This window comes from Erpetoichthys calabaricus, chromosome 11, assembly GCF_900747795.2.
Source record: "Erpetoichthys calabaricus chromosome 11, fErpCal1.3, whole genome shotgun sequence".
NCBI classification, from domain to species: domain Eukaryota; kingdom Metazoa; phylum Chordata; class Cladistia; order Polypteriformes; family Polypteridae; genus Erpetoichthys; species Erpetoichthys calabaricus.
In genome coordinates this window covers 55,133,378-55,695,170 of record NC_041404.2, presented here as the reverse complement: position 1 = coordinate 55,695,170, position 561,793 = coordinate 55,133,378, and the positions used below count along the sequence as shown (strand labels likewise).

The 561,793-nt window shown below is 40.8% G+C and overlaps 9 protein-coding genes, 1 long non-coding RNA gene and 4 other non-coding genes across 21 annotated transcripts in view; 7 read left to right on the top strand and 7 right to left on the bottom strand.

Moving 5' to 3' along the window:
* LOC127529688 (collagen alpha-1(XXV) chain-like) overlaps positions 1 to 73,816 on the top strand; it is a 411,846-nt gene extending 338,030 nt beyond the window's left edge. The window contains exons 3-5 of the mRNA XM_051934239.1: positions 52,487 to 52,531; positions 73,130 to 73,534; positions 73,571 to 73,816. Of these exons, the coding sequence (XP_051790199.1) occupies positions 52,487 to 52,531; positions 73,130 to 73,158 (74 nt within the window). The 3' untranslated portion in view covers positions 73,159 to 73,534; positions 73,571 to 73,816. The remainder of the gene's footprint in view (positions 1 to 52,486; positions 52,532 to 73,129; positions 73,535 to 73,570) is intronic.
* A 719-nt stretch (positions 73,817 to 74,535) lies between these two features.
* On the top strand, positions 74,536 to 166,001 carry col23a1a (collagen type XXIII alpha 1 chain a). Its single transcript, XM_028813103.2, has 22 exons — positions 74,536 to 74,562; positions 90,748 to 90,774; positions 95,682 to 95,708; positions 97,701 to 97,727; positions 108,309 to 108,359; positions 113,230 to 113,346; positions 120,433 to 120,468; positions 124,116 to 124,142; positions 126,947 to 126,973; positions 134,632 to 134,685; positions 138,973 to 139,035; positions 139,501 to 139,554; positions 139,783 to 139,827; positions 142,056 to 142,100; positions 146,181 to 146,258; positions 150,654 to 150,677; positions 152,039 to 152,092; positions 152,209 to 152,253; positions 154,548 to 154,637; positions 158,848 to 158,910; positions 163,022 to 163,078; positions 165,912 to 166,001. Exons 11-22 carry the CDS (start codon positions 138,988 to 138,990, stop codon positions 165,999 to 166,001), a joined length of 693 nt encoding a protein of 230 aa, XP_028668936.2. The 5' UTR covers positions 74,536 to 74,562; positions 90,748 to 90,774; positions 95,682 to 95,708; positions 97,701 to 97,727; positions 108,309 to 108,359; positions 113,230 to 113,346; positions 120,433 to 120,468; positions 124,116 to 124,142; positions 126,947 to 126,973; positions 134,632 to 134,685; positions 138,973 to 138,987.
* A 473-nt stretch (positions 166,002 to 166,474) lies between these two features.
* Positions 166,475 to 192,113, top strand: LOC127529687 (collagen alpha-1(XXIII) chain-like). 6 transcript variants are annotated; one of them, XM_051934234.1, is made up of 8 exons: positions 166,475 to 166,557; positions 170,473 to 170,517; positions 173,679 to 173,705; positions 174,802 to 174,855; positions 175,973 to 176,059; positions 178,064 to 178,132; positions 186,909 to 186,947; positions 191,441 to 192,113. In XM_051934234.1, the coding sequence occupies exons 1-8, from the start codon at positions 166,507 to 166,509 to the stop codon at positions 191,480 to 191,482; spliced, it is 414 nt and encodes a 137-aa protein (XP_051790194.1). In that variant the 5' UTR covers positions 166,475 to 166,506; the 3' UTR covers positions 191,483 to 192,113. The 6 variants fall into 6 exon arrangements, with proteins under 6 accessions (XP_051790194.1, XP_051790193.1, XP_051790195.1 ...); XM_051934233.1 differs by having other exon boundaries at positions 191,360 to 192,113; XM_051934235.1 differs by having other exon boundaries at positions 190,982 to 192,113.
* Positions 192,114 to 201,174: 9,061 nt separating this feature from the next.
* Positions 201,175 to 206,335, bottom strand: LOC114660417 (uncharacterized). The gene is made up of 3 exons (XR_003717712.2): positions 206,226 to 206,335; positions 204,418 to 204,533; positions 201,175 to 202,640 (listed from the first exon to the last, which is right to left on the bottom strand). It is a non-coding gene; the product is annotated as an uncharacterized LOC114660417 (long non-coding RNA).
* phykpl (5-phosphohydroxy-L-lysine phospho-lyase) lies at positions 205,982 to 312,180 on the top strand. Its single transcript, XM_028813100.2, has 12 exons — positions 205,982 to 206,114; positions 218,462 to 218,580; positions 225,011 to 225,170; positions 229,682 to 229,756; positions 234,044 to 234,131; positions 238,987 to 239,103; positions 251,919 to 252,001; positions 261,350 to 261,575; positions 270,166 to 270,320; positions 289,623 to 289,712; positions 311,603 to 311,733; positions 311,978 to 312,180. Exons 1-12 carry the CDS (start codon positions 206,056 to 206,058, stop codon positions 311,998 to 312,000), a joined length of 1,326 nt encoding a protein of 441 aa, XP_028668933.2. The 5' UTR covers positions 205,982 to 206,055; the 3' UTR covers positions 312,001 to 312,180.
* Positions 312,181 to 316,284: 4,104 nt separating this feature from the next.
* hnrnpaba (heterogeneous nuclear ribonucleoprotein A/Ba) lies at positions 316,285 to 320,096 on the bottom strand. Its single transcript, XM_028813101.2, has 9 exons — positions 319,980 to 320,096; positions 319,297 to 319,510; positions 318,723 to 318,891; positions 318,473 to 318,631; positions 318,255 to 318,386; positions 317,596 to 317,713; positions 317,335 to 317,499; positions 317,130 to 317,215; positions 316,285 to 316,919 (listed from the first exon to the last, which is right to left on the bottom strand). Exons 2-8 carry the CDS (start codon positions 319,479 to 319,481, stop codon positions 317,145 to 317,147), a joined length of 999 nt encoding a protein of 332 aa, XP_028668934.1. The 5' UTR covers positions 319,482 to 319,510; positions 319,980 to 320,096; the 3' UTR covers positions 316,285 to 316,919; positions 317,130 to 317,144.
* Positions 320,097 to 357,943: 37,847 nt separating this feature from the next.
* On the top strand, positions 357,944 to 365,422 carry rack1 (receptor for activated C kinase 1). The gene is made up of 8 exons (XM_028813099.2): positions 357,944 to 358,164; positions 358,692 to 358,863; positions 361,590 to 361,737; positions 363,001 to 363,096; positions 363,514 to 363,624; positions 364,441 to 364,581; positions 364,889 to 364,999; positions 365,292 to 365,422. Exons 1-8 carry the CDS (start codon positions 358,056 to 358,058, stop codon positions 365,355 to 365,357), a joined length of 954 nt encoding a protein of 317 aa, XP_028668932.2. The 5' UTR covers positions 357,944 to 358,055; the 3' UTR covers positions 365,358 to 365,422.
* A 1,630-nt stretch (positions 365,423 to 367,052) lies between these two features.
* On the top strand, positions 367,053 to 388,570 carry nme5 (NME/NM23 family member 5). The gene is made up of 6 exons (XM_028812544.2): positions 367,053 to 367,134; positions 377,663 to 377,810; positions 379,669 to 379,874; positions 381,374 to 381,474; positions 385,286 to 385,404; positions 388,032 to 388,570. Exons 2-6 carry the CDS (start codon positions 377,682 to 377,684, stop codon positions 388,113 to 388,115), a joined length of 639 nt encoding a protein of 212 aa, XP_028668377.1. The 5' UTR covers positions 367,053 to 367,134; positions 377,663 to 377,681; the 3' UTR covers positions 388,116 to 388,570.
* Positions 388,571 to 395,470: 6,900 nt separating this feature from the next.
* On the top strand, positions 395,471 to 395,543 carry trnav-aac (transfer RNA valine (anticodon AAC)). The gene has a single exon. It is a non-coding gene; the product is annotated as a tRNA-Val (tRNA).
* A 1,683-nt stretch (positions 395,544 to 397,226) lies between these two features.
* Positions 397,227 to 397,299, bottom strand: trnav-cac (transfer RNA valine (anticodon CAC)). Its single transcript has one exon. It is a non-coding gene; the product is annotated as a tRNA-Val (tRNA).
* A 1,115-nt stretch (positions 397,300 to 398,414) lies between these two features.
* On the bottom strand, positions 398,415 to 398,487 carry trnav-cac (transfer RNA valine (anticodon CAC)). Its single transcript has one exon. It is a non-coding gene; the product is annotated as a tRNA-Val (tRNA).
* Positions 398,488 to 414,278: 15,791 nt separating this feature from the next.
* trnav-cac (transfer RNA valine (anticodon CAC)) lies at positions 414,279 to 414,351 on the bottom strand. Its single transcript has one exon. It is a non-coding gene; the product is annotated as a tRNA-Val (tRNA).
* A 41,032-nt stretch (positions 414,352 to 455,383) lies between these two features.
* LOC114660012 (protein Wnt-8-like) lies at positions 455,384 to 508,742 on the bottom strand. Of its 3 annotated transcripts, XM_051934224.1 has the most exons (8): positions 508,673 to 508,742; positions 487,977 to 488,097; positions 487,853 to 487,886; positions 487,446 to 487,584; positions 486,766 to 486,891; positions 484,651 to 484,793; positions 481,658 to 482,134; positions 455,398 to 455,919 (listed from the first exon to the last, which is right to left on the bottom strand). In XM_051934224.1, exons 2-8 carry the CDS (start codon positions 488,042 to 488,044, stop codon positions 455,830 to 455,832), a joined length of 1,077 nt encoding a protein of 358 aa, XP_051790184.1. In that variant the 5' UTR covers positions 488,045 to 488,097; positions 508,673 to 508,742; the 3' UTR covers positions 455,398 to 455,829. The 3 variants fall into 3 exon arrangements, with proteins under 3 accessions (XP_028670352.1, XP_051790184.1, XP_028668376.2); XM_028812543.2 differs by lacking the exon at positions 455,398 to 455,919 and having other exon boundaries at positions 480,669 to 482,134; XM_028814519.2 differs by lacking the exons at positions 481,658 to 482,134; positions 484,651 to 484,793; positions 486,766 to 486,891; ... (2 more) ...; positions 487,977 to 488,097; positions 508,673 to 508,742 and adding exons at positions 456,531 to 456,673; positions 471,381 to 471,506; positions 472,517 to 472,655; positions 472,828 to 472,861; positions 472,966 to 473,033 and having other exon boundaries at positions 455,384 to 456,396.
* Positions 508,743 to 523,085: 14,343 nt separating this feature from the next.
* tmsb2 (thymosin beta 2) lies at positions 523,086 to 543,191 on the bottom strand. The gene is made up of 3 exons (XM_028813098.2): positions 543,008 to 543,191; positions 537,785 to 537,889; positions 523,086 to 523,643 (listed from the first exon to the last, which is right to left on the bottom strand). The coding sequence occupies exons 2-3, from the start codon at positions 537,882 to 537,884 to the stop codon at positions 523,606 to 523,608; spliced, it is 138 nt and encodes a 45-aa protein (XP_028668931.1). The 5' UTR covers positions 537,885 to 537,889; positions 543,008 to 543,191; the 3' UTR covers positions 523,086 to 523,605.
* Between the last annotated feature and the right edge of the window lie 18,602 nt (positions 543,192 to 561,793).

Genomic DNA, 561,793 nt, shown 5'->3' with positions numbered 1-561,793 from the left:
TCTTTGTGACACGATGCATTCTTCGTGGTCTGCTGTGCTTTCCTCAGCTGTCAGTTAGGCTCTTTGCTCTGTCCTCCGCAACTTCATAGTGAAAAGCATTACTCATTCTGGCATAAATGCTTAGGCTCTGAGGTTCGCTTCTTAAAGTAAAGATTGCTTCTTTGTATTCTAGGCTTAGTCACTGAAACATAGCTTGGCTTGGCAGAGTGGATCTCAGCTTTCAGTTCCCCAAAAGACAGAGTGGCTCAAAGGCTTTTATTTTTCAGAGAGAGGTCCTCAGTTTTTAAAGAGAACAGAGAGATGAGTGCAGCTTGTTTTGAAGGAATTTGGGATCTCGGGTGATTGGATCAAAGTCACTTCCAGTTATAGAAGCAGTGCCTGCTCATAGGCATGTTATTTTGCCCATCAGGTCAGCCACTCACTGAACTATAACTCTTTATTTCAACTTGGGTGACTGAAGCTGATTTCACATTACACCACTTTTTTGTCATGAGGTATGTCAGATATGCTGATCGCTGCTGCTGTTCTCATCGACAAACTATGTCCAATTATGTGACTGAAAATTGCAGCCTATGTGACATTTATTGACCGTAACCTGATCTTCCAGTGCCCCCTTTTCTAAAAGCCAATAGCATGTTTCCTGATGGGGAGGTGCTTTGCAAAGGGTTAACAGCTGCAGAGAGTTCAGCGCCAGTCTCTGCCCTTTACTCTTCTTCCCATTCTGTTACGACACGTAAAATTCGAGGCATCAGACAGACGAGCTTTTCTTCTGTTTGTAAGATTCAAAACATGCGTTTTCCTTATTCCTCATCACTATATTCTATGTGGTTCATTTGGTTGTCAGGTCTCATTCGTATACAGCCGGCCCCTTCATATAATGAGAAAATCAAACAGAATAGAGGGGGATTAGCAATGGTTTATAAATATTGTATTACTTCTGTTTTTATATAATTGACTAGCAAACAGTGGGCACAGCTGATCAGCCACTCTAGTCAGAGTATGCCAGACTATTGTGAGAAGTCTTCAGCTTGGAGTTAAAAATTGAGGCAGAAGAAATATCTCTTATATTAGCAGTCAGACCATTCCACAGCTTTGGGGTCTTTTAACTAAAAATTTGACCTCCCACTGTATTTCAATGAATCCTTGGAATCTTAAAGTAGGTTGGCATTTTGAGATCTTAATGTGTGCTGTGGTTCGTAAGTGTTTCATCATGTTATTAGATCACCTGAGAAATGCACAAACACAGAAGGTACCAATATAACCTCTTTGGTTCTTTTCTTAATGGGGGATCAGAATAATTTTAACCTTTTACCTGTCATTATTGTGCCCACGTATTCAACCACCAGGACCTCTAATGGCAGGTTGCTCACTGACTGTGACTGTCATACATATTCACTCCTTTACTTTAACCTAGTTTATCACCAATAGAGAACTTCACAAATTGTCTTTCATGCCCTTTAGGTAGCTCAGCTAGACAAGGAATGATTAATCAGCACTTATCAACTCTAGTAAATCAATAACTGGACACAAACATTGAGTTTAAGCTATTACACAAAAAACATTTGCATAAAAACTAATAGCAGCAAATATAAGCAATACAAAAAATTACTGTACCTGGGTGGATTCATGCAGTCTTCATTTAATACCTCGTGCCCGTTTGTATCAAGTGTCTCAGAATTACTCCTAGGAACTGCACTCAAATTTTGAATTAGATAAGAATTTAACCAACCTCAGAGTAGGACATGAGAAGAAGTTATGAAGCCGCCTACACCAACTTCCAGCAAGGAGTAGAAGTTCATGCTTGAGTCTGAATGACGTCATGATTTTATGAAACCTTGAGCCACAAAATGTCATACATGAAGGTGTTTTGTTGATTCCTTGGAAATCATAATGGCGTTTTGTAGTTTCTTGATGCTAATGCTAAGCCTTCACCAAAATAATAATAACAATAATAATAACAATAATATTTATTATTATTATTATACTTAGAATATTATTAATAATAATATTATTAAGAATAAGAAGAGTAAGGAAAACACAATAAAGTAGAATATTGCATTAAGCTACATGTAATTGTTGACTCTTCACAACAACATCAAGAATAATAAGCTTCCATCCATGAGCACCTGTGTGTTGATATTGTGATGGAGCTTGTGATTCACATACAGTATACTACGTGTTCCTGCACACTTTAGACAGAGATCTATATGTGTGTGCTATCAATCACGCCAGTATCTCCAGTAAAACAGGTGATTTGCATGAGTAAATCTTGCTTTAATGTTTTCTCACGTGGACTGCTGGGAAAATGTACAAATCTGTGTATTACATCTCACGTTGTGAAGGCATTCAAAATTTGGTGCAAAATTTGAGAAATACAGATGGCCCCCGAAATCTGCAGAGGTTACGTTCCTAGAGCACCCGCGAATTGTGAAAAACTGCGAATTTTGGATGTGGTCAAGAAAATGCCCTTAAATGCCTATTTTTATAGTTTAAACCCTAAATATGCCCCCAAAACATTTTAATTTCATTTCAAACTCAGCTTAATACATTACCCTAAAAAAAAAGAATGTAAACGTAAACCCGTATACTGTACAGTACTGTACTGCTATGTCTCCCTCGGTGCTAGAATGTAAAATAGTGATGTTACCCCTGTACGTACTGTAATTCATGCAAGCGCGTTTTCTTTGGTATGCACTGTCGTTTTCTTTGGTATAAGTAGGGTAAATACATAATAATTTAATTTAATAAAAATACAGTAAAAATGTATGGGTACTCACCAATAATGAATGATATTGATTGAAGGTGATGATGATGATGAATTAGCTGTGCAGTACGATGAAGGTATGTAATAAATATAATGACTGCACAGCAAAGCAGAGGATTTACAGCTCCTCGGGTGGCTACTGCGGCATAACGTTTTAGTTCTCAGAGCAAATCCAGTAGTTCAACCTTCTCCTGGAGTGTCTTAAACTTCTTCTGGCGCTTATGTTCATTGCTAGAAGCCTTAGAAGGTCCAGGACGTTTAGGCGCCATCTTAGGGCTTTAAGAAGAACAAAACGAAAAACATGAGAACACTCAGCGAAACACTCGAGACAGCTACACGCAGTAAACTGTTATGATGTGGGAATGCTGGGATGCATCTGCTGGAGATGCATCACAGAGCAGCAGCCAATCAGCAGCAAGGAGAAATGAATAATGCTCTCGGATTGGCTATTTTCACCATCCCAAGCCACCTTTTCTTGTACGGTTGCTTTGTATTCTCTTTACAGTACAGTACTGCCATGAAAAAAACATTAAAAATTGTGGAGGATATTTGCGGTTTCCGCTAACAATTATTAGTTCGGTTCTAAGGAAAAATCCACAAAAAACTTAGGCCGCGAACTCTGAACGCCGACTTCGTGGGGTTCTACTGTAGTTGGTTGCGACACACCCATATCAGTGCTATTGCAAAGCTACATTTTACGCTTAATGTTACCAACACTTTCATTCTGGCTGACAGCGCATGGCTTCTCCACGTAGATAGAGCGATCATGGGACATGTAAAATTTGTTATGAATATTATTTCCTCTCTGTCAAATCAATATCTCTTTTTGAGTTCATTGTCGTCCATTGTTTCCAAAACATTCTGCCTTGTGTGTGCTACTCCCTGACTGAAGGTCATATGCTGGCAGCTTCTAGCAAGTTAGGACAGCTCACACACTTTTCTAAATCCAAGTGAAGTTAGGGGTAGCTTCCTAAACCCTGAAAATCGATAAAATACTTTTACTCCTTAGGGACAAATTTGCTTCAGTCTGAGATCTTTGGGCCAGGTAGAGCCATTTTCCTACTCTGAGACGCTTAATATACACAAGCATAGATATCATTTTCCCAGATGATCCAGTTCCTTAGATTATTGATTATTTGTAACCAATAAATCAGTCTTTCTTTGCTTTTTTGAGCAATATGTTCTTACTTATTACCTGTCTTGTTCAAACCCTACTTTTTGCTGTTTTTTATCCAAGTGTGAGGTAAATGAAACTGGCAAAATCAAATCAAAGCCTCCTGTATGGAGCAATGGTCCATCATGAACTCACACTCTGGAATCAGGATGAAACTAATGTTGACTTCAGAAGGACATACATACTGCACCCAGACAGTGACCATGCCAGGAATTGAACCCTGGTCCTTAGAGTTGTGTGGACACAAAACCTCCTACTGTGCTAGCAATTTCCCACCAAGCTCCAAAGATAGAGCAGTGCTTCTTGAAGCAGCACTACAACAACAAACTCTTCATTTGTCAGAATGATTTGGGTTTTCATCCCTGCCATGAAACTGCACAAGTGTGCAGGTAAAGGGAGCTGACAAAGTAAAAGGCTTACAATTTTTAAGTTACATTAAAAGCAAACATATTGGATTAAGCAATTAAAAGAAACCATATGGTGGTGCATGGAACAGCCAAGCGCTCCTGCTTTAGACCGTGGCGCCCCTCAGCCCCTTCAAAGACCCACATCTTTTTATGAGCCGGTTGTCTCAGGCCGAGCTGCTCCTGCTGCGGTTCCTTTGCTGTTGTTCTGCTTCGGTACATCAGAGATGCTTGGACAGGTCGGCGTGTTGCCGGAAGGCCTTTCCACTGCTTTTTTTTTTTCCAGCTCCAGCTGCCTATCAGATAGCCATATTCTGTTTGCAGATGAGCTGTCCACCCCTGGCTGACATCTAGACGTGAGGCCATGCAGGAATGTGCAGGGTTTTAGGTCTCCAGGCCATTAAACGGGACATGCACAACAGACAAAAATAACAGATATTCGATAAAAATAAGTGTGCTGTGAGGCACAAGGCTACCCGCTGTGCCACCAGTGCCAGTCTAACAAGTGCTTATTTGTTTCAATCCAGTTTATTTTTATATAGCACCCTTCACTGAGTGAAGGCTCAGAGTGCTGTAATAAGTTCACAGATAAATGCAACAACAAACTTTACAACTTAATAATTAAATAATGCACACAATGAAACATACAGGTTAGTTAAAACATGCAGTTAAACAAAGCAATTTCAAACCGTAAACCTGTTGATTGATGTTGAGATCTGAAACTTCTGCCATTGACACAAGCAGTATGTGTTAAAGTGTGTGTACAGTATATGTTTAGTGGCCGGGTGCAGATATGACATTTCACCAAAACAAATCTGGGGCACCAACTGAGATTTCCCATCTTATTAACTGAAACTTAAAAACAAAACAGAATGCTCCTGAGGTGTTATTACTCTTGACCTTGGGCATCAAGCAACACCAGTTTGCTTGGGAGCTCCTTCCGGCTGGTTGCTCTTGCCAAAATGACACCTCCTTCCATGCAGGCAGGGTTCTTATGGTCAGGGAACCGAAAGGGATGGCGGTTTTATGGTGCTGTGTGGAGAGAAGAAAAAGCTAGTGTTAGCGTTAGTGCCCCCCTCTCATCCCCAGCAGGTTATTACATATGACAGAGACTGTAAGGAGATTCTCCGATGTGCAAGTGTGACTAAATATAAATATATAAATAAAATCAAAAACTGAAATCCCATCCATCCATCCATCCATCCATTGTCTCCCGCTTATCCGAGGTCGGGTCGCGGGGGCAGCAGCTTGAGCAGAGATGCCCAGACTTCCCTCTCCCCGGCCACTTCTTCTAGCTCTTCCGGGAGAATCCCAAGGCGTTCCCAGGCCAGTCGAGAGACATAGTCCCTCCAGCGTGTCCTGGGTCTTCCCCGGGGCCTCCTCCCGGTTGGACGTGCCCGGAACACCTCACCAGGGAGGCGTCCAGGAGGCATCCTGATCAGATGCCCGAGCCACCTCATCTGACTCCTCTCGATGCGGAGGAGCAGCAGCTCTACTCTGAGCCCCTCCCGGATGACTGAGCTTCTCACCCTATCTTTAAGGGAAAGCCCAGACACCCTGCGGAGGAAACTCATTTCAGCCGCTTGTATTCGCGATCTCGTTCTTTCGGTCACTACCCATAGCTCATGACCATAGGTGAGGGTAGGAACATAGATCGACTGGTAAATTGAGAGCTTCGCCTTGCGGCTCAGCTCCTTTTTCACCACGACAGACCGATGCAATGCCCTCATTACTGCGGATGCCGCACCGATCCGCCTGTCGATCTCACGCTCCATTCTTCCCTCACTCGTGAACAAGACCCCGAGATACTTGAACTCCTCCACTTGGGGCAGGATCTCGCTACCAACCCTGAGAGGGCACTCCACCCTTTTCCGGCTGAGGACCATGGTCTCGGATTTGGAGGTGCTGATACTCATCCCAGCCGCTTCACACTCGGCTGCGAACCGATCCAGAGAGAGCTGAAGATCACGGCCTGATGAAGCAAACAGGACAACATCATCTGCAAAAAGCAGTGACCCAATCCTGAGCCCACCAAACCGGACCCCCTCAACACCCTGGCTGCGCCTAGAAATTCTGTCCATAAAAGTTATGAACAGAATCGGTGACAAAGGGCAGCCCTGGCGGAGTCCAACTCTCACTGGAAACGGGTTCGACTTACTGCCGGCAATGCGGACCAAGCTCTGGCACCGATCGTACAGGGACTGTACAGCCCTTATCAGGGGGGCCGGTACCCCATACTCTCGGAGTACCCCCCACAGGATTCCCCGAGGGACACGGTCGAATGCCTTTTCTAAGTCCACAAAACACATGTAGACTGGTTGGGCAAACTCCCATGCACCCTCCAGGACCCTGCTAAGGGTATAGAGCTGGTCCACTGTTCCGCAACCAGGACGAAAACCACACTGTTCCTCCTGAATCCGAGGCTCGACTATCCGACGGACCCTCCTCTCCAGGACCCCTGAATAGACTTTTCCAGGGAGGCTGAGGAGTGTGATCCCTCTGTAGTTGGAACACACCCTCCGATCCCCCTTCTTAAAGAGGGGGACCACCACCCCGGTCTGCCAATCCAGAGGCACTGTCCCTGATGTCCATGCGATGTTGCAGAGGCGTGTTAGCCAAGACAGTCCTACAACATCCAGAGCCTTGAGGAACTCCGGGTGTATCTCATCCACCCCCGGGGCCCTGCCACCAAGGAGTTTTTTGACCACCTCGGTGACCTCAGTCCCAGAGATGGGGGAGCCCACCTCTGAGTCCCCAGGCTCTGCTTCCTCATTGGAAGGCATGTTAATGGGATTGAGGAGGTCTTCGAAGTATTCCCCCCACCGACCCACAACGTCCCGAGTCGAGGTCAGCAGCGCACCATCCCCACCATATACAGTGTTGACACTGCACTGCTTCCCCTTCCTGAGACGCCGGATGGTGGACCAGAATCTCCTCGAAGCCGTCCGAAAGTCATTCTCCATGGCCTCCCCAAACTCCTCCCACGCCCGAGTTTTTGCCTCAGCAACCACCAAAGCCGCATTCCGCTTGGCCTGCCGGTACCTATCAGCTGCCTCCGGGGTCCCACAGGACAAAAGGGTCCTGTAGGACTCCTTCTTCAGCTTGACGGCATCCTTCACCGCCGGTGTCCACCAGCGGGTTCGGGGATTGCCGCCACGACAGGCACCGACCACCTTACGGCCACAGCTCCGGTCAGCTGCCTCAACAATAGAGGCACAGAACATGGCCCATTCGGACTCAATGTCCCCCACCTCCCTCGGGATGTGATTGAAGTTCTGCCGGAGGTGGGAGTTGAAGCTACTTCTGACAGGGGGCTCTGCCAGACGTTCCCAGCAGACCCTCACAACACGTTTGGGCCTACCACGCCTGACCGGCATCCTCCCCCACCATCGAAGCCAACTCACCACCAGGTGGTGATCAGTTGACAGCTCCGCCCCTCTCTTCACCCGAGTGTCCAAGACATGTGGCCGCAAGTCCGACGACACGACCACAAAGTCGATCATCGAACTGAGGCCTAGGGTGTCCTAGTGCCAAGTGCACATATGAACACCCCTATGCTTGAACATGGTGTTCGTTATGGACAATCCGTGACGAGCACAGAAGTCCAATAACAAAACACCGCTCGGGTTCAGATCAGGGGGGCCATTCCTCCCAATCACGCCCTTCCAGGTCTCACTGTCATTGCCCACGTGAGCATTGAAGTCTCCCAGCAGAACGAGGGAGTCCCCAGAAGGTATGCCCTCTAGCACCCCCTCCAAGGACTCCAAAAAGGGTGGGTACTCCGAACTGCTGTTCGGTGCATACACACAAACAACAGTTAGGACCCGTCCCCCCACCCGAAGGCGAAGGGAGGCTACCCTCTCGTCCACCGGGGTAAACCCCAATGTACAGGCTCCAAGTTGGGGGGCAATAAGTATGCCCACACCTGCTCGGCGCCTCTCACCGGGGGCAACTCCAGAGTGGTAGAGAGTCCAGCCCCTCTCAAGGAGATTGGTTCCAGAGTCCAAGCTGTGCGTCGAGGTGAGTCCGACTATATCTAGCCGGAACCTCTCAACTTCGCGCACTAGCTCAGGCTCCTTCCCCTTCAGAGAGGTGACATTCCACGTCCCAAGAGCCAGCTTCTGTAGCCGAGGATCGGACCGCCAAGGTCCCCGCCTTCGGCCACCACCCAACTCACACTGCACCCGACCTCCTTGGCCCCTCCCATAGGTGGTGAGCCCATGGGAAGGGGGACCCACGTTGCCTCTTCGGGCTGTGCCCGGCCGAGCCCCATGGGTGCAGGCCCGGCCACCAGGCGCTCGCCATCGAGCCCCACCTCCAGTGAAATCCCACCTTCATAAAAGTATTCAGACCCTTAATTCAGTACTTTGTAGAAGCCCCTTTGGCAGCAATTCCAGCTTGAATTCCTCTTGGTAAGTCTACAAGCTTTTAACACCTTTCACTTTATCCTGTTTTTTTTTCTGGTATATCCTGTCAAGCTCCATTAGATTAAACAAGGAGCATCTATAAACTTCCATCTTCAGGTCTCTCTACACATGTTCCATGGGATGTAAGTCTTCCTTCTAGCATGTCTATGTCACCACTGACCAGCACACGGACATGGTGCAGTATTTGGGGTTCCAACCTGGCTACAACCACATTTATTAACTGCCATTTCAACAACAAAAAATATTTCTGTAGGACACATGGTGGCGCAGTGGGTAGCGCTGCTGCCTTCGCTTTGCATGGAGTTTGCATGTTCTCCCCGTGTCTGTGTGGGTTTCCTCCAGGTGCTCTGGTTTCCTCCCACAGTCCAAAGACATGCAGGTTAGGTGCATTGGCGATCCTAAATTGTCCCTAGTGTGTGCTTGGTGTGTGTGTGTGTGTGCCCTGTGGTGGGCTGATGCCCTGCCGGGGTTTGTTTCCTGTCTTGCACCCTGTGTTGGCTGGGATTGGCTTCAGCAGACTCCCGTGACCCTGTGTTAGGTTACGTCGTATAGCGGGTTTGAATAATGTATGGATGGATGGACATTAGAGCATTAAAAAGATGCACAGGTAGATGAGAACAGGCCATTCAGTCCAACGAAGCAAAACTGCCTGAAATTAAAGTAACTGTGTTCTCCTCACCCATCTCCTTGCTTCATTGCTTGGGTCATAAGACGACATCCATTTCTCTCTCCCTCCCCAGTTATATCTCTCTCAGAAGGGGAGGGGCTTTAAACACCCAGCAGAGGCGGGGTTAGAACGAAGGTATTGCTTAGCTTACCTGAGCCATCTGGGTGGAACCCAAGACAATGCATGACAAGAAATAGATTTTAAACAGACTTTCATTATTACAGTCCTATTAACAGGCACCAGTCTGTATAACGTACATGAAACATTTATCCTCAGTATAAAAGTAGACATCCATTTTCGGTAGAACATAACACATCATTTATACCTCAACTTTGTTTAAATATGTTTATTTAATGAAATAATTGATAATATGCAAATTCACCTTTCAGTCTGCTATGTATTGGAAATCTGTATTGTTGTCCGCATGTTGATCTGGCAAAATGTTTACACCGGATGCCCTTCCTGATGTAACCCTCCCCACTTACCTGGGCTTGGGACCGGCACAAATACACTGGTTTGTGTATCCCCTGTGGCTTGGTTTATGAATTTATATTGGGAAAAGGATGCTAAGAATAGAGCTGCCAGGCAAGATGAAAAGAGGAAGGTCTAAGAGAAGGTTTATGGATGTGGTGAGAGAAGACATGCTGGTGATGGGTGTGACAGAGCAAGATGATGAGGACAGGAAGATATGGAAGAAGATGATCTGCTGTGGCAACCCCTAATAGGAGCAGAAGGAGAAGTCTGCAATGAATTGGCACCTTGAACATTAATAAAGTGTCACTGTTTATTTAATGTCTTCTAGTGTATAGAAAGCCCATCTTAGCTTGACTTGACAAGTTGCCAAGTAAAAATTCCTTTTTAGGTCTTATAGAAGCAGAACCTCCACATATAACAAAAAGGAAAATGTATGCATGGCATAACATTCAAGCACATTCTAGGCACTGTAGCCCCATTTCAAGGTGGCAGGGGCCAAAGGGACCAGGACTGGGTAAGATGCTAAAAAGTAGACACGGACACATACACACACACACACACACACACACACACACACACACACACACACACAGTAACAATTTGGCAATTAACATAACCTAGATAATTATAAAAACACTTTTGTAATTCCGTCTTTGCTTGAGAGTGTCTGACCATTTTAGTTTTCGTGTAATGATATTCAGTTATGGCAAATGTTAGGGAATAACTGAAGCAAAAGGCAAACTTTATTACAGCAACTGACCATTATGGATATCAGGTGATTGCTACAGTCTGATTTTAAAATTATAGTGTCATTAAATAGGTAATCTTTATAACCTGCAGATAATGGAGCTGTGACTTTGGTTTAGTGTACACTAAATAGTACTGACTGACTGATTTATTCTGTGCACAGTGGCCTAAACGCCACAATGTCCTTCATTCATATTTAGGTAAGCATTTGTTTTTCTTGCTCACATTTTATACTTTTTTGGTCAGGAAGATCATTTAACTTGTTACAATTTAAAGTATCAATAGAAGTGAGATGCTGATGCACTTGTTCTTTAGCTGTTGGCACTCAAGCAGCTGGGAAGACTTCATAAAGCAGAAACAATTTTCCATCCTGTGCATGTCGAAATAGTCATGACAGTGACAGCGTACCTGCACATGCAGTCTGCCAGTGTTTCATCAGCTTGTATTGGGGATCTGTTTGCTGTCAGTACTGGTAATCTGGAAAAGCTATGTGTAATATAGATAGAAATGAACGATATAAACAGCACTATGTAGCAGATAGATAGATAGATAGATTTTCATTATCTATCTGTCTGTCTGTCTGTCTGTCTGTCTGTCTGTCTGTCTGTCTGTCTGTCTGTCTGTCTGTCTATCTATCTATCTATCTATCTATCTATCTATCTATCTATCTATCTAGTGCATTTCATATGTATCTCTCTTGGTGGGTATCCCTGCGATAGAAGAGGCACTATAAAAAGACAGGCAGATAGATAGTGTAACCAGGATGGGATGCCACTGAGCCCAAGACCCAATAATTCCCAATACAGTCACAGGTTCAAATAATGGATTTTAAATCCAATACAATAAAGCACAGCCAATTACCATAAAAAATCAATGAAACTCTTTCTTCTCTTCCACTTCCAGTTGAATGTTGCCTCCCGACTCTTTATACGGGACACAGACTGGCTTCTAGTGACCCCACATGACTTATAGGGGGGCACTTCTGGGTTGTTTGAGAACCAGGGCAGTCCCCCATCGACAGTGCCCTCTTACAGCACCCTGGGACTCTTGACAGTGTTGACCTTCCAAACTCCAGATCCCATAAATCCCTGTGGGTGTCCAAGCTGGGACACCTCAAGTGGACCACTGAAACCTGAACTTCTGGGGAATGGATCTGCTTCTGGCCTCTGGCTTCTCGTTGTCCACCCCCTGGCACCTTCCATCTTGACAAGAGGTCATACCATCACCCAGTCAGGATGCCCATCTGTCCTCCATGGCAGGCACAATAAATAGATATGAAAGCACTACATAATATATATATATATAGATAGATAGATCAGTGAGGTATGCTAATAAAAAGGGGATTAAATGTTATTGTACATCAGCCATATAAAATGCACACAATTTCAGAGTCAGAACTGCATGAAAGGTTTCCTCTTGGCACTGAGACCCCAGTGCTAAGTGAGTCTATTTGTCATGGCCATGCTAATCCCCTCCAGAGAGTTTATTGAGTAAATTTTCCTTTCCTCAGAATTGCCCTCTTTGCTGACTTCCTGGATTTAGACATTTAAACAAGCGCTCACATGCAGGTGAATGACATTTGCTCCCAGCTGTTCTGTAACAGTTCTTCTGACATCCTCAAGCCTGCTTTTATAAAGAGTCAGGCACTTTATAAACAAGGCACAATCCCTTCATGCATTGGAGCTGTTCTTAAATGTATTGAAGCAGTACTGCGAGCAGCAGTCTGGGGAAATGATGGATGAGAGTGGAAGCCACCGGAAGATTAATGTTGTGCCGCCGCTGCCTTTTTTCAGCTCTTTGCTGGCTTTGCTTTCTTTCTCCTCTTCTTCTGACAGGCTCTAATAAAGGCCTCATGTGACTAAATATGCGTGTAGAGAAATAGTCGTGTTAGGAGCACATAAACAAATAAAAAGCGAGCCATGATGTGCACAGCTGGCAGGATTTGTTACTGCGTGGCCAGCTGTTTCAGTTTACCCGGCGTGCATATCAACCCAGTGCATCTCAGCCTGATGTGGTACAGCAGGTAAGGCCGGCGAGGGGCTAAGCGGTGACCCCACGTGCCTTTAATTGCTTCACAGATTTCTTAACTCATTTGTTGGCTGCAAACCTACTTTGTTTTTTTTCTTGATAAACAGGAGAATGGATTTACATTTATTTACTGAGCTTTAGTGACCTACAGAATTCTTAATTATTCTAATCTTTGTTACCTGTCCTACACTAGCTAGTTAGGTAACGTACTAAGCAACATTTACGAAACCTTTTCTGTGATTGAAACAAAGATCGTCCCATTAGGGGACGTTACTACCTAAATGTGTTGCATTTGCCTTTTTAGCAAACACATCACACACAATTGTCATTTGTTTCCCTTTGCAGTACTGAGACACACCTGACAGGTGAAGTGACTCCCTCACAATGTCATTGAGCAGGACTGTTTGCCTCTAATTCACTAGGCACTAGGGGGCCACACTGCCTGATAGATAACATAAATATCAATGATGCAATGTCTGTCAGTGTGAAGAATGCAGTCTTGGACCTTCATAAAAGCAATCAAGACTCAAGCAATATGATATAACTGCTGGCTTTTAAAGGATATAAAGAGAAAGTGGACAGTGCATAAAAACAATGCTTAGAGCTCTTTCCATATGGAAAGCTTTTGGAAGTTTAGATCACGGGGATAAATATCCACAGCCAAATGTACACTGTCAGTCAGAAGCTACTATAATGGGCCTCTCTGTGTTCACCATATTTTCTCTGCTTTCTCTTTAAAAATAATTCAGAGCAAGTGTTCATGGACTTGGCAGGATTTCAGGAACAGTCGAATGTTCTGTTTTTGGTTCTTCCTTTCCTTAAATGCATAAAGCCATCAGGAGATCAAGTTGAACTGTGTGTTGGCAGCAAGAGCACGGTTAAAGATGCTGTTAAAAACACCCTGGTGATTTTAATTCATGTAGCACACTATATGGATATATAGCTGGTATAAATGTATATGGTGACCAGCAGTGTCTGTTATAGCACCCTGAACACTACAACACAAATCACAGGTTCAATAAAAAGATTTTATTTAACAGGATACTTCCAGGGGTTATCCACAAGCACAAACTCAAGCATAATTCACTTTCTTTCTTTCTTTCTTTCTTTCTTTCTTTCTTTCTTTCTTTCTTTCTTTCTTTCTTTCTTTCTTTCTTTCTTTCTTTCTTTCTTTCTTTCTTTCTTTCTTTCTTTCTTTCTTTCTCCCTGTTGAGTGTTGTTCACCTCCTCTCCTGACTCTGACTTGCCTCGATGAGGTTGAGTGGCTTCTTTTATCTTGGAGCCAGGAGTACTTTTTAGAGCACTTCTGGGCTGAGTGGAAGTCCCCGATGACAAATCCCCACAGCACCCTTCTTCGGAATCCAACAAGGCTGACCCATGGGACTATAGTTCTCAGTGTGCCTTGTGGGTTTCCATACTGGTAGCACTGCCCAGAGATGTTCCCACCTAACATGCCGGAGTAGCATGTAGTCTTGACCAGGTCTTTCCCTCTTTCCTTCCTTCACACTGGCCTCCCAGCCTTGTATTGTTCCTTGGTTTAACACTGCCGGGACACCAGTGTACCCACTTCAGACAGATGTCTTCTGGTGAAGGCACAGAATACCTTGCCTTTATTCTAGTGCTTCCTAAGGTCTGGCCTCCTATTCAGGTAAAAAAGAAATTGCACAATCTACTCAGCAACAGTATAGGGTGACATTATGGGAGCAAAGTGAGTTTGGTATTTGTCTTGATTGTAAGAAGTCTGTTTGCTATGCACAAACTCAAGGCTGTACATCTATAATACAGATAGAAATGTAAGGCTAAATTATATTATATTGCAAACTTTCTGACGAGAACAGGTCATTTAACCCAACAATTCTATGTGATTTCTCAAAAATTCCATCAAGTTGAGATCTCTACCACACCACTTGTTAATTTATTCTGTGTGTTTTTGGCCCTATGTGTTTTTTATATTATATTATATTATATTATATTATATTATATTATATTATATTATATTATATTATATTATATTATATTATATTATTAGTTGTGCTACCGGTTAAGTTGGATTGAAATGTCAGTAATCAATGTAGACTTCAGCGTTAATGTTTGCAGTGCACCATCTGTTGGAATGTATTTTGTAATGCATATAGTAATAAAGGGCGGCACGGTGGCGCAGTGGGTAGCGCTGCTGCCTCGCAGTTGGGAGACCTGAGGACCTGGGTTCACTTCCCGGGCCCTCCCTGCGTGGAGTTTGCATGTTCTCCCCATGTCTGCGTGGGTTTCCTCCGGGCGCTCTGGTTTCCTCCCACAGTCCAAAGACATGCAGGTTAGGTGGATTGGCGATTCTAAATTGGCCCTAGTGTGTGCTTGGTGTGTGGGTGTGTTTGTGTGTGTCCTGCGGTAGGTTGGCACCCTGCCTGGGATTGGTTCCTGCCTTGTGCCCTGTGTTGGCTGGGATTGGCTCCAGCAGACCCCCGTGACCCTGTGTTCGGATTCAGCGGGTTGGAAAATGGATGGATGGATATAGTAATAAAATGCATTGCATATTTCACTCCACAAATGCATTACTACATGCATCTGTTGGAATTAAAAATACAATGCATATGTCATTGCTATATGCCATTTTGTATGAGCTTCGTAAAAGCAGTATTAATGCTTGTGATGTGCCATCTGTTGCAATACAAATGCAATGCATTGTATCCACCTGAAAAAGGATAAGTGTTTGTGTATCTGTCTGGTTGCTATGTCTCTGTCGTTCCAAAAGATAGTGCATAATAAACATTTGTAGTAACAGAATGCATTTGTCATTCCAACAGATGGTGCTTTACAAACATTTGAAATAATAAAAAGCATTACTACAAATGTTTGTGATGCACCATCTCTTGTAATGGAAAATGCAATGCATATGTCTCTGTTACATGCCATATGGTATGGGATTCACAAAAGCAGCAGTGTTAATGTTTTGATGCATCATCTGTTGTGACAAATACAGTGTGAATTTTGATTTTTTTTTTTTTTTTTTTTGCTTTTTCTGTCCTCCTGGCCATCTGACCTTATCATTGTACTCATCTATCAAGACTTACAGTATAATATTGCATACAAGGACACTACTCTTCTACTTTTATATATTTATTTATATATGTTTTGTCAACTCATATGCATTTATTTTATATATTTTTCCTTTGTTAATTATTCATTATTATTACCTGATTTTATTTAATTTTTCTTTTCTTACAGCTTTGTTTTTAACATTTTGTAAACCACTTTGAGCTAAATTCTTTGTATAAAATTGTGTTATAGAATTAAATGTTGTTGTTGTTGTTGTGGGAGAGGGAAGTCTGGGCATCTCTGCTCAAGCTGCTGCCCCCGCGACCCGACCTCGGATAAGCGGAAGAGGATGGATGGATGGATGGATGTTGTTGTTGTTGTTATTACTACAAATATTTGTGATCAGCCTTCTGTTAAGGCATAGCATCCGGAGGAACACACATTCACACTTATCCTTTTATTAAGGTGTAAATTATATTATATTAATACTATATTATGTTATCAAACTCCTTTACTCCAACATAGAGTCTGGATTCTAGAGCCTATGCCAGCAGCACTTTGTGCATGGCAGGAAACAACCCTCAGTATAGTCTGTTGGTCCATTTCAGTTTATTATATTATATTATATTATATTATATTATATTATATTATATTATATTATATTATATTATATTATATTATATTATATTATATTATATTATATTATTACCAGTAACGGAGCACTGCACGATAACATTCAGTGATTACACTTGACTTGAGCATTCCTAGTATTCATCCTCTTTCTCTGTACGTTTATCATTCATTTTCTCAGAGGTTGAAGCGCTTGCTGCTTCCTGAGCAGCTCTTCTTTTCTCCACCGTAGCGGCCCACTTCTTCTCTTCTTTCGTCTGCATCTTTTTGCATTAAAACTGATTAATTCAGTGTTTGTGTTGCAATTACTTAGTACATTTTCCTTCATTTTTTACTTAAGCTGGCACTTAAGTGTTCAATCTGCCTCAAAAATTATTTAAGATATGAAGAGGTAGGTGAAATGACGGTGAAGGTGGGAGGGATGAGAATGGCGCCCGTACACATGTGCCGCTGCCGAGAGTTGATTCTACAATAAAATAAAATAAAAATAAAAAGAGGAATAACCTTGGAGGCCAATCATCACCCCCAAAAGTGGATAGTAGATGTCAGGTAGTATATGTGTACCAAATTTCAGGTCAATAGGTCAAATGGTTTGCGAGCTACAAGTGATTTAAAATCCTGGAGAGACCAACGAACATCCACAGTAGCGTATTACACTGTATATATTATATTATATTATATTATATTATATTATATTATATTATATTATATTATATTATATTACAACATAACACAAAGTAACATAACGTAGCATAACACTCATTTGTGTGTCTCTTCAGCTCCTGCTTCAGGCTGACATAATAGCAGAGAGAGCAGCACTTGAAGTGAAGAGCACAATTCTGGGGCGGTGGACTGTTTATCATAAAGTAAACATGAGTATACTTTACACATGTATATTTCCTGTAAATAATTGCATGTCCTTTGTGTAGCTGCTGCACCAATTACATTTTTTGTGTTTTTCCTTTTAATCTTCAATTTTTTGGCTCTCCTCTGCTGTCCACACGCGTTTCCTACATTTACGTTGAGGCAGCGAATGTTTGAGGCCTGGTTTTTTGGCAAGTTGTTTAATACTTGGTGAGTCACTGATGTAAGCTTAATCCACTTACTCGATTAGAGGGAGACTTGAAAAAAATGACATAACATTACTAATAGCTCATGAAGTCTGCATGGCTAGGTCTGAAAAATGATGGGAGCAAAGTGAATTTGGTATTTGTCTTGATTGTAACAAGTCTATTTGCTATGCACAAGCTCAACGCTGTACATCTACAATAGACATAGAAATGTAAGGCACTATATGCAATAATTTAGCCAAGCAGCATAAACGGCTTGTCTTTTGGGATGGGGGAGGAAAACCCACATGGGTTCAGGTAGTACTGTTAGATCATGAAAGTTGAGTCCAGGACTCTGGATCCATGAGAGGTGGCCACCCTAAATAAAAAAGGGAATGTATCTTTCAGTAAACCTTTCATTTGGAATATTAAAGCCTGGACAGTGAATAGAAGAAGGGCCAGATATTCATAAAATAATAAATAATTTATAAGGCAGCGACTTTATGACAGTCTATGAAACTCTTCATAAAAAAGCCCCCGGCTGGTGAATGAAACCTTCGATCCTCTCATCATCACATAGCACTCTTTCGTCATATTTTAGTTTGCAAGACAAACAATTATAAAACTTGTTTCTCACAACTTACAGTTGCAGTGGTCTTGGGCTAAGTATTGGATGCAAGGCAGGAACTCACCCTGGATAGGATGCCAGTCCATTGTAGTGCCCACTCACAGACACCCACACTCACACAGGGACAATTTACATACTCCTCTTAAAGTGACTTTGATGTCTGTGAGAATTTTGGTATTTAACCACAGTACAGTACTTGGAAAAGATATTCACACAGGCTGCATGATGCAGCAGTGATGTGCTACCATGCCACCCACACTTTATAATCAAACAATCTTTACTTTATACAGCACCATTCACTATGCATAATGTTACAACAAGGAACTTGAAAACATGCCAGCTTCATATTTTATCCTGCTAAGCATAAGACACATCAAAGAAGAAGGGGCCCTTGGCTTAAATTATTGTGTCACACTAGAGAATTGGTTGACTAATGAATAAAGTTTTTAGATGTATACTCACATTGTCATACCCACTTAAAACTATTCATTGTCACAGAATGCCCAGAACTGTCCTGGCAGCATCAGGTGTAATGCAGGACCCAACCCTGAATGGAACACCAGTCCGTTTCTTAGTCAACTAACAATCTAAAACCCGGCTTTATGTAATTGAGAGTCATGGTGCATGGGACCTTCCTCAGCAGCACTGGATACAAGGTAGAGAAGCCCTAGACTAGAAGCCTATCCATCTTAGCATATGAATATATGTTCCATTATATTTTATTGCTACTGTCCATACTGCTCCAGGCTGTCAATCTTAGGAAGGCAGCAGGTCCCGACGGTGTCTCTGGACGTGTGTTGAGGAGCTGTGCAGAGCAGCTGACTGGGGTCTTTACAAAGATCTTTAACCTGTCACTGTCCCAGGCCTCAGTTCCTCCCTGTCTGAAATCCTCTATCTTACTCCCTTTACCAAAAAAATCACCCATAGCCTGCCTGAATGACTGTCGGCCAGCAGCGCTCACCCGGGTGTTGATGAAGTGTTTTGAGAGACTGGTCCGGAGTCATATCATGCCCTTCATCCCTCCCACCTTTGATGCACACCAATTTGCTTACAGGGCTAACAGGTCTACTGAGGACACTGTTGCCGCTGCTCTCTATGCTACCCTGTCGCATCTGGAGCACCAGGGCAGCTACGCAAGTCTCCTCTTTATTGATTTTTTAGCTCTGCTTTTAATATCATCCTCCCTCGCAGATTGGTGGGCAAGCTGTTAGCCCTGGGACTTCCGTATTCCACCTGTCTAAGGATTAAAGACTTCATGACAGACCGCACACAAAGGGTTAGGGTGGGCCCTCACATCTTCTCGGCCATCAGCATTAGCACTGGCTCTCCTCAGGGGTGTGTGCTGAGCCCCCTGCTCTTCACACTGTACACACATGACTGCGCCCCCAACCCACCACAGCTACACCATCGTCTAATTTGCAGACGACACCACTCTGGTGGGGCTCATCTCTGGGGAGGATGAATCCGCCTACAGGGATGAAGTGGAGCGGCTGACAGCGTGGTGCACTGACAACAACCTGCTCCTGAACACAAGTAAGACCAAGGAGCTCGTCAAACCACTCTACATCGGAGGGGACTGTGTGGAGAGGAGTCTACATCATGGAAGACCTGTCCTGGGGTGTGAACACAGCTGAGCTGGCGAAGAAGGCTCAGCAGAGACTTTATTTCCTGAGAGTCCTCAGGTAAAATAACATCCCCCAAAAACTGCTGGTGTCCTTCTATCGCTGCTCTGTCGAGAGTATCCTGTGCTACTGCCTTTGCATGGGGTTTTCCAGCTGCACAACAGCGCGGAGGAGAACACTTCAGCGGATCGTAAAGACTGCCCAGCAGATCATCAGCTGTTCTTTACCCTCTCTGGATGAACTGCACAGCTCTCACTGCCTCAGGAAAGCAGAAAACATCTTAAAAGACTCCTCACACCCCACTAATGACATCAGGCAAAAGATAGAGGAGCATCAAAACAAAGACTAAGAGACTGAATGACAATTTCTACCCTGTTGCTATTAGGGCACTGAATGCCACCTCATCACCTCCAATGCAGCAGTGCAATAGATGACATCTTGTGCAATAGTGTTCATGTGCAATTAAGGTCTTATGTTGAATGTTTGTGTTCTACCTTATTTCTTCTTATCCTTTTTTTAATTATGTTTTATTTATATTTTGACACCGCAGAGACTGCACCTAATTTCGTTGTATTTGTTACAATGACAATAAAGATATTCTGAATTCATGCATAGTCACAGCAAGAACATACACACTTTACACAGATAGTTTCAGAGTGAGAATTTGAACTCTAGTTCTAAAGGGTACCTACACTGTGCCACCATGCTGCCCATGTTTTGCAATGAATCAATTAAACTTTAATTTATATAGCATCCTTAACTGAGCATGGTAATAAGACACTTGAAGAACATACCTGCTTTATATTTTAGCTTTCAACAGTCTTGTCCCTAAGCTTATGCTAGAAATTGGGACACTTGGCTTTAATTTCTGTTGTTCTGTTGTACTTGAACGAATCTGTAGACTAGTACACAACATTTAAATATTACACAGTTCTTAGTTTATGGTATTAATAGAGAAAAGGGCAAGTTGTAGCAATTAACTAGGCTCACTCTTGTCTTCTGTTTATTGGCCAATAAAAACATTTATACTTGTCATGATGAGGTTGGCTGCAGTGGGCCTCTTCCTGAGCTATTAGATTCACTCCAGGTGTCCTACAGTTCCAGACAAAAAAACTTAACAAATAGGGGCTGTGTTCTGATTGGAGAATTAATGCTATCTGAGTTTTCAGGTTTCCCAGTACAGGCTGTCGCTGCATAGGTATTAAGGTCGCCTAGTGACACTTCAGTGTTATAAATGACGACTCGAGCTTTGGAACGGCAGCAGATCCCAAGCAAACATTTAACACATCAGAAATTCCCAGTGTCCTGTAAACACAAGCACATTCAAGGGGCTCCAAACAGATGAGGACATCTAATTGGCCAGGAATGTTGTTTATCAGAGGACCTCTTCTGCACGCGAGGGCTTTGAAAGCCAGTCTCTGTTAACAATATTAGACACGGCTAACTTTGGAAAGGCTCAAGGTTTTATCTTTCCCCTTTAATTTGGCATTTGAAATCTTACCTTCATGTACTTTTTTTTTAAAACCTCTGCAACATTGTGCTTATTTTTTTTCCAAGCGTCTATTGTATAGCTGTTTACTGACTCTTTATTATTTTCAAAATATTATATATATATATATATATATATATATATATATATATATATATATATATATATATATATATATATATCCATCCATCCATTTTCCAACCCGCTGAATCCAAACACAGGGTCACGGGGGTCTGCCGGAGCCAATCCCAGCCAACACAGGGCACGAGGCAGGGAACCAATCCTGGGCAGGGTGCCAACCCACCGCAGGACACACACAAACACACCCACACACCAAGCACACACTAGGGCCAATTTAGAATCGCCAATCCACCTAACCTGCATGTCTTTGGACTGTGGGAGGAAACCGGAGTGCCCGGAGGAAACCCACGCAGACACGGGGAGAACATGCAAACTCCACGCAGGGAGGACCCGGGAAGTGAACCCGGGTCCCCAGGTCTCCCAACTGCGAGGCAGCAGCGCTACCCACTGCGCCACCGTGCCGCCCTATATATATATATATATATATATATATATATACAGTGGAACCTCGGTTTGCAAGCATAATTCGTTCCGGAAACGTGCTTGTAGTCCAAAGCACTCGTATATCAAAGTGAATTTCCCCATAACAAATAATGGAAACTCAGATGATTTGTTCCACAACCCAAAACTATTCATATAAAAATGATTAATACAAAATATAAAGTAAAAATACATAAAAAAAATTAACCTGCACTTTACCTTTGAAAAGAATCATGGCTTGTGTGAGTGAGTTTCTAAACTCTTGTGGGATTCCACCCAACAGGACAACAAGGCGGAAGAGCGTCCCAAAGCAATTGCAGTCTCCCTGCGCTGTAGCAGTTCGCCGTAAAAGCAAATCCGAAAAGATTGCGGACATGCTATAAGCACCTGCCGTCAATGGGTGATACAAGGAACAAGGAACATTATAAATAAGCAGGGCCCTGCCTGACTGCTGTGTCTGTTTCAAGCTGAATAAACTTGGTGTTGCTAAAGTACTGAGACTCAGCTTTGTGTTTTAGTGTGCAAGACGGGGACTCGCACGTCACAGCACACACGTGCGCGCGCGCGAGCGAGCACACACACACACACACACACACGAGTGTGCGCGTGCATACACAGTCACAATGCTAATGCTGTAGTAAACAGTATACGCTTGTACGGATGTTTACTATGAGTGAGGCACGCCAACTCAGATGGAGAATAGGAGACGATTGCCCACAATCCCGCAGCGAGAGAGAGAACCATCAGCTCAGTTGTGATCACATGACGCTCAGCAGACAAAGAGTATACGTACTACTCGTACTGCAAGACCTCGCTTGTTTATCAAGTCAAAATTTATTAAAAACTAGCAAAATACCCGCGCTTTGCAGCGGAGAAGTAGTGTGTTAAAGAGGTTATGAAAAAGAAAAGGAAACATTTTAAAAATAACATAACATGATTGTCAATGTAATTTTGTTGTCATTGTTATGAGTGTTGCTGTCTTTTATATATATAATATATACACACACACGCACATAAACATATATATACATATATACATATCTACATATACACATATCTACATATATATATACGTATACACATCCACATATATATACATATATATATACACATATCAACATATATATACACACATACATACACACACACATACATGTATACATATACACATACATACATACACATACATATATATATACACACATACATACATAGATACACACACACACACATATATATATATATATACACACAGACACATATATATACATATATATTTACATATCTACATATATACACATCTACATATATATATACACATATATATACATATCTACATATATATCTAGACATACATACAAAAATACATTGACAGATATATATATATACATATCTACATATATATATATATATGTAATTGTGTTGTCACTGTTATGAGTGTTGCTGTCATATATATATATATATATATATATATATATATATATATATATATATATATATATATATATATATATAATATACACACACACAAACATATATATACATATATGTACATATACACATATATACATATATATATATATATATATATATACATATACACATCCACATATATATATATATATATACATATATACACATATATATACATATCTACATATATCTAGACATACATATATACATACATACATTGACATATATATCTACATATCTACATATATATATATATATATATATATATATATATATATCAAAATACCCACGCTTCGCAGCGGCGAAGTACTGCTTTAAAATTTTTATTAAGAAGAAAAGTAAACCTTTTTAAACTGAGGGAAAATGAATCAATAATTATTTGTTAAGGATCTCTTTGTATACCACGTTGTCAGTTCGCCCCTCCGGTTGTAATATGACCAAGCTGTGTGCTGAGCTTACGCTTGAGCATGAAATCTAACGTGGTTTGTGCCCTTCAGAATTAAAACAGTTTGCATTTACCTTTTTAATAAAAGGCTAGCTTTTAAGCCTGAGAAATCACCCCGTAAATGCACACGTTTAATTGCACATGTGTTAATATGTATGCTTACACAGTATTAAAAGACACTCAACAATTAACGTCATTTACCTTTGTTCCCGCGTTTGATAAAAGGCGAGCTTTTAAGCCTGAGGAATCACCCCGTAAATGCACACGTTTAATTGCACATGTGTTAATATGTATGCATACACAGTATTAAAAGACACTCAACAATTAACGTCATTTACCTTCGTTCCCGCGTTTGACTCGTGCTGTAAATCTCTTCCTTGTTTTCAGTTCACGTGATTACGTAGGAGGCGTGATGACGCGATACGTGACTCCACCTTCTCCATTAGAGTATATGGACAAAAAATAGGTTCCAGTTATGACCATTACGCGCAGAATTTCAAAATAAAACCTGCCTAACTTTTGTAAGTAAGCTGTAAGGAATGAGCCTGCCAAATTTCAGCCTTCTACCTACACGGGAAGTTGGAGAATTAGTGATGAGTGAGTGAGGGAGTGAGTCAGTCAGTCAGTCAGTGAGGGCTTTGCTTTTTATTAGTATAGACTAGCAAAATACCTGAGCTTCGCAGCGGAGAAGTAGTGTGTTAAAGAGGTTATGAAAAAGAAAAGGAAACACTTTAAAAATAACGTAACATGATTGTCAATGTAATTGTGTTGTTATTGTTATGAGTGTTGCTGTCATATATATATATATATATATATATATACACATACATACACACACACACACACACACAAATATATATCTACATATACACATATCTACATATATACATATTTATATATATATATATATATACACATCCACATATATATACACATATCAACATATATATACACATACATACATACATACACATACACATACATACATACATACATACAGATACATATATGTATATATACACACATACATACATACATACACACATATATATACACAGACACATATATATACATATATATCTACATATCTATATACATATCTACATATATATACACATATCTACATATATATACACATATCTACATATATATACATATCTACAAATATATACACATATATATATACACATATATATATACATATCTACATATACTGTATATACACATACATATATACATATCTACATATATATACACATATATATACATTATATATATAGCTAATTACCCAGTGGATTCGCTCACTGAGTGCAAGAGAAAAAAATAAAATGTAGTATGTATAAAATAAGTTTGTTAATTGCCAAATTTATTTTTCCACAAATAAAGAGCACTTACAATAACATAGAAATCAATATAAACAACATTAACATCATTATTATATGAGAATATGAAGTAATATATAAGAAGCACATTGCATATAAATATAAATTATTAAACAGTAAAATGTTCTTCTATATTACGCTACCGTGGCTATTCGTTTGTCTGTCCAGGATTTTAAATCAGCTGTAGCTCGCAAACCGTTTCACCTATAGACTTGAAATTTGGTACACATATACTACGTCACGTCTACTATTCGCTTTCCCACACATATGAACATATATATATATATACACATACATATACACACACATACACATATATACATATACACACATAGTGCGTTGCAACACGGGCTGTGATTGTTACATGGGATGGAGACGACAAATCACAGCTTCCCGCTTTCTAATCGGCCTGTGATTGCTGCTTTGACGGATGCCCAGATCCCACAGTATTTCCCCTTAGGAGAGGCGTTAGGCAAGTGTAATTGAATAGCGGTGCTGCAAGTTATTACTCTTTTTATCTTTATTTTATTTTATTGTAGAATCAACTCACAGCTGCGCGCACCAGTGCGTCCGTGGCGGATGCGTACGGCTGCCGTTTTCATTCTCTACCACCTTCGCTAATCATTCTTGAGGCAGATTGAAGACTTAAGTGCCAGCTTAACTGAAAAATTAAAGAAAACATACTAAGTTTTTAAAAAAATCAGTTTTAACGGGAAAAGATGCCGACGAAAGATGAGAAGCAGCGGTACGCTAGGGTGAAGAGCTGCTCATTAAGCAGCAAGCGCATCAACTAGGGCTGCACGATTAATCTTTTTTTTCTCATGATAACGATATTTATGACCCACGATCAGTTAATAAATATCGTCGCGATTTTACAGTATAAAGACCAAACTGTTTTTTATGGGCTGACTTTACAGATTGGACTGCGTCACTATGACGTTACTGCGTCTAGATTGCAAGCGCTTTCTGAAGCAGTAGAAGTCAATAGCAGCAATAACAGTCAGTCAGAATAAACATATGATGGCGGAGCAACGCGAGGAAGGTGCAGAAGTGCGATCGTTAGTTCCTAAAAAGGGGTCATACTCAGTTGTCTGGAACTATTTCGATTTCGAGGAATGTGATGTTGATTAGGTACGAGTCTTGTGCAAACTTTGCTCCTGTTCCGTCCAAACGTCCCAAGGTAACACAACAAACCTCATCAACCACCTTAAAAGCCACCACAAAGTACACTATCAAGAATTTCAACGACTGAAGGCACAAACAGCAACAACAAAAAATTACCAGCCATCCACAACACAGACAACAATATCGGGGACATTGTTCAACGCAATACCATATCTGCCTAGCTCGCAAAGACACCGGGAAATAACAGAGGCAATCACGTACCATATAGCCAAGGATATGTGTCCAATAACCACCATGAGCAGTGAGGGGTTTAACAAAATGATCGCAACACTTGATAAAAGATATAGCATTCCCTCACGCAACCATTTTTCCAATGTTGCGCTGCCCTTGCTGTATGCGAAATGCCGAAAAGAAATAGAAAGAGAAATTCTCAGGCTCAGCCTTGAATATTTTGCTGCCAAGACCGACTTATGGTCAAGCAGAACTGCGGAACCGTATTTGAGCTTGACATTTCAGTTTATTGACAGCGAGTTTGAGATGAAAAGCAAGCTTTTGCAAACTTCGTTTTTCCCACAAGACCATACAGCGGAGTTTATTGCAGTGGGCCTCAAAGAAGCGATGTCCGCTTGGGGCTTGGTGGAAGAAAGACTTGTGTGCATCACAACAGACAACGCAGCTAATATGATTAGGGCAGCATCTGTGAATAACTGGCCGAGGCTACACTGCTTTGGTCACAGACTTCATTTACCAAAGGAATAATCGTCATTATTAATCGTGATAAAAATTTTGAGCAAAATAATCGTGATAATCATTTTTTCTGTTATCGTGCAGCCCTAGCATCAACCTCTGAGCAAACGAATGGTAAACGTACAGAGAAAGAGGATAAATAGTATGAATGGTCATGTCAAGTGTATTCACTCCACGTTATCGTGCAGTGCGCTGTTTCTGGTATTTTGATAAAAGAATCTGAACAACATATAAGAAGCGTATAAATTATTAAACAGTAAAACATTAACATTTAAGAAGTAAAGATACATTTTACTACTGTAGTGGTTTCGGGTATAGTACATTTTTTGTTTGCCCATTACATGCATAAATGTATACATTTTTTGGTGTACCTACCCAAGAACACGCGACATGACCCGGCAGTTAAAAATTTATCGCTCCAGCAATTTTAACTCTGTTACAAAGTCATCTAATATGGTATTGCAAACGGCAGCGGGAGCGTTTCTATAAACTCAATTTAAACTTACTGTTTACACCGTGCTTTGAAGATGCATAGTATGCGACACGTGTTTCGCCGTAATTGTGGGCTCATCAGGCGTACACACTCACTGCACTCCCTTACGGGAATCGATCCTCGGACGTAGAGGCGAAGCCCCTAACGTTGTGCCACGGCGTGTGGTTCGTTCATTTGACAGCATGTAGATCGGGGTAATTACATTGCAGGCATTCGTAGTCTGATTCACAATCTGATTGTATGAGTGGTTACCTACCAGGTAATGCTTGTGGTTGGTGAGCAAGTCGGCTAACTTCTGCCACGGTGCCCTCTTTCAGTTGCGAGAAGCAGATCATACAATGGTTGAAATAGTTTAATATATATAGCAAAATCACCGCGCTTCGCAGGGGCAAATATGGTATTGCAAACGGCAGCGTTTCTATAAACTTAATTTAAAGTTACGGTTTATACCGTGCTTTGTTTCATATTCTTTTCCTACCTTATCAATTGTGTAATGTGTTTTTTGAACAGGTTTGATTCATCGAAGTGATCACTCCTGCTGCGTTCAGTCACTTCACGTGAGCCGCTCTCTTGTGTGATGTTGCAATGTCCACGGGTTTATTTAATGTTAGCTAAGACCCGGCAGTTAAAAATTTCTCGCTACAGCAATTTTAACTGTGTTACAAAGTGATGCAAACTCTCGTTTATACCTCGTGTCTTCTCATTAAACTTGTATCTCGCGAATATGGCATTGCAAACGGCAGCGGGAGCGTTTCTATAAAGTTAATTTAAGGTTACGGTTTACACCGTGCTTTTTTATACCTCGTGTCTTCTCATTAAACTTGTATCTCGCGAATATGGTATTGCAAACGGCAGCGGGAGCTTTTCTATAAAGTTAATTTAGACTTACGGTTTACACGTGCTTTTTTATACCTCGTGTCTTATGAAGATGCTTGTATGCATCACTCACTCGCTTCTTATTGTTTCGCTGTCTTGTCAATTGTGTAATGAATGTTTTCTTCAGCGCTCTTTGGGGCTCCTCCTTCTTTTCTACGTACTGAGTTCACAGTCAGTTCACGTGATTACGTGGGAGGCGTGATGATGCGACACGCAACTCCATCTCCTACGGCCATCTTGCTGCCTTCCATTACAGTATATGGACAAAAAAGAGGTTCCAGTTATGACCATTACGCGTATAATTTCGAAATGAAACCTGCCTAACTTTTGTAAGTAAGCTGTAAGGAATGAGCCTGCCAAATTTCAGCCTTCCACCTACACGGGAAGTTGGACAATTAGTGATGAGTGAGTCAGTCAGTCAGTGAGTGAGTCAGTCAGTGAGGGCTTTGCCTTTTATTATTATAGATTATACCATAGAATGCATAGAACTAAATGTAAAAACATTGAATAACACTGAGAAAACCTTGAACAACAGAGAAAACTTAACACTGCAAGAGTTCGCACAATAGCACTACGAACTGCTCGCTAAAAATAATTTTTTAATTAGTTTTAAGCACAGGGAAAAAAATGAACATTTGAAAAATTCGTAATTTAATAAACCACCAAGAAAAGTAACATTGCAACAATGCACGCTATGAACCGATCGCTTGAAAACAGAAGTGAAAACAAAATCAAGCCCGGTGCATTCTTTAACTGCCTTCTCTGCCTAATGCTTCCAGCCTGTGTGTGTGTCTCTCTCTCTATCTCGTGTGTGTGTGTCTCTCTCTCTCGTGTGTGTGTGCGTGTCTCTCTCTCGCGCGCCTGTGTGTGCGTGTCTCTCTCTCGTGCGCCTGTGTGTGTGTGTCTCTCTTTTTCACTTGCCTATGTGCATGTTTGTGTGTCTCTCTCGCACGCCTGTGTGTGTCGCACTCACTCTCGCTCAATCTCTCTCTCTATGGCTTGCTAACTGGCTGCACAGGGAATGCACAGGGAGAGACTGAACACGTGCGGAAATCATTGGCGCGCACAAACCGAAACACGTTCGTATACCGAGTGTGTGGTTGTGAACAGATGCAACAACAACAACAACATTTATTTATATAGCACATTTTCATACAAAAAGTAGCTCAAAGTGCTTTACATAATGAAGAAAAGAGGAATAAAAGACAAATAAGAAATTAAAATAAGACAACATTAGTTAACATAGAAAGGAGTAAGGTCCGATGGCCAGGGTGGACAGAAAAAACAAAAAAAAACTCCAGAAGGCTGGAGAAAAAAATAAAATCTGTAGGGGTTCCAGGCCACGAGACCGCCCAGTCCCCTTTGGGCATTCTACCTAACATAAATGAAATAGTCCTCTTTGTATTTAGGGTTCTCACGGAGTCACTTGATGCTGATGGTTATACAGACTTCTGGCTTTTAATCCATCCATCATTGTTGGAACATCATGGTGCTTTGGGTAGATGGTGGTGGCACAAGCCACCACCAATAGGACACCGGAAAAGAAAACAGAAGAGAGAGTAGGGGTTAGTACAAATTTTGAATGAATAGTTATTATAATGAATTGGATATACAGAGTGTCAGGATTAAATTACAGTGAAGTTATGAGAAGGCCATGTTAAAGTAATGTGTTTTCAGTAGTTTTTTAAAGTGCTCCACTGTATTAGCCTGGCGAATTCCTACTGGCAGGCTATTCCAGATTTTAGGTGCATAACAGCAGAAGGCCGCCTCACCACTTCTTTTAAGTTTTGCTCTTGGAATTCTAAGGAGACAGTCAGTTGAGGATCTGAGGTTGCGATTTGGAATATAAGGTGTCAGACATTCCGATATATAAGACGGGGCGAGATTATTTAAAGCTTTATAAACCATAAGCAGAATTTTAAAGTCAATTCTGAATGACACAGGTAACCAGTGTAGTGACATCAAAACTGGAGAAATGTGTTCGGATTTTCTTTTCCTGGTAAGGATTCTAGCAGCTGCATTCTGCACTAACTGCAAACGATTGATGTCTTTTTTGGGTAGTCCTGAGAGGAGTGCATTACAGTAATCTAGCCGACTAAAGACAAACGCATGAACTAATTTCTCTGCATCTTTCGATGATATAAGAGGTCTAACTTTTGCTATGTTCCTTAGGTGAAAAAATGCTGTCCTAGTGATTTTATTAATATGCGATTTAAAATTCAGATTACAATCAACGGTTACCCCTAAGCTTTTTACCTCCGATTTGACTTTTAATCCTAATGCATCCAGTTTATTTCTAATAGCCTCATTGTATCCATTATTGCCAATCACTAAGATTTCGGTTTTTTCTTTATTTAATTTGAGAAAGTTACTATTCATCCATTCTGAGATACAGGTTAGACATTGTGTTAGCGAATCAAGAGATTTGGGGTCATCAGGTGCTATTGATAAATACAGCTGTGTGTCATCAGCATAGCTGTGGTAGCTCACGTTATGTCCCGAGATAATCTGACCTAATGGAAGCATGTAGATTGAGAAGAGCAGCGGACCCAGGATAGAGCCTTGTGGAACACCATATAGAATATCATGTGTCTTTGAGTTATAATTACCACAACTAACAAAGAATTTTCTCCCTGCCAGGTAGGATTCAAACCAGTTTAAGACACTGCCAGAGAGGCCCACCCATTGACTAAGGCGATTCTTAAGAATATTATGATCAATAGTGTCAAATGCGGCACTCAAATCTAAGAGGATGAGAACAGATAAATGGCCTCTGTCTGCATTTACCCGCAAGTCATTTACTACTTTAACGAGTGCAGTTTCTGTGCTGTGATTTGTTCTAAAACCTGACTGAAATTTATCAAGAATAGCATGTTTATTGAGGTGCTCATTTAACTGCATAATGACTGCCTTCTCTAGAATTTTACTTAAGAAAGGCAGGTTAGAGATGGGTCTATAATTTTCAAGAGAAGAGGGGTCGAGATTATTTTTCTTAAGTAGGGGTTTAACTACCGCAGTCTTAAGACAGTCTGGGAAGACCCCCGTATCTAATGACGAATTTACTATGTCAAGAACATTATCAATAAGCACACCCGATACTTCTTTGAAAAAATTTGTTGGTATTGGGTCAAGGGCACAGGTGGATGGTTTCATTTGAGAAATTATTTTATGTAAATCAGGTAAATCTATCCTAGTGAAAGACTCTAATTTATTTATTATGGAGTACTGGGGTTTCGGGGGATCCTTAGTGTTGGGGAGATATACTATGTTATTTCTAATATTAATTTTTTGATTGAAAAATACAGCGATAGCCTCACAGGTTTTACTGGAAGTACTTAGAAGGCATTCCTTTGAGTTACCTGGGTTTAACAGATGATCAATTGTCGAAAATAACACTCTGGGATTACTAGCATTGTTATTTATAATCTTAGAGAAATAGCAGCGCCTCTCAAGACGGACTGTGTTATTGTATTCTGTTATTTTAACTTTTAATATCTCATAGTCAATAGTTAGTTTAGTCTTCCTCCATTTACGCTCAGCTCTACGGCATGTTCTCTTTAAATCAGACACTCTTTGGGTCTTCCAAGGTATAACAATGCTAGAAGATTTTTTAACTGTCTTTTCAGGTGCAACTATGTCAACAGCAGCCCTCACTTTAGTATTAAATCTTTCCACCTTACTATTTACATTCTCCTCGCTATTATAGTTGGCACTATAAACGGACTGATTGGTTAGAATGTTTGTAAGTTTTAAAGTTGCTGATGAGTCAAAGAAGCGTTTTTTAACAATATGCTTCTCATGAGTGTTTTCTATCATTATTTCTATATTAAAAAGTAGAAGAAAATGGTCTGAAAGACCCGTATCAATGACCTGCTTTATATCAACTTTTAGTCCTTTAGTAATTACTAAGTCTAACGTATGACCTGCTTTATGTGTAGGCTGATTAACGAGCTGTCTCAAATCAAAAGAGTCCAGGAGGTTCATAAATTCTTTTACTTTTTGGTCACATTGATTATCTACATGAAAATTAAAGTCGCCGACTATTAAGAGTGCGTCATAGTTCGTAATTAAGATTGACATCAAGTCAGAGAATTCCTCAAAGAAAGACGCGTTGAATTTAGGAGGTCTATACACGGATAATACTAGAACGTGAGAATCTCCCTGAATAACAATGGCGAGATACTCAAAAGACTTGAACTTACCAAAACTGATATTTTTACATTTTAACCTGCTAGAGTAAATGTTTGCTAGCCCTCCACCTCTCTTTCCTTGGCGATCAGCACGAGTAAAACTGTAATCCGGAGGCGCAGATTCGATTAAAACAGCTGCGCCATCTGAGCTAAGCCACGTTTCACTTAGTGCAATAAAATCTATTTTTTTTTCACTAATAATGTCGTTGATAAAAAACGTCTTGTTAGTTAAAGCTCTAATATTTAATAGTGCCATATTCAATGTTTCGGAGGAGCAGAGATGAATACTATGTGCGTTATTGATATAGGGAACAGGAGTTAAGTTATTTTTATTAGCGCCGCTCTGCGTGTATTTTTTATTTAATCTATGATCTGTTTTTACAGTTTTAATACATTGTTCATCTAAAGTAGTAACTTTAATTAAATTATTGGCGTTTATGCCATATTGCCTAGATTTTCTATGTGCATTAAGATTGGTTATTACAGTATTTATGTTGCGCACTTTTATGGAAGATTTTTTTAAACAATTATTATGACCAAACACAGGAGTGGCATTTCGGAAGGGGTTAAAAGCAGAGATAGATAGTCAAGATAAACGAATTACCTTCGCTATGTTTTCGGAGAGGACCCGGGCGCCGAAGCTGTTCGGATGCAGGCCATCTCGCTTGCAGAAGTTTGACAAACTTTTTGCGGTGTTTGGTGAGGTGTTGCGTGCTGGCACATGAGGCTCAGTCGTGCGTATCCCATGACGCTGGAGGAGGGTTACAGTTAGCAGGCGGGGCTCTGTTTTGCGTGTGTGTGTATTCCATGGTTGGAAAAGCAGCCGGAACTGAAAAGAACAATGAAAAGTCAACGTGGCTCAGAGGTGCATGTGGACTGTAGCAGAGACGAAAGCGACTGAGGCGGTGTTTAGTGAGGTGCTGCGTGCCTCAAGAGCAAGGGTGGACTCGGGAGGAGGGTTAGAGTTGGTGGGCGGGGCTCTGTGAGTTGGCGGGCGTGGCTCTGTCTTGCATCTTGCCTGCCATGGTCGGCTGCTTTAGTGAGTTATATATATAGATTCTCATTCATTTAATTTGTGCACTGGTTCATTACCTGAGAACGAAATCATATGATTTTCATTCATTTAATTTGCGAATGAATCACACAAGTTAAGTTCATTTGATCTATGAATGAGTTACACGATTCTTGTTCATTTGATTTGTGGAACTGGCTCATTACCTGAGAATGAGTCCATGATTCTCATTCATTTGATTGACAAAGAAAATCACAAAAGATAGAGCCACACAATTCATTTTCACTTACGATTCTTGAACTTAATGTCATTTTTTTAATTATGCATTGTCACACTTTATGCTTTCAAAGAGGTTAATATTATACAATATGAATTACCAGCATGTCTACTGTCTATATACAAAATCCTAAGCCTAAAAGTGCAACGGTGATGTTTTTATGTCACGTTTTTTGTCACACTTTAAATCGGGCTTATTTTAAAACCTACATATATATGTTTGGTATAATTTTTTCAGAGTTTATCGAACTTTAATGTGATGTTGTTAAATTTTCAGATTCTTATTCCATTTTTAAATTATAAACTAAAAAATATCAAGAACTCATGTCCCACGAGACAAGACTTTGTGCCAAAAGATTTAACCACGCCCGGGGCCGGAAATAAAACACAAAGAGTAGGACAGCTGATGTAAATGCTTTTAAATGTTCGAAGCACCGCACAAGATGCACGTGGCACGGCAGCAGCAGCAAGCCAGCAGCTGATCGAGCAAAGGAAAGGTAAAAAAAAAAACTATTTGCTTCCCATTGTATCACTGTTTAAGAGGGGGATTCGGAGGAGCAACCGCGTCTCCTTGGGGTGCGTTCTGCCCCTCTCTTCACAACGTGAGTGGCAGAGACGTGAAGCGAACAGGGTGGAACCCCCTAATTTAAAATATAATAAAAATAAATTAAATAAATAATAGTTTGCAATTCATTCCAGGGAGACCCATGAAAGGTTTTGTTTTTCAAATCTGTAAAGTGACTCGAAGTGCTCTTCACTAGCACCTTAATGCACACGCCAGAAGACTCAGTAGTTAATTCTGCTAACACACAATTCCAGCACTCTCAATTTGAATGCCACAATGCCATGTGGTTTTTGCATGTTCTGCCAGTGCTCCAAAAGATAACTGGCTACTCTGAATGGGAGCTGTGATGCACCGGCACTCCATGCAGGGTTGGTTCCTGCCTTGAGCCTGATGCTGCTGGGAAAGTCTCTGACCCACCGTGACACTAAATTGGATTTATATTAATGTAATTGATGTGCTTTTGTGTTTTGGACTGACCATCCATTTTCCATTTCTAGCTGTTAAAATAGTTGTAAGGGTGTAGACTTAGAATTCCCAGGGAAAAAGGATATTCTGGGCAAGTTGAGGGGATAAGGGAAATGGTGAGGATTGAGCATTCACAGGTTATGTGTGTTAGTTTACCGTACTTTTAAAAATGCATTTTACTTTAACAGAAACTTGAGGTGTATTTTATGATTTTTTTTTATTTTAAATTGTATATTTGTTTTCTTCATGATGTAGAAACTTGTAAGGTGACTATGAAAACAAAAATCAAAGGATGTAAAAATATAATCTTCATGAGCACTGCAGTCATTTCCACTAAAGGGCGGTGACTTCACAGATAAAAGCAAGGAAATCTTTAGTCAATTGACTCTGGAAGGGGTGAAGCACAAATCGGCTACCTTATCTGTGGTCTGGGGGTGTCACCAGAGCCAAGCGTTTGAAGTGCCTGTCAGCAGACCTCTATAAGAGAAACAGACACGTTACGAGAGAGAGCTGACATCCGAAACTATGAGGTCACACTTTAGAGAAGTAAAATCTGTTCAAAGCGGGCTTTGGAGTCCACCCACCTAATGGCCTCTCCAGGGGGGTTTGGGGGGTGCCGCACTGGGCGATAGCCTTCAGGTGATGTTTGCACAGTGTTTTGGGTTGAAATCACCAAGGGGGACACACACTCAATGAAACAATCCAGAGCCATTAATAGTGGGAATTACCACACTGCATTAAACAGCCAAGTGTCCGTCAGCTTCATTGTTTAAAATATGATCAACTCTCTGTTAAAGAGCCCTATTCATTATTTCAACCAGGAACTTGTGGGGGGTCTTAGTCCAGCATTGGTTACCACACTAAGTGACAAAAACCCCAGTGATGGCTCTACATCCACCCATTCAGTATTACACTCGCTTGCTCTGATTCCGAGTTAGGTAGCTGATTCTCCCAATAAGAATATAGGAGAGCCTCTCTGGGGAGCAGGGACTTGGGTTATTGTGGTTTTACAATGCCGAATATAAACACGGTTACATTGCTCATACACACAACAACTCCACAGAATAAAACCAAACCAATCCAGCCTTCAAAGCCACTTTATATAATAAGACGTTTTATAACTTGTGTACTTTCAGACACCTTATGCACATGCTGGAGGTAAATTGCTACGTCACAATGCTATCTCAGACCACATTGACAGCCACTGCTTACACATACGATAACTTAATTGGATTAAGAAGCCCTTTACAACCTCACAGATCATATTTTATTTATGCTGCTGAATGCAGCGCCTATGCTAGCCTAGCTGGCACATGTACCATTTTCAAAGTCTTTGTTTTTTGGTAATTATAATGTGGAATTTCATTATGCTTACCAATAATGAATTGTACTTTATGGGCTTTTAATTCTGCGTGCAGCATATAGTCTTTGTTTTACACTGCTGCAAGGTTGGATTCTTTTTCAGAATGCTATAACCCAAGTCTTCTGCTATGCCTTTACTAGAGGTGAAAGGTTAAGTCAAACATATATATATTTGAAAGCGACCAGGCTAGCTTTGTTATTGTATACCTAAGCAAAACAATTCATGAGAATAATTAATTAATCAGTTTGTGGTGTCATAAACTGAAGTCGCATGATATATTCCTTTTTAAGGACTAATTAATCATTTCAACAAATATTATACATCCCACTGCTGACACCATAAACTATGGCGGAAAAAGTGAGCCACATTAGACAATTATGAAACAGTAGGCCTTTTCTTCTAGTGTGTCGATGAATTCAAGACTAAAGGCCTTAAATCAATCGACATACTCTAATAAAAGACCTCCTGTGTGATAATTGTCTAATGTGGCTCACTTTTTCTTCCACAATATAATGAGTAATATCTCCGTTGTCCCGCACAGGAAATAGGTCATCTGTATCCACATGTTTGGAATATCAATCTGTTGTTCTCTGAACCAAATGCCTCTTTTTTCAGAAGCTTAAATTCAGTCTGAGGTTCTCAGTTAAATGATCACAGATGTGTAGTGCTATTGATGGATTATGCACGTGACTAAAGCAAGTCATCTCAGAATTACATGTCTTGGTATTATGCTCACACCACTCCAAGTTCATCAGTTTTGTTTCATAATCACAGAATATCTGATTGGTCTGATATTGCCTGTATAGACTTGAATTGGTGATTCTGAATACATTGAAGGATGTTCACTCCAAAGTGCTCTTTCTGCAATAGTGATGGGCATTTTGATTGGCTTTACTGATTCTTTTGATTCATTTCTAAGTTTAGACATCTGGCAATTACAGTATGTAAAGTTTTGTTTCCCTTCTGATTGCAACAAAAATATATAATTTAATAATGCACAGATAATTTTATGTGTGTATATACAGTATGTATGTGTATGTGTGTGTGTATATATATATATATATATATATATATATATATATATATATATATATATAATCCTAAATTGGCCGTAGTGTGTGGTTTGTGTGTTTTTTCCTGTCTTGCGCCCTGCAGTTTAATGTAGTTTAGCATCTAAACACACAGTCCAAATAGTAGAGTAAGGTGCAATAGATAGTGGGTGCAAATAGTACATTAAAGTGCCATAAACAGTAAGGAACAATAATACAGCATACAAATGAGAATATATATCTATATGATATTTGAATTTACAGATAGTAGTATATGCAAGGAAGAGTAAATAGATATGAATACTGATCAGTCAGTAAATGTACAAGATGTGATGCTGTTAGCCCATTGCAGACACTGTCTATGCTGGAGTATGTGAATGGGATTAATAAAGTATCTCTATCTATCTATCTATCTATCTATCTATCTATCTATCTATCTATCTATCTATCTATCTATCTATCTATCTATCTATCTATCTATCTATCTATCTATCTATCTATCTATCTATCTATCTATCTATCTAGTTGGCAGCAGCACAACATTAAAACCACCTGCCTAATATCATGAAAGTCCTCCTTGTGCCACCAAAACAGCTGTGACCTGTTGAGGAGTGGACTGCCCAAGACCTCCAAAGATGTCCTCTGGAGTCTAGCACCAAGACATTAGCAGCAGATCCTATAAGTCCTATATTGCCTTCTTCCCATAGTGTATTCTGCTGCCATCTCTGTGAGTGAGAAAACTTTGTCAAGTCCAGGTACAAATTCTCTTCTGGATTGAGTTCTTATTACAGGACATTCACATTGCCTGCTACACAGATATATCCCTACAGTCCGATGCTTCCACCACTTTAATTCATGGTAAAGGCAGTGTGCTTTTGATTATCTGCAGTGCAATATACCATTTAGTCCGATGGCCTAAACTGTCCATTTTGGCCTCAACAGACTGTTGTACATTCTTTTAGTCTCCTATGAGTCTCCTGTGTGTCTTCAGATGAGATGTCTTCTGTGGCTTTTCCCTCCACCATTCTCCCATAAAGCTGTGACGGTTGAAGGACCTGGGCAACAGTTGTTGTCTGCACTCTCTCTTAAATGTCAGCCACTGTACCTTGTGACTAATTCAGAGTTCTTCAAGGTCTGTCATTCATCTTCTCCAGTTTTTTTGGATGGCCTGCTCTAGCAGATCTACAGCTTCACCACACTCATTCCATTTCTTAATGACTGGTTTAACTGACTATTCATTGACTTGAAGGCTGAGTCTATCCCAGCAGTAATGAGTAGAAGCCAACAAATAACCTTGAATATAGTCCCTGAACATTAGAGCACCCACTCCTGCATACACCCATGGGGGTTAATTTGAACTTGCTCATTCACCCAGTACACACAGTTTTGCAGAAAATGGTGCAACTAGATAAAGAGTTTACACTGGCCTTAGGAGAACATGCAAAATCCACACTCATAGTACCTAGGCATGGATTTGAACCCAGCCTGCTGGAGTTGTATGGTAAAAGCGTTCATCGCTGTGCACACTCCACTTGTGTTTTCATGCCTGAAATGACGGGCAGGGGCAGTACTCTAGTGCCCTCTACAGGCCATCTGCCCTGATTATCTTTTTGGCACTCTGTCGTACAATTTCCACATGTGCCTTTTGGCCAGGGGACCAACACCATTATTCTTGACTCCAGCTGACCCCAGTCGTCCACAGCCATATCTCACAAACCAAAACAAGAATTGAATAATATTTATATTTACAACAGAAAAGAAGCCACTATGTCACATGTGAAGAATGTAAATAGCCATCTCCATGGCTGTCCAGAAGAAGGCCGTTATTTTCAGATGTTCAACAGGATGTTTCTCTTTTACACTGAAGGCCTTGTGCAGCTCTGCCACAATTCTTACCGTCTGTCACTGGATATCAGCTGAGGCTCAAAATGAAAAAAAGTCGCAGCTTCATTTCATCGCAATCTCAAGACTTTTGCCATTATGGTCCTGTGTTCTTCATAACAGGTTTATTGTACCAGATAATTAAAACCATAAGAGACAAGATGTTTCTATTCATGGCTCCTCCTCCTGCCCAAGTGGCACTAAATGATGTGTGAAATCAAATATGGTCATCCCAAGGAGAGCCCACGGGATCGATGACTTGGTGGTTTATTATGAAATGTCGCCTACGGTGCTTTTCTATTTTGGTTTTAACCCTAATTGTGAAGTGAAATGTCGCCTACAGTGCTTTTCTATTTTGGTTTTATCCTTCATTGTGAAGCTATTGTGGTTTATGGAATGTGCTGACTGGCAGAGAGTGAATTCTGCTATGTGCCCATCACTGCCAGAGATTAAGTCCACAGTCTTCACCCTGGCCAGGAAAGAGATGAAGGGAATGCGTTTTTGTATCTTTTTGAAGGGGCCATCTCAAATATTAATTTGTATCAAAAAATGTGCTTAGTTTAAACAGGAGCCTTCAGTACTCGTGCACATCCTTAATTTGGAAATGAGGGGCATGGTGTGGGGAGTCGTGGTGAGTTAACCACTTTCAAGTTCAGTGAAAACACAGGAAGGTTAGAAATTTCCGCAAACTCGGAGAAATGCATTGAAGCCAATAGGAAAGGGGACACTGGAATAGTTTTGAATCGATTATAATGGTGCAGTGGTCTTTCAAGTGTCCCCTGACGGATAGGGAAGTGTCTGCCAACTATGTAGAACCAATGACTGTGACCAAAATTGTGACTTAACTATGCAGGAATGATTATTGTGGGCAAAAATGTGACCTGTGCTTTGAAGCAACAATGCTAACCACTGCATATCATGCCTACCTGAGATAATGTTATATGTTATTCTCAGAGTCCATGATACTTTGAGTACTTTACCTCTCTGTCTGTCTCCTGATTTCCAATCGCCATGACTAACTAACACCCTTTGAGACTGTGATGCAATGAATCAGTGTTACATACCCGTCACTATCTGGTCAGTGCCACATAGCGAGGATCATAACATGCTTAATTCAGCAGTAAAAACATAACATACAGTAAAACAAATTCAGAACACCAAAGTATCATCATAATGTTCTCAGTATGGTCAGCTAATGTACCCCTCAAATGAAAATACTGTGAGTTTGTTTTGAAACACATGCAGGTTGTGACCCCGATCAGGTAGTGACATCATGCAATCATGTATACGCTGTAAATTATTCATGAATACGCAAAGCAGATCAGGCAGTTCTGTAAAGTGTGAGTTGGAACAGGCTTACCGTACACATGCGTGAAAGTCAATGTAACCACACCACATGCACTTCAGAAAAGGTCATCCACCTCTACGAAATGCTTGAGTTACTGCTGGAAGAGGTGTTGGTGATGATGATTATTATTATTACTAGGGGGTTCCCCCCCTGCTCGCTTCACTTGCCAACCCCAGCGGCCTGCGCTGTGCGTCTCTGCTGCTCAGGTTGTGAAGAGAGGGGGCTTAACGCACCCCGAGGAGACGCAGTTGCTCCTCCAGAACCCCCTCTTAAATGATGATACAATGTGAAACAAATAGTGGTTTTTTTTTAACTCCTCTTTGCTCAATCCTGCTGCTGCCGTGCCATGTGAGCTGCATCTCGCATGACGTTTCAAACTTTAAAAAGCCTGTACAGCAGCTGTCCTACTCTTTGTCTTTTATTTCCGGCCCCAGGCTCGGTTAAATCTTTTGGCACAAAGTCTTGTCTCACGGGACGCAAGTTCTTGATATTTTTTAGTTTATAATTTAAAAACAGAATGAGAATCTGAAAATCTATCAACATCACATTAAAGTTCGATAAATTCTGAAAGGAATGATACCAAACATATATATGTAGGTTTTAAATTAAGCCCGATTTAAAGCGTGTCAAAAAACGTGACATAAAATCGTTGCACTTTTAGGCTTAGGATTTTATATAGAGAGAGTAGATTAATGCAGATCAGTAAGGTAGCACAAGTAGTAACATCCCCAGCCAACATTGGTTGCTACAGCTCTGTGATGTCATGTTGGCCTTGCAAAGGATCAATGAGGTGGAAAAAAAACAGTTTTTCTAAGCTGATCACACAGTGAATTTCCAGGGAAAAATTTTATTAAACAAGAACACCAATGAATCCAGCAAATATACTTTGGCGAATTTCAACGATCAACACTAGTGGTGAGCGTTGCTACCAAAAATAACAGGGCCTCGTGTTTCATTCTCAGGCAGTGCATGCACATGTTCTCTTCGGGTTTCTGATACCTTCTGCCTCCTTCTAAAGATGTGCAGTCTGTGTTAACTGGTAGGACTGACTTTGTCCAATGTGGGTGTACAACTGTGCGTATCCTATGATTATTTACAGTCAAAACATTTGGGAGACAGAATTTTAGTGAGTGGGACCATGTGATGAGACATAGTCAAAAACACGGCAAAAAAAAAAATCTTTCCGCTCTATCTCCAAACCCAATAGAAACCCAAAAATAGTTGCCAAAAAATGTTTTTGCTTGAGAAAATTGTGAGCTAGTCTTTTAGAGGTTCATCCACACTGTTGGATAATTATGTTGGTAAATGGTCTGACTTTTATATGGTTGAGTCTCTAACATTACGAATAGAGTATTTCGAATGGCCGTGCTGGTATAGCAGCATTGTCACTGGGAAAAAAGGTTATGCCTGAGAAATCCATCATGGCATCTTATAAAGGCCAAAAATAAGTTAACACTTATATACAGAAAAGCCAAATACCACTGACTCACTCATCATGAAATCATCCGAACCATGAGGACTTGGGACTTGAAATTTGGAATGCAGGTTTGCCCTTGACTCATAGGTGCTCGCTCGAAATTTGAAAAAATTCGTAGTCCAAGCACGTTCTGTCTGTGTCTGTCTGCTTTATGTCTGTCCGCTTTTCACAAGAGAATTACTTAATGGTTTAGATCTGGTTGTTTTCTATAATTTGCTTGAACTTTCCAGTTGATTTTGCGACTTCTCTTATTGCGCTAAGTGCCATAGTTCACTTGCGGTACCAATGTATTTATGCAAATCCAACAGAGTGGCTGTGGGCCGAGAGCAGGGGTACGGGGCCTTCCTCATTCACTTGCCAGCCTCTGTTCGAGTTGGTCTACGTCTCGCCATGTGTCGCCATGTGACCACTGTAGAAAAGGCGCTATATAGGCGCCTGACCCGGCACAGAAGGACACAGAGGCACGTATAAAACACAAGGACTTTTTATTTTTCTTCTTCACACGTGGGCGCACGTCTTCCCCGTGACCCACAGGCAATACACAGTCCCAAAAGCACTCTTTTCCACACCAACAACAACAGCACTCTTTTCTCACACCACTCTTCTGCAAGCTTCGTCTCCTTCCTCCCAACAAGTGGTGGTGGCTGGTCCTTTTTATATCCCACCCGGAAGCGTTCCAGGTGCTTGATCACCTGGTCCTAATTGCATTTCCGGGTGGGGCTGAAGATTCGACCAGCCGGGCTGCAGACTCCATGCAGCTCCCCCTAGCGGCCATCCGAGCCCCCAACCAGGCTGTGGAGGACTCCATCTCCCATGGAGCCATGCGCTAGGCTGGGGGATCACCGTCCGCCAGGGACACTACCACCAACCGTCCCGGGGGAGGTATTGAGCTGTCCATGGTGGCTCCCCCGGAACAGATGCAGCAGGGGCGTCCCTGCCGGGCATGAGACCCGGGTGTCCTTCACACCACGTATTGGAGTAAGGATTTTTTGCATAATGAATGAAGAAAAAATATCTGTTTGAGACTTCTGTCTATCTATCTATAGTGCCTTTCCTGTCTATCTATCTATCTATCTATCTATCTATCTATCTATCTATCTATCTATCTATCTATCTATCTATCTATCTATCTATCTATCTATCTATCTATCTATGTCTCGCCACGTGTTGGAGTGCACCTCGCCTCCACTTAGCTAGCGATACCTGTTTGTTCAGCAGACATTATCACCTACAGATTGTTAAGGATTAACGTTTGACGTTTTTGAGAGAGAGATCAGAGCTACGTGTGTTTTAGAAGGTAGCTGCCGATTGCCAGAGATATCACGGCCACGTGCTTTTCTCCCCACACGTGGAACACTCTCCCATCAGAGCTGAACACGATCAGATACAGTGCCAACGTCTATTTGATTTTTAAAGTTTGTACTGTTTCATTACTATGTGGGGACAGCCACGGGGTACAGATAGTAAATTAATATTATTTTTTAAATGGACTTGAAATTTGAAATCCCCACTTTCAGAAGCCCCACATAAGTACAACAATGATTGTAAAAGGCGTAAATAGAATTTTAGAAAAAATAAAAAAACAAAAATCCTGTCCAGGATTGATTCCTTCCTTCCACGCAGTGCTGCTAGTGTAAGACTTCGACACCATGCGGCACTGTATTGGAATAAGAATTTTTGAAAGATGCCTGAATGAATGAATGGGCAGGTGGATGACTGAAATTGTCCACTTGGGGAGTGACTGAGGGTGTTTACTTAAATGTACGATGTTATCGACTAGAATCTCTTCCAGGGTCAACACTGCCTTGTACCCAATACTTTTGGAATAAGACCTCAAGGGCTTGTGTCTCTGTGTTGTAAATGAGTGAATGGATGAATGAATGAAATTGTTTACTTATGACTCATTGTATGCATTTGCATAATTATAACTTAACCATTTATAATTATAACTTGGCAGACCTTCCAGGGTCGGTTCCTGTCTTGCTCACAATGCTACTTGAATAAAACACTAATGCCATATTTTAATAAGAAGGTTTGTAAAAATGAATAAATGAAGGAATGAATGAAATTGTCAGTTTGTGGCTAATTGCAGTTAGTTGCATAATTGTATCCTGTCAATTAAAAATTATAACCTGACAATTCTTCAAGGTTTGGTTCCTGCCTTCACAAAACAACTGTTGGAATAAGACTCCAGTCCCATGTGACCCTGTATTATAGTAAGCATATCTGGAAGTAAATGAATGAATGAAATTGTTCAGTTGACTGATGGTTGCCATTTGCATAAGTATACCGTCTAATGAACTAGCAGCTGTGCTGAGGTGGATTCTTGCCTTGTCTCCAGTCATGCTGGGATAGGAATTCTACACCATGTGACCCTGTCTTGGAATAAACACTTTGCAAAAAATGAATGAAAAAGTGAATGAATAAAATTGTCCACTGCTGACTAATTTTGATAATTTGCATAATTATAACCAGGCAGGTATTCCAGGTTTGGCTCCTGCTTTGCACATAAATCCACTGGCATAAAACTCCAATGCCATTTGACCGTGTATTGAATTAAGCAGGTTTGGAAAATGAATGAATGAATGAAATTGTTTAGTTGAAGGACTAGGGCAATTTCCATCAATCAATCAATCAATCAATCAATCAAATTGTCACTTTTTTACTAATTATGGGTATTTGCTTAATTCTAACCTTGCAGTGTTTACGGTGTTGGTTCCTGCTTTGCAAACAATGCTGGTGGGATAAGCATCCAATCCCATCGGACCATGTATTATATTGAGTAGATTTATATAATTAATTAATTCATTCATTCATTAATTAATTAAATTGTTCAGTTGACTGACTGTGGTCATTTGCCTACGTACAGTCATTGTAGGAATTGGCATAATTAAAACCTAGCAGGTGTTCCAGGGTTGGTTCGTGCCTTGCACACAGTGCCGATGTCATTACACTCCAATGCCATATAAACCTGTATAATAAGAAGCAAATTTTGAAAATTAATGAATGAGTGATCTTGTTCATTTGACTGGCCGAGGTTGTTTGCATCAGTACCCTCTTACGGACTGCCAACTCTACCGGAGTCGGTTCTTGTCTTGTGTCCAATCCTGTGTGGAGACTGGCCCGGACACAGACAGGTAGACATTGTTAGAAGCACCACACACATTTATTTACACAATATTATTTACAGTAAAAAACACAGCACACAACCCACTTTCACCCCCAAAGTACAGGCCTCTATGTAATGCCTCTGTTCAGGTGTGCCTCCACTCCTTTCCTCCCGAGCGCTTGCCTTCTTCCTCCTGACTCCAGCCATCGAATGGAGGGAGGCGGCCCCTTTTAAACCCACCAGGATGCGCTCCAGGTGCCTCCCAATGAGCGCCTTCCGGCACTCCCTGGTGTAACAGAAGTGCCGGCTGTGCACCCGGAAGCACTCTGGGTGTCCCTGGTCTTCTTCCCCCCAGCACTTCCATGTGTGGTGGAAGTGCTGAGGGCCAGGGCTCCTCAGGCATCAGGGCGCCCCCTGGCGGTGACCACAAGCCCCTATAGGGTTGAGCTTCCACGCTCCTTTCCCGTGGTCCCTAAAGCCATCTATCTATCTATCTATCTATCTATCTATCTATCTATCTATCTATCTATCTATCTATCTATCTATCTATCTATCTATCTATCTATCTATCTATCTATCTATCTATCTATCTATCTATCTATCTATTTCAGGCATTTACCTAATTATAACCTGGCTGATCTTCCAGTATTTGTTTCTGCCTTGCACTCCAATGCTCTTTCACCCTTTATTATAACAAGCAAATTTGGAACAAGCAGAACGAATGAAATTGCACAGTTGATTTTGACTCAGGATGTTTCATTGAGCATACCCTGTGATGGACTGATATCTAATTTAGGGTTTGTCCTTGCCATGTGCTGATACTGGTTCTTGCTCTTCTTCATAATTTCGCCAGAATTGATGGATGATTGTTTCTTTCTAGCAGCATTATTGCATTGCAGATGACAAAGGGCTGTAATCAGAAACAGATTGACTAGCCCCTGCTCTAATCACTAATTCAGATTTCATATTCTTACCTCACATTTTTCCTTAACTCACATATGAACAAGGAGCGAGGCAGGGGGGCTGGCGGTCTTCAAGCATTGGTCTGTTACTGTTTCTGAATGTCGTCCCGCACATCCGGGAGACTGTTAAGATTTATTTCCAATGGGCAGAGCTTCAAACAAGCTTTTAACTAATGATTTCCTTATATTAGCAAATTAAAGATGCAAAAAAAAAAAGTTAAAGATAGATTACATATTTTTTGGCAAAAGCTGAGATTTTGGCTGATAGGTGATTGTTAAAAGTTCTGAAAAAGAACCTCGTGATGATGTCATGTTTCAGGGTTGAATTTCGTGGCTGTTTTGTTTGAGACAGTCGGTGTTCATTATTTCTGACACACATTCCTTCTAAGCTAAAGGCATTGTGGCCTAGTCGCTAAGGCATTGGACCGTACCTTACAATACATGAGAAATTTGACAGACGAGAGAAGACAATTCAGTCTGTTTATCGCTCGCTTTGTTTAGCCAGTAGCTAAGATGTCCCAATATCTCATCCAGATTCTTCTTAATGGTTGTTAAGGTTTTTGCCTCTGTCTCAGTTGTTTGCTCCAAAGTCCCACAATTCTTTGTGTAACGAAGTGCTTCCTGGCTTCAGTCCTAAATGCACTTCCCCTTAATTTCCAACAGGCGTACTTGACTATGTGATTCACTGTTTTGCCAAAAGAATTCGTCTGGATCTACTTTATCAATGCCTTTGAGAATTCTGAAGACCTGGATAAGGTCCTGATTTAAACTAAACATTCATTCTGGTGCCCACATAACCAGCCTCACCATTTTGGATACATAACCACTGCGCCTGTTATGCCGCTTAGTTAGAAAAATTTCCGACCAGGTGTATCTCCAAATCTGACGTCATTTTTGCCATGCAGCCCTTGCGCCCAGCATGAACATGTCAAGTATAAACTAATCTTAATCCTTCTTTCTATGCATCTCCACATGCTCTCATCTGCCCACCTGACTGCCACTTCTCACTGCTATAATTCAGGTAAAAGTAAGCACCATCTCCATAAGATGATCCAAGCCAGGATGCCAGTTTACAGCATTGCAGTGCCTGCTCACACACACAAACCCATAGTGCGAATGTATCTAATCAACACATAACCTTAGTGTTATATTGTAATATTCTTAAGCCCACTTCCAATTCAGTGTCACGGGGTCTAGAACCTATGCCAGTAGCATTGGGAGAATGGCAATAATGAATCCTAGATGGGGCATAAGTTCATTGCTGGGCCACAAACAATTACCAGGTGAGAGACTCAGACTCATTACACAGGATCAGTGAGGCAGCCATGCTAATCACTGCACCACCATGCCTCCCTTTTTTAATGGAGGCATCTGTAAATACTGGAAAAATGATAATCTTGTCATCCGGAGTTACAAAGAGTGATCTGAAATTGCCTTGTTTTGAAATTTTCCCACAGCCAAAAACACTTGACTTCTGACTAGAGAGTGAGTTGAACTTTCATCCCATTGTGTTTCTGACAAATATAATTAATGTGTCACATCTACATTGGACTAGACCTATCATGTCTTCCATTCAGCAGACCACCAATGCTTTGTTAATGTCTTCAGAAAGTGTGAATCATACCATATGGTCGCTGTCATTTGCTTTTTCATTCGGGTTAGTGATGAGCTTAAGGAACGGCCACATTTCTCAGGGATTTCCACGAATGATGCTGCCCAGATGCATTTGAGATCCAGGACAGTACTACCCTAACTTCCAGACCACAGTTCCCATGAACCCCTGCAGGTGTCCAATTGACACTTAACATATCGGGGATAGAAATGCTCCTGGCCTCTGGCTTCTGCTTGCCCATCCCTGGAACTTTCCATCTTGTCCAGAGGTTATGTTGTCCTGCCGAGATGCCAGTCTGTCCTCCATGGCTCGCATAGCTATCTTTCTGTCTAACTGTCTATCTGTCTGTCCATCCGTCCCTCACATCAACTGTTAGTTCTCACCAAGAGCTATTAGAATATTCATGGGTGTATGCTCATTTTCTTTGTGGACTTTGCATGCATTTCCCCCCAGTATTTATGTGGGTTTTCTTCCCACATTCCAAAACAGGAGCACATTAAGTTAACTGATGACTCTGCAATGTGAATGAGCCCTACAACTGACTCGTGCCTCATCTAAGGTTGGGTCCTACTTTCAACTTGAGACTGCCTTGATAGGCACCAGCCTCCCACAGCCATAAATTGTTTTATATGGTGCAGTAAGGATGTTTTTTTTATGTTAGAAGTAGTAAGGCCCGAGAGCAGTAAAATGTTACGACAACATTGCCCTGTCAAAACACATGAGTATGTTATGTAGCCTTGCAGCCACCCAGACTGGAGTCACCTATTCTGGAAGCATTCAGGTGTCATTAGATGATGAGTGGGACAGCTGCCTTCAAGATCTGCCATAAAAAATAAATAAATAAATAAATAAAAAAGATCACCTCAAGGGAATTTCAATTGGCATTTTCCTGTAAAGTGCCAGCAGGTGCCCTAGGCATTATTTATTTTAAAGGTAGAAGTTGTGTGAACAAAAGCAGACATGTAAAAAAAAAAAAGCCATGTTGTGGCAAAGGTCACACTGTGCTGCTCCAAGGGACATCTGCTTCACAGAAAGCTTGTTCCTGCTTGAAGGCAATAATGCATGGAGGCGGAGAGACCACCACATAAAAAAATGTCAGAAGGCTGCAATTTCCCCACCTCCCTTTAATTCTAATGAGATCATATTACCGGACGAGGAGGAATTTGTCCATTCATCTCTGGTTTGAAAAACCCAGGCAGCAGCACCCTGAGTGCCATTCATGAAGATGCACCATACACTTGCGCTATCCTGCCTTCAGACCCACCTTACTAGTCCTGCTTTATTTATATGAAAAACACAAATCCTCTTCACAACATAACATTCTCAAACCAGCGTAATCCAGTTCATCTATCTGTCATTCTGTTATATATTGCCATTCATTTCTATCTATCTATCTATCTATCTATCTATCTATCTATCTATCTATCTATCTATCTATCTATCTATCTATCTATCTATCTATCTATCTATCTATCTATCTATCTATCTATCTATCTATCCAAGTGTTATTGGCTGTTCTTCTAAAATTATATGTTCTATATTCTAAGTATATCTGGGAATGCTGGTTTCCATTACTCTGGGACATTTTTGGATTTAAAATAATTATAGAGCACAGTAATCATTTATTTATTAGCAAGTTCACAATGAAATGATAAAATTTTGTTTTACTTATGGGCACCACCATGTTTTGATTCCCATTTCCGGTTTCTGGCGGATGTTGTTTTGAAAGTCGCTACATCTTATGTCATCAGAGGATTGATTTAAATACTGGCATGACATTTAATTCATTATCTGTGATTTGGATATGAGCAAAATCAAACACAGAGAGAATTTCTCTTGTCTTATTTCTGGTTTTTGATCTTTCTGTTTTCCCTTGGATATTGATTTTGGGTTAGTGGTTAGGCTTTGGTGCAAAAGTAACATCATATCAGTTTTGACTTACTTCTGGTTAGGACTACATTTCATCTGATGGTCTTTATCCAGTCTTTGGGCAGAATACTAAGGACTTTATTTCAACCCATTGATCGCATCGTCTCTGTTAGTTTGTCTGTTTATTTGTTTGCTAATTATGTAAAAACATTTGAAGAGATTTTCTCAAAATTATGCCAGTAGCTTGCACAACTTACAATGTAGGCTATATACCTGTAATGTGTCCAACATTTTATCGGGGGAAGAGGTTAACAGAGGATTTCAACTCAAAAACTATACATTATTCCAAAATGGTTACATCAATGTTAATGAAATTTTACATGTATAATAAAGCTGATTCATCTTAAAGTCCAGGCTGTATGGCATTTTTCGAAAATTTCATTGAGATGGGCAGTTGTAATGGGGTGTGGCAAAAAATGCATCATTCCAAAATGGCTGAGTCATGAAATTTTACATGCATATTACTGCTGATGCTGGCTGAAATCTCAACTTTAAAGTCTTTGAAAAGTTCCATCGAGAAACAAGGTTATAAGAGGGGTGCCGGAAAACCTAAACTGCATTATGACACCAAAACAACTCAGTCAATGGTAAAGAATTTGGCATTTTGTTTAGGTTTGGCCCTACTTGCAGTCAAGGTTACATTCTGCATCAGTGATTCAATGGAAACGGTGGTAAGACCAAGTTGTGGTATAATGGGGGAACAACATAAAAATTGTGCATCTGTCATAAACTGTTTTACCTACTTTCACAAACTTATTGTTGATGCACTTTAAAATCTAGCCTTTCTGGAATTTCACAAATTTCATTGGCGAGCCATAATGGGAAGTCAACAGTCAGTCAGTCAGTCAGTCAGTCAGTCATTGTCCAACCCGCTATATCCCAACATAGGGTCACAGGGGTTTGCTGGAGCCAATCCCAGCCAGCACAGGGCACAAGGCAGGAACAAACCCCGGGCAGGGTGCCAGCCAATCGCAGGGCACACACACACACACCAAGCACACATTAGGGACAATTTAGGATCGCCAACGCACCTAACCTGCATGCCTTTGGACTGTGGGAGGAAACCCATGCAGACACGGGGAGAACATGCAAACTCCACGCAGGGAGGACCCGAGAGTGAACCCAGGTCTCCTTACTGCGAGGCAGCAGCGCTACCCACTGCGCCAGAAGTGGGATTTATACCTACAACCTCAAGGTCTGAAGTCCAACACCTTAGCCAGTGCACCATGCTGTCTTATACAGGTACACCAAGGCAGCTCCGGGTACTGTGGTCAGTCTAATTTAAATGAACTTCAGGGCTATATTGAACTCCATCCATCCATTATCCAACCCGCTATATCCGAACACAGGGTCATGGGGGTCTGCTGGAGCCAATCCCAGCCAACACAGGGCGCAAGGCAGGAACAAATCCCGGGCAGGGCACACACACACTAGGGACAATTTAGGATCGCCAGTGCACCTAACCTGCATGTCTTTGGACTGTGGGAGGAAAGCCACACAGACATGGGGAGAACATGCAGACTCCACTCAGGGAGGATCCGGGAAGCGAACCCAGTTCTCCTTACTGTGAGGCAGCAGCGCTACCCACTGCGCCACCGTACCGCCCTTGTATGGTTTTACCTGCAGAATCTGCTCATATTTTATTGTTACAACTATAAATGTAATGTGCAGGTTTGGTTAACTGGCAGTCGGACCGGTCTGAGTGTCTGTGGCATTGACCCCACTCAGGAGGGATTCCAGCATTGACAAAAGAAGCTTTGAGGATTTAAAATGGATGGATGGATGCAAGATGGAAGTTTCACCCTGAAGCATGGAACACCATTTAAATGTGTTTATTCATTTTTACTAAAAATCACGGTTTTTTAGGTTTGGCTCCTATACTGCTTTTGGCAACTTTGTTGGGACCTACTTTGGTTGCCATGGCCCGGTTTTGGTTGCCCTCACTGGGTGTCTTTTCTCATTGCTGTCAGAGAAAAACAAGATACCATTAGTGACAGCGCCCCCTCTCGCCCCGGTGTGGAGTCACATACCCAGTCGAGCCCTGAGGGTGATCCCCAGTGATACATATATGATACCCTATAAATGAGTGACAAATGAAGTTGCATCCATTTGGAGGACAGTGAATTAATTCATGGAGTATGTGTCAATATCCTGCAAGCGGAGAGGTGAAATTCTTCATAAGTTACAGGTTTTAAGGAATTAAACAATGCATTTAACTAAGAAAAGAGTCCCAGTGGTCTGCTCCAGAGCCCTGTCAAGTGTTGGCACATTCTCCTGATGTCCATGTGGAATTATATCCAGGTAATCTCATTTTCCTCTAACACCCCACAGATGTGTGTCTTAGGGCACTGGATGTGTGCCTATGTGTGCCCTGTGACGCACTGCCCAATTGGCTGATTTCTTCCTTCATCCTGGGATAGGATGCTGCACTATGTGCTGCACAACTCCGAAATTAACAAAGCATTTACACATAATGGATGGATGGATTTAATAATAGCCCGTTATTACATGTACATCACAAAACAGTTACATCTCATTTCAGTGCAAATGGCAGTGTGCATTTTCATATGCATTAAAGGTAGCAGACACTGCATCTATTTTCAATCCACATGTGAAATTCCGGCCTTGTGAAATTTATTGCTTTTTGAACGTGTTCCTAGAGTTTTCTCAAACTAAAAACATAATAACAGGTATAACAAATGAGCCAGTTGGGTTTTTTGGACAAGTTAATATTCAGTGGCTTGGAGAGCCCCCCAATTAAGAGCAATCAGCAAGTTTAGAAATGCATGCTTTATTTTTTCAGTTAATGTTTTGGGGAGGGGGTAACACCTGTTTTGAGGGCTTGCGAGTCCAGATGGTCTGAGGCAACCCAAAAAAACGCAGAACAGGACGGGACATCTGGAGAAACAAATAGTCCCACTGCTTATGCCTGTCAAGAAAAAGAAAGGCTTTGGTTTTGAGCAATCTGAGCAAAGAATTAATAAATAAATAATTACTGTTGTATTTTCAGGCCCTCCAGGGAAACGAGGAAAGACAGGAAGACGAGGTGATCCTGGTAAGTCATGTTTGTTTTATTTATTTATTTCTTTGAGAATTTGGGCTTTTAACAGGATTCTGAGTGTATTGCCTTTCACTTCAGATCTTAAGTAATGGCACTAATGTTTTTATAGGATGTGGATGCTCTGTTATTATTAAGCTGAGGTCAATCGGGGTGTCATTAGGTTTGGTTGTCCTTCTTTAGTCTTGGGTGGTAAGATAACAAATAAAAGAGGGTAGAATGAAGAGAGAAGCCACTTGGAAATGGATTTCAGCTGATGGCACATACAGCAGTAGGTTACTACTGAACTTGAGTCACAGATGACAGGGAATTCCACCATGGTTTTTAAGGAGCTCACCTGGTGCCCATTACAGCTAACTCAGCAGGAGATAGATAGATAGATAGATAGATAGATAGATAGATAGATAGATAGATAGATAGATAGATAGATAGATAGATAGATAGATAGATATGAAAGACAGTATATAATAGATAGATATGAAAGACAGTATATGATAGATAGATATGAAAGACGGTATATGATAGATCGATAGATCAATAGATCGATAGATAGATATGAAAGACAGTATATAATAGATTGATAGATAGATATGAAAGACAGTATATGATAGATAGATAGATAGATAGATAGATAGATAGATAGATAGATAGATAGATAGATAGATAGATAGATAGATAGATAGATAGATAGATAGATATGAAGAGAAGAGGTCATTCAGACCAGCAATATCATTCCCGCTCATCAGGACTGTCCAAAATAACATCAAGTCAAGATCTGAAAGTCCCTAAAGTCCTACAATCCACAATTTGCACAATTTATTTTAAAGTAACAAACTGGAATCCCCTGTACTAATTCCTTTTATAATTTTAAACACTTCAGTCACGTCCCCTCTTAATCTCCTTCTGCTTTCATGTGTATGCAAAACAAATAGATTTGAAAGACACTATATAATAGATAAATAGACCTGGATTAAGTGGGTTCCTTACTGTTTATTTTGATGATACTTCATGACCCCAGTCATCTGAAGATTGGGCCTGGTGGTACAGTGTGTGGCTGCCCAGGGCCCAAAAAGATGATTTGGGGGTTTCAGCACTAGCCAACCCCACCCAGCCCCACTCCCTAATCTGCGTTCTCTTTTCAAACATGCCTAAAATTTGAATGCATGCTTGTTTACATTTTTTAATAATGCAACACACAATGCTCTTATTTGTATTCAAGATGCAATTTAAAATTTGTGGTAGAGCAGATGTATTATACAAAACTGGAGGCCTGTCTGCCCCACACTAATTACAGTGCCTATAAATAGTATTCACCCCCTTTGAAGTTTTTAAATTTTATTTTTATACAACATTGAATCACAGTATTGAATTTGGCTTTTGTGACACCAATCAACAGTAAACGATTCTTAAATGTTAAAGTGAAAACAGATTTCTGCAAAGTGGTCAAAATTAATTAGACATAACCAACAAATGATAAATGATTGCATAAGTATTCACCCCCATTTAATGTGATGCCCCTAAATAATCACTGGCCATTTCAGCACATTGGTTTCAGATGTGCCAGAATGAGTTCCATGGAGGTTACCTGTCTGGTGTTCCACTTGAGTGTAGTCTTAATGCACCTGAATGTGGAAGGGCCAGCTTGTGGGGAGTCAGTATGGTGGACTAACCTGCACAATGAAGACAAAAGCAGCACAACAAGCACAAGTCAGGGGATGGGGACAAGAAAATCTCTGTCAGTAAATACCCAACTTAATCAATAATGAAGAAATGGAAAGAGTATGACAGAGCTGGAATCTACTAGAGCATGAAGCGCACCAAGAAACCTCTGAAAGTCTAAAGGACTCACACAAGCACAAGTGACTGACATTGGAGAGACTGGGTAGACAAGAGCTGTGCCCAGGAGCTTTCGCCAATCACCGCTTTATTGGCAGAGTTGCAAAGAGAAAAATAGCACAGGATATTGTGGAGGAAAGTACATAGAAGACTCTGAAGAAGGTTCTGAATAGAACTGTTTTACTGTCAGACTAAATGCCATTTTTGAAAAATGTAAAAAAACACCATCCCCACTGAGAAGCATGATGGTGGTGGCAGCATCAGGCTGTGTGGAAGGCTACTGAGGGTAAAATGAATGTAGCAAAATGTGGGAAAATCATGGAGGAAAACCTGATGGGGTCTGCAAAAAAAACTGTGTTTTGGGAGATTTGTTTTCCAGCAAGATGATGAGCCCAAGTACACAAAAAGCCAAAGCTTCAAAATATCAATGATAATGTCATGGAGTGGCCAAGTCAGAGTGCAGATCCCCAGTCCAGTGGGTCATTTGTGAAAAAGGCTCTTTACTCACTGCACCCATGACACGTAACAGAGCTGAAACAGTTCTGAAATGAAGGAAGGGAGAAAAATGACAGAGACCTAAGCACACGGGTTCAAAGCAATCATTGCTGTCATCTACTAAACATGGACTTGAAGCGGGGAAATACTTACAGTATGTAAGGATTTATGCGGTGTTTTAAATTTGTAATTAATTTAGAGTACTTTGCAGAGATCTGTTTTCACTTCAACATTAAAGAGTCTTTTTCGTTTGATCCAATGTCAAAAAAGCCAAATTAAATCCACTGCGATTAAATCTTGTATAACAATAAAGTGGGAAAACTTCCATGGGGGGTGAATACTTTTCATAGACCCCGTGCATTATCAGTTACAAGCTAAACGTTACTGCACAATGTGGTCTAACTAAACTAGTTTGGAAAAAAATGATGGACACAAACGGAGATCAAAACAAATGAATACAGTGAGGGCAAGGAAGGAAACAGGGAGCCAAAGAGCGAGGATGAGAAATGTAGCACTTAAATGGTCTTTTGAAAGGTTCTTTATTAAAAAACAAAAAAACAGAAGTGAAGAAGACAGACAATGGACACTGGTGGTGATCTTGACAAGATTGCTGGTGAAACACCTAAACGCAGAGCCATCTCAAATGAGAGGTGAAGCAGGCAGCCACTTAGACGGCCTAGCACACAATCTACAATCCTGCTCCTCACACGCATAACAATACACTTTAGACATTTCAATACGTCCTTATGTGTTTCTTTCCTCTTTCCCATAGAGACTGTTCATGTTGGGCACAACTGACCCAAAATTAGACTTGGCTGCTTGTCATAAAACCCCTGATTTTTTATCCCTCAAAATGTAACAAAAATCCTTTGTCAAACATTATCTGCATAATGGTGCGGACATCTAAGTATTTCAAATTGGCAGTCCCATGTGTGACTTGCATAAGCCTGAATGGATCAGTGCTGTCACCTTTTTTTTTTGTTTTTTAACATGATGTGGATTCCCCCTGAGGGTCATTCAGATCCCATTGCCTGTTTCACTCTTTAAGGCTGCACTGGGCTATGTAAACATGAAAACACATGTCAGATGCATTTTTTTGATTTTTAAAATACAATTTTAAACATAGTTTTTAAAAATATATTACTACCTATATGAATGTATTTTATAGTCTTCTTGTTCTTTTGGCTGCTCCCGTTAGGGGTTGCCACAGCGGATCATCTTTTTCCATATCTTCCTGTCCTCATCATCTTGCTCTTGTCATCCTTTCACCTGCATGTCCTCTCTCACCACATCCATAAACCTTCTCTTAGGCCTTCCTCTTTTCCTCTTGCCTGGCAGCTCTATCCTTAGCACCCTTCTTCCAGTATACCCCTCATCTCTCCTCTGCACATGTCCAAACCAACGCAATCTCACCTCTCTGACTTTGTCTCCCAACTGTCCAACCTGAGCTGACCCCTCTAATGTCCTCATTTCTAATCCTGTCCATCCTCGTCACACCCAATGCCAATTTTAGCATCTTTAACTCTGTCACCTCCAGTTCTGTCTCCTGCTTTCTGGTCAGTACCACCGTCTCCAGCCCATATAACATAGCTGGTCTCACTACCGTCCTGTAGACCTTCCCTTTCACTCTTGCTGATACCCATCTGTCACAAATCACTCCTGACACTCTTCTCCACCCATTCCACCCTGCCTGCACTCTCTTCTTCACTTCTCTTCCACAATCCCTGTTACTCTTTACTGTTGATCCCAAGTATTTAAACTCATCCACCTTCACCAGCTCTACTCCCTGCATCCTCACCATTCCACTGACCTCCCTCTCATTCACACACATGTATTCTGTCTTGGTGGTCCTACTGACCTGCATTCCTCTCCTCTCATATCTCCACTTCTCCAGGGTCTCCTCAACCTGCTCCCTATTATTGCTACAGATCACAATGTCATCAGCAAACATCATAGTCCACGAGGACTCCTGTCTAATCTCGTCTGTCAACCTGTCCATCACCATTACAAATAAGAAAGGGCTCAGATGTAATCCCACCTCCGTCACTCCTACCTTAGACCTCACCACTGTCACACTTCCTTCATTCATATCCTGTACAACTCTTACGTACTTCTCTGCCACTCCTGACTTCCTCATACAATACCACAACTCCTCTCTTGTCACCCTGTCGTATGCTTTCTCCAGGTCCACAAAGATGCAATGCAACTCCTTCTGGCCTTCTCTAAACTTCTCCATCAACATCCTCAGAGCAAACTTCACATCTGTGGTGCTCTTTCTTGGCATGAAACCACACTTCTGCTCACTAATCACCACCTCACTTCTTAACTGAGCTTCCACTACTCTTTCCCATAACTTCATGCTGTGAAAAAGTTTAGAAAACTATTACAGTATATTTTGTTTGTAATTTAAATGTTAGTTATAATATACTGTATCATATATTTTAGAGTTTATATTATGTTCAACTGTTTTCCCCTCTAGTGGGCAATTTTTAGAACTTTTTGGGACTTATGTATTTTGTGACTATTAAGTCACAACAACCGTTCAGTGCTAAGTAGATGTGAATGTGGTCCCCTAGATGACAAGTGAATCAGAAGGCCTTTTTCATAACATCTGGTTTTAGACAGTTTCCAATTATGATAAGGCCAAAGCTCCTGCGTGTGGAAGTAAAATCCCCTCAGTATCTCTGTTTTTCATTTTTTGTTTTTTTGTGGAGGCAGTTTGGTAGCGTGACTGTTGTAGCTGCTGCCTGTTGCTGTTATCAGGTTGCAATGCCTTGCGTGTGGCACTGGAATGTTCTCCCTGTGTTCTTGTACATTTTCTCTCAGTCCAGGGTCTTTTGGACTCTAAATCGTCCCAGTGTGTGTGTGTGTGTGTGTGTGTATGTGTGTATGTGTGTATCTGTGGCTCATGATGGCCTCTTCACATTCCATTCTGCTGCTTAACTTTTTTTTTTTAACTGAAGTGGCCTATTGCCAATTTTTTCCTTGATTTTTAAACACAAACTGATGTACCGGAAAGTTGGACAGAATGAACTTCATATACCATGGCAAAATGCCCTTCGGTTATTACACAAATAAAAAAATAGAATAAAGATATAGAATGTTGGTTGTACTACAACACTGTAATGAATAATAGGTAGCGGTTTGGAAGAGCTGTCATTGGAGGAGTACAGGTACACTGGGAAGTCGTGATTATGACACTGGCCAACGGATGGGCACAATGGCAATGATTTTGTATGAATGGAGTCTGGCTGCAAGCAGTGAATAGAACAGTGTGAAATAAGTTGTGGTAATCTGGAGGTGCTGTTTGACATCCTGTGTTGGCTGAAGGCTGAAATTTTAACTCTTGTCCTACGTTACATTCAGAAAGTTCAGACCCCTTCACTTTTTACACATTTTGTATTTTATGTTTCAACCTTCAGCTAAAATCATTTAAATTCATTTTTTCCCTCATCAAGTAACACGCAACACCCCAGAATGACAAAATGAAAACAGGATTTTTTGCAAATTTATTAAAAATTAAAAACTGAAATAACCCATTGACACATGTATTCAGACCCTTCACTCTGTACTTAGTTCTGGCGGCCATTCCAGCCTGGAGTCTTCTTGCGTATGACATGACAAACACACACCTTTATTTCGAGATTTTCTACTGTTTGTCTATGCAAGTGGTGGCACGGTGGCGCAGTGGGTAGCACTGCTGCCTCGCAGTCAGGAGACCCAGGTTCGCTTCCTGGGTCCTCCCAGCGTGGAGTTTGCATGATCTCCCTGTGTCTGTGTGGGTTTCCTCCCACAGTCCAAAGACATGCAGGTTAGGTGGAATGGTGATCCTAAATTGTCCCTGGTGTGTGCTTGGTGTGTGTGTGTCCTGCATTGGGCTGGTGCCCTGCCTGGGTTTTGTTTCCTGCCTTGCGCCCTGTGTTGGCTGGGATTGGCTCCAGCAGACCCCCGTGACCCTGTAGTTAGGATATAGCGGGTTGGATAATGGATGGATGTCTCTACAAGCTCAGTCAGGCTGGATGAAGACCATCGGTGGACGGCTGTTTTCAGGTCTCTCCTGGGATGTTCGATTGACTTTACGTTTCAGCCCTGGCTGGGCCACTCATTCACATTCTCAGAGTTGACCCTAAGCCACTTTTGAAATGTGTATTAATAAAATGTATTACTACTAATGTTTGTTTATAATACCATATTATTTGGAATGACAAATGCAATGCATATGTCTGTGATATATTCTATTTGGTATGGAATTCATAAAAAGAGTGTTAATGTTGCACCATCTATTGATGTTAGAGACATAGCAACAGGAAGGACACAGACACACAGAAATTTGTCCTTTTATTAAGAAGAATTAGCTGTGCTACCCATCTACAACAGGTTGAAATTTATATAATCAATTTAGACCTCAACATCAACATTTGCAGTGCCCTGTCTATTGACATTATGATCTACTGAGATCATGTAACCACCACGCAAGGAGGACCTAGGACACGAACTCTGGTCTCCTTATTATGAGGCAGCAACGCTACCACTGTGCCTCAGTGCCACTCACAAACATTTGTAGTAATGCATTTTGTTACTACAAATGTTTGTGGTGTGCCATCTGTTGGAATGACAAACGCATTGCATTATATTACTACATTCACTACAAAATACAGTCCAATAGAGGGTTCACTACAAATGTTAACACTGAGGTCCACATTGATTTCTAAGATTCTAACCCACCTTAAATAGGTAGCGCAGCTATTGCATTATAAAAAGATACACAATCTGCCAACTAATGCCACCCATCTAGTACTTTAAATCAAATTCAGATACTTTTCTTTACGCGTACAACAACAACAGCAACAACATTTATTTCTATAGCACATTTTCATACAAATAATGGAGCTCAAAGTGCCTTACATGATGAAGAAAGAGAAAAAAGACAAAATAAATAAGAATTAAAATTAGGGACTACTAATTAACATAGAATAAAAGTAAGGTCTGATGGCCAGGGAGGACAGAAAAAACAAACAAAAAAAAAAACTCCAGATGGTTGGAGAAAAAAAAATCTGCAGGGGTTCTGAGGCCACGAGACCACCCAGACCCCTTTAGGCATTCTACCTAACATAAATGACCTAAATCAGTCCTCATTATATTCAGGGTTCACATGGAAGAATTTAATGATGATGGTCATGGGGACTTCTGGCATTTAATCCATCAATGTAGGGACAATCACGGTGCTTTGATCAGGTGGTGGTGGTGCAGATCACCACCTACATCTATATCAGAAGAGAAAGTAGGGATTAGTACGGATTTTAGAGCCACCATGAATAATAATGATAATTAATTGAATAAACAACAACAACAAGGTATTTCTTGTATAGCCCAAAGTCACACAACAAATGCCCCAATGGGCTTTAACAGGCTCTGTTTTTTGACAGCCCCCCAGAGACTCTCTAAGAAAATTAGAAAAAAAAATTGATAAAATTTTGGGGAGGACAATTTAAAGAGAGACCCTTTTCCAGGTAGTCTGGGTGTGTGATGGGTGTCAAAAAATACACAGTTACACATTATCTGTGCAGTGCCAAATGAACTATTTCATTACATATGTATTAAGATAATGGCATGTCCTGAGCCAGTTTTGCCCCAAACCAGCACTACCACCATAGGCTCTGACAAACCGGCATGTAATGTGACATCAGCTTTATTTATTTGCCACTGTGATCTATTATTCATTTCTTAAACAGATCTTCTCCGTTCAGTTGTTTGGTTCCTTTATTATTCCAGACTAAGGGTCATGAAGACAGCGTCCCCTATCCCCCCCACATGATGCTCTGTTCAAAGCCATTTGCATACAGTGAAAGCCAAGTTAAACTTGTACAGAAGAAAATTAACACAGTAAATCAAAAAGAAAACAAGTCACAATGTAACAAGAGGATACACTGAAATGATTGGGGGGTTGGGGGGGGGGGGACGACGACACACATTCTATTCCCTTGTTTTGCTGTTTGGTTTCTAAAGCTTCAGGTGGACTGTTTTATTCACTTTCCTTTACCTCCTATGGATACAAAGCCTGTGATTTCTCCTTTCACTACTAACTAACAGGACATATTGCCTACAGAAGTCCATACCTTCAAATTCATGGGGTGGAGAAAGTAGCTTTTTTAAGGCTGTGTTTTTAAAAGCCCCCTAATTTAAACATGTGAAGAGACAGTAAAAATTAAAAGGAGAGCCAGAGTCAAATGGGCTCATTTCCTGCTTTCAGTGATTATTGCTGTCACTTTGTCTAGACATTTAAAAAAGCAGGTGATCATATCTGCCTATAAAAGTGCTCGTTTGGCCAGCCGGGTAAATCTTGTCCGTAATTGTAAACTCCTGCGTCCAGCTGCTGCAATTCCAAAGCCATTACTCTGGACCTAAGATCACGTATGTCTTTTACTTTTGTGGCCTGCTTCTCCCATTAGATTGCTATGTGTAGCGTGTATCACACAAGAAATGTCTGTGACAGCTGAGCGCTGTGGGGTCATCTTATGGTTCTAAATTTTAGTTGTAACCGAATCAAAACGATTTATTTTGCTTCTCATATGTGCCTTTGTAGATCCAAAGCATTCAGCCAAGTGTTTTCAGAAGAGTCTGTAAAAGATCAAAGTTTACTTCTTTTGTATTTTAATTAAATTCCACTGCTGTACAAGAATAAAGAAGCTGATAATTGGACACTGGCAACATGTTTGGCTAATATCACTAGGGACCTCATTTTTAAAACTTTACATGGATCTGAAGGTAAATTTATGCACACACCAAATAAACAGAAAAATGTGTACTCCAAAACAAAATCAGCAGTTTACCCTTTATAAATTGCTGTCACTTTATGTACAGTATGTGTATATGTGAAGGTACCTCCAACATTGTCCTGAAACATCTTTATATGGAGTATGCTAATCAGCCTCATATGTATGCAATCACAATGCTTCAGAACATCATTGGCTCCTGAAACATCGAGACACAACCACCTGCATTCCAGAGTATCTGGCAGTGCTACGCAACTGAGAGCACAAGATCATGAGCAGAATTATAGCACCTCTCCTCTGTGTTCTGAGGGTTGAAGAAAGGCACAAGGCACCATCGTCTGAGCGGGCAGCTGCCATCACCTGCCACATATAATGAATGACATGATCAATGTTACAATGAATATTTATAAGCCATTAGAAAAACTGAGGGTTCTGCTACTGACCTTAAAAACAAGCCAGCCGACATGTACATCACCATCACGTCAGACAATAAATAAATCATGGGTCGATTCAGGCCACCGAGCCACGACGTTTGTCAGTCACATCTTGGCATCACCTTTCACTTGTATGTTAATGGAATGTCACTGCTAATGGTTAAAAACAGCTTCATTTTCTGTAGGTGTCCTTATTGCAATATAAGTGCACTAAAGTGCTCTGATTATGTTAGAACTAGACACTGATGCAGATTTCATTTTTATGTTTGTTATGTTTTATGTATGTGCACCCACACCATACAAAAACTGCATGTAGCGCTGATCAGTTAATGGCTTCCAGCACAGTAGACATGACGGAGTGAAGGTTGACTGAGATATTCTTGACCTGTTAGGCAATTCTCTGAGAAGTGACAGCCGATATAAACTGACAGCAAACCAAAAAAGTTCTTCAGTACAAATACGGAGCATTGGCCCTCTTAAAAAGGAACTAAAGTACAGTCTGCACATCATATTTATCACTTCTGAGGTTAAATATGTTTGTCACGCACATTCTAATAACAACTCACTGATATGATTTGTCATTTAGCTGGTTTGGCTACATTTGCTTGCTTGATCAAGGTGGTCGTTATCTCCTTTTCTTTGATACCAGAGTTGCTGTAAATATACGTAAATTTTCTTTTATAGATCCCAACGTTTGCTTTTGAAGGTCTGTAAACACATTTCAAGCCTCTTTTTGTGTGTTTGCAAGCTATATAAGTTAGGACCTTGGACTGACCTGGCAATCTTGAGGTTAACAGGTCTGTGTCTTCACCACTAGGTGGCGACACTGCTTTCTTTTTCTAAACCTTATTTTTTAGGTTTATAGAGTCCTTATCGTCACATCTACAGAGCAGCATGGTAATCAGTGTGCAACACGTCACCACTCTCCAGTGCCATGATTAGTGAGTAGACCTGTTTGACCTCAGAACTTCTGTCTTCTTTACCTTATCTTGAAACGACAGTTGCCCTGACTAGACAAAAATAAAGCACATGATATAATTTACATTGAGAAGCCTTGGACTCTGTACAACACCGAAGATTACTTCTGAAACTAGAAGCTGTAGGCAAAACTGGATCTCAGATTGGTTAACCGGCAGAAGACAAAGAATAAAGATAAGAGGAGAATGGAGTGAGGTTATCAGTGGAGTCCCTCGGGGGTCTGTCTTTGGACCCTCGTTAGTTTTTCTGATTTATATCAATGGCATAGATTATGGTGTAGTTAGTAAATTTGTGAAATTTGCAGAGGAAGCTAAAAATGGATGGATGACAGATACCTAGGAGGCCACAAAAAGAATTCAAAAAGACTTAAACAAGTTTAAAAACTGGACACACACTGGGTGAAGCAGTGGCAGTAGCTGCTGCTCCTCTTTGTGATAGATAGATAAATAAATGCATACATACATACAAATATACATACATAATACATTGAATAAAAAAATAGCATGGCGAGTGTGAAAAAATTATGTCATCTATGTGACCAACAGTGCGCCTAGTGAAGGGGAAATAAACAGCAAATCCAATTTCTTTATCAAAAAAAGCTAAGCACCTTCATGCCATAATGGAATGCTGCTTTGCCCTCCCCCCCAAAAAAACATCCAAGCCCATACGACCGCCAGCCCGCCAACCATTGGACAGAAATTTTTTTTACAAGGTGGCTCGTTTTGGTGGGGGAGGTGAAACCCCTAAAATCTATGCACTTATGGTTCCTTTCCAGAGTATTTATATATGTATATAAACTAAACTAAAAGAAATACAGCAATTATGAAGTGCTGGAGGGTGAGGGGGTGATTTGCAGGGTTCAATGAATTTATTTAAGTTTGTCATGTGGAGTTGGAATTTAATGTAGAAAAATGTGAATTGCTACATGTGGGCAAAAGGAACGTCAATTATGTGCTTCTTTTGATTCGCCCGTTAATAACAAAACACTTGAACTCATTCATTTGGAGGGGTATCCACATACTTTTGACCATATAGTGTATTAATGATTAGAAAAAGCCACGTATTCATTTTCAAACCTGCTTATGATTGGAAAAATACAAAAGTTACTCCCTTATTAAACAACAAAAAAGAAGGACAGCTCCAAAACATATATGCAGTGGCACCCGCTTCAGGAGCCCATGTAAATGTTATAATATGACCCACAGTATGTCTGTATATGTAAAACTGGCATTGCCACCCCTCAAAGAAGGTTTGAAATCTTAAGTAATCAATGTAGACCTCAGCATTAATTTTTGTAGTGCACCATGCAATGCATATGTGTATTGTATTGTATTGACCCCCTTCTTTTTGACACCCACTGCACACCCAACCTACCTGGTAAGGGGTCTCTTTTTGAACTGCCTTTCCCAAGGTTTCTTCCATTTTTTCCCTACAAGGGTTTTTTTTGGGAGTTCTTCCTTGTCTACTTAGAGAGTCAAGGCTGGGAGGCTGTCAAAAGGCAGGACCTGTTAAAGCTCATTGCAGCACTTCTTGTGTGATTTGGGGCTATACAAAAATAAATTGTATATGTCTCTGTTATGTGCCATTTCGCATAGGATTTGTAGAAGCAATGATAATGTTTGTGACGCTCCATCTTTTGGAATAACAGAGATATAGCAACCAGATGGACACAGAGACAGATGCACAGTCACAAATTCTTTTATTAGGTGGATGCTAAAGCATCTGGCATCTGTCCATGGCTGGGCATAGTGTCACCCCGTGTCCATATGAGGGATGGGAATGGCCGATAAACAAAGGCAACAAGACTCCCAAAGAAAGGGGGACATAAGGGCTAGCATATCCTGTGTACAGAGGCTCCTACACGCACAACGTAATTTAAACAGACGGACTTACCATTGTACCACTGAGACCGTTTTGCTGTGCTAGTATTATATAAATTGACAGTACAAGCTTAGAAATGCCTTCTTATGCAAACAACATGTCCTGTTGCTTAAACAGTACAAGACGTGTACTAGTAAAGCTGTGTACTGATTCAACATTATAAATTATGGAGTGAAATCCATGTTCCAGGCATCTACTGGCCTTCTGTTTCTCAGCTTAAATGCCTCAAGGCATCTTACAGCTCTGGGCTCAGCTACACTACATCGACATTCACTGCTTTTACAATCAAGATGGCCTGATTTTTATCAGATGAGCCAGCACATCCATAAGGTATTTAGCGTCTAAGTGCATAAGCAGACTATGGGAACCGTGTTGCCGGGATTTGGGATCATGACCTGCCTCTTTTAAGTGTGTGCTGTTCAGTGAGTTGCTAATGCACATTCTTCTGTCTTATTAATAGACTTCTGCAGAGTGACAAATGTTATCATTTGGGAAAGCCCAACACTGCCCCAAGTGGTCAAATGTTGAAAAGGATAGTTTTGACACATTTGAGCAGTTCAGCACATTACATTTCTTTTCCATTTATTTGTTCAGTCATTTTTATCCAAAGTAACTTACAAAAGAGGTCAACATAATCTTGCAAAACTTCATCTTGGGGATTATTTGAGAACAAGTGTGTCGGAACACGGTGACAAAATTGATCACCGCAAGTAAAGAGCTCAGAACAAAAGACAGGCGAGTTACAATTCTTAGCTTACAAAAACCTAACATTAGTTAGACAGAAATTTACCAAACAAGGAAATTTTCAAGCGATTCATAAACACATTGAGGTGCTTAGAATTTCGAATTAAGGTTGGGCAGCTCGTTCCACCATTCAGGAGCTACATATGAAAAGAGTTAAGTAAAATGGGTTGACAGAAGCCACTTTTAAGTAAAATGCATTTAAAGAGGGCAGGATGAAAAAGACTGATGAGGCAAAAACTAAAGAACTACAAGCAGTATGTCTGGTGAAGACCAGACACTGCTCACCGGCTCTCTAATACCATCTCTACTGTGAAGCATGGTGGAGGTGATGTAGGGACGGGTAGACTGGTCAGAACTGAGAGAAGGATGAAAGCGGCCCAAATCTTCTCCATTGTGTGCACACCACCTCAGACTGGGACAACAGTTCACTTTTCAGCAGAGCAATAACCTGAAGCATATAACCAAGACAATGGTGGGGTGGCTTTAGAACAAGTCTCTGAGTGTCCATGGGTCATTTAACTATAACCCAGCCTTAAAGCCCATAGAACATTTGTGGAGATATCTGAAGATGACATTTTACAAATACTTCCATTCCAGTCTAACAGAGCTTATGTGGATCTGTCAGGAAGAATGGGATAAACTGTCCAAATCCAGATGTGCAAAGCTTGTAGAGACATAGCCAGGATGTTTCAGTAACGTCTGCTCCATGACAGGACTGACCCTGAAGACTATGAAGGCTGTTCTGGAAAAGAGGATGGTGGCAAAATTGGATGTCATCATGAACGATTCTGCCCACCCTCTCCTGGAGGCGCTCTCTCAAGCACTTTTAGACACAGGCTCATTCCTCCGTTGTGTAATACAAAGAGCCTCGGGGGGTCTTTTCAAATGGCTGCAAATAGACAATTCAGTGCTTCCACCTGACTTCCCTTCCTTTACTTTAGCCAGAAGTCATAGGTTTAGTACAAACTTCAGTTTACTACAGTTATTTGGTACCATAATGTTTATTGTATTATGCTTTTTTGATTCCATTGTCTTGTATTGTGCTTTGAGTTGATATCTGTGCATTTTATGTTTTATTTTTTGCTGTAGTATGCATTTAAATTTCCCTTTGGGTATTAATAAAGTATACTGTATCTAATCTAATTTAATCCACTTTGATAAAAAGATACTGTAAGTGCCTGTGTGCCTTTGTATATGTGTGTTTGTCTGGTTGCTATGTCTCTGTCATTCCGACAGATGGTGCATCACTAACGTTAACATTGCATTTACAAATCCCATACCAAATGGCATATAATAGAGACATCTGCAGTTCATTTGTCATTCCAACAGATGGGCCATCACAGACATTTGTAGTAATGCTTTTTATTATTTCAAATGTTTGTAAAGCACCATCTGTTGGAATGACAAATGCATTCTGTTACTGCAAATGTTTATTCTGTGCTATCTTTTGGAACGACAGAGACATAGCAACCAGACAGATGCACATTTACACAAACACACAGACACTTATCCTTTTTCAGGTGGATACAATGCATTGCATTAGTATTGCAACAGATGGCACATCACAAACATTAATACTGCTTTTACGAAGCTCTTACAAAATGGCATATAGCAGTGACATATGCATTGCATTTTTAATTCCTACAGATGGTGCAATAGACATTTGCAATAATGCATTTTATAACTTTAGATGTTTGTGATGACAAATGCAATGTATTTTAATACTAAGTGCATTGTAAATTACATTCCAATTGATGGTGCACTGCAAGCATACATGCTGATGTCTGCATTGATCACTTGGATTTCAACCCATCTTAGACTAGTAGCACGCTTGTCTAAAATAAGATGGCAAACTGTCCTGGATTCTTTCCTGCCCTGTGCCCTACAGCCCTACAAGTTTCAAAAGTGAATTTTGTCTTGTTAGACAGAGAGCACATAATAGTTTGGGGTACCACCGTGATAACCCCATTTAAAGACACAACAATAGTAAAAGAGAAATGAAAGTTAACAGCCTCAGCCGTGGCTCAAATTTTTAGCTGATCGCTATTGAGCAGGAGCTCCATCCCTTTGGGTGCTGGTCCCAAAGTGAACAGCGACTTTTCCAGGTTACCGGAATGAAACATGGATCCTTACAGAATGAGTGGAGCTTTTGGGTCTGGTGGGGAAGTGAGGTCAGGTGTCTTCTTGGGCTTGCCCATCAGGACTACAAAGGAGAGTAAAGAAGCAGTTAGAAACAGCACCCTCTCTCATCCCGAGATGGAATTACTTACCTTGCCACAGTGTTGACAGTGTCCCGTAAATGGGCACACATGCGTGACAGTGGATAAAAATGCTCATGCAGTGGAATCCCCTTCAGGTGAATGAATAAATCTGAGTAAAGCCCATGACACATTAGATGACTGCTCCAGCAATTTTCAGCTGTAGCCTTCGTTTACATAATCTTAGTCTGTCAGAGATACTCGTGAAGACTAGGGATGCACCGATACCGAAACGGGTATCTGGTATCGACCTCGATACCACATTTTCTAAAGTACTCGTACTCGTTAAAAGTCCCCCGATACCGGGGACCGATACCATGGTCTGAGAAATGTCTATGTTTGAGCGGCGTGTAAGGGGTTAATCACAGGCGCCGAGTGCCCGCCCCGGCTGCAGCTCAGAGCGGGGAGAAGGCGAGGCGAGACATGTCAGCCGTGTGGAACTATTTCAAAGTGAATGAAGACGACAAAACAAAGGCGGACTGCAAATTGTGCTCAGCGAAATTGTCCAGAGGAGGTTCAAAAGGTAGCGCATTTAACACAAGTAATTTAATCAAGCACCTAAAATCCCAACACGACAACGAGTACAAAGAGTTTACCCACGCTTCTAAACCAACACAACCCACGCTGCAGCAAACTCTTGCAAGACGAGAGAAAATGTCCAGAGACAATCCACGTGCTGTGAAAATAACACAGGCAATTATCAAGTACATTGCATTGAGTGACCAGCCACTCTTGGAGGTAGAAAATGTGGGATTCCTGCGTCTCCTCCATGTTCTGGAGCCCAGATATGATGTCCCAAGCCGCCGCTACATGACTGACACGGAGCTGCCTAAACTACACGACTCCGTGAAAAAACATATCCACAGCCTACTGCAAGCCTCCTCTGCGTTTAGTTTCAGCACGGATATTTGGACAAGCAGTGTTAGCCCCGTGTCGCTAATTAGCCTAACCTCCCAGTGGATAGACGAGAGTTTCTTGTTTTTTTTGTTAAATTATATGACTAAAGCTGTTACCTGTAAATTTAAATCATGTTTTTATTAAGTACTCGGTATCGGCAAGTACTCGGTATCGGCGAGTACTGAAATGCAAGTACTCGTACTCGTACTCGTTTTCCAAAAAAGTGGTATCGGTGCATCCCTAGTGAAGACAATTGCCTAATGTGACTTACTGACCTGAGACCAACTATTCTGCTATTGGCTACAATAAAATCAAACCGGTTTGATTTCCTCGTTTGTCAGAGAGGTGGGTTGTGTGTGCAGGAGAGCCCACAACTAATGAATGCTCATCCAAGAGCGTAATGCATAGAATGTAGTGACAAGGAATGAGGAATGTGCATGTTGTTAACCTCTCAAGCAGAAGTCTTTCTGATGTATCATGTTTTACGTAATAAAGCAGAATGGAAGAAAGAAAGAAAAGGCCAAGATTGCAGCTCAACTTACCATACTTGTTAACTCTTCGAAGGTAGCGCACTATTGGCTGTCAGAAATAGGAGTGGGCACACCTGTGCTTGAAATCTGTAACTCGGTTGCTAAAGTAGACATGCTCAGCGATTGTGTGTCATGTAATTTGACATAAGAGCAGTGAATGCGGTCGATAAGTCTGACATCCCTGTGACAAAAAGTGGCGTAATGTGACATCACCTTTTAGGATTTGGTATAACCTAGAAACCGTTGGTTTACCAGTTGTCTGTGACCCCAGATGTAGTCAAGTTTTACACTTTAAAAGAAGCTTCCTTCCCTAGGCCAGGTGAGCTTGGAGTCAGGAGTCAAGTGAAGACAAGGGTTCACATGGTAAAGAAGTGGAAAAAGAGGAGAGAAACCCACCAGTATCATCGACAAGGCAGGAGAGAGGAGGAGAAAGTCAGGTCAGGGGCAGAATTTTATGTGCTTAACACTGCCACCCATTTCATCTTTAGCTGACTGGCTTCTCAAGTGGTGAGGCACCCTAAGCTTTCAGTAATAACTTACTGATTTTGAAGCTTATGTTAACTGTGTGGAGATGGTGAGATTTTTCCAGGTTGGGGTGTTAATTACCTTCGCCTATACATTTTTTGTTTTCCTAAAATTTTATTCCGGACCCTCATATTTGCCATAATAAAGTCCAGCTTCCAGAAAACTCCAGACGTGTAATCGTCTTTTTTTATTTTATTCTCCTATTTCTGTGTGCCCCTTAACCCCCCAGCTGCATCTGATTACCACTGGCGTACCTCCTCACGACCACCAGAAGCCTCCTCACCACCTGCTGTGCGGTAACTGCTCTCATTTGTCTGTGGAAGTAATTAAAGAACAAGGCAAGTCGATCAGGTTGGCTAGAGGCACCCCAGTGAGATGGGGCATGAAGGGCAGCCTAAACCAAGGGTTATTACAGAGGATGAACATGCATTTGCAGGAGCTGCTTGTTATCACATTCTGTATTCTTCCGTTTGTGGAATATGGCCCAGACACAGACAGGCAGACATGTTTAAATCACCCACAACATGGTTATTTACATGCTCCACTATTTACAAAGTGCACACAACCCCAAAACTCCCCCAAAGTCCAGGCCTCACAATGCCTCTCTTCTGGTCCGCCTCCACTCCTCTCCTCCAAGCTCCGTCCTCTTCCTCCCGACTCCAGCCATCGAAAGGAGGGCAGCGGCCCCTTTTATACACACCCGGATGTGCTCCAGGCGCGTCCCGATTAGCTCCCACCGGCACTCCCCAGTATGGCAGAAGTACCGGCTGCGCACCCGGAAGCACTCTGGGTGTCCCTGGTCTTCTTCCCCCCAGCACTTCCAGGTGTGGCAGAAGTGCTGAGGGCCAGGGCTCCAAAGGCATTGGGGTGCCCCCTGGCAGTGACCACGGGCCCCTATAGGGTTGAGCTTCCAAGCTCAGTTCCCGTGGCCCCCAAGCCACCAGGGCGTTCGCTCCCATGTGGTCTAGGGAAGACGTAAGCCCTCCTCCGGGGTGTCCCGGCTGGGTACCACCCCCAGCCACCTGTGACACGTTGTAATCTGCATCCTATCTAAGTCTGGAGTACATGATGGTCTATAGGAATTTAGTCAGATCTGACTATTTAATTATTTTATATAATTTAACTATTTAATACTTATTAGGACAACGTTGGTGGAGGAGGTTGTGTTTGGGCAGGTGAAACATCAGCAATCACCAACATCGGAGATGGTTAATCATCTGTCAACCTGCAGGAATTAAGCACGGTGCTTTTTCAAACAAATAGCTACTCATTCTCAAATGCAAGTGGAGGTGTTTAAAATATCTCAGAGTCTTATTCATGAGTGAGGCATGAAGGGACTGGGAGATCAGCAGGTGGAATGGAGCAGTGTTTGCAGTAATGCAGATGTTCCTGTCAGTCATACTGGTCAATCTATGTTCCAACCCTCACCTGTGGTCACAAGCTTGACATTGAATGAGATTGCAGATACAAGCGACAGAAATGATTTTAAGTTGCTGGGTGTCTGAGCATGCTAGAGAGATTATATGTCTTGACTGGCCTGGGAAGCTTTGGTATCCCCCACAGAGGAGGTGGAGAAGGTGACGGGGAAAAGGGACATCTGGGCATCATTGCTTAGACTGCTGCCCCCACGAGCCGATCTAGCTTTTCTGGGAGTAACCAGACAGGAGCCTCTCTTTAGTAAAAAGACACATTGAAGCCCACTTGGAGTTTGCAGGCAACTAAGTTGTCAGACTGTGAGAAACAAGATTCACTGGTCTGATGAAACCTGGATTAGCTTCATATCTGGAGGAACCAGACCTCGGTCATCACCTGTGTAATAACTTTCCAAAGTTATTGGAATGCATTATGGCGTGGGATTGATTTTCAGTGGCAGGATCTGGGAAGTTAGATGGGGTTGAGGGAATGCTCAACAGAGAAAAGTATAGCGAGATCTTTAATAAAAACCCGCTCCAGGGCGGTCTGGACCTTAGGCTGGGATGAAGATTACAGCAGAAGAAATCAAAAATAACACAGGACTCACTGAGAGACAACTCTGTGAATGTTCTTGAGTAACCCAGCCAGAGCCTGGACTGAAAATAGCTGTCCACCGACGGTCTCCATCCAGCCTAACAGAGCTCGAGAGGATCTGTTTTGAAACCATTTCTGATTGTTTATTGAAGTAGGCTTTGGGTCATTGTCATGCTGAAAGTCCCATGGTGGAGACCAAGCTTTATGATACAGGGTCCTACATTGCATTCCAAAATTTCTTGTTAATCTTTGGATTTCATTATACAATTCCCAGTTCCAAGGAACCCAGAAACATTAGTGATCCACCTGTGCTTTATTTGATACGTGTGTATGTGTGTACTGTATATACACACACATTGAGATGGACTGGCAGGGCCAGGGATTGTTCCTGACTTGTGCTAGATGCTTGCTGGATTAGGCTCCAGTCCCCCGCAACCCTGCTAAAGATTAAGTGGCTTTAGAAAATGGTATGGTGTGAGATACAGTATATAGTAAGGGGTGGCCAAGTAAGCAGATAACCCGAGGAGTCAAAAAATGACTGGTAACCTGGTATAATATATATACCTGTATATATAAATATATATATATATATATATATATATATATATACATATATATGAAACTACTCAAAAAATGAAGGGAACACTTAATTATCACAGTCTAACACCAATTCAATGAAGCTTCATGGATATCAGTTTGTCCAGTTTGAAAGTGATTGTATGTATATGATTGAAAAGGTGTTATTATCAGGAAACTACCAATATTATTAACAAGTAAAGTAATGGAACATGAACATTAAGAACCTTAAATGTTTTTTCATCCCCAATTCACCATGGCGTGGTCCACCAATGCACCATCCAAATCGATACGATTAAAAGAAGAAAAAAAAAATACAAACATAGCAAAAACTGATTTGCAGCAATTCTGTATTTGAACACAGCAGGGGTTGCCTAGTCCAGCACATCGTTACTCCTATTCTCAGGCTACACACTGGTGCCATTTTCGCACAGTAGTTTAAATGCTACAGCCTGTGAAACGTGATATATACATAAATATGGCCACCCTGTATATAAATATATAAATAAATAAGTATTTAATAGTATAGTAATATATAATTAAGTACTTTAGTAATTTAATTTATATGTATCTGAGCTGTGGATTAAGACTGTTTTTAGCTTTTTCACAAACAGACAAATAATGCAACTTTATTTTCTCTCTCTCTTTTTTGTCTCCTCAGGGTCTCCAGTAAGTGTAGCGGTTTTGTGAAGATTTCCTTTCTTCCTTTTTTTTTTATTCTGGCTTGCTTGCCTGCTCTCCCTCTTACTTTCTCTCTATCATTCTCTCTGTACTTTATCCTGGGATGCATTTGTGGTTTCATCAAAGCGCGTGGTGCTGCTTGGTAAGAAAATTGGTACCAGATGATCCAACTTTTTTGCTCAGTAGAATGTAGACAAATACAGCCTTTTCCAGCTTTCCTGCTTCACACAATGCCCTGAAGGAGTTTCTTTCTCTGTGCAATATAAGAAAGGGGTCAATTAACCCTCCCCTCCCAAAATAAAAAAAAACATGCTTAGTGAAGCTTTTTTGATTCTGTTGTGTGTCTAAGAGGTTCAGATGCCACATTGGCATTGTCAATAGCCATGTTGTCTGTTATAAAGGAATGTAACAACTTATTCAGGCAACTGTGGATCAAAGTGAGTCACTCCGGCTGATGGCGGGTGCAAGGGGAGGATCTACAACAGCCAATCATCGGGTCCATTAATGGGCAACCTTGCCAGTATATGCAGTAAATTCTAATTATGAGCAGGCTAATAGAACACTTTCCCTTAACTAATACAGTTTATTAGACGGAGGAAAGGCTGCATCAGCAGTTATGTGCAAAATTCTGAAAAAGCTGGGTATATATAAAGACTCATTAACCTTAATAAACTTTCTGGAATCATTTATATATTAAGTCACCTCTGCTTGTCTGTTTATTTTTCAGTTTCACCTGCTGAAACCCTTGTGAACATGACACAGAGCTCAAAGAAGTCTATCTATCTATCTATCTATCTATCTATCTATCTATCTATCTATCTATCTATCTATCTATCTATCTATCTATCTATCTATCTATCTATCTATCTATCTATCTATCTATCTATCTATCTATCTATCTATCTATAAAACAATTTGAATTAAATGGCAAACAAATATAAATTCAAACAATATGGAAAACTACAAGCAAACTAAAATTCAAACAAACTGGGAGGCAGCATTGCCTCGTGGGTAGGGTTGCCATTTCAGTCCCCAGCATTGACTCACTTTGTAAATCTGAGGAAATCTCTTAATGTGGCAAGTGTACAATTTTAATCAAAAGATGAAATCCTTTTTGAAACAATTTGTGATTTGTGGGTTACTTTGGACCCCCCACCCATAATGTTATTGTACTTTATGTCTACATGATTACTACTGAGTGACTTGTTGGATCTTTTCTCCGTCTCATTAATTCAGAGTGTCCTTCATGTTCTTGATGTGGCCCTGTATGATGTTGTCATGCTGAATGTATCTTGTTAAATGTCATGGACTACTTACACATGTGCCATTGAGTGTTTGCATGTTTTAACCCTTCAGTTGCTTTGTACTTTTTTGTAATCCTCACAGGGTGTGCCAGGAAGAGACGGTTATCCGGTAAATGATTTTCCTTTGTTGACTCTCTCTCTCTCTTTAATTTTGCACCCTTTAAATTATAATTTTACTTTCTTCTTTTTGAAATAAATTTGATGCCACATTTTCAAGAAATGGGATTTAATTAACTGTAATATTCATAAGTCATCTATAACTTGCTTTTTATGGATGCCATATAAATTGTTTAAATAAATGTGAGAGTGTGCACTGGATTCAAGCCCCTTCACTTTCTACACCATGTATTGTGTTATAGATTTAATTTGATGTGGATGAATTTGTAATTGTTGCCTGTCCAATCTTCATTCGGTAATTCATGATGACAAAGTGAAAACAGGTTTTAAGCAAGGTTTGAAAATTTATTTAAAAATCTAAAAATACTTCATTCATAGAAGTATTCAGTTTTCGAAGCCCCTTCAGCAGCAGTTTGAGCTTTGAGTCTCCTTGGGTAAATCTCTATAAGGTTTGCACACCTTGATTTGGGCAGGAAGCATCCCTAAACTGTCATCTTCTTGGAGTGTTTCAATCTGGGGTTTTGGCTGGGATACTCAAGGGTTTTCTTGGCCACATGCTTTGGGTCATTGTCATGTTGAAAGTTGAACCATTGTCTCAGTCTGAGGCGGCATGCACATTGGAGCAGGTTTTCTGGGAGGATCTTAGTGTATCTGGCTGCCTTCATCCTTCCCTCAATATCTACTTTTCCCCATAACATGATGCTGCCACCAGCGTTCTACATTGTCAGAATGGTATTAGGTGGATGATGAGCAGTGCCTGGTGTTCATCAGACTTAGTGCTTGGAGTTCTGCCCAACTGTCTCATCAGATCAGAGAATCTTTTTTCCTCCTGCTCTCAGAATTCTTTAAGCTGGCATATGCCTTTTACTTAAAAGTGGCTTCTGTCTAGTCATGGAGTGCTTCTGAGATAGTATGGTGTGGTATCAAAGTTCTTCAGTTCACTATTCTTGAGGCTATTGTGCTCCTGAGAACACACCAAACTTTGGAAATGATTTGATTCTCCTGCCCTGATTTTTGCCTCACCACAAATTCATCAAGAATGTCTATCCTTGCACTTCACAGCTTGGTTTTTGACCTGACCTGCAGTGTGAATTATGGGACCTTCTATACACAGGTCCACATGTGCCTTTCCAAATGATGTCCAGTCAATGCAACCTGCCACAGGTGGACTCTAGCCAAGTTCTAGAAACATCTCAAGGAGAATTAAAGCAACAGGAGGCACCTAAGCACAATTTGGAGTGCTACAGCAAAGGGTCTGAATACTTCAAGAATAAGAGAATTCGGCTTTTGATTTTTAATAAATGTTCAAACCTTTTTGCAGATGTCTTTTTAATTTGTCATGATGGGTTATTAAGTGTAGATTGATGGTTAAAATGTCAAATGTATCATTTAAAAATTTAATCTACAACACAGTAAAGTGTGCAGAAAGTGAAAGGGTCTGAATACTTTCCGAATCCACTTAAACCTGTGATTGGTCTGGATATGTCAGACAATGTGTGTGTGTGTTTGTGCATTTGAGATTGTTCAACCATCACCAACATTTTTAGGATGTAAATAAAAATGAGAAAATGTCACAGTAATGGTAATATTTAACTACATCTTTCTTGAGTACAAATGAGGGGAAGGAAACCTCATGTTTGTTGTTAACTTCTAATCATAGTAAAATGGGTTAATTGAGATATATATATGAAGGAAGACTATTGTCTGCCAAACATTTAGGCATAAAAATTTTACACATTCATAAATCAACTTAAGGGCAAACTGTTTTAGACAAACCCCCAGCTGGTTTAGCAGAACGTGTTTCACAATGAGGTACCTTTCCAGCTCTGGATCGCCCTCTAGTGATTAAAAAGTTGTAAAATACAACTATTTAATCATTAATTGTGCAGTAGAACCCCTGTATCTGTGGATTTGGTTTCTGTGGTTTCACTTTTCCACGGTTTCCTGTTGCCTGAAAATATTAAATGGATAATTTCAAAAATAAACATTTGCTGTATTCTGTGCGCAGAAAACACAGCATATGCCAGCAGTGTGCAGAGGCTTGCCTTTGTGACTGACATCATTTTTGCCTTGCTGATGGACCTAGTACAGTATAAACCATCTCTCGCCTCTAGCCTTCTCACCTGGCAGTCCCAGTGTGGCACTATACAGGCATATTACTTTTGCTTCTGCTGAATAATTTGTTGGCTGAAAGTCCTCAGTGTTGGTGTGTCAGAGAGAGGATGTGCAGGACCACCTCTACATCCACACCTTGAATACTGACCATACACAGAAGCTCTTTGGTGAGATGAAAGTCAATGAGCAGTTTCTTGGTTTTGTTGATGTTTAGTTGCCATCAATTCTGCTTGCACCAAGAAACGCCACCTGACTCCTCTCCTCTGTCTCATCCCCTCTATCAGTAGAGCCCATTAGTGCAGAATCATCTGAAAATTTCTGCAAATGACATAACCTGCTGTTACTGTATATTTATAGTCTGAGGTGTACAGAGTGAAGAGTAAAGCAGACAGGCCTGTTCCTTGTGGTGCTCCAGTGTTGCTCACATCAGTATCAGAGACACAGTTCTTAAATCTCACCCATTTTGGACTACCTGACAGATAAGCCCATTATCAGGGATAAAAGATAAAATAATTATTTCCTGATTCCTTTTGTTGTCACAAACACAAAGAATCTTCGGAGAATTTTTTTAAGTGACATGACCTGCTGTTAGATTTACAGTCTGAGATGTCCAGATTGAAGAGAAAAGGAGACAAGGCTGTTCTTTGTGGTGGATGTTGTTTATTTTCACAGCACATGAAGGACTAAGCATATTTTGTTAATTGAGAAGTGTTACTGATACATTTCCAGTATTCAGTTTTAATTATCCCCTTTTAAGCACACTCACTGAAACCAATCAGTCCAAAAATGCATGGGGGAGAACATGCAAACTCCATGCAGATTCTGGAGCTGTGAGTCAGGAATGATAGATTCGCTCTACCACTCTGCCTATGTTAAAACATCTGTACTGAACTTACTTAATTTCGACCGGATTAAAATGACATGCATACCCAAAACATTTGTTGAGTTTTGGTCACTTGATTGTTCGCTAACTTCGTGCTTAATCACTCCCTCAGCACCTGTCACTAGACAGCCAAAGCTTGCACATGCACACTGCTACTGGCAGTGGCAGGCAAAATCTTTGTGAAATAGCGCAATGATTTTGTGAAGTAAGTCAATCATTTTTGTGAAATAATGCAATTCTTTTGTGCAAATGATGCAATACGTTTTGCAAAATGATGCAATTTATTTTGCAAAATAAAAATATTTATGAAATAACGCAATACTTTTGGATAATAACCCAATAATAATTGAGAACTAATGCTATACATTTGTGAAATAACACCATTTTTTTAGTGATGGGAATAAGCTTCTGTAAATATGCATAACAACATGAACTATATAATGAAAGAACATGAAATATAATCCATCCATCCATTATCCAACCCGCTATTTCCTAACTACAAGGTCACGCAGTTCTGCTGGAGCCAATCCCAGCCAACACAGGGCGCAAGGCAGGAAAGAAACCCCAGGCAGGGCGCCAGCCCACCGCAGATGAAATATAATGGTTATTATATATTGATATATATTTTGTGGAGGGCGGCACGGTGGTGCAGTGGGTAGCGCTGCTGCCTCGCACTTGGGAGACCTGGGGACCTGGGTTCGCTTCCCAGGTCCTCCCTGCATGGAGTTTGCATGTTCTCCCCATGTCTGCGTGGGTTTCCTCCAGGTGCTCCGGTTTCCTCCCACAGTCGAAAGACATGCAGGTTAGGTGGATTGGCGATTCTAAATTGGCCCTAGTTTGTGTTTGGTGTGTGGGTGTGTTTGTGTGTGTCCTGCAGTGGGTTGGCACCCTGCCCAGGACTGGTTCCTGCCTTGTGCCCTGTGTTGGCTGGGATTGGCTCCAGCAGACCCCTGTGACCCTGTGTTCGGATTCAGCGGGTTGGAAAATGGATGGATGGATGGATATTTTGTGGAAGCCCCTTGGAAATGTTTAGAGGACAGTAAAATTCAGTTTAAAAGAAAAGCCTCATCACTTGTTGACGAGAGAGCAGGAGAGAGAGTTTTCCTTCGAGATTTAATAAGAAGCCTTACTAGAAGTCTTGCTAGGCAGCAGTTTTTGTTAGAACTCCAGAGGGCGACATTGCTGTTTGTAATTGCACCAGTGAGCACAGTTTTATTTTGCTGTGGAAGTAAACAGGGACAACTGGGTAGGCACCCCAACATTTATCATAGTTACTGACCTGTTATCACGACCACACTATTAATCACCTTAACTTGGTCGGCTGGAAATCGATGCATGACTGTATTAGTTTCCTTACGTTGTAGTTGATATATGCTTACAAACACTTTTGTTAGTCTTTTTTGACCTTGTCCTTCGTTTTATGATTTTTGCTCAGTCTGTGTGTATTTCCTGTTTTTTTGACTTTCTTACTGTGCCCTCTGATTTCAGTTTTTGGTTTCATGAACTGAGTTTGTGCTTCTCGATTCTTGATCCCCTAAGTTTGATCTTGCCTAGGGTTACACCTCTTCTTCACACTGCTACTCTTTAGTACAGGTGGTACAAACATGAGGTCTAATGACTCAAGACACTTAAAGGAAAGCAATGGTTTTCAAAGTGGAAGAGTGGCTTCTCGACTATTTGAAGGAGGTTATTGACCCCCAAATCATAAAGAGGGCCAAAAGGCATCCATTAAATCGTCAGTCTGTTTTGAAGCCCTTCCAGTAAAGAATGCTGTAAACAGAAGAATTTACAAGGTTAAACTTCCTTCTTTTTTACTGTAACCACTGTAACTCCTGCTTTAACGGCAACCTTCCTGCACTGTAAATAATCATCAGAGTGACCATCAACAGGACACAGGCACAGGGAAAGTCTAATAGATCCTTTACTTTATGAAAACATCTATAATTTTTATCTATAAAAAACTTTAATAATACAGTGTCTTCACCTGATTCAAGGCCTACTTTAACCTTGCTATAAGTGCCACCCTTGGCTCTTACCCTCAATGACCACTGGCATGGTATTTGCGACTTTCTCCTTCTGATTCTTCTTGAGCATTCCCTGTCTGGGAGTATGTCCACATCACTACGTTTTCATTTAAAATATAAAAACAATCTATATCTGTACTGTCATTTTAACATAGTTTACGAAAGTATCTCTTTCCACATTAAATATCTATGATGTAACCGATCATCTACACTGGGCATGAATGCGTAGGCAGAAACAGGAAGAGGATGTGTGCTACTTGAAGTGATAGTTATGCTGCCGGCCATGTGATTTATTGCCAGATTTTAGTGACCAATAAATTATTTGCCTATTGTTCATTGTAAGCGTCATACCTGAAAAGGAACCCAGAATGACTAAAGGACTGGGGAGTTAGCTTGTTCAGAGTATATACTCCCCCAACATGCTAGAGGGCACCCATATGTCACTGCTTTTACAGACCACAGGGGCAGGCTGGGAATCATAGTCCCGTAAGACAGCCCTGCTGGGTGGACTGAAGGAGCTAAAGGGATTGACCTTCCCTACTTTATGACATTTCCGCCTGACCTGGAAGTACCCTTTGCTGGACTTTGCCCAAACACCTGTACTTTATGGGTTTGGCTTAAAAGGGGAGTCGGAGTTGACAAGCAGAGCACAATGATTGAATCTAGGAAAAGAAGTGCTGGGGGGGGAGCAAAGAAGATTGAAGGATTGACCATCCCTGTATATACAGTGTTGTATAAGGCACTTGAACACAGTAAAAGTCATTATATTTGAACCTGTGACTCTTCATGTCAGTTATGTCCAGGGTTTGGGGCTTAGTGACACCCCCTAACTTTCATAGCATGTATGCAGCATTCACACCTTACAATATGTGATTTAGATGCATCCAGGTACACAGTGCAACAAATGCCATGGAAAACTGTGTTGGAATATGGTTTACTCCATATTCTAGAAGATTGTTTTGCACTACTCCTCACCAGCAGTTAAAATATACGCACTGGTGACCCACACCAGACCCACAGAGCCTGTTCACTTTGTGACCAATATACAGAACGTCCAATTTGACATACAGCATTCCCCGACTGCCAACACTTGTTGCCCCACCAGTTGACACTCATTGGTAATTTGATTACATTTAGTTCGGCTGCTAAGCAAAATTCAATACATCTGCTTTGCTTTTAGTTACAACATGTGATCTATAAACACGAATTAAAATGCAATACACTTTTGTACAGTATTGCATTTCAAACTGACAATAAAATTGCATGCCATAGTGAAAAGCAATCAATTCTTTGGTTGATATATTTTGAATTATGACACAATAAAACTGTGTCAAACCCAATTATCTCACTTGCATAAGCACAGTATTGAATTTCAATGCAGTTAACGTGTTGGATTGCATTTAATTTTGGTAATGAATAATCTTCCATACACTTCACCTTCCTGTTTCGGCTAATGTGGGAATACCCAGTGTATGCAAACGGTTACATCATGTGCATTTTCATTCGTTTTTGTGTTTGCCAAGATATTTTTGTAAATACTATAAAATGGCAGTGTTATTCAAAGATCGTTTTTGCTTAAAATTACTATTTTTAATTGAAAACGTAGTAAAAGCAGATGTAGCCTCAGTTGAAGTAAAGCAATGTTTAGCAATTAAACTCTTTAAATTCGATAAAGATTAATTTCACATTTCTCCAGATTCTTTTGTGATAAAGTCAACCTGGAATTATATTTGTGTCCTGCTTGCAGCTGCCTGTTATAAGCAATGAAAATAATTCAGGAAACAACAATATCTGTGCAATCTCAACATGGGGATTAATATCCACTAACAATCTGGCTTTGAAAACTGGACATATTTGGTAGAGTTTAAGTCTTTTTCTATTCACCTATGGAGCCTGATTGTAAGCTGTATGAACAGACAAGATATTAAAAAAAAACTTCACTTTAGAACATAATTATTTGTTGCCAATTAATATAAAACCATGACTGTGAAGAATTAAATTGCACCTGAAAAACACCAAACTTGTCCTTTCAAGTAGTGGAGACTAAGTGTAACAACACTGAAATCAGGACTCGTGAATCAATTCTTCAGACAAAAGGTTATGGGAATCAGAAACAAACTACTCCATCATGCAGATAAAGTGGAGACTGTAATGACATTTAAAAAATCATCTGCCTAAAATATCCTGAAGACCCAGATGGGGACATGCCATTGGGATAGCCTCTCAGTGCCAGAAAACCTGCAACAGACTGAACGCCTTCAGAAATGGAGGGGACACTTCATAGGCTGAACAGTTTTCTTCTCTCATTTTTAAAATTTTTGTATGTCCTTTGGGAGCTGAGGAGCAGCACCAACATTTATTGCAGATGACTCCTATGTCCTCATTAATCAGGGATCTCAAGACCGTACAAGATCTGTTAACTATCAACATCCAGCCTATAGTTTGCACATTCAAGAAATAAAAAAGTTAAAGCCATTGATGATTTATAGTGCTCCTAATTATCAAAGCAGATCCCCCTTCTGAAGGAGAACAATGCCTCTCATGTGAAATGTCAAAATACATTTGGTGATTAATGGAGAAACTGTCTGTAGGCTTGAAGCTTGACCCACTGCAACAACTGGCCCGTTGTGGTCATTAATGCGACTTCCATCTGAGGCTGATAAAGATTATGGCAGCACTCTCTCATGCTACTCTGCAAGATGTTATTGGGACATTAAAGTGTATTTGTTCAAATTTATGGCAGGGAGTCATCATGGTGAGTGTTGTTCCCCTCCTGAGTTTTATAACTGAGCCTTTCATCTCCATAGTGTTTGAAAAATGGCAGACTTTCTTCGAGAAGACTGTTTGAACAAAAAACAGATTCAAAGCTGCCACTATTGTGGAAACTTACAAATATACAATAAAAAGACAGTGGTGGGAGTAGACCGTCAACGGTGAACCAAAGAATAAGCAAGCAATGTATAATTCTGCAAAACAGTGCCTATAAAAAGTACTCACCACCATGGAGGTTTGTACATTTTATTTTTAAACAACATTGAATCAGTGTAGTTAATTTGACATTTTGACACTAAGCAATAAAAAAGACTCTTTAATGTGAAAGTGAAAACAGATCTCACTCCCTTGAAGTCTGTTTTTAGTAGATGGCAGCCATGACAGCCTTGAGTCTGGGTGCTCATGTCTCTGTCTCTGTTAGCTCTGCCATTTCTCCCCATTCTTCTTAGTAGAACTGCTACAGCTCAGTCAGGTTGTGTGGGGATTGTGAGTGAAGTTCAGCCACACATTCTTATTTGGATTGAGATCTGTACTCTGACTTGGACACTTCAGGACATTCACATTGTTTTTTTGAAGCAATTCATGTGGAGCACTGTTACTTTTTCTTGCTGAAAAACAAATCTTCACCCCCCAATGCAGGTTTTTTCTTGCAGACTCCATCAAGGTTTCCCCTGTATTTTGCCACATACATTTCTCTATCCCAAGCCATCCAGAGCCTCCTGCAGAGAAGTATCACCACAGCCTGATGTTACCACCTCCATGCTTCACAGTGGGGATGGTGTGTTTTTGATAATGTTCAGTGTAACATAGCATTTAGTCTGATGGACAGAAAGCCCAATTTTATTCTCATCAGACCGTAGAAGCTTCTTCCAGCTGACTTCAGAGTCTCTCATATGTCTTTGCTGAGATATGCTATGAGATTTTTCTCCTACAAAGCTGTGACTGGTGAAGCAACCGGGCAAAGTTGTTGTCTGTACATTCTTTCAAAAATCAAGCACTGTAGCTTGTGACTTCCTTCGAATTCTCAGAGGTCTGTTGGTGGCCTTCCTTACTCATCTTCTTCAGTTTTTGTGGACAGCCTCCTCTAGCAGATTTACAGATCTGCCATACTCTTTTTTGGATATTCAGTGGCTTGGATGTCTTCTTGTCTCCATTCCCTCACTTGTGCTTTTCATGGAGTTGCTTGGACTGTTCTTCTGTTTTCATTGTTTTGGTTAGTCCACCATACTGACTAACCACAAGTTGGCTCTTCCACTTTCAGCTGCGTTTAGACTATGATCAACTAAAACCCCTGACAGGTGATCTTTATTAAACTGATCATGTGACTTCTAAGAAAAATGGCTATACCAGTGAGGAGTAAGTGGTATCATATTAATAGGGGTCAATACTGTAATTAAATTAGACCACATTGCAGGGATCTGTATTCACTTCGAAATAAAAGCTAAATTAAATCTACTGTGATTCAGAATTAGATAAAAATAAAATAATACCTTTTACAGGCACTATATATATATATATATATATATATATATATATATATATATATATATATAGTATTTGCCAGTCAGTCAGTCGTTGTCCAACCCTCTATATCCTAACATAGGATCACGGGGGTCTGCTGGAGTCAATCCCAGCCAGCACAGGGCTCAAGGCAGGAGCAAACCCGGGCAAGGCGCCAGCCTACCACATTGTACACACACCAAGCACATACTAGGGACAATTTAGGATCACCAGTGCACCTAACCTGCATGTCTTTGGACTGTGGGAGGAAACCGGAACACCAGGAGGAAACCCACGCAGACACGGGGAGAACATGCAAACTCTACCAGGGTATACAGTATTTGTGTGTGTATATAATATATACACTAGGGGGCTTTGCCCCCTGCTCGCTTCACCCGCCAAGCCCCCAGCCTGCATACACGCCAGCCACGTTGCATCTCTGACGCTCTCATATGTGGATTTCACTTTCACCAAACAACAAAAATTCTCACGGATACCCCTCTACATTGGGAAGAAACACTACTTTTCCCTGATAGCAACACAAATTAAATCTCCGACTTAACTTTAAAGCCGAACAATATCTACATACTGTACTTTTGTCATATCACCTATGTTCATATATTCAATCTCTTTTCGCTGTTCCATTATTTCACCGAGTAATAATTTCCGTTTATTAGCGCTAATGCGATCTTTACTATTAGTTTGTTGATAAGGCTGTAAATGTTTCAGAGGCAGGCGGGACTTGGCAAAATCTCCTGGCAAAAAGTCTCGTTTTGCGGAACCTGAAATTATCTCTCACGGGAGTTGAAATTATTTCCAAGAAAATCTCGTCCCAGGATTTCCTTTTTATAATAATAATAATTCATTACATTTATATATAATAGAGAGATATACACCCACACAAGCACAATTCGTTATTCTCGAGAACAGAAAACCATTATCATGATTAAATCATATAATTTACGATATGAACATAAACATTTATACTGTAGAGTACTAATCATATAGTTATAATCTAATTAATTAATTTAAACTTCCAGCTAAATAACTGGTCAAATAACTAAGAATTTCATCCATCCATCCATTATCCAACCCGCTATAAACCAACTACAGGGTCACGGGGTTTTGCTGGAGCCAATCCCAGCCAACGCAAGCTGGAAAGGCAGGAAACAATCCCCGGGCTTGGTGCCAGCCCACCACAGGCTAAGAATTTCTTGTTAGTAATTTAGTCAGTCAATATATATGTAAATATATACGCATACATACATACACTACAATAAGTCAAATGTTTCAGCCATTTAATATATACTATATATGCTGTTCTGTATGTTGATATTTTGACTCCCCTCTCTCTCTCTCCCTGTGCCTCCACTCCAGGTGAGCGTTGCCAGCTCTGACTTACCTGGGTATGTTAGAGTGGCTTCTTTTAAGCCAGACCCAGGAATTCTTCCAGTGTCACAACATTAACAACATTATAGTCCACTAGAACCACAATTCCCAGGCAGCTTTGCAGTTGTGCACACAGGAGTCCCCACTGAAGAATGCTACCACCTGGCACTTTGGTGGAGCAAGTGGCCCTGTAAGGTAGCCTTCTCCTATCCTCCTCTTAAACTGGCCTCCTGACTGATCAAGTGAACCATCGATCCAGGCTCTTCATCCTTTGTGATTCCCCCATTAATCCCATACGAAATGTCAGTCCATCCATGTCTTCTATTACCTTATATACACATACTTACATAAGAACATAAGAAATCTGACAAATAAGAGAAGATTATACAGTATATATATATTTTCTAAGATCTATCTATCTATCTATCTATCTATCTATCTATCTATCTATCTATCTATCTATCTATCTATCTATCTATCTATCTATCTATCTATCTATCTATCTATCTATCTATCTATCTAGTACCCCTCCATGAAAAAAGAAGAGCCCACAATAGTCTCTGAAATAACTTGAAACTGACAAAAGTCATTGGCACCCATCATTGTTTATTTCATATTTAACAAAATTCAGACTACACTTTGAAATTTTTGGTTCAACAGAATACTTCAAATAAGAGCAGTGATCAAAATGTCATGGATAAAAATGATGGTACCCTTAACCTCTAGAGTTTACAGTCACTGCGAAGAAGCGATTCTTCAAGCTCTCTGTGTCTTCTGCACCTGTCCAACTGTTGTGTGGCCCACTCGTCCTGAGCAAACTGCTCCAACTGTGTCAGGTTTGAAGGGGGTCTTTTCTGGACTGCATGTTTCAGTTTTTTCCATAGATGTTCACTAAGGTTTAAAATCAGGGTTCATAGAAGGCCACTTCAGAATAGTCCAATGTTTTATTCTTAGCCATTCTTGGGTGCTTTTTGCTGAGTGTTTTTGCTTATTGTCTTAATGAAGGATCCATGACCTGCAAATGAAACGGAACTTTCTGAAACTGGGCAGTACATTTTGCTCCAGAATATCAGTCTTTAGATTACATTGTTCCCTGCACAGACTCAAGGCACCCCATGCCAGATGCAGCAAAGCAGGCTCAAAGCATAAGTGAGCCTCCTCCATGTTTCACAGTAGGTCTGGTGTCCTTTTCTTTGAAAGTTTTTTTTTTTTCCTCTGTGGACATAGAGATGATGTGACTTGCTAAGAAGCTCCAGTATTTTTCTCATCTATCCAAAGGACATTCTCCAGAAGCATTGTGCTTTGTCATTATGCATTTTAGCAAATTCTACTCTTTTTTTTTAATTTTACAGTGTAGTCCTCCTGTGTATTCCATTCCAGGACATATACTGTACCTCTGTCTCCCAGTGTGTCTCGTGTAAGCAAAGCCTCAGAGGATCATTTCCCCTTGCGCCCCTTCCATCAGCAAGAAAGAATTTTACATGTGTACTTTCCCTTAGTTGCTCTTGAGGAACTTTAAGCTTTTCCCACAAGCTGTGTTTCATAAATGCTACCTTTATCTACAACTGCCTCTCCCGTGACACCTCACACTTGTACAGGTACCACTAAGAGGGGCAAGGTGGCTTGTACTAATGTGACATCGGCACGGAGTTCAGCTGGGCTTTCCCTGGTGGTTTGGGACAGGGGGCATCCCGAGGCATGGGACCCTTACAAGACCCACCAACCCCAATGGCCGTCCAGTCCTTTTCCACTTGGGACCCCAACTTTACCAACTCATCCACCTACATCACGACCCCCCCTCAGAGTGGTTGCCACCCGAGGGTCACATGTTTCAAGGACACATTGCAATATCTCTTACTCGTGCACGTCAGAACACCACAGAAAGGCACAACGCACAGAAAGACAAAGTCCCTGAGGCTCTGTGATGGCTTTTGCACAAAGTTCCAGAGGTTCTCTTCCAACAGCACCTGGTATTCATCTGAGAGGAAGGCGTCCAGAAAGGCAGTGCGAATCTCCGCCCAGTTGTCACATTTGTGCCGCTCCACAAACCACCAAATGCATGCCGGACCACCGAGTGCCGTGTTCAGAAATCCCCGCAGTTCAGCACCACTGAAAGGATTCAGATCCACTAACAAGTCGACCTTCCTCTACAAAGTCGACAATGCTTGTGAGTGCATACTATACTGTATATAAAACAGCAAATAGAGTAGATGCAAACAGTTGTATTGCAGCTTGATATTCTAATTCATGTTAGCTAAAATTGCACAGTAAGTGTCGTTAATAACTGAAATCCCCATTGGAAATACTGGCAAACCTGCAGTCTCCTTGCAGAAAGCACCCTGGTTTACTGGAGTCCAATGCTCTTAAGTGTTGGCACTATTTGCAGTGCCCCCTTGATGTCAGTGTCAGTATTATTTTTCTATAAAGTGACCATTATACCTGTGGTGGGCTGGTACCCTGCCTGGGATCTGTTCCTGCCTTGTGCCCTGTGTTGGCTGGGATTGGCTCCAGCAGACCCCCGTGACCCTGTGTTCGGATATAGCGGGTTGGACAATGACTGACTGACTGTCTGACCATTAAGCCTGGCATATGTGAAAATCCCAGGACTATTTGCCTTTTAGTTTTTGTAACGTGTCCAAAGCAAATGGAGGTTCCTCTGTCTGGCAGTATTTTTCATCTGTGACACTAAATTTAAAGGTCATTAGAAATGGACTACAGATGCCCCCTGGGCGGATTGCTGGTTTACATATTTCTAGATTCTACAATTGGTTTCTAGCTAAATGATACACCACATGCCAGGAGAACTGAGTCACCAGGTCCTCTGTTGTATAAGGCTGCATGAACACAAAAAAAACTTGTTTCTCATTTCAGTGCCTTTAAAGTTTAGAGTTGAGGGAACCACACTGTTTTCTCAGGTGCTGACAAGAATACAATCGTTTTGTTTTCATGGAAATCTGTGTTTTCTGGTCTGGCTCATAAAATGGAAAGCTGCGGTAGCACATAAGGACTTGTGGTCTGAGGTGACTAAATTACGATAAGCACTTTTTATGTTCTTTTTCTTAACTCTTTAACAGATGCTGGGATGTCTGTATAGTCCTCCTAGAGTCATGTGTTACCCTCGTAGAATTATATGCTGGCACAGTAGTTGGTGTTTGCTCCTCGTAGCTCCAGGGACCTGGGCTGAATTCCCAGCCGAGTCAATGATTTCTCCCATCATCCTGGAGATGTCTGTCCTGTTATAACTGTTAATCTCTCTGGTGAAATGATGTCCAATTCCAAGTTGCTCAGCCTTGCAGCCTAGGTAGGCTTTAGGTCTCAATGATGCTATAATGAACTGAGCAGATCGAGAAACTGGATTTATAAATATTTATCTGCTGTACCTTCATCTGCTTAGCTGTATCTCTTAGTCACGTACCACTGTTGTCGAACAAACCTTAACACTCTTAACAAAAAGCATCAATGGCAACGCTAGAATAAGGCCTAGCCGTACTACATCTGTTAGTTGCATACCGTACATGTGATGTGATGAGAGAATTTGATTTGTCACCCGAGGGGAAAATTTTCACAATCACTTCAAATGAAACTCAGCACAGTTATTAACTGTGGAACATGCTAGAAGCATATTGAATTTGTGTAGGCATGAATTGCCTTTGTATTTGTTATACAATTTTTGTACTGTAGAGTAGCAATCATGATCATGGACCGTGCTTTATTTCCATAAGAGATAGCGAACAATAGCCTACAAGGCATGTCACTTATCGCAGCTTTTCCTTTTTTTCACTCCTACATGCACTTCTCTTTCATTTCCACTGGTGTCTTCCTTTATGTGATTCACCATTTAGTTGAAACAATCCCGCTGAATCCACTTGATCACTGCCTTTGAGGATTTTAAAGGCCTGGATGAAGTACTCACACAGTCTCCTCTGCTTGGGACTAATCAGGTTTAATTCTCTGAGTCTGTCACAGTAAGACAGCATTTCTCAACCTTTAAGTATTTGTGACCCGAGTTTTCATAACAGTTTTAATTGCGCCCCCCTAACGTTTTCTTGAAACCCTAATAAAATTTATTCCTATATATTTTGCTGCCGATACAACGCTACAAGTTTAAAATTTCCCTACGAATAGCAAAATTACACCATGTATAGCAACATTCGTGCCCCCTTTTTTGTTTCCACAGTTTGAGAACCACTGCTAAGACATGCCCTTTAGTCCCAGGATGCACTTGGTTGCTGTTCTCTCTGCATCTTCAAGTGTTGCTGTGTCTTCCTTGTAGTGTGGTGAACAGAACTGTACACAATACTCCGGTGGTTTCACTAGTGTGTTATAATGTCCCTTGATTTCTATTCAACAGAGTTTACAATATAACCTAACATTTTATTTGTATTTATAATTACTTCTACACATTGCTTGTGCAATGAAAATGTTGTGTCACCACAAAGCCCTCAATCCTTTTCACAGATTGTTTCCTGTAGCTCAGTGTCTCCCATCTTGTATTTGTAATTGACATTACTTTTGCACATGGTATAGCACTTTATACTTTCCTACGTGAAAGACTCTCAACACAGTTGTTACTTTTGGACCATACTAAAAGCCTACTAAAACTTGAGTAGGCTTGACTTGCCTTCATATTTATAATACAATTTCATGATCATGGACCATACTTTATTTCCATTTGAGCCTACAATATGCATTTATCACAGTTTTTTCTCTTTTTCAGTTTTAAATGCACTTTTCCCGTTTCCATTAGGTTTCCTCAGTACGTGATTCACCATTTAGTTGAAAGAATTTTTCAGAGTCAAGTTTATGAAGTATCAAGAATTTTGAAGGTATGGATTAGGTCCCCACACAGTCTCCTCTGCTTGAGATTAAACAGGTTTAATTCTCTGAGTCTGTCATAGTAGGACGTGTCCTTAAGTCTGGAGATGTTCATGGTTGGTCTCCTCTGCACAGCTTCACAGTTTTTTCTTTTTTTTCTTACAATGAAATGGAGATGTGCGAGTGTACTCACGTGTGATCAGTTAGCTCCTAAAGAAAGAGAGATCACCTGGGCTGATGAGAGAAAAGGGACTGTGCTTGAGCCACCATAGCCACCACTTTGTGCAGTCCATGAATGAGTATGTTGAGAAAATTGATGAAAAGATGGATGTGTGGATGGATAAAATAAATTTGCAAAAATGTTGGTTTATTTTTTCCCTTTGATGTGCCTCATTTGCTGTGTTACATCATTTGATGTGAATAATACTTTAACATTCAGAAAACCTGAAGGGAGAAGAAAGCTTTCTCAAGGAAAGGTAAATAGCACAATCTGCGCTTAAGTGCCCGCATTCACAGTTGGTTAACACAACTGTGTGAAACTGCTTAGGAACTGTTTTGCTTGGGGCATCTCATCCACCGCTGTCTCCTTAAAACCTTCTGCATGCCATGCGTACTGTATGTGCTGTTTGTGGAGAGTTTAACTTTTGTTAAATTACTTTTATTTTCTTTTTCATTTTAGGGTCCACTTGGATTGGATGGAAAGCCGGTGGGTAACCAAAATGACAAGAGATATTCTACATTAATAGAATAGAATATTTTTTTTATTTCACATATATTTGTGTAACTCTGGCAATGAGATGTTTCTGTAGTGACTGCACAAGGCGAACGTTGTTTTGAATAAAGATGGAATCAGGTGATGGATCATAAAAAAAATAACTAGCCAGGGTCAAAACTGGAAAGACAAGATTGAGCAAATACAACCCAGAACATGACACAAGAATCAGACAGTAATGCTGGTAATAACGTTCTGTTCACAAACTGGGATGATGAGTGATTCATGCTGCCGACTTATAAGTCATTGCATAGATGATGTCACATGTTGTGAACTCTGGGGGACATCACCTGGCAACCTAAGAGCACATCCCTAACTACAGGTGCTCAAAATAATGGCAACCACAATGACAACAAGATACTATAACAGAACAGAATAGAATAGAATATTCTGTGTTTCCACTCAACATAGGTGCCAGTAATTTATCTCAGCTAGATAGATAGATAGATAGATAGATAGATAGATAGATAGATAGATAGATAGATAGATAGATAGATAGATAGATAGATAGATAGATGTGAAAGGCACTATATAATAGATAGATAGATAGATAGATAGATAGATAGATAGATAGATAGATAGATAGATAGATAGATAGATAGATAGATAGATAGATAGATAGATAGATAGATGTGAAAGGCAATATATAATAGATAGATAGATGCCCTTCAAGTGTCTGTTTGGGAGTCCTAGCCCAAGGATACTGCCATCTCGTGTATCGGGGGAGACATTAGTCCAAATACATTGTCTCCCCCTGTCCCTCAATTACACTGCCTTCCTAGCCAGGTAATGAACTTTGGTCCATCTTTGCAGAGACTCTAGCATATTCACTCTGAGGTTGCCACCTCTTGCCAAGCTCCTGGCAAATGAGGTGAATAACACGCCTTTGTTCTTGTCCATTTAGTATGGCAGTATTGACTAAGTGATAAATCATGCACTACCCTGGGTAGATCACAATAGATAGATATGAAAAACACTATATGATAGATAGAGAGATATGAAAGGCACTATATGACAGATAGATAGATAGATAGATAGATAGATAGATAGATAGATAGATAGATAGATAGATAGATAGATAGATAGATAGATAGATAGATAGATAGATAGATCTAAAAGGCAATATATCAGAGATAATGGATAGATATCCACTCTTACCTTCAGCTTGTAGAATTTTACCCAAGAAGATTCAAAGCTGGAATTGCTCCCAAAGGGGCTTCTATAAAGCGCTAAATTAAGGGTCTGAATGGTTCTAGTAATGACAGATTTCAGTTTTTCACTTTTAAGACATTTGCACATTTCTGCAGACATGTTTTCACCCCAGCATGGTAGCACCGCTGCCTCTCAGTAAAAAGAGTAGGGTTCATGTCTGGGGTTCTACCTGCATGGATTTTGTATGTTCTCCCTGTGGCTGCATGGGTTTCTTCTGAGTGTTGTGGGTTTCCTCCCACAGATGTTCAGGTTAGGTGGATTGACAAACACTAAAGCTGGCCCAGTTTGTGTATGTCTGTGTGTGTGTGTGTGTTCACCCTGTGATGGACTGGCACTCTGTCTAAGGATTGTTCCTGCCATGTTGCCCTATGCTTACTGGAATGGGCTCCAGCCTCCCATGACCCTGCTCAAGATTACATGGGTTTTGGAAACGGTATGGTATGGTATGTTTTCACTCTGTCATTAGGGGTTATTAAGTGCAGATTGATGGGCAAAAATGGCACATTTTTTAAAAATGAAAACTACAACACAATAAACTGGACAGAATGTGATCTGAATTTCTTTCTGAACCCACCGTATACTTTACTTAACCTGCAGAAGCCTTGACTATATATAAAACACTTGTGACGTCCCCTGTAATGGTGTTCATTACACTCAAGCACTATTTAAAGTAACGGTTGTTGTTTTATCTTTGTTGTCCCTACTTGATCCTTCAGTCTTATAAATTAACCAGCAATTCCAACTCAGGGGAATGTGACATTCCTGTGAAAGTCTTGTTCCTTGAAGCCAGAACAAATTCCAGCTGTAATGAAAAAAACTGGTTTGGAAAATAAATGGATGGAGGAACAAATGATAGCCTCAGACCCAGCCAGCCCTTTTCACATTTCAGAGTTCTAGTGCCCATTTCTCTGTTTTGGTCTTTTGGTCTAATTTAGTGAGCAGTAAATGAGGAGTCTAAACAGACTTCCTGTGTTAAGTATGTTTATTTAAAGGACATTAATGTTTGCTGCCTTCGTTGTCCCACTTTGTGTCATTTTTCCAATAAATGTTTAGATAAATTTCCTGAAACACTTTAAGTTTCCTAACAACAAATGAGTATTTCAAGTAAACTCATTAAAACAAAAGTGAAACTTTTATGAGTTTCATCAAGATCATTCCTACATTTATTTTTTGTTTTAATATAGACTGCATTTTTAAGCAGCAGACATGTGGAAATTAAGACCATTTGCAAACATTTTTCATAGGGTGGTTCAACGTGGGATTCTCTTGACATGTTAAAGAATATCAAAGATACTCCTGGGAAGAGGGGTCTGTAAGCGATTTCTATGAGGCAGCCAGCTTCCATTTACCCATTTGTCTTAATTCAGGTCTCAGACTTCTAATAGTTTGCTTTTGAGGATTTGTAAGTACAAGATCCAGGTGTGAACTATTAGTTAAGAGTGGTATAACATGGCCAAGAAACCAGACTAGAGCAGGCAGGCAGAAGGGCGGGGGAGTACCAGCTGGGTCACCCATTTTAACTGGATCAAAAATAACAGCCATGCAGCGGTAAAACAAGCAAAGAAAATACATTCAGTGTCAGCCTTTCAACGATAATAGCGGCACCAATTGAGATGAAGCTCTGAGCTTCTCGGTATTACAGGTCAAATACTGACACCACCTTTCCTGGACGGTTCCTTTTTATATCATTGGTGCTGTGAAGGGGCAGAGTCTTCTCAGAGCATTGTGAGCAGAGCTATTACTGTGTTCCATTTAAGGTGGGAATTCCAAATTTCCAAGTTTCTAGTTGCAATTTTAAACTGGAATGCCCCCTTATGTTGAATCTGCAACTCAAAAACACAGGGTATTGTCTGTCAAGTCTGAGTTTGTTAGACTTTAGATTATGAAATCAATCCAAAATGGCAACAGTTGCCTTAGTTTCCTGTTCTTAGCTGACAGGAGTGGCACCCGGTGTGGCCTTCTACTGCTGTAGCCCATCTGCTTCAAGGTGCGATGTGTTCTACATTCAATGATGCTCTTCTGCATACCTCAGTTGTAACAAGTAGCTATTTGTGTTACTGCTGCCTTTCTGTCAGCTCGAACCAGTCTGGCCATTCTCCTCTGATGGCTGGCATCAATAAGGCATTTTCGCTTAGAGAACTGACACTCACTGGACATTTTCCATTTTTCTGACCATTCTCTGTAAACCCTAGAGATTGTTATACATGAAAATCCCAGTAGATCAGCAGTTTCTGAAATTCTCAGACCATCCTGTCTTGCACCAACAACCATGCCACATTCAAAGTCACTTAACTCACCTTTCTTCCCCATTCTGATGCTTAGTTTGAACGTCAGCAGGTCGTCTTGACAACGTCTACAGGCCAAAATGCATTGAGCTGCTGCCATGTGATTGGCTGATTAGATAATTGTGTTAACCAGTAATTGAACACGTGTACCTAATAAAGTGGCCGGTGAATATATGTATGTATTAATATATGTATACATACATATATATATATATATATATATATATATATATATATATATATATATATATATATATATATATATATATATATATATATATGTATATATTAGCTGTGTAAGCCCGTGCTGTAAACAGCCTGGGCTCCTAGAAACTATTGAAATTGTCAGGAAAAAACAGATATGCAGAGTCGGCGGTTTCGTTTTGTGGATGTGCTCACCCTCCTTGTCTATCAGAAGCTAAGTGAGTTTCTCTCTCCTCTGCTGTTTCACTTTGGCGACCAAGTCACTTTCTGACAGCTTCATGCTGTAGCCTCATACTTCTTTCTTCTTCCAAATCGTGAACTTGGGGCTGCCTTGCCAGCTCTTTGAGCTTTATGCCGTAGCCTCGAACTTCCAGGCCAGACAGACACACACACACACACACACACTTTCACACATAGATGTTTATATATAAGATATGTATATGTATATATATATATATATATATATATATATATATATATATATATATATATATATATATATATATATATATATATATATATATATAATGTGTGTGTGTGTGTGTGTGTATACCTTATCAGATAAGCATTTTGCTCAATTGGGATTGCATGTCCTTTTATTACTGGCATTCATCCCAAGCCATGGTTTACAGAGCAGTGTGCCACGTTAGTGCACAGGTGACAATATACAATAAAATCCTAAGGTCTGTATGAGTGTATGTGTGTGTGTGTTCAGCCCCTACAAGCAATCTGATTGGTCAGTTTGGCTGTGGTAATGCAAATGAAAGAGTAAGTGCGAATGTGAGACGCACAAGTAGATGTAAAGGTATAGGAGCCACTTTCAGAGATGAGATGTATAAAAGGGAAAGGAGGCAAGCAAGGTGCCTCAAAAAAATGACAGAGTCTGAGAAATTGGCTTTATGGTTTAGACATAGGAAAGGCATTGAAGGTACTCATAGGGCAAGAGAGAGCAAAAAGTTTCAAATGATTTTATTACCTTTCTTTCAGAGGTAATGTGGCTAGAAATATCATAACTCATTTTTTTCCTTGGATTATGCAACTAGCTAATGTTTGCTCAAATTTAATTTTGGAATAATTTATAATACTGTCTAATGATAAGAAATATATTTACTTCATATTTCTTTTCTCATATCTTTTCAGGGCCCACCCGGACTGAAAGGTGATAAGGTAAGAAACATTTTGATCGAAAACTTTAAATTCCCTTCCATCTGTTGTGGTGCCTTTAAAGAACCTGCACATGTCATTAGTCTCTCAGTTTTGACTTCTAACTGGGATTCATGCTGTTCCATTTCAAGCCTTTTATGCAAAGGGCAGCCAACCTGACCATCACCATGCAGAATTTTCTTTAACAGTTCATAAAAAAACATTCACAGACATCTTTATGGCGCTGTTTGTCTTGCTCACTCACAGTATGACACTCATAGAGTTGGTGTGATTCTCATTAGATGGAGGAACCTGAGGAGCCTGGAAGTGGCAGCTTTACATTTCTTCACTGGGTTTGCTTCACTCATTCCCCTGATTGGCATAACATAAATAGAAGTGAGTTATAATGGGCAAAATTAAAAATCTGAATTCACCAACATATCTCCTAAGCCAGAGCAGATGATTGAATATCAGGAACATTTAAAGTATCAGGTGATGCTGTGGTTAGTTTCAGCCTTGATAACTGGTGGTTGGCATCACGTCTCTTAACATTTAATCTCCAAGCTCCTTGGGAAGGCGGTGGTTGGTGGGGGGCAGTATTGAGAGTTTTTACAGGTTGTTTCTCTCTCTCTGTTATCTCACAGTTTAGTACCCCAGTGTACCTACTGTAAAGAATTCACAAGACACGGGTTTAAAGGTGCGGGGCATCAAGCCAGTTAGAAAGTTTTTGTTTAATAACAAATTAATAGCCCACTTGACTTAGCAACAATAATAAAAACAAGAAAAGGAAAACAAGTGTTGAGCATGTTTGCAACAAAATAACATCACTGAGAGCTCTGCCTCCAGTGGTAGCAAGTACAAAAGTGATGATGTCCAGTTGTGGGTTATCTGGTTAAATGAGTCCAAGCCTGGAAGTGGCGGGGTTTGGATGCTGCATGGGAAGAGCGGGGATAGGTGTTGTCTCCCGGGGTTGGGGATTACGCTTAGCAACAGCACCCCCTCTTGCTTTGGAGTGGTGCCTGAGCATTCGGAGTGGTTCAATGTGCACATGCATGATAACACGTGTATATATGTTGTAGCCGAGTGTGGGAATGGCAGGTCTTCCAGACAGCAAAAGACATAACGCTCTTTGGCATGCATCTCGTATGTGGAAATTCAATAAACAAGAGGAGTTGATTGCAGTCAATTCTAGAGGAACACCATCCAGTGGTTGCTCAAGCCAACAAGTGACACCTACTTCCGGGACACCTGGGGTTTTATGGTGGCTGGACCAGAAAAGGTGTGGCCAAATGTCTTCACTGGGAGGCTTTCATCAATGCCTAGTATTGATCAGTAAATGATCTTATTTATTTTTTTATTCTTTCATTCATTTATTTATTCTACACATGGATTTCTTTATTCTTTTATTTATGGCAAAGATTTATTTATTTACTTTTAAGTCATGTTTCGTCCCCCATAATGCAGGAACTCCAAAGGGAACACAAGATTGCACTTGCAGTATGCTACAATTTGTTGGTGTAATTTTCAACACTTATGCAGGCATATTTTAGTTGAATAATTACAATGTACAATATGTGTTGTATTATCGGTTCATTCGTTCTTTAAACCAACCCTGGTAGCAAGGGGTAGAAGGCAGAAACCAAATCTGGATGAGTTGCCAGTCCATCACATGCCTCACTCACTCACACAGCCACCCATTCTGTGCCAGTTTAGAGTCACAAGTCAGCCTGACATGCACATCTAATGAGATGTGAGAGGAGGAGAAGATGTGCAGGGAGAAGGACTCAACATGAACCAGGGTTTGTTTATGCAACTGATGCTGCCAAGATAAGCACTGATTGGCCCCAGAAACTGAGTAAAGTAGCTAAATAATAGGCAGGTTGCATTTAAGGGAAGTGGAAAAAAACAAACTTTAGTCCAGATTAGTTGACTTTTCAAATTTTAAATTATGTTGTACTGTGTACTGATTGAATGTAATACACAAGTCATAAAATAACACTATAACATGTTTTGCAGGGTGAGCCAGGAGATATTGGACCACGGGTAAGCTTATTTTAAGATAATTCAATTCTGGATGCTGTAGAGAATATAAAAAACAAGGTTTAGATTCAAATCACTCCCCCGATAATGTAACTGATGATTTCTTTTGCAGGACTGCTTTACCTTTTTGTGATGATATTTATAACATCTTTAATGGTACCATGGGAAGCTCACAAGAACGCAATTCAAATTAAAATGCTTGAAATATTTTAGCACACAGATGAAGGTGGCATACCTGTAGATCACATCTCATGAATATGAAGAGTGTGCTAAGTAGTTGTCATTCTGTGTGTACCGCGGTTTAGCAGTTACAAGTCCATAAGTCTTGAATCACTGAAATTATAGTCTGGGTCACCTATCATTTATCTCAAATCCTACTTCATATTTTTTTAATAAAAGTTCATGAAAGTTTACAATACTATGTATGTGTCCCTCAAACACTTGAAATAACATTTGCGACATTAAGCAATATTAATCAGTTTTAGAAGGGGTTTAAGTTTTGTTCTAAGACTTTGTATCTCTCACTTCACACACCCCAATAGTTGAACTGAAGCCATAACATTACACATGTTCAAGTGAACATGCCTCCACTCATGGCACAGCATGGCAAAAAAGTTTGCCCCTTGAAAAAGACTGGACTGTCCAGTAGTTTCCTGTCAAAACATAGTAACAGTAGTAATGAAGCAGAACAAACATACAGTCATGTGAAAAAGTAAGTGCCCCCATGAAATGTCTTTTTCATATCAACATTTCATTTTCATTTAAACAGCAGCTATAGATAAAGGTGATGCTATTTAACAATCAGTATCTTTAGATAAAGGTGATGTATTTGGAAAAAAAACAACCAATAATTTGACTTCAATGAAAAATGAACAAATATGCCATCTCCATCTTCGTTAAAAGTTAAGTCCCCCCTTGGCTTCAACAGCTCAAGTCAGCATTTCCTAGACCTAACAAGCAATCTCTGACTTCCGCTCCACTCCTCCAAGCGGAAGTCTTTCAGCTTGTGTGATGTTTGTGTCTCATGTGCACAGTCCATTTCAAATTCCCTCACAGGTTCATATCTGGGCTTTGACTTGGCCATTCCAGGGCCCTCCATGTCCTTGTTTGTAGTCATTCCTTGGTTTAGGGCCATTGTCGTGTTACAATGTAAACTTTCAGTGGAGCTTCAAGCTTCTGACAGATGGTCTCCCATTATCCTCAACCACTCTCTGGCACAATGAAGATTTCTAGTGGATTTGATGATGTTGAGCTGACCATGACCTGTTGCAGCAGATCAGCACATTTCCACCACCATGCCTTATAGCTGGTATCAGGTTCTTCTGGTCAAATGTGGTAGTTAGTTTTCATCAAGCCTTTCTTAGAATTACCTGACAATGGTACTGTATCTTTGCCTTGTCTGACCAGAGCATATTGTCCCAGAAGTCCCAGTCTTTCCCTGGGTGTTTATAGGCATGCCTCTTTCTAATTGCAGACACATGTAATTTGACATCAACAATAGCAAGAGCAACATAGAGGTCCCATGAAGAAATCTGGGGGTTCTTAGAGACTTCTTATAGCATCTTGCACTCTGCTCTCAGACTGAACTGGCTGGGGTGGCCTGGCCCAGATAGTTGTTTGAAATCATCTCCACTTGTGGATGGTCTTCTTGACAGACGATTGTTTGGAGATCTTTTCAAATGCCCTCCCAGACTCATATACATGTACACTCACCAGCCACTTTATTAGATACACATGTTCAACTGCTTGTTAACGCAAATATCTAATCAGCCAATCACATGGCAGCAATTCAATGCATTTATGCCTATAGACATTGTCAAGACGACCTGCAGAATTTCAAACCGAGCAACAGAATGGAGAAGAAGAAAGGTGATTTAAGTGACTTTGAAAGTGGCATGGATGTTGGTGCCAGACCGGTTTTTCGGAGTATTTCAGAAACTGCTGATCTACAGGAATTTTCATGCACAACCATCTCTCGTGGCAGTTCTCTGAACAGAAGTTCCTTGTTGATGCCAGAAGTCAGAGGAGAATGTCCAGACTGGTTCAGGCTAATAGAAAGGCAACAGTAACTCAAATAAGCACTTATTACAACTGAAGTATACAGAAGAGCATCTCTGAATGCACAAGACATCAAACCTTGAATCAGGTGGAGATTCAAGAGACAGCAGGAGACCACACCGGGTGCCACTTCTGTCAGCTCAGAACAGGCAACTGAGGCTACAATTCACAAAGTCTCAACAAAATGGAACAATAAAAGATTGGAAAAGCGTTCCCTGGTCTGATGAGTCTCAATTTCTTCTGCGACATTAAGATGGTAGGGTCTACCAACATGAAAATATGGATTCATCCTGCCTTGTATCAACAGTTCGGGCTAGTGGTGGTGATATAATGGTGTGTGGAATATTTTCTTGGCACACTTTGAGCCCCTTAGTACCAACTGTCCATCCATCCATCCATTGTCTCCCGCTTATCCGAGGTCGGGTCGCGGGGACAGCAGCTTGAGCAGAGATGCCCAGACTTCCCTCTCCCCGGCCACTTCTTCTAGCTCTTCCGGGAGAATCCCAAGGCGTTCCCAGGCCAGTCGAGAGACATAGTCCCTCCAGCGTGTCCTGGGTCTTCCCCGGGGCCTCCTCCCGGTTGGACGTGCCCGGAACACCTCACCAGGGAGGCGTCCAGGAGGCATCCTGATCAGATGCCCGAGCCACCTCATCTGACTCCTCTCGATGCGGAGGAGCAGCGGCTCTACTCTGAGCCCCTCCCGGATGACTGAGCTTCTCACCCTATCTTTAAGGGAAAGCCCAGACACCCTGCGGAGGAAACTCATTTCAGCCGCTTGTATTCGCGCTCTCGTTCTTTCGGTCACTACCCATAGTTCATGACCATAGGTGAGGGTAGGAACATAGATTGACTGGTAAATTGAGAGCTTCACCTTGCGGCTCAGCTCCTTTTTCACCACGACAGACCGATGCAGCGCCCGCATTACTGCGGATGCCGCACCGATCCGCCTGTCGATCTCACGCTCCATTCTTCCCTCACTCGTGAACAAGATCCCGAGATACTTGAACTCCTCCACTTGAAGCAGGATCTCGCTACCAACCCTGAGAGGGCACTCCACCCTTTTCCGGCTGAGGACCATGGTCTCGGATTTGGAGGTGCTGATTCTCATTCCAGCCGCTTCACACTCGGCTGCGAACTGATCCAGAGAGAGCTGAAGATCACGGCCTGATGAAGCAAACAGGACAACATCATCTGCAAAAAGCAGTGACCCAATCCTGAGCCCACCAAACCGGACCCCCTCAACGCCCTGGCTGCGCCTAGAAATTCTGTCCATAAAAGTTATGAACAGAATCGGTGACAAAGGGCAGCCTTGGCGGAGTCCAACTCTCACTGGAAACGGGTTCGACTTACTGCCGGCAATGCGGACCAAGCTCTGGCACCGATCGTACAGGGACCGAACAGCCCTTATCAGGGGGGCCGGTACCCCCATACTCTCGGAGTACCCCCCACAGGATTCCCCGAGGGACACGGTCGAATGCCTTTTCCAAGTCCACAAAACACATGTAGACTGGTTGGGCAAACTCCCATGCACCCTCCAGGACCCTGCTAAGGGTATAGAGCTGGTCCACTGTTCCGCGACCAGGACGAAAACCACACTGTTCCTCCTGAATCCGAGGCTCGACTATCCGACGGACCCTCCTCTCCAGGACCCCTGAATAAACTTTTCCAGGGAGGCTGAGGAGTGTGATCCCTCTGTAGTTGGAACACACCCTCCGGTCCCCCTTCTTAAAGAGGGGGACCACCACCCCAGTCTGCCAATCCAGAGGCACTGTCCCTGATGTCCATGCGATGTTGCAGAGGCGTGTCAACCAAGACAGTCCTACAACATCCAGAGCCTTGAGGAACTCCGGGCGTATCTCATCCACCCCCGGGGCCCTGCCACCAAGGAGTTTTTTGACCACCTCGGTGACCTCAGTCCCAGAGATGGGGGAGCCCACCTCTGAGTCCCCAGGCTCTGCTTCCTCATTGGAAGGCATGTTAATGGGATTGAGGAGGTCTTCGAAGTACTCCCCCCCACCGACCCACAACGTCCCGAGTCGAGGTCAGCAGCGCACCATCCCCACCATATACAGTGTTGACACTGCACTGCTTCCCCTTCCTGAGACGCCGGATGGTGGACCAGAATCTCCTCGAAGCCGTCCGAAAGTCGTTCTCCATGGCCTCCCCAAACTCCTCCCACGCCCGAGTTTTTGCCTCAGCAACCACCAAAGCCGCATTCCGCTTGGCCTGCCGGTACCTATCAGCTGCCTCCAGGGTCCCACAGGACAAAAGGGTCCTGTAGGACTCCTTCTTCAGCTTGACGGCATCCTTCACCACCGGTGTCCACCAACGGGTTCGGGGATTGCCGCCACGACAGGCACCGACCACCTTACGGCCACAGCTCCGGTCAGCCGCCTCAACAATAGAGGCACGGAACATGGCCCATTCGGACTCAATGTCCCCCACCTCCCTCGGGACATGGTCGAAGTTCTGCCGGAGGTGGGAGTTGAAGCTACTTCTGACAGGGGGCTCTGCCAGACGTTCCCAGCAGACCCTCACAACACGTTTGGGCCTACCACGCCTGACCGGCATCCTCCCCCACCATCGAAGCCAACTCACCACCAGGTGGTGATCAGTTGACAGCTCCGCCCCTCTCTTCACCCGAGTGTCCAAGACATGTGGCCGCAAGTCAGACGACACGACCACAAAGTCGATCATCGAACTCAGGCCTAGGGTGTCCTGGTGCCAAGTGCACATATGAACACCGCTATGCTTGAACATGGTGTTCGTTATGGACAATCCGTGACGAGCACAGAAGTCCAATAACAAAACACCGCTCGGGGTTAGATCGGGGGGGCCATTCCTCCCAATCACGCCCTTCCAGGTCTCACTGTCATTGCCCACGTGAGCATTGAAGTCTCCCAGCAGAATGAGGGAGTCCCCAGAAGGTATGCCCTCTAGCACCCCCTCCAGGGACTCCAAAAAGGGTGGGTACTCCGAACTGCTGTTCGGTGCATACGCACAAACAACAGTTAGGAACCGTCCCCCCACCCGAAGGCGAAGGGAGGCTACCCTCTCGTCCACCGGGGTAAACCCCAATGTACAGGCTCCAAGTCGGGGGGCAATAAGTATACCCACACCCGCTCGGCGCCTCTCACCGAGGGCAACTCCAGAGTGGTACAGAGTCCAGCCCCTCTCAAGGAGATTGGTTCCAGAGTCCAAGCTGTGCGTCGAGGTGAGTCCGACTATATCTAGCCGGAACCTCTCAACTTCGCACACTAGCTCAGGCTCCTTCCCCTTCAGAGAGGTGACATTCCACGTCCCAAGAGCCAGCTTCTGTAGCCGAGGATCGAACCGCCAAGGTCCCCGCCTTCGGCCACCACCCAACTCACACTGCACCCGACCTCCTTGGCCCCTCCCATAGGTGGTGAGCCCATGGGAAGGGGGACCCACGTTGCCTCTTCGGGCTGTGCCCGGCCGAGCCCCATGGGTGCAGGCCCGGCCACCAGGCGCTCGCTATCGAGCCCCACCTCCAGGCCTGGCTCCAGAGTGGGGCCCCGGTGACCCGCGTCCGGGCAAGGGAAAACGGCGTCCAAAGTTTTCATTCATCATAGAAGGTTTGAACCGCTCTTTGTCTCATCCCTCACCTAGGACCAGTTTGCCTTGGGTGGCCCTACCAGGGGCATAAAGCCCCGGACAACAGAGCTCCTAGGATCATTGGGACACGCAAACCCCTCCACCACGATAAGGTGGCGGTTAAAGGAGGGGTACCAACTGTGCATCGTTTAAATGTCACAGCCTACATGAGTATTGTTGCTGAAGATCTTCTGATGGCTCCTTCCGGCAGGATATGTCACAAATCTCACATCATCAACTGGTTTCTTCAACATGACAATGAGTTCACTATACTCAAATGACCTTCTCAGTCACCAGATCTCAATCCAATAGAGCACCTTTGGGATGTCGTGAAACAGGAGATTTGTATCATGGATATGCAGCCGAAAAATCTGCAGGAACTGTGTGTTGAAATCATGTCAACATTGGCAAAAATCCCTGAGGAATGTTTCCAGCATCTTGTTGGACTTATGCCACAGAGAATTAAAGCAGTTCTCAAGGCAAAAATGGGTCGAACCCGGTACTAGCAAGGTGTACCTAATAAAGTGGCCAAAGATTGTATATCCTTCTTTCTGAAGGCCTCAGAGAGCTCTTTCGATCTCAGCATGGTGAAAACACACACTTGAACAACAAAGAGCAAACCTAACCAAATGTCTGAGTTAGCTTCAATAAGATAGCAGTAGACAAGATCCTTTCTAATGATGTTTGAGGTAGTGATAAATGAAGGGGTGCATTTACTTTTTCCACATGCAAAATTTGCATGTATGTTTATTTGAATTATACAAATGACATCAAAATGTAAATGTGCTTTGATGGTTGTTATATCACCTTTACCTATAGATACCTAAAAATATAGATCCATCCATCCATCCTCTTCCGCTTATCCGAGATCGGCTCGCGGGGGCAGCAGCTTGAGCAGAGATGCCCAGACTTCCCTCTCCCTGGCCACTTCTACTAGCACTTCTGGGGGAATCCGGAGGCGTTCCCAGGCCAGTCGAGAGACATAGTCCCTCCAGCGTTTCCTGGGTTGGTTAGACGTGCCCGGAACACCTCACCAAGGAAGCATCCAGGAGGCATCCTGATCAGATGCCCGAGCCACCTCATCTGACTCCTCTCGATGCAGAGGAGCAGCGACTCTACTCTGAGCTCCTCCCGGATGACTGAGCTTCTCACTCTATCTTTAAGGGAAAGCCCAGACACCCAGCGGAGGGAACTCATTTCAGCTGCTTGTATTCGCGATCTCGTTCTTTCGGTCACTACCCACAGCTAATGACCATAGGTGAGGGTAGGAGCAGAGATCGACTGGTAAATTGAGAGCTTCACCTTACGACTCCGCTCCTTTTTCACCACGACAGACCGATGCAGTGCCCGCATCACTGCGGACGCCACACCGATCCGCCTGTTGATCTCTTGCTCCATTCTTTCCTTACTTGTGAACAAGACCCCGAGGTACTTGAACTCCTTCACGTCCCAAGAGCCAGCTTCTGTAGCCGAGGATCGGACCGCCAAGGTCATCGCTTTCGGCCACCACCCAACTCACACTGCACCCAACCTCCTTGGCCTCTCCTACATGTGGTGAGCCCATGGGAAGGGGGACCCATGTTGCCTCTTCAGGCTGTGCCCGGCCGAGCCCCATGGGTGCAGTCCCGGCCACCATGGGCTCACCATCGAGACCCACCTCCAGGCCTGGCTCCAGAGGGGGGCCCCGGTGACCCGTGTCCAGGCGTGGGAAAACGCCATCCAAAGTTTTTTATTCTTCATGGTAGGTAAACATATGTTAAGAAAGAAAAAACATTTCATGGGCTGTACTTAATTTTTCACATCACTGAAAATAATGGAAAAGCAAAAAAAGTAAATGTATTAAATCCACCTTGACAAAAGGATAAGTGCCTGTGCATCTGTCTGGTAGCTACGTACAGTACGTGTCATTCCAAAAAAAGGGGAATCACAAATTTTGCAGTAAATTGCATTGTTTTTATCATCTCAACAGATGGCACATCACAAACAATGGCACTGTTTCTATGAATCCTATACCAAATAGCATATACAAGAGAGATATGAATTGCATTTGTCATTCCAACAAATGGTGGATTACAAACATTAGCACTGCTTTCACAAATCTCATAAGAAGAGACATACAACAGAGACAAATATCCTAACAGATGGCACATCCACAAGAATTTGTAGTAATAAAATGCATTACATCTGTCATTCCAACAAATGGTTCATCACAAACATTAGCACAGATTCTACAAATTCCATACCAAGTGGCATATAACAGCGATATCTGCATTTCATTTGTCATTCCAACAGATGTGTTTTATTACTACAAATGTGTGTTATTCGCCATCTGTTAGAATGACAAATGCAATGCATTTTATTACTACATGCATTACAAAAGCATTCCAATAGATGGTGCACTGTAAATGTTAATGCTAAGGTCTACGTTGATTACTTAGATTTCAACCCATCTTTAAATATTTAGCAATTTTTCATCATAAACAAAATGAAACGAGCATATCTCCGATTGTTCACCTGGGTGCTTCTTTTCGGAAGGCTGCTCATGTGTAATTTCCCACCTGGAAACTCATACTTTTCATATTTCCAATAGTAACATGGGACGTTGATTACTTAGATTTCAACCCATCTTTAAATATTTAGCAATTTTTCATCATAACCAAAATGAAACGAGCATATCTCCGATTGTTCACCTGGGTGCTTCTTTTCGGAAGGCTGCTCATGTGTAATTTCCCACCTGGAAACTCATACTTTTCATATTTCCAATAGTAATATGGGCGTGACATTGAACAGTTTGTTCCTAATCCTTGTCTCATAGCACACCCAAAGTAAGTTGTACATGCACAGTTATGTGAAATGTAGAATTTTGTATACAATATGTCCGACAAGTATGAGATGTTTTTTTTTTTAATTAATTATTTTTTAATTAAAGTTTTTAAATTTTTTTTATGGTCTATATTAAAACCACATTGTCTTTTAGTCTCACTAGTTTGGCATTTTAGGAATCTCCTCCTAAAAAACAAGACCTCTGTAAGTAATGCAGGAGAGTATCATATAAAATATCGGTGACTTGCAAAACACCAGCAGGGTGTGTTAATGGTGTGCTGGCTGTGTCTTTGGAAAAAATCATTTACCTCCTGGGAATTCTGCCTCAGGGCTCCAGGATATCTTGGTTCAGTTCCCATCCTAGGACTACAACCAGTGCACCTACATCAGAGCTGAACTGAAGAAGTCAGTTTATTTCTCTTGTTCCTACATTGCAAAGATGAAAAACTTGAAAAACAAATATGGGATTTGGCCTTTCAACTCAACAAAGCCCATCAGGCCTATTCTCCCACCTTTTCAAATGTTTCATGAGTACTCTAAGTTGGTCTGATCTGTGTGGGTGTGCATCCCATCTGGGGTACGCTATGTGCAAGGCTATGCAGATGGACTCCAGCGCCTTACACAGAACTCACCCATGGACAGAGGTAACTGCTGTGCCACCATGCCACCCGTGGAATGAACAATGAAATCAAAATAAGGAAACAATGCTGCAACCTGCTTGTGATTTGTAAATCACTTAGGAAAAAACAATGAACCAAATAGTATTTAATATTGTATAAAATACTTTAAATACTATAATAATATAATGTTATAATTAAAGTATTTAATTCTGTTCAAGAAAAAATTGTAAATATGCAGTTGATTCAGGCGGTGTTTGAACCACTTCACTTTCTGGACACTTTATTGTGTTGTAGATTTAATTTTAAATGGTTACAGTTGCTCAATAACCCATAATGACAAACTGAAAATATGTTTTCAGACTTAAAAACTGAAATCTGTCATTCCTAGCGGATAAAACCATTTTTAAAGCTTTGAATATTCCCAGGAGCACAGGGAGGTGACCAAGAACCCAATGGTCACTCATACAGAGCTTCAGAGATCCTCTGCTGAGGTGGGAGAACATGTTGGAAGGATGGCCATCTCAGTAGGACTCCCATCATTTAGGCGTTTATGGTGGAATGGCCAGACGGAAGCAACTCTCAAGTAAAATTGTTACTATTTGACACCCTGCTTGAAGTTTGTATTTAAATAACTCTGAGAGCAGGAGGAAAAGATTATCTGGTTTGATGAGACAAAAACTGGTCTTCGAGCACTATGTCTGGTAAAGACCAGGCACTGCTCAACACCTGCCTAATACCATCTCTACAGTTAAGAATGATGGTGAGAGCATTATGCTGTGGGATGGCAGTGCAGGAACAGGGAGACTGGTCAGAATTGAGGTTAACATTAATGCAACCAAATACAGAGAGGTCCGTGAAGAAAACCTGCTTAGGTTGTTGACACAACAATCACCCAACGCATACAGCCAAGACAATGCTGGAGTGACTTCAGGACAAGTCTGTGAGTGTCCTTGAGTGGCCCAGACTTAAAACCCATAGAACGTGTGTGGAGAGTCCTGAAGATGGCAGTTTACAGACACTTCCCACCCAGTCTAACAGAGCTAGAGAGGATCTGCCAGGAAGAATGGGATAAACTGCCCAAATTCAGGTGTGCAAAGCTTACCCAGGAAGACTCAAAGCTGGAATTGCTGTCAGAGGGGCTTCTACAAAGTACTGAATGAAGGACCTGAATACTTCTAGGAAAAAGAGTTTTCAGTTTTTGATTTTTTAATACATTTGCTAACCTTTCTGAAAATGTTTTTTTCTGTGTTGTTATGGGTTATTGAGTGTAGATTGATGACCATAAATGGCAAAGTTATCCCATGAAAATGAAATCTACAACTCAATTAAGTGTTCAGAAAGTGAAGGGGTCTGAATCCCCTGATGACTCTATGAATGTTAACCCTGGCCGTTATAATATGTGGGATCACACTTTGGTTTCAAATGTGTCTGACTGTAGTATTAAATCAGTCCTGTGTTGTATCCCCAGGGATTTGACAGCCTGGCGCCTTTATACAGTAATCAGATTCTCACCGTGAAGGTTTGTGTGCCCCTGTGTATTTAATTTGGTCAGACATCTCTCTGTGTTCTGGCCAGACGCAAGTCTTCTTCCAGACTGTCCTTGTGTAATTTACTAATACTCTCTTATATCACTTTTCTGACATTTCAACTCCATTTTACTCTGAAGGCTTTACAAGAAGACAGGGTCTGTTCTTTTAGTAATGGGCACAAGGAAGGGATTCACCCCCTTGGCATTTTTCCCATTTTCTTGTTGTACAGCTGTGAATTTTAGTGAATTTAATTTAGCTTTTTTGACACTGATTAACAGAAAAAGTCTCTTTTAATGTCAAAGTAAAAACAGGTTAGGTGGCATCTGGTCGGGAGGCCTTTATAACGGAAGGAGAAAGATGAAAGGATGTTCCAATAGGCTTAGTTAGTGGTAGCTTTCCCATTTGGGAGGCCATTATAAGGGTAGGACGGAGGGAGACTGCCTCTGAGTGTCTTGTGTTTCTCCAGTACACTGGGTGGCATTGTCCCACTGGTATGGATCCCGGTTGGGCAGCCGCAGGGCTGCATGGGAGTTGTAGTGCTAGTGAAGAACCCTGTTGGGGTCCTTGGGTGCTGCAAGCAGGAGCTGCTGGAGACGGGCTCTTCTGTCATGGGGAGGTTCCATATGACCTGGAAGTGCCTCCTACGTGCAAAATGATGACCTCTTATATCCAGTCTAAAGGGTTCTGCTCCATTTCACCCAGGTGAGATGGAGTCAGGTAGAAAAGGACAAAGCTCACCTAGGAGGAGTGGAGAAGAAAAGAGAGAATAGGATTGTATTTGGTGTTCAATTGAGATAGAAGCCTTTGTGATAGCATTTTGTTAAGTAAAATATTTTATTTTAACTTATGATGTGAGTCTGTGAGGTTGAGTCTGGGGTTTGGGCGTGCTGCTATGCACCCTTAGTGGTCACACTGTGCAAAATGTCTAAACTAAGAACAAATATATACCTTTTGGTGAGGTGTTGTTATTGGTACTGGTGTGGGCAAAGCCAGAAGGGTGCACTCACCCTGTGGTCTGATTTTGGATTCCAATACCCCAGTACAGTGAAGGGACACTGTGGTGCAAAAATGGCACTGTTCTAGTGGATGAAATATAAAACTGAGGTCCTGACTCTCTGTGGTCATAAAAGATCCCTGGGCATCTTTCATAAATAGTGGGGTTTATCTTGATGTCCAGGCTAAATTGCCCCCAATGTCCTGGTCATTCTAGCCCCCTAATCATCCTCTGTCTCTAATTGGCTAACTATATGTCAACCCTTCACCGCCTAACAGCTCATCTGCTGTGAGCATACTGGTGCAAAAATGGCTGCTGTCGCATCATTCAGGTGGATGCTGCACATTAGTGGTGGTTGAAGTGGCACCCCACCCACTCTGTAAAGCGCTTTGAGTAGTGAGAAAAGAGCTATACAAATGTTAAGAATTATTATTATTATTAAAAATATGTATACTCTTTCAAGCACTGTATATAAATGTTAATAGTTGTAAAGGTGAATAAAAAAATAACATTCTCAAACCCAGTTAAACCAGTTTATGGTTATGGGAGACAAGAACTATCGTAACATCCTTGCGATATTAAACATGAATCCACCCTAGACAGGGAACAGCTCCACCTCAGGGCCCAGTCATATAAATGCCCACACATTGTAGCACAGTGGTTAAGCCTGTGGACTTAAAACCTTAGGACATGCGTGTGACCCAGTGTGACCGTAAGCAAGTCACTTCAACTGCTTGTGCACAAGTGGAAAAACAAAAAGAAATGTAAGCAGTTGTACCTCAGATGTTGTATGCCACGTTGGATAAAGACGTCAGCCAAATATGTTCATTTAAAATGTAAGAATTACCAATTCACCAAAAGAGCATGGGAGCAAAACCTAACCAGAAAACTCCCACAGATTTGGGGAGAAGGTGCAAGGGAAGGAGATTTGGACTGAACATGTGAGGCAGAATCGCTATACCACCTATGGTCTATGTTCATTATAAAATATTTTACAAAATGCTAATTTAAAACTTTCCAAGGCACCTTCATGATAAAAGTGAATTGCGCAAACTATTAAATTTCACTTGAACCTAAAATAACTTTATACTCTAATTAATTTACACATAAAATCATCATAAAGACCTAACATGCTTCTACACTAAATGGCCAAACGTTTGTGGACACCTGACCATCACACCTACATGAGCTTGTTGGACATCCCATTCCAAAACCATGGGCATTACTATGGAGATGTCAACCCCCCCCCCCCCAACCACACCATCCCAAATAAGAGTGGGATACTGGGAATTTGTGTCCATTCAGCCAAAAGAGCATTTGTAAGGTCAGGTGCTAATATTGGACGAGAAGACATGGTGTGCCAATTCATTCCAAAAGGGTTCAATAAGGTTGAGGATACGTCTCTCTGCAGGCACTTTAGTTCCTCGATGTGTTTATGCTCCTGGCTTTGTACACAGTGGTTGAGTTTTGCAAGAAAAGAAAAGGGTGCCACTAAGTCGCCTAAAATGTCTTTGTGTGCTATAATATTAAGACTGGAACCAAGGGGCTGAGCCCAAACCTCTGCCATTACTCCCACCCCACTAAATGTGTAAGGTACTATGCAATCAAGAAGGCAGTGTTGCCCTGGCCTTCGCCAAACCCTGGACTGGTCCAGTGTGATTTATCAGTCCACCGTTCCACTGCTCCAGAGTCCAATGGCAGAGTGCTTTACACCATACCAGCCATGTATTGCATTGTCCATAGTGATCTTAGACTTGTGTGTAGCAGCTCAGCTATGGAAACCCATTTCATGATGCCCAGTTCTTGTGCTGATGTTGCTTCCAGAGGCAGTTTGGAACTCTGTTGTGAGCAATGCCACAAGGGATAAGCTCCGCTCTGTGAGTCTGTGTGGTCCACCTCTTCATGGCTAAACTGTTGTAGCAACTTGATGCTTCCACTTCACAACAAAAGCACTTACATTTGTCCGGGGCAGATCTAGCAGAGCAGAAATGTCACATCCTGACATGTGACAATGGTTGCATCTTATGACAGTGCCATGTTTAAAGTCACTGAGCTCTTTAGTGTGACTCAGTGGAGACTGAATGGCTATTCGCTTGTGTTTATGAACTTGTTAACTATGGGGGTGGCTGAGTTCAGTAATTTGGAGGGGTTTCCTCATGCCATACTTTTGGCCATATAGTGTACACAGGTAAAGAGTAAATGTGTACCCAATGCTTCCATACATCCATTTAATTTTTAACATGTTTTATTCTATTCAGCATTCTGGATCTTTCAAAGGAATGCCAGCCCTTTATTGGACACAACTCCATAATAAAGTAGTGTGATTTGCCAACCTGACAGCTTTTGTTAGAACACAAGGGTCCACATACTCATCACATCACAGCCAGAGCTGCAGGTTTATTGCTTTTCTTTGGATATTCTGCTATTCCATACTGATGGAGTGTTCATACTGTCTCTTCTTTCCAATTGCTAACATTTTGATCCTTGTCTCCAGAAGTGGAATTACAGCTGTGCCTCTTTCATCTTCTGCCTGTTTTCCTAACTCTCTGGTGACTTTCTCTTTCAATCTTCCTCCTTTTCTTCCTCCACGCCTTGGCCAGATGGTCTTTCCACGATTTGATCATGGATTCCTCTCTGGCGATCAGCCTAGCTTTCAAAGACGGATTCTGAAGGTAGAGCTAAACGTCTTCTAACTCCTCTCCTTCTCTCTGTCTCTGCTTTACTGAGTTCCTGCATCTCAAATTGGTCACATCTGGCTTTCGGTAATGCATGAGCCGTGTTAATGGCATCTGCATGAACTATTGGGTGTCAAGCTGAAGGTGTGCTTTTAAAAGAAATCTGCTACTTATCTCATCCTGTAAATTACATTGCATTTGGAAGCCTTTGACAAAGGATATAACAACAGTAAAGTTAAAGATTCAGAATAATAATATGATGAAAAAGAGACATTACTTTAAAGGCCATCAAGCTGCAGAATTCTCACTTCTTCATGTCCAAATTACAATTGCAGCCTCCATATGAACCAAAGAATCACAGCCATTTGCAATTAAGAAGATTTTAATGAGTTTAATTTGTCTTGGCTTGATGATACAAAACAGAGTTAAATTTACAACATCATAAAATATAAAGTCAATCAGTAATGTCTGTCATTCAAAAAAAACACAAAAAAACAATGCACAAACACAATGTAGAGTCAAAAGGGCTAAAGAGTGCCTTTCTGTCTATTGTATAGCACCCTTCACATCAGTTTACATATCTTATGTAGTGCTTTTCATATACCTATAGATCTATGACTTCTCCTATCTATCTATTATATCGAATCTTTCATATCTATCTACATATATAGTGCTTGTCCTGTCTTGATGCATATCTATTCTTCTGTACAGCCTTTGCTATCTATCTGTTATAATGTACCTTTAACATCTATTTACATATGGTATATAGTGCCTTTGCTATCTAAGTACAGAACTATTCTATGTTTTGCTAAATCTGCCTTGCCTATTATATAATACCTTTCAAATCTATTTACATACCATCTATAGTGCCTTCACTATTGATCTAAAGATCTATTCTTTGACCTTTACTGGCTATATATTTATATAGTACCTTTCACATCTATTTACATACCTTATATAGTGCCTTTCCTGTCTAGCTACGAGTTTATTCTGTAACATTTCCTATCTATCTACAGATCTATTTTGTGATCTTTACTATCTTTATATCTATTATATAGTTCCTTTCACACCTATCAACATGTCTAATATAGTGCTTTTCCTATAAACAGTAACTACAGATCTGTCGTCTTTCCTGTCTATTTATTATACAGTCCCTCTCACATCTATTTGCATATTTTTTTTTTCTGTTAGGGTGATCAAGGACAGGCTGGACCTCCAGGCCCTCCTGGCCCACCTGGTCCTCTTGGGCCAAGAGGTCCCCCTGGAAACACTGGCAAAGATGGGCCACGAGGACCAGTGGGAGAACAGGTATTGATTTTTACTTGTTGGTGGGACAGTCTATGATTGGCTGATACTTTGTTAATTTTTGAAGACTTCATATCACAGAGGCTACCAAAGTGAATGATAGAATTCCTGATATCACCAACCAATTCAACATTTTAGACATCTGCAATAAACTGGTTGGTTGTCATTTGCTTCACATGAGCTCCACTCACAAACACACACATGCTTCCAAAGCTGAAGGATAATTGTCAGCACCAGAGCGATGTCTTTTGAAAATGAGTGTTGTTTACTCTCAGTCAGGCAGTACATGAATAAATAAAAATGGAGATAAGAACCACTGAACAAGTTCAGGCCCAGAAGATCCTTGACTGATGCTTTCTCCACCGTGTCTGTCTGAGTTTTCCTCAACGTACTTGGATTTTCCTCTGACATCCCAAAGATGTTTACATTAGTCTAATTGGTGAGTCCAGAGTGTGTACGAGTGAGCCCTGGTTCCATGTTCAAAGTTGTTTCCCACCTTGCAACTGATACTGCATCAATTTGCTCCAGCCCTACCATCACCTGGTATTTAAGAATGGTCAATTATGCTGTCTTCAATTCTTAGGACTGTTAACATTTAGGATTTGTTCAGAAAGTCTGGCATTAAGAATTAAGATAATTAATGTTGTGTTAATAAGAATTACATCCAAACACTTTGAAATCACTTCAGTTGCACCTCCTGACACATAAGAATGAGAAACCCCCACATATGATATACTGTTTAACTTGTCTTGAAGTCCTGTTGTGCAAAATATTGAGCTTTGTGGAGTTCCCTCCTATTTTTGGCCCTCTAGACCAGATAAACCCAAATTTGTAAACCATTTTGGTCCATATTATGTGCAGACAAATTACACCCTTATGATAAAGAGTAAAGAAATAGGTGTATTCAGCAAAAATGATCAGAAGGACTTGAAGTTTTGAGTACCATCTCAATCGACTTCAGGGGTTCAGCCACTAATATGAGTAGTCAAACTTACTCCTTTTCACAAAACTTCCAAAAAATGTGGATTGGCAATATCAGCATGTTGAGTATTAAGGTTGTTGATCACGAATATGATCACATTTTTGATATTTGATGGCTTACTGGTGGACCTAGACCTCCCTAAAAGACACTCTCAGAAGCTTAAAAATGTCAAATTCCAAACATAATCATGTGGGGTACCATTTTAGAATACTTCAAGGTCAGAGAATATAAATATGATCATATTTTTGATCCTTTACTAGAGGTCTTGCCCTCTATGGATCTCTACCAGACGGTGAAAAATGACAAATTTATAGTACAATTGAGACTATTTCAATTTTAAACATTTAAATTGAAACACAAATTTTCATATTTCAAATATCTGACCTAACTATCTGTATTTATTATGTCATTTTACCTCATGAAGCAGGGTTTCCAAAAAGCAGAGTATCATAAAAAACAAAAGTTCTAACATCCAAAACACCAGGGGCCATATCACCAAGCCGGAGCTTTTATTGAAGGGTCAGAAGTAGCCGAATGTATTACCACATTTAGTGTAGAATGTGCCACTAGTAGGTTATGACAAGTATGTTCTGAGATCTTTCAGAGAGGGAAGACAGAAGTTTCAAGGAAATAGCGATGGGAGATTTGCAAATGATTTGGTTTTTTTTGAATGACTCTTTACAGAGAGTCTTCTGAATTAATTTGTAAGTACCAACAAATTGAATCAACAAAGCTCAACAAGATTGCAGTAGCATAAAGCATACTGTATATTTGATCATCATACATTTGATTCTCATATATTTGATCCATGAATGGGTCATTACCTAATAACAAGTCCTGCGGTTCTTGCTTATTTGATTTACGAATGGACCATTTCCCAAGAATAACTCTTATGATTCTTGTTCATTTGATTCATGAACAAGTTGTTACTTGAGTTTGAGTTTCATAATTCTCATTCGGCTGATTTGCGAATAAATCATTATCCAAGAACCAGGGGAATTATTGTCATTCATTTGAGTCATGAGTGATCATATCCTGAGAACAAGGGACATGATTCTTGTTCATTTAATTTGCGAACTGAATCATTACCCAAGAATGAGTGTCACAGTTCATATTCACTTACGATTCTGTGATGTTTCATATTATTTTAATTATGCACTTTAACTGTTTTGTCATTCTTTGTGTACTGAAAGAAGACAAAGTAATATGAATGACCACAATCTTTAATGTATATAATTTATTAAATACAATAATGTATGAATTTTTTAAATTATTATTTTTAATGTGATAAGAGCTGACTGCCATCCCTGGACTTTCCAATCTCATGTTTTATTCATGAATCACTTAAACAGATAATTAAAAAGAACTGAATCAGTAAAGTGAATCAAAAGCCCATCACTACAACGTAAGATAGCTATTTAAGGTAGAGAAGATAAAAGGTTTGAGGTCAGGTAGTTCAGCTCACTAATCATGTTATCAAAGAATGGTGACATGTTGAATGCCTATTAGCACATGCAATGTATAATTTCAGTTGACTCAGTACACATGACAATAAGTTCCCTATAAACCTATAATACCTCAGCAGAAGGCTGAGGGATGCAAGGCGTTACACATGGCGGCTGTCCCAGCTGAAGCTTCAAAGGGGTCCACCCTTTTGGCCTTAACATATAAAAGATAAGGAAGATCTTCAACAGAACTGAGAAGAGATGAAAAAAGAAAATCAGTCCATGATTATTGAACAAGACAATACTCCCTAAAGAATAAAAAATACAAAATGAAAAAATGCAAACATATTGGTTACATTTAATAATATGAAATAAACAAATAAAAAAGAAAATAAAAAGCCAGGAAGGGAGCCTTGGCCAAACTGTGACACTGATCTCTCGTCACCCTGAATTAGATTAGGTAAATTTGGCAATGAGATGTTATTTATTTCTTTCATTTTTCAGTATATAAACAGTTAAAGACTGCATCTTGTAGTGAATGTCTTACAGCCCAAGCCACACTGTTGCCATGTGTGACCCCAAGTAGTTCAGCTCTCTTGTGGACGGTCTAATTGAAGCAATGTGGAAATGACTGCACTGGAGCTGCCACCATAAAACATTGAGCCAGTGACGCTGGTCATTTGTTTTGAGAAAATCCAGTTCAATTCCACCATTACAACATAGGGTGCTTTAAAAAGCAAGAACACAAAATATATGTGAAAATCTGAATTCCCTCTAGAATATTGTATTATATATATGTGTGTGTATATATATATATATATATATATATATATATATATATATATATATATATATATATATATATATATTCCCCTTAATTTATTGACACTCATCCAGGTCCAAAACAGAGTACAGTACACTTTTGAAAATATTGGATGCAAACCCTCTACGCTTAATAAGAGCCTTTAGGGATGGGGCAGACTGGAATGGACTGAATCAGGTTCGGAAAGCTCCAGAAGAAATTCTGCTGACAGGGCACAATCCTTGATATTTTTAGAGAGAGAAAGATATGTGAATATTGTAACTGATGTGCTCAGGGTCACACTGGAAGGTGGAGCAGAAAATGAAATCTGTGACCTTGTGATAGTTCAGTCCACACCCGTAATCACTACGCCACAACACAATCCTGTACAGAGAAGGTCAAATGGCACACAGACAAACACTCATAGATAGATAGATAGATAGATAGATAGATAGATAGATAGATAGATAGATAGATAGATAGATAGATAGATAGATAGATAGATATGAAAGGCACTATATAATAGATACATAGATAGATAGGAAAGGCACTATATAATAGATACATAGATAGATAGGAAAGGCACTATATAATACAGTTGATTCCGCTTAATTGGGCCACCGGTTAATTGGGCCAGCCACTTATTTGGGCCAAATCTCAAAGAATGAAAACCAAAATAATAAACTAATACATAATTTAAACGCTTAATTGGGACAACATTCTGCTTATTTGGGACAGTAGCAGACGCGTGCTGCAAGTCAGTCATCTGTCATCGCCCGTCGAAGAAGCACTGGTAAGTTTAGATATTATAATCTTACAGTGGAGTAGCACATGTCTGGTTAATAGTCTACCGTCACCACTACCGTACCGTATTCAGTTACCCCTACACCACCTCGCGTGTACTTATAATGTATAAGTAAACTTTTTTTTTGTCAATTTTATTTATAAAATTATAACCCTTGCCAAGATGCCAAGAAATTATTTTACACTTTCAAGTAAAATTGCTTTGTTGGATAAAATTAAAAGCCAGCCATTTAATACAAGCCATTGTAGGCTCACTGAGATAACTGGTGTACCAAAATATACCATAGTTTGTCTCTTACAACAAGAAAATCTACTGCGTGAGGTATGGGCATTACAGAAAAGACGAGCTGCAAAGGACAAAGTACAAACTTACAAAAACAAAAGACAGACTACACTTGATGCATTTTTGCAGCATTAAATTGTATGTACATACCTAATTATTTTACTTTAGAATTTATTATTATTTTTTCTTCACAGCTTATATTATTTTCTTATAATTTATATTTGGGTTCAATAATTTATTAAAATATTGAAAGAAAATTATTTGTTGTTTAATTTTATGTGGAATTCGCTTAATTGGGGCAGCCGTTTAATTGGGACAAAATGTCCTAGTTCTAATGTGTCCCAATTAAGAGGAATCGACTGTAGATAGATAGATAGATAGATAGATAGATAGATAGATAGATAGATAGATAGATAGATAGATAGATAGATAGATAGATAGATAGATAACAAAGTAAAGAAAAACAATGTAGTCAAAATAAACTTAAAATTTACAAGTAGAGGAAAGGTAGTCACAGAGAAAATAAATAGAGAAAGTAACTTTAAACCATCAGCTGAGTATATTTCCATTGAGAAGCAGTCCACACTTTTGCTCGGCTGCTGCCCTGGCTCTGGGGACTGTTCGTTCTTGCCAGCGGACCCCGGAGTGCAAAGCCTTAAACACAAGAAAACACAAGAAAACTGAAACCAACACAAGATGTTCAGTTTTCAGGAATGTGGGCCATAAATCGTGTGGTTCAGCCGCCTCTGGCATGTTGTCAGCCCTGGAATGCTCCACAAAAGCCGCAGTTGCTTTAACCTCGGCTCTGTAATGGGGTGTTTTTCAGCCGATTATTATTTCCAGATAAAAGAATTATTGAGTATCATTTGTCTTTTCACTTACAAACATCTCCTTCTTCATATTTGTGGAATGATATATGATCAATCTTTTTAAAAGCAGCCAATAACAAAAAAAAAGGTAAAAAATGCATCCCTGAGAGAACAGTTCACTTCCTAACTGAATGAGTATGTGATGCTGAAAGAGTTCAAGTGCCATGTTGAATTCATTTGAATATTGCGATACGTTGCTGGACCGTTTAGGTAAATTTACACTGAGTGCTATCCGTGGTGTCGGGAAGAATTAAACTCAAGTTGCCCATGAAAGGCAGAATTGTACTTTGTAAACACAGGGACACTTTTTCAGTTGCCTACAGCTATGATTTTGTTTATAAAGTCTTGCAACCAGATGACAATGTTTGCATTTTATTTTTAAATGTAGTTGCCTTGATTAGCATGTCGCTTCCAGGCATGTTAAATGAATGACGTGGGGAAAGAAGAGAGTGGTGATTTACATGTGAGAAACAGTGACCTCTGGTGGCTAACTCTTGACATTAACCGACAGGTGGAATTAACTTTTAAAATGTCCATCCATTCGTCTTCCTAACCTGCTTATCCAAGGCAGGGTTACAGGTCAGCTGGAGGCCATCCCAGTAGTCATCAGGCACAAAGCAGGAAAAACACCTGGACAGGGAGGCAGTCCTTTGCAGGGTGAACACACTCCCACACACACACACATTGAGCAACACCAATTCACCCAGCCTTCATATCTTTAGACTGTGGGAGGAAGCCTAAGCGGAGAACATGTAAACTCTAGGCAGGGAGCACTAACCTTCTTTTTTGCAAAGCAGCAGCTCTGACCACTGTGCTGCCTGCCTAGATTACTAGGAAAATACCACCTTCTAAACCCACAAATAGAGAAGGGGTCAATAAACACCCAGACATAACTAGACATACAGTCACTGGTTCAAATAAAGTTTCTTTTTATTGCACCCTTATGCTTTTCACAGGTTCTTTTTTCAATTAACAAATCCCAGTCACAATTCCTTATACTTATTTCTTTTCCTCCTCGATTGCTCTCCAGTGAGCATCGTCCACCACCTACAGACTCTAGCTTCCAGATGCAGGTGAGGAGGCTTCTTTTATGCCAGACCTGGGATTACTCCAGTACCACAGCACTGCATGGAAAAAACTGTTCCAGGTCAGGCAGAAGCCCTCACAAAGTAGGCATAGTGCTGTAGCTCCCATTGGAGGAACCAAAGTACTCCAACAGGGCCACCCATCGGGGCCACAGCTCTCAGTATACTCTGTGGGTGTACAAGGGGAATTCCACCAGAAGGATGCTGCCACCTTGTGTATGGGGGGAATACATGGCCCAGGGTATCAGTCTCCCTCTGTCCTTCTGTTATGTCTTTCTGGCCTAGCTGTCCATGCATGTTATTGATTATAGTTTGATGGTCAAACATGGCCAGTGTTTTAATTTTAAAATGAAACCTATAACACCATAAAGTGGGCAGACAGACATGGGGTCTGAATACTGCAGTCTGCATTTCTCTGATATAGTGCCTGTCATGCCTACCTAGTTTTTCTAGACCTAAGACAGATAACATGGATGGCTACAATTAAAATAAATCCTATGCTTATGAACAGAGGAAAATGTTAATGTGAGTCAAATACACTGAGCATGTAATGTACTGTAATTATTTCATAATTCAGTTATTGTATTCTTACACTTGTTTAAGGCAATGTTTTGAGGGTCTTAGTGTAGTCTTGCTTTTCTATAGTATACAGTACAGTGTATTATAATGCTTGATAATTTACAGTCTCTGCAAGTTTTCTGTACCGTGCCTTCACCATCTGAAAATAAAGAAGCAACAAAAGCATTATGAGCAGCCAAACAATTCTGAGAGTTTTTTAGGTTTTCTTATTATCACTTATTATGATTTTGTATTGTACAGGGTGAACAGGGTGAGCCTGGTGAGGATGGAATTCCGGTAAGTACACTACACTGCAGTATTTTAATGACCTGGGCACATACTTCGACCCACTCAAATGACTAGCAAATCCACTTGGGATTGCATTGCCTTTAATATGAGACATCAAGTGGTCCCAACACATGTGAAAAGCAGAGGGAAAACAGAAGAAACAATCAAAAACAACAAAAATATATTCATATTTTTACCACATTTCAAATTATTAATATTTTACACATAGGAAGAGAATACTCCACATGAGTGAGGTCATCAGTGGCATCCTTCAGGGGTTTGTCCTTGGACCCCCATTACTTTTGCTGATTTCTATTAATGATATTAATTTTAGCTTAAATTAGTAGACTAAGAAATCTGCAGATAACACTAAAGTTGGACCAATGGCAAACACTAAGGAGGCAGCAAAACAATTCAGAAAGATTTAGTCAAGCTACAGAACACTTAAAAAAGTGCAACGTGCTACACGTGGGCAAAATGATTGTCAATTGTAAGTACAAGATGGAAGACACTAAGCTACAGGAAGCAACCTCTGAAACGGATTTAGGGGTTTATGTTGACACTACAATGTCATCATCTAAGCAATGTGCAGAAACAATTAAAAAGACAAGTAAAATGTTAGGTTATATCACCAAAAAACCGTTGAATATAAATCAAGGGATCTTATGCTCAGACTATGCAGTGCACTAGTGAAACCATATCTGGAATACTGTGTGCAGATCTGGTCACCACAGTACAAGAAAGACATAGCAGCACTTGAAGCTGTACACAGGAGAACAACCAAAGACCTTACAGGACTTAAGCACATGTCCTACTCTGACATACTCAAAAAATTAAAACTTTTTAGTCTTGAGCAAAGTACGGTACATAGGAACCTAATTCAGGTCTTCACACTTCTCAGATACATTGATAAAGTAGGCCCAGTAGAATTCTTTCATCTCAAAAGTGAATCCCGTACTAGAGGACATCAGTGGAAAGTAAGGAGAAGTGCATTTAGGACTACAGAGAGAAAGCACTTCTTTACACAAAGAGTTGTGGGAATCTTGAACAAACTACCAATCCATGGCATTGAAACAAAAACCATGATAACCTTTAAGAACTATCTGGATGAGATATGGGGCCTGATTAGCTATTAGCTAAACTAATGAGCAACAACTGAACGGTCTGTGCTCGTTTATCAAATGTCTTGTGTTCTTCTTATGTTTACCACTTTTAAGTTGCCATTCAGATTTGAAACTGCAAAAACAAACTTGGCTACACTTAATAAAGTGTCAAATATAGTAGGTTGTTTGTGGACATGCTCATCAACATTTGGTAACTATTGTGAGAAGGAGTCACAAACATGATTGAAACCTTCAAACAAAAGTCTATAAAGGCAGGCCAGTACCTTCACTAGCATGCCCAGGTGAGGCACACCCAATCCAGCTTGCTCCATACTACTACCTTCTGGCTAGGCCCAAAGTGGGGAAAACTGGTTTAACGATCTAAAATATGCAGAAATTTCCCAAAATATATAAAAAATGGCCCACAGGAGAGAGAATTATATTATTGCCTTGGCTTGTAAAGAGAAGAGCAACAAAGAATCTTTATAAAGGAAGAATAGGAAAAACAGAGGAAAATGCTCAGAAGAGCAAAAAGGGATAGAAGCTATCTTTCGTAATCACCAAAGATGTTTTTCAGGAAGCAAAACTTTCGAAAAACGAATGTTTGTCCAGTGTAATCATACCAGAGTCAAAGTTGCTTAGATCACACGTCTTGCCCATTCTAACATTTGACTGAAAACCAACTAAATCTTTCATCTATATCTATATGGCATAATGACTGAGCTGTTTGGAGGGGCAGACTATTTGCATTAAAAACAGGTGGTCCTAATAATGTGGCCAGTTAGTATATGTTACAGCTGTTTATATGTTAAATTATAGGCAGGGATTGAATCTGCAATGGCTGCACTACTGTTGCGGAAAACACTTAGTAAATAAAAGAGAGTCGTGAGCCATTGTTATACATTAACTTCAAATAGGGATGTCCTTTATTTACACCTACATGTGGAGTCCCACATGTTCTTGTTAATGCAGCATAGCAGACTGAAGAAATCTTAACAGAAAGTTTCCTTTACATAAATAACTATGTTTGTACCGCTACCCCTGGAGTCTGACCAAGCCCAGAGCAGCTGTACGATCAGAATACCACTATCATAGCAGCAGCAATACTTAGTAAATATCTGTTTGGGTTTCAGTGACCTGCACTCATCCTTGTTTAACCTACTCACCACAAAATCCCAGACCAGCACTCAGTGAACAGCAGTAAAGAATTGAAAATGTGTATTTACAACTTTACAAATAGTTTTCAACACGAAACCCCAAACAACAGATACATTGCCAGAACAAAGCTAGAAATTAGGGTGCAATTGCTATTATTAACCCATTTCACCAATAATAATGCAGTACTTTTACTATCCTTAATGTTCAGTAAGAGGTTGAATGAAGCAGGAAGGAATCCCCAGCAAGCTGACTCAAGTACTATTCACGTTCTGTCCTACCAGAAACGTAGCTGGGTGCTCCAGAAAAAAATGTTTGTCTTCTGAGACACGTCTCACTTGTAGCACTGGACAGAACTTCCAAAAGATGGCTCCAGTGCTAGCACACTGTTGCTTTTTGCTTCACCCCCGATGTTTCTCTTTCTTTCTCTCTCCTCATACCTTTCCTGGTCAAATCCCCTTTAGGGCAACTTTGTCCATACAGTGTCTCCTTCTTAAAGGTACAGATCCCCATTTAGAAGCAAATCCACATTAACTCATTTACCCAGGTGTACATTTAAGGAGAGGGCAAACTAAGAAAAGGCAAATAGTACATGTGGCACTCACTACGTGTTCATCTTATATATATAAATGTCTATGCGTGGAAGTGTGTCTGTCTGTCTGTCCGGCCTGGAAGTGCGAGGCAAGAAGGCAACCAAAGTGAAACTGCCAAGAAAAGAGAAACTCGTTTAGCCGCTAATACGCAAGCGAGGTGAGCACATCAGCAAACGAAACCGCAGTGGAAAGAGAACTTCACTTAGCCGCTAATGCACAACCGATGCGATGGATTGATTGAAGTGCCAGAATCCATGGTTTCTAGGAGCCCAGGCTTTTTACAACACGGACCTACACAGCTAGTTTACATATAATGACTGCAAAACATTTCAAACACACCGATCAGCATCCAGATAAATGGTATGGTCCAGAACATACCTCTGTATTATATATTATGTAAAGTTCCAAGCTAGTTAATCATTAAGAGTCATAGGTGAAACCTAGTTAAAAGAAATAAGACTTCTTATATGTAAAGTTAAATATTATATATGATCTTATTTTCTAATTTATATATGCTAGTACAAATTAAGTCATGATGTCCGTGTTAAACACACAGCTAATTTCAAGAACATTTTTACTTACACTGACCATTGAAGTCCAGTCCCGTATCCATCATTTGAATGAAGCAACCTTCTTTTATTCTAATATATGAAGATTAACAGAAATGTAAAATTTGTAAGGATATTTGCATGAACCCAGTAGGTGAAGTAAATGAATGAGGGGTGTTAAAAAGTAAAGAGTTCATTTTAAATGTGTTAAGTGTGTGGCTGCATAAACATTCTGAATAATTATGTCTGATTTACAGGGTCCCAGAGGGCCTCCAGGACTCAAGGTATTGTGTTTTTCTATAATTACTGTATATTCAGGTTTATTTACTATTTTGTTGTATACAAGTTTTGTTTATTCATTTAATTTGGTTTAAAGTGAAACTTGTATCACTTCTCAAAATGTAGCAAAATTTAAAAGTGAAAAGAGACACAGTGATAGTAAAATTGGAAGTATCTGAAAATTTCCCATCTGGTGTCAGTTCCTACTTGCACGCAATACTGCTGATTTAGACAAGCAGATCACAAAATGAATTAATCAATGGATGGATGGACTATGGGTGAAACCTCATCTTTACAATAAGTCTGAGCATTAAGTGGGTTTGAGGATGTATGTATGAATATATTCATTAAATAATGTGCTAAATTAATATTTTATTAATTTAAAAATCCCACTCAGTCTATAATTTGTATTTATAGCTCCTGTGATTGGGGTTTGGGCGGCGCGGTGGGTAGCGCTGCTGCTTCGCTGCTGCGGTGGGCTGTCGCCCTGCCCAGGGTTTGTTTCCTGCCTTGCGCCCTGTGTTGGCTGGGATTGGCTCCAGCAGACCACCATGACCCTGTAGTTAGGATATAGCGGGTTGGATAATGGATGGATGGATGGTGATTAGGGTTTATTATTCAGCCTGTTTACAGTCTTACCATATCTACTGTGGTGTTCTTTTTGACTCTGGTTATGCTTCACATACATTTTGGGCTAATTTGTAGAATCCGAACTTGCATGAGAATGCATCCCAACACACTAGTATCCCATCCAGGATTCTTCTCTATTTAACACAACTGCCTGAATACAGTGCCTATAAAAAGTATTTGCCCCTTAGAAGTTTTCACATTTTATTGTTATCCAACATTAAATCACAGTCGATTTGTTTTTTTTCACAATGATCAACAGAGAAAGACTCTTTAATGTCAAAATGAAAACAGATCTGTACAAAGTTATCTAAAGTAATTAGAAACACATAATGGTCACATAAGTATTCATCTGCTTTAGTGTGACAGCCGTAAATTGTCACTGGTGCAGCCCACTGGTTTTGAAAGTCACAGAATTAGTTCAATGGAGGTCACCTGTCTGGGGTTTCACTTGATTATAGTCTGAATGCACCTGAATGTGAATGGAACAACTTGTGGCAAGTCAGTATGGTGCCCTAACCTACACAATGAAGGCAGAAGAACACAGCAAGCAACACATGAAAAGCACAAATAAGGAGAAGTCAGTAAAATCTCCAAGTCACTGAACATCCAGTTAAATCAATGATGAAGAAATGGAAAGAGCACGGAAGAGCTGAAATATCTGCTAGAGCAGGCCGTCCAGAATAAATGAAGAAGTCAAATGAGGAAGACCACCAAGAGACTTCTGAGAACTCTGAAGGAGTCACAAGCTACAGTGGCTGATATTAGAAAGAATGTACAGAAAACAACTCTGCTTGGGTGCTTTACCAGTGGCAGCTCTATGGGAGAGTGGCAAAGAGAAGAAATGCCCGTCTCAGCAGAAGGCAGATGATAGACTCTGAAGTCAGTTGGAAGAAGGTTCTATGGTCTGAAAAGTGCCCATTATCAAAAGCATACCATCCCTACTGTGAAGCGTGATGGTGACCCCGTCTAACTGTGATGATGTTTCTCAGCAGCAAGCCCTGGAAGAGTTGTGAGGTAAAATTAATGCAGCAAAAAAAAAAAATGGGGAAATCCTGAAGGAAAGCCTGATGCAGTCTGCAAGAAACCTGTGCTTTAGGAGTAGATTTGTTGTAAATCAAAATGAGCCCAACTATAAAGCTAAAACTATATAGAAATGGCTTCAAAATCACAATGTAAATGTCCTGAAGTCCTGGAGTGGCAGAGTCAGAGTTCAGATCTCAATGCTATGGAGAATCCATGAATGGATATGACAAAGGCTGTTTGCTCACAATCCCCATGACACGTGAAAAAGCTCGAGCAGTTTGGCAAAGAGGAAGGCTGGGAGAAATGGCAGAGCTGATAGATAGATAGATAGATAGATAGATAGATAGATAGATAGATAGATAGATAGATAGATAGATAGATAGATAGATAGATAGATAGATAGATAGATAGATACTTTATTAATCCCAAGGGGAAATTACAGAAACTAGAGAGAGAGAGAGACACAAGGCTGGCATGGCTTCCATCTAGTAAATACTGACTTCAAGGAGGTCAATACTGATGCAATGAATTATTTTGTGTTTTATATTTGTAGTTAAATTAGATCACTTTGTACAGATCTGTTTTCACTTTAATATTAAAGAGTTGTTTTCTTTTGATTAGTATTGAAAATGGCAAATTAAATGCACTGTGTTTCATTCCTGTGTCCACCTTAATAAAGGGGTATATGTCCGTCCAGTTGGTACATCTCTGTCATTCCAACAGATGGCACATCAGAAACATTTGTGTAATAAATGGCATTGATACAAATGTTTCTAATGTGCCATCTATTGTGCCTTTTATTACAACAAATGTTTCTGATGAGCCATCTGTTGGAATGACAAATGCAATGTTTTTTATTACTACATACATTACAATAGATGATGCACTTCATACCTTAATGCCAAGGTCTACTTTGATTACTTAGATTTCAATTTGTCTTAGATGGGCAGCCCAGCTAGTATAAGAATAAAATGGCAAAACTTCCAAGGGGGTAAGTACTTATTATATACACTGTATAGGAGAGGCTAAGCTATATATTGAAAGTGCCCACAATACAGTAAACTATTTATGAAATTACATTGTGCATTATAACTCTGGAGAAGACTATCTCATATACTCTATCCTTACGTCTCCCTCTCTTTTTGTTTTTCCATAGGGCGAAGCTGGAATTCAAGGAAGAAAGGTAGGGATATTCATCAATATAATGAAAAGTTGTGATTGACTGCTTCTGAGGAAAGTGGCCCTAGGATTTCGTCAAATGATGATCGGGTAAGAAAGTGCAGCAACATCTTAAATAGCTACTGGGCGCTGAGCTTGAATTCCTACGTGTGTGGCCTCGCTCAAGACATATGACTCAAATGTTCTTTAATTCATTCCACCTTCAAGACAAGCTATGCAAAAAACAAACTGTCTGAACCCAGTCTGATCACTTACAGCGAGAAAGACTACTAATATGGCCTTTGTTTCAAATAGCAGCTTTATTGGCCAATATACAGTAGAGAATATTTTAAAATTACAAAATAATTTGATATTGCATATGCAAATCACAGCCATACCACATGCACTTCAGAACTGAACATCCACCTGAAGCTAAGCATGTTCGGGTCTGGCCAGTACTTAGATGGGAGACCATCCAGGAAAAGCTTGGGTTGCAACTGGAAGAGGTGTTGGTGGGGCCAGTAGGGGGCGCTTACCCTATGAGGTCTTTGTGTGGATCCTAATGCCTTAGTACTGTGATGGGAACACTGTGCTGTAAAAATGGCGCCATCCTTCACACGTGATGTAAAACCAAGGTCCTGACTCTCTGTGGTCATTAAAGATCCATGGGCATCCTTCATAAAGAGTGGGGTGGATTCCGATGTTCAGGCTAAATTGTCCACCACGGCCTAGTCATTCTGGCCACCTAATTATTCCCTGTCTCTAATTGGCTGTCTCACTCACCTCTTCACTACCTATCAGCTAAAGCGTGGTAGGCGTACTAGCGCAAAAATGGCTCCAGTTACATTGTCCAGGTGGATGCTACACATTAGTGGTACTTGAAGTGGCTCAACACACATACTGGAGCACTTTGAGTAGTGAGAAAAGTGCTATATTAATGTAAAGAATTATTCCTATTATTATATCTGAAGAATGCTTTCTTCACACCTCTATGGAGCTGGCCCACATTTGCACCTGTATTTTTGTGAATGTTCTCCAGTCATTTTATTTTACTTCCATATCCCAAAGACAAACATGTTAGGTTCAGTAGTACATTATTACTTACCACTTCACAATCGTCCTTGTCCTCTTGTGTGCTACAGCAGTGCATTCTTGGTTGATTTGTAATTCACCTTTTGATAACACCAATGAGTGGTGCTGTAGCTGCACTTTTCCAACGTTTTCAAAGTCTAAGGCTTTGGATTTATAGAAGGATTCATGCAGTGAGTGTGACATGCATGCAAAAAATTTCCACAGTCCAAGAATCTTCATTTCAAAAGTTTTTTTTTGTGAAATTGAAAGCAAAAACACCTCACACCCCTTACTTACATGAAATATGTAGAAATAAACCAAAAACATTGTGGAAATATCATTCAATATAATGTAGCATATGAACTTTTAAGTGTATATTTTAAAATTATATCTCAAATAAAACACCTGTGATGGCAATTGTGCCAAACATTATGGTGCCCTGAAATGAGTGACTGTGTAGAAAAAGTGTTGTCATTTCTACATGGCATAACCCTAAAATGGAAGTCTGCAATGTGCACTTTAATCATAATGTCTGAATTGTTTGATTTGTAATTTTAAACTGGAACAAAGAGATAAATCAAGAAAAAAAAATGTGTCTTTGTCCAAAACATTAGAAAAGTGAAAGGGTCTGAAATACTTTATGAATCCACAGTTTATATTTTAATGCAACGAATTAAAGATCCAATTTATTTATTATGTTTGTATATTGACAAGCCTCATAATGAACATTTGCTTTAGTGGTACCTGTATGTATTTTGCATTTTTCTTACAAGTAAACTGTTGCTCTCTTTTTTAGTTCAGTTATATCTGGCCTACTACCGTCAATGAATGTTCACATATTAAATAAAAAATACACTTCTTAATCTGTATTTTATGTTGTACCATTCATGTTGCTATTTATCTCAAGGAGCTTTATAGATCCGTTGAATTGAACAGATAGATTAATGAGATGTCAGGGAGCAGCCTAATGGGGTGCACTAGAGCTGCCACTTTGTAATAATTACATGATCATAACAGATGATCTCTGGCTGGACGAGTCCCATGCGAATAGCGCTGAGCACATATGGACTTTGGAAAAGCTGTTCAGAGTTACTCAGCCTGATCAACGTGCTATGGCTTTTTTTCTTAAATGCTGCATTAGAATTGGACCTAAAAATTGTTTCTGTTATTAATTTCTGTTCTCCCCCTTCCTCTAATATGGGGGGAATACAGAAATGATGGATGATTCTAAAGCTGCAGCTCAAAAGCGCAACAGCTACACTTTCAAAGATACTTTGTTCAGTTCATTACTAAACCTACTTAAACCAGTTCAGGTTCACCAGGACAGAGCTAGTGCCGGCAGCCAATGGGAATGGGGCACCATTCCATCATGGGGCCAGTTTAGGCAAACACTGGCAAATTCAGAATTGGCACTAAACTGTCCAGTCACACAGCACACACATGCACACACTACACTTACTGAATTTATACCTGCAAGTAAATCGAATCTGAAAGTCATTGGTAAGTGGAAAAATGCACAGTACACTGTTAGGGATACAGAGAAGAGAAGAGCATGAACACTCAATACATACAGTGACTGGGTCTTTATTTGAAGCAAGGACCCTGAAATTGTGAGGAAGCAGGGCTAGCCATTGCACTACCATATGGTACCCTTGTAAGTTTTCCCATTTTATTATTATAAAACATTGAATCACAGTTTTTGACACTGAACTGCAGAAAAAGGCTCAATCTTTGATTGCATAAGAATTCACCCCCCTTAAATATGATACCCCTAAATCATCACTGGAGCATCCAAATCCATAAATCATGCACAGTGTGCTGGGGAAAGAGTAAAGTCAATGTCTGGTTGAACCTCCTTTGACAGCGATAACATCAAATATTTTTAAGATGTCTAATGACATCTTGAGGTCATTCCACAGTATCTCCATTGGGCTCTGACTGGGCCACTCTATTTTTGAAACCCTTCTGTGGTAGATTTACTTTGACTATTTAGGATCATTGTTCTGCTGCATCACCCAGCATCTGCTGAGCTTCAGCTAGCAGACAACCATGCTGACATTATCCTGTAGGACACCTTGATAAATGTAGGAATTCATTTTCCTTAAATGATAGCAAGCAGTGCAGACCCCCAAAGCAACAAAGCAACCCCCAAATCATGACACTCTCACCATACGTCACTGGTGTGATGATGTTTTCATATTATGTTGTGGCCATTTTTATGCCATATGTACTGCCACATACTCCTCCTGTCAAATTAAACCTTAGTTTCATCAGTCCATAAAATCATTTCCCAGTAGTATTGTGAAGTGTCATGGTGATCCCTTTGGCAAACTTTGGAAAACACCAACTCCCTCTTTGGTGTTCTGCCATGGATACCATGTCTGTTCAATGTTTTCCTTCAAGCCTTTAGATGTTACTCTAGAGTTCTTTTGACCATTCTGGGAGAGTAACTACAGTACTAAATGGTCTCCATTAATTCACAACTTATCTAACTGTTAGTCAGTCAGTCATTTTCCAACCCGCTATATCCTAACTACAGGGTCACGGGGGGTCTGCTGGAGCCAATCTCAGGCAACACAGGGTGCAAGGCAGGAACAAGCCCCAGGCAGAGCGCCAGCCCACCGGAGCTTATCTAACTGTGCACTGATGAATATATAAAGTCTTTCTCGCTTTATACAAATTAACCGTTCTTGATTTGTAGATCTTCTAAGAGATCTTTTTTATGAGACATGCTTCCCATCAGCAGATGCTTCTTATGAATTGTAGGCTCACTAAGTCTGTTTTTATTGGTCAAAGTAGTCTAAGCCACACCTCCAGTCTCATTTAATTTGCTGGACTCAAGGTCTGCTGACTTCTGACTCCTGTTACCTTTTGTTAAAGCATTCAGCCTAGGGGTTCATAGACATTTCTGCAAATTATAATACACTGTGAATGTCTGAATAATTTTTAATTTTTCTTTTTTTTTAAATTTTGATTTACTTTGTTAATCTCCAAGGGGAAATTGTTTTTTTGCTTGATGTTTTTGGGGTTCAGAGCACAGAGTTAGCCATTGTACAGCACCCCTGGTACATTTTTCAGGTAAAGGGCCTTGCTCAAGGGCCCATTATGTATTCAATATGTACAAAAACAATCCAATAAGTTGTGTGTTATTATCTAAAACAGGTTGTGTTGTTCATTATTACATGAAGATCAGTCATATTATAAGAATGATTTATATATAAATGTGATGACTTCTAGCGGAAATATGTCTATATACTACTTGTCTCAGTAAATCAGTGTGTTGTCTGAGTAGCTGTGATTATTTACATAAGGAACTGCAGTCTACCCAGCTAGCATGGCTACCGATGCATCCCATCATACTGTGCTTCAACCAGATCTCAAGCACCACCTGTCCTTAATGTGATGTATGACACACCGACATGTCTACTGTCCAGACACACACCCTTGCAGGGTTGCTGTCTTTATATGAACAGGGTATCTGATGTGATTGAGGGTTCTATGGTAGGTTCAGAAAATGAGTGGATGGAATTGTTAAATGACCCGATTCACGATGAAAGGTGCATTATCTGTCTATTATAATAAAAAAAATCTTGGGAGACGAGACGTGACTTTCCGAGAAACTTTTTGGAATGAAGTCCTGTGAGACGGTGACTTTTAACATGAGATCACACCCTACTTACAACTAGTTTCAAAAAAGACCACGGTCATCTAACCTCAGTCATGTGAATGCTTTTGGCAGGCACACTTCCTGTGCTCTCAGCTCTTATAAATTTTATCAGGACAATAATTTTATATGTTCTAAATGACATGTCAACGACTAAGCGAAGACGAAAGAGCATGGACAAACATTCAAAAAAGTCGGTTTATTTATTAGACAGAAGGAAGTGAGATTCGCTCACGGGCAGTTATACGTTGCATTGTCATGATGTAAGTCCAAACACAGAATCAAAATTTAATGCAATCTTGAAGAAAAGTTAATTCCAAATATTGTTTTTACTAAAGTTTTAAAGTAAAAGTGAAAATAATGCATATGTAACAATTCCCTTGAAAATAACAATCTCTTTAAATTGTGTATCTGGTTAACCAAACCTGGGGATGGGTGAGCGAAGTGAGCAGGGGGCAGAGCCCACTAGTGAAATTAAATAATTAACTGAAAATCACAGGTATATGTTTGCATGTGTTTTGGGGTATTCATTTTACATTTTTTGACGCTAGGTTTTTTTATAGCTAAGGTAAAGTTAACTAGTGTTCAATTGGAATTGGTTTAATGGTTCCTTATTTATTAGATTACCAGATGTCCTGTATTTTCAAGGGCAGTCACGTATTTCTTGCCCAATGTTGGTGTCCTGGTTTATTTTTTTAAATTCCTCATCAGAGTGGTGGCTGTGTGGCTAAGGATCTGTGCTGGTATCTGAAAGGTTACCAGTTCAAATCCTGATACTGCCTGAAGGAATCCCACCCTGTTGGGCCCCTTGACCAAGGCCCATAACCTTAAGACAGTTTTGCCCCAAGGATGCTGTACAATAGCTGACCACATGCTCTGACCCCGCAAAAGTCATGCGAAAAGACAATTTCTCTTCAAGGGTTAAGAAAGTATATCAAAAAAAAAAATTGTCCAGTATTGTAAACATGACTCATTTCTAAGGTCATCAACAGAGCAGTACGCAAGTCACTTTAGAAAGGGAGCACACATCCTTCAATGCATTAAAAAATCCCTCTGTATTCTGTATTTATGAAGCAAAGGTTACAAACTAGGAACTGCACAAATGTCAGATCAAGGTGCGCAATTCTGGGATGGTTAGCATAATTAATAGGACTAAGTGTTTGTGCTCATTTAACAAAGTACTTCAGAGAGAATTTTAATTTCTGGAAAAAAAAGTTTAATTAGGTTCTGAGGACAACAAACCAATATGGTAAACATGTGCAGGTAGATAGATGTTTTATTTCTCATTGAGGATGCAGAAAAATTACTCAGCATATCAATACCAAAATACATATAAACAGTGAAAAGAGTATGTGTGCCAGATAGGCCAGGACAAGGAGCAGACACAATTTGTGCAAGCATTCATTCAGCAGCAGAAATAAAATATGATGTAAGTGGCTGTGTATGGCTTTCCAATTCAACTGAGTTATCGCGTGTGCAAGGTGTGTCAAAGTGGCCTTAGATAGCATTGTAACAACAATAGGCCATAGCAAGTGTTTAAGGTGTTGTTTAAAGTGATGCTTCTCAACCACTGGGTCACAAGTTACTATTACTTATAATAGTGGTGGGTCACGGTGGGTCCCCCACTCTGACGGTTCACTGAGAAGTACCACCCCTAGCCCAGTGGGACACAAACACACTTACATGGTAAAAAGTGGGTCACGACACCAAAAAGATTGAGAAACACTGGTTTAAACTACACAAATAATAAAGTACTTTATGATAGATAGATAGATAGATAGATAGATAGATAGATAGATAGATAGATAGATAGATAGATAGATAGATAGATAGATAGATAGATAGATAGATAGATAGATAGATAGATAGATAGATAGATAATACATCCTTTCCTCTGCTCCTCCAGGTGAGTCTCGTCCACAGCTTCCTGCCTCTGAACCATCTTCTGAGGCACAATGGCTTCTCATACTTTTGGGGCCCTGATATTTCCTGAAGAAAACACTTCCAGGACATACAGAAGTTCCACAAATTAGGGACACCTTCTCCCAACCAGCACACTCTGGCAGAAACCTGTTGACCCGACAGGGCTGCCCTTTCAAAATACAGGTACCATGGAACCCTGGAGGAGTACTGAATGGGACCTTGCCAGAGGAACACTTCCATCCTGTCACACTGGAGGACAAACTGCCCTTAACAACCAGCCTCTCCCAGTACATCCATTATTTGATTGTCCCAACTGGGATAGGAACTGAGAGTCGTCACTTATGGGTTGTACCTCCATCCACATAGTCTGTCCATAATGGCTTATAGTTAAGGTGTCATTCTCCATCCCAGTTCAGATGCCAGTTATGGCATGATGGATGGATGGATGGATGGATGGATGGATGGATAGATAGATGGATGGATGGATGGATGGATGGATGGATGGATGGATGGATGGATGGATGGATAGATAGATAGATAGATAGATAGATAGATAGATAGATAGATAGATAGATAGATAGATAGATAGATAGATAGATAGATAGATAGATAGATAGATAGAAACTTTGTATTAATCTCAAAGGAAATTGCAGGGTTAAAACAAGAATTATCACAATCTTAAGTTTGTAAACAAGGTACAAATACACGAGTGGCTTTGAAGGTTTTACTTGTTTGGTTTTATTCTTTAGAGTTGTCACATGTATGAGCTTATAAAAGTATATCTATACAGATTTGCAGAAGAGTGATGCCCCCCAATTCCCACTCTCTAATAACCTCCCTCTTCTTCAGATGGGTTTTCTGGTATTCTTTTAAGAAGAATGTGGTCGCCCTAAATCTAGAGTCATTTGTACTTGTTTTGGTTAATTTTTGTAACTTAATCTTGTAACACTTGTTTCAAAACACAATGTTTTGTAGACCTCACCTGTCAAAAGTGTTTGTTAAATGAAATGTCAACTTTTTTCCAGGGTGATGATGGTGAACCAGGACCACAGGGGCCTGAAGGACCACCAGGACCAAAGGTTAGTAACAAGTCATGACATAAAATTCAAATGAATTCTTCTTCGTCTTCTTTCGGCTGCTAAATCTTTTTAGGAAAAACAGATGATTACAGGGTGGAAGTCTCCATTGTGATGAGAGTTGTGTCAAGGATGCACTGTAGCAGTGGTTTTCAAACTTTATTCCAATAAGGTCCCCCCAGTGTATCACAAGAATATGTGAGCCCCCAACTCTCTATAGGCCATGACATTAACCCTAGTGCCTGAATTTACTAAATGTGACTATAAACTACCAGGACAGTGTTCAGAAGCCTAACAGTGTTAAGAAGGCTAATAGAATGTTGGGTTATATTGTGCCCTACTGTGTACAGAACAAGTCCAAAGGGCTTATGCTCAAACTTTGTAATCACTGGTGAGGCCCCATCTGGAGTATTGTGTGAAGTTTTGGTCTCCAGGCTACAAAAGGGACAAAGCAGCACTGGAAAAAAGGTCCAGAGGAGAGCGACTAGGCTGATTCCATGACTATAAGGGATGAATTATGAGGAACGATTAAAAGAGCTGAGCCTTTTCAGTTTAAGTAAAGGGAGATTAAGAGAAGACATGACTGAAGTGTTTAAAATTAAGGTATATAAAGGTATAGCTGGATGTCATCTATATATGAGTGAAACTTACCCCTGCCTACCCTCTAATTAACCCCACATATTAAACCAGAATGAGATTTTTTGCCTATGCCATCTTACGGTCTATTCCAGATAAACTAGAAAGAAAGTTTTCTAATGAAAGTTCTCCACTGAGACATGTAAAGTGAAAACAGTAAATGTCCAAGTACTGAGCTCTGCAGGACACCATATTTAACTTCTAAGTATAATAATAGAGTCCTGTCAGCACAGTTTTGTACATATTGAATTTTATTTCTTAAATATGAACTAAACCACACAAGGACAGTGCATGTGAGCCCAATGTCATTTTCCAGCCTATGTAACAAAATTGAATGATCGATGGTGTCAAATGCTGCACTTAAATCTAACAACATAATTACTGTGAACTTTTCTTCATCAGAGGATATCAGAATGCTGTGTACAACACTGGTCTATGAAAGCGCGAGGTTATTTAAGTTAAAAAATAGGTAAAAGATGGGACATGGCTTCTGATTAAGGGATGTGTTGAAGTGAAAGTCAGTTGGCCCTGCAAACTAGACAAACAACAGTGCAAAGATAACGCCATCTTGTTCATATGATATGGTTTGGAAGTCAGGACTTGAGCTTTCCTGAAAGGTCCTTCATTCAGTGTGATGTTGCTGCCCCTCATTGCTAGATTGGCATATGCTTTACAGAAGATTACTTTTTTGGTTTATATTTTCCTGTCAATCAGCCAACACACCTTTGCACAAGTGAAAGCTTCAGCTAGCATTCCGTAAACAGAGCTGCTGGACGAAACACAAGGAGCTGGTTTTACAAGCCTCTCCACCTGAGTTTTCCACTTTCCTTTTCAAATCCTGGAAGCCTTTTCATGTTTGTGGGAATGCTCATGAAAGTACTCATGTGCTACTGAAGCCCTGTTCTTTCCAAAACACACAATCAAGAAATAAAAACCAGACTGCCAGCTTCTCTCAAACAATGCCATGCCTTTCAGAGAAGTCATATGGTACTGCTTGGTTCTGCTGCCCATTAAAGCCAATGTGGCTCTGCTTTCTATTTGTTTATTTTTCATCAGTCTGCCAGTGACACATTGTGAGCTCACTGCTGGCATGGACTACCATGCCGCAAGAGCTGCCTCCAGGGTAATAAATCACATGCTGGTAGTCAAATATTTCTAAATGACAGACATCTTTCTTTTATGCAAAATGATAAAAAAAAAAAACTTGGCATGGCGTACGCTGCCAGCTTTTAAAGTTGCAACACCAAGAAAGACATTTGATATCAAAGCGATATGTACAGTGGATTTAAAAGTATCAGACCCCTTTGCTTTCTGCACACCTTACTGTGTTGTAGATTTCATTTTAAATAGACACATCTGCAATTTGTGCCCACCAGTCTACACTCAATAGTCCATAATAATGAAGTAAAAAATTAGTTTTCAGAAAGTTTTGCAAATTTATTAAAAATCGAAAGCTGAAATCCACACACCACCCCCCCCCCCCCCCCCCTTTTAGAGGTTTTAAGACCCTTTGCTTTGGCACTCCAAATTGTGCTCAGGTGCCTCCTGTTTGCTTTAATTCTCCTTGAGATGTTTCCAGAACTTGATTGGAGTCCACCTGTGGCAAACTGAACTGATTGGACAAAAACCAAGCCATGAAGTCCAAGAAACTCTCTCCACGATCAAATTTCAGTGAGGCATAGATCAGGGAGAGGATCAAACCATTTCTAAAGCATTGAATGTTTCCCAGGAACCTCAACAATTGTGAAATGGGAAAAGTTTGGAACTCCCAGGACTCTGCCCAGAGTCAGCCGTCTGGCTAAACTGAGTAACTGGGCAAAAAGGGCCTTGGTCAGGGAAGTGAGCACGAAACTAATGGTCACTGCAACAGAGCTTCAAGGCTCCCATGCTGATTGGAGAACCTTTCAGAAGGATGACCATTTCAGCAGCACTCTCATCAGTGAGGAATGTAAAATAGATTGGCTAGACGGAAGCCACTCTTGAGTAAATGGCATGAGCGCATGAAGAAAAAGATTCTCTGGTCTGATGAGACAAAAATGGAACGGTTTAGGCAGAACTCCAAGCACTATGTCTGGTGAAGAACAGGCCCTGCTCATCACCTGCCTAATACCATCACCTGTGGTGAAGGATGGTGGTGGCAGCATCATGCTATGGGGTGCTTCTCAGTGGCAAGGACAACAAAGACGGTCAGAAATGAGGGAAGGTTGAATGCAGCCAAATACAGAGGAATCCTCGAAGAAAACCGTATCCAGAGTGCACACCACGTCAGATTGGGGCGACCATTCACCTTTCACAACAATAACCCAACAAACCCAGCCAAGACAACGCTGGAATGGTTTTGGAGACAAATCTGTGACTGCCCTTGATTGGCCCAGCCATAGCCCAGACTTAACATGTGTGGAGAGACCTGAAGATGGCAGTTTACAAATGCTTCCCGTCCAGTCAAACAGAGATTGGGAGGATTTGCCAGAAAGAATGGGATAAACTGCCCAAATTCAGGTGTTCAAAGCTTGTAGAGTCTTCCCTTAAGAAGATGCAAACCTGGTATTTCTGTCAAAGTGCCATCTATGCAGTAGGCACTCAATACTTTTATGAATGAGATAATTCCAGTTTTTGATTTTTTAATGTATTTGCAAACCTTTGTGAAAACATATTTTTACTTTGTCATAATAGGTTATTGGGTATAGATTGTGGGCAAAAATGGCAACAGTATCTCTCTATTATATAAAAAAATCTTGGGACAAGACTTTTTCAGTGAGACGAGAGGAGACATTTTCAGAGAGATAATTTCACTTCCCGCGAGATGAGACTTTTTGCCAAGAGATGAATTGAAAACCTAACAGGTCCAAGCGGGGGCAGAAATAAAAGACAAACAGTAGAAGAAGAAAAGACAAAGAGTAGAAAACAAAGTAGAACGTCGTAAAGAGGTTCAAAAACGTTGGCGCAATACACATGCAGAGCAGGTTAGAGATAATGAAAGTACTAAAATTCGAAAGTCTCAAAAAGCTGATAGTAAAGATCACATTAGCGATAACAAACGGGAAAGTATTACTCAGTGAAATAACGGAACAGCGAAAAGAGATCGAAAATATGGACATAGGTGATATGACAGAGCTACTACAAGTTTAATTTCAAAGAAACTACAATTTGGTTAGGTTTATATTTATGATCATGGAGAAGCGATGCAACATAGAATTGAAAGAGTTAAATGATCGGACGTTTTAAAAATTCTACAGCCAATAATGGCTACAAATTAATACGTCCAAAAGTATCGTCACAAGCCGATCAGAAGACAAGTTTCTGAGGGTCACCAACTTGCATGATTACACGTGCCGCAAAGCACAACAGCTTAACAGTGCAGGTCAGAAAAAAGCAAGTCTCAGTTTCTACTGTGAAGATGAGACTTTGTGCTGCAGGTTTGACAGGGCGAATGGCAGGAAGAAAGCCATTCTTTAAAAGGACAAAATAGGGCCTTGAAATAATGGCTGTGGACTACTGTAGATTGGAAAGTGGAATGTAACGGGAGACCACAGGTGTGACAGTTGGAATTCTGGAATCTCCACAGTTTTGCACATGGGGCTGGCAGTAATGGAGACATTCTGGACTGACAAGAATCCTGAAGAATACATATTAAATGATATTTCTTCTCTTTAGGGAGACAAAGGAGTTATGGGCTTACAAGGAGAAAGAGGACTGGAAGGTCCAGGGGGAGCAAAGGTAACATATATAAATAAGTATATTTAAGATATTTGAAGGGAAATTCAGAACTGATTCCCTGAAGATAAAGACAGATGGTAAGATCTTATCAAAGGTGGCTGAGCTGTCTAACTTGGACCTGATAGCTTCAGCAGTCATTTTGTAAATGTAATGTCTATAATTTATTTGAGTTTACTGCAGATGTTTTCATATGCTTACTATATGCATCTAGATAGATAGATAGAACTTTATTTGTCTCCAGATATGAAGGGGCATTGCTCAGGTCTACAAGAGAAATCAAGGATTAACCTGAACTGGCAGCCTTATGAGCCTTCCTTTTGACCATGTACACAATAAAGATGACTTCTACTGATTTAAATGTTTGCTGTTGCTTGTACATGTATTTTTGCCATTTATTTTTCAGTTATAAAGCCTTACTCTACATGTATCCATCCATAAAATTCTTTTGATCTTTTCCTTGTCCAGGGAGACAAAGGAGAAATGGGAGAGTTGGGCCAATCAGGGACTGGAGGAATTAAGGTAAGCCTTGCAGCATGACAACCTGTGGTTTCAAATGCAAAAATAATACTGTTATATTCTTTACTAATAACATTGATCTTCTTCCCTTCAAGTAAGCTTTTGGATGAATGACAACTCAGTGACTAGATAAAAAAAATGACAAATTAAATACAGGAAGAATATGATGATGTTTACTCTGCTTGGGGACTGAAAGGAACTCAAACTGTGTGTTGTTCTTTTTTCCTACAGGGTGAGCCCGGGGTACCTGGCATTCCTGGAACACCAGGCGAAAAGGTACATCATTTAGGACTGTTTCCTTTTTAAATACAGGCTCTGTATCAGGGGATTTAATATATTTGATATAAAAAAAAACATGCAATTAATAATATTAGATTTTAATTTAAACAAAAGTAGGAAACATTTTAATGTGAAAGCATCTCTGGAATTTTTTTTTTGTTTTAGTGTAAATAATAGTAATTTGAATAGCTGATTTTTGTCATAGCTGATTTGCACGATTTAGAAAAGAGTGAGAAAACCTTCTTTTTTAGTAGAGCCACAATGAAAGGAAATAGCCATAAATATAAAATAGAATGTCTGTCTGTTCCTTATACAATCCTACACCTTTTGACTAATCTGGACCAAATGTTGCATAGTTTTACTCTTTAGAACCATACAAACAAGATAGACTATTTTAGAACTGAAAATTTTGATCCTTGGGGTTCCAGCATTTTCTTTTTTTTTTCTGTGAGCTACAGTTTACACATCAGTGCCACCTGCTGGCTCAGAGCAAGTGAAACATTCGAACAGACTGAAGCCAAACTAGCAGACAAAATGACCAGAGCTTAACATGACTTACCTGGGCAATGGCACATGCTGCTTTTAAAGTGTTGTTCATAATGTCTGGGACAAAGACACATTTTTCTTTGATTCCCCCTCTGCTCCACAGTTTAAAATTACAAATAAGGCAATTCAGACTTTGTCATTAAATTTCATATTGCAGACTTTCATTTAAGAGGTTCTGCATACAATTCAGCAGCGATGAGGCTTGATTGAGAAATTACATACTTGGAGGATTTTTGCTGATGAAGACAACACATTTTTGCAGCTAGTTAAAAAAATGCAATTCTATTGAAACGAAATTCAAATTTGTTCTGATTTTGTTCAGGTTTGATGCTCCGTTATTTCAGTACCCATATTGTATTGGGTCTATGACATATCCAAGAATGTCTTACTCTTAGTAAGAGTTTAATTCAATAGGTTTGGAAATGGATAGAACCTTAGCTCTTATCTGATCCATTAATCTGATGGTGACTTTCTGTAAACCAGGAAAGAGAGAAAATAACCACCCATACAAATTAACACAGTAAAAAATGCAGTGTATATATTAGAGAAAACCAAACACAATTATACATATATTCCCCTTTAGAAATTCAAACATAAAGAAAACAAAATAAATAATTTTCCCATTGGGATTAATAAAGTATCCTATCTATCTATCTATCTATCTATCTATCTATCTATCTATCTATCTATCTATCTATCTATCTATCTATCTATCTATCTATCTATCTATCTATCTATCTATCTATCTATCTATCTATCTATCTATCTATCTATCTATCTATCTATCTATCTATCTAATGATTTAAATGGGAATATATTCTTGAATAACCATCTCTATAATGGAGTTGAACTAGTGGAAAGAAAAGGAAAAGAAAAGAAAAAAGACCTAACTTACAGAGAGAACATGATTATTAACTAGCACATACATTAATATTCACATACCTGTATATGTTAAACAGGTACACACCTCTCTTTTACCCCACAATAAATAGACCCCCAGTCCCTTTTTACCAGATTATCCTTATCCCTATATATCTTCTAAAAGATTCAACCAGCCTGGGTAATCCACAGCTAATTCCAGGTTACATCAAAGTCTAAAGACGAAAAAATTGGTGCACTTTCTCTTTAAACCATAATGGAGTGTTCTCATCAGTTTGGGGCCAAATCCTGTCCTTGAAGCCATTGAACGCCTCACACAGGTATCATGGTGTTAAAGCATCTCTCAATATGAAGCAGAAGATGCCAGCTTCAGTAGTAAAAAAGGCAGCACCTCACACACAGACATCCTCCAATGGTACATCCACCACTTTTAATCGCGTGCACACAAACCAATCCACACATGTCGGTGTCTTGTGCTTTTTTTGAGTGCCCCTTGAGCTCCCTCTCCAGTTTCCTCCCTTCCTCTTTTTCAGAAGCATACCTCCTTTTTTAAGGAAAATGCATCTCCTTACGTCATAGAACAGCACATTACACAAGAACCCACAGACACAGTTTGACCACCTTCTCCCCTTAAAGTAATATCCTACAATTATTTAATTCCCAAGACATATATTTTCAAGGAGAACAAGGTGGCAGAAACAGATCAAGTGGACATAGTATGTAGGATCTGCTATAGCAGAATGAAGTGGGATGATGAAATCTAACGTGTATCTTTTCTGTCTCTTATGTTTTTTGTTCAGGGAGAACCTGGAGACAAAGGCGATGAGGGTCCCGCAGGTCCAAGAGTAAGTGGTACACTTTATATTAAAGAAGAAAAAGTCTGTTAATGTGAAATGTTGGTTTCTGTACTATATATATATATATATATATATATATATATATATATATATATATATATATATATATATATATATATATAGTAACAGATAGAGGCACTGTCGACCCCTTGAACCCTTTGACCAAACACCAGATAAAAGTCCAATAATAATATTTATTATTATAAATAAGTGCACAAAGCACCCTCCACTCCACAATACTCAACAATAAATCAATAATCACTACACTAATCAATTCCTCCACACTCCCAGATGTGTTGCCACCCTTTCACCCAGCTCAGCTCATCGTCTGGGATTTCCCACTGTCCTTTTATAGTCCTTGACCCGGAAGTGTTTCACCTCTCTCTGTCCATGTGACCGTGAACACTTCCAGGTCAGATAAAAGCTCTTTTTCTTCAACCCAGAAGTGTGTCATTCGCTCTGTCGCCGTGACTAAGACGCACTTCCTGGTTATAGGTGAAACAAAAGTCTCTGGGCCTTCCCGCAGTGTCCCCTGGAGGTTCCCATGGTATCAAGCAGGGCTGTGATGAAAAACTCCACTGTCCATGATGCCCTGCTGGAACTCAGGGGCACCTCTATGTTGCAGGCAGGGCTCCACCTGGCAGCATGGGGGTATTGGCTGGGATGAACGGCCGGCCATATTCCACAATATATATATATATATATATATATATATATCTATTAAAAAAAAAAAACCTTGGAAGGAGTTAGTACGTGATTTTCTCGGAGACGCTTTAATGTCTCGCGAGACAAGGCAGTGAGACAAAAGGACAGCTGCTGTACAGGCTTTTAAATGATTGACACGCAGCGCAACAAGCAGAACACGCACCTCGGCAGCAGCTGATCCGTCAGCATCTCCTTATCGTGCGTTCAGCCCCCCCTTCACAAGCGAGTGGCAAAGACGCAGTAGCGCGCCCCTTGGGGGGTGATGGGGGTGGGCGAGCAAAGCCCCCTAGTATATATATATATATATATATATATATATATATATATATATATATATTGTATATGTGTGTGTGTATATATATATATATATTTATATGTATATATATATATAGTGGCACGTGGCAGGGGGTGGTACCCAGCCAGGACACCCAGGAGGACAAGAGGAGGGCTTGTGCCTCCTCCAGACCACAAGGGGGCGACCGCCCTGGTTGCTTTGTGGGCCACGGGTACAGAGCTTTGAAGCTTAACCCTGTTGGGGCCTGTGGTCACCGCCAGGGGGCACCTGGATGCCTTGGCAGTCCTGGACCTCAGCACTTCCGCCACACCAGGAAGTGCTGGGGGGAAGAGAAGCAGGGACACCCGGAGTGCTTCCGGGGATGCAGCCGGCACTTTCGCCACACTGGGGCGTGTCGGTGGAAGATTGCCAGAACACACCTGGAGCACATCCGGGGGAACATAAAAGGGGCTGCCTCCCTTCATTCAAGGCTAGAGTCGGGTGGAAGAGGACGAGGTCTCTGGAGGAGGCAAGGAGGCGGCCTGAAGAGAGGAAAGGCATTGTGAAAGGGCCTGGACTTGTGGGGTGATTAGTGCTGTGTGTTTCCCACTTGTATATATTGTAAAATAAACATGTGTTGGGTGACATAATGATGTCCGTCTGTCTGCGTCTGTGCTGCTTTCCACAATATATATCTCTAATATATATTTCTCTTCTGGTTCGTCCTGCTTTCACTTCAAAACCAGTCCCGCCCACACGCAGCCGACACGGCATTTCTCGATTCCTATTCGTCCTCCTCCAAACCCTTCCCCACGCTGCCTGGACAGTTGTATGTTTTTGACACAGCGCAAGCTACTGACGTACGCTTACAGAATAAAGCAAACTGTGCATGCAGCAAAAATGTACTTCTCCAGCTAGATTTCATGCTCAGAACCATCAACCCCTTCGCTAAATCATACAAACACATGCATGAAATCGCTCAGTCCAATCCAACAGCATCTGTACGAATGGTTTTCAAGGAAAACCCTAGGCAGGATTTACGATGATACAATGTCCCAACATGTCACACCGATGTTACAGTGATTTTCATCAGAGAAGATGGCAAACCGCCTGCCGAAAGGGACATTTGCATCTATCCCATAGGCAACTCCTGTAAACAGATTTCCACACTCAATATGAATTGTGATCCTATGGTTTACCCACTTTTATTCCCTTATGGAGACATTGGCTGGCACAAAGATTTACAACATGTTCCCGATAAAAGAACCGCCAAGCGAATAAGGCTTACGCTATGCCAATTTTACGTGTACAGATTAGCAATGAGGAATACATTTAGTGTTTTGCACTCCAGCGGCAAACTATTCCAACAGTACGTCGTAGATGTTAAAACGGAGGGCGCGCGTCTCAGCTATCTCAGATTATATCGACAAGATCTGCGCGTGGAACAATACAAAGGACTATCAGACGCACTGCAAGCAAATGCTGAAAATAACAATGTATGTGTAGGCAAAATGATCAGATTACCGTCCACATTCCCAGGAAGTCCAAGATACATGCAGCAAAACTAGCAGGATGCCATGGCCATAGTACGTAAATTCAGAAAGCCTGATTTATTTATCACTTTCACATGTAATCCTGCTTGGTCGGAAATTCTACATGCACTGTCGGATACCCAAAGACCGGAGCACAGACCTGATATTGTAGTACGAGTCTTTTGGATTAAGCTTAAGGAATTACTTAGAGACATTCTACAACAACATCTTTTTGGGGTTGTTATTGTTTTCTAGGGTTAGATCTTTCGACTCATTATCAGTCGTCTCCACCAAAACACCTATTCACAACTGCATCTTTCAAGAAGTATTTATTGCTTCTTGATTTCTGAATTCCTTTCTCACCATTTTCCGTTCCTATTCTTACACCGCCATATGCTACGGCGGGCATCGGCTAGTACTATATTAATTCCTGAGGAGAAACTGTCTTTTCACATGACCTTTGGGGGTCGGAGTGTGTGGTCAGCCATTGTACAGCTCCCCCGGAGCAATTTTCAGGTTAAGTTGTCAGTCATTACAGATGGAGCTGCAACAAGGTTAAGGGGATATTAGATGGGAGGACTCAGACTAGTGCAAAAAAGGGATATCAAGGAATGTAGCAAATTCTTCAATTATTCTATGAGTATGTTTGAATAATTCTATATTAAATTGCTAAGCTGGCAAATTATTTATCTTAATAATCCAGTTTCTATATCAAATTAAGTCAAGTAGAGCTTTATTGTCATCCTAACAATATACTTACAGTACACAGTGGGACAAAATATCATCCTCCAGAGTCAAAAGGTGCAATACACAAGATATATATATATATATATATATATAACTATGATAAAAAAAAATGTACAGTATTATGTAATGTTATGTAATCCAGAGAGTGTGTGGTGTCACTCCAACAGATTGTGCATCATGAACATTAGCACTTCCTTTACAAATCCCATACCAAACGATATATAATAACAGACATGCCTTGCATTCATCATGCCAACAGATGGCTCATCAAACCATCAAACCATTAAAAACGGTTCCAATACTAAATGGCATATAACAGAGACATATGCATTGCGTTTGTCATGAGAAGCATCCAGCTGCAGTGCCACATTGCAAGTCTACACCAGCAGTTTCATAGTAGAAGTGACATCATTGCACATCTAACACCTAACCTTAATTTACTCGTAATCTGAACTGTTCATACTACATGGTATTGACCCTGACCCCTAACCCTAGCAACATTAACACCTAAACTTAACTTACGCTGTGAAGCTGCTTATATAGATTTGCAGTGCTGCTCTGCAGTTGTCTGTCTATCTATCTATCTATCTATCTATCTATCTATCTATCTATCTATCTATCTATCTATCTATCTATCTATCTATCTATCTATCTATCTATCTATCTATCTATCTATCTATCTATCTATCTATCTATCTATCTAGTAGTAAGCAGTAAAAATAATGTTTATTGTTAATTGTACTAGTTTCACAAAATACATTTCATATTTATTAATTTCCATGTTATATATTTTGCATGTTTTCCCATCAGGGATTGCCAGGGCCAAAGGGTCAGCAAGGACCAACAGAAATTATTGACTATGATGGAAGAATACATGAAGCATTTCAGGTAAACAATGACTAAAGAATAAAACACTTAATGTGACAGACTCCTGTTTAGGAAGTGTAGCCCCCAAGTGGCTAAAGCATTAAGGTGTACAGCAGTTCAGTTGCTACCAATGACTGGCTAAGAGTGAGTCAATTCAACATACAAGGTCCAAATTTAAAAACATGAAAACATTCATACTGTACCAGTAATACACTATGTAGAGGCTTTATAGGAAATGCAGTTTGTGCCAACTGGGCAACATCTAATATACAGAGACTCCAGAAAGTATTCAGACCCTTCATGTTTTTTTTTTTTTCATTTTGTTATGTTGCAGCCTGATGCTAATATCATTAAAATTTTTTGCTCTTATCAAACAACCCACAATACCCCATAATGACAAAACGAAAACAGGATTTTTAGAATGTTTACAGATTTATTAAAAACATAAACAAAAAAATGACATATCTCATTGACACAAGTATTCGGATCCTTTGCTATGACACTTGGAATTTCACTCAGGTGCATCTAATTCTATTGATCATCGTTAAAATGTTTCTACTCCTTGTTTTGGAGTCCCACCTGTGGTCAATTCAATTCATTAGACCGGAGTAGAAAAGGCGCCCAGCTGCCTATGGAAGATCCCACATTTAAGCAAAAATCAAGCCATGAGGTTGAAGGGATTGCCTTAAGAGCTCAGAGATAGGATTGCATTCCTAAAGTATTGAAGTTTCCCAAGAGCACAGTGACCTCCATAAATCATAAGCAGAAGTAGTTTGGAACAGCCATGAGACATCTTAAAGTTGGCCACTTGGCCAAACAGAACAGTTGCAGGAGAAGAGCCTTGATAAGAGAGGTGACCAAGAACTCAATGTTCACTATGGCAGAGCTCCACAGAACCTATGTGGAGATGGGAGAAACTTCCAGAAGGAAAAATGCAGCTGCTAAAGCTCCACCAGTCTGGGTTTTATAATAGAGTAACACATGGAAGCATACTTGGAATTTTCAAAAAGCCAGACTGTACTGTTAGCACTCAGTTCTAAGCATCGCATCAAGAGCAAACCAGGCATCGCTTATCACCAGTATAATACCAACGTTAAACATGGTGGTGGCTGCATCATACTGTAGGGCTGTTTTTTCTGTGGCAGGGACTGGGAGACTAAACAGTGTTGAGGGATTGATAAACAACATGTACTACTACTACTAATAATAATAATGATAATGTATTGTGTTTATATAGTGCATTTCCCATGCTTAATGTGCTTCACAGAAATTCACTTAAACAGGGCATATATAATATTGGAAACGAATAATATCTGCATAAAACACTAAATACAGATAAATACAGGATATACAAAGCATTGAAACAGAATAAACGACAAAGAAACAGAATAAACTAAAAAAATAGAAATACTAAAAGAAAAATCTGAACAAATAATAAAATCTGTGATATAAATGCAAATCATCCTGAGTACCTGGGCACAGAGTCTCAACTGAAAGAAGGGTCAGGATGTCCAGGTCAGTTAAATGCCTTCCTGGACAAATGAGTTTTGGATGAATTCAGTTGGCTGATCTCATTAATTTATGGAGGTCATTCCAAAGTCTGGGCACTATAGAGCTGAAGGCTCTATCACTCATAGAACGCATGTTACTTTGGGGCACAATAAGATGGCCGGAATCAGTGGACCTTAGTAGGCAGCAGAGTGAACAGAACAATGTGTAGAGATTCTTTTAACGAAAACCTGCTACAGGGTGCTCTGAACTTCAGACTGGGCTGAAGGTTCATCTTCTCGCAGAGCAAAGCAAACAAAACACAGGAGCAGCTTAGGGGCAGCTCTGTGACTTTCCATGAGTAGCCCAGCCAAACCCAACTGAACATCTCTGGAAACACCTGGACATAGGTGTCCACTGATGGTCCCCATACAAACTGGCAGAGCTTGACAAACTCTGTAGAGATGAATGGCAGAAGATCTCCAAACCCAGGTGTGTGAAGCTTGTCACCTCAAACCCAAGAATACTCCAGGCTAGAATGGCTGTCAGAGGGGCTTCAACAAAGTTCTGAGTAAAAGGTTCTGACACTTAGATTGATGTTACATACATTGATTGTTGATTCCATTTTGGAATATGGAGTCTTGCATGAAGAAGGAAGAAATGAATTTAAATGATTTTAGCACAAAGTTGCAACATGACAAGATGTGAATTAAAGTGAAGGGGTCTGAAGAGTTTCTGAAGGCACTTTGTGAAGCCAAATGTTTGGTGGTCTGGCATGCAAACCCACCTTTCAAGGTTTATTCCCTAAATTTTGCACAGATTCCCCATTTGTACAGGAGTAGACCGTTGACTATATTTTGTTCAGAAATATTTCTCTTTTGAACTCTGCACCTGCACTTTATTATAGAAGCATATTTGGGATATGGCTTAGGTATGCAAAGTTGTTCTCCATGGTGGGCTTAATCAGTGAGATTTGATTTGGGGCCAGAATTTTCTTTCCCTGATGAATTTTTTAGTGACTGCACCTGCACTGTATTCCACCCCGGGCAACACCGGGTACCCCAACTAGTTTATTATAAAAAGGAAGCTAAATAAAATACATTCATCAATCCAGCTATTTTTAAATCATCATAATACAGCTTAGGGCTGCAAGGATCAAGTAAACTGCAATCAATTAAAAGTAATACCAATACATTTCTTATATTTTTCATACATGCTGTTACATCATAACGGTGCTGATGGCTCTAGTGTAGAGTTGAATTGCTGTGATCTTGCACCACAAAGCCTCTCCATTCAAAGATCTGCACTGTGGTGAACTGTTGGTGGTCAGTTTCAAACCTGCAGTCTCCATTAGAGGCAAGCACTTTGTCACATGAGCTAAATGGAAAGCTCCATCCATCATCCCCACAGAGCCCATCTTTGACCACTGTGAGTGGTGGGCTTCTCTGGCAATGTCAACTGATCACTCTCTGTGTTGATTTCTGTGTTGCGTGACCATTACACTCCACCTGTCCACAATGCAAACCCATCCTTGTAGACTCTCACAACGAAGTCTTTCAGTTTGTAGATTTGCACTGCAGTGAACTGTTGGCAGTTTTGAACCTGCAAACTCCAGGTCAGGGTGAGCGCTTTGTCACGTGAGCTCAATGGAGAGCTCCATCCATCAGCTATGCAGAGCCCATCTCTGACCTCTGTGAGCGGTGCATTTCTCTGGTAATGTCAGCTGATCACTCTCTGTGTCAGTCCCCACCTTTTTCTGCACAGCGTCACCACTGCACTCTACCCGTTCACAGTTCAAATTCCACCCTGGTCAGCAGTTGAATTACTGTGGACTTGCACCTCTAAGCCTCTCGGTTTAAAGATCTTCACTGTCGTGAATTGTTGGTAGTCAATTTCAAACCTGCAGTCTCCAGTTGCAGAGGTGAGTTCCTTGTAACTTGAGCTAAATGGAAAGCTCGGTGCTCTTCTCTGATGCCATTGGCTGACTCTCTCTGTGTCAGACCCTATCTTTTTCTGTGCAGTGTCACCAGTACACTCCATCCATCCATCCATTATCCAACCTGCTATATCCCAACTACAGGGTCACGGGGGTCTGCTGGAGCCAATCCCAGCCAACACAGGGCGCAAGTCAGGAAACAAACTCCGGGCAGGGCGCCAGCCCACCTCAGGGCACACACACACCAAGCACACACTAGGGACACTTTAGAATCGCCAATGCACCTAACCTGCCCTTGTTGCCAATTGAATTACTTGTGCACTTGCACCACAATACCTCTCAGTTTGAAGATTTGCACCGTCATTAAGTGTCAGTGGTCAGTTTTGAACCCACAATTTCCAGTTTCATAGACGAGTGCTATACTTCTAGTACAACACAAGAAAAATCCATAAGAGAGAGACGTACTTTCAATGTGAATTGCCTCTATATTTAAATTAATTTGAGTCTCGTACATTCAGTTTATCCTGGTTCGTTTGATGAAAATTAAAACTGAATATGAGAGGTCCGTAATTTCAAAAACTGAAGCTTCTATACTCCACAATAAGAGTAAATTTCAGATAATAAAGAAAGAGAGACTATTACAGCAGGCATGTATGTTATAATGTCATTTACTACACTCTGTCTTACTCTTCTGAATGACATCTTTACCCAGTGCACCTTACAAAAGAAGATTCATTGGAGTTGTTTTACACACATATTTTAAACATCTGAGGCCAATTGAATTGATTTTGTCAGGGTCATACAATGAGTTAGAAGTCAAGACTGAACCAGCAACCTTAAAGTTTAAAGTCCAAAGCCTTAACCACTACACACTACCTGCTGGTTCATATTCCAGTTTATTATTCTGTCATTTCCCATCTAATTTATTACTTTTAAACAGTTCTTTGGCATACCAGTCCTACTTAATGTTTTACCTTTTCCTCCATAAACAGGCTATCAAGACCATCAGTGTCATGGTAATGTGGACAAATAGCATGGCTGTGTTTTGCAACTAACATTTTTTGGTTGCCTGGTGGTGTGAGAAGATTGCAGGACACTGCAAGTCTCGCTGATCTGATCTTTGACCTGCGGCTATTAAACATGGCTGTGACAGCTGGGAGCTTTGTCCTGACACTTGTCCCATTCTGCGCTTCATTTTTTTTAAAGGCTTTGAACCTCACGGTTGCATACAGTGAATGTCAAAATCCCACTTTAATGAACATTATTTTGAATCTGTAAATAATGCTTTGTTTAATCTGAACATGTGCTAATAACAAATATGTAATGGTGGCTGACAGTGAACCGATTTTGCTCCTTTCAAATCTTTAATGGAGGCACCTATTTGCCATGTGTTGTTGGTGATTGTTGATGGTTAATTGTTGGTTGTTGATGGATCCCTAGCCCATTTATATTGATTAATTTCTACTAACCTGTTGTGTTCAATTTAAAATTGAAAGTACTTTTTCAAACGGTCTTTTTTATCACCATCCCCAAATCAACTTAAAGTTCAGTATTTTTCAAGTCCACATTGTTTTGTTCACTAACATGGTATAGATGCCTTTGCCATGCAAAATGGTGTTCTAAAGTTAAACGCTTTCTATGATTTTTTTAACACACATAGCCAATCCTGGCATGTACACCACTCAGGACATGATTGCCAATCTTGTACCTACACTCTCTGCTTACACAGCCACGCACTTCTAATCCGGGCACAATCTGGTTTGACATCCTGCTGGAAAATGCAGGGATGTCCATTGTAAAGATGGCATCTGTAAAGCACCATAAGCTGCTCCATAATTTGCACTTCTCTTTCTGCATTAATGTTGCTTAATACAGATGCCATGGGCACCAACTCCCCCAATAAAACAAAAGATGCTGGCTTTTGGATCTGATGCTGATAACAGCTTGGATAGCCCTTTTCTTCTTTGGCCCAGAGAAAATGATAGTTGCTTTTGTTCCAAAAACTATTTAATGGCTTGTTAAATCACAAAACCTGAATCCACTGTGTGACTTTCCATCTCTGATGAGACCGAGCTTAGAGAAGTTGGCAGCACTTCTCCACAGGGTTGATGTGTGAGGACCAAGAACAGCTGACTGTGGGTAGATAAAACCTTGAAAGGAAGTTTATGACATATCATGATGACACATGTGAGGAATTAAAATTCTATTAATCTATTAATATTAAATTCAATTCTACTTAACTCTTCATCCCAGTCAGAAACAGAAATAAATCGTGTCTCCATTCTCCAGCCTTGGAGATGGCATGACAGTGGTTTGTTTTAAATGTAAGCATAAAGCAGTATTTACATCTTATATGGTCATTTTTAATTATTTTTAGGGTCCTCCTGGTCCTCCAGGTTCACAAGGCCTTCCAGGACCTCCAGGTCCAAAGGTAGGTGAAATGTGAAATATTACATTTCAGATGAATCCAAAAGATTAAGCTGATTGATTGATCAGCAGACAATGAAACAGTAAAATGTGTAATTGAAATCCTTTGTGTCAATACAGGGAGAACTGGGACTTCCAGGACCCCCTGGAGTGGATGGAGAGAAGGTAAAAGGATCTGTATTTTTATTGCAATGTCACTGTTTTTAAGAAACACCTATTTGTCCAGCTCTTTGGTTTCCAATTAAAACATCTGTGTGTCAGGTGCATTCCAACCAGATATGCCCTTGGGTACAGAGAGTGAAACTGGTGACACTCACAGAAGGATGTTGACTTGTGCAGATCAGTAGGCTGTTGGTGGCGTGGTGGCTCTGAGGCTAGCGATCAGCACTGGCAGTCAGAAGGTTGCCGGTTCGAATCCCGTAAATGCCAATAGGGACTCTGCTCTGTTGGGCCCTTAAGCAAGGCCCTTAACCTGCAATTGCTGAGCACTTTGAGTAATGAGAAAAGCGCTATATAAATGCAAAGAATTATTATTGTTTGGGTACCCATCTTGTGCCAACTTTATAATACACCAAGTCATCATGCATTATGGCATGGGTAGATCCTAATGTGCAATAATGGTAGACAACATAATCTGTTGGTCTTCTCTGATGAAGGCATTTACCATGTCAGCATGCATAATGTTGATGTTCGACCAGATCAGGCTTCCCGATTTAAACCTTTCACTTCCATACTCGGCCAACATCCTTTGGTGAATCTCAGCAGGTTTCACTTCCCACTGCCAAAGAAATTTCATCCAGCGTTCATGTTCAGTTGACCGTGGCTTCGACTAGACTAATGGAAGAGCGCTGTGCTATTCGAACTTCACATAAGCCATCACAAGTGAGTTGTATTGTGCCAGATTCTATCCGTTGCAGTTACTGTGTAATTTTTAAATTGCGTTTACTTTTGGATTTACAGTCCTACATGAAAAACTTAATTAAGATTGATGATGTTCAGCTTTTGTATTGTTCCCCCATTTCAACCCCCTTACTCCCCGATTAAATTTTTGAAATGTCACAGAGTCTGTATTTTAAGTTGCATCAACGACAACCTACATGCATGAAAATCATTTCAACCGTTTATGCGTGTTTGGCGAACAAACAGACACAATGCAATCTTAGGGTTGAAATAATGAGGTCCTTAGAAGCAAAAATAAATAAATAGCATTAAAGGTGGCATGGTGGTGCAGTGGGTAGCGCTGCTGCCTCGCAGTTAGGAGATCTGGGTTCACATCCCGGGACCTCCCTGCGTGGACTTTGCATGTTCTTCCCGTGTCTGCGTGGTTTCCTTCCACAGTCCAAAGACATGCAGGTTAGGTACATTGGCGATCCTAAATTGTCCCTAGTGTGTGCTTGGTGTGTGTGTGTGTGTGCCCTGCGGTGGGCTGGCGCCCTGCCCGGGGATTTGTTCCTGCCTTGCGCCCTGTGCTGGCTGGGATTGGCTCCAGCAGACCCCCGTGACCCTGTGTTAGGATATAGCAGTTTGGATAATGACTGACTGACATTCAAATTCAAAAGACAAAGAAGAGTATCACGTTATTATTTATATAGATGAGTAGCCCAAGTACCTAGCATTGGTGGTGTGAATAAACAAGGAAGAACTTTTTTTTCGAAATTCAACATGGCTAACCATAGCCCACAGTAAGACAAAAAGGTGTACTGTACAAAAGCTGTAAGCTTTACAAAAAGCTGTACAAAAGGCAAAAACTGTAATCCAGCAAGAAAATTAAACTTATTCAGATTAGATGAGAAGAAAATGCTGTACTATACGTACCTATGGCTTTTGTCCGGTAGAAAACTTTGTGCACACTGATGACAATCTCCTCCACCACCAGCCTTAGGGCACTCCTGCTGCTTGATGGGAATTGTAGTCCCCACTGTCAGTGCTAATTTTTGGGTTACCCCAATCCCATTATAACCCTTCACACCAATATGATATATAAGGCCCATGTAAAATGTTGTGAAAGTTGGTTCAGCTGATTTTGTGTGATTAGCGAATAGACAAACAGATAAACAAACAGACATACAAATCTCTTATGATTTTATTTATTTAGATAGACAAGAATATACATCTTTCACTATGAGTGGCTATTGAATAACCTTTTGATCAGTGAATACAACTATATCGTTTGCTTTATGGTTTTTTGTAATGAACATCATGGACAGGTCATTCATTACTACAGAACTTTATGAAGCAGATAACAAACTGACAGTAACTGATAATAATCCGGTATTTCAAAGTGGACCACATTAGTTTGGTTGTGACATCAACTCAAATGCCCACATACATAATTTTGCGTGAAATTGGACTGTTTGCATTTTCTGGCATTCCATTGACACAGTTGGGGATTCATTCAGTGCTTCCAAGTACTTCATATCAAACATAACTAGAAGGCACCTATGTCTTTCAATCTACAGGGCCCTAAAGGTACCAAAGGGGATGCTGGAAACCCTGGCCTAGATGGCCAGAAAGGAGAACAAGGCGAGATGGGATTGTCAGGTCCTGCGGTGAGTGTATCAGTATTTGACCATAACAGATTTTCTTTGAAAAATATATTTTTTCTTCACGGCAGTTCCATCTTAAAGGATTCTGCTATAAAGAAGCCACATATGGGTTCCTAAAAAAGAACATCTTCATGATGTTTCATATAAACTGTTCTCTAAAGTTTCTTTCTTCACACATAAAAACACTATAGACAGTGTGATTTTGATGCTTCTGATGTCCATACTAACCTGGATGCAAAACTAACCCATTCAATCGTTTGTCTGGACTTTGCATGTGCCAAACATGTCACAGTTTACTCCTTTTCCTCTGCGAGTGCCTTGTGATGGACTAGTGTCCTGTCCAGTGTTGGCTCCTGCCTTTTGCCTACTGTTGCCAGGGATAAGTTCATCTGTCCACAACACTGAAGCAGGAAAAGTAATTTCTGAATATGAGTGGTTGGATTCTTCTTCCTCTTCATCTTTTACCACGTCTACATGTGGTCAATGTGCTTGATCAACCTCCTCCATACAGCTCGGTCCTGCACATCCTCCTCAGTCAAGACCTTTTCCTTCAGAACGTCTTTTACTTTGTTCTTCTACCGCTGCTTTGGCCTCCCTCACTTTTATCTTCCTATCATTACCGTTTTGGTTAAGTTTTACAGCTGGGTGCCCTTCTTGACTCTAACCCTCTCTATTTATTGGGGCTTGGGACCTGCACTAAGTTGGGCTGGTTTGCCCCCCAGTGGCTAGATTAAAATGAGTGGCTGGATAAATACAAAAATTAGTCACCCTCATGGACGTTTTCACATTTTATTGTTATACGATTAGGGGGCTTTGCCCCCTGCTCGCTTTGCTCGCCAACGAAGGCCTGCGCTATGCACCAGCCACTTCGCATCTCTGCTGCCCGCATTGTGAAGAGGGTGGCTGAATGCACCCCAAGGAGACGCGGTCTCTCCTCTGAAACCCCCTCTTAAATGGTGATACAATGGGAAACAAATAACAGTTGGTTTTTTTACCTCCTCTTTGCTCGATCAGCTGTAAGAGTGCTACTGCTGCTGTGCCGCGAGATCTGCATCTCGCACTGTGCACTCCTGTCATATCACCTACAGTCCTATGAAAAAGTTTGGGACCCCCTCTCAGCCTGCATAATAATTGACTCTCCTTTCAACAATAAAGATAACAGTGGTATGTCTTTCATTTCCTAGGAACATCGGAGTACTGCAGTGTTTTCCGAACAAAGATTTTTAGTGACGCAGTATTTAGTTGTATGAAATTAAATCAAATGTGAAAAACTGGCTGTGCACAAATGTGGGTCCCCTTGTCATTGTGCTGACTTGAATGCCTGTCACTGCTCAATGCTGATTACTTGGTGTGATGAGCTCGTTAAGCCTTGAACTTCATAGACAGGTCTGTCTAATCATGAGATATAAAGGTATTTAAGGTGGTCAATTACAAGTTGTGCTTCTTTCCCTTTGACTCTCCTCTGACGAGTGACAGCATGGGATCCTCAAAGCAACTCTCCAAAGATCTGAAAACAAAGATTGTTGAGTCTCCTGGTTTAGGGGAAGGCTACAAAAAGCCATCTCAGAGGTTTAAACTGTCAGTTTCAACTGTAAGGAATGGAATCAGGAAATGGAAGGCCACAGGCACAGTTGCTGTTAAACCCAGCAGGTCTGGCAGGCCAAAATAAATACAGGAGCGGCATATGAGCAGGATTGTGAGAATGGTGACAGACAACCCACAGATGACCTCCAAAGACCTGCAAGAACATCTCACTGCAGATGGTGTATCTATACATCGTTCTACAATTCAGCACAATTTGCACAAAGAACATCTGTATGGCAGGGTGATGAGAAAGAAGCCCTTTCTGCACTCACGCCACAAACAGAGTCACTTGTTGTATGCCAATGCTCATTTAGACAAGCCAAAGACAAAAATGGAGTTATCTGGTCATAACAAAAAGCACTTAGCATGGCGGAAGAAGAACACCGCATTCCAAGAAAAACACCTGCTACCTACTGTCACATTTGGTGGAGGTTCCATCATGCTGTGGGGCTGTGTGGCTAGTTCAGGGACTGGGGCCCTTGTTAAAGTCGAGGTTCTGATGAATTCAACCCAATATCAACAAATTCTTCAGGATAATGTTCAAGCATCAGTCACAAAGTTGAAGTTACACAGGGGTTGGATATTCCAACAAGACAATGACCCAAAACACAGTTGGAAATTTTCAAAGGCATTCATGCAGAGAGAGAAGTACAATGTTCTGGAATGGCCGTCACAGTCCCCTGACTTGAATATCATTGAAAATCTATGGGATGATTTGAAGCAGGCTGTCCATCAAATTGAACTGAACTGGAGAGATTTTGTATGGAAGAATGGTCAGAAATACCTCCATCCAGAATCAGACACTCATCAGAGGCTATAGGAGGACAGCGTCTAGAGGCTGTTAGATTTGAAAAGGAGGATCAACTAAGTATTGATGTCATATCTCTGTTGGGGTGCCCACATTTATGCACCTGTCTAATTTTGTTATGATGCATATTTCATATTTTCTGTTAATCCAATAAACTTAATGTCACTGCTGAAATCCTACTGTGTCCATAAGACATGTCAGATATTAAAAGGAAGATCAGCCAATGAGAAACAAAAATCCAAAGAATTAAGAGGGGTTCCCAAACTTTTTCATATGACTGTATGCCCATATATTTGATCTCTTTTCGCTTTTACCTTTTCATCAATATCGCATTGAATTTTGATTCCGTGTTTGTAATTACATCATGACAATGCAACTTGTAACTGCCCGTGAGTGAATATCGTTTCTTTCTTTCTACAAGAAATGTGTCTGACAATAGCATTCACACAAATGAGAAATTATTTCTTTCGCGGGATTTCCCTTTCACCAAACAACAAATCTTTTAATTCTCGCGGATACGCCTCTTCATTGGGAAGAAACACTACTTTTTTTTCCCTGATGGCAACACAAATTAGATGATCTACAAGTTTCCGACTTAAAGTTTAAATCTGAATAATATATTCGATCTCTTTTCGCTGTTCTGTTGTTTCACCGATTTCTGTTTGTTAGCGCTAATGCAATTTTTACTATCCTTTTTTTGAGACTTTTGAATTTTCCTACTTCCATTATCTCTAACCTGCTCTGCATGTGTACCACGCCAACGTTTTTGAATTCTTTACGACTTTCTACTTTGTCTTCTGCTCTTTGTTTTATTTCTGACCCCAGGCCTGGTCAAAACTCTTGGCATAAAGGCGGGACATGAAAGTATCTCTTTGAGAAAATCACGTCTCGTCTCCTTCCAACCTTCCAAGATTTTTTTTTTATAATAGAGAGACATTGAGACACAGTAGATGTAATTTGGCTTTTTTGACACAAAAACTGTTTCATGTCAAAGTGGAAACTGGTTAGAACAATAGAAATGGTTAGATGAGAACAGGCCATTCAGCCCAAAAAAAACTCACCAGTACAATCCACATAACTCTTCCAAAATAATGTCGATTTGAGTTTTTGAAGGTCCTCAAAGTCCTACTGTCTACCACACTACTTGGTCACTTATTCCATGTGTTTTTGGTTCTCTGTGTAAAGAAAAACTTCCCAATGATTGTGTGAAATTTACTCTTAACAAGTTTCCAATGGTATCCTTGTGATTCTGTCAAATTCATTTTAAAGTCACCGTCTCAATCCACTGCTTTCATTCCCTTCCTAATTTTAAACACTTCACTCAGATCTCCTCTTAATCTTCTTTTTCTTAAACTGTAAAGGCTCAGCTCTTTTAATCTTTCCTTATATCTCATCCCCTGTAGCCCTGGAATCAGCCTAGTCGCTCTTTTCTGAACTTGTCCTAGTGCTGCTATGTCTTTATGGAGACTCAAAACTCCACACAGTACTCCAGATGAGGCCTCACCAGTGCATTATAAAGCTTGAGAAAAACCTTGTTGGACTTTCACTCCACACATCAAGGCGCTATATAACCGGACATTCTGTTAGCCTTCTTACTGACTTCTGAACACCATTTGGAAGTTGATAGTGTTGAGTCCACTACGACTCCTAAATTCTTCTCATAAAGTGTACTTTCAATTTTCAGACCACTCACTGTGATCTAAATGAAAACTTCCAAGGGGGTGAATACTTTCTATAGCAACTTTATATCATATCAGGTTCATACATCTACTTTATTTATGTATTTGTTGCACACTTAATGTAGTTTTGTTTTGGTTGCAGGGTGCAGATGGACATAAGGGAGACAAAGGAGAGCCTTGCCCATCCACTCTTGAAGACAGTCTCGTAAGTTTAAAAGCTCATTTAACATGTCGACAGTAAATATGTTATTAATTATGTTTACATACAATACTGTTTAATTATTTGTAAATCCCATAAGTCTGTGCTCACCTGGGGTGATGCACAATGGCAAAGGAAAATGTTAAACCCTGCAGCACATAGATGATGAACTCTTGTATCTTTTTACAATGTCAAAGTTATCTTACAACATCAGGATGAGTGCGTTAATTGTGAATGCGGAATTTCATACAGGAATTGTATAACGTTACTCTATGGACAGTGCAACAACCTGGATAAACTTTACTATTACAGACTCCTGATGGCAGTCCCTGTCAGAACAAAAGTGAACTACAGTTCTAAAGGATTCAAATATTTATCCTTAAAATAAACTGTATATTCAAATACTAGTCCAAGCTATTACTCATTTCTAGCACACAAAATATGAAATTGAACTACAAAAGTCTAAAGCCGACTCTGAAGAATGTATAGTGGATTCAGGAAGTATGCAGACCTCTTCATTTTCTGTACACTTTATTGTGTTGTAGATTTAATTTAGATGGACAAATTTGCCATTTTTGCCCATCAATCTACACATCAATAACCCAAAATGAAAATGTGTTTTTAGAAAGGTTTGCAAGTTTATTAAGAATCCAAAACTGAAAACTCTCATTCATAAAAGTATTCTGTCCCTTTGTTGTTTCTCTCCAAATTGTGCTCTGGTACATCCTGTTTCCTTTAATTCTCCTTGAGATTTGTCTAGACCTTGATTGGAGTCTGCCTGTAGCAAACTGAATTGACTTTGTTTAGGTGGGCGCACATGTATCAATTTACACTATGTGTCATAACAAAATCTAAGCCATGAAGTTCAAGGAACCCTCAGTTGACCTCCGTGATCAAATTTTGGTGAGGCATAGATCAGGGCAAGGGGATCAAACCATTTCTAAATCTTTTAGTGTTCCCAGGAACATAATGGACTCAAGAGTTGTGAAATGGAAGAAGTTTGGAACCACCAGGGCTCTTCCTAGAGTTGCCCATCCAGCAAAACTGAGCAACCAGACATGAAGGGCAATGGCCATGGAGGTAGTCAAGAACTCAATGGTTACTCTACCAGAAATTCAGAAGTCCCTGCTGAGATTGGAGTATAAACCATCTCAGTAGCACTCAGTCAATCAGAACAGAAGCCACTCTTGAGTAACAAGCATATGACAGCCTACTTGGAGTTTGGCAAATGGCATTTAAAGGACTCTGAGAACATGAGGGAAAAGATTCTGTGGTTTGATGAGACAAAAATTGAACTCTTTGGGCAACACCCATCTTGTAAAAACCAGGTACTGCTCATCACCTACCTAATACCATCCATACAATGAAACATGGTAGTGGCAGCATTATGTTATACAAGTTCAGGGTCAGAGAGACTGGTCAGAATAAAAGGAAGGATGAATGCAACCAAATCCAAAAAGGTCCATGAAGAAAACCTTCTCCAGAGTATGTGCGTCCTCAGTTTGCGGGTGACAGTTCAATGACACAAAGTATACAGCCAAGACAACACTGGAGTGGCTTCAAGACAAGTTTCTAAGTGTCCTGGAGTGGCCCAGTCAAAGCCCAGATTTAAACACCCTGGAACATGTATGAAGAGTCTTGAAGAAGAGAACTTACAGATACTTCCTATCTAATCTAATGGAGATTGAGAAGATCTACCAGGAAGAATGGGACAAAATTTGGCCAAATCCAATTGCATAAAGCTTGTAGAAACTTAACCAAGAAGACTCAAAGCTGGACTTGCTGCCAAAGGAGCTTCTACAAAGCACTAAATTAAAGTTCTGAAGACTTCTAGAAATGGGAGATTTCAGTTTTTGATTTTTAATAAATCTACAAACCCTTCTGAAAACATGCTTTAACTTTGTTATTATTGAGTGTAGACTGATAGGCAAAAATGGTAAATTTATCCATTTAAAATGAAATCTGTAACACAATACAGAGTGCAGAATGTGAAAGAATCTGAGTACTTTGTGAATAAACTGTAACTGACTGGGTACATGGAAAATTCAACAAACTACTGTTGACATTTCAACACTTCAAATTTTCTTGGAATTGATAAAATAATTAATCAAGTATACGTAAATATAGGACAAGTACAAGACAGGCAAAGACCTATACTATACTATAATAGACAAATAAATAATTAAAAATAAAGGATAGATAGATAGATGTAAAAGGCACTATATAACAATAGATAGATAGATAGATGTAAAAGGCACTATATAACAATAGATAGACAGATAGATAGATGGATGTGAAAGGCACTATATAACAATAGATAGATAGATGTGAAAGGCACTTTATAACAATAGGTAGATGGATGTGAAAGGCACTATATAATGATAGATATGAAAGGCGCTATATAACAATAGATAGATAGATAGATAGATGTGAAAGGCACTATATAACTATAGATAGATGTAAAAGGCACTATATAACAATAGATAGATAGATAGATGTAAAAGGCACTATATAACAATAGACAGATAGATAGATGGATATGAAAGGCACTATATAACAATAGATAGATAGATAGATAGATGTAAAAGGCACTATATAACAATAGATAGATGTGAAAGGCACTATATAACAATAGATAGATGGATGTGAAAGGCACTATATAACAATAGATAGATAGATAGATGGATAGATGGATGTGAAAGGCACTATAAAACAATAGATAGACAGATAGATAGATGGATGTGAAAGGCACTATATAACAATAGATAGATAGATAGTTGCATCGGGGCCAATAGTTTGGAACACTGGAGCTCATTCCTTTTGGGCTTCGTGGCCACCGCCAGGTGGAGCTGCATGGCCTAACGAGCCCATCTGGGCGGGAACGCAGCCACATCCAGAGGTGCAGCTGAAAGTAGGTCAACGAGCACCTGCAGCACTTCGGGCTATAAAAAAAAGCCGACAGTCACCACGCTGGGTGCCAGAGTTGGGAGGAGACGGACAAAGCTGCCCTGGGAGGAGTGGAGGAAGAAGAGTGTGTTGTGGTGTTTTTGCTTTTGTGTGCTTTGGGACTGTGTTGTGTCTGTGGGTACAAGGAAGGCGTAGCCCACAGACGAAGAAAAATTTAAACCTTTTTATTTATTTCTACACATGCCTCTGTTGTCAGTCTGTGTTAGGTACATGCCTATAAAGCACCTTTGCCACACTAGATAGATAGATAGTAATTTGAAATAAACATAATAAATAATAACATTAAAACTAATAATAAGAAACAGAAACACTGCACTTTCCAAACCACACAGTGATGCAGCAGGTTAGGACGTTCTCAATGGCGCCCCTGTCAATTACCTGAGGCTCAGAGTTTCCCGCTTACAACCAGAACACATTCCTCAGCTAAAAAGATACCTTTTAGGATGTTTTTCTGGGATGTTAACAGCAAAAAACAAACAGAAAACACTCAAATGCAACAGAAAATCCATTAAAGCCAATGGCAGGTTAAAACTGACCCGAAGGACATGGTAGTTTTCAAAATGTGTGGCAGCTGTACAAAAATCTCACATTTGGACACTTTTTCAGTCTTTTTGTTGAGCTGAAAAGCTGATATTTAGGACATTTGTATGGATTGTGAACAAACACAGCAACTTAATATACTGTAGCAGAAAATGTATTAAAGCCAATGGTGGGTCAAAACTGACCCAAAGGGCCTGGCAATGTTCAAACTCTGTAGCAGTACTACCAAAATGTAAAATCTGCAAAAATGCTCAAGCTTTTTATAAAGTTAGGTCACTTCCCCAAAGGCCTTCAGATTTCTTAGCTGCAAAGATGACTTTTAGGATGTTTTTAACTTTTCGTTAATTTGGGTACATATTTGGAAAGTCACAAGGTTTCATCCTGAACAGTTGAGATTTTGAGTGCTTTTACTGATTTCAAACACAAAAATAGATCAAATTAGAACTGGAGACGTTGTGGAGGTTAAAAAGTCATTTGTTTACTGATACTTTGTGCCATGCAGCTTTTCACATTTACACATTTCATCTGTTTGCATAGTGACTGTTGAATTATTACTTATCCAAGTTCATATTTCCAGGTGGTAATTAATGCCCTTTCTGTTCTATTTGAGGTTCAAATGATCTCTCAACCAGGACCTCCTGGCCCACCTGGTCTCCAAGGTCCAATTGTAAGTGTTAAATCTGTCTTAAATTTCTTCATGGCGATGTCTTCTAAATCAGACCAAACATGGTGATGTCCTTTAGTGAAGCAGACTATAGACAGCTACATGAGAAGGCCAACTGTGTCATTTATCAGTTCAGGGACAGAAATTTCAACATCTCATAAAGGAATACTCCACTCAAAAGTGTTACTTACCTCTTGTGGTGTATATACTGACTGAAACATATACTATACTGAAACATTTTTATTAATATTATGTTTTCATGGAGAAGAAATAACAAATTCTTGACCAATGAATGAGTGGGAAAGGCGTCTCTTCAATTCAAAAGCTCAGTCTCATGTGAACAGATTTCCTCTGCGTGCGCTACTTTGATTTTACAGAACTGATTATTTAACAATATGTTAGCAAAAAAATGCATGTGCTTTTCCCATTGTGTGCATATAAACTCATGGCTTGATATGTGGATTATGTGACCTAAAGTAACATGAGAGATTTTCAATTAACGTTTTATATTGTTTGCTGAGATCCAGCATTGCTCTCCATAGACACCCATTCTGTAAGAAAGTTTGTTATCTCCACTCTCCTTGAAACATGAGATAAATTTTCCTTTTCTCAGCCATTATTGCAAGCCACACAGGGTAAGTAACAAATTGTTCCACTTCTTTTACATACATTTGCATTTATTTTCTTATCAGATGTTTTTAACCTAAGTGACTTACAAAAGAGGTCAACATAATTGAGTAAACATCAGTTCTGGGGTCTGTTTGAGAACAAGTTTGACAGGATTAGGGTACAAAATTGACCATCACAAGTGAAGAGTTCAGAAGAAAAATGAAGTGAGTTATAATTCCTAGATTACAAGATCCTAACAGTTGATATGAGACAGAAATTCACCAAACAAGTCTTCGAACACTTGTCAAACACACTGAGGGTCTCAGAAGTTCAAATGGAGGTGGGTAGTTCATTCCACTTGCTAGGAACTACACACGAACAAAGTCAGAATTTAAATTTGTTGCCATACAGAGATGGTATCACCAGATGCCATTCATCAGCAGACCTAAGTGGTAAAGAAGGAGCACAGAACCTCACAAGTGTCTCCATATCTACAGGATCCGATCCATTCACTACTCTTGTAGGCAAGCATCAAGGATTTAAACTTCATTTGTGCCAATACGTGAAGCTGATATAGTGATCTGAAAAGATGCCCACCTTGGCTGTTTGAATACCAGACACTGGGCTGCATTTTGAATCATGTGCAGTGGCATGGGGACACAGGGCGGTGCTCCTGCCAGCAGAGAGTTGCATTAGTCCAGACATGACAAGACCAAAGTCTGGACCAGGAGTTGTGCTGCATACTCTGTCAGATACGTCTGATATTGTATAGAGTGAATCTGTAAGACCCAGAGACCACTGCAGCATGGTCAGTGAAGGAGAGCTGGTCATCCATCTCTACCACAGTGTTGCATACCTTCTTGGTAGGTGTTAGTGATAATGAGCTGGGGTGCTGAAAGAGGCAGATGAGATGGGATAACAAGAAGGTCTGTGTTTGCTAGGGTGAGTTGAAGATGGTGTCCCTTCACCCAGGTGGCAATATCAGTGAGACATGCAGAGATTCCCACCTGAGTCCGCATTCTCAGGATGGAATGACAGGTTCAGGTGCATATCAGTAGCATAGCACTGATAAGAAAAGACATGGGACTGGATAACAGGGCCTAGTAAGGAAGAGTACAGAGAAGTAAACCACCAAGAAGTTCACCCCCATACTTGCGTGGTGCACCCTTAGCATCTCCTAACTCAAGCACATGGTAATATCTATCCAGGAGATGGGACTTGAGCCACCTGAGGGCAGTCCCAGTGATGCCAGGGTTAGAGAGGGTGACAAGGAGAATTTGGTGGTTGACTGTGTCAAAGGCAGATGACATATTGATAGCTCCAGCCAGCCGTAATGTGAATAGAGAACCAATGAGAGCTTTTTGAAATGAAACCAGAAGAAAAGGGTAATTGAAAGCTAAAAATTGTGAATTTCCCATTGGGATTAATAAAGTATCTATCTATCTATCTATCTATCTATCTATCTATCTATCTATCTATCTATCTATCTATCTATCTATCTATCTATCTATCTATCTATCTATCTAAAAAGAGATGGAAACTGGGAGTCAGATGTATCAAAGCCAAACTGTGGGACAAAAATCAAAGACAAAAATACCAGCACAAGTCGAGACCAGTGGAAACCTTAAGGAAAAAGATTTGATTTGAACAAAACAACGAATGACATAAAGAGTTTTGGTATCTGCCAACTTGGATAGGAATGGAACTTTTCAATGCCACTTTAAAAGTACTGCTGACAATGTTTGCAACTTCTGAGGACACGTCCCCATACAACACAGGAAGCATCTTAACGATGGGAGTGTAAATGGTGATGATCGTAAAAGCAACACAATGTGTGGTGAAAATGATGTAAATAACTTTGAAGAATTGAAGCCAAGTCACTAATCTACAATCTCATGGTGAAATCAGAGTTTTAAACGCTTCTAAAACGAGTCCAAGAGTTCACATAAAGGTGGTGGACTCCATACAAAAAAAATGAAAGTAAACCGCAAATTATACCACATACTGTATATACTGTAGAAAAACATCTTAATTTTGGTGGAGTATTCCTTTAAGATTGTATTTTGAAAAATGATCTTAATATTGCTGTCAACGGATATTTCAAACTTCCAGGTTATGAGTGTTAATTTTATTACCCATAATATTTGAGTGCAAAACCTTTAAAGTGTATATATTGCATTGATTTGGAGCGGTTTGATTTTTAAAACAGAATCTTTTCTAATTATAGGGGCATCCTGGACCTGCAGGGCAAAAGGTAAAATTCTGGATTTTGTTTTTATTGAACTATGCAGAGGGTGTCATGGTGGCGCAGTGGTAGCACTGCTGCCTCACAATAAGGAGACCAGAGTTCATGTCCCAGGTCCTTCTTGGGTGGACTTTGCATGTTCTCCCTGTGTTTGTGTGAATTTTTCTGGGTGCACTGGTTTCCTCCCACAGTCCAAAGATATGCAGGTTAGGTGAACTGGTGATTCTAAATTGGCCCTGGTGTGTGCCTGGAGTGTGTGTGTGTGTGTGCCCTGTGATGGACTGGGTTTGTTCATGCCTTGTGCCCTGTGCTAGCTGGGATAGGCTCCAGCAGACCCCTGCGTCCCTGTTCAGGATTAAACAGGCTAGAAAATGACTGACTGAAATATGCAAATAGCCTGATAATTATTTGTCTTTTTCTGGTTCATCAAATGCTTTCAAAACGGGTAATAACAAAAATATGTTTCCTTTAACCCATGGAGCACAATATTATTTAGTCTAGTGATTCTTGTGGTCTCTGCATGGACATAAGTTAAAATATTTGCCTCATTTTTCAGGGTGAATCAGGACTTGATGGTATGAAAGGTGAAAAAGGAGAACTTGGAGAAAGAGGAATGCCTGGACCAAAAGTAAGTTTTCCTTTGACGACTCCGAATTTCCAAATGTTTTGATATATAAAGTAAAATACTATCGTGTCAAACAAAGGCAAATTCTTTCAAATCCATAAAAATGTGATATAATTTTCAAACCCACTAAATACTGACCAGGGTTGCCGAGTGGGGAGTGTGACCAGCGCCTATCCCAGTTAGCATAGAGGGCAAGGCCGGAGCAAACCCTGGACAGGGTGCCTGTTCATCACAGGGTCAACACACACACACACTCGCACCCTTTTTTTTTTTTGCATCGTCAGTCCACTTAACCTGCATGTCTTTGGACGGTGGGAGGAAAGTGGTGCCATTCATCAGCAGACCTGATTCATTGAAGCATGAAGGGCTTGAACTTAATATGTGCTGCTATAGGAAACCATTGTAGTGATGTGAAGAGAGAAGTGACACATCCCCGCCTCGGCTGGCCTACAAAAATGTTCTTCCAGCCTTGAAAAAGGCATTTTGTTTAAAAAAAAAAAAGAACTAGTGATTCAGGAGTTAAGTTTCTAATTCTTTTGTCTAACACAATAAATGAAATAAAAACAAAATTGCTTCCATTGTCTAAGTAACTAACATATTAGTCTTCTTGTGAGGCTTCACAATGAAGAAATGTGTCAGGTGGATCGGAGTAGTGGTTATGGCTTTGGACCTCAAACCCTGAGGTTGTGGGTTCAGGTCCTACTACTGACACTGTGTGATCCTGAGCAAGTCACTTGACCTGTCTGTGCTCCAATTAGAAAACCAAAAGAAATAGAACCAATTGTGTCATAAATGTTCTAAGTCGCCTTATTAGATAAAGGCATCAGCCAAATAAATAAATGTTAACAGGAATGGGAGAAACACTGGGATAAGTGAGTCACATCTCAAGGACAGGATTCTGAGTTGACTTAAAGGGAATTGCTGAGAAATTCATAAAAAAGATTTTTTTTAACAATTCCAGGAATTTTTGTGTCCCCCCCTCATATATGGCACATTATAATACCAATATATTGAAAAGCACTGCATGCCCATAACAGAAGAGTGCAGCATATTCCATCCATCTATTTTCTGAACCCACTTATTGCAGTTCAGCATCATGTGGGGCCAAACCGGCAATAAATACAAAATATGAGCCAACCCTGAGGAGGCTGTTGGTTTAGATATACAGTGCATCCGGAAAGTATTCCCAGCGCATCACTTTTTCCACATTTTGTTATGTTACAGCCTTATTCCAAAATGGATTAAATTCATTTTTTTCCTTAGAATTCTACACACAACACCCCATAATGACAACGTGAAAAAAGTTTACTTGCGGTTTTTGCAAATTTATTAAAAATAAAAAAACTGAGAAATCCCATGTCCATAAGTATTCACAGCCTTTGCTCAATACTTTGTCGATGCACCTTTGGCAGCAATTCCAGCCTCAAGTCTTTTTAAATATGATGCCACAAGCTTGGCACACCTATCCTTGGCCAGTTTCACCCATTCCTCTTTGCAGCACCTCTCAAGCTCCATCAGGTTGGATGGGAAGCATCGGTGCACAGCCATTTTAAGATCTCTCCAGAGATGTTCAATCAGATTCAAGTCTGGGCTCTGGCTGGGCCACTCAAGGACATTCACAGAGTTGTCCTGAAGCCACTCCTTTGATATCTTGGCTGTGTGCTTAGGGTCGTTGTCCTGCTGAAAGATGAACCGTCGCCCCAGTCTGAGGTCAAGAGCGCTCTGGAGCAGGTTTTCATCCAGGATGTCTCTGTACATTGCTGCAGTCATCTTTCCCTTTATCCTGACTAGTCTCCCAGTCCCCACAGCATGATGCTGCCACCACCATGCTTCACTGTAGGGATGGTATTGGCCTGGTGATGAGCGGTGCCTGGTTTCCTCCAAATGTGACGCCTGGCAGTTCAATCTTTGTCTCATCAGACCAGAGAATTTTCTTTCTCATGGTCTGAGAGTCCTTCAGGTGCCTTTTGGCAAACTCCAGGCGGGCTGCCATGTGCCTTTTACTAAGGAGTGGCTTCCGTCTGGCCACTCTGCCATACAGGCCTGATTGGTGGTTTGCTGCAGAGATGGTTGACCTTCTGGAAGGTTCTCCTCTCTCCACAGAGGACCTCTGGAGCTCTGACAGAGTGACCATCGGGTTCTTGGTCACCTCCCTGACTAAGGCCCTTCTCCCCTGATCGCTCAGTTTAGATGGCTGGTCAGCTCTAGGAAGAGTCCTGGTGGTTTCAAACTTTGTCCACTTACAGATGATGGAGGCCACTGTGCTCATTGGGACCTTCAAAGCAGCAGAAATTTTTCTGTAACCTTCCCCAGATTTGTGTCTCGAGACAATCCTGTCTCGGAGGTCTACAGACAATTCCTTTGACTTCATGCTTGGTTTGTGCTCTGACATGAACTGTCAACTGTGGGACCTTCTATAGACAGGTGTGTGCCTTTCCAAATCATGTCCAGTCAACTGAATTTACCACAGGTGGACTCCAATGAAGCTGCAGAAACATCTCAAGGCTGATCAGAGGAAACAGGATGCACCTGAGCTCAATTTTGAGCTTCATGGCAAAGGCTGTGAATACTTATGGACATGTGCTTTCTCAATTTTTGTATTTTTAATAAATTTGCAAAAATCTCAAGTAAACTTTTTTCACGTTGTCATTATGGGGTGTTGTGTGTAGAATTCTGAGGAAAAAAATGAATTTAATCCATTTTGGAATAAGGCTGTAACATAACAAAATGTGGAAAAAGTGATGCGCTGGGAATACTTTCCGGATGCACTGTAAACAATCAAGTTTCAAGATTAAGGGGGAGGGGGGCAGATTAGTTTTCATAGTTGATATAAATATTAGAACAACTGTTGCTACAAACAAATTTAAAATCCTCAAATCCAGATGTGTGAAGCTTGTTATGTCAGACCTAAGAAGACTGCAGGCCATAATCGCTACCAAAAGGGATTCAAATAAGCACTGAGTAAAATGGTCTGAATACTTGTGTCAACATTGTATTTCAGTTTTTCATCTTTAGTAAATTTTCAAAAACTTCTAAAATCCTGTTTTCACTTCATTTCATTTTGAGAAATTGAGTATTGCTTGATGTGTAAAAAAATCATTTAAATGATTTAACCACAAGGCTTCAACATAACAAAATGTACAAAAAGTGAAGGAGTCTGAATACATTCACAGGGCACTGTATGTTAGTAAAAGCAGGGGGACAGGTCTTCTTCTCTCGAGATAGTTTCCTATAGACTGTAATCACAAGTGGGTGCCACTAAGCCCTAAACAGACATGATGTCACCCAGCACAACTCTGGGTTTAAATAAAGGGTATTTATTTGTTACCAACCTGTTCCAAATAATCACCAGACCAGATCAACACTAGAATATAACAAGCAATCAATTTCTTCCCTCCTTCCTTCCTCCAAGTGAGTGTTGCCCACTGCTTCCCAACTGTTAATCCCCAAGGTGAGACAGCGGGCAGTACCTGGGACTGCTTCTGGTGTCACGGCAAAGGTCATCCAAAGCACTTCTGCGTTGTGTGGAAAACAAGGGCAGTCCTCACCCTGACAGGGCTGCATTTCCAGACTCCCAATTCTCATGAAACCCTGTGGGTGTCTTAACTGGGTTCAGCCAAGACACTGCCATGTGGTAGAATGAACTGCTCGCGGCACTCATGTTCACCCAGTCCATCCACTATTCTTCTGTCTGGGATGAAGATTGTGAGGCATTCCAGCTGGGTTAAGTCTCAACTCCCTCTGTCCTTCCATTATGGCCTCCTAGCCAGGCAAGAAATCCTCATCCACCCTGTGTAGTATGTCTGTCCTTCCTCCATGGCAAGACAAAGTAGCTCAGACCATATAGCAAAAAAAAAATAAGTTTGATAAATTCTGATTATATGGAATTGACTTCATGATTATTCTTTCATTTGTTAGGGTAACACTGGTTTAGTAGGACTTCCCGGCACCAAAGGAGAAAAGGTAACAGTTTATCCTTTCATTGAACATTTCCTTACACAAAGCTGAAATTGTCACAGAAAAGTTAAAATGTTATTGTCTAATTAGATTGATGTACAGATGATAGTGATATTTTTTAAAGTAAATTTTGCAATTAATGATCATTACTGTACCTGACCCACCACATCTACTGGTATACAATTGCTTATCCTTCCATCAGGTTAGATGCTTTAACTTAGCATCTAGGCCGTGGAGTCATTGACATTATCTCTAACCATTGACGGTGCATTGCACAATAGTGTGCAGTGAATACACTTGACTTGAGCATTCCTAGTTTTCATCCTCATTCTCTGTATGTATACCACTCTTTTACTCAGAGGTTGATGCACTTGCTGCTTCCTGAGCAGCTCTTCTTTTCTCCACCCTAGCGGCCCACTTCTTCTTTTCTTTCGTTGGCATCTTTTCGCGTTAAAACTGATTAAGTTAGCGTTTGTGTTGCAATTACTTTGTACGTTTTCCTTAATGATTCACTTAAGCTGGCACTTAAGCCTTCAATCTGCCTCAAGAATGATTTAATATATAAAGAGGTAGGAGAAGTGACGGCGAAGGTGGTAGGGATGAGAACAGCGCCTGTACGTATGTGCCACACGGCCGCCCTGCTGCTGAGAGTTGATTCTACAATAAAATAAAATAAAAAGAGGAATAACCTTGGAGGTCAATCCTCACCCAGAAAGCGGATAGTCGACGTCACATGGTATTTATGTACCAACTTTCAGGTCAAACGGTTTGTGAGCTACAGGTGATTTATAATCCTGGACAGACAAACGAACAGCCAGGGTAGTGTATTATATAAGACTAGTCATTTAGCCCGTTACAATAACGGGCGCTAGAACAGTAGTGCTTAAACATTAGTAGGAACAGTCTATATTAAATGCCAAGGGACTTTGACCTCATTCTGTTTGTTGGTCATATTTTTCTTTCTTTCAGCCTTTCTTTTGTTGATGTTTACTTACTGAGCTGACCGTTCTTCGTGGGCTGCCGCCGTGTATTGTGTGTCTTTAATTTTCTGTGACCGCAATACTGTCTTGTACGTCCGTAATATACCTTGAAATTTTCTCTGGCGGTAATACAGGCGTGCATGTCGGTAATATGCCTTTAATCTCCTCTGACAGTAATACTGGCTTGTATGTGGCTGTAATATGAGTCACTGTATTGTGTACCTTTAATTTCCTCTCACAGTAATACTGGTTTGTATTTCCATAAAACGCCTGTAACTTTCTCTGACAGTAATATCGCGCATCACACCATGTCCCGCACATGCACACTTAACCAGAAGACACCCACACATGGACACCTGGACGCACAAAGGGATTTTACTAAAGAGGATTCTGGTACACTAATGAAAGGATTTTGTTAACTTAGTTTTTTAGGGGCTAGGGGGATTATGATCATTACCATTGTTGTTAGGTTGTATGTCTGAGCAAATGTTTTATTATAATACACAAAAGAACATTTGAAACTTTTGAGAAGGATCGGGGTGCCAAAGTAGACTTGTCAATATCTCCATCAAAACTATACAGAAGTGACCAAGAAGGCTAATAGGATATTAAGTTATATAGCACCTTTACTGTGTCCAGGGAGTTTATGCCTAAACCTAACGATGCACATGTGAGGCCTCATCTGGAGTACTGCATGTAGTTTTAGTCTCCACATTATACAAAACAGACAAAGCAGCTCTAGGAAAACGTCCAAAGGAGAGCGACTAGGCTGATCAGAACTACAGGGTATGAGCTATGAAGAGAGACTGAAGGAGTTAAACTTTTAAGCAAATGGAGACGTGATTGTAGAGTTTAAAATTAAGAAAGGAATTCGTACACTGGATTGAGACTTTAAAAGAAGTTCTTCAGCAGGAACACAGGGACGTGGTTGGAATTAGGGAATCCATTCCTGGACAGGTTTATCCATTCCCGGGAAATCGGGAAACCCACATGTCATTCCTGGGAATCCCGGGCTCCCGGGGATAACACAGTGCACGGGCATCTCACATGTGAACGGTTTTAGAACGACCGACACTTATTTTTAATAAAAGTACTGCAATATGTTGACACCAATAAAAGACTAACCTTATCTACAAGCAGTTCATGCTGTCATATAAGTACATGTATCAAGTTAGTTGCGGTAATAAGAGTGTAGAAAGCACAACGTGTCGCGCGTGCGGTTGTCCAGGCAAGAGCGCACCTTCATGCAGAGTATGCCAGCCGCTGAGAAAGCACACTTTGCCTCCACTGAAGTAGGCAGCACAGTCATCAGATACTGATACACTTGTTCTAAACAATGCCCGCGCTTGCCGTTACTCTGAAACACCGCCATTTCAGCTTTTACTGATGCATCCAGTTTCTTGTCATCATTCTGTAATGGCAAGTTTCTTGGCACAGATAATGTGGATGCAACAGACTGACGCAGTTTGTGTTGCTGTTCAAAGCTGTTGTCTGATGAAGTGCAAGCTGCAGCAATGGCGCCATCTTAATTATTTTCAACTATAACTCTGTTATTTGTTGATCGATTTTTACAGTTTTACACGCTATATATGCGAGCTTGGCCGTTCCCGTTCACCTGGGAATTCCAGCAGTTTCATTCCCAGGAATGAAAAATGTCCGGGGATCCCGAATGGATTCCCTAGTTGGAATCTTCTTAAGGGTAAACCTCGCACAAATATTTGAATGTTCCCCTTCACACAGGTAGGCTGTACTACTCATTGTTTTAGGATTAAGAGGTGAAATGATTGAATTGTTTAAAATCATGAAGGAAATTAGTACAGCAGATACCATTTGTTACTTTAAAATAAATTCTACAACAAGAACAGGGACACAGGTGGGAAGTTGTTAACACAGACCTCACAGAAATGTTAGAAAGTCTTTCTTCACACAGTGAACCAAAGGAAAATGGAATAAGTGACCAAGTAGTGTGGTGGAGAGCAGGATGTGGAGACCTTTAACATCTCAACTTGGTGTTATTTTGGACAGACAACGTGGTCTATTCTTGTCGCTATTGTTTAAATGTTCTATATTTTTATGAAGATCATCAAATTGTAATTCTTTTTAACTGGTGGTGTTATGACAAAAAAAGATGAAGTAAAATGAAAGAAAATGCTTTAAATTTTAACTTGTGATGTTTTTGAATTACAGGGCAAAACAGGCGAACCAGGATTAGATGTAAGTGTTTTAAAGAGTGGTCCGTATAATATATGTTCTGGGTAATCCACCTTAATAAAAGGATAAATGTCTGTATGTGTGTCTGTTTGGTTGCTATGTCCCTGTCATTCCAAAAGATAATGCATCACAATCACTTTTAGTAATACAATGCATTGCATTTGTCATTCCAACAGATGGTGCATCAAAAACATCAACACTCCCAACTCTACGAATCTCAATACCAAGTGGTATATAACAGAGACATATGCATTGCATGGTGGCACAGCAAATGTTAACACTGAGGTTTACTTGATTACTTAGATTTCAACCCATCTTAGATGAGTAGCACAATTAGTTCACAATAATAAGGGATAAGCGTCTATGAAACAATGAAGATCTCTAATAACTCTCTAATAATCCAGGCAGCTAATTACTTTTAACCAAAGGAAGAGGGTTCCATGCTTTTTCATTATTAGGGCAAATGTACTCCTTGTTAGGGGCATGTCCTTAGAGTCATGACTTTTTATAATGACTCGATGGGTTAAATGTCCCCCTGGGCAGAGCTGGACAATCCATTAGGTGACATAGGTGTCTGCCTACGGTGGCATTTTTGAAAGTTAAGGGGCACACCCCCTGGACGCTGAGAAGCAGTGCTTACTCAAGCGGTGTAGGGGGGTATTCCAAGTTATAGTCTTGGTAGTGTAGTGGCTGGTCTGGGTAAGGGGTTGGCCGTTACAGTGGCATGGCCTCTGAAATCCCCCCTGCCTTGCTATGGACACTAAGGAATGCTGTTGTGGTAACTCTAAGAGCATGTGCTCCGACCCCAGGATGTGCTATGGACACTGAGGGGAAACCCCCCCCCCCCCCCCCACTCAGGCCTTGCAGTCTAATAATACTGAATGTATACTAAGGATATTGAGGGGTGCCGTTCCTGTAACTACATGGGATAAGTAACATATAAAAAATATTATTTTTGGAAGGCGTATTCAGTAATATATCACACCTGTAGTAATATAAACCAACATAAATGAAAATTTAAATTGTATTATTCTGTTTTCATATAATCATTTTGACATGAGTTATGCTAAATGTGTACCATCTTTGTATTTTTGTTTAGGGTTTTCCAGGGTTAAGAGGTGAAAAAGGAGACAGAGGGGACAAAGGAGAAAAGGTATGAAGATCTTACACTTGGCTACTCCTGTGTGTCTGGGCCTTTGTGTAATAACACAATTAGAACAAAGTGGACATTTGACCTGCATATTAGCTCGCTGCTCTGAGTGGAACCCCGTTTGGAAGCTTGAATACTCATCTCAGCTGAGGCTAGAGAGGCTCCCAGTTCTTTGGATGTTTTTGTACAATCGTCTGTGACTTCTGGAATGCTTTTGGGGTCATTTTGGCAGGTTAGCCTTCATGGAAAAGATTCCCCACTGTTCCGCTATTTTCCATTTGGAGATAATGACGAATTTTGAGTTGTATTGGAGTCCCAGAGGCTTAGAAACAACTTTGTAACGTCTTGCTGATGGGTTAGTTTCAAGTTTTTCCTCTCTCATCACTTCTGTAATTTTGTTTGATCGAGACGTATCCATCAATCAATTTTCTAAACCTGTTCATCCAGAGAAGGGTCATGAAAGAGCTGGAACCTATCCCAGCAATTACGTGGCACAAGGCAGAAAATACACCTAGAGAGGACACCAGTCCGACACACAGGACACCAGTCCATCACAGGCACACACATACCATGCACACACAAACTAGACCCAATTTAACAAGGCCAATCCTCCTAACCTGCATGTCTTTGGACTGTGGGAGGAAACCCACCAGGACACTGCGAGAACATGCAAAGTGTTTTAGAAACTTTGTGGTGACAACTTCACTGTCATGTTTATGTGTTAATGTTGCACCTCAATCCTAGGGGGTTTTATTTTGCACTACTGCATGCTGCTATATGGTAAATGGGTGGTATGACAATAAAGCCACTTGACTTGACCACATGACAGAAAGACCCTCACAGGCAGAGTGCTCCAGAGGGAAGAGACCACAACAATGGATGAACATTTGTTCACAGTTTCTTAAGTAGGATTTTGGGTAAAAAGAAACAAAGCCAGCTGGCCAGCCAGCCACACACACACATGATTTTAATGGACAACTACAGTATGTGGGACTCTTAATTGCAGTCATCTTGTTCTTACTCCGGTGCTGGAACCTGATTTGAATGTTCACTTATAAGTTTAACTGTCTGTAAGATCGACAAGAATTTTAATAACATGTTTCTGTTTCATTTTTCCCAGGGAGAGAGAGGCATGCAAGGCAAAAAAGGGTTAAAAGGACAAAAAGGCGAGAACGGACCTCCAGGATTGGATCAGCCATGTCCTGTGGTATGTAGTCACAGCTGTCTTTGATTTACTGTGCTGTTATACTGCAGGTGGTACACTTGTTCAGTGAGACACGACTGTGGGATGGTGGCATTCCTTACCACATCATGTAGCTAACTTCAAATTATTATTATATACAAACCCATGCAAAGAAATAGTTTTCATAAGAGGCAAGAAAGCAAAAAAAAAAACACATTTCTCTTGGGAAGAATAGAAGCATGCTCTTACTATGTCACTTGGTAATTTGCACACACAAGATAAGTGTGCAACAAAGCACTTGACGTGGGTTCCAGGCTGTTTCTTTTTTTTTGTGCCACTCATTGTTTATCATGTTTATTCATGATCACAGCTTTTATTATTTAATATGAATTTTGGTGTCAATACTAGTCTATACCATGCTTAACAGTTAAAGTTTGGGAATCACTCCTGAATTCAAAAAGATGGATCTTTAAATTTACATAATTAGCTGATACAATGAAAGTTTATGTACAGTTTATGTGTACAGCTAATTTGCTGATTTATGGCCAACCAAGTTGAGGCCATTTGTACTTACGGCCAAGAGATATAGGAGAACAACAGGGTAACAATGCCCAACAAGATCCCAAAACTATCCACTAGTGGCCACAAAGGCTGTACACCTTACTGCATGCAGAAGTGGGGCCAGCCATAGAATAATAGACTCTGCAAAGAAGCAGAGGAAGCTGCCATGGTGGAGCTGCAGAGGTAGCAGTTTCTTGGTTGTCTTCTTCTTATATTGATGCTGCAACCAACAAATGGCCACAAATAAGCAATAAGTAAATATATATTTGCTATATATATATATATATATATATATATATATATATATATATATATATATATCATAGTGCTCATCAAGTTCTTGTCTTTGGGGCCCCGATTGGCCATGCCATGCAGTATTTTTTGAAGTCACACTACACGCACCTGGCAAGCCTTTTTTGTTTTTTGATCACACCTTAATTCTTTAAACAAAGTGGAAACGCTTTGTAAATTGTAATAAATCTTTGATTATTATTACTAGCTGTGCTACCTGTCTAAGATGGGGTGAAATTATCTATGGTAGTGCAGTAAGGAGACCTGGGTTCGCTTCCCGGGTCCTCCCTGCGTGGAGTGTGCATGTTCTCCCCGTGTCATTTTTCACCTCTTGTCCTGGGGACTTCAATTTTATCTCACATCTTGGCTTCGTGTTTTCCCACCTTACTACTTTTTTGTTTTCTTCCACGTATTTCTTGGTTCTACTCAAACATTTCATCTGTCAGTTCACTGTCAGGACACCCAGTTGATGAATCTGGAACTAGAAACAAGAAAGGCTCTTTAGTTAGAGTTGATTTAAACCACTGAACATTTTGAAGAGCTGATTATAACCTACTGTGGTGGGCTGGCGCCCTGCCCGGGGTTTGTTTCCTGCCTTGCGCCCTGTTTTGGCTGGGATTGGCTCCGGCAGACCCCCGTGACCCTGTAGTTGGGATATAGCGGGTTGGATGATGGATGGATGGATTATAACCTAAAAAACTGTTAATTTAGCTCTTGTAAATTGTGAAAATAAATAGTGATATTTGCCTTGTGCGGTAAAGCATCTTTATTCAGAGATGGGCTGGAGGGACAGCTCCTGCCATGTACATGATGCTGCCAGCATAGGCTCACATTTTTTGTGACAGGAAAATGGAACAAGCAAACTGATAAAATGGATAGCCATTCAGATTTGAACCGTACTGTGGTGCAGTGACGTTTATCTTGGTAAGACTGGTTTCATGGTGCCTGTCCCAGTTTTGCAACCCTAAACATCTACCTGATTTACCTTCTGTTTAGTCCCAACAAATGGACAGTTCACCAAAACTCGGTTTTCTATGACAGAGCAGTCACTCACTTAGCATCCATGTGGTACAAACAAAGAAGAAAAAAAGAAAAGATAAACTGAAGTTGCAGTCTCATGGATGGTTGGGAATTTTCTGCTTCACTGGTAACAAAGGAGGTTAATTTCACAAACAGGAAATGCCAGGATGCAGAGGAGACAAGCGGGAGGTGGGCTTGCCAGGCCTGGATGCCCCCTGCCCTTTGGTACAGTATCTCTCTGTCTCTTTTTCTTTTCCTTTCCTTTCCCTGTCTTCCACTTCTTTTGCATGCCTCTGCCTGTTGTACTCCATTCAAAGCATTGCATGTTTATGTAAAGAAAATCATATTTGGTTTAGATTTTATTTTATAAGAACCAATCCCATCTAGTACTTTTACTCTATTATCATCAATTGTATTAATTAAAGCACCTCAGTCAGCCATACACTTCTACATCTTTTTCCAACAAAATCTAACATCTAGAAAGCAAAGAATTCAGAGAGTTTGAGTCCAACCACACGACCCAAAGATATTTTTATAAAGCATGAAATGTTTGAGTTGTGTGAGTGGCAAACATGGGCGGAGGTTAACACTGTGGCATAGGGTGGGCAGACGCACTGTAAAAAGAGTTATCAACTATACTAATCCATATTTACAGCACACAAATATTGTAAATTGTTTATAATGTAAAGTTACTGTATGGAGTAGGGGTCTCACATTCATTAACACATAAAAAAATTTTGAAATTACAAAAAAGTACATAAATGCCATTAATGATATTTAAAGGATAAGCTTGGTACTTTTCAAGTCAAAATTATTTCCTCACAAACATGGTATAATGCATTTGATAAGCACAATGGTGTTCTGACGTTAAGCGCTTTCTATAAATTAAAAAAATGATCTTGCCTGCATTAGATAGATAGATAGATAGATAGATAGATAGATAGATAGATAGATAGATAGATAGATAGATAGATAGATAGATAGATAGATAGATAGATAGATAGATAGATAGATAGATATGAAAGGCACTATTTGATTTATTGATAGATATAGATAGATAGGTAGAAATGAAAGGCACTATATAATAGATAGATACTTTATTAATCCCAAGGGGAAATTCACATTATTCAAATTATTCATTATTCACATTATTATTAAATTCACATTAATGCATTAGCACTTTACAGTAGAGATCTTGAGACATGGAGGAAAAGCTTTTGGTGCAGTTGTGACCTGCTGAAATAACTTCACTGTGAAATGGTCCACAGTGGCTTAAGTGAGGCAGACATGGACAGATTTGTTGTTACCCGTACAGCTCATGGAAAAAGTGCTGTAGCCCCCTGAAACGTGAAGAAATGAAAAGCAAGTGTGTCCCCCTGTAGACCTGTGACAGACGGTTATCAGCAAAAGTGAAAGAGAAGGTCTACAGGATGGTTGTGAGACCAGCCACGTTATATGGGCTGGAGACGGTGGCACTGACCAGAAAACAGGAGACAGAGCTGGGGGTGGCAGAGTTAAAGATGCTAAGATTGGCATTGGGTGTGACGAGGATGGACAGGATTAGAAATGAGGACATTAGAGGGTCAGCTCAGGTTGGACGGTTTGGAGACAAAGTCAGAGAGGCGAGACTGCGTTGGTTTGGACATCATTTGGTGCAGAGGAGAGATGAGGGGTATACTGGGAGAAGGGTGCTAAGGATAGAGCTGCCAGGGAAGAGGAGAAGATGAAGGCCTAAGAGAAGGTTTATGGATGTGGTGAGAGAGGACATGCAGGTGGTGGGTGTGACAGAGCAAGATGACGAGGACAGGGAGATATGGAACAAGATGATCCGCTGTGGCAACCCCTAATGGGAGCAGCCGAAAGAAGATGAAGACCTGCATGCCTTTGATATGCCATTAAATAAAACAAAGCAAGTGTGACAAGAGATCCAGTGTTGCTTATTCTACAAACATCTTCTCAAATTGCCTGGACACAGTTTTGGGACCCATAAAAAGGATCCTAAATAATTGTATTTTAGTGATTTTATCAAACTAACTCTTTTCTTGAATTTGTATCACACGTCTCCAATCATGTAATCAGTCATACTGACGATTTAAATGGAAGACGCCCCTGTTGAAAGAAAAACATAAAAAAGCCAGACTGTCCTTTGGACAGATGAGACACAACTCACATCAGCTATTTGTCCACAGCTGAAAACAATGAAGCTTTCAAAGAAAAGACCACCAGTCCTACTGTGAAACATGGAGGAGGCTCTGTGATGTTTTGGCATGATGTCCCTCGAGTCTGTGCAGGAAACAATGAAACCTCGAGACTATCAAGACATTCTGGAGTGAAATGTCCTGCCCAGGGTCTGAAAACTCTGTCTGAGTCACAGATCATGGACCCTCCTACAGGATAAGGAGCCAAAACACTCAGTTGAAAGCACCCAAGAATGTTCTGAAGTGGCCTTCTGTGCTGTGAGCTCTGATTTGAATCTTAGTGAACATCTATGGAAAGAACTGAAGAACTGACCCCCCTTTAAACCTGACACTCAGTTTGTTCACGATGAGTGGGCTAATCACAACCTGTGGACAGGTGCAGAAGTCTCATGGACAGCTCCAGAAATTGCTTGTGTGCAGGGATTGCAAACTTTAAAGGCTGTGCAACCAAACATGAGGTGAAGGGTCCCGTCATTTGTGTCCATGCCATTGTCATTTGTGTTCTAATTTGAAACATTCTGTCGAGTCAAAACGCTAAAGTTTTGTCAAATACTTAATAAACAATGAAGGGGGCCAATAACTTTTGTGAGTTTCAAGTTGTTTCAGAGATAATTGGGGGCTCTTCTTTTTTCATGGAGGGGTACCGACAAGTTTGTCCAGTTTATATTGTGTACCTGAAAATCCTTCATATTAACAAGTAATTTTACCAGCGTATGAAAAGGTCTTAATGAGGCACACGGCACAGCAACAAATAACCTGTCTAGTGATGTGTTAGACGTGTAATGAAGACCCAAAGACGACTTTGTTACATACTAGGTACAGGTTTGCAGTATCAAAACCAACGTGTCACCATTGATCCGTCTGTCTTCTAAACCCGCTTATCCAGGGCTAGGGGGCAGCTGGAGCCTGTCTCAGCAAGCAATGGGTATGCACAGAAACAACCCCTGGACAGGGCATCACACAGTCGAGGGCCATTTTGAATCACCAAACCCGCATGTCTTTGGAGCAAACCTACAGTACATGCAAACTGCGAGGTCGAAGTGCCGACACTGCATTGCTGTGTCGTATATTCATCTATTATTATGATTTTTACATTAATTGGGGCCAAGCCAACTATTAAAGTACACCTACAGTGGCAAAATATTACTTAGCGCCTGTCATTCATACTGTTTCTGCACATCATAAGTGAGATGCTGTTTAGTAAATATGCGATCAGCCTGAAACAATATGATATTGTAAAGAACACAGAGATGGGAAGACCGAGACTCTCACACCACATGGGAGTTAAACCTGATAACGGCCACATTTTACTTAACAACATGCACTGCTAAACACCCCGTAGAAATGATAGTCACCTAAGTTAGACAGGCTGTTCCACTTGTTTAGTGTCCACAATCATCGTCCAGGGTCACTTGCTGTGTCCTTCGCCATCCTTATTATCTACAAGGCTGTATTTACATCACCCAGGGGGTCTCCACCTGCCTTCTTGAGCCTTCCCGGACTTGTAAGGTGCCGTGAGAAAGTTCCAGGAGTTTCTGGAGCTCAGCACACCTGTGAACATCCTGCCGTCAATCACCTGTCCGGCCCCGCCCACCTCCAGGGTGACAATGCTGGCTGCTGCAATATGAACGACAGTTTAGGTCTTCACTGCAAAGTTCAGTCTGCTCAGATCCTTGCAATGCAGGGATAGCATTAGGCCATTCCTGCCACGTGCACACCTAGCAGTACTCGATTCTGAATGAACTGCATCACTCGGGGGTTTTATTTTTATGATATTAACGGTATGGAGTGCAATTTCTAACATGTCTCTAAATCTGCATGCCCTCCTGCTCTACTCTTACATCAGCTCTTTACAGTTTTTCCTTCTCCTTTTATTTTCTGTGATTTGGCCATCCAGTAAGCCTCCAGAAAGCCACATGTTAAAATAACGTTATAACAAAGAATTGTAATGCAGTGCCAAAAGAACAAATACTTTTACGGGTAATGCACTCCATTATATATATTATGGAAGATGTATATTAACCTCCTTGGTGTTAACCCTGACTGTAACTCGGGTTCGAAATTCTATGTAATTACGGGTAAGCCCAAGTCAGACTCTGGGTGACACATAGTGATCCGCTTTACAGTGTTAAGTCTGAATAACTCAGAGTGCCATCTAGTGGAAGAAATAACATTGTGCTGCAAACAAAAAAGGTGAATAATTTCTGTGCATCCCACCATTTTATGGTAACTCCTGAATATTCATGAGTGAGCCAGAGCCTCCAACCAAAAACACAATGGAAAACTGAAAAGCCGTAAAGCCAGTTTTGGAACAAACTGAAACTGAACCACTGCTCAAATCGAGCGATAGCGATGATGCTATAAATTAGTCAACAGACGCTGACAGGGACAGTAAGGCTGACATCTGATGTTCATGTTTGGTGTCGGCTTCACGCTACTGCTGACAATCCCTGGTCTAAAGATGTCTGTTGATTCCGAGTATCTCGACTATTTATGACCTGGCAATGGCAGTCTGTTGAAATGGCGCACTATACTGTGAAGTGCTGGAAATGTCACAGTAAACCGTCTGATGACACCCTGTCACTGCAGACCTTTCTTATTAAGCCCCTTCTCCCCCAGTTGCTCAGTTTGGCGAGGCGGCCAACTCCACGAAGTACTGTGGTTGTTCCAAACATCTTCCATTTAAGAATCGTGGAGGCCACTGTGCTGTTGAGGGCCTTCAGTGCTCCATACGTGTTATGTAGCCTCGACTCAATCTCCTGCAGGAAGTTCCTTCGACCTCATGGCTCAGGACTGTGGGACCCTCCCAAGCCTGGCGCGTTCCTTCCATAATCACATACAGTACAACCACAGGTGGACTCTGAACATCACAATCATCACCAATAGAGCAGATGTAATACAGCAGGACGTATCTGGTCATCCACGTTGATAACTGGGCTTTGACCCTTCTCCTCAATTCAGAGCAGACGTGTTGATCGTCATATACAATAAGCATTTACCTCGAAAGAACAAGGTGAGGGTGGAAGGCAGGAGGGAATTCTAGGAGCTTTTATTATATTTTTTGTTTGCCTTTTACATGATTTCATAGGCACTGCTCTATTAGGACAGTTGTTATTGTAGAGCTTATTTGATTGCTTCTCAGTAAACACCTGATTGCAAAAAATGGGGGAGCCCATTCCCTAAAACACCCCTTCAGGGTCCTTGTGATCAGATGTGACATTTATTGCATCGTTGAAGTGAGTTTCTTGAAAAACATGGCCAAGTTTAACATGGCACTTACCGTTATGGAGTTTCTGCAGGTGAAAGACAATTCGCCATTTTTACAAAAGCAGCAGCGTCACTCACTTCACACTCTGATCGCAGGCAGTGTGGTTACTGTAGTGGTTAAGGCTTTGGACTTCAAACCCTGAGGTTGTGGGTTCAAATCCCACCACTGACACCACAATGTGACTCTGAGCAAGTCACCTGAGCTGCATGTGCTCCAGCTGGAAAAAGAAACGTAATCACTCGTATCATAACTGTGGTGAGACGTTAAGCAAAAGGACACTAGAAAGACTACAATATGCAGGCTTCTGAGGCAACTCAGGCCCCTTCTTCAGGCAAAATGGAATCTGTAATGAACATCTCGCCTGAAGAAGGGCCCTGAGTTGCCTCAGAAGCCTGCATATTGTATTCTTTCTAGTTACCCAATAAAAGGTGTCCTTTTGCTTAACTTCTCACCACATCCATAATGGCTAACACAGTACAACACCTTAGGTTACGGACATCCAACCTACGACATATAAACGGGACCACAGCTGTGACGCATGCGCCTCAGAAACTGCCGCTCCATCATCTTCGGCCTGTGGACGCTGCAAGCAGTGGCTGGAGTGGGTCGATTTCGCTGCTCGCGCAGTGTAGTGTACCTCAGGTGGCTCCCGGCAGCAAGCGGTTTCCCTGCCCGCCCACCACACACGGCTGCCCCGTTCGTTCTAGGTGCGCGGGTGGTAATGCTGCAAGCGGTGATCTGAGCATTATAGCTGCGTGTTGAATGGGGGCGGTGGTGTGGCGGGACACTGCAGGCAGCATACTGTAGTGGAGGTGACTGTGAGGTGGGCAGGTGATGAACTGCCCCCATTCATTCTCAATAGAAGGCCTGCTTGTAGTGTTACGCACATAGCAGGAAGATGTCTCTTGTTCAGTACAGGGTGGTCCAGATCGAATTCTGCAGATCCAGATCGTCTGGTTGACTTTGATTTATGCGAGGACGATTCCAGTTCAGCGCGAAGACGATTCTTCATGTCGTCAGTTCGCAGACTTATCGATGGTCCAGGATTTTTCGGGTGATTTTCTATATAATAAACTGAATAAGTTATAGCATAATGAGAATTGCATAATTAGATCTGGACCACCCTACACACCAGACGTGTTGACGACGGGTGCCATCCTGCTGTGATCGCGTGTACAGTCCTGTGCAGAAGAGCTCATCTTAACCTTTTATCTTCACCCTTCAAGAATGTCTCTGAAACACAAATCTGATTTAAGTGCTGATGACACAGCAAAGAAAAGAAAAACCATCAGCATGGAAAATAAAGTAGAAATAATAAAAAGGTCATAGAGAGGTGACACTCCGTCATTTATTGGCAGAGCACTTGGTTACAGTCGGTCAACAATAGCATTTATTAAAATCATGTACCTGTTCTGACTTACATACAAATTCAACTTAAGTACAAACCTACAGTCCCTATCTCGTACGTAACCCGGGGACTGCCTGTACTACTACTATCATAATTGTTGTAAGTCGCCTTGGATGAAGGTGTCAGCCAAATCAGTAAATGATTCTCTTTTAAGCTCCTTTATTTTAGAATTCTCTTCACGATTAAAAGGAAGCAAAAGATGGCTGTTTACTTTTAAGACGTGGACTCGAGGCGAGACGTCACCTTCCACAGATGCCATTGTGCTGTTTTTTGTTAATAACGTCACTCTTTATGAGCTGCAGAAGGAAAAAAAATCACTAATGCTAAAAAACATTGCAATTAATTTTTTTTTAATTCAGTGTGTACTTACTAAACAAAGCCACGTGTAGTGTGGTGCATGGCTGTGCTCCCTGGGTAATGTTGTTTGTGAATATTAAGGAAATACTGCACTCAAAAATCACATTTTCATTTTTGTTACTTACCCTTTTGTGCTTTGCAGTAACAATTGAAAGAAAATTTTTTGATTTTGTGTTTTAATGAAGAACGGAGACAATCGAACAAACTGGTGGAGTGTTCCAGTGATGGTCGTCTTTCTGAAAGTTTCTGACATCTTTACAGAGGTCCTCTGGAGCTCAGCCAGTGTGACCATTGGGTTCTTTAGTCTCTTTTCTTACTGAGGCCCTTCTCGCCCAGTTGCTCCGTTTGGCCAGGCGGTCGGCTCCAGACGTCCTCCATTAAAGACTCAAGCCGAATGAGGAGGAGAAGACGACGATCTTCAATTCAAAAGATGGGCCTCACGTGACGGCATTTTCTCTTTATACGTTGTGCTCATTTTCCTGAAGTATTTACTTCACGATATTTTAGCAAAAAGATGCATGCGTTTTGCACATTGTGACCATACGACTGGATGACCTGACCTGTGGAGTAAGCGACTCGAGTAACTTGGGATTTCTTTTCTTCATGGGTCACCAACTCCAGTCCTGGAGGACCACCGTGGCTGCAGGTTTTCATGGTAACCCTTTTCTTAATAATAATAATTCTTTGCATTTGCAGGCCTTGCTCAAGGTTCCCAACAGAGCAGAGTCCCTATGGGCATTTTACGGGATTCGAACCAGCAACCTTCCGATTGCCAGTGCAGACCCTTAGCCTCAGAGCCACCACTCAATGAGTGACCTGTTTTTCCTCCAAATTAATTTCTTTTGAATTCATTTTAATTGACTTGCTTTTGAAGACTCAGACCCCTTAATTGTTTCTTTTTCCTTAATTATCAGCCAAACAATAACGAGATACAAAATGAGCGAAAACAACTGGTGTCCATCATACAATATCTGAAAATAAAGAAAGACGAAGGTCTCAGGAGTGTTGATCTGCTCAGGTCCACAACACATTTTAACAGAAAAGAGAAAATCAACAATTTCAGAAATGTCTGCTAACGCACCACAAGAGCAGCAACAAGCCATGGAATTAAAGAACGAGTTTAATTAACGACGAGACTCGGCGCCTCATTAAGCAGCTGGTTGGAGTGAAATTGGTGTGAGTTTGAGGCCCTGACTTAGCTAGTCTTCTGTTGGCTCACACACTTCACATTTCAGTTCTGTTTGGGTGCCATTTAAGGAAAGAAAATGAAGCAAATTAGAGGAATGATGAAGAAATTTAGGGGAACAAATCTTAAAAAAGCAAATCAATTACAATGAATAAACAAGAAGTTAACTAGCAGCACAAACAGGAGCACTCATTAAAAAAAGGGCCACGGTGGTCCTCCAGGACTGGACTTGGCGACCCCCCCGCCATAGAGGACTGTTCTGTCATCCTTTTTTTTTAAATTTCCGCTCACTATGCAAACATGAGATTCACTTTTTTTTGTTTCTCTTGGTTGTCAGTGCAAACTACAATGGGGTATGTAATGTATTCTTAAAAATAAATGTCATTTTAGGTGGAGTTTTCCTCTAAGGATTTGTAATAGCAGTGCAAGTAGAGAGATGACAGGACTTGTGTCACTCAGGCTGTCATCTTTTGTGCTTGGTGGCTTGCAATGCAAAGCTGTAACGAAATATGCACAGTGTGTGTGTTCATGAATATTTATTATTGTTATTATTTAGTAAAATTTTTTTTCCCATGACACCACAGGGTCCCGATGGACTTCCCATACCAGGATGTTGGCATAAGGTAACTCTTTTCTGTTTTTTTCAACAATTCAATCTTATTTGTTCAATACCTCTTTTTTTTTTTTAAGAATACCCATTTTTATATTAATGGTACCCAGCAAAGTAGTCTTTTCTTTCCTGGATGAAATGTTTTAATGATATTTGTTGATCTGATCTGAGCGACTTGAGGGTTTGAATTAATCCTTTCTGTGCTGCAACTGGCAACTAACCAGACTCATGTAAATGTAACTCTACCATAATATTAATACAGAACACAGACACACCACTGGGCAAATGATTTAGAACTCCTCCGCTCTTATGGAAGTGCACGTAGTTTACTGTCTTGATGTTTCATTAAGGAAGAACAAATAAACAAGTCAAAGAATCACCAAGTGTATAAAATTTTATTCCAATTTTTGATTCATCACAGTCGCCTGCACCTTTTGCTGATATTAAACTGTGGTAACCCTTGTGATTCAGAACACCAGTCACTCTATGCAGGTCACCAACTCTGTCCCCAGTCCTTCTCCATGTTTGATAGCTGGTGTCACATACTGAGGAACCATCCTGTCACCAACTCGATGGTGGACCTGTGTGACAAACCCAGGATTTCAAGTTTGGATTCATCGCTCCATAAGACTTTCTACCAGTCTGCAGTAGTCCACAGCCATAACTTGAAGGCCCTATTTTGTCCTTTTAAGCGATGGCTTTTCTTCCTGCCACTCGCCCTGTCAAACCGGCAGCACAAAGTCGCCTCTTCACAGTAGAAACTGAGATTTGCTTTTGTTTTTTGCCCTGCACTGTTAAGCTCTGCTTGAAGCTGTTGTGCTGCCAGGCGCCTCTGATCACATTAGCTGGTGACCCTCAGAAACGTGACTTCTGATCGGGTGGTTACTTTGGCTCTGCCAGATCTCTACCTCTCAGAGTTTCTCTCAGTTTCTAATTTCCTTTAGATTGTGTCGGACACCAATGGACTCATTGACACCGATTTTTTTTGTGCAGTTTTTCTAAATGAAAGGCCTACACATCTAAGGGTACTAATGCCCTGTCTCGTTTCATTTCTTAGTTAACGTTTTCTTGCCATCATACAATGTAATATTGTCCAAGTTGTACTTCAGAGGGTGCAGGAACACAGTGTGCCCCAACTCTGCTTTAAAATACACAGAGGGGTTTAAAAGTAATCAACAGAGGTTGGGACACCTGTGCAAATTGTAAGGCTTCATTTACTTTACTTGCTGCATAATATCTGCAGGTTCCCATTTGTAATATTCTGGAATGTTCTTTTTTTCAGTTTTTGTTGACCAAAACTGTACATTTAAACCTCAGGCAGTTTACTGTTTGGCTCTTCTCCATTTTAGATCATTCATTGTAATTCAAGTGATTACATAACAAGAAAAACAGGAAAAACTGAGGTGTCCTAAAACGTTTGACCAGTAGTGTGTGTGTGTGTGTGTATAAATATACAGTATATATTACATATATATATATATATAAACACACAGTACATAGATACAGTCATATGAAAAAGTTTGGGAACCCCTCTTAATTCTTTGGATTTTTGTTTCTCATTGGCTGAACTTCCTTTTAATATCTGACATGCCTTAAGGACACAGTAGCATTTCAGCAGTGACATTAAGTTTATTGGATTAACTGAAAATATGCAATATGCATCATCACAAAATTAGACAGGTGCATAAATGTGGGCACCCAACAGAGATATGACATCAATACTTAGTTGAGCCTCCTTTTGTAAATCTAACAGCCTCTAGACGCTGTCCTCCTGTAGCCTTTGATGAGTGTCTGATTCTGGATGGAGGTATTTCTGACCATTCTTCATACAAAATCTCTCCAGTTCAGTTCAATTTGATGGACAGCCTGCTTCAAATCATCCCATAGATTTTCGATGATATTCAAGTCAGGGGACTGTGACGGCCATTCCAGAACATTGTACTTCTCCCTCTGCATGAATGCCTTTGTAGATTTCAAATTGTGTTTTGGGTCATTGTCATTGTCCTGCGTAACTTCAACTTTGTGACTGATGCTTGAACATTATCCTGAAGAATTTGTTGATATTGGGTTGAATTCATCTGACCCTCGACTTTAACAAGGGCCCCAGTCCCTGAACTAGCCACACAGCCCCACAGCATGATGGAACCTCCACCAAATCTGACAGTAGGTAGCAGGTGTTTTTCTTGGAATGCGATGTTCTTCTTCCGCCATGCAAAGCGCTTTTTGTTCTGACCAAATAACTCACTTTTTGTCTCATCAGTCCAAAGCACTTTGTTCCAAAATGAATCTGGCTTATCTAAATGAGCATTGGCATACAACAAGCGACTCTGTTTGTGGTGTGAGTGCAGAAAGGGCTTCTTTCTCATCACCCTGCCATACAGATGTTCTTTGTGCAAATTGTGCTGAATTGTAGAACGATGTACAGATACACCATCTGCAGCAAGATGTTCTTGCAGGTCTTTGGAGGTCATCTGTGGGTTGTCTGTCACCATTCTCACAATCCTGCTCATATGCCGCTCCTGTATTTTTCTTGGCCTGCCAGACCTGCTGGTTTAACAGCAACTGTGCCTGTGGCCTTCCATTTCCTGATTCCATTCCTTACAGTTGAAACTGACAGTTTAAACCTCTGAGATGGCTTTTTGTAGCCTTCCCCTAAACCAGGAGACTCAACAATCTTTGTTTTCAGATCTTTGGAGAGTTGCTTTGAGGATCCCATGCTGTCACTCTTCAGAAGAGAGTCAAAGGGAAGCACAACTTGTAATTGACCACCTTAAATCCCTTTATATCTCATGATGGGACACACCTGTCTATGAAGTTCAAGGCTTAATGAGCTCATCACACCAAGTCATCAGCATTGAGCAGTGACAGGCATTCAAATCAGCACAATGACAAGGGGACCCACATTTGTGCACAACCAGTTTTTCACATTTGATTTCATTTCATACAACTAAATACTGCGTCACTAAAAAACACCGCAGTACTCAGATGATCCTAGGAAATGAAAGACATACCACTGTTATCTTTATTGTTGAAAGGAGAGTCAATTATTATGCAGGCTGAGAGGGGCTCACACACTTTTTCATATGATTGTATATATATCTATCTATACATACAGTATATATATATACACACACATATATATAATTTAAATGTAAGTTCCCATTTCAGTGGTGTCTTTGTAAACAGCAATCTTTTTGATTTTTTTTTTCTGCACACTGTCACCTGCTTGTGACACTTGTTCACAGGACGTCACTGTGTTAACACCTTACATATCTCTACACTTATTGAAAAAGAAGTATACACTCACAGAAATGATAGATAGATAGATAGATAGATAGATAGATAGATAGATAGATAGATAGATAGATACTTTATTAATCCCAAGGGGAGGAGAGTGATTAGCAGATGGAGAGAGTGTGGGCGACACAGTGATTAGCACCACTGCTACTGCGTCACACCTGCAGGCTCATGGGTTCAGTGCCAGGCCTCGACCATACGTGCAGGTTGCATGTTGTTTGTCCTGTCTGAGAGCTCCTTTAGCATGATGACAGCACACACGTCAATATCAAAGAGATCCCCACCCCCCCCCCATGTCTGCACCTTAAATGAGACGGTCAGGTCCACCTGTAGACTCCTTGAGGAGCTTCTGGCCCCTCATCTGAAACACCCGATTCTAAAGAGGTGATAAATGGAGGGGGGGGTGGGGGTGTGTGTCTACTTACTTTTTCCTAGTGACAGATCTCCATTTTTGTTCATTTGGGTTATGACAATGAATAACGCCGTGTCAGTTTGATGTGTCGATTCTGACGTCCGGCTGTTCAGACAGTTTGCATGGGGTGCACTTACTTTTTCACACGACTGTTTTTTTTTGCTAGTGTATATATTTCCTTTTCAGTGGCCTTGTGCTCTTGAGGTGCTGCTGTGCCAGTCGATGCCATGCAGCGGTTGGCCACACTGCACTTGTCCGCTGTCATTTTTAAGCTGCTTTCACTGTGGTTGCCGGACGTTGAATTAATCTTTTGGTCTTTTTGTTTTGTTTTTTTGCAGTAATCACTAACCATCAGGCATGGAGTGTGTACATATTAATATGGTATATTTTTTGGCCAAAAGGCTTTTTTTTCTTTTGTAAAGAAACCTTTTTTTATTAATATATTGAGCATTTATAAAACAAACAAACAAACCTTGTCGATTATCTAGTACCTCTGAACATGTACTTGTTTTTAAAAAATGCTGAAGCCGCTAGGATATAACCAACCTGCTACAGCAAACCAAGTGTCCAGTGCTGTGGGCTATGAATGCTGCTATGTGGACTAAAACTTAACTTGTGCTGTAGGCCCGAAAGGGAGAGTAGCATGGAAAGCTGGGCTGAAAATGTCTACGCTTTACAGCAATGGAACACTTAGCTTTTTTTCCTTCCTAAAAAAGGGAGAATCGACTCAAATCCAGCATAAACGGAAAAGAACGTCTCAGCCATAATGAAAAACACTGAATCGTCTAATTATTTAGGGGTCTCGTCTACGCCAAGGGAAGGATGTGCTCAGCCCATGACCCAAAGTCGGGAAGAGCTGCGATGCCTCTCTGCGCATCGGGATCGTGACGTGTTGAAATCAGACTTGGGAGCCATCGTTGTTAGGATGTGTCCTGGCTGGGAAGGAACAGAGGAGCATGAAGGAACATCCTGCTAAAATAAATAAATAAAAGCGCTGTAGATATTAAAAGAGTTTTGGTTGCCTTTGCTGAGTGCATTCTGTATGAAGCCATTTAGTAATCCACGTGTGACTATTAAAGCTGCCTTGTAACTGAAATGAGAGTAGCGACGCCAAAAAGTGTGTCTTGTGTGCCGAGGTGGCGGCTGCCGACATTTACGGACAATCGTATCGCATCGTACCCTGACCTGCGCGCCGACATGGACAGACTTCAGGAATCCCCGTCTCTGGGAATTTGTTTGGAAAGGAATTGTACCTTTGGACAGCAGGATCAATAAAGGTCAGATGTTAGCGGCGTGAGGTCAAAGCCAACATACTATATATATTATATATTATTTTTTTTTTGTGCATAGCATTTGTATTTGAGACTCAGCTTGTTATCTGTAATTCAGTCACAATGTATATATTTAAATGGTAAAAAGCTGGATTTCTCTGTGTATTTTTTAATTAAACTTGGAATTTAAAAAAAAAAATTCTGTAAATGGTCTTTTTTGGTCAAAATTCGCTGAGTGAGAAGATGGTGAGCTCCTCACGTTTTAGAGTGTCGACACCGTCCACTGGCTGGAATGGCAAGGAGACTGACGGGAAGGACAGCATGGAGGTGAGGTGACAATATTTAGATTTATCTTGAGCATCTGTAAAGTGTTAGCGTATGTTCACTTTGGGGTCAAAGAAAGTATTACCTATCTACCATATCGACTGATCTGTCTAAAGGTCTGTCATAAAAAGGCAGATTTCCCCAGGGGACAAATGAAGTTCAATCTAATGTGGAGATGAAGGCTCACTTGGATTTGGCAGAACAAACTCTCGGACTGTGACACACACGATTCTTGGCTCTGATGAAACCAAAGTTGAACTGTCTGGCTGAGCTCAGTTCATGTTGGGAGTTAATCAGGGACCACTCAGCACCTGTGAAATACCATTACAAGTGTGGAGCGTACTGGGAGACTAGGAGACACTCTGGACCTCAGACTGGACCAGATAGATAGTGTAACAAAGGCGCTATATTGGCACTGACTCAACACAGACTGACAAAATAAACTATTTTCTTCCCCAGTGGGTGCACATCTTCCCTGTGTCCCACAGGTAATACACAGTCCCAACACTAAGCACACCAGTACACAAGAACTTTCCTCTCCTTGATACCACCACTCCTCCCAAGCAAACCTCGTCCTCCTGCACCCGACTCTGACCACCGAGTGCTGGTGGCTGGCTGGCCCCTTTTATAGCCCACTCAGAAGTGTTCCAGGCGCTTGACCACCTGGTCCCAATTGCACTTCCGGGTGGGGCTGAAGATTTGTCCAGCTGGGCTGTGGAATCCAGGCAGCACCCCCTAGCAGCCCACTGCAGCTCCCAACCAGGCTGTGGAGGACTCCATCTCCCATGGAGCCGTGCGGGAGGTTGGGGAATCACCGTCGGCCAGGGAGGCTGCCACCAAGTGTCCCGGGGGATGTATTGAGCTGCCCATGGTTGGTCCTCTGGAACAAATGCAGCAGGGGTGTCCCGGCCAACTGTCACAACAGATAGATAGATAGATAGATAGATAGATAGATAGATAGATAGATAGATAGATAGATAGATAGATATAAAAGGCAACGTATACTGTGTGCCACCTTTGAGCTAAGATGACTCGCAGGGTACAACAAAAACCTGCCAGGTAAGAACATGAGAACTGCTCCTCTAAAGTTTACTGAAGGCAAATTTCTTCCCACCTCACAAGTTTTGAAAACCTTTAATATAAAGTCGGTCGTTTCAGCCAAAAAGACCTTGAGAATTCGTGTATGTAACACAAATGGCGACTGAGCCTGTTGGCCAGGCAGACTGAAGAGATGGAGTGAAAGCATTCAGTGGACTTCACCGTTCTGTTTCCAGGGTTTGATAGTCGACGTTCTCTCTCATTTGTTTTTATACTGCTGAGCGGCTCTGAACGACAGAAGAACTGCTACTTTCTGTTTATGACCGACGTCTTCAATATCCTTTACAAATGGCACAAGATAATACAAGCAAGTTCTCATTAAGAATCAATCAATCGCTGTGAAACACCAACAAATGAATTGGTGATTGGCAGGAAAACAGCTTAGAGGAGACACAGCTAGTAGGCCGTCCTCACAGACAAATGGCTTGCTTTGCATGATAGGCTACTGACTTGCCTGCATAGACTACACATACAGAGCCCTCCATAAGGTTTGGGACAAAAACACATTTTTTTCCTTGATTTCCCAGCCTGCTCTACAGTTTAAAATCAAATAATAATAATAATAATAAGTTACATTTATTGAGTGCCTTTCACAAACCCAAGGTTGCTTTAATAATAATAATAATAATTCTTTGTATTTATATAGCACTTTTCTCATTACTCAAAGCGCTCAGCAATTGCAGGTCCCTAAGAGTCCCTATTGGCATTTACGGGATTTGAACCGGCAACCTTCCGATTGCCAGTGCAGATCCCTCGCCTCAGAGCCACCATACAGAGTAAGATAAATAAATAAATTACACAGATGACACAAAGTTCATAGAAGAGGAAAGTTTTCAGTTGAGATTTAAAGGTGGAGAAAGAGGAGCAAACTCAGAGAGACTGAGGAAGAGAGTTGAGGGGCGGAGCTACAGCACTGAAGGACCTGCCCACCCAGGGTGGAGAGTCTGGTGTGTGGGCCAATAAGGAGAGGACCTGAGTGAGGTAGGAGGGGGGCAAAGGTCATGAAGGGCTTTGAAGGGGAGAAGCAGAATCTTGAATGTAATCCTTGATGGAACCAGTGAAGCGGGGAGATGTGAGCAGAACGCTTTGTGTGGCGGCGGAGTTCTGAATGTCCTGTAGCTTCTGTGTTGATTTTGCAGGGAGGCCAATGAAAAGGGAATTACAGTCATCAATACGAGTCATTACGAAACAGTGAACCAGAGTTTGAGCATCAGACATGGATGGAGGCGGGCAGTGTGACGGAGATGATAGAATGAAATTTTGGAAAGGGACCTGAAGTGTAGCTCAAAGTTAAATGACGAAATCAAACAAAAACACCAAGATTTCTGACAACAGGAGCAGGTTTGACAAGTGGACCATCAACAGAAACAGAAAAATTGGATGCCTTAGAAAGTTGGGAAAGTTTTATTGGCATTACGTTTGAGTAAGTGATTTTCCATCCATAGCTTAAGATCAGTGAGGGTGCTGGGAGTCATGGGTACTAAGATATAACTGGATATCGTCTGCATAACAGTGGATGTTAAGGCCATGTCTGCGAATAATCGGACCAAAGGAAGGATATAAAGTAGAAAAAGTAACGGCTCAGGACTGAACCCTAAGGGACACCATGCGACACACAGGTGACACACATTTCTATCGGCCGAGTGTGACACACATGATGTGAGCTGTTGAAGGGCTAAGCCAGAGATGCCTACAGCAGAGAGACGTGAGAGGAGGATTTCAGGATTAACGGTGTCAAGTACTGCACTTAAGTCAAGAAAGGAGAACATGAAGTGAACCCTAGTCTGCAGACCGGAGAAGTTCATTAACTACACAGAGAAGAGCCGTCTCAGCGCTGTGTGTTATAATACCAGAATGTTTAGCTCTTAAAATAGTTTTGTGCCACATCTCTGATTAGTTTTTTGCAACAAAATAAAAAAATGTCTGAATGAACCTCCTCCTCGAGTGGGGAGACTCCATCACTTTGGCCAGTGGTTGTAGATATGCAGGCTGACAAGAGTGCAATGGACACCTGCAGACCACAAACTCCTTAACCGTAACCCTGCTAAAGGTTTACACAGCAAACATAATCCGGTCATTCGAATCTACGTGTGTTAGTCGGGCTTCTCAGAGGCCAACACCCCAATTTCTCTCTTAAGTGGCATTTTAGAAATCCGGTTTCTGTGAAGAATTGGGTTATTGCAGCGCATGTGAACACGCCGAGTGTGTGCGAGTGGATTTCCGAGAGTGTAGCCACGGCCATTACGGTTACTGAGTGTAGACTGATGGGCAAAAACAGCAAATGAATCATCTGTTGTAAAATTAAATCTGCAACACAATAACTGTGCAGAAAGTGAAGGGGTCTGAATGCTTTCTTAATCCACTATATAATATTTGCAAATACATCTTTATTGTCATTGTCACTTTTACAAAGGCACAACAAAATTGAAGGTGCAGTCGACTCAGTGTGAGGCATAAGAGTTAAAAAGACAAGAAGAGAGAAAATAATAAACCATCCAGCCATCCATCCATTTTCCAACCCGCTGAATCCGAACACAGGGTCACGGGGGTCTGCTGGAGCCAATCCCAGCCAACACAGGGCACAAGGCAGGAACCAATCCCGGGCAGGGTGCCAACCCACCGCAGGACACACACAAACACACCCACACACACACACTAGGGCCAATTTAGAATAATAATAAAAGTACTTTACAAATTGTACAAATTACACTGGTTGACTTAAGGTCTGTATTGCACTTTGGGAGAATGATATGGAGCAGTTTTATTTGAGTTCAGGGCCATGATTGCTTTTGGATCTTGTACGGTATATGTCTGTGTCTATACTGTATACCTTGTATGTTAAGTACTCTTGTTACTTATTGCATTTTTGTTAACCGTCCTGAAAGAACATGCAAGTAATGATGGCCAGAATGAGGCTTCATGAAATAAGGAGGCTTTCCAGCCCACCGAGTCCTTCCTTACTCGACGCTTCATTCAACAAAACTCACTGGCGACACTTACAGCTGGAAGTCATGAATAGCAGCCACATCAATTGACAGTCACGAGCCTTTGGTTAAGCTGCCAAAGCTAATGACCAGAGCTAAGAGAGCCGTTCTTCTCTTACCACTGCAGGTAACAGTAATGACAACTGTAAGTCATGCAATCCTTTTGTTATGCAGACACACACACACGTGTGTATTTATATGTCCATGTAGATGTAATTTATGGTTAATTGTACATATGTGTAAGTGATGACTAGGGTCAAGGATTTTCCAAAAATAAAGGATGCACAGAAACATACATAAAGAGAAGTGAAATTTTTGCCAGGAGTCCGTGCTTGTCTGACAGGATTGCAGCTGCGCCAAAAACTAAGCAGTGCAGGGGATAAAAGGGAGAGAAAATGTGGATTTTTATTTAGGAAAAGATTTTTTTTTCTGTAGTTGGGTTGAGGCTGTATCTTTTCATAGAAACATCTTCCCTAGTCTTGGAGAACACCCTGTCCCATGGGACTGAGAATGCTGAAGAACATAAAAACTAAAGTGCCAGTTGGTAGAGGTGACGGTACACGTTTTGTTTATTCCAGCAATAAAGTGGGTCCTCAATTCTTTCTAAGTTTTGTTTTCGCTTAAATAACAATCCACGTCAACAGATGTATCTGCAATGACATTTGAGGTCCTTCTGCTCAGTTCAACAATGCTATCCAGCAGATGCCACGTGTTAAGAAATATAAATACAGTATATGAAAACTTAGGGTGGCACGGTGGCATCGCTGCTGCCTCGCAGTTAGGAGACCCGAGTTCACTTCCCGGGCCCTCCCTGCGTGGAGTTTGCATGTTCTCCCCGTGTCTGCGTGGGTTTCCTCCCACAGTCCAAAGACATGCAGGTTGGGTGGATTGGTGATTCTAACTTGTCCCTAGTGTGTGCTGGGTGTGTTTGTGTGTGTCCTGCGGTGGGTTGGCACCTTGCCCAGGATTGGTTCCTGCCTTGTGCCCTGTGTTGGCTGGGATTGGCTCCAGCGGACCCCCGTGACCCTGTGTTCGGATTCAGCGGGTTGGAAAATGGATGGATGGAAGTTCATTGCATGTGCTCTACAAATGGCATGTCTCACAAATAATACCTTAACACAAGAGATCATGTGAGGAGCAGCATCTGTGATGAGGCATCTCACTTTTTTTTTGTACTCTCCACACCTCAATGAGTTTTGTTTTTACTAAAGTTATATTATTGTCGGCAGTGTGACTACAAGGGAAATGTTCCACTCCAAGCAAAACAGTGACAACCTTGTCATTTCCATCCATCCATCCATTTTCCAACCCGCTGAATCCGAACACGGGGGTCTGCTGGAGCCAATCCCAGCCAACACAGGGCACAAGGCAGGAACCAATCCCGGGCAGGGTGCCAACCCACCGCAGGACACACACAAACACACCCACACACCAAGCACACACTAGGGCAAATTTAGAATTGCCAATCCACCTAACCTGCATGTCTTTGGACTGTGGGAGGAAACCGGAGCGCCCGGAGGAAACCCACACAGACACGGGGAGAACATGCAAACTCCACGCAGGGAGGACCCAGGAATTGAACCCAGGTCCCCAGATCTCCCAACTGCGAGGCAGCAGCGCTACCCACTGCGCCACCGTGCCGCCCACCTTGTCATTTTCATCTATAAAATTGGAGGTTACTGCAACGTAAGCAACCATATCCATTGATGCCCACATATCAGAAGTGAGACTGACTGCCACCACCTTCTGAAGTTTTGCTTTGGCATTTTCTTTGGCTTCTTGGCATTTCTAATCTACAATATCCTTTAATGACTGAGGATGGGAAAGAAATTAGCTTAGCAGGTAATTAGCAGGTAGTCGTCGACTTATAACCTATGCGTTTTACAACCATTCGACTTACGGCTGCTAGTGCATCTCACGGGCAAACGACAGTTTGCGCCACGTCAGCTCTGTATGCTATGACTCAGTTCATCTTCATTTCAGTTTATTGCCTGCAGCAGTTTCGACTACGTTCAGTTATATTTGTCTTACAATTACTGGAACAAAGGCAATCAATCTTGACACAATAATGAAGGTGATCAAGCAGTACGATGGGGGAAAGAAAGCAAATGCGATCGTATGTGACCAAGTTATCCCATTGTAACTGGTGTTCACTACACTGTTGCACTCGGACTTTGAATCCGCTTAACCTCTGAAGCTTCTGCATTGTGACTCACGATGTGCTGCTTCGTGTGAACTGCAACAAAAGGGGTAATGAAACCACACTGAACTCCTTTATCTGTTAATGTTTATTATTAACAGGCTGAAACGTTAAAACTCAAAACATACGAGTGATCAAACTCTACTGGTACAACTTCACCTCTCACAGTTAGTACAATGAACACTGAGAGGCTCACACTGATGACATAACATAACCCAGACAAAGAAAGGATTTGGGAAGCTGTTAACACTACAATTACCAAAGCCTACGACGGTGGAAGCTGCTGTCACTGTACTTTGCATATAAGAGCCAGATCGAGTGTTATTTACTTATTTACCTTTATTTATTTACTTACTTCCTACAGCGTAAAGTCACAAGTAGACTGCAGACCTTCCAGTGTACATCTACAAAGCACAGCGACGGCAAAAGTGCAACGTGCATTCTTGCTCCGATGTAGAAATGTCATCATGATCCGAGTTCACCTCTGTTATAGGACGTCTTTATGTGAAAACAGCAGTGTCAGATGGGGGGCGATTGGGATCATGAACATGACTAAGAGAATAAAACCGAACAAAAAAAAAAAAAAAACCAAAGCTAACCTTTACAAGTATCATAAATTTACACCGGCTGTTACAGACTGAAATCAAATGTATGTTTTTATTCTAAGATAGTAAGAATAAGAGCAGCTCGCTTCTCAAAACGGACTCAACCGCGGACGAACCCGTGAAGTTTTGATTACCAGTCAACAGCTTATACCGCTGCGCCACTGAAGGGGTCATAGCAAATGTGTGTCACTGTCACACCCTAACGCGGGTTCTTTTTCTGCAGTTATATTCTTGAATAGAAGTGCACTTGTTCTGTTATATTTGTACCTTTTGTGAAAGTGTTTATTCGATATTTGGACTTCAGGCTTCACACATTATACACTTCGTGTCTACATTTTGTCAATTATTACTAAAACATGAAAAACTTTGTTTTAACGATGTGTTTACATAAACATGAAATGCATGTGTTCCAAATACAGTAACGATATAGTATTTATAAAAAGGTGTCGTTTTGCTTGACTTTTCACCCTATACAACTCTAAGCAACTGACACGCAGGTAAACTGACTTGAGCTGAGAAAACTGTGTGGCGGGTGGGGGGGGATGTGATAGTTGGCTGCTTGCTGACATATTTACAGGACAAAAGACGCTGATGGAGAGGTGCGAAGCGATTTAAGGTGGAATGGATCTGCAAGTTTTTTCATAGGCTCTGGTAATTCTAGTGTTAAAGGTTTGGCACCCATGCGAGCAACAGTAACAACGAAACTAAATAATAAAATTAAGAAATCATTTACAAAAAAAAAAAAAATTGAAAGAAAATCTACACAGTGCTTAGAATGATGATGAAAAAGGATATAAAATAAACAATAGGACTTAAGGGACTTTTTAATACAGTACTATACATACAGCCAGCTTTATATACTGTACATATACCAGTCTGTCTTATGTCCAGATCTACTTACAACTGGTCTGTCAGAACCAATTGTGGTTGTAAGTCGACAGCTATCTTTATTCATTTTAATTAGTCAGGCTAAAAGGAACTACTGTACACATACACACCTTCCTAGTAGGGAGAACGTAGGTGGGATCCAAAACATTCATGAGCTCACTATATGCCACATCTTCTGCTATTGAAAATGGCCAAGTGTCCTTGATAACCATGTTCACCAAGGCCTCATTTATCATTTGCATTTTGGAATCTACAGCACAAGTATGGTATACAGTGATCCCTCGCTATATCGCACTTCACCTTTCGCGGCTTCACTCTATCGCGGATTTTATATGTAAGCATATTTAAATATATATCGCAGATTTTTTGCTGGTTCGCGGATTTCTGCGGACAATGGGTCTTTTAATTTCTGGTACATGCTTCCTCAGTTGGTTTGCCCAGTTGATTTCATACAAGGGACGCTATTGGCAGATGGCGGAGAAGCTACCCAGCTTACTTTTCTTTCTCTCTCTCTTGCGCTGACTTTCTCTGATCCCGACGTAGGGGGTGTGAGCAGGGGGGCTGTTCGCACACCTAGACGATACGGACGCTCGTCTAAAAATGCTGAAAGATTATCTTCACGTTGCTACCTTCTGTGCAAGCTGCTTCCTGAAGCGACATGCTGCACGGTGCTTCGCATACTTAAAAGCTTGAAGGGCACGTATTGATTTTTGACTGTTTGTTTTTCTCTCTCTCTCTCTCCCTGCTCCTGACGGAGGGGGTGTGAGCTGCCGCCTTCAACAGCTTTGTGCCGCGGTGCTTCGCATACTTAAAAGTCAAACAGCCCTATTGATTTGTTTCCTTTCCTCTCTGCTCCTGACATATCTTCCTCTTCAAAGGAGTGCGCGTTTGCATTCTTTTAATTGTGAGACAGAACTGTCATCTCTGTCTTGTCATGGAGCACAGTTTAAACTTTTGAAAAAAGAGACAAATGTTTGTTTGCAGTGTTTGAATAACGTTCCTGTCTCTCTACAACCTCCTGTGTTTCTGCGCAAATCTGTGACCCAAGCATGACAATATAAAAATAACCATATAAACATATGGTTTCTACTTCGCGGATTTTCTTATTTCGCGGGTGGCTCTGGAACGCAACCCCCGCGATGGAGGAGGGATTACTGTATTGTACTTAACACATGATTTTGATAAAGAAACCTATTACTAGATTATTACTTTTGGTTGTGTTTTGCCTTCTGGCAGGCTGTGTCCTCTCATGGACAGCTCGGTAATACCTAAGCATTGATGAGGTATTACTGCTGTACACAAGTTCCTTCTGGTACAGGAAGCATAGAATAGAAAGCCTTTTATTGTCATTACACAGATGTACAAAATAATATTAGTGTGTCCCCTGAATTGTACATATAATAATAATAATAAACAAAATCAACAACAGATTCAACATATACTCTGCATTTTGAACTATATACATGCATTAATATAAAACAATAAAACCAATAAAACATTGAAGGCGGAGAAATAGAAATAGTAAATAGTGGAGTAGTTCCCTTTTACAGTGATTGCAATGAGTCTCCAAGATGCTGCACTTTTGTCCCATTGATGCCATGGGTGACAATAAAAGACATAAAATCAAAAGCACTTCGAGACAGTAAAGAGTTATTTAACAAAATTTAGTTCTCTAATTGTACTCGGGTAGAAGCTTTTCAGTAGTCTCAACAGAATTATAAAGCTTTGCAGAAGGCAGCAGAGTAAAAAGATGGTGGCCTGGGTGAGATGGGTCCCTAATTATTATTTTTTGGTCCTTTGTAAACATCAACTTCTGTATATATCCTCTAGTGACAGTAACTGGGTGTTGGTAATTTTTTTGTACCAATTTGCTGACTTTCTGAAGAGCCTTCTTGTCAGCCACAGAGCAGCCCGAGTACCATACCAGGATGCCACAGGTAGGTATCCTTTCGACAGAGCAGTGATGGAAGGACAGCAACAGCTGCTTGGACAAGCTGTCCTTCCTCAGCATCCTTAGGAAGTAGAGCCACTTCTGTGCCTTCCTCACCAGAGAAGTTGTGTTAACAGACCATGTGAGGTCCTGGGAGAGGTGTGTGCCAAGGAATTTAAAGCTAGACATTCTCTCCACTATGTCTAATTTGATGTATAGAGGAGCAGGTTCCTCTTCTTGCCTTCTGAAGCTGATAATCAGCTCCTTTGTTTTGGAGGTGTTGAGTGCCATTTTGCTGACCTCATCCCAGTTATGTATCTGTCCTACCACAGTGGTGTCATCTGCAAATTTTATGATTGTATCTGTGCTAGGTGTAAGTGCACAATCCTGGGTATATAAGGAATAAAGAAGAGGACTCAGCATGCAGCCATGTGGAGCTCCAGTGCCGAGTGTCAGGGTTGGGGAGTGGTCGGTTTGTTAAGAAGTCCTTAATCCATCTACATGTGTGCTGATTAACACCCATGTTAAGCATTAAAATGCAATAAGATGTAAAGCGCATGGTGATTATGATAATTATTTGAGCATGCACAATGACACCATTAAATACCCATTAAGACATACAAACCTTGTTGGTTTGTACCCATTTCAGAATATCCCCACATTGATGAAGGTTTTCTCTTTCTTGAAGGCTCCATTTCTGAAAAAAATTTCACCAAAAAAGGGAAAAATAACTATAAAACTATAATTATAAAATGAGATGAGTCATAGTACTAGATTTATTATTTATGTATAAGTTATCACTATTAACTTATACTACTACTAGTACTACATTATTTTATACTAATACCATAACTTATTATTATATATACTACTCTGAAATATATTATTTTATTCAAAAATTTCACAGCCAAAAACAATACTGCGCTGACTTGCAAACCAAACTAGCATCTATGTCAGGGGTCGGGAACCTATGGCTCGCGAGCCAGATGTGGCACTTTTGATGGCGGCATCTGGCTCGCAGACAAATCTTTAATAAAAAAATAATAACATGTTAAATATAAAACATTCTCATGTATTTCAATCCATTCATTTCCTACCGCTCATGTTCATGGTTGCAGGTAGCTGGAGCCAATCACAGCTGTCCTCCGGGACAACACCAAATTTTTATTGGATAATGCGTAACGTACACGGGTCGTTGTGAGGTCAGGAAGTAAACTTCCCTCCTTTTAATCAAGTAGTCAGCTAGCTAATAGCAGAAACCCTTTTATCGATGAAGATGGCTAAAAGAAAAAAAGATGAGCAGTATCATACTTTTCAGGAGGAATGGACAGAAGAATTCGCCTTTGTGGAGAGTGCAGGTTCTGCAGTGTGTCTAATATGCAATGATAAAATTGCAATGATGAAACGGTCAAATATAAAGCGGCACTTCGACACACGCCATACTACATTTGCGGGGGACAGCAGGAAGAAAGCATGTCAAGTGCTACTGTGCAAAGTGCAAGCTAGTCAGCAGCAACTCCGTGTTTGGACCCAACAAGGTGACTGGAATTCGACTAGCTTTGCTGGTGCTTTAGCAATTGTGAGAAACGGAAAGCCATTCACAGATGGGGAGTATGCCAAAACATTCATGCTTGATGTTGCCAATGAACTTTTTGACGACGTTTCGGATAAAGACAAGATAATCAAACGAATAAAAGACGTGCCTCTGTCAGCAAGAACTGTTCACGATCGTACCATCATGATGGCAAATCAAATTGAGGCAACACAAGTGAAGGTGAAGGATGAGTCAACAGACGTTTAATGGATGGAAGTCTCAACGCCTGCATGAAGCTTAACCTCACCACGTATCCACCAGACTACAAAGCCATCAGCAAAACCATGCAGCACCAGAAGTCGCATTAATGGTACGAAGTACTTTATTCATCATTGGTTAGCAACAGCATAGCAACGTTATTAAAAAGAATTCAGAGACTTATTGTACTTTAAAAGTGTTGGTCTTACATAAAATGCACACATTTACTTGTATTTAGTTTTAAACATATTGTATGGCTCTCACGGAATTACATTTTAAAATATGTGGTGTTCATGGCTCTCTCAGCCAAAAAGGTTCCCGACCCCTGATCTAAGTGCTGCGTCGTTCGCGAAGGAGCAGGCTCTAAGAGCCGATTCTTTGTAGCGATCGAGAGGAGCCGAATTTTCATCCATACAGGTTAGGGGCGGGACTTTATTTTGATGGGCACACCATGTGGTCAATCACATGCAAAGATGGACTAAGGATCATAAATCCGACTAATTTAAATGCAAACGGGTCAGGAAAAAGTAAAGAAACGAGATAAAACCGAATAAGATGCAGCATCTGGCTGCATTTCAATGATATTGGAGACTGCAAAGCCAAGTGCAGAATTGGTAAAATGAAAATATCCGTCAGAGCAGGGTCAACAACAAACCTGCACAGACCTCTAAGAACCACTCACCCGTCTCTCCTCCAGCTGCTGTCCACGGACCCTGGGAAAGTGTCCTGTTTCGAGCTAAATACTTCTGCTGCAGCATCCACTGTCTTGCCGAAAACTGCAGGTTATATCACAGCCTTCTGCAACGCAAACCAAAATAAGCACATTTATTCCAAAACAAATGACCCCCGTCAAACAGATGGGTGTTGATGAGGAGCTGGCTAAAATAGAAGGCCACAAGTGATACTCAAACTACCTACACCTGAACACCAGCAAAACCAAGGAGCTGGTGGTGGATTTTAGGAGGCCCAGGCCCCTCATGGACCCCGTGATCATCAGAGGTGACTGTGTGCAGAGGGTGCAGACCTATAAATACCTGGAAGTGCAGCTGGGTGATAAATTGGACTGGACTGCCAATACTGATGCTCAGTGCAAAAGAGGACAGAGCTGACTATACTTCAGTTAGAAGGCTGGTGTCCTTCAACATCTGCAATAAGATGCTGCAGATGTTCTATCAGATGGTTGTGGCGAGCGCCCTCTCTACGCAGTGGTGTGCTGGGGAGGCAGCATAAAGAAGAGGGACACCTCACGCCTGGACAAACTGGTGAGGAAAGTAGGCACGGATCTGGACAGTTTGACATCCGTGGCAGAGCAACGGGCGCTGAGCAGACTCCTGTCAATCATGGAGAATCCACTGCATCCACTGAACAGGATCATCTCCAGACAGAGGAGCAGCTTCAGCGACAGAGTGCTGTCACCGTCCTGCTCCACTGACAGACTGATGAGATCGTTCCTCCATCACACTATGCGACTCTTCAATTCCACCCGGGGGGGGGTAAACTTTAACATCACACAAAGTTATTGTCTGTCTGTATACCTGCATTGTTATCACTCTTTAATTTAATATTGTTTTTTTTATCAGTATGCTGCTGCTGGAGTATGGGAATTTCCCCTTGGGATTAATAAAGTATCTATCTATCTAAATGGGGGGCTGAGCCAAATCTTTGAAAAGAGCCGGACCTCCCATCACGACTAGCATCTAACAACCCACGAAGTCCCGGCTGTTTTGTGCGGTGATGTGTACCCCACAAACCATCCATCCATCCATTTTCCAACCCGCTGAATCCGAACACAGGGTCATGGGGGTCTGCTGGAGCCAATCCCAGCCAACACAGGGCACAAGGCAGGAAACAATCCTGCTGCTCAGCAAACCGATACACGACCCGAGGCCAGGCTTCATCTGAAACGCCCCCTACTGCTCGATACTTACTTGGAAGTCTTGGTTTCAAATGTTCCATCATTACATGCAAGTATGAATATCTCTGTACTTTGTGCACAGGACAATAGACCCGTCATGAAATGATACATCTTCTTCTTCTTTCGGCTGCGCCCGTTAGGGGTTGCCACAGCGGATCGTCCAAAATCGTTGTCCGCATATTAATATAATAAAAGAATCAAAGCGCATAACAAGCTGCAAATCTGGCGAGGAGGGCGTACCACTGGCTCGTGAAAACGTCACATCACAGCACGCTCAGCTGTCCTGCAAAAAAGCCGGGAGGGCGGAGCTTCGGTTAAGTCCTACATTTATCCTTCTCGCGCTCCCTTTTTTTTTTTTTTTACAGTTTGCTTCGCTGCTCTTACTGCACATGTGCTAACATCGCAATGGCTGAAGAACTGTACACAAAACAACGAACTCTACAAATGCGGAAGAGCTTTATCGGGTGAGTTCAAATGAAAGCAACCGGCGTGGCATGCGCTTTATTTCCTGCTGACATCTTTACGTTACATTCTATCCAGTCCAGTGAACATTTAGCGTTTTTTTTTTTACTTACTTGCGAAGTGTGAAGAACCCTGACACGCACACCGGAGTTCGCGCTGCCTCGAGTCCACGACCGCCTTCCGTTTGCGACGCCTGGACTCTGCTTTATGGCAGCGCGGCACGCACACAATCGTAGCCGCTGCCCCGCGCTCTGTATGACGGTCTGTGTGCCGCGCTTAGTTCGATCGAACACGAAGCTCTCGTCAAACGGAAAAGCAGCACGTATCTTGTATTTTTCATAAAGACATTCGAGTTTTCTTAATCAACAAATGGACAAATACACCCTTTGCATTGCTTTACTGTAAAGTGCCTTATGTGCAAGTATATTTGCATAATGTAACGCCCACTTCGATTGAAAACTTTGTTGTGTTGTCATCCGTCCTCAAGAACAAATAGAAGAAGAAGAATAGAGATTATTGGAGATAATTTAACTCGGCTCTCCTTGTGCTTCTTTTCCACTGACTCAGTTTTTTTGTAATACATTCTCTAACCGGGTCCGTGGAACTAGCATTGAAAAATTGTGGATATTTTTTAGTTTACCTTTCTAATGTCCTTTACCAATTTAGGTCTCATTTCAATTTGTTTATTGTACTCCGTCTAGTTTTCCTGTTGATAGTTGAACGGTTTTATAGATCATTTTGAGTCGGCAGCTCTTAACACACCATAACACCAGTGTACAGTACTGTGTATATATCCTCTTTAATAAAACCCCCGTGTATCTTCTGGTGAAGTGCGCATGCGCGGGGCACGGTGCGACGCTTTAAAGGCTGCCTGACGCGTCACACAAGACAGAGAGGGCGGGACCTATAAAATATCGCGCAGCAGATCCAATCAGATTTCGGTAAATGAGGTAAGACCTAAAACATCCATCCATCCATCTTCCAACCCGCTGAATCCGAACACAGGGTCACAGAGGTCTGCTGGAGCCAATCCCAGCCAACACAGGGCACAAGGCAGGAACCAATCCTGGGCAGGGTGCCAACCCACCGCAGGGCACACACACACACCCACCAAGCACACACTAGGGCCAATGTAGAATCGCCAATCCACCTAACCTGCATGTCTTTGGACTGTGGGAGGAAACCCACGCAGACACGGGGAGAACATGAGACGCAGAGACCAGCTTCCCCATTGTTGCGCAAGTGTTCACTCTGAGGATGTCAGATTTGCGATTAAGAAGCTTAACCCGGTAAAGTGTCAGTCGTTGAAGGGGTTTTCCTAAATATACAAATTTTCATGATATTACAATATGATGACTTTTAAAACTAGATTTATTTTCGCGCACATTACATCAGTTGCTGGGGAAAATCTGCTGATTGCCCACTGTTGTGACAGAAAATTAAAAGCATATTACAGACAGCAAAGCCAGTATTACTGTCAGAGAAAATTACAGGCATTTTACTGGAAAATTTAATGAGGTAAAAGGTCCCTTGCCATTTAATATAGACCGTTCCTACTAATGTTTATGGACTACTGTTCTAGCGCCCGTTATTGTAACGGGCTTAATGTCTAGTATATATATATATATATATATATATATATAATATTCATGGCATTCGTAGTCTGAATCACAGTCTGATTGTATGGTTACCTACCAGGTAACGCTTGTCGCTGGTCAGCAAGTTGGGTAACATCCGCCACGGTGCCCTCTTTCAGTTGCGAGAAGCAGATCATAGAATGGTTGAAATAGTTTTACTGTCAAATAATGCAAAGAGTACACAACACGTGTTTCGCCCTAATTCTGGGCTCATCAGGCGTACACACTCACTGCACCCCCCTCTCAGGGAATCGAACCTCGGACGTCTGCACTAGCCTCTAACGTTGTGCCATGGCGTGTGGTTCGTTCATTTGACGGCATATAGATCGGGGTAATTACATTCATGGCATTCGTAGTCTGAATCACAATCTGATTGTATGGGTGGTTACCAGCCAGGTAACTCTTGTGGTAAACACGTGTCGCATACTCTTTGCATTATTTGACAATAAAACTATTTCAACCATATAAATGTACATGAGGGATGTTCAGAAAGTTTCCACACTTTTTTTTAACTCTATCCATATTACTAACCGAGAATGCTAAACCGGATGATGGACGCAGGCACATCCGGCCATGGGCCGTAGCTGCAAAAAGACGTACTGCGCAGGCGCAAAAAGAGTCCGCGAGAGTCGGCTGAGGAGCCGAGAAAGGCGGACAAAAGAGGGCGAGAGAGGCGGATGAGGGGCCGCGAGAGGCGCAGGCGCAAAAAGAGTCCGCGAGAGTCGGAGAAAGGCGGAGAAAAGAGGGCGACAAAGGCGGATGAGGGGCCGCGAGTGGCGGACAAGACCACAGAAAAAAGGAGTGAGCACATACAAAAAGGAGAAATGAGCCGCAAAGTCAAACGCAGGAAAAGCACGAAACACATTGCACACGAAACTAGACCCGAAAAAAAAAAAAAAAAAAAAAAAAAAGAGGCTCGCACACAACAGCAAGGCACCCCCCCCCCCCCCTACAGGCACCGGACGGGACACACACCAAGAGGGGGATTCAACAAGCCCATGGAACACAAAAAAAAGAACACAAAACCACCCCACAGACCCTACAGGCGAGGGACGGGACACACACAAAGAGGGGGATTCAACAAGACACAGGAACACAAAAAGAAAGAAGACGCTCGCGCAACAACAATCCTCAACAACCCCCCCACCCACATCCATAAGAAGTCACACCCAAAGCCACATATTCTAAAGTGAACGTCAGCACCTTCACACTAGACAGCATAGGTGTCAGCATTGGTGGATCTCCTTACAATAAAGCACTATTAACCGTTCAACTGCAGAAAAGGAAACATATTGAAACAAGTCATGAATACACGGTCACGGGTACAAAACGAAAAGGAAAGGATAACAGGAACAAACACACGAACATGAAAGAAACAACAAAATAGACAGCTATGCAGCATAGGTGGATCTCATTACCATAAGGCACTATTAACCGTTCAACCGCAGAAAAGTCTCCATATTAACAGTGAGTGCAATACTCCTTATTACTTATCCATATTTCTAAAAGAAAAAATGTCTCGACTCCAAAAACGCAAAGCTCAACTACAGCTTCTAACTAACGATGTACCTAAAAGTAAAAACTTTATGAACTGCGTTAGATCCTACAATAGTTCATTTGCTTTTAGTAAATATCAGGCCACCAAAAGGCAATGGCCCATACTGCTTTCCCATATGTGCACAAATACTGCATCGCATTGGAACAGTGCACCCTGAAACAAATCAACAACGCAAATATGCACAAATCTACATCCTGGATCCACATGACGCAAGCTATCAATCAAAGTGCTGCATCGCAACAGGCACGGATTCAAAACGAAACACCTCCCGTCTCAGACATACGTTAATGGCAGCGAAGGCTACAACGGGCGTCTCACACAGCACAGGCAAATCGATTACAGCTCCAAAACAACACGTCCCAAATACTACACATGCAACAACGCGCCTCTCAAACGGCACAAGCAAAACATACCCCGGAAAAATTCATTCGGATTAATGAATGTCATTTGCAATCATTGTCATTCAGTTCACTTCCCTGAAGAAACAACTGGCAATACAAGTAATACATTTACACGTTGTTGTCAAAAGGGTCAAATTAGACTGCCTTCTTTACATTCATATACTGAATATCTACAGAAGATTCTAACTGACGATGTACCTGAAAGTGAAATCTTTATCAGCTGCATTAGATCCTACAAATCGGTATCCACTATGAACATTAACGGTGGCACTGCACGTGACATCCGTCTTGAAAAAATGTTGTTTATTGATGAATGTACAATGGCATGAAGTCACTTACTCAACACCATTCATAAACTTCTACAAACGTTTATGAATAATAATATTCGATTTGGAGGAAAGGTACTTTTATTAGGAGGAGATTTTAAACAGTGATTAGCTATTCTTCCAGATGCCATGCACTCAGCTATTGTTCAGTGCACCTTAAAATACGCAGACAATTGCCATTGCTTTCAAAAGATACAGTTAGTACAAAACATGCGATGTCCACATCCAGATCATAACAATTGCTTATTACAACTGGGAGATGGTACACTCACCAATACAGATGGACTTCAGCCACATATTATTACAGTTCCTCAAGCCTTTATCTGCGACGACTTAGTTACAGAGAGATTTGGAACAGCAATCTCATTAGACCAAATGCCCCTTTTAACACAACGCACTATATTATGTCCAAAAAATATTAATGTGGAAAACATAAATACCCAAGTCATTCCATTACTTCCTGGAGAGACACAACTCTTTCTAAGCTCTGACAAAGTTGACTCTGATCACGATAATGACCATCTTCATTGACCTTACAAGTTCTGACCTGGAATTACCTTTTACACTTAAACGGCGTGTATAAAGAAATTTTCCAATAAACCTTTACACTGTGCCACACACTTTATTGTTTGCTTTCTATTTGCATCATCTACACCTTCACACTATTCTATATCTCATTAATACATCACGCTCTTTGTCATTCCCAACACCAGGGGTTGGCGAGCGAAGCGAGCAGGGGGCGGAGCCCCCTAGTTTATGAAGAATTTCAAAAACAAATTACGTCACTTTTCTACATGAGTCACCTTCGTTTGTGTTGTAATTTTCCTAGTGTCATATCAACTTTTTAATGCCCAATTACTACTACTCCCTGCCTTCACCGTTTCCAGCGAAAATATAAAAGTGTGGAAACTTTTTGAATGTCCCTTGTGTGTGTGTGTGTGTGTGTGTGTGTATATATATATATATATATATATATATATATATATATATATAGATATATATATATATATATATATAGATATATATTTATATAAAAAAACTTGGGACGAGACGTGATCTTTTGAAGAGAGATCTTTGAGAGACAGAGGAGACACTTTCACGTCCCGCGAGATGGGCAACTCACGTCATACTTACAACCTTTGGAAGCAAGTCCTGTCATACACATGCAGAGCAAGTTAGAGATAATGGAAGTAGGAAAATTGAAAAGTCTATAGAAAATGAGAGTAAAGCTCGCATTAGTGCAAACAAACAGAAAATATTACCCTGTTGTAGAAGGAGGGCCCCGGACACAGACAGGCAGACATGTTTAAAGTCACCACCACACGTTTATTTACAACTATATTTACAATGTCTATAAGTGCACCACCACAAACCCCAACAGTCTCCCAAAGTCCAGGCTTCTCATACAGCCACCTCTCTTTCTCTCTCTCTCTCTTTCTCTCTCTTCAGGCCTCTCCTTGCCACCTCTTCTTAGACCTCGTCCACCTCCTCACCCGACTCCAGCCCTTAATGAGGGGAGGCGTTTCCTTAAATAGGCAGGCGGCTGATGACCACACCCGGCCACCTGCCACACTGTGAAATAAAGGACCAGCGAAAAGAGACTGAATAATGTTTGAGGATGGCTAAGGGAAAAGAGAGACAAGGCAGTGACTTTAAAATGTTTGAAGCACCGCACAAAGTGCAGATCACGGCGTACAGGAGCAGCAGCAAGCCAGCAGTTTATCGAGCAAAGAGGAGGTCGAAAAGACAACTGTTATTTGGTTCCCATTGTATCACCGTTAAAGAGGGGTTTAGGAGGAGCGGCCGTGTCTCCTTGGGGTGCGTTCAGCCCCCCTCTTCACAATGGTGCGTAACGCTTGGCGAGGGGAGGGAAGGTGTTGGCGAGCAAAGCCCTCTAGTATATATATATATATATATATATATAATTTTGTAATTCTACAGCATTATACCACTTTCATATTTACCTTTTGATTCAGTCATTATGATTTTAGCTAGGTTTTACAGATTAGATTAGATTGTTGTTTTAAATGTTTTATAAATAAAATAGAGGTTGCGCGAAAGTGCTGTACAAAAAATCATTAAAGTAAACACAATGCAAACAATCATGCAAAAGCAGATTAATAAAACAACCAATTATAACATCCACCATAATCCCATTATACACAGTGAAAGACAGAAGAAACAAGTAGGTCTTAAGCCGACTTTTAAAAACTTCGATAGAGAATGAAGACCTGATGTGAAGAGGCAAGTCATTCCAAAGTCTAGGAGCAACAACTGACAAAGCTCTGTCTCCCCTTGACTTCAGCTGGAGTTGGGGTTAACGGACAACATCCTGGTTAGAATCGGCCTGTACCAGAGGTCTTCCTGATCTCCTTACCTCGTTGTTCTGTTTATGGATGTGATGACAAGTGGGATAAAAGACCAGACCCCCTGCAGGCTTTGTGCTGATGACACTGTGTGGTGTAGCACCACAAAAGATACAAAAAGTGGAGAGGAAGTTGGAAGAATGGAGAAGAGCTTTGGACGATAGAGAGCTGAACATAAATAGGAAGAAGACAGAATAATAGAGGTTTAATGATGATTAGAATTCAGAAGTTAGGCTGTAGGGACAGCTGTTGAAAACAGTGGAGATGTTTAAATATCTAGAATCAGTGGTAGCCCAAGATGGAGAATTCATTGCAGAGACAACCCACAGAGTGCAGTGTGGAGGAAACAATTGGAAAAGTTATCAGGAGTATCTGAGATTTAAGTTGAAGGTTGAAGGTAAGGTTTTTAAGACAGTGGTTAGACCAACGATGGTGTATGGAGCTGAGACACGGGCAGTCAAGGGAGTGCAGGAGAAGAAGCAGAATGTGGCAGAAATGAGAATGTTGAGATGGATGTTTGGAGTTACAAGAAAGGCCAGAGTAAGAAATGAGACTCAGAGGTACAACAAAGTGGGAGAGACATCTAAGAAAGTACAGGAGAGCAGTCTCCACTTTGGCCTCCCTCACTTTTTCTTCCCCTGTACTTCCTTTCCCATCATTCTTTTTTGCACATACTCACTGTCTTTCCTCTTCACATGTCCACACCACTTCTAATAACTCTACTGTGCTTTCTTAGGTGCCTTTCCCACTTTTGTTGTACCTCTGAGTGTCTCATTTCTTATTCCGCCTTTTTTGTAGCTCCACACGTCCATCTCAACTTTATCATTTCGGCCATAACCAACATCTTCTCCAGTTTATGGTCTGCAGTTAAATTGTACAAACACCATTTTAATGTAAAATATGAGGCTTCTACATGGCTGGGTATGGAGGAGCTTAGTGTGAAAAAAATGATAAAAAAAAAAACAAATCAGAATCGGCCAATGAAATCAGTGATTGGTATCAGTCCTAAGAAAACCTGTTTGGAGCATCCCTGATTAAATTACATCTGTCTGACAAATTGGTTTTTATTCATTTTGTGCATTTGGGGGACGTTCAGGATACACGTCCGTGCATACTCAGATCAGATTTGAATCACTTACAAGATATCAGCGGTCAAACAAAAAAATCAGATGTGACTTGAGGCGCTTTTAGCTGCAGTGAGAACATGGCTAAAATGAGGATTGGTATGCGTGAACGAGAGTGACCTTCAAGGGACTGGAGTCTTCTCTGGTGTTGGTTCCCACTTTGTGCCCAGTCAGGCTGGCACAGGCTTCAGGACTGTGGTTAGCCCACAGATGGATGGATGGATGAGAGTATCCTACAAAAGCAGTAAGGTACATACAAGCAAAGAGTAAAATTACACTGCCTGGCCAAAAAAAAAAAAGGTCGCACACTCTAATATTTCGTTGGACCTCCTTTAGCTTTGATTACGGCACGCATTCGCTGTGGCATTGTTTCGATAAGCTTCTGCAATGTCACAAGATTTAGTTCCATCCAGTGTTGCATTAATTTTTCACCAAGATCTTGCATGATGGGTGCATCACTTCATCTGCCTCTCTTCTTACCCTGATGCGCCCATCACTCTGGAACGATAAATCTGGACTCATCAGACCACATGAGCTTCTTCCATTGCTCCAGAGTCCAATCTTTATGCTCCCCAGCAAATTGAAGCCTTTTTTTCCGGTTTGCCTCACTGATTAGTGGTTTTCTTACGGCTACCCAGCTGTTCAGTCCCAATCCCTGGAGTTCCCTTCGCATTGTGCGTGTGGAAATGCTCTTACTTTCACTATTAAACATAGACCTGAGTTCTACTGTTGTTTTTCTTCGATTTGATTTCACCAAACGTTTAAGTGATCGCCGATCACGATCATTCAGGATTTTTTTCCGGCCACATTTCTTCCTTCGAAGACGATGGGTCCCCACTATCCTTCCAGTTTTTAATAATGTGTTGGATTGGACTGAATAAAAGTATACTCTTTCCAGTGAATTCACAAGCATATAATATTAGATTGGACACCCTACCTTTTACCATAGCAGATCAGTTTAAATACCTAGGGGTAAATATCACAAGTAAACATAAAGCTCTTTATCAACAAAATTTTGCCGTCTGTATGGAAAAAATTAAGCAAGACTTGCATAGATGGTCAACCCTTCATCTCACTCTAGCCGGAAGAATTAACATTGTTAAGATGAATATCCTTCCTAAACTTCTCTTTTTATTTCAAAACATTCCAATATATATCAATAAATCGTTTTATAAACAGTTAGATTCAACAATAACCTCATTCATTTGGAACTCAAAACACCCACGTATCCGAAGAGCGACCCTACAAAGACCTCAGGCAGAAGGTGGCATGGCTTTACCTAATTTTCAGTTTTATTACTGGGCAGCAAACATACAAGCCATAAAAACCTGGACACAAATAAATGAACATACACAGGCTTGGTCTGCAATAGAAGTAAAATCCTGTAGTACTTCTTTATATTCCCTGCTCTGCTCTCCAATAAATGAAAGTTATCGCAAATATACTAATAACCTAATTGTGCTTTACTCACTCAGAATATGGAACCAAATTAGAAAGCATTTTAAGATGGAAAATCTTTTATCAGTGGCACCTCTACAAGAGAACCACCTCTTTCAACCTTCGCAAGTATATCCAGTTTTTAATACCTGGAAAAGTTTTGGAATTAAAATGCTCAGAGATCTTTATGTAGACAACATATTTACATCTTTTGAACAATTACGTTCAAAATTCAACCTCCCAGCTACACATTTCTTTTACTATCTTCAAATCAGAAATTTTGTTAAACAGAAATTGCCCGATTTCCCCCACCTTGCACCCTCCACAATGCTGGAAAAAAATACTGCTCAATTTCGAGGAAACAAACACTATTTCTGCAATATATAAAATCTTATTAGAGTCCCTACCTTTCAAAGATCCAAGAGGACATTGGGAAGAAGATCTCATAATCAATATATCAGAAAAGGAGTGGAAGGTAGCAAAGCAGAGAATTCACTCGAGTTCTATATGCGCAAAGCATAGAATTATTCAACTAAAAATTATATATCGAGCTCATCTGTCTTGCTTAAAACTGTCCAAAATGTTTCCAGGGCAGGATCCAACCTGTGAACGCTGCAACCAAGCTCCTGCCTCACTGGGTCACATGTTCTGGGCCTGCACTAAACTAACATCATTTTGGACAAAAATCTTTAAGTGCCTTTCAGACAGCCTTGGGGTCCCAATCTCTCCTAACCCACTAACAGCTGTGTTCGGTGTTCTTCCAGACGGACTTGAAGTGGAGAAGGACAAGCAAACTGTGATTGCATTCACTACACTCTTGGCACGCAGACTTATTTTGTTAAATTGGAAGAATCTTAATTCTCCTCTGATAAGTCAGTGGGAAACCGATGTTTTATATTATTTGAAATTGGAAAAAATCAAATTCTCAGTTAGAGGATCTGTACAAAATTTTTTCAAAATCTGGCAGGATTTAATCAATAATATTTTAGAATAAGAGAAATAACTATTATTGCATTTAACTCCCTTCTCCATCTCTTATTTACATAGATATTTACTTCTCCCTTTCTTTTGTTTATTGTTGCCTTATTAAAAAGCCTTAAGCAATTTTCCTTTAGCTAAGCTCTCCTTCTCAGGGGTGGGGTTTGATTAGTCTTCAAATTTGTTGGGTTATAAATTGATCTGTTTGTATGGAATGATTACAATAAAATTAATAAAATAAAAATACAATAATGCGTTGGACAGTTCTTAACCCAATTTTAGTAGTTTCTGCAGTCTCCTTAGATGTTTTCTCTGCTTGATGTATGCCAATGATCTGACCCTTCTCAAACAGACTAACATCTTTTCCACGACCACGAGATGTGTCTTTCGACATGGTTGTTTAAGAAATGAGAAGCTACTCATTGCACCAGTTTGGGTTAAATAACTTGTTGCCAGCTGAAAGATAATCGCCCATTCAGTAATTATCCAATAGGAGGCTCGTACCTATTTGCTTAGTTAAATCCAGGTGGCGACTTTTTTTTTGGCCAGGCAGTGTATAACACCTACCACCTAAATGATGCCTGAACTCCACTAAAGCTAAATACTATAACAGTTGGGTACTGCCAATATGACTCCATCATTCCTTTTGTGACCTAAAATCAAAATAGTAATCACTCATAAAATGTACAGGTGGGCTAATAAATTTTTCAAAATTTCCAGTAGGCAAAATAACCTACTGATTAGCAGGTGATGCATTGGCTTGGCGCTGCTCCTATAAAGTGGCAGGAGACTGCGTTCAAATCCCTGCCAAGCTGCTGCCCGTGTAGAGTTTGTATGTTCTCCCAATATCCGTGCCGGCTTTCCTCCCATTTCCCAAAGATGTACAAAGTAGTTGCAGTGGCATCTTTAAACTGGCCTGGTATGAACATACGTGTGTGTTAAGTGTGTGAATGTGTCTTGTGCCAGACTGGCGCTTCATGCAGTGCTTATGCCCGCCTTGCACAAGCTGCTACAGAGGTGTACTTTGTCTCCTTTCAATCCTGTGTTACAATAAGCAGGTTAAGGAGAAGGATGAGTTTATCTGGGCTGTTCATAGATGCTTCCCTTTCCACCAAAGCAAATTAAGTTTCCTTTGTGTTTCTGGAAACTGTAAGGCTGTGGCTGACCTGATACTGTTGCAGAAGACCATTATCTATAACTGCAGTTAACAGACACTCAGGGTATTGTGTTTGGCTCAGCGTCTTGCTCTGTAGTTAATAAAAATACATTTTATTTATTCGTAGGCGCCTTTCTAAACACTCAGGGACACCGAACAATAGACAAAACAAAGATTATAAACAAAAGTTAAAATCAGACAGAGCAATTGTAATCAAAGAGAAAAAGCCGTCTTAAGCAAATGAGTTTTAAGTTTAGATTTGAAAAGTGAAAATGATTCAATTATTTATAAGCTCAGGTGGTAGTGAGTTCCAAAGCTGGGGAGCAGAGCAACTGAATGTAGTGGTAAGACGGACGAAGGGGACAGTCAAGTAGATGGAGGAAGAGGATCTGAGGGTGCGGGAGGGAATGGCAACATGGAGGAGGTCAGACAGATATGGAGGGGCAAGGTTGTGGAGAGCCTTAAAAGTTAACAGGAGAATTTTGAATTGAATTCGGAACTGAACTGGAAGCCAATGAAGCTGCTGCAAAATGGGAGTGAAATGGTGAATAGAGGGGGTTCTAGTATTGATGCAGGCAGCTGAATTCTGGACCAGTTGAAGCTTATAAAGAGATTTGCGAGAAAGACCAAAGAAAAGGGAATTGCAATAATCCAGACGAGAAGTGACAAGGCTATGAGCAAGGATAGAAGTGGTGTGGGGAGTCAAGGAGGGGCGAATACGATTAAAGTTACACAAGTGGAAATATGGAGACCTGTGGGGAAGGGGAGACAGAGGAATTATCAATAACAAAGGAAAAAATTATCAGTTTTGGATAATGTTGATTTTGTACCAATGAGGAGAACCTCAGTTTTGTCACTATTTAATTTAAGAAATTTTGAAGAAAACCAGGATTTGATTTCTGCTGTGCAATCAGTAAGTAAGTGAGTGAGAAGGGTGGAAAGGACGCAGTAGGTTTGCTAGTGAGATAGAGCTGGGGGTCATCAGCATAACAGTGGAAGCTAATTTTATATTTACGAAAGATATTACCAAGGGGAAGGAGGTAAATAATGAAAAGGAGGGGTCCCAGGAGAGAGCTCACCTGAAGTAACAGTGGTAGGTTGGGATGTGAAAGTTTTAAGCTGAACAAACTTGAGTGCAGCCTGAGAGGTAGGATCTGAACCAATCTAGTGGTGTGTGGGTAATGCCAATCGAAGATAATCTATTGAGAAGAGTAGTGTGACAAATAGTGTCAAAGGCTGGTTTGGGGGCTGGCTGCCTTCCAACCTGAGCCGGTTAAGAGGGTTGTGAAAATTTATGGATAGATGAGTACTTTGACCTTATACTGTTTAACATGTTAAATTTTAATAAGTGTACTGTCTTTTCCAGGGCCTCCTGTAAATTGTTTTATTCAGATGATCCTGTGAAGATAATGAGGGCCAAAGGGCAGTACTTGTACGATGAACAAGGAAGACGCTACTTGGATTGCATCAGTAATGTCCACCATGGTATGCCACTTTTAGAACTTAAGAACTTTATTTGTCCCCAGGGGGAAATTTGGCTTTTTACAGAAGCCCTTAAAATAGATAGATAGATAGATTAGATAGATAGGAACAGCACTATAATAGATAGATAGATAGATAGGAAAGACACTATATAAGATAGATAGATAGATAGATAGATAGATAGATAGATAGATAGATAGATAGATAGATAGATAGATAGATAGATAGATAGATAGGAAAGACACTATATAAGATAGATAGATTGATAGATAGATAGGAACAGCACTATAATAGATAGATAGATAGATAGATAGATAGATAGGAAAGGCACTATATAAGATAGATAGATAGGAAAGGCACTATATAAGATAGATACATACATACATACAGTGTCATGCAAATGTTTAGTTCCCCAATGCTTAAAATGTCTGTTTACTGTGAATAGTTAAGTGAGCAGAAGGTGAACTGATCACCAAAAGGCATAACATTAAAGATGACACATTTCTCTTCAGCATTTTATGCAAGATTGCTGTATTGTTTTTGTTTTGTACAATTATAAAGTGAAAAAAGGAACGGACCACCAGGCAAAAGGTTTGGCACCCCAGAATATTTGAGGTCTCCGATAACTTTTCCCCAGGTGGTCTCAGACCTCCATTAGCTCCTTAGGACTATGGCTTGTTCACTGTCATCATTGTGATGAAAATGTCAAAGCTGTATAAATTCTCAGACTCCTCACTCCTTGTCTGAAGAATCACCAGCCATGGGCTCCTCTAAGCAGCTGCCTAGCACTCTGAATAATAAAAGAATTGATGCTCACAAAGCAGGAGAAGGATACAAGAAAAAAACAAAGCGTTTTCAGGTCACCGTGTCCTCACTTCGTAATGTTATTAAGAAATGGCAGTTAACAGGAATGGTGGAGGTCAAGTTGAGGCCTGGAAAATCAAGGAAACTTTCTGAAAGAATTGCTCGTTGGATTGCTAGAAAGGCACCTAAAAAAACCCTGTCTGACTGTAAAAGACGTTCGTGAAGATTTAGCAGACTCTGGAGTGGTGGTCCACTGTTCTACTGTGCAGCGACACCTCAACAAATAAGACCTTCAAGGTAGAGTCAGCAGAAGAAAACCTTTCCTGCGTCCTAGCCACAAAATTCAGCACCTGAAGTTTAAAAAGGAACATCTAAACAAGCCTGATGCATTTTGGAAAACAAGTCCTGTGGACCGATGAAGTCAAAATAGAACCTTTTGGCCGCAATGTGCAAAGGTATGTTTGGAGAATAAAGGGTCCTGATTTCCAGGAAAAGAACATGTCACCAACTATCAAGCATGGCGGTGGTTCGATCAGCCTTTGGACTTGTGTTGCAGCCAGTGGCACTGGGAACATGTCATTAGAGGGAAGAATGGAGTCAAATCAATACCAGCAAATTCTGGAAGCAAACATCACACCACCCATAAAAAATTTGAAGATAAAAAGAGGATTGGTCCTACAACAAGATAATGAGCTGAAACACACCTCAAAATCTACAGTGGGGGAATTAAGTGTTTGATCCCCTGCTGAATTTGTACGTTAGTTCACTTACAAAGAAAGGAACAGCCTCTAATTTTTATGGTAGTTTCATTTGTAATAGAGAGAGACAGAAAATCAACTAAAAATCTTGACAAAACACTTTACATAAAAGTTATAAATTGATTTGTATGTCATGGCGAGAAATAAGGATTTGACCCCAGACAACCCAGCCACAGATTGGCCGGCACACAGGCTACAATCAATCAATCAATTCCAGATACAGTGACACCTTGGTTTGCGAGTGTTTTGTAAGACGAGCAAAACTTTTTAATAAATTGTAACTTGATAAAGAAGTGAGGTCTTGCAATACGAGTAGTACGTATATGTTTTGTCCGCCGAGCGTCACATGTGGGGATTGTGGGTAATCATCTCCCATGCTCGTTCTCGGTCGGCGTGCCTCACTCATATAGTCAACATCCGTATGCGTGTATACTATTTACTACACAATGCTGACCACGTGTGTGTGTGATGTGCGAGTCCCCGTCATGCACCCCAAAACACAACGCTGAGTCTCAGTACTTTAGCGACACCAGCTTTAGAAACATTAACAGCGCGGTTATTTATTGTAGCAGGATCTGCCACTCTCCTATACACAGACACAGCAGTCAGGCAGGGTCGTGACCAGGTTAGTGGCCAAGTAATCCTGTGCCCTCCATTTATAATGTTCCTTGCATCACTCATCGACGGCAGGCGCTTATAGCACGACCGCGATCTTTTCTGATTCTCTTTTACAGCTAGGAGCCTGCGGTTGCTTGCTTCGGGACGCTCTTCCGCGTGTCGTCCCATTGGGGGGGGGGGGATCCCAAAAGAGTTTAGAAACCTTACAGTTGCGTAACGCGTTTTTTTAATTTTGTGTCCAAGTGTAGTGACTCTTCAGGCAAAAGCAACTGTCATTGGAGCGGCTCCTTGTTAGGGTTAGGGTTAGGGTTAAGTCGCAAAAAAAAAAGAAAAAGATTCCAGTGAGCCAACAGATAGCAGGGATTCTGTTAGTTAGAGTGAAGATTTTGTATTAATCATTTCTATGTAAATATTTGTGGATTGTGAAACAAATCATCTGAGTTTCCATTATTTCTTATGGGGAAATTCGCTTTGATATACAAGTGCTTTGGATTATGCTCTCAAACTGAGGTTCCACTGTACTCCTGATCTCAACTCGTTATGTGTATAAAGCACGCCCGTCCACAGATTCAGTTTCTTCTGTTCCAACCTCACCCCCACTGTGGGCAACGCCAAAGAGCTGTCAAAGGACATCAGGCTGGAATGGGCTACAAGACCACCAGCAAGAAGTTTGGTGACAACTGCTGGTGCAATTAGTCGGAAATGGAAGAAATATAAAATGACCATCAATCGCCCTCGGTCTGGAGCTCCATATAAGATCTCGTGGGGTGAGGATGATCATTAGAAAGGTGAGGGATCAGCCCAAAACTACACGGGAGGAGCTTGTTAATGACACCATTGGTAACACACTACACCGTCATGGACTGAAATCTTGCAGCACCCGCAAGGTCCCCCTGCTCAGGATGGCACAGGTTCAGGCCCCAAGACTGTTCATTTCTTTGTAAGTGAGCAAACTTACAAATTCAGCAGGGGATCAAATACTTATTTCCCCCCACTGAATACCTCAAGGGGCACGAGCTGATGGTTTTGGCCATAGCCCTCACAGTCCCCCATATCTCAAAAGAGCAGTGCATGCAAGATGGCCCAAGAATCTCACAGAATTAGAAGCCTTTTGCAAGGACAAATGGGTATTAAAACCCCAAGTAAGGATTAAAAGACTCTTAGCTGGCCACAAAAAATATTTCCAAGCTGTGATACCCGCCAAAGGGCGTGTTACTAAGTACTGACCATGTCGGGGGCCGAAACTTTTGCTTCAGGCCCTTTTCATTTTTTTGGTATTTTGTACCTGTGAATGATGGGAATAAAATGTAATCTTGCTTAACATATTAAAGAAATGTGTCATTTTTAACTTTATGCCTGTTGGTGATCAGTTTGTCTTCTGCTCACTTAACTACAGTATTTTTCGGACCATAAGGCGCACTTAAAATCCTTTAATTTTATCAAAAATCGACAGTTTGCCTTATAATCCGGTGCGCCTTATGTATTAATTCTGGTTGTGCTTACTGACCTTGAACCAATTTTATGTGGTACACGGTGCTCAAAAATCTGTCAAAATGTTTTAGAATGACTTTGGTAAGCTACGAAGCCGCACCGCTTGATGGATTGTTGGAGCATTACGGCTACCGTAGTCAGGGGCCTCATGGAGTAATACGTACTGTACTTCAACATACGGTATTACGGTGTGTTTATTAGGACCCCAAAATGGCACCTGTTAAGAGACATGCTTACGAAGCAGATTTCAAACTCAAGGCTATCGGGCACGCAGTAGAACATGAGAATAGAGCAGCTGCAAGAGAATTCAACATTAATGAATCAATGGTGCAGAAGTGGAGGAAGCAAGAAGATGACCTGCGCCAAGTAAAGAAGACCAAACAGAGTTTCTGAGGGAACAAAGCGAGATGGCTACAGTTAGAGGACAAAGTTGAACAGTGGGTTATTGAACAGAGAACAGCAGGTAGAAGCATCTCTACAGTCTCTATTCGACTTAAGGCAACAGCGGTAGCACGTGACATGAAGATCACTGACTTTCGAGGAGGTCCTTCTTGGCGCTTCCGTTTTATGAAAAGACGTAATCTCTCCATCCGCACAAGAACTACCATCTCGCAGCAACTGCCAAAGGATTACGAGGAAAAGCTGGCCATTTTCCGCACTTACTGCAAGAACAAGATCACTGAAAAAAAGATCCGGCCAGAACACATCACCAACATGGACGAGGTCCATCTTACCTTTGACATCCCCGTGAACCGTACTGTCGAGAAAACAGGAAGCAGTACGGTATCTATACGCACCACAGGGAACGAGAAGTCATCCTTCACTGTAGTTCTCGGTTGCCAAGCTAATGGCTAGAAACTACCACCCATGATCATTTTCAAGAGGAACACTTTTCCAAAAGAAAAGTTTCCAGCCGGCGTCATCATCAAAGCTAACCCAAAGGGCTGAATGGACAAGGAGAAGATGAGTGAGTGGCTGAGAGAAGTTTATGTCAGGAGACCGGATGACTTTTTCCACAAATCTCCGTCTCTATTGATCTGCGACTCCATGCGCGCCCATCTCACCGATACTGTCAAAATCCGAGTGAAGCAAACTAATTCGGAGCTTGCCATCATTCCGGGTGGATTAACCAAAGAACTCCAACCGTTAGATATCGGCGTCAACAGGTCATTCAAAGTTAAATTGAGAGCTGCGTGGGAGCATTGGATGACAGAAGGCGAACACACATTCACCAAGACAGGAAGGCAACGCCGGGCGAGTTACGCCACTATCTGCCAATGGATCGTGGATGCCTGGGCTAAGGTCTCAGTCTCAAGTATCGTCCGAGCTTTCACAAAGGGCGGAATCATCACTAAGCAGCTAAGTAACAGCAATGAGACTGACTCGGAAAATGACGAGAGAGATCCGGGCATGCTTGATGCTGAAATCGCCCAACTATTTACCTCGGACACTGAGGATGAAGAATTTGATGGATTTGTGGAAGAGAAATGAACTGAAAAAGTGAGTGTATTGTTTTGTATTGTATGTTACAACTGAACAATGTTAAGAGTTATTGTGAATGAGTTGAATAAAGTTTGACTTACCGGTATCTGTTTTGTTTCGCTGAATGCGCCTTATAATCCGATGCGCCTTATGTATGAAAGTAGACCCCATTCATTGATATTGCGCTTTATAATCCGGTGAGCCTTATGGTGCGAAAAATACTGTATTCATAGTAACAGTCATTTTAAGCAAGGGGGCCCCAAACTTTTGCATGCCGCTGTTTATTTATACACATACACAGTATGGTCTGAACACACACCAGAGTGACTAAAAAGAGAAAGAAAAGAAAACTTGTGACTTGGCAATCAGAGTGAGGGCCTATCCAAGCATACAGTACATACAGAGCCCCCGTGGCATTTCTTTTACACACTTTTGTTGCTCAGTGTTGGCGTGGCATGGTGAGGATGTGCAGCATTGTTCATAATGGCACTCAGTTTTGTTTTCATTCTCTCCTCCTCTGCATCCTCCAGGGATTCCAGAGTGTGCCCATTAATGGAGCCTGCCCTTTAAATTAGCTTGTGGGATTTGGTGGGCCTCGCACCACACTGGACATCATAGAATTGTAGAAGATACAATACAATACAGTTAATTTTTGTATAGTCCAAAATCACACAAGGAGTGCCGCAATGGGCTTTAACAGGCCCTGCCTCTTGACAGCGCCCCAGCCTTGACTCTCAAAGAAAACAAGGAAAAACTCTCAAAAAAAATCCTTGTTGGGGGAAGAAAATGGAAGAAACCTTGGGAAAGGCAATTCAAAGAGAGACCCCTATCCAGGTAGGTTGGGCGTGAAGCGAGTGTCAAAAAAAAGTGGTCAATACAACACAATACACGAGATGTGAAGGATGTCAGTACCCACATTACAGGAGCACAGTCTCCTGAAGGAGAGTCTGCTCTGCCCTTTCTTATATAGTTCCTCGTTGTTATGAGATCAGTCCCACTGGTCATTGATGTGGCCCCCTAAGTATTTGTAGGAGTGCACCGCCTCTACCTCCACTCCCTGAATCGTAATCGGGTGTCAAGGCTCTTTGGTGCGGTGAAAGTCAATGAGCAGTTCCTTGGTTTTGCTGATATTAAGTTGCAGACAATTCATTTTGCATGAGCTTGTTGGGCTGAGTGGCCTGTTGTCATCACAGTTGTCCTAACGTTCTAAAATAAATGTGGCCTGGAGTTCCTTTATGAACACCTGCTTATTCTGTGTTGTGTTTTTGTTTCTTCTTAAGTTGGACACAGTCATCCAGCTGTGGTTAAAGAGGCTTCACAACAGATGGAATTGCTGAACACCAATGCACGGTTTCTGCATGACAACATTGTCCAGTATGCACAAAGACTATCTGAAACACTCCCTGGGAAGCTGAATGTCTTTTACTTCTTAAACTCAGGGTAAGGTCCTTTTTTTGTATGTATAGTATGGCTAATCGAAGTTGGTTTCTTTTTGTAATTACACTTTTATCATAATTACCACATAAAACAAGAAATCTCTACATATAAAAGGCAAAAAGCCCTCCCTGACTCGTCACTAATTCTCCCACTTTCCATATAGGTGGGAAGCTGAAATTTCGCATGCTCATTCCTTGCAGTGTACTTACAAAAGTTAGGTAATGTTTCATGTCCTATTGCAATACCCAAGGAGGGGAAATGGGTGTACCCCCTAAACTGTATATATAGATAGGGGAAACCCCTCCTCACTATTTCTGCGACTTCCAATATACATAGGAAGCCCACATTTCCCATGCTCATCCTTTACTCTGTACTTACAAACGTTAAGTATGTTTCATGTCCTATTGATTGATTGATTGATTGATAGATAGATACTTTATTAATCCCAAGGGGAAATTCACATATTCCAGCAGCAGCATACTGATAAAAAAACAATATTAAATTAAAGAGTGATAAAAATGCAGGTATACAGACAGACAATAACTTTGTATAATGTTAACGTTTACCCCCCGGGTGGAACTGAAGAGTCGCAAACTGTCCAGCCGCTCGCCACAACCGTCTGATGGAACATCTGCAGCATCTTATTGCAGATGTTGAAGGACGCCAGCCTTCTAAGGAAGTATAGCCGGGTCTGTCCTTTCTTACACAGAGCATCAGTGTACAGAAATTCAGTAATTCAAAAAGTAACACTGAACTTTACAATTATTTGAACAGCAGTAATCAACTAAAATGCAGTTTTCTGGGTTAAAGAAGTTTTGATATTAATAGAAAGTTCTTGAAGTGGTAGTTAGATTTCTATATGCTTACATGATTTAAAAGCCCACCCTCACTTTAAGGGGGTGGACTTATTTGCCCTTACCTCTATAGACTGACTGACAGACAAATTGATGACATATATCCTATTGGGCCGTAGTAAACCCGAGTTTTGATGGTTGACAGCTACAAAGCTTTACTCAACCTTAGTCCATCTGTCTCCTTTTCTCTCATTTTCACTTACCGTATATACTTGCGAATAAGTCGGGACTTAATTTTAAAATATAATTTCTGGTATTTTATAATGTTAGTCGCATATGTCAAATGCAAAAAACTCATGCTATTGGTCCAAGAGATTATGATCTGCTAACGCCCACCGGAGAGAGTAACCACAGAGCACACTGCCTTTTTTTGTGGGTGCAGCAATGTGTTGTATCATCGTGTGCTCCTAACCTCTTGCTCTCTCTATTGTGCCAACGTAACCACACGGTAATACCCAAACTATTCCGAAGCAACGTTTGCACTGTTTTTTGTATCTGACACCCTCATTCACCTTTATCGTAAGAGCATCCATTATCTACGGTGGAGCATTCAATCAGAAGAAAATATGAAGCTGGTTTTAAATTAAATGTCGTTGAAATAGTGAAAGAAATTGGCAACTGGGCTGCGAGATTGGAGGAGGCAAGAAGATGTAAAAAAGAAAAAACAAATTAAGTGTCGCATTTTTGAACGGGCGTATAAGTCGGGGTCTGATTTTATGATCGATTTTTCAGGTTTCAAGACCCGACTTAGACGTGAGTATATACGGTATTCTTTTCTCTTTTTCAGCTAGCTTTGGTATGGTTTCATATTCCTCTTGGGAATTACCGACTATTATAACTGGGCACCCTTAAAGGAATATTCCACCCCAAAATTATACTTTTTTAATATGTTACTTGCCCCATATGTTTGTAGTGAGACTTACTAGCTCATGTTTAACGGAGAACAGAAATAACAACCTCTGATCATATGGGAACCTATGGTGACCAACGCTGAATAACTGCAAACAATTTCAAAAATGTACATGAAAAAAACACTTGTGTCACATAGATAGATAGATAGATAGATAGATAGATAGATAGATAGATAGATAGATAGATAGATAGATAGATAGATAGATAGATAGATACTTTATTAATCCCAATGGGAAATTCACATTCTCCAGCAGCAGCATACTGATACAATAAATAATATTAAATTAAATAGTGATAATAATGCAGGTGAAAAACAGACAATAACTATGTATAATGTTAAATGTTAACGTTTACCCCCCCGGGTGGAATTGAAGAGTCGCATAGTTTGGGGGAGGAACGATCTCCTCAGTCTGTCAGTGGAGCAGGACAGTGACAGCAGTCTGTCGCTGAAGCTGCTCCTCTGTTTGGAGATGATCCTATTCAGTGGATGCAGTGGATTCTCCATGATTGATAGGAGCCTGTTGAGTGCCCTTCGCTCTGCCGCAGATGTCATACTGTCCAGCTCCATGCCAACAATAGAGCCTGCCTTCCTCACCAGTTTGTCCAGGCGTGAGGCGTCTTCCCTCTTTATGCTGCCTCCCCAGCACACCACTGCGTAGAAGAGGGCGCTCGCCACAACCGTCTGATAGAACATCTGCAGCATCTTATTGCAGATGTTGAAGGACGCCAGCCTTCTAAGGAAGTATAGTCGGCTCTGTCCTTTCTTGCACAGCACATCAGTATTGGCAGACCAGTCCAGTTTATCATCCAGCTGCACTCCCAGATATTTATAGGTCTGCACCATCTGCACACAGTCACCTCTGATGATCACGGGGTCCATGATGGGTCTGGGCCTCCTAAAATCCACCACCAGCTCCTTGGTTTTGCTGGTGTTCAGTTGTAGGTGGTTTGAGTCGCACCATTTCACAAAGTCATGTCTAGTCATCCAGTCGTATACTCATAGCGTGCAAAACACACGTATTTTTTTGCTAACATATTGTTAAATAAATACCTTCAGAAAATGAAAATAGTCCACAAACGGGAAGTGCATTCTCATTACGATGTGCTTTTGAATTTTTGAAGATAGGACTCTTGACCAGTGAATGAGGGTGAAAGACAGGGCACTACAAACCACATTGTTTCTGGGTAGACCTTTCCTTTAAACATCCATTGCTGTCTATACACCTACCAATCCAGGGCCCTCAAACAAGAAAAAATGTATGATTACGCTCCCTTGTTTATCTGATGACACCACCTCAGTGGCAGGATTATACAATGAGCAGAGCCGAGTCTACAGTAAGAGCACCTTCATTAGGGCGGAGTGGTGGCTCTGAGGCTAAGGATCTGCGCTGGTATCCCGAAGGTTGCCGGTTTGAGTCCCCATCACTGCCAAAAGGGCCCTTGAGCAAGACCCTTAACCTTCAATTGCTGCAGGGGCGCTGTACAATGGCTGACCCTGAGCTCTGACCCCAAGGGGTATGCGAAAACTAACAAATTCCTAATATAAGAAATTATATAAGGTAAAATAAATAAAGAACAACAACAACAACAAAATGATGCTGGCAAATGATGGAGAGAGAAAATAATGTTACGACACCAAACTGAGTGGACCTGGGATGTGAATAAAGACAGAATGTCCCAAGTTTACTCGCAAACAAGCAAAGTTAAAAGGGAAATCAATTTTAGACAAATAAAATGCAAAACGCACTATATCATAAACCAAAGAAAGGATGGCTGAAGGTGGAAAAGAGTCCTAGTCGCATCTCCTACAGCACTGTAGTGTAATTAACCTCTGGCTAAAGGTGATTTATAGGATGGGAAGAATCATTCATGGCGGCCTCTCCTTTTCTTCTTTCTACCTCTGCCTCCTGTGAGTCAGTCCTGATACAGGCCTTTATTACAACTGGTATTTAGTGCCCAAAAATATCTCTACTGTAGGTACCTAAAATAAATCAAGAGTGGATAATTCAATACAAAGGACTCTAATACTGTATAGTGGGTGGAAGGGGATGATGGGACCAAAATGCACCCTTGTACTTAGACCAACATACGAGGGACGTTCAAATGTTTCCGCACTTTTATATTTTCATTGGAAGCGGTGAAGGCGGGAGGGAGGGAGGAGTAGTAATTGGGCATTAAAAAGTTGGTACGACGCTGGGAAGATTACATCGCAAATGAAGGTGACTATGTAGAAAAGTGATGTCATTTGTTTTTAAAATTCTTAATACTGTAAATAGAGTTAAAAAAAGTGCAGAACGTCCCTCATATTTTACACAATTCTGCCTGTGAAGATGTTTGAATTTCTTATCTTAGACTACTCATGAGGTATTATTTGCATCCATCCGTAACTGTTCTTCCTTTTTTATGTCTTTTGTTTAAAGCATGTCATGGATTTAGAAGCAACAGACAAATTGCAGAAGTCAGTTCTGGACTGGATGCTTCTTTACGCATACACCCACAGTCTTTCATATGGGATCAATTTAGAATCCATCTTCTGAAGTCAACCTGTGCAGATGCCACTAACATATACGGGAGACACCGTAGAGTTTAGAACTTGTGAGGCAGTATCACTTTCCTTGTGAATGTCAATTAGTCAGTTCTTATTTTATATAATGCCTTTCAGAGCAAACACAATCACACTTTTTATAATGGAGTACAGTGTAACACAAGTGATTTGATACCTTGTGCCTTCGTTTTCTTTCATCCTAGTTCAGAAGCAAATGATCTTGCCCTCCGTTTGGCTCGTCAGTACACACATCATAAAGATGTCATTGTTTTGGATCAGTAAGTATATCTTACACAATGTTTTAAAATTTTCAATTTCTGTAACTGTAATCAGAATGTAACTTTAATACGTCACTGTGCTGTGTGCAACTATTTTAAATCTGCTTTTCTTTTCTTCTCACATGTACAGCTAACACAAAGCCAGACTTAGCACACAGGGGCTCATCATTTAGAATTGCTAGGCAAGCATCTTAAGACAGGACAAGTTAAGAACAACTGCAAATGGGCAATGTGCACTATTTCTGTGTGACAGAGTCAGCATGAAATTGTATCTTCTCTTTGCCTTGTTTGGAATGGCATGATTTACCTAAGTAAGGGCCTGCACATGTAGAAAGAGTATAAAGCCTTGGAACATTGCCCGGCACAGTTTTGAAGCCAACGGACGGATGGGAGATACTGTCATCCTATCCTGAAAATCCTTCCAGCGCAGCGACGAAAATGGCAGACTCTACACAAAGTCTTGCTATGACGTCCTTCGTCTGTAATGCCGCGTAAACCGTCATTAAAGAAAGCTAAGTTATTTTCTCTTATGTGATTTCTTACCACCATATCATTAAGGGAGGGATATCACCTCTTTATAATATATATATTTAGGTTCAGGTTACTTAAGATGCCACAATTACAAAATGAATGTATTTCCAGGGAGCTAGTGCCCCCTAGAGGAAAACAGTAACATTTTGTATTTGGTACCAAGTTATTGTTATTTGTAAGGACCCGAAACTGACAGAGGTGACACTGGGTAAGAAGAGAACTGGGGCTGACACCATTTGAACACTGGAATAAAGTAAGAACAGCTTCGATGAGTACAGTCTATTCAGCCCAAGAAAGTTCATCAGCCCTCATCATAAAGTTATACAAAATAGCATTATGTTAAATTTTGAGAGTCCCCAAAGTCCTACTGTCTGCCATACTTGTTAGTCCCTTATTCCATGCATCTTTTGTTGTTTCTAATATTTGTCTGAAATTCACCCTTAACAAGTTTCCATCTGTGTCTCTGTATTCTTGTAAAAGTAATAATAATACATTTTATTTATTATAAAGTAACATATCTTCATAATTGTAAATATTTTAGTTATGTCATCTTTTCATCTCCATTTGTTTTTAATTGAAATGGTTCATCTCCTTCAGTCTTTCCTCATAGCTCACACCTCTCAGTTGTAATCAGCCTAATTGCTTTCCTGCAGATTTCCTCTAATGCTGCACCAAGCCGTTATTACAATGTGCATTGATGTGACATGGATCTGTATCAAAGGAGTGACACTTCATAGGAGTGACATAAATACCGTATTAAAGGAGTGACATTTTATTGGACCACACACAACTGAAAGTACGCCTGCCAAAAAAATTGTTGTCGCCCCACCTACCACTTGGATGGTTGTCACTCCTTTGAAATTTATATCTGAGGTAGGGCTGGGCGTTTAATCGAAAAGTAATCGAAATCGACATTCAGAACCTATAACCGATCAAATTTTTCCAGGTCGATTATTTCGATTACTTTCCCTTTAAAAACACTACCGTGTGTGGAGTCACGTGACCCTGCTCCGTTACGTTACGTTATTCCGCCGACATGTCGAGCATGGAGAGCTTAAACACTGACAGAACTGAGCAACAAGAGCAGCTTGTACCAAAGAAAAACGCAGTCTCCGTCATTTGGACACATTTTGGCTTCAGTAAGGATGGCATCGAACAAAATGAAGTCAGATGTAGACACTGTAGAAAAACAGTTTCGACGCCCAAAGGTAACACCACCAATTTGTTTCAACACTTGAAGCACAATCACGTTACTGAATATGAACAGTGCATGGCTCAAAAAAAAACAAAAAGAGACTGACAAGCGCCCAGCAACAAGTGCCTCCGCAAAGCAGATGTTGATAACACAAGCGTTCACAAATGCCACACAGTATGAGAAGAGTTCAAGAAGATGGAAAGAAATAACTGACGCTATTTGTTATTACATCGCAAAGGATATGACTCCCTTGGCTACAGTGGAGCGAAGCGGGTTTAAACACCTCGTTAAAACTCTCTACAGAAGATACACTGTGCCATCGCGATCACATTTTTCTAAAACTGCGCTGCCAGACATGTACAAGACATGTAGTAAAAATGTAGCTGCTGAACTGAAAAATGTTCAACACTTTGCAGCCACATCTGATCTCTGGTCAAGTAGGACGATGGACCCATTCTTGAGCCTTACTTTGCACTACATTGACGACGATTGGAAGTTATTTATTTTTACTTTTTTTATAAAAACAAAGTGTCTGTTCGTTTTAGGCAATGTGTGCTTTAATTTCAGTTGTTCAACATTGATGTTCAATAAATAATCACAGATAGTAGATAGTGTGTTTCCTTCAATTATTTTAAAATCAAGTAATGCACCCTTCATTCAAAAATCTCTCACTTGTAATATGTGAGCATATTTACTGTACAAAACTTGTCAGTGAACTATGAGGGCAAAAAAATAAATAAAATAATCGTTCATTAATTGTAATCGAGTTAAAATGTTCAATTAATCGAGATTTTGATTTTAGGCCAAATCGCCCAGCCCTAATCTGAGGTTTCACTCCTTTGTTATGTCACTCCTATGACATGTCAATCCTTTCAATAGGACTGTGTGACATACATATGACACCTCAAAAGTGATGAATTTGATGCACAAACTGTATTTTAGTTCCTTTTCAAGAGGACCAATGTTACATATTAGAACATTTTTGGTTTTTCGTCAGTTTATATAATGACTGCCTGTTGTCACTTCTCAGGGAACTGGCTGACAGGTCAGAAATATCTCAGCCAAGTTTCACTCCATCATGCCTGCTGTGCTAGAAGTCATTAACCAACAGACCAAGTGCTACATCCAGTTTTATTGTGCTGTGGGTGTATTCATATAAAATAAAATGTTGTTACCAACATCAAAAGGCAATTTATAGCAGCATTCTTAACTTAATCTGAGCAACTTAATTCATACATATTGCAGTAGGGGCACCTAGTTAGAAGAAAGCTTCTTTTGTTAACCATAAGCAGTTCCATTCTGTTAACATACCAGTCATCTGTGATGCCAAGATGAGACAGCCTATCGTCATGACTGCTCTGGCATAATGGCTGCATTAAAGGGCATCTCCAATTACAGATGAGTATTAATATGTGTTTTTTTCCTCCTCCAGTTATATGCACACTCTGCAAGTGACCAGCAATCTTGTTTCGTTGCCAAATTTTGAACCATTTTTTTTTTTCAATCATGGTGTGGCTGGTCCTCACAGCATTTGCAGCAGCAGTAACAGCTTGTTGCTGACACCCGTGCTTAGGCTACCAAATGAAGGTTCTTTGCATGCCTGTAGTTTAGAGGCGAGAACTTCTCGTGCTACTGGATGACTCATGTAGGAGGCTGCTCTACCAGCCAATGAAAATCTGCCGCATCGTGATTGCATACAGTACGTATGAGGTCAATTAGCATGCTCCATATATGGATGTTTCAGCATATAATTGGGCGGGTTGAGGCACATTCACAAACGCGTATTTACAAGGTGATTGTGATTTATAATGGGTAAGTTGTGTAGAAACATGCATACGCTAGCTTATATAAATATGATTTTTTTTGTTGTTGTATGCCTTTACCTGATTTTTGGTGTACACTGTGAAAAGATTGGACAGACGCAGGAAAAGGTTTGGGGGCAGCTGCCTGTATACTTGACTTAGGCTGCCAAAATTGAAATGTTGGATCCATAGAACAGGTCTCAACAGACTTCAGTCCAACAATAGAAAAAACATAATAGGCAAAGATGGCGGTTTTATAGGGGAAGTGATGTCATTGGGGCAGGAACCAGAAATGATGTAGTCGGGCCAGGAACCGGAAGTGACATCCTCCAGTCTAGACAAAATTTCTCGTGGTTGGTCTGCCGATGAAAAAGAGGGAGGATTAATGCACCCTGCCACCCTGTGGTCTGGCATGGCAGCTACCACCCATGCTCACGTGTGTGAGAACACGTATTTCCACACTCAGAATCTTGCAAAGTTTTATAAGCAAGGCATTGGATGTTAGGATGAAATAGTTTAAATCTATTTACTACTGTCAAGTGACACATTATTTTATTTTTATTGATATTACTGCATTAGCATGCAGGTTTGTATTAGTAATGCAAACTCCACTGGTGTCTTCTTCTTGGTCTTTATGTTTCACCGATGCTTTTATGCTCGATTTAATAATTGGAATGTTTTAGGTAATTTCATTATAGTTTATATTAAGTTCTATATGAATAAAAGTAGTTTTTTAACATTCTGGATTATCTTTTAAAGTGCATATCATGGGAACCTTACCTCACTAATTGATATCAGCCCGTACAAATTCAGAAATCTTGATGGTCAGAAAAAATGGGTTCATGTGGTAAGTGTAATTATACATGTCTTCATTAAATTGCCATTTGAATTCTCCGTGTCAATATTTTTGCTAATAAAAAAAAAAAAAAAAAAAAAGTTTGAAAATGTATATGTGATGTAACATTTGGGGTGCATTTAGGGATTTTGTTAACTGTTTAAAAATTGGAATATTTTTATGTTGTGTTTCTTTACTTCTTCAGAGATACAGAAATACTAGTGTCCACCCTAATGTGTGGGACAAAGACATTTTTTTTTCTTGATTTCCCCTTCTCACAGGTGGCGCAGTGGTAGTGCTGCAGCTTAGAAGTAAGGAGATCGTGGGTTCGCTTCCCGGGTCCTCCCTGTGTGGAGAGCGCATTGAGTAGTGAGAAAAGCGCTATATAAATGTAAAGAATTATTATTTATTATTCTGCTCCACAGTTTAAAATTACAAATCAAACAACTCGGACTTGCAGACTTTCATTTAAGGGTCTTTGTGTACATTTTGGTCACACAACACTTTTTCTATATGGACCCCTCATTTCAGGGCACCATAATGTTTATGACAGTTGGCGTCCCAGGTGTTTGTGATTCCTCAGGTGTGTTTCATGGCTTCATCAGATACCTCTGCTTGCTTCTACCCTTTGGAGTCTGTGGTTGCCATTGCTCAATGTGAGGATGAGAGATGTGCCAATTAAAGTCAAAAAAGCTATTATGAGGCGAAAAATAAGAATAGACATCATTAAAAACCTTAGGATGACCTAAATCAACTGTCTGGAATATCATGAAGAAGAAAGAACACACTGGTGGGCTCAGTAATCGCAAAGGGACTGGTAGGCTAAGGAAGATCTGCACTGCTGATGACAGAAGAATCCTCACTATGCTAAAGAAAAAGCCCCAGAGACCTGTGCGACAGACCAGAAACAGTCTTCAGGAGGCCGATGTGGATGCGTCTTAGACGACTGTCAGCAGAAGACATCATGAATAGAAATACAAAGGCCACACCGCAAGATGCAACCACTACTTAGCCACAAAAACAGGATGGCTCTTTACAGTTTCCAAAAAAATACTTAAGAACCTGCAGAACTCTGGGAAAAGGTCTTGTGGACAGACGAGACAAAGATGAACCTGATCAGAGTGATTATTAGGAGCAAAGTGTGGAGGCAAAAAGGAACTGCCAAAGATCTAAAACAGACCACCTCATCTGTTAAACTTGGCAATGGGGGTGTTATGGCCTGCATGGCTGTCACAGGTCCTGGCACAGTTGATGATAGAACTGCTAACGGTCATGTCACCTGCAGAAATTCTCTGATGACTCTGCCATTGTGGCCTGTATCAGGGATGGACAGGAGGATGAATACAGGAGTGTGGTGGACAGCTTTGTGGAGTGGTGTGAGCTGAACCATTTACAGTTAAACATCACAAAGACAAAGGAACTGGTTGTGGACTTTAGGAAGCAGGCTCCTCTTCCCACCCCTGTCACCATCAGAGGAACGGATGTTGAGGTGGTTGAGGACTACAGGTACCTGGGGGTACACATTGACAGTAAACTGGACTGGTCCAAGAACACCAACACGGTTTTCAAGAAAGGGCAGAGCCGGCTTTACCTACTGAGGAGGCTCAGGTCTTTCAATGTCTGTAGGAAAATGCTGACCTATGTTCTATCACTCTGTGGTAGAGAGCGTGGTGTTTTTTGCAGCTGTGTGCTGGGGCAGTGGGGTGAAGACAGCTGATGCCAACAGGCTGAACAAGCTGATTAAAAAGGCTGGTTCTGTCCTGGGTGTCAGACTGGAGAACCTGGTGGAGGTGTCTGAGAGGAGAATGCTGAAAAAGCTTCTCGGTATCGTGGACAACCCCTCTCACCCCATGCACGCCTCCTTGATGGGTCATCAGAGCACACACAGCAAAAGACTCATTGCCTCCAAATGCAGAACCGAACGCCACAGGAAATCCTTTCTACCTGTGGCAATAAGACTGTATAACTCTTCCTCATTCTGTAGGTGATCTTTTTCAGAATTTTTGTCATTAGGTCTCATTCGTTTTTTTTATTTACTCATCTGTATGTTACTGAATGTTTGTTTCATCCCATCATCACATGCTGCTATCTCATTTATTCATGGCACAAACACTAAGTCACTTTTTATAACCACTTGTACTAATAATCTGTTGTTTTATTATATCTGTTTTAGTTTTAGTTGTTTGTTACTTTGCACAAATTAGTTATACAGTTATAATACAAACTATTAGTTATAGTTATTTGTTACTTTGTTTAGAGTTGTTATTCTGTTTGCATTATTACTACTGTTCTTTTTAAACTCTTTACTACCTTATCTTTATTCCTCTTGTTGCACTGAGCATGTATATGACAAAAGAATTTCCCTCGGGATAAATAAAGTTCTTATCTTATCTTATCTTATCTTAACGGCAGTGGCACAATGAATTCTGAGGTGTAGGGAAATATCTGATCTGCTCAAGTTCCAGTAAAGGTGTTCAGACTCATTGGACAGTGCTTCATCTTACCACAAGATAATGATCTAGACATACTGCTGGGGCAACACATGAGTTTATCAAAGCTAAAAAATGGAAAATTCTTGAATGACCAAGTCAGTCATCAGATTTCACTCCAATTGAGTAGGCCTTCCATATGCTGAGGACAAACCACCCCCCCCCCCACCCAAAACCAGCAGGAGCTGAAGATGGCTTGGCAGAGCAACACCAGAGAAGATCCTCCGCACCTGCTGATGTCTATGAATCGCAGACTCCAAGCAGTCAACGCATGCGTGGGACATGCAACAAAGTCTTAAATACGACGGCTTTAACAGTCCTGCCAGTGCTGTGTCCCAAACATTATGGTGCCCTGAAATGGGGGTACCATGTAAAAAAAGTGGGACCAAAATGTACACAAAGACCCTTAAATGAAAGTTTGCAATGTGTCCTTTAATCACATCTGAATTGTTTGATTTGTAATTTTAAACCGTGGAGCAGAAGGAGGAAGTCAAGGAAAAATGTGCCTTTGGCCCAAACATTATAGAAGACGCTGTATCACATTTTTTGCACATTAACTGTTTTTGTAACGTTGGCTCATGTTAAGGCATAATGGTTATAAAATAATGTAGTTACGTGTATTAGTAGAGTACATAAATAATATCATAAAATGCTGTTAAAAACTTACTTACTTAGTTGATCAATTCTTGCTGTGTCTGACAACTCTGAATGAAGCCTCTGTGTGTTTGTGTTTGTGTGTGTGTGGGTTGTTGTGTCTATGAGTGGGCACTCTGATCTGATGCCTAATCCAGGGTTGAGTGCTGCCTTACACCTGAAACTCCTAGGATGGGCTCCGGCCACCAGCACCCAGAGAATGATATCCATTTGAGAATGTTCTGTTGTTTTGTATTACAGTACATTTTCTATAGCAAACAAAATCCCTAGGCACTTTACAAATATAGAGAGATATTACTAATATTGTTTATATTCATATACAGGGAGATTCACTCGAAAGAGGCCCTGAATATTCTGTAATAACTCTCGCTAGAACAAAGCAATCTGAACGAAAACAATGTGCAATGTGCTCCTCAGTATATGGCGCTTTCAACAAGCCGGGATGCCCCTGCTTCAGAGCAGTGAGGTAAGGGCCGGACAGCCATCGTGACGTTTAACCTCCATTTGCAACTTCTGGGTGCATACCACCCGTACCCCTTCACTCAGTCAGTCGACGTCTCATCAGGATGGTGGTGTACAGTATTGATCAGTGTGTCTTCATGGTACGAACCTATTGGGTCACCAATTCGTTTTAAGCGATGTCAGAATCCATAAATGATGGAGGTTACTTCCAGAAAGATGGAGCAATGCGTCAGGCTTTGGTAAGGAGCATGGCAGACATTGAGTCCTTCTTCGGCAACATGGTAATTTAGTACTGAGAAAAGCGCTATATAAATGTAATGAATTATTATTATTATTAAAAGGAGCTTTAGCCACCACAGTCCAGTCGCCTGATCTAACACCACCAGACTTCTTCCTCTGGGGTCTGCTCAAAGGAAAAGTTTATCGAAACAAACCTCAAACTGAGGAAGATTTGAAGGAAAACATCCAATTTGAAATTCCTGCTATTGCCCATCCCCCCCCCCACCCCCCCACCCCCCCCCCCCCCCCCCCCCCCCCCCCCCCAAGGACTCTTGCCGATACATTCAGGAAAATGGAGCGGCGCGTCAAAATGTGTCTGGCAGAAAACGGAAACCACTTCCGGCATCGCATGTAATGCAACCAATTACACATACGTCAGGGTATATAGCGGATTTCCTTTGGTTCTGTTTGCTTCATCCTAACGAGAGTTACAACAGAATATTTGGGGCTTCTTTCGAGTGAATCTCCCTGTATTTTTACAACTGGAGTAAAGACAGGCAAAGTGTGTTACTTAGGTTCACATTAGGAGTCAGAAGTGAGAATTAATACTACAACCCTTGAGTTTAAATGCTTATGACTTCCAATTAGTCCACACTGCCTGCTGAGCAAAGAACAAAACGAGATGCAATGAACTACAAGAAGCAAATATGGATGTTGATTTAGAGGTTTAAAGGCAATGTAAAGAGGCAGTGCAACTTGCTAATATAATATTAATTATAATGTTAAGAAAAGTGTTCAGTATATAAAATAACAGACATTTTGCTGAAAGTCTATAATACTATTAGTAAGGCCACTCTGGTCACTGCAGTACATAACAGCATTGGCAGCACCACAAAGGCAAGCAATCGAGTTCACCTCTGGACTGAAGAGTATGTCCTGCTTGGCAGAATCATTTTCTTTGACCAGACTTGTGATGAATGACATTAATGTAGAGAAAAATAAGTGTGTGCAGTAATACTGTTTCTAATTTGGTTTTATTACAGGCCCCACTGCCTGACACTTATAGAGGAAAATATCGAGAAGGTCACCAGAACGTGGCCCAGGCCTATGCAGATGAAGTGAAATGTCTGATAGATAATGCTGACAAGAATGGCAGAAAGGTAACTCAGAAACTCTTACTGGATAAAACCTACAACGTACTTCAGCTGAAATATTCCAGTGTGTGGATATGTGTGTTCTTGTGCTTCACTATCTTAGAAAAACAAACAGTCACTTGACCGACCTTCTTCATGCTTTCCTTGTTGTTGATTTCATTAGAACACTCTAGACGAGAACAGGCCATTCAGCCCAACAAAGCTCGCCAGTCCTATCCACTTATTTCTTCCAAAAAAACATCAAGTTGAGTTTTGAAAGTCCCCAACGTTTTACTGTCTACCACACTACTTGGTCGCTTATTCCAAGTGTCTATCTTTCTTTGTGTAAAGAAAAACTTCCTAATTTTTGTGCGAAATTTACCTGAACAAGTTTCCAGCTGTGTCCCCGTGTTCTTGATGAACTCATTTTAAACTAACAGTCTCGATCCACTGTACTAATTCCCTTCATGATTTTAAACACTTCAATCATGTCAAGTCTTAATCTTCTTTTGCTTAAACTTTAAAGGCTCAACTCTTTTAATCTTTCCTCATAACTCATCCCCTGTAGCCCTGGAATCAGCCTAGTTGCTCTTCTCTGGACCTTTTCTAGTGCTGCTGTGTCGTTTTTGTAGCCTGGAGACCAAAACTGCACCCAGGACTCCAGATGAGGCCTCACCAGTGAGTTATAAAGGTTGAGCAGAACCTCCTGTGACTTGTACTCCACACGTCAAGGCGCTATATAACCTGACATTCTGTTAGCCTTCTTAATGGCTTCTGAACACTGTCGGGAAGTCAATAGCTTAGAGTCCACTATGACTCCTAAATCCTTCTCATAAGGTGGACTCTCGATTTTCTGACCTCCGATTTTGTTTTCAAACCTCACATTTTTACTTCCTATGTGTCATTCTTTACATTTACTGACATTAAATTTCATCTGCCACAAATCTGCCCAAGCCTGTCTGCTATCCCAAGTCCTTCTGTGATGATATAACGGATTCCAAATTATCTGCGGATCCTCCTATCTTGGTATCATCTGCAAACTTAACCAGCTTGTTACTTATATTCCTATCTAAATCATTTATAGATATTAAAAATACCAGTGGCCCTAGCACTGACCCCTGTGGAACACCACTCTTAACATCGGCCAGTTCTGATGAGGTTCCTCGCACCATCACCCTCTGAAGGCTGTTATATCATTTTAGATGTATGGCATGCCAGTATATGAGAGAGACAGTATACATTAAAAGTGAATACTTGAATTTGGTAATTCTAGCAGTGGTTGCACTGAGGTTGATCAGGCAGTCTCAGGAAAGGTCAAAACTTAAATCAAATTCCAGATTTAAAAAGAAAACATAAGAAATTTCACAAAAAGTCAATTTGTTTAGCTAATAGCTAAGCTCTCCCAAATCTCATCCAGGTTCTTCGTAAAGGTTTGTCAAGGTTTCTGCTTCAACTCCATGTCTTGGTAGTTTGTTTCCCACAACCCATTGCGTTAAGAAGAGCTTCCTGGCTTCAGTCCTAAATGCACTTCCACTTCATTTCCACTGAGGTCCTTGATTATGTGGTCCACCCATAAGCTGAAAGAATTCTGATGGATCTGCTTTATCAATACCAATACCTGGATGAGGTCCCCTCTGAGTCTCCTCTGCTCAAGACTAAACAGTTACATGCTTCTCAAAGTGCTTACAAAATGTCAGTTATCTTTTTATTCAACACCATGCCACAAGACTCACCAACAGTTTCAACCCCTGGTGCCATTAAACTGTTAGCTTCCATACAGCCTGTTTGACCGATTACCTGTACTACCAGTTCAGTGTTACCAAGTGCCCCCCTGGAATTTAGTTCTTTGAAATAATAGTATTCAGTTAGTAAGAAGCAAGATGATCCTTTCATGTACCTTATACAAAAAAAGAGCTACAAATCTATAAAATTAAAATCAAGCATTGTGGATTTGGAGAGAAAAAATGATTTATTTTTAAAAGTGTTTTTTTCTGTTCAACTGCATTATGTTTTTGCAGATAAGATCTCTTTCAGCACAGAGCAGGATTGAGTGCAGTGAAGAACAAGCACAGCAAATCTCCCACTGTGAAATGATCATCTTTATTTCTAAATGGTAGGGGTTTCTGTCACATGTTGGTGGGCCTCTTTTTTTCCCTCTAAGTGCACTATAATTTGTATACTTTTTTAAGCATCTTTCAGCTCACATTTAACCCACCAAATTAAAGTAGACATCTTTTTTTTTTTTTTGCTTAAAACCTTGTCACATTAGACAACTAATAATTTTAGCAGCTCAGAGCCAGTTGTAGTGCATTCCCATGACATCCAGTCACATTGGTCTGACATACCCAGCCACTCAATCCAACTAGTTAACAACTCACACCGATGCAATAAAACAGTCTTAAGTCAGATGGGCATGCTCTGTGGGCATGAGAGCTGGCAACCAATGGGTGCTCATCCGGAGGTATCTTTATATATGATACAGTAATCCCTCCTCCATCGCGGGGGTTGCATTCCAGAACCCCCCGCGAAAGGTGAAAATCCGCGAAGTAGAAACCATATGTTTATATGGTTATTTTTATATTGTCATGCTTAGGTCACAGATTTGCACAGAAACACAGGAGGTTGTAGAGAGACAGGAATGTTATTCAAACATTGCAAACAAACATTTGTCTCTTTTTCAAAAGTTTAAACTGTGCTCCATGACAAGACAGAGATGACAGTTCCGTCTCACAATTAAAAGAATGCAAACATATCTTCCTCTTCAAAGGAGTGCGCGTCAGGAGCAGATCATGTCACAGAGATAGAGAAAAGCAAACAAATCAATACGGCTGTTTGGCTTTTAAGTATGAGAAGCACCGTGGCACAAAGCTGTTGAAGGCGGCAGCTCACACCCCCTCCGTCAGGAGCAGAGAAAGAGAGAGAGAGAGACAGAGAAAAACAAACAATCAAAAATCTATACGTGCCCTTCGAGCTTTTAACTATGCGAAGCACCGTGCAGCATGTCGCTTCACGAAGCAGCTGCACAGAAGGGAGCAACATGAAGATAATCTTTCAGCATTTTTAGACGAGAGTCCGTATCGTCTAGGTGTGCGAACAGCTCCCCTGCTCAATCCCCCTAAGTCAGGATCAGAGAATGTCAGCGCAAGAGAGAGAGAGAGAGAAAAGTAAGTTGGGTAGCTTCTCAGCCATCCGCCAATAGCGTCCCTTGTATGAAATCAACTGGGCAAACCAACTGAGGAAGAATGTACCAGAAATTAAAAGACCCATTGTCCGCAGAAATCCGCGAACCAGCAAAAAATCCGCGATATACTTTTAAATATGCTTACATATAAAAATCCGCGATAGAGTGAAGCCGCAAAGCGCGATATAGCGAGGGATTACTGTACTCTACTGTGGCTGTTCGTTTGTCTGCCCAGGATTTTAACAACATTTATTTCTATAGCACATTTTCATACAAATAATGTAGCTGTAAGTGCTTTACATGATGAAGAAAGAAAAAAGACTAAATAAATCAGAATTAAAATAAGGGAACACTAATTAACATAGAATAAAAGTAAGGTCCGATGGACAGGGAGGACAGAAAAAACAAAAAAACTCCAGGTGACTGGAGAAAAAAATAAAATCTGCAGGGGTACCGAGGCCACAAGACCACCCAGCCCCCTCTAGGCATTCTACCTCACATAAATGACCTCAATCAGTTCACATGGAAGAACTTGATGATGACGGTCACGTGGACTCCTGGCCTTTAATCCATCAATGTAGGGACATCACGGTGCTTTGATCAGGTGATGGTGGCGCAGATCACAACAACACAGAAAACTGGAAAAAGAACAGAAGAGTGAGTAGGGGTTAGTATGGATTTTGAAAATAAATACCATGAATAATAATGATAATTAATTGAATATACAGAGCATCAGGATTAAACTAAGATGAAGTTATGAGAAAGCCATGTTAAAGTAATGTGTTTTTATCAGTTTTTTAAAGTGCTCCACTGTATTAGCCTGGCGAATTCCTACTGGCAGGCTATTCCAGATTTTAGGTGCATAACAGCAGAAGGCCGCCTCACCACTTCTTTTAAGTTTAGCTCTTGGAATTCTAAGCAGACACGCATTTGAAGATCTAAGGTTACAATTTGGAGTATAAGGGGTAAGACATTCCGAAATATAAAATGGAGCGAGATTATTGAAGGCTTTGTAAACTATAAGCAGGATTTTAAAGTCAATTCTAAATGACACAGGTAACCAATGTAGTGACATCAAAACTGGACAGATGTGCTCGGATTTTCTTTTCCTAGTTAAGATTCTAGCAGCTGCATTCTGCACTCGTTGCAATCGATTGATGTCTTTTTTGGGTAGTCCTGAGAGGAGAGCGCTACAGTCATCTAGTTGACTAAAAACAAAAGCGTGGATTAATTTCTCAGCATCTAGTAATGTTATAAGGGGTCTAAGTTTTGCTATAAATTACCTGTAGCTCACAAACCATTTGACCTATTGACCTGAAATTTGGTACACATATACTACGTGACATCTACTATCCGCTTTTGGGGTGATGATTGACCTCCAAGATTATTCCTCTTTTTTTATTTTTATTTTATTTTATTATAGAATCAGCTCTCAACATTGGCCAGCAGTGTGGCGCATGTGTACAGGCTTCGTTCTCAATCCCTACCACCTTCGCTGTCATTTCCCCTACCTCTTCATATCGTAAATCATTCTTGAGGCAGAGTGAAGACTTAAGTGCCATCTTAAGTGAAAAATTAAGGAAAACGTACTAAGTAATTGCAACACACACACTGATTTAATCAGTTTTAACGCAAAAAGATGCCGACAGAAGAAGAGAAGCAGCGGGCCACTAGGGTGGAGAAAAGAAGAGCTGCCCAGGAAACAGCAAGCACATCAGCCTCTGAGCAAACGAATGCTAAATGTATAGAGAAAGAGGATGAAAACTAGGAATGCTCAAGTCAAGTGTATTCACTGCACGTAATCGTACAGTGCGCCGTTACTGGTAATGCATATTAAAATAGTAGGATGGAATAGGAAACGTGGGTGTTTTGGACCTTGAGCACAGAAGAGATGCTTGTCTGTCTGACTTCTTGTGTTTTATGTACCACAATAGAATAGGAAAAAAAAAAAGGCCAAGATTGTGACTGAACTCGGTGTACCTGTTAACCCTTCGTATAGCACCAGCTCTTCTTTCAAAATCATAGTGATATTTTATCCTGATCATAGTCACCATGCATCCATTGCCATATACTTTTGTATATACTTTGACCTTAACAGCCAAACAATGCATCATATGGCCACAGATTATAGCAACACCTCAAACAATGTACTAACTACCAATATGTTCACAGGCGAAAGAAATACACTAAGAAACATAGGTTTACAGTTGTAAGTACATAAGGCCAGAAAGTAGAGCACTTGTACCAAAGTGTACTGTGCCATTGTGACATTCTTTTGAGTTAATAAACCTATAGTAATAATCCTATATTGCATGTCTTTTTCGATAAACAAATGTACCGTATATACTTGCGGATAAGTTCTTCCGCGCATAAGTCGGGACTTGATTCTACAGTACAATTTCTGGTATTTTATAATGATTGTATAAGTCAAATGCAGAAAACACACGCTATTGGTCCAAGGGATTATGATATGCTAATGCCCACCTAAGAGAGTAACCACGGAGCACACTGCTCTCTAACCTCTCTCTCTATATATTGACCACACGGTGATACCCAAACTATTCCGAAGCAGCGTTTGCACTGATTTGTGTTTTTTGTATCTCACACCCTCATACACCTTTATCGTAATAGCATCCCTTATCTACGATGGAGCGTTCGATCAGAAGAAAATATGAAGCTGGTTTTAAATTAAACGTCGTTGAAGTAGCGGAAGAAATTTTTAACTGCGCTGCTACAACAAAATTTGATGCGTATGAGAAACTGGTGTGAGATTGGAGGAAGCAAAAAGATGTAAAAAGAAAAAACAAATTAAGTGTTGCATTTTTGAACGGGTGTATAAGTCGGGGTCTGATTTTATGATCGGTTTTTCAGGTTTCAAGACCCGACTTATACGTGAGTACAGTGGAACCTTGCTTTGTGAGTAACTTGGTTTACGAGTGTTTTGCAAGACAAGCTAACATTTTTAATAAATTTTGACTTGATAAACGAGCGAGGTCTTGCAATATGAGTACAGTGATCCCTCGCTATATCGTGCTTCGCCTTTCGCGGCTTCACTCTATCGCGGATTTTATATGTAAGCATATTTAAATATATATCGCGGATTTTTTGCTGGTTCGCGGATTTCTGTGGACAATGGGTCTTTTAATTTCTGGTACATGCTTCCTCAGTTGGTTTGCCTAGTTGATTTCATACAAGGGACGCTATTGGCAGATGGCTGAGAAGCTACCCGGCTTACTTTTCTCTCTCTCTCTCTCTTGCGCTGACTATCTGTGATCCTGACGTAGGGGCTGTTCGCAGGGGGGCTGTTCGCACACCTAGACGATACGGACACTCGTCTAAAAATGCTGAAAGATTATCTTCACGTTGCTATCTTCTGTGCAGCTGCTTCGTGAAACGACATGCTGCACGGTGCTTCGCATACTTAAAAGCTCAAAGGGCACGTATTGATTTTTTTTATCTCCCTCTCTCTCTCTTTGTCTGCTCCTGACGGAGGGGGTGTGAGCTGCCGCCTTCAACAGCTTTGTGCCGCGGTGCTTCGCATACTTAAAAACCAAACAGCCCTATTGACTTGTTTGCTCCTTTGAAGAGGAAGATATGTTTGCATTCTTTTAATTGTGAGACAGAACTGTCATCTCTGTCTTGTCATGGAGCACAGTTTAAACTTTTGAAAAAGAGACAAATGTTTGTTTGCAGTGTTTGAATAACGTTCCTGTCTCTCTACAACCTCCTGTGTTTCTGCGCAAATCTGTGACCCAAGCATGACAATATAAAAATAACCATATAAACATATGGTTTCTACTTCGCGGATTTTCTTATTTCGCGGGTGGCTCTGGAACGCAACCCCCGCGATGGAGGAGGGATTACTGTAGTATGTATACGCTTTGTCTGCTGAGTGTCATGCGATCACAACTGAGCTGATGGTTCTTCTCTCTCTCTCTCGCTGTGGGATTGTGGGCAATCGTCTCCTATTCTCCGTCTGAGTCAGCGTGCCTCACTCAAATAGTCAACATCTGTACGAGCGTATACTGTTTACTACAGCATCGTGACTCTGTGTGTGGATGTGGGAGTGTATGTGCGCACGCGTGTGTGCTGTGACGTGTGAGTCCCCGTCTTGCACCCTAAAACACGAAGCTGAGTCTCAGTACTTTAGCAACACCAGCTTTATTCAGCGTGAAACAGCAACAGTGCGGTTATTTATTGTTGCAGGATCTGCCACTCTCCTATACACAGACACAGCAGTCAGGCAGGGTCGTGGCCAAGTAGTACTGTGCCCTGCGCATTTATAATGTATCACCCATCGACGGCAGGCGCTTATAGCCTGTCCGCAATCTTTTCAGATTCGTTTTTACGGCGAACTGCTACAGCGCTGGGAGACTGAGATTGCTTTGGGACGCTCTTCCACGTGTCGTACCGTTGGGTGGAATCCCACAAGAGTTTAGAAACTCACTCACACCAGCCATGATTCTTTTCAAAGGTAAAGTGCAGGTTAATTTGTTTTATGTATTTTTACTTTATATTTTGTATTAATTTTGCATTTTTATATTAATAGTTTTGGGTTGTGGAACAAATCATCTGAGTGTCTGTTATTTCTTATGGGAAAATTCACTTTGATATACAAGTGCTTTGGACAGCGAGCATGTTTCTGGAACGAATTATGCTCGTAAACCGAGGTTCCACTGTATATACGGTAAATCTACTTTTGCTCACACCAGGTTCTGAACATACACCAGAATAACTGAAAAGGAAAAAAAATCAAAAAAGAAATTGTCAGCCCCGGTTTCAGTAAGGCACTATACAGACTCACTGCTGTTGGTATTAAGGAGCTCCAGAAGTGTTTCTTGTCACACGTCTGCGTGATGATTTGCTGGCTGAAAGTCCTCAGTGTTGGTGTGTCAGAGAGATGATGTGCAGCATTGTTCATAATGTCACTCAGTTTTGTCTTCATTATCTCCTTTCCTACGACCGCCAAGGATTCCAGAGTGCATCCCATAGCTGAACCAATCCTTTTAATTAGCTTGTTGATTTAATGGTCCTCTCTTGAAGTGATGATACCAGCCCAGCACAACATACCAGCTATCACAGAGTTGTAGAAGATGTGAAGGATTTTACTTCTCACATTAAAAAAACACAGTCTCTTAAGACAAAAGAGTTTGCTTTGCCCTTTTTTATAACACCTGTCTGTTTTACGAGACCAGTCCAAACTGTCATTGATGTGGACCCGTAAGTACTTGTAGAAGTAATGAATAGTACCTGGAATAGAGGCTCTTTGGTGTGGTGAAAGTCAAAAACAAGATCCTTGGTTTTGCTGATCCTAAAGCTGCTGTCATCCACATCTTCCTGCTACTGGATTCCTTCTCTGTTGCAGAATATCACTTGACCCCATGGCAGTAGTACACCCTGCTTGTGGGACTATAAGCCTGCACCCTATCAGTTGCAGCCGAGTGACCTTACTGGTCTTAAGGGATGTCTTCCCTCAGACCCACTTACTTGATGGCTAGAGCAAGACAGCATGCATGTGTTTTCAGTTTATTTATCCATTAACATATCATATATCACTACAAAGCAGAAGCACATGAGCGTATCATATTACATGATACAACTGGAATCCCAGCAGCCCTTCAATGTTAGCAGCATCAGTCCATCATCATAGGTGATTTCAGTCTCTTCTCTCTGTTCTCATGTTGGCCAGCCCTTGTGGTAAAGCAGTTACATGTTGCTTACAGCTGGCTGTCTCCTCCTCTTAGTGGTCCGTGTTACACCCACTTGATGACTGTCTCTTGTCTGCCTTCACCTCATGCTTGTATAAGTTGACTCCCAACCATCAAATTTGTGTGTTTTTTTTTTTTTATACAACCAGTCCCTCAACAGCCGTTCAGCAGCAAAAGCAACACAGGCCCCAGCTTGTGACCTTTCAGAGATGAGATGTGGTTGAGGGTCCAGATAGCTGCCTGTGAGCCCATCATGTGACCCTTATGCCTTTTGTTTAACCTTATCTAAAAATGTCTTATCTCTTAACACATGTTTGATGTAATTAAGCCTAATACAAATATAGCAATAATTGCAGGAAAACACATCACTAACCTAACAGCAAAATATACCATCATCATACACTGATGCTTTCTCTCTGTGTATATATTTTTATATATATATATATATATATAATATTAAAAAAATTATAAATATACATATATATATATATATATATATATATATATATATATATATATATATATATATATACATTATATATATATATTACAGTGCATCTGGAAAGTATTCACAGCGCTTCATCACTTTTTCCACATTTTGTTATGTTACAGCCTTATTCCAAAATGGATTAAATTCATTTTTTTCCTCAGAATTCTACACACAACACCCCATAATGACAACGTGAAAAACGTTTACTTGAGATTTTTGCAAATTTATTAAAAATAAAAACATTGAGAAAGCACATGTACATAAGTATTCACAGCCTTTGCCATGAAGCTCCAAATTGAGCTCAGGTGCCTCCTGTTTCCCCTGATCATCCTTGAGATGTTTCTGCAGCTTCATTGGAGTCCACCTGTGGTAAATTCAGTTGATTGGACCTGATTTGGAAAGGCACACACCTGTCTATAGAAGGTCCCACAGTTGACAGTTCATGTCAGAGCACAAACCAAGCATGAAGTCAAAGGAATTGTCTGTAGACCTCCGAGACAGGATTGTCTCGAGGCACAAATCTGGGGAAGGTTACAGAAAAATTTCTGCTGCTTTGAAGGTCCCAATGAGCACAGTGGCCTCCATCATTTGTAAGTGGAAGAAGTTCAAAACCACCAGGACTCTTCCTAGAGTTGGCCGGCCATCTAAACTGAGCAATCGGGGGAGAAGGGCCTTAGTCAGGGAGGTGACCAAGAACCTGATGGTCACTCTGTCAGAGCTCCACAGGTCTTCTGTGGAGAGAGGAGAACCTTCCAGAAGGACAACCATCTCTGCAGCAATCCACCAATCAGGCCTGTATGGTAGAGTGGCCAGACGGAAACCACTCCTTAGTAAAAGGCACATGGCAGCCCGCCTGGAGTTTGACAAAAGGCACTTGAAGGACTCTCAGACCATGAGAAAGAAAATTCTCTGGTCTGATGAGACAAAGATTGAACTCTTTGGTGCGAATGCCAGGTATCACATTTGGGGGAAACCAGGCACCGCTCATCACCAGGCCAATACCATCCCTACAGTGAAGCATGGTGGTGGCAGCATCATGCTGTGGGGATGTTTTTCAGCGGCAGGGACTGGGAGACTAGTCAGGATAAAGGGAAAGATGACTGCAGCAATGTACAGAGACATCCTGGATGAAAACCTGCTCCAGAGCGCTCTTGACCTCAGACTGGGGCGACGGTTCATCTTTCAGCAGGACAACGACCCTAAGCACACAGCCAAGATATCAAAGGAGTGGCTTCAGGACAACTCTGTGAATGTCCTTGAGTGGCCCAGCCAGAGCCCAGACTTGAATCCGATTGAACATCTCTGGAGAGATCTTAAAATGGCTGTGCACCGACGCTTCCCATCCAACCTGATGGAGCTTGAGAGGTGCTGCAAAGAGGAATGGGTGAAACTGGCCAAGGATAGGTGTGCCAAGCTTGTGGCATCATATTCAAAAAGACTTGAGGCTGGAATTGCTGCCAAAGGGGCATCGACAAAGTATTGAGCAAAGGCTGTGAATACTTATGGACATGGGTTTTCTCAGTTTTTTTATTTTTAATAAATTTGCAAAAATCTCAAGTAAACTTTTTTCACATTATTATTATGGGGTGTTGTGTGTAGAATTCTGAGGAAAAAAATGAATTTAATCCATTTTGGAATAAGGCTGTAACATAACAAAACGTGGAAAAAGTGATGCGCTGGGAATACTTTCTGGATGTATATATACAGTGGTGTGAAAAACTATTTGCCCCCTTCCTGATTTCTTATTCTTTTGCATGTTTGTCACACAAAATGTTTCTGATCATCAAACACATTTAACCATTAGTCAAATATAACACAAGTAAACACAAAATGCAGTTTTTAAATGATGGTTTTTATTATTTAGGGAGAAAAAAAATCCAAACCTACATGGCCCTGTGTGAAAAAGTAATTGCCCCCTTGTTAAAAAATAACCTAACTGTGGTGTATCACACCTGAGTTCAATTTCCGTAGCCACCCCCAGGCCTGATTACTGCCACACCTGTTTCAATCAAGAAATCACTTAAATAGGAGCTGCCTGACACAGAGAAGTAGACCAAAAGCACCTCAAAAGCTAGACATCATGCCAAGATCCAAAGAAATTCAGGAACAAATGAGAACAGAAGTAATTGAGATCTATCAGTCTGGTAAAGGTTATAAAGCCATTTCTAAAGCTTTGGGACTCCAGCGAACCACAGTGAGAGCCATTATCCACAAATGGCAAAAACATGGAACAGTGGTGAACCTTCCCAGGAGTGGCCGGCCGACCAAAATTACCCCAAGAGCGCAGAGACGACTCATTCCGAGAGGTCACAAAAGACCCCAGGACAACGTCTAAAGAACTGCAGGCCTCACTTGCCTCAATTAAGGTCAGTGTTCACGACTCCACCATAAGAAAGAGACTGGGCAAAAACGGCCTGCATGGCAGATTTCCAAGACGCAAACCACTGTTAAGCAAAAAGAACATTAGGGCTCGTCTCAATTTTGCTAAGAAACATCTCAATGATTGCCAAGACTTTTGGGAAAATACCTTGTGGACTGATGAGTCAAAAGTTGAACTTTTTGGAAGGCAAATGTCCCATTACATCTGGCGTAAAAGGAACACAGCATTTCAGAAAAAGAACATCATACCAACAGTAAAATATGGTGGTGGTAGTGTGATGGTCTGGGGTTGTTTTGCTGCTTCAGGACCTGGAAGGCTTGCTGTGATAGATGGAACCATGAATTCTACTGTCTACCAAAAAATCCTGAAGGAGAATGTCCGGCCATCTGTTCGTCAACTCAAGCTGAAGCGATCTTGGGTGCTGCAACAGGACAATGACCCAAAACACACCAGCAAATCCACCTCTGAATGGCTGAAGAAAAACAAAATGAAGACTTTGGAGTGGCCTAGTCAAAGTCCTGACCTGAATCCAATTGAGATGCTATGGCATGACCTTAAAAAGGCGGTTCATGCTAGAAAACCCTCAAATAAAGCTGAATTACAACAATTTTGCAAAGATGAGTGGGCCAAAATTCCTCCAGAGCGCTGTAAAAGACTCATTGCAAGTTATCGCAAAATCTTGATTGCAGTTATTGCTGCTAAGGGTGGCCCAACCAGTTATTAGGTTCAGGGGGCAATTACTTTTTCACACAGGGCCATGTAGGTTTGGATTCTTTTTTCTCCCTAAATAATAAAAACCACCATTTACAAACTGCATTTTGTGTTTACTTGTGTTATATTTGACTAATGGTTAAATGTGTTTGATGATCAGAAACATTTTGTGTGACAAACATGCAAAAGAATAAGAAATCAGGAAGGGGGCAAATAGTTTTTCACACCACTGTATATACACACACACAGAGAAAGCGTTGGTATAGTGTATATTTATGTACTATATATATTAAAGGGTTCACTCTTTTGACATTTTTAGAAATGAATATATCAATCTTCTCACTGTTAACCCCTACTCATATCATTTTACAGATTGCAGCATTTTTTGCTGAGTCTTTGCCAAGCGTTGGAGGGCAAATCATATTGCCAACTGGTTACTTTCAAAGAGTAGCTGAGTAAGTATAAATGTATAATTAATCTTACATTCTTTCTATCAAAAATCACAAATTTACTTGGTAAGATACTACAGTATATATTGTACTAGCAAGAGTGCCTGGCGTTGCCCAGAAATCTATAACTGGTGAATTTCCCAAATGAAAGAAACAGAACACAGAAATCAAACCAACATTTTTCCGATTAACATTTTATTGTAATAGGTAATATAAGTGGTCATTTTAGAGGCTTTGGATACAGTATATTTTTTGTGTTGTCGTGGGGTTCTGAAAATTAACAAATTGTGAGGATTTCCCACTGTAGAACATGTTACGTAGAGTTGTCCGTGTGAAAAGCTTGAATTTTCCAAATTGTTGCCTTTAACTTGGAGTGATTGCACTTCAGCCTTAGTAATTCACATAGCAAAATCCAAACGAATAGGAAATTATAGGCTTTTGAAATCAAAGGGTAAATCATTCAGAATCAGCAGAATTCTTGGTATGAAAACATCTTGACGTCTTGCACAATGTTTGAGACGGCCTTAAAACAGACTTTTTTGTGGCATCGGAAGTGAACTTTCTAATACTATGCCTTTTTTTTTTGGCATGGGTATATTAGCGAAAAGCAGGACAATTATAATATGTCACATGGTATTACGTACGGAATAAGCACCTGAGTGAGATGAATGTACGTTATTTACAATACATCGGAAAGCAAACAAATAGCACCAGTCAGTCAGAAAGACCAAGACTGATTTCTTACTTTGAGTCGGAAAACGAGCAAATAGCACCACAAATACGGAAAACCAGTCACGCGCACTGGGTCGTTCACGTTTTACATCCATACGGCAGTTCCCCTTCACTCGATGAAAGCAGTCGGCTTTCTCATACTTGGACACTTCTGCAATGTCTTGGCAATTTAAAGAAACATTGGTAAAGAGAGATGCACAGAGACCAAACGTGCCGCTAGATGGCGCCGCCGTTAACGTCTGTTGCAATGTGCGGCCATCTTGTCGATAAGTATGGGGACTTTTTGCGAACGTTGTGTGTGTCAAAAGGTGTCCTGCGCTTGACCAAGGACTATTTTTCCCAACCAAACATACCCCATGACATCCTCCTGGTCACAAAGCAGCCCCATGCCCATTTTGGTGGTGATCAGACACCCGGTGCAGATTTGTACAGCGGACAAACAAACATATGTAGACTCCGCTTTATATATTAGATTTTCATTCAGCAGTTTTCTTTGTTTTTTTTTTAGTTAAACTGTTAACTAATATTGGTGATTGGTGGTCCTATTTCTGGACAGAACACCAATACAGTCATGTGCCAGTTTACAGCCGGCAAGGGTGAGGCCATTCTTACGCACGGCCAAAGGCCTAAAGGTAATAATGTCCTAGAAGTTGCCAAAAGCAGCCACTACAGGCTGTAAAGGCTGTACACCTTTTCTTTATCATGTACATGCAGCAGGGCTGCCAGCCATAGACTGTACTCTGCATAGAATAGTGAGAGAAGTGGTGGTGGAGCTGCAGTGGTAGCCACATCTTGACTATCTTTCATCCTGCACTGTTGTTAATAACCAACAAATAGCCACAAACTAGCAATAAGTAAAAATATATATAAATGTATATCATTGCGCTCACAGAGTTTCAATCTCCAGGGCATTGATTGGCCATGCCAGGCAGCATTTTCTCAAGTCCTGCTTCATGTACCTGGTCTATTTTTTGATTTCTTATCAATGCAGATAGTTCACACTTTTCTCTTCTGTCAAGAATATACAAATGCCTTGTAAATAATAAACCCTTCATTACTATTATTTGATAGGGTCTTTACCTAATTGTGATGTCAGTTTTACAGGTATGGCTGCTGTCATCACTGCATTTGTTAGTTGTCTTATGTCTGTCTTATCAACAACTACCACACATTAGATTAGATTTTAAAAAGCATTAAATTGACTGTTAAGGTAAGGATCATTTGCAACAATCTGAAATGTGATATGATTATTACTGACAATTTAATCTTATATGCAAAATCCAATAGAAGCTTTATTAGATCAACTATTCTTTTCACACCATAACAGCTGAATTCTAGCAGGCTATGATTCAACAAGATGGTGGACACATTCCTTACACATTTTGGTCCCTGCAGATTTTTGAAGCGCTGAAGTTCCATTTGCACCTTGGCCAAAGTGCAGTTTATTGGATTAAGATCTGGGGACTGTACAGGCCATTGGAGTAAAGACTGAAGTCACTGTAATGTTTATGGAATTAGCTTGAGATGATATTTGCTTTGTGGCATGACCGTTGTGATGTCCAGTAGAGTCTCTAAAACTCATTGAACCTGAAAAACTAAAAAAAAACAGACCTTAAAGGTTCAAGCAGGCCCCAGAATATGAGGAAGGCCTGGCTCTAAAACTGAAAAAACAGGCTTGTGGCCTGCACGTATAAACCAGACCAAGTCAATTAAACTCAAAAAGGGAGGGGGACACTGTAAAACATCCATCCATCCATTTTCCAACCCGCTGAATCCAAACACAGGGTCACGGGGGTCTGCTGGAGCCAATCCCAGCCAACACAGGGCACAAGGCAGGAAACAATCCCGGACAGGGTGCCAACCCACCCCAGGACACACACCCACACACCAAGCACACACTAGGGCCAATTTAGAATCGCCAATCCACCTAACCTGCATGTCTTTGGACTGTGGGAGGAAACCGGAGCACCCGGAGGAAACCTACGCAGACACGGGGAGAACATGCAAACTCCACGCAGGGAGGACCTGGGAAGCAAATCCAGGTCCCCAGGTCTCCCAACTGCGAGGCAGCAGCGCTACCCACTGCGCCACCGTGCCGCCCCTGACACTGTAAAACACTTAGCCCAAAGGACAAAACTGAGATTTGAATAATAGTAATAATGACGTTTACTCAAAAGAATATTTAGTAATCAAACATGAAGTTTATCCAATCTTGCCTTAAACGGGCAACCCAAAAATGAACAAAATACAAAAAAACAAAGACGAGCACAAAAGTTCATAAACCAAAGATTCAAAAACACCAACTTACCAAAATCACAAGAGAAAAGGAAAATTCAAAATAAGTGGCTGAACATCATGAGCAGAAGGCTCTTAGGCCTTATGTAGGCTGAGGGTGGTCCCTACCGCTGCAGCTTCAGGGGGTGCCTGTGGTTTCAATATGTAACAGACAAGAAAGCTGACTAACAGAAAAAATTAACAATAGCACAATAATTCACACGCATTATATGAAAAACAAATGGCAGAAAGTAACATGTTAATATAGAAAAATAACTAAAAATAAAAATATCAAAATAAATAAACCTAACAAAAGAAAATGGACACTGAGCATGTAGCCTGATAATGGAGGACCATCCTGTGGTATATCGGGTCCACAGCTCATCTCAAAAGGGCCAGTTTTTAAAATAAATAATCGCCACACTCGCGGCTTAGTGAGGGGGCGTGGTTTGTGTGTCGCCGAGCGGTTCTCGGGGAATTCATGATGCGGGCAATTCTCACTTAAGTGCACAGGTGAGGAGTCATCCGCATCCATAATTGTTCCCAGGAGATGCTGATTGCCACAGCTGATCCACGTCCCCATAATATATAGAAGCGCGAGGTGGCTAGCAAGGAGAGAGAAAATAAAAGATCGGAAAGAGAGATGGAGGTTGTAGGGAAGAAGGCAGCAGAAGCATGGAGAGGATAGCCAGAGAGAGAGAGAGAGAGAGAGAGAGCGAGTGAGAGCAGACTTGCTGGTAAATGCAGTCAGCTGGAATGGAGAGCCCCTCACGAGTAGCGTGTGGCCGACACTAGAGGAGGGGCACTTGGAAGTGGTCGCTCCAGCTGAACGGTTTCTAGGAGCTGGAGTGACCGGCAGTATGGATGACTCCCCGCAGAAGGCAACGGGAGTCGAGGAGGGTGAGCCTCAGCGTGAGCGCCCTGGCCGCTGGGGAACCCAAGTCTCAGTCCGGTATGGTAGCTGTACAGAGCCGGGGGACGGAAGACAACCGGACAGAAGTAAGGTCAGCTGCACCTGCTGATAGGGTGACTCCCCTGTTGTAGGGCTTGTATGGGATAAGTAGGGGAGCCGCCAGTTGAATGGAGAAGTCATTGGGTTGTTTAAAAAAAGGACAGCTTCCAGCCGTTGTTTTAACCTCGTTGTTTTTAAAAGACTTTTTTTAAACCTCCACTCATCACTCGTTTTTATGGATTATTTATTTATGGATATTTGAGAGACACTGCACGTTATTTATTTGGACACTGTTTTGTTGATTTTAAAATAAAAGCACTTGACACTTTTACACCATCCCCTTGTTTCATTGTTATGCCTCACTGCCAAGCTCATCTGTGACATTACCGACGGTGTCGGGTTCAAGAGCTCCCTGAAGCTGCATGGAGACCTGGAGCGAACCTGCATCGTCGCACATCCCTTTTAGAAAAAGGCTAGACTGTGGACTTAGAGGGAAGCACATGTTTAGCAACAGTACTTAGATGTGAATGCCGTAGCCTTTAAATTAAATTAATTTCATATTAACTATTTTAGGGCTAATTTTTTTTTTGTTTCTTTTCTCCCAGGGCTGAATATTTTTCCAAAAACTAACTTTTTTTAAAAAAGAACACAAAGCAATTGTTTAACATATCAAAGCAACAAAAAATATTTACTGTTGACAAATGTTACTGTCTTGTATGTTGTATGAGCCTACATACTCTATGATTTCACATAAATATCACATACATGTTACACAGCAAAGTCCTGCCAAGTCTGATTTTGCTCAAAGCAGCCAATTTCAGTCATTGCCACATTGCACTGCTGACAATACGTGTTGCTTTGGTGCCTCCTTTTCAATTGTCTGTTGCTGCACTTTCTCACATATATTGTCAGTGTGTACTGTAGAGAGACAAGTCACCCATTTGACATCGTGCCATGCCACTGCCAAGTTTTCCACCTGCATGAAAACCGTATTGTCACCTCTTTTCATCTTCAGCCTGTGAAGCCATGTGTCTCCTGTTCACTCTCACTGTGCCACAAGCTCCAATTCCTCTGCTCTGTAGCTCCATGAACAATTCTGGGCATGTATAAAAATTATCCAGATGTACACAACATGACCCCAAATGTTCATAGCCCTGAAGCAGCTCCAGCACAACCTGACTTGTCAAGGGACAGTTCTCTCTTTGAAAGAAATACTTTCCTGTATATGTAATAAACCAGTGTTTGCTTCTGCCAGTACAAAATCCTTTATGCCATACTTTGTGGGCTTATCTGGCATATACTGGTGTCCCTTGTATTTTATCATAGATTCATGCACAGACAAATCACGGGCAGGCTGATCAAATTGTTTCTATGTTGGTTCCATAATGTCAAGCAGGGGTTGAACTTTATACATTGGGTTATAGCCTGGCTCACCTCTTGGGATTTGCTTCTGGTTATCACAGAAGTGAATAAAACTTTGCAGGAGCACGTACCTAACATCACGTGACATAACCTGTCCAAAGCCACCAGGGGACAAAACACGTTTGGACCAATGCTCCCTGAAGTTCTATCACCAGTTCTGTCCCATCTCTATTTGTAATGCCACAACACCCTTCATCTCGTCTTTTATTGTGGGTTTCCACTTTGAGAAACGAGAATGCGGTGCAAGCGCAGCCCGCAATTCAAGAAAATTTCTCTGCCTACCAAATTGTCTCGTCTGACAGTAGCTGAAAAGCAGCATCAGGAGAGAGCAGCCTGAAGTAGTCCAGCAGTGTCCAACAGCAAGCCATGCCATCTTGTGAAGTCCAGTAGCCAGTTTGGCTCCCACAGATCAATGTCTGGATATTCCTCCCATGCGAACCTTGCCGTAGGTGCATCGCGAATGCGCTCAGCTGGCAGCCGATCAGCTGGGGTGGCTTCAGTTGGTGTACGATCCGCTGATGCCGGCTTCTCACTCTCTTGCTCGATCGCCTGATCACTGTCAACAAAATCAGATTCTGAAAAATCAGAGTCTGACTCAGTGATAATGCACAAAACATCGTCTGTTGAGTATTTTCTTTTCTGCACTCGCTTATCTCCCTTGTGACATGTCGATGCCGTCTTGCCTTTGTTTACATTTTGCAACTCACGCAGAGTCAATGAGTCTAGCATTCCTCCAAGCACAGAGGGAATGCCTGTGACGTGACAGTGAGTTTTGTTGCCCTCAACCCCTCCTGTCGACAAAAGTTGACATCCGCCCTAAAAGAGTTAAGTGACCTAATGTGGGCCAAGGAAACATTTGTGTGCCATTGCACCACCAGCACCAGCCTGTACTGTCAACACAATACAGGATGGCTCTATCAAGTCAGTCAGTCATTTTCCAACCCGTTATATCCTAATACAGAGTCACGGGGGTCTGCTGGAGCCAATCCCAGCCAGCACAGGGCGCAAGGCAGGAACAAATCCCAGGCAGTGCGCTAGCCCACAGCAGTGGCTCTATCAATTCATGCTATTTACACCAAATTCTGACTTGACTGTTTCAGTGTACCAGCAGAAACTGAAATTCAACTGACCAAGTGACATTGTTTTCAATCTTCAGTGGTGCATTTTGGATGAGCCTATGCCTACTGTAGCTTCACTTACTTACAGGAGTAGCTCACTTACTTCAGGGTCCAATGTATCGTTCATTACAGATGTCCTTTTGCACACTATTGTAGTAATAATGTTCTTTGAGGATTTTTGGTCTTTCTTTTAGCCTGAGTGGGTCTGGCCGCTCTCCTCTGTCACCGCTCATTTGCCCACATAATTACCAACTACTCATTTGAGGTATTTTGTCTATCGGTCTATCCTATGCAAAAACTGGAGAGATCTGTGGGGATTTTGTTTCTGAGATGTTTTGTTCCACCCTTTGTGTGTCTTGTCCATTCTGCACTAAACATCTTGATCATGTTTGGATGCTGTATGGCATGCAGTTGCATCCATGTGATTGGCTGTTGGGAGAAGCAGGGCGATTTGTTTTAAGACGTAGGAGGACCTAATAAAGTGACCATTAAGTGTACACGTGTTTGAGGTGAAAACAAAATACCTTACAACAACATTTATTTCTATAACACATTTTCATACAAACAATGTAGCTCAAAGTGATTTACATGATGAAGAAAGAGGAAAAAAAAGACAAAATAAGAATTAAAATAAGAGAACACTAATTAACATAGAATAAAAGTAAGGTCTGATGGCCAGGGAGGACAGAAAAAACAAAAAAAAACTCCAGATGGCTGGAGAAAAAAGCAAATCTGCAGAGGGTTCTGAGGCCACGAGACCACCCAGTCCCCTCTAGGCATTCTACTGAACATAAATGACCTCAGTCAGTCCTCTCATGGAAGGACTTAATGATGACGGTCATGTGGATGTCTGGCCTTTAATCCGTCAATGTAGGGACATCACGGTGCTTTGATCAGGTAGTGGGGGCGCAGATCACAACACCACAGAAAACCGGAAAAAGAACAGAAGAGAAAGTAGGGGTTAATGCGGATTTCGGAGCCACCGTGAATGATAATGATAATTAATTGAATACACAGAGCATCAGGAATTAACTAAGATGAAGCTATGAGAAAGCCATGTTAAAGTAATGTTTTTATCAATTTTTTAAAGTTCTCCACCGTATTGGCCTGGCGAATTTCCATCGGTCAGCTATTCCAGATTTGAGGTGCATAACGGAAGAAGGCCCCCCGCCTCACCACTTCTTTTAAGTTTAGCTCTTGGAATTCTAAGCAGACACTCATTTGAAGATCTAAGATTACAATTTGGAGTGTAAGGTGTCAGACATTCCGAAATATAAGATGGAGCAGATTACTGAAGGTTTTGTAAACCATAAGCAGGATTTCAAAGTCAATTCGAAATGACACGGGTAACCAGTGTAACGACGCTCAGACTGGTGTGATGTGCTCAGATTTTCTTTTCCTAGTTAAGATTCTGGCAGCTCCATTCTGCACTCGTTGCAATCGATTGATGTCTTTTTTGGATGGTCCTGAGAGGAGTGCGTTACAGTAATCTAGTCGACTGAAAACAAAAGCGTGAACTAATTTCTCAGCATCTTTCAATGTTATAAGAGGTCTAACTTTTGTTATATTTCTTCAGTGAAAAAATGATGTCCTAGTGATCTGATTAATATGTGATTTAAAATTCAGGTCACAGTCAACAGTTATTCCTAAATTCTTTACCTCCGTCTTGACTTTTAATCCTAATGCATCAAATTTATTTCTAATAACCTCATTATATCCATTATTTCCAATCACTAAAATTTTTAGCACACAGGTCCTCAGTCATGATCCTGGAGGGCCGCAGTGGCTACAGATTTTCATTCCAACCAGTTCCCTAATTAGAACTCAGTCCTGGCTGAAAACGAAACTTGATATTTAATTCTATGCCTTCTTAATGCTTTCATGTATCAAAGACAAATTTTAGTTACATTGTGGATTAGAGGTCCACTGTGGCTGCAGGATTTCACGTCAAGCAGTTTCTTGAATAGAACCCATTTATTTACTACTAAAGCAATATGTTTTTGGGCTCAATTTTAGTTATCTTGCCTGTTACAATTCAGAACACTTAATTGCCTATTTTAATTTTTAGCGACTACATTTAAGGTTTAATTGTTGCCTGTTTTCTTAACCACACATTAGTTAATAATGAAATGCAGCTAACCAATAAACCAGCAGCTCTCCTTTTTAAACCTGTACATATGAAGTATCTGTGTTTAAAAATGTTTAGAAATAAATGAGAGGGGAATTGGAAGGACCGTTAAGTTTAATTCTGTTCACGTGATTAATGTTCTCACAGAAGGAAACTCTACACTGCAATTAAAAATTTGCATGAGTGAAAGAATTAACAAGTCAAATAGTTAAATACCAAGTTTCATTATCAACAAGGACTTTCTTCTAATTAGGAGACCAGTTGGAAGGAAAACCTGCAAACACTGCGGCCCTCCAGGACCGTGATGAGGACCCCTGACTTAGGAAATATACAGCCATCATTTAGAAAGAAACTGGGTTGGAAATCAAGCCCAGGTCCTTGGGAGCTGTAAAAATCTTCATATTGTCATTTTATTATACTTCTCCACCTATTTTCCTAAACATTCTTTTATGTCTAGGTTGCAGGCAGCCGATGCCCAAACTAACAGCATTGGTTATTTGTAAGTAATCCTATCCCATTCCAACCAGCACACCAAAACTGAATTATTTTCAAGAAACATGGAAGTACCAGCATAGTTAATACACAAAACGCTCCATCAGGGGCCAACACTGATTGCAGTGCCTATGGGTCAAAAAACAAACAAGCTGAACTTCACCACCAGGGTTCTTATCGTCTAAAATGTAGTTGTAATAAAAACCTGCCGCATCAACTTTGCATCCTCTTTGTAGGTATGTGCGGGCTGCAGGAGGAGTCTTTGTGGCTGATGAAGTACAAGTGGGGTTCGGAAGAGTTGGAAAACACTTTTGGGGTTTCCAGTTGCAAGGCGAAGAGTTTACCCCTGATATCGTCACGATGGGCAAGCCCATCGGAAATGGACATCCCATTGCTTGTGTAGCAACGACGCAGGAAATCGCCAGCGCATTTAGTGCAACAGGAGTGGAGTTTTTTAATACGGTAAGTATAATGCAATGTGGATGACTTGAAATCACACTTGGGTTTATTTCGAAGTTGAAGACAAATATGCAGTGAGTCTCCAACACTTTATTGAAATTTTCAACCTTTCTTAGTGAAAAGTCAAGCACAATGACACCTTTTTTTGCTCTTGCCTGAAGGGGCCTGAGTTGCCTCGAAAGCTTGCATATTATAGATAGATAGATAGATAGATAGATGTGAAAGGCACTATATGATAGATAGATAGATAGATAGATAGATAGATAGATAGATAGATAGATAGATAGATAGATAGATAGATAGATAGATAGATAGATAGATAGATAGATAGATAGATAGATAGATAGATAGATACTTTATTAATCCCAAGGGGAAATTCACTTACTCCAGCAGCAGCGTACTGATAAAGAAAATATTAAATTAAAGAGTGATAACAATTTAGGTATACAGACAGACAATAACTTTGTATAATGTTAACGTTTACCCCCCGGGTGGAACTGAAGAGTCGCATAGTGTGGTGGAGGAACGATCTCCTCAGTCTGTCAGTGGAGCAGGACGGTGACAGCAGTCTGTCGCTGAAGCTGCTCCTCTGTCTGGAGATGATACTGTTTAATGGATGCAGCAATTATAATCTTTTGTAATTTTTGTAATCTTTTTAGTTAGCCAATAAAAGGTGTCATTTTGCTTGACTTTTCACTACATTCATAATGGCTAACACGGTACAACACCCTAGTACTACAACCTTTCTTAGTGTAAAGGCTGAAATCAGAACAAAAAAATATGTATCTTTTTCTCTTATTGATAATCACTCATTTGCATAATTGTTTAATACAGTATTTTTCATCTGGATGACTTGAAATAACACATTTCAGGTTTATTCTGAAGTTGAAGACAAATTTACAGTGGTTGCCAAGAGCCTCCAACACGTTATTGAAATTTTCTGCTTTTCTTAGTGTGAAGGCTGAAATCAAGAGAAAAAATGTTACGTCTTTTTCATCTTTAAAGATAATATTTAATTGTACAGTAATCCCTCGCTATATTGCGCTTCGACTTTCGCGGCTTCACTCTATCGCGGATTTTATATGTAAGCATATTTAAATATATATTGCGGATTTTTTGCTGGTTCGCGGATTTCTGCGGACAATGGGTCTTTTAATTTCTGGTACATGCTTCCTCAGTTGGTTTGTCCAGTTGATTTCATACAAGGGACGCTATTGGCAGATGGCTGAGAAGCTACCCAACCAGAGCGTGTATTACGTATTAAATAAAACTCCTCAAATATATTGTGAGCACTGGGGCTGTTCGCACCCCTAGAGGATACGGCCGCTCCTCAAAAAACGCTGAAAGACTATCTTCGCATTACTCCCTTCCTTGCTGGGCTTACTTGTGGCTGTTTTGTCAAGCGCTATGCTTCCCGCACTGTGCTTTGCATACTTAAAAGATCAAACAGCACGTATTGATTTTTGATTGTTTGTTTTTCTCTCTCTCGCTCTGACATTCTCTGCTCCTGACGGAGGGGGTGTGAGCAGGGGGGCTGTTCGCACCCCTAGACGATACGGACGCTCGTCTAAAAATGCTGAAAGATTATCTTTACATTGCTCTCTTCAGTGCAGCTGCTTTGTCAAGCGACATGCTTCCCGCACGGTGCTTCGCATACTTAAAAGCTCGAACGGCACGTATTGATTTTTGATTGTTTGTTTTTCTCTCTCTCTCTCACTCTCTCTGACATTCTCTGCTCCTGACGGAGGGGGTGTGAGCAGAGGGGCTGTTTGCACACTGGCCTAGAGGATACGGACGCTCCTCTAAAAAATGCTGAAAGATTACCTTTACATTGCTCCATTCTTTACAGCTGCTTTGTCTGGCGGTGCTTCGCATACTTAAAAGCCAAACAGCCCTATTGATTTTTGATTGTTTGCTTTTCTCTCTTTCTGTGACATTCTCTGCTCCTGATGCGCACTCCTTTGAAGAGGAAGATATGTTTGCATTCTTTTAATTGTGAGACGGAACTGTCATCTCTGTCTTGTCATGGAGCACAGTTTAAACTTTTGAAAAAGAGACAAATGTTTGTTTGCAGTGTTTGAATAACGTTCCTGTCTCTCTACAACTTCCTGTGTTTCTGTGCAAATCTGTGACCCAAGCATGACAATATAAAAATAACCAAATAAACATATGGTTTTTACTTTGCGGATTTTCACCTTTCGCGGGGGGTTCTGGAACGCAACCCCCGCAATCGAGGAGGGATTACTGTGTAAAAAACTTCCATATCTTTGGACTGTGGGAGGAAACCGGAGCACCCAGAGGAAACTCATGCAGGCACGGGGAGAGCATGCAAACTCCACGCGGGGAGTTACCTGGGAAACGAACCCAGGTCTCCTTACTGCGCTACCACAGTGCCATTGTGCTGCCCTGAAGGAAAACTAATTATTGAAAAATATTTAAAAAAAAAAAAACACTTCTCCCTGGCAATTCCCTAATCCTCTCCTATTTTCTGAAAGGTTCTTCTTCACCGATCAGTGGGTCATCTAATTCCAATCAATACTGGCAAATGGATGTTTACAGTGTGTCTGGTTAAGAGTCTGATAGGGGATCTCCTAACCTTTTTTTGACTATTTACCTTCGCTTTTAGTTTTAGGCCGCTGCATTCATACATGTTTGTCCCAGCACATTTTTTTTCTTCTTTTTCTTAATCACTTCTCACATTTTTCGTCTGATTTAAAGAGTTACTTTACCCAAAAATGATAATTTGTCCATTCCTTCTATGTGTTGTTTTTACGTTTTGGCCAAAAAAAATTGTTAATGTCATGTTTTTGTGGAGAATGGAATTAACACAATTCCTGATAGCAATAAGTGTTAATGGGAACCACCAATGAAAAACCACAAACAATATCAAAACATGCATTTGTTGTAAAATATACATGTCAGGTATCTAGTGGGTTGCTCACATCCCAAATATATGTCAGTCAGTCAGTCATTACCCAACCCGCTATATCCTAACACAGGGTCACGGTATGTATTTTTGCTTAAATATGTTCAATAAACCATTTCCAGATAATCCCTTTGAATGAAAGTGGTGTGTGCTAAATCGAGAAGGTGATTTTGAATTGAGGTTTTGCCTCCTTTCTCATTCATTAGTCAGGACCAGGCCCCTCCAAATGCATGAGCATGCTGGGCAGTTGCCCGGGGGCCCCACGAGCAAAGGGGTCCCATTCTAATCTATGTACAGTATGTTATGACTTGCTGTCAAAAATAAATACTAAACTATAAATATTTGTTATTGTGTTACAAGTGGATTGATTTAGTATCACGCTCACCTCTGCCACCTCACGTGCAGGTATGTGTACGGATCTCACGCACTTCATCATGTAAAAGAGTAGATGTTAACGTCACTTCAACTCAATTCTCTGCAAAGGAATTTTGCAAATGTTTGTGTTGAACACTTCATAGTCATTTCATATCGTGCCATCTCCGTCTGTATTTTTTACCAATTGAGTATCATTTATATGTTGAAATTCTTGTGTTTTTGAATGCTCATGTTATATTGTTCAAACAGTTGTGTTGATTAATCTTTGCTGTATGGCATGTTTTTTAATGTTTAAACACTGATTTTGTTGGAAGTACCAATACAATAAATACAGTCATATGAAAAAGTTTGGGACCCCCTCTCAGCCTGCATTATAATTGACTCTCCTTTCAACAATAAAGATAACAGTGGTATGTCTTTCATTTCCTAGGAACATCTGAGTACTGCGGTGTTTTCTGAACAAAGATTTTTAGTGAAGCAGTATTTAGTTGTAAGAAATGAAATCAAATGTGAAAAACTGGCTGGGCACAAATGTGTGCCCTCTTGTCATTGTGCTGATTTGAATGCCTGTCACTGCTCAATGCTGATTACTTGTAACACCAAATTGGTTGATGAGCTCGTTAAGCCTTGAACTTCACAAACCGGTGTGTCCAATCATGAGATATAAAGGTATTTAAGGTGGTCAATTACAAGTTGTACTTCCTTCCCTTTGACTCTCCTCTGAAGAGTGACAGCATGGGATCCTCAAAGCAACTCTCCAAAGATCTGAAAACAAAGATTGTTGAGTCTCCTGGTTTAGGGGAAGGCTACAAAAAGCCATCTCAGAGGTTTAAACTGTCAGTTTCAACTGAAAGGAATGGAATCAGGAAATGGAAGGCCACAGGCACAGTTGCTGTTAAACCCAGCAGGTCTGGCAGGCCAAGAAAAATACAGGAGCGGCATATGGGCAGGATTGTGAGAATGGTGACAGACAACCCACAGATCACCTCCAAAGACCTACAAGAACATCTTGCTGCAGATGGTGTATCTGTACATCGTTCTACAATTCAGCACAATTTGCACAAAGAACATCAGTATGGCAAGGTGATGAGAAAGAAGCCCTTTCTGCACTCACGTCACAAACAGAGTCGCTGGTTGTATGCCAATGCTCATTTAGACAAGCCAGATTCATTTTGGAACAATGGAGTTACTTGGTCATAACAAAAATCGCTTTGCATGGCGGAAGAAGAACACCGCATTCCAAGACAAACACCTGCTACCTACTGTCACATTTGGTGGAGGTTCCATCATGCTGTGGGGTGGGCTGTGTGGCTGGTTCAGGGACTGGTGCCCTTGTTAAAGTCGAGGGTCAGATGAATTCAACCCAATATCAACAAATTCTTCAGGATAATGTTCAAGCATCAGTCACAAAGTTCAAGTTACGCAGGGGTTGGATATTCCAACAAGACAATGACCCAAAACACAGTTGGAAATCTACAAAGGCATTCATGCAGAGTGAGAAGTACAATGTTCTGGAATGGCCGTCACAGTCCCCTGACTTGAATATCATCGAAAATCTATGGGATGATTTGAAGCAGGCTGTCCATCAAATTGAACTGAACTGGAGAGATTTTGTATGAAGAATGGTCAACAATACCTCCATCCAGAATCAGACACTCATCAGAGGCTATAGGAGGACAGCGTCTAGAGGCTCAAAGGAGGCTCAACTAAGTATTGATGTCATATCTCTGTTGGGTGCCCACATTTATGCACCTGTCTAATTTTGTTATGATGCATATTGCATATTTTCTGTTAATCCAATAAACTTAATGTCACTGCTGAAATCCTACTGTTTCCATAAGGCATGTCAGATATTAGATGGAAGTTGCTACTTTGAAAGCTCAGCCAATGAGAAACAGAAATCCAAAGAATTAAGAGGGGTTCCCAAACTTTTTCATGAGACTGTATGCAGGATGTTTAATTTTATCTGCCATTTACATTTTTATTCCTGTGAGTGGTTGTGTAGGTATGGGCCCCAGTGTACTGCTTTGCCCGGGGGGCTGTAATGCTGTTAAGACGGCCCTGGTCAGGACTCCTACCCAGTAATTAGCTCGTTCATTGGCTACCATCCACTTCATGAGATGCCAGTGTGGCAGAGCATGGTCTGAGGGATGCGAACAACTAGAGATTAAACGTTAGAGAAAGGAATGAGGAAACATTACCAGGTGGAAAGTATGTGTCATATTTGTTCATATTCAAGATATTTCAACACACAGAAGATCAGTTCCACACTGCAGTTTCACAAACAGCCAATGAAAAATCCAGCAGTACTTCATTTTTTGCATAACGAACAATGAATGGCGAGTAAGAGATTGGTCTTCAGTTTAGAAACTCAAAAACTATCCTGCACTCGTGGTTTGTTCTAATTTTCCAGGAGTGATTTACCATATTTTAGCAACAATACAGTTATATTACACAACACAAGTAACTTGGTATTTTTTCATGGACCTGTTCATATTGCTTGCTGTTGTTCAGCCTTGGTCCTCATTGATATCTTTTGTGTCAGGAACTTTATCTTTGTTTTCAATATAACATGAGCTTACATTTTTTTTCGGTCATCACTACAAATAACATTAGATTAAGTAACAGATTAAAAAAAATGTTTTCACAAGAACACTGTTCAAATGTCAGAGAGAATTCTTAACCTCGATTATGACGTCTAAGCCTTCTGTCTTCTTGCAACAGTTTGTTAGCCTTGGCAATGCTGCTGACCTTAAACTGCTTCCACCACCAAAATACATCAGCACAGCTAATCGATTCATCACCGCACGCTTGCCATAACATTTCAAGAGTTTCATTACTGCTCTTCCCAAGCTTAATGAAAAAAATTCAACCACACACTTCTGCCGTATTCTCACAGGAACATCTTCTTCATCCGCTATGATAACACATATGAGGTGCTTCCTCCATTCGCTGTGACTAAATGCTGAAGAATATGGTGATCCAACTGCAAGCTAACATACATCAGTGTATGACATTCACAGTTTCCCATGTGCACCTCCCTGAAAGTGAAACAGGAACAGTCTCATTACTTTTTCAATCGGTCCTTAAAAATATGGCAGAAGCCATTGACCAATGACCTCCTGATGGCTTGTGACCAGGGCTCTTCATCACTCCTTATCCTCCTGGACCTTACAGCTGCATTTGATACGGTAGATCATAATATTCTCCTTCATCATCTTCACTATATAATTGGACTTTCTGACATTGCTTTGGAGTGGTTCGAGTCCTATCTTACTGACAGGACTGAGTATGTGGCCTTGGGGGATGCTAAATCTCATACCCACACTGTCACCTGTGGAGTCCCACAAGGATCAGTGCTTGGGCTGACCCTCTTTAATATCTATATACTACCCCTAGGTCACATCATCCACAAGAATGTAGTTTCATTCCACTGCTATGCCGATGATACGCAGCTCTATGTGAGACTGGATTCGACTTCTCTTGCACCTCCATCAACTCTTTCGTTTTGCTTGGAGGAGATTGAGGCCTGGATGTCCAGGAATTTCCTCAAGCTGAACAGCACCAACACTGAAGCTCTTTTAATTGGCACCCCCCCCCCCATCAACTTCGTTCCTCTGTATATTGTATTTCCTTTTCTGACCATACCATTAACCTCTCCCCTTCTGTTACAAGTCTGTGTGTCAAGTTAGACTCCCATTTGTCATTTGATACACATTTCCATCACCTTTCTAAAACTGTATTCCTTCATCTCTGAAACATAGCCAAACCCCATCCCTAACTCTCCCTCCGTGATGCTGAAAAGCCGGTTCATGCCTTTGTCTCCTCCAGACTGGACTATTGTAATGCACTTCTCATCGGGATACCCAACAAGAGCCTTCAAAAGCTACGACAAATTCAAAATAGTGCTGCAAGAATCCTGATGGGGTGCAGGAAATATGAACACATTTCACCAGTCCTTCGGTCACTTCATTGGCTCCCTCTTCACCTCCGTATCAAATACAAACTCTGTTGGTTTACTCACCAGTGTATCTTAAAGAACTCCTTATACTACAATCCACTACAAGAAACCTCTGTTTTGCAAATACCTATCGCCTTCGCCCCCCTGTGACCAAACTTCATACAATGGGTGACCGAGCCGAAGCAGCCGCTGCTCCACAGCTCTGGAATGGCCTACCAAAGAGCCTGAGAACACAGCAGATTGTGGGCTGTTTTAAAACACAGCTAAAGACATTTCTATTTAGGAAAGCTTATTAACAAGAGTGCTATAATTATTGTTTTATCTCTGCTTTTATCTTGCTTTGCCTTTGTTTAAACTTTTTAGATAGATAGATAGATAGATAGATAGATAGATAGATAGATAGATAGATAGATAGATAGATAGATAGATAGATAGATAGATAGATAGATATGACAGGCACTATATAATAGATAGATAGATAGATAGATAGATAGATAGATAGATAGATAGATAGATAGATAGATAGATATGACAGGCACTATATAATAGATAGATAGATATGACAGGCACTATATAATAGATAGATAGATAGATAGATAGATAGATAGATAGATAGATAGATAGATAGATAGATAGATAGATAGATAGATAGATAGATAGATAGATATGACAGGCACTATATAATAGATAGATAGATATGACAGGCACTATATAATAGATAGATAGATAGATACTTTATTAATCCCAAGGGGAAATTCACAATTTTATGTAGCACTTTGAGATTTACTGCTAATATAAAGTGCCCTATAAATAAAATGCATTATTATTTTTATTATTAGTGATTTTTAGAAAAATAGCTGAGTTAGGATTTGCTCTAGAAAAAATTTTTTTTTTCATTCTTTCCCCCGTTTGTGCTCAAAATGCAGCACTTTTGGGGAAAACCAGCATCATTTTATTTCAACAAGATATGACTCTTCCATTTCATTCCTCATAATAAAACACTGACCTGCTGTAATTTCCTGCTGTACTCACAGCTTTTTACAAAGGGAAAGTCCCGTCCCGTCAAGGTGGTTGCATTAATTTTTTTAATAAATCTGATAGATTTTTCTTTCTTTGATCATGAATTAATTCAAAGCCAAACGTAGCAGAATTCAATTTTAAGGAACAAGCGCTAATCTGATATTAATATGAATTCTGGGGATTAATAGGATGTCCATGCTGCATCTGCCCTGAATTAAACACTTCATGGTTTTCAAGCTCAGTAGTTGTATAACGTTTTGCTAAGACGTGGCTTTATTCATTTTTTTTTCTCTTTTTCTGTTCCTCTTCAGTTTGGAGGCAACCCTGTGTCGTGTGCCATTGGTTTGGCTGTGTTAGACGTCATTGAAAACGAACAACTGCAGGAAAATGCAACTAAAGTTGGCGACTTCTTCATGAAACTAATGAATGACTTAAAAGAGAAGCATCCAGTCATCGGCGATGTCAGGTATTTCACATTTCCTTCATTCTGTCAGATATTTGTGCAGTACGGTGACAGTGCTTGTGTATCCTGATTCACCACTCCAAAACAGTATGTCAAGTGTCAGGGATCTATTGTGCACTATTACAAGAAAAAAGAAATTTATGAAAGAATGGCTCCAGCAGACCCCCGTGACCTTGTAGTTAGGATATAGCGGGTTGGATAATGGATGGATGTTTTGTCTTATTTAAGATTATTATTATTATTACTAGTCATTTAGCCCGTTACGATAACGGGCGCTAGAACAGTAGTGCATAAACATTAGTAGGAACAGTCTATATTAAATGGCAAGGGACTTTAACCTCATTCTTTTTGTTGGTTGTATTTTTCTTTCTTTCAGCCTTTCTTTTGTTGATGTTTACTTGCTGAGCTGACCGTTCTTCATGGGCTGCCGCCGTGTATTGTGTGTCTTTAATTTTCTGTGACAGTAATACTGTCTTGTACGTCCGTAATATACCTTTAATTTTCTCTGGCGGTAATACAGGCGTGCGCGTCAGTAATATGCTTTTAACTTTCTCTGACAGTAATATCGCTCATCGCACCGTGCCCCGCGCATGCGCACTTCACCAGAAGACACTCACACACGCACACAGGGATTTTATTAAAGAGGATTATCATTATTCTTATGTAAACATTTCATACCAGTTGTTACTACATTAGAAATATACAGTGCCACAATGGTAGCGCTGCTGCCTCTCAGTAAAGAGACCGGGGTTCACGTCCCAGGTCCTCCCTGTGTGGAGTTTGCATGTTCTCCTTGTGTTTGTATGGATTTCCTCCCAAAGACATGCAGGTTAGGTGGATTGGCGATACTAAATTGGCCCTAGTGTGTGATTGGAGGGGATGTGTGTGTGTTTGTTCGACTTGAATGGACTGGCGCCCTCTCCAGGGTTTGTTCCTGCCTTGCGGCCTATGCTGGCTGTGACGGGCATCAGCAGACCTCCACGACCCTGTTCAGTACTAAGCGGGTTAGAAAATGACTGACTGATGATTTAATAATGGAAGAATTTACAAAGACAAAGCAAAACTTTAAAAACCCTCCGTGTTGTGTTCACATCTTACATTTTTTACATTATTATTTTTATATGCGCATATAAAAGTGAACTATTTCCAATGTGCCATATATATGAGGTGTTACGTCATTTAATTGTAAATAGATAGATGTATTTTGGGATGTTTATCCATTTAAAACTAAATCTACGACACAATAAAAGGTAAAGAGAGTGACAGGGTCTGAATACTTTGTGAGTTGACTGTAAGAAAATTATTTTTTGCAACTAGCCATATGCGCCCAACTACGTTGCGCGTGTTAAAGTTGTCTGTGAAGGGCTCCCTGTTTAAACGCGGCTACCAGTCGTGAACTGGGCCCTTCGTCGCACAGCATTATGATTTTTTATAAGGGAAACAAAATTACAAAACAAAACCGTTGGACATTGATTCAATAGAAACGGCCTACTCGGAATCACTGTCTGAATAGTAATTATGTGGTGGTGGAGGAGCATTTCTGCTTCTCTCCGTTCACAGTCCGTCTCGTTTTCATGACGCTGTCGTTTCCTCTCACGATCTCTTCTCAACCTTTCTCCAATCTCGCAGGTTTCTTTGTGGCAATCCAAAGAGTAAGGAAGAACCAATGTTTCTTTCTTGAACTCCTAACGCCGACTGATGGAAAATCACAGAAGTGTGTCCGACTTATATACTGTGACTGCCGACTCCAAGAAGTGGGTGAACATTCGATTTGGACGAAGTGCTGCCAATGACGGTCGATAGAAACAGAAAAAACCACAGTCTCGACAACGAAGCAGGTGTCGACGCCAGATCTAAACACAAAGAGTGGTATCGACAGTGTTTGTAAAGAAAAGTAACAACCAAGGCAGTGTCAGGGGAACATGAATTTGCGGACAAACAAAGATCAAGATCCAAATGAAGATTATATATATATACTAGCCATGTGCGCCCAACTACGTTGCGCATGTTAAAGTTGTCTGTGAAGGGCTCCCTGTTTAAACGCGGCTACCAGTCATGAACTTGGCCCTTTGTCGCACAGCATTATGATTTTTTGTAAGGGAAACAAAATTACAAAACAAAACCGTCGGACATTGATTCGATAGGAACGGCCTACTCGGAATCACTGTCTGAATAGTAATTATGTGGTGGTGGAGGAGCATTTCTGCTTCTCTCCGTTCACAGTCCGTCTCGTTTTCACGACGCTGTCGTTTCCTCTCACGATCTCTTCTCAACCTTTCTCCAATCTCGCAGGTTGCTTTGTGGCAATCCAAAGAGTAAGGCAATATACACGGAGCAATGGTTATAAAAGGGGGACACATAGGTATCCAGGCTCTTTAAAGCATAAATAGGGATCACTTCACTGACATGTGAGCAAGCCACGGTACAACTGTGAGACGCGCAGCACTCGCCGGCTACAACGTAACAATAATTATTTCCGGAACGTGCTGTTATGTTGTCATTCATTTTACCCACTGTCTTTCTTTCATTTATATGTTATGTAGGCACATGCCTTTTATCTTCGGCAATCTCATTCTCTAACCAGGCCTCAGGAGCTAACCAGCGTAACACTGTCCACCACCCCTTTCGTTATTCCGGCACATTGTTGACATCTGTGAGTAACAACAACGTACTAAACTGGAAGGTGGTCTACACATGCGTGGAATTCGCGGACAAACAAAGATCAAGATCCAAATGAAGATTATATATAAAGATACTAAACAACATACTGCAGTACACATCCTTACAGCTAAGAAATTTGTTATTTTGCTTACTAGTATTTGCTTAACTCAAAACAAAAAAAATCTTTTTCCATGATATAATTGAAATTTATGAACTAATTTTAATTGTCAGTCATTTTCTAACCCACTTAGTACTGAGCAGGGTCGTGGGGGTCTGCTGGAGCCTGTCACAGTCAGCATAGGGCACAAGACAGGAGAGGGCATCAGTCCATCGCAGGTCAAACACACACACACACACACACTCACATACCAAACACTCACTAGGGCCAATGTTAATGTTGCAAATCCACCTAACCTGCATGTCTTTGGATTGTGGAAGAACATCCGGACTCCACACAGGGAGTTTGCATCTCCTTACTGTGAGGCAGCAGCGCTACCATTGTGCCATCGTGCCTCCCTAATTCTAGCTGTGAATATTCATATCTCAACCCCATTGTTATAAAAAAATTAATCAGGACAACTGAGTTAAAATTACAGTGAATAAAAAAAATAAACATTTCACGTAAAGGTTGCAGGAGGGAATTGGTGCCCTTTCTAGCATCATTGTGCACAAGGCACGAGGCAGCCCTGGGTGAGGTGCAAGTTAATTGCAGGGCCAATGTGTGCAGCAGGGAGCGCTAACTCCTAGGATGGAGTGGTGTCAGTGCCCCGAGTCACACTGTGGGCAGGGCGGTTTCATCTTTTTCTGACTGGAGAATACAACAATTTATTTCTTGTGTATCCCAAAATTACACAAGGAATGCCTCAACTGGTTTTAACAGGCCCTGTTAGCCTTGTCCCCCCAGACATGACTCTCAAAGTAGACAAGAAAAAAAATAAACTCCCAAGAAATATATTGTATGGGGGGGGGGGGGGGGGAAATGGACGAAATCTTGGGAAAAGCAACTCACCCGTTTCCAGGCAGGCAGGGTGTGCAGTGGCTGTCAAAAAATGGAGTAAAAGGCATTGTGGACGTTAGAGGGCGCTGTTGCCCCGTGAAACCCCACAGACAGATGCTCTGGACACAAGTTAAAAAGCACTAAGATGAATTTTAATTCTTTTCGTATCAATTGTGCCTCCAAAGCACCACATCCACCACATACACAATAAATCAATACAACAATTCTCTCCTTTTCTTCTCCCAGCAGCTCCGTCACACTCCCTCCCAACTCCGGCTCCCTGCTGGGTCTCCACCGGTCCTTTTTATAGTCCTTGACCCAGAAGTGCTTCTGTCCTTCCGTGCATGTGATTCATCAGCACTTCCGGGTCAGATGGAGAATTGTATTTTCTTCAGCCTGGATGTGCTTCTGTCCTTCCGTCCCCATGACTTCCGGGCTATATGGGAAACAAAAATCCCTGTGTCTCCCTGCAGCATCACCTGGCAGCACCCACGGTACCCAGTAGGGCTGTGAAGCCAAACTCCATCTCCCATTAGTGCCCTGCGGGAATCCGGGGCACCGCTAAGGTGCAGGGAAGTCGCCATCTAGCGTCCTGGGTGTGTTGCCCGGGTTGAGCTGCTGGCCGTCCATCACAGCATAATGACATTATAGAGGACTCGGTGAGCATTAGGAAAAAGATCCTCTGGTCGGATGAGACAAACATTGAACTCTTTGGGAAGAACTCCAAGCAGTATGTGTGTCAAAGACCAGGTACTGCTCATCACCTGTCTAACCCCTACAGATTGTCCTCACCTATCACAACCTTGTGGTGAAGCATGGTTGTGGGGGACAGGAAGACTAGTTGGAATTGAGGAATGAGTGATTCCAGCCCAATACAAAGACATCCTTGAAGAAAACCTGCTCCAGAATGCACGTGACCTCCGACTGAGGTGACGGTTCACCTTTTAGCAGGACAATGACCTGAAGCATAGAGCCCAAGACAACGCTGGAGTGGATTTGAGACAAATCTCCGAGTGTCCTTGAGTGGCCCAGACTTAAACCCCGCAGAACACGTGCAGAGAGACCTGGAGATAGTGGCATTTCACAGAACTCGAGAGGATCTTCCAGGAGGAATGGGATCTAGTGCCCAAATCCAGGTGTGCAAACTTGTAGAGACTTACCAAGAAGACTTCAAGCTGGAATCGCTGCCTGAGGACCTTCTACAAATTCTTGAATTAAGGGTCTGCAAACTTCTATGAATGAGAGATTTCAGTTTTTAATTCTTAAATAAATTTGCAAACCTGTTGGAAAACATCTCTTCATTTTGTTATGATGGGTTATTGACTGTAGATTGGTGGACAAAAATGACAAATTTATACCTTTAAAATGACATCTAAAACACAATAAAGTGTGCAGAAAGTGAAGTGGTCTGAAGACGTTCTGAATCCACTATATAAGAAAAGAGCGCCACCTCCACTATAGAATATGGTGGTGCCAGTGCCCGGCTATGTGTTGCATTTCTTCAGCAGGAATTGTATTGTATCTCTGAGGCAGCCATGATAGATTAGCCATCTAGGTCTGTGAAGATGATCAGTGGCTCCTGTTTTGTGCGTTGTATTTATCTCATTTTTTGACACCCATTGCATGCCCAACCTACCTGGAAGGGGGGGGGGTCTCTGTCTCTGAATTGCCCTACCCAAGATTTCTTCCATTTTTTTTTCCCCAACAAGGATGTTTTGCTGATTTTTGTTCTTGTCTTCTTAGAGAGTCAAGCCCCCTGGGGGCTGTCAAAGCCCATTGCGGCATTCCTTGTGTGATTTTGGGCTATACGAGAAATAAATGGTTGTTGTTGTTTTCAAAAGAGATTGTGAAATGGATAGAGAAAAACAGAGGAGACATACTTGAGGAAAAAGATGGTACATTCTGCAAATTAAACTCCAAAGAAGCTCACAAGGTCACCAAAGAGACTGTTTGGGTGACTTAAAACAAAGAAGATGAAACTGCTTGAGTGGCCCAGTTAAAGTCCTGACTTCAATCCCACTTAAAATCCATGGCAGGAATTCAGGATAACCACACAGCCTCAGTCCCTGACAAACCAGCAGCTTTTAGAGCAATTTTTGGAAGGAAGTGTGGGCGAAATATTAAATCTGCAAAATGTGAAAAACTGCTTACCATAATAGACTTGAGGCTGAAATGACAAAACTAAATGTCTACGCACTAAAAGGAGCGGATGTGTGTCAAAGATGGATTTCTCAGTTTTGCATTTTTTTATTTTCTTTTATTAGAAAATGGCTCATCATAATTTTAACATGTACTGTATATAACAGTCAATTTTTCTAGAATAGTCATTTTTACCTCTCCCCTTTTGGTTGATTGATTGATTATACTTTATTTGTCATCAAAGGGAAATTAAAATTTTACAGAAGCACCAAAATAAATAAATAAAATGGAAACAAGAAAAAAAATGAAAACTAGTGTCTTGGAGGGCAGCACGGTGGCGCAGTGGTAGTGCTGCTGCCTCGCAGTAAGGAGGACCCGGGTTTGCTTCCCAGGTCCTCCCTGCGTGGAGTTTGCATGTTCTCCCCGTGTCTGCGTGGGTTTCCTCCGGGTGCTCCGGTTTCCTCCCACAGTCCAAAGACATGCAGATTAGGTGGATTGGCGATCCTAATTTGGCCCTAGTGTGTGCTTGGTGTGTGGGTGTGTTCTGCGGTGGGTTGGCACCCTGCCCAGGATTGTTTCCTGCCTTGTGCCCTGTGTTGGCTGGGATTGGCTCCAGCAGACCCCCGTGACCCTGTGTTTGGATTCAGCGGGTTGGAAAATGAATGGATGGATGCATAGTGTCTTGGATAACAGAGAGCTGCTGCTGTCAATAACAGGCTTGTAGGCGACAGCAAGATGAAGTTCACAGCCTATAATGATGACCCCTTCATCGTGTTTGTTTGTTTTGATCTTGAAAATCAGGGTCGGCTCAAGTTGGATGGTTGGGAGACAAAGTCGGAGAGGCGAAATGGCGTTGGTTTGGACATGTGCAGAGGAGAGATGAGGGGTATATTAGGAGAAGGGTGCTAAGGATAGAGCTGCCAGGGAAGAGGAAAAGAGGAAGGCCTAAGAGAAGGTTTATGGATGTGGTGAGAGAAGACATGCAGGTGATGGGTGTGACAGAGCAAGATGCAGAGGACAGAAAGATATGGAAGAAGATGATCTGCTGTGGCAACCCCTAACTGGAGCAGCCAAAAGAAGAAGAAGAGGAGGTGGCTCTGAGGCTAAGGATCTGTGCTGGTATCCAGAAGGTTGCTGGTTCGAATCCCCATCACTGCCAAAAGAGATCTTACTCTGCTGGGCCCTAAGACCCTTAACCTGTAGTTGCTCCAGGGCTGCTATACAATGGCTGACCCTGCGCCCAGACCCCAAGGGGTATGCAAAAACTAACAAATTCCTAATACAAGAAATTGTATAAGGCAAAATAAAGAACAAAAAAAAAATCACTGGTCGATGCAACTGTGTCCTCATTAGGCAATTATTTTCGACCTCAGAAGTTTTTATGTAAACAGCAAGACAATATCACAAAAAGAACAGAACCTAATTTTCACTCTAACTGCTTTGAAATATTGCAGAGAACAAAGTTTTATTGAATAATTTGTTTTTCTTTAAATTGGAGCGTCAGCCAAGAGTCTGAATACAAGATATTAGCTGTGTTACGTGGTGAAGACCACTAGGTGGCGGCATGCTTCCCTGTATGTTCGGTGGATTCAGGAAGTACTGACAACTTCATATTTTTCACGTTTTATGTTGCTGCCGTTTGCTAAAATTATTTAAATTCCGTTTCCTCTACATCAAGAAAACACTCGACATTCAATTAGTTCAAAGTAAAAGCAGTATTTTTAAATTTGTTAAAATGTATTAGTTGGTGGTTGTTGAAGTAGCTCCCAACTGTCTATGTAAAGTGTTATTATATAGCAGTGACGTGCGGTGAGCTTCATGGCTGGTGAGTCCTTCAGAGTGAGATTTACAATTATACTGTATATGAACCCAAAAGAGTCGCATATTCACTATTCATTTGGCAGCATGCACATTGACTTCTGGTTAATTTTCATATCTCATCAGAAGTCTTTACACACATGCAGTAGGTAAGGTGCATATCTGGATAAGAAAGAGCGTTACGTTTAGAGCGGCGACATTTGCTCCTCGCCCTCCATGTGTTCAAAATTCGCCGTTGCAATTCCACAATTCACACTCATAAACTACAAATGAAAGTATAGAGAGCTGTACAAAAAAAAACTGATTTCAATTTTGACCTAAATTGAAATATTTAGTTGTTTTTAAAGCTTTTTATTCTGATGCTTTAATCAATTTTAATACAGACTGTTCAATAAAAGGATAACAAAACAAAAACAAACAAATATTTTACTTAAGGTCAGATTTTAGTTTTTAAATATTTTATTGTTTTGTAATTAGTCTGATCCCATTTTTTATAAAATTGGAAAACCGTTTATGGTCTTTACCTTTATTTGTAAATGAAGTCCAGGCGCCTATCCTTCTCCACGAAAATCTCCGTCACTTTCTTGTAAAAATCCTCCTTGTTTTCCTTTAGTTTTAAAAGTCTTAATCATCCATTTTGGCAGTCAGTCGGAACAAAATATAAAAAATAAACGGCCCGCTGCAGTGCACTTGACTTTCTGATGTCGCTAACTTATCGGCGCCTCTGAGGAGAAGAACAGCAGCAACGAGCACCTGTCGGGCTCACATGCGCCCCCTTCAGGGCGGCCCGGTACTGTCTGCCTCCCTCACATTGTGCCTTTTCACTGCGGTTTTATGTCCGATCAACAAGACTAGATATGTCACACACATAATTAAAGACATTAGAAAGTCAGTGTGTATAATAAACGTGTCTGCAGACATTATATTGACAACACATAGACAGACGGCGACAGGCACACGCCAATTGCAGGCATCACCCCCGTGTGTGAGGGTCAGCGCAGTCCGCCACACTTCGCGTTTCTCCCCTGTATTTGAACAAAAAATGCGCCAATTCACCGATTTTGACTATAAAAATTACCAAAATTATTGGAACCATACAGAAAAGGAATTTATAGCAAAGACCAGTGACAAATTTATTTTACGTTATCAAAATTAGTTTTTTTTTTTTTTTACTTTTCATGATGATAGGCTGCCTCCCCTGACTGCACGTCCCTACTATATACATCTATCCATCCATCCATTTTCCAACCCGCTGAATCCGAACACAGGGTCACGGGGGTCTGCTGGAGCCAATCCCAGCCAACACAGGGCACAAGGCAGGAAACAATCCTGGGCAGGGTGCCAACCCACCGCAGGACACACACAAACACACCCACACACCAAGCACACACTAGGGCCAATTTAGAATCGCCAATCCACCTAACCAGCATGTCTTTGGACTGTGGGAGGAAACCGGAGCGCCCGGAGGAAACCCACGCAGACACGGGGAGAACATGCAAACTCCACGCAGGGAGGACCCGGGAAGCGAACCCAGGTCCCCAGATCTCCCAACTGCGAGGCAGCAGCGCTACCCACTGCGCCACCGTGCCGCCCTACTATATACATGCAATGTAATATTATTATTATTATTATTGTAGTAGTAGTAGTAGTATTGTCTCTGCATTATTAAAAAAAATATAGTCATGACCAAAAGTTTTGAGAATGACCCAAATATTAAATTTCACAAAGTTTGCTGCTTCAGTGTTTTTAGATCTTTGTGTCAGATGTTTCTCTGGTGTACCGAAGTAGAATTACAAGCAAGTCAGAAGTTTCAAAGGCTGTTATTGACAATGTTATGCACAGTCCATATTTGCAGTGTTGGCCCTTCTTTCTTTTTCAAGACCCCTGCAATTCGCCCTGGCAGGCTGTCTGTCAATCAACTTCTGGGCCCAATCCTGACTGATGGCAGCAGCCCATTCTTGCAGTTTGTCAGAATTGGTGGGTTTTTGTTTGACCCCAAGTTCTCAATGAGATTAAGGTCTGGGGAGTTTCCTGGCCATGGACCCAAAGTGTCGATGTTTTGTTCCCTGAGCCACTTAGTTCTCACTTTTGCCTTATGGCCCGGTGCTCCACCATGCTGGAAAAGGCATTGCAGCTGACTCCATGCACCCCAGCAGCCATCTGTACATTGTGATGGAAACCAAGGGCATCAGCGAAGCCCAAATCCCTAAACACGATCGCACCAAGCCCTGGGTTCAAATAATGGAAGGCTTATTAAACAATTCCTCCACAAAGTCGCACAAGTATAACTAGATACATTTTCCCTCCTCCCAGCTCCAACTCACTTGGATAAGGGACTGTGTGGTCCCTTTTATTATAGACCCAGGAGTACTTCCGGGTCACACGGAAGTCCCATAAATTGGGGAGCACAACTCCCTACAGCATCCCCTTGAGGCACCCATGGTCCCCAGCAGTATTGTATTGCCGAACTGCATCTCCCAGCATTCCCTGCTTGTTCCCGAATGGGCACCTTCATGGAGGGTTGCTGCCATGTAGCATCTGGGGAGAGTAAAAATCCCCCAGCGACAATGTTAAATTGCCATCACAGAGAAGGTGCAGGTCTGTTGCTGACCCAAACTACACGCCATCCTCACAGGTGGCGCAGTGGTAGTGCTGCTGCTGCTTTGCAGTAAGGAGACTGCGGAGGATTGTGGGTTCGGTTCCTCCCTGTGTGGCTAGCGCTTTGAGTACTGAGAAAAGCGCTATATAAATGTAATGAATTATTATTATTATTATTATTATCTCTACAGCGTCTTTCTTCAAGGTATTCAGATCCTAAGTAAACTTACACAGGGTTACTCCTAACTGTGTTTACAACATATAAGTGGTAACTGTGTGCTGTTTGTCTGTTTGTAAATACTTCATACTTGCTCCACTTGTACTATTTGATATCTATATTGTTTCGTATATTTTTTCTATTTATTTACGGTACAATTAAAGTATATAAGTGTTTTTGTTCAGGAAACTTGTATTTGTATAGTTGTTTGTACAGTGCCAGGCTAATAGTGGGTTGAAATTGTGCTGTCTTGAGTTGGTATTGTCTTGTATTCCAAATGTTTTTGCAGCTAACCAAAGTCAACCCTGGAATGTTTCACATGCTAACATTAAAGTGATTCTGATTCCAATTTTAGCTGTGTCCCATGATGGAGGCCACAAGGTGGCACCATACTTCCATATAAATGTTGCCCAGCTGTGTACAGTACATTGATAAGATGTTACAGTATCTTGCAAAAGTGTTTCTTCCTGTTTTGTCCCATTACAACCTGGAATTTTTTTTTGGTGGGGGGTAGTTGGGGGTTAGAACTATTTGACTTAAACAAAATGAAGGAACAAAATATTTCTTATTGTGACACAAACATACATTAAGACAGAAAAAAATCCAGAGTGTGCATAAGTATTCATCCCCCCTGACCAAAAGTTAATAGTTGCAAGTGTCTGGTTGAAAGTCTCCATTTGTTTAGCACATGTTGCCCATTCCTCAACTCCTTCAAGTCTGATGGGTTGCTTTGGTGTCCAGCAATCTTCAAGGCTTGCCACAGATTGTCCATTGGATTGAGGTCTGGGGTTTGACATTTCAGTGTTTTCCTTTAAACCACTCCAGTGCAGGTTTAGCAGTCTGTTTAGGGTCATTCATTGTCCTGCTGGAACGTGAACCTTCATCCCAGTCTCGGATCTCTGGCAGATTTAAACAGGTTTTCCTCAAGAGTTGCCCCGTATTTAGTGCCATCCACCTTTCCTTAAATCCTGTTTTCCTGTCTGCCCACAGCATTATGCTACCACCACCACACTTCACGGTGGGAATGGTGTGCTCAGGGTGATGGGTTTGCACCACACATGGCGTTTCTCATGATAGCCAAAAAGTTCAAATTTAGTCTCATCTGACCAGAGAATCTTCTTCTGTTGGGCAAACTCCAAACATGCTTTCTTATTTTTTACTTTCTCATATACAAAGTATATGGAAAGCAAGATTTGATGTCGAGATTTTGATGAACCTCAACATTATAGACCTCCCTGACTTTCTCATATACAAAGTGTAGGGAAAGTATTGGAATCCTCCAAAAATTACATTTCGAAAATTTGATGAATCTCGACATTTTAGACATCCCGGAGTCCAAAAATACCATTTTTTGGAATGATGTCTGTGTGTGTATATGTGTGTTTGTGTAAACGCGATAACTTGAGTACACTTTCACTTAGGTCAACCAAATTTTGCATACAAGTATTAGGTACAAAACGTAGATTCCTAACAACTTTTGGGCTATTTCCATTAACTGAAATGGTACTTTACCTTTTATTCATACAGAAGCAGAGTCCAATTTATTCAACTTTACTTTTATAATAATTGCTCAATACATTATTAATTCAATTTGATCTGTTGTTGATGGTTCATTAATGTACAAAATATGAAAATATAATGGAGAATTCGCCAAATTCTGTTGGGCAAACTCCAAACATGTTTTCTTATTTTTTTACTTTCTCGTATACGAAGTATAGGGAAAGTATTATAATCGTCCAAAGATTTGATGTTGAGATTTTGATGAATCTCAATGCTTTAGACCTCCCTGACTTTCTCGTATACAAAGTGCAGGGAAAGTATTGAAATCCTCCTCCTTCTTCTTCTTCTTTCGGCTGCTCCCGTTAGGGGTTGTCACAACGGATCATCTTCTTCCATATCTTTCTGTCCTCGTCATCTTGCTCTGTTACACCCATCACCTTCATGTCCTCTCTCACCACATCCATAAACCTTCTCTTAGGCCTTCCTCTTCTCCTCTTGCCTGGCAGCTCTATCCTTAGCACCCTTCTCCCAGTATACCCCTCATCTCTCCTCTACACATGTCCAAACCAACACAATCTCGCCTCTCTGACTTTGTCTGCCAACTGTCCAACTTGAGCTGACCCTCTAATGTACTCGTTCCTAATCCCGTCCATCCTCGTCACACCCAATGCAAATCTTAGCATCTTTAACTCTGCCACCTCCAGCTCTGTCTCCTGCTTTCTGGTCAGTGCCACCATCTCTAGCACATATAACATAGCTGGTCTCACTACTGTCCTGTAGACCTTCCCTTTCACTCTTGCTGATACCCGTCTGTCACAAATCACTCCTGACACTCTTCTCCACCCACTCCACCCTGCCTGCACTCTCTTTTTCACTTCTCTTCCACAATCCCTGTTACTCTGTACTGTTGATCCCAAGTATTTAAACTCATCCACCTTCACCAACTCTACTCTCTGCATCCTCACCATTCCACTGAACTCCCTCTCATTCACACACATGTATTCTGTCTTGGTGGTCCTACTGACCTTCATCCCTCTCCTCTCATATCTCCACCTCTCCAGGGTCTCCTCAACCTGCTCCCTACTATCGCTACAGATCACAATGTTATCAGCAAACATCACAGTCCATGGGGACTCCTGTCTAATCTCATCTGTCAACCTGTCCATCTCCATTGCAAATAAGAAAGGTGTAATCCCACCTCCATCAATCCTACCGCAGACCTCACCACTGTCATACTTCCCTCATACATATCCTGTACAACATTTACGTACTTCTCTGCCACTCCCGACTTCCTCATACAATACCACAGCTCCTCTCAAGGCACTCTGTCATATGCTTTCTCCAGGTCCACAAAGACGCAATGCAGCTCCTTCTGGCCTTCTCTAAACTTCTCCATCAACATCCTCAGAGCAAACAACACATCTGTGGTGTTCTTTCTTGGCATGAAACCAAACTGCTGCTCACCAATCATCACCTCACTTCTAAACCTAGCTTCCACTACTCTATCCCACACCTTCATGCTGTGGCTCATCAATTTTACCCCCCTGTAGTTATTACAGTCCTGCACATCCCCCTTATTCTTAAATATCAGCACCAGTACACTTCTTCTCCACTCCTCAGGCATCATCTCACTTTCCAAGATTCCATTAAACAATCTGGTTAAAAAATCCACTGCCATCTCTCCTAAACACCTCCATGTTTCCACAGGTATGTCATCTGGACCAACGGCCTTTCCATTTTTCATCCTCTTCATCGCTGTCCTTACTTCCTCCTTGCTAATCCGTTGCACTTCCTGATTCACTATCTCCACATCATCCAACCTCTTGTCTCTCTCTCGTTCTCTTCATCCATCAGCCTCTCAAAGTTCTCTTTCCATCTGCTCAACACACTCTCCTCGCTTGTGAGTACGTTTCCATCTTTATCCTTTATCGCCCTAACCTGCAAAGTATTGAAATCCTTCAAAAATTACATTTCGAGATTTTGATGATTCTCGATGTCTCAGACCTCCCTGAGTCTGAAAATACCATTTTTTGGAATTATGTCTGTGTGTGTAAACAGGATAACTTGAGTACACTTTCACTTAAGTCAACCAAACTTTGCATACAAGTATTAGGTACAAAATGTAGATTTATATCACCTTTTGAGCTATTTAGGTAATCGGAAGTGGTACTTTACCTTTTATTTGTGCAGCAGCATTAATTTATAATAATTGCTCAAAATATTATTTGTTCTATTTGATTTGTTGCCAGTGGTTCTTTAATGTACATAATATAAAAATATAATCATTGTCTTGCGGTTTATTCCTCAAATATCTATCCCCATATCTGAGTATACGAGAAAGTCGAGAGGAGAGCACTCCCAAATTTTTTCTTTATTCTGACCACTCCACCATAAAGCCCCACTATGTTGACTGTACAACTTAAAGTGGCCCAATGGACAGACACATACTCCCATCTCCGCTGTGGATCTTTGCAGCTCCTTCAGTGTTTTTGTTGCGTCTCTGATTAATGCCCTCTTTGCTCGGTCTGTGAGTTCTGGTGGGTGGGCTTCTCTTGTCAGGATATACAGTAGTGGTGCCATATTCTTTCCATTTTTTATAATAGACTAGCAAAATACCCGCGCTTCGCAGCGGAGAAGTAGTGTGTTAAAGAGGTTATGAAAAAGAAAAGGAAACATTTTAAAAATAACGTAACATGATTGTCAATGTAATTGTGTTGTCATTGTTATGAGTGTTACTGTCATATATATATATATATATATATATATATACATATACATATACATATATACATATACATATGTCATTTTTAAAATGTTTCCTTTACTTTTTCATAACCTCTTTAACACACTACTTCTCCGCTGCGAAGCGCGGGTATTTTGCTAGTATATATATATAAAAGACAGCAACAGTTATAACAATGACAACACAATTACATTGACAATCATGTTACGTTATTTTTAAAATGTTTCCTTTTTTTTTCAAAACCTCTTTAACACACTACTTCTCCGCTGCGAAGCGCGGGTATTTTGCTAGTATATATATATATATATATATATATACATATACACACATACATGCAGTTTTAATAACACAGAAATCAATATAAACATTAACATCATTATCATATGAGAATATGAAGTAATATATAAGAAGCACATTTCATATAAATATAAATTATTAAACAGTAAAATCTTCTTCTGTAATTTGCTACCGTGGCAATTTGTGTGTCTGTCCAGGATTTTAAATGACCTGTAGCTCGCAAACCGTTTCACCTATACACTTGAAATGTGGTACACATATAGTACGTCACGTCTACTATCCGCTTTATGGGTGATGATTGTTTTACTCTTTTTATCTTTATTTTATTTTATTGTAGAATCAACTCCTATCTGCGCACAGCAGGGCAGCCGTGGGCGGATGCGTATGGTGTATTCACTCCATGTTATCGTGCATTGCGCTGTCACTGGTATTTTGATAAAAGAATTTGAACAACATATAAGAAGCGTATAAATTATTAAACAGTAAAACATTAACATTTAAGAAGTAAAGTTACATTAAGTACTACTGCAGTGCCTTCGGGTATACCTCATTTTTTGTTTGCCCATTACATGCTTAAATGTATACATTTTTTGGTGCACCAACCCGAGAACACGCGACATATAACCGAGCGTGGGAGAAGCATGGATTTTAAACACGCGTTGAGTTCATCTGCTGGTCTCCCTCGTGGAATAACTGGTAATGTTTGACTAAAATCTACAGCGAGTAAAACGACATTACGTCCTTTTTTTTTTTTTTACGATCTCTGAGATCTTGCTTTTTTCGGTTCAAGGCTTCATAAGCTCTTTTATGTTGTATGGTGTACTTATCACAAACCATCATCTTTGAATGTTGCAAGACTTTCGCCTTGTATGTAGATCGGGGTAATTACATTCATTGCATTCCTAGTCTGAATCACAATCTGATTGTATGGGTGGTTACCTGGCACTGTACGGTTGCCACCCGTCCTTTAAAATACGGAATCGTGCCGCGTTTGAGAATGAAATTGCGCGTCCCGTTTTGAATCAATACTGGACGGGATTTATCCCGTATTTTTTTTATCATTTTTTTTTTAAAGCAGCGTCTCATGCAAATCATCCCACACGCATTTTATGAAGATGCCTCCTTTCCTACTTTTGATTGGGTAATACTTGATGTCATCGTTAGTTTGATTGGTGTTTTTAACTGTCCAGTGAGGAGGGCGTGTCTTTTAAGTACAGTCTGCAAAGTGTTGGCACTGAGATGTGGCGTCAGTGCCATAGTTGAAGCCCCTAACGTTGCCGTCAGCAAGTCGGCTAACATCCGCCATGTGCCGTCTTTCAGTTGCGAGAAGCAGATCATAGAATGGTTGAAACTGTTGCCCCTAACGTTGCGCCACGGCGTGTGGTTCGTTTATACCTCGTGTCTTCTCATTAAACTTTTATCTGGCGAATATGTTATTGCAATCCGCAGCGGGAGCGTTTCTATAAACTTAATTTAAACTTACGTTTTACACCGTGCTTTGTTTCCCTTATGAACATGCTTGTATGCTTAACTCGCTCCGTTCTCAATTGTTTAATTAATTTTTTGCTCTTCGCTGTTTGCGGCTCTTCCTCCATTTCCCCCTACTTCGTTCTTTTATCTCGCGAATATGTTATTGCAATCCTTAACAGGAGCGTTTCAATAAACTGATTGAAAATAGTTTTGCATTTACCTTTTTAGTAAAAGGCGAGCTTTTAAGCCTGAGAAATCACCCCGTAAATGCACACGTTTAATTGCACATGTGTTAATATGTATGGTTACACAGTATTAAAAGACAGTGAACAACGTCAGTTACCTTTGTTCCCGCGTTTGATAAAAGGTGAGCTTTTAAGCCTGAGGAATCACCCCGTAAATGCACACGTTTAATTGCACATGTGTTAATATGTATGCTTACACAGTATTAAAAGACAGTCAAAAATTAACGTCATTTACCTTCGTTCCCGTGTGTGACTCGTGCTGTAAATCTCTTCCTTGTTTTTAGTTCACGTGATTACGTAGGAGGCGTGATGACGCGATACGTGACTCCGCCTCCTCCATTACAGTGTATGGACAAAAAATATGTTCCAGTTATGACCATTACGCTTTGAATTTCGAAATGAAACCTGCCTAACTTTTGTAAGTAAGCTGTAAGGAATGAGCCTGCCAAATTTCAGCCTTCCACCTACACGGGAAGTTGGAGAATTAGTGATGAGTCAGTCAGTGAGTGAGTGAGTGAGTCAGTCAGTCAGTGAGGGCTTTGCCTTTTATTAGTATAGATATACACACACAGACACACATAAACATATATATACATATACATATCTACATATACACATGTCTACATATACATATATATACATATACACATCCACATATATATATACACATATCAACATATATATATACACATACATACACACACACACATATACATATATACATATACACATACATACATACATATACATATATACACACATACATACATACATACATACACACACATATATATATATATATATATATATATATATATATATATACACACAGACACATATATATACATATATATATTTACATATCTACATATATATATATATATATATATATATATATATATATACATATTACGATTGTTATAGTTCTCTTTGTATACCACGTTGTCAGTTCAGCAGTCCGGTTGTAATATGACCAAGCCGTGCAAGCACACTCTTGAGAATGCAATGTATAGTTGTACAGGAGAAAAGCAATTTTGCCTCAAATCAATGGCAACCTTTTGTAGGTCTATGAACTTAATTTAAAGTTTAGGTTTACACAGTGATTTGTTTCTGACGTACTGCGTTCAGTCAGTTCACGTGAGCCGCTCTCTTGTGTGATGTTGCGATGTCCACGGCTTTATTTAATGTTAGCTAAGACCCGGCACTTCAAAGTTTCTCGCTACAGCAATTTTAACTCCGTTACAAAGTCATCCAAAGTCTCGTTTATACCTCGTGTCTTCTCATTAAACTTGTATCTCGCGAATATGGTATTGCAAACGGCAGCAGGAGCGTTTCTATAAATTTGATTTAAACTTAAGGTTTACACCGTGCTTTGTTTCACTCCTGCTGTGTTCAGTCAGTTCACGTGAGCCGCTCTCTTGTGTGATGTTGCGATGTCCATGGCCTCTTCCTTGTTTTGTACGTACTGCGTTCACAGTCAGTTCACGTGATTACGTGGGAGGCGTGATGACGCAATACGCAACTCCGCCTCCCACGGCCAGCGAGCTGCAGTCTATTACAGTATATGGACAAAAAAGAGGTTCCAGTTATGACTGTTACGCGTAGAATTTCGAAATGAAACCTGCCTAACTTTTGTAAGTATGCTGTAAGGAATGAGCCTGCCAAATTTCAGCCTTCTACCTACACGGGAAGTTGGAGAATTAGTGATGAGTCAGTCAGTCAGTCAGTGAGTCAGTGAGGGCTTTGTCTTTTATTAGTATAGATGTAACGGTTGCTCTATGGGATATTCAAAGTTCGGCATATATTTTTATAACCTAACCCTGATCTTTATAACTCCATAACTTTATATTCTGACTGGTTTGCTTGCTTAGTGGTGTTGTAAAGTCAGAACAGACATCATGTGACAGATGATGTGACACTTTAATTGCAGACACGTGGACCCTCATCAGCTAATGATGTGACTCCAGACGTTCATTGTTTGGACCAGATCTTATTTAGGGATGTCATAGCAAATGGGATGAATACATATGCACTCAGTTTTGTTTTTTTGTTATAATCACTTAGATATTTTCTTTTCATTCCAATTTAACAATTTGGAATTTGGTGTTAAATCCGTTACATAAAATCAGGATGAAAATCCATTTTAATTACAATACAATACAATACAGTTTATTTTTTGTATAGCCCAAAATCACACAAGAAGTGCCACAATGGCTTTAACAGACCCTGCCTTTTGACAGCCCCCCGCCCCAGCCTTGACTCTCTAAGAAGACAAAGAAAAATTCCCAAAAAAAGGGAAAAAAGAGAGAGAGCCCATTCCAGGTAGGTTGGGCGTGCAGTGGGTGTCAAAAAGAAGGGGGGTCAATACAATACAATACAATACACAGAACAGAACACAAGTCATCCTCAATACAATCTAATAGTGCAATAGAAATATTACAAGTACAGAGCAGAATTCAACAGTAGGTGATATCACACAATAAGATTTGGATTTGTAAGACTGTAATGCAAACGAACGGGACAAACACCCAGAGGGTTGAATACTTTTGCAAGGCATTGTATGTTTTGTGCAGAGTTCTACTTGTTGCTTAAGTCTTTCTCTGTAACATTTCATCCATAGGGGCTGTGGACTCTTTATTGGCGTAGATTTGATTAAAGATAAAGAAACCAGAGATCCTGCCACCAAGGAGGCTGAAGAAGCAGTCAGAAGGTAATTTCTTGTATTTAAGATTTCTTCCTTTGCAACACTGCCTGCTCACTTTACTGCATGTTTACTCTCAGTTCCCGTTTATTATATATGCATATATTGGCATATTTCAATGAATTGTTGTAGAAAGTCTTGTGTGGAGGCATAAGAACATAAGAAATTTGACAAATGAGAGGAGACCACTCAGTCCATCAAGCCCGTTTACTCAGCTAATAGCTAAGCCATCCCAATATCTCATCCAGGTTCTTCTTAAAGGTTCTCAAGGTTTCTGCTTCAACTCCACGTCTCGGTAAATTCCCACAATTCTTTGTGTAAAGAGGTGCTTCCCGGCTTCAGTTTCAAATGCACTTCCCCTTAATTTCCACTGATGTTCTCGAGTGTTTGCTTCACCCTTAAGCTGAAAAAATTCTGCTGGATCCACTTTATCAGACCATTGGAGGATTTTGAAAACCTGAATGAGGTCCCCATGCAGTCTCCTCTGCTCGACACTAAACAGGTTTAATTCTCTGTGTCTGCCACAGTAGGATATGTCCTTAAGTCCCATGATGCACTTGGTTGTATCAGTAGCTAAAGGTGCTATATGAAATAATATTAGCAGGCTGATAAAGGCAAGAATCATTTTCAAATGGCTTACAACTTGGATTTTGGCAATTCAGTTCTAACTGGCTGTCATGTTTGAATAAGTCATTTCCATGTGACTTAAGATGTTTTAGAATTCAAGGTAGTTACAAATGTTTAGATTCACATATTTTATTTAACGCATTGTAACTTTTATTTTTATATTGTGGGGTGTTGCTTAGTTGACAAGAGGTTGGCAGGATGGGACTTCTGACTAAGAGAAAGAACCACATGGAAGGGAGAGGGCACATCTGAACATTACTGTAAGCAGACATGGGGTCTGGTAGTTTTTACGTGCCATCGGATCAGGCAAAAGGCAGTGTCCTTATTTATAAAGCTTGCATACGCACAAAAAGAGGCTCGAAACGTCAGGATTTATAAAAGAAAAGTTAACGGAAGAGCTCGTTTATATTTACAACAACTCTGACCCAGGCGTACACAACACTTTTCAGAATTTTGGAAATGCAGCCAAACCAGTTAAATAACAGGTCAGGTCAAATCAAATTGGGGAGTATGCACTTGTACAGCGCATTGCCGCACCCACCACACAACAAAACAGCTCGGAATCCCATTTGCCGGACAGACAAACAATCCAGTCACGCCTTCCATAAATGACCATCCATCTGCCCGCAGCCAGGTGTTAAGTGGGCGTCCCCTTGGCCTGGTCCAGCCACTCAGGTCCTCAACAATGAGGATCCTGCAAGCCGGATCACCCTCAGGGAATTGCGCCACATGGCTGTAGTGGCGTAACTGACACTCCCTAACAAAGCAGGATAATGTGCCTCATTTGGGACTCCGTGAACAACACAAAGTCAAATCAGTGGTACCCAAGGACTCACCGAGGAGACACACTTGAAGGAGTCCAGTTGTTCATCTCAGCTCACTGAATAGCATTCATGTCTCACAACCATATAGCAAGACAGGAAACAGCAGGGCTCTAAAGACTTGGACCTTCGTCCATTTACAGAGATATGTTGAGCGCCACACACCCCTTTCTAGTGACCCCATGACCCCCATGCTCTCCCAATAGGAAAAGTCACCAGAGACATGAACATCACTGCCAAGGTAAGTAAATAAAATTTCCTTTTGCTTTTCTAACTGTAGCACAGGTAGTTGAACTGACTTTCTTGTGGCCAAATGGTGTCAGCAGTGGGATTTGAACTCAAAACATGAATGTCACTGCTGAGGTAAGTAAACCTCTCGACGAGGTCGACACTCTCTCTGCAGACAGACACACTGCTGATGGCCATGCCTAAGACGTCATTAAAGGCCTGGATGTTGGTTTTATTCAGGACACTCGCAAGCCCAGACACTCAGACTCTCGAGACCTCCGATCAGAGCATCCATTGAGCATCGTCAGCAAAGTCAAGATCAGTGAATCTTGATGCCCCACAGCCGCTGGACCCCACGACCCTGCGCCGACACCCAGTCCATGCAAGCATTGAACAGAGTAGGAGCAAAAACACACCACTGATGAACCCCAGAACCAAATGGGGGAAAAAACACAGAGGACTGATGGTGGCGCCACTAACCTTTTCTTTTTTCCGGATGCCCCAACAATCAGAAAGGGGATTCATCAGAGAAGATGACTTTCCCCCAGCAGTCCAATCCCTGTATCTTTTGCAGAATATCAGTCTGTCCCTGATGTTTTTCTTGGCTGCCCTTCTTGACACCCACCAGGCCATCCTACAAAAGTCTTCGCCTCACACACACACCTGCCTGCTGCCATTCCTGGGCAAGCTCTTCACTGTTGGTGCCCTGATCCCACAGCCATGAATAAAGAATGGGACCAAAACATCCTCCTAGAGCAACTTCTCCAAACCATCCAAGAACAGTTTGGTGACCAGCATGATGAAGCACCAGGCCGTTAGGCAAAAGTGACAACTAAGTGACTCGGGGAACAAAACATTGAAATCTGGGGTCCATGGCCAGGAAACTCCTTATTGAGAACTTGTGATCAATCCCTCAAGAGGTGGGTGGACAAACAAAAACCCACCAATTCTGATGATGCAAGAATATGCAGCGGCCATCAGTCATGATTGGGCCCAGAAGTTGATTGACAGACAGCCTGCCAGGGCCAATTGCAGAGGTCTTGAAAAAGAAAGGCGGGCCAACACTGCAAATATGGACTCTGTGCCTAAACTTCATGGCATTGTCAAATAAAAGCCTTTGAAACTTCTGAACTGCTTGTAATTCTACTTCAGTACACCAGAGAAACATCTGACAAAAAGATCTAAAACACTGAAGCAGCAAACTTTGTGAAAACCAACACTTGGGTCATTCTCCTAACTTTTGACCACGACTGTACATCTCCTGTTGCAGTATCATGTCTAGCTAGAGATCAGACGGACTCGCATAGACACTGTGGTTTGGGGGTCTGTGGTCACTCAAGTTTATCTGCACTGCACAGCATTTCACAGCTACAAGCCTGCAGTTAGAATGACAACGGGCTGCTCATGATGACCCATCAGAAGAAAGTGAAAAGAAGGTGAGATACCACACTGCCATGAAGAACTTCAGTGTTTTAGTGCGATGCCAAAGATTTGAGAGTGTCAAGGAGGAGATGGTAGGCCGACTTCACACAAGCCGCTGCTCCCACTGCGCTCGCTTTTTAAAGATAGATAGATAGATAGATAGATAGATAGATAGATAGATAGATAGATAGATAGATAGATAGATAGATAGATAGATAGATAGATAGATAGATAGATAGATAGATAGATAGATAGATAGATAGATACTTTATTAATCCCAAGAGGAAATTCACATACTCCAGCAGCAGCATACTGATAAAGAAAATATTAAATTAAAGAGTGATAACAATGCAGGTATAACAGACAATAACTTTGAATAATGTTAACGTTTACACCCTCAGGTGGAACTGAAGAGTCGCATAGTGTGGCGGAGGAACGATCTCCTCAGTCTGTCAGTGGAGCAGGACGGTGACAGCAGTCTGTCGCTGAAGCTGCTCCTCTGTCTGGAGATGATCCTGTTCAGTGGATGCAGTGGATTCTCCATGATTGACAGGAGTCTGCTCAGCGCCCGTCACTCTGCCACGGATGTCAAACTGTCCAGCTCCGTGCCTACCTCACCAGTTTGTCCAGGCGTGAGGCGTCCCTCTTCTTTATGCTGAAGAGGGCGCTTGCCACAATCGTCTGATAGAACATCTGCAGCATCTTATTGCAGATGTTGAAGGACGCCAGCTTTCTAAGGAAGTATAGTCGGCTCTGTCCTCTCTTGCACAGTTCATCAGTATTGGCAGTCCAGTCCAGTTTATCATCCAGCTGCACTCCCAGGTATTTATAGGTCTGCACCCTCTGCACACAGTCACTTCTGATGATCACGGGGTCCATGAGGGGCCTGGTCCTCCTAAAATCTTTCATCTTTTCTACTGACGTGGTTGTTGTATGTGGAGAGAAAACGCCTTTGCATTTCCACTTGTGTTAAATGTTGGCTTTTGCTCATTGAAATACTCCAGTGTTGCATCCAGGGCATACTGAAATGGCTTTGTGTAATTAATAGATGAAAAAATGTCTGCAGCAAATAATTCTGCATTTTAAAAAATATTTTTGTATTTTCCGAAATGCTTAAATAATTCTATGGTTAATTTAAAAAGTAACACCTAAGCTTATGTTCATATTAAGAAATACCTGCAGCCACACATTTTCTGTACTGGCTATTGTTCATCCCTTAAAACTGCCTAATTAAACGTTTAATTTTAGAATTAATAAAAGTACTTTTTTCGTAATAAAAGCATAGTGCTAATACATTGCCTGTGTTATATTTTAAAAGCATTAAAAAAAATAATAGGCCACTTTAAAAATAGCCTATTATTTTTATAATGCTTTTAAAATATAACACAGGCAATGTATTAGCACTACTGTTAGTCCCTGAAAATAAGACCGGGTCTTAAATTAATTTTTGCTCCAAAAGATGCACTAGGGCTTATTTTCAGGGGATATCTTATATTTATTCATGTACAACAATATACATTTATCCAAATACGGTCATGTCATCATCTTCTGGAATGTCGTCATACAGTAACTCTCCACATTTAAACCCTGAATTTCTTGCTACTCCAGCCGCTCTGCAGATCGATGTGTGCGCTTCGATGTTTGATGAATGGTGTGGTGAAGCAAAATGCCGACATACAAATGTATTCACGTTGCTTTGATATTCAAGCATCGCATATTCCCCAAAGTAATGACACGATACATTTTAAAAGTCTCACATACCATCTTCTGTGCCGTCTTTTTTTTTTTACCTTCACAATAGCATCAGAATGTACGGCGGCGTATTTGAGCCACAGAGAAATTGTTACTTTTGTGATTAAAGTGGAAAGTTCGGCTTTAACCTTGAAATGTCCACTTTAACCTCATAGTTTACTTTATCATGCCGTCGTAGACGTCATCTTAAAACAGACCCAGTTGTTAAATTGCTATGCGCTTCTGGGGCTTCCTCCTGAACTGACAGCAGCAGCACGCAGCAATCGCCACACAGAACACGTTACATTTATGATATTCCAGCTCTCTGCACATTTAGAATTCTTAGATTTATACTTGATATCACTTTCATGGTGAAATGCATTAAAAATATGTATGTTACATTTTACAGATAAATCGTTAACTTTGTTTAATAATAATAATGAATACTGTGTGAGGGATGGCCGGCCATTTACCCCGGCCAATACCCCCAGGCCGCTAGATGGAGCCCTCCCTGTAGCATGGAAGTGCCCCGAAGGCCAGCAGGGAATTGTGGACAATGGAGTTTTTATTCCCAACCCTGCTGGACACCGTGGGGCCCACCAGAGGACGCTGCAGGGAGGCTCAAGGACTTATACGTGCCCTATGACCCGGAAAAACGTCATGATCATATGACCAGAGGGAACAACGTGTTTCCGGGTTGAAAAGAAGGACTTTTTATCTGACCCTGAAGTGATAAGAAATCACATGGACTGTAGGGTGGGAAACACTTCCGGGTCAGGGAATATAAAAGGACTGTGGGAAAGCCCAGACGTTGAGCTGAGCTGGGTGGAAGGGTGGCAACGTGTCTGGGAGTGGAGGATTGGTTATAGTTATTGTTTATGAGTATTGTGGAGAGGAGGGTGCTTTGTGCACGTTATTATTATAATAAATTCAATATTTGGATTTTTATCTGGTGTCTGACATCTGGTCTGAGGGTTCAAGGGGTCACGGAGACCCTAAACTGTCACAACTGCTAATAGTTACACATATGGGGTGGCACGGTGGCAGAGAGCAGTAGCACTGCTGTCTCGCGGGGAGTCAGATTCCTTGTGATCCCTGCCTGGAGTTTGCATGTTTTCCTGGTGGGTTTCCACAGTGGGCTCAGTTTTCCATCCACAGACATGAAGGTTTGGGGATTTGGTGAAGCTACAATGACGTTAGTGTGTGTGTGTGTGTGCGCTCGTCTTCACCTTGCAATGAGCTGATGCCCCGTCCAGAGATTTTGTTTCCGTCTTGCGCCGATGCTGCTGGAATGGGCGCATCCCCGAATTGATGGATGTAATCATTAAACATCCTTTTCAGAGATATTGTGGCAAGGTGTCCTCGGAATTTAATGGATGTTTCGGGCACATGGGTCGCATCGCATGAAGTATAAACCTGATGTTACACGCCTTACTTTTCAGCTGATGATCTTGACTAGGGCTTATATTACAGAGCAGCCTGAAAATCATACTAGGGTTATGTTTGGGGAAACGCGGTAGCAACAGATATTCCCTTTTATTATAAAATGTAACTTCAGACATGTGCACATTTGTCAAGACTCAAAAGTACAAGAGAGTTAGTATCTTGGCCTGTTTGTGTGGCGTGGGTGGGCTTGTGTATTCTGTTGGTACACTGAGGAGCCATGGAGGAATAAAGATTGAGAACCACTGCTGCCATAGCGTGTGTATGCATGAGTGCCCACCATGTGCCCTTTTCAAATGCACAGCACGCCATGTCTTATGTTGGCTCGTGAATATGAGAGTCACTTCAGGTTACTCCACACTTTGAGATGAGGACGAGTAGAAGGTTATACCCCTGAAATAACTGCTTAGTCACATGGGAATGCTTACTGTAGAAAAATAATAATAATAATAATTAGGCCAATAAAAACCGGTCCCACTTAAAGCAAACCTAATAAAGTGGCCACTGAGTGTATCAGTAGCACCAAATGTTGTCATAGGGAGGGCTTCATCTTGCTGTATTATTCCTCCTAAATTAATAATTCATTATGACGGAGTACATGTTTGCTCATCCTGATCGAGGTCTTTTAAACAAAAGGTAGGCGGTGTGCCTTTTAGCTAAAGCAGGCCATTGTGAAGTGCAGGGTTACCGGATACAGAAACAGCTGTATGACATACGTGTGGCTGGTGACTCACACACGATTAAACCGTCAGGGATATTGGGTTCAGTTTAAGAGTCCCGTGAAGTTCTTTCCTGAAGGCCTAATGAACCTGCAGCACGTCGCCACTCCCCAGCACCACCATGATCAGTGAGTGTAGCTGTCCAGACTTGGGCCTCACCTTCAAACCTCCGTGTTCTTTCTTACTCAAATGTATGTTTTGTTTTTGTAATGTAATTTTTTAAAATATATTCGTTATAGATTATACAGGTGCAAATTAGAATATTATCAAAAAGTTAATTTATTTCAGTAATTCAATTCAAAAAGTGAAACTCATATTATATAGATTACATACAGAATGATATATTTCAAGTGTTTATTTCTTTTCATTTTCCTGATTATGGCTTACAAATAACGAAAACTCAAAATTCAGTATCTCAGAAAATTAGAATATTACATAAAAAATTATTTTTAATACAGAAATGTGGGCCTACTGAAAAGTCTGTCCATGTAGGCACTCAATACTTTGTCAAGCAAGCAAGCAAGAGTATTTATTGTCCATCCATCCTCTTCCGCTTATCTGAGGTCGGGTCGCGGGGGCAGCAGCTTGAGCAGAGATGCCCAGACTTCCCTCTCCTCGGCCACTTCCGGGAGAATCCCAAGGCGTTCCTAGGCCAGCCAGGAGACATAGTCCCTCCAGCGTGTCCTGGGTCTTCCCCGGGGCCTCCTCCCGGTTGGACGTGCCCGGAACACCTCACCAGGGAGGCGTCTTGATCAGATGCCCGAGCCACCTCATCTGACTCCTCTCGATGTGGAGGAGCAGCGGCTCTACTCTGACCTTCTCACCCTATCTTTAAGGGAGAGCCCAGACACCCTGCGGAGGAAACTCATTTCAGCCGCTTGTATTCGCGATCTCGTTCTTTCGGTCACTACCCATAGCTCATGACCATAGGTGAGGGTAGGAACATAGATCAAGTGGTAAATTGAGAACTTTGCCTTACGGCTCAGCTCCTTTTTCACCACGACTGACCGATGCAGAGCCCGCATTACTGTGGATGCCGCACCGATCCGCCTGTCGATCTCACGCTCCATTCTTCCCTCACTCGTGAACAAGACCCCGAGATACTTGAACTCCTCCACTTGGGGCAGGATCTCGCTCCCTACCCTGAGAGGGCACTCCACCCTTTTCCGGCTGAGGACCATGGTCTTGGATTTGGAGGTGCTGATTCCCATCCCAGCCGCTTCACACTCAGCTGCAAACCGATCCAGAGAGAGCCGAAGATCACGTATTTGTTTGACAGGTATTTATTGTCATTTCATCCATATACAGTAGTACAGCATACAGTGAAACGAGACAACGTTCCTCTAGGACCATGGTGCTACATAAAACACAAGACAACGAAGAATCCACGACACATAACATAAAGACACATAATATATAACAAGGTGCATGTGAGTCAAATGTGCAAATATGAGCAACACTGCAGAACAGAACACAGATATCAGATATCAGTCTGGTCCATGAGTGTTCAGGAGTCTGACTGCTTGAAACTGTCACACATTCTGGTGGTGACGGCCCAAATGCTTCTGTACCTTTTTCTCAATGGCAGGAGTGTAAACAGTGAATGTGAAGGGTGTTTTGGATCATTCACAATGCTGGTGGCTTTGCGGAATGCAGCGTGTGGTGTAAATGTCCATGATGGAGGGAAGAGAGACACCGATGATCTTCTCAGCTGTCTTCACTATCTGTTGTAGGGCTTTGTGATCCCTGACTTTCCAAACCAGACAGTGATGCAGTTGCTCAGGATGCTATGGTTTCTCTATAGAATCTATATTACTAAACCACAGTTAATTTATGCACGGCAGACGCACCGAGGCGCATGCGCACTACAGACTTGGCGCCCGCCCCAGAGTGAAACGCAGCGGCTTCCCAAAACGCGGTGGCTTCCCAGAGTCCGTAGGTGGCGCCCAAACAACACAACCTGTATAGTCATGGATACAAACAATGAACGAAGGCACCCACACAAACAAACCTCGTTAGTTCAAATAGGATTATTGAATTAAATGGAAACTTTACCATGCCTACGACCTGTGAACTACACCTGAGGTAAAGCGTGCATGCCAGGTTGTACAGCCGCCTGGACGCGACCGCCCACACCACCACATATACCCTCCATGATATTTCATCACGCAGCAGTTTCCCACAGAGGCGCATACTGCGCCGTGGCGCACGCCCCAGAGTCAAACGCAGCGGCTTCCCAGAGTCAGTAGGTGGCGCACAAACAACACAACCTGTATACTACACTTGCTCTAATCCACTGTGCCAGTAATATAGATCACATAACAGTCACAGACTCAAACCCAGCGGCTTCCCAGACTCAGTGGCTGGCACACGAACACCACAACCTGTAAACTAAACTTGCTGTGCTCCACTCTGCCAGCATTCGGTGTCAGCAAAGGCAACGGAATCACGTCTCCACAAAACGAAACCGCTTTAGTACAGATATGCTTATTTAATTAAATGACATTCCCCCAGACGCACCCACCCTCCATGATATGTCATCCATCCAAATATCGGACGGAACAGAAACTGATTGCCATTCTTGGATTCACGATTCGCTAGCGAACCGCGGGCTTACTTGTGTTGTTAGAGTAGCTGGTAGAAGATGGGCTTTCCTCAGCCTACGCAGAAAGTAGAGCCGCTGCTGGGCTTTCTTGGCTAAAGAGCTGGTGTTGTGGGACCAGGTGAGGTTCTCTGCCAGGTGGACGCCCAGGAATTTGGTGCTATTGACGACCTCCACAGTTGAGCCGTCAATGTTCAGTGGCAGATGGTCACTCTTAGTCTTCCTAAAGTCAACAATCATCTCCTTTATTTTGTTCACATTCAGAGAACGGTTATTGGCTTTACACCAGTCCTTTAACCGGTGCACCTCCTCTCTGTATGCGGACTCATTGTTGTTGCTGATGAGACCCACCACAGTCGTGTCATCAGCGAAGTTTATGATGTGATTAGAGCTGTGCGTTGCTGAACAGTTATGAGTCAGCAGTGTGAACAGTAGTGGACTGAGCACTCAGCCTTGAGGGGCTCCAGTGCTCAGTGTGGTGCTTCTGGAGATGTTGTTTCCAATCCTGACTGACTCTCAGAATCCAGTTACAGAGGGAGGTGTTCAGTCCCAGCAGGCTCAGCTTTTCCGTCAGCTGCTGAGGAATGATCGTGTTGAATGCCGAGCTGAAGTCGATAAACAGCATTCGAATGTATGTGTCCTTATTGTCCAGATGAGCGAGAGCCAGATGGAGAGTGGTGGCTATTGCATCGTCTGTTGAAAGGGGGTCCAGTGAGGTGGGCAGCAGGGTTTTGATGTGCCTCATGACAAGCGTCTCAAAGCACTTCATGATAATAGGTGTGAGTGCAACGAGACGGTAGTCATTGGTGGGGGCTCCTTTTGCAAGAATTACTCCATCAATGCAGCATGGCAAGGAGGCAAACAGCCTGTGGCATTGCTGAGGTGTTATGGAGGCAGAGGATGCTTTGATCACAGCCTTCGGCTTGTCTACATTGTTGGCTCAGGTGTCTCTCATCTTCCTCTTGATAGATTCTCTGTGGGGTTTAGGTCAGGCGAGTTTGCTGGCCAATCAAGCACAGTGATACCACGGCCATTAAACCAGGTATTGGTACTTTTGGCAGTATGGGCAGGTGCCAAGTCCTGCTGGAAAATGAAGTCAGCATCTCCATAAAGCTTGTCAGCAGAGGGAAGCATGAAGTTCTCTCTAATGTCCTGGTAGATGGCTGGCTGCACTGTCTTTGGACTTGATGGAAACACAATGGACCAACACCAGCAGATGACAGGTCTCCCCAAATCATCCCTGACTGTGGAAACTTCACACTGGACTCTCAAGCAACTTGGATTCTGTGCCCCTCCACTCTTCCTCCAGACTCTGGGACCTTGATTTCCAAATGAAATGCAAAATTTACTTTCATCTGACTGCAGTGGTTTGGCTCCCTGCCCGGGGTTTGTTTCCTGCCATGTGCCCTGTGTTGGCTGGGATTGGCTCCAGCAGACCCCTGTGACCCTGTGTTCGAATTCAGCGGGTTGGATAATGGATGGATGGACTTTCATCTGAAAAGAGGACTTTGGACCGCTGAGCTGTTAACAGTCCCGTCTGTTTTCTTCTTAGCCCCCAGGTAAGACGCTTCTGACGTTGTCTCTGGTTCAGGAGTGGCTTGACACAAGGAATGCTGTTTGACAGTTGTAGCCCACGTCCCGGATACGTCTGTGTGTGGTGGCTCTTGAAGAACTGACTCCAGCCGCAATCCACTCCTTGTGATGCTCCCCCAAATTCTTGAATGGGCTGTGCTTCACAATCCTCTCAAGGCTGTGGTTATCCCTGTTGCTTGTGCACCTTTTTTTGCCACACTTTTTCCTTCTACTCAACTTTCCATTAGTATGCTTGGATACAGCACTCTGTGAACAGCCAGATTCTTTACCAATGGGTTAGCAGTCTTCCCCATGATGGTGTGGCCTACTGAACCAGACTGAGAGACCATTTAAAGGCTCAGGACCCCTTTGCAGGTGTTTTGGGTTAATTAACTGAGTGAAGGGTGGCACGGTGGCGCAGTGGGTAGCGCTGCTGCCTCGCAGTAAGGAGGTCCTCCCTGCGTGGAGTTTGCATGTTCTCCCCGTGTCTGCATGGATTTCCTCCCACAGTCCAAAGACATGCAGGTTAGGTGCATTGGAGATCCTAAATTGTCCCTAGTGTGTGCTTGGTGTGTGTGCCCTGCGGTGGGCTGGCACCCTGCCCGGGGTTTGTTTCCTGCCTTGTGTCCTGTGTTGGCTGGGATTGGCTCCAGCAAACCCCCGTGTATCTCTGTAGTTAGGATATAGCGAGTTGGATAATGGATGGATGGATGAATAGCTGAATGGAGTGGGACACCACGAGTCTACAATATTGAACTTTTTCACAATATTCCAATTTTCTGAGATACTGAATTTTGGGTTTTCATTAGCTGTAATCAGTAAAATGAAAATAAATAAACACTTGAAATATATCACCGTGTATAATGAATCTATATAATATGAGTTTCACTTTTTGAATTGAATTACTGAAATAAGTAACTTCTTGATGATATTCTAATTTATTGAGATGTACCTGTAAAAACCCCTTTCCACACTTGAGAAGTGTTACATTTAATAAATGAAAAGACAGCAGTCCCAATAGTTGGCCAGCAAGTACAGTAGACTAAAGAACACCGATAAAGAGCGAGGAAACTACAGTGGGTTTAGAAAAGTATTCCGACCCCTTCACTTATTATCTTAGAGCCTTAGGCCAAAATTATTTAAATTAATTTTGCCCTCATCAAGCAACACTCAATACCCAGAATGACAAATTGAAAAGAGGACTTTAGGAATTGTTCCAAATTTATTTAAAAAAAAAAAAAAACAATACAAATATCACACTGACACCAGAATTCAGTCTCATTACTCATTTATATCCATACATTGTGTGTGTGTGTGTGTGTGTGTCCAACAGATCCTACTCCGTTGGGCCCTTGAACAAGGCTCTTAACTAGAAGCTTGCTCCAGGGGGGCTGTACAATGGCTAACCGGCACTCCTAAAACAATTCCCCCACGGGGGTTTACAAATCATATTTAAAACGATTTCATTTAAAAAATAAAAAAATATATATATATAATACGCACCTGCAGTTGCCTGGGAACGTACCTCTGTGCTTGGGCCCTTTTGTCCACTGGTCTGGCTTTTCAGTCTCTTCTGGTGTTTTCAGCTGCTCCGTATCTCTGAGACACACAGTCCTTAAAACTCACTGTAGTAGACGGAGGCAAAAACAGCTACCCTGACGGACAACATTTTAGGTTCCAAAGTAGTCTACAGTCTCTGCCACACAATATGGGATACGCGTGCAAAATTCTGTTGAGAATGGACCAAAAGAATTCTTGAGCAATTGTTATTTTTAAAACACTAAAAAAATCTCAGAATCCAGTACTCTGTTTGAAATAATCAAATGTGTGCGAGTAGGTCCACCTGATCAATCGCACAAATCAGCTGCTCCTCCCAATCATCAGTCTGAACAGCACTCCCACGTAGTTAACAGGTTTAGTCACTGTCTGACCAAACGTTAATTTATTAAACGCCTGTATAAATATATTACAGTGCACCCAAAAAGTATTCACAGCGCATCACTTTTTCCACATCTTGTTATTTTACAGCCTTATTCCAAAATGGATTAAATTCATTTTTTTCCTCAGAATTCTACACACAACACCCCATAATGACAACGTGAAAAAAGTTTACTTGAGGTTTTTGCAAATTTATTAAAAATAAGAACACTGAGAAAGCACATGTCCATAAGTATTCACAGCCTTTGCCATGAAGCTCAAAATTGAGCTCAGGTGCATCCTGTTTCCCCTGATCATCCTTGAGATGTTTCTGCAGCTTCATTGGAGTCCACCTGTGGTAAATTCAGTTGACTGGACATGATTTGGAAAGGCACACACCTGTCTATATAAGGTCCCACAGTTGACAGTTCATGTCAGAGCACAAACCAAGCATGAAGTCAAAGGAATTGTCTGTAGACCTCAGAGACAGGATTGTCTCGAGGCAAAAATCTGGGGAAGGTTACAGAAAAATTTCTGCTGCTTTGAAGGTCCCAATGAGCACAGTGGCCTCCATCATCCATAAGTGGAAGAAGTTCGAAACCACCAGGACTCCTCCTAGAGCTGGCTGGCCATCTAAACTGAGCGATCAGGGGAGAAGGGCCTTAGTCAAGGAGGTGACTAATCAGGCCTGTATGGTAGAGTGGCCAGACGGAAGCCACTCCTTAGTAAAAGGCACATGGCAGCCCACCTGGAGTTTGTCAAAAGGCACCTGAAGGACTCTCAGACGTCTCAGATTCTCTGGTCTGATGAGACAAAGATTGAACTCTTTGGTGTGAATGCCAGGCGTCATGTTTGGAGGAAACCAGGCACCGCTCATCACCAAGCCAATACCATCCCTACAGTGAAGCGTGGTGGCAGCATCATGCTGTGGGGATGTTTTTCAGCGGCAGGGACTGGGAGACCAGTCAGGATAAAGGGAAAGATGACTGCAGTAATGTACAGAGACATCCTGGATGAAAACCTGCTCCAGAGCGCTCTTGACCTCAGACTGGGGCGACGGTTCATCTTTCAGCAGGACAACGACCCTAAGCACACAGCCAAGATATCAAAGGAGTGGCTTCAGGACAACTCTGTGAATGTCCTTGAGTGGCCCAGCCAGAGCCCAGACTTGAATCCGATTGAACATCTCTGGAGAGATCTTAAAATGGCTGTGCACCGACGCTTCCCATCCAACCTGATGGAGCTTGAGAGGTGCTGCAAAGAGGAATGGGCCAAACTGGCCAAGGATGGGTGTGCCAAGCTTGTGGCATCATATTCAACAAGACTTGAGGCTGGAATTGCTGCCAAAGGGGCATCGACAAAGTACTGAGCAAGGGCTGTGAATACTTATGTACATGGGATTTCTCAGTTTTTTTATTTTTAATAAATTTGCAAAAACCTCAAGTAAACTTTTTTCACGTTGTCATTATGGGGTGTTGTGTGTAGAATTCTAAGGAAAAAAATGAATTTAATCCATTTTGGAATAAGGCTGTAACATAACAAAATGTGGAAAAAGTGATGAAGCGCTGGGAATACGTTCTGGATGCACTGTATAGTCCACAGATCTGTATGTTGTAAGGGAATGAAAAAACAGTCCTACCAGTAGACACTGTAAGGGTGAAGACAGATGGACGGTTCAGGAGCGCTGTGAATACTTTCTGGATGTACTGTATATCAGGCCTGGGAATGTTAACGTGTTAATTTTTGTCATTAGTGTGGCCTGTTTAACGCATTAAAAGATATTCTAGCTGGCAATGAGGCACACACCTTTGATCAGGGCGGCATTTGTATGGTTTTTTTTTTAATACAAATAAGCTAAGTGTGTATCTAAAGAGTTAACTTGCACATCCACTACTGTATTTATATACTACCTTTAAAAACGAAATACGTTTTTCATTTAAAGATTTAACATTTCATACTCCACGGTTCACAACAATACGCCACACGCAGCACTGGTGTTCATTTTCTTGGTTCACACATACTGAAATAGTGCAAGGTGGTGGAGAGGGGCAGTCCTGGTGCAATAGAGAAAAGTTACAAATTAAAAATTATGGTCATCCCCCCCCAACCCCCATGCCATGTTTCTGTAAGTAGATCAGAGTAGTGTCATATCACACAAGTGCTAAATGAGTTATCTTTGCATGGCACTAAAACCAAAACAAGGTACCTCTGCATTTATCTCCCTGGTCTGCCAGCCAGCTGACTCTGCTGTCTGCCCTTACAGAATGACGGGATTCTATGAAATAGAGAAGTGTAATGATTCTCCGTACTTATGATTCAAGTTTGCAGTATCTTTGCTAATTTATGTAAAGAACACAACATAACCATCCAAGTAAGTTTTTAAGCGACCTTTTTTAATGTGCCAGGAGCCACGGTGTAGGTATATTTTTCCAACCGTTCTTCTGTTTTCTATAAACCACAAAAGCATTAAATCTACACGGGCTCAACTGACAGAAGGGGCAGGACAGGGGGTGTCAAACAAATAAATAAAAGCAGCTTGGAGACTGCCATTTGCAGACACAGCACTTAGTGATAACTTTGGACACATTTTACAGCTGATTCTTCCCTTTGCCCCCAAACCCAATCCACTGACCAACTCAAATGACAATTGTCCCTCAGCTCTGTCAGAGTTACTGACAAACATGCACCCAGTCAGATAGAGAGAGGGGACGTGTCGGGGGTCCAAGTGCTGTGTCTGCAAAAATGGACATCTCTGAGCAGGTTTTATGTCACTTTCTCCAGGTCCATCTGAGACAGATGTTGACCACCTGAGCAGTGGGTCTCTCTCAGGTCAGGACCCAGGGGCACTACACCATAATTTGCACAGCACCTCAGTTGAAAAACACTTGTGTAGAGTATCAAGTCACTGGTGGTAATGAACAATTGAAAATGGCATTTATAGAGTTTTAACACAAGTTTTGCCCATTTAAGAGATGTCAGTCAGTCATTATTCAACCTGCTTTATCCTAACACAGGGTCACGGGGGTCTGCTGGAGCCAATAACAGCCAACACAGGGCGCAAGGCAGGAACCAATCTCAGGCAGGGCGCCAGCCCACCGCAGGGCACACACACCAAGGACAATTTGAAGTTCGCCAATGCACCTAACCTGCATGTCTTTGGACTGTGGGAGGAAACCCACCCAGACACGGGGAGAACATGCAAACTGTAGCTGTGATATCTTTCACTTGGATGTTAGAGATTGCATTGAGTAAGTAAAGCTGGAAAAAATATTAGTTTGTGTTTTTTCATTTAAGGCTGTAAAGCAAAAAAAGAAAAAGGAAATATTTCAAAGGGGGATTCTTTTCTATACCCACTGTATGTGTGTGTGTGTGTGTATATATATATATATATATATATTCTCATGGCATTCGTAGTCTGAATCACAATCTGATTGTATGGGTGGTTACCTGCCAGGTAACGCTTGTGGTTGGTCAGCAAGGATGTTAGCCGACATGCTGACCAACCACAAGCGTTACCTGGCAGGTAACCACCCATACAATCAGATTGTGAATCAGACTATGAATGCCGTGAATGTAATTACCCCGATCTACATGTTGTCAAATAAATGAACCACACGCCGAAGCGAAACGTTAGGGGCATCGCCTCTAGCGCTGACGTCCGAGGTTCAATTCCTGAGAGGGAGTGCAGTGGAGTGTGTACGCCTGATGAGCCCACAATTAGGGCCAAACACGTGTCACGTACTCTTTGCATTATTTGACAGTAAACTATTTCAACCATATATATATATATATATATATATATATATCCATCCATTATTCAACCTGCTATATCCTAACTACAGGGTCACGGGGGTCTGCTGGAGCCAATCCCAGCCAACACGGCGCAAGGCAGGAAACAAACCCCGGGCAGGGTGCCAGCCCACCGCAGGGCACACACACACACACCAAGCACACACTAGTGACAATTTAGTATTGCCAATCCACCTAACCAGCATGTCTTTGGACTGTGGGAGGAAACCTACGCAGACACAGGGAGGACCCGAGACGTGAACCCACTGCACCACCATGCCGCCCCATTTAAGAGATGTTTATTCTTTCAATTACATTAATCTTCAGCAACAGTCGTTTCCATTGTTTCATGTTGACTTTGACACATCTGCGTCTCATATGCTATGCCAAATTGATAATTAATAAATAGGCCTCATTTTCTTATTGCCTTCTTTTCAACGTGCCTTTTAGGAAGGCATTCAGATTCAGGTTGTACTCGCTGAAGTCGTGTTTTGTTAAAAGTTCGGGTTGGAGGATCTTTAAGTTTAAAGTATGCAATTTTTTTTTTATTGTCATTTGTGTTCATTCTAATAATAATGATACATTTTATTTATACAAGGCGCCTTTCTAAGAACTCAAGGACACCAAACAATAAATAAATAAATAAAAGACACATTATTTACAACTTAAAACATCAGAAAATATAAAAAATAAAACCAAACAAAGCCACTGTAATCATAGAGAAAAAGCCATTTTGAACAGATGTATTTTAAGTTTTACATTTGAAAGTTGAAAATGATTCGATATTTCTAAGTTCAGTAGGTAGTGAGTTCCAGAGCTTGGGAGCAGAACGGCTGAATGCTCCGCTCCCCATGGTGGTTAGACGGGCGGGATGGCCGGTCAGATGGATGGAAGAAGAGGATCTGAGGTTACAGGAGTGAATGGCAACATGAAGAAGGTCAGAAAGATATGAATGGCCTTAAATGTTAATAGCAGAATCTTAAAATCAGTTTGCAACTTGATCAGGAGCCAATGGAGTAATATGGTGAGTAGATGAGGTTCGAGTAATGATGTGAGCAGCAGAATTCTGGCCCAGCTGAAGCTTATGGAGAGATTTATTAGAGAGACCAAAGAGGAGCGAATTGCAGTAGACCAGACGAGAAGTAACAAGACTGTGAACAAGAATGGCAGTGGTATGAGGAGTGATGGAGGGGCAGATGTGATTAACATTACGTAGGTGGAAGTAAGCAGACCGGGTGATGTTATTAATGTGAGATTGGAAAGATAGAGTAATAATAATAATAATAATAATAATAATTCATTACATTTATATAGTACTGTCGAGGATGACACCCAGACTCTTGACCTGAGGTGATGGGGAAATAACAGAGTTATCAATAATAAGAGAAAGATTCTTGGCTTTGGATAACGATGATCTTGAGCTAATGAGGAGAACCTCAGTTTTGTCCCAGTTTAAGAAAATTTGAAGAAAACCAGGATATAATTTCAGAAATGCAGTCAATAAGGTGGTGGAGAAGAAGAAGTGGGTTTACTAGCAAGGTAGAGCTGCTGTCATCAGCATAACAGTGAAAAGTAATGTTAAATTTATGGAAAAATATTGCCAAGGGGAAGAAGGTAAATAATAAAAAGAGGCCCCAGGACAGAGCCCACCTGAAGTAACAGCGGTGGGTTGGGATGTGAAGGTTTTAAGCTGAATGAATGGAGTGAGGCCTGAAAGGTAGGATCTAAACCAATCTAGTGGTGTGTGGGTAATGCCAGTCGAAGATAAATTATTAAGGAGAGTGGAATGACAAATTCTACATTAATTTTGTGATTCACTGTGTATTTACTTCATGATTTATTAATTTTGTATTTACATATTAATGTTAGATTAATTACATATGTTTATGCGATTTTTTATTTTCTAATCGATTCCTAGTCCTAACACACACACACATACACACACACACACAGAAGGGGTGCTGATGCTAACGGCCTACTCTCCTTTTTCCCTTACAACCTCGAGAGCTAAGGAAGTCCTCCCATTTCTGCTCTGCCCAGTATAAAAATCAGATGCCCCCTTTCTGGGGGTATCTCATTTAGGAGCTGACGATGGTAACGTGCGGGCCGAGACTGAAACGTGCTGTTGCTCGCTCGCTAAAGGGAATTGTCCCTCACAAAGAGCGCATACAAGCACATCTTTTGTTTGTAGTTCTTTCTTTGTCTTTGACTGGAAGTAAGTAGGGTTTTGCTTGGTTGGTACCCCAAGCATTTGGCTTTCACTCCGTCTCATCACACCCCCTGCTAAACTACACACACACACACACAAAAGGCCCGACTCATCATCTTAGCCTTAATTAAAAGCTACAAGAATTCAAAAACTTTTAGGTAGCAGCAACCACGGCAAAATGATATGTGGTTCCAAGTTTATTATGGCAACGTGATTGTAAAAACAAGTGACATGGGAGAAAGCAAAAGTAGAGAAAGAACACCATAATAGGACGAAGAGCACCGACATGTGACGAGTGTCAAGTGTAGGATACAGAATGCAAAAACAACAAAAACGGAGCAATGCATGCTGATAATCAAGAAGATTATCAAGTACATGTTTAGAATTCATAATCAGGTGCAAGTACTTTCTCGTTTTTATATCTAGCCCACCCGACTAAATAAAGGCTCCTTTATTAACTTTATTAACACACATAAATGACTGCAAAGTGACCCGAGGTCGTGTGTTTACGGCAAAGCGGTCACAAAAAAAAAAAAAAAAAATGGCAGCAAGATGAAGAGCGCCGAGCAAAGACAGAGACGAGAGGAAGACCAATCTGACGTCTATGCTACTTCTTGCCCGTCTATGTGCTTCACTTATTTTTGTATCTTTCTATTTTTTTTAGGTTTATTGTTTTTTCCACTAGTAGTTCATTTTCATCTTGCACATTCCCAGAAAGCCCACGTTTAGCCTGCTCTCCGAGTCACCACAAATAATAAAATACATCTGAACTTCTAAAGGAGCTGAAAGACGTAACATAAGTAGTATCAAGGGCGCCTTATCTTTAACCCGTCTTTATTTTTGTTGTATATTTGAACTGAGGGTCTGTGTGTTTAACTCGTAATAAAAAAGGAAAAATCTGCAGTGGTCTCCCCTCGACTGTCTCGTATACTCAAGATGTGGGGATGGATATTTGAGGAGTAAACCGCAAGACAAGGATTATATTTTTATATCATGTACATTAAAGAACCATCACCAACAAATCTAATATACTGAACAATTATATTTGTATTATATAATATACTATAATTATAGTAAAGTTGAATAAATTGGACTCTGCAGCTGCATGAATAAAAGGTAAAGTACCACTTCCGGTGGGCGGCACACTGGCGCAGTGGTAGCGATGCTGCCTTGCAGTACGGAAACCTGAGGTTCACTTCCCGCGTTCTCCCCGTGTCTGCCCAGGGTTTGTTCCTGCCTTGCTCCCTGTGCTGACCCCCGTGACCCTGTGTTTGGATATAGCGGGTTGTTTAGATACTTTATTAATCCCAAGGGGAAATTCACAAAAATTTTAATGGATGGATACCACTTCCAGTTAGTGGAAAGAGGTACAAAACGTAGATTTATATCAACCTTTGGGCTAAGACTTGTATGCAAAAATTTGGTTGACCAAAGTGAAAGCGCGCTCAGGTTATCGTGTTTACACACAATTCCAAAAATGATATTTCTGGAATCTGGGAGGTCTAAAACATCAAGATTCATCAAACTCTCAAAATTGGATTTTTGGACAATTACAATACTGTCCCTATACAAGAAAGTAAAACATTTATAAGAACAATTCGTTTCACTGATTCAGTCATTTCAAATATTTGCCTTTTTAAGGAAAACAACCCAACAAATCAGTGATATAAGAAAAGGGTTTGACGCCAACATGCGTCAGGGTTCACATACAGAAACGCTGCTGTGTTATTCAAATTCTGTGTATTTTTTTTTTACCCCCCAACTAATTCCTACCGCCAAACCCAGGACTATTAAATAATCTTTATAGCATTTAATAAGCCAAGCAAAATGACCCCTTTTATTGGCCAACTAAAAAGATTACAATATGCAAGCTTTCGAGGCAACTCAGGCAAGATGTAATCAATGTAAGAGTACATCTCGCCTGAAGAAGGGGCCTGAGTTGCCTCGAAAGCCTGCATATTGTAATCTTTTTAGTTGGCCAATAAAAGGGGTCATTTTGCTTGGCTTTTCTCTACATTCATAATGGCTAACACGGTACAACACCCTAGTGCTAGCATTTAATAATAAAATACTTGTATATGTGGCAGGAGTTATAAAGTGAACATTTTAAAAAAAAGTCTTGAAATACATAATGAAATGTTGCTGTTTCACTGGCACGACTGTGGGATGAGAGAATGTGCCATCACTTGCAGAGACTGACGTGGCATTTCATGAATATTTTTAATGACCTCAAATCCGCTTGTTTTAATGTGATGAACTGATCTACATTATGGTTTTGTTGGATATACTCAACCTAAAACTCCATGCAGTGCATTATGTAGAATTTTCTTTTTATTTTAATATCAAACAAGCCCAAATGTCAAGATTGTGGGTTCAGTAGATCTATCACTAATTGCAGGTTTCTTGACCGGTCTGGTCTTATATTATAAAAATAAATAGCCACAATACCTCAATAGAGTGATGATCTGGAAATTACTTTATGTAAAAATAAAAGCATTCACTTTCTCCACCCTACTCTGTCCAATTCAGGGTCCCAAGGACCAGGTGTCTATCGTACAGCACCAGGTATCACAACTGATACAAGGGTGCCAGTCCATCGCTGGTCCACTCAGCCCATCATCATCAAACTTAAACCTTGAGACCTTTTTGGCTGCATTTTACAATCCAAAAACTGAACAAAAAGTTAAATCCACGTCAAGCTAGCAGATGATGGCACACAATCAGTTACATTTATTGAAATGTGTCATTGTTAAGTAAAAGAATCATTGGCAATAGTATCATCAAAAATATAAAACTGACCAAAGTTTTTGTTGTTTCAGACTAAAAGACGACTTTATAGTCATGAGTACCGACGGGCCTGGCAGAAACGTGTTGAAGCTCAAGCCACCAATGTGCTTCTCTATGGAAGACGCCCAGTTAGTTGCTGAAAAATTAGACCAAATCTTCACAGGTAAAGGTTTCATTTACTTCATCTAGATTATAAAGGGTACTTTACATAATCAAATCTAAAATTTCTGCTTACCTTTTTAGTGTTACCAAATAAAACAATTTGAAATGGGATACGCTTGGATTTTATAGTGTAAACCCCAAGGCAACAAGATTAGGGATACTTGTTAGTCTTTCTACACTTTCATTAGAAGTGTCCCGTAACTTGCTAACCGGCCTTTTCCTTTTTTTTTTTTTTTTTTAAATAGACATAAGCAACAAGAAAAGATGATGAACATCAGGTCAGCATTTTACAGCAAGGCTGTTACTGGGCCCACCATCCAAGCTAAAGATTGCCTTCAACAATTTCTATTGTCTCAACATGGATATTGCTAAATAATTAAAAGTCTTCGTGATAACGAACATCTTTCATATTGTACACATTATAAATCTTCAGTCCCAGCTGAATACCCTCAAGGAGTCCAGTTGCCTTCTTCCCATAATAAAAATTCCCACTTGGTCCCAACATATTGACGATACATTAGTTCTGATTCAAAGTCACACAAGATTTGTAGTTCAGTTTTAATTTTAACAGTAAAATATACTGGGAGGAGAAGGGACTTGACATCACAAGAACCACCAAAAACTGAAAGGACAGGCAGTGTGCCGCTTCACTCTAAAGCACATAACCCACAGTGGAGGACGCTTACCAAAATATTTGGAAAAAGTCACACTTTAGCAGTCAGTGGCACTAACTACTTATTGCAACAAGAAATAAGGAATGGATTCTTTCAATATTCTACTAAAACAAATGCAATTTGTGAAGATAAAATCAGTCGCAGGAGAAAACCCCATCCCAGCAGACCTCTGCATTAACAAGCTGGGCCCTTACTGGCCATTTTGTTCTCGTGACAATTACAGAACTGGGTTTGTAGTATTTTGAATTCAAACGCGGCAGTTACATTACATGACGACAATTTTGTTCTTTCAGATTAACATTTTGATTTTCATTCCACTTTGCTAGATGTTCTGGTTATTTTAAGCATTTACTTACTAACGGAGACACCAGTGGGTCTAACACGGAGAGAGCGGCTGCATCTCGGTATTAGCATTACTTGCCTCATGCCGACTCTGCGCTTCACTGTTAGGACACAATTAGCCCTCACAACGTCCCGAGACTAGACTACCTCTTGTCTCTTGCAGGTCTTTGTGGGGGGGGGGGGGGGGGGGGGGGGTCAGTTGCAGTGAAGCCGAGGTAGCACCACAAGGAGGAGACAATCCTCGGGCCTTAATGCTGAACATCAAATCAAGACCAATACTAATTTTAACTTGTCTGAAGCTGGTTTCGTTTTTGTCCCATGTTCCTCAAGTGGCCATCCGATTGCCCACTAACAGGAGTCACGCCAGCAAATCGACGACTTCCAACTACAGTACATGTGCCCCCCCCAATTTAGAAGGACAGAGCATGGGAAAAAAGTAAAACCTGTTGGAAATGTAATAAAAATTACAATTAAGCTACATTTGATCAAAATGTCACCGTTTTAAATGTTATTCACATCCACTATCAGAAAAGACCATAAAATCTATAGAAAGTATACAGAAAATAATGAAAAGGTAAACGTTAGAGATGATTTAGGTGAATTGTAACTGAAGCCTACTCCTGTGTGGATCTCTACCTTCAGGGTGACCTACATATACACGTTGGCATAAGAGGAAAAAAAAAAAGTAATAAAAAGACGCTGGGCCAAATTCAACCAACCCCATCACAGCCCTTCCTCACAAGCACATGTGGCACCCAAGCCAAAAGGTAAAATTGATTCATTCTATCATACGATTAGGAGAGCCTACAGCCATCGTAACATCACATTTCTATTTTGTATGTTACCGTATTATTTTTTGACTGTAGGTGCAACAGGACTTTAGGATGTTGCCATCACACCTGCTGAAATCATCCCACCGGCCACCTTATTTCTACACTGGAAGATCAGACACATGTATTTATGATATAATGTATGAGAAACCACAAGTGACCAGGCGCTTTAAACTCCCAAGGAGACCACCTGCCCGATTATTTTTTTTTATCCTTCTAAGGGATGTTAGAAGGTACACGTGACACCCTTCATCTGGTCTGCTCTTAACCTGGTAATGGTATACGGCGTTCTCAATTACAGATACCACCGAAGAGTTAATACTGGTCCTGCATTTTGCACCTACCTTTTGCTAACAGCCATGTCAGTGCTGCAGTGAAAAGCATTTAAAATAGTTAAGACAGGACAATATTCATAAGGAATGTCTCAACTTCAGAGAGCACAGGCACTACATAATACACAAGGAGAAATCTTGTATCACATCAGAACAACACTTGCAAAAAGATACCATGACACCCTGAGGGAGTAGAGCATGAAGAAACTTTAATGCACTGTCTGAAGCAGAGGCACTGCAACTTCATAATAAATTCGGCCGACTGGCCTTTGAGTGTAAGTAAATGCAAGTTGACTAGTGCTGGATGGAAATATTTGCATAATAAAACGAGTTTTCTGTGGCAGAGAGTTCAATATTTGCTTCTGAATCACGCAATACTTTAGTCCAAACCTATTTGGTGTTATTTTTTAAATTGCATTTTGCCTTTTCATGTTAAGTCTGCCTGATGCACAGAGTTATTTTAACATCACCCACCACACCAGTTCTGTTCAACCTGCTCACAAGGTGGTCTATCTAGCATGTAACTTTGGTCTTCAGGAAGCACACTGCAACTACACTTTAGTCTTTATCTACTGCTAGTCTGCACCTATCTAACAAAGGCAAAGATCAGCCTGGCACAACCTCTAAATCAGATGCAAGAACATAGAAAGTCAAAGTGAGGGTAAGGCAAATAAACATTCAAGCATATAAATTAAAGTCACACTGGTTCTCTAAACAAAGAAAACTTAGCACTTTGTTCAACAAGAAAAATTCAGATTATAAAAACTAGTTTGAACAAAAACTGGAGTACCACCGATTTACACTTACAGCTACTTCAGTGTCGGGCCCACTTCCTAACCTTTGAAACGCAGTGTTTGCCCATGTGGACCTTAAACAAGTGTCATTGACATAAGTAATTTGGTCCCTTAACTTTATAATTTTAGAAACTAGTTTTTAAAACTTAAAAATTTTACAGAATGTGGAAAGAAAAAATTGCCCATCAGATGTTGGTTTATTCTAGCAGAGAATCAAACCCATGACTTGGGAGCCATCGCCCTAAAAATATGTAACGCCCCCCCCGGACCCCTCTCAAAAATAACTGAGCTGTAAAACCAAAAATTTAGAGAAGCAACACTTGTTATCACAGCAAGCTATGTTTGAATTTCTTCCAACAGGTTGTCCTCTGCATGGATTGAGTCTTGCACAATAAAAAAATAGCCATTAATTAGAAAGCTGTAAAGCCTACAGAATTCTATAAATCAGTACAAATGAGGTTAAGAACAGTTTCAAACCACCAAATCTGTATAAAGTTACATTTTACTTCATTGCAACTCAAATGACTGAAGTGATGGTCTCAAACTCCAGTCCTGGAGGGCCGCAGGTTCATTCCAACACCTTCTAGTGACCCATTTTTGCCGCCTTAACTTTTTAACTCACTTGTACTTGGAAGACTCGGACCTCTTCCCCTCACCCCCCCCCCCCCCCCTTAACAGTGAACCACATGACCAGCAAACTGCTGGTCTTACAACCTCTGAAAAGATGAAGGTCTCAGGAATGTTGATCTGCTCAGGTTCACAAAATGTGTTCTTGGAAAAGAAAAAAAAAAAAAAAAAAAAAAAAAAAAAAAAGCGATTTCAAAAATGTCTATTGCACAATGCAAGCAGCAACAAGCCACTGAATTAAAGAACGGGTTTAACGACAAGACTACATACCTAATTAAGCAACTGGTTGGAGTCTGAGGCCCAGATTTAGAAATAAATGTGAAGTGAGGGAGCCAACCGTGTGTGGGCCATTTAAGGAAAGTTACGCAATTCAAAAGGAACCTTCAACTATTAAGATGAAAATTTTAGCAAAAATTGGTCACCAATTAAGGGTTAGTAAAGAACCTGCAGTCACAGCAGCCCTCCAGGACCACATTTTGAGACCACTGGTGTAAAAGGAACCTGTCCACAATACTGAGTGCAGAAAAAAGAAAAAAACTAAGCCCCTGTAAGTTACCTGAATTCTTATTGGCTAATCTTTGCTTAAGAATAAAAATACTATGTAAAGCAAAAGTCACTTCAAAAGTAAAAGCCAGGAGAGTTTGATTCTATCAGCACCAGTTTATGGAATATTCATCTATACCAAGAAAGTAACAGGTGAGCGCAACAAATGAAATGAAACTGGTGCATTACATGGGCACTGCATGGTCAGATGAGGCACATGCTTGCCAACTGTTTACCAGTCTAAAGCCCCCACCACCCCATAAGTCTATACACTTCCAGCTTTTGATTGCAAGAAACTGGTAAGTCACATTTAACAGTACAAATTAAAATATCTGTGCATAACCAAAATGTAATCTCTACCTTTAAAAGTTAAAAAAAGGATTTGGAAAATTCAGGACAAGAACACAAGATAATATAAAAAGCATAGTTTATTTCTACTTTGTTGCCCAAAAGGAGAATAACTTGCAGTGTGGCGGGGAGGAGTGTCCTTATACATTTGACCAAGTCTACATTAAAAATTAAATTCCAATTTAGTTATTTTCTATTGACATCTATAAATCTTGTCTGCCCTTAATCATAGCACAAAATTACAGCAAGCAATCTCATTCAAAAAAATATCCAAACAGAATGCCCTTTCAAAGCTTAACCATGCAGCTTCAGCATACTTGGCACACAAGTTACAGTGAAAGTAAATATAGAAACACACAAATTACTTAAAATTGTTTATTTCAAAAGCTTCCCAGCTTTGATCGTATATTGTGGTAAATCCAGTAGACATGTAAAATACAACCTTACAATACATTAGATTCAAAATAGGTACCAAAAAGTACAGTAAAAATAACACTTCCATTACTGGAAATGTATATGGACACAAAACAATATAAAATAAAAGTGGAAAAGTGACACTTGCTTCCCCAGTTCCTCACTTGTTCTGTACAAATGGAGCACAAGTCTTTAAGTCTGCCAACTCCAAAAGGAAAGTTAACCCCCTGTATTTAATGCAGCAGCATGAAGGGGACCCAGGATCTTGTATTTTATTTTATACCTTAAAAGAAAAATGGGTGCATTAAATAAATGAGAATGAGTAACTTACCCAATTCTCAAAGAACTCAGGAAGCTGAATTAAGCTCCTAGGTTGTTACAGTACTTCAACTACTGTGTGCTAGGTTTTAAAAACACACACATTACACTAAGTCATGCTCATCCTTCATATGCTCAGCACAAGCCAAGCATGGCATCAACTGATGGGGCATACCTGCACAACGTGTTATCAGTATGGCTTGTAGCTACTCTGGTGACCGCCACGTCTTGGAGTTTTTCCATAGCTTGTATTACCCTGGTCTGGAGAGAACACAAGTTAAGTAACCAAACATTGGGGGTGGGAGAGGGTGGGGGGGGGGGGTTTGAAAGAAAAAAAAAAAAAAAAGTTGCTAACTCCAAAATGTGAAATGCTCACTTACTGTAGTCATAGCCACCTTGACCATATCCATAGTATCCAGCATAGTCATAATTGCCATAACCACCATAGCCACCATAACTTTGCTGTCCACCATAGCCATACCCTTGACTGCCATAGCCCTGATTCCAGTAGTTATTATACCCTTGGTTCCAGCTTTGGTTTTGGGCTATAAATAAAAAATTAACCAGATATTAGTCAAAACAAGACTACATTTCACTGCTCAATTAAAAATCAAGGTGTTTAGCAAACATTAAAAACTTACCACTACTACTACCACTGCCACGACCACCTCTGCCTCTTCCAGAGAAGCTTCCACCTCCCCGGCTACTGAACTGTTGCTGTTGATAAACCTCCTTAGGTTGGGCAATTTTAATTTCACACTGCGAATAAAAAAAGTTATATAAAATATGTAAAGTCCGGATCAATCCACACAGCCAACATTAGTCCTGGTTAAAGGAATTCCAACAAAAATCTTAGGACACCCCATGTAGTTTAGAAGTGGTAGCTGAGAAATTGAGATTTTCATGCAGAACAAGATATAAAATGGAACAGAATGGCAATCCACTGTGTGCAATAAACAATTCTCAAAATAAGAACGCATCACATAAAGCAGGAAAGGCTGCCATAATACTGGAGTTTGTCTCTCCTGCCCAGTTGCTTGTCAAGAGTGCAGAGCTTCCCAGTAGTAGTACTGCAAAACTTCATGCTTTCAAGGGACACTAGTGGGAAATGTGTGAATTTCTCCAGACAGAACACCTTTACGTTCTGTCACATGCTCTCTTTGGGTCAGCATGGGAAAAAATGATTAAAGATTAAAGGCCCCCCCCCTTACAAAGTACATGGGGCAACTAACAATACTAGGGGGTCAATCCTTCAAACATATGCAATGGCCACACAATCACCATCTGTTCAGTTTCCTACCTTGCTTCCGCTGACATTATGATATTTCTTCTCTAGAATTTTCTTAACTGGAGACTCATCTTTAAATGTAATAAACACAAAGCCCCTTCTTTTATTTGATTTTGGGTCCATTGGAAGCTCAATTGACTCAATCTATCCAAAGAAAGGAAGGAAAAATTATACCAGCCATCAATTACTATTTTTGGTCCCCAAAGAAAAAAAACAAAACAAACCCATACCTCTCCAAAGGTCCCAAAGTATTCCCTGATTTTCTCTTCCGTGGTTTCTGGATTTAAGCCTCCAACAAATATTTTTTTCACAGGATCCTTTTTCATAGCCATAGCTTTCTTTGGGTCAATCTGCCGGCCATCTAGTCGGTGCTCTTTCTGCTCAAGAACCTGCAATACAAAGAAATTTTATACAGTCAAGCTTTTGAGATATGAAGAGATTGGGGATTCCACTATATAAAAAGAAATTTTAAAAAGTCACCTTGTCTACACTGGCAGCATCCTTAAAAAGAATAAACCCAAACCCTCTTGATCTCCCCGTGTTGGGATCCATCTTGATAGTGCAATCCGTGACCTCGCCAAACTTGGAAAAGTAGTCCTTAAGATCTTTCTTGCTAGTGTCCCAACTTAGTCCACCAACAAACATTTTCCTGTTGAAATAAGAGATGCCTTCAGAATTCAGGCACTAGATGCTTAACGCCCAGCAGCATCTTTCCAGATTGCTACTCCACATCCATCCTCACAAGCAGGATTAAAGAAATAAATGCAGGGGCCGCGGCTCACAAAAGGCACCGTTTTTGTCTCAAGCCCCGTAAATCAATCAGATCGCGGTGGGCTGTGATTGCGCCCCTTTTACCCCTCAATAGCACGAAAGCTCAACACGCAGATGTGCGGCTCTCCCCCGCCCATCCCCCCTCAATTCAGCACATGGCGCCAACAAAGACGATCAGAACAAAGGAGGCAATGCAGCGCCTCTCTCTACGCGATTGCCCCTAAAGCTCGACTCGATCAGTCTTAAAAATAAAGAACCGTCACAAAAACGGCCGCGCATTTACCCCGCATCCTCTTCGCTTTTGCTGGCGTTGATCTGATCGCCTTCTGTTGCGCCATTCTGCCCATCACCGCCAGCCCCTTCTCCCGCCGCGGTTTCTGACTGCTCCGCCGCTTCGGCTCCATTCAAGTCTTCTCCTTCGTGGCCGTTTTCAGAAGTCTCCATCAGTTGCTGCTCGGCGTCAGACATGGTAGATTGTGGCGTTTCAGATGTTAAATCTACAAAAAAAAAGACAAGGTTTCGTTAAGAATTGCCCACAGCAAGGCCAAGAGCAGCGATCTTCATGAAGCTTTAACCGTTTCTAACCTCTAAGTGTTTTTAGAGGAAACCACTACGCGGACGTGTTCATAAAAAAGTCTGTGCACCGAAACGATGCTGCTTGCACCCGGTCCAATTCGGGGCCTACGCTAAAAAAATGTCCAGCGACTGCAAGGCCTACGCGAAGCAGAAAAAAAATGCAAGAAACGGAACGACAAACCACGAAAGGCGGCGATTCCTTACATAACAGGCCTTGCGTATTCCAAAAAAAAAAAAACTGCACAGGCCCAGCAGGATAAATAATTACATACACGGCCCTCGAGGTCGCGTTCACAACGAATTATAAACCTACAAACATTATGGAGGCCTCGCGCGGCGGTTAAGCAATTCCCCGCAAAAACCAAAAAGAAGCGTCAACGCGGGTCTTACATTTCACACAATCGGAGCTTCCGACCGCTCGTCAAGATGGACTCTCCCTCGTATTGCCAACTCGTGGCTGATTTTATAGCACCGGATAAAATCGTCCGCTCAACAAAGACGATTCCGGTTCGTGGAAAGGAAGTGTCAATCACATTGATCGCCGTTTGCTATTTGTCGTCGTCCTGCCCTAAGCCTGCCCATCGCTTTTTTTAAAACGCTAAGTGCGAAGAGATGGGCCGGATCTAAAAAAAAAATTCATTTTCAAAGAGAAAAAAAAAATTGAAGTACGGTGGAGGAGCCTACATTATACAAAAATTACAGCTTTTAATTTCATGTAGGGATATTATCGGCATTACAGGGTCTAAAGTACGAGGAAATGTCAGGACAAACCAGATACACTGGCATGTTATTTTACAGAGCAGCACAGCAATTCAACTGAACGCAGTTGGAACAAAGCGACGTTACATCGGATTTACATATTCACGAGATTTACCTAAAATTACCAAAGAAAAGAATCAGCCATCTCATCCACTTCTGTTCAGCCGTTAAATATAAATGCTCCGATAGCCGACAACTTTTGTGCAATCGTGCGTTTCTATTTGCGTGAGAAAGGATAGTGTTTATTGCTACATTGTGTGATTTACAGTATTTTGATGTTATATACTAAGGTTAATATTTAATATAATTCATACTTACAAAGCTCAAAAAAACTACAGTGCCTTACACATGATACTACTTGCTCTATCTATATTGTACTTATTTTTATTTTACATTGGCGCATCATTAATAATAATTATACATTTTATTTATATAGCGCCTTTCCCATTGTCTTTTATTACTACTGCACTTTTTCTCATTTGCTTAGGCTCGTTTCTTAAAACACTTGCATTCTCATTGCTTCAGGTGCATGTGCTGAAACAGTGTGTTTGGTAAGGCACAACACCACAGGCCATCTGAACAACTAAATTTGACACCAGAAACCTTTAACTGATGCTTCAAAATTGAATTCTTTTGTCAATGAATAAGTCAATGTAACCAAAATGAGAAGACCCCATTCACGGTCTGTAAAACCAAAGGTGCTCAAAATGTTTATAGACGCTGTGTCAGTATGACAGCAGACTCAGGAAATGGGATCCTAAACCTGCCATCGCTTTTTTTAAAATAAGATGGGCCAGACCTAAAAATTAATTTGCAAAGAGAAAAACTGAGGTACAGTAGAGATGGATACATCATAAACATTTACAGTTTTATTTTTTTAATTTCATGTACGGATATGAATGGCATCAATGGGACTAAAGTATGAGGAAATATCAGGACAAACCAGATACGTAGGCCTGTTATTTTCTTCAGGGACCTCAATTCAGCTGAACACAATACAGACAAAGCGACATTACGCAGGATTTACATCATCACAAAGTTTAACCTAAATTTACAGAAGAAAAGGAGTAACCATCTCACCTACTTCTGTTTAACAAATAAATGCTTCAATATCGACAATGTTTGTGCAAAAAGAGGGTTCTGTTTGCGCGAGAAACAAAATTGTATAATGTCACATTATCTGATATTTTTATATTATATATTAAGGTTATATGTAGATACAGTAGATAGATATGAAAGACACTATATAATAGATAGCTAGACAGATATGAAAGGTACTACAGTAAATGATAGATAGATAGATAGATAGATAGATAGATAGATAGATAGATAGATAGATACAGTATAATAGATAGATAGATTATATGTAAGGCACTATGTAATATACAGATAGATATGCAAGGTACTATATAATAGATAGATAGATAGATAGATAGATAGATAGATAGATAGATAGATAGATAGATAGATAGATAGATATCAAAGGCACTATATAATAGATAGATGTAAGGCACTATATAATAATCAGATAGATATGTAAGGCACCATATAATAGATAGGTAGATAGATAGATATGCAAGGTACTGTAAGATAGATAGATATGCAAGGTACTGTATAATAGATAGATAGATAGATAGATAGATAGATAGATAGATAGATAGATAGATAGATAGATAGATAGATAGATTATATGTAAGGCACTATGTAATATACAGATAGATATGCAAGGTACTATATAATAGATAGATAGATAGATAGATAGATAGATAGATAGATAGATAGATAGATAGATAGATAGATAGATAGACATCAAAGGCACTATATAATAGATAGATGTAAGGCACTATATAATAATCAGATAGATATGTAAGGCACCATATAATAGATAGATAGATAGATAGATAGATAGATAGATAGATAGATAGATAGATAGATAGATATTCAAGGTACCGTATAATAGATAGATAGATTATATGTAAGGCACTATGTAATATACAGATAGATATGTAAGGTACTATATAATAGATAGATAGATAAATAGACATCAAAGGCACTATATAATAGATACATAGATGTAAGGCACTATATAATATACAGATAGATATGTAAGGCACCATATAATAGATAGATAGATAGATAGATAGATAGATAGATAGATAGATAGATAGATAGATAGATAGATAGATAGATAGATATGCAAGGTACTGTAAGATAGATAGATATGCAAGGTACTGTATAATAGATAGATAGATAGATAGATAGATAGATAGATAGATAGATAGATAGATAGATGTAAGGCACTATATAATATACAGATAGATATGTAAGGCACCATATAATAGATAGATAGATAGATGGATGGAATTGAAAGGCACTATTAGATAGATAGATAGATAGATAGATAGATAGATAGATAGATAGATAGATAGATAGATAGATAGATAGATAGATAGATAGATAGAATTTTCTTCATCCCCAGGGGGAAATCTGGCTTTTTTCAGAAGCGTATTAAATAAATAAATACATAAACAGATTGATGAGTAAATAAGTATACAGACACTTTGGTCTGAAGACACACAAGAATGATTAAAAAGCATGACATTAAAAAGAAACCTTTTGACTTGGAAGTCCCAGTCCTAGTGAGGCGCTATACAGACGTATTGCTGTTAGTATAAAGGACCCCCAGTCGCGTTTCTTCTCACACTTCTGCTGTGTCGTTGTCTGAAAGTCCTCGGTGTTAGTGTGTCAGAGAGAGGATGTGTATCGTTGTTCATAATGGCACTCAGTTTTGTTTGAATTCTCTCCTTCACTATGACCTCTAGGGGGTCCAGATTGTGTACCATAACTGAGTCTTCCCTTGTAATTATGTATGATGTTGAGCATGGGAAAGACGCTATATAAATAAAATGTATTATTATTATGTGTTATGTATTATAATTCTTACTTATAAAGATCAATAGAAATCCTAGGACGCCTTACACATGATACTGCCTGCACTACACATATTAGGTTGAACTGTTTCTAGACATTGGCGCATTATTAGTGTTTATTACTAATAGGTGATGACTGAAGGTCATCTAAAGTGCTGTAGTAACCACATCTGGACAGGAAGCCGGCCATAACAAGCACACTCGTGTGTACAGCTATACTCAACAATAAAATGATAAAAAATTGCTCAATAAAATGCTGGATGAGTTCAAGTATTCTTTACCCTAGTACAAAAGAACACAATTCTCATTTTAATTGACAATTTATGACAGGTTTATTTAGCAGCTGAAGATGCAAATGCAGAGGCTTCCACTAAGAACAGATTTGAGTCCAACCTTACACGTTCAAGAGGTTTACTGTCACATGCAAAATTATACAGGACAGTAAAATGCAGTGATTTGTTTTTCTAGCAGATCCTAGACTGTGCTTAAAAGAAAAATCTAATACTAACCCATAGCAAAAATACAACATACCAATAGTAAAAAACAAATCAAGTTTAATAATTCTGTTCATTTCAAATTCTAATGACAATTAGGTAGAAGCTCCTACAGAATCTTTTGAGGCAGCAGAGTCGTCTGCCTGACTCCAGCAGCTTAAACAGTTTATTTGTGGGAGGACTGGGGTCCCGGAATATCCTGAGAGACCCGACCAAGCATCATCTGATGAAGATACAGGTTACGGTCAGGCCCATAAGTATTTGGACAGCGACACAATTTTCATCTTTTTGGCTCTGTGCATCACCACAATGGATTTGAAACGAAGCAATCAAGATGTGATTGAAGTGTAGGCTTTCAGCTTTAATTCAAGGGGCCTACTAAAAATATCGTATGAGCCATTTAGAAATGACAGACAATTTTTCTGCATAGCCAACCCTCCACATTTCTAGGGGCTCAAAAGTATCTGGACATTTGACTGACATGTTGTTCCATAGCCAGGTGGGAGCAGATCCCACATTATTTCATGAACTATTAAGCAGGTAAAAGTTCTGGAATACTTTTACCTGCTTAATAATATAAATAAAAATACTGGACCTCACTGTATTTTAATGGCGTGAAAATTATAGCACTCTTATCAGAAAATAAAATCTTTCTTCATTTCTTTATGTTTTGGCGATGTAGAAGAGCAAATATGTTGTGGAAGATGACCCAGACACAGTCAGGCGGACACATTCAAATCACCCAACACACGTTTATTATAAGTCTCCATATTCACAAACCCCAAGTCCCCAAAAGTCCAAGCCCTTAAACAATGCCTCTTTTTCCTTCAGACTGCCTCCTTGCCTCCTCCCAGACCTTGTCCTTCCTTCTCTCCCGACTCTAACCCCCGAATGGAGAGAGGCGGCCCCTTTTATAATCATCCGGATGTGCTCCAGGTGCCTCCCGACAATCTTCTGCCGGCTGCGCACCCAGAAGCACACTGGGTGTCCCTGATCCTCTTCCCCTCAGCACTTCTGCCACACCCGGGGCTCCAAAGGCATTGGGGCGCCCCCTGGCAGTGACAACAGGCCCCTACAGGGTTGAGCTTCAAAGCTCTGTACCCGTGGTCCCCATAGTGATCAGGGCGGTCGCCCCCACGTGGTCTGGGGGAGGCGTAAGCCCTCCTCCGGTCCTCTGGGGCGTTCCAGCCGGGTCGCCCCCCCAGCCACCTGTGACAATGTCTATTTGCCATATTATAACATACTGTCTTCTAAACCCCGAGCAGGGCTGCGGGTGAACCTGCACCCTACCCCAGCAAGCATCGGGCCTCAAGGTATCTGTGAATCTTTTTTAAAAGCACTAACAGAATTTCAAAAGATATCTGGTCTTAGAATTAATCTGAATAAAAGTATACTCTTTCTAGTGAACTCACAAGCATATAATATTAGATTAGACACCCTACCTTTTACCATAGCAGATCAGTTTAAATACCTAGGGGTAAATATCACAAGTAAACATAAAGCTCTTTATCAACAAAATTTTGGCGTCTGTATGGAAAAAATTAAGCAAGACTTGCATAGATGGTCAACCCTTCATCTCACTCTAGCCGGAAGAATTAACATTGTTAAGATGAATATCCTTCCTAAACTTCTCTTTTTATTTCAAAACATTTCAATATACATCAATAAATCGTTTTTTAAACAGTTAGATTCAATAATAACCTCATTCATTTGGAACTCAAAACACCCACGTATCCGAAGAGCGACCCTACAAAGACCTCAGGCAGAAGGTGGCATGGCTTTACCTAATTTTCAGTTTTATTACTGGGCAGCAAACATACAAGCCATAAAAACCTGGACACAAATAAATGAACATACACAGGCTTGGTCCGCAATAGAAGTAAAATCCTGTAGTACTTCTTTATATTCCCTGCTCTGCGCTCCAATAAATGAAAGTTATCGCAAATATACTAATAACCTAATTGTGCTTCACTCACTCAGAATATGGAACCAAATTAGGAAGCATTTTAAGATGGAAAATCTTTTATCAGTGGCACCTCTGCAAGGGAACCACCTCTTTCAACCTTCGCAAGTATATCCAGTTTATAATACCTGGAAAAGTTTTGGGATTAAAATGCTCAGAGATCTTTATATAGACAACATATTTACATCTTTTGAACAATTACGTTCAAAATTTAACCTCCCAGCTACACATTTCTTTTACTATCTTCAAATTAGAAATTTTGTTAAACAGAAATTGCCCGATTTCCCCCACCTTGCACCCTCCACAATGCTGGAAAAAATACTGCTCAATTCCGAGGAAACAAACACTATTTCCGCAATATATAAAATCTTATTAGAGTCCCTACCTTTCAAAGACCCAAGAGGACATTGGGAAGAAGATCTCTTAATCAATCTATCAGAACAGGAGTGGAAGGTAGCAAAGCAGAGAATTCACTCGAGTTCTATATGCGCAAAGCATAGAATTATTCAACTAAAAATTACATATCGAGCTCATCTGTCTTGCTTAAAACTGTCCAAAATGTTTCCAGGCCAGGATCCAACCTGCGAACACTGCAACCAAGCTCCTGCCTCACTGGGTCACATGTTCTGGGCCTGCACTAAACTAACATCATTTTGGACAAAAATTTTTAAGTGCCTCTCAGACAGCCTTAGTATCCCAATCCCTCCTAACCCACTAACAGCTGTGTTTGGTGTCCTTCCAGATGGACTTGAATTGGAGAAGGACAAGCAAACGGTGATTGCATTCACTACACTCTTGGCACGCAGACTTATTTTGTTAAATTGGAAGAATCCTAACTCTCCTCTTATAAGTCAGTGGGAAACTGATGTTTTATATTATTTGAAATTGGAAAAAATCAAATTTTCAGTTAGAGGATCTGTACAAAATTTTTTCAAAACATGGCAGGATTTAATCAATATTATTTTAGAATAAGAGAAATAACTATTATTGCATTTAACTCCCTTTCCATCTCTTATTTATATAGATATTTACTTCTCCCTTTCTTTTGTTTATTGTTGCCTTATTAAAAAGCTTAAAGAAATTTTCCTTTAGCTAAGCTCTCCTTCTCAGGGGTGGGGTTTGATTTGTTTTCAAATTTGTTGGGTTATAAATTGATCTGTTTGTATGGAATGATTACAATGAAAATTAATAAAATAAAAATATTAAAAAAAAAAAAAAAAAAAAGAAATGTTGGCCAACTGAAAGGTATGAACATGAAAAGTATGAGCATGTACAGCACTCAATATTTAGTTGGGGCTCCTTTGGCCTGGATTACTGCAGCAATGCGGCGTGGCATGGAGTCGATCAGTCTGTGGCACTGCTCAGGTGTTATGAGAGCCCATGTTGCTCTGATAGTGGCCTTCAGCTCTTCTGAATTGTTGGGTCTGGCGTATTGCATCTTCCTCTTCACAATACCCCATAGATTTTCTATGGGGTTAAGGTCAGGTGAGTTTGCTGGCCAATCAAGAACAGGGATACCATGGTCCTTAAACCAGGTACTGCTAGCTTTGGCACTGTGTGCAGTTGCCAGGTCCTGTTGGAAAATGAAATCTGCATCTCCGTAAAGTTCGTCAGCAGCAGGAAGCATGAAGTGCTCTAAAACTTCCTGGTAGACTGCTGCGTTGACCTTGGACCTCAGAAAACACAATGGACCAACACCAGCAGATGACATGGCACCCCAAACCACCACTGACTGTGGAAACTTTACACTGGACCTCACGCAACGTGGATTCTGTGCCTCTCCTCTCTTCCTCCAGACTCTGGGTCCTTGATTTCCAAAGGAAATGCAGCAGCAGTCCAGTCCTTTTTGTCTTTAGCCCAGACGAGACACTTCTGACGCTGTCTCTTATTCAAGAGTGGCTTGACACAAGGAATGCGACAGCTGAATCCCATGTCTTGCATACGTCTGTGTGTGGTGGTTTTTGAAGCACTGACTCCAGCTGCAGTCCACTCTTTGTGAATCTCCCCAACATTTTTGTTTCCCAATCCTCTCCAGGGTGCGGTTATCCCTATTGCTTGTCCACTTTTTTCTACCACATCTTGTCCTTCCCTTCGCCTCTCTATTAATGTGCTTGGACACAGAGCTCTGTGAACAGCCAGCCTCTTTAGCAATGACCTTTTGTGTCTTGCCCTCCTTGTGCAAGGTGTCAATGGTCGTCTTTTGGACAACTGTCAAGTCAGCAGTCTTCCCCATGATTGTGTAGCCTACAGAACTCGACTGAGAGACCATTTAAAGGCTTTGGCAGGTGTTTTGAGTTAATTAGCTGATTAGAGTGTGGCACCAGGTGTCTTCAATATTGAACCTTTTCACAATATTCTAATTTTCCGAGATACTGAATTTGGGACTTTCATTAGTTGTCTGTTATAATCATCAACATTAAAAGAAATAAACATTTGAAATACATCAGTCTGTGTGTAATGAATGAATCTAATATACAAGTTTCACTTTTTGAATGGAATTACTGAAATAAATCAACTTTGTCATGATATTCTAATTTTATGACCAGCACCTGTATATCAATAAATCATTTTTAAGCAATTAGATTCAACAATAACCTCATTCATTTGGAACTCAAAACACCCACGTATCCGAAGAGCGACCCTACAAAGACCTCAGGCAGAAGGTGGCATGGCTTTACCTAATTTTCAGTTTTATTACTGGGCAGCAAACATACAAGCCATAAAAACCTGGACACAAATAAATGAACATACACAGGCCTGGTCCGCAATAGAAGTAAAATCCTGTAGTACTTCTTTATACTCCCTGCTCTGCGCTCCAATAAATGAAAGTTATCACAGATATACTAATAACCCAATTGTGCTTTACTCACTCAGAATATAGAACCAAATTAGAAAGCATTTTAAGATGGAAAATCTTTTATCCGCGGCACCTCTGCGTGAGAACCACCTCTTTCAACCCTCGCAAACATATCCAGTTTTTAATATCTGGAAAAGTTTTGGGATTAAAATGCTCAGAGATCTTTATATAGACAACATTTTTGCATCTTTTGAACAATTACGTTCCAAATTCAGCCTCCCAGCTACACATTTCTTTCACTATCTTCAAATTAGAAATTTTGTTAAACAGAAATTGCCCGATTTTCCTCACCTCGTACCCTCCACCATGCTGGAAAAAATACTGCTCAATTTCGAGGAATTAAACACCATTCCCGCATTATATAAAATCTTTATTAGAGTCCCTACCTTTCAAAGATCCAAGAGGACATTGGGAAGAAGATCTCTTAATCAATATATCAGAAAAGGAGTGGAAGATAGCAAAGCAGAGAATTCACTCGAGTTCTATATGCGCAAAGCATAGAATTATTCAACTAAAAATTACATATCGAGCCCATCTGTCCCGCTTAAAACTGTCCAAAATGTTTCCAGGGCAGGATCCAACCTGCGAACACTGCAACCAAGCTCCTGCCTCACTGGGTCACATGTTCTGGGCCTGCACTAAACTAACATCATTTTGGACCAAAATTTTGAAGTGCCTTTCAGACAGCCTTGGGGTCCCAATCCCTCCTAACCCACTAACAGCTGTGTTCGGTGATCTTCCAGACGGACTTGAAGTGGAGAAGGACAAGCAAACGGTGATTGCATTCACTACACTTTTGGCACGCAGACTTATTCTGTTAAATTGGAAGAATCCTAATTCTCCTCTGATAAGTCAGTGGGAAACCGATGTTTTATATTATTTGAAATTGGAAAAAATTTAATTCTCAGTTAGAGGATCTGTACAGAATTTTTTTAAAACCTGGCAGGATCTGATCAATATTATTTTAGAATAAGAGAAATAACTATTACAGCATTTAATTCCCTTCTCCTTTTTTATTTATCTATATATTTATTTCTTCCTTTCTTTTGTTTATTGTTGCCTTATTAAAAAGCCCTAAGCAATTCCCCTTTAGCTAAGCTCTCCTTCTCAGGGGTGGGGTTTGATTTGTCTTCAATTTTTTTTTGTGATAAATTGATCAATTTGTATGGAATGATTACAATAAAATTAATAAATAAAATTAAAACCTCTGGTGTTACACTTTGTTTTTTCCATTCTGTATGACAACGATGTTAGGAAAATTTTCTTGGCCATCACTACAAACTACAGTACATGGCGTAAGTGACATGTAAAAAATATCATTTTTGGACGGAGTACTCATTTACGATTTCATTTTTGCAATCATTTTAACATTGTATTCCTTCATTAAGAAATATTAATGTATGGCGCACAATGTCACTAGCGTCCTAGCTGGGAGTGCGTCTTGCTTTGTGCCCAGCACTGTGTTGATAGGCTGCAGCGCCCCATGACCCTGAACTGGATAAGCAGGTTTGACGGTGGATGGGCAGAAGGTGATGAAAAGTACATTTTTCATCTATCCTTCCAATATTATCGAAAAACTGGTTACAAGACAGAGAACAGCCCTGTCTGCGGAATTATCAAGGTGATCAAGGACTGACAAGTTATGACAGATGGATTGTTCTTTTTTTTCCTTCAAGAGCTACTTGTAAGTTATTCCACATAAGTCATAAGTAGTCAACGTAACATATTCAGTCCTTCTCAATCTATTTCAGGGTTATATGGCTGGACCTTATACCAGCCACAAGTCAGGGGCCAGTCCTGCTCACAATGCCAGTCCACACTCACACACCCTTCCACCAACCTAATGTACATGTTTCTAGGTTCCTTATTATCACGTGTACAGAAAAAAAGTGAAATTCTCACATGCTAATCAACATGCAACATGTTGCCATCACCATGATTAATGAGAAGAACAACCTTACCTCAAAACGCCTGCTTTCCTTATCGGAAAAGTCCCAGAACACTATATTAGCACACTGTCTATACACCCTAACGAGCACAGCATTGGGATCTGGGTCAGAAACCAGGAGGAAAACCCACAGAGTCATAGGAAGAATAAACAAACTGCTCATAGACTTCTCACAAGAATGTGGACCTGTGCCACAGTGTCACCTAATCCCAACAACGTGAGTGTGCGAAAATCTGTCAACACAATGTTCTGGTTGTGGGGAGCAGTACACTTTCCCAAAAAATTGAAATCAATCAATCAATTAATCAATCAATTAATCCATCTAATCCTGCCAACTATGCTATATATCTATCTATCTATCTATTGTAAGAGATCAGCCTTGGCACGGACAGACACGGACTCCCAATGTACAAAAACACACACCGTTTATTATACACAACACACAATATCATGCACAAACCACAAACCCAGTCCTTTTCTCTACTCTTCAGCCGCCTCGCCTCCACTCCACTCCGGCTCCTCGAGTGGTGGCTGCAGGCTCCTCTTATAGCACATCCGGAAGTACTTCAGGTGGTAATTAGCCTAATTAGGCCGCACTTCCAGGTGTGGCGGCATCAGAGCTCAAATGGGCTCATTAAGTCATTCTACTCCCCCTGGTGGTGGCCACGAAGCCCAAAAGGCATGAGCTCCGGTGTTCCACGATTGTGGCCCCAATACCGCCAGGGAAAGATAGTGCCTCTCTCCCGGGCCCTCCTTCTTCCAGGTGTCCCGGTGGGGCAAGATCCCTGGTTGTGGGACAATGAAATAATGGATGGACTAGGGGAGGCTGGTTGTTAAGGACAGTTTGTCCTCCAGTGTGACAGGATGGAAGTGTTCCTCTGGCAAGGTCCCATTCAGTACTCCTCCAGGGTTCCATGGTACCTGTATTTTGAAAGGGCAGCCCTGTCGGGGTCAACTGGTTTCTGCCGGAGGGTGCTGGTTGGGAGAAGGTGTCCCTAATTTGTGGAACTTCTGCATGTCCTGGAAGTGTTTTCTCCAGGAAATGTCAGGGCCCCAGAAGTACTTCTGGGTCCAATATATGAGAAGCCACTGTGCCTCAGAAGAGGGTTCAGAGGCAGGAAGCTGTGGAAAAGACTATCTATCTATCTATCTATCTATCTATCTATCTATTTATCTATCAAATAGTGTCTTTCATATCTATCTATCTATCTATCTATCTATCTATCTATCTATCTATCTATCTATCTATCTATCTATCAAATAGATAGATAGATAGATATGAAAGACACTATCTATCTATCTATCTATCTATCTATCTATCTATCTATCTATCTATCTATCTATCTATCTATCTATCTATCTATCTATCTATCATATAGTGCCTTTCATATCTATCTATCTATCTATCTATCTATCTATCTATCTATCTATCTATCTATCTATCTATCTATCTATCTATCTATCTATCTATCTATCTATCTATCTATCATATAGTGCCTTTCATATCTATCTATCTATCTATCTATCTATCTATCTATCTATCTATCTATCTATCTATCTATCTATCATATAGTGCCTTTCATATCTATCTATCTATCTATCTATCTATCTATCTATCTATCTATCTATCTATCTATCTATCTATCTATCTATCATATAGTGCCTTTCATATCTATCTATCTATCTATCTATCTATCTATCTATCTATCTATCTATCTATCTATCATATAGTGCCTTTCATATCTATCTATCTATCTATCTATCTATCTATCTATCTATCTATCTATCTATCTATCTATCTATCTATCATATAGTGCCTTTCATATCTATCTATCTATCTATCTATCTATCTATCTATCTATCTATCTATCTATCTATCTATCTATCTATCATATAGTGCCTTTCATATCTATCTATCTATCTATCTATCTATCTATCTATCTATCTATCTATCTATCTATCTATCTATCTATCTATCTATCTATCATATAGTGCCTTTCATATCTATCTATCTATCTATTATATAGTGCCTTTCATATCTATCTATCTATCTATCTATCTATCTATCTATCTATCTATCTATCTATCTATCTATCTATCTATCATATAGTGTCTTTCATATCTATCTATCTATCTATCTATCTATCTATCTATCTATCTATCTATCTATCTATCTATCTATCTATCTATCTATCTATCTATCTATCATATAGTGTCTTTCATATCTATCTATCTATTATATAGTGCCTTTCATATCTATCTATCTATCTATCTATCTATCTATCTATCTATCTATCTATCTATCTATCTATCTATCTATCTATCTATCTATCATATAGTGCCTTTCATATCTATCTATCTATCTATCTATCTATCTATCTATCTATCTATCTATCTATCTATCTATCTATCTATCTATCTATCTATCTATATCTATCATATAGTGTCTTTCATATCTATCTATCTATCTATCTATCTATCTATCTATCTATCTATCTATCTATCTATCTATCTATCTATCTATCTATCTATCTATCTATCTATCTATCATATAGTGCCTTTCATATCTATCTATCTATTATATAGTGCCTTTCATATCTATCTATCTATCTATCTATCTATCTATCTATCTATCTATCTATCTATCTATCTATCTATCTATCTATCTATCTATCTATCTATCATATAGTGCCTTTCATATCTATCTATCTATCTATCTATCTATCTATCTATCTATCTATCTATCTATCTATCTATCTATCTATCTATCTATCTATAGTGCCTTTCATATCTATCTATCTATCTATCTATCTATCTATCTATCTATCTATCTATCTATCTATCTATCTATCTATCTATCTATCTATATAGTGCCTTTCATATCTATCTATCTATCTATCTATCTATCTATCTATCTATCTATCTATCTATCTATCTATCTATCTATCTATCTATCAATCATATAGTGCCTTTCACTTCTATCTATCTATCTATCTATCTATCTATCTATCTATCTATCTATCTATCTATCTATCTATCTATCTATCTATCTATCTATCTATCTATTATATAGTGCCTTTCACATCTATCTATCTATCTATCTATCTATCTATCTATCTATCTATCTATCTATCTATCTATCTATCTATCTATCTATTATATAGTGCCTTTCATATCTATCTATCTATCTATCTATCTATCTATCTATCTATCTATCTATCTATCTATCTATCTATCTATCTATCTATCTATCTATCTATCTATCTATCTATCAGTATTGTCTCATATCTCATCCACAGCACCAAGCAAACGCCCATGAGGACAACTAAGTCCACCCCTTCCATTCAGAGTTCTATAAAGGCCAACTGGCCCCAAAAGTTGGCTGTCACACTTGGACCAGAGCTGACCTCAGGACGGAGCTCCGCCAAGCCAGATCTACTCTGTTGAGCGCCCGTCATCTGTTACCAGGCAACCATTGCCTCCTGTTTTGTTTTGCTTTTGTGCCATCGCATGCTTGTTTTTCTTTCTATGCCAAAGGCATTGAATTAAATGGGGCAACCCACGGCTGGCACTCCCAACGATCTTTTGACTTCTCTTGTCCTCCCTTGACCACAATATATATAAATTGTAGTTGGGCAGTATTGTAGTTCAGTAATTGTCAATCCTGGCCCAGTGGCTGTCTGTATGGTATTTGAATGTCCTCCTTTTGTTTGCACGTTTTCCACTAACATTCCAAAGACATCACTGTTAGGTTAAATGGGGACTCTAAACTGGATCAATGTAGGTGGGTGTTTGAATGTGCTCTATGATGGGCTGGTGGCCCAAGCAGGTCTGGCTCCATTTTTGTGCCCAACTCTGCCATTTAAGGCTTTGGCCCATATACCCCTTATACTAGGTGGATTTTTTCTTTTAATATTCTGATATTGTGATTTCCAGTTGGGAAATTCTGAGTTGTTCCTTCATAAGCACGTATTTTATGTAAATATCTGTTACTATAAACTTGGAAAGCTAAATGGATTTACTCCGAATACAAATGTGTTGTGATATAAAACTAATACTAAATACTGTAATTATAGCAATTTCAAAGTAGTTTTTAACCTCTGTACTTTTCTAAAGAAAAAGCGAATGCCAAATTACTAATAAATGATGAATAAACATTCAATGTGCACTGCTGTCCCATTTAGGGCTGACTCCTACCATGTGCCTGATGATGCACTCCAGCCTCCAGCAACCCTGCAATGGAAAAATCATATTCAGAAAATGTACACATTTCTCATATAAAAGGTTTAACCATGAAAATGACAATGTCATAGAAGTTGCTTTAACATATTAGGAACTTGACAAGCAGTTAAGGAAAAATACAGGGTAGAAAGAACTGGGACACAACACTGTATTACAGGTCAAGGTGGATAAAAGTGTCAGTTAAATAAATAAATGAAATGTAATAGAAATTATTCTTTTGGCCTCCCTTTCTAAGTTTTATTTCTGGGTACATACAAAAACATTCATCCATGTTCTAAGCCTGCTTTTCCAAGGCAGGGTTGTAGGGAAGCTGGAGCCTATCCTATGTGGACTGTAGGGGGCGCCCCACCAACCCAACTCAGCCAAACACAGTTTCAAAGGTAAAATAAAATAATGTTTGTCTTATAATCACACTGTTAACACAGTTAAAGGCAGTCCAACACAATACAATTGAAAGAACAAGCACTTCTGTCTCCTTCCACTACATCCTCTGTAAGCCTCATCCACATCCTCCTGATTCTGACCCTGAGATAGCTGAAGATGCCCTCTTTTATGCTGGACCCAGGAGTATTTCTGGTACTATGACACTGCCTAAAGGAAGCACTTTCGAGTCATATGGACGTCCCCCATAAAATGGATATGGCTTCATGGAGCTCACCTATAGTACCCAGAGACCCTGACAGGGTTGCCCTTTTGCACTACAAGCCCCAGGCAACCCTGTGGGAGTCCAAACTGGGCCCCTATGAGTGGAGCAGTGCTACCTCTTGCGTTGGAGGATGAACTGCGCATAAAATCTTTTCCTCTTTGTCCATCCATTATTAGTTCCTCCCAACTGGGACAGAGATTGGTGATCCTTCCCTCCCTGGGAATAGGATCTCTCACTCAACATTTCAGAAAAGGAGTGGAAGGTAGCCGTGCACAGAATTCACTCGAGCTCCATATGCGCAAAGCATACAATTGTTCAACTTAAAATCATCTTCACTCACTCAGAATATGGAACCAATGTAGAAAGCATTTTTAGATGGAGAATCTTTTATCTGTGGCACCTCTGCATGATCCCACAGTCCAAAGACATGCAGGTTAGGTGGATTGGCGATTCTAAATTGGCCCTAGTGTGTGCTTGGTGTGTGGGTGTGTTTGTGTGTGTCCTGCGGTGGGTTGGCACCCTGCCCGGGATTGGTTCCTGCCTTGTGCCCTGTGTTGGCTGGGATTGGCTCCAGCAGACCCCCGTGACCCTGTGTTCGGATTCAGCGGGTTGGAAAATGGATGGATGGACCTCTGCATGAGAACCACCTTTTTCAATCCTCGCAAACATATGCAGTTTTTAATATCTGGAAAACATTTGGGATTAAATTGCTTAGAGATCTTTATATAGACAACAACTTTGCATCCTATGAACAATTACATTCCAAATTTAACTTTCCAGCAACACATTTCTTTCACTATCTTCAAATTAGAAACTTTGTTAAACAGAAACTGCCCAATTTTCCCCATCTCCTACCTTCCTCTATGCTGGAAAAAATATTGCTCAGTTTCGAGGACTCAGACAGCATTTCTACAATACATAAAATTATTTTACAGTCCCTCCCTTTCAAAGATCCAAGAGGACAATGGGGAAAAGGATGTCCCACTCAACATATCAGAAAAGGGAGTGGAAGGTAGCAATGCAGAGAATTCACTCGAGCTCCATATGCGCAAAGCATACAATTGTTCAACTCAAAATTATATATCGAGCACATCTGTCTCGCTTAAAACTGTCCAAAATGTTTCCAGGGTAAGATCCAATCTGTGAACGCTGCAATCGAGTTCCAGCCTCACTGGGTCACGTTTTGGGCCTGCACCAAATTAACTTCATTCTGGACAAAAATTTTGAAGTGCCTTTCAGACAGCCTTGGTGTCCCAATCCCTCCTAACCCATTAACGGGTGTGTTTAGTGTTCTTCCAGATGGGCTTAAAGTGGAGAAGGACAAGCAAACTGTGATTGCATTCACTACACTATTGGCACACAGACTTATTTTGCTAAACTGGAAGAATCCTAACTCTCCTCTTTTAAGTCAGTGGGTAACTGATGTTTTATATTATTTGAAATTGGAAAAAATCAAATTCTCACTTAGTGGATCTGTGCAGAACTTTTTCAAAACCTGGCAGGATCTGATCAATAATATTTTAGAATAAGCTTTTAAAGCACTGAGGAAGTAGATTCTCTTCCTTTATCTGCCTATTAAACTCATCAATTTATTTATTTTTACTAGCTTTAAGTTTTACTCCGTTGGCCATGCTCAGGGGTGGGAGCAGATTTGTTTTCAATCCTATTTTTTGTAAAAATTGATCTACAGTGGTGTGAAAAACTATTTGCCCCCTTCCTGATTTCTTATTCTTTTGCATGTTTGTCACACAAAATGTTTCTGATCATCAAACACATTTAACCATTAGTCAAATATAACACAAGTAAACACAAAATTCAGTTTTTAAATGATGGTGTTTATTATTTAGGGAGAAAAAAAATCCAAACCTACATGGCCCTGTGTGAAAAAGTAATTGCCCCCTTGTTAAAAAATAACCTAACTGTGGTGTATCACACCTGAGTTCAATTTCCGTAGCCACCCCCAGGCCTGATTACTGCCACACCTGTTTCAATCAAGAAATCACTTAAATAGGAGCTGCCTGACACAGAGAAGTAGACCAAAAGCACCTCAAAAGCTAGACATCATGCCAAGATCCAAAGAAATTCAGGAACAAATGAGAACAGAAGTAATTGAGATCTATCAGTCTGGTAAAGGTTATAAAGCCATTTCTAAAGCTTTGGGACTCCAGCGAACCACAGTGAGAGCCATTATCCACAAATGGCAAAAACATGGAACAGTGGTGAACCTTCCCAGGAGTGGCCGGCCGACCAAAATTACCCCAAGAGCGCAGAGACGACTCATTCCGAGAGGTCACAAAAGACCCCAGGACAACGTCTAAAGAACTGCAGGCCTCACTTGCCTCAATTAAGGTCAGTGTTAACGACTCCACCATAAGAAAGAGACTGGGCAAAAACGGCCTGCATGGCAGATTTCCAAGACGCAAACCACTGTTAAGCAAAAAGAACATTAGGGCTCGTCTCAATTTTGCTAAGAAACATCTCAATGATTGCCAAGACTTTTGGGAAAATACCTTGTGGACTGATGAGACAAAAGTTGAACTTTTTGGAAGGCAAATGTCCCGTTACATCTGGCATAAAAGGAACACAGCATTTCAGAAAAAGAACATCATACCAACAGTAAAATATGGTGGTGGTAGTGTGATGGTCTGGGGTTGTTTTGCTGCTTCAGGACCTGGAAGGCTTGCTGTGATAGATGGAACCATGAATTCTACTGTCTACCAAAAAATCCTAAAGGAGAATGTCCGGCCATCTGTTCGTCAACTCAAGCTGAAGCGATCTTGGGTGCTGCAACAGGACAATGACCCAAAACACACCAGCAAATCCACCTCTGAATGGCTGAAGAAAAACAAAATGAAGACTTTGGAGTGGCCTAGTCAAAGTCCTGACCTGAATCCAATTGAGATGCTACGGCATGACCTTAAAAAGGCGGTTCATGCTAGAAAACCCTCAAATAAAGCTGAATTACAACAATTTTGCAAAGATGAATGGGCCAAAATTCCTCCAGAGCGCTGTAACAGACTCATTGCAAGTTATCGCAAACGCTTGATTGCAGTTATTGCTGCTAAGGGTGGCCCAACCAGTTATTAGGTTCAGGGGGCAATTACTTTTTCACACAGGGCCATGTAGGTTTGGATTTTTTTTTCTCCCTAAATAATAAAAACCACCATTTACAAACTGCATTTTGTGTTTACTTGTGTTATATTTGACTAATGGTTAAATGTGTTTGATGATCAGAAACATTTTGTGTGACAAACATGCAAAAGAATAAGAAATCAGGAAGGGGGCAAATAGTTTTTCACACCACTGTATTTGTATGGAATGATGACAATAAAATCAATAAAATTAAAAAAAAAAACTCAAAATCATCTGTTAAGCACATCTGTCTCGTTTAAAACTGTCTAAAATATTTTCAGGGCAAGAGCCAACCTGTGAACGATGCAATCGAGTTCTAGCCTCATTGGGCCACACGCTTTGGGCACCGTGCACCACATTAACATCATTCTGGACCAAAATTTTAAAATGCCAGTCAGACAGCCTTGGTGTCACAATCTCTCCTAATCCACTAACAGCTGTGTATGGTGGGCTCACAGGAGGGCTTAAGATGGAGAAGGAGAAACAAACTGGAATTGTCTTTACTTCACTATTAGCACGTAGACTTGTCTTACTCAATTGGAAGAATCCTAACCCACCTCTTTAAAGTCAGTGGGTAACTGATCCATCCATCCTCTTCCACTTATTCGAGATTGGGTCGCAGGGGCAGCAGCTTGAGCAGAGATACAAAGACTTTCCTCTCCCCAGCCACTTCTTCCAGCTCTTCCGGGGGAATCCCGAGGCGTTCCCAGGCCAGCCAGGAGACATAGTCCCTCCAGCGTGTCCTGGGTCTTCCCTGGGGCCTCCTCCCGGTTAGATGTGCCTGGAACACCTCACCAGGGAGACGTCCAGGAGGCATCCTGATCAGATGCCCGAGCCACCTCATCTGACTCCTCTCAATGCGGACGAGCAGCGGCTCTACTCTGAGCCCCTCCCTGATGACTGAGCTTCTCACCCTATCTTTAAGGGAGAGCCCAGACACCCTGTGGAGGAAACTCATTTCAGCCGCTTGTATTCGCAATCTCGTTCTTTCGTTCGTACAAGTGGGTAACTGATGTTATATATTATTTGAAATTGGAAAAAATCAAATTCTCACTTAGAGGATCTGTGTAAAATGTTTTTAAAACCTGGCAGGACCTAATCAACATTTTGGAATAAGCATTTAAATTGATTGATTCCCTTCCCTTTTTTTATTCTATGTAGTCAGTCAGTCATTATCCAACCTGCTATATCCTAACTACAGGGTCACGGGGATCTGCTGGAGCCAATCCCAGCCAACACAGGGTGCAAGGCAGGAAACAAACCCAGGGCAGGGTGCCAACCCACCGCAGTTATTCTATTTATTTATTTATTTTTCCTCCTATTAAAAGTTTTACTCTGTTGGCCTAGCTCTCTCTCTATCATGGGTGGGGGTTGATTTGATTCAAACTGATTCAAAATTGGACTTGCTTGTATGGAATGTTATTTGATTTTAATAAATTCAATAAAATGTTAAAAAAAAAGAGATTGGTGATCCTCCCAGCCAGGTTGTGTCTCCCTTCTTGTTATCCTTCCATTACGGCTTCCCTGAGTAGGATTTTTATCCTCTATTCCAGTAAGGATGCCAGTCTGGTCCTGCACTTTCACCCAGCAGACACTGGGCATAAGGACAGGAACAGTCTCTAGACAGCCTATCGCAGCGGGAACACACGTGTGCACACCCACACACACACAAAACTATGGGGGCCAATGTAGCATCATAAATCTGCACGTAACCTGGGGGGGTCCACATGGACGAAGGGAATGACATACAAACTCCATGCAGGGCCCACCTTGGCTGCTTGTAGCTGTGCTACAACTGCAGCAAAGTACAAAACAAAACGAGTAAAACAAAGACACCTGATAAGACAAGAAGACTTTACAATGGTAATAATAAAGCTTGCAACCATCTGATAGAACATCTGCAGGATCTTATTGCAGATGTTGAAGGACTCCAGCCTTCTAAGGAAGTATAGTCGGCTCTGTCCTCTCTTGCACAGAGCATCAGTATTGGCAGTCCAGTCCAATTTAATATCCAAAACCAAAACACATGATAAAAACAACAGACAAGAAAAGAATTTAAAACCTAAAAAGTAAAAGTATCCGGTAACAAAAAAAAAATGTTTTTAATAAAATTTAAAAAAAAAACACATAATACTAATAAAGTACCTGAGATAAAAATATATTTTAATAATTACAATAAATCGCTCCATTCATCTTTTAAACCCGCTTATCCACAGCAGGATTGTGGGGCTGCTGCAGCCAATCCCAGCAAGCGTCAGGCAAAGGCAGGAACAATCCGTGGATAGGGCGCCAGCCCACCACTGGGTGAACACACACACACACACACACACACATGCATACAGCAGGGGCCATTTTAGCATCACCAGCCCATCTAACCTGCATGTCTTTGGACTGTGGTTTATGAGGAGAACATGCCAACTCCTCACAGGGAGGACCCGGGACTTGAAACGTTGTTCACCTTGTTGTGAGGCAGCAGCACAACCACTGCACACCACAGAAAATGAATGAGTGGGTTATATTTGCCAGTAGGAATTCGCCAGGCTAATACAGTGGAGCACTTTAAAAACCTACTGAAAACACATTATTTTAACATGGCCTTCTCATAACTTCACTGTAATTTAATCCTGATACTCTGTATATCCAATTCATTATAATAACTATTCATTCAAAATCTGTACTAACCCCTACTCTCTCTTCTGTTTCCTTTTCCGGTGTCCTGTTGGTGGTGGCGTGCGCCACCACCATCTACCCAAAGCACCATGATGTTCCAACAATGATGGATGGATTAAAAGCCAGAAGTCTGTATGACCATCAGCATCAAGTGACTCCGTGAAAAACCCGAACTACAAAGAGGACTATTTCATTTATGTTAGGTAGAATGCCCAGAGGGGACTGGGTGGTCTCGTGGCCTGGAACCCCTACAGATTTTATTTTTTTCTCCAGCCTTCTGGAGTTTTTTTTTTGTTTTTTCTGTCCACCCTGGCCATCGGACCTTACTCCTTTCTATGTTAACTAATGTTGTCTTATTTTAATTTCTTATTTTGTCTTTTATTTTTCTTCTTTTCATTATGTAAAGCACTTTGAGCTACTTTTTGTATGAAAATGTGCTATATAAATAAATGTTGTTGTTGTTGTATTTGACTTCAACATGTCATACTTTCTTTGCAAATGTACCCAGTAAAGGCAGTTTTAAATGACTACGTATATTAATGCAAACCTGAATATAAAAATGAAACATGTGATAACATATTAAACCATTTACTGTGATTGAAATAAGTAGAATACAAATCCATAGTACCCAAATCACTGAGGGCTGACATAGCAGAGAATCAGACTACCATACTGAAAGAAGAATTGCAAGGTATGTAAAGAGGTGGATTTTAATCCCAGCATTAAAAGCAGTTAGAGAAAGGCTGAAAAATAAATGTTACAAACATAATAATGTAGCCATTGGCTTTACGTACAATATGTGGCTGAAATGATGCAGAACTAGACGTGAGATTTTTTGCTTTCTTTCAGACAATCCAAAGGCTAGAAAACTATTTTTCCATTTACACAGTGGATGAAAAAAGTCTAAACCACCAAAATCACAAATTTTGTGTAATAAAAAAATGAAACTGAGATCAATCCTGTCACCTTTATTGCAAAATTACAATTTATACAAAGAAGGTGAAGATAAATTAGAAACCGTTTAGTGAAAAATGGAAAAAAAATCATTCAAAAAGCTGGTTGCATTAGGGTGCAGACCCTTTAATAATCATGGATGCGGCTGCATTCAGAATCAACCCATCACACTAAGTTTATTCTCAAATCATCTGTGTGCAGATGGTGCAGACCTATAAATACCTGGGAGTGCAGCTGGATGATAAATTAGACTGGACTGCCAATACTGATGCTCTGTGTAAGAAAGGACAGAGCCGGCTATACTTCCTTAGAAGGCTGGCGTCCTTCAACATCTTCAATAAGATGCTGCAGATGTTCTATCAGACGGTTGTGGCGAGCGCCCTCTTCTACGCGGTGGTGTGCTGGGGAGGCAGCATTAAGAAGAAAGACGCCTCACGCCTGGACAAACTGGTGAGGAAGGCAGGCTCTATTGTTGGCATGGAGCTGGACAGTTTGACATCTGTGGCAGAGCGACGGGCGCTCAGCAGGCTTCTGTCAATCATGGAGAATCCACTGCATCCACTAAATAGTGTCATCTCCAGACAGAGGAGCAGCTTCAGCGACAGACTGCTGTCACCGTCCTGCTCCACTGACAGACTGAGGAGATCGTTCCTCCCCCAAACTATGCGACTCTTCAATTCCACCCGGGGGGGTAAACGTTAACATTATATAAAGTTATTGTCTGTTTTTACCTGCATTATTATCAATCTTTAATTTAATATTATTTTTGTATCAGTAAGGTGCTGCTGGAGTATGTGAATTTCCCCTTGGGATTAATAAAGTATCTATCTATCTATCTATCTATCTATCTATCTATCTATCTATCTATCTATCTATCTATCTATCTATCTATCTATCTATCTATCTATCTGTCTGTCTGTCTGTCTGTCTGTCTGTCTGTCTGTCTGTCTGTCTATCTATCTATCTATCTATCTATCTATCTATCTATCTAAATAGGAGTGACGTCAATGAAAGTGGCTCTGATTGAGCTCAGATAAGGTTTGGCTGTTCCTGTAGGATTATTCTGATATCCTCTTGTTTGACACGTACTCCATAAGCCATGGTGGTCCGCAAAGAGCTTTTAAAACATTAACCGGATCACATCATTGAAAGTATCAATCAGGACAGGGGTACAAAAAAGTATCCAAAGCATTAAACATCCCACGGAGCACAGTGAAGACAGTCATCAACAAGTGGAGACAAAATTGGTGCAAGGCAGGAAACAAACCTCGGGCAGCCCACCACAGGGCACACACACACCAAGCAGACACTAGGGACAATTTAGGATCGCCAATGCATGTAACCTGCATGTCTCTGGACTGTGAGCGGAAACTGGAGGAACACGGGGAAAACATGCAAACTCCATGCAGGGAGGACCCGGGAAGTGTACCCAGGTCTCCTTACTGCGAGGTGCCACCGTGCCGCCCTTCTTAGAGATGCATTTGTTGTTAACTTCAGAAACGTAGAGTCTGTATGCAACATTTACCCAACTGAGCTACGAAGCAAATCGCTCATAAGACTGGCCTGTGATTCGAGCTAATCAACAGAAAATAAGGCTGAAGAGCAAAAGTCTCTGTCAAGCTCTGTTAACTACCTACATAAGTTCATTATTCATTATGGAATAGGTTTAAAGCAGTGGTTCTCAAACATTTTTCCTCCAAGGTCACCACAGTATATACCACAAGAATATGTGAGCCCCCCTGCACAAGCCATGATATTAATCCTCTTGTACTTTTGGTGCAATCTTGACAAAAGTGCTTCGTTTTGAACTTACTCTTATTAACAATAACATATTTTCTGCTATTGCTAGCACACTACCTGTATTCTACAAAGTGAAAGAAAGAACTGGTGGTACTCTATGTTGTTTCGGTTTCTTCATCCTCCTCATACATATATAATGTCCATCCATCCATCTATTTTCCAACCCGCTGAATCCGAACACAGGGTCACGGGTGTCTGCTGGAGCCAATCCCAGCCAACACAGGGCACAAGGCAGGAACCAATCCCGGGCAGGGTGCCAACCCACCGCAGGACACACACAAACACACCCAGCACACACTAGGGCCAATTTAGAATTGCCAATCCACCTAACCTGTATGTCTTTGGACTGTGGGAGGAAACCGGAGCGCCTGGAGGAAACCCACGCAGACACGGGAAGAACATGCAAACTCCACACAGGGAGGACCTGGGAAGTGAACCCAGGTCCCCAGGTCTCCCAACTGCGAGGCAGCAGCGCTACCCACTGCGCCACCGTGCCGCCCACATGTATAATGTTGTACATATAATTCCAGTATTACAATACCTTGGGAAACTGTAGGGAAAGGACAGTCTCAAAGTCTGAAAGCACTCTGAGAGGACAAATTTATTTTTCTAATTACAGGTTGGTAGTTGGCTGTATGTTGTGAGAAGTGCCAGTGCACACATTTACACATAAACTAACTGCCAGCGCTCTTAACAGAAGAATAGGGAAGTGCTATAATGGAGTACTGGTGAGTGCAGGCACACTTCAAGCACGTAGCATAATACAAAATGAAGAGCCCATTTCAAAAGTCAAAGTCAAACTCAAAGTGAACTTTATTGTCATCTCTACCATATACAAGTATACAGATAGATGAAATTGCGAAAGCTCAGGGTCCACAGTGTAACAACATGACGTGCAAATAATAAATTGACAATTTAATCAAAATTCAAATTTAAAATTAAAACACAAACAAGACACTTGCGTTTGTAAAATATGTCCTGTAGTGAAGGGAGAGGCACCCCAATAATGTTCTCTGCTGTCCTCACTATTCTTTGCAGGCGCTTGCGGTCAGATATGTTGCAGCTGCCATATCAGACAGTGATGCAGCTGGTCAGAACACTCTCAATGGTGCCTCTGTAGAACATGGTGAGGATGGAAGGGGGAAGACTCGCTCGCTTCAGACGCCTCAGGAAGTGTTGTAGTCTCTGCTGGGCTTTCTTGATTAGTGATGAGGTGTTATGTGTCCACGCAAGTTCTTCAGTTATGTGCAGCAGCCTGTATGTTTTTTTTTATTAAATACTGTAGAAATAATTTTTGCTAGTGTCTGAATTTCTTAATTATATCATAAAACGAGCAGGCATTTTTATGGCTAAATAATACATTAATTACCAAAATGGGGAATTTGTTATTGCAAATATTTATGATGACAATAAAAGCGACTTATTCCTCACTAGGCTTAATTATTAATTTTTACATCAAGTATGAAACGTTTAAGTATTTCAGAAAACTAAAAATAAAAATCTATTGTAATTTTAAAATGCATAATTACTGCAGATATTTTTTCATCACTCCATTACAGAAACTATTTTGGTATCCTGTGTATTCAGCATGGGAGCTTTTCCATCACCAATAGACACATTTAACATAAGCATCCACATTCAATGATTAAGGTCACCAGAAAAGAATTGTGTGCAGTGGGTGCAGTCCAGTAAGCCTCATTAGGACCAGTGGCCAGCCCTGACACCTGTGCAGCTTTAAAAATGAGGGGCATGTGTGATGTCAACCTACCATTTCCTCTTTGGCATCATGCTAAAACATTAAAGCCTTTATTTATGAGGTATCTGCGGTGAGCTGGCGCCCTGCCCTGGGTTTGTTTCCTGCCTTGCGCCCTATGTTGGCTGGGATTGGCTCCAGCAGACCCCCGTGACCCTGTAGTTAGGATATAGCGGGTTGGGTAATGGATAGATTTATGACCTTCTTGTCACTTTTTCTTGTCGGGAGAAGTCAGCTCCCATTCTAATTATGGGTTAGTAGTTCAAATGCTCTGTGCTGCACAGAAAAACACTTGCAACCACTAAACCCCAAATTATGGTCCACATGTTCTCTCTCTGTCCACAAGGGTGCTTCAGTTTCCTCCCACAATCAAAAGACATGCAGGTTACGTGAATTAGGCCACTAAAATGGAAATGGTGTGAGTTTGTATGTTAGAGTGTGAGGAACTACCACCCTGTCCAGGGATTGTTCTTGTGGTTACGCCCTATGCTTACTGGAACAGGCGCCAGCTCACTCACAACCCTGCCCTGGACAACTACATTAAGAAAATGGATGGAAGGATGAATGATGGGAGTCCATCCAGCCTCTACCCACACATGAAGTGGACACTGGAGAGGTATTTTAATGCCAGGTGTAAAAATATTATATATGGATACAATCCACACATTGAATGCACTTTAAATGGGTCTATGAGAAAAGTGGGTCATCTGTAACATGTTTTGAATATTGAGGAAGCAGGCCATTTTAATAAGGTGCCAGGGTCAGATCAGTCCTGCAAGCCTTAAGTATTATGAAGCGCCTTAAGTATTATGAAGCAGTTTTATCATTATGTTCATTCAACATTCCCCCTACCCCAGTTGAGAACCAATGGATAGGGTCCTTATTGTACAATACAGTGAAATTCTTACATGCATGTGTGAATGAACAAGTGCGATTGACCATCTCCATTGTAATGATACTTGGTCTCATTTCTAGAGGGCTATATAGCTACAGATTTTAATTAGATGTTGACTCCTCCTTTGAACTAAACTCCTTTTGGTTAATTAGACTATTTGCTGTCCTACACTGGCACTCTGAATATACAGTCGACCCTTGATATACGACCGGCCTGACATGCGAACAACTTGCTTTAAGACCAAAATTTTTGTTTTGAAGTACGACCAACATCTTGCGTTACGACCAGAATACGGTCATGTGTATCCACTTGTGCGATTGTAAACAAACAGCCGAGAGCGTTTGTAAGCGTCAGTCGGAGCCCAGATACATGTGTTTGTGGACGTAATTTCGGTTAGTGCAGTGATTTATATAATTTATTTCGATAATTGCTAAGGAAGGAAGCGAAGGTAACAAAGGTAAAGAAAGTGATCACAATCGAATCGAAGAAGGAAATTGTGTGGAAATATGAGAGTGGCGTTCGTGTGACTGATCTCGCTAATATGTACAGCATGTCGAAATCCACCATCTCGACAATTTTACAAAGAAAAGATTTGTATAAGGAAACTCTTTCCAAACAATAACCACCTTCCATTTCATTCTCCTCCTCCTTCCTTCCTGCAAGCCAAAGATGTCAACTTAAATGGTGAGTACAGTATGAAATTGTTGTTTCTGGTAGGCTAGGCACTTTTTATAATTTTTTGGTTAGTACATTAGAAAAATTATTGGTGTTTTTGGTAAATTATGCACATTATACAACCCTTTTCTATTAAAAAAAGTTAAATAAGTGTTGCTGTGGGCAGTTCGGAACACATTAAGGGCATTTCCATTATTTCTTATGGGAAAAATAGTCTTGACTTACAACCAACTTGAGTTACAACCAGCCCTCGCAAACGAATTGAGTTCGTAAGTCAAGGGTCCACTGTAAATGCACAATTAATCAAATGTAACAATAATAAGCATTATTGTCATCTTGTCTTTTACTATACAAATTCATCATTGAATTCAGGGGTTCTCAACTATGGTTCAGTGTACACCCCCCAACATATTCTTCATGTATTTTTGATCTAGCTGATTACTGCTTTAATCTTGACTCCTCTTCTCAATAAAACATGCTGTTAAATTCCCAATCTCAAATTTCATTGTGACACAATAGAAAATCAGGTTGGCATTCGTTATTTGTGCATTTTGTGTTTAATAAGTTCTCTCTCCTCTTGCTTGTTAAGGTTGTTTTAGTTCTTTGAGCTTCACTTTGAAAGAAACCACACAAGTGCATTTACATTATAGGGATTTAATTAGGATTGCCCAGTGGGAGTGTTGCTGCCTCACAATAAGAAGATTGGGTGCCAGGTGCTTCCTGCATGAAGTATCCATGGTCTCCTTGTGCCTGCATGTGCTTCCTCCGAGTACTCCAGATGGTTTCATCCCACAGTCCAAAGATATGAAGGTTAAGTGGATTGGCAATGATGTGTGTGTGTTTGTGTTCACCCTGCGATGGGATGATCCCCTAATCTAGATTTTGTTCCTGTCTTGTACCTTATTATTTTTGGGACAGACTTCTACTTGCCCATGACTCTTCTCTGGATAACCAGGTTTAGTAAATAGATGGATAGATGGAGGAGCTCCTGCGCATCGAGAGGAGTCAGATGAGGTGGCTCGGGCATCTGATCAGGATGCCTCCTGGATGCCTCCCTGATGAGGTGTTCCGGACACGTTCAACCGGGAGGAGGTCCCGGGGAAGACCCAGGACACGCTGGAGGGACTATGTCTCCCGGCTGGCCTGGGAACGCCTCAGGATTCTCCCGGAAGAGCTAGAAGAAGTGGCCGGGGAGAGGGAAGTCTGGGTATCTCTGCTCAAGCTGCTGCCCCCGCGACCCGACCTCAGATATGTGGAAGAGGATGGATGGATGCAAGGATGGATGCATGGATGGATAGATGGATGGATTCAACTAAAGCAGCAAAGCCTACAGAAAAAGCTAATGAGTATTTCTGTTTGGAGTTTGCTTGTTTTCCCTGTGTTCTTATGGCTTTCCCCAATTGTGTTACTTTCCTCCCTCATTTTATATTTTCTCTTCAGAAGTGAGTGTGGTGATTTGCCTCAATATGTACGGAATGCCACTTGTTCCAAACTTAAATACAATACAATACAATTTATTTTTCTATAGCCCTATAGTGCCACAATGAGCTTTAACAGGCCCTGCCTCTTGACAGCCCTCCCAGTCTTGACTCTCTAAGAAGATGGAAGAAACCTATGGAAAGGCAGTTCAAAGAGAGACCCCCTTTCTAGGTAGGCTGGGCGTGCAGTGGGTGTCAAAATAAAGGGGTAAATACAATACACTACACAGAACAGAACACAAGTAATCCTAAATACAATATAATAGTGCAATAGAAATATTACAAGTACAGAGCAGAAAACAACAGTAGATGATAATACGATTTGCAAACAAAAAGGTAATGATGAAATTAATAATCAATTGAAAAAGTAAATAATCTATAATTTCATAATTTTATTTTGGTTCACTATGTAATTACATTAAATGTAATTGTTGCTGGTTTGATTTCATAATGGCCTTACTTTTAAAGACTGCTTTTATTTAACAATGTCCATGGTTCACTGTCTATGGATAAGTCAATGCTCTGATTCTAATTTCTACTTCTAAATTCTACTGGAAAATAAATGAAAATGTAAAAATCATTAAGCAAAAAGAGGTATGGAAAACATACAAATTTTTCTATTCTTTTTTACATCAATAACTCACACAAAGCTGTGTCGTTCTGCATTAACAGTGAAAGGAGGAAAATCCAAGCTAATTAAACAAGGCATTCAATTCAAAACATAAAAAAGTTATGATGAAACTGGTTTGAATGGAATCTACACACCTCAAAATCATATGGACTTCTACTTTACTTGTCCTTTCCTTCTGGGTTTTGACAGATTCCATGGCATTCAGGGTCCTAAAAAGGACAAAAATTGGATGAAATTAATTTAAATAAATTGTACTTTCTCTCATAAAATATTTGATAATTCCCTAAACTAAATCTTATTAAATTAATGTTAAGTGAAAAAAATCTTCAAATTGTAAAGGCTTACATTTACCATTAAAAGTTTTCCTCTGCTTTTTGTAATTAACTTCATTCTACAGCAAATTGTTCTAATGATTCAGAATCCCGCACACTTCACATGCCTCGCTCTGCTTTGTTTCTATTCTACATTTCATTCAAAATGGTCACATTTCAGGTAGGACAGAACAACTGCCTTCTTTCTATTAAGTTTATTTCCAGCCTATAATGATGATTTCTTTTACTTTCCTTTCTTCCTTTTTCCTCCTATGGCTCCTTTAATAATTCCTTTTAGAAGGGCTTCTGGTAAGTTTAAAAAGATGGCTTTATCAGTTACTTCCTTGCAAAGCACCACTTTTGCAAAAAAGTGCTGGCATCTAATAACAACCTGAATTTTGACTTATTGGCTAACTATCTGTCATTCCTGCTTCACCAAATAGATAGATAGATAGATAGATAGATAGATAGATAGATAGATAGATAGATAGATAGATAGATAGATAGATAGATAGATAGATAGATAGATAGATAGATAGATACTTTATTAATCCATCCATCCATCCATCCATTTCCCAACCCGCTGAATCCGAACACAGGGTCACGGGGGTCTGCTGGAACCAATCCCAGCCAACACAGGGCACAAGGCAGGAACCAATCCTGGGCAGGGTGCCAACCCACCGCAGTACTTTATTAATCCCAAGGGGAAATTCACATACTCCAGCAGCAGCATGCTGATAAATAATAACAATGCAGGCATACAGACAGACAATAACTTTGAATAATGTTAATGTGTACCCCCCCCCCCCCCCCCCCCCCCGGTGGAACTGAAGAGTCGCATAGTGTGGGGGAAGAACGATCTCCTCAGTCACTCAGTCACGTGTGGTGGGCATACTGACACAAAATGGCTACCATCACATCATCTAGGTGGGTGCTGCACATTAGTGGTGGTTCCCTTCCATTTATGTAAAGCACTTTGAGTAGTGAGAAAGTGCTATATAATTTTAAAGAATTATTACTATTATTATTGTAAAGTAAACTGGTGTTATATAATAGAAATCAGATCTATATTTTGAGAGTCTGCTAGCAATAGCAGTTATGGTACACCAATAAATCAGGTAATATGAATGGGAACACATACATAGTGCATCTTCTATCGAACAATGTAATATGTTTCATACATATGTAAATGAAAATATGTAATATGTTTCATTCATATATATATATATCAATGAAAACTATTACATATTTCATATGTCATGCATACATTATATATAAATATAAAAACACATACGTATATAATACATACGTATATAGTGTATATACAGGTGTATGTCTTAATTCAGAAAAGGCAAAAGATGTCCCAAAGATATTTCTTTCAGTACTTTAGTAGTAAAGGGACAGTCAAGGAAGAGGTGAAGTGTATCAGAACCTCAAAGGGACAGTTAAAATACACTGAAATAGTGAATGCTCTAAGCTTGCATTTTTCTGAAGTTTTCACATATATGGAGATGGACAACCTAAGCAGCAACAGGGACTACTAATTGATTTGGAAATGTTAAATACTGCTCCCATAAAATAGGCTGAAGCCTAACAAATCGTCAGGACTAGATGACATTTACCCTCAAGTGCTTTAAGGAGGTCAGTGAGTATTTCTAAAAACCCTTCACCCATATTTTCCAAAAGTCATTGCACAATGGGGAAATCCTTAAGGACCAGAAAATGGCAAAAATTATGCTTTTATATAAAAAAAGGGTGATCAGGCAGATTTAAGTAACTATATGTCAATAAGCTTAATGTACACCCAAGTAAATTAATAGAAGGAATTATTAAAGTGCATTTGGTATTATTTATCTTGATTTTCAGAAGACATTTGATAAGGTTCCACATGAGAGGTTGGGCATCAATTTAAAAGAAATGGGAGTAGATGGTACAAAGTTGGCTAAAACACAAGAAGCTCTGGGTTTGGTGTGAGGAATCTTTTCAGAATTCGGTGATGTTAAAAGTTGTGCTATTCAGGTGTCAGTACTGGTGACACTGCTATTTGAAATATACATAAATGATCAGGATAGGAAATAAACAACAAGCTGGTTAAGTCTGCAGCTTATACAAAGGAATGGCAGAAGACCTAAAATCAGTCAAATCATTACAGAGGGACTTGGACAGAATAGAAACTTGAGCAGATTTGTGGCAGATGAAATTTAATATACGTAAATGTAAAGTATTACACGTTGAAAGTAAATATTTTAGATTTTATTACACAATGGGAGGGTCTGAAACTTGAAAGAACCCCTTATAAGAAGGACCTAGGAGTCACAATTGACACACCACTATCCACATCCAGAAGGTGTACAGACAAATCAAGGAGGCTAACAGATGTGTGGAGTACAAGCCAAGGGAGGTCATACTTAAACTTTATATTTCATGCTGTTTAGTTTTAGTCTCCAGGCCATAAAAAAGACAAAGCAGCCCAAAAAAAAAAGTCAAGAGGAGAGTCACTAGGCTGATTCAGGACTGAGGGGTGTGAGTAATAAAGGGAGATTAAAGGAATTGAAAAGTTTTTAGTTTAAGCAAAAAGAGATTAAGAGATAACAGGATTGGAGTGTTTTAAATTATGATGTGAATTAGTACAGTTAATGCAGGCTGTTACTTTAAAATAAACTCTGCAACAACAACACAAAGACATGGAAACTTGTTAAGGGTAACTTTCACACAAACAGTTGAAACAGTAGTTCTTTTTTCCACACCAAGAATTAAAGATACATGGAATAAATGACCAAGTAGTGTGGCAGACAATTGGACTTTAGAACTTCAAAGCTTAACTGGGTGTTATTTTGGAAAAATTACGTGAATAGGACTGGCAAGCTTGGTATTGTTGGGCTGAATGTTCAAGTGTTTGCAATTTTTTTTATTCTAGCATTTACTCTATGTATGCATGTACACTTTGTGTGTGTGTGCATATGTTTCTTTTTTTGTTGTAAGGTATTACTGTCACTATTCTGAGAAGGCATGCGAGCAAGAACTTCATTGTACCATGAGTAAATGCCAAGACTCAGCCTTGCAAAGTCATTCTATACAACATTTGCAAAATCGGACTTTATCTAACAGTATGCTACACAGCTCTTGGTCCAGGCTTTGGTCTTGTCAAATCTGGACTACTACAACTCTCTGCTGTCAGGAGTACTGGCGCGTGTCACCGAGTCACTGCAGATGATTCAAAATGCAGAGGCATGTCTGGTGTTTAACCAGCTGAGGAGGGCACGTGTCAATTGTATTAAGTTCAAATCTTTGATGCCTGGTGACAGAGCACTCAATGGGTCAGCACCTATATATACTGTATATGTATGTATATATATACATACACAATATACAGTGGGTACGGAAAGTATTCAGACCCCCTTCAATTTTTCACTCTTTGTCATATTGCAGCCATTTGCTAAAATCATTTAAATGAATTTTTTCCCTCATTAATGTACACACAGCACCCCATATTGACAGACAAAAAAAGGAATTTTTGAAATTGTTGCAGATTTATTAAAAAAGAAAAACTGAAATATCACATGGTCCTAAGTATTCAGACCTTTGCTCAGTATTTAGTAGAAGCACCCTTTTGAGCTAATACAGCCATGAGTCTTCTTGGGAAAGATGCAACAAGTTTTTCACACCTGGATTTGGGGATCCTCTGCCATTCCTCCTTGCAGATCCTCTCCAGTTCTGTCAGGTTGGATGGTAAACGTTGGTGGACAGCCATTTTTAGGTCTCTCCAGAGATGCTCAATTGGGTTTAAGTCAGGGCTCTGGCTGGGCCATTCAAGAACAGGCACAGAGTTGTTGTGAAGCCACTCCTTCGTTATTTCAGCTCCCCACAGTGAAGCATGGCAGTGGCAGCATCATGCTGTGGGGGTGTTTTTCAGCTGCAGGGACAGGACGACTGGTTGCAATCGAGGGAAAGATGAATGCGGCCAAGTACAGGGATATCCTGGACAAAAACCTTCTCCATAGTGCTAAGGACCTCAGACTGGGCCGAAGGTTTACCTTTCAACAAGACAATGACCCTAAGCACACAGCTAAAATAACGAAGGAGTGGCTTCACAACAACTCTGTGACTGTTCTTGAATGGCCCAGCCAGAGCCCTGACTTAAACCCAATTGAGCATCTCTGGAGAGACCTAAAAATGGCTGTCCACCAACGTTTACCATCCAACCTGACAGAACTGGAGAGGATCTGCAAGGAGGAATGGCAGAGGATCCCCAAATCCAGGTGTGAAAAACTTGTTGCATCTTTCCCAAGAAGACTCATGGCTGTATTAGCTCAAAAGGGTGCTTCTACTAAATACTGAGCAAAGGTCTGAATACTTAGGACCATGTGATATTTCAGTTTTTCTTTTTTAATAAATCTGCAACAATTTCAAAAATTCTTTTTTTTGTCTGTCAATATGGGGTGCTATGTGTACATTAATGAGGGAAAAAATTCATTTAAATGATTTTAGCAAATGGCTGCAATATGACAAAGAGTGAAAAATTGAAGGGGGTCTGAATACTTTCCGTACCCACTGTATATATATTAGGGGGTTCGCCTCCTGCTCGCTTCACTCGCCAACCTCCCCAGCCAGCCAGCCACTTCGCGTCTCTGCCACTCACGCTGTGAAGAGTGTGGCTGAACGCACCCCAGGGAGACGCGGTCGCTCCTCAGAAACTCCCTCTTAAACGGTGATACAATGGGAAACAAATAGTTTTTTTTTTTTACCTCCTCTTTGCTCAATCAGCTGTTGGCTTGCACCTGCTGCTGCCGTGCCGCATGATCTGCATCTCGTGCAGCGCTTCCAACATTTAAAAGCTTGTACAGCAGCTGTCCTACTCTTTGTCTTTAATTTCCAGCCCCGGACGTGGTTAAATCTCCTGGCACAAAGTCTTGTCTCACGGGACACAAGTTCTTGATATTTTTTAGTTTATAATTTAAAAACGGAATAAGAATCTGAAAATCTAACAACATCACATTAAAGTTTGATAAATTCTGAAAAAGAATGATGCCAAACATATATATGTAGATTTTAAAATAAGCCTGATTTAAAGCGTGACATAAAAACCACATAAAATCGTTGCACAAAATCGGTGCACTTTTAGGCTTAGGATTTTATATATAGAGAGTATATATATATGTGTATATACTGGTACATCTCAATAAATTACAATATCAAAAAAAACTTATTTCAGTAATTTAATAAAAAAAAGTGAAACTCATATATAGATTCATTACACACTTGATATATTTCAAGTGATTATTTCTTTTCATTTTACTGATTATGGCTTATAGCTAATGAAAACGCAAAATTCAGTATCTCAGAAAATTAGAAATTGTGAAAAAGTTCAATATTGTAGACTCATGGTGTCATACTCCACTCAGCTAATTAACCCAAAACACCTGCAAAGGGGTCCTGAGCCTTTAAATGGTCTCTCAGTCTGGTTCAGTAGGCCAAACCATCATGGGGAAGACTGCTAACCCATTGCTAAAGAAGCTGGCTGTTCACAGAGTGCTGTATCCAAGCATACTAATAAAAAGTTGAGTAGAAGGAAAAAGTGTGGCAAAAAAAGGTGCACAAGCAACAGGGATAACCACAGCCTTGAGAGGATTGTGAAGCACAGCCCATTCAAGAATTTGGGGGAGCATCACAAGGAGTGGATTGCGGCTGGAGTCAGTTCTTCAAGAGCCACCACACACAGATATATCCGGGACATGGGCTACAACTGTCACAGCATTCCTTGTGTCAAGCCACTCCTGAACCAGAGACAACGTCAGAAGCGTCTTTCCCGGGCTATGAAGAAAACGGACTGGACTGTTGCTCAGTGGTCCAAAGTCATCTTTTCAGATGAAAGTAAATGTTGTATTTCATTTGGAAATCAAGGTTCCAGAGTCTGGAGGAAGAGTGGAGAGGCACCGAATCCAAGTTGCTTGAGGTCCAGTGTGAAGTTTCCACAGTCAGGGATGATTTGGGGAGACATGTCATCTGCTGGTGTTGGTCCACTGTGTTTCATCAAGTCCAAAGTCAGAACAGCCGTCTACCAGGAAATTTGAGATAGCACTTCATGCTCTGCTGACAAGCTTTATGGAGATGCTGATTTCATTTTCCAGCAGGACTTGGCACCTGCCCATACTGCCAAAAGTACCAATACCTGGTTTAATGGCCGTGGTATCACTGTGCTTGATTGGCCAACAAACTCACCTGACCTAAACCCCACAGAGAATCTATCAAGAGGAAGATAAGAGACACCTGAGCCAACAATGTAGACAAGCCGAAGGCTGCGATCAAAGCATCCTGGGCTTCCATAACACCTCAGCAGTGCCACAGGCTGATGCCACGCTGCATTGATGGAGTAATTCTTGCAAAAGGAGTCCCAACCAAGAATTAAGTGTGTACATGGACAGACTTTTCAGTAGGCCAACATTTCTGTATTAAAAATCTTTTTTTTTTTTTATTGGTCTTATGTAATATTCTAATTTTCTGAGATACTGAATTTTAAGTTTTCATTACCTGTAGGCCATAATCAGCAAAATTAAAATAAAACACTTGAAATATACCACTCTGTGTGTAATGAATATACATAATATATGAGTTTCACTTTTTGAATTGAATTAATGAAATACATGAACTTTTCGATGATATTCTAATTTATTGAGATGCACCTTTGTACATATATATGTACAGTACAGTATACACAGTATATGCATTTGTGAGGTCCTAAGCTCCTTTTTGGCAATTCATGTCTGTTGATGAACAATGTCTGGTGAAGTCAGCTCAGTGGTATCAAATCTGTTTCCAGTCTCCTTTCATGTGTAGCTCGTGCTGTTGGAACTAGGTGCTCACCTTCATTCAAACTTGTGAATTTCTTCCTCAGTATGTTTAAGAAGCACTTGAAGATCCGTTTGTTTGGTGAATTTTTGTATAACTGATAGGTTTTTCAACTTGCTTGTATTTTGCTCTAAACTCTTCACACATGATGGTCAATTTTGTAACATTTGTTCCTCCTCACAGGTGGCACAGTGGTAGTGCTGCTGCTTTGCAGTAAGGAGACTGTGGGTTCGCTTCCTGGTTCCTCCCTGTGTGGATAGTGCTTTGAGTACTGAGAAAAGCGCTATATAAATGTAATGAATTATTATTATTATTATTACACAGTGCCCCAAAGAGATGCTTACTTGATTATGTTGACCTCCTTTGTAAATCACATTGGAGAAAAGCATCTGCTAAGCAAATAGATGAACAGAAATTCAAACTTGACTGTAATTAGTAAACGATAAAATAATGTTTAGGGCCTAGCTTTTTATGATATACAAAATCAAAATTCAATAAAAAGTTTTCATTTGAAATTTTACACTATTTACAAGCTAAATAGCTGAAGTTTCCAGTGCCTCACACATCTAAAGGAATTCATTTAAAAATATTTCATATTTCTGTCCCAATAATTAATAAGACTATAATTTGGTGGTGCTTGTTGAGATGACATTAAAAGAGTAATAATTTTCTTTTCCTTTTAATTTATTTTGTTGTTTTCTGGTCTCACTAAAGAAAAATAGCTACATATAAAGAATGCTCACGCGGGCAACCATGTGACTGTGCCACATTTTTATTTACTCTTGAAGATGAACATGACCGCTTTTTAATGTTCTGATATTTTTGAATTAAGTTCTATTTTTAAAAGTACATATAAAGTTAACCCTTCACTTCTTTGCAATATTTTCTTCACTGAAAAAGAATTGCAATCTCTTGTCACGTTTTCGCATCTTATAGTCGTCTGGTCACATTCTATCAATCTCATATAGCACTTTTCTCATGTATCAATTTAATTGTTTAGTTCTTTTTTCGCTTAAAAATTGTTTACTTGCTGTAATTGTTTTAAAAGGAATGACTTCATCTTTGTTTGAATTCACTATACTGAGACATGCCATGCTAATTACCGCTCATATATTCTGATAAATACTTTCCTATTACTAAACAATGTATATCGTAATCTTAAACCCTCTCCCCAAATTAAACCAAGTGACTTCTACATCTTAATCTCACTTTTTTGTCAATAATTCAAACTCGAATTACCGTACATTCCCGTTGGACTTTATTTTTTTACCCACAATGCCAGTGGAACGAGCGCACAGCGCGTGCGTATCGACGTTCCCGCAAGCGCGCGCGCGCGGAGTGCAGCGCGACCCTTTATGAGTTCTGCTTCCGGGTAAGTTCTTCCTTTCCCTGTGCCTGCCGCTCTGTAGAGCAGGGTGGCTGCCACCTCAGCGTTTAATCCTTCTCCATCTTCCTGCTAAGGCAGCGACTACACTCACAAAAATGACTGAGCAGCTGACAGTACGGGGGACCCTTAAGGGCCACAATGGATGGGTCACCCAGATTGCCACTACGCCTCAGTTTCCCGACATGATTCTCTCGGCGTCTAGAGGTAACTCCATTTACAGGCCTCTACCATTTCTATTTGGTGCATGTTGACAGCTTTGCCTTAAAACGGAAATTTTTTTTAGTCAAAAAATGCTTACGTTTAAGTATTTGTTAGTACCTAAATATTCGCCAAAGTATCTTATATAAATTATTTTGCTCCGTGCTATGTGACGGTTATTGGTTTTCTGCCTGAACATAACAGTCGGAGTAACAATGGCCGGCGGACACGTTCAGTCATGCTTTTCTTCAGAACGTGCAATAGGATGTTGGGTTTGATGGGTCCAGTTTCGTTTACAACTGCATACATGTCTTGGTGTTTTTATCGGGCAAAACTCAGAGTAAACTTTCTTGATCATCATGTGACATTTACTTGGCATGGTACATCATGCATTCAGTTGGATACTTCTGGTGATGTGATAACTTAAAGGGTGGAAAGAAGAATATCTTAACTGTGTAATTGTAAAAATATGTATCTTAGGATCTATGTACATACAAGTACTACGGATTTTTGCTGCTTTTTTTATGATTTAGACAAGTCGATTATCATGTGGAAGCTAACAAGAGATGAGACGAATTATGGCATCCCCCAGCGTGCCCTTCGTGGTCACTCCCACTTTGTTAGTGATGTGGTCATCTCCTCAGATGGGCAGTTTGCTCTGTCTGGATCATGGGATGGAACGCTGAGACTCTGGGATCTCACCACGTAAGTGTTTTAACGCAAATCCTAATGCATGATTTGAATGTCAAGAGTTAACATGTAATTTTATCAATGTAGTATGTACTAAGGTTATTGTGTTCATTGTCACAAAAGTTTAATAACATTGGAGACCATTCCACTCCTCAGACTTGTTTGGTTAGGCTGGGGATCTAAAGCTGCAGTGGCTATTGGGTTGCGTTCCAACCAGTTTCCTACCTTGAAGGTTGTCCTTTGCTGGTAATGAAACTTGTTGTTTAATTATATTCTTTGTTGGTGCTTGCAGTTCTCCAAGACAGTTTTATTTACTTTAAGATCCTTTCCTCATTATCCTGGAGGTCTGCAGGTTTTTACTTCAATTAGTTTTTTAAATAGGGCCTGATTATTTGCTGCTAAAACAATGTTTTTTTTTATTTTTTTTTTTTGTGCTTCATAACTCTTGTTACAATTCAGACCCCTTAATTGGCTTGTTTAGTGTTTAAGCAACAGCATTTGGGTTTTAAATTGTACCCTGTTGTCTTAATTGGCCTCCGTTAATAATGAAAGGCAAATAAACCTGCAGACTGTGCCCCCACAGAACTGTGAGTGAAAATCCTTGGGTTAGGTAATAAAATTACTGTTCTCCATTCTGTCTATCACCCAGGTTCTGTATTAGTTACATGACTTCAGTTTCCAAATCATAATAGTTTTTAGTTAGATTTAGTTTTAAATGTATTTCCTCTTACAAAAACAGTGGTGGGTGTTAAGTATGTAATTTTGAGTTTTAAATGGGGGGGGGGGTGTCTACAGAATAATTTTTTTTTTTTTTTTTTTTAAGTTGACTTTGAATAAAAGTGTCTGAGTGAAAAAATGTAAAATTTGAGGCCTGATGTCCAATCCACACAGCTTTCTCTCATGATGAGTAAAGAGAAATAACTACTTAAGCCTGTCAGGGCAATGTATTCTTTAGTCTAGCTTTCCTGCACAGCTTTCTGAACTTTTTTCTTCCGTGCAGTTAAGGGGCTGAACATAGCATTATTGTTAAAACCATTGAATATAAATTAAATATATTTTATTTGCGTACCCAAGGAATCCAGTCTGCACATTCGTTAATTGTGGAAGAGCCCTGGTATGCAGATATTTTCTCTGGGACAAATGGATATTATTAATGGTTTAATCTCTTTCTTTGTCCAGGATTCCCAGCTTAGTGTTGCAGTTAAGAAAATAGTGCTGTTTTGTGTTGGTTAAAGGATATGTTCGGTGTTTTTGTTTTAATAACACAGGACATGCTGTCTTTTTTGCTAGAATATGGGGCTTGAAAACACCAATTCCTGGGGCACACAATGGTTGATTTAAGACCAGAAAACCAAAAACAGTACTTCAAGTACTGACCTCTTAATTACATAGAATTTAATTTGTCCTCCGGTGGAAATTTTGCTTTTTACACAAGCTATTTAAATAAATACAATAGTAAATAGATGAGTAAATCAACACACACACACACAATCTGAACACACACTGGAATGACTGTAAAGCAAGAAAGTTCTGACTTAACTATCGCAGTCACCGTGAAACATTATGCAAACATATTGCTGTTGGTATAATGGAGTCCTAGTAGCCTGTCTTAACACACTTCTGCTGAATAAGTTGTTGGCTGAAAGTCCTCAATGTTGGTGTGTCAGAGAGCAGATGTGCAGCACTGTTCATAATTGCACTGTTTTGTTTTCATTCTTTCCTTTGCGACTACCTCTGGGTGTCTAGATTGTGTCCTATAACAGAGCTTGGCCTTTTAATCAGCTTGTTGATTCAGTGGTCCTCTCTTGACGTTACCACCAGCCCAGCATACCACAGCGTAGAAAATCGCACTGGCCATCAGTTATAGAAGATGTGAAGGAAGTCGCTTTAAAGGAGTGCAGTCTCTTAAGGAAAATGAGCCTTCTCTGTGCATTTTTATATAGTTCCTCTGTCTTCTGAGACCAGTCCAACCTGCCACTAATGTGGACCCCCAAGTTCTTGTAGAAGGACCTTCACATCCACTCCTTGAATAGTGATCTGACATGGAGGCTATTTGGTGTGATTATAGGTTAAAGCTAAAAACAATATTTATCCACCACACCAATATCATATATATAGAAAATTAGTTTTTGTGTGTGTCATATTGTATCAACAAAAATATGGTTTGATATGGAATACCAAAATAATTTGGGGTATTTGCATTTACAGATTATTTAAAATTGCTTTTATACCAGCACACTTCTCAAATCAGTTTTTTCAGAAAAATCGCTCGCTGTCAGGTTTGACATTTTGCTGTTGTGATAGTGTTCAAGTGAATAAAGGGGATAATAGCTGGTTAAAAATACTTGTTACGAGTAATGGACGTGTTGAATTAACTTAAATTTCAAGTTGTCCAACTCCTGATGCTTTGATTTTTTTCAAAATCTTCCCTTTTTTTTTGTCACGAGTGCCAACTTTGTGAATAAAATGTATCATTAAATCAAACTTGTCAATTTGATTATTTCAGAATGCCAATGAAACTGCCCTTGCCCAGTTTCCAAGTTGCCCGACATAACTTGTGCTTGTTGAGTAATCCATTTTTGAAAAAAATCATTTGTTTATGTTAATTTAAAGGAAGTGTTTGTCTACAGAGGCCTTTCTAGAAAGTAACAGTGCAAATTCATTTCTACTAGTGTTTTGGCAAAAAAAATGAAATTGTGTGTAGGGTGTACATTTTATTTTATTTTTTTTCCTATTTGTAGAGGCACAACAACCCGCCGCTTTGTCGGTCATACTAAGGATGTTCTAAGTGTTGCCTTCTCTGCTGACAACCGTCAGATTGTATCTGGCTCACGAGACAAGACCATTAAGCTTTGGAACACACTTGGTGTTTGCAAGTACACAATTCAGGTAATTAGGTATTTCATTTTTTAAATATCTTTAATATTGTAGAGTTATGTGTGACTTCTAGAATGTTTAGATTTGTCATGTATTGTTTTAAATTGTGAAGTATTCATTGGGGAAAATCTTGGATGAAAATTTTCAAGAAATTGAAATGCAAATTTAACTAATAAAATGCATGAAGTGTAGGCTGTAATGCATAGGATATAAGAGAATTGTGAATAGTGAGCTTTTGGTGAAGGAACAAGCCTAATAAGAAATGTGTTGATCGAGTGTACTATTTACATGGGCAGCTTTTTTCTTACTTTTTTTTAATCCTGCCAATGTGTATTTACTTTTCTGAGAACTTGGAAACCTAAGGGTCATTGCTACTTATTGGTCATTTGTTTTTATTACTTTAAGTGTTCAGGTGTCTCCCAGCACAGGGCTTCTAAACCACTAGGTTGTGGTGCACATTTGTTCGTGGGTTGTTATCCTTGGTTGAGCAGGTGGGTTGCCTAAGAGATGAAAAGCACTGCATAGTATTTCTATCTGCAGACTTTTCAGGAACTGGGAAGCCACCTCAACCTGCACATTCGTTCTCATTTCACCAAAGGGGAGAACAGTTTTTACATTTGGGCTTGATTTGCAAAGGGGAAAATCCCCGCTCTTCCATTCTCGTTTGTTTCATTACAGTGCAGATGTGTCCTGATGTGGACTTAGAACTTGTGACAGAAGGCATGACAATTCAGTTAAATGTAGTATTTGGATCAGTCTTAATCCTAGTTATTAATTTAAAAATAGCCTGATATACACCACTTAAGACAATGTGTGGTCTGTTTTAAATGAAGCCTAGGAAGCTTTTATTGAACTGTAGTCTTGGGAACTTGGAAAGCTCTTGATTCTTTGGTAATCTTTTTAATATTTTTTCTGTAGTTTAGTGCTGTTACACTAAATCCCACCTTTTTTATGGTCATCTTGATTTTTAGCAAATGTCTTTGAAAGCCACAAAAGTAGGGATTTTTGCGTTAGGTATACTTGTTTCTTTTGCTGCCTTAACTCTAAAATTTCCGTTTTGTATAAATTAAATTTAAGCCACATGTCAAGCCAAGTGATTAAATATTCATGGTCCTATCATCTGAATTAACTTTCTGATGTAAACATTCATAATAAATATGATGGAGACATGTGTCCTAAATTTTTTTTTGTTTTGTTTTGTTTTTTTTTTTTTAAATTCTGTTAATTCTTTTAATGAATTAAATATCCCTTGTTGTACTTCTGTATCCTGTCTAGGATGAAAGCCACACCGAATGGGTTTCATGTGTCCGCTTCTCTCCAAACAGCAGCAATCCCATTATTGTGTCTTGTGGATGGGATAAGATGGTCAAGGTATGAGCCTAGTGAGTTGTTCCTTGATGTGCTTCATTCAGTATGTTCACATTATACAATAGATACATACATACATACATATTCATACATAGTCATTAATTTCCTTACTTTTTATGTAAACTTTGAAGCATTTTTTTAACATTTTTTTATTTTAGAAGTGTATATATGAAAATAATTGTGCTTTCAAACTTAATGTTGATTTAGGGAGTATGTTCAAAGAAAAGACTTTTTTTATTTATTTTTTTTTCCTCCCTGTGATGAAAAATTGTGGTCCTATCATCTGACAATCATTGATGACAAGTCCTGCAATTCTGATGGGATGTCGCACAGGAAAACAAACAACTGTATGATGTGACATCGGATGCTGTTCCCCACAAAAAGATGTGTTCAAATGTACCATTTTGTATCCCTGTTTAGGTGTGGAATCTGGCTAACTGCAAGCTGAAAACAAACCATATTGGTCATACTGGATATCTGAACACTGTTACGGTATCCCCTGATGGTTCCCTGTGTGCATCTGGTGGCAAGGTTGGTTAACTACTGTAGTATTTATTAAATTCTTGAAATTTGGAAAGCTGGTCAAGATGTGGTTTACATTTTTTTTATTTTTATTTTTTTTGTGCGCAAAAGTCTACATGGTAAGGGTATCTTTGTGTTCATGCATAATCTAAGTACTGTTGCTTTTATCAGCTAGTCTATCCCATCTTTTATTAAAATGTGTTTCAGAGGAAAGTTTAGTAGTGTAGAATTTTTTGAAAATGAACTTTCGGGAGTTGTTACTTGTCTAGATTTACAGCTACTGGGACAAAAAAGCCAAGACATGTTACAGAAAACACGAGCTGACCTTTAATGCTACAGAACACAGTATGCATTGCAATGCACATTGAAACTGAAATGTCAAAGAAAAACTAATGGGTGGAAAGCTGAATAGGATACACTACAAAGAAAGCTCCACCTTCCTTAAAGTTTACAGATTGTCACTCCTTGCCCAACCAGCACACCATTTTGGTATAGAAATGTTCATTCATCCATTTTTGTAACCTGCTTATCCAGGGCAAGATCACGGGGCAGCTGATGTCTGTATGTAGTCATCAGATGCAAGGCAGGAACAACATCTAGACAGAGTGCCAGTCCATTTACAGGGCAAAGGTCCACACTTGCCTCAAGGGATGCATTTTGTTTTCAACTTCCACTTCAGTTTACTATTTGCAGAGAAAAGAACATTGCATAACTTGGTGCTGAAAAATTAGTTTGATTATTAAAAATGTGTCCTCCAGTTCATTTTTGTGTTGTAATTGTAGCTTTGCACTATTATTCATGCATAATTTGGTTTTCTCTTTAAAGGATGGCCAGGCTATGCTTTGGGATTTGAATGAAGGCAAGCATCTGTATACTCTGGATGGTGGTGATACAATCAATGCACTTTGCTTCAGCCCTAACAGATATTGGCTCTGTGCTGCAACTGGCCCAAGTATTAAAATCTGGGTGAGTTACATTTAACTGAACTGCTGTCTTAGCTTTGCTTTTGAGTATAATAATTTATAAATGGTCATTTTTAGTCTTAAATACTGTAAGCAGTTTATTTGAATTTTTCCAACTTAGCAAATGATGCATCTATGATTGAAGCTGTGATGAAACCTTTTTATGCCATCTGTACTGTGGATTGATGATAAAGAGGCTGTTTCTGAGCCAATCTTATTATTTATAGTGTAATCTGTTAGTTGTAGTTTGGATATGTGACAGATTCTGACAATTTGCAAGTAATTCTGTTTTCCAAATTTGTGCCTTGAAGGATCTGGAAGGCAAGATTATTGTTGATGAGTTGAGGCAGGAGGTGATCAGCACAAGCAGCAAGGCTGAGCCTCCACAGTGCACTTCCTTGGCCTGGTCTGCTGATGGGCAGGTATGTTCTTTTCAATTAGATTATGTACAGTTACGAAAATGTAAGCAGCTGGGTATCCCCTGGTGATTAGTTTTATTCACATAAAATCTGACTTACAGTGATGACAAGTCCTGCAAATATGAGGGGGATATTGATAGTTTAAAACATATCGCTGCTTAAAAAGGGTTTAAACTTCAGTTACATTTTAATACATTTCTAAGAATTTGTCCTTTCTGGAAGTATGTTGGTATTTCTGTTTTTCTACACTTGAGTCACACTTGGAAGGCTAAGAATTCTTTTTTGTTTCCCACAGACCCTGTTTGCTGGCTACACAGACAACCTCATCAGAGTGTGGCAGGTTACCATTGGAACCCGATAATTTGTTCTGTGACCATTGCTAACTGTAAAGACTTTAGAGCTTTGAATAAAACAAATTTGAAAGTGTTTTGAGTATTTTTATTTGACTTGAATAAATTTCATGATTTAAATACTTGACACAAGCCATTTGTTTGCTGGTTTTGTAAAATCTTCAGTGTGGTTCTAAAATTTTAAAATGTCCTAGTTAAATACATAGTGGGGGGAACGGGACTTATCTGCTACCAATTATACTTGGGATATATTTGGGATTTGTTTTGGTAATTTGGGACTTTTCAGTTTAAATTGCGGTCATCTCTTACAATACAAAACTCCTAGTGCAGAAAAATGGATGTGTGAATTTATTTTTTTGTCCCTATGGTGATATTCGCTTTTTACAGAAGCTCAAATATAACAAACATCCCCTGAAATGCAGACCAAACTTGTTAAACACACAGTTTATGACAGAGTAGCATCAGATACAAAAGCCATGTGTGGCTTGTGCATATTTGCATCTACTTAATTTTTGTAATTTTTAAATTTCGGTCCATGCTGTTTTCTGGGATTTTTACCATCTATTGTCGGACAGTTAATTGTAAGATCTCTTATCAAACCAACTGTGCCCCTAGGAGCTGCATTTATTTGTTTGGTATAAATTTTACAGTAGAACCCAAATTGTGTCCTCTTCTCATGTCTTGAATTATGAGATTTTCAAAAGTTCGCCAGCTTTATTACCAAGCACTTCTGAACGTAGTAATGTGTTGTGTGGTTTTTTTTTTTAAAAAAACCTCTTGGCATGTTTTTCTGCAACGTTGTTCCTTTCTCTTCATACACAATGGCCTCTCGATTAAACTGTTGGCTGTATGTAGTTGACATTTTGTCCTGTCTGTTGTGGGGTGGTCTGTACATTAACTTAATTTTTAAATCATTCTTGGCATGTGTTCATTTATAATCTTGCTGTGACTGTTGATAATCAACAGTTGTGCACTCTGCTGCAACTTAAAATATAGTAATAATTTTATGCTGTGCAAATGCAATTTACACCATCTCATTTTAGTAATTGTTTTCCAGAACATGATTAGATATGTGGTGACACATTTGGTACAACATGTAAATGTACTTGGATTTGAGTTTTTTTATTTTTGGTCCATTTTCTCTGGCTGATCTAATTGTTCAAATGCAAAGCCACCTTTTAAAATGTATACCCTTTTGGGTTTTACTTTTTAAATTGCCATTTCTGTGGCATCATTCAAGAGCAGAGGTCTTTCCAGCTTAGGCCTGAAGCATTTCCCCCCACCCACCATTGGTTTTTGTCCTAAGGAAATTCAGAGTTACTGACTTGTTTTTACCTGTATCCAGGGGTAGGTGAAAGGAGGTTTACAGTTGCTTGTATGGAAAAAGACAAACCGGTTGTGATTGCTACACTCGAGCACGCATGTATATAATGCAATAATTAATAGAGTATTCACATACTCGTAACTGTATATTTCACCCACCCCTGTCAATGTATATAAATTTGTGTTTGCCACTGTTATGCTTTTCAGAAATTATACTACTTAATAAAGAGGACAAATATAAAAGTGTAAAAAATATTAATCTCCGCGAAACGTTACTATTCTACTCGAGTTTAACTCGAACCAAGCAAGAATATCAAAGGTTGAAATAACGAGTTTCACCTCGCGTTTCCGTCTTTTTTCACCTTTATGGCTTGCCGTAGACGCGATTATAAGCGTGCATCGTTACCTCGCAACCGCCTCAGCAAGCTGCAAACCGTGAAGGGAGCTCTTGCGGCTCTTTTAAAGGTAAGGACAGTCGCCAGTAAACAAATTCTTTTCAGTAAGGAATTCGTGTTTCATTTTAAAATATGTAATTGTACAAAAGTGGGGAAAAAAGTCGATTGCCTGAACGTTTGAAGTGTCTGGATCGCATATTTTTGAAAAAGTAGCGTGTTCTCTGTATTGCTCGAACCTATAAGTCACTATTTATTGACTACTACTCGCATTTCACTGTGCTAGAACTAACTGAAATCGATCAATTATGCGGACGTGTAAGTGTGGCTTTAGCTTTGTTTTATGAATGACTTGTGTATGTTTGTTGTTTATGTAATTCCGCACCCTTTGGTCTAATCTCAACAAACTTCACATTTGCCACTTTCTAAGGAAGAGACGAAAGACTGCATTGAAACCCAAAATTTTAACCCTAGGTGTACCTTTTCCTTTTTACTACAGTGAGTTTTAATATCATTGCCTTTCTCCAGCTTTTGAGTCCTAAAATAAAATATTTTTTCTCTGGGAGGGTACGCTTTAAGAAACATTATTTATAGACGTTAGGTAGTTCTGATTTAAGATTACTTACCCGGTAGCTGCTGGTAGTTTATTATATCCAGTGTCGTCGCGATCGTCACGTCAGAGACGTGTTTTTTTGGGGGGTATCGCATGGGGTCGGTCCTTATTGGTGAATGTAGCGGCGACCCACTACCATTAAAAACAAAAGCAACTGGAGACACACCAGCGACATCCCGCGACCTGGACCCAGTGGACGAGAAACCCTGTAATTATATACGACTGGCCAACGTCGTCCTCTTGGGTACAACAAAGCTCTATTCCACAGGTCTGGGGTCCAATAACCACTTTGCCTATTTGTAATTAACCCGGTAAATTTGAAGGACGGATTTTGAAGCAGTTGACGTGCTACGTAAGGGGGATCGTTACGCAATGAAGACACGATTTTGTCAGTTAACGGAGATAAAGAGACTCCGGCATATATAAGTCGGCCTCTTGTCCTTGTTACGCGACCGCGGTTATGGAACCCCGAAACAATGCCGCTCTATCAGGGTGACACTGGAAAATGTCACTGGGGTAGCTGCTGTTGGTGAAGAGATACACTTATCTTGACATTACCAATTATACTATGATCTTCGTGGAGTCCATGGAGGCTCTGAGATACTGAGTGAGGAGTCTGAGTGTCTGGGCTTGCAAGTGTCCTGGATAAAAACCAAGAACCAGGCCTTTAATGACCTCTTGGGCACGGCCATCAGCAGTGTGTCCGTCTGCGGAGAGAGTGTTAACCTCGTCGAGAGGTTTACTTACCTCGGCAGAGACATTAAGGTCTCTGGTGATTGTATGTATGAAGTCAGTAGACAAACTGGGATTGCATGGAGGGTCATGAGGTCACTTGAAAGGGGTGTATGGTGCTCCCAAAATCTCTGCAAAAGTACAAAGGTTCAAGTCTTTTGTGTCCTGGTGCTTCCTGTTTTTCTATATGGTTTTGAGACATAGATGCCATCCAGTGACCTGAGACGAACACTGGATTCCTTCAGTGCTGTGTCACATTGGAGGATCCTTGGGTACCGCTGGTTTGACTTCGTGTTGAACGAGATCTCATGGAGTCCAGACTGAGGCACATTACCTGCATTGTGAGGGAGTGTCAGTTACGGCTCTACATGTAGCGCGATTCCCGGAGGGTTGATCCTCATTGCTGAGGCCTTGAGCAGCTCGACCAGACCAAGGGGATGCCCACGTAACACCTGGCTGTGGCAGATAGATGGTCATTTCCGGAGGGTGGGACTGGGGATCTGGACCCCTGGGGAGGTCATCAACTGAGATCTTGAGCTGTGTCAACCTGCTGTACCAGAGCATGCTCCCCAACCTGACCTGACCTCAAGAGCAGTGTTTGGGGGTGGCAAGTGGGGTGACTAAGGGGGCCCTGCTTTTGAGGTCCGCGCATCCCATTCGAGCAGATTCCATCCATCCATTTTCCAACCCGCTGAATCCGAACACAGGGTCACGGGGGTCTGCTGGAGCCAATCCCAGCCAACACAGGGCACAAGGCAGGAACCAATCCCGTGCAGGGTGCCAACCCACCGTAGGACACACACAAACACACCCACACACCAAGCACACACTAGGGCCAATTTAGAATCACCAATCCACCTAACCTGCATGTCTTTGGACTGTGGGAGGAAACCCACGCAGACACGGGGAGAACATGCAAACTCCACGCAGGGAGGACCTGGGAAGCAAACCCAGGTCCCCAGGTCTCCCAACTGCGAGGCAGCAGTGCTACCCACTGTGCCACCGTGCCGCCCCAAGTTATATTCTCCAGTATATATATATTTGAGGTGCTTCTAAGAGGAACCCTTGTAAAATCCCTCTTCAAGGTTAAATTCCGTACATGTACGTCTTTGGAAACATTCCATAGTCCACCTTCATCGCCCAAAAAGGGTCACCAGTATAAACCCTTCCTAAAATAAATATAGCCCATTAGTCACTGGGTTGGCTTCTCCTATTGATAGAAAAAGACATTGCATCCAGATTAGACTACGAAGATGTCATCAAGTAGATTTTCGTCTCTGAACCTGGAAACCGGTAAGACATTTCATGATGATATCTCTACGTTAATTTCACAGTTCCTGTCGAAACACCGAAACTCACATTTAATTTGTATGCCATAGACATGTCTGAATATTAATGCACAAAAACATGTATCGCTAATGATAAGCACCTGACAGGACATCACCGTGAGTTATGATTAAAACATCCTGCATATCGAGACTCTCTACTTTTCTGGAAGAGGCCCTGCTAATTTCCGCATGACACCGCATCGCATTTCGCACTGTCGTGGTATTGTCATGAATTATGAATTGCACTTTTTTTAATAGATTATATAGTTATATTTTGATAAAGTCCGCGTGTTATCTTCAAAGTTAGCTGAAGCGGTAATGAGAAAATCCGGTGTATGTTAGTTAACATTATTTTTATTAAATTGACGCACAAGTTTATACAGTCGACACATACCGGTAACAGCCCCGCATGGGGTTGGTCAGCCATAGGCCCCACACACCCTTAAGGCTGCCTCTGCCTGACCTGACCTTACTGGAACGCATTTAACTCAGATGTGACGTTGTACCCGGCCCTGCCATCTGACGTCCGAGGTAAATGGAACAGACCACATGACCCATCTATTGATGATGTGGTCCAGCCCAATGAATGACGCTGTTGACGTACGTCCCAACCCCTCGAAGTTTGGGCGTTGAATGTGGGGGATGGACCTTTTGGAGTATTATCACTGTTACTAGCCAACCCGCGGCGTAACATACGCCACATAATTATGTATTGATGGGTGAACACTTGCTGAACGACACAGTTGTCCAAATGGGGTGGGTTTGTGGATACCAGTGTGAGTGAATGAAAAGATGGACCTCTGGAGAGAGCAACATACAATTGTCCGTGACTGAAAGCGGGATCGTCTGTGACGATGGAGGCCACGCTGGTGAAAGTTACTTCGTCGGTAGGGATAAGTGTCAGCACTTGCGTTTTGCGGCATTTTGCGGATCTCAATTTATAAACTGCTCAAAAAAATTAAAGTAACACTTTGAAATGGGAAAAAAAATCCTGCTGGCTCTCTTTGCTGATGTGGACTGATATGGTGATGTGTGAGGAACGAAAGGATGGAAATGAAAACGATTAACCGACAGAGGGCTGAAGTCAAAGACACCCCGGAAATCAAAGGGAAAAAATGATGCAGCAGGCGAGTCCATTTGGCCGAAATTTCATTGCAGCAACTCCAAATTGTATTCAGTAGTTTGTAATAATAATTCTTTGCATTTCTATAGCGCTTTTCTCACTACTCAAAGCGCTCAGCAATTGCAGGTTAAGGGCCTTGCTGAAGGACCCAACAGAGCAGAGTCCCTTTTGGCATTTACGGGATTCGAACCGGCAACCTTCCGATTGCCAGTGCATATCCCTAACCTCAGAGCCACCACTCCACCCAATATGCCTGACAACGTCATAATGAGACGACAGATGGTGTCCTGGGGGATCTCTTCCCAGATCTGGACCAGGGCATCACTGAGCTCCTGGACAGTCTGAGGCGTCGGATGGACCAAAACATAATGTCTCACCTAGAGGTGTTCTATTGGATTGAGGTCAGGCGAGGGGTGGGGTTTTGGGGCCACGCGAGGCCACATGAGGCCGGGCATTGTTGTGCACCAGGAGGAACCCAGGAGCCACTGCACCAGCATAGGGTCTGAGAATGGGTCCAAGGATTTCACCCCGATACCTAATGGCAGTCAATGTGCCCACTGTTGTCTAGCCTGTAGAGGTCTGTGTGTCCCTCCATGGATATGCCTCCACAGACCATCACTGACACACCACCAAAGTGGTCATGCTGAATGATGTTACAGGCGGCATAACGTTCTCCACGGCTTCTCCAGACCCTTTCACGTCTGTCACATATGCTCAGGGTGAACCTGCTCTCATCTGTAAAAAGCACAGGGTGCCAATTCTGGTATTCTATGGCAAATGCCAATCGAGCTTCACGGTGCCCACTACAGAATGTCGGACCCTCAGGCACCCTCATGAAGTCTGTTTCTGATTGTTTGGTCAGAGACATTCACACCAGTGGCCTGTCTGTTGGAGGCCATTTTGTGGGCTCTGCCAGTGCTCATCCTGTTCCTCCTGGCCCAAAGGAGCAGATACCTGGAGCAGGACCTTCTACGAGGGGCCCTGTCCAGCTCTCTTAGAGTAACTGCCTGAATCCTGGAATCTCCTCCATGCCCTTGAGACTGTGCTGGGAGACACAGCAAACCTTCTGGCAATGCCACATATTGATGTGCCATCCTACCTGTGCCAGCTCTGTAGGGTCCAGGTATGGCCTCATGCTACCAGTAGTGACACTGACCGTAGCCAAATGCAAAACGAGTGACAAAGCAGATGAGGAGGGAAAAATGTCAGTGGCCTCCCTCCACCTGTTAAACCATTCATTCCTGTTTTGGGGGTCGTCTCAGTGTTGCCCCTCTAGTGCACCAAAGCAGCTGAAACTGATGAACAAGCCCCTCTGCTACTGAACTGACCAGATCAATAGCTCACAAGTGTCATTAACTTGATGTTATACTCTCATTAAAAGGGTTCCTTTAATTTTTTTGAGCAGTGTATATAGAGCACATTTCAAACAACAATCAAAACTGTAGCCAAAGTGTTTACATAGAACAATAAGGATAAAGTAAAAGTAAATAGGATAAAATACAATAAAACATAATATAACCAACAGTAAATTGATGCACACCACTGACTAAGAGGGTGGAATTACCAATATCACTGAAGATCACGGAAAGCCAGAGGACAGAAATGAGTCTTCAGTCTTGTTATAAAGAGATCAACTGAAGGGGCGTCCTTAATGGAGTAAGGTAAAGAATTCCACAGATGAGGTGAAGCGGCTGCCAAAGCCCTGTCCCCCTTAGTTTTACACTTCATACGAGGGACCACAAGAGACAACTGACCGGTAGACCTAAGCTTTGTGGATGGCTGGTGTATAACACACAATTCAGACAGATAGACAGGAGCAGACCCACATACAGAATTTGTTTAAAAACCAGAAGCAAAATTTTAAAGTCAATTCTGAAACTAAGTGGCAGCCAGTGTAAAGAAGCTACAATTGGAGATACAGAGGCAAATGTTCTTGCCCCAACCAAAAAAATGAGCTGCAGCATTCTTAACCAACTGCAACCTTTGCTTATCCCAGGATACAACGAGTTGCAGTAATTAAGCTGAGAAAAGATAAAAGCAGGAGTAAGTCTCACACGATCCATAGGAGATAAAAAAAGGCTTAACCTTGGCTAAAAGACAAAGCTTGAAACAGGGCCGGCCCAAGCCTTTATGGGGCCCTAAGCAGAACAAGATTTGGGGGCCCTCCACCACTATGGTGCTACCAAAACTACTATTGCCAATGCTTGATCATTCATACGCCTACCATAAATTTAACATATGCATTTTCACTTTTATTACCGTATACAGCTGCTGGTCATAAAATGTCATGATATTCTAAAAGTTGATTTATTTCAGTAATTCCATTCAAAAAGTGAAACTTGTATATTAGATTCATTCATTACACACAGACTGATGTATTTCAAATGTTTATTTCTTTTAATGTTGATGATTATAACTACGGTGGCGCAGTGGGTAGCGCTGCTGCCTCGCAGTTGGGAGACCTGGGGACCCGGGTTCGCTTCCCGGGCCCTCCCTGTGTGGAGTTTGCATGTTCTCCCCGTGTCTGCGTGGGTTTCCTCCGGGCGCTCCGGTTTCCTCCCACAGTCCAAAGACATGCTGGTTAGGTGGATTGGCAATTCTAAAATTGGCCCTAGTGTGTGCTTGGTGTGTGGGTGTGTTTGTGTGTGTCCTGCGGTGGGTTGGCAACCCTGCCCAGGATTGGTTCCTGCCTTGTGCCCTGGGATTGGCTCCAGCAGACCCCCGTGACCCTGTGTTCGGATTCAGCGGGTTTGAAAATGGATGGATGGATGGATTATAACTGACAACTAATGAAAGTCCCAAATTCAGTATCTTGGAAAATTAGAATATCAATTAAGACCAATGCAAAAAAAGGATTTTTAGAAATGTTGGCCAACTGAAAGGTATGAACATGAAAAGTATGAGCATGTACAGCACTCAATATTTAGTTGGGGCTCCTTTGGCCTGGATTACTGCAGCAATGCGGCGTGGCATGGAGTCGATCAGTCTGTGGCACTGCTCAGGTGTTATGAGAGCCCATGTTGCTCTGATAGTGGCCTTCAGCTCTTCTGAATTGTTGAGTCTGGCGTATTGCATCTTCCTCTTCACAATACCCCATAGATTTTCTATTTGGTTAAGGTCAGGCGAGTTTGCTGGCCAATCAAGAACAGGGATACCATGGTCCTTAAACCAGGTACTGGTAGCTTTGGCACTGCGTGCAGGTGCCAGGTCCTGTTGGAAAATGAAATCTGCATCTCCATAAAGTTCGTCAGCAGCAGGAAGCATGAAGTGCTCTAAAACTTCCTGGTAGACGGCTGCGTTGACCTTGGACCACAGAAAACACAATGGACCAACACCAGCACATGACATGGCACCCCAAACCATCACTGACTGTGGAAACTTTACACTGGACCTCACGCAACGTGGATTCTGTGCCTCTCCTCTCTTCCTCCAGACTCTGGGACCTTGATTTCCAAAGGAAATGGAAAATTTACTTCATCAGATAACATAACTTTGGACCACTCAGCAGCAGTCCAAAGGCGAGACGCGTCTAACGCTGTCTCTTGTTCAAGAGTGGCTTGACACAAGGAATGCGACAGCTGAAACCCATGTCTTGCATACATCTGTGCATGGTGGTTCTTGAAGCACTGACTCCAGCTGCAGTCCACTCTTTGTGAATCTCCCCCACATTTTTGAATGGGTTTTGTTTCACAATCCTCTCCAGGGTGCGGTTATCCCTATTGCTTGTCCACTTTTTTCTACCTCATCTTGTCCTTCCCTTCGCCTCTCTATTAATGTGCTTGGACACAGAGCTCTGTGAACGGCCAGCCTCTTTAGCAATGACCTTTTGTGTCTTGCCCTCCTTGTGCAAGGTGTCAATGGTTGTGTTTTGGACAACTGTCAAGTCAGCAGTCTTCCCCATGATTGTGTAGCCTACAGAACTCGACTGAGAGACCATTTAAAGGCTTTTGAGTTAATTAGCTGATTAGAGTGTGGCACCAGGTGTCTTCAATATTGAACCTTTTCACAATATTCTAATTTTCCGAGATACTGAATTTGGGACTTTCATTAGTTGTCAGTTATAATCATCAACATTAAAAGAAATAAACATTTGAAATACATCAGTCTGTGTGTAATGAATGAATCTAATATACAAGTTTCACTTTTTGAATGGAATTACTGAAATAAATCAACTTTGTCATGATATTTTAATTTTATGACCAGCACCTGTATACTCTCAGATAAGTTCTCCCGCGGATAAGTTGGGGCTTAATTTTACGGTATAATTTCTGGTATTTTATAATGTCGGTCATATAAGTCGAATATGGAAAACTCACGCGATTGATCCAGGAGATTATGATATGCTAACGCTCACCTAAGAAAGTAACCATGGAGCACTTGGCCTTTTTCTTTTCTATGTGGGTGCGGCAATCCGCTGTATCAGCGTGTGCTCCTAACCTCTCTCTGTCTCTCTCTATTGTGCCTACGTGACCACACTTTAATACCCGAACTATACAGAAGCAATGTTTGCACTGATTTGTGTTTTTTGCATCTCACACCCTCATACACCTTTATCATAAGAGCCTCCCTTATCTACAATGGAGCATTCGATCAGAAGAAAATATGAAGCTGGTTTTAAATTAAACGTCGTTGATGTAGTGAAAGAAATTAGTAACTGTGCTGCTGCAACAAAATTCGGTGCATCTGAGAAACTTTCCTATAAAATAACAACAACAATAATAATAATATGATAAAAAACTGTGAAAAATATACAGTATGAGAGCATAAGTACAATATACATGTACATATTGTGCAGATAGTGCAAATGGTTTATAAAGTGGCTCAGGCTGTGCAATATTACAGCTGTAGTGCAAGTTTACAGTGAGGTAATTATAATTCTAAGTACAAACAGTTCCACCGGGAGCACTTGATGGACTGATTGAGTGAATTTATAGCTCATGGGATGAAATTATTTCTGAGCCTCGAGGTCCGTGCAGGAAAGGCTCTAAAGCATTTGTCGGATGGGAGAATTTCAAATAGACTGTTCACATGGCTGAGTGAAATCCATGCAGATGCTGGTGGCTTTCCTTACACAGCGTATGCTATAAATGTCCTCCAGGGCTGGAAGCTGTATCCTGATAATCCTCTATGCTTTCGACACACGTCACCGCAGAACTTTCCGACGAGCTGCTGTACAGCTATGATTCCACACTCATATACAATAGATTTAAATACTCTGAATGGTGCACTGAGACTAACAACATTATAAACAGCTGTGGTATTTGGAATAGCTTGGCTATTCTGTGCACCATTCTATTGTTACAGGTTGATTACAATCAGGTGCCTTAAATTTTTAAACGATACGTGGTTCATTTCAGTGTATTTATTAAAGCCCACATCATGGATGTGAATCTAAAAAAGAAAGGGAAACCACATAGGAACAGTAGCACTGCTTTGACGCTAGGTGATGCCAGTTTGCAAAACAGAGCAGAAACATGCGTACGCAATGGGTTGTGCTGCCGTGAGAATGTGTGTGGCCAATTTACACCAAATTTAGTTTTTATACAGTGCGATGTGAGTGTTGAAACAGATGTACGCAATATTTTTGTTCGTACACACCGTTTATACCTGAGGCCCCAGGACTGTAACTTTGGCTTTCTCTTTTATGATTTTAATCTCCACCATTGTCAACTGGCTATAGTTCATCAAAAAGTTAATGGGTAGATATTGTTGGTTTCCATTTATGTTTAATCCATTTCTACTTGTTCTCTGAGTGTTTTAACAACTCATTTATATGCTTACCAGTTAGTAATTAGTATGTTCTGTACTTGGAGTTGTTCACAGCACTCTGTACCTGCACAAAGTGAAGAGCGCCATACAAAAGATAAGTTGTATGGTATTGTATTGTAGTTGACCTTGGCTTCAGTTAGACTAACAGCAGAGTGCTGCGCTCTGCATGTTCAAAATACCCATAAGCCATTGTGAATATGTTGTATTGCGTCCAGGGCCATCTTAACAGCATTATAGGCCCCTGGGCAAAGTAGTGTGCTGGCGCCAGTGTTTTGATAGGAAAACAGAAACATACATAGGCATCAGAAATATCGTGGGCTCCTATGTTCCTGGGGCTCCCGGCCATTGCCAATTGTGCTCATACGTTAAGACGGCCCTGATTGTGTCAGCTTCTATCCATTGTGGTTACTGCGTAGTTTTCAAATTACTTTAACTTTTTGATTTACCCTCGTATAAATGAAGATGGCTGACAGCTTTTTTGCCAGACCAGAACACATGCTGGAACACACTCAGTGTGGACAGAGGTGACAAGCCACCCTGGACAGATTGTATGCGTAATGATTCTTTGTCCTTTCATCAAGCAACACGCAACATACCAAAATTACAAACCGAAAACAGGGTTTTTAAGAATTGCTGACATCACCAATGGAGCAGAGATCCATTTTAAAACACCAGGAATTAAATGCAAGATTAAAATATATGTAATGGATAAGATTCTGTATTTTTCAAGTTGAAGTTATTTCTTAATATTCATGGTACACCTAGATATACTTCACAACCACTTACAAATATCTGTCGTATGTACAATATGTGTGGATTATTGATCTTGTGTATACTATTTATGCATTATTATTATTCTTATCTAATTTTAACTTTTTCTTTGCATTTAACTACAAGTTTGACATTCTGTAAAGAACGTTGAGCTCCATCATTTGTATAAAAATGTGCCACAGAACTAAATGCCGATGTTGTTAAATACTTTTTATTTTCCACATAAAGTTGTGTTCTAAAGTGTTGTGTTTTTACAAATTTTAAGGTGTACCAAAGGCTCAAAGATGGAGAATTTTTTTCCACATCCTCATATATATATTGAAAGAACACTGGCAATAATAAAGCCTGACGTGATTGATAAAGCAGAGGAGATTGAAGACATTATTCTGCGGGCCGGATTTACAATACTGCAGGTATGTATGGTAGGCAACCCACTTGGTTACAGATGGAGTGTTTGTGATTCACTGATGCAAGAATTATACATCACAACAATGAAGTTTTAGGAGATCCAAGTTTTTATAAAATTGTTAGCATGCACCTTGACAAAACATGCTGACATCAATAGATCAGTAGCAGTCTTTAAATAAATGAAAAATACTCAAAAATACTATTGGAATGACAAATACAATGCAATTTTATATTTCTGATGCCCCATCTGTTGGAATGACAAAAACATATCAACCTGACAGGCACACAGACAGATTTGCAGACAATTATCCTTTTATTAAGGTGTAATAATTAAGGATAAGCCAAGGCAGTGGGCCATTAGGACCCTGTAGGAATGGCTGCTGAAAATGGGACTTTGCAGTCCTATGTGAATAATACATTAAACATCATCTGTTTCAAGCAGTAATAGTCATTAGCAACACTAGTAAGTTTTAAAATCAATTTAATGGTATCTTGATTTAAAAAGAAAGTGTCAGTTTCCACCAGAAATTTCTGGGTGTGTCCAAAGGTTTGACTGGTAGTGTATCTATCTGTTATGTAGTGCTGCAGCTGCGTCTTTTCCAGGTTCTCAAACTCGATCAGCCACTGAGTTGGCAATGTAGGATCCAGCATGAGTCAAACATGTAACAAAGAAATCTATTGGTCCAAAAAGTTTGTTTTAAAAGTTTAGTGAAGATTTAAAAGGGAACAAATCACAGAAATTCAGAAAAAAAAGTTATTACACATGCAGAATAAAAGACAAAAAAGGTTTCTTCTCTGCTTTATTACAATTTTAACTTTCTCATGATAAACTTCAGTTACTTTCTATACTTAAAGTTGTGTTATTTCTCAATGGGAAACTTACATACTTACTTTAGTACATTCATGACGTTCGGTATGTACAGTTTGAAACTGCCTTACCAACACTGCAAGGCAGATCATAAACTGAATCTAGTCTATAGTTAGAGGGACAAGAAATAATTAGAATATTCCATTTAAAATTTACCTTGCAGGGGTTATAATAGGACCTCCCATTGACTATTCACTAATACTGTATATCGACAAACACTTTAAGATACTGTAACTAACAGAACATTTCTATCAGTTTAACATAACAAGTGCCTTACACAGTGCCTTTCATATCTATCTCTCTATTTAATATAGTGCCTCTATCTATCTATCTATCTATCTATCTATCTATCTATCTATCTATCTATCTATCTATCTATCTATCTATCTATCTATCTATCTATCTATCTATCTATCTATCTATCTATCTATCTAGTATAGTGCCTTTCCTATCTATCTATCTATCTATCTATCTATCTATCTATCTATCTATCTATCTATCTATCTATCTATCTATCTATCTATCTATCTATCTATCTATCTATCTATCTATCTATCTATCTATCTATCTAGTATAGTGCCTTTCCTATCTATCTATCTATCTATCTATCTATCTATCTATCTATCTATCTATCTATCTATCTATAGTGCCTTTATCTATCTATCTATCTATCTATCTATCTATCTATCTATCTATCTATCTATCTATCTATCTATCTATCTATCTATCTATAGTGCCTTTATCTATCTATCTATCTATCTATCTATCTATCTATCTATCTATCTATCTATCTATCTATCTATCTATCTATCTATCTATCTATCTATCTATCTATCTGCCTGCCTGCCTGTCTGTCTGTCTACTGCATCTCCATTCACATCTGTCTATTACATAACTGTAATACCTTTCACGTCCACCTTACTGTATAACGTACTGTATGGGATTTCTATTTGTCTACAAGTTTAATTAATTTTTTCCCCTTTTTTTCTTTAAAGAAAAGAAAGCTGCAGCTCAGTCCAGAACAGTGTAGCGACTTCTACGCCGATCATTATGGAAAACTGTTCTTCCCAAGCCTTACTGCCTTCATGAGCTCCGGACCGGTGATGACTATGGTTCTTGCCAGAGAAAAGGCAATTTCACATTGGAAAATGCTTATTGGACCAAATGACAGCATGAAAGCTAAAGAGTCACATCCAGATAGGTAAGGCCGGTGTATGGTGGAGGGTGCCACAGTATGTTGACAGAGAGTGGGCCTTGTAAAGCTCTTATGGGCTCCCCATTTTAGGCAAATCTGACTTTCCTTTAGTTCTTAACATTGCACTGGTAGCCCATAGAGTTAACCTCCTTTAAGAAGTTATACCATCTATTTATTGCTTCAATGTTCTGACTTTTGTCAATATGTGATTTTGTGTAAGGGCTCTGAATTCTTTCTGACTCCAGTGTAGTGTGTACATGAAGATATATTTCTTTACACATATTTATTGGTGATTTTTCTATTTGTTTATTAGGCTGCATGTTGTGTTTCATGTTCTATTTTAGCCATTCTGTATTTGTAATCAGTGCCCAGTATGCCAAGCGCATAAGTTAAAAGGTGCTGTATAGAAATCCACTTAATTAAAAGTATTTGGGCAGCACAGTGATGTAGCAGTTTGTGTCACAGGTCCAGTGTCCTGGGCTAGTTCAATCTTATTTTGTCAAGTTTGCACATTCGCTATTTTGTGTGGGCTTCTCTCTAGGTGGTCTCCCTTAGACATCTGTTATGTAAATTGTATGTGTGTGTTAATGGACTTGTGCTATGGCTGGTTCCTGCCCAGTACTTGATGCTTTTCTATACTAATATACTATATATACTAATATACTATATATTAAGCCCTTAGGCTTCCATGACCCTGAACCAGATGAAGTAGGGTTTCAAAACATTATGTGTCTCATTTGTCAAGTGGCATTACATTTATCCAAGTACAGTACATGGCTGTGGCTATGTCTAAATAATGCCAATCATGCTTTTTAAGAACACTCAGGGTTGGATCTATTAGGAAATGAATGAATCTTAAGCTTCAGGGCCTCTAATCCTAGAGGAGCCTCAGACGAACTTTAGTACATATTGCTTAAAAATAATTGGGTGCCTACTGTATGAGAATGTTTTTTTTTAAAATAATAATATTAATAATCCAAAGACATGCAGGTTAGGTGCATTGGCGATGTGTGGGTTTCCTCCGGGTGCACCAGTTTCCTCCCACAGTCCAAAGACATGCAGGTTAGGTGGATTGGCGATCCTCAATTGTCCCTAGTGTGTGCTTGGTGTGTGGGTGTATGTGTGTGTGCCCTGCGGTGGGCTGGCGCCCTGCCCGAGGTTTGTATCCTGCCTTGTATCCTGTGTTGGCTGGGATTGGCTCCAGCAGACCCCCCCCCCCCCCGTGACCCTGTGTTAGGATATAGCAGGTTGGATAATGGATGGATGGATATAGTGTATTTCAATGCAGCAATTTTAATCAAAATCTGAGATGTCGTGGTTATATATTTTAAAATATTTCTAATGATCTGTCATGGAGCAACCCCATTGAAGAAGATACAATAGTAGTGTTTACCTGGAACTCGTTACCCTTTAGGGCTTTAAAAATGTAGGTCCGCCAGTGAGCACACAACATAGAAATCAATTCAATTAAAGAATGGAGTGCTTAATAATTAACTTTTTTGTAGTTTAAGGGCAGTCTATGGGACCGATGACTTGAAGAACGCTGTACATGGCAGTGATTGTTTATCATCAGCGGAAAGAGAAATAAGGTTTATGTTTCCAGATAGTAAGTATTCAAAAATAAATAAATAAATAACAGAGTTTTGATGGTCTGAATTTGTAAAGTTCTTAATGCAATTCTTCTAATGCCAGAGCAACATGCAAAAAAGCAAATATTCAATATAACAGTATTGCGTCCTACCTTATGATTTTTTTTTTTGTTCTTTATTTCGTCTTATACAATTTCTCGTATTAGAAATTTGTTAGCTTTCGCATACCCCTTGGGGTTAGAGCGCAGGGTCAGCCATTGTACAGCGCCCCTGGAGCAATTACATGTTAAGGGTCTTGCTCAAGGGCCCAGCAGAGTAGGATCTCTTTTTGGCAGTGACGGGGATTCGAACCGGCAACCTTCTGGATACCAGCGCAGCTCCTTAGCCTCAGAGCCACCACTCCGCCCTGATTTTAAACTCACTCTCTCAATACATCCATAAACCTCCTCTTAGGCCTTCCTCTTCTCCTCTTCCCTGGCAGTTCTATCCTTAGCACCCTTCTCCCAGTATACCCCTCATCTCTCCTCTGCACATGTCCAAACCAACGCAATCTCGCCTCTCTGACTTTGTCTCCAAATTGTCTAACCTGAGCTGAACCTCTAATGTCCTCATTTGTAATCCTGTCCATCCTCGTCACACCCAATGCAAATCATAACATCTTTAATAATAATAATAATAATACATTTTATTTATTGGGCACCTTTCTAAACACACAACAATAAAATATAAATAGAAAGATATAAAAATAAAATCAACAGAAATACAGCAAGTAAAAAGTACCAAACTTACAACAAGTTCATTGACAAATAATGAAATCATATTTGATATGCAAATTTGAAGAGGTGTGTTTTAAGAATAGTTTTAAATTTTATTATTGAATCTAGTTGGCTAATATGAACAGGGAGGGAATTCCAGAGTTGTGGAGCACTGTAAGAGAAAGCCGTGGCTTCCATAGAAGAAAATGTGTGGCGCAGAAAGCAAAGATGCAGAAGAGGATCTGAGAGAGTGGGCCGGGGTACAAGTCTGTAAAAGATCACTGAAATAGGGCAGAGAAAGTTTATGGAGAGTTTTAAATGTTAAGAGCAGTATTTTGTATTGTTTACGGTAGTAGACAGGGAGCCTATGAAGTTGGAAAAGAATCAGTGTACCGTATATACTCGTGTTTAAGTTCTCCCGCAGATAAGTCAGGGCTTGATTTTACCACGTAATTTCCGGTATTTTATAATGTCGGCTGTATAAGTCGAATGCGGAAAACTCACGCTATTGGTCCAAGAGATTAAGATGTGCTAACGCCCACTGAGAGAGTAACCACGGAGCACACTGCCTTTTTTTTTCTATCTATTGTGCCTAAGTGACCACACGGCAATACCCAAACTATTCTGAAGCAACGTTTGCACTGTTTTGTGTTTTTTTTCATCTCACACCCTCATACACCTTTATTGTAAGAGCATCCCTTATCTACGATGGAGCGTTCGATCAGAAGAAAATATGAAGCTGGTTTTAAATGAAAAGTCTTTGAAGTGTCGTAAGAAATTGGTAACTGCACTGCTGCAACAAACTTCGATGTGTCTGAGAAAACTGGAAGCAAGTAAAATAAAATAAGTGTCGTATTTTTGAATGGGTATGATCGATTTTTTGGGTTTCAAGACCTGACTTATAAGCGAGTATATACAGTAATATGCTTAGTGGACTTAGAAGAAGTGAGTATCTGTTATAACATGTTTTATTATTATGTTTAAATGTCACTGTTCTCTGTGCCCACTGTTATGGACTCATTCATACAGGCAGACCAAGTATGGTGTACGCAGGGGCACAGCATCGGCATTTAGAATTGCCAAGCCAAGCAGAGGACTAGAGAGAGCCAAAGACAACTGGAGAATTGAATAGTCAGCCTAAAGACAGACTAGTATATTTCTGTCTTCTACCATCTTCTTTCCTTGTTGGGAGAATGAGAACTGTATGTAGGCATTGTGCTATTCCTGTATTTTTGAAGGTAGGGTTTGAGTCCTTTCCTGTCCTTGTTTGGATCCGGAGCCAAGAGCCTGCACATGGAGCAACCCGAATATAAGGATGGACCTACAGCCAACACTTTGAAGCTGCCGGGCGGAAGAGTATGTCTTCCATCCGGTTAAAATCCTTTCAGCGTGGCGATGAAAGATGGCAGACTGCGTAGGTCAAGACACCCACATGCTTCCCGTCTGTAATACCACGTGAACCCGTCAGTAAAGAGCTAGATTATCCTTTTTACTTCTCGTGTAATCTTTTAACCGTCTTATTGCATGCTGGAGGGGGATAATACCTTTTTATTTATAATTATTTAAATTCAGGTTAATTAAAACGCCACAATTGAAAAGAACACATTTCCAGACAGCGAATGCCTCTTAAGGAAACAGTATCTTAGCAGCAGAATTTTGTATAACTTGCAAACGATGGATACGTTTTTTAGGGATGCCAGACAAAATGGCATTACAGTAGTTTATATGTGAGGTAACTAAGGCATTAACCAAAACATCAATACTATGTTTTGTCAAGTCGAAAAGTGAAAAAATGCAATCCTAGAAACCAGTGGTGGCTCGCAGCTAAAATTAGTGGGGGTGCTGCTCCAGAAAATTTTTAGCCTTTATTTTAAAATTGTGTAAAAGGAAACAAACATGTATAAAAAGAAAATTTATTCAGAAACCGAAAAAAAAATGAATCAAATAGAACAGCTGGAAGCAGGATAATAAGCTAATTCTACACTTTATCACATTCAAGAATATGGTACACGGTTTTTAAGCACAACACACGCTGAGTAAAAAAAAACAAAAAAACACTACCTTCCACCAGCACGCCAGGGTCGGCACTGCGGGAGCGACAGCGCTCACCCTCCCTCGCAGCCTCACGTGCAGCTTCCTATGTGCGCATGCGCACAACAGCCAAACACCACGCCGCTACAGTTCCATACAAAGATTTTTTTATCTTTTTCATTAACTGGGGGATGGCTACTGACATTAAGCTTAAGGATTATATATTGTACAAGTATAAAGAAAGAATTAAAGAAAAAAGGACTCATTATATTAAATGTTATCGATAATATCAAGTGGAAATAGGGGGTGCTGGAGTTCCACAGTGCCTATACACGAGCCACCACTGCTAGAAACATTATTTATATAAGACAAAAAAGAAAGGGTACTATCCAGAATGACACCTGGGAGGAGATATTTGTAAATATATTGTTTATCAGAATTGAAGAGCTGTTACAGATTTAGTTACCAACAAGGAGTACTTCTATTTTATTACTGTTTAACTCAGTGTTTCTCAACCTTTTAAGTATTTGCAACCCAAGTTTTCATAACAGTTTTAATTGCGCCCCCCTAACGTTTTTTTGAAACCCTAATAAAATGTATTCCTATATTTTTTGCTGCCGATACACCGCTACAAGTTGAAAATTTCCCTACGAATAGCGAAATTACGTCACATATGGCAACACTCGCGGACCCTTTTTTGTTACTAGGGGGTGCGCCCCACAGTTTGAGAACCGCTGGTTTAACTGAAGAAACTTAGATGTCATCCATAACTTTATATCCTGTAGACAAGCAGTAAGAATATTATGAGGAAGAACAGAGCTGGATTCACTGGATAGGTAAAGCTGCATATCATCAGCCTAACAGTGCAATTGAATACCATGATACGGAAATATACAGTAATAAGGTTATAAGGTCATTATTGTCACATAGACATTGTACAGTGAACTTCTTACTTAAATGTGCTATCCAACGTGCAACAAATCACCACTCTCTGGCACCATGACTTGGGGTCACACTATTAATGAATTTATTTTATTTTTAGCTGAGCTTGAAACCATCCCTGTTGGCCAAGCAGCAACTGACTACCTTAACACTTTTGTTAACCCGACTCTGCTTATTGGACTGACTGAGCTGTGCAAGCAGAAACCAGCAGACCCAATCGTAAGAGCTCTTATTGTACACTTTTGCCTGTTTGAATATCAATGTAATTGCTAAGCTACAGTAGATTCAGTAAGTACTGAGACCCTTTCACTTTCTACACCCTTTATAGTGTTTTAGATTTAATTTTAAATGGATGCATTTGTCATTTGTCATGTGAATTTCCCCTTGGGATTAATAAAGTATCTATCTATCTATCTATCTATCTATCTATCTATCTATCTATCTATCTATCTATCTATCTATCTATCTATCTATCTATCTATCTATCTATCTATCTATCTATCTATCTATCTATCTATTATATAGTGCCTTGCAATTCTATCTATCTATCTATTATATAGTGCCTTGCAATTCTATCTATCTATCTATCTATCTATCTATCTATCTATCTATCTATCTATCTATCTATCTATCTATCTATCTATCTATCTATCTATCTATCTATCTATCTATCTATCTATCTTTTTGCCCATCAATCTGCACTTAGTAACACATCATGACAAAGTGAAAACATGTTGTAAGAAAGGTTTGCAAATGTATTAAAATTCAAAAACTGAAATCTCTCCTTCCTAGAAGTATTCAGACCAGAGTTGCCAAGCTAAGTCCCTGGAGGGCTGCAGTGGCTGCAGGTTCTTGTTCCTGCCACTTTCTTAATAAATAGCCTGTAACTGATGTCAATGAAACAGACTTCCTTTGCTTTATTTGTAATTGACTAGAATTTTTTAAATTATGAAATCATTTTTTTCCTTGTCCCGTAACTAAACAATGATGAGTTGAAATGCAAGCCAAAAGATGACAATCTAACTCAAGAGTTTCACACTCCACCATTTTTGTGGCAACAAATTTCCAGTTTAGCTGTTAATAAAACTCATTTAATTCTATGACTTTATTGGTATGCTCAGTCTGCCACACCAGACATTTCCAAAGCTGATGATTTTATTTTTTCTGATAACACTATTGTGATACCCCGGGTGCCCACAGCCTTGGCATTTTCTGTCTCCTGGGATATCGATAGTCATAACCAAGGATGAATTTGGACAATGAGGACACAAAGACCAAGATTGGTGCCAAACTGCGCTGTGTGTTTTATTTCAAACAAACTGCGTATATTGTGCAATGCAGTCAGATCTTCAAATAAATAAGCTATAAATCCAAGTGCAAATGAAATATAAAATGTTCCATAAATGTTTATTAAGTATGCTAAAAACAAAGACTAAAACACGGTCAAAATCTGCCTCTCCTTTTCTCTCTCAAAGCTCAGTGCATCTTTCACCCTTCAGGTGGTCAACACGTTTATCACTTTTACCCTTCCACCATAGCTGGTATCTGCTGGGAGGTCCAGAGCATTACTCCATCATCTCACCACCATCCTTAGGTGTCAGTAGGACAACCCCTGGAGTTCTTGGCTCCTCCTGCTCCTACAAGTTCCTCTTGCAGGGCCTCCAGACCGCCTTGCCTCCACTCCACCATGCTGGCTCAATCTCCTGATATTTTCTTTCTCTTAATCTTTTCCCTTCTTTATTTCTTCTCCACGTGGAAGGGCAAATCTTTTTCTTGTCATATGACTTACTCAAAATTGACTTCTGTCTAGCCACTCTACCATAAACACCTGATCGATGGAGTGCTGCTGAGATAGTTCTCCTTCCGACAGGCTTTCCCATTTCAGCAGAGGACTTCTGAAACTCTGTTAGAGTGATCCATGGATTCTTGATCAACTCCTTGAACAAGGTCCTTCTTGCCTGGTTAGTCCTTTTGGAGGAGGAGTCCTTTTGGTTCCAAATTTCTTACATTTCACAACAATTGAGACCACCATGCTCCTGGGAACAAATGGTTTAACCCCCTCTGCCCTGATCCATGCCGCACCACCACAGTTTGATCATGGAAGTCTAGATGGAGTTCCTTGTACTTTAGAATACATGGAACGTCAGACGGGGCCACTTTTCACTTTTCATAAGGTCAATGACACAAACACTCAGCCAAGAAAATGTTGGAGTGGCACTATGAGGAGTACCTGACCGTCCTTAAGTGTCCCAACCAAAGTTCACACTCAAAGTCAAATTTTATTTTTCAAATACAAATTATACATAGAGTACGATATGTAGTGAAATGCTTAAACCCGATGGAACATGTGAGGAGAGAGACCTGAAGATGGCAGGTTACACACAATTCACATCCAATCTAACAGAGCTTGAGAGGATTTGCTAATAAGAATGGGATGAACTGTCCAAATCTGGGTGTGCAAAGCTTGAAAAGACTTACCCACGAAGACCTGAAGCTGAAAATGCTGCCAAAGGGCTTCTAGAAATTATTGAATTAGGGTTTGAAGGCTTCTATAAATAAGAGATTTCAGTTTTTGATTTTTAATACATATACAAACCTTTAAAACAAAATGAAGTATGGAGACAATTCTGAATACTTTCTGAATCCACTTTATGTGGCAACAATCTTAATGTATCCTGATTTTCTAAGATGTCTTGGATGATAATAATAAAAGTAATAAATGCATAATTTTCAGTGTTATTGTTTTTTCTTTATCTTAATTCATATGGGATATATTAAATGTGTGGACACTTTCCTAGGCATTGAACATTCTGCCATTTTACATTTTCTTTTTCTATGTTTTACAGACCTGGTTTGCAGATTGGCTTTTAGAAAACAACCCAAACAAACCAAAGGTTCGTGTTGGTCCAATTTTGGAAGAATCTGCATAAAAAATCTTCATCTAAAATGTGCTTGTAAAGCAACATGAATGACATGTTTAATTCAGTTTGATTTTGTATTGCGCTCTTCACTGAGTGCAGACTCAAGAGTTCTGTAACAAGTGCACAGGTGAATTCAATTACAAACTTTACAATTCCACACACACACTTAGAGACACAGATTTGTTCTTGATCATCAATTCATGTTCTCCTTCTACAACTGAAATGTATCACAAAGCTTTTTTGTTATGTGTGATAGTAGCATGGGGATGACAGCCTACCTGTGCAACACACACAATACATAACTTAGGATTGGATTGGCATTTTTTTGTTTAGTTTTCTTGTTTAAAAAGGTTTAAACTTTAGAAAAAGAAAAAAAAACTAGTATCAAGACTCAGAAATAGATATATATGAATATGAAAAAGGTATAGGAATAGGAGCTACCAATACATAATTAAAAATAAAATCTGCTTATGTGCATTACTTTAATTTTATTTTTTTTATTATACTTTATTAATCCCGAAGGAAACTACTTGGTTTTTTCGCATACCCCTTGGGGTCAGAGCTTAGGGTCAGCCATTGTACAGCGCCCCTGGAGCAATTGAGGTTAAAGGGCCTTGCTCAAGGGCCCAACAGAGTAGCATCTCTTAAAGTGCTGAAGTCAATTCTATATCTATTCAATTACATTGTACTAAAGCTTCTTAATTCTTTTCAAGTATTGCCAATAAAAAATTAAAAAAATAAGAAAATGTGTCTTTTTACAATGCAGCATACAGTTCTGATCAGTAATGTGACACCCCTGGCCAAATTAGTTTGTTGATATTCAAAATAAAAATAGTTAATAAAGCTTTGACAGAAAACAAACTACAGCAGTGCCATTTTTATGCAAATGTCAATGTACAGTAATGATTTACTTGATCAACTTAAAATAAAAAAGATTAAATGTGACATTTGCTGAAATTTGGTCAGTCAGTTTCAATAGGCCTCACAACTCATTAGGTTGTCACTTTGGTCAAGAATTGTCATTAGGAATTGTCAGTTGAAGAGCCTAATACATTCTATTACTCTTCAAACATTGTGCAACGCTCAACGACCTGGGGCTCTTCAAAGCATCTGACTGAGGGTCTGAAAATTAAACAAGGGACCTGCTGGCAAGTTTAGACAACAAAGTACTATCTACAGTATCCATCTACAGTATCCACCTATATACTGTATAGCACCTTCCATGAAGGCCCATCTGCCATCTTTTTTTCATCATTAGATCAGTAGACTACTTGGTTGCTGCATTCTCTCACCTTCTTGAATGTTTTATTTTTATTTGCAGTTCAATATTAAAAAGTTTTATTTTTGTAGTGAAAGGTGATTACATTGGAAAAACAAATGAAATGAAAAGTGACACACAGAAGGTAACAATGCAGTCTATCTATCAGCTCCACTGTTAAAATCCCATCTACACACACATACACATATATTCACATATATTATATATATATATTATATATATATATATATATATATATATATATATATATATATATATATATATATATATATATATATATATATATATATATATATCCATCCATCCATTTTCCAACCCGCTGAATCCGAACTATATATATATATTTATATATATATATAAATATATACATACGAGGGGGGACCCAAAAATAACCGAAATTTTGTTGTTATTAGGTTGGTACTTGTAGTACGTGGTTGGGCCGCTAGGGCGATCTAGTTACACTCCTCACAAGTCAGTCTGCCAACTGCCATCAGTCTGGAAGGTTGTGCTTGTGTTCAGTGAATTTTTTTGTAAAAGTAGGTTGCGCAACAGTGTGAGAAGGAAACGCCCTGATTTGTGGGAGTCGGGCGATTGGTTCTTTCATCATGACAACGCTCCATCTCACACTGCTCTCAGCATTCGCCAATTTTTGGCAAGAAACGGTATGACAACCCTGAACCACCCACCCTACTCACCGGATTTAGCTCCGTGTGATTTCTTTTTGTTCCCTCGGATGAAAAAAGACTTGAAAGGAAGGTGTTTTGCTGACGTCGAAGAGGTAAAACAAGAAACGACCATTGCATAATGGGCATTACTTCAGACGAATTTAAAAAATGTTTCGATCAATGGAACAAACGGTTAGATAAGTGTATTTTCGCCAATGGAGAGTACTTTGAAGGAGACTAATTGTAGTTTGTGCAGAAAATTAAATTAAACACGTTTTAAAAGTATTTCCGGTTATTTTTGGGTCCCCCTCGTATATATACACACACACACATATATATGCCAGTAGGGGGCACTCCAGCTCCCTAAAAAACCAACACAAACAGGATCTGGACACAAGTATAAAAGCACAAACAGTTTTTATTTTGGGAAACTCTTCTCTGCAAGTGTTTCCCACGGCACCAAGCACAATACAAATAAAAACACACAGCAATATTCTTGTCTTCTTCTGTCTCTCTCACTCACTCTCTGTCTCTGTCACTGCCTCTTATATTCCTCCTGGCAAGCTTTGTCCTCTACCTACCGACTCTGGCTCCTTGAGCTGAGACAGCTGGCTTCCTTTAAGTGATACCTGGGACTACTTCTGGTGTCCCAAAGATTTGACCCGGGAGCACTACCAGGTAAGGTTGTAGTCCCATGAAGTAGGGCTCGCTAGTCCCTACAGCAACCCCTGGCGGCACCCATGGAATGCAACATGGCTGAGCCAAAGAACTACAATTCCCATATTGCCCTGTGGGAATCTGGGGCACTGCTGCAACCCAGGGGGGCTGCCATCTGGCGATCCAGGAGAGCCAGTGTTCCATATATGTCATCCTCCCCTGTCCTTTCACTACGAAGGCATCCCATCTGGGCAAAGATGTCAGTCCCTCACTATATATATATATATATATATATATCCATCCATCCATTATCCAACCCGCTATATCCAAACACAGGGTCATGGGGGTCTGCTGGAGCCAATCCCAGCCAACACAGGGTGCAAGGCAGCCCACCGCAGTATATATATATATATATATATATATAGGGGAGTAGGGGAGAGGGAAGTCTGGGCATCTGCTCAAGCTGCTGCCCCTGCGACCCGACCTCGGATAAGCGGAAGAGGATGGATGGATATATATACAGTATATATATATATATATATATATACAGTATATATATATATGTATATATATATATGTATATATATATATATATGTATATATATATATATATTGCTAGATATTACAAGGCACAAATGTATCATCTATCGTAAAATAGTTTTTTTATTCTTAAGCTTTCAATTTGGGCTCCTGTAAGTCTAATCATTTTCCTCTGATGATAATTCCTGGTAGGAATGAAAAGCTTAGGAATAAAAAACTATTTTAAGGTATGTGATTCATTTACTCCATTTGTGGATTTATAGCTACAAATATATATATATAAAAATATACAAAAAAAAAAAAGGCTACCTAGCAGTTTTACTATATTCTTGAGCTCGGAGAGTCGTCCGCAATCTCTTAAGAATTGCCCAGTGCAGAGAACGTGGACCCACCTGTGCTTGCTGACCCACTGGCTTTCGTAAGAAGACACTGGCGATGCCATATCTTAGCCATATCGCTGGCATATGAGTCCTATTAATCTTTATCTCGAGAAAATGCCTTCAGATAGACAACATTTTTGTGAAAACTTCAAGCCTTGCCCTCTGATGCTGAGGTGTTTTACTTCCACCAGCTGTGGCGTTTGCTCCATTTCGATGTTGTGTCTCTTCATTTGTGTCATTAGCATGACGCTGTTGTTGCACGGCAGTGTTTGCTACACAAAGGTCTTCCGTAGTGACAAGTGAGGTGCATGCAAGTGCCATCTAGTGGCTGTGGTTGAGCAAAAGCAGAGCGGACTGCTCCATACACACATGGTTCTTTCGTTTATATATGTCTAACTAGCTCTGTGTGGTCTTCAGGACAAAAAACATCCCGAAGAGTCCCTAGCAGTTTTACTATATTGGTGAACTTGCAGTGGCATCAGTTAAGTGGGCCGGGACAGGTCGTATCTTGTCCGAGACGGATGTGTAGTTGAGTGCAGCTGTGACACAAATTGAGAGGAACAGGCTGGAAGTTGTCTCAGGCAAACACTAGGTAGCTCGTTGTGTAAACGTATAACATGTATGTACCACAAAACTGAGTTTGTCTGCTTGGGTTGAAAGAGAAGTGAGGTGCATGCAAGCGCTGGAAAAATGTAAAAGTGCATGCATGCGCCATCTCACCAAGTTCAAGTCATGCTTCTATAAGCTTCTACATCTTTCATAGAATTCATGCCAAGTCCCATGGCTGTGGTTGAGCGTAAGCAGAGAGGACTACTCAATACACACACACACACACACGCGCGCGTCATTCATAGTGAGAAGTGAAGTGCTTGAAAGCACCAAAAAAGTTAAAAGTGCATTCATGCGCCATCTAGTGGCTGTAGTTGAGCGTGAGCAGCGCGGACTGTGTATGCACATACACAAGTCTTTTGTTTATATATGTCTAATATGTAACAACAGTATATATACTACTAAAAAGGAAAAACAACAGTTGTTAACATGTATAATGTCTCTTTTCCATTATGATATACAGTAATAAGTAAATGGGAACATCCTCCATTCTTTTCATTCACCTGCAGATCTCTTCACTGTGGGGGATTTCACACTCCTTTATAAACTTACAGCATGTAAAAGTGGTGGTTTCTGTAATTGCGTTAGTGTGGGAACATAATGGTATGAAGGCTGTTATAATATAGAATGACATATAACACATGACCTGGCAAGTTTTCCTGATTTTAAATATGTAAATGACCAAGACATCCACTTTGTCACTGCAATTATGTGTTGAGTGGTGGGAGATGGCAGATTTTTATCGCTGTAATTTCTGTGAAATTTTGCATCATTCAGACCAGAACTCATGAGAATTAGTCATCAGCATGACTGAAATCTTTCAAAATAGCTATGGTACCATATGAAATACTATTATATGTAGTACTCACTTTACTGAGTTAAAAGATTTTCTGTTACTTTGGTGACATGCAGCAGTAAAGCCAACAAAGAGCAAACTCAAAAATAAACTTATGAACTGTCACATTTAACTACAATGATCTTTTACCAAAGAATTATTGTTAAACACACCACATTATAAACACATGCCACATACAATCCTCCATTCACTTCAAAACCTGTTAATTTCGAGTCACAGGGAGCCAAATCTTTTTCTGGCAGTCCTGGGAACAAGTCAGGCACCAGCTGTAGATGAGGTGCCTGTCCATCACAGGACACATTCACATATGACCATAAATACATAGACTGGGGTCAATTCAGAAATAAACTCATCAATTTAAATTCTACTGAGGGATTAAAAAATGGATCAGAACTTTAATTAAACAAGAAATTCGGGGAGCTGAACTTAATTTAATGAAAATCTGTGCAATTCCATGTTTTTGTTTTTTTTCTTACCGCATATTTGAGATTATGGTACATGTAAATTGTGAATTGTGAATCTATCTATCTATCTATCTATCTATCTATCTATCTATCTATCTATCTATCTATCTATCTATCTATCTATTATATAGTGCCTTTCATATCTATCTATCTATCTATCTATCTATCTATCTATCTATCTATCTATCTATCTATCTATCTATCTATCTGTAGTGATAGATTATCATCATTATAGTGATAGATTATTATTTTTATTATTATTAAGGGGGATATTTATAAGAATCTCCAGTACTGAATATCATGAAATTTTAAAAGTAACTTTTATGTGGCACTTGAATATGAATGAATAATAAATTAAAATAAATAAAAGTGAGAATTTGAATTTTGAAGAATAAGACACTGGCAGAAATCTGTGCCAAGGTGCATTCATGTGAAAAAATAAGTACACCCCATGGAAACTGTTGACGTTTTTAACATATTTAAGCAGGAAAAAAATTGAAATGTACTGCCATGTAGAGATGGCATCACCAGGTGGTGCTCACTAGCAGGCCTGACTTGGTAAAAAGGAGCAGAAGATCTGTTGGGTTCATCCATATACAGAGGTGGTGATCCTTTGACTACTTGTACAAATTCAGGATTTGAGCTTAATGTGGGCTGCTACAGGAAGCTAATTTGGTGACCTAAAATTCACCTGTTAAATCTGGACGAATACAAGCCTTTTCCTACAGTATGTGTGCTGTGGTGCAATGTCTGATGCCTTAAACAGTAAAAAAACATGAATATAAGTATTTTATTGCCAAATTCATGCTCCTATATTTATATACTCCACACACTATTTTATTGCATTGAATCATTGGTATATCTTCAAATTTTTATCAGTAAGATTACTTCTGTTAGGCTTAAATCTCTTAGCAGTGGCACTGGAAATGAATTCCACAAATGCAGATGAGGCAGGGATGGCTAACAGTTGGCATGCATGACTGATCTGGAATCTGTTTCAGGGTTGTGGAGGGCCAGAGCCTATTCTGGAAGCACTGGATTCAAGATAGGCACTAGCCCTGGACAGGGCACCAGTCTGTCACAGGGCCAACACTCAAACACCTACATCTGGAAATGCCAGGTAAGCAAGCTCTGCACATCTGTGGAGATCAGGAATAAAATAAATACAGAGGAAAATTTACTTAGAGACAGAGAGAACATGCCAACTGCATGCAGATAGTATCCAGGCACGGTTGACCCGATGTCTCTGGATTAGTGAAGCAACAGAGTTAAACCATGCCACCCTCAATAACAACAAGTTTTAAATAAAAAATACTATGTAATATTCTATATTCAAAGTATACACACATTCATAAATATAGAAACATTATTTTTAAAAATTATGTAGTTTCTTTTCCTATTTTTCCAAAATACAATGGTATAGTATTATTATGCCATCTTTTACCTATTGTTAATTCAATCAGATCCAAAGCTGTCCACAGGAAAGTTATCTGGGTAGCATCGACTCATCGACTCTTTCATAAGAAAAGAAGTTTTTAAGCATACACACACACACACACACACACACACATATATATATATATATATATATATATATATATATATATATATATATATATATATATATATATATAAGTTAAAAAGTATGACTACATTGTTTGATAAATCTATTTTCTGATACTAATACTATACAGGACGGGGGACACCACCACTGGGTACTCTAAACTGCTTGATAAGATTCACACACTGAGGAATAAGAGTAGAAACGGGCATCAAATTAAACGTGGGCTAAGATTTGACTGTGACAGAACAAAAAGTAACAGACAAAATAACATTCAGACTATAACTTTAATATTAAAAGAAAAAATAATGATAGCGAAATATGTAAAATATTAAAACAAACTTACAGCAGGTGTTTCCGTAGTGTAGTGGTCATCACGTTCGCCTAACACGCGAAAGGTCCCCGGTTCGAAACCGGGCGGAAACAAGTTTTCTTTCTCTTGACATTCCAATTTCTTTATTCCTCTGACATTTACCTTTGCGTTGTTCCCCTTATACGTTTCGCGGAGCTGCTAACGAACATTGATTATATCAGTGCTGTTTTAGCACTACAACAGAAAATGAATGAGAAACGGTTCAGATAATTTTAGCTGAAGAACCAACGGCCAGGGCTGCGTTAATTCTGATTGGCTAACAGTCTGTGTCAACCAATCACGGCTGCCCTCCGTAGGCGGTAGTGCATTTTGATTGGGTAGCAGTCTGTGTCTCACGGCTGCCCTCCCCGCCCCGCAAAAAGTAAATAAAAGATAATAAAAATTATACAGTACTATAAACACAGTATCTGTACTATGTTGTAAGTCTCGTGTACTATTGGGTGTTCACTAACAATATTGACGTACAATATACTACAATACCTAGTTACAAGCAGTTTATAAACTGCATTGAGTAAAATATTATGAAAGCCATCTCAGTTTGCGTCGAGATTAGAATTACGCTTTACAAAGTGAATTGTACAGAGCGTCGTAAGTATTTTAATCAATAGTTCCTCGCCACGTTCTTTCTGAATGTTGTCATCCAATCAAATGAGGGCCTATCCGACAGGGTTGTTTGATTGGACAATTCCTTAAATGCCACGCCACCTTTTTCTACGGTTTAAACTTGAGCCAATTTCATCTATGTTTTTTTTTTTTGTCTTATAATAGGTAAGATAATATCATTTAAAACGATCATTTAAAAGATCATAATTAATGCACCGATCTTGGGATCATTCTTATCTATTTAGTTTACCTGTTGTCGTACAATAGTCGAGGCAAAAAAGGGAACTGAAATTAAATACTGCAAACCACTGTTGAAAACACGCCCTTGACGTAAAGATCTTTTTTTTATCGACTCAACTCATATTTTCAAATGTTAATGGTTTTGTTTGTCACAGGAGATTTAAAAAATATGCTATATAAATAATAAGATTTTATATATATAATGTTTTAGCAGTGATTTTACGCATTTCTACGATAAACAAACGCAGTGAGACCAAGGTTGTCTTCTTCAGTTATCTATACAGTATTCCCATTGGTTCGTTTTTATTTAAAAGTTAAGAAGACTGCCCCAGACAGCGGCACAGACAATCGCACGCGCACAAATATTCACGTTTTAAATTATTCATGCACAATTTTCTAACATCCATCCATTCCATCCATTATCCAACCCGCTACATCCTAACTACAGGGTCACGGGGAATTTTCTAACATTATAGAATATTACGGGGGCCGTGGCCTTCCGTTGACCGTGCCCTTCAGATTCCTATAGGACTGTAACTGGGTAGGCGCTGAGACACTGAACTAACCATCGATACACCACAAATACGACAGCGCCACCTATAGTAATGTCAAAATATTTCTAACAGTAGGTCAGGTTGTACTTACTATGCTCAGTTATTGACATTGGCAAAGCAATAAGAAATATATGGATTGGGGGTTCGGTATATCCAAGCCAAAATTATGACTTGTAATGCGGACATGTGCATTCGATTGCTGAACATTACGGTGCACGCAAGCATATTCGACACGAGGACATAAAAGTCCTCTCGTTCGTTTACCAGTGTTACTATATTGAGTCTTGAGTTTAACGAATTAATATGCCCTTTTTCTATGAATTATCGAACGTTCAAAACTGTTTCCGCCCGGTTTCGAACCGGGGACCTTTCGCGTGTGAGGCGAACGTGATAACCACTACACTACGGAAACCTCTGCCACGTAGGGTTTACCGATCGTAACATAAAGTTGTGATTATTAAATTAACTAAATATATTTTTAATATAAATAACTCTAAGGGTATTCCACAGAAAAACAACATTCAAAAGGTGTATAAATGGGATTGTACAAAAGGTAATAAATTAGCAATGGGTAATTATCCACTGTCCTTACTTACAAATATAAATGTTCTGTGTTTTACGATAGTAGTCAGCACATATACAGATTATTTCATAACTGTGACAACATTGCGTAATAAGAAACCCTTCGTTTAAACATTTGTTAAACTTTTAGCATTGACATACACACGCGATTCTCAGACGCGCATGGTCCGATTTGGGGGCGTGTGGCAAGACACTTTGGGATGGAGCAGCCGATTCCATGGGGCACCACACATTGTAAGTTAAACGTAATTACATAATATTTTAAAACTCGCTTAATCAAATTAAAACTACGTAATGTAAAGCTTAAGCTGAATTTCAGAAAAGTAACAGTAACTCCGCTCTCCATTTTGTCTTCGACGTTTTGGCAGTTAAGCCACTTGACGTTTCTAAGTTCCACCCATTATCTCGCCTGCTGATATATACTAGTTTAATATAACCGAAATTCTCTAAATACAAAAAGAAAAAAAAACAACCTTGTAAAGCGCCTTGGGATGGAGTTCATTATGGGAAGTGTTTTCAAGTCAAGGCTAGCGGTTTTATTGCCATACCATCCATACACAGTATGCGCACCAGTAATAAGAAAAACACATTTACTCCCACAAAAAAATAAATATTTATTTATTTAACTTCTGGGTTAACACAAGCAACCGAATTTCTAAATCTGAGCATGGGACTGGCAGTATTTAAATAAACTGTACTATTGTTATATTAAAACAAAATGTCATGCTTTCCTATCCCTTTTACAACAAAACGTACTTGTGTACTAAAAGGACGTCATGAGAAATCTCCCTCACGGAGAGCCTGTTTATCCTAATAAATATGTTATGAATTCGTCAAAACAGTTCTGTTTTCCTTTCTCATGCCGTCCTTTTTAGTACACAAGTACCCAAAACGTAAATTTGTCAGCATATGTAAATTTGTTTTTAGGAATAAAATAACTGCTGTTGTTTCCGCCCGGTTTCGAACCGGGGACCTTTCGCGTGTGAGGCGAACGTGATAACCACTACACTACGGAAACCTATAAATGCCATAAAGAGCGAGACGATATGAACTTTATCTGTTGTTGTCTTTAAGTGAAGACTTGCTCAAAATTTTAATTATTAGGAGAATCTTCTTCTTCTTTTGGATGCTCCCGTTAGCGTCTGCCACTGTGGATCATCTTCTTCCATATCTTTCTGTTATTAGGAGAATATTCGCCCAAAATGTACTATCTGGCCAGGGTCCCCTACTGATATTAAGCCAACTCCACGAAACGTAGTATTACTTCAGCTCTTAGTTACTGTTAGCAGAAACACAGCATGAATTTGGACAATAGCAATAATACACCTGATAATCAAAGTCAATGCAATTTCTACGCCGGGGCTTCTCAGCCTCTTGTGTTTGGTGTAGGTCCCCCTACACAGCAACTGGAATGTTTTGGTTTACCGCCGCCTTTTTTGTCTTTAATTGTTATTAAACTACGGAAGCTCCAAAAAAAAAAGGAAAAAAAACACAAAAGAATTGCGTTATTTTGCAAAAGTTTAGCATTTTTCGCAAAGATGCAGCGGCATTGCCAGGTGTGGTCCTGTGACGAATAATTAAAGATTGATTAAGAATGTGCCTATTGTGCAGTCAAGTAACAAAACTGAACAAAATTTCACGGGTATACATGTAATCCTGCATGTGCTGAGGGGTGCATTTAATCCACCCAGTTTAGAGTCACCGGGAGCCAGTGACTATTGCAGCAGAACTTGGCAGCCTTTTGCTGTTATGCACCAAAAATCTGGAATACTGTACCAATAGAGAAACGCCATGTTAACACTATTGATTATTTTAAAAAGCTTTAATTTGGCCTTGTCGTAACAATATTTTAGCTCCACCCTTAATGAACGAGATATTCATAGAATTATCATTCTATGATAATTCCTCGAAGAGCCTGCAATCTTTATCAGGGCCATTTCTGGGCATGGGCGGTCTAGGCAAGGGTCTAGCGTGCCCTCTAGTGGCCATGGCTCATTACTGCAGCCTCACGCACAGATTCCTAACTTTACAGTATTTTGTTTAGAAAAATTTGTCCGGACGGGACCGGAACACAAAGAAATATTTATGTTGTGCTGATTTAACCCAAACTTTGATCGCCTCCCAAATGGACATACTGTACATTAAAACTTGAGTTAAAACTTGGCAAATATCGCCCTCTGTTGCTCACCATGTAAGATTCGCTTTGGGCACGCTAAAGCGGCTGTGCGTTTTATTGGATAGTTAAATTACATTATTTGCATACATGAGCATATGGTAAATAGGAATTGTGGGTAAATATTCCTTTTTAAAGATAATTATATTCTCAGTTTCACAGAATGATGTCATTAAGCTACGTTTTTAAATTATTTTATTTATTTAAATGACATGACCTGACCTCGGATAAGTGGAAGAGAATGGATGGATGGATATATATATATATATATTATAGTAATGTGTTAGTTAAAAAAATACATCACCATCATCAAAGGCACACACTTAGTTCGTGGTTTACATAGACAACTGCACATCCAAATTTTCAGCAATAATTTAAGTGTTTAATTTTCTTTAGAGGAATGTTAAAGGCAATAAATAAAGACTACTAATACAGCCCGATTCCTATGTATTGTCTGAAATGGCACCCCTCGAGCATATTTTTCTAATGCAGTCATGTAAATGGACTTTGCTATAACTCGACATTCTCAAAATGCGAATTTGAAGTCCTAAATATTTTGCTGTTCCCAGCCCTGTCTCCAGGTCTCAATGCACAGGTCTGGCAGATGATGACTCCTCTCAAATCAAAGAGGATGGCGGGGCACCATTTACAACTTCGCTTAGGGCAGCAAAAATCCTCAAACCGGCTCAGATCTTTATTAATCTTTACTTTCCTCTATTTCAGTTTTTCTGTGGTGGTTCAAACACGTGTGCTGCCTGTGATGTTTAAATGAAAGCAGACACCCCAACCTGTCACAAGACCCACTGAATTGAATCCTTAAAAAATAAATAAACAAAAATAAAGAGCAACTTCAGAATATTTACAGTATGTTAGACAGACTGCCCAGTAGGCTAACCCCCACAGATTTTCTGTTTGTTTTTTTCACCAGCTTAACCATTTTTCTCTGTTCACTCTGGCCAACTGACCTTTACTGTCATTTATTTAAACAATTCTCTATTTAAGGACTCTATGTATCTCAATTTAATTATATATCTATCTTATGTAAATGCACATTATTTATTTTGTGTGTACTACTTATGGATTATTTTAATCTAATTTTAATTTGCTTTTCTCTGCTTGTAACTACTTCTTTGACATCTTGTAAAGCACTTTGAGCTACGTTTCGTTTGTATGAAAATGTGCTATAGAAATAAATGTTGTTGTTGAGTAAGGCAAGAAGCAAGTGAGGTAAACAGTACGCCAGTACTTTGCAGAGCACAGCCACAGTGTAATGGATGCAATCCAATAACAGGAATCTATAGATAAAGTTTCAGCTTAGTTTTAATTTTGTTGTTTACTGTAGATATGTTAGAACAGAGTGGTCTGGTGGCACAGAAGCCACTGGTCATAACTAGAATGTTCTGGGGCTCAGGTTGGGAATGGAAAAATAGGACAGATGTTTTTTTACTTACCAGCATGTGACAGATTTTATATACAGTACTGTGCAAAAGTTTTAGGCAGGTGTGAAAAAATGCTTTTTCACAAAGAATGCTTTCAAAAATGGAAGTGTTAATCATTTATTTTCTTCAATCAACAAAATGCAGTGAATGAACAAAAGAGAAATCTAAAATCAAATCAATATTTGGTGTGACCACCCTTTGCCTTCAAAACAGCATCAGTTCTTCTAGGTACACTTGCACACAGTTTTTGAAGGAACTCGGCTGGTAGGTTGTTCCAAACATCTTGGAGAACTAACCCCAGATCTTCTGTGGATGTTGGCTTCCTCACATCCTTCTGTCTCTTCATGTAATCCCAGACACACTCGATGATGTTGAGATCAGGGCTCTGTGGGGGCCATACCATCACTTCCAGGACTTCTTGTTCTTCTTTACGCTGAAGATAGTTCTTAATGACTTTAGTTGTATGTTTGGGGTCGTTGTCCTGCTGCAAAATAAATTTGGGGCCAATCATACGCCTCCCTGATGGTATTGCATGATGGATAAGTATCTGCCTGTATTTCTCAGCATTGAGAACACCATTAATCCTGACCAAATCTCCAACTCCATTTGCAGAAATGCAGCCCCAAACATTCAAGGAACCTCCACCATGCTTCACTGTTGCCTGCAGACACTCATTATTGTACCGCTCTCCAGCCCTTCGACGAACAAACTGCCTTCTGCTACAGCCAAATATTTCAAATTTTGACTCATCAGTCCAGAGCACCTGCTGCCATTTTTCTGCACCCCAGTTCCTATGTTTTCATGCATACTTGAGTCGCTTGGCCTTGTTTCCACATCGGAGGTATGGCTTTTTGGCTGCAACTCTTCCATGAAGACCACTTCTGGCCAGACTTCTCCGGACAGTAGACGGGTGTACCTGGGTCCCACTGGTTTCTGCCAGTTCTGAGCTGATGGCACTGCTGGACATCTTCCGATTTCGAAGGGTAATAAGCTTGATGTGTCTTTCATCTGCTGCACTAAGTTTCCTTGGCCGACCACTGCTCCTCAACGTTGCCCGTTTCTTTGTGCTTCTTCAAAAGAGCTTGAACAGCACATCTTGAAACCCCAGTCTGCTTTGAAATCTTTGTCTGGGAGAGACCTTGCTGATGCAGTAGAACTACCTCGTGTCTTGTTGCTGTGCTCAATCTTGCCATGACATGAAACTGTCTTCCACAACCTCACCTTGGTAGCAGAGTTTGGCTGTTCCTCACCCAGTTTGAAGTCTCCTACACAGCTGTTTCTGTTTCAGTTAATGACTGTGTTTCAACCTCCGTGTGACATTGATGATCATTAGCACCTGTTTGGTAGAATTGGTTGACCAGACACCTGACTAGAATCCTACAAAATCCCTGACTTTGTGCAAGTGGACCTATAAGAATTGATGCTGGTTTGAAGGCAAAAGGTAGGAACACCAAATATTGATTTGATTTAGATTTGTCTTTTGTTCGCTGACTTTGCATTTTGTAAATTGATAACAATAAACAATCATTATTTATATTTCTGAAAGCATTCTTTGTTTACAGCATTTTTTCACACCTGCCTAAAACTTTTGCACAGTACTGTACATATATATGTATATATATATATATATATATATATATATATATATATATATATATATATATATATATATATATATATATATATATATATCGTTTATTTGACAGCATGTATTTCAACCATATATACATATATATATATAGGCGCAACGTTAGGGGCATCGCCTCTGACTCTGACGTCCGAGGTTCGATTCCCGAGAGGGAGTGCAGTGGAGTGTGTACACCTGATGAGCCCAGAATGAGGGCGAAACACATGTCGCGTACTCTTTGCATTTATTTGACAGTAAACTATTTCAACCATTCTATGATCTGCTCCTCACAAACTGAGGGCACCGTGGCGGATGTTAGCAGATTGCTGGCCAACCACAAGCGTTACCTGGTAGGTAACCACCCATACAATCAGATTGTGACACAGACTACGAATGCCGTGAATATATATATATATATAACCAGTAACGGCTGCGGTGGGCTGGCGCCCTGCCTGCGGTTTGTTTCCTGCCTTGCGCCCTGTGTTGGCTGGGATTGGCTCCAGCTGAGCCCCGTGACCCTGTAGTTAGGATATAGCGGGTTCGATAATGTATGGATGGATACCAGTAACAGCGCACTGTGAATACACTTGACTTGGCCATTCCTAATTTTCACCCTCTTTCTCTGTATGTTTATCATTCATTTGCTCAGAGGTTGATGCGCTTGCTGCTTCCTGAGCGGCTCTTCTTTTTTCCACCCTAGCGGCCCGCTTTTTCTCTTCTTCCATCAGCATCTTTTCGCATTAAAACTGATTAAGTCAGTGTTTGTTTTGCAATTACTTAGTACGTTTTCCTTAATTTTTCACTTAAGCTGGCACTTAAGTCTTCAATCTGCCTCAAGAATGATGTACAATTTAAATGGGTAGTGGAAGTGATGGCGAAGGTGGTAGGGATGAGAACAGCGCCCGTATGCATGCGCCGCATGGCCACTGCCAAGAATTGATTCTTCAGTAGAATAAAATAAAAGTAAAAAGAGAAATATCCTCGGAGGTCAATCATCACCCTGAAAGCGGACTTTAGACGTCACGTAGTATATGTGTACCAAATTTCAGCTCAATTGGTCAAACGGTTTGCGAGCTACAGGTGATTTAAAATTCTGGACAGACAAACAGACAGCCATGGTAGTGTATTATATATGAAGACATTGTTTTTTGCTTATTTTTTGTTAAGTATTAATTGAATGCTGCTACAATAATCACTGCCTCCATGTGACCTTAAACTGGATGCATTATTATTATTTTTTTTAACATTTTATTGAATTTATTAAAATCAAACAACATTCCATACACGCAAGTCCACTTTTACAAAACTAGGACTAGGTTCAAGTAATTAAATTTAACCCTCAGCACATGCAGGATTAAATGCATACCTGACTTTTATTCTGTCATTGTCCGTTAACTGCATGCTATGCACGTCCTTAATCTTTTCCTCACTAGCCATCGTAGGACATCCAGAGCATGCGTGTGCACGATGATGTCAACCGCACGAATCGATATCTTTGCAAAATAACACTGCAGGTTTTGCAAAATTATCCCAAACGCTCTGCAAAAATAACGTATTTTTTTTACTGCAGCAGATAAACCTAAGATACTGAGCATTTACTTGGCACAACTTTAGGTAATATTTCTTTACCAAGTATTGTATTTGGAGATTTTAACAAGGGATTGCATACAGTTTTTGAGTAGGTCTGTGTCTTTTCATTTATTTGGTGTACACCCAATTCTTTTTAAATTATTGCGTGGCTTGATATGGAAAAAAAAAAAAAAAATCTAAATGTCAGTCAGTCATTATCCAACCCGCTCTATCCTAACACAGGGTCACGGGGGTCTGCTGGAGCCAATCCCAGCCAACACAGGAACAAATCCTGCCCACCGCAGGGCACACACACCCACACACCAAGCACACACTAGGGACAATTTAGAATCACCAATGCACCTAACCTGCTTGTCTTTGGACTGTGGGAGGAAACCCACGCAGACACGGGGAGCACACGCAAACTCCACGCAGGGAGGACCCGGGAAGCAAACCCAGGTCACCTTACTGCGAGGCAGCAGCGCTACCACTGTGCCACCTTGCCGCCACAAATCTAAATCTCTGTATTTTTATTTAAAAAAATGATAGTTCTGGAGGTGGGGCTCGATGGCGAGTGCCTGGTGGCCAGGCCTGCACCCATGGGGCTCGGCCGGGCACAGCCCGAAGAGGCAACGTGGGTCCCCCTTCCCATGGGCTCACCACCTATGGGAGGGGCCAAGGAGGTCGGGTGCAGTGTGAGTTGGGTGGTGGCCGAAGGCGGGGACCTTGGCGGTCCGATCCTCGGCTACAGAAACTGGCTCTTGGGATGTGGAATGTCACCTCTCTGAAGAGGAAGGAGCCTGAGCTTGTGCGTGAGGTTGAGAGGTTCCGGCTAGATATAGTTGGACTCACCTCGACGCACAGCTTGGACTCTGGAACCAATCTCCTTGAGAGGGGCTGGACTCTGTACCACTCTGGAGTTGCCCCCGGTGAGAGGCGCCGAGCAGGTGTGGGTATACTTATTGCCCCCAAATTTGGAGCCTGTACATTGGGGTTTACCCCGGTGGACGAGATGGTAGCCTCCCTTCGCCTTCGGGTGGGGGGACGGGTCCTAACTGTTGTTCGTGCGTATGCCCAAACAGCAGTTCGGAGTACCCACCCTTTTTGGAGTCCCTGGAGGGGGTGCTAGAGGGCATACCATCTGGGGACTCCCTCGTTCTGCTGGGAGACTTCAATGCTCACGTGGGCAATGACAGTGAGACCTGGAAGGGCGTGATTGGGAGGAATGGCCCCCCCAATCTGAACCCAAGCGGTGTTTTGTTATTGGACTTCTGTGCTCGTCACGGATTGTCCATAACGAACACCATGTTCAAGCATAGGGGTGTTCATATGTGCACTTGGCACCAGGACACCCTAGGCCTCAGTTCGATGATCGACTTTGTGGTCGTGTCGTCGGACTTGCGGCCACATGTCTTGGACACTCGGGTGAAGAGAGGGGCGGAGCTGTCAACTGATCACCACCTGGTGGTGAGTTGGCTTCGATGGTGGGGGAGGATGCCGGTCAGGCGTGGTAGGCCCAAACGTGTTGTGAGGGTCTGCTGGGAACGTCTGGCAGAGCCCCCTGTCAGAAGTAGCTTCAACTCCCACCTCCGGCAGAACTTCGACCACATCCCGAGGGAGGTGGGGGACATTGAGTCTGAATGGGCCATGTTCTGTGCCTCTATTGTTGAGGCAGCTGACCGGAGCTGTGGCCGTAAGGTGGTCGGTGCCTGTCGTGGCGGCAATCCCCGAACCCATTGGTGGACACCGGCGGTGAAGGATGCCGTCAAGCTGAAGAAGGAGTCCTACAGGACCCTTTTGTCCTGTGGGACCCCGGAGGCAGCTGATAGGTACCGGCAGGCCAAGCGGAATGCGGCTTTGGTGGTTGCTGAGGCAAAAACTCGGGCGTGGGAGGAGTTTGGGGAGGCCATGGAGAACGACTTTCAGACGGCTTCGAGGAGATTCTGGTCCACCATCCGGTGTCTCAGGAAGGGGAAGCAGTGCAGTGTCAACACTGTATATGGTGGGGATGGTGCGCTGCTGACCTCGACTCGGGACGTTGTGGGTCGGTGGGGGGGAATACTTCGAAGACCTCCTCAATCCCATTAATATGCCTTCCAATGAGGAAGCAGAGCCTGGGGACTCAGAGGTGGGCTCCCCCATCTCTGGGACTGAGGTCACCGAGGTGGTCAAAAAACTCCTTGGTGGCAGGGCCCCAGGGGTGGATGAGATACGCCCGGAGTTCCTCAAGGCTCTGGATGTTGTAGGACTGTCTTGGCTGACACGCCTCTGCAAAATCGCATGGACATCAGGGACAGTGCCTCTGGATTGGCAGACCGGGGTGGTGGTCCCCCTCTTTAAGAAGGGGGATCGGAGGGTGTGTTCCAACTACAGAGGGATCACACTCCTCAGCCTCCCTGGAAAAGTCTATTCAGGGGTCCTGGAGAGGAGGGTCCGTCGGATAGTCGAGCCTCAGATTCAGGAGGAACAGTGTGGTTTTCGTCCCGGTCGCGGAACAGTGGACCAGCTCTACACCCTTAGCAGGGTCCTGGAGGGTGCATAGGAGTTTGCCCAACCAGTCTACATGTGTTTTGTGGACTTGGAAAAGGCATTCGACCGTGTCCCTCGGGGAATCCTGTGGGGGGTACTCCGAGAGTATGGGGTACCGGCCCCCCTGATAAGGGCTGTTCAGTCCCTGTACGATCGGTGCCAGAGCTTGGTCCGCATTGCCGGCAGTAAGTCGAACCCGTTTCCAGTGAGAGTTGGACTCCGCCAGGGCTGTCCTTTGTCACCGATTCTGTTCATAACTTTTATGGACAGAATTTCTAGGCGCAGCCAGGGCGTTGAGGGGGTCCGGTTTGGTGGGCTCAGGATTGGGTCACTGCTTTTTGCAGATGATGTTGTCCTGTTTGCTTCATCAGGCCGTGATCTTCAGCTCTCTCTGGATCGGTTCGCAGCCGAGTGCGAAGCGGCTGGGATGAGAATCAGCACCTCCAAATCCGAGACCATGGTCCTCAGCCGGAAAAGGGTGGAGTGCCCTCTCAGGGTTGGTAGCGAGATCCTGCCCCAAGTGGAGGAGTTCAAGTATCTCGGGGTCTTGTTCACGAGTGAGGGAAGAATGGAGCGTGAGATCGACAGGCGGATCGGTGCGGCATCCGCAGTAATGCGGGCGCTGCATCGGTCTGTCGTGGTGAAAAAGGAGCTGAGCCGCAAGGCGAAGCTCTCAATTTACCAGTCGATCTATGTTCCTACCCTCACCTATGGTCATGAGCTATGGGTAGTGACCGAAAGAACGAGATCGCGAATACAAGCGGCTGAAATGAGTTTCCTCCGCAGGGTGTCTGGGCTTTCCCTTAAAGATAGGGTGAGAAGCTCAGTCATCCGGGAGGGGCCCAGAGTAGAGCCGCTGCTCCTCCGCATCGAGAGGAGTCAGATGAGGTGGCTCGGGCATCTGATCAGGATGCCTCCTGGATGCCTCCCTGGTGAGGTGTTCCAGGCACGTCTAACCGGGAGGAGGCCCCGGGGAAGACCCAGGACACGCTGGAGGGACTATGTCTCTCGACTGGCCTGGGAACGCCTTGGGATTCTCCTGGAAGAGCTAGAAGAAGTGGCCGGGGAGAGGGAAGTCTGGGCATCTCTGCTCAAGATGCTGCCCCCGCGACCCGACCTCGGATAAGCAGGAGACAATGGATGGATGGATGGATGGATGGAAAATGATAGTTACATACTAATTTAGATTAAACAAAACAGAAAAATAAGTTACGCACAATCAATAAAAAGGAAAATAACTCAATGTGAAGGCTAAACCATCTTCAGGGCTGCACAGTTCTGCTCCTGTGTTCAGCCTGTTCCAGTATTTCTTTTTTAAAGATTGACAAGATTACCAAACATTGCTCGGATTCCAAATGAGTAGAGTGAGAGTTGGAAATGGTGGACAGGAGTGGAATCTTGCAGCAGGATCTTCATGAGATAGAGCAGCGCAATTGAAATGCAGCCGAGCATGAATTTCTGGTTTGGATGCTGTGTAACAAATAATTAATTTTATGGCCCACTTTTTCCCCCCGTCTATCATCTGACAGCTGCTCACAAGCCATTGAGAACTACATATCTAGTCAATAACTACATTGATACAGGATTACTTTTATGTAACAGGAACACTTTTGAGTTATTTCTACATAAAAACTACGTGAGGCAATTTCAATACAATATTTAAAATTGGATTTTTTCTTTAGAATGTCATACTTGCAAGGATGCTACAACTCCTGTTGAACTACACTGAGTGTGGGACAAACTACACAATAATAAAAGCTGTGTTTTAGTATAAGCCTAGAACTTAAATGGGCTCTAGAGAATATTGCTAAGAATAAGGCTGCAGAATATGAAAGAATCCCAGCTGAATTGTTTACAAATTTGCAATATAATGATGCAAAAGTTACGCTTACAATCTGGTAGCAGATTTGGAGACAATGGGCATTAGATTGGAGGAGATCAGCCATCCATCCATCCATTTTCCAACCCGCTGAATCTGAACACAGGGGTCTGCTGGAGCCAATCCCAGCCAACACAGAGCGCAAGGCAGGAACCAATCCCAGGCAGGGCGCCAACCCACTGCAGGACACACACACACCAAGCACACACCAGGGCCAATTTAGGATCACCAATCCACCTAACCTGCATGTCGTTGGACTGTGGGAGGAAACTGGTGCACCCGGAGGAAACCCACACAGATATAGGGAGAACATGCAAACTCCACGCAGGGAGGACCCGGAAAGCAAACCCGGGTCTCCTTACTGCGAGGCAGCAGTGCTACCACTCCTGGAGAAGATCAGCTTATATTCTAAAACTAAAAAATGAGAAATGGAAAAGAATGTTCAAAATACTGAACAATTTCACATGATAGCAAGGTAATGGTAAAGATCCTGCAAGCAAGAATCGAGCAATATAAAGACCAAGAAATGCCAAATGCACAAGCTGGGTTTAGAAAAGGTAGAAGCGCCAGATATCAAATGCTAACATATGCTGGATACTGGAGATATCACCGGAGTTCCAGAAAAAAACATCTATTACTGTTTTATTGACTCTAAAGCCTTTGACTGTGTGGATCCTAACAAACTTTGGAACGGCCTTAAAGAAATTAGGATACCAGGTCATCTCATGTACACACAGACCAAGAAGCAACTGTCAGAAAAGAACATGGAACAAATAAATAGCTCAAGATAGGTAAAGGGGTACCACAAGGCTGTACACCATCACCCTACTTATTTAACACATATCCTGAGCATATTATTCAAATTGCTGCTCAGAAACTGGAATCAAAATTGCCAGAAGAAATATCAACAAAAAAGAAGAGTCAAGGAAGAGGTGAAGTGCATCAGAAATAGTAAAGGGGACTTAAAAGATACAGTGAAAAAGCTTGCATTTTTCTGAGGTGTTCACAAGTGAGCAAGTGGATAACCTCACAGCGGTAACAGGGACTACTAAGGAGGTACTGAAGGATTTAGAAATTGTAGAGGGAGAAGAGCTGCTCAGATTAAATAGGCTGAAACCAAACAAATCACCAGGACCAGATAATATTTACCACAGAGTTCTTAAGGACTGCGGTGGGTTGGCACCCTGCCCGGGATTGGTTCCTGCCTTGTGCCCTGTGTTGGCTGGGATTGGCTGCAGCAGACCCCCGTGACCCTGTGTTTGGATTCAGCGGGTTGAAAAATGGATGGATGGATGGAGTTCTTAAGGAGACTAGCTAGTACATGTATAAATTTTGACACATATTGTTAAGAAGTCACTGGGCACTGGAAAGATTCTGAAGGAATGGAGAATGGCAAATATCATCCCATTATATATATAAAAAATTGAGAGGGCAGATCCAAACAACTATAGACCAGTAAGCTTAACATGCATCACATGAAAATTAATGGAAGGAATTATTAAGGACAAGATTAGCAAAACATTGCAAGAACAGGAGTTATTAGGAACAGTCAGCATGGCGTCAGAAGAGGGAGGTCGTGTTTTACTACCATGATGGAATTGTATGAGGAGGCAACAAAAGAATATGATCAAAGTGGAGCAGATGGTGTTATTTATCTGGACTTTAAGAAAGCATTTGATAAGGTGCCATATGAGAGGTTGGGGATCAAATTAAAAGAAGTGGGAGTTCAGGGTGATGTTTGTAGAAGGGTGCAGAATTTGCTCAGAAACAGGAAGCAGAGGGTGATGGTGTGAGGAACCTCATCAGAATTGTCCGACGTTAAGAGTGGCGTTCCACAGGGGGCAGTGCTGGGGCCGCTGCTTTTTTAATATATGTAAATGATTTAGATAGGAATATAAATAGCAAGCTGATTAAGTTTGCTGATGACACCAAGATTGGTGGATTAGCGGATAATCTAGAATCTGTTATATCATTACAGACGGACTTGGATAGCATACAAACTTGGGCAGATTTGTAGCAGATGAAATTTAATGTCAGTAAATGTAAAGAATTACACATAGGAAGAAAAATGTTAGGTTTGAATACACAATGGGTGGTCTGAAAATCGAGAGTACACCTTATGAGAAGGGTTTAGGAGTCATAGTGGACTCTAAGCTATCGACTTCCAGATAGTGTTCAGAAGCCATTAAGATGGCAAACAAAATGTTAGATTATATAGCGCCTTGTTGTGTGGAGTACAAATTTAAGGAGGTTCTGCTCAACCTTTATAATGCACTGTTGAGGCCTCATCTGGAGTCCTGTGTGCAGTTTTGGTCTCCAGGCTACAAAAAGGACATAGCAGCACTAGAAAAGGTCCAGAGAAGAGTGCCTAGGCTGATTCCAGGGTACAGGGGATGAGTTATGAAGAAAGATTAAAAGAGCTGAGCCTTTACAGTTTAAGCAAAAGAAAATTAAGATGAGACCTGTCAAGAACACAGGGACACAGTTGGAAACTTGTTAAGGGTAAATTTCATAGAAACATTAGGAAGTTTTTCTTTACACAAAGAACGATAGACACTTGGAATAAGCAACCAAGTAGTGCGGTAGACAGTAAGACTTTAGGGCAGTGTTTCACAACCTTGGTTCTGTGACCCCCCTGTGGCTGCAGGTTTTTGTTCCAACCAGTTTCTGTTTTTAATTGGACTCCTGGGCTAATTAAGTGATGTGTTATTTCCCAAGTTCTGTGTTTTGGGAACAATATAGAAATTATAAAACTAAGTTTGGTAAAAAAAAAAAAAAAAAAAAAAAAAAATATATATATATATATATATATATATATATATATATATATATATATATATATATATATATATACTAGCGACCTGGCGCGCGCTACGCTGCGTGTTGGATGACCACAGTTGAAGGACTCCCTGTTTAAACGCGGCTGCCAGTCGTGAACTGGGTCCTTCATCGCACCGCATTTGATTTTTGCATGGGAAACAAAATTTCAAAACAAAACCCATGATTCACGAAGTGTGGGACGCAGACTAATCAGAAGGGGTTTCAGTTGCCTTTCGTTGTGTGGCAGAGACACGTCGTTGAGCCAATCTGTGTGAATGCTGACTGTCCGTTTCTCGCGAGCGACTGGCACGCCTTTGCCTCTTTGCTTCATGAAGACGCTGTAATGTGTCCTCTCTCACAGCAGCAGGTTCAGTTGCCTTTCGTTTCGGCATTGTTCCGTAAGGTCTCCTCCGTACAAGTGCACATGGGTATCTGAATACGGAAAGGCATAGTGGGCCGGAAGGGAGAAAATAGAAAATCGCGGCTTGAAACACACGAATTGGTGACCAGGGGAACCATCCGACTCAGACGCGGGGCTCGAAATACTCACGTGCACAAAGGGGAAAGAACGGAGGGGGGTAAGCAGGAATTCTGAGAGGGGGAAGGACTGGGGCTTTTCTACGGGGGCGGCTATACAGCCAAAAGGAACCCGGACCCAGACACGGACACGGACACAGATGCTGCGCTGGGCTTTTATTTTATATATATATATATATATATATATATATATATATATATATATATATATATATATATATATATATATATATATATTAAAATGTACCAAGCAGTGATATGGGAATAATTGTATTTGTTTTCTTTTTAGATAGATAGATAGATAGATAGATAGATAGATAGATAGATAGATAGATAGATAGATATGAAAGGCACTATATAACAGAGATAGATAGATAGATAGATAGATAGATAGATAGATAGATAGATAGATGTGAAAGGCATTATATGATAGATAGATAGATAGATAGATAGATAGATAGATAGATAGATAGATAGATAGATACTTTATTAATCCCAAGGGGAAATTCACATACTCCAGCAGCAGCATACTGATAAAAAAACAATATTAAATTAAAGAGTAATAAAAATGTTGGTAAAAACAGACAATAACTTTGAATAATGTTAACATTTACTCCCCCGGGTGGAATTGAAGAGTCGCATAGTGTGGTGGAGAAACGATCGCCTCAGTCTGTCAGTGGAGCAGGACGGTGACAGCAGTCTGTCACTGAAGCTGCTCCTCTGTCTGGAGATGATCCTGTTCAGTGGATGCAGTGGATTCTCCATAATTGATAGGAGAATAATAATAATAATATTTTCATTCTATTTTTCTAGATGTTCTAATTGTTTAATTAATCCATTATTTACTAATTCTTAATCTCCTTTATTTATGTATCTGGTTTGTACAATGCTATATACTGTATACGCTGCCATTCTTTACTATATTCTGTAAGTGCCTTGAGCATGGGAAAGGCGCTATATAAATAAAATGTATTATTATTATTATTAATTAGTGGGTCTGATGCTAAAGTACTTGTAGCCTTTGATTACTCAGTGCTATTTGCCAGTGTGTCTGCTCTGCTCATTTTTAATTGTCATTAATAAGATACAACGAAGGGAAAAAACTGCACAGAGAAAGGGCAAATAACATAATGAAATCAACAAATGAGAGTTAAGCATTTAAATCCATAGCAAAAGCAGAAATATTTCTAAATGTCTTGTAAATGTAAAAATCATGCTGCTGTGCTTTTCTGAATATACAATAAAAGAAAAATCATACCAGCTAATTAAATGACATCAGTGCCATCAGGTGTTGTCACTGATTAGGAATCTGGTTGGTACAAAACGCTGCAGTCAGAGGGGCTCCCCAGGACCGAGGTTGGGATACACTGCTCTAGGGACTTTCAAAACTCAACTTGTTTTTCTTTTTGAAAGAAATAAGTGGATAGGACTGGGGAGCTTTGTTGGGCTGAAGGGCCTGTTCACGTCTAAATTGTTCTAATGTTCTTGGGAAGGGTCTTTCCATAAATTAAGAAAACTGATAGTAATAACAGTAAAAACATTTTAACACACCGGACAAAGTTTGTGTAAATCAGATTTCTGAGTCAGTTCGGTCCATTTTCCTACTCTGACACGCTTCATAAATACAGACCCGCTCACGAGCGTCAGATTTAACTAAACGATTAAACAACAACAACAACCTTCCTATTTAAGTGTAACCCGGGTTTAACTAATTTGTCACGGTAATTATTATTTGTGTGTCAAGATAATCACTGTAATTATTTTCTTTACAGTTCGCGTTGCTGAATTCCGCTCGGTTATCATTTGGTTAAACCCGATTCATGGCTTACATATCGTCTTTTCATTGTGCATGTCTGCCATCATATCTATTACTTTAAAGGGATTCATTCACTTACAAGTCTTTTTTTTATCCATATCTACCGTCGTATATATTCCTTTAAATATTTCCTCACTCATGCTGACACTTTTTTGTCTGTCTTTTTCATTTGCCGCTTCTCGTTTCAGCACCTCCGTCTTTAAGATGGTTTCCCGCAATCGCCTGTATCCGTCTTGCAGAGTCGTGGTGCTCTCCATTTAGTGAATTGGAGAATACGGAAATTAATGCAATAATCGCAGTCGATAGTACGCATACCAAAAGTGGTTAGACGTTTATATAATTCTTTTGGATATTTTCAAGTACAATATTTTTGGTCGTCTTCTTAAGCTCAAATTGTACGGGAACGAAAAATCCAGCATTTGTTTCCGCCCGGTTTCGAACCGGGGACCTTTCGCGTGTGAGGCGAACGTGATAACCACTACACTACGGAAACTCTGGCCACTGTTACTTTTTTTTTTCTCGATGTCTCTAACAGCAGAAAATTATCATTGTTGTATCGAGCAAACATGAAGATTTAAAATTAATAATATTGTAGCGACCCCAGCATTAGGCTCGAAAAGAGAAATAAAAAAAAAAACAACAAAAACCAGACAGACGTAGTAAAGTCTCACCCAAAAATGTTTTACTTGAACAATCAAGAAAAAGTTCGCCGACCTCGTACCTCCAAACACCCCCCTCCCCCCCCCCCCCTTTAAGCACCCTCTCCAACCCGTCCTCCCATCCCGGGTCCCGCCCCCCTTACCGCCTCAGTCAATACCCCGCTGTCAGTATTCCGTCCTGCACCCCAATCCCACTCCCTCAATCGGACCTAACAGTCAGTCAAAAAAAAAAAAGGCTTCAACTTGGCTGGGACGCTACAATATCAATGTGTATTTTGTAACACCAATAAACAGAGTAGAGTTGATTTGTTTTATTAGTGTAGATCCAAATGCTGATGATTAATAATAAACAAGTGCGAAAACGTGCTGAAATGAAGTCAACGATTTCACCGTTGGTGAAATTAGATCGATAAAATTATGTACATGTGCTTTCTCAATTTTTTTATTTTTAATAAATTTGTAAAAATCTCAAGTAAACTTTTTTCACGTTGTCATTATGGGGTGTTGTGTGTGGAATTCTGAGGAAAAATATGAATTTAATCCATTTTGGAATAAGACTGTAACATAACAAAATGTGGAAAAAGTGATGCGCTGTGAATACTTTCCGGATGCACTGTAGGTATACATTTAAATACAAAATGTATTTGCAAGTATTTGTTTGCATATACAATGCAGTGTTGCAGTGTTGGTTATCTTACAGTATTGATTATTATGATTGGCTGTTCAATGGCCATATAATTTGTAGATAGAAACTCTCCCTAAATCTATTAATACGAGTGCCAATGGCCCTGTACCATTTGGGAGGAGGGAGAAGAGTGTCAGTGACAGAGGCAGCTAGGTGCCAGTAATTTTCTGTGCCACCTTCAAAACCCTCTTCTCGAGCTCAAAGATCTTGAGCCAGGCAGGTGCCATGCCAGGGTGTATATGGATGGACTCTGCCTTTGCACCTGTACAAGTTTGTAAGAAGAGATGGAGAATTGTGAGATGCCCTGAGACCTCTACTGGCGGCCGTGGTGAAACATGTGGTGCCCGCTTCAATTCATCGTTAATTCAAAGTAATTGCATAAAATTGCAAAGTTGCTGACAACCTCAACAGCATAAGAGACATTCAGTTAATGGTTATTTTGTTCTGTCTGGACCGAGAAAGCATGGTTTTGTCCTTCAAAATATTAATATAAATATTTTAACTTTAATAATTTGGAATTTATAATTTTTTTTTCCAAATCTGCAAATTTCAGTATAGGGTTGCAGAGGCCAATATCTCCCTATCTCATTTAACCCTTTAAAATGTTCCCATCCTAGTCACATACTGTGCTGTATGAAGTTTTCAAAGAGTGATGTGAAATTTCAAGGACCCAATATCACATGCCAGGCAGCACGTTCATGTTCTCCCCGTGTCTGCGTGGGTTTCCTACGGGTACTCCAGCTTCCTCCCACAGTCCAAAGACATGCAGGTTAGGTGCATTGGCGATTCTAAATTGTCCGTAGTGTGTGCTTGGTGTCTGGCTGTGTGTATGTGTATGTGTGTGCCCTGCGGTGGGCTGGCGCCCTGCCCAGGGTTTGTTTCCTGCCTTGTGCCCTGTGTTGGCTGGGATTGACTCCAGCAGACCCCTATGACCCTGTAGTTTGGATATAGCGGGTTGGATAATGGTTGGATGGAATATCACATACCAGGATACCATTTGATGTGCATTCTTCTCCCAATATACCCAGCATCTCTCCTCTGACATGTCCAAACTAACGCAATCTCGCCTCTCTGACTTTGTCTCCCAACCGTCCCACCTGAGCTGACCCTCTAATGTCCTCATGTCTAGTCCTGTCCCTCCTCATCACACCCAATGTAAATCTTAGCATCTTTAACTCTGCCACCTCGACCTCTGTCTCCTGCTTTCTGGTCAGTGCCAACGTCTCCAGCACATATAACATAGCTGGTCTCACCACCGTCCTGTAGATTTTCCCTTTCACTCTTGTTGATATCTGTCTGTCACAAATTTCTCCTGCCACTCTTCTGCACCCTATCAAATCATGTTAATGGCTGGCTGAAGGTATAATGATAGTAATGAAGCTGTACATATATTATTACTTTCCTTTAGTGCCAGGAATCAAAAGGAACTAATCTGTTAAAATATATTTTTATTTTTTTTAAAAAGGAACTGATAAATTGCAAAACAGTTTGAAATGGAAAATTGTGCTTGTGTATAATCTTCTTATATAATACACTACCATGGCTGTCCATTTGTCTGTCCAGGATTTTAAATCACCTGTAGCTTGCAAACCATTTGACCGATTGACCTGAAATTTGGTGCACATGTACTATGTGACGTCTACTATCTGCTTTTGGGGTGATGATTGACCTTCAAGGTTATTCCTCTTTTTATTTTTATTGTATTTTATTGTAGAATCAACTCTTGGCAGTGGCCAGCAGGGCGGCGGTGTGGTGCTTGTGTATGGGAGTCGTTCTCATTCCCTTCCACCTTCACCATCACTTCCCCTAACTCTTCATATCTTAAATCATTCTTGAGGCAGATTGAAGACTTAAGTGCCAGCTTAAGTGAAAATATAAAGAAAATGTACAGGTTGACATTAAAAAATCCAGCCATCGATAATCCGGTTCCTTCAGATTTCCGGCATGGATTTCAGAGCGCATTTTCAAATTTACTGTGTTGGCACGCCACTGTTTTCTAGAGGTGCCATTTATGTTTTGATGGCGCTGTAGTCAATAATCAGTTGTTGGGTCTTACTTGCACCTGCTAACAGGCATTCCTGCTCATTCCTTCTCATTTTATTATTTATTTTCTGCTGTATAGCCCCATTATGGATTCAGCAAAGAAAAGAGGTGGCATAAAACGTAAACATTGTGCATTGTCGATCGCAGAGAAAGTGGAAGTGCTAAAAAACTTCATAGCAGTGTGTCTGTGCGAACCATTTGTGAAACATATGACATTGGCTCTTCAACAGTGTATGATATTAAAAAACAGAAAGAAAAACTGTTAAAGTTCTTTTCTGACAGTGGATCAAAAAGTGAGAGGAAATATACAAGTGACTAGATACCTATCATCAGATCATCTTCTTTCATCATAATTCTATTTGTGAAAAATTAGTGTGATTTGGAGACATTCTTCACCTTACTGTTTGCTGCAGCGAAGACTGGCTTTGTACAGCAAAAGCTGTCTTTTTACACTAGGAAATGTGAAAGGCACTATATAATGAATAGATAGAGAGATAGACGTGAAAGGCATTACAGTGGTGTGAAAAACTATTTGCCCCCTTCCTGATTTCTTATTCTTTTGCATGTTTGTCACACAAAATGTTTCTGATCATCAAACACATTTAACCATTAGTCAAATATAACACAAGTAAACACAAAATGCAGTTTTTTAAATGATGGTCTTTATTATTTAGGGAGAAAAAAAATCCAAACCTACATGGCCCTGTGTGAAAAAGTAATTGCCCCCTTGTTAAAAAATAACCTAACTGTGGTGTATCACACCTGAGTTCAATTTCCGTAGCCACCCCCAGGCCCTGATTACTGCCACACCTGTTTCAATCAAGCAATCACTTAAATAGGAGCTGCCTGACACAGAGAAGTAGACCAAAAGCACCTCAAAAGCTAGACATCATGCCAAGATCCAAAGAAATTCAGGAACAAATGAGAACAGAAGTAATTGAGATCTATCAGTCTGGTAAAGGTTATAAAGCCATTTCTAAAGCTTTGGGACTCCAGCGAACCACAGTGAGAGCCATTATCCACAAATGGCAAAAACATGAAACAGTGGTGAACCTTCCCAGGAGTGGCTGGCCGACCAAAATTACCCCAAGAGCGCAGAGACGACTCATCCGAGAGGTCACAAAAGACCCCAGGACAACGTCTAAAGAACTGCAGGCCTCACTTGCCTCAATTAAGGTCAGTGTTCACGACTCCACCATAAGAAAGAGACTGGGCAAAAACGGCCTGCATGGCAGATTTCCAAGACGCAAACCACTGTTAAGCAAAAAGAACATTAGGGCTCGTCTCAATTTTGCTAAGAAACATCTCAATGATTGCCAAGACTTTTGGGGAAAATACCTTGTGGACTGATGAGTCAAAAGTTGAACTTTTTGGAAGGCAAATGTCCCGTTACATCTGGCGTAAAAGGAACACAGCATTTCAGAAAAAGAACATCATACCAACAGTAAAATATGGTGGTGGTAGTGTGATGGTCTGGGTTGTTTTGCTGCTTCAGGACCTGGAAGGCTTGCTGTGATAGATGGAACCATGAATTCTACTGTCTACCAAAAAATCCTGAAGGAGAATGTCCGGCCATCTGTTCGTCAACTCAAGCTGAAGCGATCTTGGGTGCTGCTACAGGACAATGACCCAAAACACACCAGCGAATCCACCTCTGAATGGCTGAAGAAAAACAAAATGAAGACTTTGGAGTGGCCTAGTCAAAGTCCTGACCTGAATCCAATTGAGATGCTATGGCATGACCTTAAAAAGGCGGTTCATGCTAGAAAACCCTCAAATAAAGCTGAATTACAACAATTTTGCAAAGATGAGTGGGCCAAAATTCCTCCAGAGCGCTGTAAAAGACTCATTGCAAGTTATCGCAAACGCTTGATTGCAGTTATTGCTGCTAAGGGTGGCCCAACGAGTTATTAGGTTCAGGGGGCAATTACTTTTTCACACAGGGCCATGTAGGTTTGGATTTTTTTTTTCTCCCTAAATAATAAAAACCACCATTTACAAACTGCATTTTGTGTTTACTTGTGTTATATTTGACTAATGGTTAAATGTGTTTGATGATCAGAAACATTTTTTGTGACAAACATGCAAAAGAATAAGAAATCAGGAAGGGGGCAAATAGTTTTTCACACCACTGTATATAATGAATAGATCGATGTGAAAGGCACTATATAATGGATAGATAGATGGATAGATGTGAAAGGCACTATATAATGGATAGATAGAGAGATAGATAGATGTGAAAGGCACTATATAATAGATAGATAGATAGATAGATAGATAGATAGATAGATAGATAGATAGATGTAAAAGGCACTATATAATTGATGGATAGATGTGAAAGGCACTATATGATGGATAGAGAGATAGATAGATGTGAAAGGCACTATATAATGGATAGAGAGAGAGATGTGAAAGGCACTATTTAATGGATAGAGAGATAGATAGATGTGAAAGGCATTATATAATGGATAGATAGATAGATGTGAAAAGCACTATATAATGGATAGATAGATGGATTAATGTGAAAGGCACTATATAATGATAGATAGATGTGAAAGGCACAATATAATAGATGTGAAATTCACTGTATAATGGATAGATAGATGTGAAAGGCACTATATAATGGAAAGAGAGATAGATAGATGTGAAAGGCATTATATAATGGATAGATAGATAGATGTGAAAAGCACTATATAATGGATAGATAGATGATTGATGTGAAAGGCACTATATAATGATAGATAGATGTGAAAGGCACAATAAAATAGATAGATGTGAAATTCACTGTATAATGGATATATAGATGTGAAAGGCACTATATAATGGATAGATAGAGAGATAGATAGATGTGAAAGGCACTGTACAATGGATAGATAGAGAGATAGATTGTTGTGAAAGGCACTGTATAATGGATAGATAGATGTGAAAGGTACTATATAACAGATAGTGTGATGCCACCAGGGGGCGTACTGCCGATGTAACCCCTGACACAGACAGGCAAGACACAAGTTCAACTCGACACCCATGTTTATTTACAGGTTTGTGCACAAAATGCCAAAAGCACATCAATATACAGTCCCTTCTTGCCACCAGTCCATCCGCCTCCACTCCTTCTCAGGCTTTGTTCTCCTTCCTTCTGACTCTGGCCTCCCCAGTGGACTGAGGTGGCTTCTCTTATTCAGGTCCTGGGAGTGTTCCAGGTGGCTCATCAGTATTACCAGGAATCAATCCCAGGTGCATTGGAGGTCCTCTATAGGGCTCTGCAGCTCCTCCTGGTGGCTCACACGGAACCCAACAGGGCTTCACCAATCTCCAGCTCTCAACATGCCCTGTGGGAATCCGTGGTACCACAGCCTCCCAGGAGGGCTGCCCTCTATTGTCCCACGGGAGGTAGTGCCTCACCAATGCCCTCTCCCCTGGTCCTTCCACTCTGTTGGCTTCCCGGCCAAGTAGTGGCTGTGGCTGCCCATCACAGTAGATAGATAGTAAGATGTGAAAGACATTATGTAATGGATAGATAGATGTAAAAGGCACTTTATAAAAGATAGATAGATAGATCTTTATTGTCATTTATTTAGCTCTTTTTACAGAAGCTCTTTATATTCTACATTTGTTGTAGTTTTATCATTTATTGGCGTCCAACTCTTTATGACTTGATGGACTTTAGCTCGCCAGGCCTTTCTATTCAAAATTGCTTCTCTGTGTTCCTTCACAGTCATATGCGTAGTCTCAGTCATGCTTTCTATCCGTCTTAGTCTCTGTTGTCCTCTTCTCCTTTTGCCTTCTGTTTTGCCCAGCATGAGATTCTTCTCTATGACATCCTGTATTCTCATGATCTGGCCAACGTATTTTGAACCTTTCTTTGAGAATGAAGCCTCCCAATGAGAAGTCCAATCATATTTCTTCAAGCATTGATTTGCTGAATCTTACTTATAGTCCAATTCTCAGAGCCATACATCACTACTGGAAACCATATAGCTTTAGCAATATGGACCTTTGTGGACCATGTGATGTGTCTGCTCTTCAGTGTCTTGCCATAGCTGTCATTCCCAGTACCAAGTGTCATTTAATTTCATGGCTGCAGTCTCCATCTACAGACATTATGGAATCAAGGAAAACAAAGTCCGTTATTGCTTTCACTTCCTCCTTTTCTATTAACAAAGACTCGATGGGGTTGGTTGACATCGTTTTTGTTTTTTTTTTAATTTTGAGTAAGTAAGCCAGCTTTTTGTCTTTCTTTTTTCGCATTCATCAAAGTTCTCTTCACAACCTCCTCACTTTCAGACATTAGAGTAGCGTCATCCACATATCTAAGGTGATGTGTCTTCTGGCAATTCTGATTGTATCATCTGAGTCTTCTAGACCAGTATTTCACACGTTATACTCTGCATATACTGTAGATTAAATATGTTAAGTTGGCTCAGTAAAGTGAAATACAGAGTTGATCAGTAGAATTGATAGAGAGACATCCTTAGATGTTTAAAGGCTTATCTGAAGACACTTGGGTTTGGAATGCTTTTCCGTTTATTTAGTGGTTGTGGTTGTATCTGCCATTCCCTGCGTGAGAAAATTCCCAGGAGCCTTTAACATATCCATGTCAATTTACTTGCAGCTTGCCATCTTTGATTGGTGTGTACAGGGTCCTTTGAGGCAGAGGGTGTTAGTGACCATTATAGACTGGTATCACTAAGCTGTTGAACATTTAAAGTGACACACAGATTTTGTTTATTGTGGCTTTATCATACCTGATTGCTCTTTACAGCAAACTGCAAGCAAGTAAGGCCAAATTTGTCAGACTAACATCACATCTTCTTAGGAAGTGAACATGTAATAAAATGAATTTCAACCCACAGCTGTTCAATAAATTAAATAAAATAATTCAAGTATGTTAGGTCCTGCGATGGCCAGGCACCCTGTCCAGGGATTGTACTTGCCTTGCACCCCATGCCTGCTTCAGTTCCACCACCACCCCACTCCACCCCTAAAAGGCTTGCTCAGGATTAAGCTGTGTGACCACAAGGGGGCGCCACCGGCCACCGAGTGGCAAACCCAAGACACAGTAATACATCACACGCTTTTAGAATAAAATAAAGGAGTTTTATTCTCACAAAACCCTCTTCACAATCCTCCAGTATTCAGCCACAGTAACAATACAAAATAAATTCAACAAATTCTTTCTCCTCTCTACCTCCCGCTGAGTGTTGCTCGCTGCCTCCCGACTCTTGACTCCCAGATGTGAGGCCGTGATCTCCTTTTAAGTGGGACCAGGGAATGCTTCTGGTGTCACATTGTGTCCCCGAGGAAGCACTTCCAGGCCGTAAAAAATTAGGCAGGTCCTCCTCTGACAGCACCCTCCTTCGATTCCCAGGAACCCCTACAGTGCTGCACTTCCGGACTCCATTTCCCAAGCAGCCCTGCAGGTTTCCCGACTGGGTTCCCATATAATGAGGACCACTGCCACCTGACGTATGGGGAGGGACTGTGGAACCATTCCCAATCACTGGCTTTTCTCAGTCCATCTACTATAGTATATCGGGCAGGTGCCAATTTATTTTACTTGTTCCTTGTTATTTCCAGGTTGTTGCTGCTCAACTCAATGATTATTTAAATTTACATAACCTGCTTGAGCCTTTTTCAATCTAGATTCAGAGCCCTACATAGCACTGAAACTGCTTTACTTAAGGTAGCCAATGACTTACTGATAACCGCAAATTCTGGGATGGCCGATATCCTTGTTCTTCTTGACTTGAGCGCAGCATTTGATACAGTGAACCATGACATTGTACTGTCCCGACTTTCAGCTATTGGTATCTCTGGTCCCGCTCTTTCTTGGTTCACATCATACCTCAGTGATTTCCAGTATTATGTCTTCATTAGGGAATCCAAATCTGCCACTACTTCACTCACACACAAGGTATCCCTCAAGGGTCAGTTCTCAGTCCAATTTTCTTCAACATCTATATGCTCCCATTAGGGGAGATTATCCGTCGGTATGGTCTGAGCTTCCACTGCTATGCCGATGACACACAACTTTATGTAAGCGTGGATGGAGCTGCAACATCTTCACCTGTTGCATTGACTGATTGCATTCGGGAAATCAATCATTGGATGACAGATCATTTTTTACAACTCAATCCTGATAAAACAGTAATCTTATTGGTTGGCACCAAATCTGTCCTCTCTAACCATCATGGGCTAAAAATTGACATTGATGGGATCCTGGTTCAACCCTCAGCATCGGTCCATAATTTGGGTGTCATCTTTGATCAGCTTCTTACTTTTCAATCACACATCAGCTCAATAGTACAGACTGCCTTTTTTTCATCTTCGCAACATTGCTCATCTGCATTCTTTCCTCAGTGTGAAAGATACTGAGACACTCAGTCACGCTTTCATCACCACCCGTCTGGACTATTGCAATGCTTTGTTTTATGGCCTCCCGACTAAATACAGTGCATCTGGAAAGTATTCCCAGTGCATCACTTTTTCCACATTTTGTTATGTTACAGCCTTATTCCAAAATGGATTAAATTCATTTTTTTCCTCAGAATTCTGCACACAATACCCCATAATGACAACGTGAAAAAAGTTTACTTGAGGTTTTTGCAAATTTATTAAAATAAAAAACTGAGAAATCCCTTGTACATAAGTATTCACAGCCTTTGCTCAATACTTTGTCGATGCACCTTTGGCAGCAATTCCAGCCTCAAGTCTTGTTGAATATGATGCCACAAGCTTGGCACACCTGTCCTTGGCCAGTTTCACCCATTCCTCTTTGCAGCACCTCTCAAGCTCCATCAGGTTGGATGGGAAGCGTCGGTGCACAGCCATTTTAAGATCTCTCCAGAGATGTTCAATCGGATTCAAGTCTGGGCTCTGGCTGGGCCACTCAAGGACATTCACAGAGTTGTCCTGAAGCCACTCCTTTGATATCTTGGCTGTGTGCTTAGGGTCATTGTCCTGCTGAAAGATGAACCGTCGCCCCAGTCTGAGGTCAAGAGCGCTCTGGAGAAGGTTTTCATCCAGGATGTCTCTGTACATTGCTGCAGTCATCTTTCCCTTTATCCTGACTAGTCTCCCAGTCCCTGCCGCTGAAAACATCCCCACAGCATGATGCTGCCACCACCATGCTTCACTGTAGGGATGGTGCCTGGTTTCCTCCAAACGTGACGCCTGGCATTCACACCAAAGAGTTCAATCTTTATCTCATCAGACCAGAGAATTTTCTTTCTCATGGTCTGAGAGTTCTTCAGGTGCCTTTTGGCAAACTCCAGGCGGCCTGCCATGTGCCTTTTACTAAGGAGTGGCTTCCGTCTGGCCACTCTACTATACAGGCCTGATTGGTGGATTGCTGCAGAGATGGTTGTCCTTCTGGAAGGTTCTCCTTTCTCCACAGAGGACCTCTGGAGCTCTGACAGAGTGACCATCGGGTTCTTGGTCACCTCCCTGACTAAGGCCCTTCTCCCCCGATCGCTCAGTTTAGATGGCCGGCCAGCTGTAGGATGAGTCCTGGTGGTTTCGATCTTCTTCCACTTACGGATGATGGAGGCCACTGTGCTCATTGGGACCTTCAAAGCAGCAGAAATGTTTCTGTAACCTTCCCCAGATTTGTGCCTCGAGACAATCCTGTCTTGGAGGTCTACAGACAGTTCCTTTGACTACATGCTTGGTTTGTGCTCTGACATGAACTGTCAACTGTGGGACCTTCTATAGACAGATGTGTGCCTTTCCAAATCAGGTCCAGTCAACTGAATTTACCACAGGTGGACTCCAATGAAGCTGCAGAAACATCTCAAGGATGATCAGGGGAAACAGGATGCACCTGAGCTCAATTTGGAGCTTCATGGCAAAGGCTGTGAATACTTATGTACATGTGCTTCCTCAGTTTTTTTATTTTTAATAAATTTGCAAAAATCTCAAGTAAACTTTTTTCATGTTGTCATTATGGGGTGTTGTGTGTAGAATTCTCAGGAAAAAAATGAATTGAATCCATTTTGGAATAAGGCTGTAACATAACAAAATGTGGAAAAAGTGATGCGCTGTGAATACTTTCCGGATGCACTGTATATCAACAGATTGCAGCATGTTCAGAATTCTGATGCTCGTTTACTTACGCACACTAAAAAATCTGCTCACATCACTCCTGTCCTCTATGAGTTACATTGGTTACCAGTTTCTTCAAGAATCAAATATAAAATTATCCTTCTCACTTTTAAAGCCCTTCATGGTTTAGCCCCTCATTATCTGTCTGAGCTGCTGCTTCCTTACACTCCTGCCCGTGCATTACGATCATCGGACGCTAAGTTACTGACTGTTCCTAAATACAGGTTAGTAATGATGGGTGGCAGAGCTTTCAGAGTGATAGCCCCTAAAATTTGGAATTCTCTCCCTCTCAGCCTTCGCATGGAAAAATCTATTATTATTTTCAAACATCTCTTAAAAACACAAAAACAGATGTTTTTAATATGTGTGAATACACATCTCTTCAATGACTATTATTCTTCTTCATGTATGTAATTTCTACTGTCTTGTATTGAATTGCAAAGTGTCCTTGAGTGTATGAAAGGCGCTACATAAATAAAACTTATTATTAATTATTATTATTATTATTATCATTATTATCCCTCCCACCAATTTGCTTGTGTCATTGCACTGGCATCCCATCCAAGTAATAGGATATCCTCTATTCTGGTCAGGATGCCTGTTTTTCTCCTACAGCGGACTTTGAAAATGGTATGGTATGTATTTTAGGTCTTTTATTAAGCTGACATTGCATCCATCCATCCATTCATCCATCTTCTGCCACTTGTCCAGGTCTAGGTTGTGGGGGACAGCAGTCTAAGCAATGATACCCAGAATTCCCTTTTCCATGTCACTTCCTCAGACTTCCTCCAGGGGGATACTGAGGCCTTCCCAGGCAAGCTGAGAGATGTAATCCTTTACAACAGGGGTATCAAACTCCAGACCTGGAGGGCCGCAGTGGCTGCAGGTTTTCATTCAAACCCTTTTCCTAATCAGTGACCAGTTTTTCACTGCTAATTAACTCCTTTTCTCTTCATTTTAAGAGCCCTGTTTTTAAGGATTCAGTGCTCTGAATTGATTTGTTTCTTCATGAAATGACAGCCAAACAGAAATGAGACGTGAAACAAGCCAACAGATGAGCAGCTAAACTGGGATTTCAAACTCCAACCAATCTATTAATGAGAAGCTGATTCTTGCTTTTAATTGAGCCCGTTATTTAATTTCGTTGCCTGTTGCTACTCTCATTCTGCCACAGCAGACATTTCCAAAACTGTTGATTTTCTGTTTGTCAAAATGTTTTGGTGACCTGAGAGATCAACTTTACCAAGACCTTCATCTTTCTTTATTTTCAGATATTGTGTGACAGACACAGGTGAGCTGGTCATGTGGCGGCTCGTTTTGTGTCTCATTATTGTTTGGCTGCTAATTAAGGAAAAAGAGACAAATAAGGGGCCCGAATCAAGTTAATTAAAACTAAAGCAAAAGAAGTTAATTAGCATCAAAAACTGGTCACTAATGAAGAACGAGGTTAGAATGAAAACCTGCAGCCACTGCGGCCCTCCAGGCCTGGAGTTCAACACCCATGCTTTACAACATGGGACCTGGCTGGGCACAGCCCAAAAGAGCAACGTGGGTCCATCTTATAGAAAAAGCCATAAAGTTCCAATACAGTAAAACCTTGGATTGTGAGTGTTTTGCAAGACGAGCTAAAATGTTTAATAAATTTTAACTTGATAAACGAGCGAGGTCTTGCAGTATGAGCAGTACGTATATGCTTTGTCCGCCGAGCGTCACATGATCACAATGTGATCTCACTGCGGGATTGTGGGTAATCGTCTCCCATGCTCGGTCTCAGTCGGCGTGCCTCACTGATATAGTCAACATCCGTATGAGCGTATACTGTTTACTATAGCATGGTGACCACGTGTGTGTGTGCTGTAAAGTGCGAGTCCCTGTCATGCACCCCAAAACATGAGGCTGAGTCTCAGTACTTTAGCAAAACCAGCTTTATTTAGCGTGAAACAGGAACAGCACAGTTATTTATTGTAGTGGGATCTACCGCTCCCCTATACACAGACACAGCAATCAGGCAGGGCCGTGACCAGATTAGTGGCCATGTAATCCTGAGCTCTTGCATTTATAATGTTCCTTGCATCACCCAATCGTCGGCAGGCACTTTTAGCACGACTGCAATCTTTTCTGATTTGCTTTTACGGTGAACTGCTAGAGCGCTGGGTGCCTGTGGTTGCTTCAGGATGCTCTTCCATGTGTCGCCCCATTGAGAGGGAATCCCAAAAGAGTTTAGAAACCTTACAGTGCATAAAGCATTTTTTTAATTTTGTGTCCAAGTGTAGCGACACTTCAGGCAAAAGCAGCTGTCATTAGATAGGTTCCTTGTTAAAGTCACAAAAAAAGAAAATGATTCCAGTGAGCCAACAGATAGCAGGGATTCCGTTTGTTAGAGTGAAAGTTGTCCTGCACAATAATCCTCCTCCTCCTCCTCTCCTCTCTCTCGTCTCCCTCATACCAGCCACAATTCTTTTCAAAGGTAAAGTGTAGGTTAATTTGTTTTACGTATTTTTATAAATCATTTTTATGTGAATAGTTTTGGGTTGTGGAACGAATCATCTGAGTTTCCATTATTTCTTATGGGGAAATTTGCTTTGATAGATAGATAGATAGATAGATAGATAGATAGATAGATAGATAGATAGATAGATAGATAGATATGAAAGGCACTATATAATAGATAGATAGATAGATAGATAGATAGATAGATAGATAGATAGATATGAAAGGCACTATATAATAGATAGATAGATAGATAGATAGATAGATAGATAGATAGATAGATAGATAGATAGATATGAAAGGCACTATATAATAGATAGATAGATAGATAGATAGATAGATAGATAGATAGATAGATAGATAGATATGAAAGGCACTATATAATAGATAGATAGATAGATAGATAGATAGATAGATAGATAGATAGATAGATAGATAGATAGATAGATAGATAGATAGATAGATAGATAGATAGATAGATAGATAGATAGATAGATAGATAGATACTTTATTAATCCCAAGGGGAATTGTGAGTGTTGCTAAGCCAGGCATATGACAGTTTTCTCCACAACACCTCTTTTCTTCCTACTATCCCTAGTCAGCATTGCCGTATGCCGTTACTGATTAATTTCAAACTACCTGGAGCTTTTTCGATTACATTCAGTGGTTTTGACTACGTTCAGTTTATTATCAGCATTGATAGCAAATTATAACTCTAACAATCAACACTAAACAGTCCAGATTAGCAAGAGCAGTTGATGACGAATATGTGAATGAAAAACCCTGTGAACAGCCTTCTGAACGCAATGTAAAGTTTTATCCTACCAGGATCCTGATGCGGTGTGGGGTTTGAGATGATTGGGAGAGCTCCCTCAGACGAAGACGTATCCAATCAGTTCGAGCTCACACAGCGTTCACTCCAGGCAGAAAACTGTAATCCAGTTGTGGGTATGAGGTGTATTCACAAACCTGGCAGATAATCATGACCCCTACAGCATTATCAAGGTTTCTCTTTAAAGATCCCACCTTCTCAGTTTTCTTCCCAGCAGGCCTTGTGCCCTCCGAAGCTATCCAATAGCGTTATAATGGTGGGGCTGATAAATAGTGCTACTACAACTTAAGGGCCGGTTTACACTGCAAGGTCAGAACACTTATACGGATGCATCATGGCTGCCAATGCGCGTTTTCTGAGCACATCGTTGCATGCGTGAGTTGCATTACTAGAAAAAATATGGGTGGCGTGTGTGTTCAAGTTTTGGTACATGACATCAGCATCATTGTGTACTATCAACTTGTGATGGCAAGCTGTAATGCAGCTCCAACAGGATAAATCTGTGTGCTTCTATGATTGATGAATGATTCGATGCGGTGAGACAAATCATCAAATTTAAATGCTGATGTGTGAATGTAATCAGGATTGGAAAAAATCAAATTCTCATTTAGAGGATCTGTTCAAAACTTTTTTAAAACCTGACAAATGTTATGTTTCTAGACTTCTCTAGCGCCTTCAACATATGTTTCTAGACTTCTCTAGCACCTTCAACATATGTTTCTAGGCTTCTCTAGCGCCTTCAACACCATCCAACCTCTGCTCCTTAGGGACAAGCTGACAGAGATGGGATTAGATTCATACCTGGTGGCATGGATCGTGGACTATCTTACAAACAGACCTCAGTATGTGCGTCTCGGGAATTGCAGATCTGACATTGTGGTCAGCAACACAGGAGCGCCGCAGGGGACTGTACTTTCTCCGGTCCTGTTCAGCCTATATACAATCAGACTTCCAATATAACTCGGAGTCCTGCCACGTGCAAAAGTTTGCTGACGACACTGCTATCGTGGGCTGCATCAGGAGTGGGCAGGAGGAGGAGTATAGAAACCTCATCAAGGACTTTGTTAAATGGTGCGACTTAAACCACCTACAACTGAACACCAGCAAAACCAAGGAACTGGTGGTGGATTTTAGGAGACCCAGGCCCCTCATGGACCCCGTGATCATCAGAGGTGACTGTGTGCAGAGGGTGCAGACCTATAAATACCTGGGAGTGCAGCTGGACGATAAATTGGACTGGGACTGCCAATACTGATTCTCTGTGCAAGAAAGGACAGAGCCGCCTGTACTTCCTTAGAAGACTGGCATCCTTCAACATCTGCAGTAAGATGCTGCAGATGTTCTATCAGATGGTTGTGGCGAGTGCCCTCTTCTACGCAGTGGTGTGCTGGGGTGGCAGCATTAAGAAGAAGGATGCCTCACGCCTGGACAAACTGGTGAGGAAGGCAGGCTCTATTGTTGGCATAGAGCTGGACGGTTTGACATCCGTAGCAGAGCAACGGGCGCAGAGCAGGCTCCTATCAATTATGGAGAATCCACTACATCCATTAAACAGTGTCATCTCCAGACAGAGGAGCAGTTTCAGCAACAGACTACTGTCACCGTCCTGCTCCACTGACAGACTGAGAAGATCATTCCTCCCCCAAACTATGCGACTCTTCAATTCCACCAGAGGGGGTAAACGTTGAACATTATTCAAGTTATTGACTGTTTTTTTACCTGCATTTTTTATTACTCTTTAATTTAATATTTTTGCTGCTGGAGTATGTGAATTTCCCCCTGGGATTAATAAAGTATCTATCTATCTATCTATCTATCTATCTATCTATCTATCTATCTATCTATCTATCTATCTATCTATCTATCTATCTATCTATCTATCTATTTATCTATCTATCTATCTATCTATCTCAAAAACTAATCAATAAAATTTTAGAATAAGCATTTATATCTCTTGGCGGCATGGTGGCACAGTGGGTAGCGCTGCTGCCTCGCAGTTAGGAGACCCGGGTTCACTTCTCAGGTCCTCCCTGCGTGGAGTTTGCATGTTCTCCCCGTGTCTGTGTGGGTTTCCTCCCACAGTCCAAAGACATGCAGGTTAGGTGCATTGGCGACCCTAAATTGTCCCTGGTGGGTGTGGGTTCATGTCTCTGGTGACTCTTCCTATGAAGTCAGTAGACGGATTGGGAGAGCAAGGGGGGTCATGAGGTCGCTGGAAAGGGGTGTGTGGCGCTCCCAATCTCTATGCAAAAGGACGAAGGTCCAAGTCTTTAGAGTCCTGGAGCTTCCTGTCTTGCTATATGGTTGTGAGACATGGACGCTATCCAGTGACCTGAGATGAAGACTGGACTCCATTGGTACTGGTGTCTCTCTGGAAAATCCTTGGGTTCCGTTGGTTTGACTTTGTGTAGCTCATGGAGTCCCGATTGAGGCACATTACCTGCATTGTGAGGGAGCGTCAGTTACCAAGTGGTGCGTTTCCCCCGAAAGTGATCCGGCTTGTAGGATCCTCATTGTTGGGGACCTGAGTGGCTGGACCAGGCCAAGGGGTCACCCATGTAACACCTGGCTGCGGCAGATAAAGGGTCATTTCCGGAGAGTGGGATTGGACCGCATGTCTGCCTGGGAGGTTGCCAACCTGGATCCCGAGTTGTTTCGTCGTGTAGTGGGTGCGGCAACACGCTGTACCAGTGCATGCTCCCCAACTTGACTTGACTTGATTAAGTCTTGTTTTCCTTATTGTAAGACTTCTCAAAAAATTTGTATTTACAATTTTTTAGCTTACTTTAAGAAATCTTGTCAAGTAATTTGCTTACCCCATTGGCAGATAATTTTGCTAAATAAAAACAAAACGTTTGAAACCTTTTTTTGTCTAGTTTTTGTACAATTTGCACTTTTTGCAATGTACACTGATTGTGTAGCAGCAGCGTTTTCAGGTACACTTCACATAGCATTAAGTATATCCACGGCCTAAGGGTCTTGTTTGAATGCATTGTGACAGGCTGCCACAACCATTACCCGGCTGGGACAGCAAGTGTATAGAAGGACTGGGGGAGAGAGCATCAGCAAGGCAATACCTTCATTGGGACACTAGAGGGCAGCCCTCCTGGGTAGCTGTGGCACCACAGATTCCTGCAGGGCATGCTAAGACTTGGAGTATAGTGCAGCCCTGTTGGGTTCCATAGTGGCCGCCAGGGGGAGCTGCAGAACCCTCTAATGGACTTCCACTACACCTCAGAGTGATTCCAGGTAATTCTAATGAGCCACCTGTAGCCCTCCCAGGTGTGGAATAAAAGGAGCCACCTCACTCCAATCGAGGAGCCAGAGCTGGGAGGTAGAGGACAAAGCTTGCTGGGAGAGGAATGGAGGCAGGGGAAGAAGAAGAAGAAGAAGATGAAAAAAAAAAGGGCCTGAGCATTACCGCTGTTGTTTTTGTACTGTGCTTTGTAACTGTGAGCGGGGAAAAGCGCTGCCCCATGAGAAATAAACGTGTGTCGCCTTGGACTTGTGCCTCTGTTCCTGTCTGTGTCCGGGTTTGGGGAGCTGTACACCCCCAAGTATTCCACAACATATACAAGTCCATCTCACATCAAGATCGGCTTACAACCAATTGGTCGGAACCGAACTTGATCGTAAGTTGATGATTATCTGTGGTATATGCTGATATGTTTTGTTATATGACACAATTTTTGAAAACACGTTAGTAAACAAATTTATCATTTTTACGATAGTAAGGTGATGTAGCGTGTTAGCAATTATGGATGCAATGTGAATTGAAGCAAAATGACACCTCTTATCGGCTAGCTGAACAGATTACGATGTGCAAGCTTTCATGGCAGCTCAGACCCCTTTCTTCAGGCAAGTTGTAGTTTTGTAATTTTTACGATACTACATACAGTGCATCCGGAAAGTATTCACAGCGCATCACTTTTTCCACATTTTGTTATGTTACAGTCTTATTCCAAAATGGATTAAATTCATTTTTTTCCTCAGAATTCTACACACAACACCCCATAATGACAACATGAAAAAAGTTTACTTGAGATTTTTGCAAATTTATTAAAAATAGAAAAATTGAGAAAGCACATGTACATAAGTATTCACAGCCTTTGCCATGAAGCACAAAATTGAGCTCAGGCGCATCCTGTTTCCCCTGATCATCCTTGAGATGTTTCTGCAGCTTCATTGGAGTCCACCTGTGGTAAATTCAGTTGACTGGACATGATTTGGAAAGGCACACACCTGTCTATAGAAGGTCCCACAGTTGACAGTTCATGTCAGAGCACAAACCAAGCATGAAGTCAAAGGAATTGTCTGTAGACCTCCGAGACAGGATTGCCTCGAGGCACAAATCTGGGGAAGGTTACAGAAAAATTTCTGCTGCTTTGAAAGTCCCAATGAGCACAGTGGCCTCCATCATCTGTAAGTGGAAGAAGTTCGAAACCACCAGGACTTTTCCTAGAGCTGGCCGGCTATCTAAACTGAGCGATCGGTGGAGAAGGGCCTTAGTCAGGGAGGTGACCAAGAACCAGATGGTCACTCTGTCAGAGCTCCAGAGGTCCTCTGTGGGGAGAGGAAAACCTTCCAGAAGGACAACCATCTCTGCAGCAATCCACCAATCAGGCCTGTATGGTAGAGTGGCCAGATGGAAGCCACTCCTTAGTAAAAGGAACATGGCAGCTCGCCTGGGGTTTGCCAAAAGGCACCTGAAGGACTCTCAGACCATGAGAAAGAAAATTCTCTGGTCTGATGAGACAAAGATTGAACTCTTTGGTGTGAATGCCAGGCGTCACGTTTGGAGGAAACCAGGCACCGCTCATCACCAGGCCAATACCATCCCTACAGTGAAGCATGGTGGTGGCAGCATCATGTTGTGGGGATGTTTTTCAGCGGCACGGACTGGGAGACTAGTCAGGATAAAGGGAAAGATGACTGCAGCAATGTACAGAGACATCCTGGATGAAAACCTGCTCCAGAGCGCTCTTGACCTCAGAATGGGGCGACGGTTCATCTTTCAGCAGGACAACGACCCTAAGCACACAGCCAAGATATCAAAGGAGTGGCTTCAGGACAACTCTGAGAATGTCCTTGAGTGGCCCAGCCAGAGCCCAGACTTGAATCCGATTGAACATCTTTGGAGAGATCTTAAAATGGCTGTGCACCGACGCTTCCCATCCAACCTGATGGAGCTTGAGAGGTGCTGCAAAGAGGAATGGGCGAAACTGGCCAAGGATAGGTGTGCCAAGCTTGTGGCATCATATTCAACAAGACTTGAGGCTGGAATTGCAGCCAAAGGTGCATCAACAAAGTATTGAGCAAAGGCTGTGAATACTTATGTACATGGGATTTCTCAGTTTTTTTATTTTTAATAAATTTGCAAAAATCTCAAGTAAACTTTTTTCACGTTGTCATTATGGGGTGTTGTGTGTAGAATTCTGAGGAACAAAATGAATTGAATCCATTTTGGAATAAGGCTGTAACATAACAAAATGTGGAAAAAGTGATGTGCTGGGAATACTTTGCGGATGCACTGTATGTACTGTATAACATGTCGTATTGACATAGTTTGCATATTTGGCCCCCAAACTCTGCCTATCGCTGCAACATAACAAAATGTGAAAAAGTGAAGGGGTCTGAATACTTTCTGAAGGCACTGTAAAATAGATAACTTGGGTAGAACACCCAAATGTATCCTTAAGTGTATTTGATATGGACATTGATATATTTATTTCTAGAATGTACAGTATTTTGCTATGATCATTTTTGTTATGCTATTTATAACATTCAGAGACCACATTCATTAATTCTGTACTGATGTTTTTTGAAGACTTTTGAATTGTTAAACTTTCTTTAAGTATCTGAGCATTTACTTGGCCCACATACTTCCACAAATTTCTGAGTCCGCGCTGATTCATCTTTATAAAAGAGTCCATTCAGCTCTCTCTCTTGTAAACAATGCCACCGCTAGGTTTCACAGATCTGTCACAATGCCAGGAAGGTACTATAAACAAAAGCTGGAGGGTCTGAATGTTCTCCTCTTCCTAAACTGTCCAGTCCTGAAAGCAGGGATGACATAATTAAGAGATAAGACTGACTGCTCTCTGGCCTGCTGCTGAGCCAGATAAATTGGCTAATGTGCGTTAGAAGCTAAGTACAGCCATCACTCATCCATCTGCCATGTGCCTGCCTCAAGCCCTATCAGTTCCAGTGGTCTGCTCAGCAGGGAACCAAGGACTGGTCCTGACCACTGTCTGCAGTGCAAGGAATCCTTATCAGTGGGTGGAATTGCACCAAGGAGTCGGCCAGCAGGAGACCTCAATAAAGTTCCTCCCACAAACCGGCCTACACTGAGTGACCACACCAGTGTCACAGTATGCATGGCATGGGGCCATCTGCTCGAACTTTTTTGTGTTGTATAAATTTAGTGCCTGACTGATCCCTGTAATAATCTTCACTTGTGTCCATTTTATGTTCTTGAAGGAGAAGGTGATAAACTGGAAACCTCCTCCATCACAGCGCTTACTGTTTTACGACTGGTAGAGGATTGCACAGGCCATTAACAGCATATTACGATAAATGCGGCACATATGTCGTGAAAATAAAAGTGTTGAGCTAATTTAAACTCTTCCCTGAGACGTTAGGGACTTTTCAAGTTCTGAAATTTTCAGCAGTCAGCTTATTCTGCAGATTTGGGCCCAGCCAGCACTTGGTTTGGAGACCATCTAAGAAAAGCTTGGGTTGCTGCTGGAAGAGGTGCTGGTGAGGCCAGCAGGGGGCACTTACTCTGTGGTCTGTGAGTGAATGCCAATGCCCCAGTGTAGCGACGATGACGCTGTGTAGTATAAATGGTGCCTGTCCTTTGGATGAGACTTGAAACTGAGGTCTTGACTTCTCTGTTGTCATTAAAGGTCCCTGGACGTCTTTCGAAAACAGTACGGTATATTCTGATGTCCTGGATAGATTGTGTTGGTGTTACCAGTGTTCCCAGAAGGGGGTGTTTCATCTCTCAGGGCACCCTGGATATCATTAAGAGGAATCGCAGCGCACGGCTCAATGGCAACTCTGGTCTGTACCGGGAATTGAGAGGGATGGCTGCGAGGGCTCTGAGGGCAGATAAAGTGGCATTTGTTAGAGGAATCTGTGAGCAGGTGACACACCCCTCTGTGGTCTAGTGACCCACGTCCTGCTTACAGAGGAATCGAAGCACTACGCACATCTGAATCTGTTCCTTGGAGAGTCGCAGTCAGGGCGGCTGATGGAACGGTCCTTACGGATGACACTGCAGTTGTGACCCGTTGTTGTTCAAAGCTGATCCTCTGGCTAGGATGTTGGATATCTCTGGTCCACGGTCCTTGAGGCTGATCTTCCAATTAGCTGTGAACCCCCCAGTCTCACTGAGATTACACAGGTGGTGAACCAGCTGGGGGGGGGAAGGCTGCAGGAATCTGTGGTATCCGGGGTGAACTTCTCCAGGCTGGTGGTAAGGCTGTGCTCCCGGCATTGCAAGCAATCTTTGCTTCCATTTGGGAGACTGGCATCATCGCAACTGACTGGAAAACAGGACTTGTCATCCCTATCTGGAAAGGGAAGGGTGATCGCCTGGATTGCAGCAACTACAGTGGGATAACACTGCTGTCGGTGCAGGGTAAGGTCCTTGCTAGGGTCATCTTCAATAGGATCCGTGATCACTTGCTCACCTTCCGGTGACCGCAACAGTCTGGTTTTACTCCTAAGAAGTCTACCATCGACCGCATCCTGGCACTGAGGGTTCTCATGGAGCGCAAACACGAAAATTGGCAGAGTTTCTTTGCAGCCTTTGTTGATTTTCGCAATGGAGGCTCTGATTGGGGCGCTCGAGAGACTGAGTGAGAAGTCTGAGTGTCTGGGCTTGCGAGTGTCCTGATAAAAACCAACATCCCAGGCCTTTAATGACCTCATGGGCACAGCCATCAGCAGTGTGTTTGTTTGCGGAGAGAGTGTTGACCTTGTTGAGAGGTTTACTTACCTTGGCAGTGACATTCATGTCTCTGGTGACTCTTCCTCTGAAGTCAGTAGACGGATTGGGAGAGCAAGGGGGGTCATGAGGTCACTGGAAAGGGGTCTGTGGTGCACCCGATATCTATGCAAAAGGACCAAGGTCCAAGTCTTTGGAATCCTGGTGCTTCCTGTCTTCCTATATGGTTGTGAGACATGGACGCTATCCAGTGACCTGAGATGAAGACTGAACTCCTTTGGTACTGTGTCTCTCTGGAAAATCCTTGGGTACCGTTGGATTGACTTTGTGTCGAATGAGCGAATGAGGCACATTACCTGCATTGTAAGGGAGCGTCAGTTACGGCACTACGGCCATGTGGCGTGTCTCCCCGAGGGTGATCCAGCTCATAGGATCCTCATTGTTGGGGACCCGAGTGGCTGGAACAGGCCAAGGGGTCATCCACGTAATACCTGGCTGCGGCAGATAGAGGGTCATTTCCGGAGAGCGGGACTGGACCGCATGTCTGCCTGGGGGGTTGCCAACCGGGATCCCGAGTTGTTTTGCTGTGCAGTGGTTGCGGCAACACGCTGTACCAGTGCATGCTCCCCAACTTGACTTGACTTGACTTGACTGGATAGATAGATAGATAGATAGATAGATAGATAGATAGATAGATAGATAGATAGATAGATAGATAGATAGATAGATAGATAGATAGATAGATAGATAGATAGATGAAAGGTACTATATTATGGATAGATAGATAGATTGATAGATAGACAGATAGATGAAAGGTACTTTATTATAGATAGATAGATATGAAAGGCACTATATTATAGATACAGAACAAAATGTCTTCAGACAATTCAAAATGATACAATTAACTTCATAGCAGAATAAGCACTGAGCCAAACCATAAAATAATTCAAATGCATTTAAAGACTGCAATAATTACTACACTGGCACCCAACGTTTGCTGGGTTAGGCTCCAGCTTCCTTCAGCTCTGCTTGGGATAAGCAGGTTTACAAAATGAATGTATGGATGGGTCATTTTAGAGCACTAAAGGAAGTTTGCAAAATTAGTATAGGCCAATAAAAAAATTAATCGGAAAGAGTATGCACATATACATTCTTAGACCCACTTAATACAATTCTTCAATTACTAACACAGTTCTAGGAATTAACAAAATGACAAGTACCTGAGGTAAAAGTTAATTCATTTCTGGAAAATAAAAAGAAGCTTCAAAAACAACATTTTAATAAACAGAGCCTTTGTCGAACTGAAATTTACAATTAATATCAATGACAAAAAACTCTTCAGAAAAGAAAAATATAAATATGACTTTCCCTTTACCTTTACGAAGGGAAAAACAATTTGACGTTGTATCTGCTGTAATTGCTTTTAAAAGGGTTTATGTTCAGTCATTACCTTAATAATGGAATTTAATCTGGCAAAGCCTTCTTTTAAGTGTTATCAAGAGAAACTCATGCACACCTTATCTCCTAAGTGACGACTTTACAATAGGTGTGCTGGTGGAACGCATCATTACTTTCAAGACGTTTTTATTGCTTTTACACTTCGGTGCAACCAAACTTCATGCTCTGTGAAATTTACATCTGGATGTGAAATTATCAGTAATGTTCCATATCAAATGCTTGAGTATTGACCAACCCCTGGTTTCAGTCGATGGGAAATCCCTCACTCAGAGTCTTCATTCCCTCAATTAAGTCTTCAAAAGGTCATCAGTGTGCTTGTAGTTTTCTTGGAAAAACGTTTTACTGCCATTGCAGGGTTAAGCAGTGATGTCTGAGTTGGCTCTGCTGACTTTTTTCACTTTGCCCATTATTATTTTTTGAAGCTATGCAGTGCCCTCCGTAATGTCTGAGACAAGGAAACATTTGTTCCTTGATTCCCCCTTTTGTTTCCCAGTTTACAAAATTACAAATCAAACAAGACAGACGTGATTAAAGTGCACATTGCAGACTTTCATTTAAGGGGATTTGCAGACATTTTGGTCACACCATGTAACACTCTTCCTACATGCCAATCCATTTCAGGGCACTCTAATATATGGGGCACAGCAATGGCAGGTCTAATAAAGCAGTTGTCATATTTAGTTCAGCATGTAGAATGACTGCTTTTTCTACCTTGCCGCCCGCCTAATTTCAAGGGATGTGCCCTGATGTTTGGCACACAGCAATGGCAGGTCAATTAAAGCCTTCATATTCAGTTCTTTGTCGCTTATCCACTGCATGTAATGACTTCTTGATGTCTGCGATTCATAGACACCACCAGGTGCTGAGGATCTTCTCTGGTGATCAGGGCCATCTCAACAGCATTATATGCCCCCAGTCAAAGCAGGGCACTGGGGCCCCTACTTACACAACCACTACTGGTGATGCTCTACCAAGCCTCTACTGCAGCCATCTTCAGCTCCTGCTTGTTGTAGGGGCTTGTTCCCTTTTGTTTTCTCTTCAGCATATGGAAGACCTGCTTAATTTGATTTAAACTGATTGACTGGCTTGGCCAGGTATTTTACATTTTTTAGCTTTGAAAAGCTCCTGTGTTATCTTAGCAGTATGTTTGGGGTCATTATCATGTTGTAGGATGAAGCACTGTCCAATGAGTTTGGAGCCATTTACTGGAACTTAAGCAGATCAGATGTTTCTGCACACTGCAGAATTAATTACAAAAGATAGATAGATAGATAGATTGATAGATAGATAGATGGAAAAGGCACTATATAATAGATAGATAGATAGATAGATAGATAGATAGATAGATAGATAGAAAAGGCACTATATAATAGATAGATAGATAGATAGATAGATAGATAGATAGATAGATAGATAGAAAAGGCACTATATGATAGATAGATAGATAGATAGATAGATAGATAGATAGATAGATAGATAGATAGATAGATAGATATGAAAGGCACTATATAATAGCTAGATACTATAGACTGTTAAAATGAAGGTTCTAAAATTGACTTTTACTGGGCTGCGTGGTTCCTCAATGCTTAAAAAAGAACCATTTCATTCTTTGAAGGTTTCTTTGAGTATGAAATTTGGGTTTTAAAAGCGTCCTAATCTATAGAGAAAACAGACATCTTTAATGCGTCGATGGCTACTTAGCAGAATACTAACAGGTCAAGGAAATCTGAGTTTAGTGTGTCTTGTTGTAAGCAGCAGGATTCTTTTTATAAATCAAGAACCTATTGGTATTTCATAAGCATGCTATTATCTGTTCTTGGTTATTTATGGAGCCCGCTGCTGATCTAAACAAATGAAAGATCTTTCTAGAACCTTCATGTTGAGATAGATAGATAGGCAGTTAGATGGATGGATCATTATTGTCCCTGGGGGAAATTTGGCTTTTTTTTTACAGAAGCTCTTTATACTTTACATTGGTTGTTGTTTGATCATTTAGTGGAGTCCAACTCTTTGTGACTTGTTGGACTTTAGCTCACCAGGTCTTTCTATTTAAAATTGCTTCTTTTAGTTCCTTCAGCGTCATATGCGTAGTCTCTGTCATGCTTTCTATCCATCTTAGTCTTTGTCATCCTCTTCTCCTTTTGGCTTCTGTTTATTCGCAGTATGAGATTCTTCACTATGACATCCTGTATTCTCATTATCTGGTCAAAGTATCTGAACATTTCTTAATAATAATAATAATAATAATACATTTTATTTATATAGCGCCTTTCCCATGCTCAAGGCACTTCACAGAGTTTAAGAAAGAATGGCAGGGTATACAGTATATAGCATTGTACTAAACCAGATAAATAAATAAAGAAGATTAAGACAGTAAATTCAGAGAAAAAAAAGCCTAACAGACAACATAATTGGTGGTCTCGCATACACACACACACACACACACACACACACACACACACAGGTTACATGAGCATCTTGACATGGAGGTAAACTGAGAGAAGGGTAATAAAGTCAAGTTGAGCTAAAAGCCTTCCTGAACAGATGAGTTTTGAGTTGTTTTTTAAAAGAATTCATGGAGTCAGCTGACCTGATTCATTTCGGTAGGTCATTCCAGAGTCTGGGCGCTATACAGCTGAAGGCCCTGCTGTCACCCATGGAGTGTAGATTAGTGTGGTGCACAACAAGATTGCCAGAATCAGAGGACCTTAGTGGGCAGACAGGCACATAGTGATGGAGAAGGTCACTGATGTAGTTTGGCGTGAGGTTATTTAAGGCTTTGTAGGTTATTAGTAGGATTTTATATTCAATTCTGTAGGACACAGGGAGCCAGTGAAGCCAAAGCAGGATGGATGTGATGTGCTCGCTGCTGCTGGTCTGTGTTACGACTCTTGCAGCCGAGTTTTGAATAAGCTGGAGCTGTGAAATAAGATTAGAAGGGGCACCTGCTATTAGGGAATTACAATATTACAATAATCGATGTGGGATGTGATAAAGGCAGGAACAAGTTTCTCTGCATTAGAAAGGAGAGAAATAATTGAACATGTTGTATGTTGTGGAGGTGAAAGTAGGAAAGTTTCTTAATGTGCTTTATGTGGACAGAATAGGAAAGGGATGAATCAAAAATGACTCCAGTATTCCTTGCATTAGAAGAAGGTCTGATGAGATCACCATCAAGAGTGACTGAGAAGGTGCTAATTTTCTTAAGTTGCGCTTTAGTAGCAATTTGCAGGAGTTCAGTTTTGTTGCAGTTTAATTTTAAAGAGTTCTGCTCCATCCGGGTTTTAATTTCACTGAGGCAAGTTGTAAGCTGAGAAAGCTCTGATGAAGTCAGAGTTGAGTATCATCTGCATAAAAATGATAACCCAGTCCTTAGCTATGAATGACATGGCCAAGGGGTAGCATATAGATACAGAAGAGCAGAGGACTGAGGACAGAGCCCCGAGGAACCCCTTGTGTGACTGGCACTGAGCTGGATCTTCTGCTGCCAAGACTAACAAACTCTTGCCTATCAGTCAGATAGGACTTGAACCACTGGAGGGCAGTGCCAGAGATACCCAGCATGTTCTCCATTCTGGACAGTAGGATGTCATGTCTGACCTGAGTGTCAAATGCTGCACTGAGGTCTAACAGAATGAATATGCTGGTTTGTCCAGAGTCTGCTGCCATAAGCAAATCATTGGTTACCCGTAGCAGAGCAGTTTCACAGTTGTGCTGCGCTCTGAAACCAGACTGAAAGGGTTCCATCAAATTATTAGAAGTTAAGCAGTTAGTGAGTTGGGAGGCTACAACACAGTCAAGAACTTTTGACAGAAAAGGTAAGTGGGAAATACAAAGAAAATTGTTAAGATTGTTAGCATCAAGACCAGACTTTTTAACATTGGGGTTACAGAAGCAGTTTTAAAGGTGAGTGGCACAAAGCCAGTGTCAAGAGATGAGTTTATTATTGTTGTAATAGTCAGGATTATGGCATGAAGGCAGGATTTAAGTAGTGTGGTGGGGTTTAGTACACAAGTAGTCAGCCTCATCTTACAAAGCAGGTCATTAACAAAAGCAGATGTGACTGGTGAGAACTTAGAGAAGGAGCTGGATGGAGTGGGAAAACAGGGAGAGATATAAACAGATGATGTATTTATGCTACTTGGATTATTTAGATCTTTAATTTTGTTATGGAAAAAGTGGAAGAATTTCTCACAGACTTCAGTAGAAGAGGTAGTTGGACCACATTCAGGCGGGAGTAGTTTATTAACTACAGAGAACAAAACCCTTGGGTTATCGTGGCCACTTTCTATTATTCTGCCATAATGGGTGTTCTTGGCAGCAGTTAGTGATTCTCTGTAAGCTCTTTGGTGGTCAGAGACAGCCTGGATGTGCACAGTGAGGCCAGTCTTACGTGACATTCTCTCAAGGTGTTGGCCAGCTGCTTTCATAGATCTCAATTCTGAGTTATACCAAGGAGCTGAACACTTAAAGGAAACCTCTTTGTGTATTAAAGGAGCTGTTTAATCTAATGCTGAATTAAGGGCTGAGTTATAGTGGTCAACAAGACTATCTAGTGTTGATGAAATAGGTGAAGACAGTAAAAGATCAGAAATGGACCCAGAAAGGATAGAGGGACCGATATTTTTAAGGTTTCTGTAAGAAATTTGTCATTTACAGGTAAGAGGAGGGAGAGGTAATGAGACAGTGAGAAACACTGCTTTATGGTCAGAGAGTCCCAAATCAGTGCTGTAAGTGTTGGCAACAGATAGTCCAGAAGTACAGATCAGGTCCAATATATGACCGCCAGAATGGGTGGGAAAATCAACATGTTGTGTCAAGTCAAAACAGTTCAGTAAGGATAGGAATTCATTTCTCATTTTAGATATATACAGTCATATGAAAAAGTTTGGGAGCCCCTCTCAGCCTGCATAATAATTGACTCTCCTTTCAACAATAAAGATAACAGTGGTATGTCTTTCATTTCCTAAGAACATCTGAGTACTGCGGTGTTTTCTGAACAAAGATTTTTAGTGAAGCAGTATTTAGTTGTATGAAATTAAATCAAATGTGAAAAACTGGCTGTGCACAAATGTGGGTCCCTTTGTCATTGTGCTGATTTGAATGCCTGTCACTGCTCAATGCTGATTACTTGGTGTGATGAGCTCATTAAGCCTTGAACTTCATAGACAGGTGTGTCCATCATGAGATATAAAGGTATTTAAGGTGGTCAATTACAAGTTGTGCTTCCTTCCCTTTGACTCTCCTCTGAAGAGTGACAGCATGGGATCCTCAAAGCAACTCTCAAAAGATCTGAAAACAAAGATTGTTGAATCTCCTGGTTTAGGGGAAGGCTACAAAAGCCATCTCAGAGGTTTAAACTGTCAGTTTCAACTGTAAGGAATGGAATCAGGAAATGGAAGGCCACAGGCACAGTTGCTGTAAAACCCAGCAGGTCTGGCAGGCCAAGAAAAATACAGGAGTGGCATATGCGCAGGATTGTTAGAATGGTGACAGACAACCCACAGATCACCTCCAAAGACCTGCAAGAACATCTTGCTGCAGATGGTGTATCTGTACATCGTTCTACAATCCAGCGCAATTTGCACAAAGAACATCTGTATGGCAGGGTGATGAGAAAGAAGCCCTTTCTGCACTCACGCCACAAACAGAGTCGCTTGTTGTATGGAAATGCTCATTTAGACAAGCCAGAATCATTTTGTAACAAAGTGCTTTGGACTGATGAGACAAAAATGGAGTTATCTGGTCATAACAAAAAGCGCTTTGCATGGTGGAAAAAGAACACCGCATTCCATGAAAAACACCTGCTACCTACTGTCAAATTTGGTGGAGGTTCCATCATGCTATGGGGCTGTGTGGCTAGTTCAGGGACTGGGGCCCTTGTTAAAGTCGAGGGTCGGATGAATTCAACCCAATATCAACAAATTTTTCAAGATAATATTCAAACATCAGTCACAAAGTTGAAGTTACGCAGGGGTTGGATATTCCAACAAGACAATGAGCCAAAACACAGTTGGAAATCTACAAAGGCATTGATACAGAGGGAGAAGTACAATGTTCTGGAGTGGCCGTCACAGTCCCCTGACTTGAATATCATCAAAAATCTATGGGATGATTTGAAGCAGGCTGTCCATCAAATTGAACTGAACTGGAGAGATTTTGTATGAAGAATGGTCAGAAATACCTCCATCCAGAATCCAGACACTCATCAAAGGCTATCGGAGGACAGCGTCTAGAGGCTGTTAGATTTACAAAAGGAGGCTCAACTGAGTATTGATGTCATATCTCTGTTGGGGTGCCCAAATTTATGCACCTGTCTAATTCTGTTATGATGCATATTGCATATTTTCTGTTAATCCAATAAACTTAATGACACTGCTGAAATCCTACTGTTTCCATAAGGCATGTCAGATATTAAAAGGAAGTTGCTACTTTGAAAGCTCAGCCAATGAGAAACAAAAATCCAAAGAATTAAGAGGGGTTCCCAAACTTTTTCATATAACTGTATATAATGGGCATATGGACAGAGAGATGTGAAAGTTTTTAGTTAAACAACACTTAACTGATCACAAAAAAGAAATTCACTTGTTCCAGCAACAGCATTTAATATACAATGCATTATGCATAAAAGTGTAAACTTTTTAGTAAAGCAAGACAACAATAACTGCATACAGCCATACCACCTGCGCCTCAGAAGAGGTCATCCACCTGCAGCCAAGCATGTTCAGGCCCCGCCAGTACTTGGATTGGAGACCATCTAGGAAAAGTTTGGAATGCTGCTGTAAGAGGTGCTGGTGATTCCAGCAGGGGGCGTTTATCCTGTGGTCTGAATGTGGATCCTAATGCCACCAGCGCAGTGACTGTGCTGTACAAATGGCGCCATCTTTCAGATGACACATAATGTCAAGGTCCAGACTCTCTGTGCTCATTTAAAGATCCCTGGGCATTGTTTCTAAAGTATATCCTGATATCCTGGTTTATTTGGGCACCATGGCCTAAATCTTCTGGCCCCCTACTCATCCCCTGTCTCTCATTGGCTATCTCTCTCTCATCTCATCACTTCACCTAACAGCTAATGTGCGTTGAGCATACTGGCACAAAAATGGCAGCCTTCACATCATCCAGGTGGATACTGCGCATTAGTGGTGGTTGTGGTGGCTCCCCACTCACTGAAGTACTTTGAATAATGAGAAAAGCTCTCTATAAATATAAAGAATTCTTATTAGTAACACAAGATACATCCAGTAACTGTATATAAAATATCATAATGAGATTAAAAAAAATGAAAGAAATATTGCCATTTTGCCTATTATACCTGCCTACGGTGAACACGGGCATGATGGGAGGACTCAGTATGAGGTGTGATAGTCATCTGATTCTGTGTAAGCATTTGGTTAGTAGAACATGTGTTCTCATTCATTTGGTTACTTATGCAGCAAGTGGACAGTCCTAAGAGTTTGAAACAGTTGACTATGTCCTGTGGAATCAGACGCTCCCGTATGGAATGAAAGTCGCAAAACAAAAAAGAAGCTACGCCAATTAATCTGCACTGACAGGTGAAGTAAATAACATTGATTATCTCAATCAAATGGCACTTGATATACCAGAGAGCAAGTGAACAGTCAGTTCTTAAGGGTGATGTGTTGGAAGCAGGGACAATGGGTCAGTGTAAGGATCTGAGTGACTTTGACAAATTGTGATGGCTGGACGACTGACCCATTCATCCATTCATGAAACCTTTTATTTTTATTATTATTATTATTATTATTATTATTACACTTCATACTTATTCTCTTTCATTTAGGCACCCCTCAATGACTTCAGATTTTCTAACCGACGTATCCAATTCAGGATAGCAGGAAGATAGTGCCTGTCCCAGCAACACTGATTGTCAGGCAGATCCCTCGCCAGACACAGTGTACTATAGTGTGTCTTATGAAAAGTTTGTATTTTATTACACTTCATATGCATTCAGTGCAACTTAAAGCACCCATAAGGTTACATTTAAATTTCAGTCTTCATTTATTTTAATTACATGATGGAGATAGCTGGCCTAGTCTTTTCCTGTTTGCTTTAGATTGAGCACCACATGGAACTGATTCATGAAAACGAAATAACATTGCAGATAAGTGTTGTTTATTCAAAATGCACTTCAAAAGCCCAGCAGTGTGTACATTTTGTGTATTAAACTTACACTTCAAGAGAATTAAGAGTGTGACGGCTGTGGATTATCAATTGTATTAACCCCCCGTCAAAGGAAACTGTAGCCACCTAATTGACTTAAACTTGATTGGGTTGTGTTTTCTGTGGTGTTAACAAGGGTTTCACTTCATTGTGTTAGTTTGTTTTGGTTTCAAGCTTATGTTATTTCCAGAAGACAATCGATTATTCGGCAGTTCAGCAGCCTCACCTCAGTTGTCAACTGGGAAGGTTCTCACTTCTCACTATCCAAATTCAAATTAATAGATAGAAGTTTGTTTGTCCCCATGAAGAAATTTAGCTTTTCACAGAAGCTCTTTAAATAAATAAATAAATAATTAGGTAGAGATAAAAATAAATAAATAAATAAATACTAACTGTTCCCCGCCGCTCCACCCATGTAATAGTGAAACAGGATAAACTTTAAAAATCAATAAACAAACAGGTATATCTAGCTAAGCAGAGGCAAAGTACGCTCTAAAACGCAGAGGTAGACCGACTCCCCACTCCTGATGTCACGCTTCCCTCTCCCCTCGGCCTACAGCCTTCTCTCTCAGATTAGCACAAATCTATCGCTCCTGCAAGCGAACTATGATTCTTAGCTCAATAAGAGTAGTCTCAAAATCCATCCATCCATTTTCCAACCCGCTGAATCCGAACACAGGGTCACGGAGGTCTGCTGGAGCCAATCCCAGCCAACACAGGGCACAAGGCAGGAACCAATCCCGGGCAGGGTGCCAACCCACCGCAGGACACACACAAACACACCAAGCACACACTAGGGCCAATTTAGAATCGCCAATCCACCTAACCTGCATGTCTTTGGACTGTGGGAGGAAACCAGAGCGCCCGGAGGAAACCCACGCAGACATGGGGAGAACATGCAAACTCCACGCAGGGAGGACCCGGGAAGCGAACCCAGGTTCCCAGGTCTCTCAATTGCGAGGCAGCAGCGCTACCCACTGTGCCACCATGCCGCCCTAGTCTAAAAATGTTCAAACAAATTCTAGAATTAAACCTAATGTAAATTTGGCACGTGAGTGAGGAGGGCCCCGCGAACGGCCCACTGCATCTCTCTTGGATCTGCGCAAACAAATCGGTACCACAAGCGAACTAGGATACTTAGTGCGATGAGAGAAGTCACAAAATCAACTGGAATGTTCAAGCAAATTATAGAAAATAACCCGATCTAAATCCGTTAAGTAGTTCTCTCATGAAAAGCAAACAGACATGCAGACATATATACTGTATATATGTATAGGTAACCATCCAAATTATCAGTTTGTGATTCAGACCTATGAATATATATATATATATATATATATATATATATATATATATATATATATATACATACAGTACTGTGCAAAAGTTTTAGGCAGGTGTGAATAAATGCTGTAAACAAAGAATGCTTTCAAAAATGGAAGTGTTAATCATTTATTTTCATCAATCAACAAAATGCAGTGAATGAACAAAAGAGAAATTTAAATCAAATCAATATTTGGTGTGACCACCCTTTGCCTTCAAAACAGCATCAATTCTTCTAGGTACACTTGCACACAGTTTTTGAAGGAACTCGGCTGGTAGGTTGTTCCAAATGTCTTAGAGAACTAACCCCAGATCTTCTGTGGATGTAGGCTTCCTCACATCCTTCTGTCTCTTCATGTAATCCCAGACACACTCGATGATGTTGAGATCAGGGCTCTGTGGGGGCCATACCATCACTTCCAGGACTTCTTGTTCTTTTTTACGCTGAAGATAGTTCTTAATGACTTTAGTTGTATGTTTGGGGTCGTTGTCCTGCTGCAAAATAAATTTGGGGCCAATCATACACCTCCCTGATGGTATTGCATGATGGATAAGTATCTGCCTGTATTTCTCAGCATTGAGAACACCATTAATCCTGACCAAATCTCCAACTCCATTTGCAGAAATGCAGCCCCAAACGTTCAAGGAACCTCCACCATGCTTCACTGTTGCCTGCAGACACTCATTATTGTACCACTCTCCAGCCCTTCGACGAACAAACTGCCTTCTGCTACAGCCAAATATTTCAAATTTTGACTCATCAGTCCAGAGCACCTGCTGCCATTTTTCTGCACCCCAGTTCCTATGCTTTCGTGCATACTTGAGTCGCTTGGCCTTGTTTCCACGTCGGAGGAATGGCTTTTTGGCTGGGTGTAGATGGGTAGATGTAGATGTAGACAGTAGATGGGTGTACCTGGGTCCCACTGGTTTCTGCCAGTTCTGAGCTGATGGCACTGCTGGACATCTTCCGATTTCGAAGGGTAATAAGCTTGATGTGTCTTTCATCTGCTGCACTAAGTTTCCTTGGCCAACCACTGTGTCTACGATCCTCAACGTTGCCCGTTTCTTTGTGCTTCTTCAAAAGAGCTTGAACAGCACATCTTGAAACCTCAGTCTGCTTTGAAATCTTTGTCTGGGAGAGACTTGCTGATGAAGTAGAACTACCTTGTGCGTTGTTGCTGTGCTCAATCTTGCCATGACATGAAACTGTCTTCCACAACCTCACCTTGGTAGCAGAGTTTGGCTGTTCCTCACCCAGTTTGAAGCCTCCTACACAGCTGTTTCTGTTTCAGTTAATGACTGTGTTTCAACCTACGTGTGACATTGATGATCATTAGCACCTGTCTGGTAGAATTGGTTGTTCAGACACCTGACTAGAATCCTACAAAATCCCTGACTTTGTGCAAGTGGACCTATAAGAATTGATGCTGGTTTGAAGGCAAAAGGTAGGAACACCAAATATTGATTTGATTTAGATTTTACTTTTGTTCGCTCACTTTGCATTTTGTAAATTGATAACAATAAACAATCATTATTTATATTTCTGAAAGCATTCTTTGTTTACAGCATTTTTTCACACCTGCCTAAAACTTTTGCACAGTACTGTATATAGATAGATAGATAGATAGATAGATAGATAGATAGATAGATAGATAGATAGATAGATAGATAGGCATGAAAGGCACTATATGATAGATAGATAGGCATGAAAGACACTATATGATAGATAGATAGATAGATAGATAGATAGATAGATAGATAGATAGATAGATAGATAGATAGATAGATAGATAGATAGATAGATAGGCATGAAAGACACTATATGATAGATAGATAGATAGATAGATAGATAGATAGATAGATAGATAGATAGATAGATAGATAGATAGATAGATAGATAGATAGATAGGCATGAAAGACACTATATGATAGATAGATAGATAGATAGATAGATAGATAGATAGATAGATAGATAGATAGATAGATAGATAGATAGATAGATAGATAGATAGATAGATAGATAGATAGGCATGAAAGACACTATATGATAGATAGATAGATAGATAGATAGATAGATAGATAGATAGATAGATAGATAGATAGATAGATAGATAGATAGATAGATAGATAGATAGGCATGAAAGACACTATATGATAGATAGATAGATAGATAGATAGATAGATAGATAGATAGATAGATAGATAGATAGATAGATAGATAGATAGATAGATAGATAGATAGATAGGCATGAAAGGCACTATATGATAGATAGATAGATAGATAGATAGATAGATAGATAGATAGATAGATAGATAGATAGATAGATAGATAGATAGATAGATAGATAGATAGATAGATAGATAGATAGATAGATAGATAGACGACGGTCAGATCGGAGAGTCCCCTGACCGCTCCACACTGAGGTCAGGCGTTGTGGTCACTGTCTCACTCAGGACAGTGCGCTCCTCCCACATTTGCAATTCACAAGTCTAAAAGCAGAATGAAACAGCATATCTAAAATAGCCTTAAAGAAGGTTTTGGAGGCAATGGATGAGAATGACTCAACAGCTGTGACTGCAAAATGTTGCTTAAAGCTTGAATACCAACAGCTCGAGCTAATTAAAGGCCCATAAAGCAGCGCCTCTTTTCTTTCTTTCCCTGACGCGACTATACAATGTAGATGTGTTGAGCTTCAATCCATCACCCCTCAGACAGTAGGCCATTGACATTTGTGGTGATATTCACATCCATTATTTCACTTAACCAGATTTGGGCTTTTCTTTTGACAGTGAAAGACTACAAACCTTAAGTGGCAGGGGATGTTGCTGCATACAGACATGCTGCTCCTTTGCACTTTATTACTGAAGGGAATGTCTTCTGCTTCACTTAGCCTGCTGCTTAAATATTTAATTGCTCTGAAATGGCAGTAAGAGGACACGCAGTCAGTATCGGGTGTATCTTTCCTCAAAGTGACAGTTTGGTTTAAGCAATGGAAAATTTTGTTAAAGTAATACATGATGATTGCCATTTCTTTCAGGAAGTCACATTAGGCCCATTTCACTATAAATATTAAAAATACTTTCATTTGAAGCTGTCCCTTCAGGTTACCTAATTTAATTGTGTCAAGCAATAGATTTCAATTCACTCTCCTTTGCCCTGGCTGCTATTTGAGATACAATCTACTTGGTAAAATCATGAACAGCCTGTGGCTTCTACACTTTTAATAATAAAGTGTTTTTTTCATGAAAGCTCCTGAAATTTAATTTTGCTTCATATGAGGTTCCAAAAATAACCACGGACAGTTAATAGATTTGTGAAATACTGATGGGTTCATGATTTTAAACAGACTCTTGCTGCATATGATAACACAGGCATTGTCCAGGACTCTGTTTCTGTTATATCCTCCACGATGGCCTACTAAACTAAGAAAGATTTCTGTTTAGACCACAAATCAGGAAATTCTTCAATGCCCCAAAGAAGCAACTCCACATACAAAAAACCCTAAATAAGTGAAATGGGTTGTTTTCAAATAATTGCTTTACGAGGAACCACACAACCCAGAAAACAGTCATTTTAGAACAGTAAGAGCGTAGACGGATCAGTATGAATTTAGTGATCAACAAAATGTATTTATGAAAATGCACATTAAAACATCTGTCATGCAAACTGGAAAAGAGTGCCCGGTGTGTCTTATATGGCAGCCAAATAATCTGGAAGTGGCTGGTGGATCAGCTGATTTGTCCTGTCATGTGGCATATCAAAGACACTTGAGCACAAAGGAAACACACAAGACAACAAAGTGTCACAATACTAATGAATATGTGCTAAAAAATATTAATGTCTTATAAAATACAAGCTTGATTTTCTTTCACTTTTTTTTTTTTTACAGTCTTTATATTCAAGCTTTTGATATGCAGTCCATCTAAGCAATTACACTTACAAGCCATTCAGCTCTGGGCTTTGACGAAATTTCAACTTCTGCTCTTGTCTGCAATAAGAAACAAAAGACTCATTTCCTTTTCATTTTTAAAGCACTTAGTTATCATGACAAAGATGCAACTTTTATCAGGAATTGCGGGAAAGGAATTGTGTACCTCAACAGTATAACAATTGTAAACTAAAAAGAGCTTACCGCAGGTATCTGGTTTGCCGTTTTACTGTTAGGTATTTAACATGTTTATCATGTATCCATTATATACTTTTGTTGATTGTAGCATTTAAAACATAAAGGTAGAAAAACATAACCTCTTAAAATAGAGGCAGCGAGACCATCTTATTAACTGTACAAAATATAGTAAATGTTAGATTAAATAAATAAAAACCATGCAATTTATGAATCTATAATAAATTGTTAATAATAATAATCCAAAATAAACAGTTTTTCTTCTCAATAAATAAATAGAAAATGTAAGGCACTCTATGATAGATAGATAGATAGATAGATAGATAGATAGATAGATAGATAGATAGATAGATAGATAGATAGATAGACCTTCCTTGGCTTTGTTTAGTTAATTGTTTTATTGTTGAAGAAGGTTGTTTATTATGAGTTAATCAGTTATATGCAATGGGCATGAAAAAGCCAATGAGAGAACCATAAAAGAATCAGCTGATCAATTAATTAATCAGTCAGTCAATTTATTAAGGAAACATAAATACGCATTAACCAATAAAGCAATTGATCAATGAATAATCAGTTAATGAGCTGGGCATTCATTAATTATCAATTGTCAATGCAAGTAAAACATAAAGGGTTGGTTTGTTCATAGGAAAGCCCCATGAGATACCTGTTGGCAGGATGAAAAAATGAAAGTAAGATGTAGCTGTGCGAGAAAAAGCACTTCAGCAACTCAGCAGAGAACATTTTGCTTTCTAGTCGTTAGCTGACAAACATTTTATCTTCTTCATTGTTTTCATACAGGTGTACATCCCTAAACCATTGGAGTTTGAGATAGATAGATAGATAGATAGATAGATAGATAGATAGATAGATAGATAGATAGATAGATAGATAGATAGATAGATAGATATGAAAGGCACTATATAATAGATAGATAGATAGATAGATAGATAGATAGATAGATAGATAGATAGATAGATAGATAGATAGATAGATAGATAGATGAAAGGCACTATATAATAGATAGATAGATAGATAGATATGAAAGGCACTATATAATAGATAGATAGATAGATAGATAGATAGATAGATAGATAGATAGATAGATAGATAGATAGATAGATAGATAGATAGATATGAAAGGCACTATATAATAGATAGATAGATAGATAGATAGATAGATAGATAGATAGATAGATAGATAGATAGATAGATAGATGAAAGGCACTATATAATAGATAGATAGATAGATAGATAGATAGATAGATAGATAGATAGATAGATATGAAAGGCACTATATAATAGATAGATAGATAGATAGATAGATAGATAGATAGATAGATAGATAGATATGAAAGGCACTATATTATAGATAGATAGATAGATAGATAGATAGATAGATAGATAGATGAAAGGCACTATATAATAGATAGATAGATAGATATGAAAGGCACTATATAATAGATAGATAGATAGATAGATAGATAGATATGAAAGGCACTCTATAATAGATAGATAGATAGATAGATAGATAGATAGATAGATAGATGAAAGGCACTATATAATAGATAGATAGATAGATAGATAGATAGATAGATAGATAGATATGAAAGGCACTATATAATAGATAGATAGATAGATAGATAGATAGATAGATAGATAGATAGATATGAAAGGCACTATATGATAGATAGATAGATAGATAGATAGATAGATAGATAGATAGATAGATAGATAGATAGATAGATATGAAAGGCACTATATAATAGATAGATAGATAGATAGATAGACAGATAGATATGAAAGGCACTATATTATAGATAGATAGATAGATAGATAGATATGAAAGGCACTATATAATAGATAGATAGATAGATAGATAGATAGATAGATAGATAGATAGATAGATATGAAAGGCACTATATAATAGATAGATAGATAGATAGATAGACAGATAGATAGATAGATAGATAGATAGATAGATAGATAGATAGATATGAAAGGCACTATATAATAGATAGATAGATAGATAGATAGATAGATAGATAGATAGATAGATAGATAGATAGATAGATGAAAGGCACTATATAATAGATAGATAGATAGATAGATAGATAGATAGATAGATAGATAGATAGATAGATAGATAGATAGATAGATAGATAGATAGACAGATATGAAAGGCACTATATAATAGATAGATAGATAGATAGATAGATAGATAGATAGATAGATAGATAGATAGATAGATAGATAGATAGATAGATATGAAAGGCACTATATAATAGATAGATAGATAGATAGATAGATAGATAGATAGATAGATAGATAGATAGATAGATAGATAGATGAAAGGCACTATATAATAGATAGATAGATAGATAGATAGATAGATAGATAGATAGATAGATAGATAGATAGATAGATAGATAGATAGATAGATAGATAGATAGAGATTATTTTTTATTTTAGAATATAGCAAAGGGGTGAGATGAAGTATAGGGGTCAGGTATAGAACTTTGTTTAATGATGCAAAGGGAACTGTAATTAACATAAGCAAAACATATGAACTACTAATTAACTTTCACCAAACCAAAGATCCTCCATGTCTGGTGACTAATCAGGGAGTGAATGTGGTGTTAGCTCACTCCTATAAGTACCTGTGGGTTCACATCAATAAGAGGTTGGAGTGATCTCATAACATAGCACAGAGGAACTATAGAAGGAAGAACAGAGCAGGGTCTTCTTCCATAGGATGTGGAAAATGACATCCTTCACATCCTCTGTGATGGCCACTGCAGTTTTCTACACTGTGGTGTGCTCACCTGGTAACATCACTTCAAGAGAGGCCCACTGAATCAACAAGCCTTTTTAAAAAAGGCAAGAGTAGGAGAGAATAAAAAACAAAAGTCAGTGCCATTACAATGCTGCACATCATATGTCTGACGCAGCTGAAGTGTGTCAAGAGACCAGACTGGGGCAACCAACAGCAATACATCTTTACAGTGCCAAGTCAGAAGTTTCTTTCTGTTTAATTTCCTGCTGTGTTCACAACACATTGTGTGTATAACCATTATATAGTGCCTTTACTATCTATCTATCTATCTATCTATCTATCTATCTATCTATCTATCTATCTATCTATCTATCTATCTATCTATCTATCTATCTATCTATCTATCTATCTATCTTTCCTATTTTACTCCAAAAAATTTGCAAAAGATAATTGATCTTTGTGTACAAGCTAACTCATTATTAGAGAATATTTAATGGTTGTGTCTTATTTCTTAGAAATGAGGCGCATTTAACATTGGTTGCTTCGCGTACCCGTTTACTTATATACAGAACATGCTGCCCGTGGAGTCGTTAAAGGACACTTTAATGTCGTGTGTTTCTGATACTTGTGCTAACATAGACAAATTCCACAGCTTGTTTCTTTTCAAGTGAAAAGAGATTTGAAACAAAGTGCTGCTCGAAGGCAAATATGCTAATCCAGGGCTTCTTTGTCCTTCTCATTCGCAAGTACTTGTCAGAGCATTATGTACGACCTGAGAGCAGCGGCAGATTATAATATTATCCATACAAAACATACACAAGAGTAATTGACACATTTCCTTTATTTAAGTTCAAAGAAACGTCGCCCTGGAATAATCAAACAACAGATTAGTACTTCAAAGCAGATTGAAATCAATCGTGTCCTGTAAACATCTGCATTACCACCTAGGATTGTAGTTTAAAAATGTTTCCACTACAGGTCAAAATATGAAATTGTGTTAAGTAACTATTTGAGGTGTGCTTCATTGCTTTAACCGTTTACAGTTTGAGCACATTATTAAAAAAACACGTCAAACTTAATTATACATATAATTATGTCACGAACACAAACGTCTCACTTTAAACAGATTTTTTTTTATTATTCATTCACCCCGTTACAAAAACATGAATGCAAGTGCATGTATTTAAAATGTTTAGGAAGAAAAAAAAATACCCACAATATACAGATTAGTCGCTTTCACAGAAAGTGACAAATTCATGACAGCCTCGTCACGCTATTAAGGGCAAATCGAAGTCGCTGAAATAAATTATGAGGGAGGCAGTCCACAAGTCAGGGAGGACCTTTCAGTCTCGGTGTCCCCGGTTTTTACGCTTGACGTTGTGGAACGGACCCCCGTTTCGGTCTCTCTTCGAGCAGAAGTGCTTGGTGACGACCTGCGTGCACTGCTCACACTTCACCGTGCAGCACCAGTGGAACTTACAGTTGCAGCTGCTGACAATTTCAGTCTTTCGTTCTTCGACTTTGAGGCCGCACTCGTGGCAGAGCCGCTTGCAGCTTCGCTTCTCCCACTGCGACAGGTTTTTGCCGCTTTGCAGACACTCTCGGCCCTCCGTGCCGTGCAGCCCCAGACTCGTGTTCTTGACGCAGTAGTCCGGAGAGTCCTCCAGGTAGATGAGCTCTGTCCGCCCGATGGTGCTGAAAGCATCCGCGATCGCCCCTCGATTGTCTGCGCTGTTTCCAGCGCGCATTCTCCTCTTGTCCAACTCCAATTTCTGGGCTTGGCCGTGTTTCACTTTTAAGTAGTTGCCAATTTCTCGGAAATCCGACAGCTGCAACCAGCAAGTCTGAATGTTGCAGCTTCCAGAGACTCCATGACACTTGCAGCTTCTCCTCATAGTTGCCTTGACAGCCTACAGGATTAAAAAATACCATGTTTTACAGAGACCAGCATTTACATTTGTCTTAAACAGTATAAGGCACGTTTAAAGAAAGCAAACAAACAAATAAATAAACAAACAAAGGAGCACAAGACAAAGAGATTTACCATTCTCCCTGCTTCATTGTTATGCAAGTTCATGGCAGCTCTGGAGTCCTGTCCAGTTTCCAGCGCGTCGACGTACTGCTTTGAAATCCGTTGCCCAAATTCCGCGTTGTCGCTGCAGCCTCCCCAGATCCACCCTTTACCTCCTACAGGAAAAATGGAAAGATGAACAAGGAAGTTGAAATTAAGTTTAAAGGCAGTTTCAGTTAAAATGCAAAAAATGACCTAAAATGGTGCAGGTAAGCAGTAAAGTGCCAGAGGTTTAAATTTAAAGTTTAGGTTAGCAAAAAACTGAAAATAGTAACTTTCAGAATATTCCAAATGGGCCCTCTTCAGGGAACAACCAACAGGTTACAACCTAAAGATGTTCTGCAGCAATTAAAGTAAATGAAGCCTTATAAATTGAAGGAAACAATTTGCACAGGTGTCCCAACCTCTGCTGATTACTTAATAACCCTCTGCGTGTCTTAAAGCAGAGTTGGAACAGACTGTGTTACTATACCCTCAGAAGTACTACTTGGACAATATTACACTGTATGGTGGCAAGAAAAAAAGCAAGTAACAAAAGAAATGAGACAAAGCATTAGTACCCTTACAAGTGTAGGCCTTTCAGGTAGAAAAACTGAAAAAGATCCAAGTGTCAGTGAGTGCAGAGGTGTCCGACACAATCCAAAGGAAACTGGGAGAAACTCTGAGAGGAAGAGATCTGGCAGAGCAGACGTCACAACTGAATCAGAAGACAAGGTTCTGAAGGTCAGTAGCTTATGTGATCACAGGTGCCTGACAGCACAACAGCTTCAAACACAGCTTAACAGTGCAGGTCAAAAAAAAAAGCAAATCTCCGGTTCTACTGTGAAGAGGAGACTTTGTGCTGCAGGTTTGACAGGGCGAGTGGCAGGAAGAAAAGCCGAAAAAATAGGGCCTTGAAATACCAGCTGTGGACTACTGCAGACTGGAAGAAAGTCTTATGGCGCGATGAATCCAAACTTGAAATCTTGGTGTCTATACGCCATCGAGCTGGTGAAAGGATGGTTGCTCGGTGTGTGACACCAACTGTCAAACATGGAGGAGGAATTGTGATGGTCTAGGGTTCTTTTGCTGGAGGAGAATTGGTGACTTGCACAGAGTGACTGGAATTCTGAAACAAAAGGCTTACCACAGCATTTTGAGAGCACCTTGTGGTCTGCATCTAGTAAGTCAGGGGCTCATTGGACAGCAAGACAATGATGCAAAACATACCTCCAAGCTATGTCAGAACTAGACATGAAACTACGTGCATTTCCATAAAAAGTGGAAAAACTGAGGTTTTCTAAAACTAAATCTATCTATCTATCTATCTATCTATCTATCTATCTATCTATCTATCTATCTATCTATCTATCTATCTATCTATCTATCTATCTATCTATCTATCTATCTATCTATCTATCTATCTATCTAATTGTTTAATAGTTGTTGATGAGCTCATTATTTGGGTTTCATCAATCCATTTTGTCAAACAGCTTTGCCCAGCAAAGGCTTACAAAGAGTTGGAACCAAAAGCAACAAGGTTGAAATTCCAAATAGGATGCCAGTCCATGAGTGGGCTCAATTAGGCACCAACAAAGTCTGGACTAACTTAAGGTAACTGCTCAACTGAAGACCTGACTCTTAAAAGAATTTACACAGCCTTAAAGTGTATTTTTTTGAAGACAAGTACATAAATATAAGGGTACTGTTGATGCAACAGCCCCTTCTCTAAGAAAGCATCCTTCTTTTATAGGTAAGGAAAGGTATTTAAACAAGCACCATTCCTAGGCCTTTTATTGAAAAAACAAGACTGCAGTACAGTATCAAGCTAACAAGTTTAGGGTCAGATGAAGTTAGAAGTGTAATGTAGGTAGAAAGTAGAAAACCATCTCCAGGGCTTACAAATATCACACGTTAAGGTCAGGCCCACACTACTATGTTTTGATTTAAACAAAAATGATCTCCATCCACTAACATTTTCACATTGTTTATGAAAGTACCTCCGTCCAAACTAAAAGACCAAAAATACACACACACATAGATATATATATATACTATACTATATATATATATATATATATATATATATATATATATATATATATATATATATATATATATACTGTATATACTGTATATACTATAGTCAGAACGCACACCTGAATGACTAAAAAAGAAAAGAACTTCTGATTGGCAGTCACAGTGAGGCATTACTCACAAGAATTGCGTTTTGGTATAAAGGACCCCCAATCACATTTCTTTTCATAATTCTGCTGAAATATTAATTGGGTGAAAGTCCTCAATGTCAGTGTGTCAGAGAGAGGATGTGCAGCATTGTTCATAATGGCCCTCAGTTTTGTCTTCATTCTCCCCTCCTGTTCTGCCTCCAGGGCTTTCAATGTGTGTCCCATAACTAAGCCTGCCCTTTTCATCAGCTTGTTAATACGGTGGTCCTCTCTTGAATTGATGTGACCGGCCCAGCACACCTTACTGGCCGCCACAGAATTATAGAAGATGTCAGGGATGTCACTTCCTACATTACAGGACCACAGTCTCCTAAGAAAGAAGAGCCCAGAACTCTCTTTGCAATGTCATTACAGAAAGGGCGGACCCTTAATGCAATGAATTAGCCTTATGCAAATGAGACACAGTGCCAAGGAAAGTAACTGAAACACTTTACAAATATTCTTGAAAATATTCCTTGATTAAACAGCACTCTACACAAATCCTTTTCCCCCTAACAAAATGATGTCAAATGTATTAGGAACAGTTATTATGTAAACTCTTCAGAAATGGTTCCTTTTATTTATATCAATTTAAAGATGCTGTGCAATGACAAATATTCTCCAAAGTATTTAAAAGAATGCAACTTTTGAGTTTAGTGACCCAAAGGTACTATAATTGGGCAATGGCAAGATTTTATTTCTATGATCAGTGCTTGTAATTAAAGTAATGAAATCCATTACGTGGTTTCCACATAAATTATCTTTTTTTATCTGAAGAAAATAACATTGCAAAAAATCAAGTTGAACTTACAGTATATGACAAATGACTTCATAGTGAACACATGGACACAAAAAAAAGCTAAAACTGGAAAAGCAAAAATTGAAAAAAAATCAGAAAGTTATAAAAAAGGAAAGAAACGAAGCCGAATTCAACAACCACCAGAGAGAAAGAAATGAGACGCAGCGGCATGGGCAAAAATAGTTAGGAAAAATAAAAAGCAAAAAAGAAAAAAAAGAAGGGGGAATGCCCTTTAGTTTTTCAATAAATTAATGAGCAGATGCTGCTGTTTTCATTTGTTTTTACCTTGTTCTCTGAGTGTTTTAACACATCAGCATTTATTTGTGTACCAGTTCTGTATTTAACTATATTTGTATTTTATATTTGTATTTTAACTAGAATTGTTCATAGCACTCAGTGAAGATAGGCATACAAACAAATTAATAATATTGTACATATATGGGATGTCATAGCCATTCAACTTTTTCTTCTTTCAGCTGCTCACATTAGGGGTTGCCACAGCGGATCATCTTGTTCCATATCTTCCTGTCCTCATCATCTTGTACTGCCACACCTGTCACCTGGATGTCCTCTCTCACCACATCCATAAACCTTCTCTTAGGCCTTCCTCTTTTCCTCTAACCTGGCAGCTCTATCCTTAGCACCCTTCTCCCAATATACCCAGCATCTCTCCTCTGCACATGTCCAAACCAACGCAATCTCGCCTCTCTGACTTCAAAACCATCCAACTTGAGCTGACCCTCTAATGTCCTCATTTCTAATCCTGTCCAACTTCCTCACACCGAGTGCAAATCTTAGCATCTTTAACTCTGCCACCTCCAGCTCTGTCTCTTGTGCCACCGTCACCAACCCATATAACATAGCTGGTCTGACTACCGTCCTGTAGACCTTCCCTTTCACTCTTGCTGATACCCGTCTGTCACCAATCACTCCTGACACTCTTCTCCACCCACTCCACCCTGCCTGCACTCTCTTCTTCACCTCTCTTCCACAATCCCCATTACTCTGTACTGTTGATCCCAAGTATTTAAAATCATCCACCTTCGCCAACTCTACTCCCTGCATCCTCACAATTCCACTGACCTCCTTCTCATTTACACACATGTATTCTGTCTTGATGGTCCTACTGACCTTCAATCCTCTCCTCTCTAGAGCAGATCTCCACTTCTCCAGGGTCTCCTCAACCTGCTCCCTACTCTCAATACAGATCACAATGTCATCAGCAAACATCACAGTCCGCAGAGAGTCGTGACTAATCTCGTCTATCAACCTGTCCATCACCATTGCAAATAAGAAAGGAGCTCAGAGCCGATCCCTGATGTAATCCCACCTCCATCACTCCTACCGCAGACCTCACCACTGTCACACTTCCCTCGTACATGTCCTGTACAACTCTTACATACTTCTCTGCCACTCTTGACTTCCTCATACAATACCACATCTCCTCTCTAGTCACCCTGTCATATGCTTTCTTCAGGTTCACAAAGACCCAATGCAACTCCTTCTGGTCTTCTCTTAACTTCTCCATCAAGACCCTCAGAGCAAACAACACATCTGTGGTACTCTTTCCTGGCATGAAAACACACTACTGCTCACTAATCATCACCTCACTTCTTAACCGAGCTTCCACTACTCTTTCCCATAACTTCATGCTGTGGTTCATCAATTTTATCCCCTTGTAGTTACTACAGTCCTGCACATCCCCCTTATTCTTAAATATCGGTACCAGTACACTTCTTCTCCACTCCTCAGGCATCCTTTCACATTCCAAGATTCCATTAAACAATCTGGTTAAAAACTCCACTGTCATCTCTCCTAAACAACTCCATGCTTCCACAGGTATGTCATCTGGATCAACGGCCTTTCCATTCTTCATCCGCTTCATAGCTGTCCTTACTTCCTCCTTGCTAATCCTTGCCAAAGGCTGTTATAGCCATTACTTGACAAAATTAAAAAACATTTAATTCTGACTGCGGTGGGCTGGCGCTCTGCCCAGGGTTTGTTTCCTGCCTTGCGTCCTGTGTTGGCTGGGATTGGCTCCAGCAGACCCCCGTGACCCTGTAGTTAGGATATAGTGGTTTGGAAAATGGATGGATGGATTTAATTCTGGACAGGGTTCAGCGGTAGAACAAAAAAAGTATCTGTTAAAAAGGGTGATAAGAGTGATGTATGACCTTCAACCCCACCCTCAAGATTATGATTTATGGCCTGAATATGAATTTATGACTTTTCAAAAAAATTAAGAAAGCATTCTAAAGTTTTGAATCTTATGATAAGAAATAGAGTGGGAAATGATTATTTTCATTTAATAGCTTGTTTTAAGAGTTTTTAAAAGATACTCGCTTGCTTGACTATGTATTACAAACAGGAGGGTCTCCTATTATTTTTATATTTTCTTAAAATTATTAATTTTAAATCTAGTGCCTTTTTTCTTTCAAATGGAGTCACGTGATCTCTAATGGTCGAAGGGGGGAGTGGGGCTTAAAGTTGATAAATCATGACAGGTGTCTCCTCCCCCCTCAAGGGGTGGGTTTAAAAGTTATAAATCATAAATTATAATTTGTGGGTGGAGCTTAAGGGTCATAAGTCACTCTTATTATGCTCTTTGATAGAACCATTCTTTTCTACTACTGGTTTTTTTTTTTATGAAGTCAGTTGTTTCAGCTTCTGAAAAGGGTCCAGATATGTGGAAAAACCAGAAATTGTTAAAAGTCTCATAGGATGCACACTTAAAAATGCTGGCACTATTCTATGAATATAAATACTTAGGAACTTACCTAGATAACAATCTTAACTGGAATACAAATACAAAAAAATTATTTTCTAAATGCAACCAGCGCTTATTTCTCCTCCATAAACTCAAACTATTTAAAGTAGACAAGGACCTCATGTTGTCCTTCTAACGCAGTATGATCCAGTCCGTGATCACTTTCAGTTTCATTGCCTAGTTTAATAGTCTGACAAACCAAAACTCAAAAAAGCTCCAGCAGATTACGAAGTATGTAGCTAAAGTTATTGGGGCTAATGTAGATGATTTGACTAGTGTGTGTCAGAGGGCAATGCTAAAGAAACTGGAAATCATCTCAACTGATGACAGACATCCATTACATGTAGAACTAAACTTCAGTAAACAGGAAGGATAGTTGCTTTGAAAACCCACACAAATCGCTCCAGAAACTCCTTTATTCCTAGTGCCATACGACTTTTCAATAAGAAATATCGGAGATAATGTTTAAGGTTTTGATATATATCCTGTTACCTTTTTTTTTTTTGGTATAAATATGTTTTATCTAACTGCCTTACCTTAACCTTTCTTATTTCTATTTGTCTGTTTTATTTCATTCTGTCTGTTACCTGTTATTAGATGCAACTGAGAAGGCAAATTTCATGTTTTCCTGTGTGAACATGACTAAATAAAGAAACCTAACCTAACCTAACCTAACTAAATGGTTCTTCACTGGGTTGTGTGGTTCCTCGTATAGCCATTGCTCGACCAAAGCACCATTTCATTCCGGGAAGGTTTCTTTGCATGCAAAGTTGGTTCTTTGTACTTTGAAAATCTTCCTAATTTATAGAAAAATATTTAAATCTTTAATGTATGGTGGGCTACCTAGCAGGACACTAGCAAATTAGGAAATCCTGAACTTAGCCTTAGCGAGGGTCCTTTTAAAATCACAGCCCATTGATATTTCATAAATCTGTTACCATCTAGTCGTGGTTATTTACTGTATGGAGCCATTTACCATACAGTAGTCAGGAACCCAATGGTATTCCACAAATCTGTTATAATCTATTCATGGATATTTATTGAGCATCTAAATAAAGGTTCTTTCTGTAACCACGTGGATCATTCTTTAGGGAACCAAAGGTGTGGCATCACTCTGAAGAACACACTTTAGCAACTTTACATTTAAGAGTGCAGTACATTTGATTAAACCAAAGTGCAAGGAACAAAGAAGACTCTGCAAACCCCACCACCAACTGACTGTATAATCCTATACCCTTCAAAAAGTACTTTCCGGAACCTTCACGTGGATGGGTCTTTTGGACACCAAAATTTGTTCCTCTATGGCATTGCTCTGAATAGCCAATCTGGCACCTTCATTTGTGAGAAGGTACCTGGCAGGATCGTAGCAGAACATCTGAACGTATCCTCTTAGCATGCTGCAAGACTCTTTCTAAAAAGCAGGAGCACATCTGCTATCATCTACTCATGGCTAATATGGAACCTGTTATGGGTCTAAATTACCGAATGTAATTTCTGAATCCTTCATGTAGATGGGTCATTCAGGAGTTAAAAATGTTTCTACATTGGAAGGGCTGTCCATCTTTGATCCTGGAGAGCAGCAGGAGTGACTGGAGCTTTTCATTCTAACCATTTTCTCAATTAGTGACCATTTTTTTTTCTGATCATTACATTCACAAGACTCAGACCCCTTAATCCATCCATTATCCAACCCACTTTAATGTAACTACAGGGTCATGGGGGTCTGCTGGAGCCAATCCCATCCAACACAGGGTGTAAGGCAGGAAACAAACCCTGGACAGGGCACCAGCCCACCTCAGGGCACACACACCCACACACCAAGCACACACTAGGGACAATTTAGGATCGCCAATGCACCTAACCTGCATGTCTTTGGACTGTGGGAGGAAACCCATGCACACACGGGGAGAACATGCAAACTCCATACAGGGAGGACCTGGGAAGCGAATCCAGGTCTCCTAACTGTGAGGCAGCAGCGATACCACTGCGCCACCTATCCGCCATAATTGCTTCATTAATTAAGAGCTAAGCAATAATGAGGCACAAAATGAGCCAATGCATAACCACATAACCTGTGTCCATCATACAATTTCTGGAAATAAAGAAAGGTGAAGGTCTCAGTGATGTGCTCAGGTCCACAAGTGCTCTTAGAAAAAGGAAAATCACCAAATTGGGAAATGTCAGCTGTGATAGAATGAGAGCAGCAACAAGCCATGGAAATGAAATCACAGGTTTAATTACCAACAAGAATCTCCTTCTAATTAGGGAACTGAGTGGAGTGAAAGTGGTTGGAGTTTGAGGTTCCAGCTTAGCCGATCATCTGTTGACCTGCTTGACATCTTAATTTTGTTTGACGTTTATGGGAAAAAAAATAAACGAAGCAATTCAGAGCACTAAGTCTTAAAAAAAAAATGATGTGAGGAGAAGTTGATTGGCCACTGATGAAGAAAATTGCAGGAAGGAAAACCTGCAGCCATCTGCGGCCCTCCAGGGTTGGCACTGGGCATCTGTGCCCTCTGGCATGGCTCTGAAGGATCACGTTGGCACATTTATTTTTGAGAGGATGATAGGCACGCTCTCAAAAAGAGTGGTTCCTTAATGGCACTTTACTAGGTGGTGTGGTTCCTTGCTAGAATCGTTGCTTGATCGAGAACCATTTCATTCTGAGAAGGTTTGTTGGTGTATGACGTCGGTTCTTTGGGTTTTGTGAAAGATCCTAATATCTGGAAAAACATCTTGCAGACTAGCAGGACACAACAGACTTGAACACCTGAACTGGGCCTTTGTTTAGGGTAAGCAGCAAAGTCAGGAACCCAGCGGTATTTCACAAATCTGTTCTCATCTATTCATGGATATTTATTGCACATCTAAATAAAGGTTCTATCTGTAGCCACGTGGAAACAAAAGTGTGGCATCACTCCGAAGAGCCACTTTAGCAACTTTATGTTTAAGAGTGCAGTGCATTTGATAAAAACAAAGTGCAAGGCACAAAGAAGACTTTTCAAATCCCACCGCCAACTGACTGTGTAATCCTAAACCCTTCAGTTCAGCTCCAGCGGCTCTAACTGTGCCCATGTGGAAACAGTGCTTTTGAATTACATAGGCCTTCTTCACACAAACCATTTCCTTGGTTTGATGGCCATGTTTGGAACATGCCTGCAATGCATTAAAGGATTCATAGTTAATAATAATAATTCTTTACATTTATATAGCGCTTTTCTCACAACTTAAAGTGCTCTCCACACAGGGAGGACCTGGGAAGCGAACCAACCATCTCCTTACTGCAAAGCAGTATCACTACCACTGTGCCACCTGTGAGTTAAATGAGGCTGTGCAAGACATGCAGAAAATGAAGAACTCTTGGCTCAGCGTTTACATTTAATTCATTTAACAAAGCAAGTCCTATCTAGAACAGGGTTATCAGGAGGCTGGAGCCTGTCTCAGCTAGCATACGGTGCAAGGCAGGAAGAAACCCTGGAGAGCGCACCAGTTCATCACCAGATAAACACACATACACACACCAAACACACACTGGGGACAAAGTAGCACCACCAGTTTACATAACCTGCATGTCTTTGAACAGTTATGGGGGCTGGAGCATCCAAGGAAACTCACGCAGACACGGGGAAAACATATGAACTCCAGGCAGGGAGGACCCAGAAATCAAACCCGAGTTTATTTAGTGCAAGGCAACAGCACCACCACTGCACCACCATGCCACCCTAACAAATCACCGTCATCCGTTATCTAACCCACTTAATGCACCTCTGGACTGCTTGGGTCACAAGTCAGCATACCTGAAAGCAACTTTTGATTTGATAAATGTCTTCCTAAATTATAGATTAGCCTGCACATTTCTTGAATTTGCTTACTCATCAGATCACAAGACAAATGGAACCGAAAGCAGTTAGCAGTGCAATAAGGACATAAGGCTCAGTTATAATTACCAGTGCTTAAACTGTCATGGTGTACAAACCATGAGATGGTTTAACTGAAAGCACCTATTGGTTTGATAACAAGGCATTCATAAATAATAATAATAATAATAATAATAATAATAATAAGAAGAAGAAGAAGAAGAAGAAGAAGAAGAAGACGAAGAAGACGAAGAAGAAGAAGAAGAAGACGACGAAGAAGAAGAAGAGTTATTATTATTTGTTTTCATTTTATGATTCCTTTCCTGTGCATAAAGCACTTCACAGAAATTCAAAATGCAAAACAGGAAAAAAAAAAAACTAAAAACAAAGATCAAATATGCAGTATTCATTCATTTTCTAACCCACTAAATCCTGAACAGGGTCACTGAGGGGCTGGATATCAGCAATGGGCGCAAGACAGGAACAAACCCTGGATAGGGTGCCATCAATTACCATGGACCAAATATACAACAGCCAGTTAGTCAATTTCCAACCTGCTGTATCCTAACACAGGGTCACGGGGGTCTGCCAATCCCAGCCAGCACAGGGCAGGAACAAACCCCAGGCAAGGCGCCAGCCCACCACAGGACACACACCCACCAAGCACATTTTAGGATCGCCAATGCACCTAACCTGCAAGTCTTTGGACTGTGGGAGGAAACCCACGCAGACACGGGGAGAACATGCAAACTCCATGCAGGGAGGACCTGGGAAGCGAACCAGGGTCTCTTTACTGTGAGGCAGCAGCGCTACCCACTGTGCCACTCAAATATACAACAATGAATACAAAATAATATCTGCATAAAACACTAAATACCCTTAGAAAAAATAAATATTTGTGAAATGTATTTTTTTAAAATGTATTAGTACCTATATGAATATATTTTACAGTGTGTTATAAGAAACTTCAAGGATAAATATTTTACAATATCTAGCAGTAGCTGTAATGTATTGTAAAATATGTAAATTGCTGTTGTTTTTGTATATTGCATGAAATATAAAGAAATATTTCTTAATATATTTTAGAGAAAAGCCAAGCAAAATGACACCTTTTATTGGCTAACTAGAAAGATTACAATATGCAAGCTTTCGAGGTAACTCAGGCCCCTTCTTCAGGCAAGATGTAATCAAATGTTTATTACATCTTGCCTGAAGAAGGGGCCTGAGTTGCCTCGAAAGCTTGCATATTGTAATCTTTCCAGTTAGCCAATAAAAGGTGTCATTTTGCTTGGCTTTTCTCTACATTCATAATGGCTAACACGGTACAACACTCTAGTACTACTTAATATATTTTAAAAATTAAGAATAATCTATTATAAAATAAATTTCAAAAACTGTAACAATATACTTAACAAATACAGCAAAAAACTTAATAAATATATTACAGTATCTTGCAGTATGCTGGCATGTATTTCTAATATATGTAAATTATTGCAGTTTTTGTATTTCCCAATATATTCTCCAAAATACAACAATGCAACATACTACAAAAAAAAAAAAGCTGAACAAATAACGCAATTTGTGACATCTGCTGGGACAAAGTGCGGAAACAGAAAGAAGGCTCAGAATGTCAGAGTAAGTTAAACGCCTTCCGAACGAATGAGTGAATCGGCTGATCTCGTAGCTGGTGTGTGGTGAGCGGACCGGCGCAAAAATGGCTGCCATCGCTTCTTCTAGGAGGTGAATGCTGCACTTTGGTGATGGCTGAAGTGGCTCCCCACTCACTGTATAAAGAACTTCCAGTAGTGAGAAAAGCCTTATATAATAATAATAATAATAATAATAATAATAATAATAATAATAATAATAATGGTGAGTCAGTCCCAATCTTGAACAGGGTCGCGGGGGTCTACTGGAGCCTATCCCAGCTACCACAGTGTGCCAGACAATCGCATAATAATAATAATAATAATAATAATAATAATAATAAAATATTAGATTTATATTATTTAACAAGGTCGTTCCAAAGTCTGAGCGCTACATATGAAGGCTCTGTCACCCATAGAGCGCAGGTTAGTTAACCGGCAGGTTAGCACGACGAGATCGAATCAGTGGACCTTGGTGAACGGACAGGAGCCGAGTGATGGCGGAGGTTACTGATGCAGTCCGGTGCAAGGACATTTAAAGCTTTATAGGTCAGTTACAGAATTTTATATTCTATTCTATAAAACAGTACAAGTTCTCAGACGTCTTGGTGTTGGGATACAGTTTTTTTTTCTTTTTTTCAGGGATGCCGCTTAATCAGTAATTTTAATGTATATCAATATCTAAATACAGTGTACAGTAGGCCTACAATATATTAAATATACGCACGGCACACATCCAAAAATAACTCGACCTAGGTATATCTAACACTGAAAACAAATCTAGTGTCTATTTGTCCTTTCAAATAGTAACCTGCGCGTGTCTGGTTTTCGGTGGGTTGTCTAAGTCAGAGGTAAGTGACGAGAGGGGGGTCTGTTTTAGTTTGTAGGTGCCTGACTCGTCTAGGATTTCGATGCCCACGACAGGGGCGGCTCTAGGCTCGTGGCGGCCCTGGGCAGAGAAATAATCGGTGGCCCCATTCGCCCGCCAATGCCAATATGGTATCTTATGCACGGCTGATGGCCACGTCAGTTGCGGACACTGCATATCCGCCTCGTGCTCATGACACAAGCGTTTAACTTTTGCCGAAATTTGCCGCTGCGTTTTGCCAGCTTCCGTGTACTCGAAATGTCTTCATTTTGCTTAGAATGGGTATGCGAATGTCTTGTTTCCCCTATCCGACCAGATATTCACTATGCCTCTTGCGCTAATACTTTATTAAAACTAGGTGAAACATTAACTAGTAAGGCGACTCGCCCACTTGCAGTGGCTTCGCTTTTAATTACGCGTGTCCGTAACTTGAAAACCAAGTGGCGGCCCATGATATTCTCATTACGGCAGAACGTTATAATACTACATATAGCTTACTGCTCCGACTCTAGTGACATTAGTAAATACAGCAAACTAATTAGTAAGAAACACAATTTTTTTCGGCCACATTGCCGTTAGCTGTGTCGTTATTTTCTCTTTCTGTTTTATATTATTGGCGTGGCGGCCCCTGGGATTTGGCGGCCCTGTGCAGGTGCACAGTTTGCACAAGCCTAAGGCCGCCCCTGCCCACGATGTACAAAGCAAAGCGAGATGTTCCGCTGTTGGGTGAGCTTCCTTCTGTCTGGCAGTTCATTGTGCAGCGAGGCGATCGATGGCCGGAGTGCCTGCCGTCTTGTTGTACAGACACAATAGATTGTCATTTTTTGAAGCCTCGAGATTTTTATTCAAAAACGTCGAGCGATTTAATTCTTAATGTAGCATGCTTCAAAAAACCATGAACAGAAGATAAGGGATTTGTAAAATACCAATAGAGTCATGAAATTAAAAGCTCGCTTGGTGCATATAATAATACAGTCAAGGTTTTCTTAATCTGTTAATGTCCTGCTATAGCCTAAACATTCAAGATTTCATTTTTTCCCCACATATTACGAAGTTTATCAAAACACAAAGAACCAACTTCACATGCAAGGAACCCTTCACAGAATGAGATGGTGCCTTGTCAAGCAATACTTTATATACGCGGAACGCAACCCAATACAAAACCATAAATTTTTGTGAATTTCCCCCTGGGATTAATAAAGTATCTATCTATCTATCTATCTATCTATCTATCTATCTATCTATCTATCTATCTATCTATCTATCTATCTATCTATCTATCTATCTATCTATCTATCTATAAAGTGCCATTAAAGAACACTGATTTTCAAGAGTGTATGGAGCCTTTTACGGATTTAAATCACTGACGGTTCTTTCTGGAATCTTCACGTGGATGGGTCTTTTGGGAACCAAAAAAGGATACATCACTCGGAAGACCCTGGCACCTTGATTTTTAAAAGTGTAAAATAGGTGATCATCTGCTCGTGACTGGACTAACATCAGTCGTTTCAATTCCTCGGAATGCTGGAGAAACGTTTCCTTTTATGTGGGTGCAGAAATTAAATCTGCAATCAGTGGCCCCCAAAAACATTAAAGCGACGGCTCATTTATTTATATATTAAACCTAAGCTGACGACTCATCTGCATCTTAAAACTAGGCGTTCTTTAATGGCATTTTATGGTGCTTGATTGAGGTGTGCGGTTCCTCTATTGCTTGACCAAGTACCGTTTACCATTCCATTCTGCAGGTCTTTTGCATATGAAGTTGGTTCTTTGTGCGTTGAAAAACTGCCTTTACGTAGAAAAAAAAATTAAGGGACAGGACACTAAAAGATTAAAATAAATAAATAAATAAATAAACTTAGCCTGTGTCATTGAATGCAGCACGAGTCCATTTAAAATCAGGACCCATTAGTATTTTACAAATCTGTCTCCACCTATTTATTTAAAGTATGGAGCCAGTTTTGAATTTAAATAAATAAAAGGTTCTTTCTGGAACCTTCATGTGGGTGGGCCTTTTGGAAACCAAAACGGATTCCTCTGTGGCATCGCTATAAAGAACCACTAAGAATTGAAGGCGTCAAGTGACCCTCATTTAGGACTGTAGACCCAGGGATCGAGAAGCACGGCAAGACAAAGGGAGTCGGTGAACACCGCCGGGTGGGTCGGATGTGCTCGCTCTTGAAGGTCTGCCTGAGGAATCTTAGAGCGCAGTTTTGAATCAACCAGTGCTGCATAACAAATTAGAAGGGGCACCTGCCGGTGTAGCGGGATGTCGATGCGGAAAAGGGATGCGAAAAAAAGAACCGCTCGGTTACAATTATTAGTTAACCCATCCATCCATTATCCAACCCGCTATATCCAATCCCAGCCAACACTGAGCGCAAGGCAGGACGCCAGCCCACCGCAGGACACACACACCAAAGACAATTTAGAATCACCAATGCACATAACCTGCATGTCTTTGGGAGGAAATCCAGACAGACATGGGGAGAACATACAAACTCCACGCAGGGAGGACCCGGGAAGCGACCCCAGGTTTCCTTACTGCGAGGCAGCAGCGCTACCACTGCGCCACCGTGCCGCCTAGGTAACCCATTTAACCCATATATATGTACATTTCTCTTTTTACCGAAAGCAGCTGACGGAACGATAACGATGTTATTACTAAATTATAATTACCAGTTTGTCCATTCCTTGAATCATCACATCCACAGTTATCGAAATCTCCCATGCTGCAGTTTCGGGTTAAAATGTACATGACTCCAGCTGAGCTGATAGCGTGGACGAAAGACGTTTCTCTTGTAGCTAATAAAAAAAAGAAAAACATTGTATAACCTTCATATCATTCTTTAAAACCTATATTATTTTACAAATTTATAAGAACTAGTTTTTCTTTATTATTCAAACTCATATTACATTTATTTCTTTTAATAATAATGAAACCTTTATTCTGTTATAAAACATAAGAAACATAAGAAAAACCAGAGGAGAACATTCATTTTTATTTGTCGTTCGTTACTTTTATTGACCTGTGCTGTCCCCAGATCTCATCCGGGTGCACTCTTAAAAACACTAGTTTTTTAATTGTTCTTTTCGGCGCTTTATGGTTGTTACATTGCTCGACAAAGAACAATTTCATTTTGGGAAGGGCGCTTTGAACATACAATTAGTTCTGTGGATTTCGGACTTTAAAGGTTCTTAGTGTGATGGGGACAAATAAAGTTCTATCTATCTATCTATCTATCTATCTATCTATCTATCTATCTATCTATCTATCTATCTATCTATCTATCTATCTATCTATCTATCTATCTATCTATCTATGATATAGTGCCTTTCATGCCTATCTATCTATTTATCTTTTATATAGTGCATTTCTATCTATCTATCTATCTATCTATCTATCTATCTATCTATCTATCTATCTATCTATCTATCTATCTATCTATCTATCTATCTATCTATCTATCTATCTATCTATGTGGACAGGACAGACAGAAGAAAACCTGATTTACTGTTCTTTTAAAATTATAAACCCATTGACATTTCACAAACCCGTCATCATCTATTCCTGGTTATTTATGGAATCCTTTACACATATAATAACTAAAGGTCAGGATCGTTGAGAATAGTTCTTTTGGGAATAAAATCCTCTTCCTCTATTGCACATCTGTAAAGAACCACTCGAAACACCTAAGAGCGTAACCCTCATTGTATTTTTAAAAGAACGACAAAAACATTCATAAATCAACAATTTAAACGCTTGCCAAGAGCGTTTTTATTCGGAACGTGCTGTTCTAAAAGTCAAATCTTACCACTTCGGAGCCCGTTGTGAGTGGACAACTGGAGGGCGCTTTCCGGACAGTTCCAGCGATCCCATGCAAACTGATATTTACACTCCTCGACCCCAAGCTGGGCACCCACTTGCACGCTGCTCGAGTAAGTAAGATATGCCTAAATGTGTACAAGATAAATATTAAAGAAGGACTCTCTAAAGACTTTGTTACATTAAAATAAAGTTCTTCTTTTGTTTAGATTAAAATGCATGGCTCATAATATCCTTGTAAATATAATATATATGCCTCTTAAAATACGTAATATAAGGGTCTTAAAATAAATGTCATACCTTGGATCCACTCATTAGGAAGTTGTTAACAGACCTATATTAAAAAGATGTACACAAGTAAATACATTTGTTGGAATAAAAAAATTACGTTTAACCTAAATTAATAAATAAATATACATATGTATACAAAATCCGTACCAAGACGATGATTTGAAGATGCTACAACTCCAAAGGAATAACGACATTAAAAGACGAGGGTAATCCATTGGAGAAATCCCACTTTTGTTCAGCGATTGTAATCCTGGTCACGGCACGATGGACTAAAGAGCACAAAACAATGAGTGAAAAGAGTTTTGTCGATCATTTATACCAACGACATAAGGAGCCATGAGAAAGTTTTCGTTTCGTTGCGAATTGGCTCAAGCGCGATTATTGGGCAGAGGGCAATGAGTTACGGAAAGGAAACGCCTAAGATGAGACTTCAAAGCGCGCAGCAACACTTCATTGGGCTACAGTTAATGTAATAATCATTACAATAAACAGGTAAAAGGAGCAATAACAAAAACGTCCATATTTATAACCTGACTTTCTCAAATCCGCGTACTTTAGCTCGGGGTCGCGAGGGCGGGCCATTATAGTAAGATTAATAATTAAAAAAAAAAGAAAACAAAAAACCAAAAAGAAATCGGATGAATGAATCTAGCAGAAAAATGTTGAACGTTTTGACGTTTTTAAGGACAAACTGCACCTGATCTGTCGTACTTGTGCACCTTAAACTCTTTAAAATTCATAATATGACGTCATCCTCACGCCGCACACTTTCCACAATTCCATTCCTTTTAAATGTCAGCTTCTGCATATCCGGAGAATTAAATACACCCTTATAAACGAAGCTGCCGGAGTAGACCTTCAGAGCGATGCCCCAGTTTTAGTTCCCAAAAGAGCTTCCAAGAACACAACCTTTACATATTGCTCTGCTTATCTTTAGCCAGGTCAGAAGTTGGATATTATTTTAGTTTTCTTTTTACTCATTTCGATGTGCATTTGTTATATAACAATATTAATTTATTGTGATTCCATAAAAAGATCTATCTATCTATCTATCTATCTATCTATCTATCTATCTATCTATCTATCTATCTATCTATCTATCTATCTACTTTTATTTCTTTTTAATCATTTTTATATAGTGCCTTTCATCTCTATCTATCTATGTATCTATCTATTATATAGTGCCTTTCCTATCTATCTATCTATCTATCTATCTATCTATCTATCTATCTATCTATCTATCTATCTATCTATCTATCTATCTATCCAGTTTTATTTCTTTTTAATCATTTTTATATAGTGCCTTTCATCTCTATCTATCTATGTATCTATCTATTATATAGTGCCTTTGATATCTATCTATCTATCTATCTATCTATCTATCTATCTATCTATCTATCTATCTATCTATCTATCTATCTATCTATCTATCTATCCAGTTTTATTTCTTTTTAATCATTTTTATATAGTGCCTTTCATCTCTATCTATCTATGTATCTATCTATTATATAGTGCCTTTGATATCTATCTATCTATCTATCTATCTATCTATCTATCTATCTATCTATCTATCTATCTATCTATCTAGTTTTATTTCTTTTTAATCATTTTTATATAGTGCCTTTCATATCTATCTATCTATCTATCTATCTATCTATCTATCTATCTATCTATCTATCTATCTATCTATCTATCTATCTATCTATCTATCTAACAGGTAACATAATGATAACAGATTTGTGAAACACCAGCTAACTGCACAAACAGGCTAATTTCTGATTTTCTGGATTGGTTGTATCCTCCAAGATCATCTAAAAAGTTCTGTTTTGTCTACATGTTATGAACCATTTAATGCACAAGGAATCAACATCGTATGCAAAAAACCCTTCTAGGATATAAATGATTCTTTGTCAAGCAAGAGTTCAACGAGGAACCATACAGCCCAGTAAAATGTCATTATGAAACCATTATTTTTAAGAGTGTACACACATTTATCAATTCTCTTTATTCATTTCTTGAGATTGCAACATTCCATTTTATTTCAGAAGAAGCTTTAAATGTGCATTTGATCACCAGCTGAAACTTGCCTGAAACTGAAACTTAATGAAGACATTATTAATTAATTAATTAATTAATTAAGCAGATACCTTTAACTAAGATGATTTACAATACAAGTTATAATATACACAGAATGAAGGTGCAAACATCAAAGCAACAGAGAACAAGATAAAAAAATGAGCATCAGGGAGCAGAACTACCACATAATCATCCCTACAAGCAGACTAAGACAAATATCCGTATCATAAAGTCTTTGTCCGAACACCAGCAGCTTTCCTGTAGAAGAGACGCTAAGCAGTTCTTTAGGCCTGTGGCTGACCAACTTTGTGGTGTCCTCTGTCACCTGCTCAGTCTGTCCCAAACTCTCTAGAAAGTGTTACTGCTGTGGAAAACATCTCACATTGTTCCTGTTCCAAAGAAGGCAGGAGCCTCTTCACCTAATGACTACAGACCAGCAGCACTGACGTCTCACATCATGAAGACCTTTGTGAGGCCTGGACTATACAGTATATGTCCTCTTGTGGTAGACCACTTGGACCCAATGCAGTTTGCCAATCAAACACAGATTGGAGTGGAGGATACAATTATCTATCTGCTGCACAAAACTTATTATCAACCAACAAAGCTTGCAGCACTGTGAGGATTCTGTTTTTTGATTTCTCCAGGGCCTTCAATACCATCCATCCATCCCCATTAAGGGGTAAACTCAAAGATCTTCAGATGGATGAGCCTGTGGTGTCCTGATGATGGACTATCTGTTAGGGAGACCACAGTTTGTAAGACTCAAGGACAGTGTGAGCAATACTGGAATACCACAAGGAACAGGCCTGACTGCTTTACTCATCATTCTGCACACCTCTGACTATAAATATAACAGCAGTTCAGGTCACTTCCAGAATTCCTCAGATGATTCTGTATTTATGGGATGTATTGATATGGAGGATGATACAAAGAAGAGGAGTCAGGGGGAGGACTTTGTTTCTTGGTGCAAAGAGAATTGTCTGAATGTTAACATCAGCAATATTAGAGTTAGGGTTAGCAAAACATCAGCAAACATCAGCCAAGGAACTGCATATGTACTTTCACTGCACCAAAGATCCTCTATGTCTGAACACTATTCATTGAGTGGATGTCAAGGTGGTCCACTTCTACAAATACTTGGGGGTCCACATCAGGATAAGTTGGGTTGGTCTTGGAACACAGAGGAACTATATAAAAAGGGGCAGAGTGGATTCTTCTTCCTTAGGTGACTGTGTTCCTTTAATTTGTTAAATGACATCCTTCACATCTCTACAAATCTTGTGATGGAAAGTGTAGTGTGCTGGGCTTGTAACATCACTTCAAAAGAGGACCACCAAATCAATAAGTTAATTAAAAGGGCAGGATCAGTTATGGGACACACTCTCGACCCCCAGGAGGGAGCAGCTAAGAGGAGAGAGTGAAAACAGTGCCATTATGAATAAAGCTACACATCTTCTCTCTGACACACTAAGACTAACAGAAGATTGTCAAGAAACACAACTGGAGCCACCAATAGCAATACGCAAGGATAGCACTTTACTGGGGGTGTCAGATCAGAGGTATTCTGTCTTTATAGTCATTCTGGTGTGTTTTCAGAGCATATTGTCTGGTGGGCCACAATAATATATATATTACCGCCAGCTGAACCCAACACAGACACACATGGGACACAACTTCAATGTACACTCCTGATTTTATTTTCTTCTTTAAACGCCTTCCCTGTTCCTCACAAGTATGACACAGTCCAAGCACAAGCACAGCACAATACCAAAAGTCTGTTTCTTTACCCTTTCCTTCTCCTACTTCACTCATCAGGTCAAGCTTCATTGCTCCTCCTTCCGACTCTGGCTCCCCGAGTCATGTGTGTCTCCTTAATTTCCATTGGTGTCCTTGAGTATGTGATTCACTGTTAAATTTAAAGCATTCTACCAGAATCATTTTATCGATGCCGTTGAGTACTTTGAAGACTACGATGAGGTCCCCATGCATTCCCTTCTGCTTGAGACTTGCAGTCACATGAAAAAGTTTGGGACCCCCTCTCAGCCTGAATAATAATTGACTCTCCTTTCAACAAAATAGGTAACAGTGGTATGTCTTTCATTTCCTAGGAACATCTGAGTACTGCAGTGTTTTCTGAACAAAGATTTTTAGTGAAGCAGAATTTAGTTGTATGAAATTAAACCAAATGTGAAAAACTGGCTGTGCACAAATGTGGGTCCCTTTGTCATTGTGCTGATTTGAATGCCTGTCACTGCTCAATGCTGATTACTTGGTTGGATGAGCTCGTTAAGCCTTGAACTTCATAGACAGGTGTGTCCAATCATGAGATATAAAGGGATTTAAGGTGGTCAATTACAAGTTGGGCTTCCTTCCCTTTGACTCTCCTCTGAAGAGTGACAGCATGGGATCCTCAAAGCAACTCTCCAAAGATCTGAAAACAAAGATTGTTGAGTCTCCTGGTTTAGGGGAAGGCTACAAAAAGCCATCTCAGAGGTTTAAACTGTCAGTTTCAACTGTAAGGAATGGAATCAGGAAATGGAAGTCACAGTTGCTGTTAAACCCAGCAGGTCTGGCAGATGAAGACAAATACAGGAGCGGCATATGAGCAGGATTGTGAGAATGGTGACAGACAACCCACAGATCACCTCCAAAGACCTGCAAGAACATCTGGCTGCAGATGGTGTATCTGTACATCGCTCTACAATTCAAACATCTGTATGGCAGGGTGATGAGAAAGAAGCCCTTTCTGCACTCTCGCCACAAACAGAGTCGCTTGTTGTATGCCAATGCTCATTTAGACAAGCCAGATTCATTTTGGAACAAAGTGCTTTGGACTGATGAAACAAAAATGGAGTTATTTGGTCATAACAAAAAGCACTTTGCATGGCAGAAAAAGAACACCGCATTCCAAGAAAAACACCTGCTACCTACTGTCACATTTGGTGGAGGTCACATCATGCTGTGGTGCTGTGTGGCTAGTTCAGGGACAGGGGCCCTTGTTAAAGTCGAGGGTCGCATGAATTCAACCCAATATCAACAAATTCTTCAGGATAATGTTCAAGCATCAGTCACAAAGTTGAAGTTACTCAGGGGTTGGATATTCCAACAAGACAATGACGCAAAACACAGTTGGAAATCCACAAAGGCATTCATGCAGGGGGAGAAGTACAATGTTCTGGAATGGCCTTCACAGTCCCCGGAGTTGAATATCATTTAAAATCTATGGGATGATTTGAAGCAGGCTGTCCATCAAATTGAACTGAACTGGAGAGATTTGATATGAAGAATAGTCAACAATACCTCCATCCAGAATCAGACACTCATCAGAGGCTATAGGAGGACAGCGTCTAGAGGCTGTTAGATTAGCAAAAGGAGGCTCAACTAAGTATCGATGTCATATCTCTGTTGGGTGCCCACATTTATGCACCTGTCTAATTTTGTGATGATGCATATTGCATATTTTCTGTTAATCCAATAAACTTAATGTCACTGCTGAAATACTACTGTGTCCATAAGGCATGTCAGATATTAAAAGGAAGTTGCTACTTTGAAAGCTTTGAAACAAAAATCCAAAGAATTAAGAGGGGTTCCCAAACTTTTCCCTATGACTGTACCAGCATTAATTCTCTGCATCTGTCACAGTAAGACATGTCCTTTAATCCCAGGATGCACCTGGTTGTTCTCCTCTGCACCGCTTCAGGTGCTGCTATGTCTTTCTTGTAGTGTGGTGAGCAGAACTGCACACACTTTTAAAAATAATGGTTCTGTAATCAGACATTACTGGTTTGTGTTGGTCCTCCAATAACTATTGCTTGACAAGGAAGCATTTTATTTAAGGGTTTCTTGAACATGAGATTGGTTCTTTTTGGCTCTGAAAATGTTCCTGGTCAGTAGGGCAGAGACAATTGGATTGACTGAGGTCTCCAGGACACTCATTATGTCTGGCTTGTCTCGGACTCCTTTACTGCAATCCTGACGTGGCTCTACAATTAGCTGTTGGACAGATGATGTTGTTTTTCATTTTTGTTTCTTAGTTCATCCATCCATCCTCTTCCACTTATCCGAGGTCGGGTCGCGGGGGCAGCAGCTTGAGCAGAGATGCCCAGACTTCCCTCTCTCCGGCCACTTCTTCTAGCTCTTCCGGGAGAATCCCAAGGCATTCCCAGGCCAGCTGAGAGACATAGTCCCTCCAACGTGTCCTGGATCTTCCCCGGGGCCTCCTCCCGGTTGGACGTGCCCGGAACACCTCACCAGGGAGGCGTCCAGGAGGCATCCTGATCAGATGCCCAAGCCACCTCATCTGACTCCTCTCAATGCGGAAGAGCAGCGGCTCTACTCTGAGCTCCTCCCAGATGACTGAGCTTCTCACCCCATCTTTAAGGGAGAGCCCAGACACCCTGCGGAGGAAACTCATTTCAGCCGCTTGTATTCGCGATCTCGTTCTTTCGGTCACTACCCATAGCTCATGACCGTAGGTGAAGGTAGGAACATAGATCGACTGGTAAATTGAGAGCTTCACCTTGCGCCTCAGCTCCTTTTTCACCACGACAGACCGATGCAGCGCCCGCATTACTGTGGACACCGCGCTGATCCGCCTGTCGATCTCACGCTCCATTCTTCCCTCACTCGTGAACAAGACCCCGAGATACTTGAACTCCTCCACTTGGGGCAGGATCTCGCCACCAACCCTGTTTCTTACTTTCTCTTTGTATTTGATGTATTTGAACAAATCTGAATCCTCATATGTGACAGTTCAGGGTTAAGTGAGTGGTGTCATCTGTCCTTTCCTTATGCCTTGTTGTTTGTGTGGTTGTGTTGTATTTGTAAGGTGGCCATGACAGACTGGCCATCTTGCTCTGTGAAGAGGTTTTACTTGTGTTCTGTTTTGTTTATTTTATTGACCCCATTTTTTTGACACCCATTGCATACCCAGCCCACCTGGAGAGGGGGTCTCTCTCTCTCTCTCTCTCTCTCTGACTTGCCCTTCCAGAGATTTCTCCCATTTTTTTCCACCTAAGAAGGTTTTTTTTTTCTTGTCTTCATAGGGAGTCAAGTCTGGGGGACTGTCAAAAAAACAAGGCCTAATAAAGCCCTTTGGGGCATTTCTTGTGTGATTTTGGGCTATACAAGCCATAAATGGGTGTTGTTGCTGTTTGTTGTTCCTAATATGTGAGCAAAACAGAAAACTTCAATAGATAGCAGGCAACCTAGCAGGATACAAGAGATCACGTAAACCTGAACTTGTACTGCATACCACAACACAGGCAAAGTCACCTCTTAAAAATGAAGGCTCCGAAATGGCACTTTACTGGGTTGTGTGGTTTCCTTTCAGCTCGATGGCTTGACTAAGGACGGTTTCATTCCTGTAAGGGTCCTTTGCATGTGAAGTTGCGTCTTTGGGCTTTAAAAAGGTTTCCCCAAATGTACAGGGGATGTAAAAAGTCTACACACCCCTGTCCAAGTTGCAGATTTTGTGTGATACAAAAATGAAACCATTTTTTGGAATAAGTGACCAAGTAGCGTTGGACTTTTGGGACCTTCAAAGCTCAACTTGATCTTATTTTAGAAGAATTAAGTTGATAGGAAGAGTGAGCTTTATTGGGCTGAATGGTCTGTTCCTGTCAAGATTGTTTCAATGTTCTAATAAATGTAGCTGGCACATAAAATGAAAGAGAATGGTAATAAAGTTCATACAGTTTAATTAAAAATGGCATTATTTTTATTCCCAGAAAGTAAGAAAAAAAATATCTAAATAGGAAACAATGCATTAATTTAATTAATGACAACAATTCATTCCCTTTAAAGGTAGTAAGAAGAGAGTTCTGTCCCATTTGGTCCTTTAAAAACGTAAACGTAACTCCTGTTTAAAGTGCTGACACTTATGGACCCATACATACAGTATGTAAAGCTGAAATGATTATTTCATTAAATTATAACTAATTCCTTAATGAGACCGCATAGTCAGAAAGTAATTTTAAACATCCTGACATTATGGAGTCAGATCACTGTTCTGAATGTAATCTTGTAGGTCTGAAGCTTTCTACACAATTAAAAAATGACACCTGTGGAACATCACTTACTTTCAACATTATGCCAATAATAAACCAAAAGGTAGTAAAATTCGTTTTAATAATTATAAAACCTGGCCTCGTTGTTAGGATTAAATGCCAATGCTTGTTAAATGGTTTTGCTAATTCATACAATAAAATACACTTTTGTCATTCAAAATTGAATGCATAAACTCTAAGCTCACTTACGACCTTCCAACCAGAGGAGCCCACCCAGTCAATAATAGCAAATTGTTCTTTAAAAAAAGAAGGGGACGATTTCAAGCTGACTTTGGTATACAGTCAGAACCATCACCTCATACGTGGACTCCACAGAGGTTTCGTGTCTTTAAATGCAAAACAATAAACTCAATGTGACGGTGAAAAAAAAAAAATACAATCAAATAAAATCCCAACGTGATTCAAAAGTTACACTGCGTAAAAAGTGCGACAAAACATACAGCAAAAGGTGTTTCACCCTCACAGTGTCCGATACAGAAAGTGTAGTTACCTATTTACAAGATTTTAAGTGCTTTCACAGAAAGAGGTGACAAATCCTGCAGAACATTCGAAACAATCCACGCAAAGGGGACCGATGGGCAGCAGCAGCACCCGCTATCACGTTATCTCCTCTGTCCCCGGTTTTTGCGCTTTGCATTGTGGAACGGACCCCCGTTTCGGTCTCTCCTCGAGCAGAAGTGCTTGGTGACAACCTGCGTGCACTGCTCACACTTCACCGTGCAGCACCAGTGGAACTTGCAGTTGCAGCTGCTCACCGTTTCTGTCCTCCTCTCCTCCACTTTGAGGCCGCACTCGTGGCAGAGCCTCTTGCAGCTCCTTCTTTCCCACTGCGACAGGTTTTTGCCGCTTTGTAGACACTCTCGGCCCTCCGTGCCGTGCAGCCCCAGACTCGTGTTCTTCACGCAGTAGTCCGGGGAGTCCTCCAGGTGGATGAGCTCGGTCCGGGCAGTGCTGCTCAGGGCTTCCGCAATGGCGCCTCTGTTGTCCGCGTTGTTCCCGGCTCGGACTCTCCTCTTGTCCAGCTCCAGTTTCTGCGCCTGATCGTACTTCACCTTCAGGTAGTTTCCGATGTCTCTGAATTCGGGCAGTTGGTGCCAACACGTTTGGATGCTGCAGCTGCCAGAGACGCCGTGACACTTACAGCTCCTCTTCATTGTCGCCCTCACAGCCTAAAAATCAATAGAAAGTAAGAAACGACAAACTGATCAGATGGGGTTACTATTGAATTGGTTATAATTAAACTGATTTTTGATAGATAGATAGATAGATAGATAGATAGATAGATAGATAGATAGATAGATAGATAGATAGATGTGAAAGGCACTATATAACAGATAGATAGAGATAGATGTGAAAGGCACTATATAACAGATAGATAGAGATAGATGTGAAAGGCACTGTATAACAGATAGATAGATAGATAGAAAGATAGATAGATAGATAGATAGATAGATAGATAGATAGATGTGAAAGGCACTATATAACAGAAAAATAGATAGATAGATGTGAAAGGCACTATATAACAGATAGATAGATAGATAGATAGATAGATGTGAAAGGCACTATATAACAGATAGATAGATAGATAGATAGATAGATAGATAGATAGATAGATAGATAGATAGATGTGAAAGGCACTATATAACAGATAGATAGAGATAGATGTGAAAGGCACTATATAACAGATAGATAGAGATAGATGTGAAAGGCACTGTATAACAGATAGATAGATAGATAGAAAGATAGATAGATAGATAGATAGATAGATAGATAGATAGATAGATAGATGTGAAAGGCACTATATAACAGAAAAATAGATAGATAGATGTGAAAGGCACTATATAACAGATAGATAGATAGATAGATAGATAGATAGATAGATAGATGTGAAAGGCACTATATAACAGATAGATAGATAGATAGATAGATAGATAGATAGATAGATAGATAGATAGATAGATAGATAGATGTGAAAGGCACTATATAATAGATAGATGTGAAAGACACTGTATAACATGTAGATAGATAGATGGATAGATAGATAGCTTTACAGATGCTCAATACATACATACATACATACGTAAATAGTTTTACATTGAATACACATCAGAACGACTAAAAAGAAAGAACACCTTTGACTTGCTTAAAAAAACAAAAAAAAATTATACCTTTTGTCATTATTCTGAAGAACCACTTTGGCCCCATTTATTTGTAAAAGGGTATTTAATATAATTGGTAGAAGGGAAAAAAATGTAGAGCGCTGCGTGAGGATGACGTCATAATATGTATTTTAATCATAATATTGTCTTTAGGGATTTTAAGGTTAACATCATGTACAAGAGCTTTCCGTTCAAAAAGTGGAACGGTTTTCAATTATTTTTAAACATATAACACTTTTCAATTGACCTAAATATAATGACCTGCCCTCACGTCACGACCCTGATCTGAACTAAGCGGGTCTGATCAAGTTAGGGTTATATATTTCAGCGTTTTTATTATTATTTTTTATTCCTGTTTATTGCAATTATTATTAGTTTTACTGTAGCCTAATGAAGGGCTGCTGTGTGCGCTCTAAAATGCAATTTTAGGCGTTTCGTTTCATTTAATCATTGCCCTCCTCCCGAAGGATGGTTATGAAAGGGACTATATAATATGGGACGTTCAAAAAGTTTCCGCACTTTATTTTTTAACTCTATTTATTAAGAAATTCAAGAACAAATTACCTCACTTTTCTACGCAGTCACCTTCCTTTGCGCTGCAATTTTCCCAGTCACATGACTCTCTCAGACACAACCAATTAATACTCCTCCCGCCTTCACCGTTTCCAACGAAAATATAAAAGTGTGGAAACTTCCTGAACGCCCCTCGTACGGTGCATTTCATGGATGTCTATCTAAGGCACTGCAACATAGATGGATAGAGAGACTACACTAAGGCGATAGATAGATAGATAGATAGATAGATAGATAGATAGATAGATAGATAGATAGATAGATAGATAGATAGATAGATAGATAGATATTGTTATACAACAAATGCACATGACATACAATTTTTCATAACTTGGTCCTGGGAACTAGAAATGGTTCCTCTGTTGCATCCCTCTAAAGAACCACTTTGACATCTTTATTTTTAAAAGGTGTACAGCAGACAATATTTTAGGTGCATATAGGGCATAGAGTGTATATTTATTGTGCGTGTGTGTGTGTTGTGTTATGTACAGAGTACTAAAGGCATTCAGCATATTGTTAAAATGTAAAGAAATATCAGTTGTTCTGTAAATTTAAATCCATTTTTACAGCAAAAGTCCACAGCCGCATGAAAGAAACCCGGGCTCTATATTATTATATCAACCATATCAGAATTAAAATAAAGTATTTCTATTTCACAAATTAGTAACCCTAAGTTTATTGTTATTTATGAACCCTTTTGCGGATTTCTATTAAAGGGTATTTCTGGATCATTCATGCAGATGGCACTTTTCCGGAACTAAAATGATTCCCCTATGGCAGCGCTCTGAAGAACCATCTCTATCTATCTATTTATTTACTGTATTTATTTTCCAGAGTTTGATGTGTACACAGCGCCAAACGCTGTCCTTCCCGTAGATCTTTCGTTGCCCCCAGATAAGATAAGATGCAACCCAGACTCCGTTAAGAAAAAAAGTGAACGGTGTATTTCTTACCAATCGTCCCGCTTCGTTATTATGGAGGTTCACTGCGGCTCTCGAGTCCTGTCCGGTTTCCAGGGCGTCCACGAATTCTTTTGAAATTTTGTCTCCGAAGACCACATTATCGCTGCATCCTCCCCAGATCCATCCTCTGCCACCTAGGGAAACACAAACATGTTATCTACAATAACAGTAATAATAATGCAAGTTATTTATATAGTGCCTTTCCCATGCTCAGAACGCTTCAGAACTATTCGAAGGAATATAAACAATTACTGAACACACAGGATACAAATTAATATAAAGAATTAAATACTAAGATAAATATAAAAACTAAAAAATTCTTAATAAGAATAAGAAACAATAAACAGAAAAAGAGGAACACACAAAGAAGCCAAAGCAAATCAGACAGACAGAGACAATAAAACTTCAGTTATTAATTCAATAATGAATTACGTTTATGTAGCGCTTTTCTAATCAACTTAAAGCGCGTTGTTCAATAACTGTTTTAATTCACCAAGTCATGCAAAGTTGCCGTTGTGCTTATACTAGAAACACTTTAGCTAAATTTGTCAAAAATAATTTCTGATTAATTGATGTTAATGTAAAGGTATATACAACTGTTAAAAAAATATGTTAAATTTACAGTAAAAAAAAAAAACTGGCAGCTGACGTTGCCAGAGGTTTACCGTAAAAAAGTAGGCGAGAGTATTTTTAAGTGTGCGGTATAACTTTGCAGTAACTTTTTTGTTTACAACACATTACAATAGAAATGAGCGATACACGCACTGTAATAAATATGCTAGTCGTTCAACCCTCAGAAAATGATCAAATACCAGCACACAGTCTGCATCAGTGAAATAAACACAACTAATAACAAACAGGTTGTATTATTTAATTTCATACATTGAAAAGAATTAAATATTTAAGGAAGTTATGGCGTTTTGTCTGGTGGAGAAGTAAAGTTTGCTTTTGTGTGTGCCAGCTAATCGAAGACAACCCACCATAAATCAGCTTCCATATCCTCAAAAACCCTTCAGCACGCAGGGAAAAATAAGTCTGCTAACTTTGTTTAAAATTTTCCCCTACTGCGCAAAGGGCACGCGGCTCACCAGAACAATATGGCAAAAGGGGGCGTTTCCTTATGCAAATATCGTAACCTCGATGTTGCTGAAACAGAGTTGTTTACCTTCGCTATATAAAATGAACAGCCATTTGTTTCAGTGTAACCGTACTGTATAAGAAACGGTACCTGGCATATTTTGAAGGTAGAAAAATATCAATTTTTGCAGAACTTGGCTGTAAAAATAATGAAATGTATTGGTTAAGATTTACAGGTAATTTTCAGTAGAACATAAGGTAATTTTCCTTTTTTTGAGAAAAAGTATTTTACTTTCACCTCTCAGTATTTTTACCGTTACATTTACGGATATTTTTTTTACAGTGTAAGTCAAAAGATATGTACTCTGTTATACACTAACATATTTGTGTGTGTGTGTGTTTATATATTAAGAGAGTACAGCCACACAGATATACGTATATAAATATATGCATATACATACACACACATATATAAATAAAATATGTTTATATATACACATATACGTGTATAAATATATACATACACACACAGATATACATATACATAAAATATATACATACACATATTCACACACTCTTGCTCTCTCTCGTAATAAAGGTCACAATATACGACTGGAGAAAAGAGCGCACGTATTTATTACGCCAAAGTCCACACAAGACCGAAAGTTCAGTGCACATGAATTGCAACGCAACCTACGCCGCCAACATAAACTGCGTCCCACCACGACTCTTAAAGCGGACAAACAAAACACGATGCTCGGGTGGACAGACCGGCACATGGGAAGACTATTTTTAACGAACATCCTGCCCTGCTTAATGACATAAGGTAGAATACAACACAACTAACAACTTTAAGTATCTCAATTTGAAAACTCCATCCATTACTTTTTTCTGAACCCGTCTAATTCCAATCACCAGGGTCGAAGGCAAATTCCATTTTATCACTGAGGTAACAAAGTGAATATTTACTTCCAAAACACAAGAGCATTTGCATATTTTTATTGAAGCTTTATAATTTAGAGAACTTACCAGGTTGTCCATTTCTTGAGTCGTCACAGCCGCAGTTGTCAATGTCTCCCATGCTACAGTTTCTTGTTAAAGTGTACATCACACCAGCCGAGCTGATGGCGTGGACAAATGAGGTTTCTTTTGTTGCTAAAATAAAATATGTGATATGATGAATAGTTATTCGTGATTGTATTAGTTACGCATGTACTAAATTGTAGACTCTTAAAAATAAAAGGTACCAGAGTGGCTCTTCTTAACGATTCCATAGAGGAACCATTTTTGGTTCCATTAAGAGCCATCCACATGAATGTTCTAGAAAGAGCCTGGTATTTATTTATTTAGATCCTTAAAAGGCTCCATACAGTAAATGACCACGAATGAACGGGACAGATTTTTGAAATATTTTTGAAAGGCTAACAAGTTAAGGTTTTTTTAACCTGTTAATGTCCTATAGGCATCCTACCATACATTAACAATGTACATATTAGGAAGTTTTTTAAAAACACAAAGAGTCAGCTTCATAGGCAAAGAACCCATTCCAGAATGAAATGGCGCTTGGTCAAGCAACGGATCTATGAGAAATCACACAACCCAGTAAAGAACCATAAAGTGTCAATTAAAAAAAACATTTTTTTAAGAGTGATGAAGAAAAATGTAAAAGAAGTGCGCGGAAGACTTCGTAAAAAGTTAGGTAAACTTACCGCTTCTGAGTCCGTTGTGGGTTGACAGCTGAAGGGCGCTCTCCGGACAGTTCCAACGGTCCCATGCGAACTGATGCTTGCACTCCTCGATTCCACTTTCGGCACCTGCTTGGACGCTGCTGGAGTAAGTCAAGAACGCCTGTGTAGAGAAAGAAAGAAAGAAAGAAAGAAAGAAAGAAAGAAAGAAAGAAAGAAAGAAAGAAACTTGGAATAAGCAAGTGCTACTGCTAGATTTTAACAGTTAATTTGCATACTCTGACTCGTCATACTGGTGTTATACAGTTCATTTTAGAAATATTCTAAACACGTTAAAAATACAAAGCATTGAAACTACTGCGCATGTTTTGCGGAGCCTTATATCTCACAAACTTTCCAACGGATGCAAAATAGATTTTGTCTGATTTTACCTTAGGTCCTGTCATAAGGAAGTTATTCACAGACCTGAAAAAAAACGTGGAAAAGTTTAGTATGGGAAAAAAACAAAACGCTCTTCTTTCCGCAAACATTTCTGAGCACTCTGGTATTTCCTACCATGCCGAAGTCAAGCAGATGAAGTAAGAGAGCCGAATGACTGAGGTTATGATTTTGTAGGGGATCATGGCCGCGACTCCCGTGGTTATCCTTTTCCCTTGGGTAGACTGCTGTTAAAATACTGGAGAGAAGACAGTGTGGAGGTGAGGATGCAGTCCGTGAAATTTATATGACCCCGATGACGGGGAAGCTCGAGTCTGCCTTTTAAACGAACTGGAGCTTTGTCATTGGGCAACTTGCTGAGAGCAAAACAAAGGGCACCGCCTAATAGGAACATTCAAAGAGCAATGAAGTTTACATACAACACTCGACATTAATTAAAGCTCGGAGTTTACAGACAGTTAATATAATTAACGAGCAGCACTTCAGCGCGAGAAATGATGAATGAAGGAAGCTGTTCGTTTGGGCTTTGTGGTGCAGCCTGAAACCAAATTGTATGCCATAAAACAAGCAAGAAGTGATTATGTATCACTAACACTAGAACGTGTTTGCTAATCCTGAAAACAAGGACGAATGAACGATTTAGGTTGCTAATAATACAACTGGATAGGCTGTGCTCTAGAAGAGTATTTTCAAGTCATGTTATACACACAAGTACTGTAAATGCACACACTGTATACACTTACATGAATACATACACACATATACTGTATATGTATATACACACATATACATCCCTTACATTATTCGTTGTTACTTAAAATTGTCTAATCTTATTTTGATATTTTACATTTTTTTTATAATCTTTTCTTTCTTCATCTTGTAAACGTTGAGCTACATCATTTGTATGCAAATGTGCTATAGAAATAAATGTTGTTGACAAAAATGTATTTGTTCCTAGGAGATTATTATATATATATATATATATATTATATATATATATATATATACACACACACAGATATATAGATATAGATATAGATATATATATATATATATATATAGATTAGATATATATATATATATATATATATATATATATATATATATGACAGATATATATGTATATGACAGATTTATTTATTATATATATATATATATATATATATATATATATATATATATATATATATATATATATATATATATATTATATACACACACACAAATAAACTCACATGTATATAGACCCCATACATTTATACTATTGTTATTGTCATGTTTACACACTACTGTTTTAGGCATACTTTTTTATAACAAATGTCTACATGCAGTCCCAGTGAAAACTAAAAAGTTCGAAAATGCAATTTGGTCTCTCTGCATTATTTATATAAAATAAAACATACCAACAATATCAGAATTTAAATAGCATTTGATTAAATCAGGTATATTTAAAAAACAAAAGATGTTATTCAATCTGCTTAACAGACTGTAGCATGGATATTCAATATTAGGTGCTGGTTGTATACACACACAAACATATACACTGTCTACATCTATATATTTGTGTATGTATATACAGTATGTGTGTGTATATACATATATACTCATACATACATATATACATATACACATAAATAAATAAAAAAATATTATATATATATATATATATATATATATATATATATATATATATATATATATATATATATATATATATATACACACACACACATACAGACACACAGAGATATATCTCCTAGGAGCAAATAAAGTTTTTTCAACAACAATATTTATTTCTATAGCACGTTTGCATACAAATGATGTAGCTACAAAGTTTACAAGATAAAGAATAAAAAGTTTATAAAAAAAAGTATAAAAATAAGATTAGGCAATATTAAGTAACAAATAAAGTAAGGAATGTATATGTATGTATATACATATACAGTATGCATGTACAGTATATGTGTTTTATATAAATATATACACACACATACACACACACTGTATATACATACAGTATTCACATTTATAGGTATAGCGAGTACATGTGTGTATCTATCTATATATACATATAACATATAAAATATACATAATATACATACACACATATACTTTCTATACACTGTACATACCTATAAATGTGTATATGCTTACAAGCATATACAATATATACATGTATGTACATCTCTGTAACTATATATAATTATATCATATAAAACATACACACACACATACGCTGTATATGCATATGTGCTGCACATACATACAGTCATAGAGATGTACAGTGTGCCTGTGTGTGTGTGTAAACACAGATACTATATTTATATATCATACACACACACAGACACACATAAATATAGGTCCTATATGAATATACACACTTTTTTCTGTGAATATACACAAGTTTTTCTGTAATTAAAATCCACAGTTGCAGGGAAAACAAAAAAGTAAAAAAAAACAAAAAAAACTTTGGGGTCTGTGCAGTATTTATTACAATCTATCTACCATATCGAATTTTAAATGTAGCATTTAATTAAATGAGGTATTTTTTTAAAGACATGTATCATTCCATCTGCATCATGAACACTGAGGATTAGGTGCTGGCTATAAACCCCCCCTCTCCCCCCCCCCCCCAATACACACCTACACTTCTCAGCAGCTTCAGGCACATCCACATTGAGTCCCAACAGGATCAAAGGGTGTCAGAGCCCACCCTGGCAGCCCCAAGGTTAGAGCAGGAGCAAAACCCATGTATGGCAGAGTGGGCACCCATCTAAGAAAATGCTCACAACCATCAAGCCATGTCCTGTTGCTTATCCTATAAGTCTTTATAATTTCAGGTCCTTTAGCTATCTTAGAAAGAAAGATTTGAAATACACTATAAGCCCAAATAAAAGCCAGACCTCATGTGACATGTTAATCTAAACCCACCATTTTGGGGAAATCACTGGTATGGCAACTGTACAATATCCCAGTGACTTATGGAGAAAGGCAGGAACTAACCTTGAGCCGGGTGGCAGTCCATTATAGGGCAGATACCCACAGTCAGTTATACTGCAGATTAACCAAACACATACGTCTTCAGCATGAGAGAGCCGAACACAAACAGCACAGGAAAAGTCCACACAAACAAAGGGAGAACAAACAAACCTCACTGTGACAAAACAGAATGACTGGTCTGGGATTTAAGTCAATGGAGCTTGGAGGGTTTGTGACTACACCACCATACTGCCTCTTAAAAATGATTTCAGACAGTCAGTCAGTCATTGTCCAACCCGCTGAATCCGAACACAGGGTCACGGGGGTCTGCTGGAGCCAATCCCAGACTACACAGGGCGCAAGGCAGGAACAAACCCCGGGCAGGGCTCCAGCCCACTGCAGGGCAAAAATTATTCCAATTGGTAGTTTATAAATGATAATTGAAATCACATGTTGAATACATTGCAATAGAAATATCTGAAGTTCTGCATAGCCAGGATTCATCTGTCCCAGCAACAGAACTGATTCACTGTTACCAGCAGAGCTGGTCAATCCATCAGGAAACTTAGTTGGACGCCATCTAAGGGGCGCCATTTATGAAAGTTAAGGCGAGAGCATTCTCCTCGCACCGAGGACCCCCTTCCCCACCTAGTCGATGAACTCTTATGATACTGAGAGGGTGCTGTTACACCGTGGCCACCACACACCAAGTGGCACACACTTCATGATGTCTAAGAGTATATGCACAAAGGGGCACCATTTGAGCTCTGGAAGGGGCACTCAGTCCTGACACAGAGGGGCACTCCCCCCAGAGTCGTTGAACGGGGACCAGAAAGAAGCGCACAGGAAATATCCGCACAGAAAAAAGCGGACAGTCATATAAGCGCATGCTGAAATAACCGTACATGGAAAAATGCGCACATGGGAAAAAACGCACGTGGATAAATGCGCACACGGAAAAATGTGCATACCGCAAAGGCGTATATGCAAAGAAGAAAAAAAATGTATATTATACATTGCAATAAACGAAATTGTATAATTGTTCACTAAACGTATTTATAAACTTGTATGTTTTAATTTGTGCTAATTGGGGTAGTGGGCTGTTGGATGGTCCATGAAATAAAACAGTCATTAATCCTTTTATTACTCTCATTGTTGTGCCTAAATTACCATTTCTAGGAAATTATTATTCTTTATAATAGTTTTCAGAATTTATATTATACCTTCTTATTCCACAGGTAGGCAAATTAGGGTTTTATAGTTTTGATTACGGAAAGTAAGTAAAGGTCGTCCTATAAATAGGCCACACAGTTAGAGTTTTCTTTAATCTTCCCTAACTTTTAGGGAAGGCAAGTCGACATTTTTTTTTTTGAATAAGCAAGATGGAGTTTTCGACCAATCAGAGAGGCAAGCAAATTCTCGGTTACAAGGGATTTGAATATCTGTGTTTTCGCACAACACATGGAATAGATACAGTACTTGGTGGTGCCATGAGAATCGATCAACAAAGTGCCATTCCTTAATAAAAATGAAGAACGGAGAAATTGTATAAGAGCAAACCAGTTATTTTTTTATTATAACAAAAATATTTCTAGCAGTATAGGTGAAGTATATTTTATATTTGTAATAGTTATATGTCGCTGCCGTGTGCTTTTTTCCGCGTGCACACTTTACCATATGCGTATTCTTCCATGTGTGTTTTTTCCCCCGTGTGTGTTTTTTCCGTGTGCGGTTATTTCCTGTGCGCTTATATGACTGTGCGCTTTTTTCTGTGCAGATATTTCTTGTGCGCTTTTTTCCTGTGCGCTTCTTTCCTGGATTCTGTTGAACACTGATGACACGGGTTTATGAAAGTAAAGCTGCGCATGCCGCAAGGTGTACACGCTATATAATGTACTTCTAAGACCGTATCTGGAGAACTGTGTGTAGTTCTGGTTACCACAGTACAAGAAAGACATAGCAGCACTTTAAGCTGTGCAGAGGAGAGTAACCAAGTGTGTCCCAGGACTTAAGGACATGTTCTACTGTGACAGACTCAGAGAATAAAACCTATTTAGTCTCGAGCAGAGGAGATCTTTAAAGGCATTGATAAAGTTGATCCAGCAACATTATTTCAGCTTAAGAGTGAATCACGTACTCGAGGACGTCAGTGAAAATTAAGGGGGAGTGTATTTAATACTAAAGCCAGGAAGCACTTCTATATGCAGAGAGTTGTGGTGAAATGGAACAAACTCCTGAGACATGGAGTTGGAGCAGAAATCTTGAGAACCTTTAAGAAGAATCTGGATGAGATATTGACAGAGCTTAGCTATTGGCTAAACAAGCGAGCTTGATGGACTGAACGGTTCCTCTCATTTGTGAAATTTCTTATGTTCCTTAATGTCCACAATCTATGCACAAAGGAGTGCTATTTGTGCTACTGAACATCTATGGGGACTCACCCCACCAGTTGTCAAACTCTGAGGATACTGAGTGGGCACTGTTACGCACTGGGAACCATGTATGAAAGTAAAACTGCACGTGCTCCACACACCAAGGGGCACATGCTCCTTAAAGTCTGTGGTGTATACACTGTGAAGGACAGCCGGGTCCCATGCCCGGCAGGGACGCCCCTGCTGCATCTGTTCCAGTGGAGCAGCCATGGACACTTCAATACCTCCCCTGGGACGTTTGGTGGCAGCCTCCCTGGTGGACGATGATTCCCCAACCTGGCGCATGGCTCCATGGGAGATGGAGTCCTCCACAGCCTGGTTGGGGGCTCGGATGGCCGCTAGGGGGAGCTGCATGGAGTCTGCAGCATGGCTGGTCGAATCTTCAGCCCCACCCGGAAATGCAATTGGGACCATGTGATCAAGCACCTGGAATGCTTCCGGGTGGGGTATAAAAAGGGCCAGCCACCACCACTCACAGAGCCAAGGTCGGGAGGAGGAGGACTACGCTTGCGAGGAGTGGTGAGAGAGGAGAAAAGAGTGCTGCTGCTGCTGTTGTTGTTGTGTGGAGAAGTGTGCTTGTGGGACTGTGTATTGCCTGTGGGTCACGGGGAAGACATGCGCCCATGGGTGAAGAAGAAAATAAAAAGTCCTTGGTTTATAACGTGCCTCTGTGTCATTCTGTGCCGGGTCAGGCACCTATATAGTGCCTTTTCTACAACACAATATAAAATGTCGTTTCTGTTACTAAAGCGGCGTCCACTCCTGATACAGAGGGGCACCCCCCCCCACCTCAGTTCACCAGAGTCTAATAATACAGATGTCTGACTACCCTGCTTAGGGCTCTAAATGGCTTAGATCCAGCAGTATTTACTATTATGTTAATGATGAATCATTCTGACTTCTGGCGACTTCAAACAAGAAAACAAAAATCTGTCAGGATCATCCAATGATGGACACTACCAGCTGGACCTGCTCTGTTCAAATGTTAAGGATTTTAAATGCAAACCTGTGACACAATCTGGCAGATCTGATCATATCTTACTGCCACCCACAAGCCTGTTATTGATGGTAGAAGCAGCAGCAGGCCCCAATAAAGCCAGCTGAAGCTCTTATGTGTGTTTTTTAATTTGTTATTGCTTTTATTGTAATTGTTTGATTTTTTTTTTTTTAACTTTGGTAAAATTTTTAATTTCCCCTTGAGGACAGATAAAGTATAATCTATATCTAAACCTAAAATGAAATTGTGTAAATACTTGAATAAGACATGTGTGGATGGGAGACAGTTTATGGGCTTAAATAACTTAATTTTCTGTCAGACCAGGGGTTGGCGCTGTTGCTAACATTTCCTCTCTTTCCTCCTCTGCAGACCTACAGAAGGAAATCCCGCCTGATGACATCACTTCCGGTCCCAGCTCTCCTGACCTCTCTTCCCATCCCGACTCTATTTAACCTCCATCTTATCTCATTGTGATTAGTTTTGTTTTGAACTTCATCTGACGAGACATTATATATTCATATTTTGCTTGCTTCTTTCCAAGTATACAGGGCAGGTACCCCCAATCTTTAGCTTTGTGTTTGTGATTCTTTCACAACTCTTTGATAATAAAGGCGCTAAAGTGGTTTTTCGGGGCAATGCCATTTGGCTTTCTGTTTTTGGTTGTGAAAAATGAGAACATCCACATGAAGCTTTCTGAAGGAACCTTTTATTAAGATCTGTAACAGCTTCAATGGATCGATGATAACAGACTTCTGAAATACCAAAGAGTTCTTGATTTTAAAGGAGTCTTACGGCACAGACTCAATTCAGATTTTCTTGATCTGTTAGTATCCTTCTACGGTACGTAGCCTACCACACGTTACATATTTCAAACTTTCAAAGCCCAAAGACACAATTTCATATGCAAAGAACTCGTCTCAGAATGAAACAGTTCATTGTCAGGTGAGGGTTCTATAAGGAACCTAGTAAAGTGTCATTAAAGAAAGGTTATTTTTAAAAATGTAGGCAGAGCAAAAGGAATATAGTGATCAGCAAAATGGAAAAGCACATTAAAATGTCTGTTATACAAATTTGGAAAGAGTGTCCAGCATTTATTATCCATCCATCTATCCATTTTCCAACCTGCTGAATCCGAACACAGGGTCACGGGGGTCTGCTGGAGCCAATCCCAGCCAACACAGGGCACAAGGCAGGGAACCAATCCCGGGCAGGGTGCCAACCCACCACAGGACACACACCAAGCACATACTAGGGCCAATTTAGAATCACCAATCCACCTAACCTGCATGTCTTTGGACTGTGGGAGGAAACCGGAGCGCCCGGAGGAAACCCACGCAGACATGGGGAGAACATGCAAACTCCACGCAGGGTGGACCCGGGAAGCGAACCCGGGTCTCCTAACTGCGAGGCAGCAGCGCTACCACTGTGCCACTGTGCATTTATTAAATGGCATAAAAATTATTTGGAAGGGTCTAGTGCAGTGTTTCCCAACCTCGGTCCTGCGGCCCCCCCTGTCGCTGCAGGTTTTTGTTCCAACCAACTTCTGTTTTTAATTGGACTCCAGAGCTAATTAAGTGAACTGATATTTCCCAAGTTCTGTGTTTTGGGAACAATATAGAAATTAGAAAACTAAGTTTGGTAAAAATATATATACAAGTACTGTGCAAAGGTTTTAGGCAGGTGTGAAAAAATGCTGTAAACAAAGAATGCTTTCAGAAATATAAATAATGATTGTTTATTGTTATCAATTTACAAAATGCAAAGTGAGCGAACAAAAGAAAAATCTAAATCAAATCAATATTTGGTGTTCCTACCTTTTGCCTTCAAACCAGCATCAATTCTTCTAGGTCCACTTGTACAAAGTCAGGGATTTTGTAGGATTCTAGTCAGGTGTCTGATCAACCAATTCTACCAAACAAGTGCTAATGATCATCAATGTCACACGTAGGTTGAAACACAGTCATTAACTGAAACAGAAACAGCTGTGTAGGAGACTTCAAACTGGGTGAGGAACAGCCAAACTCTGCTACCAAGGTGAGGTTGTGGAAGACAGTTTTATGTCATGGCAAGATTGAGCACAGCAACAAGACACAAGGTAGTTCTACTGCATCAGCAAGGTCTCTCCCAGACAAAGATTTCAAAGCAGATGTGCTGTTCAAGCTCTTTTGAAGAAGCACAAAGAAATGGGTAACGTTGAGGATCGTAGACACAGTGGTCGGCCAAGGAAACTTAGTGCAGCAGATGAAAGACACATCAAGCTTATTACCCTTCTAAATCGGAAGATGTCCAGCAGTGCCATCAGCTCAGAACTGGCAGAAACCAGTGGAACCCAGGTACACCCATCTACTGTCCGAAGAAGTCTGGCCAGAATTGGTCTTCATGGAAGAGTTGGAGCCAAAAAGCCATACCTCCAACGTGGAAACAAAGCCAAGCGACTCAAGTATGCATGAAAACATAGGAACTGGGGTGCAGAAAAATGGCAGCAGGTGCTCTGGACTGATGAGTCAAAATTTGAAATATTTGGCTGTAGCAGAAGGCAGTTTGTTCATCAAAGGGCTGGAGAGCGGTACAATAATGAGTGTCTGCAGCCAACAGTGAAGCATGGTGGAGGTTCCTTGCACGTTTGGGGCTGCATTTCTGCAAATGGAGTTGGAGATTTGGTCAGGATTAATGGTGTTCTCAATGCTGAGAAATACAGGCAGATACTTATCCATCATGCAATACCATCAGGAAGGCGTATGATTGGTCCCAAATTTATTCTGCAGCAGGACAACGACCCCAAACATACAGCTAAAGTCATTAAGAACTATCTTCAGCGTAAAAAAGAACAAGAAGTCCTGGAAGTGATGGTATGGCCCCCACAGAGCCCTGATCTCAACATCATCGAGTGTGTCTGGGATTACATGAAGAGACAGAAGGATGTGAGGAAGCCTACATCCACAGAAGATCTGGGGTTAGTTCTCCAAGATGTTTGGAACAACCTACCAGCCGAGTTCCTTCAAAAACTGTGTGCAAGTGTACCTAGAAGAATTGATGCTGTTTTGAAGGCAAAGGGTGGTCACACCAAATATTGATCTGATTTAGATTTCTCTTTTGTTCATTCACTGCATTTTGTTGATTGATGAAAATAAATGATTAACACTTCCATTTTTGAAAGCATTCTTTGTTTACAGCATTTTTTCACACCTGCCTAAAAGCTTTGCACAGTACTGTATATTTATTAATATGTACCAAGACAGTTATATGGGACTAATGTATTTTTTTTTCTTTTTAACAATATTTTCATCTTGATTTTCATTCTAGTTTTCTAGGTGTTCTATTTGTTTAATTAATCCATTATTTATTAATTAGTGTGTCTGATGCTAAAGTTGTTGCAGCCTTTGATTATTCAGTGTTGTTTGCCAGCGTGTCTGCTCTGCTCATTTTTAATTATCATTAATAAGATACAGCGAAGGGGAAAAACTGCACAGAGAAAGGGCAAAATATAATGAAATCAACAAAAGAGAGTTAAGCATTTAAATCCATAGCAAAAGCAGAAATATTTCTAAATGTCTTCTAAATGTAAAAATCATGCTGCTGTGCTTTTCTGAATGTACAATAAAAGAAAAATCATACCAGCTAATTAAATGAGATCAGTGCCATCAGGTGTTGTCACTGATTAGGAATCTGGTTGGAACAAAAACCTGCAGCCATTGTGGCCCTCCAGGACTGAATCTGCCCACCCCTGCTCTAGTGGATAACATCAATAAAATAGTGTGCTCAGTATAAAGAAAGACATGACCTACACTCAAGCTTAAAAGTGCCCAAAACTAAACCTAAATGATCACTTTAAACTAAAACTTTCACGCATACGGTGTCACTGCTTTAATGTGTGGTTTTAGCAAATGTCAATTAGGTCCAAGACTTGAAAAGTGAGAGGGTCTACTTTGCAATAGGCAGGCACTCCATCCAAGGTTGGCTCCTGCTTCAAGGCTGATGCTGTAAGGTTGAAGAATATATTCATGGATGGGCACTGAATTTTATTTTATTTTTTTAGATTGGACTAGTAGCCCAGTCTAGGGTATATATATTCTCCACTTTGTGTATTCGTACATCTTTAATTTGACCACATTTGATAATTTGATTGTGCCCTTCCATCTATCCATTTTCAGACATTCTTATTTATTTAGTCTATAGGGTTGAGGAAAATTAATTGTCATCCAAACAACATGAGAAAAGAACTATACAAATAAAACATATCTTTAAATGTATCATCATCATTATCATTCGCCTCCAGGGTAGGAACAAACCCAAGACTGAGTGCCAGTCCAGTTAATTTCATCACATTTGACAGTTGTAAATACACTTAAAATAGTCATAATATCGTGCCTTCAATCTATTAATTTTCTGACATTCTTATTTCAATTGTCTATAATGCAAAAAAGACTCTGATGTCATTCAGGTAGCATGAGAAAGGTGCTATACAAATAAAATGTACCATCGTCAGGTGCCACGGCAGGAACCAGCTCTAGACTGGGCACCAGTCCAGTTAAACTGATCATATTTGATAGTTGTTAATACACCTAAACAGTCATAACATTGTGCTCTTCCATGCTATTCATTTTCAGACATAGTCTATAGGGTTGAAGAAAATTTGATGTCATCAGATTATCGTGACAAAGAAAGAGAGAGGTTAGGAGCACATGCTAATACAGCGCATTGCCACACCCACCACATGACAAACCACCTCAAGATCCCAGATTAGGACCTGAGTGCAGCCATGCGACGGGTGACACCTCAGCACCACACTAGTTCAGATGGAGTGGAACAGCGGGAGGATTATGGTGGCTGGAGTGCCAATTCTGTCACCAACCGCCAGGGCTGGATGCAGATTAACATCATACCCAGGATGGAGCAATTGCAGGTTAAGGACTTTGCTCAAGGGCCCAACAAAGTAGAGTCACTTCTGGCGTTTACGGGATTTGATCCAGCAACCTTTCGATTGCCAGTGCAGATCCCTAGCCTCAGAGCTACCACTCCACCCAAAGTCACTATAGAAATAAAATATATGTTTAAATGTATCATCATCAGCCGCCATGGCAGGAACCACCCCTAGAGTAAGTGCCAGTCCAGATAATTTGATCACATTTGATTATTGTAAATGCACCTAGAACAGTTGTGACATTGTGCTTTTCCATCTTTCCATTCTTAGACATACTTATTTCAATAGTGAATAAACCAAAAACCATTCAGATAGCATGAGAAAGGTGCTATACAAATAAAATGTACCATCGTCAGGTGCCACGGCAGGAACCAACTCCAGTTAAACTGATCACATTTGATAGTTGTTAATACACCTAAACAGTTGTAACATTGTGTTCTTCCATCTATTCGTTTTCATACATACTGTAGTCTTTAGGCTGCGGTGGGTTGGCACCCTGCCCAGGATTGTTTCCTGCCTTGTGCCCTGTGTTGGCTGGGATTGGCTCCAGCAGACCCCCGTGACCCTGTGTTCGGTTTCAGCGGGTTAGAAAATGGATGGATGGCTGGATGTAGTCTTTAGGGTTGAAGAAAATTTGATGTCATCAGATTATCGTGACAAAGACAGGGAGAGAGAGGTTAGGAGCACATGCTAATACAGCACATTGCCACACCCACCACATGACAAACCACCTCAAGATCCCAGATTAGGACCCGAGTGCAGCCATGCGACAGGTGACACCTCAGCACCACACTAGTTCAGATGGAGTGGAACAGTGGGAGGCTTTTTATGGTGGCTGGAGTGCCAATTCTGTCACCAACCCCCAGGTTTTTCCTTGAAGGTTGGAGGGCCTACTTGCAGAGCTGGATGCAGATTAACATCATACCCAGGATGGAGCAATTGCAGGTTAAGGGCTTTGCTGAAGGGCCTAACAAAGTAGAGTCACTTCTGGCATTTACGGGATTTGAACCAGCAACCTTTCGATTGCCAGTGCAGCTCCCTAGCTTCAGAGCCGCCACTCCACCCAAAGTCACTATAGAAATAAAATATGTTTAAATGTATCATCATCAGCCACCATGGCAGGAACCACCCATAGAGTGAGTGCCAGTTCAGTTAATTTGATCACATTTGATTATTGTAAGGGCAGTTGGGAGATCTGGGGACCTGGGTTCGATTCCCGGGTCCTCCCTGCGTGGAGTTTGCATGTTCTCCCCGTGTCTGCGTGGGTTTCCTCTGGGCGCTCCGGTTTCCTCCCACAGTCCAAAGACGTGCAGGTTAGGTGGATTGGCGATTCTAAATTGGCCCTAGTGTGTGCTTGGTGTGTGGGTGTGTTTGTGTGTGTCCTGCAGTGGGTTGGCACCCTGCCCAGGATTGTTTCCTGCCTTGTGCCCTGTGTTGGCTGGGATTGGCTCCAGCAGACCCCCTTGACCCTGTGTTCGGATTCAGCGGGTTGGAAAATGGATGGATGGATGGATGGATGATTATTGTAAATGCACCTAGAACAGTTGTGACATTGTGCTTTTCCAACTTTCCATTCTTAGACATACTTATTTCAATTGTGAATAAGCCAAAACCATTCAGGTAGCAGGAGAAAGGTGCTATATCTTATAATCAGCAGCCAGGGCAGGAACCAACTCTAGACTGGGCACCAGTCCTGTTAATCTGATCACATTGGCCAGTTGTAAATACACATAACACAGTTGCAGCACTGTGCCCTTCCATATATCCATTTTCAGACATTCTTATTTCAACAATCTATAGGGCTGAAGGGAATTTGATATCATCCAGGTATCATGAGAAAGACACAATATAAATAATATGTATCACCATCAGCTACCAGGGCATGAACCAGTCTTAGACTGAGCGCCAGTCCAGTTAATTTCATCACATTTCATTATTGTGTTCTAGCATTGTGACCTTCTATCTATTTGTTTTCAAACATATAGTCTTATTTTAGTAGTCTACAGGGCCGAAGGGAAATCAGTGTCATCCAGGCTGCATGAGAAAGGAGCTTTATAAATAAAATGTATCAACATCAACCAGCAGAGCAGGAACCAACCTTAGACTGAACACCAGTCCTCTTATACACTGCTCAAAAAAAAGAAGGGGACACATAATGATCCCAGTCTAACACTAAGTTAATGAAGCTTCAAGGATGTCAATCTGTCCAGTTAGGAAGCACAAGCCATTGTGAATCAACTTCACCTGCTTTGATGAAAATGAAAGTGACAACAGGTGACCTGGAGAAGACACAACAAGACACCCCCCAAAAAGGAAATGGTGGCCACAGACAATTGCTCTTTTCTTATCCTTCCTGGCTGATTCTTCTCCAGTTTTGAGTTTTGCTAGTGTCCTTGTCACTACTGGTACCATGAGGTGCTACCTGCAGCCCATTCAGATTGCACAGGTAATTCTCCAGCTCCTCCAGGATGGCACATCCATATGTGATGTCGTAAGAAGGTTTACTACGCCTCCCAGCACAGTCCCAAGAGCATGGAGGAGAGACCAGGAGGAGAGCTGGACAGGGACATAGAAGGGCATCAAGCCAGACCACTATCTGCCTCCTTATGCGAGGAGCAATAGGAGGAGCGCTGCTAGAGCCCTACAAAATGACCTCCAGATAGTTTGGTCAGAGACGTGCACACCAGTAGCTGTCACAGACAGACTCCATGATGGAGACATGAGGGCCTGACATCCTCTAGTGGGACCTATACTCACAGCCCATCACCATGCAGCTCGACTGGCAGCTCGACCATTAGTGCCCTGTTCTCTTCACAAATGAGAGCAGGTTCACACTGAGCACATGTGACAGACGTGAAAGAGTCTGGTGATGTCGTGGTGAACATTATGCTGCCAGCAACATCATCCTGTATGACTGGTCTAGGAAGGCATATCCTTGGCGGGTCACACAGACCTCCATGTGCTAGACAACTGTACCCTGACTGCTGTTAGGTACCAGGATGAAATTCTTAGAGCCATTGTCAGACCTTACACTGGTGCAGTGGGCCCTGGGCTCCTCCTGCTGTAGGCCAATGCCTGGCCTCACGTGACCAGAATGTGTAGACCGTTCCTGGATGATGAAGGCATTGATGCCATTGACTGGCCCGCACGTTCCCCAGACCTAAATTCAGTTGAGAACCTCTAGGATGTTTTGTATTTGTGCATTCTACGTGCATCAGCTCACTGATGCCCTGATCCAGGTCTGGGAGGAGATCCCCCAGGACGCCCCTCCACCGTCTCATCAGGAGCAGGCCCCAGATGTTGTTGGGGGTCCATACAGGCACGTGGGGTTTCACACACACTGCTGAGTCACATTAGGAGTTGCGGTGATGAAATTCACACAAGTTGGATCAGCATGTGGTTTCAATTTTTCACTTTGATTTTTCAGTGTGATGTTGAATCAGCCCTCTATGGGTTGGTGATTTTGGTTTCCTTTGCCCGTTGTTACATCATTTTGTTCTCAACAAATTAAACAGAATTACTTAGTAAAGATTTTCCACTTGAATGTTTCATTTATTAGCGATTTAAATGTTTCTTTCATTTTTTTGAGCAGTGTATTTTCTGATAAAGCTACAACTTAAGCTACAACAGCATTCTCAGGTTGACAACAAAGGACCACTTTTTTCTGACATGCGGGTACCTTTCTATTCTAGCGGTATCTGCTTATAATAACACATCACAAAGACGTATGGGTTAGGTTCATTCACAGCTCTAATTTGGCCTGGTTTGCACGAGTATATATATGTGAGTGTGCCAAATGGTGGGCTGGCACTCAGTCCAGGGTTGGTTGTCATGCTTCACCCTGTGCTGAAAGAAATGTGGAGATTTATGGGCGAGAAGGGAGTACTGGAGAAGTATGTGAAGAGAGTTAAGGACATATATGAGGGTGCCTACGCAAAATGACGAGCAGTAGAGGAATACGCAGAGGTTTGCAATTAAGGTTGCGTTATGTCAAGGATCATCATTTAAGCCCATTTTATGTTAGTGTAGTTACGGACGTTATTTCTAGGGAACCCACAGATCAGGCCCCATGGTGCATGCTATTTGCAAATGACGTCATGGCACCTGTGGAAAGTGGAGAGGAGCTATGGAGTGTAGATGCCTTGGAAAGGAAAGTGGTGAGGAGCTATGGAATGCAGAGGCCTTGGAAAGGAAAGTGGTGAGGAGCTATGGAGTGTAGATGCCTTGGAAAGGAAAGTGGAGAAGAGCTATGGAGAGTAGAGGCCTTGGAAGGAAAAGTGGAGAGGAGCTATGGAGTGTAGATGCCTTTGATAGGAAAGTGGAGAGGAGCTATGGAGTGTAGAGGCCTTGGAAAGGAAAGTGGTGAGAACCTATGGAGTGTAGAGGCCTTGGAAGGGAAAGTGGAGAGGAGCTATGGAGTGTAGAGGCCTGAAGATTTCCTTTCCACAATATGCTTAGAGGTGTCATGACGTCATCTGCAAATAGCACTCATCATGGGGCCTGATCTGTGGTCTCCCTAGAAATAACATCCATAACTAAACTAACATAAAATGGGCTTACATGATGATCCTTGGTTATAGATCAGATTATACTGTATAAGATATAAAATGGACAGGAACAAGGAGGTTAGGTTCATACACAACTCTGAATTGGCCTGGTATGCATGAGTATATATACACGAGTGTGCCAAATGGTGGGCTGGCACCCAGTCCAGGGTTGGTTGTCACACTTTGCCCTGTGCTGCATGAAATGTGGAGATTTATGAGGGAGAAGGGAGTACTGGAGAAGTATGTGAGGATAGTGAAGGACGTGTACGAGGGTGCCTACACAAAATAAGATGTAGCAGAGGAATAGAGGTTTGCAGTTAAGGTTGGGTTACGTTAAGAATCATTGTTTAAGCCCATTTTATGTTAGTCTAGTTACTGGCGTTATTTCTAGGGAACCCACAGATTAGGCCCCATGGTGCATGCTATTTGCAGAAGATGTCATGGCACCTGTTTAAAGGAAAGTGGAGAGGAGTTATGGAAGGTAGAGGCCTGAAGATTTCCTTTCCACAGTATGCTTAGAGGGGCCATGACATCATCTGCAAATGGCACACACCATGGGGCCTGGACTGTGGTTTCCTTAGAAATAACATCCATAACTAGACTAACATACAATGGGCTTACATGATGATCCTTGATTATAGATCAGATTATAGAAGATTAAAAGGACAAGAACATTTAGAAGAAAGTTCAGATATCTAGCATCAGCAATGACAGATGAGGAGAGCTACATTCAGAAATAAATCATAGAATGCCATTAGGCTGGATCAATTGGGAAAAAGAATCGAGAGTGATATGTGCCTGAAGAATTAGTGCAAAAGTGAAGGGTAAAGTGAAGAAAATGGTGGTCAGGTGAGCAGTGCTGTATGAATCAGAAACCTGGGCAGCTGATGAGGAGAATGGAAAGAAACTGGAGGCTAACAGACACGAGGGTGCGGAGATGGATGTGTGGAGTAAAAAAGCTCAATGGGATCAGGAATCAGAAATCTCAAAGAAATTACAGGAAAGAAGGTTAAAGACGTATGGCATGTAAGAAAGGTGAACCACATGGGGAGAAGAATGATGGATATGGAGGGGCTGGGATGGAGAAGAAGACAATCAAAGAGAAAGTGGATGGACTGTGTGAAGGAGGAAAGGGATATTGGTGAGGATGGGAACAAGATGAGAATGGATGGAATAACAAATCTTGATAAGATCAGCCAAAGTTGGGGAAACCTTTTAGAAAATACCTGAGAAAAAAGGTTAAGGGCGTGTAATGATAAGAAGAACCATGGATATGGAGATTTCAGGATGGAGGAAAAGAGGACAACCAAAAAGAAAGTGAATGGACTGAGTGAGGGGGGATCTAAAGGTGAAAGGATGTATAAGACAGATGGGAATGGAGGAGGATGGTCCATAAAAGTGGGAAAAGCTTTAGTAGAATGTGTGTGTGTGTGTATGTGCTGCTCCACATAGTTAGGAACTAGAAAAACTGCTTGGAGAATGAATGGACGGATGAGCAGAGTAACAAAGCTTGATAAGATCTGGAATGACAGAATCAGAGATACAGCTAAAGTTGGGGAAATCTCTAAGAAAATACAGGAATAAAGGTTAACGGCATGTAATGAGAAGAGACGAAAACAATGTGGGATGAGGAATCAAACATATAGGGGCGTCAGGACTGAGAACAAGAGGACATCCTAAGACAAAGTGGAGAGACTGTTTAAGGGACAAAGGAATGCCAGGTTAAGATGGATACGGGGAGAATGATTTGAATGGAGGGGGCTACTCAATAAAAGGATGAAAAGCTTTAGAAGAAGTTTGTATATGTACTGCACCCTGTAACTATGAACTGGATACACTGCCAAAAGAATGGAGGATTGATGTGTGGAGTAATAAAGCTTAATAAGCTCCAGAATGACAGAATCTGAGACACAGCTAAAGTCTGGGAAATCTCCAAGAAAGTATAGGAAGAGGAGGTTAAGAGCACACAATAAGAAGAGAGGAAAAAAATGGGGGCAGAAGAATCATGCATATTGGGATGTTGAGGACAGGACAACCAAAGAGAAAATAGATGGACTATGTGAAAGAAGAAAGGGGCATCAGGTGAGAAAGGGTACAACAGACGTGCATGAAGGAGTCTGGTCAAAGAAAAAAGGAAAAGCATTAAGAGTTGTGCACGTAGGCACTGCTCTCAACAACTGGATACACTCCTTAGAGAACGGATGGATGGATATAAGAGTGTGAGTGGATAAAAGGAAGTCCTATGAATTTGCTAATGGAGTGTACCTTTCTTTGAATACCTTCTTGAAATAACTGTTTAGCACCAACTCCTGAATACATGGACATCACTATCAACGTGCTGTTATACGCAACTTGTTCAAACATGAGAACTGTTAGAAATTACAAACACAGACATTTCAGTGATCGTGTAATTCTTAATGAGGCTCCATTTTCAGTTTATGAACATGCAGTGAGATAACGAATTATAAAGGTAAATAAAAGTCCCTGACTCTGACCTGCTTAATACCAAATAACAAATGTTGCATTTTGGTGTCCCATGGATAGATAGATAATATCCATCCATCCATTTTCCAACCCGCTGAATCCGAACACAGGGTCACGGGGGTCTGCTGGAGCCAATCCCAGCCAACACAGGGCACAAGGCAGGGAACCAATCCCGGGCAGGGTGCCAACCCACCACAGGACACACACAAACACACCCACACACCAAGCACACACTAGGGTCAATTTAGAATCACCAATACACCTAACCTGCATGTCTTTGGAATGTGGGAGGAAACCGGAGCAAACCCAGGCAGACACGGGGAGAACATGCAAACTCCACACAGGGAGGACCTGGGCAGCGAACCCAGGTCCCCCAACTGCGAGGCAGCAGCGCTTCCCACTGCGCCACCGTGCCGCCCTGATAGATAATATGAAAGGTGCTATATTATAGATAGATAAGGGCACTATATAATGATAGAGAGATAGATAGATAGAAATAATAATTCTTTGCATTTATATAGCTAAATGTGAAAGGCACTATATAAGAGATATATGTGAAAGGCACTATATAATAGATAGATGTGAGAGGTACTTTATGATAGATAGATAGATAGAAATAATAATTCTGTGCATTTATATAGCTAGATGTGAAAGGCACTATATAATAGATAGATAAAGATAGATAGATAGATATGAAAGGCACTATATAATAGATAGATGTGAAAGGCACTATATAATAGATAGCTGTGAAAGGTACTTTATGATAGATGGATTGATAGAAAGATAGAAATAATAATTCTTTGCATTTATATAGCTAGATGTGAAAGGCACTATATAATATATAAAGATAGATAGATAGATATGAAAGGCACTATATAATAGATATATGTGAAAGGCACGATAGATAGATGGATAGATAGATAGATGGATAGATAGATAGATATGAAAGGCACTATATAATAGATAGATGTGAAAGGTACTTTATGATAGATGGATTGATAGATAGAAATAATAATTCTTTGCATTTATATAGCTAGATGTGAAAGGCACTATATAATAGAGATAGATAGATAGATATGAAAGGCACTATATAAGAGATATATGTGAAAGGCACTATATAATAGATTGATAGATGTGAAAGGTACTTTATGATAGATAGATAGATAGATAGATAGATAGATAGATAGATAGATAGATAGGTTAACAGAAAGATATGAAATGTGCTTCATGATAGTTACGACTGGCACTGTATATTACAATTGAAAGGTACGATTAGATAGGTAGATCTAAAAGGCACTATATGCTTGGTAAATAGATAGAAAAGCGCTATTCAATAGACAGTTAATTTTAATCAGCCCTTATATTTTAAGAAGGTGGGCATGTCAGCTATCGATACTTGAGCGCAGGTTTAAGATGTGAGGTCCCGAGCGCACCGTTCAGATCTGCACGGAGCTCCGACGTTAATCTGAGTAAAACCCTTTAATTAGTGCCTACTGAAATCGAGTCAGCCATAGAGCGACAAACACTAACACCTTGAATGAATGGCACTTCTTGTGTATTTACAAGGTGCTATAAGTTCCAAACATCAATGCAACTCCCCGCTTTCCCACTTCTTGCCCAACCTGGAAACACAAACTGTGAAAAGTGAGTGACGATTACAGGTGAGGATAATCCCCGTTAATCACAGTCTGCTTTGGCAGATCCCCTACTTTCACTGGAGGCTCAACTCGAGAGAGGAAAAGCCGCGGTTGTAGTTAGAGCCGCACACCAGGCGGTCTGTTTAATCGGAAAACTACCTGGCAGAACATTCTTTCTTAATTAATTTATATATATGTAAAAGCCGTGGTATTGATGATCAGAGACGAGCAATCTGCAGCAGTGATTTAACGAATAATTTCCTATAAACAGGCAGGACAATTCAATTGATCTAAATGACACGCTTCCTCCGCGGTGTTGATGTTTAAATTCACACCGCCTAAGACTCGTTTTAAATCTGGGAATGGTCGTCATATTGCAATGTGCCTCGTTATTAAAACAAACAGAACTGTGATAATTTAATAATTAAGGTGACAATGTAGTGAATAAGACAATTTGTTTAAAATTACTTCTCTTTTGAATATCCTAATACGCATTCCGCACTTAACATTATTCCTACATGTTTAGCCTGGCCTTCTTCAAATACGAAATTCGACACAGACAAAAGGCACAAGAAACGACGGACCCGCTGACCTCGATTTTTCTTTTTTTTTTGGTGGAGGGGAATGCGCGTGTCCTGCCAGGTTAAGCTAATTCAATTAATTCGAGAATAGCATTAGAAAGGTTTGCATTGTATTGCTTTACTTTGTGACAGAACCCCCTGTGGTCACATTTACATATATTGAGGGTCACAGCCCAGCCAATAATACATATTTAATTTTCTCTACTTAAATGAAGGAAATGTATGGAGCGTTTACCTTCATGCGATGACGCTCCATTAAAACTCGATGAAGCTGCCTCTATAATGCGCATATAGAAAGATGAGCGGTGAATCCAAGTTTAGAAAATTGAAAGTTTTTTGAGGGAAATACCGTAGCTTGCGCATTCGCTCTTTCAAGCCATGGGGGCTGTTTAACCTTGTTAAATAGATCACTTGATGACAATTAAACAATAGTCGTGCTGGAATTGCCCTGTACACCGACGGTTTCGACATAGTGGCGGGGGAAGAAAAAGCAAACGTTCGGTATCCGCGCCGCTCCTGCTCGCTCGTTTTGCGTTTCATTCATCTCACTTATCCACACAGCGGGATTATAAAACGTTTAGTTCGAGTTAAACGCATTTTGCCATTTTACTGTCTTGTCAATAATAATAAACGTCTTTCGCGACTGCATTCTAACCTAGCAGATAAGTGCGGAATAGAAGCGATAAAGCGAAGGAAATTAGGATTCATTTATAAAGTTTTTTTTTTCTTTCTTTTTGCTAGACGTCTGCTTCAGGGTGGCAGGAGAGACGACGCCAGTTCGCGTTCAGACACTTCTCGAGGCGGAAAGTTGAAAGGGAACCGTCGCTCAGTTTCTGCCTTTTCATTAACAAGTGTTAAAGTCAGAACATCGCGTCAATTCCTGTCGGGGTGGCTTCGTTTTTCTACGGCCCTCACCTGCGCGGAGTGACAATAAGTGATGTTTTAATCTGCTTAAAAAAATCGTGAGATAATAAAATTACTAAACTCCCGCACTGAGAAATGTCTGGTAGAATCTGAAAAGTAAGCGCTTGGTGGTATAGATTTGTTTTCTTTTAAAGTGCCTTGGGAAGGTATTGCCTCTTGACAGGCACTATATGCATTTTTTTTTGCTGGTGTAATACCATAAGCAGACAATCACGCCGTTTACCTGGCCTCTTCCCTGAAAATACTTTCATGCAGCCTTGCAATGGTGGTCACCATCGAAAGACGCTATATTGCTCATGGAGAAAAGTAAATGTATATCAGCCATATGAAAAAGTAAGTACGCCCCATTATTATTATTTTTTTTTACTTTTGTAACGAAAAGCCCAAGATTGGATCTCCATTTAAACACTATCTTCAGATGAAGGTGAGCCAATAACCTAATTGACTATAAAAACTGTTGAATTTATGTCCAGGGAGGTTATGCTCAAACTTTATAATGCACCCATAAGACATCATCTGGACTACCATGTGCAGTTCTGGACACCTCGCCATACAAGAAAGACATGGTAGCACTTGAGAATGTACAGAGCAACCAAGTGCATCATGGGGCTTGATGACGTTTCCTATATGACTCGGAGAATTAAACCTGTTTAATCATCCAGGTCTTCAAACTTCTTAAACGCAATGAAGCAGAATCCAGAGAAAGTGCATTTAGGACGGAGGCAGTGGCATGGAGGCTAGAAGATGCCCGGGGCAAACTCTCTGATTGTATGTCCCCTAAGGTGAGGTGCTTTCAAAGAGAATGGTAAGGAAGGCATATTAAACAAGAAATAAACACATTTTTCAAATTAAATCTTCATTTAAGTTCGTTTCCCCCATTAGATCAACTCTACAAACAACTACTACTTCATCATGTGAGGAATTCTTTTTCAATGCTGATTAAAGTCAGGTTGGTCAGACGCTCTCGTGACATGGAAGATCTCAGATGAGTTTCACAGTTTGCGATTGAAAATGCGATGATGGTACTAAGCAGTAATCTGTACGCAATGCAAATCGTGGGAAAGACATCCCTTATAAACTGTACTAACCACTGGAGAGCATCCTAAGGATAAGGGGGAACTGTAACCCCAACCCCCGCACACACAGCTCGAAGGAACATCACAGAGTCAATAATTTCGTCCTATAATTGAATTGCTGTCACGTCATTATAGCAACCTGCAAAGGCTGAATCTTCCCTTTTTTATTCTTTCTTTTTCGTCTTCAATTGTGACAGAATGAATCCAGAAGAAATAAAAATCGGTTTCGAAGGTCTTGAAGACGAACACTAAAAGTTTTCATTTTCCGTTTTTAACCATCCATCCATCCATTATCCAACCCGCTATATCCTGACTACAGGGTCACGGGGGTGTGCTGGAGCCAATCCCAGCCAACACAGGGCGCAAGGCAGGAAACAAACCTCAGACAGGGCGCCAGCCCACCGCGGGTTTTCCGTTTTCAGTCGGTTTATAATCTCTTTTCGCAGCGCGGGGGCCCAGTCAGGCCTGGTGCGAGCGTTTCTAGCGCTTAGAAGTCATAGCGCTTCACTGAAAATAAATATAGTAATTTAAAATTTTTCATATTCAATTAAAATTATTTTCGAAACCCGTTCCCTTCAATGAGAGCAACACTCTTTGGATTGGATGCCCCCCAAATATGGATGCCTGGGGACGTCGTACCCTTTCCCCCCCCTTCCCCCCCCCCCCGCACGCCTCTGGACTGATGCCAGGAAGCAGTTCTTTACTTAATAATAATAATAATAATACATTTTATTTATATAGCACCTTTCCCCACTGAAAAAATGGCATGTCAGATTAAAATAAATATGTACATCGGTTGCACAAAGTAAAATAGTTTTTATCAAAAATAATTAAATTATGCTTAATGCACTAAATTAATATACCCTGAAAGAACATATTGTTATATAAAATGAATGAAACTTTTTCATTGTTTAATTATATTTTGTTAAACGAACATGTCGAGAATACATACGTTTTTTAACAATTGTTGTATAACCTTTTTAAAAAATGTACCTCACCGAGATACTTAGTTATAACCTTTTTAGGTTGTCAATTATACTTGTTCCAGTATCATTTTATAGTTCATGATCAAAGTTATTAATAAGACATAAACAATTTTGCTTATACCAAAACAATACAAACCAACAAAAATACAAACGATTAGTATTCAAAACCTGAAATGTACAACAGCTGTACAAGAACACTGCTTCTTTGGCTGTGCCAGAATGCCATGACTAATGTATAACTAAATATGAACAGAAAATGCATAGTGTTATATTATAAAATACATTTATTTATATAACTGTATATGTTATAGAATAAATGTTAAATATAAAGTGCAAATATTGATGCTGGCACCTTCTTTCACTATATATATATATAGCGTCACGGTGGTGCAGTAGGTTCGTTCCTGGGTCCGCCCTGCGTGGAGTTTGCATGTTCTCCCCGTGTCAAAAGACATGCAGCTTAGGTGCATTGGCAATTCTAAATTGTCCCTAGTGTGTGCTTGGTGTGTGTGTGTGCCCTGCGGTAGGCTGTCACCCTGTCCGGGGTTTGTTTCCTGCCTTGCGCCCTGTGTTGGCTGGGATTGGCTCCAGCAGACCCACGTGACCCTGCGGTTAAGATATAGCGGGTTGGATAATGGATGGATGGACATATATAAATTTTCAAACGAGGAAATTCGGCAACTACATTGTATTTATCTGGTTAAGCAATGTTATAACTAATGAAAAGCTGTTGACCTTTAACGAAAGTCAGAACTTTTATTTTATTTAAGTACCCAAGCGAGTAAATCTAGACAACTCAAAAGTACATTTACTGACTTGTGACGGTAGTTAGTGAGCATGAAAGAAAATACAAGGAAAAACGCCAAACGGAGTAACGTTAGTCTGTGTGATTACGTGTTTTAAATCAATATCTGAATATTTCTCGTGTGTGTAATTTTGACTGTTATTTTACTAACCTTTTGCTCTTAACCGGCGACAATAACTCAAACCCATAACCTGTTCCGTCTTTGAAAGTCACGTGACTTTGCCGCCAGGCAGTCCAATCTCCGCTGATGATGAATCGGTGCGTATTAATTTCCGATAAGGACTAAAATATAACTATTTTGACTTCTACCTAAGTGACTTAATTTACTATATTGTACATCCCACAATATTCAATACATTAAACATGATCGAGTTATGTTCAAAAGTTGAACATAAACAGTACATGTAATTAATATAAAGTAAGTACATTTTTGTAAATGTAATTTCCTTTTTTTCAGTGCATGCTCAAGGCAAAGTCTTAGAGTTTGGGAGTCTGGAACAAACTAACATGAAATGTAGTTGAATCAGAAACCTGAAACAGAGGAAATGTCTGAATGAGCCTCGAGCAGAGGAGACTGCGATGGGGACCTCATCCGGGTATTTAAAATCCTCAAAGACGTTGATAAAGCAGGTCCAGCCATGTCGTCTTAAGGGTGAATCACATACTCGAGGACACCTAGTGGACATTAACGTGAAGTGCATTTAGGACTGATGACTGGGAGCGGTTCTTTAATATCAATTTATTTATAGAGCACATTTAAAACAGCATCGGTAATGGTGCAGCCAAAGCGCTTTACATTAAAACATACAATGAACATAAATAAAATAAATAGAAATAAAACACTAATAAAATGAAATACAGCCAGAACTGAGTTAAAGAAAAGGAAGAAGATGATTAAGATTGGGGCAACCGTCAGTATCAGGGAAGGTCACATAAAGCTAGAGAATAGAAATTTAAACAGTTCATTTGAAGGGTACTCCTAAATGTTATGAGGAAAAGAGTTCCACAGATGAGGTGCAGCAGCTGTCCCCCTTAGTTTTACACTTCGTGTCAGACAGGGCCATCTTAACAGCATTATAGGCCCCCTGGGCAAAGCAGTGCACTGGGGTCCCTAACTACACAACCACTCAGTAAGTCACAACATGCACAGATTAGCATGAGGCCCCCGGGCAACTGCCCAGCATGCCCATGGGTTAAAATGGCCCTGGTGCAAGGGACCATAAGAGACAACTGACCAGTAGACCTAAGCTCTCTGGGTGGCTGGTGTAAAACACACAATTCAGATTAAAAAGTCAGGAGCAGACCCACGTAATGTTTTGAAAATTAGAAACAAAATTTTAAAGTCAATTCGGAAACTTAACAGGCAGCCAGCGTAAAGCTAATATTGGAGAAACAGAATCCAACTTTCTTGCCCCAACCCAAAAACAGGCAGTAGCCTTCTGAACCAACCGCAACCTGCGTATCGGGGATTTGCTGATCCCAGAATACAACGAGTTTCAGTAATCTGCTGGAGTATGTGAATTTCCCCTTGGGTTTAATAAAGTATCTATCTATCTATCTATCTATCTATCTATCTATCTATCTATCTATCTATCTATCTATCTATCTATTTTCCAACCCGCTGAATCCGAACACAGGGTCACGGGGGTCTGCTGGAGCCAATCCCAGCCAACACAGGGCACAAGGCAGGAACCAATCCCGGGCAGGGTGCCAACCCACCGCAGGACACACACAAACACACCCACACACCAAGCACACACTAGGGCCAATTTAGAATCGCCAATCCACCTAACCTGCATGTCTTTGGACTATGGGAGGAAACCGGAGCGCCTGGAGGAAACCCACGCAGACACTATACATCTATCTATCTAATCGGGCCGAGAAAAGACAAAAGCATGAGTAGCTTTCTCAAGATCCCTAGGGCATAAAAAAGGTTTAGCCTTCAATAAAAGACAAAGCTGGAAAAAAGCAACTCTTGAGTACAGAGTTCATTTATCTGTCAAAAGAGAGGTGGCTGTCAAAAATGACACCAACATTACGGACTGGAGGTTTGCAAAAGTCAGCGAAAGAGCCGAGAAGTTTGAAACCAGTTTGAGCTTTGGCAGGGGGAAACGGTCAGAAACTTCTATTTATTTGATTTTTTTTTTTTTTTGTTTTTTATTAATTTTTATTGTAATCATTCCATACAAATAGATCAATTTATAACCAAACAAAATTGAAGACAAATCAAACCCCACCCCTGAGAAGGAGAGCTTAGCCAAAGGAGAATTGCTTAGGGCTTTATACAGTGCATCCGGAAAGTATTCACAGCGCATCACTTTTTCCACATTTTGTTATGTTACAGCCTTATTCCAAAATGGATTAAATTCATTTTTTTTCTCAAAATTCTACACACAACACCCCATAATGACAAAGTGAAAAAAGTTTACTTGAGGTTTTTGCAAATTTATTAAAAATAAAAAAATTGAGAAAGCACATGTACATAAGTATTCACAGCCTTTGCCATGAAGCTCCAAATTGAGCTCAGGTGCATCCTGTGTCCCCTGATCATCCTTGAGATGTTTCTGCAGCTTCATTGGAGTCCACCTGTGGTAAATTCAGTTGACTGGACATGATTTGGAAAGGCACACACCTGTCTATATAAGGTCCCACAGTTGACAGTTCATGTCAGAGCACAAACCAAGCATGAAGTCAAAGGAATTGTCTGTAGACCTCCGAGACAGGATTGTCTCAAGGCACAAATCTTTGGAAGGTTACAGAAAAATTTCTGCTGCTTTGAAGGTCCCAATGAGCACAGTGGCCTCCATCATCTGTAAATGGAAGAAGTTCGAAACCACCAGGACTCTTCCTAGAGCTGGCCAGCCATCTAAACTGAGCGATCGGGGGAGAAGGGCCTTAGTCAGGGAGGTGACCAAGAACCCGATGGTCACTCTGTCAGAGCTCCAGAGGTCCTCTGTGGACAGAGGAGAACCTTCCAGAAGGACAACCATCTCTGCAGCAATCCACCAGTCAGGCCTGTATGGTAGAGTGGCCAGACGGAAGCCACTCCTTAGCAAAAGGCACATGGCAGCCCACCTGGAGTTTGACAAAAGGCACCTGAAGGACTCTTAGACCATGAGAAAGAAAATTCTCTGGTGTGATGAGACAAAGATTGAACTCTTTGGTGTGAATGCCAGGCGTCACGTTTGGAGGAAACCAGGCACTGCTCATCATCAGACCAATACCATCCCTACAGTGAAGCATGGTGGTGGCAGCATCATGCTGTGGGGATGTTTTTCAGCGGCAGGAACTGGGAGACTAGTCAGGATAAAGGGAAAGATGACTGCAGCAATGTACAGAGACATCCTGGATGAAAACCTCCTCCAGAGCACTCTTGACCTCAGACAGGGGCAACGGTTCATCTTTCAGCAGGACAACGACCCTAAGCACACAGCCAAGATATCAAAGGAGTGGCTTCAGGACAACTCTGTGAATATCCTTGAGTGGCCCAGCCAGAGCCCAGACTTGAATCCGATTGAACATCTCTGGAGAGATCTTAAAATGGCTGTGCACCGACGCTTCCCATCCAACCTGATGGAGCTTGAGAGGTGCTGCAAAGAGGAATGGGCCAAACTGGCCAAGGATAGGTGTGCCAAGCTTGTGGCATCATATTCTAAAAGACTTGAGGCTGTAATTGCTGCCAAAGGTGCATCGACAAAGTATTGAGCAAAGGCTGTGAATACTTATGTACATGGGATGTCTCAGTTTTTTTATTTTTAATAAATTTGCAAAAATCTCAGGTAAACTTTTTTCATGTTGTCATTATGGGGTGTTGTGTGCAGAATTCTGAGGAAAGAAAATGAATTTAATCCATTTTGGAATAAGGCTGTAACATAAAATGTGGAAAAAATGATGCGCTGTGAACACTTTCTGGATGCACTGTAATAAGGCAACAATAAATAAAAGAAAGGGAGAAAAATATATATATAGGTAAATAAGAGATGGAGAAGGGAATTAAATGCGGTAATAGTTATTTCTCTTATTCTAAAATAATATTGATTAGATCCTGCCAGATTTTGAAAAAAGTTTATACAGATCCTCTAACTGAGAATTTGATTTTTTCCAATTTCAAATAATATAAAACATCGGTTTCCCACTGACTTATCAGAGGAGAGTTAGGATTCTTCCAATTTAACAAAATAAGTCTGTGTGCCAAGAGTGTAGTGAATGCAATCACCATTTGCTTGTCCTTTTCCACTTCAAGTCCATCTGGAAGAACACCGAACACAGCTGTTAGTGGGTTAGGAGGGATTGTGACCCCAAGGCTGTCTGAAAGGTATTTATTTATTTTTTTGATTCAGATCAAGAAAATTGTCAACCATCCAGGATCTTAGTTCAAAAAAACAATTGTGCAGCTGAGTCATTGCAGAGTTATAAACAGGAATATAAACCTGTGGATCATCAGCATAACAGTGAAAAGGTCAGGTGAGATCAGGTCAGGGAGCATGCACTGGTAAAGCGCATTGCCAACCCCAACACACGACGAAACAGCTCGGGATCCCAGTTGGCATCCCCCCAGGCAGACAGGAGGTCCAGTTGCACCCTCCAGAAATGACCCTCTATCTATTGTAGCCAGGTGCTACATGGGTGTCCCAATGGCCTGGTCCAGCCGCTCAGGTCTTCAACAATGAGAATCACCCTCCGGGAATCGTGCCACATGCCCATAGAGCTGTAACTGACGCTCCCTCACAATGTTGGTAATGTGACTCGGTTGAGACTCCGTGAGCAACACAAAGTCAAACCAGTGGTACCCAAGGATTCTCCAAAGAGACACACATGAAGAAGTCCAGTCTTCATCTCAGGTCACTGGATAGCGTCCATGTCTCACAAACAGGGAGCACCAGGACTCTAAAGACCTGGACCTTCATCCTTTTGCAGAGATATCAGGAGCACCACACACCCCTTTCCAGTGACCTCATGACCCCCCATGCTCTCACCAGAGACATGAATGTCACTGCCGAGGTAAGTAGACCTCTTGACAGTGAAAAGAAATATGATATTTCCTGAGAATAGCTCCTATAGGATGAAAATAAATAGAAAATAAAATAGGACCCAAAATGCATCCCTGAGGATGATAATAATAGTAACAATAAATTGTATTTATTTAGCACCTTTCCCATGCTCAAGGCAAAGTCTTATAAACTCTTAGAGCCTGGGAGTGCGGAACAAACTACCATGAAATGTAGTTGAAGCAAAAACCTGAAGCAGAGAAAATGTCTGGATGAGGCTCGAGCAGAGGAGACCAAGTAGGGACCTCATTCAGGTCTTTAAAATCTTCAGCAGATCCAGCATCACACTTTGGGCTTAAGAGTAAATCAGCTACTCGAGGACACCTAGTGGAGATTAAGGGGAAGTGCATTTAAAACTGAAGCCAGGAAGCTGTTGTTTATGCCAGCGTTTCTCAACCTTTAAGTATTTGAGACCCGAGATTTCATAACAGTTTTAATCGCGCCCCCACCCCCCCCACAACGTTTTTTTGAAAGAATCCCACTAATACCAATTTGTTCTTTTTATATTAATGCTATATCATAGATGCATATTTTATTGTACCTACTTAACTTTTATCGACATTTATCTAACTCTATATTTATTTTACTAGTATCAGAATGTAGTTTAAGTTAATTTGTTTTGGTTTCAACAGATGTATTTTTCATATTTTTGATTCTTGTTTTCTTTTTTTCACATCTTCGTGCCCCCCTTTTTGTTACTTTGCGCCCCACAGTTTGAGAACCACTGGTTTATGCAAAGAGTTGTGGGAATCTACCGAGACATGGAGTTGAAGAACAAACCTTGACAACCTTAAAGAAGAATCTGAAGGAGAAATTGAGAGAGCTATAAAGCTCGATGCACTGAATAGTCTCATTTGTCAAATTTCTAATATTCTTATGTTTTTTTTTAGATCTTTTATTGAATTTATTAAAAGCATATAACATTCTACAGTATATAATCAGGTCAAACTTAACAAAACTAAATTATTTTTTTTTTATTATTATTTTATAATTGAAGTAGGGCGGCACAGTGGGTAGCGCTGCTGCCTTGCAGTGAGGAGACCTGGGTTCGCTTCCTGGGTCCTCCCTGCGTGGAGTTTGCATGTTCTCCCCGTGTCTGCGACTGTTGCTCGTCCTGTCACTCCTCAAATTATACAATCAGTACACAACATGTGTTTTGCCCCATTTATGTTAGGTAGTTGACCAACCACACTCATTACCTGATAGGTAACCACCCAAATATCAGATTGTGATCAGACATATGCATATATTTATATATATTGTCAAACACATGCGCATGGGAAACAGCTAAAGGGCCAAAATAATCGTAATTCTATGCCAGACCAGGGGACGAAGGAGTGTGCTGACTTGAATGGTCTCTTGCAGACCATTCTCGGGAAATGAAGCTTGGTTCCAGCGCCACTGATGATGTCACTTCCTGTTCTGGCGCCAATGATGTAATTTCCCATACTCTTTGGCATTGAGATAAAATGGCATTTTTAACAATTAGTTCTGTTTTGGACTCTGTTCTATGAACATCTCTCGCTATTTAAATCAACTTTTGCAGCCAGGAAACAATATATGGGTGGCTGCTCCAAACCTTTATGATGTCTGTGACTCGTTTTGTGTGACAATATATATATATATATATATATATATATATATATATATATATATATATATATATACACTGCATATATCCTCTTTAATAAAACCCCTGTGTGCGTCCAGTGTCCGTGTGTGTGTCTTCTGGTGAAGTGCGCATGCACGGGGTACGGTGCGATGCTTCAAAGGCCGCCTGACGCGCCACACAAGACAGAAAGGGCGGAACCTATAAAATAGCATGCGGCCGATCCAATCAGATTTCTGGAAATGAGGTAAGGCTTTAAACAAAAGGCATGAAAAATCCAATCGGGTACTGAGACGCCGAGACCAGCTTCCCCAAAGAGGTGGGATTAGTGTTTGTTGTTGTGCAAGTGTTCACTCTGAGGATGTCAGATTTGCGATTAAGAAGCCTGGCCCGGTAAAGTGTCAGTCGTTGAAGGGGTTTTCCTAAATATATGAATTTTCATGATATTACAATAGGATGACTTTTAAAAGTAGATTTATTTTCGCGCACACAAAATCCATTGCTGGGGAGACACCACAGTACTTGCTGGAGAGATGCCACAAGCACGATTATCAACTACACGCCACACATTACATCAGTTGCTGGGGAGAATCTGCTGATTGCCCACTGTTGTGAAAGAAAATGAAATGCATATTACGGACATCAAAGCCAGTATTACTGTCAGAGAAAATTAAAGGCACACAATACAGTAACGCATATTACAGCCACATTCAAGCCAGTATTACTGTAACAGAAAATATTACGGACGTACAAGCCTATATTACTGTGACTATCTACTAACAACATGCCACCCAAAAAAGAAGAAAAAGATAATGAGCGTCAGAAAAATGCTAAAAGAGAAAGACTCAGAAGAGCAAATAGATCTACAGAGGAACAGGAAAATGAGCGTAAAGAAAATTCTCAAAGAGAATGCACTACTGTTCTAGCGCCCGTTATTGTAACGGGCTTAATATCTAGTGTATATATATATATATATATGGTTGAAATAGTTTACTGTCAAATAAATGCAAAGAGTACGCGACACGTGTTTCGCCCTCATTCTGGGCTCATCAGGCGTACACACTCCACTGCACTCCCTTTCGGGAATCGAACCTCAGTGGAGTGTGTACGCCTGATGAGCCCAGAATGAGGGTGAAACACGCGTCGCGTACTCTTTGCATTTATTTGACAGTAAACTATTTCAACCATTCTATGATCTGCTCCTCACAAACTGAGGGCACCGTGGCTGATGTTAGCAGATTGCTGGCCAACCACAAGCGTTACCTGGTAGGTAACCACCCATACAATCAGATTGTGACACAGACTTCGAATGCCGTGAATATAATTACCCCGATCTACATGCTGTCAAATAAACGAACCACACGCCGTGGCGCAACGTTAGGGGCATCGCCTCTGGCGCTGACGTCCGAGGTTCGATTCCCGAGAGGGAGTGCAGTGGAGTGTGTACGCCTGATGAGCCCAGAATGAAGGCGAAACACGTGTCGTGTACTCTTTGCATTTATTTGACAGTAAACTATTTCAACCATTCTATGATCTTCTCCTCACAAACTGAGGGCACCGTGGCAGATGTTAGCAGATTGCTGGCCAACCACAAGCGTTACCTGGTAGGTAACCACCCATACAATCAGATTGTGACACAGACTTTGAATGCCGTGAATATATATATATATATATATATATATATATATATATATATATATATGGAAGAGAAGGTCTGTGATACGGTTTGCATATTTGCAGCTGGAGATCCACAAAGGGAGAAAAAATGAATCACGTATCATAAAGTAGTTTTTATTCTTGAGCTTTCAACCCCTGCCAGCAATCCAATTCACAGTGGAAAAAGAAATTAACCGACACATCAGCTTCCTGGACATCTACATCAAAAGAAATAATGACGCCACCTTGACCACAAGTGTTTACCGTAAAGAATGCTACGCAGACAAGATATTACACTTCACCAGCAACCACCCGGTATCTCATAAACGGAGCTGTGTTAAAACTCTATTCAGAAGAGTCCACACCCATTGTAATACGAAGGAAACAAAAATGAGTGAGAGACGCTATCTCTTCCAGGAACAATCTGTGCACGGTCCTGTTTAATGCTAAAAACAAGAAATCAATAGCAGAAACATGAAACACAGTTTATAGCATTCCATGCAGTTCTTGCTCAGCGGTATACATAGGAGAAACTTCAAAAAGAATCACAACACCGTCAGAAGAAAGGACTCACTTTCATTGATCTACACGCATACTAAATCAACAGGACATACATTTAGCTGGGACAATTTACAAGTAAAATTTAAGGCCAGTACTAAAAGTGCCAGAGAGCTGGCTGAATCTTGGCTATCAAATGAGGACGCCATCAACAGACACTTGGACATAAATCCAGCATATGCAAACTTAAGAAGAACATGTTCAGAATAAATAAACTGTACACCCAATCCCCCCCCCCCCCATCACACTAACTTAGCCACCCCCCCCACCCCCTCCACGTAATGTTTCGGTATATATTGCCTTTGATTCTTGTAAGTCTAAGCATTATCCTCTGATGAAGACTCCTGGCAGGGGTTGAAAGCTCAGGAATAAAAACTACTTTATGATACGTGATTCATTTTTTCTCCCTTTGTGGATCTCTAGCTGCAAATATCTCTATATATAATCTTCATTTGGATCTTGATCTTTGTTTGTCTGCAAATGAATTAGAAGAAGAAGCACTAGATGGCAGTAGAGAGACAGCTAAAACATAGGCATTGCATTAAGAATCCCCTCCAGGCTTATAGTGCTGAAGACTGTAGTACTCCAGTCACACCTCAAAACACAGGCATTCAAACTAAACAAATTGTTGTTTAAATTAACTAATCTTTATATATAATCTTCATTTGGATCTTGATCTTTGTTTGTCCGTGAATTCCACGCATGTGTAGACCACCTTCCAGTTTAGTACGTTGTTGTTACTCACGGATGTCAACAATGTGCCGGAATAACGAAAGGGGTGGTGGACAGTGTTACGCTGGTTAACTCCTGAGGCCTGGTTAGAGAATGAGATTGCCGAAGATAAAAGGTACGTGCCTACGTAACATATGAATGAAAGGAAGACAGTGGGTAAAATGAATGACAACGTAACAGCACGTTCCGGAAATTATTATTGTTACGTTGTAGCCGGCGAGTGCTGCGCGTCTCACAGTTGTACCATGGCTTGCTCACATGTCAGTGAAGTGATCCCTATTTATGCTTTAAAGAGCCTGGATACCTATGTGTCCCCCTTTTGTAACCATTGCTCCGTGTATATTTCCTTACTCTTTGGATTGCCACAAAGCAACCTGCGAGATTGGAGAAAGGTTGAGAAGAGATCGTGAGAGGAAACAACAGCGTTGTGAAAACGAGACGGACTGTGAACGGAGAGAAGCAGAAATGCTCCTACAGCACCACATAATTACTATTCGGACAGTGATTCTGAGTAGGCCGTTCCTATCGAATCAATCTCCAAGGGTTTTCTTTTGTAATTTTGTTTCCCCTATAAAAAATCATAATGCTGTGCGACGAAGGGCCCAGTTCACGACTGGCAGCCGCATTTAAACAGGGAGCCCTTCACAGACAACTTTAACACGCGCAACGCAGTTGGGCGCACAAGGCTAGTATACATATATAAATATATTGTTACACACATGTGCATGGGAGGCAGTCTAAGGGCTTAGCTAAGGATAAGCAACAGAGACTGGGGTTGATGAGTAGTACCAATGCCTTTTCTCCCTTTTTTGTAGACTTTCAAGGGCAGTTCACTTAAAGCTCCACCTACTTTCAGTTCCAGACCACGCCCTTCTACTGACCTCACTTCCCATCCTATCCCGCCTCTTCCTGCCAAGAAAGTATAAAAGAGAACCCACCACTCAACAGATCAGTCTGTATTGACTCAGTCTCTTATGACTACTCTTTGCCATTGTTGTTTGGTGATACAATATACGGGGTGCGCTTCCCAAATCTTTACCTTTGTTTTTTTCTTGTTCACCACATATATATATTCATGTAAATACTTTACTTGCAATTGCATTTTATTTTGTATACAGTATATAACTTGATTTGACTTGACTGGCTTTCAGACATAATGTGCCCAGATTGTTTTTTATGGGTCTGGCAGTGCCCTCATACTCATAGGTTTCCCACACCCAGACGAAAAAAGAATGACTACTTTCCATTAAAACATAATTTGGCTGAGTTTGTCATTTAATGTGCATTATTTAGCAGAAATACTATAAAAGAAAACAAACAAAGTCATGGGTTGTGCAGTACAGATGTCTACCATTGCGAAATACTGTAACTTTCAGGCCGTGGTGTTGTGTAAAAGACTTGGCACAGGGCAAAATGAAAACTGACAATTGTGATTCAGGCGTTACATTACCATGGATAAGCATATTATAACTTTAGGAGAAAATGCTTTTTTTTGTTAATACATGCGCAAAATGAGAAAGCAGAGGGGGGTGGGGGGTGGGATATATCTGAATACTTTTTGTGGTTAAACAATACGACTTTCACAGCTTTGCTCTTTTGGTTTTCATGACGTCTTCCAGTTTTGATGCCTCAACCATCTTACTGTTTTCTTCTTTTCCATTTCAGAAAATAAAACAATTTCTCCTAACATAAAGAATAACTTCATCAAATATATAAAAAATGGTGAAATAATAAAAAAAATCATCTTCAAAACGTAAGCATGTCCCGCTCCTCTTCAGGGAGTAGTATCAGCCTTCTTTTCTTGCTCAATAACTGCCAAAGAAAAAAGAACAATAAGTGTAAAAATGTATAAGTATGACAGAAAGAAGCAGTACAAATGAAACAGGCTTTTTGTTAGAAGATTTTTAGGCTGGCAAGAAGTTTAATATTGAATTTAACAGTGGGACCAGACACAAGGGTAAGCACTGAGAATGAGGAGCTTCTTCAACACCCAACCCCAACTCCCCAAGTGAAGTGTGGTGACCTTTTTTTAATCTCTGGACCTGGGAGGATTTCCGGTGATAGGAAATAAGCTGTTCCAAATCAGGCAAAACCCCAACCCAGCCAGAGTGCCAGTTCCAGCCATGCCAGCTTTCTGGCTGAGACAGGGTACCGGTCCATGCCATCCTTCACAAAGCATGAACAGATGATAAGAGATCTGTGAAATCCCAATGGGTTTCTGGTTTTAAAAAGACTCCTGCTGCATGCAGTCACACGGGCTACATTTAGAGTTTCTTGATCTGTTCTGTTTTTGTCCACATATTAGGAACCCTTTTTCACAGTCTAAATAAGGAGAAAACAGAAATCTTAGTGATTGGCAAAAATAGATATAATGAGGATAATTAGAAATAAACTTGATCCATTAGGCTTAAAAGTCAAGACAGAGGTAAAGAACTTAGGGGTGATTATTCCATCCATCCATTATCCCACCCGCTATATCCTAACTACACGGTCACGGGGGTCTGTTGGAGCCAATCCTAGCCAACACAGGGCAGGAAACAAGCCCCGGGCAGGGCGCCAGCCCACCGCAGGGCACACACACACACCAAGCACACACTAGAGACAATTTAGGACCGCCAATCCACCTAACCTGGAAACCCACGCAGACATGGGGAGAACATGCAAACTCCACGCAGGGAGGACCCGGGAAGTGAACCCAGGTCTCCTTACTGCGAGGCAGCAGCGCTACCACTGTGCCACTGTGTGATTATTGACTTGACCTAAATTTTAAATCTCATATTACCATATATGTCCTGCGGTGGGTTGGCACCCTGCCCAGGATTGGTTCCTGCCTTGTGCCCTGTGTTGGCTGGGATTGGCTCCAGCAGACCCCCGTGACCCTGTAGTTAGGATTCAGCGGGTTGGAAAATGGATGGATGGATGGATATTACCATATATACTTGCATATAAGTTGGGTCCTGAAACCTGAAAAATCAACAACAACAACATTTATTTCTATAGCACATCTTCATACAAAAAAGTAGCTCAAAGTGCTTTACATAATGAAGAAAAGAAAAATAAAAGACAAAATAAGAAATTAAAATAAGACAACATTAGTTAACAAAGAAAAAGAGTAAGGTCCGATGGCCAGGGAGGACAGAGAAAACAAACAAAAAAAAAACTCCAGACGGCTGGAGAAATAAATAAAATCTCCAGGGGTTCCAGACCACGTGACCACCCAGTCCCCTCTGGGCATTCTACCTAACATAAATGAAATAGTCCTCTCTGTATTTAGGGTTCTCACGGAAGGACTTGATGATGATAGTCATGCAGACTTCCATCCATCCATTTTCCAACCCGCTGAATCCGAACATAGGGGTCTGCTGGAGCCAATCCCAGCCAACACAGGAACCAATCCCGGGCAGGGTGCCAACCCAACGCAGGACACACACAAACCAAGCACACACTAGGGCCAATTTAGAATCTCCAATCCACCTAACCTGCATGTCTTTGGACTGTGGGAGGAAACCCACGCAGACACGGGGAGAACATGCAGACTCCACGCAGGGAGGACCCGGGAAGTGAACCCAGGTCTCCTAACTGCGAGGCAGCAGCGCTACCACTGCGCCACCCCTCATGCAGACTTCTGGCTTTTAATCCATCACTATTGGAACATCACTGTGCTTTGAATAGATGCCACCACCAAAAGGACACCGGAAAAAGAAAGAGAAGAGAGAGTAGGGGTCTGATCATAAAATCAGACCTCAACTTATACGCCTGTTCAAAAATGCGACACTTGATTTATTTATTTTTTTTTACATCTTTTTGCCTCCTCCAATCTCACATCAGTTTCTCAGACACATTGAATTTTGTTGCAGCAATGGGGTTACTAATTTCTTTCGCCACTTCAATGACTTTTAATTTAAAACCAGCTTCATATTTTCTTCTGATCGAACACTCCATAGTAGATAGGGGATGCTCTTACAATAAATTTGTATGAGGGTGTGAGATACAAAAAACACAAAACAGTGCAAATGCTGCTTCAGAATAATTCGGGTATTATTGTGTGGTCAGGTAAGCACAATACATACAAAAAAAAAAAAGGCAGTGTGCTCCGTGGTTACTCTCTCAGGTGGGCGTTAGCATATCGTAATCTCTTGGACCAATAGCATGAGTTATCCACAGTCGACTTATACGACCGACATTATAAAATACTTGAAATTAAACAGTAAAATCAAGCCCCGACTTATCCACGGGAGAACTTGTCCGCGAGTATGTTACAAAATGTACATACGGTCATGCGTTTGGGAGACAGCTGAAGGGCTAAGTTGATGGCAATTACCTGCCGAACCAGGGAGTGGCGTTGTGTACTAATGCCTTCTCTTCTTCTGCCTCTGCAGACCGAAAGATTGACTGCCCTACCAGCTGTGATGTCACTTCCTGTGTCCCGCCTCCCAGACCCTCCCCTTCCTACTGGAAGTTCATCTATCTTAGGTAGTTCGGCTTTGAACTCACATCTAGAAAGATATTATTTTGTTGCTCTCTTTTTGAAAGTCGATACATGGGCACAGCTTAACCAGCCCTTTTTGCGTGTCCTTTCTATGATCTCAATGAAAAAATAAATCCTGCTGGATATCCATACTGATATGGACTGGGTAATGTGTTAGGAATGAAAGGATGGCACATCGTTTGATGGAAAGGGGAAAAGTGATGCAGCAGGCGCGTCCATTTGGCCGAAATTTCATTGCAGTGACTCCAAATCGTACTCAGTAGTTTGTATGCCCCCCCAACCCCCACCTCCATCCATCCATTGTCCAACCCGCTGAATCTGAACACAGGGTCACAGGGGTCTGCTGGAGCCAATCCCAGCCAACACAGGGCACAAGGCAGGAATCAATCCCGGGCAGGGTGCCAACCCACCGCAGCTAATCCCCACCAAATGTGTTTGTATGCATGCCTGACGACGTCCTAATGAGACGACAGATGGAGTCCTAGGGGATCTCCTCACAGATCTGGACCAGGGCATCACTGAGCTCCTGGACAGGCTGAGGCATCGGATGGACTGACACATAATGTCCCACCCAGAGGTGTTCTATTGGATTGAGGTCAGATGAGTGAGCGTGGGGTGGGGGTGGGGGGGGGGCAGTCAATGGTATCAATTCCTTCATCCTCTCGCCACATGAGGCCGGGCATTGTCGTGCACCAGGAGGAACCCAGGAGCCACTGCACCAGCATAGGGTCTGACAATGGGTCCAAGGATTTAGATAGATAGATAGATAGATAGATAGATAGATAGATAGATAGATAGATAGATAGATATGAAAGGCACTATATGATAGATAGATTGATAGATAGATAGATAGATAGATAGATAGATAGATAGATAGATAGATAGATAGATAGATAGATAGATAGATAGATAGATAGATAGATAGATAGATACTTTATTAATCTCAAGGGGAAATTCCCATACTCCAGCAGCAGCATACTGATAAAAACAATATTAAATTAAAGAGTGATAACCATGCAGGTAAAACAGACAATAACTTTGTATAATGTTAACGTTTACCCCTCCGGGTGGAATTGATGAGTCGCATAGTTTGGGGGAGGAGCGATCTCCTCAGTCTGTCAGTGGAGCAGGAGGGTGAAAGCAGTCTGTCGCTGAAGCTGCTCCTCTGTCTGGAGATGATCCTGTTCAGTGGATGCAGTGGATTCTCCATGATTGACAGGAGTCTGCTCAGCGCCCGTCGCTCTGCCACAGATGTCAAACTGTCCAGCTCCATGCCTACAATAGAGCCTGCCCTCCTCACCAGTTTGTCCAGGCATGAGATGTCCCTCTTCTTAAAGCTGCCTGCACAGCACACATGTAGAAGAGGTCACTCGCCACAACTGTCTGATAGAACATCTGCAGCATCTTAGATGTTGAAGGACACCAGCCTTCACCCTGATACCTAATGGCAGTCAAGGTGTCAATGTATAGCCTGCAGAGGTCTGTGCGTCCCTCCGTGGCTATGCCTCCACAGACCATCACTGACCCCCCACCAAACCGGTCATGCTGAACGATGTCACAGGCAGCATAATGTTCTCCACGGCTTCTCCAGACCCTTTCACGTCTGTCACATGTGCCCAGGGTGAACCTGCTCTCATCTGTGAAAAGCACAGGGCGCCAATTCTGGTATTCTATGGTTAATGCCAATCGACCTCCACGGTGCCTCCACTAGAGGACGTCGGGCCCTCAGGCCACCCTCATGAAGTCTGTTTCTGATTGTTTGGTCAGAGACATTCACACCAGTGGCCGGCCTGCTGGAGGTCATTTTGTAGGCTCTGGCAGTGCTCATCCTGTCCCTCCTGGCCCAAAGGAGCACATATCAGTGGGTCCTGCTGATGGGTTAAGGACCTTCTATGAGGGGCCCTGTCCAGCTCTCCTAGAATAACTGCCTGTCTCCTGGAATCTCCTCCATGCCCTTCAGACTGTACTAGGAGACAGCAAACCTTCTGGCAATGTATTGATGTGCCATCCTGGACAAGTTGGACTACCTGTGCCACCTCTATAGGGTCCAGGTATGGCCTCATGCTACCAGTAGTGACAGTGACCGTAGCCAAATGCAAAACGAGTGACAAAACAGATGAGGAGGGAAAAATGTCAGTGGCCTCCCTCCACCTGTTAAACCACTCATTCCTGTTTTGGGGGTCGCCTCATTGTTGCCCCTCTGGTGCACCAAAGCAGCTGAACCTGATGAACAAGACCCTTTGCTGCTTCACTGACCAGATCAATAGCCCAGAAGTTTCATTGACTTTATGCTATGCTCGGATTCAAAAGGGTTCCTTTAATTCTTTTGAGCAGTTTATTTCGTAAAGTACATTTGTATGTGTTTTATTTGACTTTGTACTCATTGAAATTATGAATTTCTGATAAGAGGAGAGCATACCTCCTGGCCAATAGTTGGCAGCGTGTCATCCCAGAGTAGAAAACCTGAGGCTGTGTTTCCCATTTAAGATATGTAAGGACCAGCAAGCCCGCGATTCTCGAAAGAATCGCAAATCCAAGAATGGCAATCACTTTCTGTTCCCTCCGATACTTGGAGGGATGAAATATCATGGAGGGTGGGTGCGTCCTGGGAAAGTTCATGTAATGAAATAAACATATTTGTACTAAAGTGGTTTCTTTTTGGAGCTGTGACTCAGTTGTAGGCGCCTCCGTTTATTGTTTTTATCCATGCAGTCTCTTTTTTGTTTTTCTATGGCTGTGTCATCAGCGAGAAGTCGGTTGCTGACGGCGGCGGATTCGCGTGCTGAAGTGATCGCGTTCGGGCAGCTGTACAACCTGGCGTGCACGCTTTACCTCAGGTTTAGTTCACAGGTCGTAGCCATGGGAAAGTTTTCATTTAATTAAATAAACATATTTGTACTAAAGCGGTTTGTTTGTGTGGGTGCCTTCGTTCATTGTTTTTATCCATACGGGCTCGTTTACAGGTCGTAGCCATATGGGTTTGTGTTTGTATTACTAATCGTTGAGCTCCTTCCATTTGGAGCCGTGACTCCTTTGCCTCTGCTGTGTCAGAAGCGCGTTGTGGGCACGTTCGTTCATTGTGTTTATCCATACGGGCTTGTTTTGTATTTCCGTTAGTTGAGCTCTTTCATTGTGGAGCCGTGACGTCTTTGCTTCTGGTGTGTCTGAAGTGTGTCGTGGGATCCTCCGTGTATTGTTTTTATCCATGCAGTCTCGTCTTTGTTGTTCTGTGGCTGTGTCGTTAGGTAGAAGTCGTTTACTGTTAGGAAGCATACTCCAACTTACACACACTGACTGCTGGCACAGTGGATTAGAGCAGGTGTAGTTTACAGGTTGTGGTGTTTGGGCGCCACGCACTGACTCTGGGAACTACAGGCTCGGTTTTGTATTACAAATCTTTGAGCTCACAGGTTGTGTTGTTCGGGTGCCACCTACCAACTCTGGGAAGCCGCTGGGTTTGACTCTGGGATGCTGTGGCGCAGTGCGCATGCTCATCGGTGCGTCCGCCGTCCATGCATAAATTAAACTGTGGTTTAGTAATATAGATACTGAGGGCCCATTGCTTCATGAGCATCAAAGACTATAAAATTGACCTGGAGGAGTTTTAAAGGCAAAAGGCATAAGAATGTAATAAAACTGACAAACAAGAGAGATTGTTCTGCGAAATGTGCAGGTTTGGTTAGATAATAGCTAAACTCTGCCAGTATCTCATTCAGATCCTTTAAAAGATGTCAAGGTTTTTGCTTCATCTCCGTGACTCAGAGGTTTCGTTCAGATTCCCACCACTCTTTGTGTAAATGAGTAATGCAAGCAGAGTCAGATGGAGAGTAGGCGTGATGGTTCACTGGTGAGAAAAAGAATGGCGGTATATAGATGGAGGCGTGTAAGTGAGTAGCCATCCTTCCTGCTAGACAAGGACAGAATCTATCCGTTCCACTTGTCTGTTTCATTGTACTTCATGATCTTTTCTATTTTAAAACGGGCACACTCTCCTTTGATAGTTGAATTTCCTGGTATCACTTTGAGTTTGGAGAGGTTCCAGGCTAATGGAGCCTCCAGACCTTATAGCACTGGAAATGAGGGAAATGAGCCAGTCTGTGATATTAGTAAAATATATATTTTTTTCTGCTAATAAGTACAGTACAATACAACACATATCTGCCAGAAAGTGTTTAGCTTCTGATGTATTTGACTAATGTCCAACAGAGAGTAGAAGCATGTGTATGATTATTTACTCCTGTAAATTAATGTACATATTGCAGATTGGAAGAAAATTGATCTGTTGAGATTTTTTTTTTATTCATGCTGGCAAAAAGATAGATGAGAGAGTTACAGTATTTATGAATATGATAGAGAAATGAATATAAATACTGGCATGGTGGTGGGTGGAAAACTGCCAGAAGGTGCTGGGCCGTTGCTATGGTCAAGTCAGGGTTTCTCTCCTGGCTCACGTTTAAAGGGCTTACTTTGTGCTCTTTTCATTATTGTACATTTTTTTCTACAGTAATTTTTAAAATATGTATTTTTACTATTTGTCTAGTTATTAACACTTTTATTATTTATTTTCTATGTGTGAGAATATGTTCTATCGTATTCCGTGTATGCTGTGGGCAGATTCAGAAGAGGCGGGACCAGCTGTCCATCACTGTTAAGGGACCACCCACAGCCCTATAAAGGCAGGCTGGGAATTGAGGTCCAGTGTGGTTCATTTTAAATGTGCGCTGGTGCATTTTAGTGGGATTTGTGAGTTTTCAGTACTTGATTGGGAGATCATCAAGGAAAAGCTTGGGTTGTTGCTGGAAGAGGTGCTGGTGAGGTCAACAGGGGCTGCTTACCCTGTGGTTTGAATGTGGATCCCAATGTCGCAATGCAGTAACGGTGACACTGTGCTGTAAATATGGTGCCATCTGTTGGAGGAGATGTAGATTTAAAAGTGAGGTCCTGACTCTCCGTGATTGTTAAGGATCCCCGAGCATCTTTCGAAAAATGTAGGGTGTATACTGATGTCCATGGCCTAGTCATTCTGGCCCCCTAATCATCCCCTGTCTCAGACTGGCTAACTATGTCTTCTTCACCACCTAACAGCTAATCTGTGGTAAGTGTACTGACGTGAAAATGGTTACTGACACATCATCCAGGTGGATGCTGCACATTAGTGGTGGTTGAAGTGCTTCCCCGCTCACTGAAAATCTCTGAGTAGTGAAAAAAGTGCTATATAAATGTAAATAATAATTATAATTAATTATATAATTACGGTGGCGCAGTGGGTAGCGCTGCTGCCTTGCAGTTGGGAGACCTAGGGACCTGGGTTCGCTTCCCGGGTCCTCCCTGTGTGGAGTTTGCATGTTCTCCCCGTGTCTGCGTGGGTTTCCTCCCACAGTCCAAAGACATGCAGGTTAGGTGGATTGGCGATTCTAAATTGGCCTTGGTGTGTGGGTGGGTTTGTGTGTGTCCTGCGGTGGGTTGGCACCCTGCCCGGGATTGGTTCCTGCCTTGTGCCCTGTGTTGGCTGGGATTGGCTCCTGTGACCCTGTGTTCGGATTCAGCGGGTTGGATAATGGATGGATGGAATTATATAATTATTACTATTATTATTAGTAGTAGTATTGTTATTATATAATAACAATAATAATACTGCGGTGGGCTGGCGCCCTGCCTGGGGTTTCTTTCCTGCCTTGCACCCTGTGTTGGCTGGGATTGACTCCAGCAGACCCCCCGTGACCCTGTAGTTAGGATATAGTGGGTTGGATAATGGATGGATAGATAATAATAATAATAATTATTATTATTATAATATGTTCTGTGATTTTGATCTTGGGATCGTCACTCTTTTTTGCTTCTGTTACTTGGATTTTCTCATGGGTTTTGTATTGGGACTCATTTTCTTCTTCAGTGCTTGTGCTTGAACAATTTTGTTTTGTTTTATTTTTCCAATTCCACCAATAAAACCTTTGGTAAAGTTTCTTTATTTCATTGCTCTTTACAAGCCAGGGGTTGATGGTGATCCCTCTCCCTTGAGGGACATTTTGAGTATTTTTGTGACAATGTATTTTTGGAATTTTTGATTCTGAACAGCATTTTGGCTGAAGCCAACCGCTGTAGTGGAAATTAAGCCACCTACCGGGTGCTCCTCCTCTGGGTAGGCTGGTGGGATTAAGAATTGTTACCTTGACTGCTTTTGAAGAACTTTGCACAACTTTCTCCACTTCCATCCATCTGTTATCCAACCTGCTATATCCTAACTACAGAGTCATGGGGGTCTGCTGAAGCCAATTCCAGCCAACACAGGGTGCAAGGCAGGAAACAAACCTCTGGCAGGGCGCCAGCCCACCTCAGGGCACACACACACACACACACACACACCAAGAACACACTAGGGACAATTTAGGATCGGCATTGCACCTAACCTGCATGTCTGTGGACTGTGGCAGGAAACCGGAGCACCCGGAGGAAACCCACACAGGGAGGACCCGGGAAGCAAACCCTGGTCTCCTAACTGCGAGGCAGCAGCGCTACCCACTGCGCCATCGTGCCGCCACTTTGTCCACTTTATGAGATAAATCATAACAACCTCAGGCCATAATCTATTATAAAAGACACACAGGACATGACACCAGCCCTAAATGTGTGTCCTAAAGTATTTTTCTAAGAACGTTCTAGTTTCCACAATGGGAGTTTATTTTACATTTACTTATTTGACTGAAGCTTTTACCCAAGGTGACTTGCAACATTTGAGATACGATTGGTTACATTTCTTTTGATTTTCCAGTTCTAGCACAGGCAGGTGAAGTGACCTGCTTTTCGTCATATAATGTCAGTAGCAGGATTTGAACCCACGGCCACCCAAAGCTTTAATTACTATGCCACACAGCATCATTCAGACTTATTTCTCTTTAAACGCATCTGCTGTGTAAGAGTGTGGATGTGTTTATAAGTGCGCCCTCTTATTGTTATGTATTCATTGAAAGTTAGGAGAAATGTATGTTTTGTTATTGTTTTTTGATATTACTATTTTTTAATTCAATTGCAGGTCAGGTAGGGTTGGGGAGCATACACTGGTACAGCACTTTGCCGCAACCACCACTCAACGAAACATGGGAGATCATGATATCGCTGGAAAGGGGTGTGTGGCGGTCTTTCTGCAAAAGGACGAAGGTCCAAGTCTTTAGAGTCCTGGTGCTTCCTGTCTTGCTCTATGGTTGTGAGACATGGATGCTATCCAGTGACCTGAGACGAAGACTGGACTCCTTTGGTACTGTGTCTTCAGAAAACCCTTGGGTACCACTGGTTTGACTTTGTGTAGCTCACAGAGTCCTGAATGAGGCACATGACCTGAATTGTGAGTGAGAGTCAGTCACGGCACTTACAGCCATGTGGCGCGATTACCCGAGGGTGATCCTCAATGTTGAGGACCAGGCCAAGGGGACGCCCATGTAACACCAGGCTGCAGCAGACAGAGGGTCATTTCCGGAGGGTGGGACTGGACTGTGTGTCTGCCTGGGGGTTGTCAACTGGGATCCCGAGCTGTTTCGTCGTGTGGTGGGTGCGGCAACGTGCTATACCAGTGCCTGCTCCTCAACCTAACCTGACTTTTTCCTTGTGTTTATTAATTCACTCTGTTATGGTTATATATATATATATTGTGGACATGAAGGGGTGCTCCAGCTCCCCAACACAAACAATCACGGACACAAGGTAAAAGCACAAAGAGTCTTTAGAGCCCTGGTGCTTCCTGTCTTGCTCTATGGTTGTGAGACATGGATGCTATCCAGTGACCTGACACGAAGACTGGACTTCTTTGGTACTGTGTCTTCAGAAAACCCTTGGGTACCACTGGTTAGACTTTGTGTAGCTCACAGAGTCCTGAATGAGGCACATGACCTCAATTGTGAGTGAGCGTCAGTCACGGCACTACAGCCATGTGGTGGGATTCCCCGAGGGTGATCCAGCTTGCAGGACTCTCATTGTTGAGAACCCGAGTGGCTGGACCAGACTAAGGAGGTGACTACATAATATCTGGCTGCGACAGATAGATGGTCATTTCCGGAGGGTGGGACTGGACCACCTGTCTGCATGGGGGGGTTGGCAACCAAGATCCCCAGCTGTTTTGTCAAAGCGCTCCACAGGGTCGTCAGGACAGCGGAGAGAACAATTGGCTGTACCCTGCCCACTCTGAAACAAATCTACACCTCCCGATGCCACAAAAAAGCAATAGACATTTCACAGGATTCATCACATCCCAGTCATTGCCTCTTCCAGCTTTTGCCATCGGGCAAGAGATACATTCAGAGCAATGAAAACCAGGAGAAACTGCCTTAAAAACAGCTTTGATCCAAAAGCAATCATGGCCCTGAACTCAGAATAAAACTGCTCCATATCATTCTCCCAATGTGCAATATGGACCTTAAGTCAACAAGTGCAATTTGTATATTTTGTAAAGTACTTTTATTACTATTCGGTCTTTTTAACTCTTCTGCCTTACACTGAGTCGACTGTACCTTCAATTTCGTTGTTCCTTTGTAAAAGTGACAATGACAATAAAGATCTATCTATCTATCTATCTATCTATCTATCTATCTATCTATCTATCTATCTATCTATCTATCTATCTATCTATCTATCTATCTATCTATCTATCTATCTATCTATCTATCTATCTATCTGTTAGATAGATACATAGATAGATATGAAAGGCACTATATAACAGATAGATAGATAGAGCCTTTCATGTCTATCTATCTAAAGAATTTAGGGGTAATTATTGACTCTGACCTGAATTTTAAATCATATAATAATCAGATTACTAGAACAGCATTTTTTCACTTAAGAAATATAACAAAAGTTAGACCTCTTTTAACTTTGCAAGATGATGAGATATGAGTTCACACTTTTGCTTTCAGTCAGCTAGATGACTGTAACGCCCTCCTGTCAGGACCACCCAAAAAAGACATCAATTGATTGCAACGAGTGCAGAATGCAGCTGCTAGAATCTTAACTAGGAAAAGAAAATCCGAGCACATCACATCAGTCTGAGCGTCACTACACTGGTTACCTGTGCTATTTAGAATTGACTTTAAAATACTGCTGATGGTTTACAAAGCCTTCAATAATCTGCTCCATATTTCAGAGTGTTTTCACCTTACACTCCAAATCGTAACCTTAGATCTTCAAATGAGGGTCTGCTTAGAATTTCAAGAGCTAAACTTAAAAGAAGTGGTGAGGCGGCCTTCTGCTGTTATGCACCTCAAATTAGGAATAGCTTGCCAATAGGAATTTGCCAGGCTAATACGGTGGAGTACTTTAAAACACTGCTGAAAACACATTACTTTAACATGGCTTTCTCATAGCTTCATTTTAGTGTAACCCTGATACTCTGTATATTCAATTAATTATCATTATTATTCATGATGGCTCCACAATCCATACTACACTCTCTTCTGTAAGTTTTCTGGTTTTCTGTGGTGGTGATCTATGCCACCACCACCTGATCAAAGCACTGTGATGTCCCTACATTGATGGATTAAAGGCCAGAAGTCCACATGACCGTCATCATCAAGTTCTTCCATGAGAACCCTGAATACTATGAGGACTGATTGAGGTCATTGATGTTAGGTAGAATGCCTAGAGAGGTCTGGGTGGTCTCGTGGCCTTGGAACCCCTGCAGATTTTATTTTTTTCTCCAGCCATCTGGAGTTTTAATTTTATTTTTTCTGTCCTCCCTGGCCATCGGACCTTACTTTTATTCTGTTAATTAGTGTTCCCTTATTTTAATTCTTATTTATTTTGTCTTGATTTCTCTTTCTTTATCATGCAAAGCACTTTGAGCTCCATTATTTGTATGAAAATGTGCTATAGAAATAAATGTTGTTGTTTTTACGAGGCTTTTCGACTGTAGATGGTTCATCGTATTGAGAAGCTTGCTGTCTGTCTGATCGTGATAATGAGAGCACCTCTGATCTTTGCAGTTCAAAATCCCCCCCCATGCCCCCCCCCCCCACTTTGAGTTCTGCCTTCATGGGGCGTTGGATTGGTTAAGAAATGTGACACTCAGTGAGCCGTCTAATTGTTCCCACCCACTTTTAATCAAAATTTACTCATTGTCACCAGATACATATATTATACCTCTGGTTCAGCAAGAACTTTATTTCCTTAGCTTTAAAAATTCTATTTCACCTTCTATAACTCGGTGGGAAAGTCATGTTCAATATTCTTACTACTTGTGGAAAAAAAAATTAGGATCTGTTCAGACTTTGATTCAGAATTTCACAAGAACGTATTATTTTTCATTGCAAAGTATACACACACCAGGCCTGGGTAGGACCTTCTATTTCAGCATTTCTTAAACCCTTCGCCCAATCTTGCCCCTTTTAGTGTTTACGAGACTCACTCCATTCAGATTGCGGTGAGGAGGGGGACTTCCTTTGGTGAGTTTCCATGGACAGTAATCCCGAGTTGGGGTACCCCTGTCTCTTAGTGAACGGCTACCCACAGCCATAGTGGAGCTATAGTACGTCTACTGCCCACGGTGACCCACCACTAGACACTTTGCAAAGCATAAGTGACCCCTTACTATTAAAACAACGATGATTCATAAATCTGTACGACCCAAAAGCCAGCATCCCGTGACCCTTTTGGGATCATGAAACGATGTTCTATTTGGTTAGCTGTGCTGCTCTACAGTGTATGAAGCACCACTTTAAATTGAGTTGTCTTATCATATGGCTCTCTGAGGCAGGTGTTGTGGAGTGTTGGGCTCTGTGTTATGAATTGTCTTTGGGACATACCACTCTACTTGTTACGGTCTTTCATTTTTCTCTTTGGATTGTGTTATGTTGTTGTGTTTTGATCTTCAGATAACTAAAAAAATGTAATGAACAGTAAAATATGCCATGACTGTCATCAGGGAAGGCGGATTGAGAAGATGAGATGAAATGACATGAGATGAGTAATCAACATGATCCGGACGGAACAGACAGCACATCATTCACACTGCGAGGTCATTCACAGATTCCTTGATGACCACAGCAAAGCTTTTGAAGGAGAGTGACGTCTCCCGGCTGCTCAGAAACGCTTGAAAGATTTAAGGAGTGCTGAGTCAGCGCTAAAAATAATCCACACTGGCCTGGCCATCTCTTATTCCCCATTAGACAAAGAAATTCTGCACATAAAATGATTTAACCCTTTGCAGTCGTATTTAATTTTCAACGTCACGCTACATTAGTCGTAATTAATTATTGAAAAAACGCCAATAATTACAGCAGTTATTTTTTTCAAGCACGTAGGAATAACACAGGCCACTTTTCTCGACCAGGCGACTGTGCAAATCGGTCAGAAACTTGCAGGGCCACCAGTGGTGGCCTGACGACCTATAGCGCACTTTTTACTAAGGCCAGTTTTCTGGCCTAACGACCGCAAAGGGTTAAATGTGCGCACGAGGACTCAGTCGTCCACGGCAGTCACTTACTTTCTTTTGTTGGCAACGGATTCCGTTCTTTGGTCTCTGTCTTCTTCAGTTTGGACTTGTCGAAGCTCTCAATTTCTGCGAGATCTGGTTTATCAGACATTGTGGCTTTGGAAAGAAAACAACACGTCAAAGGGCTTGATAGGAAAACGAAAATGGGGTTTAACTGGTCAGCATTTTCAATAGATAGATACATTCTGACATTTATGTACTTACAATATGGTCATGTGTACAGAATATGTTGATATTCGTACTTGCAAGTAGAAAGAAAATGATAACATATTAATACATCCATTATCCAACCCGCTGAATCCGAACACAGGGACACGGGGGTCTGCTGGAGCCAATCTCAGCTAACACAGGGCACAAGGCAGGAACCAATCCTGGGCAGGGTGCCAACCCACCGCAGGATAACATATTAATACTCAGGATAATTTTAATAATAATAATGTATATGTAACCAAGCTTTTTAGTTTTAATAAAAGTCTACCTATCATATAACACCTTTAGTATCTATCTGTCTATCTATCTTTATCATATGGTGCCATTCCTATATATTATGTGTATGTAGATAGATAAGGTTAGCACTATCTTGAAATCTGAAAGGATGTGTGCCAAAGTTTCATTCTGACTACACGGCTTGCATAATGGATCATTCCTCTTGCCCCACCTTGGCAGGTTCAGTGGGGTTAGGAGGATATTATAGAATGCTTGAAACAGGAATGATATATGCAACGGTTCCATCCTCCATAGGTCAGCCTAGGAGATCTTCCTCTGGAAAGTAATTCTGCTGTGTATTTGAGTAGGTTGTAATTGTAATAATATTTATTTGCATATTTATGTATTTAATAAACTTCTCTATCTATCTATCTATCTATCTATCTATCTATCTATCTATCTATCTATCTATCTATCTATCTATCTATCTATCTATCTATCTATCTATCTATCTATCTATCTATCGTTCGTTGAGGTGTGTCTGGTGTTCTGTCTGTCTCTATCATCCATCCATCCATCCATTTTCCAAACCGCTATATCCTAACTACAAGGTCACGGGGGTCTGCTGGAGCCAATCCCAGCCAACACAGGGTGCAAGGCAGGAACAAATCCCGGGCAGGGCGCCAGCCCATCTAAGGGCACATACCCACACACCAAGCACACACTAGGGACAATTTAGAATTGCCAATGCACCTAACCTGCATGTCTTTGGACTGTGGGAGGAAACCCACACAGACATGGGGAAAACATGCAAACTCCACGCAGGGAGGACCCAGGAAGAGAACCCAGGTCTCCTTACTGCGAGACAGCAGTAGTATTGTGTGTATGTAGATTGATATAGGCAGCTACATGAGGACAAAAGAAGCATTAATTATAAATGTAAGATGGGAGACGCTAATTTCCAAGAAGCAACCTCTGAGAAGGATTTAGTGGTTTATGCTGACACAACATTCTAATCATCATCAGTGTGCAGAAGCGATTACAAAAGACACAATGTTAGACCATGTCATAAAAACTGTTGACTATATAATGCACTAGTGAGGCCACATCTGGAGGCAATTCTGGTCAGCACGCTACAAGAAAGACATAGTAGCACTTGAAGCTGTGCAGTGGAGAACAACCAAGTGCATCCTGGGATTAAAGAACATGTCCTACTACAACAGATTTAGAGAATTAAATCTGTTTAGCCTGAGCAGAGGTGACCTAATCCGGGTCTTCAAAGTTCTCAGATGTATCGATAAAGTAGATCCAGCAGAATTTGTTTACCTAAATGATGATTCACATACTCAAGGACACCTAGTAGAAGTTAAGTGGAAATGCATTTAAGATGGAGAGTTGTAGGAGTCTGGAACTAACTGCCAAGACATGGAGTTAAAGCAGAAACCTTAAAAACATCTAAGAAGGATCTGGCTGAGATATTGGGACAGCTTGGAATTGGAAAGTTTGGACAGCTTCCTTTTGGACTGAATGGTCTCCTCCTATTTGTTCTCATATACACTATCTATCTATCTATCTATCTATCTATCTATCTATCTATCTATCTATCTATCTATCTATCTATCTATCTATCTATCTATCTATCTATCTATCTATCTATCTAATTATTATATATTTGTGAATTTCCCCTTGGGATTAATAAAGTATCTATCTATCTATCTATCTATCTATCTATCTATCTATCTATCTATCTATCTATCTATCTATCTATCTATCTATCTATCTATCTATCTATCTATCTATCTATCTATCTATCTATCTATCTATCTATCTATCTATCTATCTATCTATCTATCTATCTATAGTGCTTTTCAAATCTATCTATCTATTCATCTATGGGTGGAGTGATGGCTCTGAGGCTAGGGATCTACACAAGAAATCAGAAAGTTGCTAGTTTGAATCCTGTAAACTCCTTTGAGCACGGCCCTTATCCTGCAATTGCTCCATCCTGGGTATGACGTTAATCTGCACCCAGCCCTGAATATAGGCCCTCCAACCTGGAGGGAAAAACCTGTAGGGTTGGTGGCAAAACTGGCACTCCAGCCACCATACAAAAACCTCCCACTGTTCCATTCCATCTGAGCAAGTGTGGTGCTGAGGTGTCACCTGTCACATGGCTACACTCGGGCCCTAATCTGTGATCCTGAGGTGATTTGTCATGTGGTGAGTGTGGCAATGCAATCTATCAGCATGTGCTCCTAACCTTCTCCATCTATCTATCTATCTATCTATCTATCTATCTATCTATCTATCTATCTATCTATCTATCTATCTATCTATCTATCTATCTATCTATCTATCTATCTATCTATCTATCTATCTATCTATCTATCTATCTATCTATCTATCTATCTATCTATTAAAATAAAAAGGAGGGCTTACTTGGCAGCTCTTTGTTGGATCAACCTTAACATCCTTTTTAAAAAAAAGGAAAGGTATGGAAGAAAAAACATCTGTTTATAAATCTATTTATCATAAACTGACATTCCTATTTACCTATCTAAAGTACTATACAGTGTGTGTGTATATAGATAAGTATAGGTAGCCAAATGTGGGGAAAAGGAGCATTAAATATAAATATAAGATGGGAGACGATAATTTACCAGAAGCAGACTCTGAAAAGGATTTAGGAGTTTATGCTGACACAACATTTTCATCATTTATTTAGTGTACAGAAATAAACAAGAAAAGCCAAATAAAATGTTAAATATCTATTATATAGTGCCTTTTATGCCTATCTATCTATCTATCTATCTATCTATCTATCTATCTATCTATCTATCTATCTATCTATCTATCTATCTATCTATCTATCTTTGGTTAAGGTGTGTCTGGTGTTCTGTCTGCCTCTATCATCCATCCATCCATCAATTTTCCAACCCACTATTATTATCTATTATATAGTGCCTTTCATGCCTATCTATCTATTATATAGTGCCTTTCATGTCTATCTATCTATTATATAGTGCCTTTCATGCCTATCTGTCTATCTATTATATAGTGCCTTTCATGCCTATCTATCTATCTATTATATAGTGCCTTTCATGCCTATCTATCTATTAGGCCTATATAGTGCCTTTCATGCCTCTCTATCTATCTATTATATAGTGCCTTTCATGCCTATCTATCTATATAGTGCCTTTCATGCCTATCTATCTATCTATCTATCTATTATATAGTGCCTTTCATGCCTATCTGTCTATCTATTATATAGTGCCTTCATGCCTATCTATCTATTAGGCCTATATAGTGCCTTTCATGCCTCTCTATCTATCTATCTATCTATCTATCTATCTATCTATCTATCTATCTATCTATCTATCTATCTATCTATCTATCATGTAGTGCCTTTCATGCCTATCTATCTATCTATCTTGGAAATGCTTTACTTATGTTATTTTACTTCTTCCACACGCCATGAGCAGTGCTGCTGTCTCACAGACCCATCATCCTGGGTTCAAATCCTAGGTGTTGTATTTGAGGAGTTTGCCTGTCCTCCCCATGTCTTTTTCATATCCCCCACTTTCCCCTAACGTGCACTGCTGAGGATGATTGGACCCCCTTTACTGGTTTCAGAGTGGGTGCCATTGGGCCCTGCCCCATTCATAGTTGTTTCTTGCTTTTTGCCCAATTCTGTGAGGATCGACGGCAGACCCTGTGACCCTGAATTGATTTATGTGGTTTTGAGGATGTTATGTAACTGCTGCTTTTCAACAGCTGGCAATCTTTTGATCTGTTTTAGTAGAATGCATAAGCATAATGATACAAATGGTTCTATATAAAATAAAATAAATGCATACCCATCCGTAAATGCATGATTCTAACCACTGAACACACACACACAAACACACACTCATTTTTATATGCATATAATTAGCTATAGGCTGTATATGCTATATTTTATAAAATAAAATATATAAAAATATATATATATATATTTTATAAAATACATATATAAAATCATTGTTATAGAAATTCTTGTGAAACAGTACACATTATTGTTATATCTTATTGAGATTACAGAGAGAAATTATTGAAAATTGATTAATGGAATGAAAAAGATGCTGAATTTTTGCCCCAAGAGCTCTTTTTCCCAAACCCTTCTCAATTCTTTAACCCGTTTTTTGACTGGAGGAGTCTGCCCATTAACTAGCTGAGCTGGTGGTCAGGCCGCCCGTATCGCTGAGGTGCTCTGATTGTCTGAAGTCGTTTCTCCGAGTGGGAGACGCCCAGATGACTCGGCAGTCGCCTTTGTTCTCTCCTCCACGACTCCTGCTTTTAAAGCCTCGACTTTGCCTGAACACCCACCATCACACTAACTGAATTGTGAACAGGACTAAAATGAGGTGCCATTAAACGCCCCATTGGATAAAAGACATCTTATAATCCTTTTCCAGCTCCATGCGTCACAATAAGTTGCAGTGATTCATATTTAACTAAAACAAAGAACAATGAGATCCCAGAAAATGTGCAATGTAAAGCCAAGCTGAAATCAACTAGATTTTAATGATAATAAAATGTTAGGATAAACACAGCTTTATCATATTTGCAGCAGTATTTTTTTTTTTATATATTTTTCTCTAAACGTGCTATTGCAGCACATTTGATATCTGCATCCTACGGATTTTCTGAACTGGCCACTCTGGTGTGCCACATGCTGGCTGTTTTGCTAATTCAACAATTCACTTCATTTCCAATATGCAAATACAAGAAAATCTCGAAATGGCTTACCTTTGTGGTGGCTCTTGTTCGCAGGGTCTCTGCTGCTTTCTTTCGTGGGTGTGGGTTTAAGAGCTGTGTCTTGCCGTCACCCCTCCCAGCATTAATATTGATAACCTAATGAGGACTGACTTTCAGGAAATCCGCTCAGTCATGTGATGCAGAACACTGCAGACTGGCGAAGGGGGGAAAAAAAGAAAGATAAAAAGAACAGAAAGCATCTGCCGCGATCCTGGAACAGATTAGGACAACTGCAGCGAGCACCGGGGCCTCAGTAATTGCTGTCTGAGCAGCTGAACACATGGCTTTAAGATGTCATCTGTTGAAAATCATTTGTGGTCTTTCATTGTTGCTTTAAAGCACACACAGCTGATCACGTCCGTCTGTTGGACGCCTGTAAAACAAATATTTTAATCTTGTAAAAACATTTTGGTGAACTTGACTGAGGTGACTACCACATTTTTACTGTTTCAATCTGACTTTTTATTCTGCTTCGCAGTTTTTAGCTGCCTTCCTTCCTTATTATCCTTCACATTTGTGTGCAAACCTTACATTGGCACAGACTGGCATGGACTGATCCAAATGCTCTGTCTGGGCATATTCTTAATAGGCTGTGAACCACTCAGGAAAGAAGAGGGAAAGCAGCAGATAAAAATGACAATAAATCCAAATAGGTGCGACAAAATACACATGGACTGTGTCAAAAACACAGAAAGTCAGCCATATTAGACAATAGTGATCCTCCAACCCTCAGTCAGTCAACAAGACACATGGACAACACCGAAATGTCCTTATATGCAACTGTTTAGAATATAGTGCCTTTCACAACTATTTAATAGTATCTACCTATCTATCTATCCTTATTTATATAGTGCCTTTCATATCTATCTATCTACACTTTATATAGTGCCTTTCACAAGTGTTTAATAGTACCTATCTATCTATCTTCAGTTTATATAGTGTCTTTCATATCTATCTATCTTTATTCATATAGTGCCTTTCATATCTATATATCTATCTATCTACACTTTATATAGTGCCTTTCTATCTATCTATCTATCTATCTATCTATCTATCTATCTATCTATCTATCTATCTATCTATCTATCTATCTATCTCTGTTATATAGTGCCTTTCATATCTATCTATCTATCTACACTTTATATAGTGCTTTTCTATCTATCTATCTATCTATCTATCTATCTATCTATCTATCTATCTATCTATCTATCTATCTATCTAGTCAGCCTTTCTATCTATCTATATATCATATAGAGCCTTTCATATCTATCTATCTATCTATCTATCTATCTATCTATCTATCTATCTATCTATCTATCTATCTATCTATCTATCTATCTATCTATACTTTATATAGTGCCTTTCTATCTATCTATCTATCTATCTATCTATCTATCTATCTATCTATCTATCTATCTATCTATCTATCTATCTATCTAGTGCCTTTCATATCTATCTATCTTTCTAGTGTCTTTCTATCTATTATATAGTGCCTTTCATATCTATCTATCTATCTATCTATCTATCTATCTATCTATCTATCTATCTATCTATCTATCTATCTATCTATCTATCTATCTAGTGCCTTTCATATTTATCTATCTTTCTAGTGCCTTTCTATCTATTATATAGTGCCTTTCATATCTATCTATCTATCTATCTATCTATCTATCTATCTATCTATCTATCTATCTATCTATCTATCTATCTATCTATCTATCTATCTATCTATCTATCTATCTATCTATCCTTACTTGCAATTAAAGTCATTGTTTAGTTTCTAATCTACACGTATTTCTAAGAAATGTATATATATTTGTATACTATCTATCTATCTATCTATCTATCTATCTACTTCACTATAGGTTTAAATGCATTGCATGTCTGTGTTTCTCTTCTTAATTTACCTTTATTTGTTTCCAAATGCTGGTGATTACCAGTGAGCAGTGCAGACAGAAGTGTAAATAACGTTATTTGCTAAATGAGAAGCATGGACTTCATTGCCGTTTTCACTTGTCTGCTTATGAAGGAACACTTTTTAATTTCTACCAATGAGCACACAATTTAAGATGGCTCAGATGTCAACATTCCACCTTGAACTTCTGTGTTGTCAGAATTTAAATATATGTAAAGGTGCAAAATCTGCAGAAAAGGGTGTATAAAAAGAAAATAACAAGGTAAAGATAAATATTTTAGAACTTTCTAGAAGAGAATGAAAAAGACACCACTGTAGAGGAACTGACAGTATCCAGCTTTTCCATGTCTAGAACACAAGTCCTGGTTTAATAGCCTGAAGATGACACTCATCATGCCAGCTATGAAGTCTCCATTTCCATGACGGGCCCCTTTGCCAGATTAAAGCCTTCATGTCTTATCTGATAAGAAGACAGATCAGTGATCATACCAGACCATGTAACATCACTGAGACGTCTCTCGGAGGCACAAGCTGGACACCAAAATTTGAACAAGGACTTTTGCATTTAGCATCGGCAATCCACCTAAGCTGTGTATCTTTGGAGTGTGGATGGAAATCGGAGCACCCAGAGAAACCACACACACACACACAGAGTCAGTCAGCAAGACGTTGGTGCAAATGTACCAAGTGCTTTTATTAAAACCAATCAAAAGTGTTCAAAATGCAGTGCAAGGCCTTCAATAAGTAAATAAGACCAAAAAATCAAAGTGAAAGTCGGGGAGTTAGAAACCAAATAATCCAAAGGTAAAACGAGTCGCCTTTTCCCCCTTCTTATATTCAGTCCAACGCAACTTCCTCTCTGTCTCCCTTGCCCACCTCATAGCCTTGCTCGGATGGCGGAGACCCCAGCAGCTGCAGTCCTCCTTACTGGCCCCCATTTTGGCGTCTTCCAGACCACTTGGAGTCGGTTGTTCTCCTGTCTTCCTTCTCGAGAACTCCATCACCACTGATCCGGCTCCTCCAATACATCAGTGGGGTTGATGTACCCTTAGAGTACTAATCGTTTGCTGTTCTGTGAGCTTACCAACCATCATCTCCCCCTAGGCCACAACCAAACCTACCCCCCCCCACCTTCCCTTCTCGCTCGCTCACTGGCTGGCACTCAGGCACCCAGCTCTGCTCTCATTCACAGTCTTCCATTGTTCTGATCTGTTCTTATCCCGATCTGTTTCATGGAGGGTTTTTTTTAAACTGCTAGTTGGGTGCAGATGCTGTCCTCCCCTTACACTAAGGTGCGAATGAGGCACTTGATTGTCCCGCTTGCATTTGCACGTGAACGCGTGATCAGCCAAACACCCAAATCAACGTCAGAGCAGGACACGCACACATGTGCACTCGCACCTGTTCAGAGCCTGCACTCTCTGGGACCCAATTATTTATCACCACGGACCTCTTTTCACACACAGTCAGTACCCGGTTTGGCCTCTTCTCAGAATTTACGAAAAACAAGAATCCAGGTTTATTGCTCCTAATGTCCTTTTGAAAAGATTTTGTGGACTTGTCTCTGCTGCAGCCGGAGTTTTAACGGTTCTCCACTCTGGGGAGACAAACTTCAAGGTTTTCTGAAGTGCTTTGCTTTTTCCTGAACTTAACAAGCTTGAGCTCCCCTTTCAGGCCTAGTCAGGCTTTAAGCCTAACAATTTCCTGGCATCAGGCTTGCCTAGGGATAAGATCTTGTTTGTGGGTGGTTTTGGAAGCCCTCACCCTTTACTATTTTTTGTAGGAGCCATGAAAGAACCCCACTGGACTTCATTTCCCAGCTTGCCTTGATAGGGCCAGGGGGCGGGCACTTCACAGTGATGGACAAGTGACCCCGCCTCTTAGGGATCCACCCACAAAAAAAAGGAATATGAGAGAACTGTAAGACATCTACAATAGATTAGATTAGATAAACCTTATTAATCCCCTGGGGAAATTTAAATACATACAGCAGTGAAAACATAAAAAGCAAGACTACTACAGACTCACCCAATCAACTGATCAATAAATAAATAAATACATAAACGAGTACATTGGGTAGAAGGATTGAATTGCTTGATGGCAGTGGGCAGAAAAGACCCCTAGAACCACTTCTTAGCACACCATGGTGGAATGAGCCTGTGGCTAAAAGTGCTACAAGACAGTGCATCCTGGAGAGGACAGAAGGAATACTGTCCCCTCTGAATGAATATAACAGATAATACAAACAGAATAACATAATAACAAACAGAATGAATATAACAGATAATACAGGTCAGGTCAGATCAGGTTGGGGAGCATGCACTGGTACAGCACACCCACCACATTACGAAACAGCTCGGCATCAAGTTGGTAACTCCCTCAGGGCAGACACGCGGTCCAGTCCCACCTTCTGGAAATGACCCTCTATCTGCCACAGCCAGGTGTTACGTGGGCGTCCCCTTCGCCTGGTCCAGCCACTCAGGTCCTCAACAATGAGGATTACCCTCGGGTAATCGTGCCACATGGCCGTAGTGCTGTAACTGATGCTCCCTCACAATGCAGGTCATGTGCCTCATTTGGGACTCCATGAGCAACACAAAGTCAAACCAGTGGGCCCAAGGATTCCCTGAGGAGTCCTGTCTTCGTCTCAGGTCACTGGATAGCCTCCATGTCTCGCAAACCATATAGCAAAACAGGAAGCATCAGGACTCTAAAGACTCTTTGTGGTTTTACCTTGTGTCCGTGTCTGTTTGTGTTGGGGAGCTGGAGCACCCCTTCATGTCCACAATATATATATATATATATATATATATAACCAAAACAGAGTGAATTAATAAACACAAGGAAAGAGTCAGGTTAGGTTAGGTTGGAGAGCAGGCACTGGTATAGCATGTTGCCACACCCACCACACGACGAAACAGCTCGGGATCCCAGTTGGCAACCCCCAGGCAGACACGCAGTCCAGTCTCTCCCTCCAGAAATGACCCTCTTGTCTGCTGCAGCCTGGTGTTACATGGACGTCCCCTTGGCCTGGTCCTCAACATTAAGGATCACCCTCGGGTAATCATGTCACATGGCTGTAAGTGCCGTAACTGACACTCCATCACAATGCAGGTCATGTGTCTCATTCGGGACTCCATGAGCAACGCAAAGTCAAACCAGCAGGACCCAAGGATTCTTCGGAGAGACACACATGAAGGAGTCCATTCATCATCTCAGGTCACTGGAGAGCGTCCATGTCTCACAAACAGGAGGCACCAGGTCTCTAAAGACTTGAACTTTCGTCCTTTTGCAGAGATATCAGGAGAGCCACACACCCCTTTCGAGTGACCTCATTACCACCCCCCCCCCCCAAATCCGTCTACTGAATTCATCGGAAGAGTCACCAGAGACATGAATGTCACTGGTACAGATAATAAATACATAAAAAATAATAAATGACCACAGCAACATTATAAAAATGGGAAAACAATGAATGAAAAAAGAACAAAGAAGATAGAGAGAAGCCCTTTAAACAGAACCCAGGGTGGACCTCCGGCTTGACCATAACACTGTGTAGGCCAGTGAAGGCCCTAGCCCAGTTTGTGGGTCTTTTTTGGAGGCTTTCAGCCTTTCTGCCAAGTTTGTGTCACCAGATCCCAACACAGTCCTGTCTTTAGACCCTACCATGGTGGGCCACTTTGTGATCAGGGGGTTGTTTGGCGTTATAATATACAGACTCAATATTTACTAAAAAACGCATTCCAAAGGTGGCAAGTGCTGCACTGTATTTTAATACCTGTTGCATAAAGAATTGTGTGCGTAGGCTTATTCATTTCAGGGCTATGTAAAAGAAAAGATAAAAAGCAGTGTAGAAAGAAGCATATAATTTTTCGAGAAGATATCCTGCTAATCAGTATGCAAATGAGGTACATCACTAAAACCAGCGCATAATTCCAGCTCATTAATTCCCTTAATTATAGATTTCTCCTTTTTCATTGAGACTCCTCCTCTCCGTGTGGCGGTGCCACTTTAGAGATGGCGGTGCTCAGATCTGCCACACAATGAGCAGGAGAGACACGTCTCTCAACGTTTTGGGTTATTGTGATTGGCTTTGGCATGCGGGATCATCCCATTTGATACACTTTTTCATACCAACATGTCCTCCATTTTTATTTTTAAATTGAGTCTGACCATATTTGAATATACACCCATTGATTTGCATTTAACACTGTCATGGACAGCTCACATCTGCAGGTGTTCCATTAGGGTGGGGTTCTGATCTCTTATCCGGCCAGGAGGCCAGCTTGAAGAAAGGACAGGGGGATTGTTTAAATTACATGCTCCCCGAAACTGCTAGGTGGCAGCAACCCGGGAGACAGGCACTCCAGTGGACACCCACAGGGCATGCTGGGAGTTGTAGTGCCATAGAGCAGCCCTGTTGGCCTCCCTCGGTTCCACTAAGAGGGTGCTGCGAGGAGCCAGGAGGAGATCTGGACAGGACTATAGAAGGGCATCAACCTGGCAACAGGACTGGTATCTGCTCCTTTGTGTGAGGAGGAAAAGGAGGAGCACTGCCAGAGTCCTACAAAATGACCTCCAGCTGGCTACTGGTGTGAATGTCTCTGACCAATCTGTCACAAACAGACTCTATTAGGGTGACATGAGGGCCTGACATCCTAGAGTGGGACCTTTGCTCACAGTCCATCACCATGCAGTGTGACTGGCAAACACCAGAGAGTACCACAATTGACAGCTCCGTCATTGGTACGCCAGTCTCTTCACAGATGAGAGCACGGTCACACTGAGCACGTGACAGACCTGTGACAGATATGTTGTGAAGCCTGCAACATCATCTAGCAAGACTGGTTTGGCGATGGGTCAGTGATGGCATATCCTCGGAGGGTCATGCAGACCTCCATGTGCAAGGCAATGGGACCCTGATGGGATGAATTCCACAGAGCCATTATCAGACCTTACACTGGTGCAGTGGGCCCTGGGTTCTCTTGGTGCAGGACAATATCCATCCTCATGTAGCCAGAGTGTGTAGGCAGTTCCTGGATGACAAAGGCATTGATGTCATTAACTGGTCTGCACGTTTCCCAGATCTGAATCAATTGAGAACCTTTGGGATTTTCCGTATTGATGCATCTGACTTTGCCAAGTAGCGCTACAGACTGTCCAGGAGCTCATGGATGCCCTGGAGATCCCCCAGGACACCATCTACCATCTCATCAGGAGCAGGCCCTGGGCATAAAGACACTTGGGGTACACATACTGCTGAGTCACATGAGGAGATCTACAGTATGTTCCTACCCTCACCTGTGGGCATAAGCTTAACTTAATGGTAATGACCAAAAGGACTAGGCTGCGGGTATAAACAGCCGAGATGAACTTTCTCTGCAGGGTGGCTGGGCTCTCCCTTAGGGTGAGAAGCACAGACATCTGGGAGATGTTCAGAGTGGAGCCACTGACCCTCAGCATCAAGACGAGCCAATTGAGGTGGTTTGGGCATCTGATACTGACACCTCCTGGATGCCATCCTGTGGGGGTTTTATGGGCTCAGCCAGCTTGGAGGAGACCCTGGGAAAGACCTGGGGCTTGCTGACAAGATGATATCTCCCAGACGTGCTGGAAATGCCTTGAGATCCCACAATCATGAGTTGTCTGATGTGGCTAACAGAAAAAGGGACTTATAGGCCACACTGCTAAGACTGTGCCCCCACGCCCCCATGACCTGGCTTCAGAAAAACAATGGAAAAAGAATGAATGAATGTCATGGGTCAATAAGTGAACCAGTCTTAATTTTAATGTCGTCCAATAATAGCACAGTCATTTTACACAGCATGTAAGGTTTCAGCCAAATCTGCAAATTAAAAGGCATTAAATTGACTTGGTGGCAAATAACTGCATAACAGCAGCGTCATTTTCTAATATATATGGTATTTATGGTGATGTGTCATGTTGATTAGCATGTTCAAATAAGAATTTCACGGCACTCTGTACACGTGGTAATGAAGAACAGGTAAACTTACAAAAACAAAGTCATGAATTTTGTGAGTTTTGTGAATTTCCCATTGGGATTAATAAAGTATCTATCTATCTATCTATCTATCTATCTATCTATCTATCTATCTATCTATCTATCTATCTATCTATCTATCTATCTATCTATCTATCTATCTATCTATCTATCTATCTATCTATCTATCTATCTATGTTTGAAGTAAAAATCTCATGGAATTCCTAGTGAAGCAAAACTAGTTCTTTGTGCTATAGCACCACCTTCTGGACACTTTGAGTATTACACACTTGCATTTAGGACCATCAAATTGCCGGAGTCGTATTTCAGCAAGACCCCGAAAACTCAGATAATATTTCCTTCAAGTCTCAATTTCAAATACTTTCTGCTTTAGCCTGATATTTATATTTTTGTCTCATCTCAGTTTGATGCTGACACCCATTGCTTCCGGGATATGCTCCCAATGTCTCTGTAATGAAAAAAATGTGTCATATGATTTTCCCACATAGGAAAGTTAAAACCATACAAACCCTTCCAAGACTACTAATACTCAAAGTGATTTTTGAAAATGTATTTTAAAAATTATTAGAGTTTCAACACTAGGGAGCAGGTTGAGGAGACCCTGGAGAGGTGAAGATATGAGAGGAGAGGAATGAAGGTCAGAAGGAACAAGACAGAATACATGTGTGTGAATGAGAGGGAGGTCAGTGGAATGGTGAGGATGCAGGTAGTAGATTTGGCGAAGGTGGATGAGTTTAAATACTTGGGATCAACAGTACAGAGTTATGGGGATTGTGGAAGAGAAGTGAAGAAGAGAGTGCAGGCAGGGTGGAATGGGTGGAGAAGAGTGTCAGGAGTGATTTGTGACAGACGGGTATCACCAAGAGTGAAAGGGAAGGTCTACAGGACAGTAGTGAGACCAGCTATGTTATATGGGCTGGAGACTGTGGCACAGGAGACAGAGCTGGAGGTGGCAGAGTTAAAGATGCTAAGATCGGCATTGGGTGTGACGAGGATGGACAGGATTAGAAATGAGGACATCAGAGGGTCAGCTCAGGTGGGACAGTTGGGTGACAAAGTCAGAGAGGCGAGATTGTGTTGGTTTGGACATGTGCAGAGGAGAGATGAGGGGTATACTGGGAGAGGGGTGCTAAGGATAGAGCTGTAAGGTAAGGGGACAAGAAGAAGGCATAAGAGAAGGTTTATGGAAGTGGTGAGAGAGGACATGCAGGTGGTGGGTGTGACAGAGCAAGATGTAGAAGACAGAAAGATATGGAAAAAGATGATCTACTGTGGCAACCCCTAACAGGTGCAGCCGAAAGAAGAAGAGTTTCAACACTATTGATTAAATAAAATAAAACTAAGATGAACATCTATCTAAAATATTGTAGCCCTGGTGCCGAGTGCCAGCGTGGATTCTTTGCTCTTTACATTACACTTCTGGGTACCTTGCAGTGGTGTCACACTGGATGGAATTCATATGTGCCTTGGGCAAGCTTGTCGTTTTTATAGGCTCCCTTGTAGTTGGCTCTGAAGCTGCTCATTTGCATGACGGAATGCCAGCTCATACTGTTGGTGAATCATCACCAGGCTCAGAGCAGTCACATTGCCCAGCCTTCAAAGTCACTGTCACCAGAGACCACTTCCAACTCCTTAGAGTGTCACACGAACACTTTGAAACAGAGGGGTAGTCTCGGTTTTTGCAGCAGTTATGTAGTCAGTGACAAAGGGGCATCAGCTTGGGATGCTGAGTACTGCACTGTCATGCAATGCTACAGAGGCTTTTAACACTCCAGTTCTGTGTGGTGATCTGTTCATTATATGTGAGTGGATTTGCAGATAGATAGACAGATGTGAAAGTCACTATAAGACAGACAGACAGATAGATAGATAGATAGATAGATAGATAGATAGATAGATAGATGTGAAAGTCACTATTAGATAGATAGATAGATAGATAGATAGATAGATAGATAGATAGATAGATAGATAGATAGATAGATGTGAAAGTCACTATTAGATAGATAGATAGATAGATAGATAGATAGATAGATAGATAGATAGATAGATAGATAGATAGATAGATAGATGTGAAAGTCACTATTACATAGATAGATAGATAGATAGATAGATAGATAGATAGATAGATAGATAGATAGATAGATAGATAGATAGATGTGAAAGTCACTATTAGATAGATAGATAGATAGATAGATAGATAGATAGATAGATATGAAAGGTGCTATATAATAGATAGATAGATAGATAGATAGATAGATAGATAGATAGATAGATAGATAGATAGATAGATATGAAAGGCACTATATAAATTAGATAGATAGATAGATAGATAGATAGATAGATAGATAGATAGATAGATAGATAGATAGATAGATAGATAGATAGATATGAAAGGCACTATATAAATTAGATAGATAGATAGATAGATAGACAGATAGATAGATAGATAGATAGATAGATAGATAGATAGATAGATAGATAGATAGATAGATGTGAAAGTCACTATTCTGGCTTTCACATCTATCTATCTATCTATCTATCTATCTATCTATCTATCTATCTATCTATCTATCTATCTATCTATCTATCTATCTATCTATCTATCTATCTATCTATCTATCTATGCGATTTATATCCAATGATCACTGACGTCACAGTCTGTGACCACGATGAAGTCACCAGCAGCCAGTAAACACAATTTCACAAAATAACAATTCTTGTATGCAAACAAAGGAAGACACAAATAAATTGAAAATAACCTGAGTTCAGAAAGAAAATATTAACAATAGCTTTCTGGCATCAGGAAAAGAAAACAAAGCCAATCAAGACGTCATGGAGCTAGAAAGGAACAATCATCAAAAAGTGAAATGCTACATCAAATATGAGGGTTAACTGGGAGAATAACCTGCTAGGAATCAAACACATCATGGAATTAATTACACAGGGAAAGAATTCTCAATTAACAGAGCGAGAATCTAAATACAGAAAAATGGGTCAAAAGCCAAAGAATCTAAAATGCAAAACTCACAAGAGGCAAACACGATTAATACAAAATGAAAAATCTCTGAATTACAAATCTAAAGTTAGCACACAATGAGAAGAAAGGAGCAAAGGGGCTGAAGTCTCACTCTGATAGACAGATAGATATAGATACTATATTATAGATAGATATGAAAGGCACAATATTATAGATATATAGATAGAAATGCATTATATAATAGATAGATAGATATGAAAGGCACTATATTATAGATATTATAGACTTTTTACAGAAGCAAATAAATACATAAATAAATAAACACACTTTGTTCTGAACACACACCACAGCGACTAAAAAGAAAGACAATTAAAAAGAAAGAAACCTTTTGCAATAGCAGTGCCAGTCTCAGTGAGACGCTACACAGGTATATTGCTGTTGGCGTAAAGGACCCCCAGTTGTGTATCTTGTCACACTTCTGCTGAATACCTCGCTGTCTGAAAGTCCTCAGTGTTTCTGTGTCAGAGAGGCGATGTACAAAGTCGTTTATAATGGCGCCCAGTTTTGCTTTCATTCTCTCCTCCTCTTCTACCTCCATGGGGTCCAGAGTATGTCCCATAAATGAGCCTGCCTTTTTAGTTAGCCTATTGATTCGGTGGGCCTCTGTTGAAGTGACATCACCAGCCCAGCACACCACAGGAGTGCAGTCTCCTAAGGAAGAAGAGCCTGCCTTGTGTTTTTATCACAGTAGCAAAATGGTACAGTGTTTGTTCTGTTGAGGCAAGAAGAAGAAGAAGGCTCTACAGTTATGTAGTACTTTTCTCACTACTCAAAGTGCTTTTCATAGTGAGTGGGGGGCTACTTCAATCAACACCAATGTGCAGCACCCACCTGGATGATGCGATAGCAGCCATTTTGTGTCAGATATGCTCACCACACAAGGACTGAGAAAGACAGTTAGCCAGTACAGGACAGGGAACTATTAAGAAGCCAGAATAAACAGACCGTGGTGGACAGTGGTGGACATTGGGGTACACCCATCTCTTTTTAATGGAAGCCCAAGGACCTTTTAAGATCACAGAGAGTCAGTGACATCTCATTTGAAAGATGGCACCATTTTTGCAGCACAGTGTCACCGTCACTGCACTGGTGGCATTGGGATCCACATTCAGACCACAGGATAAGGCCCCCCTGCTGGCCTCACCAACACCTCTTCCAGCAGCATCTCAAGGTTTTCCTAGATGGTTTCCCAACCAAGTACTGGCCTGCATAATCTGCATAATGTTCTAGACATAGTAAACTCCTCATTAGATATGGGGGTCTTCCCAGACTGTCTTAAGACTGCTGTAGTTAAATCCCTTATCAAGAAAAATAATCTCGACTCCCCTGCCTTTGAAAATTTTAGATCTATTTCTAAACTGCTTTTCTTAAGTAAAATCTTAGAAAAGGCAGTCATTATGCAGCTAAATGATCACCCACATAAACCTGCTATTCTTGGTAAGTTTCAGTCGGGTTTTAAAACAAATCACAGTACACTTGTTAAAGTAGTCAATGACTTGCGGGTAAATGCAGACAGGGGCCGTGTGTCTGTTCTCATCCTCTTAGATCTGAGTGTCGCATTTGATACCATTGATCACAATATTCTTAGAAATCGCCTTAGTCAATGGGTGGGCCTCTCTGGCAGGGTCTTAAATTGGTTTGAGTCCTACTTGGCAGGTAGAAAATTCTTTGTTAGTTGTGGTAATTATACTTCGATGACACATGATATTCTATATGGTGGTCCACAAGGCTCTATCCTGGGTCTGCTGCTTTTTTCGATTTACATGCTTCCGTTAGGTCAGATTATCTCGGGGCATAAAGTGAGCTACCAGAGCTATGCTGATGACACAAAGCTGTATTTATCAATAGCACCTGACGACCCCGACTCTCTTGATTCATTGACCCCAATGTCTTACTTGTGTTTCTCAGTGGATGAGTAGTAATTTTCTGAAATTAAATAAGGAGAAAGCAGAAATATTAGTGATTGGCAAAAATGAATATAATGAGGGTATTAGAAATAAACTTGATCCATTAGGCTTGAAAATTAAGACAGAGGGAAAGAATTCAGGGGTAATTATCGACTCACCTAAACTTTAAATCACATATTAATCAGATCACTAGGACAACATTTTTTCACTTAAGAAATCTAGCAAAAGTTAGGGGCTTCGCCCCCTGCTCGATTCACTCACCAACCCCCCAGGCCTGCGCTACGCAGCATCCACTTTGCATCTCTGCCGCTCATGTTGTGAAGAGGAGGGCTGAACGTACCCCAAGGAGACGTGGTCGCTCCTTCGAAATCCCCTCTTAAACGGTGATACAACGGGAAACAAATAGTTTCTTTTTACCTCCTCTTTGCTCGATCAGCTGCTGGTTTGCTGCTGCTTCTGTTTTGCGTGATCTGCATCTCGCATGGTGCTTCAAACATTTAACAGCCTGTACGGCAGCAGTCCTACCTTTGGTTAAATCTCTTGGCACAAAGTCTCGTCTCGCGGGATGTGAGTTCTTGAAATTTTTTAGTTTATAAGTTAAAAATGGAATAACCCAGCCACAGGGGATGCACAAACCAGTGTGTTTCTTTGTGTTGGTCCCAAGCCCGGATAATTGGGAAGGGTTACGTCAGGAAGGGCATCCAGTGTAAAATTTTGCCAAATCAATATGCGGACAAAGATGATCTGCTGTGGCAACCCCTAATGGGAGCAGCCGAAAGAAGAAGAAGATAATTTAAAAATGGAATAAGTATCTGAAAATCTAACATCACATTAAAGTCTGATAAATTCTGAAAAGAATGATACCAAACATATATATGTAGGTTTTAAAACAAGCCCGATTTAAAGCGTGACAAAAAACATGACATAAAAATGTCACATAAAATCGTTGCACTTTTACGCTTAGGATTTAATATATAGAGAGAGTAGATTAGACCTCTTGTAACTTTGCAAGATGCTGAAAAATGAGTTCACGCTTTTGTTTTCAGTTGGCTAGATGACTGCAATGCACTCCTCTCAGGACCACCCAAAAAAGACATCAATCGATTGCAACGAGTGCAGAATGCAGCTGCTAGAATCTCAACTATCCATCCATCCATCCTCTTCCGCTTATCTGAGATCGGGTCATGGGGGCAGCAGCTTGAGCAGAGATGCCCAGACTTCCCTCTCTCCGGCCACTTCTTCTAGCTCTTCCGGGAGAATCCTGAGGCGTTCCCAGGCCAGCCGGGAGACATAGTCCCTCCAGCATGTCCTGGGTCTTCCCCAGGGCCTCCTCCTGGTTGGACGTGCCCGGAACACCTCACCAGGGAGGCGTCCAGGAGGCATCCTGATCAGATCCCCGAGCCACCTCATCTGACTCCTCTCGATGCGGAGGAGCAGGGGCTCTACTCTGAGCTCCTCCCGAATGACTGAGCATCTCACCTTATCTTTAAGGGAAAGCCCAGACACCCTGCGGAGGAAACTCATTTCAGTCGCTTGTATTCGCGATCTCGTTCTTTCAGTCACTACCCATAGCTCGTGACCATAGGTGATGGTAGGAGCGAAGATCGACCGGTAAATTGAGAGCTTTGCCTTACGGCTCAGCTCCTTTTTCACCACGACAGACCGATGCAGAGCCCGCATTACTGTGGATGCCACACCGATCCGCCTGTCGATCTCCCGCTCCATTCTTCCCTCACTCATGGAACAAGACCCTGAGATACTTGAACTCCTCCACTTGGGGCAGGATCTCGCTCCCAAACCCTGAGAGGACACTCCACCCTTTTCTGGCTGAGGACCATGGTCTCGGATTTGGAGGTGCTGATTCCCATCCCAGCCGCTTCACACTCAGCTGCGAATCGATCCAGAGAGAGCTGAAGATCACGGCCTGATGAAGTAAATGGGACAACATCATCTGCAAAAAGCAGTGACCCAATCCTGAGCCTATGGTCATGAGTTATGGGTAGTGACCGAAAGAACGAGATCGCGAATACAAGTGGCTAGAATCTCAACTAGGACAAAAAAATCCGAGCACAATACACCAGTCTTAGCATCGTTACACTGGTTACCTGTGTCATTTGGAATTGACTTTAAAATACTGCTAATGGTTTACAAAGCCTTCAATAATCTGCTCCATCCTATATTTCAGAATACCTGTCACCTTACACTCCAAATCGTAACCTTAGTTCTTCAAATTAAGGTCTGCTTATAACTCCAAGAGCTAAACTTAAAAGAAGTGGTGAGATGGCCTTCTGCTGTTATGTACCTAAAATCTGGAATAACTGAGAGTGCATCCGGAAAGTATTCACAGCGCATCACTTTTTCCACATTTTGTTCTGTTACAGCCTTATTCCAAAATGGATTAAATTCATTTTTTTCCTCAGAATTCTACACACAACACCCCATAATGACAATGTGAAAAAAGTTTACTTGAGATTTTTGCAAATTTATTAAAAATAAAAAAATTGAAAAAGCACATGTACATAAGTATTCACAGCCTTTGCCATGAAGCTCAAAATTGAGCTCAGGTGTATCCTGTTTCCCCTGATCATCCGTGAGATGTTTCTGCAGCTTCATTGGAGTCCACCTGTGGTAAATTCAGTTGACTGGACATGATTTGGAAAGGCACACACCTGTCTATAGAAGGTCCCACAGTTGACAGTTCATGTCAGAGCACAAACCAAGCATGAAGTCAAAGGAACTGTCTGTAGACCTCCGAGACAGGATTGTCTCGAGGCACAAATCTGGGGAAGGTTACAGAAAAATTTCTGCTGCTTTGAAGGTCCCAATGAGCACAGTGGCCTCCATCATCCGTAAGTGGAAGAAGTTCGAAACCACCAGGACTCTTCCTAGAGCTGGCCGGCCATTTAAACTGAGCGATCGAGGGAGAAGGGCCTTAGTCAGGGAGGTGACCAAGAACCCGATGGTCACTCTGTCACAGCTCCAGAGGTCCTCTGTGGAGAGAGGAGAACCTTCCAGAAGGACAACCATCTCTGCAGCAATCCACCAATCAGGCCTGTATGGTAGAGTGGCCAGACGGAAGCCACTCCTTAGTAAAAGACACATGGCAGCCCGCCTGGAGTTTGCCAAAAGGCACCTGAAGGACTCTCAGACCATAGAAAGAAAATTCTCTGGTCTGATGAAACAAAGATTGAACTCTTTGGTGCGAATGCCAGGCGTCACGTTTGGAGGAAACCAGGCAACGCTCATCACCAGGCCAATACCATCCCTAGCATGGTGGTGGCAACATCATGCTGTGGGGATGTTTTTCAGCGGCAGGGACTGGGAGACTAGTCAGGATAAAGGGAAAGATGACTGCAGCAATGTACAGAGACATCCTGGATGAAAACCTGCTCCAGAGCGCTCTTGACCTCAGACTGGGGCGACGGTTCATCTTTCAGCAGGACAACAACCCTAAGCACACAGCCAAGATATCAAAGGAGTGGCTTCAGGACAACTCTGTGAATGTCCTTGAGTGGCCCAGCCAGAGCCCAGACTTGAATCTGATTGAACATCTCTGGAGAGATCTTAAAATGGCTGTGCACCGACGCTTCCCATCCAACCTGATGGAGCTTGAGAGGTGCTGCAAAGAGGAATGGGCGAAACTGGCCAAGGATAGGTGTGAGAAGCTTGTGGCATCATATTCAACAAGACTTGTGGCTGTAATTGCTGCCAAAGGTGCATCGACAAAGTATTGAGAAAAGGCTGTGAATACTTATGGACATGGGATTTCTCAGTTTTTTTACTTTTAATAAATTTGCAAAAACCTCAAGTAAACTTTTTTCACGTTGTCATTATGGGGTGCTGTGTGTAGAATTCTGAGGAAAAAAATGAATTGAATCCATTTTGGAATAAGGCTGTAACATAACAAAATGTGGAAAAAGTGATGCACTGGGAATACTTTCCGGATGTACTGTAAGTCCACAGATCTGTATGTTGTAAGGGAATGAAAAAACAGTCCTACCAGTAGACACTGTAAGGATGAAGACGGATGGATGGATGGTTCAGGAGCGCTCCTATACTTGCGGGAAAGCCATGAATCCACAATCAGTCCTCTGCGCACAGGTAGACAGACGATCCAGACCCCAACAACGAATACAATCCAGGACACAGCGACTAAATATGGACTAATTAGCAGAAGGCAGTCCGACAGGTAAACGAAACACAAAATACAACAACAAAAAACACACCCTTGGGCACCTGCCCTACTTTTAAACTCCTCTGACCACCTTTGACCCCAACAGCCCCTGCAGGGACTGCTGGGAGATGCAGTTTTAACTAATAGTAGCGCTGCTACAAGATAAATCGGAGAAATAAAAGAAACTGAAAACTTGACAGCAGAAGGAACATGCTGACCATTAGCCTGTTCTGCAGGCAGTGCTGGATTAACCATATAAGCAAAGTAAGCACATGCTTAGGGCATCAAGGGTAAAGGGGGCACCACAAATATGTTTCATGGCCAAATTTATCACATAAATTATAGTACTAGGGTGTTGTACCGTGTTAGCCATTATGAATGTAGAGAAAAGACAAGCAAAATGACACCTTTTATTGGCTAACTAAAAAGATTACAATATGCAAGCTTTCGAGGCAACTCAGGCCCCTTCTTCAGGCAATTTGTAATACAGAAACTGGAGTTCCCTGTGTTTATATACACACTCTAGGTTAAGGTGACCATCCGTCCCCGTTTTCCGGGGACAGTCCCCTTTTTCGGACAACTGTCCCCACTCAGAAACATGTCCCCGTTTTGTCCCCGGTTTAAGATTTTGTCCCCGGTTTCAGCTGGGTCACTTTTTTGAATGTATCTCATCACCACGATAATTTGAACTCAGCGCGCGTGCGCGGTGTTTTGACGGAGGTTATGCTTTACCGCATCCTGCAACTTTGGCGAGAAATCACGTGATAAGCTTTCGCTTTGTACTCTGTAGTGTTTAGTAGTCTACGCTCCACTAGCCCCCACCGCCCATGTCCCTGGATTGGCCCAAAAATTTCTGGTCACCTTATCTAGGACAAGAAACAACACCGGTAAATCTTTAAATGAGAAATTTGAAATGTAAAAAATTTATAGATTCATTCAGGCTAGGTTTAATTTAACAAGACAGAGAAGAACAATGTATGGTTAAGATCTTTGGATAAGATCACATTATAAAATTAATTACATTTATAGCCATTTTCAAAATTTAATGAAAAATGAATAATGCCTCCCAATACCTCCCTATGCCGTCACTGTTCGTAGATGGCGCCTTACACGGTTCGTGGTGATTTCCTTTAACGCCATGTTATGTCAAAATATTGTGAAAATAATCCGATTCAAAGCAATATGTTTTTATATTTTTAAATAATAGTTAATAGTTGATTAAAAATTATTATCACGTAATTGTTGTGTTTCGTGATTTATCTGTTATTTAACTTAAAATAAATTTCTAGTGTTTAGAAAGCATTATTTTCTGTTTTAAGCAAAAACAAAAAATCGCCCAAGTTTGAGGAAAAAATATTCTGGTAAGTCTATTTAATTCTATTCTTGGATATTTTTAAATTCTTTTACATTATGTAAAAGTGAAAATCGTACAGCTGATTACTATTGGATAAAATTGTTTATAACTTTTTTGCTAATAAAGATTTATTAACAAAATTTTCAAAAAAATATTCTTCAAATCTTGTACTAAGAATATGTGTGAATAGATTTTCTAAATTACACAAAAGCCATAAATAAATTCAATAATCAAAATGGTAAATCTACGGTTTTCAAAACCATACATTTCAAAAAAACCTTTAAAATCGACCCCAAACGTTAAAATTTGTAAAATTTCAGATGCCATTTTCTCTTCAACAGTAATTTCCCAGCTGAACTTCAGCAGTT

Bases quoted from the DNA above. Each gene is read 5' to 3' on its own strand.
- hnrnpaba (XM_028813101.2), bottom strand. From the start codon at position 319,481: ATGTCTGACGCCGAGCAGCAACTGATGGAGACTTCTGAAAACGGCCAC. The intron at 318,892-319,296 runs GTAAATGCGCGG...TTATTTCAACAG, and splicing joins AAAAGCGAAGAGGATGCGGG to GAAAATGTTTGTTGGTGGAC. The intron at 318,387-318,472 runs GTATGGGTTTGT...TTCTTTGGATAG, and splicing joins ACTTTGGGACCTTTGGAGAG to ATTGAGTCAATTGAGCTTCC.
- phykpl (XM_028813100.2), top strand. From the start codon at position 206,056: ATGGCTGAAGAACTGTACACAAAACAACGAACTCTACAAATGCGGAAG. The intron at 234,132-238,986 runs GTAAGTGTAATT...GTTTTATTACAG, and splicing joins AGAAAAAATGGGTTCATGTG to GCCCCACTGCCTGACACTTA. The intron at 311,734-311,977 runs GTAAAGGTTTCA...TTTTTTAAATAG, and splicing joins ATTAGACCAAATCTTCACAG to ACATAAGCAACAAGAAAAGA.
- LOC114660012 (XM_051934224.1), bottom strand. From the start codon at position 488,044: ATGATCCCCTACAAAATCATAACCTCAGTCATTCGGCTCTCTTACTTC. The intron at 487,585-487,852 runs GTAAAATCAGAC...TTCTCTACACAG, and splicing joins TCCTTATGACAGGACCTAAG to GCGTTCTTGACTTACTCCAG. The intron at 482,135-484,650 runs GTAAGAAATACA...ATTGATTTTTAG, and splicing joins ATAACGAAGCGGGACGATTG to GCTGTGAGGGCGACAATGAA.
- col23a1a (XM_028813103.2), top strand. From the start codon at position 138,988: ATGGGCTTACAAGGAGAAAGAGGACTGGAAGGTCCAGGGGGAGCAAAG. The intron at 150,678-152,038 runs GTAATGTGGACA...AATTATTTTTAG, and splicing joins TCAAGACCATCAGTGTCATG to GGTCCTCCTGGTCCTCCAGG. The intron at 152,254-154,547 runs GTAAAAGGATCT...TTCAATCTACAG, and splicing joins CTGGAGTGGATGGAGAGAAG to GGCCCTAAAGGTACCAAAGG.
- tmsb2 (XM_028813098.2), bottom strand. From the start codon at position 537,884: ATGTCTGATAAACCAGATCTCGCAGAAATTGAGAGCTTCGACAAGTCC. The intron at 523,644-537,784 runs GTAAGTGACTGC...TTTCTTTGGCAG, and splicing joins TCCGTTGCCAACAAAAGAAA to TTATTGAGCAAGAAAAGAAG.
- LOC127529687 (XM_051934233.1), top strand. From the start codon at position 166,507: ATGAAAGGTGAAAAAGGAGAACTTGGAGAAAGAGGAATGCCTGGACCA. The intron at 173,706-174,801 runs GTAAGTGTTTTA...ATTTTTGTTTAG, and splicing joins CAGGCGAACCAGGATTAGAT to GGTTTTCCAGGGTTAAGAGG. The intron at 178,133-186,908 runs GTACAGTATCTC...ATGACACCACAG, and splicing joins TGGATGCCCCCTGCCCTTTG to GGTCCCGATGGACTTCCCAT.
- rack1 (XM_028813099.2), top strand. From the start codon at position 358,056: ATGACTGAGCAGCTGACAGTACGGGGGACCCTTAAGGGCCACAATGGA. The intron at 358,165-358,691 runs GTAACTCCATTT...TTTATGATTTAG, and splicing joins GATTCTCTCGGCGTCTAGAG to ACAAGTCGATTATCATGTGG. The intron at 363,625-364,440 runs GTTGGTTAACTA...TTCTCTTTAAAG, and splicing joins TGTGTGCATCTGGTGGCAAG to GATGGCCAGGCTATGCTTTG.
- nme5 (XM_028812544.2), top strand. From the start codon at position 377,682: ATGGAGAATTTTTTTCCACATCCTCATATATATATTGAAAGAACACTG. The intron at 381,475-385,285 runs GTAAGTATTCAA...TTTTATTTTTAG, and splicing joins AAGGTTTATGTTTCCAGATA to CTGAGCTTGAAACCATCCCT. The intron at 385,405-388,031 runs GTAAGAGCTCTT...TATGTTTTACAG, and splicing joins AGAAACCAGCAGACCCAATC to ACCTGGTTTGCAGATTGGCT.